The sequence below is a fragment of the Phodopus roborovskii genome, unplaced genomic scaffold (assembly GCF_943737965.1).
Source record: "Phodopus roborovskii unplaced genomic scaffold, PHOROB, whole genome shotgun sequence".
NCBI classification, from domain to species: domain Eukaryota; kingdom Metazoa; phylum Chordata; class Mammalia; order Rodentia; family Cricetidae; genus Phodopus; species Phodopus roborovskii.
This window is the reverse complement of record NW_026126636.1, coordinates 11173108-11724328: the sequence shown is the minus strand read 5'-3', so window position 1 is coordinate 11724328 and position 551221 is coordinate 11173108. Positions and strand designations below refer to the sequence as shown.

Sequence of the window (551221 nt, the reverse complement as noted above, 5' to 3'; positions counted from 1 at the left end):
CAGTGCTACCCAGCTGGGACGTGCGGGGGGGGGGGGGGTGAGTGGAGGCTGCAGTGGCCACAGCTGTGCTGAGTGTAGTGTAGGGTGAAGCACACTGGGAGGTGGAGGGAAGAGGCTCCGAATATCCTGTCTAACCTACTTAAGAAACTTTCCGATTTTGGTTTTTGTTTTGTTTTTGTTTATCTGGTTGTTGTTGCTTGGTGGTGGTGGATTTTCAAAACAGGGTTTCTCTGCGTAGCCCTGGCCATCCTTGAAATCACTCTGTAGAAAAGGCTGGCCTTGAACTCAGGGATCCATCAGTCTCTGACCTGAGTGCTGGATTAAAGGCGTGCATCACCACCACTGGCAAGAACCTCTCTGTCTCTATCTGTCAACATTTATTTATTTATTTATTTATTTATTTATTATGTATTCAGTATTCAGCTTGCATGTATGTTTGATGCCAGAAGAAGGTGCCAGATCTCATTACAGATGGTAGAGCCACCATGTGGTTGCTGGGAATTGAACTCAGGACCTCTGGAAGAGCAGGCAGTGCTCTTAACCACTGAGCAATCTCTCCAGCTCCAAGAATCTCAATCTCTCTCTCTCTCTCTCTCTCTCTCTCTCTCTCTCTCTCTCTCTCATGAAAACATTTGAGCTTTGACTTTGCTGGAAGAAGCTTGATGAGGTCTGAGTCGGGGTAGAAAGCACAGAGACAGAACCAGCTTAATCTGGAATGAGTAGAGCCTGGAAACTGAGTCTAGGTGCACAGGCTGCACTTTAGAAAATCTGGAGAGGGAGGGGAGTAGTTGCAGGTGGCTGGCATTGGACGGCTCAGTCTCCTTAAACCCACCAGCAGCCATTCCACAGAATGGAAACCGAGGCTCAGAGAGAAACAGCAGTTTACCCGAGCTGTCATGGTGAGGGAGGGTGGGAATGAGGCCCGGAATTCAGAGCAACAAGGAACAGCTCCATGGTAGCAGGAATGAATGAGTACAGTGGAAATGTTCCAGAGGGACATGGTGAGTGAGGTTCATCCAGGCTCCTAAAAGGGAGTGGGGACTGGTTTGGGTCCAAAGGAAAGAACTTTGAGGGTACCTCAATGGTGGAGCCCCTGCCTAGCATCCCCCAGTGAGGGGCTGGGGGTGTGGCTCAATGGTGGAGCCCCTGCCTAGACTCCCCCAGTGAGGGGCTGGGGGCGTGGCCAAAAGGCAGAGAACTTGCCTAGTATGCAACAGGTTCCATCCCTAGCACCCTGAATCACAGCTGAATGTCTTTCTGGGAGGCAATGCCATCGCTGTCAAGTTTCTTCTTGCTCTGATGTTGGCTCTTCTCACCGTCCACACAGATGGGTCCCATCAGGGTCCTCTTCTGCAAGGTGCATATTTGGGACTCAGGACCCCACTGGGATCTGAGTCACATGCCAGAGACAGCAGAGGTTGGGAGAGTGAGTTTTAAGTGCTCTCTCTGGAAGCAAACTCCCTTCAGGCATTCTGAGTGTACATGAAAAAGGCAGCTTGACACGGAACAACAAGCAGCTGTGTGCTCTCGTCCCAGATGAGACTCGGGTCCGGAGAGACTCTGTCAAGATCACAAACCTTCCAAAAAAAAGTCTGTTTCCCACGAGCTCTCCAGCTTAAAACAACACAGACTTTCTTCAAAGTCTGTTGCTGGACTAAATCATGATGTTAGCTGGATTGCATTCCCAAGGGACTTGGGTTGGGGGATTTGTTTCAAAGATTCCAGAAGCTTCCATTGCTGCCTCCCCTGACTCCAGCCCCCTCCACTTCATGGCATCTGTCAGAGTACTGGCCAGTCTCTTTGTGACATTCTCTTAATTAAAAGGTCCCTGGTGGTAGCGCTTATGGCCCACCTGGATGGGTACTGTTTTCTCCTTATCCCCCAAATTTTAATTGGACACACCTACAGATTCTGTTGGGGTCAGGTTTGGTGACAGCCTCAGCTTCCACGGACTGTAGAGTGGACATCTGGAAGGAGGGGCGTTATTCAGCCTACCCCTGTCTCCACTGGGACTTAATGCAATGCATCTAAGGGCTCTCTCTCACCACACTCCTGCCGCCGAGCTCAGCCAAGCCAGACACCCGATGCGTGGCTGTTTTCTGGGATAGAAATGTGCACTGGTGGAGGAAGCAGGAGGACTCAGGGGCTGGGCAGAAGGCTCAGCAGCTAAGAGAATGCAGTTATCTAGCAGAGAACCCAAGTTTGGTTTACAGCCACCTGTGATTCCAGCTCTAGGGGACCTACCGCCCTCTTCTGGCCTCCACAGACATCTGCACTCGGATGCACATACGCATACACAGACACACACGTACATAGTTTATAATACAACAATTTTTTAAATTAGGGGCTGGTTAAGAGCACTTGTTGCCCTTGCAGAGGACTTCCCAGAACCCACATGGTGGCTCACAATAATCCATAACTCCTGTTACAGGGGATACATGCCCTCTTCTGACCCTCCCTGAGCACTAAGCTTACACGTGGTACACATACATGTACACTCATACATATAAAATAAACATAAACAAATTTGGTTTCATTTTGGTTTTTAAGACAGGGTCTCACTGTGGTAGCCCTGACTGTCCTAGAACTCACTCTGTAGAACAGGTTGACCTGGAACTCACAGAGATCTGCCTGCCTCTGCCTCCTGAGTGCTGGGATTAAAAGCATGCACACCATAGCCTGGCTAATTCACAAGGCAGGCGCCTCCCCTATTTGGCATCCAAGCAGTGAGCACTTGCTGGGTCGGGCCAGATGGGACTCCAGACGGAGCTGCCTGTGGGTTGCATAGGGCAATCCAGGGGTACAGTCTTTGTGAGTCATTCATTACCCATTGTGGGGTGAGCTGTTTGGTGAGGCGGCTGTTGAAGAGTCATCCACACTCCTGGAAGTCACCCCTAAACGTATTGCTTTTCCAAGCTGCACGTAGATGAACTTTCTTTGGGCTGGCAGTGCCTTCTGTCTGTGGTGAACAGAAATAGTCTGCCGTGGAAAAGTCCTAAAACAAAGCACCCAGCACAGCCGGGAGGGAGTTAGGCTGTGTGTCATGTGTGGCCTGTGAGCCTGGCTGCAGATCAGCCTACCTGTGCCAACCACTGTTCCGGCATTAAAAGGGTTTGCCTCTATACCCAGCTCATGGTGTCCAACATGCTCCTCTTCAGTTCATGGTGTTCAACATGCTCCTCTTCTGGCTGCACTGCACACTTTTCAAGTCCTCTTACTCTGCTTTTTGCTCGAGGTCGCTGTGAATATCCATCTAAAAGCAGCCAGTGATAGCCGCAGCATAGCCTGAATGCCAGGCCGGCTTGGAATTCCCTCTGCTCAATTGCTTAGTCTCCCACCTTTGTCCCCAGTTTGCACTCTACTTCTGTGATAAACACTGACCAGAGTGAACTCACCAGGAGGAAAGGGTTTGCTTGGCTTCCTGATCACACTCCATGGCTGAGGGGAGGCAGGGTGGGAATCTGGAGGCAGGGAATGAAGCTCAGGCCATGAAGGAGCAATGCTCAACTACGTCCTTTCTCTCTCTCTTTCTTTCTTCCTTCTTTCTTTCTTTTTTTGGTTTATTTTTCGAGACAGGGTTTCTCCAGCCTGACCTGGAACTCGCTCTGTAGACCAGGCTGGCCTTGAACTCAGAGATCAGCCTGTCTCTGCCTCCTGAGTTCTGGGATTGAAGGCGTGTGCCACAAATGCCCTGCTTCTTTCTTTCTGTTTTTTGAGACAGGGTTTCTCTGTGTAGCCCTGGCTGTCCTGAAACTAACTCAAAAATGTATTTGTTAAAAAAAAAAAAAAAAAAAAAAAAAAAAAAGATCAAGTCCTCCTCCTAGTCCTGTGCAATTCCACCACTCTTCTCTCCCAAATTCATGTGTTTTTTTAACCACCATTCAGTGCTTCCTGTCTATGGGAGCACAGATGGCCTCTCAGGGGCCCTATTATTGAAGAAAGTTGTCTCTGTCTGTCTCTGTGTCTCTCTCTGTCTCTGTTTGTCTCTCTGTCTTTCTCTGTCTATCTTCGTCTCTGTGTCTGTCTCTCTGACTGTCTTTGCTCTCTGTCTTCTCTGCCTGTCTCTGTTTCTTTGTCTCTGTCTATCTCTGTCTGTCTTTGTCTCTCTCTCTCTGCCTGTCTGTCTTTCTCTGTTTCTTTGTCTATCTCTGTCTGTCTGTTTGTCTCTCTGACTCTGTCTTTTCTCTCTGTCTCTCTTCTCTGCCTGTCTCTGCTTCTTTGTCTCTATCTCTGTCTGTCTACCAGAAGCCATGGGTTGTTGGTGCCTTACAGCTAGGGGAGGGACATCATGCCCACCCCTCTCCATGCTGGGACTTTGTTCGGCCTGACCCTGCTGGAGCCCTCTTGGGGAGTGTGCAGAATGGGGACTGAGATGTCATGTGATGCCACCTCTCTGAGGAGTGGCAGGGGAGATGCTCCATGGCAGTTGCCCTGGGGTTCGTGGGGCTCGTGGGAGGCCTCTGTCATGGCTGCCTTGCAGAGTTGGGAGGACTTCCGGTCCTCCTTCCCGTAGAACTTGGGGTATGGGAAAGGAGAGGCACCATTTTCTGACGGCTAGACATCCTCACAGCAACTCCCAGCCCCCAGTTTCTGGTCCTCCCCAAGGGGTCTCCTCCTGTCCTGAGGACTGAAGTGCTACTCTAGGGAGGATTTCAGAGAAGGCAGGAGAAACAGGATTGGGCCCTCGGCTTCAGGGCAAGTCAGTCAATCCTCGGATCATCCCCAAGGTGCCTCGTGTGTGCGTGCATGTGCGTGTGCGTGTGTGTGTGTGCATGAGTGTGTGTGTGTGTGTTTGTGCATGAGTGCGTGCGCGCGTGCACGTGTGAGTCGTCCTGGCCCCCTCCCCCTCCCCCTCCTCTGTGCCCTCTGTGGGGGTGGGTGGGGTGGAGGACGACAGATGGTAATGGAGTCAGAAGAGGAGGAACCTGGGAGGCAGAGTGATGAGACCCAGAAAGAGCAGGGAGGCTGAGATGGTGTGTGTGTGTGGAGGGGGGGGGCTCGGTGGCCACAGGGGCGAAGAGGGAGGAAGAGGAAGGGAGGGAGGACACTGAGCCATGAGACGGGGGAGGGGGTCGCAGCTGGCAGAGTGAGGACTAAAGGGGCCAGGGGAAACAGAGTTGTGGAGAAGAGGGTGGGTGTGGGCGCCTGGGGCAGACAGCCGCAGCCTCCTGCCCCCCTCCCCGGGGTCAGGGACTGGGAGCCACGGCTGATGGAATTATTGCTTGGTGGGGCGGGAGGGGAGGGCAGCAGGCTGCAGTTGACAAAGGAGCTACCCCAGTCGCTGCCGCTGTGATGGATGGCCGGGCCTGTAACGAGGAGGCTCCTGAGATAATGGTTCCTTCTGCTGCAACCAGGCCAGGCCGGGAGGTCCTGGGGTGTGGAAAGAATCAGAGAGGCAGATGGCAGACCTCAGAGTAACAGGGGGAGAGGCACTCGGGGAGATAGAGACAGAGACAGGGGCGGGGATCCCTTGAGGAGCCTTGGTGGTTGACGTCACAGCCTCCATGGTTTGAGCCCAGGTGGGAGAGTCCTGCCTGGGAGGCTGAGCTGGGAAGATTTGGGAAGCCCCGTGCTGGCAGCGGCTGGCAATGGATGCAATGTGGGACTTTCCCCTGGGTGGAGTGGGGCCACACAGGGTCAGTCCCGAGCAGTCACACAAGCAGAGGCCTGCACAGATTCCAAGCTCCATCCACAGTTATCCAAACACCGCCCTCCCAGAGGAGACACCAGCCAGAAAGAAACACTGGCTGCCAACAGCCCATCCTGTCCCCGAGAAAGGGACTCAAGCCTGTTAGGGAGGCAGAGATCAGGGGAGGACAGGCCAGAGTGTGCATATACATGTGCGTGTGTGTGTGTTTGCGTATCTATGCATGTGTGCCAGACAGACTGGGCAGACAGACAGGAGTGACTGAGCCTTCTCTGTGCACCTGCCCGCCTCTCCCATCAATTTATCTCATTCTTTCTTTTCCCAACACCCAGTCCCTTTCATTAATTAAAAAGATTTATGCCCACGAGCGCTGGCCGCTGCTTTTTGCTCAGAGCTGTTAGATTCTTCTGTGCGCAGAGTAACAGCAGCCGGCTCTGGAGTTTCTGTGGGCACACATCCCCTCACATTTCGGTCACCCACCCCTCCCTGCCAGTCTCTGTCCACCCCTTCCTTCCCTCCACCTTAGACTGAGTGCGGTTTGGATCAGACCCAGTTTTGGAACCGGGCATAGCAATGCATGCTGGTTGTCCTAGCACTTGGGAGGCTGAGGCAGGAGGATTATGGCTTTGAGGACAGCTTGAGCTTCCTAAGACCCTGTTTCAAAAGATGGAGGTGGGCATAGGGAACAGAAGAATCAAGTTGAGTGTGTTGTCACCTGCCTGTGGCCTCAAAGAGTCTGAGGCAGGAGGATCATGAATCACCTGTGTAGAACACCACTGGGTAGAGTTCAACATTAGTCTGGGTCACATGAGACTCATCTCCCACCCCCCACACACACCCAAAAATCAGCTCCCAACAAGGCAAAAATGATTCCACCAAGACCCTGATCAAGGCTGTAGCCCCAGACTACTGGGCCGCCCTCATGAATCTCCACCAAGGCTAGAGGGGAGGGAAATGTGTGGTAGTGGGGGGGGGGGAGGCAGAGCAGACAGGATATATTTACACATTTCATTGAAAGCTATCTAAATTGATTTTCAACCCACAATACCTAGGTCAGGGGTGGGTCTGTGTGACCAGACCCCTTCCCCATCACAGCCTTAAAGGCCACAGTGGGGAGAGCTGAAGGGGGGACCCTACACTCGGGCAAGGTCCCCTGAAACCTGAAGCACCCACCGGCTTGTTGCCGGCAGAGAAAGGCGTGCTGGAGAAAGGTCTGGACTCCAAAGGCATTCATCAGGATCTGTGGGGTGACAGGAGCAGTCGGGAAAGTGAGGAGCAGACTCTGGAGGCTAAGAAGCTGAACCCTGGACGGGGTGTGGGGGGGGCTGTGAGGGGGTATGTGTGAGAAGAACCAGAGTCCTGGCCCTGTTGGCCCTCCCTCCTCAGTCCTTTCTCCATCTCATCTGAGCCATCACAGCACACACACACACTCACACACACACACCCGCACACACACACACCCGCATAGCACACACTAACACACACATGCGCACACTCACCCAAATGCACAGCACACACGTACGAACACACACGCACACACTCACACAAACGCACAGCACACGCGCGCACACACGCACACACACTCACACAAATGCACAGCACACACGCACACGTGCGCACACACACGCACACACGCACGCACACACCATCCCTCATGCTTCAGGCCCACCCCAGCTGTCACTCCTGCCCTGGCTTTTTGTTTCATTTCCAGCAGAGAAGATGAAGGAGTGCCAGGCGGTGTTTATGGGAGTCATAAAATGAACCTCCAGCCAGCCCAGCGGGGCTCACACCACAAACAGCGAGGGAGCAGGCTCTCAGCCACCTCCACTCTCTGGGCAGATCATCTCCCTCTGGGATTGGTTCCCAAGAGTCTGTCTCCTTTTCCGTTTCCCTCTGCTCCTCTCCCTCGCCTCGACCCCTGTCCTCTCTCCCTCTGTTATTTTGGAGACAGAGTCTTACTATATGACCAGCCTTGCATCCAACCCGCGATGCTCCTGCCTCTCCGGCCTCGCACCCCTGGCACGATCACTTTTGCCAGTGGAACCCCACTGCACTCCAAAGCTTGCCCTGCAGCTTGGGTAGCAGCTCATCAGTGGTCAGACCCACGATTCATGCTGCCCCAGGCTTGGGGGTCCTACCCATTACCCAGTTCTTTGCGTCTTCGGGGGCACACAGACACCCTCATCGTCGTCCCCCCCCCAGGAGAGGCAAGGGACAGAACCAGAGCAAGAAGAAAACTAAAATATAAGTTTCGTTCTCTCTTGCACCTCTAATCCTGTCTCACCAGCTAGACGGGGGAGCCGGTCCTGAGGATGACAAGAGAGAGGAGGGGGCAGAACGCTACTGCAGACCCCTGGCGGCCAGGCAGGGGGAGAGCAAGGAGGAGCAGGGAGGAAAGAGGGAGGGTGGGGGCCCGGGGAAGCGCCTGACACAGGACCCCGCGAGTCTGACATACAAAGGCCAGGGCCAAGGTGGGCTGGGGGAGGCCTGGAGCCCGCGAGGGGAGGGGGGAGGGGGCGGGGAGGAGAGGGAGGAGGGAGCTCCAAGGAGACGGAGGGGCGAGTCAGGGGAGGGGACGCTCCGGAGGAGGCCGGCTCCGGCGGACAGCGGGTTAAGCGTCTCCGCGTGAACTTCCGGATGTGACACAGGCCCGGCCCGCGCGAGCGGAGGAGCCGCCGCCGCCCTCGGCCGCGATCGGCGGGTCTCGGCCGCTCGGAGACCCTGGCACCCGGCGGGGACCGCGGGGACCTCCGGCCGCGATGAGCCCCCGGCCGTGACCGCCCGAGTCCGGGACAGGCGGCGCCGGCCCATGGCCCGGAGGGTAGGTGGCCGCGCCCGTCCTGCCCCCAGCTCCTCTCTGCCCCCAAAGGTCCCTTTTTGCCCTCTCTGAGTCCCCTCTGCCCCTCCCTCTATTCCTCCCTGACGCTCGCTCTCTCTCCCCCTCACTGCCCCCATCCTCACTCTGTCTCTTGGGTCTTGCCCACCCCTACCCCCTCCACTCCGTCCTGTCTCCTTCTGCTTCCCCCAGGCTTCCGTTGTCTCAGACCCACCCTGAGGCTAGGGGTGGGCGTCTTACCAGGCTGCTAGACAAGGGGCTGTCCTTAGATCCTGGAGTGGGGAGAGCCCGGAGGGCTTGGGGGGGGGGAGATAGACTTGACAGGAGGTGAGGAATCCCATCTCCTGTGTTCTTGATGAGCACAGGGAGCAGGTGAATTCACTTCAGGGTGCTAGAGAAGTTAGCCAGTAAGCAAAAGAAGAGCGACAGCCACACGCACAGGTGGCCCAGTACACCCAGGTTGGCTGGAGCACACAGGACCCCTGTGCCTCCTGGTGCCAGCCAGCCCTTTGCCTCTTGAAGCCCGGGTCTCTCCACTGCTAAGGGCAATCTCCCACCTGGAGATCAAAGGTCTTGCTGGCCCCCGTGCTGATTCTGTGACAAGGGGACCCGGAATTCTGGCCCCCATACTCATTTCTGGTTGGAGCTGTTTGCATGGTGGAATGGAGTTACCCTCCCCCCCCAGATGTATTTATTGACTGCTGTCAGACTATGCCAAGTGTCTTTCATTCCCTCGATCATTCAATTCCTACTTGGTGTTAGGCTTGATCGCTCTCCACAGTCCCGCCCCCAGGGTCTGTCTGTCTGTCTATGTCTGTGTGTATAGGGTTATCTCCAGCACTTGGGTGTGTGGTGCTCTAATCCTGCATGTTGTGGGGAACATAGCCTATAGCATACATGCCCACGTATGTCCCAAGAGTGTGTATATAGGCTGTGTGCCCAACTGTGTGTGCAATGGGTATGGTGGGTCTACATGTTGGATGTGGTAAGTTGCTAAGACATTCTGAGGTGTGTAGTTAGCTGTGTGATGGCTCACATCTGTTATCTCAGCACTCCAGAGGCTAAGGCAGGAGGATTGCTCTGAGTTCCAGGACAGCATAGGCTACAAAGTAAGACTCTATCTCAAACATAAACAAGGCTGCGAGAACACTGGCCGAGAATCCCCCAGTGAGGGCTTAGGAGTATGGTTCAGTGGTAGAGCCCCTGCCTAGAATCCCCCAGTGAGGGGCTGGGTGTGTGGCTCAGTGGTAGAGCCCCTGCCTAGAATCCCCCAGTGAGGGGCTGGGTGTGTGGCTCAGTGGTGGAGCCCCTGCCTAGAATCCCCCAGTGAGGGGCTGGGTGTGTGGCTCAGTGGTAGAGCCCCTGCCTAGAATCCCCCAGTGAGGGGCTGGGGCGTGGCTCAGTGGTAGAGCCCCTGCCTAGAATCCCCCAGTGAGGGGCTGGGGCGTGGCTCAGTGGTAGAGTCCTGCCTAGAATCCCCCAATGAGGGGCTGGGGCGTGGCTCAGTGGTGGAGCCCCTGCCTAGAATCCCCCAGTGAGGGGCTGGGGCGTGGCTCAGTGGGAGATGCCCTGCTCTCCCTCCCTGGCTGGCTCCCCCTACATCTCTGTCTCTACACCTCTTTGCCGTTTTCTCTCCCTGGGTTGCCAGCTCCTTCCTAGACATCCCCTGACCTGGGCATCTTCTTTTGGGTCCTGAGTGGACTCTCATGCCCACTTGGACAGTTCTGTGAGACACTGGGGACTTAAGAGGACAGAGGCTGGGACCCTTGGAGACTGGAGTGCACATTGTGTGGTTTGGGGTAAAGAGATTGAACCCTGGGGATGCTGACCTCCTGGTTTGTCCCTTCTCGCATAGTATGATGAGCTGCGCCACTACCCCGGCATTGCGGAGCACACCCTGGCCAGTTTCTCAGAGGCAGCACCTTCCGTACCTCGAGCCCCTGGGCCCTATGGCCCACACCGACCTCCCCAGCCCCAAGTCCCAGGCTTGGACAGCGACAGCTTGAAGAGAGAAAAGGATGACATCTATGGGTGAGTGTCTGGGGACGGGGCAGGGCTGCCCAGTGTGCTGTGTGGCTCTCAGGGTCTGTTTTTCTCCTCGTGTCTGCCCCCACGCATTCCGTACTTCCCCTCAGGCGCGCCCACTTTCCTGTCCCCCCCCCAGACACCCCCTCTTCCCACTCTTGGCCCTGGTCTTCGAGAAGTGTGAACTGGCCACATGCTCGCCCCGTGATGGGGCATCGGCTGCGCTGGGCTCATCCCCGGGCGGTGACGTCTGCTCCTCGGATTCCTTCAATGAGGACATTGCCGCCTTTGCTAAACAGGTGGGCAGCCCCAGAACGAGGCACCAGGGGAGGCAGCAGGAAGGGCGGGCGGGAGGCGGACTGCCTTGCCTGGCCTCTCTTCTCCCTCCCAGATCCGCTCTGAGAGGCCGCTCTTCTCTTCCAACCCGGAGCTGGACAACCTGGTGAGGCTCAGGCCTTCCCCGTGTCCCCTCAATAGTCAGCCCCTGTCCTTTCCCACCTGTGTTCCTGGGGTTGGCTGAGGGGTGAGGACAGGAAGCCACCGGCCCAGTTTGAGACCTCCGTGCTGTGAGAGTTTGAATCCTGGCTCTGCAACTCTAGCTCCATAAACCAGGGAACCAGGGCGAGTGGTCCCCCCACCCCACCACACACACATCTGTAAAGTGCAGGGGAGAAAAGGGAGGGAGGAAGAGAAAGACAGAGTGAAATACACTCTCTTTGCACCCCAGTGCTTCCGTGGGCCTCATCCCTTGGCAAAGGTCTCTGGGAAACGTAGTTCACAAGATGGAGGTGGCACCCAGAGCAGAGGGCCGGCTCCTCTTGCGATGGACTCTCTGCCTGACGCTGCTTCTCTTTCTACCTCAGCCATCAGTCAAACTCTTCCCGACTCCGTTTCCCCCTTGTCACAGTTGGCTTCCCTGCGTCTGCCCTGATCCTCCATTCTCTTTGCTGTTCTGTATCAAGGATATTTGTCTCTCTCTTTTTTTTTTTGAGACAGTGTCTCACGCTCCTGTCTAGGAGTCTGGGAACCCACCACCTTGTGGGTGGCCCTCCTGCCTTAGCCCCTCCAGGTGCGGGGATGGGAATCCCAGGTATGCACCTGCACACCTGGCTGCTGCCCTTTCTTCCTCCTCTCTGTTTGCAGATGATCCAGGCCATCCAGGTTCTCCGCTTCCACCTGCTGGAGCTGGAGAAGGTGAGGGTGTCTCACTTGCACCTGCCCTACCCCTCCTCCCTCCAGCCCCCCTCTCCCTGCTCCCCGCCAGAGTGGAAGCAGAGTGTTCCCTCACCCTGTTCGCCCCAGCCCTGGCTCCCCGGGTGGCCCCCCCAGTACCCCGCTACCCTCCCAGGTCCACGACCTGTGCGACAACTTCTGTCACCGATACATCACCTGCCTCAAGGGGAAGATGCCCATAGACCTGGTGATCGAGGACCGGGATGGCGGCTGCAGGGAGGACCTTGAGGACTATGCCGCCTCCTGCCCCAGTCTCCCAGACCAGGTGGGCATCAACAGGCCCACAGGTGGGCATGGACGCCGCAGGAAGGCATGTTTCACACCCGCCGTGGAGTGTGCATTGCACTCACATCCCCGGGCGGCATCAGTGCTCAGACACAGCTGGACCACAGCAGCACAGGCACCTGCATGGGCAATCAGCTTAAGTCAGGTATAGGCAGTCCCGCTGGACAGATAGAATGAGCACCACCCAGGGAAACAGGCCGCACCTGTGAGACAGTAGCACAGACCCTACAGCCTCTCAGAGTCCTGAGACAAGTCACAGTCAAGACCCAGCAACACAGACCACAGAGCTGTTGAGCGCCCTCCAACAAGCCACCACCATGAGATAGTAGCACAGACCATATATCACTCCTGCGTTGGCATCCTAAGGATAACCACCGCACACACACACAGTGCCACACATGTAATTCTGATGAAGCCCAGACAAACACAGACTGACCAAAAAGTCCTTGTGCACACACAGCAACCAGGGCCTGCAGGCATGTGCACGTGTGCCATGTTGCCCGGCATCCAACCACATGGCCTCATATTCGCCTGTGTAGACTTAGAAATACAGATAAACAGGGTGGCATCAGCTCAGAACACCACACCACAGTTAGGTACATAGTAGCCCTGTGGATCCCAAGTCACCTCAACTGGAAAAAGCCATGTGTCAGCCACACCCAGATGTTCTCAACACATCCAGTAATGGTACAACCCAGAGACTGGCACACACATCCAGAGCCTGAGGTACACCCACACACTCCCACACAGGAGAGCCTCACAAACCCTCCGTTGGAGCTGGAGAAGACAGCTCGGTAAGTAAAGCACTCACCGTGTAAGCCAAAGGACTTGCTTTTGGATCCACAGCACCCAGGTAAATGCTGGGTGAGTCTGATATAGCCTGACTGTAATCTCAGCACTTGGAAGGTAGAGACAGGTACACAGAGCAAGCTGGCAAGCTAGGCTAGCTAGATTGGTGAGATCTTGGTTCAGTGAGAGACCCTGCATCATCAGTACATAAGGTGGAGAGAATTTGAGCAAGACACCAGACCTTCAACACTGCAGATGCACATACAAGTGCACACACGCATAGCCCCTTAGGCCCCAGACTCGACACATGAATGTGCTCAGGGGTATTTGCATGAAAGGACTGGATATCATTGCCAGGGAGATCCCTGCTCAGACTTCACAGAGCCTCCATTATGCTCAAAGAATGACTGTCACACACACACACAGATGTCCCCACAGAGTCACATACATGCACACGGAGGCACATATCCACACTAGCCACACCCATAGCCTGGAAGACAATCCAGTGACAGGTGAGGTGACTCAGTGAATAATGGCTCTTGATGCTGAGCCTGAGTTTGAGCCCCCTGTCCCATATCGTGTGGAAGGGCGGGGAGTTGGGGGGAGAACCCCTTCCGGTTGTCCTCTGACCTCCAGTTGTCCTTTGACCTCCACACACATGCTGTGGCACACACATGCCCATATACACTAAATACATAAATGTGTTTTAAAGAATAGACAAACCCTCAGATTGTGTCACAAACTAGAAAAAAAAAACAGACTTGTAATCATCGACATCAGTGACAGCCACATGAGCCTGATGCTGGCCACCACAGCCACCCCCAACACTGCTCTTTGTTTCTGCAGCACCTCAGAACACCCACACACAGTGACACCCTCCCTGGGGGCAATGCTGCCATCTGTGGAGTCTGGAGGAACAGCACTCACATTCAGGGAGATTATGATACATCGAAGTTTCACGACAAAGTCTGGCATAGTGGCTGGGGCCGTGGCTCAGTGGTGGAGCCCCTGCCTAGAATCCCCCAGTGAGGGGCTGGGGTGTGGCTCAGTGGTGGAGCCCCTGCCTAGAATCCCCCAGTGAGGGGCTGAGGGCATGGCTCAGTGGTGGATTCCCTGCCTAGAATCCCCCAGTGAGGGGCTGGGGGCGTGGCTCAGTGGTGGAGCCCCTGCCTAGAATCCCCCAGTGAGGGGCTGGGGGTGTGACTCAGTGTTAGAGTCCCTGCCTAACATAGAGGATACCTTGGGATCTGTTCCCAGCACTGAACAAAACATAACAAATCTGGAAGCAATTTTTTTTTTTTTTTTGTAAGTTCAGTGCAAATTCACTGGAAAAAGAAAATCCAACCTGAACTAATGAGAGGCTATTTATAGCCTGAATTTTTCCCACTTAATTAATATTCACGTGGTTTGCCGGGGCATGTTAATGGGTTTGGTGCTGAGGCAGAGCCCTGGCCCCTGCTGGGAGTAAGTAGGAAACCCACTGCCCCAGAATCCTGGCTCAGGATGAAAAAGGTTTTGTTTGTTCTTTTTTTACTTCATTCATTGCTCTCTTGAGGCAGGGTCCTACCCTGTAACCCAGGCTGCCTTGGGATTCATGGCAGTCCTACCTCAGCCGTCTGAACACTGGGGTTCAGGAGCATCACCATCCATGGCTTCCAGAGCGAGGCCTGAAATCCGAAGCAACTCTGGACCCTAGGGTGTCAGAATTGGGTGTGCTGTAGACTGTGCCAGCCTGCCTGGCGATCACACAAACGAGCCCATTGCACACTTCTCACACCAAGGGGAAAGCTGCTGTTGTCTTCCCTTTTCCAGTTGAAAATGGCACAGAGAGGCAGAGTGACTAGCCCAAGATCACACAGCCAAGAAGGCAGGGGCAGGTTTTGCCTACAGAGCCTGGACTCCCCGAGCCTTCTCACTGACACCCGATTCTTGTTTCCTAGAACAATACATGGATCAGAGACCATGAGGACAGTGGGTCTGTACATTTGGGGACCCCGGGTCCATCCAGTGGAGGCCTGGCCTCCCAGAGCGGGGATAACTCAAGTGACCAAGGTGAGCAACTTAGGAGGGACACAGGAGGCATGGGAGTTGCTCTGAGGATTAAGTTTCCCGTGGGACTTCTGGGGGAAGGGCTGCAGCGTGAGGATACTGCAGTCCTCTGTGGCTTACCACCACCAATTGGGCATGTCCTCCCCCTCCCCAGGAGATGGGCTGGACACAAGCGTGGCCTCTCCCAGTTCTGCAGGCGAGGACGAGGATCTGGACCTGGAGCGCCGTCGGAACAAGAAGAGGGGGATCTTCCCCAAAGTGGCCACCAACATCATGAGGGCCTGGCTGTTCCAGCATCTCTCGGTAAGAGCCTTCAGACTGGGTGGAGGTGGGCACAGGGGGAGGGAGGTCACTGCCCCGGAGGCCAAGCCCCAACCAAGAGCCACCCAGAGATGAGCTCCACCAGGGTCCCCCACACCATCCATCAATCATTCACCCACCCCAGGATACTCTGTAGAGAATGCTCTGTTGCTAAATGCATTGTGACAACAAGGTCCAGAGAGGTTAAGGGACTTACTTGAGTCACCCAGCCAGACACAGGTTCAAATGCAAGCAGTCTAGCCTTAATTCTTGTACCACACTGCCTAGTGAAGCGAGACTGATAAACAGAGAGAGGCTAAAAACAGATATGCGGAGGGCCCAGCAGGAAGAAGAAGGTAGAGATGGGGATGGACTTAGGGCAGAGGAAGAGGGCAGAGAGAAATGGAAACTTAGACCCAGAGATGGTGGCTCAACCTGCAATCCCAGCACTCGGGAGGCTGAGGCAGGAGGATTCCGAGTCTGAAGTCAACAGAGAGGAAGCCTCTCTGTTCAAAAGAGCATGTCTGATGAGATGTCTCTGTGGGTAAAGATATTGCAAAGGCCAAGTTTGATCCCTGGGAGCCATTTGGTAAAAGGAGAGGACCTGACTCTCACAAATTGTCTTCCGACCTCCACATGCAGGTGCACACACGCACACGTACACATACATACACACATACACACAGGCACACATACACACATACACACACGCACACATATACACATACATACACACATATATACACACACATGCACACACATACACACAGGCACACATACACACACATATATACATATACATACATACACATACACAAACACACGCACACATACACACACACACACAGGATGAGAATATAAATGCACTTTTAAAGGGGGGGGGTGGACTTGAGCTGTAGTTAAGTTGGGTGGGTTGCTGGCCTAGCACGAGGAAGCCTTGGATTCCACCTGTTGCTGCACACACTGGCTGTGGGGAGCCACGCCTGTAACCCCAGCACTTGGGAGGCAAGGTCATCCTCAGCCAAGAGGCAAGTGTGAGGCCAGCCAGAGCTACAGAATAAAACCCAAGGGTGGAAGGCACAGCTGAGCAATATATAGTGGAAGGGGGAGAGAGGAGGGACTCTGTGGGACCCCTCGAGCAGAGCACGGTGGGCGGCGCTCTTCGCCACCCCCGCCTGCGAGTCCCCTCCTGCCCAGTTGCCCCTCATTGCTATGAGAGGTGGGGATGGAAAACAAATTGCCCAAGACTTGGTTGGGCTTGGCCTCCTCAGCAGGGGAGGGGACTTGCTCTCCTACCCTCCTCCCACCTGGGGGACCAGGACTAGACTTTAGGGAGGAGACAGCAGTGAGGCAGGCGGAATGACTCTTGTTGGTGGCTGCAGCACCCGTACCCCTCAGAAGAGCAAAAGAAACAGCTGGCCCAGGACACGGGGCTCACCATCCTGCAGGTGAACAACTGGTAAGTGGCTGGGCCGGGCGCTGTCCGTGGTGCTGAAACGCCTCTCCCACCCTTGGCCTGCATAGCCCAGATGTGGACTCTGTCTGCTGGCCCTTCTGGTGGCTCTCTGACCTTTTTCTCCTCGCCCCTGACACTTCCCAGGTTTATTAATGCCCGGAGACGGATTGTGCAGCCCATGATTGACCAGTCCAACCGTACAGGTGGGACCAGACCTTCTGTGCCCGAGTCTCTCTCTACTCCAACGTCTTTGGAGGGTCCCTGAAGCTCATCTTGTACCCTTGGTCACCTCTTGGAGCTTCTATGATTCCATCTGAACCCAAACTCCCTTCTCTAGGCTCCTGGGGCTCTGTCTGCACCTCAAATGCCATCTTCGTTTGTATAATAAGCATTGACAACTTTGTATTTTGTTTCTGAGTCTGAGTTGGCCTAGAACTCACTCTATAGACCAAACTGGTCTTGAATCCACAGAGATTCACCTCCCTCTGCCTCTCAAGTGCTGGGGTCAAAGGCATTTATCACCTCTTCCAGCTCCAACCCTATTCTTGTGACTCCTGGGGGTGGATCTCACTGAAACTCTCTCTCTGAAGGCCTCCTGAGCCTCTACCTGTGTCCCAGCCCACTCTGAGGATCTTCTGAGCCTCAGCCTCAGCCCCCTCCACAGGTCTTGTGAAGCTCTTCACTCCAACACTCACCATACACCCTATCCCCTTTCCTAGGGCAGGGTGCATCTTTCAACCCTGAGGGCCAGCCCGTGACAGGCTACACAGAGACTCAGCCACAAGTGACAGTCAGGACGCCAGGTAAGTTCCCTATCCTATGCCAGGCCACACCTCTAACAACACACCTTCTAGACTTGGCTCGTGAATAATTCATAGACTGCCTGCACTCAGGGAGCAGACGATAATATCACTGGCCCATTCTAGTTCTTCTAGGCTCGGCCAAATTCAAGACTGCTTTTTCTTAGAAGACCAGAATCACTACCCCTCCTCTCCCTCCTCCACCTCCTCCTCCATGTTTTTTGTTCTTTGTTTTTCTTGAGACAGAGTCTCTCTATGCACTTCTGGCTGTTCTGGAACTTGCTCTATAGTCCAGGCTGGCCTTGAACTCACAGCAATTTACCTGCCTCTGCGTCCCAAGTACTGGGATTAAAGCCAGACTCAGAACCGCCTTAAACACTTGACTCACCTAATCCCGGTGAAGGACCCCGGGTAACAGAAGGAGAGGGGAGATCTCAGGGCATCTGAGGGTGGGAAGGCTCACTGGCCCTCTCTTTTGCTTTTCAGGATCAATGGGGATGAATCTGAACTTAGAAGGAGAATGGCATTACCTATAGGGGCCGGGGTCAAAATGAGGGTGAGTTTCCTTAGTCTCAAACTTTGTTAAACTCCAGCAGTGGACCCGGCTAGAACAGTGCCTGTGTAGGTCCCTGCAATGAGAGTTTTCCAAGCTTGATGGAAAAATGCTTCCCCCATCCCTCCATCTACCCATCCATCCCTCTGCCCACCCACCCACCGTCCACCCATTCCCCCACCTGTCTACCCATCCATCCATCCATCCATCCATCCACTCATCCAGCATCCATCTGCCCACCCGCTCACTCATCTATCACGGGAAGCAATGTAGCACTTTCTGATTGGCCTATCTTCCCTTCCACAGGCCTTAGCCTCCGGACTCTGACCACCAGCCTTCTACTTAATTGGTCCCTGCTGGTCCTTGGACTTCAGGACTTTGCCTCCAAAGCTCCCACCCCATTCAACGCCTACCTCCCTGGGGCCCCCAGAGGCTTGGGGACCCACGAGCCCACTTGAGGGCCTCTCAAGGGCAAAGACAAAGCCTCCATGTCCTGCATCCTTCTTCTGTCCTCCCTTCTGCCCAGGACCTGAGCTGAGAACTGGGCCAGGGTCTGCAGAAGATGGTGGCTGGGGCCCCAATCTAGGACAGAGAAGGGACTGGGGTTGGGAAAGGATGGTCAAGGAAGGAGGGTCACCAGGATTCGAAGTTTAGGAGAGTCCCGCCACCCTCCTGCCCTCTGCCTCACCACCTCCCTTCTCTGACTTTCTTCTACTCTTCTTCTTTTTTTTAAGGATAAAGTCTTTAAAACATAAATCAAAACTCTCATTTGTCTCCCAAGAGTTCAAATCTTTGGTAATTTGAAACTGAAGAATCACAAACACTAACAGTCATTGACTGTCTTTCTCCTGATCCCTGCTCTGAAATAGCCATGTGTGTCAGTTAGATGCTGCTGTGTAGCAAGCTGCCCCCAAATTCTTTGGCTCAAAGTGTATACCATTGTTGATTTGAGGTCATCATATTTCTGTTTGGCCTCTTACACTAGGCACAGCTGAACTTTAAAGTGGTCAGAGGGGCGAACAAAACAGCTCAGTAGATAAAGGTGCTTGCTATCAAGGCTGATTACTTGAGTAATCAGGACCCACATGATGGGAGGAAAGAACAGACTCTTCCCAGTTGCTCTCTCTCTCTCTCTCTCTCTCTCTCTCTCTCTCTCTTCCTCTCTCTCTCTCTCTCTCTCTCTCTCTCACACACACACACACACACACACACACACACAGGAAAGACTTCCTATAAAGAGAGCAGCATAAAAACCAGAGCTGTCGGGGCTGGAGAGTTGGCTCAGAGGTTAAGAATGCTGTCTGCTTATCCAGTGCACCTGGGTTCGATTCCCAGCTCTCACATGACAGCTCACAGCTGTCTATAACTCCAAAACCTGACACCCTCCTATATACATGCAGGCAAAACACCGATGCACAATAAATAAATTAAAAGACAAAAAACTCATCCCCCCTTTAAAAAACAAACAGAGCTGTGGAGATGACTACTCAGGGGGTTAAAGCCCCCCCCCAAGCCAGAAGACACAAGTTCAAGGCCCACGTGGTGGAAGGTCAGAGTCAGTTCCCGTAAGCAGTCCCCTAACTTCCACATGCATGCCATGACACGGATGTGAGCTCCCCCTGTGAAATAAATGCCAAGGATGTCCTCAGAAAGGAAGCCTATGAACCTTAAAACACAGCTGGAGTTTCTGCATGGGCAGCAGTTCCAGCAGCCTCTCAGACTGGAGGTAGCTGTAGCAGCACAGTAACACAGCAGCTAGAAGCCCAGCACTGAAACCAACAAACTCCAGGGCCAGCCTGATACTTGCCCCCAGAGACCACGAAGCTGCATTCAGAGTTAGGGTCCTCGGATCCAGGCTCCTGCTTATGGAAAGTGACCAGCTCCATCCAGCCTCGTGGACAGCCTGTTCGGGATGCTCTGTAGGCACCAACCCGTACCAGCTCAGGCCCCTCACAGAAAACGGCATAGTGGGTGCATAGAGCCTGTGACTGCTCTGTATAGCATGAGTCACTGCAGATTACACAGTGACAGCATCCTGTTCACTAGGCTGCAGTTGTAGCTGCTCTGCTTAAGGATGAGGGCGACTCTAAGGTAGGGACATGGATCAGTACTAGAACTGGTGTTCAGAATCCCCTAGTGAAGGCCTGGAAGTGTAGTTCAATGGTAGAGACCCTTCATAGAATCCCCCAGTGAGGGGATAGGGCGTGGCTCAGTGGTAGAGCATCTGCCTAGAATCCCCCAGGGAGGGGCTGTCATTTGACTTCTACAACTTAATGTGGTGCACGGGTAGGTAACACACCCAGAGATTAAAACTAAATAAAGGGCCAGTGAGATGTCTCAGTACATGAAAGAACTCGCCACCAAACCTGACAACCTGAGTTTGCTCCCTGATACCTACATGGTGGAAGGAGAGAGCTGACTCCCACAAATTATCTCTGACTTCCACACTTGCTCTATGCAACTACAGTCTGTGAGAACACACATATACACAGACACTCAGACACACACACAGACACACATACATGCACACAGACACACACACTCACACACACAATTAAACACATTTAAAAAAATAAAATAGAAGTTTGGTGATGGCTCAGCAGCTAAGAGCATTGGCTGCTCTTCCAGAGGACCTGAGTTCTATCCCCAGTCCCTACATGATGGCTCACTGCAATCTGTAACTCCAGTTCTGGTCATCAAGTTCTGATATCCTCTTCTGGCCTCCATTGGGGCTACACATAGGTGGTATACAGACACACGTGCCACAAAAGACCATATGTATATATGGAATTTATTGGAATGACTTACAGGCTACAATCTAGCTAATCCAACAATGGCTAGCTGTGAATGGGAAGTCCAAGAATCTGACAGTTGTTCAGACCCATGAGGCTGGGTGTCTCAGCTGGTCTGTATATGCTGGAATCCTGGAGTAGGGTCCGATCCTAATGAAGGGATGGATGTACTAACAGTGTGAGGGGAAGCTGGTGAGGAATGAGTGGACCACATTCCCTTCTTCCATTGTCCTTCTATAGGCCTCCAGCAGAAGGTGAAGCCCAGATTAAAGATGCATCTTCCAGCCTCAGGATCTGGATCACAACATCCATACATGCAAAATAACCGAATAAAAATAAAATAAAACAAAAACAAGCCTCCAAAATCTTTGCACATTTTAAAAAGATAACAGAGAGGCACATAGGGTGGGACATGCCCGCAACACCATCGCTCTGGAGGCAGAGGAAGGAGGATGGCGAGCCCTGACCCAGCCTGGGCTACAGAGCAAAGCCTAAATGGGCATCTCTACAGTGGTGCTGGACAGTTTGTGTCCCAGTTCCCACGCTAGGTGACCCACAGCTTCCAGTAACTCGATCTCCAGGGGACTCAGCACCCTCTCGAGCACAACACATGGCATTCACCCAGGGATACACACACACACACACGTAAGTAAAATTAACAAAAACAGTTTACAATTAGCTAATGTGAACTGCTTTGCAGGTGAGATATCGGTCTTGTGTCGAGGATAAGCTGAGTTTGTTTCTGCCCAGAGTTCCCAGGACTCTGCAGTGGGACGGATGATGGACAGGCAGTTGGAAGGACCACCTACCTGACCCTCCAGGAGATGGGAGATTACTAAGAGTGAGTTGACAGCGGGGACTCACTACCCCAGCCTAACACAGGCAAGGGTCTGGGCTGGGGCACTGTGGGATCCTGGCTAGACTCTGGCTAGCTGTAGGGCAGAGGTGGATGGAGCTAACTTACCAATCCCCTCTCCCCTCCTCTTCTCAGTGACAGGAAAAGACTACCACTTAATTCTCCCTAATTAGTAGGGTCTGATGGGCCACCCAGGAGGAGAGAAACAGGGTGGAAGGTTAATTGCAACTAAGAATGCCTCTTCCTGGTGAGGGGGAGAAATCAGTGTACCCTTAGGGTATAAGTGACAGTTCCCAGAAGTGGCAGCAAACTGAGGGTGGAGAGGTCAGGCTTGGTTCTCAGTGTGTGTGTGTGTGTGTGTGTGTGTGTGTGTGTGTGTGTGTAGGGGGGCAGTAGCTGTCACTGAAAACAGCATGTGGTGACAAGCCGATCCTTCAGTTATTCGGAGGGATCAATGCAACTTGAGCCACCGTTGAGTGCAGCCCTGGTCAAACACAGCGCAGTGTCCCACCAGGAGGAGATGAGTCCCAGGCTGTCTGTCCTGGAGCCTCCGTGTGAGTTCCCTTCCAGGAATAGGAGAGTCTGTACATCCCAAGGACAACGCCCTTTGCAAGAACCAGCATTGAGGAAGAGAAGGTGCCAGGCACGGAGGATTGCTTGCAAGCCTAGGTGCTAGGAAGGCCAAGAGGCCAGAGGATCTCAAGACCGTGATCATCAGCCTGTGCAATTTAGTGAGACCTTTCTCAGAATAACAGGGGCTGTGAGATAGATTAGCTGGTAAAGGAGTGTATTTGCAACCCTGATGATGAGTTCGATCCCTGGACCTACAAGTTATCCTCTGAACTTCATATGCATGCCATGGTATGCACATGCCCACACACAAACACACACAAAATAAATACATTAAAAAAAAAAAAAGGGCCTAGTGGTGGTGGCTCACACCTTTAATCCCAGCACTGGGAAGGCAGAGGCAGGTGGATCTCTGTGAGTTCGAGGCCAACTTGAGCTACCAAGCAAGTTCTAGGGCAAGCAAGGCCACACAGAGAACACCTGTTTCCAAAAACCAAACCAAACCAACCAACAAACACAGGGCTAGAGAGATGGATCAGAAGTTAAAAGGACTCTTGCAGAGGACCTTGGTATAAGTCCTGGCATCCATGTAGCAGCTCACAACTATCCTTAACTCCAGCCCCAGTGGATCCAACAGGCATGTACATGGTACACACACATGCAGGCAAAGCATTCATATACATAAAGTAAAATAAATCCAAATAAACAATCAAAGTAAAATAAGCCCGGGGGCAGGATGGCTCTGTAATTGAGCACTGGTCTAAAATGCCCAGTGAGGGGCTGGGGCGTGGCTCAGTGGTGGAGCCCCTGCCTAGAATCCCCCAGTGAGGGGCTGGGGCGTGGCTCAGTGGTAGAGCCCCTGCCTAGAATCCCCCAGTGAGGGGCTGGGGCGTGGCTCAGTGGTAGAGCCCCTGCCTAGAATCCCCCAGTGAGGGGCTGGGGCGTGGCTCAGTGGTAGAGCCCCTGCCTAGAATCCCCCAGTGAGGAGATGGGGCGTGGCTCAGTGGTAGAGCCCCTGCCTAGCATTTGGTGAGGCTCTAGACTCAATGCTCATCATTTAAACAACAACGAATACTAGAACAGGTAGGTATCACTTATCTTTCTCCCCCCCCCCCCACACACACACAAAAGGGACTGTGGCTTCATCCCTGGACCATCACACACTGGATAAAAGAAAGCTCTCCAAGTTCTGGAGACTGATAACCCCAATCCAGGGAGACCAGAAATTTCACGTGGGGCCTCCCGTCAAAGCAGGAGCTGATGAGGCAGCCGCCTGTTAGGACTGCAGACCGACCCACCCACCATTATCTCCTGGTCTCTTGTACACATAGCTCCCTGGCAGGGCATAGTTGCTATGGTGAGCTCCGGTGATGCCATCAAGGCCCCTGGAGGGCTTGTGTCTGTGACCCCGGTAGGAGTGGCACCAGGAGCCTTTATCACCGAGACCTGCGACCTGCGACCTGCGACCTGCGGTGCCTCAGACTCCCGGAACTCACCCTTTACAGCCAGAGCAAAGGCTAGGAGTCAGGGTCAGCTTCCCGGAGGAGGTCAATGTGTGGCTGGATCAACACAAGGATCAAGACATAGCAGTGAGTCTTGTTCCCACAAGGGGGCGCTGAGGAGCCATGAAGTTTTTCATCCCTCCCCACCCCCAACTTTCTGATGATGTCACCATATAGCCCCAGCTGGCTTGAACTATGTAGACCAGGCTGGCCTCAGACTCACAGAGATCTACCTGTCTCTGCCTCCCAAGTGCTGAGAATAAATCTATGTGCCACTACACCTGGCTTCCCCCTCCCCCCTTTATTCCTTTGGTGGTTGGGAGGAGGAGTGCGTACGCCACACACCTACGGAGGTCAGAGGGCAAACTCTGCAAGAGAAGGGGTTCTCTCCTTCCACTGAGTCCTGGGAACCAAACTCAGGTCTCGAGCTTGGATGTTGCTGGATGACAGGCTCAATAGCTTTAGCATATCGTTTAAGCTGCCCATCCATCACTAACTTTAATGTTTATTTTTTCAGTGACAATTTTAGGCACATATAAAATGGATCTGGATGTTTTTCTCACACACACGGCCCCCTTGCCCCCAGTCCCCTCTCATCCCGTCACTCCTGCTGGACCGTTTTTTTCCGCAACAAGTCCCTTCTATTTGCTGACTTTTCCGCTTTGATTCAGGTTGCTTGTGTTTGTTTTGTTTTTGTGAGCCCCTGAGCTTAATTAACAGGGGTGTTGTGCACAATCAGGTCTGCTATTATCACGACTTTTTGGTGGTTTTGGATTGCTTTAGTTTTGAATGTGACAGGGTCCCAGTAAATTGCCCAGGCTGGTCTTGAACTCCTGATTCTCCCTTCTCCGCCTCTCAAGTGCTGACTAATTGCAGGCCTTACAACATGCCTACCTTGAGGTAGTGGCTTTTAATCATCCTAAACATCAACAAAAGAAACCTTACCAAAGCCACTCCCCCTAGCTCCCGGGCCCCTGCAGCCACAAACCCAGTTCTTTGGGGACATTGTGTGACAGACTTTTCCTGGGGAGATGCAACAAGGGTTTACTCACCCCAAATGGGATCCCGTGACAGACCAAAGAAGGGGCACCACCAGAGTCCACTTTGGTAAACCAATGAGGATTACTGTGGTTACTCATAGAAGCAGAAGTGACTCAAAGGCAGCTGAGTCACGAGAGCCCACCTCAGCTTGGGTGACAGCTCTGGGAGCCTGGAGCACACTGCACAGCCTGGGGGCAGCTCAGCATGTTGGGGAGTGTCCCATCCATGTGCCTCAGTTGGTCCAAACCTCCTGCAGGAGGCTTGGCAGGTCTGAGCGTGACTCCCAGCTGTCTTGGCTGTTTCCTCATAGGGAGGTTGAGATCTGGTAGATCTGGTCAGTTTTAGGAACTGGGGGTGCGGCTCAGCTGTGAAGGACTTCCTACAATGTGCAAGGCCCTAGAGTTCACCCTCAACACCACAAGAAAAAAGGTCAACTCTTAATGATGGAGTCGGCAATTATGATCCATGGTCATGTGTATGCGGGGTCCTGGACAGGTGAGACAGCCCATAGTTACATGCCTTAAAACAACACAAAGCAGACAACTCAAGATTGCTTTGGGAAAACCTTCCTCCCTTGTTTCTTCACAGATGAGAAAAGCCGCCGATACAGTGAGTTTCGGTAGACTGTCTTTTAAGGAAGTTCTCCGCTGCAGGGCCTGTAATAGTGGCTGCTTCCAAGCTCTCCTGCTATTGCTCCTTCAGACTCAACATTATCTGCTTCTTACCAGCCCAATGCAGTGTGTGTGCGTGTGTGTGTGTGTGCGCGTGTGTGTGTGCGCGTGTGTGTGTGTGCGTGTGTGTGCGCGCGTGTGTGTGCGCGTGTGTGTGTGCGCGTGTGTGTGTGCGCGTGTGTGTGTGCGTTTACCTCAGTGGCTGGTGACAGGGATCTTTCTTGATCACTCTCCACCCGTTTCGAAGACAAGGTTTCTGGCTAGGCTGGCCAATGAGCTCTGGGGATCAATCTGCTCCAGCCTAGCCCCAGTTATGGAGTTACAGATGTGTTGCTATGCTCGGCCTTTATGTGGCTTCTGGGGATCCAAACTCAGATCCCCCTGCCTGAGCAGCAGACACTGAGGCATCTCCCATCCCGACGATGGTGTTACCGTGGGAGGGGTGGGTTCTCTAGTCTCTCACTCCTGTCCACTCTGCAGTCATGAGATAAAATCCCCAGTCTGGAACTGCACAGCTGGGTTCCACCTCCGACTCCCAAAGCTATGTGTGTCCGAAGTGTATAGGGGAGGCTTGTCAGAAGTGGCTGGGCGGGGGGGGGGGGGGGGGGGTCAGAAGTGGCTGGGCGGGGGGGGGGGATCAGAAGTGGCTGGGCAGAGGGGGGGTCAGAAGTGTCTGGGGGGGATCAGAAGTGGCTGGGGGGGGGCTGTGCCTGAGGCAGGGCCTGGATGAGCTCCCCAGGGCAGGGAAGGGCCGCGTGCCCACCTGTGCAGGTGAGAGGGAAGGAGCAGAAGATTCCAAGTAGTGGGGAATGGCTAGGAGTCCGCAGAGGCCCCTGAAAACCATACCCAGCCGCCTGGGGGTGGGGGAGTGTCCCGGTTCAGCCCACTGCCCCACATGAACATTAACATCCGCCCCATCTCCCTTCCAGCTCTCAGAGAGGTGGAAGAGCAACCCTGGGGCAGACAGCGGCTGGCTGGGGAGAGCTGCTAGGCCCTGAGAGTCCCACAGGGACCTGGGCGGCCCCAGCAGCCTCAGTGCAGTCACCTGACCTGCCCAGGGCCCCTCAGGGGTGAGATCCATTGCGGGAGACAGATGCTTGTCCTGGACCACGGCTGTGGTTCTCCCCACTGGGAGGCAGAGATTCAGGCGCAAGGTCTGCTTTATTCACAGGGACACCCCGCTGCCCCCCACCTGGACTGTCCCCCACACTTCCGGCCTGGGGCACCCGGGGTGCTCCCCGGAGCTCCCGGATCACACGTGCTGCCTGCGATGTCTCAGCACCTCAGTGGGAGTGAAGAGGAAGTCCTCCCCGCACACCTGGCAGTGGTAGGGTCTCTGCAGCACTGAGGTTTTCTGTGGTGGTGCAGGAGCAGCCTCCTCAGACCCTGTGGCAGAAAGGGCTGGTTATGGCTCCCACCCCACCCTGGTGTCAGCGTTTGGGGCCCCCAGCCACGGTACGGACAGAGTGGTACTGTGGCAGATGTGACAGCCACATGCTGGGGTAGAGGTGGCCGTGCAATGAAGAAATCACGACGGCCACCCAAGAGAAAAAGAGAAGACAGGTAAAGGTGAGACCCTCTAGGTCCCCTGTGCCCTGACCGGCCTTGGGTGGCCCCGGCTAGGGCCAGGGTCTTGAGCCAGACACAGGCACAGGTGGCAATGTGTGACAGACGGTGGTTAAGGACATCGGTCTTGGCACAGGGTCCTCGTAGCCCTGCACACACACGCCCCAGCCCTCCCCAGACTTGCCTGGATCATGCCTGGGCGCCTCGGGGCAGGTGTTCTGGTGAGCGATGCGCTCCAGGGGTGTGAATGGCATATGCAGACCGCAGTGTGGGCAGGTCCAGAAGGAGCGGAGACAGTCACTGTACAGGTCAGTGTCACTCTGCGGCAGGGCGAAGGCGTCAGGACCCATGCCTCCCTGACCCTTCAGGGCTACCACCCACCAACCATGTGCACACTCACCGTGAGACAGTTGTAGGTGAGAAAGTCAGAGACAGCATATCCCCCCTTGGTGGGGTGGGGGGTCAGGGTAGAGTTTCCAAAGAGGCCGGGCAGACTCGGGGCGGTCGTGATGGTCTGGGGTCCCACATAGAGGTTCTGGGCTTCTAGGCCAGTGAGCCGCCGGAGGCTGTAGGGAACCTACAGAAGGAGAGACCAGAGACAGAGATGGGGTGGGCACCCCCAGGGCTAGCTCTGCTTAAAGCCCTCCTCTGGATTTGTGGGCATGGGACCACCAGCCTTCGTGGCCCCGGTGGCCTCTCCAACTTCCCTCCCCAGGCTCTCCTCTGCTCCTTCTTGCTGATGAGACCAGAGCCAGCCCTGAGCCGCCTCGCCCCTCCGGCAAGGTATCTCAGGCTTCTTCCCCTTTTCCCAACTGCCTAGGCCAGTCCTCACCTCCAGGAAGTCAGCCTAGATTCATCCCTCTGCCTGGGCTCCCGTGGGGCAGGACCAGAAGCAGCTGTCTGTTCCCATCTACCCACATCTCCCTCTCTGTTCTCATAGTGGACACCTGAGCCCTCATGCGCCACATGACCTTAGCTCCCACCATGCATGCAGAAGGCGCCTATCATTTGCTCAATGAGTGGTGTCTAGCAGCACGGCCTCTGGAGTCAAATACGAGTGCCTCCCCTTAGCCATGTGGCCTCGGGCACCACTTAGCCTCTTTGCATTGAAGAGCTGTAAGTGACGCCCCTTCTGCCCACACAGTACCTTGGCCGCCATGAACTGGAGCAGCTCCCTGCTCAGAGCAGCCACCTCCTGGGGGCTGACTGCTGGAGATTCCTCTCCGTCCTGCTCTGGCCTCTGTCGCTGGGCCTGGTGGGCCAGCTGCCGGTCCAGGGCGCTTTCCCAGTGGGCACGGAGCCGCAGCGATGCTGCCAGGAGCCGGACGGCCCTCTCACTATCTGCGAGCTGCAGCTCCAGCCAACCGTCAGCCACCAGGCGGGAGCAGTCACCGTTGGTGTCAATGGACCGGCTGAACAGCAGAAGGGACTGCAAGAGACAAGAGTCGGGCAGGAGCCAGGGGACAGCCGAGCCGCTCAGGGTGACGTCCCAGAGTGCCCACCTGGCTATGCTCCTGCCTACCCATCATTCACAACCCATGCATCTGCTCGTTCATTCAATGCACTCACCTGTCCGTTCCTCGTCTGCCTATCTCCCACTTGTCCATCACTGAACACAATGTCCCTCTCCCACAATCTGCCCACCTGCATCCATGTACCAACTGTCCACCACCTTCCTAATCTCCCGTCCATGCACCCTCCCACCCACCTGCCCATCCTCCACCCAGCAACCCTGCAGGCCTCTCCTGCCGGCTCTGGTGCTGGAGATACAGTGAACAGTACAAACCAGCCCCACTGGCAGCCTGCATTCACAGGAAGAGAGTGGATGTGATCAACAGAAGTAGTAAACTGACGATGACACATGCTTTAATCCCAGTGCTTGGGAGGCTGAAGCAGGAATATGGAAACTAGAAAGACCCCACACACAGGCATGTGGGCCTCTGACACCAGGGCAGGGCCAGAACCACCTGTAATGCATTGTTCAATGGTGATGTTTTGGGGGCAATCCCACAGGAAGGACAGGGCTGGTCATGGGTGGGTGGGCGGGAGGCTGGTGATGGCACCACAGGGCTCAGCAGGTGATGCCCATTTGAGAGTCTGCATCCCAAACAAGCAGTAAAGGGGGATCCAGGCATCACCCCAAATGGCAAATGTCTCATTCCCACAATCCAGCCGGCCACCATACCATCCCTTTCTCCATAGTACACAGGAGCCCTGGCTGCACTGTCTCCCACTACATGAGCCCCACCTGGCTGGCACAGATGACCAGCCCCACTGCAATGGTGGCTGGCACCCATGGCTGTAGGGAAAGGCCTCAGTGGAAATCACAGCCTCCTGAAGCCCCTGCACAGTTTCCTGTCTCCGGGAACAAAACCAGAGGGGTCTGAATCGTGGGGCCATCTAACTGACGGGGGGGGGGGGAGCTGCTGGGGTAACACGTGACCCTACATGTGTGGTGGCTGCTCCCTCTGTGTGTGGCCCGGGCGGTGGCATGGCCTCAGCTGCCTCTGTGTAAAGTGAAGACATTAGGCCATGGATTGGCAGCGGGCAGGACTGACACTCCCCTCCTGGACTAGGCTCCCTTCCCACAGCCACTGTATCTCCAGCCGTGCACAGCTGCACACACCTGCCTTGGGGCCTTGGCACATGCTGGCCCTCTTGCTAAAGATAATCCCCTCAGGGTGTGACACAGTCCCTTCTGGACTACGGCCAGTCAGCACATCTCATCAGCTCCTACATTACCAGCTGGTGTCCGCCACTTCCCAACATTTCTCCCCATCCCTGTTTTTCCTGGAGACTTAAAAAAAAAAAAAAAAAAAACTACAACCTCAAATATCCCAGGCTGGCTTCAAACTCATGAGCCTCCTACTGGGGTTACAGGCATTCACCTGTAGACACAACATAGGCGCCCCTGACTTAGCCCAGGAGGGCAGCAGAGGGCCTGACCCCTCAGTATGCCACCGGGTGCTTGGAACAGCACTTGGCACCAGCAGGCACTCAACCAGTGACCGTGGCAAAGAGCCACAAATAAGGGCCACCCAGAGCCGCAGACCATGCCAGCGGGCATCGTGGGCAGAGGGCAGCTCTTGCAGGCAACCGTCCAATCTGAGCCAAGGCAGAGGCCTACCTGGAGGGCCGGGATGCGGACGCAGTTCACCAGGTATGGCTTGTTGGTCTCCAGCAGGGAGACGAAGGCCAGCAGCTGGTGCTTGCAGCTCATTTGGCCCTGGGCATCTGAAAGGTGAAAGCAGCCAGCTCAGGACCACCTGACTCCCCGGCTGCACACCCATGGGAGCCTACCATCACTCAGGGCCTGAGTGATGGCACACAGCACACACAGAGCACGCCCACACAGGTTAGGACGACGTCGGCTTATTGTACACTCTGCCATAGCCTATGAGCTCTGGAATGCCGGGCACTAAGGAACTGCTGTCCACCCTGACAGGGTCATCAGCACTGTCCTGACACAAACAGTCCTTGTTATTAAATGGCCTGAAGTCTGGCGTGTGCTTTAAAGTGCTCCAGGTGGCTCAGCTGGTAAAGGGGCTTGCTGCCAAGCCTGACGACCTGAGTTCAATTCCCAGGACCCACATGGTAGGAGACAACTGATTCCCAGAAACTGACCTCCACATGCGTGACATGTGCGCCCCGAAACACACACCAAGTAAACAGATGTGGAATTATTATTTGTAAAATAAATACAATGCAGCTGGGCGGTGATGGTGCATGCCTTTAATCCCAGCACTCAGAAGGCAGAGGCAGATGGATCTCTGCAAGTTCGAGGCCAGCCTGGTCTACAGAGTGAGTTCCAGGCCTGGCTCCAAAATAATACAGAGAAACCCTATCTCAAAAAACCAAAGTTAAATAAATAAAATGTTCCAGCAAAGTGAACAGGACACTCCAGTGGGAAGGTGACAAGGGAGGGGATGACGGATGGTGACAGTTGTTGAGGCTGCTCAAGGGCACCCGGGGCTCATCGCTACCTTATGTGATTGGAAATTTTCAAGATGGGAAAAAAGAGAGAGAGAGAAAGGAGAAGCTAAGGACGTAGCTGGGTAGGGCACTTGTCTTACTTACGTGAGCTCAATATCAAGTACTACAAAAACCACAAAGTGGAAGGCAGGAAGAAAATGGACCGGGCAGATGGGGCCGTAACCTGGTCACGGAGGTCAACAAAGCTGATTCTGCCCGGCCCGGCCCCTCCTAAGCCTTGTCTTTGTCAGTGACCGGCTCACTGCCCTCACACCCAAGGAGGGTGACCTGAGCTTGCCGCCAGTCTGCAGGGGACACAGCGGTGGCCATGCATGCCTGCAGAAAAGCTGGGGCCCTCGCAGGCTGCTCAGCACAGGGCCTGCTGCAGGGCCTCCAGCTGCATTTGGGCAGCGTCCCAGAAGCTCAGCACTGCATGCTGCCCACAGCTACCTGGCAAGGCTTCTCCCGAAGCTCCCTTACCACGGCACAGGTCGGGGTGTGAAAAGGAGCCCTGGGGAATGCCCGAGTGAGGGACCTAAGCTTGTGGTGCCGCCAGGGTCACTGTACCTTGGCTCCCTTCACGGCCTGAGGCCTCCTGCGCCTGTGTGTGCAATACCTCAGGGCTGTTGGCGAAGACGCAGGTGGGGTGCAGCACGGTGCCCTGCTTGGCCCGGGTGTGGAAAATCTGCAGGTCAAAGACAAGCACTGGAACAGAGGCCGCCACAGACCTGCTCGACCCAGTGCCCGGCCCCTCCTTCATGACTGCCTTCACACGCCTCCTCGTCCATGATGTCCTCTGGACCCCTGCATAAGCTGGGTCTGACCCACAGCCCTGCCCTCCTCCAGCCTTGGCCCCCGCCCTGGCGAGTGTGCAGAGCAGCCCAAAAAAAGGCCGAGGGTCCTTTTGTCACACAAAGCTCCCAGAACACAGCAGGTACTCAGGAAACATGTTAAGTGACATACTTGGGGACAGAAGGGGGAAGGAACCCCACCTGGTCTGAGTCCTTGCGGCCACTGTTGAATGCGTCGGGCACAGCCAGCTGTGGGTAGAGGCCCCGCCCCAGCACCAGCTTGAGTAGGGCCAGCTGGTCTCGGCTCAGGTCCTGGGCTGAGCTGGCTGCTGCCTGCAGCTGTTCCAGGTTGTGCCGAAGCTTGAACTTTACATCCTGTAGAGACAAGGACTGGTGGTGGCCCTGGCGGTGACTCTAGGGCTGGACACACACGTCCGGAAGGTGCTGCGCTAGGACGCACGGGTTGGGAGGGGCTATGGAAATCACTGGGGTGCGAACAAGGCTGGTGGCTCACAGGTGGCTCCCTTGGAGGAGGCTGTCCCTCCTGTGTTACACCCCTTAATGCCCCCGGCCCAGTACCTGGCTGTCTCACCTGGATGTCGACGCTGTCGGCCCGCTGGGAGGCAGAGCCCTCGCGGTCCTCATCACTGGAGCAGCCATCCTCCTGCAGCCGCAGCACCTTGCGCCTGCGTCCCCCACCCTCCTCATGCTGCCGCTTCAGCTGGTGCAGGGCCCGGCGCTCTCGGCGCTGCTGCAGCCGACTGTAGCTGTCCCCTGGGGCCACTACCTGGGCTCCACTCAGCAACCCGTGATCCTCCAACAGCTCCTGTGGACGGGAAGATCACAGGTGAGTGGGCACAGTTAGTGGGCTCTGGGCTGACACAGGCTCATAGAGTCAGTGTTCTCAGTGCAAAAAAAAAGCGTGCCCCCAGTTCCCCCTTGCAGGGCTGGATGAGTCAGTCCTTTGCCCCAGTCTTGAATTCTGTGCCCTGGAAAGAGCTGTCACTAGTTATCCCAGGAACACCTGGTTGGGCACAGGTGGCTCACAGGAACACCTGGTGGCTCACAGGAACACCTGGTGGCTCACAGGAACACCTGGTTGGGCACAGGTGGCTCAGGAGAGGGTCATGGCAGCTGCTCCCAGAGCTGCCTCCAGGCTCACTTGGAGGCTAGAGCAGGCCACAGATCCTCTGACCCCAGAAGATTCCTCTCATAGCTGGGCTGTGCTTGGGAACCTTTCAGGAACACCACATCTCAAGCCAGACATGGCCATGCATACCTGTAATCCCAGCACTCAAGAGGCTGCGGCGGGAGGATCGGGGTTTAAGGTCAGCCAGGGCTATATAACAAGGCCCTATGAAGAAAAGAGGGACTGGGAGTTCCTGCTCAGTGATAGAGTGCTTACCTAGCATGAGCAAGACCCTGGGTTCAAGACTCAACACCACAAAAATAATACAAAAGAAAGTGATGGTGCATGTCTTTAATCCCAGCACTCGGGAGGCAAGAGGCTGGCGGATGGATCTCTGTGAATTCGAGGCCAGCCTAGTGCACAAAGCATGTTCCAGGACAGCCAAGGCTGTTATAGAGTGAAATCATGTCTCAAAGAAAAAGAAAATTAAAGAAAAAAAAAAAAGAGAGAGAGAGAGAGAAAAGAAAAAGTCAAATACCACAACCTGGACCTTCCAGTGGGAGTCAGTGGTGGGAACCCAGATGGAAAGACCTGAGTCCACCACCACCACCACCCTGGCCACAATAGTCCTCAAAGGATGCGAGCTCACGGGCCCGTTCCCCACTGTGCCTGAGAACACAGATGGTGTATGTGTGCACATACAATGCTTCCATGCCCTGATACACATCACATCGCCTCTCGGGGCCTGGGCGGGGTAACGGGGGTAAAATCACAGCTCCAAAGCTGCAGACATGGGCAGGGAACGATGGGCCCAACATGGCTCATTGTCTCTGAGCTCCCTGTAATCGAGGGAGAGACAGAAGCCACAGGACCGTGGGGTTCAAGTTCACGACGGTGAACACATACTCTGTTCTCACTCATCTCCAGTGACCACAATGACACGCTGTCCACACAGCCACCCACATGCCGTCAGGCAGCCATCTGGTGAGCTATGTGTGTGTCTATTTGCTCACTGGGATCCATGGAGGTTGCAAGATTGTCACTTTCGTCTCCCCGTTTCCAGGGCAAACGAAGGCCCAAAGGACAGCATGGGCCTGCAGTCACAATGAGAACGGGGCAGAGCCAGGATACACTGCGCATGTTGGGCTCCAGGCTGGCTGTCCTGTCACATTGCACAGGCACCCAGCACTTAGTCTAAGCTGAGGGCCAAGAGTGGGCTTCACCATCAGGATGACCCAAACACCTTCCCAAAGAACGCTCTTCCAAGTCCACGGTTTCCCCCTTTGCCCCGAGTGTCCCAGTCCTGCTCGTCTACAAGAAGGGTCTGGTCCTCACCTTGAACTGGCGCCGCAGGTTGGCCATCTCGTACAGCCGGTGCTCCTCCACGCCCCGGCGGCGGCACCATTTTCGAGAGTTGCCGCTCCGCTCAGACTTCACCTGGTTGAGGGACAGACACCTCAGGGTCAGGGCCCCGCCAGCTCAAGGAGGCAGCCCCGGCATGGGAGGCGTGGTCAGGGCAACGGGTGTGGGCAGGGTGGATATTTCACTACAATTCCCCTTTTAGTCTAAAGGAAAGATTTAGGCTTGATTAAAAAAAAAAAAAAAAAAAAACTATATACAAAGACAGCAAACACCAAGTGTGCTCTAGGAGAAGGAAATGTAAGAACATACACACTTAACCCCTATCACCAGTGAGGTGCCAAGAGCAATGGCAAGACCTAGAGAGGGCAGGTTGGGGGCCGCTCTCGGGAACCTGGTAGTCCCCACCAGATAGCCTCAGTGCTGTACCCCTCCCCCACACACAGGAGCACCCACCCAGACAGCACACTGGGTTGGGTGCCCTGAGTCACGACTCTGATCCGCCATGGATGAGGATTCAGGAATGGCGGACAGGGTATGTATATACGATGTCCCCCAAGCTGGCTGGCTTTTCTCCAGACAGCACTGGTTTCTGTCAGGCTCGGCAATCCCAAGCTCCCAGTTGATCCTGGACTGGGCACTGGCTGTCCCTGGGCCCCAAGGCATGAAAGGCAGGGACAAGGGGTGCCTTAGGTAGAGTCAGGGCTCGGACACACGAGACACTACAGCTGTGAGAACCCCCAGTTGGGTAGAATGACCGAGGCGCCCAGCCCACCCAGCCCAACCTCACCTGCACCCAGGCATTGAAGACATTGAAGAGCGTGAAGGGGTCACCCTGGTCACTTTCCAGGGGCCTCCGGGCTGTGGCACTGTCCAGGTTGCTCTGTGCACTGCGGGTGAATGGTGACTGGACGCTGAGGGCGGCGGCAATGGTCAGCACAGGCTCTGCCAGGCTGAACATGGAACCCAGGATCAGCATCTTCCCTGTAGGTGGCGAGGGCAGAGTTAAGCCTCCTAGGCCCTGGAAAAGCAACCTTTCTGTTCTGGGGGGACTGCGGCGGGCCGGGGGGGGGGGGCTGGTCGCACCCCATTTCCCCTAGCTTACAAAGAGCCTCGGGAGCCAGATGGGCAGATTCAAACCCACAAGTCGGGATCTTGGGTAAGAGCCTCCATTTCCCCATCTCTCTGCCGGAGGTGACCGGAGTTCCTACCTCCTTAGGACCTGGTTAGTGCTGGCTGTAACCTTGAGCTGCCTGTGTATCCGCAATGGCTTCAACCAGCCCTGTCACTTGGTTTCCTTACTCTCCATGGTCACAACTCTCCTCCCTGATGGAGACCTGCACTGCCTGCCCCTGGTCTGTTCTGGGGATGACTGTGGCCATAGCAGAATAAAGCTGGACAAGGAGGAAGAGGAAGGCAGGAGTGGAGGAAAAAAGGGGACTTGAAAGGAAGGAGCAGGGGACCAGGGAAGGCCATGGCGGGGAGAAAGGCAATCAGAACTCGATGCAGTAAATGCACTATAGAAACCCATGTCCTCGTGCTGGGCAGGCTCCAAAGCTACACAGAGAAACCCTGTCTCAAAAACAAAACAAAGCAAGAAATGGTGCAGCATGAAGCCAAGCTCCATGGCTCCCCTGATGGTGCCTGATCCACACCCTGGGACACATGCCGGCTCCCCAGCTGAGCCTGCTTCCCCAGCTGAGCCTGCTTCCCCACCTATGCTGAGGAGGTTCAGAGGAAATGGGGGGAGAGCCTGAAGCTCCCCTAGCATGGCAAGGGCCCCAGGAACACCCTTTAGCCCTCAGCTCTGATTCTTTCACAATACCTCTAGACAGACAAGACTAGCCATCGGGTTAGACACTGGAGGCCTCTGAGACCACATCACCCAGCCTCTCAGGGCCACTCTGCTGAGTACGTAAAAGATCGCCTTGACCACAGATTTGGGCAGTGGTGTGTGGGTGGCCCTGCTGAGGTGGCAAAATGTGGGCTGTGGTGGAAACAGAGCCTGGTGAGTCAGGAGAGCTGAGGTACAGGGATGACTCAGAATGAGCAAGAGGAAGGGACAGCCTGCTTGACACATCCGGTGACAAAACAGGGCCACCAGGGCTGTGCAGACAAAAGGGTGGATCTGAGCTATGGAAAGGATCTGTGTCTGAGAGCCATGGGTCCCCCTGCCTGGCCCGCCTCAGGATGACGGTGGAGAAAGGCACAGCACGTCAGCAGCTCTTGTTCAATTAGGCTCTCCCGGCATTAGCACCTGCATTGGGATTGACTGCCCTAAGACAGCATGTCCAAACAGTGTGTCACTGGTCGGACAGAGTTCATGGGTGGAGACAGACTCCATGCATCTGCTCCAAGCCACTGCAGACCTCAACAGTGTGGAGCAGGAGGTGACGAGGGCTGCCATGGCCCCGGACCCAGCCCTTCTTACTCACCGGGCTGATCTCTTCATTTTCTGCTCGCTTAAGCACTCCAGTCTCTCACCCGAAGCCTCTCACTGACCCCAGGCCAGACACACACTGTCCCTGCCTGACATCAGGCGTCTGCTCCAGTGCCAGTGTGGCCCCATCGCCACCTGCTGCCCCCCCCAGGCGGTGCTGCAGCGTCCCCGCACCGCACCTGCCCACCTCCCGTGCATCATGTGTGAGCTCCGTGAGAGTAACATCCTTGTCCCACTGGCTTCTAAAATACTCCTGGCCCGTGGCATTTAGCGCTGTGGCTAACACTGTTGCAGGGACACCCCAGCCGCTGAAAGCCAGGCAGCAATTTACTGTGTCATACCGGTCGGTGGGCCTCTAGTGGAACGGTATTCGACACCACAGTGCTGGGGCTTTATTCATGTTTCTCCGCTACACACATTTCGATTGAGTGTTTTAAACTGCTAGGCAGGGGTGGCTGGAATGAGAATGGAGGGGAGGGAGGGGGCTGCGGAGGAGGTGTGGTCAGTACTGGCCAGTGTATGCGCACTGGACTGGACACTGACCTGCCCAAGTGAATGTTTCCTATTTTCCTTTTCTTAGCCTACTGAGGCCTTCTCCTCCCTGCCAGCCACACAGGCTTTCTTGATCACACTGGAAGGTTCCTACCACAAGGCCTCCCTGCACTGGCTGCTCCCTCGGTCCAGCATGCCTTTCTGCCACATCTGTCCAACATGGCAGTCACTAAGCACTCGAGATGTGGCTGATCCAAACCCATGTGCTGGAATAGGAAACAGGCTGCGATAATCGTATACCGATTACATGTTGTAAGCATGTTCTGGGTGTGTTTGTTTAAGCAAAATGAATTATCAAAATTGGACTCTCCTGTCTCCCTTCGCTGAGTCTGAAGTTACACATGCTACTTCCGGCTTACGCTGGGAATGTACTTCCTATTCCATCCACACCGCTCACACCCTCATCGCCACGCCTGAGCACAGCAGTCGACTCCCCTTGAGTGACAGTGGGGCCTGACCATCCCAATACCTCCTCCCGTCTCCTGCTTTCTCTCTCTGTCACACCTGTGCCATCAGCTCGCTCTCCCGCTGCACCCCAGCCCCAGGCCCTGGACCCTCAGGAATAATCAACTGCTGTTTGAGAGTGAATGTCCTGGGAAGGCCTGGACTTGCCCATGGGTCACTCAGAACGAGCAGGTCAGGGAAGTCTGCAGAGGGGCGGGGGATCCTTACCAATCACCACATCTACCGGCAGCTGGGCCAGCAGAGACCCGATGGGGGTGAGGGCCTCTGAGCTGTCCAGGGCCCCCTGGTCTCGGAGATACAGGATAGCAGTTTCCAGGCTGGCAGGGGGAGGGGGCTCGATGAAGGGGAAGGTCCTGGGGTCTCCTACACTCATACTCTTCATCTGAAATGAGAAGCAGATATCCTTAGGGGACACGGGAGCCCCTGTGGCACACGGACTACAGGGCCTCGATTTTATCAAACTCCAAAATGTCTCACGTTGAGGTCTGTCTCCCTCACAAACCAAACCTACGCCGGAGGATCTGCAGTCCCTCTGCCCACTACAGTAAGTGACCTCTGCTGAGCATGTGACTGCCCTGGATCAATCTGGAAATGTCCCTGGGACTAGGCACACCCACTATAGCTGGTCTGGGTGGGGGGAGCTGGGTAGACAGACGCCTAGAGTGACTAGGTTGATGTACCACCTGGACCTGCCCACCACAGCAGAGAGTTCCTGGGATTGCTCCTCAGCTGGGCCTCTGAGGGGACAGTGACTCACCTGTGACAGTATGGGAGAATGTAACAAAACTCCTCACCACTAGGTTCATCTTGGCATACAAACCAAGTACCTCTCTGTGGAGAGTAGACCAAAGGAGGTTCGATAAGAGAGTTCAGACAGCCTGCCGGGATCATCCAGGATGGAGATTCTGCCCATCCACCAGCCACCCCACCTGCCACCCTGCTTCCCGATGTTGTCGAAAAGGATGTCTGGTGAGCAAAACATGGCAGTGCCACCCCGTTACTAAAGAGACTGAGGCAGGAGAATTCAGAGTTCAAGTACAGCCTGAGCTATCAAGAGAGATCCTGCCTACACACACACACTCTGAAAAGTTGAAAATATTTTTTAAATAAGTAACCAAAAGTGAAGGGTGTGACTTTTTGCTTTAGATTCCCCACACTGCTCAAGCCAGTGCTTTTGACTTCCAGATAGGGTCTCTTTGCATGGCCCAGACGGGCCTCAAAGTCGTGATTTAAATGTCTTAAGGAATCTGGTGTCAGAAGCCACTTTGCACTGAGCTCTGTTTCCAGCCACAGCGCTGTCTGTGCCCTTGGATCTGAGGAGCAGTTCTCCAGCTTGAGTGTGGCCGCCCAGAGTGTGGACTAGGTCAAAACCCCTCCAGACTCCTCCCCGGCAGCCAAGGTCAGGCGGCCTCACCTGCAGCACCAGTGCGTCCAAGGCCACCCTGCGGATTTCCGGGACTGGGTATGGAGCGAAGGCATCGTAGTCAGACTCGGCATAGAGGCGGTAGCAGACGCCGGGGCCCGTGCGGCCCGCCCGGCCCTTGCGCTGTTCGGCGCTGGCCTGGCTGATCCAGAACTCCTGCAACCGCTGCAGTTTGGCCTGCGGGTCATAGCTCATCTCCTTCACCTTCCCTGGGTGAAGAGGGGGTAGGAGTGGGCGCTGAGGAGGGCACTGAATGTGCGGGCGCCATCGAGAAGGGTTAGACACCCGCTAACCCCACACTGTGCCACACTCCTGAGAGAGGGACTGTGGTGGGCACTGGGGGACGCTGAGGTGTGGCCTGGGCTCCACGGCTCAGTACCACCCCTGCCCTGCCGTGGCCTGGGGCCACACCTGTGCGTCTCTCTCCCGCCTGCTTTCTCTCAGGTCTCTAGGCCTGCAGCAGCATTCTCTCACTTTCAACTCCTCATGTGCGCATGGCCAGCGGGTGGGTGGGCTGCGCCTGGCGTACACTGGTCCCCAGCCTTAAGTGGGACTGATGGGGCGCTTCGGGTCACCGCCATGTGAGGTGGAAAGCCTTAAGTGGGACTGATGGGGCGCTTCGGGTCACCGCCATGTGAGGTGGAAGGGAAGTAGGGTCCTCACCCTAACCCTCCACCACTTTTGCCTCCTGGCCCTGAGCGAGCTGTCTCCTTCACAAAAGTACCAGGGTCACCAGACCCTGGACAGGAGCCATGAGTCAGGGTCTGCTGCGCCCACAGGAGGCTGGCTAACACACATGCCCCTTTTTATCTTTTTTCCCTGATCTTTGCTCCTTTGGACGGTCGGTCATGCCATACTAAGTAAGCACCTACTATGTGCAGGCACATGCACAGTCGCAGGCTCTGGGGAGACAGACACACGCAAGCAAGGGCCCTGGTCTCCCAGGACCAGGTGCTCTGCATGCAGCCAGCACCTTCCATTTTGCCACATTCTACTGCCTCAAGATCAAGAGCATACCTGTCTAAACTGATGACATTTAAATAATGTCTTCGTGGTACATGATATTATGGGATGTTTTACCTGCCACGCCACCACTAACTGCTAAGGCTCCTGGGCATTCACACTGTACCAGGTGTCCACACACCCAAGGAAACCAACTCCCTCTTTCTTGCAACCTGAGGATGGTGTTGTTACTATTTCCATCTTACAAAAGTGTCCACGACAAGACTCACCGGCCAGCTCTGCTGTATCTTAGCAACCATGCTAGGCTCACTTTCCAGCGAATGTTCCAGTTGGGAACACATAAAATCAACAGAGGCGCAGCTTTAAAATATACCTCTGCCCCCCACACTGCGTGTGAAGGCTAGCACAAGCCATGAAACAAGAGAAGGACATGGCAGCAGACAGAGCAGTCAAGTGCAAAGGCCCCGGGGCAGACAGCGGTAAGCTTGGAATGTCTGGATGACACTGAGGTGTTTCCTGGGCTCTACAGCTCAGCACCTCCTCTGCCCTGCAGCGGTCTGGGCCCTGTGGACACACCTGTGCCTCTCTCGCCACGCCTACGTTTCTCCTGGGTCCTCATGGTGGTGCGTGGGCACTGAGGGCCATCCTTACCTGAATCAACTACAAAGCGGATCCCATCGATGGTGACAGAGGTCTCGGCAATGTTGGTGGACAGGATGCACTTCCGTACTCCAGCTGGAGCCACATCGAACACCTGGGGCCAGGGAGGAGATCACATGATGGACGAACTCAGCCCTGATGGATCTGCTTGCTCCTCGGCCTCCAGGAATACTTCACACCCACGGCCTAAAACAGCCTCCACATCCTCCCTGGTGTCCACCTCACTGTACATCCCCTGAGTCATCCTAGGCTCCCTCCCTGAGCTCCTCAGCCCTTGGACATCTTAAACGTACCTTGAACTCCTTTGCCATCCCCAAGCCCTGGCCCTTTCCCCTAGGCCAGGCCCGTCCATCTCTACCCTCAGCCCACAGAACTGCTCTCTGGCCTCCAGGTTCCAGCCAAACCCAATCTAACCGACAGACCCACATCCCCCCCCCCCCCCGTCCACACACTGTTCAGCCTGGCTCCCCAGTGTACTTGGGACAAAGTCTGGGCACTACACCTGAGTCTTCAGGGGCCCTGTGGGCCAGCCCCACCCACCTGTCAGCCCCATCTCTCATGACTTCTTCAGGCTGCCACCAAGGCCACTTTTGCAGTCCTTCTCTAGGCTAGGCACAATGGCTAAGAGCAACAGCCATGACCACATCCAGCCCGCCATATGTCTTTGTGAGTATAATTTCCCTGGAACTCAGTGAGGGAGCCTATGGCCTACCCACCTGAAAGCAGAACCCTCTGGCCTTTTGTAGAAAATGGGCCAACTCCTGGTTAAGATCCCCAGAGCCAAATCTCCTGGATTTAAGGGTGCTTGGCCATGTGACGGCTGTAACCCCATACAAGCCCACTGACCTGGGGCCGGGGGATACAGCCCCTGCTGTGCATAGGCACACTTGGTGCCTGGCCTACAGACTCCAGCCAGCCCTGCCTGGGAGGCTACGTGCAGTACCTTGTCTTGGTCAGCCACAGAGAGGGCACTGTGTAGCGGCAGCACCACCCAGCGCTGGGTGAGGCTGGCGTAGGCCTGGGCAGCGTCCAGCACCGTGCTGATCTCCGCCATGCCACTGAGGAAGACCAGGAGGTCCCCACGTTCCTCGGGGGGATACTTATTGTCGATGGCCTCCAGCACTCTCAGGAAAGGCCGCGGGTCCAGCTTCTCTGACTTGGCCGCTGTGGGTTCCGCCTCCTGCGGCTGGTACACTACCTGTGAGAGGGAGTCAGGGCAGGAACATGTTGTCACTCTTCAGCAGCAATGGGGCAGGGACCGTGGGCTCACAGGGGGACTCGGCACAACTGGTTGGCAGGTGGCACGCTCAAGGTAGCTTTTGGAGGAGATGGTGAGGGCAAAGAGCAGTGAGGTAAGAAGGCGTCCAGGCGCTGGCGGTGCTGCGGGTTTTAAAATCTATGTGCAAGTGTGTCTTAACATACGCTCTTACAGAATCGTACCCTGAACAAGCGGAACAGTTGAGCCTGTAAGGAACCCACCCAGGAGGACGTTAGGAAGCATCTTCGCGGGCATGCAAACGACAGGCTCCCAGCAACAATGAAGGCCTGCCCGAGAGCGCTTGGCTATGCAGACCAGGGCAGAGCCTTCCTATAGGACAGCAACATCTGGACTGCGCCAGCAGAAGGAGGGGAACACATCTGGCACATCCATAGGAGGAGGGATGCAATTAGAGGTCCTATGACCTCCCTGCCAGATGGTAGCGCTGTGAGGGAGGAGGAGCCTGAATCCCTTGAAGGACCACACGGGGCGGAGCAGTCTTCTACCCGGAGGGGCGGGATTTCCTACAAGAAGAATATGCTTCACCCATAGCAGACCCTAGCGGGTCATAATGTTCAGGGACCAGGCGCTTTAAAGGGAGGGGCCAGAGATGGGGAAGGGTAGTGGGGAGCAGGGGGGGGGGGGACTCACCGTGATGGGGAAGAGCCGCCCAGGCACCTGCACCACAGGGGCATGGCTGAAGTAGTTGGAGAAGAGAGAGATGTTGATGGTGGCCGACATGAGGATGACCTTGAGGTCAGGCCGCCTGGGCAGCAGGCGGTGCAGGACGCCCAGCAGGAAGTCATTGTGCAGGTGTCGCTCATGGACCTCGTCCACGATCAGGACCTGGTACTGGGGCAGGGTGGGCTCGCGCTGGATCTGGCGCAGGAGGAGCCCCACCGTCAGAAACACGATCTTGGTGGCCGCTGAGCGTGTGCTCTCAAAGCGGATCTGGTAGCCAACCTGGGGTGTGAGGGAGGAGAGCGTGAGTTCAGAGGAGGACACAAGGGAGAGCCTCGGCACCAGAGAGTCTCCCTGTCCGACATAGGGGCCTGAGGCAAAGCCATGTCCAAGGCCACCATAGAGACAGGGTTTCCTCCCCCGGAAGCGCAAGCCTATATGTGGTTATGCTCATACAGTGTCTGGTATGGTTCCTGACCGCCAGGTTAATGGAGAGTTACAGGCTAGGGAGGCAGCCCAGTGACAGAGCAACTGTTTAGCACAAACGAGCTAGTTCAATACCCAGCACTCCCCCGGAATCAGAATTTTTCTACTGGCTGCCAGCAAATAAGATGGATGAGTATCACGGATGCTTACATCTATCTGCCCAGCTGTTAAGGTGCTACACTGGATAACGCTAGCACCGCTGTCGTTTGGACCCTGTACAGGCTGAGAAGCAGGTAAGAGCTCTAGAATCATCTGAGTCAGTGCCTAAGTGATAACTTTAATGTGTATTGCCATGAGGACTATCAGCTCGTTCCCTGGTGTCTCACTGGAAAACCCGGTGTGTCGCTCACCTGGGAGCCATACTGACTGAGGCTCTCGAAGCCAACCCGCTTGGCCAGGGAGATGCAGGCGATCCTCCGGGGCTGAGTGCATGCCACATGACTGAAGCCAGCAGCCAGTAAATACTGGGGGACCTGAGTAGATTTGCCGCAGCCTGTGTCACCGGCCACCACCACCACCTGGTGTTCCTTGAGTGTCTGCAGGATGCGGTTCCCATACTGGGCGATGGGAAGTGCCGCCCGCTCACGCTGCAGTTTGGCCAGCCGCCCAAAAGCCTGCTTCTGCTCAAAGTCCAGGAAGTGAAGCAGCGCCCGACGGAACTCGGACACTCTCTCGCGGGGCAGACCCCTGCCAGGCCCCTGGCCCCGAGTGTCTGGGCCGCGGATGGAGAGGTTGATGCGGTAGCGTGGGTCGTAAGTACGAGGTAGATCAGCCAGAGCAGGGATGCCATGCTTGGCATGGCCAGGGTCCTTCTCCTCCTTCCTAGAGGCCCTGAGGTGCTGGAATCTCTGCAGGCGTTCAAAGAATGCCCAGAACTTCCGGCATTCCTCAGAGCCGCGACGAATGTAATCCTCATCACCAAAAAATACGTCTTCCAAGAGGCGACGAGTCTCGGGACAATTCCAGTCCCATTTCTCCGCGGCCTCTTCTTCCCTGGGAGCTCGGTGGTGGTGGTGTGGGTCTCGATGGTCCCTCCCCTCCCTTGTCCTGGGAGGAGGCATGGTTCCTATCACACTTCTGCTCAGTTAGACCAAGTATTCCCACCTACAGGCCATGCCCCATCTCCAGCAAGCAGGAGCTGCTCTCTCCTCAAGAAGTGAACCCTCCTTTCCTTGCTCTGGGGATGGCAGGGTAGGTAGCCGGGGGCCTGGAGGAGCTGGGGACACCGGAGGTATCTCATGACTCCTGCAGTGATCTCTGAGGAGGACAAAGCTTCATCCTGGACTTCCAGGTCCTGGACGCTTGGAGAAGAAAAGAGAAGACATTCATTCACTTTTAGAACATCAAATCAAAAGCCTGCTATTCTTCTTCAAGCTCTGGACTAGGAAGGAGAGGTTGTGAATGCTACTACAGGTGGGTCTCATGGCCAATCAACAAGAGACTCCTGTAAGAAAGAATTGCAGGAGCTGGATAGAGAGATGGCTCACTGGTTAAGAGCACTGGCTGCTCTTCCAGAGGACCTGGGTTCAGTTCCCAGTACCCGTATTGCAGCTCACAACTGTCTATAGCTGCAAATCCAGGGGATCTGACACCTTCACAGACGTATATGCAGTAAAACACCAATGCACATAAAATAAAAATAAATAAATCTAAAAAAATAAAAGAGGAATAACAGAAATAATGAAAACGGGAAACAGGCTTTTCATCTGGTGTCCATTGAGCTTCACATTGGGTGAAGCCCGTTGAAACTGAATGTCTTGAATTGAAGTTGAATGCTAGGGTCTGGTTTTTCCTGCCTGGCATATGCCATCCTTTGTCTGGTTAAGTTTTCCACCTTCCTTCAGAGAACAGTCCATTACATCCACATGGCTCTGGTGTGTTGGGCAAAGCACAAAGGCCTGGCCAGCCATGGTACTTTCTCCCCCTTTAATCAGTGATGGGTCAGAAGAATGGACACATGAGCCAATCAGGTCCCTGCTCTGGAATTTACAGTTGGTTGCTAGGAGAACTTTGTTGTTGTTGTTGTTGTTGTTCTACCTAGACAAGTTGGGCTAACCCTGAACTCATTCAGAGTAGCTCCGGGCATCAGTGTTTCCTAGACACGTCCTTAGACAATAACGTCATACAGACACAATGGGCACACACAGGGATGGCCCCTGCGAGAGGGACGTAGGAGATGCCTGATAGCATTAGTGTTCAAGGCTTAGCCCCGTCAACCCTCCACTTCTTACCTGCAGCACTGAGATGGAGTCCAAAGCCCCACATTCTAGGCCAGTGCTCTACTACTGAGCTACACCACCACCCCACAAAATGCCATTTTGCTTAAAGTCAGCATCTAGTTTCCTCTCAGTGGATATATATATCACATATGGCTGTCTGGAATTCACTCTGGAGAGCAGGCTGGCATTGAACTCAGAGATCTGCCTGCCTCTGCCTCTCAAGTGCTGGGATTAAAGGCGTGCACCACCATAGCCAGGCTCATTCTTCCTTGATGTGTGTGTGTGTGTGTGTATGTATTTATATAATTTATTCTTATTTTATGTACATTGGTGTTTTGCTTGCATGTATGTCTGTGTGAGGGTGTCAGATCTTGGAGTTACAGACAGTTGCTAGCTTCCATGTGGGTGCTGATAAATGAACCTGCTCCTCTGGAAGAACAATCACTGCTCTCAACATCTAAGCCATCTCTTCAGCCCTCATTCTTTCTTATTAAAAGGGTTTCTCAGACCAGTGAGATGGCTCAGTGGGTAAAGGCAATTGCCCACAAGCCTGGCAACCTGAGTTTGAGTCTTGGTACCCATATAGGAGAAGAGTTCGTTCTCTCTCTCTCTCTCTCTTTCATACACACACACACACACACACACACACACACACACACACACACTGTAGAAAGGAGGTGCTTACGATAGTAAAAGAAATCACACACTTCCTTAGACAAGAACCTAGAGACAAGCAGATCATCCAATCTGAATGTGATCATTTACCATGAGCAAATAAATTTATTTGAAGTGGTTTTCTTCATGTACAAAATGGGGGCAAAAGCCATCAAATATCACAACACTGGCAAAGAAGCCAAAGAGAAACTATTACTCAAATTCAAAGCTTCCTCCCCAGAGTAAGAGATCCCAAAAGTTGGAAAACATCAAAGATACAGTAGCATCCAATCTTCCGGGGAAGGAATTTACACAAAAGGCCACAAATCATCTCCCGGTGGATTAGCAAGTTCACCAACTCAGCCTTCAGTCTCAGAGCCCAGAGGTTTGCTTTATGCAGCCATGGGGGTAGGGGGGTGGGGGACTCAGTTCAATCCTAGGAACTATTGAAGCTACATTTTAGTTTCCGGTGAGGAAGACCTTATGACGTGACAGGGTTGACTCCCCTAGACACAGCAAACTTTTTTTTTTTTTTTTTTTTTTTTTTTTTTTTTCTTGAAACAGGGTTTCTCTGTGTAGTTTTGGAGCCTGTCCTGGAACTGGCTCTGTAGACCAGGCTGGCCTCCAGATATCCGCCTGCCTCTGCCTTCTGATGCTGGGACTAAGGACGTGAGTCACCACCGCTGGGTAAGTATATCAGTTCTGAGTAAACACTGAAGCTGGGCGATGACAGGACTTCTTCAAGAACTCCTATTCTAGAAGGGAACCAGACAAGGCTTTGGAAAGCCACTAGAACATGGAGCTAGTGATCCTCAGAGAAAGATAGGGACAGTGTGAAGGCTCCTTTTAGGCAACAAACTGCCTATGCATACTAGGCCCAGCATCAGCATCCCATGCCTACCAAGGAGGGCTCTATTCTTCCAAATCATTCGATTTGGCTTTTGTTTGACACAGGGATCTCATACAGCGCAGGATGACCTTGAACTCTCTACACAGGTATGACATCATTGAGTTTCCATCATCCAAGTGCTGGCATTGCAGGTAAGCCCCTCCATACTTCAGACAGGGTATGGCTTCTGGACACAGATTTGCCATTGTAGCCCAGACTGGAATAAAACTCAGCCTCCAAAGTGATGGGATCACAGGTGTGCACCACCATACCTGGTTCCTCTTAGGCTTCTAGATTACCTGGATCTTCCATTTTCTTTATAAATATGTCTCTAACCATCTCTTGATCCTTTGGACTACTTCTAGGCTCATGTCCCTTCCTGGGGTTGTTTCTCTCGCTCTCCATCTCCAGACCTCAGCCTTTTTCTCAGTCCATCTAACCACCATTATCATACTTCTTTTTTCTACAAGTACAAGGTTACAGGCATGAGCAATCCATGCCCTCAAATGCAAGTCATTCTTTCCTTTTTTTGTTTGTTTGTTTGTTTTTCCAGACAGGGTTTCTCTGTATTGCTTTGGAGGCTGTCCTGGAACTCACTCTGTAGACCAGGCTGGCTTCGAACGCACAGAGATCCACCTGCCTCTGCCTCCCGAGTGCACCACCACCGGCCTGGCTAACTTTCTTCTTTTCTTAAGCTTCATTTACTTTTGGAGACAACAGCCTTCCTATGTAGTCTGGGTTGGCCTTTAACTCGCAATCCTCCGTTTGTCTACAACACTGCACTCAATGCTTTTATCTCCCAGTGGTCTCTTTCTCTCTCTCTCTGTGTGTGTGTGTGTGTGTGTGTGTGTGTGTGTGTGGTCTCAACCACGCATGTACACATTTATGTTCACTTTCCCACAACATTCAGGAAACGCCACTCCCACTCTGTTTAACTGAGCGAAATAAGCAACGGGGGTTGGAGGGTGAACTTGGGGCGCACGTCTCCCTTCTCGCCACTCTCCGTCCGTCACCCCCACCTTGGAAAAGGCTGTCGCGGCCTCCACGTTGCCCTGAGCTCTCAGCACCATGCACTCTCTCTCCAGTCGGCTCCCGGCGCCCTTGGGGGCCTCACCCGGAGCCCCCCCCCCCGCCGTCACCATCCATCACCCTGGCCCTTCTCCTCCTCTCCGTGCTCCCCAGCGCCGGGGCTCCGGCTTCTCGCTCAGGCTCGCACACCGCACACGCCCGGGGCTCCGCTCCTCTCAACCCCCAAACGCGCCCCGCAGCCGCCACGCACGCACGCACGCACGCACGCCCCGCCCCTTACCTCAGACCCCGCGGAGGACGCCGCAACTTCCGGTCCTAAGCGATCTGCGCCTGCGCAGACCGCGACAGCGCGACCTCGCATCTCAGTGCAAAGGAGCCAATAGGGAGCGAGGGAGGGCCAATGGCCGCGCTGCGCCTGCGTACAAAGAGCTCATGCGGCGCCTCGCTTCAGGCAGCGTCCTGGGCGGGTTGGCGCCCTCTAGAGGCCGGAGGAGAGGCTACAGGCCAGTGCCCGGCTCTGCTTACCCCCCCCCTCCCCACAGCTTGTTTTTGCACAGCTAGCGAAGGAGCGTTATTAAAACGGCCCAGTGGCGCGACGTGGTCGTGAACGCCTCTAATTCCAGCACTTGGTAGGCAAAGGCAGGAGGAGCACTGTGAGTTGAAGGGCCGGCCTGGACTACCATACATAGTGGGTTCCAGGTCATCCAGGGCTGCATACTGAGACTGTCTAAAAAATTAAGTTAATAAAACATTCATGTGATCACTCTATCAATATAACTCACTAATAAGAAGTCAGATCCGACCCCAGCACCCTGAAGTCAGGGGCCAGTCTGTGCTGGTCGGTCTTGTGTCCCTCAAAGCCTACCTGCTACAGAGCCACAAATGTTGAATTAATGACTAAGTGGGTGAGAAAAGACTCCAGAGAAAACTACTCAGTACTCAGAGAGAGAGAGAGAGAGAGAGAGAGAGAGAGAGAGAGAGAGAGAGAGAGAGAGAGAGAGAGAGAGAGAGAAAGTAAAGTTAAAGAAACCCCCCACTTGAAGGACAGTCTGACCTGGAAAGCTAACTCAGACCAATATCAGTTCCTTGGAATTTGCTAACTTCCCCTCACAAGGCCCTGAGATAACAAGATACCAAGAATTCACACTGCCCCTCCTTTCAGTGGTCAGCAGGTGGTGAATAGGGTCCTTAGGAAACAAAGAGATAGCTGCACCTCCGGTTTGCCCAGACAAGATTAATTAGCACACCCTGAGGCCCTAAGGTCTGTTGACCCTAATAGCGAGACCATTTGGCCTCAAAGGGTCAAGTACTCAATGAACAGAGGGTCCCACCCCCTCCCTAAGCTTGTGGGTTTTGCCTTTAAAAACTCCTGTGCCCAGGGGATGGGGCTTCTCTCTAGGCTGTGTGCTGGAGGAGCCCGTTTGCCCAAACGTTTCCTGTTCATTAAAACCTCTTGTGTGTTGCCAGCAACTGGACTAGACATTGCATTCTTGGGGGTACCGACCAAAATTGGGAGACTCCTCATTCTGAGGGTCTTACGATACACACAAACACTACATACATACATACATACATACATACGTGTGTGTGTGTGTGTGTGTGTGTGTTGTGCCAGGTTCACAGAACTCCAGACCAACCCAAGTAGTCAGACGATTCCGATGCACCACTCCACGGTGGGGGAATGAGATGCTAACCAGCCATAAAGGGAAGCTTTTAAAGAGGCAGACCACAAGGTTGAAGGCCACAAACTCCAGTTACCATGGTTACTTAAGGTCATACAAAGTACAGAGTAAAGCACTAAATATATATATATATATATATATATATATATATATATATGAAGATACATTTGAGAAAGATAAGACAGGGCATGGGGTTGCAGGGTTACCGGGTCACAGGGTCTGTCAGGTATTCCCTGGGATCTTTACAACCATCAGGGGACCTTTATGACCAGCAATTAGCAGACATAGGAATGTTTGGCAGAAATGGTGGACAGTCACCTCCCCTTCTCTGAGAGGGGGCTCAGGTGCCAGCCATGGCACTCCTGATTTAAGGGGTTAAATGTTCCTTTACCATTGGAAGTTCCCTTTCTCTGTATAGGTTTAGGGCCCAAGTGTTTAAACTTTTATTAATTTTAATTTTTGGTCCATCATATCAGGCAGGTGGATCTCTAAGTTCAAAGCCAGTCTGGTCTACAGAGTAAGTTCCAAGACAGCCAGGGCAACTCTGTCTGGAAAAACGGCTTAATATAAACCCAGCAGAGGATGTGGTTCAGCTTTTGCAATTTTTTCCCCTCTTCTATCAACACTTCCCCTTCAGGCCTCTCCATGTGTCTCACTTTTTGTTTGTTTGTTTGTTTGTTTTCCACTCAAATATTCTTTTACTGAAGCTATTGTGTCTGACCTTGCTTCTGCAAGCAACATCCCTTCACACCATCTTTTCCTCTTTGTGTTTCTCCAAATAGCAGGCAATACTGCTTAATATTTTATTTATTCATTTATTAGTGTATTTCAGACAAGAACTTTCTATTTTGGCCAGGCTCCAACTCATGATCTTCCTACGTTGGGATAATGGGTGTGCTTCGCCATGTCCCGTTTACTCTTATTTTTTTGACTATCTCTGTGTCCTCTAGTAAGATGTGAGCTCCCTAAGAGCAGAATCCAGAGTCTCCTCCGAGCATAGAAGTAACCCCAGACTCTAAGGCTGTAGGCGTCCAAGGGTAGTACTACCCTAAGGATAAAGGAGGAGAGTTTGGAAGTATATAATCAAAATTAAGATCTACCCATTTACTGACGAAGCAAAAAGTTTATGCATTTTTTTTTGAGACAGGGTCTCATGTAGCCTAGGCTAGCTTTCACTATGTAGCCAAAAATGACCTCCTGCCTCCACCTTCTAAGCTCTGGTCTTACAGGCGTGTATCAACACGTGCAGTTTAGTTTGGTGCCCAGGATCCATTCCAAGTCCTCTTGTAAACTAGGCAAACAAATGAGGAATACCAAAGGAGGCTCCTGTGACCGGATGGAGAAGAGGAAACCACCTGGCAGTAAGACAGAGAAAGGGGTGGGGCGGGGGGACCATAGACACGAAGACAAGGCAATACGACAAGGACTTTGCCTTGTGAACTGAGGTGGAAGGGAGCCATGGAAGGACTTCGAGCAGAGGACTTTAGATAGGAACTGGTGCTCGCAAGAGAAGCAGACAGTATCAGGCAACTGTATTAGGGTTCTCTAAAGTAGCAGAACTTACAGAGCGAATCTCTCTTTCTATAGTATCTATAGGAAGGGGATTTATTGCCCTTCCCTGATAATGAGATTGATGACCGCACATGCCAACCTAGAGCCTTCATCCAGTAGCTGATGCAAGCAGAAGCAGACACCCACAGCTAAACACTGAGCCAAACTCCTGGAATCCAGTTGCAGAGAGGAAGGAGTGATAAGCAAAGGGGTCAAGACCAGGCTGAAGAAACCCACAGAAACTGCTGACCTCAACAAGGGGGAGCTCATGGACTCCAGTCTGAAATCTTGGAAACCAGCATAGGACCGACCCAGACTCCCTGAATGTGGGTGTCAGTTAGGAGGACTGGGCAGGCTATGGGGCCTCTGGTAGTGGATCAGTATTCATCTCTAGTATACGAATGGACTTTGGGATCCCATTCCACATACAGGGATACTCTCTCAGCCTAGACACATGGGGAAGGGCCTAAGCACTGCTCCAAATGATATGACAGACTTTGAAGACTCCTCATGGGAGGCCTCACTCTCCCTGGGGAGCAGAAAGGCGATGGGCTGAAGTTTGGTGAGGGAGACAGGGGAGGGCAGGAGGGTGCGGGAACTGGAATTGACATGTAAACCAACCTTGTTCCAAATTTAAATTTAAAAAAATATCAAAAAAAAAAGAAAGAAAAAAGAGTAATAAAAAAAAAAAAGACAGGGAATTTATTAGAGTAACTTACAGGCTATGGTCCAGCTAATCCAACAATGGCTGGCTATGATTGGAAAGTCTAAGAATCTGGAAGTTGCTCAATCCACAATGCTGGATATATGTCTTCAGTATATGCTGGAATCCCGGAGAAGTAGACTCTAATTCCAGTGAAGGGATGGACTTGCAAGGAGAGAGAAGGCAAAGAGCAAAAACTTCCTTCTTTCGTGTCCGTATATAGGCTTCTAGCAGGAGGTGTGGGGCAAATTAAAGGCGCGCCTTCCTGCCTCAGGATCCAGATTTAAGGTAAGAGTGTACCCTCTTCACAGTCCAGATCAAGGCTGGACTGTGATGGTGTACACCTTTAATACCAGCACTCAGAAGACAAAGACAGGTAGCCAGTCTACAGAGAGAGTTCCAGGACAGCCAGGGCTACACGGAGAAACCCTGTCTCAATTAATTAGTTAATCTAGATTGAAGGTGTTATGATAAAGCACAAGGAGAACCTTGGTGTATTTCATGGCAGGCGAGGGTGCCGAGGCTGAGGGACAAACACGCCAGAGCTTAGTGATAAGTGTTATTAGAAAGGGAAGAGGGGGGAAGGAAAGAGAACAGAGACACAGAGACAGAGACAGGACAGAAGGGAAGACGGAGACAGGAAAAGTCCTGTCTGCCCCAAGGGAACAGTGGGAAAGAGAGTAGAAAAAGAGCGCAAGTGGGCGGGGTCTGTCTTTTAAAGGGTCCTTTGCACCTGCGTGCAGACTATGCAACCATGGAATCCTGGGCTGACCAGGGCACTGCCTGAGTGCATTCTCCCAGGTGACAGGGGCAGGCCAGCGTAATGCCTGAATCCTTACAGAAGCCATGTGTCTTCCCATCTTGAATATAGACGGGAAGTGGATCTACCCACTGCAAACCAATCAAAATAAAGTCCGAGAATAGAAGACGCCAGCCAGGTGTTCTCTGGTAAGATAAGACCATGTGCAGAAATACATTGATTATTGTTATGGGTTAATAATTAAGACAGAGCTAGCCAATAAGAAGCCCTAGTCATCTGCCAACAGCTTTATAAATAATATAGCATTCGTTTGGGGCTGACATGGCTGTGGAACCCAGCTGGGAGGAAGAACCATCCGTAACAGATGGCTTGGTTGAGAATGATCCGTATAAACTCAAGTATTTGCATCAAACTCTTCGGAAAGGGTTAGAAAGTATGGCTTTGTTGGAAAAGGTATGTCACTGGGGGAGGGACTTGAGCTTTTAAAAAGCCCACACCAACCCTAGTGTGTGTGTGTGTGTGTGTGTGTGTGTGTGTGTGTGTGTCTGTGCGCGCGCGTGCACGTGTCTGTCTGTCTGTCTCTCTCCCTCTCTCCGCCAGTGGATCAGTATGTAAAGCTCTTAACTACTGCTCCAACACCATGCTTATCTGCTTTCTGCCTTGAACCCTTCAAAACTGTAAGCAAGCGCACGATTAAACGTTTTCTTTTATATGAGTTGCCTTGGATGTGGTGTCTCTTCTCAGCGATAGAAGTAACTAAGGCACTGGGGTGGCAGTGGCACATGCCTTTGGTCCCAGCACATGGGAGACTGAGACCGGTCTGGTCTACAGAGTGAGTTCCAGAACAGTCCAGCCTACACAGAAAAAAAAAAGGGGGGGGGGCAAAGAGTTGGAAACTCAAAGTTGTTCTCAGTGCCAATAAAGTTTTAGGCCAGTCTGGCCTACATAAGACCTTGTCTCAAAAAAAGGTTTGTTTGTTTGTTTGTTTGTTTTTGGAGCATCTTGGATTTTGTATTTTCACGGGAAGTATTTGTGACTTTCTGTTGCTATGAAAGAAACACCATGGTCAGAAGCAACTTATGGAAGAGGAGTTTATTTTGGCTTGAGATTGAAACCAAGTGTTTGGGATGGTGAGAGAGGCATGTCAGCTGGCAGCCAGAGTAGAAGATGGGAGCTCACATCTTCAATGACAAATAAAGCACAGCTACAGACTCTCCGAGCTGCAGGCGGTGATGGACTTCCTCCAGCAAGGTACCACCTCCTAAAAGTTCCATAGACTCCCCAAACAGCATCACCAACTGAGCATCGGGTGTTCAAGTAACTGTACCTATGGGGGACGTATTTTTCAAACCTCCAGACCAGATAGGGATGAATGTTTGGTGAAAGTTTAGACGTTAGTATCAAACATTTGGAAAACAAGGAGCCAACACCCACATCAGGCAGTTCACAACCACCTGTAACACCAGATCTAGGGTATTGTTACCCTCTTCTAGCCTCCAAAGGCACCACATGAGTGCCCACACACACACACACACACACACACACACACACACGTAAAAAAAAATAAAAAAACAACTCTTATAGGAGCCAAATTGACATAGTCATAAAAAAAACAGAATAAACAATAAACTAAGCAATTTTTTAGTCTTTCAAATAACTACTTTTTTCCCACTTTATATACCTTTGAGATGGGATTTCTCTGTGTAACCCTGGCTACCGTGGAGCTCACTCTGTAGACCAGGCTGGCCTTGAACTCACAGAGATTCACCTGCCTCTGCCTCCTGAGTGCTGGGGTCAAAGGCGTGCACCACCAATGCCCGGTGCAAGCTACATTTTTTAAAAAAAGAAAAATGAAGGAAACAAATGCAAATCTGTAGTTAGAAGGAAGCTGCTGCCCACCGAAAACAGTATTTCATGGCAAGCAGTTCTTGGAAAATCACTGAGATGTGATTCACGGGAAAGGAAATCACTGTTTTTCTGTAAAGAAATTGGCGGAAGCCAGATGTGACAGTGTGAGCATATGACCCCTGTACTTACTCGAGAGGTTGGAGGAGGAGCCCTTCCGGGAGTCTGCAGGCCAGCCTGGGCTACAGAGAGAGCGCAACGCTGTCTCAGAAAACACAGATTTTCAAAACCACACAAATAGGGGCACAAGATGGTTTTGTGTGTACAATATTTGCCACACAAACAGGATGACTTCAGTATGAGTCTCCAGACCCAATGTAAGAAGCCAGGCATCATCTCACACACCATCAATCCCAGCACTGAGAAGGCAGAGGCAGGAGGATCCCCCCTGCTTAAGCATTCTTACTGAAATCATTGAGTCCCAAGTTCATGGAGAGACAGGGTCAAACAGTAAGGCAGAGGGCTGGCAAGATGGCTCATCAAGTAATTGCAGCCAAACCTGACAACCTAAATTCAATCCCTGAGACCCACAGAATGGAAGAACAGAACCAGCTCCTGGAAGCTGCACTTTAGGCACTACTTTGCGTGGGGAGCATCTCTCTCTCTCTCTCTCTCTCTCTCTCTATCTCTCTCTCTCTATCTATCTATCTCTCTCTCTCTCTCTCTCACACACACACACACACATACACACACACACACTGATAAATATAAAAATCTCCAAGGAGGGCTGGAGAGATGGCTCAGTGATTAAGGGCACTGGCTGCTCTTCTAGAGGACCCAGGTTCAATTCCCAGCACCCACATGGCAGCTCACAACTGTCTGTAACTCCAGTTCCAGGGGATCCCACACCTCACACAGATATATATGTAGGCAGAACAATGATGTACGTAAAATTTTCTTAAAGATTTTTTTGTTACTTTTGTTATTTTGTCTTTTTTTTTTTTTCCTGGATCTGAGGATTGAACCCAAGATCTCGTGCTTGCTAGGCAAATGCTCAACCACTGAGCTACATCCTCAAACCCAAGACTTTCTTTTTTTTTTTTTTTGGTAAGGTAAAGAATGATATAGAGGAAAACACACAATGTAACCCTCCACCCTCCTTTATACACACCCATGCTTGCATGAAGACTTAACACCTACACATAAAAAGAAATTGTGCCAGACCATGGTGGTATACGCCTTTAATCCTGGCACTCAGGAGGCAGAGGCAGGCAGCTCTCTGTGAGTTCGAGACCAGAATGGTCTGCAAGACAGGCTCCAAAGCCACAGAGAAACCCTGTCTCAGGAAGCTGCATCGAAGAATGCCTGCCCCAGCATGGCTACAGCTTATGAAGGTGAGACACTTGGAACTCTGTGCATAGCTCACAAACAGCACCACAGCTCAGAGAGGTCTGTTCTCCTCAGCTCCGATAATCCTGGCGTCCTACTTAAGTTTTACTGTGAACTTGACACAATATGGAGTCCTCTGCAAAGAGGGAACCTCAATCGAATAATTGCCTCCTTCAAATTGGCCTGTGTCTATGTCTGTGCGAGATTGCTTTGGTCAATGTCAGAGGGCTGAGCCGGCTGTATATGGCACCATTCTTGAGCAGGTGGTCCTGGGGTATATAAGAAAGGTATCTGGGCATGAGCAAAGAGCTAGCAAGCAGGTAGTGTTTCCTCCATGATCCCTGTATTCCAGTTCCTGATAATGGATTATGATCTGAAAGTGTAATCAAAACACACTCTCTTCCCCTCTAAATTGCTTTTGGTCAGAGCGTTTTATTACAGCAGCAAGAAGAAGACTAGAACACTTGGGTAAGAAGGGACCGGTGTGTGTGCTCAGTCTCAGGAACATCCTGAGCCTTGTGAGTTGTTTACCCCCAACTCTTAAGGATTTACATCTCCTTTCAGTCTGGAGAAGTGATTACATAACAGTCTGGACAAGAGTGGGCTTACAATAAACAACAACCAATACCTTTAATATCAAGAGATTTTTTTAATGTATAATTGCACAGAAATACATTTAGAAGCTGTCATGAAATTTCTCCTTCATTTTTTTTTAAAGGCCAAAGAATTTAAATGGAAACTTTCAAAATATGTCTTATAAGAAAAAAAATGGAGAAAGGCCTTTCTGAAAAGGCTACCTGGTCCCAGTAAATTAACAGAAACTCTCTGAACTTTTCAGACAGGTGTATACATTGTTCAAGGTATACATTGTTCAAAGAGGTTTGGGGGTGGTGCTCAGTACAAGGACATCAGCCTAGAATCCCCCAGTGAGAAGGAAGCATGCTGGAAACATGTCTGAGCACTGGGCATCTGCCTGGAATCCCTGGCTGCCTAGCAGCCATGATCATGTGATCCTCAGGACCACTTGAATCAGGTGTGGTAATGCAGAGCTATAATCCTAACACTCAGGAGATGCTGAAGGTCGTCCTTAGCTTCATATCAAGTTCAAAGCCAGCCTGAGCTTCATGAGACCCTATCTCAAACAAATAAAGAAATATAACCAAGACCAAAACCAAACCCTACAGATTTGTGGAGGAGAATTTGCGGACACGGTATACCACAGGTGTTGAAATCCTGCAAACCTCAGGGAAGGGTGCGAATCGGCTCAAGATACAATGTATTCCTCTATTTTTTTTTAAATAAAATTGCTTAAGATCCTCAGAAACAAACTAACAGAAAATGACTCCCACACTAAGCCAGGGGATGGGAGAAGAGATAAGGCTGCAAATGCTGAGAGGCTGGTGAGAGGCGGGTAAAGGTTCTTGCAGCCAAGCCTGACAACTGGAGTTCAAGGCTTGGGACCAACGTGACACACACACAGATACACACACTAACCCTTCCCCTTCCTGGCACAGACAATAATTACACATAATACAAAATTTTAAAGACGCATTAAGTCCAGCTCTCATCTTTGTGGAATTTGTAGTTTATCTGGGCATTTGTGTTAAAGAGATTGTAAGGAAGGAGGAGATCTTGTCCCTGGGAGGAAGCCAGTCAGGAAGGGCTTCTTGGAGGAGGCACACAGGGGCAAGGCCTTTGCACTTGCTCTGTCTGTTTGGAATAGTTCGTCAGATTTAGGCGTGGATCCTCTCTCCGTTATTCAGATTTTGGCTCAGCCGTTACCTTTTTCTCAGGATGCTAGCTAGCCTGGCTGATCCAGGCTGACCGACCTCGTGTGTGCATGAGTGCATGTGTGTGCATGTGCGCGTGTGTGTAAGCCTAAGGGCAAGGTTGGATATCTTCATCTAGTTCTCCCCACCTGGAACTCGCTCTGTAGATCAGGATGGCCTAAAAGTCACAGAGACCCACCTGCCTCTGCCTCCCAAATGCTGCAGTTAAAGGTATCGTCCCCGTGCCCACTCCACTCTATTTTTTGAGACGGGGCCTCTCACTGTTGCTTGCTGACTGGGCTAGACAGGCTGGCCAGAGGACCCCCCCTCCAGGGACCACCTATCCCCTCAGTGCTGGGGTTATATGGGGTTATAGGTATGCTGGGGCTCCAGCGCCTACACCTCTTGTTCGTACAGCAGCGCCCTCTATAGGTTCTATGGGACATCTCCCCCTTGACGTATTCCATAATCCTTCAACGCGTCCTTCCTATCCGTCTTCGTCAGCAAAGTGCTCATTCCTGGGGGGCAGGAATTGGTTCTAGCCACTGCCACACCCGTCTATCAGGGCTTTGCAAAAGCCAGTGCACGATGAATGTTTATTGAATGAAGGACAAAAGCTGCCACTGAGCTCCTGGACCCAGGCATGCCTGAAGCTACACAGATTGTGAAATGGCCTAGGAAGTTCAAATCCCTCTTGGCTACACCGCCACCTCAGATGCCGCCTCATGGCTGGTGGATACCTTGCTCGTCACAGTTTCTTCATCCTGTGGATCCCTTAGGGCCCAGTGATATGCAGCCTGGAGTGACTGACAGAGCTGTTTCCTTCCGAAATACAAAAACATTATAGGATTGAGGGCGCTGTGAGCAAGGGCCAGGCCTGTAATCAGAGGCTCGGCAAACAAGACCCGCGCAAGAAGTAAGGAGAACGGCGCAGCCACTGCAATTATCACCCTCAGGATGTGGTAAGGGGTCCAGCAGATGAAAAACCCTACCACGACCGCTGTGCCCAGCGGCCAGTGACGTCGGGTCAACTGCCGTTGGAGGATGCTGTGGCAAATGGCCATGAACACCAATGGCCCCAGGAAGCCGAAGAGAAACCGAGCGGCAGTGATGGTGGCCTCTGCAGCTACCGAACCCCCGTAGTCAGTGCCACACACTAGCTGTGAGGGAAAGTGCTCCCGGCGAAGCTTACGGTAGACTGCGGAGGGCACCGTCAGCAGCAGGGCCAGCATCCAGGAAGAGACCTGGGCCAGCCGCACCCCGAGTGCCCGGTGATCAGCAGCCTTCCAGGAGGGCCTGAAAGCCAGTAGGAAGAGGTCAGCGCTGAGAGCAGTCAGGAGGAACACGCTGGCGTACATAGACAGAGCGGTCACTGAGGAAAGCAGCCAGCAGCCTGCTGCCCCGTATGGCCAGTGACCCTTTTGGGCGATGGGCACAGCCAGGAAGGGCAAAGACACACAGCAAAGCAAGTCAGCTACGGCCAGGTGCAGGAACCAAGAGGCCCCCAGCCTGTGGCGGGACTCTCTCCAGGTCACCCAAGCCGCCAAGGCGTTGCCTGGCACACCCACCAGGAATATGGCTGCATACAGCAGAAGCAGGAATATGATGTAGATGTCACTAGAGAAGCAATTGCCGGCTGGGCAGTCTACGGGGACATCCGGCAAGTCGTGGTAAAGTTCGAAATCATAGTCATAATCGTCTTCGTAGCCGATGGTATAATTCATCATCCTGGCCCCAGTCACCTGCAGGGACAGACAAGAGGACAAGTCAGTGGGAAAACTTCAAGAGCCTTGTTGTTCTGGGGCAGGGCTGGCCCAGGCGGCTCTGGACCAGGGCTGGCCTGGTGGCTCCCTACTAGAGAGACGGGTACGCTCCAGGGTGCCAGCATTCTGGGATGGTTATTGTCAACTGGCAACTTGACAGATTCTGGAAGCCTCTGGGAGATGGGGTTTATCGTTGATGTGGGGGGGGGGGGAGGACCTGGCTGGGATCCTGGACTATATGTATAGATGGAGGAAGAGGGCCAGCAAGATGGCTCAGCGAATGGAGGTGCTTGCCACCAAGCCTGATGACCTGAGTTCAATCCCTGAGACCCATATGGAGAAAGAGGAGAAACGGCTACAAAATGTTATCCTCTGACACACACACACTCTCACGCATACCAAAATAAAAACGCATATTTTTAAATGAGATAAAAATAAGTGGGGAAAGTTTCTGGGTAATGACATACATTCATCATGAATGTTTCCCTTTTCTTTTTTTTTTTTTTTTTTTTTTTTTTTTTTTTTTTTTTTTGTTTTGTTTTTTTGTTTTATTTTTCAAGACAGGGTTTCTCTGTGTAGCTTTGGAACCTATCCTGGAACTCACTCTATAGACCAGGCTAGCCTCGAACTCAGAGATCTGCCTGCCTCTGCCTCCCAAACGTTGGGATTTAAAAAAAAAAAAAAAAGTGTGTGCAACCACATCCAGCTGCCGAGTATTTTATCATAGGAAAAGGAACCGGAAAGAGAGAACTATCTCATTAGCATGTGGAATCCCAGAATATAAGAACAGGAAACTGAGCCTCCAGCAAGAGAACTTGAATTCCACAAATGCCGAGTCATGTACATCTTGAAATTCTAGTACATTAACCCTTTACACACCACAAAGTGCTGCGCTTGAAGCCAGGGCCTCATGCGTGCCAAGCAGGCGCTCTACCCACTGAGCCTCGAACTACTGAGCCTCACTGAATGCAGGGACTCAGGCATTATGCTGGCCCGCCCCTGTCACCTGGCAGAATGCACTCAGGCAGTGCCCTGGTCAGCCCAGGTGCAAAGGACCCCTTTAAAAGAAAGACCTCTGTCCACTTACGCTCCCTTTTCCACTCTCTTTCCTGCGCTGTCCCTTTGGGGCAGACAGAACTCTGTCCTGTCTCCCTCTTCCCTTCTGTCCTCTCTCTGTCTCTGTGTCTCTTTACCTCTGTTCTCTTTCCTTCCCCCTCCTCCCCTTTCTAATAAAACTTCTCACTAAGCTCTGTCTGTCTGGCGTGTGTGTCACCCTCATATGCTGGGAATCTGCCAAGGCTTTATTCCTAACACTCACTGGGGGATTCTAGGCAGGGGCTCCACCACTGAGCCACGCCCCAGCCCCTCACTGGGGGATTCTAGGCAGGGGCTCTACCACTGAGCCACACCCCAGCCCCTCACTGGGGGATTCTAGGCAGGGGCTCCACCACTGAGCCACGCCCCAGCCCCTCACTGGGGGATTCTGGGCAGGGGCTCCACCACTGAGCCACGCCCCCAGCCCCTCACTGGGGGATTCTGGGCAGGGGCTCCACCACTGAGCCACACCCCAGCCCCTCACTGGGGGATTCTGGGCAGGGCTCTACCACTGAGCCACGCCACCAGCCCCTCACTGGGGGATTCTAGGCAGGGGCTCTACCACTGAGCCACACCCCAGCCCCTCACTGGGGGATTCTAGGCAGGGCCTCTAAAACTGAACTACATTCCATCCTTGTATCTTGGAATTCTAGGATATCACAATCTTAGAACTCCAGCCTATCAGGATATGGGATTGCTGGAGCCCTAAACAATCCCTTAAGACACCAGAATCCTAGCTCACACCTATCTTGGGAGGCTAAGGTGCACCTGTAGAACCCCATGGCAGATTAGAACATATAGATCCTGAATGTCAATGTGTTGCAACACCAAGTTCTTGGAATTTCAAAAATTAAAACTTCAGCAAGAACAAAGCATGATGAAAAGTCAAAAAAGAAGAGGAGGAAGAGAAGAGGCCGGGCAGTGGTAGTGCATGCCTTTAATCTCAGCACTGGGGAGGCAGAGGCAGGCAGATCTCTGTGAGTTCAAGGCCAGCCTGGTCTACAGAGCGAGTTCCAGGACAGGCTCCAAAATTACACAGAGAAACCCTGTCTCGAAAAAAAAGAAAAAAATCCAAAAGGGGCGGGCAGAGAAAAAAAACACAGCATGGTAGCATGCTTGTGGGCTCAGTGAGTAAATACAGGAAAAATTCTTAAAATTAAAAAAAAAAAAAAAACCCACCCGGAAGAGTTGTTTCAATAGTATTAGCCTTGGGAATCCAGGAATAAAGGAATGTTGCATTCCCCATGGTTCCTGGGTACTTTCTGTCCTTTGGAAAGTTTTCATGTAGCTCAGGCTAGTTTCACATACGCTGGGTAGCCAAGAATGACTGTGAGGTCCTGGTCCTGTCTGTTTCCATTTCCTGAGTGTTAGATTTCAAGGGTGCACCACCACACCCAGCTCTCCAGCAATTTTGTTGTTATTCTGGGTGTCGATCCAAGGACTGAGGCACAGTCCAAAATCTGTTTCCTTGCAGCTGATGCGCCAATGGGGAAAGCCAAGAAGGAAGGTACAAACTAGAGATTTGCCAAATTTTCCAAAGCATAATAGAGGAAGACATCAAGGCCAGCCTTGGCTGCATAGTTAGAGGCCAGTCTAGGCTTCATGAGACCCCCACCTCAAAAAAAAAAAATGCTGTAGGGAAAAAACAATCCCAGAGAAGGAGGCTATTGGTGGAATTGCACACAGATGGTAAAGGGAAGGTAGCATTTGAGCAGAAACTGAAAGAATTAAGGGAGATGATGAGGCTGTAGAATAAGATAAACCGTGATGGCTGTGTCCAAAGAATAGTAAGGTCGTTGAGCTTACAGAGAGATGGGAGAACAAGCCAGGCAGATGGCATGCACCTGCAATCTAGGCACCTGGGACTCGAGGCAGGAAGGTAAGCTGTGAATTCCAAGCCAGCTGGGCTGGCTACATAGTGGCGGCTAGGACAGTCAGCGTTTTCATAGCAAAATGCTATCTCGGGTGGAGCACGGTTAGGCCTGCCTTCTTGTAACTGCAGCTCTTGGGAGGTGTAGGCAGGAGGATCAGGCGTTCAAAGCCACCCTAGGCCACACACTACAGGACACTGAACCAAAGGAGGAGGGGTGCTGGAGAGATGGCCCCATGATTCAGAGCACCGTTGCTCTTGTAGAGGACCCAGATTCTGGGCCAGCCCCTCTATGGCAGCTCACAAATGAGCCATCTATCCAGCTCCTACCCTAACCCCCCCTCCCCCCGTTTTTAAAACTGTTTTGTTGATGTTCTTTGTTTGGGGATTTCTTAGATTTATTTTTTTGATATGTGTCCTTTTCCTGCATGTGTGTACGTGCCCCGCATACATGCGTGCATGGCTGGAGTCCATGGGAGTCCTACCTGGTTCCACCCACATCTTTCTCTGGGACCCACCTCACCAGTTAGGTGGGATCTCAGAGTTAATGCATAAGAAACACAAAGAAGACACAGAGTGTCCTGGTGAGGGCACTCCCTGCGTGGGAGGGGACACTCAACCCTCCACGAGAGTGGCTGGAACCTGCAGCTCTCTCGCTCTCTCTCATCTGACTATTATGGGTTGCCTGGCACTGCCCAGAGCCTCAGTCAACACTGTCATAACAGGAAGGACATAGGGGAAGTTGAGACACTGCCAGCACTACCAGGTAGCCAGCTATGAGGTCAAGTCATTTTTCCCAGTATTTTCCCATCCTTAAAAGTAAACTGTATCTAGTTTTTAGAACTTCACTTGTCACCCCAGAACTCAGAGGCTGAGAGACAGGAGGAATGCCATGATTTTAAGGCCAACCTTCGATATAAGATCAGACCCTGTCTCAAAAAAAAAAAAAAAAAAAAAAAAAAGCAAAAGAAAAACATATCAAAAGAAAAAACCCTCAAAGCTCCGACAGCTGTGTGACCTGCAGCAAGTAGCCTAACCTCTCTGTGCCTCAGTCTATAAAAGGGAATAATCAAATAACCCACCTTGAAGAGCACTGAGGATATTCAATGTGCTCAACAGATCTGCTGTGGAGAACATGTCTGCCACAGTGCTGGTCCGAGGCAAGCATTAGTGTGCCTGAGTGTGTGTGTTATTAGCTGCTGCAATCACGCATCTATACAGCCTCTCTTCCCTTCTCCGACCCCACCCTGTACGGCTATTGCTGACAGCAACCCAGGGCAGTTTCTGTATTCAGACGCTATCAGCCTGTGGTATTTTCGTCTGAAAAGAGAGACGGGTGATTCCCGGCCTTATCTCTCTCTCTCTTTCTCTCTTGCTCTCTCTCTCTCTCTCTCTCTCTCACCCATCCCCACTTAACTCAGTGCTCTACCACTGAGCCGAGCCCTTCCAATTTCTTGAGACAGAGCGTCTCTTTGAACCTCTGGTTTGCCAGCTGGATCGACAGACAGGCCAGGAGGCACGAGAGACCTTCGAGGCACGAGAGACCTTCCTATCTACCCTCTGAAGCCGGGATTACAACGGACGCTGTACTCGGTGGCACTGGCGTCATTTTGGTTTGGTTTTTGTTTTGTTTTTGAGACAGGGTTTCTCTGTGTAGTCCTGGCTGTCCTGGAACTTGCTCTGTAGACTAGCTTGGCCTGGAACACAGAGATCTATCTGCCTGCCTCTGCCTCCCTACTGCGTCTTTTACAATAAATAAGTTATATTTGTTTGGTTCCATACACTATACATAAAATAGTATTGCCTCTGTGTGTGTGAGAGAGAGATAGACAGAGTATGTGCGTGTGAGAGAGTGTGTGTGAGAAAGTGTGTGTGTGTGAGTGTGTTGTGTGAGAGACAGAGTGTGTGTGTGTGCTTTTGTGTGTGAACAGACTTGCACAAGCATGCTTGCCCAGTACGGTTCACAGTGGAGGTCAGAGGACGCTTTGTGGGACTCAGTATTTCTCCTTGCACCAAGTGGGGTCCCAGGGTCAAATACCAGTTGTCAGGCTTGGCACCAAGTGCATTTACCTACTGAGTCATCTTGACCCCAAATTACTACTTTGTTCTGTTGTTGTTGTTGTTTTGTTTGAGATAGGGCCTTACTGTGTACCACTGGCTAGCCTGGAGTTTACTATAGACTCACTGGCCTCAAAGTCACAGAGATGTGCCTACCTCTGCCTCCTGAGTGCTGGGGTTAAAAGCTTGGTCTACAGTGCATGACTCGTTTTTAATGTTTATCCGTGAATACCTGCGTGTGTCTGTTTAAGTGTATGCCACATGTGTGCAGTTACCTGTGAAAACCAGGAGACAGAGTCAGATTCCCTAGAGCTGGAGTAACAGGTGGCCAAGAGTCACCTGATATGATTGATGGGCACTAGGAACGGAACTCGGGTCCTCTGAAAGGACAGTACAGCTCTTAACCACTGAGCAACCTCCTCAACCCCAAGTTGTGACTTGTAATCATAAACCAGGCATAGTGGCTCACACCTTTCATCTCAGTGCTCTGGAGGCAGAGGCAGGCAGATCTCTGTTAGGTCGAGGCCAGCCTGGTTTACAGAGCGAGTTCCAGGACAGCCAGGGCTACACAGAGAAACCCTGTCTTGAAGAAAAAACCCAAATAATATAATAATATACAAGCTGATGAGAAAAGAGAGGTCGGTGGGGGGGGGGGTGGATCTGAGCAAATATGTATATATATGTGTGTGTGTACATATATATGTATATATAATGTAATAATGAAACATGCTATATTTTATATACAAAAATATAACAAAATGGGATAACCTGGGCATGGGATACATTCCTGAAACCCCAGTATTTAGGAGACTGAGGCAGGAGGATTGCCATGAGCGTGAGGTCAATCTGATCTACATACCAAGTTCCAGGCCAGCTTAGGCTATACCATGAGACCTAGTCTCTGAAAACCAGAAAATGGGGCTGAGGACGAGACTCAGCTGGAAGAGTGTTTACCGGTCAGTACCACATAAACTGGACATGGTGACTCATCTCTATGACCTCAGCACTCAAGTTTGAGGCCAACTGGGCTACAGGAGTTCCTGTCTCAAGAAGAGAGAGACCTGATGTTCACTGTGTACATATTACATTTCAGAAGTGGCTGTGCGGACCATCCTGGACTTGGGGTTTATAATTACCCCAATTTCCCAGAACTTGGGCTCCACCCATATGGCCTCCAATGTGTTCCTGGCATCTAGAAAAGTGCTTGGAGTTCATATGGCATTTGGTGAGTCAAAGAAGAAATTAAGAAACCAAAACCTAAAGGAGGCTAAGCTGCTGCTTTGGGTCTGAGAGTGATGGATAAAACACTCGTCCCGCAAGCCTGCCGACCTGAGTTCGATTCCCGGCACATGCGTGACAGAAGGGAAGCTGAGATCTGTAAGTTGTCCTCTGGCTTCTCTGTGAAGGTTGTACAAATGCAGTATAGAAAGAAAGGCGCACACAAACGTTTTCCCCCCGAGACAGGGTTTCTCTGTGCAGCCCTGGCTTTCGCAGAACCCACTCTGTACACCAGGCTGGCCTCGAGGTGACAGATCCTCCTCCCTCCGTCCCTCAAGTGCTGGGGTGAATCACAGTGTGAGGCACCACCACCCATCTACACGCAAATTATTAGCAAAATAAAGAAAATATCTGAGGATCATAAAATACTTTTAAAGGAGAAATATACAAAAAATGTGGGGGAGTGCCTCTGTGTTAGAAACAAGAATCAGACTGGCAGTGCTCTTATTCTGGGAAATAGACTCAGGTAATGCTCCTGTGGAATGTGCCCAGTTTACAAGAAACCCCAGAGTTGCCTAGTGATGATCCCCACACACCTCTGTGCACGTTCGTAAGTTCACCTTTGACCTAAAGTGACCCGCGCTGTCCAGTGAAGCAGGAATGTGAGGGCTGCTCTCCAGACACACTGACTTTTGGAGGACTGGCCCCAATCTGGGGATCCCTAAGGGACAGTGTGTCCTACACTACAGAGTGTGACTGAACACTTACCTGCTTTATCGCACATGCTCTACTGGGCTGACCTAGCTAGTTCCATGTATGGGGGACTCTGACACGTTTTCCCAAGCTGTGATGATAATGTCTATCTGGGGGACTGAGGGTGTGGTAGAGTGCGGTTCGTCATGCGTGAAGTCCTGCGTTCTGTCCCAGGCACTCCATAAACTGTGTATGACAGCTCATGCCTGCCACCCCAGCATTCTGGAGGCAGGGAGGCAGGACAATCTGCCGCACAGAGTGAATCTGAGGTCAGCCTGGGTAACATGAGATCTTGCCTCAGAAAAAAAAATAATAAAATAAAATATCCATCTGGAATTCTCACTCCAAGATTTCAAAGCGAATGCTTCTAGGAAGCCATAGCCATAAAGCTCCTCTCACCCTCCCTCATAACTCCCTCCTTACCTTCTCTTCCAACTGGTCCCAAATTGGCCAAATGCCACTCACGAGCACAGCAGACAGGCCACAGCAGCTGCTGGGAGGCTCAGGGTCTCTTTCCAACAGAGACAGTTGTTGGCGAGTCTCAGCGATCTGACCTGAACCGTTCCCCTGGATCCCATGGGATTCTCGGAGGGTCCCCGTGAAACCTTCTTAACCAGGAAAAGCGGGCGTGGCCTCCTCCCTGCCTCAGGGGAATATTTGTCTCTTCTTTCTCCCGTGAGTCATAAATTAACCCACAGACAGAAAAGGTCGGAGAAGCCTAAAGTGTGGAGAGCTGGCCCACGTCTTCACCCTTAGCCTCACCGTCACCAGCTTCCTGGAAGACAGATCTGTGTGGACACAAGGTCTAGAGGGCTATGTTTGAAGCCACCTCCCACCCACCGTCAGCCTGAAGGGCAGTAAACATTCCCAATTGACCCCCTCCTGACCTCCTGCTCCTGTCTGTTAGCCACAGGCTCTCAAAAGACTTTCCATTCCTCAAATGTTCCTGAAGAAGATAACCCAGACTTAAAATAAAAAAGAAAAAAATAGTAACAACAACAAAAAAAGTTGACTGGTTTGGGTTTGTCTTGTTCTGTTTGCGACAGGCTCTTGTGTAGCCCAGGGTGACCTCAGACTCACAACGATTTGCTTGCCTTGGCTTTTCAAGTGCTGGGATTAAGGGTGTCTGCACGAAGCTCTATAGTGCACCATCTTCAAACATGCATCCACACACATGGCACAGGCTTAGGATGCTAAGTGAGAAGACATGGCCGCACCAGGGGGTAGTGGTAGGAGCCTTTAGTCCCAGCACTCAGGAGGCAGAAGCAGGCAGACCTCTGTGAGTTCAAGGACAGCCTGGTCTACGGTACAAGTGCCAGGACAGACAGGGTTACACAGAGGAAAAAAAAAAACAAAAAAAAAAAAAACCTGTCTTGAAAAAACAAAAGAGAGAAGACCTGGCCTCAACCCTGACATTGGAATCTCCTCACTCAGCGGTTTTTGTTTGTCATCTTTCTCTCCGAGCCGTGCTTAAGGCCTTGAGGGCATGCAGTCATGAATTCTTCTGTTGGTATTTAGAGTGTTAAGTCATGTTGTCAGAGGAAACTGCTTCTGCGTCAAGAACCTGCAGACTTCGTGATCTAATCCAGGCCCCTCTCATCCTGAGAGGCCTCTATGTTCTCTGTGCCTCAAGTAGAGTTTCATGGGAACCTAATGTCAACAAATGTGCCAAGATGATAACAGTCCTGGGGTGTGGCTCAGTGTTAGGGTATTTGCCTGGAATCCCCCAGTGAGGGGCTGGGGTCGTGGCTCAGTGGTAGAGCCCCTGCCTAGAATCCCCCAGTGAGGGGCTGGGGGCGTGGCTCAGTGGTACAGCCCCTGCCTAGAATCCCCCAGTGAGGGGCTGGGGGCATGGCTCAGTGGTAGATCCCCTCCATAATATGTTGAGGTCCTGGATTTTAAGGGTATAACTGGAAACACTTGGTAGTTTCATGTGTATTTCCACCACCAGAACCCCAGCCAGGCCCCCAGCCCCTCACTGGGGGATTCTAGGCAGGGGCTCTAACACTTAGCCACGCCCCCAGCCCCTCACTGGGGGATTCTAGGCAGGGGCTCTAGCAATGAGCCACACCCCCAGCCCCTCACTGGGGGATTCTAGGCAAGGGCTCTACCACTGAGCCACACCCTCAGACTCAAGATATTTTTATGCTGAGGGCTGGAGAGATGGCTCAGTGGTTAAGATCATTCACTGGTTACTCTTCCAGAAAACCTGGGTACAATTATTGGCACCCACATGGCAGCTCACAACTGCCTGTAACTCTAGTTGCAGATCTGACACCCTCACACAGACAAATGCAAGCAACACACTAATGCACATAAGATAATTTTTTTTTGTTTGGTTTTTTGAGATAGGGTTTCTCTGTACTGCTTTGGGGGCCTGTCCTGGAACTCACTCTGTAGACCAGACTGGCCTCGAACTCACAGAGATCAGCCTGCCTCTGCCTCCCGAGTGCTAGGATTAAAGACGTGTGCCACCAGCACCCTGCAAATTAATTATTTTTTTAAAAGAGAATATTTTTTATTAGGATCGCACATCAAAGTGCTATCTTACATAGATTAATAAAATATATGAGCAGAAGCTGGAGCTAGGGCTCAGCTGTTAAGAGTGCTCACCCCCAAGCGTGGTGGCACACACACGCCTTTGAAACATCCTTCCAGGCCCCTCCTATTCTTTGTGTTTGAGACAGGGGCTTTAAATGGGTGCAGCCTAGCCCAGCCGCCAGCCCTAGAGATCCAAGCATGGTGGCACACACACGCCTTTGAAACATCCTTCCAGGCCCCTCCTATTCTTGGTGTTTGAGACAGGGGCTTTAAATGGGTGCAGCCTAGCCCAGCCGCCAGCCCTAGAGATCCACCTTCCCCGTGCTGAGGTTACAAGAGCAAGCTGCGCTGTGCCTACCTTTGTACACAGATTCTGGGGCTGGAACTCATGGCCTCGTGATTGAATGGCGAACACTTTGCTCTCTGAGCCGTCTCCCAGCCCCTCGTATTCCATCCCAGAAGACTCTCACACAGGGTAAACAGCTTCCGGGGTGTGAGAGGTCTGAGGCTCCCAGAGGTCGCCAGGACAAGGGAGGGCTCTGGCCCCAGGCTCTGCAGCCCTGCCTTAGAAGAACAGATGGGTATGCAATACCGAAGAGTGCAGAGGACTGGGGTTGGGGGAGGGGAGAGAACACGCTAGAGTCCACCAAGCTCTCAGTCCACTTCCTTTCCTGGTCACTTCCCCTTCCAAGCCCTGTTGACAGAGCAGATTCCACAGGCCACACATTTGGCAATACTCTGGACTTTCTGCCAACTTCTGTTTGGGGCAGGGCTGGTTAGCCCAGCGGCTGGGGTCACTACCTGGATGTCCTCTACACTCATCACCTGCCGCTCTATGTCCAGATATTTTCGTTTTGTTTTTTTTTTTTTAATTAATGTATTTTTACCCTATGGTACGTGAGTGTTTTGTCTGTGTGTATATCTGTGCACCACACGCGTGCTTGTGAAGGCCAGAAAAGGACCTCAAATCCCTGGAACTGGAGTAACAGACAGTTGTGAGCCATCATGTGGGTGCTGGGAAACAAACTTGTGTCCCCTGGAAGAGCAGCCAGTGCTCTTAAACCACTGACACATGTCTCCAGCCCCTCTTTTAATTTTGTTTTTGAAGCAGGGTCTCTCTAAGTACCCCAAACTCACCCTCTTCCAAGTGCTGGGACTAAAGTTGTGCATCACCATGCCTGGCTGGGCTTTCTGTTTGATTTTCGTTTGAGACAGACAGGGTGTCGTGTAGCACAGGCTAGCCACAAACTCACTGTGTAGCAGAGAAAAGCCTCAAACAACTGAGCCTCCAGCCTCCACCTCCTGAGTAGTGAGATTATTGTTGTGTGCCATCATGCAGGGTTTTTGTCATGTGCTCGCGTGTGTGTGTGTGTGTGTGTGTGTGTGTGCACATGCACTAGTGCACAAGTATGAATGTGTATGTTTGTTCTGCTCTTTTGTATCCTTACCATGTATTACTATGTATCCTTAGTTGACCTGGAACTCACTATGTACACCAGGTTGGCCTCCTCTGCCTCTGTGTCTGGAGTGCTGGAATTGAAAGGCATGAACCACCATTCAGGACTTTACTCACTGTTAGTAACTGAACCCCAGACTTGATGCATGCCAGGCAAACACTCTACCTAGTGAAATACATCCTATCCTGGGCCCAGCTCTCTTTTTAAGTGTGTATTTTTATTTTGTATGTCTGGGTGTTTTGCCTGAGGGTACGATTGTGACCATGCATATGCTGGCTGTGCACGGAGGGCATTGCAGACCATTGGCATTACAAACCATTACGAGACACTATGTGATTCTGGGAACTAAACCAGTTCCTCTAAAATGATGGCCTGCAACCTTCCTAATGCTGTGACCCTTTAATACACTCCCTTGTGGTGGTGACCCCCAGCCATAAAATTATTTGCTTTGCTACTTCATAACCGTAATTTTGCTACTGTTAATAACAGTGATGTAAATATTTTTGGAGGGGGCTGGAGAGATACCTCGTGGTTAAGAGCATTGCTGCTCTTCCAGAGGACCTGAGTTCAATCCCCAGCACCCACCTGGCAGTTCACAACTGTCTATAATTCCAGTTCCAGGGGACCCAACACCCATGGCAAATCACTAATGCACATAAAACAAAAATAAATAAATTAATATTTTTGGAGGTAGAGGCTTTGTCAGAGGGTTGTCAAGGAACAACAAGTACTCTTAGTCATTGACCTATCTTTTTAACCACGCCTCACGCCCCACACCCCACACATACCCAGGCCCCGCTCTTAAAACAGCACCTCCTTCTGCATGGACCTGGGCAGAAGGTGATCCACTCTCTACTACCTACTCTCTGAACCAGGAAGCTCAAAAGTTAGCCAGGGACAAAGACTGGGAATGGGCTACTTGTGGGAAGCAGGGCGGGCGGGGGTGGCCACAGGGGACTTCCTGAAGGAAGGGGACACTTGACAAGAAGCCAGAACGGAAGCAAGGATGGGCATCCAGGAGGCCAGGGGAGAGGTGAGGCATTGGCACAAGAGGAAAAGACGAGGGCCTGGAGCAGCCCCGTGTGTAGGAGGAAGGAGGTTGGGCATCCACTGAGTGGGCTGAAACGACGTGGCTGAGCAGGTGGCCTCTGTGGTTTCTCCTGGAATGGAGAAGCAAGGAGAGGAAGAGGTCTGTGGAGGACATCTAGGGCATGAGTGAGGGGGCAGGGACATCAGAAGTTCAAGACCAGACTCAGCTATATATGCAGCCTGAGGCTAGCCTGGATGAGAGCCTGCCTCAGGAAGTAATTTTCAACCCCATAGACGCCATCCAAAAATTAGGATGATGTTGGGTGTGTGGCTCGCACCTTTAATCGCAGCACTCGGGAGCCAGAGGCAGGAGGGTCTCTGTGAGTTCAAGGCCAGCCTGGTCTACAGAGCGAGTTCCAGGACAGCCAGGACTGTTACACAGAGAAACCCTGTCTCAAAAGAACCATGAAGGAAAAGAAGCTCTGATGAGGGCTGTAGCACCATACAGAAAGTGTCACTACACATGGGCAGAAACCAATGGTGGCATATGCCCCGGGAAGAAGGGAAGGCCTAGCAGAGCCAAACTCCAGTATTTTACTTTATTTATTGTTTGCTTGGACTGTGTGAGTCTCCCTGGGAAACCCAGGCTGGCTTGTAATGCTCAGTTCTGGTCTCTGAGGCTCCCAGGTGCTGGGGTACAGGCTCACTCCCCCCACACACACACACACGGTTTCTCTTATGTCATCTTTTTTTCCCTTTTTTTTTTTTTTTTGTGTGTGTGTGTGTGTGTGTGCTGACCAGAAAATTCAAAACCATTCACTCAATTACCTCATATGTCTGGGGTTGGTCTGTATGCATTTTCTATCCCGCACATACACCCACGTGTACATGTTCTGTAAGGCAAGATTACACATTTCAAAAGAGTGCTTTTACAGCCAACAATACAACTCACAGCATAAGGTGCTTGCTGGCCAGCTTTGCTACCTGGGTTCAATTCCCGGAACCCTCACAGTTGAAATGAGAGAAGCTGTTGTCCTCTGACCTCCACACATAAACCATGCCCAACACCACCACCCCATAAAGTAAATAGATAAATGCCTAAAAAATTAAATAACACATTTTTGCACCTTTTTATTTTTAAATCTTTATTATGTGAGCGACACACAGATGTTTTTACAAAGCTGGGATCACACTGAATACCGTTCACAAAAAGGCAACATTGTAGAAATAAAAGATGAGTTGGGAACAGTGGTACAAACATATGATCACAGCATTAGGGAGGCAGATGCAGGAAGGTCAGGGGTCAGGACAAGGCAGATGAGGCTACTAGAGACCTTGTATCAAAAAAAAAAAAAAAAAAAGGTGTGTGGTGGCGCACGCCTTTAGTCCCAGTACTCAGGAGGCAGAGGCAGGCGGGTCTCTGTGAGTTCAAGGCCAGCCTGGTCTACAGAGCGAGTTCCAGGACCGCCAGGACTGTTACACAGAGAAACCCTGTCTCGGAAGAAAAACAATACAAACAAATAACAATAGTGAATAACATGAAATTCTCTTGTTTTTTGGTTACCCTGCCCCTGGAAGTCATCATTATTACATATTTATCTGGCCAGCCACTGCAGGTGGACAGCATAGCAAAGGTCTCCCTTAGTAATGGAAGCCAATGTGATGTTTTTCTTCCAAAGAATGTATGCCTGTAATCCCAGCATCCAGGAGGATCCTGAGTTCAAGGCTAGCCAGGGCAATTCAGAAAAAGTCTCATAAAATTAAACATGCAAAGGGAAGGGGGGAAGAGGAAAACAAGGGTAGAGAGGAAGAAGAGAAGGAGGGAGAGGCGAGGGAGAGGAGGGCCGGAAGAGCAACCCTCACCAGCCCTGGGTCTCCTCTACACTGCCTGACTCCTGTGGGTCGAGTGGTCCACCGTGGAGCGAGTGAAGGATTTGCTGTCCCTGATCATGGAGTCCTCTGAGAGGGCGTTCCGGATGATGCTGGGGAGAGACCTGCGAAGCCGCCCTTGGAAGCCCTGGCCAGCCACCACATAGATGACAGGGTTGATGCAGCAGTTGATGTAAGCCAGGGACACGCACAAGGAGTTCAGCCTCTGCACTTTCACGAAGGTGGACGAGAACGGATGCAGCCAAGCCATCATCATCCCTGTCACCTGATAGGGCAGCCAGAAGACAAAGAAACAGGTGACCACGGCCACCACCACCTTGAGTGTCTTGGTGGAGCGTGTGGCCCTCCGACTCCAGGTCAGCACCAGGAGGAAGGTATAGCAAATACTAAGAGTGAGCAGAGGCCATACAAAGCCCAGGGTCAGCCGCATCGTGGCCACAGCCCTCTCCTTGTGGATGCCACCCTTCCCGTAGTTAATGCCACATATAAACTTATTTGAGAAGGGGTCTTTGTACACCTGACGGAATATGAAGGATGGGATGGTGAGGAGTAGTGCTAAGACCCAGGCCACTCCACAGGCCATCCACGCCAGGCCGGTCCATCGGACCTTCTGACACCAGATGGGTTTGAACACCAGCAGGAAGCGGTCAGCACTAATGGTGGCCAGCAGCAGGATACTGGCATACATGTTAAGCAGAATGAGCGAGGGCAAGACCGTACAGGTCTGGTGGCTGAAGGGCCAGTTGTCGTGTTTTATAATGGCCGTGAATAGGACAGGCAGTGCCAAGCAGGAGAGGAGATCGGCCACCGCCAGATTCAGAAACCAGATGGCGTTGATGGTACGTCGGGCCTCGAATGCTGTCACCCACACCACCAGGGTGTTCCCGGGAACTCCCACCAGGAACACGACCGAGTAGATGACCAGGGCCACGATATCCTCGGCACGAAACTGCTCGACGATAGGGCCATCCACAGGCATGTCGGGGTTTATGGTCCCATCAGGGTAATCATAGTTGTAGTCACCGGCGCTTTTGTTCGCGAGGTCCTAAGCAGAATCAAAGAGGTAGAGAGTGTGTGAGCTGGCAGACATTGCCCCACGGTTCTGAGTCTCAGCTCTACCACAGGGACACTGAAGGGCTATATAATCAGCCCATTTAGGGTGTTTATCATGAGGCAGAGACTCTGTAGCTCACCTGAGCTGGTCTTGAATGCATTCTGTAGCCTAGGCCTAACTGAAACCATGCCAGGCCTCCTATCTCAGCTGCCCAGCCATACTTGAACGTCCGTGCAACATTGGTAGGGAGAAGACTGGAGGGGAGACAGGGTCACGCTCTGTAGACCAGGCTGGCCTCACACTCGCAGAGATCAGCCTGCCTCTGCCTCCCAGGAGATGGAATGCTTTATAATTTATCATTGTCTAGACATGCAACCACATGCATGCCATAGCATGTGAACTCCAGGCCTCTGGCAACTACTCTTGACTGTTGAGCTGTCTCTCCAGATCCCAGCGATTTTTTTTTTTTAAGACAAAGCCTGCCCTGGCATTGGTGGTGCACCCCTTAGTCCCAGCACTTGGGAGGCAGAGGCAGGCAGATCTCTGTGAGTTTGAGGCCAGCCTGGTCTCCAGAGCGAGTTCCAGTGAAATATTTTAAAGCATCAAAATGTATATGAATGTGTCACACGTTCAACTCAGCTTGAGCCATGTGGCCAGACACTACCTCCCCCCCACACACAAATGATTTTGTTGTTGTTGTTTCTTAGTTGTTTACTCTTTTGACAGAATCTGATAATACCCCAGGCTGGTCTCAAAATTCCCTATGTAGCTGAAGATGAGACCTTAAACTATGGATCCTCCTGCCTCCACCTCCCTTGTGCTGAGATTACAGGTGTGTGCCCTGAATTTGAAACCAATATCCAAAGTTGAAATAGAGATAGGGCGATGTCATCTATTTCAAAACACCTCATTGTTGGAAGCAAAGCTTCATTCTGTGGTTGGCATGCCCAGCGGGGGTGTGTCAGTGCTCACACAGAGTGACAGTGTGGCCATGATGTGTAAGAATATTGGGCAATGTGGGCCTTGTAGAACAGCGGTGGATGTCTTGTGGGTTTGTGGCTTTCCTTTAAAACAGCAGTTCTCAACATGTAGATAGCTTCCTGGGCCGAACGACCCTTTCGCAGAGGTTGCCTAAGACCACCGGAAGACACAGATATTTACATTTATCATCCGTATCAGTAGCAAAATTACAGCAACGAAAATAATTTTATGGTTGGGGGTCACCACCACATGAGGAACTGTATTAAAGTGTTGCAGCATCAGGAAGGTTGAGAGCCAGTGCTCTAAAAGGTCTCTCCTTAAACCAGGCTGGATGGTTCGTGGCATTCAGCGGCTGGACGTCGGGTGGGGAGGCTTTCAGTGCTAGCCCTGTATTACATGAAACCCATTCTCAAAGGGGTGGGGAGTCAGAGAGGAGTGAGTCTGGGAATGTGGGTATAGTGCTTGCCTGGCACTCATGAAGCCCTGGGTTCCAGCACAATATAAAACTACAAGAGGTAGCTCATACCCCCAGAATTTGGCACCCCCAGAATTTGAGAGAAGGAGGCAAGAGGATCAGAAATTCAAAGTCACCTCAGACCCATGCCATCGTGAGCCCCATGCAAGCCTGGGCTACATGAGACTATCTCAAGAAAAAGTTTTATTAAATGTCCTCTTTGGTTAAAATGATGGACAGGCAGATGCCAGGCACGGTGACATGTTTTTGTTTTGTTTTTTGAGGCTGGGTTCCTCTGTATAACAGCCCCGGCTGCCCTGGAACTCACCCTATAGAGCAGGCTGGCCTCAAACTCACAGAGATCCACCTGCCTCTGCCTCCCCAGGGCTGGGTTAAAAGGAGTGAGTGTACCCTCACTATTTGGCACGACACATGCTTTTAACCCCAACACTCAAGGAGGCAGAGCCAGGTGGATCTCTGTGAATTTGGGCCAGCCTGTTTGACATAGTAAGTTCTAGTACGGCCAGAGCCAGACAAGAAAAAAAAAAAGAACAAAGTCGGATGATTTGGTTAGTATGGGAGGGAGCAGGCAATAGCGCTTTCACCGGCAAAGGATGAGCTAACTTTTGGATACCGGAGTCCGGAGCCCACCTGCCCTACATGAAGCACATGTGTCCCTCTGCAAATTTCTCCTGCTCTGAGTCTCTCTGTCCCCTCATTGTCTCCCTGGCAGCCCAGCAGTCCACCCATTTCCCAAACCCTAACGCTTTGGAATTTCAAGGGTTGGAAGCAGGGGCAGTGTTTGGGGCCAGCGGAAGGAAGGCAGAATAAGAAATAAGAATTAGGGGGCTGGAGACGCGTCTTGGCTGCGAAGGACACCGGCTGCTCCTATAAAGGACCAGAGTTGTTCAGTTCCCTGCTCTGAAGCAACGGCTCCCAACTGAGCACAACTCCATCACAGGGATCTGACCTTTGCAGGCTCCTGCGGCCACATGGTATACATGCATACACACATACCCGTAAACTGATAAATACTCTTTTTTACAAAAACAGAAATAAGAATTGAACCCCGGTGGCGGTGGCGGCAGCGGCGGCGGCGGGGCGGCGCACACCTTTAATCTCAGCACTCAGGAGTCAGAGGCAGGCAGATCTCTATGAGCTCAAGGCCATCCTGAACCAAAAAACAACAATGACTCTTGTCAAGCAAAACAACTCAAGCCTGGCATTTGGTGGCACACGCCTTTAATCCCAGCCCTCGGGAAGCAGAGGCAGGCGGATCTGTGTGAGTTCGAGGCCAGCCTGGTCTACAGAGCGAGTTCCAGGACAGGATCCAAAGCAATACAGACAAACCCTGTCTCAAAAAAAAAAAAAGAAAAGAAAAAAGAAAAGAAAAGAAAAAAGAAAAAGAAAAAAGAAAGAAAGAAAAGAAAAGAAAAAATAATAAGAAAAGAAAAAGAAAGGAAGAAAAGCAAAAAACAAAATCGGGAATGAGTTTTGAGCCAGTATGATGATATGTGCCTGTATAACCCCAGTCCTGGAGATAAGAAAACGAAGCCTTCCAGACCAGCCTGGGCTATGTATTAAGTTGAAGGCCAGCTTGAGCTACACAGCTACATAGCTAGACCCCATCTCAGTAATAACTAATAGCAACAAGAAAAGAAGGTGAGTATAAAATTCTTGTATTAGCCCAGCAGTGGTGGCAAACGCCTTAAATCCCAGCACTCATGAGACAGAGGTAGGTGGAACTTTGAGTTCGTGGCCAGCATGGTCTACAGAGTGAGTTCCAACACAGGGGGGCCAGGACTACACATAGAAACCCTCAAGGAAAAAAACAATTCAAAAAAAAAAAAAAAAGCCTGAAAAATAACCCTAGGCCCCAGCTCTATTCTGGCTTGCCCTCAGCTCCATATCTTCCTTCTTGCTACTCTGGACCTCGATACCGAAGGTCCCATAACACAAGTCATTAGAGGGTTAATTCTAGGCCCAACCACGTTCTGCCCCTCCAGGTGCTCTCAAGTCCCCCAGACAGGGATTGAATGCTTCTCCTGCTTTCTGCTTCTCTCTCCATCCTTGCTGTGATGACTCAGACCTCTGTGCAGCCCTCTCTAAACCCCATCTCTGACACTTGTCGGCTGACCATCTCCCTTCCTGGCATGATCTCACCATGACCTCAGAGCAAAAGATGCTGAATCTAACTAAGCTCAGTTGCTTCCTGGAGCTTCCAGTTGCAAACATCTCAGGGAGCATTGGGTTTGACAGAGTCCCCGCAAAGTGGGAGGGCAGCTGAGTGTGGGGCAGACCTGTGATCCTAACACCCGAGAAGCTGAGGCAGAAGGATCTTGAGTTTGAGGTCAACCTGGGCCACCCCAATTCAGCCTCAAAACATAAAACATAAACACACACAAAGAAAGGAAAGAAAACAAGAAGCAGTTTGGAACTACCCAAAATAGTCAACAGAAGGGACTGAGCAAGTTAGTGATGGCATTTAAGCAACAAAGTACTATGCATCTGTTTAAAAAAAAAAAATGAGGAAGATGTTAATAGATGGATACAGAAAGATCTGCCATAGCAAAAAAAAATTCTTTTAAAAATAGGAAATAAGAGTGCGCAATGCACAAAGTATATTGCCTATAAAAGGAAGAATGAACTCCGTGTGTGTGTGTGTGTGTGTGTGTGTGTGTGTGTGTGTGGTGTGTGTGTTCATGTCTGTACACATAGACCAGCTTCACACACTTTATAGTAATGGTTGCCTCTGAGGAAGGGATTGGGACTCAGGGATTAAAAGAGCTGACTTATGTAGCTCTTCTTGGACATGGAACACACTACCTCCTCCAGAAACAGTATTATACAAGATACCGTTGCCTCTCCATATACACATGTCTGCGGAGGCAACTATTGTAAGATCAAAAATACTTGAAAAGAAGGAGAAAAATAATTGGGGGGGAAAAGAAGGGATAGAGAGATGGTGAGCAATGTAGAGCACTGGCTATTTTTGCAGAGGTCTTGATTTTGTTTCCCAGCACCAATGGGAATCTCACAACTGCCTGTAACTCCAGCTCCGGGGGGGAATCTAACACCATCCTTTGCCCTTTGGGAGCACAAAATATTATCAAAACAGATAAATAAATGATATGAAAATAGTTGCCTAAGGAATATGACAAGAAAAAAAAAAAGTCTCCTGGAAGATAGTAGAGAGGACAACAGGAAGTCAAAGTCATCCTTGGCTACATAGTAAATTCTAGGTTCAGCCTGGACTACAGGAGAAACTAGCCTAGTGGTAGTATGCTTGTCTAGCATATACAAGACCCTAGGTTCAATCTCTGAAGTCACAAAGAGAGAGAGAGAGAGATCCTGTGGGAAAAGAAACTGTGTAATTTACGTGTGCAGACTTGTTTCTTGTCCTATTCCTTAAGGGGCTATTTCCACAAATCTAGATCACACGGGTATTAATAAGGGTCTGGAGGAGCTTTATTAAAATGTATTTATTTGTGGGGGGTTGAAGATTTGGTTTCTCTGTGTGTCAGCCCTGGCTGTCCTGGAACTCACTCTGTAGACCAGACAGGCCTTGAACTCACACAGATCCCCCTCTGCCTCCTGAGTGCTGGGATAAAAGGCTTATGCCATCACTGCCCAGTCCTGGAGAACTTTTAATGGGTACAGAGGATTGTGTAGGGCCTATGCAAAGGGACTCAAGCCTCTCTGAATTTGGGGTACCTTGGAGTTTAGTCCCCTGCAGGTACCCAAAGAGACATATATGCTAACCAATCTGCAATTCTTGGGAAGGTAACAAGGCTACTTCTTTTTCAAGCAGATACTAACCAGCCAGTTATGCCTGGCTCTTGCCTCAGAAAACACCCTTCTCCAAGGGGAGAGAAGGTAACTGGGATGTGAAGTGGGGGCGGGGCGGGAAGGGGTCATTTAAAAGGACCCAGGAGTGGTCCAGGAAAATGTCCAGGAGAAAGAAAATGGGCTCCCTCTCTGATAGGTGTTTCTATGGAAATGGAGATGCTCTAGTCTGTGATATCCAAGATGGCAGCTGCCAGCTACTTGTGGGCACTGAGCTTGAGATGGAGTTGGAATATCCAAGGAAATGATCTCTTAAATGTTGTTTTAATTGGCTAGAGAGAGAAAGTGTGTGGCTGATGGCTGCTGCGTGGGCCGGTGCTGGATATCTAGGGAGCCTGAATGTCATCACCAGAAGCTGTTTGGGTGTATGAGCTTAGTTACTGAAAGTACTATGTCACTCAGCAACGTGGGGACATAGTATTATCCTAAGTTTGCCTGCCTTTTTGTTTTCTTTTTTGAGATAAGATCTCATGTAGCCCAGGCTGGCCTTGAACTCCTGATCTTCCTGCCTCTATCTCCCAAGTGCTAGGATTACAAATGTATGTCACTGTTGTGGCCAGCTTTTACTTCTCTTCCTCCCCTTCCTTTCTTCCCCTCCCCCTCTCTCCTCCTCTCTCCTCCTCTCTTTGTTTTGCTTTTTTTTTTTTTTAAGGCAGGGTTTCTCTGTGTAGCTTTGGAGTCTGTCCTGGAACTAGCTCTGTAGGCCAGGCTGGCCTCGAACTCATAGAGATCCACCTGCCTCTGCCTCCTGAGTGCTGGGACTAAAGGCGTGCACCACTAATGCCCTGAGTATTGGCTCATTTAACACAGAGGACAACCTCCATAGAGCTGCCACTGTGGCCATCCAACAGAAGAAAAAACTGAGACTCTAGATAAGCTAGGAAGCTTCCCAAATCTTCTCTATTAGCAAGAGCAGAGATAGAAAGAAACCCCAAGAGCCTTCTCTCTAAAAGGCCTGCACTACCCAAAAAATGGAATGCCAGGTGTGGGGCTGCATGTTGGGGACCATCACCATCCTCTCAACCTCAGGCCTCTGAGATAAAAATCACTGCCTCTTAAGAAGTAAGCATAATGTTCAGCAGAGCATGCCTAGATACAGGCTTGTGGTTTTACAGCCAGTTAAAGAATAAGTTCAGGATAGTCTTCCTGTTGTAGCTTTACAGACAGTTAAAGAATAAGCTCAGGATATTCCTCCTGCTGCAGTTTTACAGCCAGTTAAAGATTAGTTCAAGGCTTTTCTTCTACTGACCCTTTCATCCTGCCTACGGGCAAACCCTGCTCACACCCTGCTTACAGTCCTATATAAGCCTCCCCTGAGAAAATAAAATTTGTCAGCTTGATCAGAATCCTGTCTTGCTGTCCTTCTTTCTATCCTTTGTCCTCCCTTCCCTCGTAGGAGTTTTCCTGGTTTGTCGTTGTCTACCCTGCGGGTTGGGACGGCTGCACACCCGAGCATCTGGAAGTTTGAGTCCAGCCTCATCTACATAGAGAGTACAGAGGACAGCCAGGGCTATGCAGTGAGACTCAGAGAGAGAGAGAGAGAGAGGAGATAAAGAGAAGAACCTAAGTCTCCCTTGAGACTTAGGACAGGCTCCAAACCTACACAGACAAACCCTGTCTGGAAAAAGCAAAAAAAAAAAAAAAAAAAAAAGTAAGAAAAAGTATGTATAGGAACTAGGCATGGCGGCACATGCCTGTGATCCCAGCAATGAGGAGGCTGAGGAAAGATCATCTTGGGATAGTGACATCCTGTCTTAAAAGATCAAGGACTGAAATGTAAGTCAGTGGTAGAGCTCCTGCCTAGAATCCCCCAGTGAGGGGCTGGGGTGTGGCTCAGTGGTAGAGCCCCTGCCTAGAATCCCCCAGTGAGGGGCTGGGGGCGTGGCTCAGTGGTAGAGCTCCTGCCTAGAATCCCCCAGTGAGGGGCTGGGGGCGTGGCTCAGTGGTGGAGCCCCTGCCTAGAATCCCCCAGTGAGGGGCTGGGGGCGTGGCTCAGTGGTGGAGCCCCTGCCTAGAATCCCCCAGTGAGGGGCTGCGGGTGTGGCTCAGTGGTGGAGCCCCTGCCTAGAATCCCCCAGTGAGGGGCTGCGGGTGTGGCTTAGCCATAGAGCTCTGGCCTAAGAATGCAGAGCAACACCCCAGCCCAAATCAGGGACTCTACAGGTCAGGACTCAAAAGAATGACTTGGTATTCCAGAAAGGAAAAGAACAGTCGATCGTAGCCCTCCCTGTTCTGGAAACGTCAATTGGTCAGGGCAGGGCCAGAGGATGACATGGGACCCAGGGATGAAGAAAGCTTCCCTGATTATCAAGTTTTCCATTTCCTCTTTTGTGTGGATGAAGCAAGGTCATATCCTCTGTTACAGAGGTGCCAAATCGCAACTCTTCCTAGCACCATGTCCCAACCTCAGGGCCCAGGCATAAAAAAGGGACCCTCCGAGGCTGCAGAGATGGTTAAGAGCACTGGTTGCTCTTCCAGAGGACCTGGGTTCAATTCCCAGCACCCACCTGGTAAGTCCGGTTCCAGGGGAACAAACACCCATGGCAATTCACCAATGCACATAAAATAAAAGTTAAATAAAGCAAAAAACGACCAACCAACAGATCACAACCCCAGAGAACGTAGGTAACGAAGAAGACCCTAAGAGAGACATACATGGATCCACCTAGGAAGGGAAAAGACAAGATCTCCCGAGTAAATTGGGAGCATGTGGGGCAGGGAGGAGGGGAGGAGGGAAAGGGAGGATGGAAAATGTATATCTCAATTAAATAAATACACTTAAATAAATTTTTAAAAAGGGACCTGCTTAGAGGGACACGGACTCTGGGCTGCAGTTTACCCCGGCTTCTCCGGTACTGATCATTCTTCCAAACTGCTGTCAGGACTTGGCTTTTCTTCTTCTTCTTCTCCTCCTCCTCCTTTTTTCCTCCAGACAGGGTCTCATTCTATAGCACTGGCTGCCTAAGAACTCACTCTGTAGACCAAGCTGACCTTGATCTCAGAAATCCACCTGCCCCCCCCCCCCCCGAGAGAGGGAATAGCAGGGGTACCACCACCACACTGGGTTGTTTGTAAGATTATGTTTTTGTTGTTGCTTTTCTGAGATGGGCTCTCACTTAGCCCAGGCTAACCTCAAAATCACTACGTAAGATTGAACACCCAACTCCTGTGCGCCCTACCTCCCACCCTCACGCACCGCCACCCCGTTTTGCAGGGTGCCGGTAGTTAGACCCGGGGCTTGCATCGCTCCCGCCAAGCACACCTGAGCTGTTTCTCCAACCCATTTGTTTTCTTTAACACAATAGCTCACCGAGGAGCTCAGGCTAGCCTGAAACTCACTATGTAGCCCAGGTTAGCCTCGAACTTCGTGCAGCACCCTGCCCCAGCCTCCTGAGGGCTTAGATTGATTACAGGTGTAAGCTGCCACACCCAACTGCCAGAACTCTTCATTTAGGAGAGCCATCAACAGGGTTTTCTGACCTGAAGAACGTTCTTGAGTCTGCAGCCCTGTGGTTCCCGTAAACTCCCTCTAGCCTTTGACCACATCCCATCCTCAGAGCACGAGCTCGGTGTGCAGGTGGGAGAGGGCAGGCGAAGACAGCTTGAAGGAGCAAAGGGACAGAGTCAGACAGGGAGAGTGGGGGTGGGCGGAACCCACTTACCATGTCCTGGCTCGTCCCGGGTTCTGTGGTGACAAACGGCAGATGCCAGACGGTCCCTCCTGTCGACTGGGCCTCGCTTTTTAAAGAAGAGATGCAGGCAGCTGAGAGGAAGTGACTGTCCTGTCCCTCTGAGGTGCTCATTGGCCATTCTAGCCGGGGCTCCCTCCACTGGTGCTCACCCAGAAAATCCTCAGCACCACCCAGCGCTACCCAAGCTGAGGAGAAAAGTCAGGCTTGGAAAAATAAGGAAGTCTCTGGCCCCGGAAGGGAAAAAGGCGATTTCCAGGGCCTCTTCTCCATTGTGGTGGATGCAGCTGCCAAACTTTACTGGCCTTCGTTCCCTCATCTGAAGGGGACTCTGCTTCAATAGGAGGAAGTCTCGGGGTTCCTGGGGCTTCCAGAACAGGGATGACGACCACAGCCCTGGTCTCTCAACCAGATGGCCAGATGGCCTTTTGTGGTTTTTTGGTTTGTTTTAAAGATTTACTTACTTATGTATAAGTTCTCTATCTGCATATACACCTTTATGCCAGGTGAGGACTTCAGATCTCATTGCAGATGGTTGTGAGCTACCATGTGGGTGCTGGGACTTGAACTCTGGTCCTCTCAAAAGAGCAGCCAGTGCTCTTAACCTCTAAGCCATCTCTCCAACCCTCCAACCAGGTGGCCTTTAGAGCTAAAGCACACACAGAGTTGTAGAGCTAGCCCAGGTCTTGAGGTTATCTCCCGTGGGAGGTGTGTGTGTGTGTGGTAACACACACATGTGATCCTTAGACTAAAGCAGGAGCATCCCAACGTCCAGGCCAGCAGGACTATATATAGCAAGGACCAAGTCTTAAAAAACAAAAACCTAAGATCACATGTGTGCTACACAGAACACTGAGTTCCAGCTGAGATCCAGGCCAGTAAGAGCCACTTAATGAGAGCCTGGGGGGGGGGGGAGCAAAAGAGAAGAGACACCTCACTGCGCTAACGGCACAATTAATCCCGTGTTGTGTTGTTTTGGTCTGTATTTGTTTGAAATCTGAAATCTCTGCCTCCCTCCTACCACACCCTGTCCTGTGTGCCTGGCGCAGCCACCTGAGACTGTTGGGCCCTGGAACCTAACATGAGCATTCGGGGAGAAGGGTTATAGGAGGGACATGCTCCCTGCATTTCAAAGGCAACACATTGGGGGAAGGGGTTCTAGGTGTGGCCAGGCATGTCCATATTCTCAGCTTGTGGGGGGCAGAAGCAAGTTCCATAGCTCAAGTTCATCCTTTGCTATACAGACAGTTTGAGGCAATCGGGAACAACATGAGACAACACCATCTCAAAACAATCAAACCCAATGCAGCAGTTAAGAACGCTCTCAATGAGATCTGGTGCCCTCTTCTGATCTACAGGCATACCTGTATGCAGAACACTATATGTGTGATAAATAAATCTTTAATGGAGGCAGGAGGATCTCTGTGAGTTCCAGGCCAGCCTGCTCTACAGAGCAAGTTCCAGGACAGGCTCCAAAGCCACAGAGAAACCGTGGGGGGGAAAATTAACTAATTGAATAAAAGTAGACTGTGTTAGTTTTCTGTGTTGGCCATAACCACCAATCAGTGGCTTGTGGCTTATGAGACTGAAAAGTTACAATCTCACTCTTCCAGAATCCATGTCTGAACCAGGACAGATTTGCAGAATGTTCTAGAAGGGTCTTTTAGACCTCTTCCAGTTTCTGATGACCACTGGCGATATAACTCCAACTTCTGCCTTTAATCTCACACAGCTCTCTCTTCTGTGGACACTTGACCTTTTATTCACAAAGCCTCCTTTTCCAGGGCTGCAGAGATGGCTCAGGGGTTAAGAGCACCAGCTGCTCCTCCAGAGGTCCTGAGTTCAATTCCCGGCAACCACATGGTGGCTCACAACCATCTGTATCGAGATTTGATGCCCTCCTCTGGCCAGCATCATACATGTGAACAGAACACTGTGTACATAATAAATAAATCTTTAAATTAAAAAAGCCCCCTTTTCCAAATAACGTTACATCCACGCCTAATACATCCACGCCTTAGGCGGGCGTGGGCTGGTTTTGGTTTTTTTTTTGGGGGGGGGTACCACTCAAGCAACTCCATGGGCCAAACTGTTCCCCAAAGTGGAGGGGCCATTTTAAGGCATGTCCTTGTTATTGTCACCAAAAGATCTTGGACTCTGAAGTGCCTAACGTGAGCAGGGTAAATGAATCCTGGGTCAACTTAGGTCGTCTAGTTCTTGCTCGCTATCCCCGCAGCCTCTGCACTGGCGTCTCCTGAGGGGGAAAGAGAGACCTGGTGATGTGGTTCCGCTGGTGTAGTGCTTGCTTAGGATGCAAGAAGTCCTGGGTTCGATGCCACAGCACCACAGAAAGCCAGGCGAGTGACACGTGCCTGTAATCCCAGCCCTAGAGAAGTGCTATCAGGAACTCAGGACCGTCCTCCGTACACATTAAGTCCAAGGCCACCCGGGGCCACGCGATACCCCGTCTCAAAGACAGTAAGAAGAAAGAGTGGGAAGGCAAGAACTCAAAGCGCCTGCCTGCACCACAGCTCTGATTTCAGCCTGGGAAGTTTAGGAATCCCGCCTGGAGACTGGGTTAAGGTTTGTCTTAAGATTCTCAGTGTGCAGCTAGCGCCCTCTTGTGGCTGTGTACTAATCACGCGCCTCTTTAGCGCTCACCCTAGTTTATGACTTGGGGTTCTGCTTTATACATATTATTGTTTTTTTTTTTATAATATGTCTTAGTATTTTGTGTGCACCTATCTCTATGCACCACGTGCATGCCTAGTACCAAACGAGATAAGAAGACATCGTCGACTCTCATAGTACTGGAGTTACAGTTGTGAGAGACTCCATATGGGAACTGGAATTTAGCACCACTCCCCCAGCTTGAGCTTGAGGGCTCCTAACCTATTAAGCCATGTCTCCAGATCCCTGGGGGGGGGGGGGGGGGGCTCTGTGTGTGTGTACGTGCGTGTGTGCGTGTACATGCAAGCATGCGTGTGTGTTTGCTTTGCAGCTCTGAGAATCAAACTCGAACTCATACTTAGTGCATGCTAGACAAGCACGCTACCATTTGCCTACAGCCACACCTCAGTGGTTGAGTTTGAAACCTACTGAAAATCTTCAACGAAGACAGAGAGGTTGTCTTCGGAAGGAAGTAATTTATATTCTCTAATCTGTGCTTTCAGTCTCAAAATCCCAATGTAGTGGAGGATGGCCTCCACCTGGAGTTACAGAAGGCTGCTACAGTATCAGATTTATGTAGTGCCAGAGAGACCTGGAGCCCTGGGCTTCCTGTATGCTGAGTAACTGGTCCACACCACACGCCGCTAGTCTCTCACCCTACCTAGAGTTGCATGGAATCAAATGATAAAAACCAATATATACAAAATCTACAGGAGAGTGGCAGTTTTGCTTGACTTTCCCCCCAAAAGCAGTCTCTTGAGATAATAGTTTTAGGGACTGCAGTTTATTTGGAAAGTACCTAGCCACCCGGGCCCCAGTGAGGGGCTGCGGGTGTGGCTCAGTGGTAGAGCGCATGGCTCAGTGGTAGAGCGCCTGCCTAGAATCCCCCAGTGAGGGCTGGGGTGGAGGTCAATGGCAGAGCCCCTGCCTACAATATGTGAAGCCCTAATTCAATCCCTGGTTTTGCAAAAGAAAAAAGAAATGAGGGACTGGCGAGAACGTTCAGTGTTATGAGTACATACTGCTCTTCCAGAGGCTAGGAATTCTTATGAGGGAACTCGCAAACTGCCTGTAACTCCAGTTCCAACGCCTTGTTCTGGCCTCTGCGGGCATCTGTGCAAGTGAGGCAATCACACAAACACAAATAATAAAAACGAATCCATAAAGCTAAACTTAATAACTTCGGCCTTTTATTTTAATACGCCTACTAAATTGCAATTACGTGGGTGATGTGTACATTAACAGGCAGTGCTGTTCTAGAATCTTCCTCAGTCCAAACAAATCCTCAGTGTCACCCACATTTTCTATTTCTCTGGAACAACTGCATGAGGTTTCTGTCAGGGATCATTTTGTAGCTTCTGGTGGCAGGAAGTTCAGTTTTACCAATCACTGAAGTGGCACAACCCTAACTACTCCAGTCACTCCATCCACTGGAGGGCACACCGCTGTAGCTATGTGTCAGTCAAGTCACTGTGAAATTAAAAGAAAAAAAAAAAAGTCATTCAGAGATGTATGTGTACATAGACGTGAGTGGGGGCCATTTCTTCTCCAAAGAAAATAATTTTGATTAAAAAGAAGATGAATGCTTTAATCCCAGCAGCACCGGGGAGGCAGAAGCAGGCAGATCTCTGTGAGTTCGAGGCCAGCCTGGTCTACAGAGCTAGGTCCAGTACAGGCTCCAAAGCTACACAGAGAAACCCTGTCTCGAAAAAAAAAAAAAAAAACAAAACAAAAAACAAAACTGTACTTATTATGTGTACCAGCGTTTTGCCTGCATGTAAAATGTATGTGTACCACATTAATACAATGCCGGTAAAGGCCAGAAGAGGGCGTCAGGTCCCCTGGAACTAGAGTTACAATTGTGAGGCACTGTGAGGGTACCAGGAATCCAGCCAGTGCTCTTAACTGACTTAAGTCATCCCTCCGGCCCCTTTTGTATTTTTAAACACCAAACTTATTTGATGATTTAAAACAACTTACTGTTCTGTGAATCTCCTCCTTTTTTCCTTTTTCTTTCTTTCAAACTGGAAAGTGTAATTTTTTTTTAATTCATTTTATTTTATTTGGTTTTTTGAGACAGAATTTCTCTGTGTAAAAGAGCCCTGGATGTTCTGGAACTCACTCTGTAGACCAGGCTAGCCTCGAAGTCACAGAGTTCTGCCTGCCTCTGCCTCACAATTGCTGGGATTAAAGGCGTGTGTTACCATCTCTGGCTGATTTTTTTTGGGGGGGGGGTGGACAGGCAGGGTCTGGCTATGTAACCCTGCTGGCCTAGAACTTGCTGTGTACCAGGCTGACCTCAAATTCACAGAGACTGTTGGGATTAATGGTGTCAACTACCTCGCCTGGCTAGCCCACCAGTGTTTAATTCGCTGCGTTCATCAGTTTCCTCATCCTCAGAAAGGTATCCTGTTACTAAGGCAACGGAGAACGGTGACTACACAGTGGGGCCTTTCCTGAGAACACCAAAGCAACGCATGGACGGAAGAGATGGACAGATGCAGGAACTGACTCTCCTCGGAAGGGCACGTTCACGGGCTTCTCAGTCCCCCTCCCCCCAGGCTTCCAGGACATCTCGCTATGGGGATAATTCCAAGATACATTCCTTTCAGCAAAGAACGGAACAAGCTGTTTGTGTTATTAATATTCATGCCGGCTTCCATACGGCACGCAGGAGAGCTTGTATCCTCACAAACTCATTTATATCTGATTTTCTCAGATTGCATGTTTGCACCTGTTGCGGAGGAGGAGGTATACACAGCACAGAACACAAGCAGGGGTCAGAGGGCAATGTGAGGAAGCCAGTTCTCTTGCATCCTCAGGCTTGGCCACGAGTGCCTTTACCTGCTAAGCTGTTTTTCAGTCTCTGCTCAGATCATTTTAACCTGTGTCTGATGTAGTCCCACTATAGAGAGAGGGGTACCAATGTTAGGAACTAGCAGCCAGCTGACCCTCGCCCCAACGATGGGCGGGACGCTCATGGCCTTGTCATCCCTATGTCAGCTTTACCTGGCAGCCAGAGGACTCAGTTATGCAAGTCCCCTTTAAAAGCAAGTGCCCCACACCCCTCTCTCTCTCTGCCTCTCTGCCTCTCTCTGCTCCTTTGCTCTCTCTTTGCTCTCTCTGTTCCCTCTCTCTCTCCTGCTTTCGGTTGGCCACCAGCTACCTCCTCTTTCTCTCCCCTCTCTCAATAAACTCCACGTGGGCGCTGAGTCTCGTGTTTGTGTTTCTTAGGCATAAGTTGCATCAAAAGAACAACAACCACCTTTATCTCACCAGGAAATTATGTGTGTATGTGTGCACAAGCATGCTCACATGTGTGCAGGAGCATATTCACATATATGCATGTTTTTATGTGATGGGGGAGGGCGGTTCCAGGCAGGGTTTCTCTGTAGTTTTGGAGCCTGTGCTGGAACTCACTCTGTAGACCAGGCTGGCCTCGAACTCACAGAGATCTGCCTGCCTCTGCCTCCCCAGTGCTGGGATTAAAGGCGTGCGCCACCTTCTCCCAGCTTCCCTTAAATGTGGATTTAAGCAGCACAGACAGCCTCCCCAGAAAGTCTCTGCTAACTTTAAATAGTATCCTCCCACAGGGAGGATGATTTTCCCTGGTATCATTTTCATATTTACTTATTGAAATTAGGATGGAACAGAATGCCCAGCAATTAAGATGGCATTTCCCCTTCTATAAAGTATTAACACCTCTTGTGAACAACTTTAACAATGCAGAAGTTGAGAGACCGGGATTTTGTTCTGTCTTGGTTTGAGTTTTGAGACTCAGAAGTGTATGCCAGATGGTGGTGACGCATGCCTTTGATCCCAGCATCCAGATCCAGAGGCAGAGGCAGGCAGATCTCTGAGAGTTTCAGGCCAGCCTGGTCTACAGAGTGAGTTCCAGGACAGCCAGAACTACACGGAGAAACCCTGTCTCAAAAAAAAAACAAATACAAAACAAAATTCAGCAGTGCAGCCAAGGATGCCCTTGAACTTCTGGATTCTGCCTCTCTTTCGAGAGCTGGGATTTCAGGTGTGTGCCATGTCTAGTTGTTACCTGACAAAATGTCCGATAGAAGCAAGAAGGAAGGGTTAATTGGGGAACAGTCCATCATGGCGGCACAACCTTAAGGCCGCTGATCACATTGTGTTTGCGTTCAGGTAGCTGGGAGATGAGTAATGGTGGTCAGCTTGATTTCTCCTTTGTAACCAGGACCCTAACTCCACAGTGTGAAGGTCTTCCCATCTCAGGTAACCTAGACGACCCCCCACGTGCATGCCCTAGATGACCCAAGAGCTCATCAAGTTGAGGACTAAGATGAGCACACCAGGGCTGGGTGCAAGGTGAGCACTGAGTTATGCAGCCCTGTGTTGCTGGTGTTTGCTTTCGCTGTGGAAACAGGGTCTCCTCTTTAGGCCAATCTGTCCTGTCCCCTTGGTTTGACCCTCATGGGTTATGGGATAAGGCAAAGACACTCATTTCTCCACCTAGAAGTAGCTTCCATCCTTTATAGCATGAAGTGTTGTTGGAGTTTCTTTCCAGCCTGGTTCCAGAGCCAATTAGCCCCAAATGAACACACAGACGTTTTATTAATTATTATTAAACTGTTAGCTGATGGCTAGGGCTTCTTATTGGCTAGTTCTGTCTTCATTATTAACCCGTTTCTATCAATCTATGTATTTCCACGTGACCTTATCTACCAGAGAACGCCTGGCGCGTCCTATCTTTCTGGTAGCTCCGTGGCTTCTCTCTCTGCCCCTCTCACCAGAATTCTCTATCCCCTAGCCCTGCCTATCTTCCTACCTCTACTCGCCAATCAGTGTTTTATTCGTTAACCAGTAAGCGAAATGTATATACAGAAGGACATCCCCCATCAATGGGGAGAACATGTCTCCTTGCTGAGTGAAAGGCTATAGAACCAAAGTGGGGAATCCCATGGTGGCTGTTTTTTCTTATGTGGCGTGGAGTGGCATCCTGACCGGGTAAGTGGGGCCCACAGGAGTGAACATGCCTGTAGGAGCAGGGAACACACCACCCTGCAGTTCCCAAGACTAGCATACATGGGCAAGGCTGTCCCCAAGCCACTATGGCCGTCGTGTGACCACTTCTGTACGTGTGTAATAAGATGTATGATGGGACCAAGATAGCTGCTCAGTGGGATGGACATGCAGCCAGAGTCCTCCATATTAACCTCTGACCTGGCAGGCAGGCTAGCCTCTGATACCTCAGGGTAAATCTGATGGAAGAGACAGGATGAGAGGGAGGCGCTGGGTTGCCATTTTCTGCGGATGTAGAGCCGGAAGTGAATACGTTAGATGGGTGTTTAGCGGCTGTTGGAACTTGGAACCGGAAAAGAACCCAGAATGGGGAAGAGGACAGAGGGAGTGGCAGGAGCTGGATCTGGGATTCGACACACAAGAATGGACTGCAGGGAGACAATGACAGGCAGGGAACACTCTGCACCCAAACTGCTCAAATTGGCAAGGAAAGAGCCTGTCACAGCCCGGCTTGTGAGACTGAGAGACGTGGGGGCGTATGGACTCAGTCTGGCTGCTGTGGAGGCAGAAAAAAAAAAAAAAAAACCTGAGCAATGGCACTACCCATCCCTCCTCGAGACAAAGGCTGCACAGGCTCAGACGATCTGAGGAAAGCAGTCCCTGATAGGCTGGCTTCTGTGGGACATTAGGGACGCATGCGCCCCAGGGTCTCGGGACAGAGGAATGATTGGCACTCATGAGGGAACTCCGTATGAGAAGAACATCCGATGCCCGGTGCTCCGTTCACGGACAGACAGAACTCTGCTCATGGGAGACTTAGAAAGACGATCCTGCCAGGTCCGAAGGACACTCCATTCCCCCAAATTCTGGTGATTGGGCAAAAGCCAGCGTTCCTCAGGAACTTGTGAAGCAGGTTGCCCTCTACCAAACGAAGCCATTTTCCTCATCACTGGCAGAAGGGACAAATGGCTATCTGTGGTATGTGTTGGCATACCAAAGCGCATGCTGGCCTCCAGGCTCCCTGCGTATCACAGTTGCACACTTCAGAGTCCACGCTGGTTAGCCTCATCTCATCTCCTCCCTTACCCTAAACTCCCTCAGCTCATGAGCCTCCCCCCCACTCCCCCTCCACACACAGCTGTTCTCCTTATACTCCTGTTTTGGTTATGTTCCCTCTCGTCTGAATTTTGCCTTACTCTCTTATCCCCAGTCCCCATCTTTTCTCTGCTGTGGCCTGCTTCCTGCTTCCTCATGGTCAGGTTCCGGTCACCCGGCCATATTCAGTCTACTGCTGTCTCTCTCTGCTCTGGACTCTTCCAGATGCCTCTGGCTGCTTACTCTCTCTCTCTCTCTCCCCTCCCTCTCCCTCTCTCCCTTTACCATACCATGGAGCAGTCACGTCATTTAAACAGATCCACAACTGCCAACATGCAACATGGTTCAGCGAGTAAAGGTGTCTGTGGCAAAACTCTGAGGGCCTGAGTTTGATGCCTGGGTACCACAGTGGAAGGAGAAAGAACTCCTAAAAGCCATCCTCCAACCTCCACATGTTGTGTACACATGTGACTACTAATAAATAGCAAGAGGTTGATGCCACAGGGGTCTTGGAATGGCACAGGTCTCAAGGGCCTTTCCGAGGCCCGTGGTGTGATCTTCAAGGCTTGAGAAGCTCTGGAAAGTCTGAATGACTTTGGCTAGCATGTGAATTGGGACCAAAGAGTAGTAACTTATGATTGGTCTGCTCAGCTGCCTGTGGGTCATTCAGGTAGCTTTCATGGCTGTCAGTCACTTGCCAGAGGGAGGTTTCAATGCTGTGGTTGCTTTGCTTGAGTCATCCATAACCCCCTGTAATTAACACCCCCAAAAAATTTCACTTGGCAGTCCTGTCTGGACTGAGTAGACTTTGACTCTTGTCTTCCCAGGAAAAGTTAATTCATCCCTCTGCTACACAGCAAGTTCAAGACCAACTTGGCTATATGAGACCAAAAAGAAAAAAAAGAAAAAAAAAAGATAATTAGGGTTTTCCTCCCCCCAAAACCATTAAATAAATGTTGGACTAGTAATTAAGATGAATCCTGGTTTGACAGTGTGCCAAATTACAGGTCCACAATCCCTTAGATGAGGTCTTCAGGGACAGATGCATTTCAGAACTCGAGGCTGATCCAATTTTAGAAAGACCATTCTGCACCTATTATGCAAAGCCCCAGGGGTCTGAGGCAGGCATTGTCCACATCCCCCATCAGGCATGGTAATATCTTTTTGCAGCAAAATGTGTGAACACACTGGAAGGGATAAATAAACATATATAAATAGCTTGGTATGAGTTAGTCACCATGTGAGAGTGAGGTAAAAAAAAAATATTTGAAGTTATCAGTGAGAATTCAAAATCCACGAGCTGGCCATAGCGGCACACATCTGTAATGCAGGCACTTAGAAGACAGAGGAAGGGAAGGGCTACTAAGACCACAGACAGCTAGAGCTTGGGTAGTGAGACCTTGCCCCAAATCCGGCGGTTGGGAGGGCCTAGTTCCCTATGTTCACTATGGAGCCACGTAAGTAACTCAGAAGACACGGCGGCACAGTGGCAATATACAAAGATGCTCTAGAGGCAGAGAAAGGGGACAGCGGGGAGAAAGGCAGGCTCAGGACCATGGAGCTGGAAGAAACAGAAAGCAGGAAGCAGAAAGGAAAGCCTGCAGGGATAGAAAAGAGGGCTTCTCCCAATTCACTACTTGCTACTTGCTGGTGGGTGGCACTTTGAGTTAACAGGCCACCCGGGGGGAAATGCAAGCTGTGATTCTGAAAGGGCTGGGGGACTAGACTAGATGGAGGAGACAGACAGCAAGCACACACTTTTCTCAGGTTTGGATCACTAGTTTAATTCTCCGAGCAACAGTGTGCTATCTTCGTTTTACAAGACCAGAGAGGTTAAGTACATCGCTGTGCGTCATCCCGTGGGGAATGCTGGTGGAACAGAAGGGAACCAGCAGGGTAGATGACATACTCCCACCCGACACGAGGCTCCGTTCCTAGGATGCTTGCTGTCCGGCTCAGGGGTGAGGAAGACCACACAGGAGAACCCCATCCCCAGTCACGGGTAAGGGGAAAATGGACTCGATCGTCTGACTTCTTTATCAGAAGCTACCCCGGCTTCTCAGCCGTGGCACCAACAGCAGCGCAGATCAGAGGCTGTACCCACCTTTTTTTTTCTTTTTATATATTCATTATATACTCCACACTTTCCAAAGCAGCAAATGTGTCACCACCCAAACCCTGGGAAAAAAAGCTACAGCATCCCTGGCCAGGGCATGAGCCTCTATCCCTGCTACTGGAAACTATACCAACAACAGTCTCCAGCACACACGATTGTCTCCAAAGCTACACAAGGGCTCGCGACATTCGGAAAACCGGTAAGGCCTTCACAGTCTCTGACCTTCAATGGCCCTGGAACTGGCAAGCCGCTTTCCCCCATTCCAACCCAAAATTTACATAAGAGCAGTGGAAGAGAAAAGCCTCTAAGGCCGCGAGGCCACAGGGTTAGAGGGGACGAGCTGCGGACGACCACAGACCAGGGAAGCGCAGCTGAGGCTGGAGTTTTTTGCGGATGAACGGATGAACGCTGAGTCCCAGGGAGGAGCGGGATGTGATGAAGTCGGACAGGATCAGGACCGAGGCCAGGGGTAGAGGAGGCACAGCACTGGCGAGGCCCAGTGGTGCACAAGGGGCTGGTGCAGGCCACGATGGGGGCGGGCCAGGCTATCCAGGCGCTCGGCTCGCCGTCTCCGTCTCCGGTGTCGCTCCCGGTGCTGGGCGGTGGCTGTGGCGACGGCTCCGTGGCAGTCCCGGCTGTGGTCTCGGCCCGCCGGAGGCTCCGAGCGAGCAGGAGGCGGCAGGAGGTGGGGCGGGTGGCGCTGCACGGGCACAAGGAGCCGCAGGCGCACTGGGCAGGGGGTCGGCGGGCCCCGCGGGCGGCCGCGTGGGTACCCAGATAAGCCCGTAGTACACGGCGAGCAGCACGGCGGCCAAGGACACGCACAGGAAGTAGGCGCAGACTGGGGCCAGCCGCAGCCATCGGCCGCGGGGGCCCTCGCTCAGTCCCGCGCCGCCGGGGCTCTCGCCACCGCCGCCCACACAGCTCGAGCCCCGCATCGCGCTGCCCACACCACCCGCGCCGGCCCCGCCCCCGCCCCCTCACGCAAGCCACGCCCCTTCCAGGGCCACACCCCCTCTATAAGACCTCTCCCTGCCCTAAATCACCGCCCCCCTGTACCAAACCCAGCCACACCCTCACATCCTGGACACGCCCCCACTGACTCCAGCCAACCACCATGAGAAATGTCTTAGCCACGCCCCTCCGCTGCCACACCCGCCTGCTCCCCCTAACTGGGACTCCTGTTCCCCGGCCTGGGTCTCTCCCAGCTCGTCGGAACCGTCCCTTCTCCCACCGACTGCAGCTCTGCACACAAGCCACCCTCTGCCCGCCGAAGGCCGGGTCCCCCGTCTGCTGGAGCAGGCGGCATCCCGAGCCTCGGAGCTAGCCCCGCCCACCGAGCCTCAGCCCCGCCCCTCCCCGCTTCGCATCACCGGCCGCTGCGCCAGTTTGCAGGACCCAGCTCCGCCTCTCGCCCCGGCTGACCCCTTTCCCAGTAACTCCGCACCAGCGTAACTTCTCCCGCTCCCCAGAGGCGCGGGGTCCAAAGCGGGCTGCAGGGAGGAGAGCAGCCAGCCCGGGGGCCGGGCAAACCGCGCCGCCGCCCCTCCCAGCAGCGTCTTCAGGATTGCGGGAGAGCCTGCGGGATGGGAGGGGACAGGTGTCAGGATGGCGAAGAACACCCTCGTCCCGCCTCTTCCGCCACAGCAAAGCCCGCCAAGCACAGCAGCCCAGCCTGTCCCGCCAGCAGCACAGTTCAAAGGTTGGCGGGAGCACGCATTTAATTCAAGTCCTCCAGAGAGCCAGAACTCGGAGTCTCCACAGCTGAGCATCGCAGAGCCCCATTCGGACTACCCAGGCTGGTCGTCCGCGAATTTAGGAGACTCCCCTGGCCTGTGCCTAACCCCGCCGCTCCCCCGTGTTTAACCCTGTCCTGGCCGGAGTGTAGCAGAAGCAGAGGAGCGAGGCGGCTGGAGGTTAGTGCGGAGCGCCAAGGGCCAGGTCGGCTGGCGCTGTCAGCGGGCAGCCCCCGGCGGCGGAGCGGCCGCCACCACCTTGCAGAAACGCACCCTCTGGAAGTCCGTGATCTCCGCTGTCTCCTGGCCCTCATGGCCCACCTCTGAGGAGATAAAAAGTGGTAAATGGAAGACCAGCCTGGCAGACCCATCCTGTCTAGCCCACCTGTGGCTGGCCTCCACTTTACTCTCAGGAAGCCCAGGAAACAGCCCCCTCCAATCTAACCCCGCCGGCTCCTGGGAAGTACGGGTGTGATGGGATAACCGCCATCCTCTCGGACCCCAAACTGTTGTGTCTGGCCTGGCCCCTCAGCCTCCACCCTACCACTCTTTGACCATCGTTCCTGGGCTCTGCTCCACAGCCTATCCCACTGGAGGGGGAGGGAAAGGAAACACAGGCAAGAAACGTGGCTCACCACGTTAGGGCGACCAAGATCACCCTCTTGCTTCTACTCTGGGGCTCCAAAATTCCACCCAGGTCTTCCTCTAAACGCTAACCCCGCCCTCAGATAAGACTAACATCGGCTCCATTCATTTTAGAGGGTCCCTAACCAGAATTAGCCTCAAACTCAAGATTCTACGGATTCTGCCTCATCCCCCTGGGGACATTCAGATTTTGAAACCCACCTTTAGCGCCTTCCCAAAACCTAGCCTCACTCCTTTACCTCAATGAGCTTCCCCTGAGCCCAGCTTCCTGTCCCAGCGCTAGTCACAACTCCTGACTCCAGCTCCACCCAGACATGGCATGGCGCCCCACTCACCTCAAGCCCTGTCCCCTATCATCCCCCACAAGCAGCCCCATTTTCTGTTCCCAAGCCCTTCCCTCCCCCCAGGAATGCAAGCAGGGCCCCCACCTCCACCAGCCTCAAGCGCCCCACCTGGAGATGCCTCAGGCCCCTCTTCTTCAGACTTCGGGGCTGCTGCCAAGGTTGGCCCACTCTCCAAGGAGGCGAGGACTGGCTGGTCACCTCCTGGAGAAGGGGAGGCTCAGTCAAGCCCCTCCTTTTCCAAACGTCTCCCCACTTAAGGGGGCTCGGGGACAGTAGGGGTGTGTGAATGGACAAGGGGGTCTCAAGGACACAGTGGGGTGTCATTTAAGGACGTGAACTTTTTATTGGAGAGAGGCTCTGAACCAGCAAGAGCAGGCTCTAGGAAATGGGCTGAGGGCATGGAGTAGCCACCAAGTGCCCTTCCCCGCCATAGGGGTGGGGGAGGTGTGGGTACAGCCACACCCTGTGAGCTCACAGGACCATGTGCACAAGCGCGTGCGCGTGCACACGTGCGCGCGCACACACACACACACACAGCCAGTTTCATACATTCCCAAAAGGCCAGGCCTCACCCTCAGAGTGGGCACCGGGCGAGTGGGCAGTGTTGGGAGAATTCAGTTCCATCTCCTCACCCCAGTCAGACACAGGCTGGTGGTCCCCAGTGGGCGAGAAGGGGCTGGGAGGTTCAACAGGGTCTGGGGACAGCGACTCCTGGGGCCTGGCAGGTGCAGGGTCGGCCTGCTCACAGGTGGGCTTCCCAGCAGGCTCAGGGTCTCCAGGCTGATCAGGAACAGCTGGGGCTTCCTGCTCCTTAGGACCCTCTTCCTCCTCCTCAGACTCCTCTTCCTCCTCCTCCACCTCCTCCTCAGTGACATCTTCACTCACATCCTCCCATTCTTCATCCTCATCATCATCTTCCCTCTCCTCTTCCCCCTCATCTTCCTCACCATCCTCCTCAGGAGGTCGGTGGGCTGGGGCTGGGGTCTCCACAGGCTGCTGGGAACACAGGCCGATCAGGGAAAGGCTTGCGACCTGAACCCCCCCACACACACACACAAACCAATACCCACACCCTTATACCTGCTCTGCCTTACCTGCGTGGGTGCCTCCTCCAGGGACTTGGATTGAGAGGACTCAGGGGCTGAGGACACAGCTTCCTCTTTCGTCTCCCAGCGATTATCGTGGTCACTGGAGTGGACAGAGCACAGGGGTAAGGCCTGGGTGAGGGATGGACTTCTCAGAACATCTGTCTTGCTGCACTGAAGGCAAAGGCAGATGCAACAGAGCCAAGCACAATAAAAACAGGACACCCCGAGGGAGCGGGGACACCCCGAGGGAGCGGGGACACCCCGAGGGATGAGCATCCCACCTATAGGCACGAGGGGCCAGCTTGGCCTGGGGTCTGCTGTCCTTTCTCCTCCTGTGGCTCTTTATTTCTGCTTTGTGCTGAGAAAGGAACTCTCCAAAAGTGGGGGGCTTAGGGGGTCTCGCCCAAGCTTGGTCATCTACAACAGAAACGCAGATCCAAGTGATGGGAGATGTCAATCTGTACATGTTTCTCTTACTGGTTAATGAATAAAGCACTGCTGGCAAACAGGAAGGCAAGATAAGTGGGACTAGGAGAGGTGGAGGATTCTGGGAGATGTAGTAGAGTCTCCATGTGATCTCAGGAAGAGAGGACGTGAGTCTGACATTCTCCATAAGACCATGTAGAAATACTAGTGAAATATTAGTGATTATGGGTTAATATTTAAGACACAGCTAACCAATAAGTTACACTAGTAACCGGCCAATAGTTTCATAATTAATACAGTGTTTCAGTGTCTCTGTGTGTTATTTTGGGACCAGGCTGGTGGGAAAGTGCTCATAACAAAATGGCAGCCTTTAATCCCAGCACTCAGGAGGCAGAGGCAAGAAAATCACTGATTTCAAAGCAAACCTGGTATACAGAATGAATTCCAGAACAGGCAAAAGTTACACACACACAAAAAAACCCTGTCTCAAAATAAAAAATAGAAGTTAAAAAAAAAAATAGAGTAATAATAAAGCCACGTAAAGATGGAAAGCACAGAGAGACTGGATACTGCATGTGTTATCTTTAAATTGCACAACTGCTAATATACATTTGATTATCAATGCTGCTAAATTAATCCAACTTATATATTTTAAAAATGCTTTGACTTAAAAATTTAAGTCTAAAGACAGGTTACTGGGGAAAAGAATTTCTATTTTTGTTTCCACAGAAAATAAAAACTCTGGATTCCTTCCAAACTAACATGGTTTGATCAAGCAAGACCACCTAAAAAACTGTCAAAACAGCCGGGACAAGGCAGCCTTGCAGACTACAACTAGGACTTCTGCATCTTCTTAGGATCCCCAAGGTATTACAGCATCCCCAACCAGCAGGAAGCAGTTTGGAAATAATGACACCCAAATTCACAAATATTGTCTATAAAGTTTGTTTTTATCTAAATGGGGCTGGTTATAAATAGCTATGATCACAACCAATCTCTTTTTAAAGGTAAAAAGGGGATTATGGTATTAAAATGAATGCTTTGTTTTGGAATGGATTTTCATTTATTAATACAAATTTAAGGTCAATTTTGTGATATGTATATTTCTCCTCTTGTTTAAGTATTGTATTTATATAGCTCATTTTAAAATGTAATGTATAATTAAGTACAAATTATAGGTAGTCACTTGTAATAGTCAAAACTTAAAGTTAGGTTTGTTAGGTTTTTATAGATATATAGAGATATGTTTCAAATGGATAGGCATTCTTCAACCCTTTCAAAGACCTACAGAATATGACATTTAAAATGGTTTAGGGTTTTTCTTAACAGTGAGGCACAGAAAGGAACATGGACATTGAAGAAACTTGTTATAGAGCTTGCTTTCAATATGGCAAGACTAGCCATTTGGGCAAGAAACTGCTCTTGTCTGGAGTGTTTGACTTTATGCTGTATAAACTGGACATGTAGGACCCACAGGAAAGTGACTGCTGATACAAGACAGACATTGCTGTAGGGTTCCTGTTTCATGAAAGAGCCTGCCAGACAGTCTACAGGACACAGAGAAAAGTGACTGACAAACTGCCAATACAAGAAGACAGTTTAAAGTTTCCTGCTTTGCTGAGGAGTCTGTCAGACACACTATGGCCTATGGGCTGAAGATGGAAGATTACAGAACTTCAGGTGACTGACCAGGCACTGAGTTGTCTCTGTCATATCCTTCTGTGGTCTATGATGGAGTTGAAGACAGATAGTCACGGTTACAGTTTTCCTTAGTTAGGATTAAAGATAAGTTACATATAAGACTTTAGACTCACAAAGATAGGAAAGGTGATAGAATACTTTCTTTAATTCCTGATGTTAATGGACTAAATATTATTAACTATAGTTCTTATTTGATAACTGTTTTGTTTATATATTTAACTATGTTAAAGTTAAAACCCTTTTTATTTTAGACAGAAAAGAGGAGATGATGGGAGATGTCTTTCTGTACATATGCTTCTCTTATTGGTTAATGAGTAAAGCACTAGGAGAGACTAGGGACTAGGAGAGGTGGAGGGTTCTGGGAGATGTAGTGGAGTCACGATGTGACCTCAGGAAGAGGACTCGAGTCTGGTGCTCTCAATAAGGCAAGACCATGTAGAAACACATATTTAAGACAGAGTGAGCCAATAAGAAACACTAGTAACTGGCCAACAGTTTCATAATTAATGTCTCTGTGTGCTATTTTGTGACTGATGCAGCTCTGGGACCAGGGTGGCTGAAAAGTGCTCTTAACACCCAGGACTTAGGGGATGGAGACACAGCACGTGCCACACTCAAACTCCGCTACTTAACCCTTTCCAAGATACTACTCATACTTAACCCTTTCCAAGATACTACTCACCATAGCGATGGGATGGTTCGTGCGTAGGAGCTGGCCCGTCCTTGAACCTAGGAAGAGAGCAAAGCAAGCAACAGCTGAGGGGACTGAGGAGAAGCAGAGGAAGCTGGGGGATGGAGACAGGGACAGATCAAACCAAAGCAGCACCAAAGGGGCCGCTGGTTAGAATGGGGTCAGACAGAATAAGGGATGAGAAGCAAACCTAGCTTTCTAGTGACAAAACCAGACAGATATGGATGTGGCCTCTGAAATACAAACGTGAGGGCTGGAGAGGGGTGGTTCACTTCCCTACCAACCTCAGCACCTTGTGCATCTACCAGCCCAGGATAGGCAAGTCCATTGGGGTTGCTGCCCTCAGCCTGCAACATGTTCAAATCAGAGCAAGGACATAACTGTGGGCCAGGCAGGCCACCACATACCCGGTACCCTAGCATTTCAGAGGCAGAGGCAGAAGAATCAGATTCAGGCTGTCCATGACTCCATAGCAAATTCAAGGTCAGCCTCGGTTACATGTCTCAAAGAAAGAAAAAGTAGCTGGCGGTGGTGGCACACATATTTAATTCCAGCACTCAGGAGGCAGAGGCAGGTGGATCTCTGTGAGTTCAAAGCCAGCCTGGTCTACTTCCAGGACAGCCAGGGCAATACAAAGAAACTGCCTCGAAAAACCAAAAAAGAAACAAAAGGTAAACAAGAATAAACATGGAAATTCTGTCACTACTAACAACTCTACAGGCAAGCAGAAGGTTCTGAGTGAATCCAAGCCAGCCACTCTGGATCGGCAGCTGAGTGTTTTCCCTATCCCTTACCCTTTGCTGGCTGTGCAGGAAGATACAGAGCCTGAGTGGCCAAGAGTTCTGTGCTAGCCTAAGTCAACATAGCCCAGGAGGCCTGTGAGCAAGGGACAAAGAAAGCTTTTCATATACAAGCTGGGCATTCAGAGAGGCTAAGGCTGGAGGCTGCTCAATTCCATGCCCATTGGAGCTGCATACCCAGGCCCACACAATAGAACCAACTCCCACAAGTTGTCTTCTGTGTCCTCGCTCAATAAAAAGATATGTGTAAGGAGCTGTAGAGATGGCTCGGAGGACCAGGGTTCAATTCCCAGCACCCACATGGCAGCTCACAACTGTCTGTAACTGCAGGATCCAACAGGAAGACTGAAAGGTGAAAGCCAACCTAGGTAACATGGCGTCTCAAAGAGTAAAAAGGTGAAATGGCAGGAGAGATGGCTCTGTCAGCTCTGGATGCTCTTCCAGAGGACCCGGGTTCATTTCCCACAACCCTCTGTAACTACAGTTTCAGGCAATCTGATACCATCTTCTGGCATCCATGGGCACCAGACAGGCACATTTTATACAAACATACATGCAAACAAAACACTCAGTACACATAAATTTGTTAAAAAATATAAAGGTGGGGAAGTAGAGATGGCTCAGTGGTAGAGTACCTGTCTAGAATCCCCCAGTGAGGGGCTGGGGGCCTAGCTCAGCTTTGCATACTTGTCAGCATGCCAAAGGCCATAGGTTCAATCCCCAGTACCAAAGGGAGAAAAAGAAAGACAGGCTTCCATACACCACCAAGGCACAGCCTGCTGTAACCAACATCACCAATACCCACAATACTGAGAGTGGCTTGAGCCAGGGCCCAGCAGGGAGGCGGACTCACAAGCCATCGGTCTTCTCGGCATCCCATTCCCGCCGCCACTGCCCAGTGGGCTTGCGGTGTCGCTGCAGGCGCTCTTGGTCGATCTTCTCCCTCTCCTGCTTCCAGCGCAGGTACTCTGACCGCTCTCGGCCCGTCATGGACATTGTCATGTCTCCCCCAATGCCTAGGCCGGCCCTGCGGCCCTGCAGGCAGCACAGGCAGTCAGACCCCAGCTCCCCTCCACACACACCCCACACACACCATCCCTCCATCCCCACGCCCCCAACTCCCCCACCCCCACCCCCCACCAACCCCCCCAGACACAAACAGGACCACTGCTTAGGGCACACAGGACTGAGTTAACAAGCAGCAAGCAAGTGGGTGGCTGAAGCTGCCTCCTCAGACAGGCTCTATCTCCTATCTATTTATTTTTGGTTTCAGACAGGGACTCATAGCCCAGAGCGGCTGCCTCAAACTCACTATAGAGCTAAGGAGCTAAGGATGGCCTTAAACCCCTTGTGCTGGCTAGTTTTATGTCAATCTGACACAAACTAGAGTTATTTGGGAAGAGGGACATTCAGGTAAGAAAATGTCCACACCAGACTGGCCTGCCTCTACCTCCCAAGTGCTGGGTCTTAACTTTCTTTCTCAGATGTAAGCATTCCATTTTTATTCCCCGTGTGTGTGTGTGTGTGTGTGTGTGTGTGTGTGTGTGATGTCTGCACGTGTGTGCATGCACATGTGGTGGCCAGAGGGGTGTCTTGTTCTGTCACCGCCCCCTAGCTTATTCCCTTGAAGCAGAGTCTCTAACCGCAGGGAATCCAATGATCTTCCTGCTCCATCCCTAGGAATGCCTGGAGTCTGCTCAGCCTTTTTTTCACAGGAGTGCTAGGGATTCAAACCCAGGACCTAATGCTTATGCAAAAGCAGTCTTACCCACTCACCCATCTACGTCTTCCCTTTTTTGAGACAGGGTTTATCTATGTAACCATGACTGTCCTGGAACTCACTTTATAGACCACTGAACTCAGAGATCTGCCTGGCTCTGCCCCCTAAGTGCTGGGATTAAAAGTGTGCACCACCACCATCCAGCATCACTCAGGCACTCTTAATCACTGAAGCATCTCTCCAGCCCGCTCTTCATCTTTCTTAAGAAGACATCCCTGACCCTTCCTCACTTTTTGGGGGTGATGACATTTTATAATACCCAGCCTTTAATTAGACTTTTACCCATTCATTTTATCCACTGGAATACAGTACAGCTTTGTCTTAGAACTATCTTCCCTGGCCTACAATCCCAGCACTTGGGAGGCTGAAGCAGGAGGGTCAAGAGTTCAGGACTGCCTGGGCAACTTAATAAAAACAAAAGGGCTGGGGATGTAGCTCACTGGCAGACAGTTTACACAGCATGTGTAAGGCCCTGCACCATATCACGGCATGGAAAAAAAGCCCAACATGAACCCTTAACAAAGAAAACACTGGCAGCAGGGCGCAGTGGTGCACAGCTTTAAGCCGAGCACTCAGCGTAGAAGCAGGCGTATCTCTGTGCTCGGCTTAAAGATGGAACTCCACCAGGGCCAGACAGTGAGACCCCATCTCAAAAGAAAACAGAAAACACTGGCCACGCACGGTAACCAAACTACATAGCAAGATCCAAACCAGCCTGAGTCCCTATCTCAATAGCCCCAAAATCAAGCAGCACTAACCCCCACATAGGAAGCAGCTCCCAGCCGGCGCAAAGCACAACTCTTGGGAAGCTGCAGCACCCACCTGTCTCTCGTGTTCCAAGCCAGAGCGCACCCGCTCAAAGTCAGAACCTCCCCAGTTGCGGCCATGCCGGCGGCTGCCCTCCCTGCGATCCCTCTCAGGCTCCTCCAGGGGTCCGCCCCGACGCCGGGGATCATCCAGGAAGTTGCGTACGGGGTTGGGCTCCAGTACCCCTTCCTGCAGCAGAAGAGCTGGCAGGTGGGCAGGCTGGGAGGCACGGGAATGCCTTTCCTCTCAGCCCGCCCACCCACAGGCTGCCCGGTGCTGACCCGCTGGTTGCGCTCGTACTCAGCGATCTTCTCCATCTCCTCATTCATCTTCTCAATGTTCTGCCTGCGCCGCTCCTCCCACTCCTGAGGAGACAAGAGGGCACAGGACTGTCAGAAAGAACCACAGTTAGCTGTGCAGAAAAGACAGGGCAGCCCAAATTCTCCAAGGACAGGCAGGTGACAAATAGTGCCTGGCCCGGAACTTGTTTGCATGCAGGGGACCCTGACATACCTCACGCACTGCAGAAATGGTGCACGAAGATAGTAACTAGGCAAGCAACTAGTGGCCACCACAATCTTTACCCTCCCATCTGCAACACTAACAGAGTTTATAAATAACAGCCTAGTGAGGGCAGGGCAGTGGTGGCCCTTAATCCCAGCGCCCCCCAGAGGCAGAGGCAGGCGGTTTCTCTCTAAGTTCCAGGACAGCCGGGACTGTTACACAGAGAAACCCTGTCTCAAAAAAAGTATGAACAGCCAACTGGACAGGACTCTCATTTCCCAGCAGCCACTGCTTCATGGGATGGCCAAGTGCTTCCCCCAAAAATGTAAGGAAGTGTGTTTTCTCTGTCAGTGTCCCAGCGTCCACCTGTGGACAACAATCCTAGGGTGAGCAGGCCTGACCTCCTGATCACATTATTTAACTCAGCACACGGGAGAAACAAACCTGCATTCTACTGCATCCATCACATCTGGGGCCCAGGTGTGTGCGTGCGTGCGTACGTGCGTGTGTGTGTGCGTGCGTGCATGTGTGTGCGCGCGTGGAGGCCAGAAGGACCACTTCCAGTGCTGGCCTCATCTTCCCCCCTTTGGAGACAGGGTCTCAGGATCTAGCTCCAGTGGAGCCCACTAGCACAGAGAGCGATCTGCTGGTCTCCTCTGCCAGAACTAAGGTGGCAGCAGGACACCAAGCCCATCACCCTTTCTTTTAAATGAGTTTTCCTTTTAGATTTATTTATTTAGTATTATGTACAGTGTTCTGCCCGCATGTCTGCCTACACACCAGAAGAGGGAGCCAGATCTCATTATGGATGGCTGTGAGCCACCATGTGGTTGCTGGGAACTGAACTCAGGACACACACACACACACACACACACACACACACACACACACACACACGGAGTGCGCACAAAGCACAAGTCTGAATGCTAGAAAACAGAGACGGATGCAGAGCACTGGTCAGGAGGGCCAGCTGGAGGTGAGGGCAAGGAACACAGAGGATCGGGGAGGAGCCATCCAAGCAAGAATGCAGAGAAAGCAAAGGGAAAGAAATGAACTAGCCGGACACAGCAATGCAAGCCTGTTTTTCCAGCCACCAAGCAGGTAGAGCTGGAGGATGCCAAGTCCAAGGCCAGCCTGAGCAACCTATTGAGATGAGATCCTGTCTCAGAGGAAAAGCTAAGGGTTAGGGATGCAGTTCAAGGCTAAAGAACTTATCTAATATTCGCAAGGCCCAAGACCAGAAAAATGAATGAATGAATGAATATCAGGGAACAGAAAACACTTGGCTCAAGCTTCTTGGCCTACTTGGTGCCTACCTTGGACTTGCGGTCAGAAGTTGAGTTGTCTCCTGCCCCTAGGAGATGAGGGGATCCCCGACCCCGGCCTCTGCGGCCCCGACCCCCAGTTCCTCCTCGAAGCTGCTCCCCAGCACCATCCTCCCAGCCTCGGGATGTCCGGCCTACAACTGCCCTGCCTCCCTGCTGGGGGTGTGTCCGGCCCCCTCTGCTGGTCCCTGGGGGCCGGGGGGTCCCAGGAGTCCTCCGAGAGGGGCCCAGGCTCTTCTCCTGAAAAGGCAAAGGAAGAGAAGCCAGTCAAAGGAAAGGTCTGGGTCCCAGGCCTGAGCCCTCTCCATCCGCCCCACCCTGAGAATTCAGACATGCTGGGCTCTCCACCTCCACTGCCACATTCTCCTTCTCCGTAGAACGGCTCTTCCGAGGGCCTGTCACCGCCACGCCCTCCAATTCAGCCTTTTTCCGGTCCTCCTCGATCTCCTAGGAGCAAATATCCAGGGGATGGGGTGTTAGGGTTCCTGTGCATCAGCTGGGCTCCCATAGTCCTCTACGCTCTCCCTAAGCTTCCCACTCAGGCTTCTCTCCAGAGCTTTAGACACTGGTCACAGCATCTTCCGTCAAAGCCCACACGCTGCTCTGCTGCAGAGTCCCCACTGTAAGCCCATCTGTGAGAGCCGAACGCTTCCCCCCCAAGTGCAGGCCTTCTCCTGCACCCACTCTGGCCTTCTTGCTATTCCCCAGGCCTCAGGCCTGCCCTGAGCTCCAACCCCAGGGTTCTGGTACCAGCTACTCCTCTGCTAGAGTGAGCTCTTCCACCCTGTAACTCCTCAGGTTCCAAGTGTCTCACCGCCTACCTGCTCTCCCTGTTCTCACGCCCTGCTTGGTAAACACGGGGACACCTGTTCACTGACGCACACCCCTACCCCAGCCCACAGTCTGCCTCACTGCAATCAAACCCAATCTTTTTTTTAAATGAATGAATGCATGAAGAATGAGTCAATGAGGCCACCCTCCTCCTAGGTCCCTTCAAAAAGGACAGCCCCACAACCTCCTCTTGGACCCTGCTCTAGACCCTTCCTCCCCCTCCCCCTCTAGCCCCAACCGTCCTTGGTCATTAAGACTCTTTCAACAGCCTAGTCCTGAGCCAGACCTGCCTTCTCCAACTAGGGTGTTCCTGGCCCAGCTTTCTTCTTAATATCTGGACTCCCTTCCACCCACACCACACAGAAAAAAAAAAAAAAAATGAGTGTCCCTGCTAAGAGCTGTTGTGGCTAGGTCTCACTCCTACTCAAAGCCCTCCATGGCCTCCCTAGGGCTATAAAAGTGCTCTCCAAACTACAAGGCTGGCCCCTGATGACCTCCCTTGATCAGCTCTCCACCAACTGACTTTCCAAGCCTTCTCAGCATCCAAACATTTACACATCTTGTGTGAAACATAATCCACCTCCTTCCCAAATAGCTAATATCTAGGCACCCTTTAGTTCTCAGAATCCCCTCTACCAGAAAGCTCGCCCTAATATCCTCAGGCTAGTGAGAGAACTCTAGACTCCCACAGATCTGTTAATTCCCACCCCAACCTTGTCTAGTCTAGGTCATCACAAAGAGCAACTATGTCCCAAACTGAAGCGTGAGCCCTAAGGGAAGTCTAGGGAATACATCCCTAGCACCACACAACATGGAGCTAGGACTCTGGAGACTCAGCGAGCAGATGTGAATAAATGAATAAATGAATGACGGGATGAGGGAAGGGAGGCCTTGGGCTTTCGTCCTGTGAATGAAGGGGAAGCATGAGAAAGCTTGAAGGGAGAGGTGGGAAAAACTCACTGCGGGGAGAGGGGGTGGGGTCTCCCAGGGCAGGGCTAGGGCACCTGGTAGCGCCGTATGAGGGCCTCATTCTTCCTACGCAGAGCCTCGATCCGCTTGTCCAACTCAGCATCCTTCTCCTCTTTTGATTTCAAATCTAGTGTGGTAGCCTGTGGTGGGGAGGTGGGGGGCTGGTAGCCTGGGGTGGGGAGGTGAGGGCGGGGGAGGGAGAATGACCCTCCCACCAAGGGCGTTTTACCCAGGATCCCACCTTCCCAACCCACTTCTCCACTTTGCAGCTCACCATGTCATCCGCTGTGATCTCCCTCACAGAAAGTAAACGTAGCACTGGGGGTCCCTGGGGACAGAGAGAACAATCAGTTAAGACCAACAGCATCCTGAAATGCTGGCTCCTCTCCTCTACTGAAGGCTCACAGAAAAATACACTTCTGCTTCATCAAGGGAATCCTCAAGTACCAGCCTCACCTCTTTACTAAAGAAATACAAACCCTGCCCTTCAGTTTTAGATCCACCCATGCAATTAGTCAGACCCACCTTGGGAAAATTCCAGCCCCACCCCTGTACCTAATACTAATTCCTCCAAACAAAGATGTCAGCCCAGATTCCACAACCTATAATTTTAGCCAGGACCGGGTTCTCAGAAGGCCAGCTACAACCAGTAAAAGTAACTTTTAGAGGGCCAGAGGGATGGCTCAAGGGATAAAGGTGCTTGCTGCAAAGCCTGGGAACCTGATGGAGGTCAATTCTCAGGATCCACAAAGTGGAAGAGGAGAACTGACTGTTGCCATTTAAAAAGCAGCCACCGGACAGAGCTCACGCTACAGAGCTCACGTGGAGGGGTTTTTTTAGGGGAAAGGGGGAAGGGGAGGGGAGAGACCGGCCTCTGGAGACAGGAGCAGCAGAAGAGAAAAGGTCGGGGGGGGGGGGGACACAGAGAGACAGGCAGAGAAGCAGAGGGCAGAGGGGGGAGAGAGGGATGGGAGGTGGGCAGGGCCCTTTTAAAAGAGAATGCAGTGAATGTGCACAGGTGGTGCTCTTAGTGGCTGCAGCTGAGGGCACATCTTGTCAGAACCTCAACGACAGATGGTACAGATGCCTGAATACCAACACTGACTCCCACCAGTTGTCCTCCGACCTCCGCGTGCTCACACACACATGCACAAAATAAATTAAAACAAAATAATTAAAAAACAGTTCCAGCTCTCCGAGAAGGTTAACCCATGGCTCCAAGACTGAGTCAGCCCAGCCCTGAAAAGGGACTCATCAATCTCCTACCAAGCCGGAAAAGATCGGGCAAGAAGGCCCAGGATCCACTTCGGGGGGCTTCCTGGACCGGACTTGACTGCCATAGTGATATCCAGCCCAGAAGACAGAACATCTACGGAGGCTTATAAGAGAAAACTGCCAGCCACGGCCGCGCCCCTGGCCCCACCCGTGACCGGGATGAAACTTCAGGCCCCGCCTTTCCCACCAGACTTTCCCACATAAAAAAAGAATACAACCTGGCTCCGCCTCCAATTTAATCCTATAGGACCCGCCCCCGCCATGCCCGGAACCATTCTGGCAACGCCTCTGAGTCACGCCTCCTCCTCCAGCTTTGGATGCGTTATGTAGCAGGAAAAACTTCCTGGATCCACTCCCACCATTATCCCCGCAGCATCCTAACCCCACCCGCAAAATCCCTGACATTTTGGCCCCGCTTCTATCCAATGTCAGCTTCTGGGCAATGATCAGGCAGGACCCACTTCTAAAGCCAAGAAACTTTCCAGGCTTGCCCAGGTGCCTCCGCCCCAGACCCCAGCCCCTACATTAGCCACGCCCTAACACAGCCATCAAGTTACCAAACCACGCCCCCTACGGAGAGCAAACACCCTGGACCCGCCCCCAGCATCAAGGACCAACACAGCACAAAGCCCCAGTCGGGTCACCGCCCCTTCCCCAACCAACGCCCAAACCCTGCCCCTTCCCCACACCTCTCCAAACTTTGGCTCCGCCCATCGCAGCTCCGCCTCCAGCTCTCCCAGACACGCCCCCCGACGCTCTCCGCACAGACCGTAGACCCCCGACCCTTAGGGCCCCTCGAAATGAATACCCACCCAGGCTCTGCCCCCAGCCGCTCCACCCATCTCCCTTTGTCCCGCCCCACTCCGGCTTGGCCCCGCCCCGTTTTCCCGCCCACCGCCCAAACCCCACCCACCTGCGCCCCTCCCGCAATGCCCCCAAGCCCCGCCCCCAGCTTCTCCTGCCAACGCCCAGACTCCGCCCTCCATTCCCGCCCCACGACACTCGGTGCCGCCCCCTGCGTCCCCTCCCAACGCCCGGGCCCCGCCCACTAGTCCCCCAGCCAAGGCAGGCCCCGCCCCTCCCCGGCAGCGCCCGCCTGGCCCCGCCCACACGCTCTGGGCCCCGCCCCGCCCCGCCCCCGGCGACCGTGGGGGCGTCCTGGCCCCGCCCCCCGCGGGCTGAGCTCCTGGCCCCGCCCCCGCCGGCGGCTCGCCGCCTCCCCCGTCCGCGCGCGCTCCCGCTGCCCTCACGTGGGCGAACAGGCCCCGCCCTCTCCGCCGCGGGCGCGCTCCCGGCCCCCTCCCCCGGTCACCTGTCCCGGAGACCCCGCGGCGCCTGCGACTCCGACTCCGTCCGCCTCCGCGCCCGCAGCTCCCGGGGCCCCACACGTCACTTCTGGTCCGCTCCACGTGAAAGGAGGAAATAAAGCGGGCCACTTCCGGTCCTGAGAGCCCATTTCCGGTTGCCTTAAAGGGGCCGCGCACCAGCCCCCCCACCCCACCCCACCCTCACCCCATCCCCATCCCCGGGCTCTGCAGTTTGTGTTTCTTCTTCCGCGTCCTCCTTTCTTGCTCGGACTTTTCAGCCGCTAGGTCTCCGTTTTGATCAATAAAGGCCGACATCATACAGTGTGACCCCTGGAAACAACCCTGGTTTTAGAAATTGTAACCGATTCATAGATACATTTGAAATTTTTAGGAGACAGCTGTAAACCAAAGCTGGGCGTGGGGCGCATGCCTCTAATTTGAGCACTTGGGAGGTTGAGGCAGGAGGGTGGCCTCGGACAGCTGGAGATAATGTCTATTTCAATATTCGCATACACAGCTCCAGGCCAGTCAGGACTGTAGATCCTGGCTCCAAGAAGAGAAAAATAAAAATAAAAAGGCATTTGCCGCCAATCCTGATGTGATGACCTCGGTTTGACTCCTGGACTCTGGACTAGCAGGTGTACAATCTGTTAACAGCTTGCTGACGCTTGAATTTTATTGTTGCTTTTTTTTTTTTTTTAAGATCTCAGTTGAGATTGGCCCTAACCACCTGATTCTCCTGCCTCAGCCTCTTCAGTACTGAGATAAGATTACAGACCTTCAGTCGCTATGATCATCAAATTGGCCGTCTTAAACTGACTGCTGTGAGGTAGGTAGGTATTCCATCTGACAGATGGCCACAATTTGTCTGGCCTGGTCTTAATGGACGTTAGGATTATTTCTGTTTCAGTTAGCAGGAACTACCAACAGTACTTAACTGAATTTCTACAGGGACAGCTGTGAGTGTGTGTGTATGTTGGGGGTGTGAATGTGTGTGTGTGGTGTGTGTATATGTGAGTGTGTGTGTGGTATGTGTTTGTAGGGTGTCTGTATGGTGTGTGTGTGTGAGTGTGAGTGTGTGAGTATGTGTGTGGTGTGTGAGTGTGTATGTGGTGTGTGTCTGTGTGGTGTGTGTGTATGTGTGAGAGTGTGTGTGAGTGTGTGTGGTATGTGAGTGTGTATGTGGTGTGTCTGTGTGGTGTGTGTGTATGTGTGAGAGTGTGTGTGAGTGTGTGTGGTGTGTGAGTGTGTATGTGGTGTGTGTCTGTGTGGTGTGTGTGTATGTGTGAGAGTGTGTGTGAGTGTGTGTGGTATGTGAGTGTGTATGTGGTGTGTCTGTGTGGTGTGTGTGTATGTGTGAGAGTGTGTGTGTATGTGTGTGTATGTGGGGGTGAGTGTGTGTGTGTGTGTGTGTGTGTGTGCTGTAGAAGAAGCAGACTTGTGCCCAGATTTGGTCACTTGGCTACATACTCAGCCCAATTCTCTTATTGTTTGCTTTAAACTGAAAAAACAGAAAATGCCGGCCCAGGCAGCGGTGGAGTATCGATTCAATCCCAGCACTCAGAGAGGCTTACACAGGTGGACCTCTGTACTTTCAAGGCCACCCTTGGTTGGTCTACTGGTCTACCTAGTGTGTTCCAGGACAGCCAAAGCTACATAAAGATACCCTGTTTTAAAAAAAAAAAAAAAAGTGTAAATACACACACACAATTTTACGTGTATGGGGTTGTTTGCCTGCATGGATCCCTATGTACCACTAGAGTGCCTGCAGCCCTCAGAGACCAAAGGGCAAATGGTCCCCAAGAACTGGAATTCCACGCTGTTGTGAGTCACTATGTAGGCGCTGGGAGCTGAACCCGGATTCTCTGCAAAAGTATTAAGCACTCTTAACCACTAAGCCAATATTAAGATTTATTTATTTGTTGTGTACACAGTATTCTGTCTACATGTATGATGCTGGCCAGAAGAGGGCACCAGATCTCATTACAGATGGTTGTGAGTCACCATGTGGATGCTGGGAATTAAACTCAGGACTTCTGGACAAGCAGCCAGTGCTCTTAACCTCTGAGCCATCTCTCCAGCCCCAATATGCAACTCCTTTGGTTTGTTTGCTTAGTTTTTTGTGACAGGCTCTCCCTGTGTTTCTAAGCTGTCCTCAGATTCCAGGCGATTCTCCAGCCTCTGTGTCCTGAATGCTGGGATTTACAAACGTGAACTATTCAGCAGCTCATCCCGGTTTTTCTCATTGTTTGAATTTTGGGGAGGGAAGGGATCATGCGTGCCATAACACTTATGTGGAGATCAGAGGACAACCTGCAGAAATTGGTTCTACCCTACCACATCAGGTTGACACTAAACACAGGTATAGAGGCTTGGCAGTAGACTCCTTTAGCTACCAAGTCATTTCACCTGCCTGTTTGGGTTTTTTTGGGGGGAGGGGTATAAAACGTTTTAATTATTTTTGAGAGCTGTTCTCACAATGTAGCACTGGCTGGTCTGGAACTTTCTGTCTTAAGCCATAGAGATCTACTTGCCTCTCTCTGCCTTCTGATTGCTGGGATTATTGGTAGGGGCCCCCATGCCGAGCCTAAGGATTTGTTTAGTTTTGTTTTAGTTGACACATAATTGTACACAGTTATGGCATATAGTAATATTTTTATTCTAATAAACAATGTGCAATGATCAGATCAGGGTACCTGACATATCCTTTCTTTGAAACAGGGTTTTGCTGTGTAGCCCTGGCTGTCCTGGAACTTACTCTGTAGACCAGGCTGGCCTCAAACTCAGAGAGATCCACCTGCCTCTGCCTCCCGAGCGCTGGGATTGAAGGTGTGGGCCATCACCACCACCTCCTCTAGGCTCACTTGCTTTGTGTCAGGAATATTGGCATTTTTCTCTATTAACTACCTGAAATGCACAATGTTTTTATTAGACACACATGTTTTGCAGTAAATAATCTGTAAGCCTGCTTCAAAGAACACATAGGCAGGGCATAGTGGCAAACCACTATAATCCCAACACATAGGAGGCAGAAGCAAGCAGAGCTCTGTGAGTTCCAGGCCATACATCGTGGGATACATTGTGATACCCTAGCTCAATAAATAAATAAATAAGCAAAGCAAACTACAAATTCTCAATGGGTGAACATCATTATTATTACTTCCAAGCACACAAATTTCTGGATCATTTATCTGACATTAAGATGACACAAGGCTGATCCAGGCAGATTACATGAAGTCAGAAATTTACACCAATTTAAAAAGGGAAAGGAAAAAGTTACATATAAAAAGTCACCATTCCTGAGGCAGAAGCAGAGGCAAGCAGATCTCTGTGAGTTCAAGGCTAGCCTGGTGTGTAAAGACAGTTCCAGGACAGCCAGGGCTGTTACACAGAGAAATTTTATCTCAAAAAAGAAAAATAACTCTCTGGGGAACAAATGGGAGGTGAGGGGAAGGTGGGAAGAGTGGAGGGAGAGAAAACTGGAATTGTAATGTAAAAAATAAATTGATAAAAAAATATTTTAAATAAACAAGTCACAAAGTAGTACTGGGACCCCAGACACCGGGGAGGCTGAGGCAGGAAACTTAAAACTTCAAGGCCAGCCTGGCCTACATTCTGCTATAAAATGAAAAGTAGAGAGCTGAGGCCAGGTGGTGGTGGCACAGGCCTTTAAGCCCAGCGCAGAGGCAGGCGGATCTCTGTTTGTTTGAGGCCAGCCTCATCTACAGAGTTCCAGGACAGTCAAGCTACACAGAGAAACCTTGTCTCAAAAAATAAAAAAGAGGGCTGAGATATAACTCCGTGCTGAGAGTGTATGCCCTTCGCTCAGTCTTCAATACTGCAATACACACACACACACACACACACACACACACACACACACACACACACACACACACAAAATGATCAAAAGAAATCATAGAGAATTCTTTGCGGAAGAGTTAGTTCCGTTATAGTTGCAGACTTTGAGAACCTTGCAAGTGCGATGCTCCTCATTCACCACCAGGTGGCGGTGTCTGCAGTTAGAAACAAAACTCCCATCCAACAAATAATTCTGGAAGCCTGGCACATGGTCCCAGCTCAGACACTGGAGCATCTGAGCAGCTCCGGCTACATAAGGAGTTCAAAGTCAGCCTGAGCTACATGAGACCTTGTCTCAAACACTAAAATTAAAAAAAGAGATCTGGCCTCTTCTTTCCTCTCTTGTGTCTCTTCTTCCTCTTGTTCCTTGTCTTTCTGTCTGTCTGTCTGCCTCTCTCATGCTCTCGCTCCTACACGGCTTTTTGCTCTTTCACTCTGTCCCCGAGTCTCCCAATAAACCTCGTGCGTTCCAGGACAGCCAGGGCTACCCAGAGATACCCTGTGTCAAACAAAACAAAAATTAGGGTCCTAGGAGATGGTTCAGTCAGTAAAGTTCAGACCCCCCACGACCCCGGTAAAAGCCAAACACCACATCACACGTCTGTAAACCCCTAACTAGGAAGACAAAGACAGGTAGGTCCCTGGAGCTCACTAGCCAACTTGGTGAGCCCAAACCCCTGGTGTTAGGTGGAGGGCCAGCGAAGCGGCTGCAGGAGCAAAAAGCTCACGTCACCAAGACCGATAACCTGAACTGGAGCCCTGGCAGGAAGTGGAAAACATATTTCTGGAAGTTCTTCTTGCCCCGTGCGCACACACACACACACACACACACACACACACACACACGCCTCAGCATTCCCAAGCTTGACTGTGTGAACACACGTGAATGCTAAGAAAGATAAACAAATAAGGCAGAAAGCAATCGAGACAGAAAGACGGCAAACTCAAGGCCTCCCTGGGTTACAGGGTGGATTCACGGCCAGCTTATGCGTTTTTCCTGTCGCTAAACAAAAAGTTACAAATAAGCTGAAAATGAGGCTGAGGGATGGTTTGTGGGTCAAAAGTGAGCACTGCTCTACTAATGACCCGAGTTTGGTTCCCAGCACCTGCAGTGAGAAGCTCATCATGGCCTACGCCAGGGAATTACAATCCCTTCTCCTTGCCGTAATCTCAGACACACACACACACACACACACACACACACACAGCTTTTTTTAGATTTTAAAAAAGCATTTTATTATTTTATGTCTGTGCTGTTGCCTGTGTACAAGTGCTTGCAGAGGCCAGAAGAGGGCGTCAGATCCCCAGGACTGGAGTTATAAATGAACGCCCCCTGTGGATCCTAGGAAGTTAATCCTGAAAGATCAGCCAGTGCTCTTACCCACTGAAGTGTCTTTCTAGCCCCTACACACAATTTTATTTTATTTTTAAATGTTTAAAGGGCTAGGGATGTAACTCCAAGTATATAAGGGCTTATCCATGATGTGTGAAGCTCTAAACACACACACACACATCTTCCACCACATGCATGCGCAGTCAATTCAGGGCGGGCAGTGCGCTCAGTGGTAGAGATTCTGAGTTCGAGCCCCAGCACCGCAGAACCAAGTCTGCGGTGGTCCCGGGGTTACTGTAAAGACTCAAGTTCCCCTGCGTAGCGAGGAGGCTCCTGCGCTTCCACCTCGCGCCGCTAGGGGGCAGCAGGCGCACGATGGATTCGAGGCGCGGGACCAGCACAGGGGCAACTCAGGCAGAGGAAGCTGATGAAATCCTAGCCAACTTGCAGTGAGCTCATCCCGCCCGGGCGCCTCCGGAAGCCACGGGGCCGCCTGGCCCGAGCGATAACGCTCTGGTTTGAACCAGGGCGGGAGGGAAGTCCTTCCTGAAGTCTGCCTTGTGTGGGACCTGCTGCCAGAAGCCAGGGCCCGCAGGCAGGGAGGGGAGACGAAGATGTGGGGAAAGGTGCCCTGGCTGTTTCTGCAGAATAATAAAAAAGAAAGTGAATTCTGAACCTAGCCGTGGGATGGCGAGAAAGAGGAAGGGAGGAGGAAAAGGAGGAGAGGAGAGACTTGGGAGCGACAAAGATAGGGAAACTGAGGCAGGGTGGGGGAGACGGGCAGGTTCAAGGAAAAAGATAGAAGAGAGGCGAGACGCGGGAGACAGAACCAGGGAGAGACCGCGGCGACTGGGACCGAGCGTGTGGCAGGGATGCTGAGGCAGGGCGTGCTGTAGGCGCGTTGGGGACGGGAGGGACTTGGCCCTGCAGGATGGGACGCGTCGAGGGCCCGCCCAGCCCCCCAGCCCCGCGGCGGCGCGGGCCAGTTACCAAGTTACCAAATTACCGCAGGATTCCGGAGCTTCTGACTGGCGAGGCCCTAGCCAATCAGCGAGCGGGGCCGCTGTTCTCGGGTAAGAGGCCTGGAGACACGCGCACCTTCCCACACCCAGGAAGTCGCTGACACAGGCTCGGTGGCGCGCGCCTCCACTGTCCCGCGGCCACGCGGAGTTCCCCTCCACGGTGGCACACACACAGAGACCGTCCAGACACACACACGTGCATGCACATTCACACACGTACACACACTCATGCACACGTAAACACATACATACACATTCGCACGTGCACACAACATACAACACAGATCTGCACATACACACATATACAAGCGTGCACACGTACAGGCACATGCACACATATACACACACATAAACGCACATGTGCACGCATATACACACGCATGCACTCATACACACATACACATGCAAATACACAATGCACACATGCACATATACACAAACATACACCGTACATACATATATACACATATATCACACACATAGGCACACAATCACACGTGCACAATCGCCAAGACACAGACGCACACAACCTGGGATACTCAGCATCCTGAGGTCAGTGAAGCGATGCACACACACACACACACACACACGCACACCTCCACACTGACACACAATGGGCCTTGTCACAAGTCATGAAGGCCCACCCACACTATCACAATCATTCACAAGAGACACAATAATCTGCACAACCTCACTAATGCGTGCACAGTCCCAGGGACACACAACCCAACCTGCAGTCACAACCACAGTGACATAATCACAATGGCATGTGGCATTATACAGATAACACATATGCTTGGAGGCAGTGTGTAGCATGTGAGCACACCTCATCACTATGACATACACACAGCCGTAGTGCTTTGCACGGCAGACACCATCAGAGTGACACACACACACATCAGTACAGGGATGCAACATATCTACAGACCTTCCCACACACATGGCTGTGACACAATTCCAGTGTCACACAAACACAACCCCACACAGGTACCATCACACTGATGGTTGTCTGTATCTGCACGCTTGTCACAGGGGAGCATCCCATAATAGCTCAAGGACTCAGAAATATTTTGTCACAATAGCCTGACAAATAGGTATCACCACAGACACACTAACCCCCCTGACACAACTCCCTGACACACCGGCCACACACCTAGAGGAAACTGTCATTCACACAGACACACACATCATCCCTGTCTTGGTCCCTGGAAGCTAAGCGCACGTGGGATGCTGGGGGAGAGATGCAGGGAGGACGTGGTGTGTTTGTGTATTTGTGTGCAGTTCCTCCCCCTTCCTGCACTTCCTGGGGGCGGGGCCAAGCGGCTGCCGCTGTTACCGGGTAAACTTCCCGCCTCCCCCCAGTGCGGCCATTAGTCACCCCCCCCACAGGATGATGTCATCGCCTCATTCTGGAGGCTGAGTAATCCTAGTCTCCGCCCCCTCCCCCCCAGGTACCAGGGAAGGGGCGGACTGCACCTGGGCTCCACGGAGGACTGGGAGCTGGGGTCCGGAGCTAAAAGCTCGGCGCCTTGGGTCTCCCTGGGGTGGGGACTGAGGAATCTAGGCCTCTCTAAAGTGTCTTAACGCGCGGATCAGGGTCCCTGGAGACCGGGGGCTTCCAGCCCTACAATGGTGGTGACTGACAGACTTGTGAATCTTTTAGGCCTGGGGTCTTTTTGTCAATGCTCACTCATTTGCTGCTGCTTTGTGTCTGGTGTAGCTTTTGCTTTCTATCTATCTATCTATTTATTTATTTGTCTTTTTATCAGTGCTGGGCACGGAGTCGGGTTTTCACCCATGCTAGGCAAGGTATTCACCATTAAGCTACATCCACATCCACGACACCACCCGCCTTTTTTTTTTTTTTTTTTTTTTTTTTTTTTTTCTGAGACAGAGTTGCTCCCTAAGGACAGAATGGTCACTAAAGTCACCAAGCTGGCCTTGCAGTCATACTGTAGTCCATACACACTATAAACTTTCTATCCTCCTGCCTCAGCTTCCCAAGTAGCTGGAAATAGGGTCTCACTCTGTAGCCCAGTGTGACCTGGAAACTCTTAGCAATCCTCCTGCCTCAGCCTCCTGGGTGTTAGAATTACGGGCGTGAGTCGTCACATCCATTCACTTCTAAGATCTTGAGCACTCCAAGAAGACACCCGTGTCTAAGGGTTGAATTTGCTCTCTCTGACCCGTGTTTGAGGCAGAGCCTGCACAGGGTCTGTAGCGTTCTGAGGCCTGGGACCCTAGCCCAAGACACAAGGTCAGGAACCCTGCTCCTGGGAAATCAGCAAGTTGGGCCCTCAGAACAAGTGCTCACTGAGGAGAAAAGAGGACAGGCACGTGACCAAATGGGTGAACTGGGCTCCTGAGAGTCTGGCGACCTATGTGTGTGTGTAAGGAGGTATGCCAGTAGGTAAATCAGGCTTCCAGCCCCCTAGGGTCCTGCTTCCCAAACAGGCGAGTCTCTGTCCTGTGGGGTGAGGTATGCGTCCTGGTTTCCACAGGATCTTTCACGCATTCCTGATTCCCTTACACAACCCTCCTAACTTACTGTGTAGCCAGAGATAACCTTGAGCTCATAGTCGCCCTGCCTCTACCTCCTTATTTTTGGTATTTCAGGGATGGACCGCCTTCACAGGGTGCCGTGGATGGAAACAAGGAGGCCTGCAAACCCTCTCTGAACTGAGACTCACCCCCGCCCCCCAGCCTGGCTCCCTTTTAGATGGGACTCAAGCCTTGTCTCCTGGGGCCTGTACCTCCCTGCAGATTATGTACTTGTTTTGTAGCCCAGGCTACACTTGAACTTCCTACTTAGCCCATGCTGGCCTTGAATACTCCAGCCCCCTCATTCTGAGTCCTGGGACAAGAGGTGTGCAACACCATTTCAGGCTCACGTCCTTGTTTGCTGTTTTTTGGTTTTTCCTGTGTTGTTTGATTTTTGGCTTTGAGAAGGGAGCTCAGTATGCAGCCCAGGCCCTCCTGGAACTCTCAGTGCAGACCAGGCTGGCCTTGAACTTACAAAGAGATCCTTCTGCCTCATCTGCTGAGGATTGGAATAAAGGCAGGTGCCACCATGCCTGGGAATGTCCTTGTTTTTATGATTCCAGATACAGCTAAGTCCATCGTGTGTGATTGGGGGGGGTATTGCCTTGCTGTTTTTGAGAGTTTTGTTAGGTGGCTCAAGGTGGCCTCAAGCTCCCGGCAATCCTCCTGCCTCAGCATCTGGAGTGCTGGGATGACAGACGAGCATCACCGTATCTTGTGTGCTATTGCTTTTTTGTGAGGCCACAGTTGGGTTCCTTCTCTGGAAAACCTCCCAACTTGTTTTCCACGGCCACAGCACTGAATTCTGTTAAGAGAGTGGGTTGAGTCACTCCCTGCCTGCATGGGGCACCATGCAAAGGTCTCTTTATGGAAGGGGCATACTTGGTGGAGGTTGTGCTAAGGCCAACTCCACGGGACCTTCCAGTAGTGGGTTGGGGGACATTTTGCACAGCCCCTGTGCCCACTCCATCTGAGCTGCTCTTCAAAGGTGCAGGACAGCATGGAGAGCCAGAGGTCTCACCCCAACCAGCCACACAGCTCGCAGGCCCCACACAGCACACAGCTCCCCGGGGTCCAGCTCCCCCGCACCCCACCCCCTCCCTGCACCGAGGGCTCCCCCAGATCCGGGAGGACTTTGGCGGCGGCCAATGAGAGCTCTCGCCGTCTCCGGGAGCCGGGCCGGCTCTGCCCGCCTGGCATTGGGCACGCGATGGGCAGCGGCGGGCGGGGCCTGGGGGCTCCTCGCGCCTGGTTGGGCCAGGCTTGTTGCTGGGTAACGGGGCGGCGAGTTTCCCCTGGCAACGGCGGCGGGTACCGCTCACTGGCTGGCCGAGATGGAGGCAGGGCGCAGGCAGGCAGGCCCCGCAGACCCCAGCAACAGCGCGGCCCCCGCCCCGCGCGGAGCTGTAACCTTCACACGCGCAGCCCGGACCCTGCGGATGCAGGGACGCCCCGCCGCCCCATGAATCCCGGCCCCACTTGGGGATCCAGGGTCGCTCCCCATCTGGACCAGGGCCCTGCGGTGGAAAGTTAAGTCCTTCCCAACTCCTGAGCTGCAGTTTCCTGCTTTTAAAAAAATGTTTTTCATCTTTATATTTTAGACAAGCTCTCACTATGCAGCCCAGGCTGGTCTCCAACTCACAACAATCCCCCAGCCTCAGTCTCTCAAGTGCTGGGGTGACAAGTGTACACCATACTGAGCTAACAACTGCTTGTTATATTCTTGTTTTCATTGTTTTTGCGAGACAGAGGCTCACTCCATAGCCCTGGTAGACCTGATCCTCACTGTGTCAACCAGGTTGCCCTCAAGCTCACAGATTTGCCCACCTCTGTCCCTGAATGTTGCGTTTAAAGAACTTCAGCTTCACATCGGGCTTGTTCAGCTTTATTCTTGAGACGGTCTCGTGTAATCCAAGACTGGCCTCTAACTTACAACCGTCCTCCTGCCTCAGCCGCACAAGTGCTGAGTTGACATGTTTATTTATTTCATTTAAGATGGTTTTTTCCCCTTGAGATGGCATCTCATATAGCCCAGAATGTCCTAGAACTTGCTACATAGTGCAAGATGACCTTGAACTTCTGGCCCTCCTTTCTCCATCTCCTAGGTGCTGGGACTACAGGCAAGCACCACCATGTCCACTCAGAGCCTCTGGAATGCTTAGCAGACACTACAAGAGAGCCACATCTCACGGGGAATGTGACCTCTGGGCCAGCCTTCAACATGTCCCAAGCACTCCGCACGCATCCACACACACCCTGTCCCAAGCACTGTGCATCCACACACACCCTGTCCCACTTTGGGACAGATGAGGGAAGAAACACAAAGGAGAGGCAGAAGTACTTTGTTGAGGGTTTTTTGTTTATTTGGTTTTCGAGACAGGGTTTCTCTGCACAGTCCTGGCTGTCCTAGAACTCCATCTGTAGACCAGGCTGGCCTCGAACTCACAGAGATCCACCTGCCTCTGCCTCCCGAGTGCGCCACAGCCGCCGGGCTGCTTCCTTAAGTTTTTTGGGGAGCTGGCTTTAGAATCTTTGCCTTATCCACTGCACTGTGCAGGAGGCCCTTGAAGGAGCCTTAACATTCAGAATGAGAAGCACTGCACGTGCGGTGGAGGGTGGAGCATGGCTGTAATCATAGCATCCGGCAGAGAGCATCTCCAGTTCCTGGCCAGTCTGAACTACATAAGACTGTTTTTCAAAGAAAACAAAATAAAATTTAAAAATTTAAGCAAGGGGAGCTGGAGAGATGGCTTAGCAGTAAGAGCATTGCCTGCATGCTGGACGGTGGTGCACGCCTTTAATCCCTGCACTCGGGAGGCAGAGGCAGGTGGATCTCTGTGAGTTCGAGGCCAGCCTGGTCTATGGAGCGAGTGCCAGGACAGCCAGGAGTACACAGAGAAAGAGAGAGAGAGAGAGAGAGAGAGGAGCAGGTTCAATTCCCAGCACCCACATGGCAGGAACCTCCAATTCCAAGGGTCCAATGTCCTGGATTAGACATACATGCTGGCAAAACACCAGAGAACATTAAGAAAAAAAAAAAAAAGCATTCTGGACACGGTGACTCACTTTTACCATACTAGATCTTAGGAGGCTGAGCAGGCCAACCGGGTCAAGTTCCAGGCCAGCCTGAAGCCTGGTTAACAAAGTGGGACCCTGTCTATCTCAGAAAATAAAACCAAATGAACAGAAGGTAGTAATAAGGGTTGGGGATATAGCTGAGCAGCAGAATGTTCCTCTAGACAGAGGAACAAAAAGGGAGTGGGGGGGGGATCAGACCAGCCTTGAACTTCTGAGCTTCCTGCCTCAGCCTCCTCAGTACTGGAATTACAGAGGTGCACCAGGGGCTTTTCAGTTTAACTTACTACATACATGACTCTAGGCAGGGGCTCTATCACTGAACCACACCCTCAGCCCCTCACTGGGGGATTCTAGGCAGGGGCTCTACCACTGAGCCACACCCCAGCCCCTCACTGGGGGATTCTAGGCAGGGGCTCTACCACTGAGCCACGCCCCAGCCCCTCACTGGGGGATTCTAGGCAGGGGCTCTACCACTGAGTCACACCTCCTCTCCATCCAGGGAACAAGCATCATGCCTTGTTTGGAGAGGTACTGTGGCATCCTGTGGGCAGCAAGCTGGGTCTAGAATAACCCTCTGGCCAACACTCTACTGCCATCCATCTCTTATTTCTTCCCATTTGGCCGCTTAGGGTCGCTTTGCTCCATGGCCTTGGACTCTCTCAGTCTGTGTAGGCACCTCACCTCTGCCTCTCATCTATCTGTGACTCCTTCCAGCTTCCGAGCCTCCTTGAAGATGCTTTTAGGAGCTCGGGCAGGGAGTCCTGTTAGGATGTGTGAAGAGAGACTCAACATGAAAATGGAGGGGGTTTCTATACTCAATCTCTGTCGCCCCTTAAAGCAATGGTTCTCAATCATGCTAATGATATGAGGCCCTTTAATACAGCTCCCACCAACCATAAAATTATTATTATTATTATTATTTGTTTTTTTTTTGAGACAGAGTTCTTCTGTGTAGCTTTGGAGCCTGTCCTGGAACTCGCTCTTATAGACCAGGCTGGTCTCGAACTCACAGAGATCCTCCTGACTCTGCTTCCTGAGTGCAGGGATTAAAGGTGAGCGCCACCACCACCCTGCTCATGAAATTATTTTTGTTGCTACTTCATAACTAATCTTGCTACTGTTATGAATTGTAATGTATCTGTGTTTTCCGATGGTCTTAGGTACCCTGTGAAAGGACCATTTGACCCCCAAAGGGGTTGCAATCTACAGGTTGAGAACCACTGCGGGAAAGCCCTTTAAAGCTGAAGAGATGGCTCAGTAGGCAAAGTATTTGCCACTAAGTGTGAGGACCTCAGTTCAGCTAGTGTAGCCAATAATATGAGCTTCAGGGCCAGTGAGAGACCTGGTCTTTAAAAAAAACGTGAAGAGCCAGCTGTTATTGGCAGAGGCAGGCAGATGTGTGTGAGTGTGAGGCCAGCCTGATCTACAGAGCAAGTTCCAGAACAACCAGGGCTACACAGAGCAACCCTGTCTCTAGAGGAAAAAAAAAGATCTGCACCATCATGCCCACCGCTGAGCAGCCATCTCGATGGCCCCAGTTGAGTTTTATCCCTAGTTCTCCTTAATTTTTTTTTTTAATTTTAATTTTATTGGTGTTTTGTCTGTGTGAGGGTGTTGGGTCCCTCGGAATTGGAACTAAAGCCAGTTGTAAACTGCCATGTGGGTGCTGGCAATTGAACTAAGATCCTCTGTAAGAGTAGCCAGAGCTCTTAATTACAGAGCCACCTCTCCAGCCCTTCATTTAACTTTTTAAAAAATTTTTATTACAATTTTTTTGGGGGGGAGGGGAGGGTACTGAGAGACGGTTTCTCTGTGGCTTTGGAGCCTGTCCTGGGATCTTGCTCTGTAGACCAGGCTGGCCTCTGACACACAGAGATCCGCCTGCCTCTGCCTCCCGAGTGCTGGGATTCAGACCATGTGCCACCGCCGCCAGGCACTATCTTTATTTAATAATGGGTTTGGTGTGACGGGACGGTTGACTTTGGAGGTACCTATGAGAGGTGCTGAGGCCTGGCTCTACACAGCCGGAGGTCACTGGATGGTGACAGAAGGGCCCAGGGCAAACAGCAGGCCGAAGGCAAGAGCTTGCCTGTCCCCTTCCCAGCTACTTCACCGTGAGGCCCAGAGCAAACCCTGCTCCTAATTAGCCCTACTAATGACAACAGCACATACTGATTAGGCCTCATTTCAGACGCTGCTGCGTTTAATGACTTCCTAGAAACAGCTCATTTGATAAGTTAAAAGCGGGCTGCTCTGGCACCTCTAAACCTGACCCACCTACTGTTAGAAATATGCCATCACAGCTGACACATGGTGGCGCACGCCTTTGATCCCAGCACTCAGGGGGCAGAGGCAGGCGGGTCTCTGTGAGTTCCAGGCCAGCCTGGTCTACAGAGCGAGTTCTAGAACAGGCTTCCAAAGTTACGGAGAAACCCTGTCTTGAGAAACAAACAAGAAAGGAAGGAAGGAAGGAAGGAAGGAAGGAAGGAAGGAGAGACCTTTGCATCCACTATGGTTTGCTGGTTTGTGGTGGTGGTGGTGAGGGTCTCACATATCCTAAGTATGACTCAAATTTTCTATGTAGCTGTTAATGGCCACATCCTCCTGACTGGGTCTTGCAAAGGCTGCGATTAGAGGTGTACACCGCCACGCCTGTCTGGTTTTATGCTGTGCTGAAGATGGCACCCAGGGCTTATTCATGTTATCCAAGCACTCCACCAACTGAGCTGTATCCTCAGCCATCTGCATATGGGGCTTTTCGTTTTACTTAATTTGTTCGGTTATTTATTAATTAATTGGAATTAATTAATCTACTTAATTAATTTAGTTCTCTTGTATATGCGTGGTGCTGGGCATAGACCCCAGGGCCTCGTGTCTGCTAGGCAAGTGTTCTCTTTGTTTTTGAAACATGGCCTTCCCTTGTAGGCCTTGGACTGTCTAGCCTCCCTCCTCTGTAGCCCCAGGGCTGGGGTGACAGGCCCAGGGCACCACACCCAGCAAAATGTATACTCCAACTCATCAAACCTGTTGTCCCCAAAAGAGTGCCTGTAAATGTTTATCAATGAGTTGCACTATTAATTGGTGAGGTGTAGGGAGTTGGGGATGGGGGTTGTTCAGTGATAAAGGATTGGAGTGATGTCCCCTACGCCATGCTCTGCCCCTTGCACTAGTTCATGCTACCAAAACAAAACACCCTGGGAGAAAGAAAGGACCAAGCAGGAAGGAGTGGAGAGGAGGGGTCTAGAAGCCAATAACAGTCTCAGATATTTGAAATAGGAAGGTCTCTCTAAGATTCTGACCCCTGTTTTGCTAGATCTAAGTTCCTGGTCCTGGGGCATGTCATGTTTTAGAATTTGGCCTTTCTGTCTGTCTGTCTGTCTGTCTCTCTCTCCTTTCCTCCTTTTTGGTATTGTTTTGCCTTTTTTCCAAGGCTGTTATTATTTTTGAGAGGATTTCTTTATATAGCTGTCTGGCCTAGAAATTGCTATATAGATAAGGTTGGCTTCAAATTCACGAAGATCCTCCTGCCTCAGCCTCTAGTGTTGGGATTAAAGGTGTGCATCACCATACCTAGCTATTTTTATTTATTTCTTTTTTCATTTGATATGTTTTGACCCTATTCTTTCTCTCTCTGTGTTAGCAAAACCAAACCTAAACCAAAAAAGAAAAGAAAAGAAAACCACAAAACTAAACTAAATAAAAAGGCAGTGTGGTGTTGGCCAACTACTTCTGGGCTAAGACCTGCCCATTGACACTCCCAGGAAGACAATTGATTTTCCCTCTTGCCTCGGGTATCATTTACAAACAGTTTCTTGGCTAGAAGTGGGAGCTGGCGTTCACTTCCCCTTCTTGCTGTGAACCTGTGTGGTGCGTATTCACCGGTGGTGACAGCCCTGCTGTGCCTGGAAGATACTGTCCCGTTGGAGTCCTCTGTCACATCTTAGAATCTTTCCACCCTCTCTTGTTTTTTGTTTTTTGTTTTTGTTTTTTTTTTTGTTTGTTTGTTTGTTTTCAAGACAGGGTTGCTTTGCATTACAGTCCTGGCTGCCCTGGAACTCTATTTGTAGACCAGGCTGGCCTTGAACTCAGAGATCTGTCTGCCTCTGCCTCCCAAGTGCTGGGATGACTGGGATTAAAGTCATCTGCCACCAATGCCTGGCACAGTAACCAATGAGCCCTCTCTCCGGCATCTGCTTCACTTTTGGAGAAAGCCCTGCGCTCAATGCTGGCGGGGAACTCACTACATATCTCAGGCTGGCTCCAACCTTGCAGCCAGCCTCCTGCCTCCTGTCTTTTCTCACGTGTCTGTGTGACATTCCTTCTCGGTCATCCCAGTGCTGGGCACAGGTGAGTCATATACTTGGAGAGGTGACTGACGGGGTTTGGGTGAGACCCACAGAGCCTGTCAGGTGCCAGAGAGATGGATTTACAAGGCTCGGGAGGAGGAAAGGTCACTCTGTTTTATAAGGGGAGGGAAATGACAGCTAGAAATAAAAGGGGAAGGGAACAGAAACAGCAGACAGCATGACTTAGGGTGCAGGGGGCTGCCCGGGCATGTCAGTGCCAGGAGCTCAGGGTTGCCTCCTCCCCGCGGGTCCCGTGCCAGATTGGTGGGACGCCGGGGCCAGGTGAACATGCTCGTGAGTGTATCCCACCATCGGGCCACTGAGCAGGAACCTGTCACAGGAGTGACTTTGTGAGCACAGGTCAGGGTTTCTTCTGTGTCGGATTCGGTCTGTTTTGGAGGGTCACTTTCCAATCCAGCTAGAGCAAACTCGTGGGTGTGCTTCAGGGGTGTCGGTCTCCATCTCGGGGTGCCATGGGGGGGGTGTCCGGCGGGACCTGACAGGAAGCTGTTCTGAGTTGTGGTGCGGCTGTTGTGGGCTCCTGGGGGACAGGGTCTGTGAGTCTGAGCCTGCTTGAACACTGTTTGTGAAACTATGTGTGGGACTGTCACACTCCACGTGTGTCCCTGTGAGCCTGCCAGGAGGTTAATCTGGGCATCTTGGGGCTGGGGGATGAGCTTATGTGTCCAGGCCCTTGTCCACAGTGTGCGTCTGTGGCTGTGGCAAGGCACCTGACTCCGTGTCCCTGTGGCTCAGTTAGCACAGACCACTGCCCGGGTGCGCCAGTGGGTCAGTCTGAGAGCTTACTCCTCGGGTGTGGGTGTGGGTGTGGGTCCCAGTCAGTGTGTCAGTGTGTCAAGTGTATGCCTGGCCACCCCGGGTCTAGGCTGTCCCCACCACGCTCCTCCTGCCCTGGCCAAGCCCCGCCCCGCCCACTGGGTTGCAGGGAAACCCCCGGCGCGGAGGTAGGGGGCGCGGCGCCCGCCTGCAAGCCCCGACTTGTCCCGGGGCCGCGGGCGGGGCCCTGGCGTCACGCGGGGGCGGGGCGTGGGAGCCAGCGAGAGGCGGGGCGGGGCGGGGCTGCGGCGGAGCGAGCAAGGCCCGGGGAATCGCCGGCTACAGGAGCCGCGGCGCCGAGCCACAGCGAAGCCACATGCGAGCGGGGCACCCGGGAGGCGGCGGGGACACGAGCGAGTAAGCAGCAGTGGTGATCCGGCCGCCGAAGGCGGACGCGCCGGTAGCAGCAGCAGCAGCAGCCACTACAGTTAGAGCAGCAGCAGCAGCCAGGAGCCTCAGTAGCAAGCCACTCGGCGGGCTCGCCCTCCGGAAGGCAGCGGCCCGCCACCCCATCGCCGCCCTCCTCTGGCGTGTTCATGCCCCCGGGGTGAGTGCGAACCCGGATTCCCGACGCTGCTCACGAGCGGCCAGGCCGGGAGGGCTCCCTGGAGGAGGTGACGGGATGCACGGGCAGAGCGAGCGGTCTCCCTGCACTCCCGCTGCCTGTGCCCCAGCTTTCATCACTGGGACCAAGACTGGGCGGGCTGAGCCGGAAGGAAGCACCTGGGACTCGGGGCGCCCAGTCTGGGCGCACAGGTGCCACAGCGGTCTGGCGGGTTTGTTTACAAACAATGGGGTTCGGGCTCGCCCGCGCCCCCTGGTGGCCAGTGCGGCCGGGGAGAAGCGTGGCCCCGGGCTCGCTCGGGTCCCCCGAGTCCCACTACGGGAGGGTCGGGGTGGGGGGGGTGGCACCGAGGATCGGCCACACCCAGGGCGCGCGCCCGCCGGGGGCGGCGACAGGGGGCGGCGGAGGCTGCGGCTCCCGCGGGCGGGGGCTGCGCCCCAGCAACAGCCGGTTATTGGCCCCGCGCGCGCTGAGCGGGCGGGGCGGGCGCACGTGGCGGCGTGGGGGGGGCTGTGACAGCGGAGGGGCGGCGGGGACCGCGCGTGCGGGGCTGTGGATCTGCAGGTGTCTCGCCTGGGTGTGTGTGCTCGTGTCTGGCTCCCGAGTTTGTGTCCCTACACGGAGATGTTGGCGTTTGTCACCCGGAGGGGTGTCTGCGTGAGTCCTTGCCCGTGTGTCCGCGGGGTGGGGTGCACCTGTCCGTTTACGGGTGTGGGTGGCCACCCCACACACACACCAGAGTAGTGTGCGTGTGCTCTTGTGGGGTGACTGGGGGGGGAAATCTGTTGCCTGCCTGGTGGTTTTGGTGGTGGTGCGGGCGATGGGGGGGGGTGACACTTGAGCTGTGTTTGTGTGTCGTTTGAGTGAGCTGTGTTGGTGTGCAGGGGTCTCGCCCGTGTGTGTTTTGTGTGTGTGCGCGCGCGCGTGTGCTGTCTCTGGATGTCTTCAAGACATTCATCTGCTGCACCCAGCATTTGGGATGGGGTGCCACCCAGTGCCTGATCGCTCCTTGGGTGACTTCTGAGTGGCAAGGGGACACAAGGCTATCTCCACGCTGAGGATGGAGTGTTAGAGGGGGGAGGATCTAGGCGGTGCAGCGACAGCCTGTCTGCATGCTGCGTGTGTGTGTGTGTGTGTGTGTGTGTGTGTGTGTGTGTGTGTTGGGTCTGAGGGGCTTGTCACTGTGATCCGTGGCTCATATGTGTCATGTGGCTCTATCTCTCCCCCTCTCTGTAGTGTTTATACCAGTCACGTGAGGCCAGTGTTTTCTGTCTCTGCTTTAGGTGTGTGTGCTGTGTGTGTGTGTGTGTGTGTGAGCGCGCGTGCTTGCGTGTTCTGGGGCTGACAGCTGGCTGTGGTGTTTTGGGGTGGGAGAAAAGGCTGGACTGATGACTTCTCCCAGCTGTGTTTGGTGCCTCCCGGTGTTGCTGCCCCGCATGCCAGGGGATAATGCATCCGGTTTTGATGACATGTGTCTGTGTGTGTAGCTGCTATATCGTGGGAGCTCAGAGTTTGTGGGGGGGGTTGCACGTTCAGGTGTGTTTTGGGATGTGTGCTAAGGTGTAGTAGGGGTGTCTTGTATCTTGGGATGTCTATGTGTATGCAGGAAAAACACGTTAAGACAGTCTGCTGTGTTTCTGTGTGATGGCTGCATTGTGGATGGGTGAGTGCGGGCATGTCAGCCTTGGGTCAGTGTGAGACTGATGTAAATGTGTCTAGGGTGGGAAGAGGTCTCTGGATGGCTGTGTGTGCATGTCTAAGTGTGTCCCTTGTGCTTCTGAGTGGACCACCTCACCGGTCTGGTGGGGTGGAGGTCAAGTTGGGCAGTTGTGTGAGTTCTTTGGTGTCTGAGTTGTATCCCCATCACACACACACACACACACACACACACACACACACACACACACACGGGTCCTGAGACAGTCCAGGGTGTCCGGGGAGCCCCGGCTTCACTCTGTGTTGGGAAACTTCTCCCTGGCCCAAGCCCTGAGTCCTAGGCAGTTTGTCTGGAGGGCTTGCTACAAGCCCCAGACGCAGTCTGTGTCCCCCACTCCATGCGCCCATCGCCAGGTGTCCCGGCCGGCCAGGCTGCCTGCCCCCTGTGGTCACCCCCTCGTGGGCGTGAGTGACCTCCAGGCGGGGTGTCTGCAGGGTGGGGTTCTGCAGCCCCCCTGCGGTCGCCCCGCTGACCTCCCCGCCGTGTCCCGCAGGCTCCAGGGAGCGCCATGGCCCGCGCACGCCAGGAGGGCAGCTCTCCGGAGCCCGTAGAGGGCTTGGCCCGCGACAGTCCGCGCCCCTTCCCGCTCGGTCGCCTGGTGCCCTCCGCTGTGTCCTGCGGCCTCTGCGAGCCCGGCCTGCCCGCCGCCCCTGCCGCCCCCGCCCTGCTGCCGGCCGCCTACCTCTGCGCCCCCACCGCCCCGCCCGCCGTCACCGCCGCCCTGGGGGGCCCCCGCTGGCCTGGGGGTCCCCGCAGCCGACCCCGAGGCCCACGCCCGGACGGTGAGTGCACACCCAGCACCCGGGGAAGCTAAAGCGGGAGCGCAGCTGAGTGGGGCCACCGGGAGGGTGTGGCCAGAGTGGTCTTTGTGTAACAAGAAGCAGGAAGACCGAGTGGAAGACAGGGATGGAGGGGCCAGATCGAGTGGGAAGTCCCTCTTGGAATCTGACTGCAGTCCCCCGAGTTGCAGCCCACGTCCCTTCCCGGGCCTCGGGCAACAGCTGTTTCTCAGCTCCCCTCCCCCAGCCCGGGCGTCCCCTCCACCCCCTGCGAGGATCGCTGTGGGAAGGAGTGTGGCCAGTGGGGGATTGTCACCTCAGGACTTTGGGGAGGGGTCGAAGGCCTAGCCCTTTTATTTGGTTCTCTTTGGCACTGGCGGGGCCGGCGCGCTGTCCCCGGGGAGGAAGGAGGGGGGAGGGGCCATTGTGTTGGGAAAGTCCCGGTGGGGAGAGGGTGAGGTTCAGGGAGGGAAGGGTTAAAGGTCCCCTGCCTGATGGGCTGTTAACCCTGTGGTGCCCGGCTAGGGGGAAATAAATGACCATCTGGGTTTCCCTTTCCATCTCCCCCCTCCCCGCCCACCCCCCCAGGGCTAAAGAGAGAAAAACTTTACAACTTTCCTGGGGTCTCGGGACTGAGACTCGGAGATCTTGGAAAGTGAGATCCCCAGGACGTGGTGCGGCGGGATGGAGGGACGGGGCTAAGCGCCAGAGGGGGTGGGGCAGGAAGACTTAATCCTGCACCTCTGCCACCCCCACCCACCCCAGTCCTCTAGGGCGGCCCCAGTCTGGCCTTCTGGTCATCAGGCCAGTGCCACATCCGGAGGTGTGGCCTCCCTGTGGTTGGGCCGGAGTGAGCTGGAGACTTGGGATAGTGGCCGGGTGGGATCTCAGGCTGTATCCCTGTGTGACCTTGGCCTCTTCTCGGGGTGGGACCTCAGTTTCCCTGTCTGTCAATTAAAGCTGGCTAGGTTTGACCGTGTGTTACCAGAGGGGTACTTAGGTCGGACTAGTTGAGGAACTTCCACACTGATACGGCCTTTAGTCGGTCACTGGCTAGCCAGGTGACCCCAGAGCCACTTCCCCAAGACCCCTTAGTGAGTGTTAGGGATGTCTAGAGCGGATTGGTGGAGAAGAGGCGAGAAGCAGGCGTTGGCGACCTAGTGCGGCCGGGACGCCTCCGGGCGGGCGGTGACCACGCCCCTTCCCCTCTCCCAGGTCCTCAGCCCTCGCTGTCACCGGCCCAGCAGCACCTAGAGTCGCCCGTGCCCAGCGCCCCGGAGGCCCTGGCGGGCGGCCCCACCCAGGCAGCCCCGGGAGTGCGCGGGGAGGAGGAGGAGTGGGCCCGGGAGATCGGGGCCCAGCTGAGGCGGATGGCGGACGACCTCAACGCGCAGTACGAGCGGCGGGTGAGTGCAGGGCGGCGGGCAGGTGGGGAGGGGGACGCTCGCCCCCGCCAGATGCGCCGCAGCTGCTGGCCCAGCGCGCGCCGAGGTCGCGGCGGGGACAGGCAGATGGGGGTGTGGGGGGCAGGGATCGGTAGAAGCTGGGCTCCGGGATGAGCCGGATCGGGACCGGAGCCCCAGGCCCCGCACAAGAACGCTGCTCGGAGCTGCCTCGCAGCCCGGAGTCCGCGGCCGCGCGGACTGAGGGCGGCGCTCGGCGCGGCGGCTCCTATATCCCAGGCTATTTATAGCCAGTGAGTCAGCAACGCGCCGCGCCCGCCCCGCCCGGCCCCGCCGAGCTGCGCCCCGCAGCGCCCCCCGCCGGCTGCTCCGCGCCCGCAACTCCCGGGCCAAGCCCGCCACTCGGTCCCCCTCCTGGGTCTCAGTCCCCCCTGAAACCCCCAGCCGCCTGTGCCCCCCCCCCCAGCGCTGTGCACTATGCACATGGCCCTTGCATTGTTTGCTGATTGCAACCGGGAGGCAAAAGCAGAGAGAGGGAGAGAGAGCCTACTGTTGGATGAAGGCAGGCCTCTCTAGCTCTGCTCCCTGGTCTTTTCCCCTACCTCCTTGTAAACGGGCCTCCTCCCAGCTGAGGCTCACTCCCAGTAGGTGTTTTTATTTTTATTTTTGCACCCATCCGCTTACTTGCATGGTCAGGGGCGTTGTTTTTAGCTCCCATCCTGGCTCTGGCATCTTGCAATTGCAGCTTTTCTAAAGTCCTCCATCCCCTTCACTGGTTACCACTGAGGACACACATATCAAGTCAAGTAGCTAGCATGGCCTGGTGGCAGCTTCCTGTACTCCCACCTACCCAGGAAGGGAGAAAGAAAGTTCAAGGCCAGCCTGAGCAACCTTGTGAAACCCTACCTCAAAAACAAAGAGGGAAGCTAACTATTGCTACCAAGCTGATGAACTGAGTTGGACGCTCAGGACCACTTAGTGGAAGGACAGAGTCAACTCCTGCTCAGAGTTATTTGACCTCCAGATGAGCCGCTCACACATGATAAATATCACACACACACATATAAATATATATTATATGTGTGTGTAATATACTTATTACATACTATACATGTATACATATATAGTGTCAGTTAAAAGGGGCTCTGTGGTTAAAAGCACTCTTGCAGAGGGCCATGGCTTATTTCCCAGCTCACAACTGCCTGTAAATCCAGTTTGGGCTTTTGGGGAGCTAGGGAATCAGACTCCATGTGGTCTCCCAGGGAGACCATTAAATAAAGATTTTTTTTCAAAGTTTTGGGCGTTTGTAGCTGTGTTAGCAGACAGTAAGCCATGGGCTTCTTCCACAGCCCAGGGTATGGTGGTAGCTTTGTTGGAGGCCTTAGGAACCGGGTGGCAAGAGCGTCCTCAACTGCATATTTAGTGCTAGGGCAGCCTGGGCTACACGAGATCATGCCTCAAACATAAAGTTTTGGTTTTGATTTTTCAAGACAGGTCTTCCACCCTGTATTCCAGGCTGGCCTGGGACTGGTAGAGTTCCCTCTACCTCTACCTCCCGAGTGCTAGGATTAGAGTCGTGCGTCACCACCACCGCCTGTCTGTTTTCTCCTTTCTAAGTCTGGCTCTGGCTTGGCCCATGTGCTGATGTCTCCAGAGTGAACACTGAGTGCTCTAGGCCCCTCCTAACTTAGATGTGATTAGAAAGGACCCCTATCAAGCTTACAAGGCGGTGCCCACCACTCCTACCCTCTCCTGGCTGCAAGGGTGAAGAGGAGGGAGGGCTCAGGAAGCCCCAGCTAGCTCTGGGCCTGGACTCCACTGGGGTCATTATTCTGACATCTGCATAGTGGATTGTATTCTTTGCAGCCAAGGGGGTGCGCCAGGTGAATTTGCTTGGCCATGTACCCCACAGCGGAACCAAATAAAAGCAGCTTTTCTTTTCGAGACAGGGTCTCACTATGTACCTTTGGCAGTCCTAGAATTTACTATGTAGACCAGCAAGCTGGCCTTGAACTCTCAGAGAGCTGCCTGCCTCTGCCTCCCAAGTTCTGGGGTTAAAAATGTGTGCCACCACTGCCCAGCTTTCCTTCCTTCCTTCCTTCCTTCCTTCCTTCCTTCCTTCCTTCCTTCTCCTTTGCTTTCTTGCTGTCTCTTCCTTTCTCTCTCTCTTTCTCTTCCTCCTTTGGAAACTGGGTCTTACTAAATAGTCCAGATTGGCTTTGAACTCACTCTGTAGCCCAGGCAGGCCTTGGGCTTTCCATCCTCCTGTCTCAGCCTCCTCCTGAGTAGCTGAGATCACAGGTCTGGGCTATCACGGAGGATTCTAGAAGCCGCGTCACATTTTTATTTCAGCACCGGGGAGAGGACAAGGTCTCACTCCCTGAGCACAGTACTCAGTCTTGCCAAGCTGGCGGGCTGCTCTTGGCTTCCATTGCTCCCTTCCATGTCCCGCCAGCGTTTTGTTTGGTTGTTTCAGATTTCCCAGAAAGGGGCCTGAAATCTACCACAAACTTAGTGATCCCCCAGCCTCAGCACATGAAGGGCTAGGATTTAGGAGTGTGAGCCACCAGGCCTTGAACGGGCTGCGATTCAGCCTGCCCCTTAGAGCCCTTGTGATTTGCAGGGTGACTCTGGGCAACAGGAGGTGTATGGGTGTAGATGTCACAGCAAGCCAGAGCCATTGGCTGCTTTGTGGACGCTCTATGCTGTGATGTTTCTGCCACTGTCCTTTCCCTCTTGGCCGGGGAAAGTGTGCCCTGGTGGATGGGGGTCTGGAACAAGCTTGGTAAGCCGGTTGCCATCCGTTTTGGGGACCAGTTCCGAATCCACACCTTTTGCCCCCTCACCGACTGTCTGCAGGTCCAAGCTAATCCCCACTCCTTTCTCTCGGCAGAGACGAGAAGAGCAGCATCGACACCGCCCCTCGCCCTGGAGGGTCATGTACAATCTCTTCATGGGACTCCTCCCCTTACCCAGGGATCCTGGAGCCCCAGAAATGGAGCCTAACTAGGTGCCTACACCCGCCCGGGGGACGTCGGGGACTTGGGGGGCAGGACCCCCTCCGCCTTCTGACACCCTGGCCAGCGCGGGGGACTTTTTCTGCACCATGTAGCATACTGGACTGCCAGCCTTGCTTGTCCCAGGGGCGCGCAAGGAAAGCCACTCGAGCCAGGGCAGCCTGGGTGCACTGATGGAGATGCGGACTTGGAGGACCCTGGCCTCCGCAAAGCCAGGGGAGGGAGGGCTGACGGACTCATGGTGATCGAGGGGGTGGGGACCGAGCCGCCCGCCTCTGCCGCCCACCACCATCTCAGGAAAGGCTGCTGGTGCTGGCTGCCCGTTCCAGCTGCAGGGGGGCGCTGGGGGTGTCCCCAGTGCGCCTTCACTTTGGGCCTGGCCTCAGGCCCCTGGTGCTTCCCCCCCTCCTCTTGGGGAGGGGGTCTGTGAAGAGCATATGAGCCAAACCTGACCACTAGCCTCCTGGAGCCAGAGAATGAGGGGCATGTGAAGGCCTTCTCAACCCAGTTCCCAGCCATCTTCCCTGAACCGCCGGCGGGCGGTGACTGATGCCTGGCCTCACTTTCATCTGGGGGTGTCCAGGAGGGGTCCAGACTGTGAATCCTGTGCTCTGCCGGGACCACCCCCCCCCAGTCCCCATCCATCCCATTGCATAGGTTTAGAGAGAGCACGTGTGACCACTGGCATTCATTTGGGGGGTGGGAGATATTGGCGGAAGCCACCTCAGCCTTAGTCCCCAGGGCAAAGCGCTGGGGGGGAAGATGGGGAGTCAGGGAGGGGGGAAATCTCAGAAGAGGGAGGAGTCTGGGAGCGGGGAGGGACGGCCCAGCCTGTAAAATACTGTACATGCACTGCTGTAGATATACCGGAATGGATTTTCTGTACATGTTTGGTTAATTTTTTTTGTACATGATTTTTGTATGTTTCCTTTTCAATAAAATCAGATTGAACAGTGGACATTCTTTTTGCTAGCCTTACCAGTGGCAGGGTGGTGATCTGTGAAGGTACAAAAATGATCGGATTCTTGGGCTCTTCAGGGGTAGTCCTCCTGAAAGGCAAGCTGGCATCTACTTAGAAGGCTTGAACAACTAAGAAAAACCAAGTCCTAAAAAAATAATAGGAACCGGGCAGTGGTGGCACGTGTTTAATCCCAGTACTTGGGAGGCAGAGGCAGGTGGATCTCTGTAGCCCCCAGCCATGTCTACAGAGCAACAGCCTCCAAACCTACAGAGAAACCCTGTCTAGGAAAAAAAAAAAAAAAAAAGGAGGAGCTGGAGAGACGGCTCAGCAGCTAAGAGCACTGGCTGCTCTTCAAGAGGACCTGGGTTTGGTTCCCAGCTCCACAGGGCAGCTCACACTCTGTAACTCACGTCCCAGGAGATCTGACACCTGGCCTTTGTGGGTACCAGGCACACACATGGTGCACATTACATGTAGACAAAACACCCATACACATAAAATAAGTAATTTAAGTAGTAGGAAGGCTGGGGGGGGGTGGCTCATGGTAGAGCCTCTGCCTAGAATCCTCCAGTGAGGGGCTGGGGTGTGGCTCAGGGGTAGAGCCCCTGCCTAGAATCCCCCAGTGAGGGGCTGGGGGTTGCACAAACCCATGATTTCAACTGTTCATACCAAGAGAAAAAAGGAAGGCAGATTGAGAGAGGCAGGAAAGTTGTAGCTGCAGAGCTGGCACCCACTGCTGTAGCCTCAAAAGGGTAAAGTCCCCTGGATGGATGGTGGTGGTGCACACCTGGAAGGCAGAGGCAGTCAGATCTTTGAGTTTGAGGTCAGCCTGGTTTACAAAGTGATTTCCAAGACAGCTGAGGATACAAAGACAAACTTTGCCCACCCCCAGCCCCCCCAAAAAAAGAGGGCCGAGGGTCTCAAGTTTTATCCTTATTTATTCCACCAGGTGAACCAAGTAGTTGGTCTTGAGAGTTACTGCATGAATGGATGTCTGTCCTAGATGACATGGCATCAAGCCTGGCCCTGTGATAAGCCTCAGGCTTCCTCTGTGGCACCTTGAGCTACGATCAAAGTGTTCTTAGCTGGCACCACTGCCCTAAAGCGAAGCACACTGCCGGCCTGGCCCTGAGAGCCCGCTTTGCATTATTATGAGGCAGGAGAGTTTTCCCCACTGACTTCCTGAGAAGTGACCCAGCACTGTTCTTGAGCCCTTGCCTGTATCAGCTTTGCCGATGGGCAATGCATAAAGTCCCGGAGTCAGGCTGCTGGTTCCGTCCCTCCGACAGGAGTATGTGCTAAAGAGTCCAAGTGTGGTAGACACACACAAGAGATGAACAATTACCTCCATCATTCCAGGTAAGTTCAACCAGTCTGAAAATGTTACATGGTAAGTTCAGGGCCAGCTACATGGCTGGGCAGATAAAGAAACTTGCCACCAGGTTTGAGGAGCTGAGTTCAGCCCCCAAATCCATATAGTGGACTCAAACAACCAATGCCCCTAAGTTGTCCTCTGACGTCACTGGACTATTGTGCCTTTAAAACTTTTTTCTCTTCCTCTTTGAGACAGGGTTTCTCTGTGTAGCCCTGGTTGTTCTGGAGCCTGCTCTATAGACCAGGCTGGTCTCAAACTCACAGAGATCTTCCTGCCTCTGCCTCCCAAGTACTGGGACTAAAGGTGTATGCTATCAACCTCAGGCTTGAAGACAGGGTTTCTCTATATAGCCCTGGATGTCCTGGAATTTGCTCTGTAGATCAGACTGGGATTGAACTCACAGAGATCTGCCTGCCTCTGCCTCCCAAGTTAAAGGCATGTGCCACCACCACTACTGGGAAGTTCTTTTTCGTGTGTGTGTGTGTGTGTGTGTGTGTGTGTGTGTGAGAGAGAGAGAGAGAGAGAGAGAGACAAACAGAGAGAGAGAGACCAACCATGTGGTCCTGGGTACCAAATTCAGGTCTTTAAGTTTGGCTGCAAGCTCCTTTTACTGGCTGAACCATCTTGCTGACCCTTTTCATACTTTTTTGGGCTGCAAAGTTTATTATTGTTTTCAACTCAATGATTCTCACCTCCAATATTCAGCCCTAGAATATTAATTTGTTTCTTTTATACCATGTGTTGCTGATACCAGTTATCTATCTGTCCTTTTTACTTTAGTTTCTAAGAGTTTCAGGCTGGAGAAATGGCTCAGAGGTTCAGAGCACTAGCTGCTCTTCCAGAGGTCATGAGTTCAATTCCAAGCAACTACACGGTGGCACACAACCATCTATAATGAGATCTGGTGCCCTCTTCTGTTATGCAAGCAGACATGGAGGCAGAACATAATAAATAAAAAGGTTCTCGTGCATTCCAGGCTGACCTTCAACATGTTATGTAGTGGTGATCTGTCCACCTCTGCCTTTTTCCTTTATTAAAGATTTATTTTTATTTGATGTGTATGTGAGTGACTGCATATATGTGTGTGGACCATATGTATGCTTGGGGCCTGTAGAGCATATAAGAGGGCATTGGATGCCTTGGAGTTACAGCTGTTTGTGAGCCACTGTATGGATGCTGGGAACTGAACCCAGGTCCTCTACAAGTTCAGCCTGTGCTCTGATCCAGAGTCCAGACACTCACAGCCAGAAGCTCCACTGTGCCAACCCAACGGGCCCCTAGAAAAATGAACCGGAGAAGGAAGCAGCTGCAGCCCACACGGCCTCTACCCCAGTGATGAGGAAGTAATTGGTCCCATACCTTGAAGGCCAACCAGATGACAGGGCAAGACAATCTGAGTGCTTCTGTTTTGCAAGTGTCTGACGCTGTTGTGGCTGCTTCAGGGAAGACGGACTTTTCAGTCTTGACATACTTATTTCCTCCTTAAAAAATATCACTGGGCTGGCACTTGTTGCTGGCTGGGCAGAGGTGGTGGCACACACTTTTAATCCCAGCACTTGGGAGGCAGAGGCCAGCCTGAGCTACAGAGAGTACCTGGAACTAAAGGTATTCTCCACCACCGCAATTTTATTTAAAATGTGTATTTTTTAAACATGTTTTGTCTACATGCCTGTCCGTATATCACATGCATGCCTGGTACCTGAGCATGAGGCAGGGCTCAGATCCTCTGGAACTGGAGTTACAGATGGTTGTGAGCCACCACATGGGTGCTGGAAATCAAACTCAAGTCCTCTGCAAGAGCTGGTGGTTTTAACTTTCGAGCCATCTCTCCAGCCCCAAAACTAACATTATTCTTAAGCCCATCCACACGAATTGAGTGACTTGAGGCACAACAACTCATTCGCCCACGGTCATACAGCTGCATGATAGAGTCTGAGTGGAACTGGGCCGTCTGGAAGGCTCCCTCTAATAGTTATGAGGGTGACCTGGGGGTGGTGGGGGAGTGGGTATAGCCAACACATCCAAAAAGCATCTCATGTTTCTCTTCAAAATCCTGAGTTTAGCCCTGAGGACAGCTGTTGGATTTATGAGTGAGCCCAACAGGCTGACAGGCTGTGTGTCTGATGCAGTAAGGATTTTGTTTTGTTTATTCTTTGAGATGGGTCCTCGCTGTGTAGCCTCAGCTAACTATGAACTCATGACCCTCCTGCCTCAGGAGCAGTTGGAACCAGGCATGTACTGCTAACACACAGAGCTTCTTTGAAAGATTTTGGAAGCAGCAGAGAGAGCTTGTGAAATGACTAGGAAGGTATGCTGCTTGCTGCCAATCTTGATGATCTGAGTTGATTTCTTTAACTCTCAAGGACCCATGATTGACCCAGATAACGGTGGGCCTTCCCATTTCAAATGATGTAAGGAAAATTCCTCACAGGTGTACCCGGTTGCTTGGGTTTTAGCTAATTTCAGATGTAGTCAAGTTGACAACCAAGAATAGCCATGACAAGTCCACCCCTTGTCAACTTGACACATAATCTCCTTATGTCCAAATGAACATAACCAAGCCATAATCACACCTAACATAACTATAACCCCAAACAACCACAAAAGCACACATTTATTTATTGATTGATTTATTGATACAGGGTCTCACTGTGTAACCCTGGCTGATGTGAAATTATGTCGATCAGGCTGACTTCGAACTCACAGAAGTCTACCTCTCTGTCTCCTGAGTGCTGGAATCGACGGTGTGTAATACTCAGCTGCATTATAAATTTTAGTTTGTTGTCTGGCCTTAGAATGAGCACTGTGGAATGTGTGCACCCACACTCAGTAAAATGCATAAAAAGTATATTTTTAAAAGAGCAGATAGCTAAGTCTGTGCATATGGGTGATGGTTTTGGCTGAATTACTTTTGGTTTCTTTAGAGACAAGGTAGGTGTCTCTGTGTAGTTCTGGAACTCATGATCCTCCTGCTTCCACTTCCTGGGTTCGATTCCCCAGAGGTCCTCTTGGGTGACTCAGTCTGTTATCTAGAGGCACAAGCTACAGTTTGTTTCACTAAGTTCACGAGTATCTGCTCCCCCTTGTGACCAAGGCTTTACACTGCAATTGGAAAGGTGTCATGTGTCCTTTTCAGACCCCATGAAAATCAAGGCTGCTGAGCCCAGTCCAGCACCTGGCTTTACTACTGGTGCCCAGCAAGGGCGCCCCCCACAACAGGGCCCCGCTGCACCTGGCACGGGGTGGGGGTGGGGCGGGAACTGTGTGCCTTGCACCGATGAGAGGGAAAGTGTGCCACCTTATGACTGAGCCACAGGACTCCGCCCTCTACTCCCTGATCTCGCTGCACAGCACAGGCTGGCCTTCAACACTCCTGCTCTCTCCGTCTCAGCCCCCAGATGAGCCACCTGCCACCACCAAGCACAGGGTTAGGCACCCAGACTCCAAGAACCACCTGCTTGTCTTCACCCTGCTACCGCTGAGAGCGCCCACCACGCAGGCAGAGTATAACCATGTGCGCGCCCTGTGTGTGCGGTCCACCTGCTGCACTATCTAAAGGACGATGGACAGAGGTGGTGGCAATGGAGACAGCAAGGACTTCAGAAGCATGAGAGTGAGACTCTTTAGGTTCGGGAAAAGGGAAGACCAGCCAACCACAAGTTTCTAAAAGAGAGACAGGCAAGCTTCAGCGCATTATTACTTTATTATCATTCCTCACAACAACCAAGGGAATCTATGAACTAGAGAAGACAAGTTGTCCCACCCCAAAAAGACCAAACCAACTCAGCCCTCCCACCTGAGGACCTGGGTGCCCAAGGCCATGAACCGGGAGAGGTGTTCACAGTGACTCTCCTGACCCTGCATCTCAACTTCTAGGATCACAGGCCCACATCATGGCCACTGGCAATGAAACTGCCCTTTTAGACATAAAATGTGGGGCCGGGCAGTGGTGCATGCCTTTAATCCTAGCACTCTGGAGAAAGGCAGGGGGGTCTCTGTGAGTTCCGGGACAGCCAGAACTGATACTCAGAGAAGCACTGTCTTGGGGAAAAATAGTTTGGGCTGAGACATGGCTCCGCCATTAAAGGTTAAGCTAATAGGACCACAACCAAAATAAAAGATATGAACAGTTCCACTAAGGTTTAAGTTGTAAGACAGCTGGGTGACGGTCTCTCCAATGCAGTCAAGGCTACAGTCTGCTGAGGGCTCCGTAACTGCGGGCTTCCCTCAGTCCTTCAGGGCGGGCACAAGTGCATGACCACGGGGTTCCAATGGGTCACGCACCCTGCTGAAGACCTGCTCCTGTCTGCTGCCCTACCGACACTGTCAGTCCCCAACGACAGCCAGCACAGGGTGCTATTGCATGGTCACACTCCCGAGCTGGCCAGCCGCCTGCCCGCAGCTGCTGGGACAGAAGGAGGATCAAGTCCAGCCTACATGCTCTAGGAACATCTGTCATCCAGACACGCCTTCTTGGGAGGACGGCAGGTGACAGACATGCACGCAGGCACACACCTCTGGGCTGCCAAGCACCAGGCTCACTTGGGACCTAGGCACTCCACAATTCCACTCCCCTTCATGCCATCGAAAAAGAAGAAGTTGTTGTGAGGAGCGTCCCGTTGAGACAGGGCCTGGGAAGAGACAAGAGCGCTCAACCGCAGTGTTAAGAGACACACGGAACAACAGACTGACAGCCTTCTAGAGGAGGAAGGGGGAAATTAAACAAAAATCACAAAATAAAGGCCAAGAGGAGTCTGACACCCTGAGTTCAATTCCTGGCACCTCCATGACAAAGAGAATCAACTCTGCAAGCCGTCCTGTGACATCCCCATGTACACACACACACACACACACACACACACAGAGCACTATCTGAGGATGCCACAGGAAGAGCACGGAACCCAAGGTAGCAGTGGCCCATGTCTGGGGAGCCTCGGTCTCCTGTGCTCAGTGTTCCAGGCTCCTGCAGGTGCTGACGACTCATCCTAACACACGGTTTGCTGTGGCTGCTGCTTTCACTATGGCCTCTGCCACTGTGCACAGAAAGTCGTGGGTGGGTGAAGGGACGGAGGGAATGCTCATCTGTAGGACCTTCCCACTCGCCCCTGACTCCTCCCATGTACTTTTTATAGGTGCTCAGATGCAGGCCCTCCTGCCAGCTGGCCGCAGGGTTGTAAGCAGAGGGAGGGAGGGGATGAAGGGACAGGGCACAGGGTGAACATGGGGCAAAAGGTAAAGTGTGTCCCGAGCAACATGGGGGACAAGATTCCAAACACACCCAGCAACCAAGAATGTGGAGTGTGCTGACTGTCTGTGGTAAACAGAAACAAGATGCTGAGCAACAGCTGCGCCAGCAGGCAGGAAGGAGGGGGCAGCGGGAGACAGCGGTGCACAGAAGCCATCCCCAACAATGGTCCCAGGCCACCTGCCCCAAACTCCCTTCTCCACCCCGCAGGACAAACAGTGAGTGCCATGCTGCTCTCTGCACGGGTGTTGTTAGGGCGCCATCTGCAGGATAGCGTCTGAAGAGATGCTGGGCTCTCCTGCACGTGAGGAGTTTAGTACAGGGTTTAGTCAGTGGCCAGTCAGAGGGATGAGCATCCTCTTTGGTCTGAGCTTGGCTCCAGAGCTGTGGGAACCTCTGTCCACAGCAGACAGGGACAGAGCTGCCACGGGGTTCATGCCTGCAATTCCCGCACTCAGGAGGTGGAGGTACAAGGGCTTGAGTTCAAGGTCAGCCTGGGTTACAGACCGAGACCCTGCCTGGAAAAATCCCACAAAGCTTCTAGGAACTAACCCAAGCAAGGCCTTTGAGCTTGAGCTAAGCACATACTTCACCACGGAGCTACACCCCAGCCCTGCATAAAGCAAATTTAATAAAGTTGGAGACAAACATCCAAGTCTCCGAAGGAAATAAATCCACTTCAGGTGTCGGGAGTCTCCTATGACATCCTCTTAGCCTGGGATCTCCATCTACCCACAGCTGAAAGAGCAGAGAAAGTGGTAACCACAGGAGGCATCGAGGCCACTAGCTGGCTGGCCCTCGATGGGACTGGCAGGAATCCAGGGCATGCATCATGGCTGAGTGCGGGAGATTGGGAAGGTCTGGGCTAGCCCTTGGCTCACTCAGTGTGTAACCAGGGTGCTGGCAGTGGGTTCTATGTCGATTTTACCTTCACAATTTCCTGTGCCAAGATCCCTCCAACCACAGCACACACTGGAGCCATCTCAGAGAAGCAGTACCTACAAGACAGAAAAGTAAAACATAGTACCAGGGCGTGGGGGGAGGGGTGGGGGACATGGGAAAGTTAGCTGGGGCTGTCCTGAATAAAAGCCCTAGCCAGGGAGAGTGCAGTGCTAGAACTGGTGTCCAGGCGTGAAAATTAAATCTGACCCCAGGGGCTCCTAATGGGTGGGAAAGACCTTTAACCTTTGAAAGCAAGAATTCCTTCACATGATTTTTTTTTTTTTTAAAGTTCATGGATACTATATCTGTGCTTCCTAAAAATAAGGCCCTACAAATACCAGATGTTGAGTGCCCCAGCGCATTCTCGCAATTCTCTCAGCACACAGGCAGGGTGTCTACATGCTATTCCAGAACCACAGCAAGCAGGCTGCGCTAACATGCAGCACGATGAGAAACACAGGTGTAGCACAAAGTCTGCATGACCCTGCTACGAAGCAGCTCCTTCCTTCTAGGCCTGGTTTGGGCACTCAGGGCAAATCTCAGCAGAGCCTGTCAGCTGACCCTCCAAATCACCATCTTGGGGCCCAGAACACATTTAGCCATAGGCTCCCAAAGGAAGCTGCCCAGCTAGTTCCCAGCCCACAACACGGGATCAGCTGGAAGAAAAAACTGGGGCAGCAGGCCACCCTGACCCTGGGGCAGCAGGCCACCCTGACCCTTTCCTGCTGGTACTCGTCTTTCTAGACCACACACACATAAAATGTAAACTCAACTACCAACATCCACGTTGTGGTCTGTAAGTCAACGGTAACTGTTTGACTGCCCACAAGGAATCATGCATGGACCGTCCATCTCTGGAACTGAGCTGTGATGTGCATACTGCTACATTTTCTTCCAGAAGGGTCTGCTGCACATTAAAGAGCCCCACCCATATGGCACATAGAAGATTACAAAGTAACCAAGGACCAGGTGTGGTAACAATGTGCTTTCTTTCTTTCTTTCTTTCTTTCTTACTTTCTTTCTTTCTTTCTTTCTTCCTTCCTTCCTTTCTTTCTTTCAATCACAAAAGGAAACAAGAAACAAGGCGGTAGCTCAGCTCAGGCTGGTCCCAACCCTCAGAGTCCTCCCACTTCAGCCTCAGGAGCACTAGAGATTCAAAGCGGGCATGACTACACTCACAGCCTTCTTTGTTTTTAAGGTGCTGGGGACTAAACCAGGTTCTGGTGCATGCCAACAGGTGCTCTCCCACTGAGACACGCCTCTTTTTACTTCTTTGTTTTTATCCCACAAGACAGGAATTTTCTGTGTAGCTCTGGCTGGCCTCAAACTCAGAGAGCTGCCTGTCTCTGCCACCGAGTGCTGGGATCAAAGGTGTGCACCACCACCGCCCGGCTCTTTTTACTTTTTGAGACAAGGGTTTACTAAGTTGTCCAAACTGGCCTTGAACTTGTGATCTTCCTGCCTTTGCCTCCTGAGCAGCTGACATTACGGGATGTGCTACCACCACCAGCTTGTTAAAAACCACTCACACTCCTACATTGTTCGTGTTAGCATTCCACAGGACTTGGCTTTTTAACTCTTTAAAAAGTACTGCTTCAGGCTGACTGTGGTGGTGCCTGTCTTTAGCTCCAGCACTGGGGAGCAGAGGCAGGTGGATGTCTAAGGGTCAGGTCTACATAGACAGCATACAAACATGAAGACATGAGTGTAATCCCAGTACCCATGTGAAAGCTGGGCATGCTGGAGACAAGATGACACAGTTTTCCAGCCAGCTAGTTTAACCCAATCTGCAAGCTCCAGCTTCAGTGAGAGACCCTGTCTTAGAAACATAACGTGGACAGTGACTGAGGGAGACACCCCAATTTAACCTCTGGTTTCCACATCCATATGGAAACATTCGCACGCGCAAACCTGTCAGTTGTGGCTATAGCTGGAGCTCAGTGGTGTTTATAGTATGTGCTTAGTGTATTTGAGCTCTTTAAGTCAGTCTCCAGCACCAAAAAGAAAAACAAACCAAAAACAAACCCACAAATCCCAGGAAATCCACAAAGGATAATATGGGCAGGCAAGAGGCTGAAATGGTCTCTCTAGAGTCGTGGTTAACCTTGAACGCAAGGCAATGTTCTCCATGAGATGACAGCTATGTGCTGCGATGTCCGATGCCAAGGACAAATACTACACACTTGTACTCACAAGAGAGGTTATAGATAGAGTGCACCGGAGGCTCCAGGAGCTAGAAGAACAGAATGGGGAGTCGATGATGACAGCTGTAACAGTAGGAACGGCACACCCCAGAACTGTTAAAATGGGGTTGGAGAGCACTCGCTGCTCTTGTAGAGGACCTGGGTTCCGTTCCCAGCACAATACAATGGCTCATATCCACCTGTTATGCCAAGTCCCAGGGCATCTGGAACCCTGTTCTGGGCCTGCATGCACATGGTGTGGACATCCACACACATGAAGTGTGTGAGAAACTCGTGTGTGAAGGCACACACAAACCTGGAACCCACGTAAAGGTGGAAAGAGAACACACTCCACAGGTATCCTCTGACCCACACATACCATATGCTACACACTATTCCATCATCACATAATAACATAACTGAAAGAAATTAGAAAAAAATTCTAATTTGAGTTACTCATTTGCATCATTAATAATGTGGGCATGCCATGCCATGCCAGAGCAGAGCAGGGAGGACAACCTGCACAAGTCTGGGTTTCTTCTTTTACTGTGTAGCCACAGAGAATGAAGTCAGGTTGATGGGACTGACGGCAAATTCTGGACCCATGAGTTTACTGTCCTAGACCCCTAAGATGGCTAATCTTGTCGTGCATGCTTTATTGTAAATTTGTTTTGAGAAGGATCTCACATAACTCAGGCTAACTTCAAATGTACCACATGGTGGAAGACGACTCTCAACTCCTGATCCTTCTGCTTCTGCCCCTGCAGTGCTAACTTTTAAAAACAATATACATTATTTACACATAAAGTTATGGACGTTTGTTTATGAAGTCCTGACAGTACAAACACATCCTAATAAAGTAAGTGAAGATTAGGTTAATAACTACATATCCAGGTAGTGCAAAACCTTGATGGGCAAGTAACACAGACCGGTTTAGTACCATAAACAGGTTGTATGGTATACTGCCAAGAGACTACCGAAGAATATCCACCATAATGTTTAAACAGTAGAAAAGAACTTATCTGTGAGTGCAGACCAAAGATGTTAGCAGCCGCAGCTGAATCAGGTCCTTTCTCGTCAGGAAAGAAATAAGGCTCTTTGAGGAGACAGCACTCAAAACAGGATGGTGAACGGCACAGGCCAGATGAAGGACAGAGATGCAAGTACAGCTGTCCCTGCCCAGCAGCAGTATTAAGCAGTTTGTAAGAGGCAGCTGGGCTGAGGACGGGGGACTCACTTCCTCGCTCACAGCCCTACCTCTTCTCCAGCTGGTCAGCAGACAGCTTCAGGAAGCCTCCCAACACCTTACTTAGAAGGCAACGGGAGAAGCAGCTGAACACACAGAACCAAACGGACATGTGGCTTCCACGGGGCAGGCAAGGAAGGCAAGAGCCAGCCAGGAGTTCCCTTTTGGGAAGTAGGGCCTTTAATTCTGCTGCCTGGTGAGGACAGGCAGCTAATTCATCACCCTAAAACACTCACATTAGTCAACTGGCTGCATGTTCACGGCCCGGCAAACTTGCCGCCGTCCACCGGGTGGGTGTGCTGGAGAATGGTGACGCTGGCCGGGTGGACATGAGGAGCCCAGGAAGAGAGTAGGCACCAGGGAGAAGGTCTCTGCCTCTGACAAATGGCTGCTGGGGAGAGCGAGCGTGAAAGCAGCACGGGCTACTATGGTGAGATATGGGGTGGTCAAACCGTTACGACAAAACCTTGGGCACAGCCACAGTTGGCATACACCTGTCATCTAAGCACTCACAAAGCCACATCTCAAGCGGTGAGGCATGTGACTGTATCTCTACAGATCTCCACTTACATAGTGGGGAAATAGTGTACAATCAAGAGACCTCAGTGACAGAGCTGAGCAGAAAGCCTCTGCACCGGGGACTAGTCACTGCCATTCTCTGAGCTTCCACCCCTCACCTACAAACTGCATCACTTTGAGGACGAAGGCAGATCACGAGCTCACTGAGCAACTTCCCTGCTGCGAGAGCTGCCTGGAAGGAACGCAGGGCCACCTGTCCGCACCGCAAGCCTGACTGTGTGAGAGCAGGAGACTGCCAAGGCCAGAGTTTCCCAGAGCCTGGAGTGGATCTGAGGTCTCTGCTGATATCTACCACTGCTGGATGACAAATAGTCACCAATCACACCGTTAGACTCAGCAACTCTCGTGGCTCATTCATCCTGTAGCTGAATCTGGACAGCATAGGACCCAAGAAGATACTCTTCTTAGCATTACACTGCTAAGGCCGAGCACAGACCAGCAAGCAGGGGGCTGCAGAAAGCTGTGGGGCTCCACATGCTAGGACCCTCCACCCTGTGACAGGAAACTGCACCAACCAACACCACACACAGCACGGAGGCGAGTCAGAAAGGACAGAACATGTTAACAGGCCACACGGCGCCTTACATGTCAAACCACACGAAAGCCAAACCTACAAGCCTTCGTTTCCCTCACAGTGCTGGTTATGGCACAGGCAGGAGGAGGTTTATACAGCTGGCAAATGTGGCACAGGAGTCCCCTAAGACAAACAGCGAAACCAGCTGTCTGTCTGTTCAGATACCAACCTGACAAAGTCATCGGGAAGCAGGTCAGGACCGACGCCCAGTGAGTCGAGCACATCATTTCTTATCTGCAGCAGCAGCTCTGCGTCCTCACCGTAGCTATCAGAACTGGGATCTCTCCCTTTATCTGTGCGGAATTTCAGCAGCACTGGGAAAGAGGAAGAAGAGGTCAGAGAGCCAATCTCCTTAATGAATGCTCTGATCTCATTTCAAATACAAGGAAAACCTGAAATGTCTGTGGGCAGAAAAGGCCAGCAGAAGGCCCTGTTAGGACCTGGATGAGAGGCCTGGGTGGGAGGCCCGCATTCTAGGCATCGGTTCAAAGGGCTGCTTCAGCCAGCAAGGAGAGCCAAATACTCACTCACAAGAAAGGCAGGCCACTACAAACACACCTCCCTTAACCTCCAGGAACTAAGGGAGTAGGGGAAGCTCCTGCCACATCTTAGCACCAGGCTTATGTAAGGAGACCCCCAACAAGGCGAGAGCGGAGTCCAAATGCAGGAGGGACCACCTGAAGTCTTAGTCTGGTCCACACCACATGGGTATCTCAGAGTGGAGGTACAGACACATGAATTGGCTTCTTAGTCTCAGCCCTGGGTGCTCTCTGAAGCACTTACCCGGGCTCCACTTTACTGATTGCTAAGCCCGCTCATTAAGTTTAGCGTCTGCACACCAAGGGAGGCAGAGGACATATTCGATGAATTAGCCCCGCAGAGCAGAGGCTCTTCCCTAAGATTAAGGGAGAGCTGAGCCAGTTGCCAGTTGCTCCAGGCTCTTAATAAAACAAGCATTTGGAACTTGTCCCAACTGAAGAACTATTCCTGTTTTTTTTTTTTTATTTTAAAGATTTTAATTATGTATAGGTGTACGTATCTGCATGTAGTTATGTACTCACGAGTGAAAGTTCCTGGGAAAGCCAGAGGTGTCAGATTCCCCTGAAGTTACAGATGGCTGAGACACCTGAACTGGGTGCTGGGAACCTAACTGTGATGATCTTCTGGAAGAACAGCAAATACTCTTAACCCCTGAGCCACCTCTGCACAGCCTATTATTTTGAGACTGACAAACAGCTTGGCAAATGAGTACCCAAGAATGACCCCAGTTTCCAAGCTGCACCAACTCTCTACCTGACAGCCTCAGAGGTGCTTACTTGGTGCCAGGCCAAACTGCGTGTCAAAGTACACCAGTGTGGGCTTCCTTTCTGCATGGGCAAAGCTTATGGCTGGGGCAACATTCACGACAGAAAATTCATGAAGCCAATGGGCCTCCACTGCAGTCTGAGCATAGCTTGGAAATGTGCTCCAAGTTTTCTAAGAAAATCACAAGCCACAGAGCCCAGGCAAAAGACTAGGGTTTCTGGGGTGTCTTTGCTTAAGAAAATGTGTCTCCATTTCTCTGGCAATTGGGGCGGGGGGTGGGGGGGGGAGAATGTTTCTTTTGAGACAGGGTTTCTCTGTGTAACAGCCCTGGCTGTCCTAGAACTCGCTCTGTAGACCAGGCTGTCCTTGAACTCACAGAGATCAGCCTGCCTCTGCCCTCTGAGTCCTTGAATTAAAGGCATGCGGTGCACCACCACCACCATCATCGCCGCCACCTGGCTCTCTGGCAACTCTTGTTAGACTCATTACTTGCTCAGGGTACTGTTTGTGGTCTGGAATGTCAGCCTCTCTAAGGGCATCACTGGATCCCTCAGTGCTGTCTGAGCACTTGACAAGCTAGAGGCCAGCCCTACGCACTGCCACACATGAGCTCGGCTTCCATCGGCGCACCAGATGTGCAGTGAAGGCACCTGAGTTGGCATCTGGGGACTGGTTAGTGGCAGCTGTACTCTGTTGTGCAGAAAGCCTCTTCCCCAACATCCCATGAAACCAGACAGCAGTCTAGTCACAGCAACTTCTCTGGGTGGCCCTTGCACAAGGCCAGTGAGCCTTGGGAAGACAAGGCACCTACACCCAGAGTGGGTAGTGGGTGCTGCTGGCACTGAGGATGGATGTGATGCCAGATACCAAGAAGAGATCCAGCGGCTCATGGCAGCAAGAAGCAGCAGCCTGCAGGCTCCCGGAGAGAGGAGGAACAGCCCTACATTGCTGGCCAACTGCAGTTCTGTCCTGCCTCTGTCACTGGGAATGCCAACTTTCCCAAGTGTCCAGGGCTTTCCAGTCTTCACCATGAATGTTACAAACTACAGCTCTGGGGAAAAAAGTCTAAACAGTGACAGACCTTGCTATGTGTAAGGAGCCATGTTGAACATGCTACATGTATGAGTATCTTCACAAGACTGACCTGAGAGGGTGGTGAGAACTATCACTTTCAGAGGAAGAGAAAAAACTCGCTTAACCGCTAAGGGGGAGCGGAAAGGAAGTGTCAGCGCAGGCCCACTTCTGGAATCCAAAAGTGGCAGAACCGTGAAGGAACGTGGCACAAAAGGTGCCACATGGCCTGGCCCTTTGCCGCACTGGGTTACATTTTTCAAGATGCATTTCCCAGATGGTCTTGAATGCTCACAAGGTAACATCCTCTGCAAGCTATTACACCAGAGGGTGAGCAGAGGAAGCAGAACCCCTTGTTCATGTCTTCAGAGGGTAGACGCAGCATCACCTCCCAAAGAAACCAGGTGGTACCCAGAGGAAGGGCAAAGGCAACGGAAGGGCAATGGGAGCCTCCTGGCCGTTCCGGGTGCAGCAGGCGTGGATGAGGCCGGCAGGCTGGCACCGTGCACATACCTCACTGGCCACTCTGAGGTATGTCAGGGCCACTGGGGAGGCGGCCAAAAGCAGGCTCACTTATTTGCAGTAAAGCAAACAGAAGCTGCCTTTCCCCTCGTTTCTGAATGTCAGCACTCATTAGCAGAGGTGAAGAGGGCGGGAAGAAACTCATGTTCCAGAAAGGCAGTGGCCTCGGGACTGACACCAGCCCCTGACAAGTTCTTCTTACTTTCTGCTCTTTGTTCTGCTTTCTGCTGCTTTAAACAGCCAGCCACACGCGAGCATGGCTGTTGATTCTGCATTTCTGAATTTCACCAGTTTGGGCTATAATCGTTCAGATCAAACACTGGGATGGAGAACTGCTTGCCAAAAGATGACTCATAGGATAATATAAAAACACTACAAAATAAAGAGTTCCAAACTTGATTAACTTCATGTGAACTATTTAATTCAGGGTGCCTAAGTCCAGTGGGATGATGACATCTACCATTGGAGATGGACTGATGTCTCTGCTTAAGTTTAGGACTAGTTCATGTAATGGAAATGATAAAGTTTGAAAAACACGTGTCTGCAGGGCGGCAGTGGCGGTGCAGTCCTTTAACCACACCACCGGGGAGGCAGAGATGGGCAATCTGAGTCCGAGCCCAGCCTGGTCTACAGGCACTAGCATGGCCAATCCAGAAGCTCTGACAATCTAGGGGTGCCAGGGAGTGCTTTCCTCAGAAGCCAGTGTCACCCATCTTTTACTACATAATAGTTAATGTCAACCTAGACTATAGGAGACCCTGCTGAAGCTCAAAGGCAGTGGGACAAACCTCGCGGGGAAGGGCAGGGGTCCCTGGAGGCGACCACGAGCCTGCTCTCTCACACTCTGGTGGCTCGTGGCATCTCTACCTGCTCAGATCTGTGCCCAGTGCTTTCCTATTGACCCCAAGCTCAGTCTCAGAGTCCAGGCACATGTATACTTATTTCAGAACATTACCCAGGCCCAGGTCCCTACCCCAGGCCTGAGATGGGGACCCTGCTGGATGATAGCACCACAGTGGTCTCCCTGAAGACTCTCAGATGTCCTGTGTGACCTCCAAGTCCTGCCCACAACTTTTATAAGTGCTCACACAACAAAGGCTTGGTTCTTAGCTTGCATGACTGAGAGGTCTGTTGGTTTTAAAGGTACACCTGGTATGGAATCCAAATCTCCTCTTGTTTTGCTTCCTGGCTATGACATACGTGAATGGTTTTGCTCAGCTATGTACATCCATGGTGGTATCCTCAGTGAGTTCTAAGAGACTGGGCCCCCACACAGACCCCCCACAAACTTTTTCCTTTTGAGATGATCACAGTATACGGCCCTGGTGGTCTCAAACTGGCTATGCAGGCTATACTGGCCCAGAACTTGCAGCTGTTCTCCTGCCTATACTTCCCAAGTGCCACCATATTGGGATCTTTTTTCTCTATAAATAGTTACTGCCTCAAGTTACGTGTTATAGTGACAGAAAGCTAGCGTTTCGCCCTGTCATCTTGCCAGCAACCCTTCACAAATGGCCTGGTGATGAATCAGCTCGGAGAAAGACACTGCTTCTCTGTCAGTCTCTCACTTGCTTTTGAAAAACTCCCAGACAGCCACATGAAAGCTGCTGATGGGCTAAGGAGAAGTCCAATTCTCAGAAATGACTCAGAATAAGATGCGCTTTTTGCCTATCAAATTACACTGAGATTACTCAAGCAGAAGGCACAAGGCCTGCACCTAACCTAGTGCTCAGTAGGGGCAGGAATGCTCAGTGGCTCACACACATGTTAATAAATGCCTACACTTGAAGCTCTAGGATCACCACAAGCCAGAGGCCTTGTCTACAGTGAGGTCCAGGCCAATCGGGTGCACACCGAGACTTTCAAAAAAAGATTCTTCATACAAGGTCATGTCGTAGCCCTTGACTGACTACACACAGATGTCCACCACCATGTTATTTGTATCACAGTAAACCTGGGGCTCAATTCAGTAATAGGATGGCAACTATGAACACAGAGTCCCCTGCAGCTACTAAAATCTTCAAGTTAAAGTTTTAGTCAAATTTCTTCCATCAATTGGATTAAAATCTATGACACTCCCATCAGATTCCAGTCTCTGCCAGAAAGTCTATTTTTCTGTCTATAATATAAATGTCTGAGTGACTCTTACCTTTAATGGGGACATTCTAACTAGCATGAAAAGATCGTAATTAATGAAGGGAAACAGAACAAAGGGAGGCAAATCACAAAGGGAGCAGTGTGAACGCATGCTGTGTCCAGCCTGGCCAGTGCACGACAGTCATGCAAGTACTATGACAGGCCTCTGCACTCAGCCCACTCAGCCTGGCCACAACAAGCAGGGAAACAGAGTCCTTTCTCTAGCCCAGCACTTGAGTGGCACGTGGCCTTGAATCTGGGCATCTGCTGCTCTCTGCCAACCACACTGGAGAGGGAAGGTGGCACAGGACATTCCCGTGACTACTATCTGACAGTCAGAGAAAAGACTCGAGGCTCTAACAACGGCTGCAGCTGGGACTGGGGCTTGTCCACAGCTCCCAGGAAGACGCTCAAAGTGGGGGCAGGGACATGACCTGCAAAGACAGAACAAGGCAAGTGGCTGACAATGTGGCTCCTCATCATTGCATCTGAGTGTGGTGGCTCTCAGTTTTCTCATCTTTGAAAGCATAGTAAGACAAGGTCCCAGAGTTCCTCAAGCTCAGACAAAAGAATGGATCTGTCCACTGGCAACATTCAGGGTCTCACAATCAGGGCCACCAAACAGACTCAGTGCTTTCGAGGTGATGCTTAAAACAGGTACTGGAGACACAAGCTTTGATCAGTTTACTCTCACAGCACCCAGCCATTCAGACTTCTCTGCTGAGAAAGGAATGCAATCTGCCCTTGTGTGGACGTGAAGATAAACGGTCCCTGGAGAAGCACGCCCCCAGGAACTACCAGGACACGCCATCACTGGAGCCCCATGAACCACACAGTCTGTGTGGCTCTGGGCCTGCTTTCCCGCACCAAGCACCCGCCTTCGCCTTCTCACCAGTGAGGCCGCTGGAGGGTCATCCCCTCTTCCCTGGATGGTAGTGCCTTCCTCTTTTCTCAATGGCTGTGGTCTCGCAGGCCTACAGCGCAGGTCTGCCGCTGATGACAAAGCGCTGCACACACACAAACATCACCACTGCCTTTGCCTACAAATTATTTTTAAACATCCGTGGTCACGACGACAGCCAATCAGCAAGCAGCCAGTTGCTACCCCAGTATCACAGGTGTCCCCCATGGCTAGCTGCTCCTTGGGAGTTCTTGTCATTGCTGAGCAGCAAAGCCCCACTGGGGAGACCCACACTCAAATGGTGCTGGCCTGTCTGGAAAGGTTATGACTTTTAAAATGAGAAGTTTTTTCCTCAGAGGATCCATCCTCACATCAGGAGGGAGGTCTAAGAAAAGCGACTTGAAACTGAAGAAAACAAGTAGCAATTTTCTTCCAGGAATTACAACAAAATGTTACTAAAATGTTATTGTTTAGAAACCAGAGAGAATAGAACAATTTCTAACAAGAAAACGGGGAGTGGAAGGAAAAAGCAGGAACCATGAAAGGCAACAAGACTTGCTCAATGGCAGAGAGCCACAAACTAGTACATAGCAAAGTGTAGACCCAAACAGCTCTCAAATCCAAACTCACGTTCTTTTTTTCCCTTTTAAAAAACCTAGCTGTATTTGATTAATACATAAGGGGTTTTTGCCTGCAAGTACGTGTGTGCACTATGCATATATCATGCCTGCTACCCACTGAGGTCAGGTGTCAGACCCCCTGGGACTGAAATTACATGAGTTTATAAGCGACCAAACGGGTGCCAGGAATCAAATCCAGGTTCTCAGAAGAGCAGCCACTGCTCTCAATCACTGAGGTCTTCCCTACACCAACCTCAAGTACTTTCTTTTTACATGAAGAAAGTAGCTGTGCGCTCCAGATTTGGTTGGCTAAATTCAGAAACAAAAACAAGTGGCTCCCTTAGAAAGACATTACCTTTCCTATGGCCAGGGCCCAGCACAGCCACAAACTTCCTAGCTGTGTGATGGTGTCTGAATGTAGGCAGCCCGGCCAACAGCAGCAGCAGTCCTCTGAAAAGGGCACAGGGCTGCACTTCGAGGCTTACGGACATTTCCTGGCTGTAGCACAGTGGGAAAATGTCCAAGAGTCTACTATACAAACTGCCTCTCCTACATGGCCTCACAGGGCCCTAGAATAAAGTAATGGAGCAACAGAGTAAGAACTGGTTAGAATCTCCAAGTTGGGACAGGCACCAAGAGACCTCAAGCAGCCCCGATTTAGCAAGCAACACTGTATTAGACCAGTGCTGGACAAGCAAGAGGGGAGGAAGCCTCACTTAGCCAGCTCTTGTCCAGAAGGTGCTATTGGCTCAGAGGAAGGAAGCCTAACCCAAACACAAGGGACACTGAGCATGGGGACAAGTATGAAAGGCTATGGACAAGAGCACACGCAGAATGGGAACAATTACAGCATGGGCTTGCAGATGCCTCCTGGGGAGGTGCAGAGGTCTAAAAAGGAGAGGTGCAGAGTTCCAAGAGAAAAGGGAGCAGAGAGAGAGAATGGCCAGCAGATCCCAGCTGAGGGATGTCAGTATGTTCCTACAGTCACAACTGTTTTCTGAACAAAAGGTGAATTATAGAGCTAGGGACATGGCTTCGTGGTAGAGTGTCCAGAATTGGGCAGCAGGGATTCTTTACAGGAAAAATGGGGATTGCAGAAATGTCTACATACCTAGATGGGCCAACATGTTAACAAGGAGGTGGCCAACCCAGCGCTCTGGGGAAAAGTATGAGAAAGGGATTCAGGTAGGATAAGCTCCAGCATGGTCCATGCTGCTGCTCACCATCTGTGTGAAGAGGCTCCCAATCACAATTTTTGGAGACAAAAATCTTACTAGGTATTCCTGGCTAGCCTGGTCTACATAAACCAGGCTGGCCTCAAACTCAGAGATCAGTCTGCCTCTGCTCCAAGTGCTGGGATTAAAGACATGTGTCACCCTGCCCAGCTTATAGAAATATATCTTTAAAAATATTTCTGTCACCATTTTCATAATAACTATTTTACATGTACATCTGTATATGTGTGTGAAGGCAGCTAAGAGGATGCAAGATCCCCTGAAGCTGGAATTACATACATGGTTGTGAGACATATTATGTAGGAACTCTGGTCCTGTGTAAGATCTGCAAGCCATTTTAGCCTCTGAGCAATCATATCTACCCCCGTTATGTTTATCTTTAGTTTGCCCATACTCAGGAGAGGAAGGAGGTGACTCACCCTATCCAGCCTTTGCACCCTACTCTACCCTATACCGCCTGACAACTGTTTTTGTACCCTCTAAGGCCCTAGCCAGCAGAAGAGACAATGCATACATTGATGTACAGATGATAAGCCACAAGCACACCTACTGTTACCAACCCCACCGCACACCCTCACAGCCCCTGCTAGACTATCGCCTTCCATACACACTGTTCTACAAAAACAAAGGCAAACCTCACTGCTAATTTTCAGCTTTCCTTAGGCTGCTCCACATGAAACACTAATGCCAGCACTTAGTGGGGAGAGGTGGGAAGATGACAATTTCAAGGCCCGTTTTGGTTACATGGTAAGTTCTGAGGCCACAATGGTTTATCCTGGTTGAGGACCTGTCTCAACGAACCACCAACAATAAACACACTGCATTCAAGAGGTATCCCAGGAGCTTCCTTTTGTTCCTGTTAATTAAAGAATAAGTCCCTTGGATGCGTTTAGATTAAAAATGGGTAACTGGAAAAGCCAACCAACCAGCCAGCCAGCCAGCCAACTGGTAACTGAGGCTTTGGTTCAAGGTATGGCTTCTTTCCCTACTGTGGGGGGAATCTCACTTGAGAACTTTAAAAAAAACTTGAGGAAGCAAGCTACCTTATTACAGCCAGCAACAGGAGACATACTTAGTTGATGTGAGCTTTCAGAAGGGTCTCTGGGTGGCTGACAGCCCATCCCAAAGGGAGCCGTGGCCCCACGCCCTGGGCTCCAGCTGCTGTGCTGTCTTTTCTCTCCACCTCTTAGCAAAACCTGTTCAAGACTGTGTGCGTCTACGGGAAATGCCCATTCCCAGTTCCTGGAATGTTCTTAACAGTCTGCTTTGACAGCTGTGGTATAATGCACTCACGCTACACCAACATGACAAAGCAGTTTCTTCTACAGCCTACATCAGGGCTTTCCTCACAAGGTGTTAGTGTGAACTCACTGCGAAGGACATCGACTCTTCCTCCTGATTTTCAGCTACAGATCTTACAAACTCCAGATGCACCACAAATGTCTGATCTTGGGTTAGTTTGCCTTTAGTTCTGAGTATTTTTCCACAGCTTATTCGAATAGATTGAGAGAGTGAGGGAGCAGGGCCCGAGGAGATGTGGTCCAATCTTTCCTGCTCTTGCTAACCCTGTGTGTTGCTGTCCACGTTGGTAAATGAACAGTTTCCATACAAGAGCTGCTATTTTTAGCACTCCTGTTATGATAAACTCACAGTAACCTCAGAAAGAACAAATCAAAGTCAACTTTTTGCCACAGGAAACCAGCTCACATTTAATGTTTTGCAACACACCATGGGAGAATAATAAAGAGACGAGCTCTTTCTGTTCACAGACAGGAAGGAGAACACAGCTCTTAAGACAGAGGAAAAACGCAGCAGGAAGCAGTCAGTCTGACCACCACTGTGTCAGGCAAACTGGAAAAACACCGTTCCCAAACATGGCTGGACAGCTGGGTGGCATGAGACTCTGTAAGCACCCAGACAAGAAGACACTGCACATCAAGCCTGGTGTGTGCTAGGCTTGATGGGAATTACTATCCAAGCTACGAGAGACCCAGCAGGAGGATCACAACTTCAGGGATATCACAGACAACCTGGCGTCTCAAAATTCAAATTTTTTAATTTTGAATTTTATGTGTATGGGTCTCCTGGCTGCATGTATGTCATGCATGTGTGCCCCTAGTGCCCTCAGAGGCCAGAAGAGTACTAGATCACCTGGAACTAGAGTAACAGCTCTGAGCTGCTGTGTGGGTGCTGGGAATCAAAGGCAGGTCCTGTCCAAGAGCAGCCGCCAGTGCTCTTAACTGCTGAGCCGTCTTTCCAGCTCCTAGAAATATATTTTTCTAGGCTAGAACAGTGTGGGAGAACACTATACACATAAAGCTGGTACAAAGAAAACAAAAGAAGTCTTGAAAGTACCCAGGGAGCAGACAGCAAGAGGATACTGCAGGGACGCAGCATGTGAGCAGTCCTCATTCTCAGGTGGGACAAATGAGCAGACAAGCAATAACCAGTCACTCCCACGGAAACAGCCATCTATCTCGCACCCAGCATCTCACACTAGGCACGGGGAAATAGGGAAAACCCTTAGGAGAGCATCACCTTGCATCACCAAGCACCTTGTCTGTTCTCATTGGGCACTATCAGGTGAGACAGACATCATTACCAGGTCAGTCTCTGGTCTAGAAAAACCGAAAACTACTTACCTGTCCTTCTAGGTCAGCTGGGCACAGATGACGGTTGTCATCCATCCCGTCAGCAGGATGGGAACAAGGTACTCACTGGTTCAAAGGCCCTTTGGTATCATTAAACTATCACATAAAATAGCAAATTAGCTGAGTGTGCTGGAAGCAGGCAACCAGGAGTTCAAATCCAAGTTTGTTACATGGGCGTTTGAGGCTAGACCAAACTACAAGTACAGCTCTTCCAGAGGGATAATTCCAGCACTCACACTGGGAGGCCTCAAAATCCACCTGTTCGCTACAGCTCCTAGGGATCCAACACTTTCTTCTAGCCTCTGAGGGCCCCCACAGTCAAGTGTACAGACTCACACATAATTAAAAACCCAATAAAACAAAAATACCAAATTGCACACACATACCAAGCTTCCTGCTTCTCCCAGGCCCTGGTTCTTCACAACACATGGGCCTACTCATCTTTCTCTAAACATCTCATACAACTTCTTCCTGGGCCTAGCTTTCTAGGCACACATGACAAGTCCTAATAGCCACTGTATGCTTACATCTGTATGTTCCTGATTATCTTTTCTTCTTTTATTTTTCAGTTATTACTAATATATGGGGCATGTGCAGAAGACATCTCTGTTGAACTGGTTGTCTCCTTTAATCATTATGTGCATTCTGGGGATCAAACTTCGGCCACAAGAGCTGTTACCCACCAAGCCATTCTGCCTCTTTTGTGTGTCTGTCTGTGTGAATGCAATGCCCATGGAAGCCAGATAGCATAGGGTGTGTGTGGATCCCCTGGAACTGGAGTTACAGGCCAACTACAAGAGAAGCAAATACTGTTAACCCGAGCCAACTGTCAAGGCCCCCGCTTTTGCAGAGGTGCTACAATTAGAACTGGATGGAGCACCCAGATAGAGAGGGAACAAAGGCCTGGTCTGCTCTCTGCGGGACTATCATAATACTTCCTTTTCTTTTGCAGTTTCTTTGGTCAAGGCTAGAGACCTTTGTGCATGTAAAGAAGTTTTACCTCTGAGCCCTGGCCTTAGCTCAATGCCATATTCTTACATTCACAGAACTGTGTTTTTATATTTCTTGCTTGGTTACTAATAAACATGACTTTTGCATTTCCTTTAATTAATGAAAAAATTTCTTAGACTTTGTGTATGAGCATTTTGTTTGCATATAGCCTGTGATCAACATGTGTTCCTGGGGACCATGGCGATCAGAAGGGTTGGATAGTCTGAAACTGGAGTTATGGATGACTACGTGCCTCTATGTGGATGCTAGGAACCGACCTCCAGCCTTCTCTAAGAGCAGCGGTGCTCCTAATGCTGGTCTATGCCTCCAGACCCCAACCACAAGACTCGCATGCATGTTAACCTCATTCCACTTTACAAAACAGCAAGGCAGCTTCTATGTGTGTACTGGCGATGCTAAGCTTCCTTGCCATTAACTGGGATCTTGTGTACAGAAATCGATTTGCTGTTCAACAGTGGCAGTGCCCACCTTTAACACCAACACTCAGGAGGCAGAGGATCTCCAAGTTCGAGGACAGCCAGGGCTACAGAGAAACCCTCCGTCATAGGGGTAAAAAGGCAATTTGTCTTTTGAGGAGTTTGTTTACTCAGCTATGAGATGAGAGGAAATTAACTGACAGTCTCTTAAGCAAAAATTCTAAGTAATCTAGAGAAATATGAATGCATTTGCGTATTTATCTTTGTACATTTTTTATACTTCAAACAACTCTGTGGGTGTATGATTTATTAGTTCATGTATTTTTTTCACTTTGAGAGAGATGGTCTGTTCAGTTTCTTTTTCTCTGTCTTTTTGTTGAGACAGGGTTTCTCTGTGTAACACCCCTGGCTGTCCTGGCACTCTTTTTGTAGACCAGGCTGGTCTTGAACTCACAGAGATCCACCTGCCTCTGCCTCTGAGGGCTGGGATCAAAGGCGTGTGCCACCAGCTCCTGCATGTTAGTTTCTTATTGAAGCCGCTTAAGGATCCTAAGGCCAGTTAGCACAGGCAAGGCAGACACTCTTATCCGCTGGGATGCACCCTCCAGCCCTTTTCTATCTCTTGTTTTAAGACAGGGTTTCATTAAGTTGTCTAGGCGGGCCCTGAGATCATGCTACAGTACACAGACCCTGAACTTGCTGTCCTCCTGCTTCAGCCTCCTAAGAACCTGGGATTGGGCATCCAGTGCCACTAGGCCTGCTTCTACTAAGAGTACATCTCAAAACAAACAACCAAAAACCAGTAACAAACAAAAATAAGGGGCTGCAGATATACTCAGTGGTAAAGAGTTTGCCTAACATAAAGTCATGGATTGAATATTCAGTACCATAAACCCAAAAAAAAATATGAATACAACACAGATCTTCCAACTAGTCATAGAGTCTCATTATTCAATTTCCTGCCCAATCTGTTGGGTCCTCCCCCCTCCCATAGGCCCAGCTGGCCTGGAAGTCATAGCAATCCTCTTGCCTGTGCTTCCTGAGCGCTGGGATTTTAGGTGAGCTCCACACAGTTACTCACTGTCTAGACTGGCAGTGAAGTAGATGACAGTACTGCATCATGGAGACAGGAATAGGCTTTGGTGACTAACAGCCAGCGCTTATCTCATTCAGTGTGGCCTCTGCAGAAGCAGAGGGTGAGCTGCTTCAGGACAGGTAATGAGGTGGTGGGTTTGAAAATGCAGCCCCACACTGTGTTACTTTTCTTCTTTGCTCTCTACCACCAATCCCTGCGGTGCTAGGGATTGAACACAAGACCTCGTGTATGCTAAGAGCTCTCAGTACTGAGGCACACCCCTATCCCCTTTCAGAATTTATATTAAATAGACTTGTAGACCCTGGGGATGTAAGGATCCCTCCTCTCAGAAAAATGGCAGAAGAGGCCAGCAAAATCAGGTCAGTTTTTATTTCAAACACCTGGTCTCAAGAACTGTAAGTCATCCCAGCACTCGGGAGGCAGAAACAGATGGATCTCTGTAAGTTCAAAGCCAGCCTGGTCAACATAAAGAGTTCCAGGACAGACAGAGTTATTAAGACCCTGTCTCAAACACGGACAAGAACACACGGCCATGGCGTTACAGTCAATGTCAGGTACAGTACAGACACTAGGATGCCAGCACCTGGGCGATGTAGCTACCTAAAAACAAAACAAGAATCTCTTGCCCCTCCAAGCCAAGGCACCTGAATGTTCTTGGTACCCAGGCCTACATGGACTCGACACAAACTTCACAGGGCTGGACCCATACTGGGAATGCTCGCCCAGCCCAGACAGCATAAAGCTCTGGGTTCACCCTACTACCACACAGAGGCATATGTCTTTAATCCCAGCACAAGAGAGCAGGAGGCAAGGCAGGCGGGTTTGAGTCAAAGGCTAACCTGGTGTTCTAAAGAGATCCAGGACAGTCAGAGCTACAAAAAGAAACCTGTCTTCAATGAATGAATGAATACAAATGAAAATCAAACAAAGGACCATCTACACATTTTAGGAGACTACTACAATGTTGAGACAAATGGGAAAAGCACACAAACAAAAACCCAGAAATTGCATTCCCAGACATGACATCCTTTTTTGTTATTATTTTACTTTAATTCTAGCCTTGAACTTGCTACAATTCTCCTGTCTCAGCTTCCCCAGAGCTAGGACTATAGGAGTGAGGCGAGAGCTTGCATTCACATTTCCATCGGCCCAATTTCTGCCACGGGAGCTGCTGTGGGGATGTTTAGTGACATCACTCACCTTTCCCATTAGATGACAGGAATGCTCCCCACCAAGTCCTAACTACCAGGACCAGAACTGAACTACAGAAACACAGTCCAGGTAAGACTAGGGGGCTTCTTCATAAGCAATTGTTAGAGATGGTTTCACCTTACCCACAAATGCTGCAAACTAGTGGCCACTGCTCCCTTCCCGTGCCAGACAGGGCCTGCAGAGAACCTTGGCCCGGAGGAGCAGGTGCCGACACTCACAGTACAGCTGGCACTTACTTCTTCCACACAGAGCCCCAGAGTCCTTAGGGGAGGCATTTCTCACATGCCTAACACTCATTCCTACTTAACCCACTTAAATACTTCTGTATGAATGGACACTCAGGGTTTAAAATAGTTCATCCCTGAAACTCCCTACCCTCTGTCCCTTTCCTGATTTCAAGACATCATTTCACGTAGTTGTGGTTGAGGCTGTCATTAAGCTCACTAGGATGAGTCTTATCATTCTCCTATGTCTGAATCCCAAGTGCTAGGATTATAGGCAAATGTACCATGTCCCAACAATTATTTTTTAAATGGCATTTAAAAACTGAACCTCAGCCAGGCATTGTGGCACACACCTTTAACCCCAGCACTCGGCAGGCAGAGGCAGGTGGATCTCTGTGAGTGTGAAAGCCAGCCTGATCTACAGAGTGAGTCCCAGGATAACCAAGACTACACAGAAAAACCATGTCTAGAAAAACAAAACAAACAAACAAGTGAAATTGTCAGGAACAGGAATAACACTAAGACAAGCAGTATTTTGCAAACAAATCCCTAAATACCAGCAAGGATATACAGAAATATGGCTCATTCAGTGAGGGAGAAGCTAGGTCGGTGGCAACTATGAAAGGCTGAGGCAAGAGGGTCACTCGAAGTGAGGCCTTACTGCAACTAGAGCAGAGCAAACAACTCAAAGAAAAGACAAAACTTTTGTCAAGAGAAAGGGTTTGAGGCCACATTTCTGGAGAACAAGTTATTCAGACTGGTTTAGAGAGACCAGGAGGCAGACCTCAGTGAGGCTGCATTTAACCCTGAGGTGACTCCACCTCTAGGCCTCACCTTGCAGCAGAAAGTAGTCTGGAGCTGTGCGCTTCAAGGCGGCCTTGGCTTTCTCTCCACTCCAATCCACGTCCAGCGCCTCCTTCACAGGGCAGAAAAGCACTTTCTGTGGGAAAAGACAGAGCTTAGCAACACAGGGACAAGCATGCTGGTCTGAATCAAAGTCTTATTCTAGGGAGCCACTGCCCACCGAGACCCAAGAACTACTTCCTGCACTCTGGGGACATAAGGATGGACACATGCTCCCTATGCAGCCAATCTCCTGAGACCTGGTTCATTCTTTGGTCACACTGTGTAGCTCAGGCTGAAACTATATAGACCACCATAGCCTCAAACTTGCAGAGATCCTCCTGTTTCAGCCTCCCAACGAACCAGACTCAACTGGATGAGGTGGTACACAGGACTTTAATTTCAGGACCCAGGGGATTGAGGCAGGAGGATGACAAGCTTGAGGCCAGGCAGCTTGAGCTACTACACAACAAGACTCAACCTCAAAAGCTTAAAGTTATTAAATAGAGCATTATTTATAATTATATACAAGAAAAGCAAAAGTTAGTCAGGTGGTAGGTTAGGATTAGTGTTAGTCGTTTAATCTCAACACTCAGGAGTCAGGTGGATTTCTGAGTTGGAGGCCAGCTTGGTGTACAAAGCAAGTTCTAGGACAGCTAGGGCTGTTACACAGAGAAACCCTACCTAGAAAAACCAAAAAGAGAGAATATGTGAGCTAGAGAGATAGCATAGTAGTTAAGAGCACACATTTTTCTTACAGAGGAACTAAGTTCAATTCCCAGTATTCATGTCCAGTTCCTATAGTTCTATAATTCCCGTTCCAAGAGATCTCAAGCCTTTGACTAGTACTCACAAAGGCATCTAAACATACCAACACACATACACATAATTAAACATAAAACAATCTGCCCCTTCCCACGACAGGGTTTCTCTGTGCAGCCCTGGCTATCCTGGAACTCACTCAGTAGAGGAGGCTGGCCTTGAATCCAGAGATCCACTGGCTTCTGCCTCCCAAATGCTGGAACTAAAGGCTTGCACCACCACCAACCCTGCTAAAATAAACATTTTTTAAAAAACCCAAACATCACTTGTTTTTCTATGAGTAATGGTGTCTAAAGTTGAACCCTTCTACCCTCACACAAAGACATTTTCTGGAAAGGGAATTTCCAAACAAGCATCCAGAAGATGGTTGTCCTGGGTGAAAGGTCTAAGCAGATATTATAAGAAGGCCATCCTCAAAGAAACTGACAGGACCCTGGTTCCATCCAGTGGCTGACACAAGCAAGTACTAGAATCCAGGGAGTCAGGCTTGCTTATTAGAAGAGAATTAACACATGAAACAGTAAGAAACTAGAATGAACATTGTGGCTGAGATATCGGTGTGAACTCACTGGCAATATAGACAGAAATAAATGTAGCTGATCACCGGTTAGGATGTAGTACTTGAGAAGCTGGCTAGCTACACTAACTGAACTGGTGGGCTCTGGGTTCAAGCAAGGCACTCTACCTCATTGTATAAATTAAACACAGCAATCTAGAAAACCTCAGACAATCAAGAGGCAACCTCAGGTTGCCTCTGTGTGCAACTTGTATCTGCACACATGTACAACTCATATTTAAATAAGAATGAATGGCATAAATACAGCGTATCCACTCATCCAGATTTAAAACTGATTACAGGTTGCTAAGAAATGAGAATGAGTTGGCTTAGGAGCAAAAAACATTGGCTGCTCTTGCATCAGGCCTGGGTTTGATTCTCATTATCCACAGGGCAGCTCACAACTACATGTAACTCTAGTCACAAGGAATCCGACCCCTCTTCTGGCTTCCATAAAATGCATGTGGTACATGTACACATACATTCGTACATGTGTAAACACACACACACACACTCATGCTGGCACAACACCCATACACATATACAATAAAGGGGAAAAAGTTGATGCCTGTATGTATATTTGTGTGTAGGTATTGGATCCTAGAGTCAAAGGATCTGTGCGAGCTGCCATGTGGGTGCTGGGAATTGAACCGGGGTCCCCTGGAAGAGCAGTCAGTGCTCTTAACCACTGAGCCGTCTCTCTAGTCCCAAGGGAAAATTTTTTATTTGGCTTTTTGAGACTGTCTAGCCCTGGCCACTTTGGAATTCACGGAGGACCAGGATGTCCTGAAAATTGGAGATCCGCTGGCCTCTGATTCCCAAGTACTGGGATTAAAGTCATGCTACAACCACTTGCTGGTGGCATATATATAGGTGGTGGCATATGCATACTCCCACTATGTGGGAGGCAGAGGCAGGAGAATGACAACTTCAAGGTCAGCATGGAGTGCGTAGTAACAAGGGAAAAAAAAACCTTGAGAGTAATTTAACAGAATCTGAGAAAATTTAAGATGCCTTTATACTAATTTTATCCTACAAAAATGAACACAATTGCCCAAGTAGATTATATGTAGTCTCACATATACAAATACAATGCTCACTGCAGCACAATTTCTAACAAGAAAAGTTTACACACCCGAATGCCATCAACAGTACCGATACATAAACAGTAATGTTTTCGCACAACCAAAGCTCGGCAGTGCTGTCCAAGAGAACCTGTTATGACGGAGTAGGTCATATGTACACGCTGTGTAACTCATGCCAGCAGCCACTGGTGGTTATCAAGCACTAACAGTATCTGTTTTTATATTGTATTTAGTATCATACAGCGATATATGGCTAGTAACTACCATACGGGACGGCAAAGCTCCACAAAGACACACAAATAGATGGCCTCACCAATAATACTGCTCTTACAGAGCAGGTGACATGGCAGCATACATGCAACATGAAACCAGTTCTGAAGTAGTGAAGAGACAGAGAGCAAGTGTGATTGCTTATACCGAGAGAGCAAAAATGCTCAGCCATGCCAGAGACATTTGCTACTTTAACTCGGTAGTATATATGGTGCTAGCTAAGTCTTAGCTTATGCCTAAACTCCTGCATAAAAGTTGTGTTCTCCTATTTTTTTTTTTTTTAAGAGTAACTTTAAAAACAAGCCATTCGTTTACTGCAGGTGTGTGAATGCTGTGTATTGGAACTGGAATCCTCTCCAAGGGCAACATGTACTCGTAAATGCTGAGCCATCTCTCCTGTCCCCAAAGTTGAGTTCTTTATATCTATAAACAACATTAAACTCAAAGGCAAATAAGGGTAAGTGGGAACCTGACCCTTCCGGGTGCCTTTTGTTTTTTTCTGAGACAGGGTTTCTCTGTGTAACAGCTCTGTAGACCAGACTGGCCTCAAACTCACAGAGATCCCCCTGACTCTGCCTCCTAAATCCTGGGATTAAAGGCGTGCGCCACTGCTGCCTTGCTCAGGTGTCTTTTAAATCCATTAACACAGCCTAGCAGCCCCAGAGTCACATGTTTAGTTGTAAAATGAAGCCGAGAATACAGCAAAGGGTTACAGATTATTGTGCTAACACTGAGAACGTGGGTATCTGATGAAGACAGTGTTTGTTCTATTATGACTGATAATCTGCAAGGACGTGGCATGTATTTGTACACGAAATATACATCATACATACACAAACACGTGTCAGTTAACAGTGGCAACAGATGTAACAGTACACCCTATAAACTCAGCATTCTGAAGTGGGAAGGCTGAAAGGAAAGGCCTCTTTGGGCTATAGCTGAGTTCAAATCCAGCTGGGGTATCTAAGAGAGCATGGATGGTAAATCGGACCCCCCCCCATTATTGGAGTGATGAAGGCTAAGCCTGTCTGTGTTCACTTCACAGGAACTGAGCTTTCCCCCTCAAGACAAGACACCACTCCCCATCTTGGTTAACTGCCCTCCCTGGAAAACCCTGGTGCCAGTTCCTACCAAACTCTCTGCAGGCAGACACCAGTGCATGGCAGACCTCTAAACCAGTGGTCCTCAACTTTCCAATGCCACAACCCTTTAATAGTTTCTCATGCAGTGGTGACCCCAACCATAATATCTTCTATTTTTGGTTTTTCAAGAAAGGGTTTCCTATGTAGCCTTGGCTGGCCTTCATCTCAGAGATCGTGTGCTGGGAGCCATAAAGCTATTCTCATTGCTACTACACTGCTGTAATTTGGCCACTGCTATAAATCATAATGTAAGTAACTGTGTTTTCTGGCGGTCTTAGGAAACCCCATGAAAAGGTCACTTGTTCTCCCGAGAAGCCGAGAACCAAATGGATCTTTCCATCTGGATGGGCCACAACTGCACTGGCCTACAGGTCCTTGTCTCGACAATTCAGCAAGTCCCTTCTTGCAAAACCCTTAGCTTCTTGGGGATTCTGTTCTCTCTGACCACGCACAAAAACTAACGTGCTGTAAAACTCACCTTAGTCCATCACAGTCTGTCCCACAGCCTAGTTTAAAATGACACAGGTCTCCTCAGGGTAGGTACCGTTATCCGCTACAGGAAGTGCCACCACACTAAACTCTTTCCTGACCAACTATGCTAAAGACTGGCCTAGGAATAAAATCTACTACTTTAAAGCGTGCTCATTCATGTTTTGTTTAGTTATTTATTGTGTGTGCACACATATAGACACAAAAAAGTCAGAGGCCAATCTGTAGTTAATTTTCTCCTCCCACCATGTCCTGGAGGGCCCACTTAGAGGTTCCTTACCCCCTGCACTGGCAAGTCACCAGCCCAGACATCAAAATCTAAAGGAAAGATTAGGGCTGTAGCTCAGTGGCTCAGTGGTAACACACACACACACACACACACACAGGAGTAAACAAGTGTAATAATTTAAAAACCAAAATATCAAAAAAGTTGCTAACAAACTCCTCAATGCCAGTTGCCTCCAGTCAGACCTTTCCCAATGCCCTATTTATCACAGGCACACGTGTGCTAGAAAGGCCCAAGCTTCCTAGATGTGTGAAAACCACAAGCTCTGTTTTTCCTCTTTGTCTTTTGAAGTTTCTAATTTAGGAGCACACAGTGTACCTTGAACCCAAAGTGGTTTTACAACATTTGATTGAACCTAGGACTAGTGGGAGGACAGGGGCACTGACAGACTTTCACAGGAAACAGGAAGTAGCTGCTTCCCCACCCCATCCTGCCATCGCTGGGTAAAGCCCAACTAGTTGTTCTGTACAATTTAGGAACCTTAAAATCTGTGCGGAAGAACTTCTCAACTGGAAAGAATTTCAAAATCCCAGGGCTGCTTGGCCTAGTGGGATTCACTTTTAAGCCCAGCACTCAGACAGGCAGAAAGATTTGGGGGAGCATGGTCTACATTCTGAGTTCCATGTCAGTCAGGGCTGCACAGTGATAACCTGTCCCAAAACATTAGGAATAAAATAAAATCCTAAGGGTCCCCTGCCCAAATGGAGAAGTTGTCAGTGCCATGTGGCAAAGGCACAGGCCCACACCCTGCCACACCCCGCCCTTGCACTGTGCCCTGGTGAGGCACACAGCCAAGGTCTGGGATCCAGGGGATTGTCTGAAGGAATGTGCTGCACGCTGTGCACCCTCGAGGGCTCAGGCCTGGAATCCTAGCTCAACAGTCCCATTGTAACAGCTGACTAACAATGTCAGCTGGGGAATATTTTGATATCTTCAATTTCTGTCCCCTGTAAAGGAAGACACCGCACAAAAGGCAAAGCGCCGGCAGAGCCCTCAGGAATGGCACACCAAGGCTGCCAAGTACCTGCCTGGGCTCCCCACATTCTCCTCATAGTGAGAGAAAGTGGCTCCTCCAAGAGTGGCCACCCTAGAGGGCACTACCACAAGTGACTCCAGGGATAGATACTTCCAGCTGTGAATGGCTAACAAAGCCAGGGCATTTTCTGTCTGAATGCAAAAAGCAGGCCTCAATCAGAGAAGGCCCTTAAGCCATAAAACCCTTCACAGCAGGGCCAAGTGTCACACGTAAGAGAGTGTGATTTATAAACTGACACAGCAGCCCACAATGTTCCTTTTGTGCCCTCCATTTGTTAGCAAAGTTTCTCCCCCCACCAAACTCAGGCAGCCATGCAGAGAAAGCCTGACTGGGACTCAGAAAGAAAGGACCCCAGGTTTGGTCCAAGCTCTTGTTCACTCTGCGTAATTACAGTCCTGTGAATAGACACTAAAATTAGAGCTTAATAATTCCTCTGCATCAGGCCCACAGATAAAGCTTACCCAACAAACACAAAAGTAAGGGAAAGAATGCTCAGCTCTGCCTTGCTGGGGGCCTTAGTCCCCCTTGTGTGGACCCGGCACTACGTGGACCCTCAATGCCCCAGTGCAGGACATTCTGACCAGCTGTTTCCTTTCTCAACATTTCAATCCACAAGGTAAAGAGTAAATACGGGCCTGGTCACATCACTTCTCAGAGTAACAAAACCAACACCAACCACTTTAAATTTTTTCTCCAGTATAAGATTTCCTTCTCTGCCCCCTTTCCTAACTGCTTTCTCTAAAATGAGACTAAACACCACACCAGACCCAAACAGTGGCTCAATCACTAACATACACTTCACTAAGTACACAGTGGCGTTGAGGCTCAACTCACTCAACCGAGATGGGCAAGCCCCTAGGTTCTATACCCAATACTGGAGGTGGGGTGGGGGACAAGAAAAAGAAACACCATACACACCACCAGTGACTACTACATACAAAGACCTTTCTGCCTAAAGTTTCATGCAGCCGAGGCTAACCTAGAAACTGGGCCACATGAATTTATAACTCCTAGCCTCTACCTCCTCAATGCTGGGATTACAGGCATGAGCTACCATTTATGTGCCACAGGGAACTGACCCCAGGTCCCCAACAAGAGCGAGCTCTAGCCCCTCTTTTTTGAGACAGAATCTATCACTAAACCTGGAAGTCTCTACACTGGCTGCCAGTCTTCTAGTTTCTACCTCCCCGGCGCTGGATTTAAATACAAGCTGCCATGCCTAGCTGCCGCCCCCAGAATCTGTCAATGAACTTGGTCATCATGCTTGTACATCAAAAAATAAAAAATTCAAGCTTAAACTGGCTCCTGCCCAGTTCGGACCTCTATACCAATCTAAAAAGAGAAAATGATTGTGATGGGGTGCCTGGTAAGGGAGGGAAAATGTCTCCAGACACCAGAGGTCAAAAGTGATGCATTCTATGCCAACTAAGTTAAACATGCTTGCCGTGTCTGCCTACCATGGTGCAACACCAGAACAGTACCGGAACAGATGCCACAATTGTAAAGGATTTCTAATTTTCTTGAACATCGCATTTGGAATATAAACCCATGTTCTCTGAGGAAGAGCAGTAGCTGCTATACCCTGTTAGATGGGCAGGGTCCATCCCAAGGTTCCCCTGGCTCTCTGACCTAGGCTTTGGCACCATCACCTTTTTGACCATGGTTGTCTCGGATGAATCCAGCTTTGCTCTCTTGCTGTCGGGTCCATCTTCTACCCCTTTACCAGCTTTGGCGACTTTGGCTTTCTCTCTAGAGGGACAAGGGAAGGAAATCAAGTTTGAGCCCGGAGTCACATGACTGGAATATGAAGATTTTTAAAAAATGCTACCAGCTAACAGGATATGTGTATGCAAAAGCAAAAAAAGCAGAGTTCGAGGACAGCCTAGTCAACACAGTGAGTTCCATGACAGTCAGGGCAACACAGAGGAACCCTGTCTAGGAAAAAACAAACTGCAAGACAGCTTTGGGGTCAATGGGCCTGGGTTCAAATCTCACCTCAGCCACTGAAGACCAGGTGAGCCAGTTAACCTCTCTGGGAATAGCTGTCCCTGATGTGATTAGGGGAAGAGAAGGTGTAAGCAAACTCAGCATAAACAAATGTTTGCAAACATTCTTCAGGAACAGTGACCTAAAGAACCAAACCTGACCAAGTGTGGTGGTGCACACCTTTAACCCTAGCACTTGGGAGGCAGAGGCAGGCGGATTTCTGTGATTTCAAGGCCAACCTGGGAGTTCCAGGACAGCTGTTACAGAGAAACCTTATCTCAAAATAAAACAACAAAAAATAAAGAGTTAAACCTAATTATTCCTTCTGCTGTGGGAATCTCATACTAAAATAGCCTGCTTTCGTTATAACTGCTTAATGTAGAACCTCCTAGAACCAGACTTTCTAAAGTTTCTGTGTGACGGGGGGGGGGGGGGAGAAAATGGAAAGAACATGTTTGTCCCTTCCATTGTTACTTTCTTTCCTTCCTTCCTTCTTTCATAGGGGGTGTGTGTGTGTGTGTGTCTGTGCGTGTGCGCATGTGTGTAGTACTGGAACTCACTCTGTAGACCAGGCTGGTCCTGCCTCTGCCTCCAGAGTGCTAGGATTGAAGGAATGCACCACCACCATCCGGCTCAAAATTTCGTTTTACAGACAAGAACCTTGTGTGCTAGAGAACCACCAATGGCTTGTAGGAGAGGCTGAACAATGAGGGCATTGCTTCATACCAAGATCTGCTCAATCGGGCCTAGGTTCTCTCTGTACCACTCATTTGCAAGGTAGACTTCAGATGCAGAGAAAGAGAGAGAGAGAGAGAAACAGAGATGGGAGGGGCAGATAGGGGAGGGAGGTGAGGAGGGAGAGAGGGAGGGAGAATATGAAAATATAATAAATGCTAGCCAAGCACCCAGCTTATATAGTTTTATAATTTCTATTGTCTGCCATCTTTCACTTAGAGCCTGTAAATAAAATAACTGCAGGTCTTGACATGTGAGAATCATTAAGCTCTGAAGTCTCATGTTCAAAATGAGGGACAAGGTTTGTGCTCTACTATAGTAGGCCCTGGACCTTGGAGCTTTTAAAAAGCAAGCTGAATGTGCCCAAAGGACTCTCTCCACCATCTCTCAACATGAAAGCACAAACTAGGGAACAAGAACTTAAAACCCAAGCTTGCCTCCCAAGGACAGCATGGATGAGTTCCAGCCCTTAAGTTCAGGAGTCTGGGATACCCATAGGATTCACTTTGTCCATGCCTTCCATCCCAGCACTCAGGAGGCACAGTTAGGTAGATCTGAGTTGGAAGTTGGCCTGGTCTACAGAGTGAGTTCTAAGACAACCAGACAGAGAAACCCTGTCTTGAAGAAAACAACAAAAATGTGAACCCACAAAGCTCTCTACTTAGTGATTTGTTACCTGCTTGTCTCATAATGTTTTAAGTATTATAGCAGAGTAAGCAACTTCACTCAGACAGTTCATTTCCTACCACAAACACTATTCTAACTGGAAATGCTCCCCCATTACCCTCCCAGCACTTACTCTACAAACTCATGCTCTCCAAGATTTGCAAAGGTGTACCCATGGTACCCAAAGACATCTCCTGTGAAGAACTTGATGCTGTTTCTGTGACAGATCTGGTCGACTTTAACAATGACATCTCTGGAGCAGCAAGTCAGGCACACCTGCAGAGAGACAGGGGCTGGCTGTAAGAGCTGAAAACCGAGTCACTGCCCTGCTGTCTACGTAACCCTTAAATTAACCGTCCCTCCAGCAGGCTTCAGACAGGTTTCAACAGGTACAACACGTTCTTTGGGTGCTATGATCAAAACACAAGAGAAGTTGCAGGTTTCAGGGAGTTGAAAATGATATAGCACTTTTTGACAACTAAGAGGATTTAGCTGGAAAGTAAAACCACTCAAGAATCTGTTCCCTTAATCCAAGAACATATAAGCTACACTTTACAGTTCTCAGGAAGACAGCAATATCAGGGTAATCTAAACTATTATCTGATCTTTTAAAATCAAGCAAGTTTTCTAACTGACTCAAAGGTCATGTTTGAGGAAAACCTCCCCAACACACACAAAATTTATTTCATTTACTTTTTTTTTTTTTTTTTTTTTCAAACATAGAGTTTGTCTTTGCAATAGCCCTGGCTGTTCTGGAACTCACTGAGATCTGCCTGCCACTGCCTCCCAAGTGCTGGGATCACAGGTGTTCTCTCAGCACAGCCTCACTGGCCTGGAACTCACTCTTGTAGACCAGGCCTGCCTCTATTTCAAGCACTACGACTAAAGCTATGCACCACTACAGCTAGCTACTTATGTGTGTGACCAAGTGTGACAGCACACAGCTGTACTCCCAGCACTTAAGAGGCAGAGGCAGGCGGATCTCTATGAGTTCAAGGCCAGCCTGGTCTACAGAGTGAGTTCCAGGACAGCTAGGAATTTGTAGAGCGATCCTGTCTCAAAAACGAACAGGAAAAAACATATGCACTGACACAGAATGTAGCTTTTCCTTCCCCCTCTCATAGCCTTGGAACTGAGAGTAAATGAGGTTGGGTATGCCTCATCTGGCTTATCTTGTAGTGATTCTGCCAAGTCCACGGACAAAGCGGCTGTGTTTAAATAAAAAAAAAAAAAAAAAAGGCACAAATACATCAAGATCAGATAGATGTTAAGTTCTGGCCATCTTTAGTTTTTTGTTTTTTTTTTAAGACAGTCAGCCATGCTTGGTGGTGCATGCCTTTAATACCATCATCTGGGAGGCAGGTGGATCTCAGAGTTCAGGGCCAACCTGGTCTGCAGAAGAAGCTGTAGGACAGCCAGGGTTGCACAGAGAAACTCTGCTCAAATCCCCCCGCCCAGCCCCACAAAAGACAAGAGTCTCATGTAGCCCAGGCTGGCCTCAAACTGAGTCTTCTTCTCCTATTCCTCCTGTCGCCATCTGTGAAATGTTGAGATTATAGGCATGTGCCACCAAGCTTGGCTAGGTATGATCTTTCTTAACACAAAAACAAGCTACAGCTTGGTATTTCTAACAAATTAAGTGCAGCTGGCAACAAAATTAATCCATGACTTAAGTTTTCAGGAGAACACATGAGCAAAGATTCTGACAGAAGATAAAAATACTAATGCTGAAACTTAGTCTGGGGGAAGAACATACGCCCAGACAGAGAAGCAGCCAGCAGCCAGCAGGCACCTCACAAACAACCACAACAGGTCCAACAGACTGGACCTACAAAGAAACATATTTAATACGTCAAGCCTAAAGAACAGAAGCTTACAAACATACATGAGAGGGAAGCTCACAGTGTGCTATCTGAAAGCTTTAGTATACCTACAGTTAATCTTGCTATGGAGTCCTGGCTGGCATCAAGCTTGAAGCAGTCCTTCTTGCCTCTGCTCCCAAGCACTGGGATTACAGTGTGGTGAACCCACACTTAAGCTTCCACTACTACTTGAACTTGCTGACTCTTGAACCAGAGTTATTGCTAAGAGACTCACCGCATCAAACTGAGTGAAGAATGCCTCAGACTTCTTCTCTATATCCTCAGTGTCCACCTTTACATCCACCATAGGGTTGAGATTCTGGGCTCGTTCCAAAGAGGCCTCAGCCCTATTTCGGCCCACAGACCCAGTCTGAATTAAGAACTGAGCTCCAGAGTCTTCTGGAGATACCTAGGGTGAAAAAAAAAAAAAATCTCCTTAATTCTTCAGTCTTTCTGGAATGTAAATCTCAAAGACATCAAATCTATATGGATACTAAAAAGCCCACAATGATTATTATTCCTATATAAATCTGTCTGTCTAAGCTGTGTGTGTGACCTTCAATTCTAGCACTGGGAAGAAGAGCCTAGAAGTTTGAGGCCAGCCTGCTCTACAAAGTCCAGGACAGCCAGGGCTACACAGAGAAACCATCTCAAAACAAAGCAAAAGGAGAGATTAGCTAGTATCATTGAGGCAAAATCTAGGAAATGTTTGCTCGGGGTCATCACACTAAAGCTGTAACCCAGAGGAAGCCAAGAGCACACCCTGCACTGGCAGCCAAACTCGACAATGCAAGAGTCCCCAGAGGTACTGCTTTTGAAGACACAAGGGGTCACGGAGAGCAGCTAGGGTACAGCAGCGTCAGAGTGCAGTGCCTGAGGAAAACCCCAGAGGAGCTTGTGGTGAAGGTGCAGCCCACTTGCCACAGACCAAGGACTGTGACAGCTGTGGAATTGAGCTCCTCAAGATCTTTGAATCCCAGAAGAACCTGAGTGGAAGAAGTCTAACGCCAAGCTTTACACTACTGGACTTTGGTTTTGTTTCCATTGTACTAGGCTTTTCCCTTTTAGATTAAGGAGGCATTCACCCCTCCCTTTTCTAATTCTGCAGGAGCGAACTCTGGGTATTTTAGAGAAACCCGAACAGGTATTTTGAAGTTTAAAGAAACTGAACTTTTAAAGTGTTTGAATCTTTACTGTGGGACTTTTGAAAATTGGTATGGCCAGGTGGTGCCGCCGTACGCCTTTCATCCCAGCACTCAGGAGGCAGAGGCAGGCAGATTTCTGTGAGTTCAAAGCCAGCCTGGTCTACAGATTGAGTTCTAGAACAGACAAAGAAACCCTTTCTGGGCGGGGCGGGGGGGGGGGGTTTGGTTAGGTTTTATATTAGAGTATTAATATTAACACCATATCGAAGACAAATTTGACAGAAAAAGTTATAGTTGAATAGTTTTTTAAATCAACTTGACACAAGCTAGAATTATTTGGGAAGAATTCAAAATGAGAAAATGCCTTCATCAGATGGCTAAAGCAAGTCTGTGGGGCATTTTCTTAAGCACACAAGGCCTAGCTCACTGTGGGTGGTGGCACTGAGCAAGCTAGTGAGCAGCATTCCCTATGACCTGTTTCACTGACTTCCCTCAGTCATGGAATGTGGCCTGAGAGTTGCGAAGGAAAGGGTGCTTTTGGCCAGTGTTTATCACACCAACAGGAATTCTAAGACGGGCTCCCGCTCTTCTTCTTCCGTCTGAGGCTTCCAACACAGGATGGTTAAACTATTTTAAACTGAGCACTGATGGTTAAATAGCACCCTCTTGTGTTTACAAGGGAAACTCTCTCCAACCAAAGTCTAAGGTCTCTGCTTAAATCTGTTCTGACTATGTTTTGTTTAGCCGCCGCCTCCGCCGCCAGCTGCCGCCGTCTACAATGTAGCAGGGGTGAGAGCCACTGCTTCAGGAGGAGGCGCACACTTTGGCAGCACATGTACTACAGTTGGAAGGATACAGAGATTAGCGTGGCCCCTGTGCAAGGGGACACATAAATTCCTGAAGCGATCCACATGAGAGAGAGAGAGAGAGACAGAGAGAGAGAGAGAGGGACAGAGAGAGAGAGAGAGAGAGACAGAGAGACAGAGAGAGAGAGAGAGAGAGAGCGCTGTGGCCCTCCCCAGTGTGTAAGGAAGAAAATCAGCCTCCCAACACTGGGCAGCCCTTGGCACTATTCTGACGTGGTATCAGACACACATCACACACCCCTTGACATAGGACAGACCCACTGGAGTCCCACAGCCAGACGGTGGCTTAGGAAATCCCACTTCCATTTTAATAAGAGCTACCAGTTACAAAGTGTCTTGAACAAACGTGCTCCTGCCTCTAGAGGGCACTGTAGTCTTAGGCACGCCTTTGTCTTGACAGCTTGCTCACAGAAACCTATTTCCTTAGGTTTTTTTTTTTCATTTTTTCATTTTTAAGTGCTTCTTGGCACTTAAAAATTTAGTATTTTTCAAACCATCTACATCAAGATTATTGTGACTATTGGTTTTTTTTTTTTTTTTGAGAATCTAACTTATGTATCAAAAGCTAGGCTTGAACTTGCAACCCTGCCTCAATCTCCTGAGTGTTGGGATTACAGGCATGTGCCATCGCATTAAAATGAGACATCTTCTCACTGTGCCCATTCCTGAACCACCCCAGAACTTCTGAGTCGGCAGCTCAGGAGCGCTGTACCGGCCCACGGCACTCCCAGCACTCACTCGAGAGGAGCCAGGGTGAGCAGAGAGAGGGCACAAACCTGTTCATGATCTAGCATGGTCAGTCCTTTCACTCCCGCCAGGATAAGATTCTTGGCGATTTCAGCCCCGAGTCCTTTCATGCGGACAATCAGCACCCGGGAAGCTCGAAGCCTGTAAGACACGGGCTATGTTAACTTAATCAATTCTAAATAGTGGGACTTGCTCAATCACAGGACAATGAATTAAACTTCATTTTCACTATACATACTAGAGCACCACTGAACCCTCACACCTAGACAGTGGGTTTCAAACAATCCTGCAAGAACAGTGCTGCTTTATTGAGCACCTACCATGACATGCAAACAGTGGACAAGGTAGCTCTTCAACATAAGACTTACAAGAGTTACGGGGCTGGGGATATAGGTCAGGTGGTAGAATTTTGCCTTCCACATAGGAGGCCCTGCATGGATCCCCAGAGCTACAAAGTAAAAAGAGGACAAAGGAAGACAAAACCTTTCTGGCCAAGCAGCTGAGGCAGGAGGGCTCTCCAGAAGTTCAAACCAGACTTGAGTTACAGAAGCCTTGTCTCAACAACAGAAAGAAACCTGGAGGAGGTACATTTTAAACAAAAGGAAAAAAACAAAAACAACAACAAATCAACGTGTAGATAACTGAAATGAAAGTATCCTAACTGTAGAAAGCTGACCCTGTAAGCACGCACGCTCAGGAAGGGGAAGCTTGGTTCGGCTTGCTTCAGACACAAGCCAGGCTGAAAAGCAGTGCTATGAGAACGGGGCATCGCATGAGAGCTCGGTGGGCACTAGAAGGCCCTGGCCTCACTCAGCCCTAAGTCACATGAAACAAGACACATCACACTGAACAGAAGACTGAGGTGGTTGTGTGTGTCCACTCGAACTAGTATAACCAGAGGCGGTAAACACGGACAAGCATATTTTATGGATCTTGGGACTGGAATCAGGGCTCTTGCATAGTGCTTTACCAGTGAATTATAACCCCAGCTCTGCAAGAACATTATTTAATCTGGAGCACACAAGCAAAACACATGACTGGCATAAAAGTGTGTGTTTAAGAATATGAAGGAGTGTCAGGCGGTGCTGGTACACACCTTTAATCCCAGCACTTGGAGGCAGAGGCAGGTGGGTTTGAGGCCAGCATGGTCTACAGAGCGAGTTCCAGGACAGCTGTCTTGAAAAACCAAAAAGAATAAATAAGAAGGTGTGGGTGCACACCTATTATCCCAGCACTGAAGAGGTGGAAACAGGATGAGGGGTTCAGAGTCATGCCTGGCTACACAGTAAGTTTGAGACCAACCTGAGCATAACAAAAACAGTAGGCAGAGGAATTGTTTTAATCTCTGTCAAGAGAAAGAAAATAAGACCCCCCGCAAAAAAAGCAACCCAGTTATAAGAAGCGGGATTGTTTCTCAGCATCCTGAAAGTCTTGATCCACAAATAATCTAAACTCAGAATTTACAAAGTCTGAAAAGGCAATTCAGACGTTGCTTCTGCACTGTGGACAAGGCCCAAAGGATCAGACAGTGCAGACTCCATCACAGCCACACTGGGGGCTGACGACTCAAGGCTTCTGGTAACCCTGTGCTGCCCTGGGTCTGCCTGCTATACAGCAGCAGGCCAGCTCTGTCAAGAGCAGGGGCTCTTCTCCAAAATCATTCTGATGGCCATGAGTGCTTACACAGAATTTCATGTAGGAGCCTTTAATAATAAGCACAGTGGCCTGATGCTGAGGTGCACCCCTACTGTCCCTAAGGCAGAAGGATTGGGAGTCAAGGACTGGGAGTCGGAGCCTTCCTGGACTATAGCACTATATAATCCTAAAGCTAAAAACAAAAAGAAAGCTGGACGTGGTGCGGTGCACCCTATAATCTCAAGCACCTGGAGAAGAAAACTCAACATCATCCTTTGTTTTATGTCAGCCTGAGCTTTGAGACCCTTTCTAATCCCAACACTGGGTACACAGAGGCAGGCGGGTCTCTGTGAGTTGGATGCTAGCCTGGTCTACAAAGCAAGTTCCAGGACAGCAGGGGCGACACAGAGAAACCCTGTCTTGAAAAACAAAACAAAATGGGGGGTGGGGTTAAGATAAACGCAGGCACAGACTGTGAATGGAAAGCCACCTTGGCCATCACACTGAGCTCCAAGCTTGACAGGGCCACAAAATCATCATCTAGATTCTAGAACAATACTGAGTTAACAATCCCAGCTGATAAAACCTACAGCTCACATTTAGTTGTTCAGAACTTATCTACACTTTACTAGTGTTATCTCCTACTGTCACCAAACTACTCACCCCCAAGCATGCCCTCAGCTTTCCATCTCCAGAGCTCCTCAGAGCCCATGATTAATATTCGCTCAACTTGATTAGATTTAGAATCACCATATACACACAGCTCTGGGTCTGTTCAACAGGCTGGGCAATGATGGTGGTCCATACCTTTACTCCAAGCACGAAGGAGGCAGAGGCAGGTGAATCTCTGAGTTGAAGCCAGCCTGGTCTACAGCGTGAGAAAGGTTCAATAGGTTCAATACAAGAGGGAAGGCCTGTAGCACCACCAATGGGGTGGCCCACATCCAATACAAAGGAGAAAGGGAGGCAGCAACTGACCCAGGTCCCAGGAGCAAAAGTGCAGTTGCTGCCTGAGGACACGAGTTCCATTCTCAGAAGCCAGGAAAAGTTAGTAGAGAACCAAGTCTAAAGTTGTCCTGACTCCATCATACATGCCATGATATGCACCCCCACCCCACAGACATCCAATAACAAATAAAATCCCCCGCATTCAGAAGGCAGCAGCAGGTAGATCTGAGTTCATGACCAGCCTGGTCTACAGAGCTACTTCCTCACCTCTTTCTCAGAACAAACAAACACACGAATAAAAGCTTAAAGAGGTGAGGGGAGCAGGACTGTTCCTCTCCTCTCTTTCCCGACTAGCTGTCTGTCACACATCCCTGCTGCCCCTCTCTTGCCACAATGAACTGTACTCTAAATAAATCCCAGCAACGGCCAAAGTATTAACACACAGGCCTGGCTTTCAAAGTCGTTATTACATCATTTACTTCATGTGAATGTATACATGGTCTATGTGGGTCTCAGAAGACACTCAGGAGTCCACCCTATTCTTCTATTCTGTGGGTCCTTGAGCCTGAAACATGTTGTCAGGCTTTGCAGCAAATGCCTTTACCTGCCGAGCCAGCTTGCTGCCTCAGAGGACTTTCATACCATGGCACACTCAAAAAAGAATAACCCAACCACTCCAGAACTTTCCTTGCAGTAACATTAAAGGTCTTTAACAGACCTAATGGAGAAGCCTTGTCATCCCAGCTGCTCAAGAGGCTGAGGCAGGAGGTTCACAGTACAGAGTGAAGGTAGCTGGAAGAGGTGGCTCACACCTCCAATCCCAGCACACCAAAGCAAGTTTCCAGACCAGCTTGTGTTACAGAGTGAGACCCTGCTCACAACACACACACACAGAGAACTGAGAATACCAAAAAGAGGGCTACTGTGTGTACAAATTTACAAAGAGACCAGTTTCAGGGAACTGCAGGGCTTCTCCACCCCACAATCATTATAACACAGCTCTTCAGAGTGAGTGGTCTGGAACTGTTCACTTTATTCAGCAGCAATCAAAAATGAGTATCATATTTTTAATCTTAACCACACAGACCAGGGCCCCAGAGACTATAGCTTACTTATGGCTCAATTATATGAAAAGGGCTTAAAACACTGCCTGGCACATAGTCAGCACTTAATGAAGTAGCTGTTGTTCATATTCTCTGAAGCAGCAATTCCCCTGCTAGGAATCAATCTACAGAAGCACATGAGCATAAAATTGTACACAAGCTTGCACAGTGGCAACACTGTAGCCAATGAAGTGTTTAAGGCACAATTATTTTGAGTCAAAAAAAAATATGAACAACAAACACAATGGTGTGGTTCACCACCTTCTTCCACTTGTCCAAACAAACTATACCCTAACCCACGCAATCAGTGCTTACTCACAAAACTCAACAGGACCCAGAGTGAGCAAGCACAGGAGTCCAGCTATGTATGAAGCTGAGGCAGAAAGATAATCACCTGAACCCAGGGAGAACAATGCAAGTGCATTTCTTTCTTTAAAAGTAAAGAATTATTTTGTTGCATTTGCTTGCATGCCTTTTTAAAATATTATTATTATTGTTGTTGTTGTACACCACATGTGTATAGGAACCTTGCCAGAAGTTGTAAGCTGCCATATGGGTACCAGGAACCAAATTGCAGTCTCCTGAGAGAGGAGTAAGTGTTTTTTGTTTGATTGTTTCAGAGACAGAGCTGTTAAACAGCCCTGGCTGTCCTGAGACTCACTCTGTAGACCAGACTGAGCTCAAACTCGTAGAGAAAGATCCACCTACCTCTGTCTCCCAAATCACCACCACCCAGCCCTGTTAGAACTACAAAAACAAAGGAGTTATGGCTATAGCTCAGTTGGCAGACTACTTGCCTGGCATGCACATAACACTGGATTCTATCCCCAGGGCAGCATAGATGGGGTGTGGCACGCACTTGTAATCTAAGCACTCCAGTGACAGGTAGAGGCAAGGGGAATCAGAAGTCCAAGGTGATCAGACTGAGTAAAAGGCCATGACGCATTACAGGAGACCCTATCGAAATAAATACATTTGGCCTCCTTGCCTCCATTTGTCCCTTACAACTTACTGTCCCCATTTCAAAGCATATTTTGTTTGCCCTACTGGGGGTAGAACTCAGACCCCTTCTCTAACCATTCATCAGCCCAGGCAGACCTTACAATGTGAGCTACAACTTATCACACTGTTCAAAGCTTTGAATGGTCTATCTCTCTGCACGTTCCCTACTGGACACTCAGTCCTGTGGATCTTCTCATTTCAGTTCTAAGCTGCTAAGCCAAACAGCTTCCCTTTGCAGGAACTAAGGTTGTTTCCAGCAAAGAACCTTAGCATCATCCCCTTCCAAGTTTAAACAAATGACCATTCACTAGGTATCAGACAAACTGCTGCTTTCCTAGAAGCCCAAAATGACCTTCTCATGTTTGTGGGGTTTTTTTGCTTTTTGTAGGAAGGAGAGATGGCATTGAGATTGTGGACATGAGCTACTGAGCTCTTTTTTACACAGAGCTAGAGTGGTCTTTGGACATGCTAACCAAGCGCTCTACCAGCTGAGCTACATGCCCAGCTAACACAGAAGTTGCTTCATCAGCCCCTGAGGAGTCAGAAACGGCATGTTTTAAGTGACCTGCCCAAAGACAAAGCACAGATCAAATTCAAATCAAACTTCAGTGACAGAACATAAAGCTCTGTGCTTTATAATTGTGCTACATTACAAATCCTCAGAGGGAAAAAGCTTAATAAAACAGAAATTGCCTGTTTTATTTCTGAGACAGTCTCATGTAGCCCAGGCTGACCTAGAACTCCTGGCCTTCCTTCCCACACCGACCTTGGAAGCAGTGGGATCTGATTACGCCCCCACTACACCAATGAACCAGCACTCCTAGCACCCGGCAGGAGGACTGACTGTTCCATTTTGCTGCCAGCCTGGGCTAGAATGAAACCCTGTCTCAAAGGAGAAAAATAGACATTTTGATGTGATTGGCTGGGAGGCTGCAGTGTTGGTACCTAGCATGTGGTCCATCCCTAGCACTGAAACTGTAACTGTTCTTAAAACCTCTCAGAGATGTCAGTGGTTCAACACTCACTTTTACTTTCCCTTCGTCTTTTTTAAAATTTTATTTTCCAAGACAGGGTTTCTCTGCGTAACTTGGTAAATCAGGTGGGCCTCAAATTCAGAGATCCGCCTGCCTCTGCCCGGTTTATTTTCTGTCTTTTGTTACTGGTTATTGACACTAGTCTAATAATGTAGAGAATTTACTGCTATCTCCTGAGTGCAGGAGTTGTTCACATGCCATGTCATTTACTTCAATCTCATAGATTCCTTTTCTCCAGAGATTTTATGCATGTGTGTTTACATCTGAGAGTATGTATGTGTAACACATGCGTGCAGTGCCCACAAAGACCAGAGGATGTCAAATTTCCTTGAACTAGCATTGCATGTGGTTGAGCCACCATGCCACGGGAGGGACCAAATCTGAGCCTACTGCCAGCATAGCCAGTGCTCTGAACTGAAGTTCTACCTCTCCAGCCCCCACCCTACCGTCTCTTCAAAGTGAGGGTCTCACTATGTTGCCTGGGTGGCCTGGAACTCACAATATAAAACATCTGGCCTCAAGCTCACTGGGAATAAAGGCGTACGCCATCACACCAAGGCTAGACTTGAACTCCTGATCCTCCTGCATCTACAACCTATTGAGTGCTGAGTGTACAGGCATGAACTAGCACATGGGGTTTATACCTCCCTCCTCAACCTCCCGAGCACTGGAAGCCACCTCATCAGTGTCCGATTTTCTGACACGAGTAAAGGCTTGTACCTGTCAGTATTTTTGATTTTTGAGGTAAGGTATCACTATAACGGCATCAAACTCACAATGTACTGCAGGCCCGCCTTGAGCCCACTCCTCCACCCTCCGCCTCCATAGGTCTGGGATCCCAGCCGTATGCCACTACCCTGGAAACTTATTTTTCTGGAATCTTCTTTATTTATGAATGCTGCCCTCAGTCCCCATCAGAACATAAGTTTCAAGTGGAGAAGGAGCCTAATTCTGTTCAATGGAAAATGCTTCAAGAACACAGCATGATGGTTCAGCAAGTGAAGTGCTGGTCTTGGAGGCCTGGGGGAGGCCTGGCAACCCGAGTTCTAACCTCAGAAATAGAACCAACTGCACCCACACCCACCGCACTGACACGTACACATAAACAAATATGTAAAATTCTAACCCCCCCCCCCAATAAAATGCTTAGGGAGCCAAACTGCGGTGAGCACGCGTGCATCCCAGCACTTGGGCGGCTAAAAGGATCTCTGCAAGTTCAAAGACAGCCCGGGCTATAAAAAAAATAATTTGTCTTGATCTAAGACTGTGTAGCCAAGGCTGTCCTGGAAATACATAGACCAGGCTGGCCTTCAACTCACAGAGAACCATTGGCCTCAGTCTCCAGGGTGCTGGATTTAAAGGTGTGCAAAACCATGCCCAACAACCGTCGACACAGAAATGAACAATGATAACTCGAAAAAGGGAAAAGAAGCCGTCCGTGGCGGTGGCGCACGGAAAACAGGCAGATCTCTGTGAGTTCGAGGCCATCCCGATCTACATGTAGAACGAGTTCCAGGACAGGCAGGGCTACACCGAGAAACCCTGTCGGGGGGTGGGGTGGGGTGGGGAGGAGAAACAGCACTCAGCACCCACAGCAGCGTGCTCAATAAAGCCGGCCTCTCTGAGCCTCTCGGGATGTCCCTTCGTCGGGGTCGGGACGTGGCCGGGAAACCCTCCCCAGAGGAGCCTGTGCGACTTGCCAGGTCCCCGGGGCCCCCAACACAGGTTCGCACCGAATGGAAGTTGATGAACTCAGCCCGGCCCTCTCCTCGCGCCCTACAAACGCCGCCCTAAACCCCGCCACCACCCGTTGGCGACACCGGGCGAGCCTCGAGCTCGAACCCTCCTCTTCCCCGCCTCCTCCGAGGACACTCGCGGACCAGCCGGGGGTGGAGGGGCACGTCTCCAGCATCTCCACACTTTCCAGAAACACGCTCCATTCGTTCCTCCCGCCGCGGCTCTACAAACCGGCCCCACCCGCTCGCTCGGGATGCACACGCCCGGCCCGGCCCCGCCCGCTCGCTCCTCACCGCTTCTGGGCCTCCAGGCCCCACAGGCGGATCTGCCGGTCATACTGTGCCGCCTCCTCCTCGCTGATGCCGCCGGCGCTGGCCTCCTCCTTCTCCACCATGGCGCCGGCTTCCCGCTCCCGCTCTCGCCAACCGCCAGCAGAGCCGCGCGCCGGGGCCGCGTCCGCGCCTGCGCCTGCGCCTGCGCAGTGGCCGCCCCCGTGCTTGCCGGGGACCACGTGGGTTCCCGAGACTCCAGGGCCGGCTCGCTGCCGCGGGTCACGTGAGGGAGACGCCAATCAATCCCGAGAGGAAAAAAGGGGAAAAAAAAGTGGCGGGACTTTCGGCTCCGCCGGGACGTCCACGTGGTCATTTATGAAGCTGATCTTGTGTTCATCGAGCTCTCGCGGGGTGTGAAGAAATTAAGGGAGTGTTTTAAAAATAACGACCTGCCCTCAAAACCTGGAGAAAAACAGATATTCCTCCTGGAGGGGAAGGAAGGGGGTCCTTATCCTATGCTGATTCCAAAGTCTGTAGATGCTCAAACTCTTATAGAAAAGTGCAGTACTAAAATTGGGCATGGTACGGACCATGCCTGTGATCACAGCTTTTGGACAAAAGGACGGAGAAATCAAAAGTGCAGGGCCAGCCTGGGTTACACTAGATGCCTGTAATCCCAGCATTCAGGAGGCTGAGGCAGGAGAACTACTGAGTTACACTCTGTCTCTTAGCAAACAGGGCAAGTTAGCCCGGCGGTGGTGGCACACGCCTTTTTTCCCAGCACTTGGGAGGCAGAGGCAGGTGGGTCTCTGTGAGTTCCAGATCAGCCAGCCTGGTCTACAGAGTGAGTTCCAGGACAGGCTCCAAAGGCACAGAGAAACCCTGTCTCGAAAAACCAACCCGCCCCCCCCACAAAAAAAAAGAAAGAAAGAAAGAAAAAGAAAAACAGAGCAGGTCATACATGCCTTTAATTCTAGCATTTGGGAGTCGGAGGCAGATGGATATCTGAATTTTAAACCACCGTGGTCTACATACTGAGTGCTAGGCCAGCCAGGGCTTCATAGTGTGATGCAAAGCAAACAGGGACAGAAGAGATAACTCAATAAATCAGTGCTGGGGTATGCACCACAGAAGACTGCTGGGACATTGGTGTAAGCCAATAGAAAGTCTTTACCAGCCAGCCAGCGACTACACTGGCTAATTGGGATCCCAGTGCAGCTCCAAAACTTTCTCAGGCTGAGCTTTTAAGCGCAAACACCATGTTCTGGATTGTGTGTTGGTCTTAGTGCATTAATGGGTTGACATACTTCAATTAACTAGAACTGTTAGCCAGGAGAATTACAGAAGCTAAAAACAAGCTTATTACATTTTGAGACTTACCCAGAACTACACGGATTTGATGGATAGGCTTTTGTTTTCATTTTTACAGGTGGTGCTGTCTACGTGCTGAATTTTACAGCCTGAACGGTACTTCCAGCATGGAGTCAGTTGTGCTAAGGTCTGGGACCCTGTTACAGAAGGATTTGAGTTTGCTCTCTAGAGGCCTATTACAAAAAAACAAAAACAAACAAAACAACCCACCAACCCACGAGCTTGGAGTGCAGATTTGTAATTCCAGCATTGAGGAGGTTGAGACCCAAGGATCCCCTAGGCATTGCTCACAAGACTGCCACCAACGGTTGTCCTGTGACCTCCATAGGTGGAATACGAGCTCTCTCACTCATATACATATCACACATCCACAATATTTTAAGTGTTAACACTCACCCTACCAATGCTAATGGAAGTAACCCTAACTAAATACATTGGGCCACACACACACACACACACACACACAGAAAGAGAGAGAGAGAGATACAAAACAAAACGACATGAAAGTTGGACTGAGGGTTTATTGAGCCAAAGAGCTTTGTTGGGAGAGGAACACGATAAAAGAGGATAATAATAGGGGCTGGGGAATATAATCAGATTACACTATGTATATGCATGAAAATGTCAAAAAATAAATAAATTGGAAATACATAATTTCCCAGGCAGTGGTGTCACATGCCTTTAATCCCAGCCAGCACTTGGGAGGCAAAGGCAGACAGATCTGTGTGTTCAAGGCCTGCCTGGGCTACAGAGTGAATTCCAGAACATCCAGAGCTGTTACACAAACAAACCCTGTCTTGAAAAACCAAAATAAATAACTGGGGGGGGGGTCCTACCCCAGTATTGGGATTAATTTGCCGCCTTCTGGTAAATAGAATATCTTTTTATAAAAAGGAATAGAGCTACTGTGATGGTTAATTTTAATTGTCTGCTTGACAAGATGAGACTGACACCTAAGAGACAAACCTCTGGCACATTGGTGAGAATTTCCCGGGTTAGGTTCTGTCTGTGAGCAGCATCACCCCAACACCTAGACTGAGGAATACAAGCTGAGTGCCAGCATCCATTCCTCTGCTTTCTGACTGCAAATGTTACGTACGTGACCAGCAACCACACATTTCTGCTTCCAAAGCTGCTCTACCACAATGGACTGGCCCCTCAAAGCGTGGGCCAGAATAAACCCTCCCATCCAGAAACGCTTTTTGTTAGGTGGCCTCTTACAATGAGGAGAAAAGTAGGAAAAGAGCTACCATGGAAAATGAGAGTACCAATAGGTCTTTGAGATGCTGTGTTGGTTTCCTATGCATATACCCTGGGGTGGGGGTGAGTTGATTGTTGCTATTGTTTTTAGACTGTCAATTTTAAACTGTTCCTGAGAACAGTTGACAAGTTAAGGCTCTGTACCTTAAAGAAGGGGAGGGAGGTTAGTTATTCAGTAGTTTAGGCTCCTGGGTTTAACGAGGATAAATTTACCTCCACCCAGGTGCCTGCTTACCACTCACTGAGATGGAAATTCTTAATCCCACCTGCATAATAGCATAACCTAGGGAGCTTTGCAGCAGATGCCCTGCCAATCCACCTTCAGATTAATTGATCTGGGGTGGAGCTGAGATACTGGGAATCTTACAAAAACTCCCCCTTGTGGTTCTGAAATGCAGCACCTTCAATGAGAGCAGAGAAGTGCTGGGCGATGGTGGTGCACTTAATCCCAGCACTCCAGAGCTGTATCTGTCAGTTCAAGGCCAACCTGGTCTACAGAGTGAGTTCCAGGACAGGAGGGCTCAAAAGCTACACAGAGAAACCCTGTCTCAAAAAACCAAAAATAAAATAAAGAAAGAAATGAAGGAAGAAAGAAAGAAAGAAAACAACTGGCTGGTGGGATGACTCAGTGGGTAAGAACATCTGGAGGACTTGGGTTTGATTCCCAGAACCCACACGGTAGCTCACAACCCATGTGATTCCCATTCCAAGTGATCCAAGGGACCCAACCTCCCTCTGCTGGGCCTCTCTGGGCACCAGGAACTCACGTGGTATGCAGACATATATGCAGGCGTGCAGTGCACCATCACTGCCCAGCAATAAAGTAATCTTTTTTAAAAAATGAGATGATGCTGAACATAGTGGTGAATGCTTATAATCCCAGAACTTGGAGGCAGAGGCAGATGGATCTCTGAGTACAAAGCCAGCCTGGTCTACACAGTGAGTACCAGAACAGCCAGGGCTACACGGAGAAACCCTGTCTCAAAAATATAATAAACAAGTAAAAAGATAGATGAGCACATGCTTTAAAAAGGAAACAGCAGTGGTGGCTTGTAAAAGAATGTCCCTCATAGGCTCAAATATTTAAATGCTTCGTCCCCATTTGCTGGTGCTGTTTGGGAAGGTTCAGGAAGTACTGGCTTGCTGTCACTGGGGGCTGTGGCCTTCCCAGCTTGCTCCTGCTTCCTGTTTGTAATTCAAGATATGGGGTCTCCTGTGTTGATGTCTATTGTCATCAAAGGCCATGGAATTTCCGGAGTCCTGAATCCATCTCAATGTCCACGATCCCTGCTGTGTCCAGAAACCATGTTGCTGTCCATGATCTGTGTCATCTAAGTGATTCTCTTAATAAAAACGCGGATGTCAGATAGTACGGTTTGAACCTGGTAGTTTCCAAAAGCCCAGCTGAACCTTCTCTCTCTTTTCCAAGATCCAAAAAGGCTCTTGAATCTCCTGAGCCCTTCCTCCTTTCCCGTGTCCCTCTCTCTCCATCTAACAAAACAAAAACCACTCGATATGCATCAATCTACATATGTTATCCTCTAATGTCTTTTCTACCACAGTCAATGCTCTATCAACCTCAGCTGATAATTGTCTTAGACTACTTAAGTCCTTATCACCTTGTAAGGTTTGAAGTAAATTACTTAGTTCTTGAGTTGTTAATCCAATTGTGGACCATGACCAATTAATATCTACCAATAATTTTCAAAAATCATTAACAATTCATAATTGATATCTCCTGATTTTTAATAGAATAGAATCTCCTCTTCATATTTTTCGTTCTTTCTTTCTTTCTTTCTTTTTTTTTTTTTTTTGGTTTTTTGAGACAGGGTTTCTCTGTATTGTTTTGGAGGCTGCCCTGGTACTCTGTAGACCAGGCTGGCCTCAAACTCACAGAGTTCTGCCTGCCTCTGCCTCCCTAGTGCTGGGATTATAAGCAGGCACCACCAACCCCCGGCTTCAATCATTTTTTTCTAAGGTATCTGTATCTGAATCAGCTGGTATGATATTATCTATATAATGGTAAATTATAGATTGAGGGATCAGTTTATTAATTATTCCCAATGGTAGTTGTACAAAATATTGACATGAAGTGGGACTGTTTAACATCCCTTGTGAAAGAATTTTCCACAGGCTGGGAATTATTATACGAAGGCACTGTGAAGGCAAATTTTTCTCTATCCTGTTCTTGTAAAGATATAGTAAAAAAGCAGTCTTTTAAATCAATCACTATTAATAAACTATCATTTAGGTAATAGAGAAGGCAGGGTCACTCCAGGATGTAAAGGGCCTATTGACTGAATGAGCTTATTAACAGCTGTTAGAGCTGTTACCATTCTCTATTGTCTAGATTTCTTCTTAATGACAAAAATAAAGGATAATTCTAAGGACTGGTGGATTCTTCAATATGTTGAGCATTTAGCTGCCCCTGTACCAGCTGTTCTAATGCCTGTAATTTTTGTGATGTCGAAGGGCATTGTTCCACATGCATAGGCTTGTTAGTCAATTATTTTAAAGGTAGGTAGGGTTGTTGGTGTCCCTGAAAGACCGCCAGACTGTCAGATAGATGTTTTGCCTTGCCTATATACAAACTGAATGCTCCATGACTGTTCTTGATAATACCTTTGAATATTTCTCTCAGAAGCATTCTTTATTTTATTGTTCGTTTCTGAGATTAGAGGGATGTTATTCTGGGTTTTCCATTGTTGTAACAAATCATATCCTCATGACTTTATGACTATGTTAGCCACATATGGTTTTCCTACCTGTCCTGCTGGCCCTATACCCTCAGAGATCTGTCTGCCTCTGCCTCCCACGTCCTTCAATTAAGGGCATATGTAATGGATGATTGTAATGGAATTCACAAGAGCCTAGAATAAAGGGAACTCGGTTATTTATTGGGGAGTCACTCGAGGATGACTAATAAGGCAGAGAACTACTTTGGTCTTCTGCCTAGAGGTACTGGAAGTTGTGATCCAGCCTGTGACTGCCACCCAAGGGATCTGCAATGTGCTTCTGATCCCCCTTATGAGTTCACATGTAGCACCTGAGATCATGTCTTAATGGGCTGGTAGCCCAAAGGCTATTGGGCCACTACAGCCCAATAGCTAGCGCTGTGGTTTTTAACAATAGGCATTAGGTCCTTTAATTGCTCTGTGGAGGAGTTTCCTCCATGCTGACCGGGAATGACTGAACCAAATTTGACATTGGTGCCTGTGTCAGACTCCCTAAGGCATTTCCTGATAGCAGAGTGTTACCTTGCCTGCCCTTGTTGATCCGTATCCCTTAGTCCAGTGCTAGCCTTTGCCATACCTTCCACATGCTCCAGAAGGCTGGGGCATTCTCTAGATAATCTCTAGAAAAAAAACACTGTTTCTAGGAACAGCTTGCCTAGAGTCCCTTTTCCAATGACCTTGTTTACCACAATTAAGACATCTGACATTTTGATTTTTCTTAAAATTTCTAGAAATTACTTCTCTCAAAGCAGCATCGTAAGAGTGAGATCGTGTAGTGTGAATGCCTATACAGCTGTGGCTGGCTCCTGCATGTCGGCACTAACCTTAATCTGCCCTTTGTCTTCAGCATCTTCTGTTCAACAGACAGGTGGCGCACGCCTCTAATCCCATCAAAAGGGAGGCAGAGGCAGTCAGATCTCTGTCAGTTTGAGGCCAATCTGGGCTACAGAGTGAGTACCAGGACAGCCTTCAAAGCTACACAGGAACCCTGCCTGGACAAAACAAAACACATGTGAATCGTGTCTGAGAGTTTTCCCAAGGCTACAAAGCCTATAAAAACTTGGTTAGGGAAAATTCGTCATACTGAATTTGCATCTGGCTTTGTCCCTTGTCTCTTTGGAAACTTAAGTTAGGATGTTTGGGGGATACGGAGGAGATCATTTTGCTTAAGGTTTAAATGGGGAAAACTATAAAGAAAAGCCCTTAGTTAAGGGACAGCTTCTCAGTCTGAGGTCTCAGTCTGCAGAGACTGAGTCCCCCTGCAGCTGGAAAGGCTAATATCAACTCTAGTGTGCCCTGTGTCCTCTTTCCAAGGACCCATGTGAACCTCCACCCATTTGGTGAGGGATGTCCTTCTGTGTACGTGTTTCTCTTATTGGTTGGTGAATAAAACACTGTTTGACCAATAGAGGCAGGAAGATAGACGGGACTAGGAGATGAGGAGAATTCTGGGAAAGGTAGGTGGAGAGAGATGGCAGAGGGACACCATGTAGCAGCCAAAGAAGTAACAGGTCCTGGCATTCTCCGGTAAGCCAAGACCATGTGGACTTACCTAGATAGGTAGAAATGGGTTAATAATTAAGAGAGAGCTAGCCAGTAAGAAGTCCTAGCCATCAGCCATCAGTTTAATAATTATCATAGCGTTTTTGTGTGTTTATTTGGGGATCAAGGACAGCAGAAGAACTCAAGCTATACCCATTCTACAACAAGATCCCATATTAGCCTTATTTCTAATCCATTCTTCTATCGGTGCTGATCTTGCCTTTAAAGGCCTAATCACCCTTTGCATTCAGAATTAACATTTTTAAAACCCAAAGGTTCAGTTATATTTGTCTAACTTCTGGATCTAATATCATTCTACTTATAGCTGAAGTAAATCTTTGTAAAAAAAAAAAATCAGCAAAGGCTTCTTTTGGGCCTTGTGTAGTTTTAATAAATAACTCAGTATTCTTTCCTGACTCTTTACCCCTGTCCCAAGCATTCACAGCTGTGATGTGACATGGTAATAAGGTTTGATCATCAGTTTTAAACTGTAAATACAGTTTAAATCATCTTTTCACCCTCACTGAGAAGCTGATCCTGGGAAATTTCAATACCTCTAGCCCTATTTCAGTGTCCTACGGCCATTGTTTCCTCTCTCTACCATGTTTCCCATTGTAACTGAGGATCAGCTTCCAATACTGCAGTAACTAAATCTTCCCAGTCATGTAGAACAATTCTGTTTCTAGTGGATCATGAATTTAACATCTGCCTCACAAAGGGTGAACACATACACTATGAAATGGCTGCTTCCCTAAATCTCTTCAAATATAACATTTCTACAAGATTCAAATTACCTTCTGAATGGTCCCTATCATTTGGTGGTCATTCTTCTATGGTAATTGTTTAAATTAAGGTTGTTTTTTCTAATAACCTTGGGCCTCTACTCTTCAGTTTCACAATGCAATGGTGCAGTGGGTCCTTGTCTAAATTCCTCTGTCTGCGTCTGAGTACTTTTCTTAGACTCATTGCTAAATCTTTCTAAGGCTTGTATCAATAGTAAGTGTTTTTGTTGTTGTTGCTGTTTTTCAGAGGCAGGGTTTCTCTGTGAAACAGCCCTGGCTGTCCTGGAACTAGCACTGTAGAACAGGCTGGCCTCTCTCGAACTCACAGAGTTCTGCCTGCTTCTGCCTCCCTAGTCCTGGAATTAAAGGTGTGCGCCACCAGCAGCAGCTAGTAATAAGTCTTTTTAAAGCTTGTATCTTATGTTTAAATTATAAATGCTTGGCCAATAGCTTAGGCTTGTCTCCAGCAAGCTCTTACAACTTCATTTAACTCATTTCTATTAATCGATGTGCTACTCTGAGGCTTGTTTACCTCATCTATGAACTTCCCATGTTGCTGCTTCTACGTCTGGCTCGCTCCTCCTCAGATTCTGCCCTCCTTCTTCCCAGAGTCCTCCGAGTCTGGCCCCCCTTCCTGACCTCTTCCTGCCTAGCTATTGGCCAGTTGGCTCTTTACTAAACCAATGACAGTGATATATATTCACAGTGTACAAAAGGATTATTCCAGAAGACAGAGAAAATAAATGTATGGCATTCCCATCTGGGCTTAAGGTAAATGCTGGACTGAATATCCTTCAACATAAACACAGAATGAAATTCAAGCCCAAAAATGTCAGCTTCTCAATCTATTGTTGAGAAACCTTGTATTTGCTCTCATGGTTTAAGATAGCCCTCTGACTAGTGAGAGATATTCAGTCTAATGTTATTTACATAATGAATCCACATGTATTAAATTCTAATTTTATTCTAATTAACTATTCAGGGTCAATAGAAGGATATGTATATACAGACCAACAAAGAAAATGATGAGGGAATGTACTGCTACAGGTGTTGTGATCACAGCCACATAACAGGGATCTTCAGATGAGTGAGTGTTAACTGTTTCCTGTCCTTAATTTGCCAGATCTTTCTCCAAACAATGACATCAGTGAGTCAAGTATGGGAATAAATTGAAAAGATGCAAAGGGTGTTTGTTGTTGACTTGGCTGACCATAAGAAGTAGGTGAGACTAATTGTTTGGCATTCCAAATATTTTCTTATTGGTAGCTACTTAAATTTTAAAGCTTGTAGTCGGGCGGTAGTGGTGCATACATTTAATCCCAGCACTCGGGAGTCAGAGGCAGGCGGATCCCTGTGAGTTGGATACCAGTCTGATCTACAAGAGCTAATTCCAGCCTCCAAAGCCACAGAGAAACCCTATGTCCAAACACCAAAAAAAAAAAAAAAAAGTTTAAAGCTTGTATCTTATCAATAGTAAGTCTTTTCAAGACTTGAATCTTATCAGTCAAGCGGTTACCAAACCGCTTTTTAAAGTATAAAATGCGAATGAACAAACTGATAATGATGATGACCAACCAACATTGTGTCAATCCCAGCTCAGCTGTTTAATCTCCACGTTCATTTGTTTTCCATGAGCAAGCCATCCTCAGCTGCTGCACTAAACAGGATCCTAACTCCCTGTGTCGTGATATCCTTACCATGGAAAAGACCACCCCCCCACCTCACCCCCCATTTTTAGAAAGCTAATGCTTCCCTTAAGAATTCCCAGGACCTACCGTCAATGGCAGGAAGGACAGTGCTGTGTGAGGGTAACTGGCTGGGTTGGTGGTGCTTGCCTGGCGTGGGAGGGCACAGCTAGCTGTCACTGCTCACCAAGGCAGGGCTAAGGGCACAGGTAGGGCATGGCTGGGACCCTTGGCAGCCTGAGGCAGTGGTAGCTACAGTAAAAGTTCTGAATGGGTCTCAAGGCGGCCAAGCTGCCCTGGATTGGCAGCTGGGGGAGGGGGGGGCTCCAAGGAAGGCCCATGTGGTTGGAAGTGAAAGCTTAGACCAGCGGTGGGGTAGCTAACCCCAGGTGTTTGGGTCTGGCAGGCAGCATGTGATGGCTGCTGTAGAAACACTGTAAGAGAAAAAATATATAAAAAAAAACAAAAATAAAAGCCAAACAACAAAAAGCAGGTTTGGAGGACCTGTGGGGAGGGAGACAGCCTGCTGCGGCAGCAGTAAATGATGGATTTACCACCTTGGCGTGGTCTAGTAACGTCCTACGTTGGATGCCAGATATGATGATTATCTAAATTATTCTATGATTAATAAAAACTCAAGGGTCAGAAAGTAGGGTATGAACCTGGTAGATCCAAAAAGCAATGGAAAGCCCAGCTGACCTTCCTCTCTCTTTGTTTTCCAAGATCCAAAAGGCCCCTGAAACCCTCAGTTTCTTCTCTTTCCCTGAGCCCCTCTCCCCATTTGAGTCCAAAACAAAACAAAAACAAAAACTGTATGGTTTATACTGGTGAGCTGAGCATGGACTCGGTCTTCTGAGTCAAGGTTTAGCTTATCATCAGTTTTGGGGGATGGAGTGGACAAATCTCTTCCACAGTCCCCGTTACCACCAAAGGCCACGGGAACTAACATGGTCCGTGCTCTGCCACCTGAATCCATGTCAATGTCCATGAGACCTACTGTATCCAGAAGCCATGTTGATGCATGTGTTTGGTGCCGCTGCCTGAGGCTGTGTTGATGTTCAAGGTCCATGCTGCGGTCCATGGTTTTGGTGCTGTTGCAGCCCGGGGGCCATGTGGATGTCAGTGACCTGTGTTTACCACTGAAGGCCATGCGGATATTCCTGGTCTGTGCTGCTGCCTGAAGCCTATTGATGTTCATGGTCCCTCCTGCCTCCTCAAGCACTATTGATGTGTGAGAGTGGCCCGGGGCCTGTGCCTGGGGCCATTTTGGGGTCTGTGGTCTGTGCTGCCTCCAGGGGCCATGGTGGTGTCTCTGACCAGGCCTGCTGTGGCTGTGGCCATAATGACCTCTGCAGTCCATGCTGTAGCCGGAAACCAAACTCAAGTCCACAGTCTGTGCTGCCACTGACTGTAAAGGGCAAAGAGGCATCCCTTACATCTGTGCCTGCAGACTCACAGTTAAGAATGGGAGACACAGAAGACTTCTGTGGCAACCTCTCCCCCAAAAAGAAACATTCTAGACAGGAATCCATTGATGAGAACCCTTAAAAACTATTTTAGGGATGCCGAAATGTAGCTCTTTACCACTGATGGCTTCTGGAAGGGGTACTGGTGGAAAAAGGACTCCGTTTTCCTTAAGGGGCTTGAGCATGCTCCAGCAAGGACATGGCCAATACAAATAGGGCAAATTCTAGGTTTTCTTCTTCTTCTGTTGTGCCCAAACTCTGAACGTCCAGATCGCCAAGAGACTCAATCTGATGCAAAAGCAGAGTCTTTAATTTTAGGAGTTAACCCTGAGTTGCCCCATCCATCCGACATAGCAGGTGGAGCATCAGTGGGCAGGGCATACAGTGGGGTAGAGCAAGGGGAGTGTCTGGGAGTCCAATGGTTGCATAGCAGCAGTCTCAGGATGAGTGCACCTCCAGGCTTGGGCAACCTCTCCTGAACTGATTGGTCAGCTGCAGCTGCAGGAAGGTTGCCACGCCTAGAGGCCTTCCCAGGGTGGTTGCTGCTCTGCATTCACTATTATCAGTAAAGCACCTTCAGAGCCTGCCAGCTAGCTTCTGATTGGTTCCTTGCCACATGGAGGGTATCTGGCTTCCCGGTGACTAGACCAAGGAGGGGCAAGGTGGGGAGCTCAGCACATGTTGCTGAGTCAGGGGCCTACGTCTTGCTGGGTCTTTTCTGCAGCCTGTCATGGCTGCCAAAGCAGGGGGCCGTGTGAGGGTCTGGGCCCTTCACTTTTTTGTTTTAGGGGAGGTCACAGGGGTGGGGGTGGTCCTGGGAGGACTGGGAAGTGAATGTGATCAGGGTGCATTATGTGAAATTTCTAGATAATCAAAAAGTATCATGTTAATAATTAAAAAAAAAGATATGAGCCCTCCAGTTGTCATGCTTTCACTGCATGGACTCTAACCCTCTGGAACCATAAACACCAATAAACTCTCATAAAAATCACCTTGGTCACGGTTACCTGTTCCTGCCAAGGATCTGAGTTTGATTCTCCACACCCCCGTGGCAGCTCACAGCTGCCCATAAACCCAGTTCCGGGTCCCCTCTTCTGAACTCCTTGGGCACCAGGCACACATGTGAGATGAACACTCATACTCATGCACATAAAAGTAAAATGAGTAAATCTAAAAAGAAAATCACAGCAGCAGCAACAAGGTCACTGATGCAGTAATGCTGGAGGTTTGGAGAGATGGCTCTAAGGGTTCAGAGAACACACTGGTCTTGCAGAGTTTCATTCCCAGAGCCCATATTGGACAGCTCATAACTTCCCGTGACTCCAGCTCCAAGGGACCATATGCCTTCTTCTGGGATCCATGCACACACCACACACACACACACACACACACACACACACACACACACACACACACGGGAAGGGGGGCACTGCAAACCCCTGCGCTTACTTAGTCAACCAGGGTCTCTGGGTCTCAGGGAGGGATCTTAGCAGACTGAAGCTGAGACAAATTTATTGCAAGCAATCAGACTTTTGAAAATAATTGTTTACTTTTATTTTATGTTCTTTGGTGTTTTGCCTGCATGTGTCTGTGTGAGGGTGCCGGGTCCCCTGGCACTGAAGTTATAGACAGCTGAGCTGCCATGTGGGTGCTGAGAATTTAACCTGGAATTGAACTTGCTGTGCAAGAGCAGTCTGTGCTCTTGACCTCTGAGTCATCTCTCCGGTCTCTGCAATCAGACTTTTTATCCCCGAATCAGAAACAGAATACAATCATAGGATATGATGACATTTGCATGCTAGACCTGTATACAAGATTAATGTCTGAGACTCATTGTCCAGCCAAGCTTCTACATGCTTTGCTGACTTCTAAGGATCACGGAGATAGATATGGAGGCGATCTGAATGCTCCACTGACTGAGGATATACCTCACTCTTCCCAGAACTGAAAGACACATAGTGCCTGAGGGCCATGGACGCTAACCAATGCTGCATGCCTCTCAAAGCAGCTGGGCCAGGCCTACTCCATGATTCGCTGTAATACACAAACAAAATAATAGTAGGAAAACTGAATCTTTTTTCCTTTTTAAAGAGTAGAGAGCTGGCACAGCAGTTGAAAGCACTGGCTGCTGTTCCAGAGGACCTAGCTCAATTCCCAGCAGCCACATGGTGGTTCACAACTGTCTGTAACTCCAGGCCCAGGGGATCTAGCCATCTGGTATGCATGTGGTACACAGACATACATTCGGTACACATAAGATGAAGGGTTTTTTTTAATTATTAAAAATAAACACATAGGCCAGGCATCACACAACTGTCTGTAACTCCATTTCCAGGGAATCTGACACCTCCATACCAATGCACATCAAAGAAAATTAAATAAATTATTTAAAAAAAAAAAAACGATCAGGGATTTAAGTCGGTGGCAGAGTTCCTGGCACCCAGCCCTGCTTTTGTTCCATCACCAGTACCACAGAAAGAAAACAATAATATAAATTTGTGTGTAGCCTAGCATTGTATCTCATGCTTGTAATCCTAGTCCTCCAGGTGCTGAGGCAGGAGGACTGTTTTTAGTTCCAGACCAGGCTGCTAGACTAAGTGAGATAGTATGTCCAAACACAACACAAGATAACATGAAGTACAGAGTGGCACAGATCTTTAATCCCAACATGCAGAAAATAGAGGCAAGGGGAACTCTGGGTTCCGGATTAGTCAGGGAACCACAGAGACCCTGTCTGAGAAACAAAAATAAATACTTTAAAGGCTCTGCTTTCAGGGGACCCATTTGGCCTCACGCTCCTGCTGCCGTGCCTTCCTCCACATGATGGATAGTCGCGTGCCTGCCTGCTGACCTTCTCCAACCCCAGGGTTGGAAGAGTGAGCTCTACCTATGGGAGGCGCCACTGGGTTGAAGAGTTGAAGCAGATCCAATGGTGCTTGCTCAGGTCATTGATGGAAGGGGAGGAGATGGGCGTTTCTAGCCCGCTTCTCATTTCCTGTTTATTGACACACGGTCAGCAAACTGCTGGGACATCCAACAACTCTCAAGAGCCTTGGAGCTACCACCATTGCTGCTGCGGCTCTTCCAGATACGAGACCTAATTGCAGAGCCAGAGGCTAAGTGGAGGAGAGGCCAAAAGGCCAAGGGGCTCACAGAGGCCCTGAGATGGGAGCCTTGCCTGCTGTGTATATAGCAAGTGAAAGAAGAAAGGCAGGATGGTAACAAGTGTAGAGAGATTGCTTAGTAGACAAGAGCCCCTGCTTACCTTTATTTTATGTGAACGGGTGTATGTGTGAATGTAAGTATGTGTGCCACGTGCATATAGGTGTCCTTGGAGGCCAGGGGAGGTTGTGGAGTCATAGGTGGTTGTGAGCAGCAGGTGATTTTAAACTTGTTCCAGCTCGTTGCAAGCCTTTCTCTTTTCTTTTTCTCTTTGAGACAGGGTTTCTATGTGTAGCATGTGTAACCCTGACTGTCCTGGAATTTTCTCTGGAGATGAGTCTGGCCTCGGGCTGGAGCGATGGCTCAGCTGTTAAAGGCTAGGCTCACAACCAAAAATATAAGATGAGTCTACCTTCCAACTCACAGAGATCTGCCTGCCTCTGCATCCTGAGTGCTGGGGCTAAAAGCGTGCACCACTACTGCCTGGCTTGCAAGCCATTTTCCTTTTTCTTTCTTTCTCCCTTCCTTCCTTCCTTTCTTTTAATTGTTTATTTATTTAGCTTATGTGTGTTGTTCTTGTGTGCATGTATACCTGCCTGAGGATGCCAGATCCTTTAGAACTGGAGTTACAGACAGTTGTGAGCTGCCATGTGGGTGCTGGAAATTGAACTCGGGGTCTCTGGAAGAGCAGTCAGTGCTCTTAACCACTGAGCCATATCTCCAGCCCCTTGCAAGCCATTTTCAAGTGGATAATTAATTCATGGTGACATTTAGTGCACTTACTATGCTACCCAATTACAAAACATTCCTTTCTTTCCTTTGTTTGTTGGGGCAGGGTTTCTCTGTGTAGCCCTGGCTGAACTCTAAGTAGCCATATACTGGAGGATGGCCTTGAACTCCAGATCTGCTACCTCAACTTCTATAGTTGCTGAATTTTTTTGCCTTTCACCCCAGGCCTGGGTTTTTTTCATTAACTGTTAATGAGGTAATCATTTATGATGAGTGTCAGATCCCAGGAAACAAACCCCTCATCATTGTAACTAACAGAAAAAAAGATCCTAAGGGAGGTACACCATTCCCCAGAGAGAGTTGATTACTGAAAACTCATTCATTAATTTCCCTCAGTAATTTCCCAGAGATCCTCTAGGGGGCGACATCACCCCCTAGAGAAGACGATGAATCTATCTCTACCTGGCACCTTCTTGCTAACAGCTGGGTTTCATTATAAAAGAGGGAAAGAGTGATTGGATTGCATGCAGCAGGGCCAAGTCAGCGTAACCTCTCTCTCTCCTCCTGTACTATTTTTTTGGTGGAGGGTTTCCAAGATGGCTTCTCTGTAGCCCTGGCTGTCCTGGAACTCACTCTAGAGTTAGAGTGCTTCCTTGGCACACAAGAAGTTCTATGTTTGGTCCCCTAGATAGGATGGTGCCTGCCTGCAATCCCAGCACCCTGGAAGTGAAGACAGCAGGATCAGAATTTCAAGGTCATCCCTCACTATATAGGAAGTTGAAGGCTAGCCTGAGCTATTATAAGACTGTCAAAAAAGAGAGAAGGAAAGGGAGGGAGCAAGAAAGAGAGAGAGAATGTATGTGTGTGTGTGTGAGAGAGAGACAGAGGACAATTTCCCTGAGTCAGTTATTTCTTTCTACCACGCATGGCCCAGCTGATCCTGGCTGACCTGGAACTAAGGTCCTCAGACTTAGCAGCAAGTGCTTTGTCTGCTGAACCAATTCACTGGCTGCTTTCTCTCTAGACAGAGCTATGTAGGCCAGTCTGGCCTTTAACTCATGATCCTGATGCTCTAAACTCCCAAGTACTGGGATTGTAGGACCGTCCACTAAAACCAAGTTGTTCTGTGTCTTGCATTGATGGGGGTGGGAGGAACCTTCCTGGGGTGGCGAAGGAATGAAGACACACAAATACAGAGAAAGGTTGGATTGGGCAGGCGGTGCTCTCTGAAGGAGAAACCTCAGCACCCTGGAAGTTCAGTGTCTGTATTATATACAGACATCAATGCATAGAGCTGAATGAAAAGGCACTGTGTACGGTGTCACATGGTTTATGATTGCTGTAAAGAGACACCATGACTACTTAGTTTTTTTTTTTTTTTTTTTTTTTTTTTTTTTTTTTGAGACAGGGTTTCTCTGTGTAGCTTTGTCTGTCCTGGAACTTGCTCTGTAGACCAGGCTGGCTTTGAACTCACAGAGATCCTCCTGCCTCTGCCTCCCTAGTGCTGGGATTAAAGGCGTGCACCACTATTACCCAGTTTATTGTTTTTTGTTTTAGATTGTTTTCCTTGTTTTATGGGAGTTGTTTTGAGATAGGATCTTACTCTGTAGTTTATGTTGTCTTGGAACTTACTTTGTAGCCCAGTTTGCAACAAATCCAAGTTATCCTCCTGTCTCAGCCTAAGAAGTGCTGGGATTCCAGGTGCAAACTACCATGGCCAGTTTATAAAGAATTTTTTTTATATATATAATTTAGTTATGAGCATGTCAAAAGATCTGCTCTTAGGGACATTGTATATAAGAGAAGAGCTAATAGAAACACTCTGAAGGGGGGTGTTGTCTCTGTGAGTTTAAGGTCACCCAGGTCTACATAGCAAGACCCCGTTGAGAAAGATCCAGGTGGGGGGAGGGAGGGAGAGCAATAGAAAGATAAGAAACAGCTCCTATGCCTGGCTTCTCTAATCACAGCAGGGAGGCAGAGGCTGCCAGAGCTCTGTGAGTTCAAGGCCAGCCTGGTCTACAGAGCCAGCTCCAGGACAGGCTCCAAAGCTACACAGAGAAACCCAGTCTCAAAAAACAAAACAAAACAAAACAAAACAAAACAAAACAAAACAAAAGATAGACATAGCAAGCTGGGTGGTAGTGGCACATGCCTTTAATCCTAGCACTCAGGAGGCAGAGGCAGGAGGATCTCTGTGAGTTCGAGACCAGCCTGGTCTACAAGAGCTAATTGCAGGACAGCCTCCAAAGAATCCTGTCTCAACAAAACAACAAAACATAAAAAAAGAAGAAAAGAAAGACAGACAGAGCATCTATTAGATGAGGAATTAGGCCTGGGTATCTCAGAAATTTGTATAGAAAGTACAAGGTTTGGGATTGTACCCAAAGAAATTAGATTAGGGATCGAATCCCAACATATACTTTGGTTAAAGAACAGAAGGCTTCTTAGCAAGCAGTCTCAAATGGGTGCCTCATTAGTTTTTCAGAACTAAATTTTTTTTTCTTTCCTTTTTTTTCCCCCTGTCCGATTCAAGGTTTCTCTATATTGCTTCAGAGCCTGTCCTGGAACTAGCTCTGTTAATCAGGCTGGCCTCAAACTCACAGAGATCCGCCTGCCCCTTCCTCCCGAGTGCGGGGATTAAAGGCGTGTGCCTCCACTGCAGAGCCAGATCTAAATTTTAAGTCACCACCAACTCTAAGGTGCATCTCAGGTGACTTATTAATTTTGTTTGTTTTCTTTCATCACAAGGCCCCTGCTTCGTACACATTTCTCTGCTTTGAGAACGACCCAATGTGATACCTGCCTCTTCGCGGGGTGAAAAGAGCTACTTCCTCCCTTTGGAGCTTCCTCTTCTTCCTTGTCCCTGCCTGTACCCGATCTTCCTTCCCTTAAGTCTTGTTTCCACTTTCCCTCCCTCAAAGGCAATTTCCATTACTACGTTCCACGGTGATGTTGCACCGTCTTTTGTCACAGAAACTGGCATTGTAGAGAGAGCTCATGAAAACGTAGCAAATCGGATTGAACAACTTAAACTTCTCAATTACTTAGTGTGTGACCCCGCGCCTGAGGTTAGATAGAGCGCGTGGGATCGGAGTCGTTTCTCTCCTCCCACTCTGCGGGTCAGGATGACCTTGAATTTCTCATCAGTCCGGGGCCATGCAATCGGTTCTACCCTGTGCTGGGGATGAAGCCTTGGGTTTCACGTATGCTTGCTTAGAGCCAAGCACCGCCAACTGAGAGAGCCTTTTCCCCAGATCCCGGTCCCAAACCTATGATTTAAGCCAACAGGGCCCGCAGACTTCGGCTTCAATCTCCATCTACAGACCAGGGGTATCAACCAGGGAAGGTAGTGAAGGTCAAAAGATTCCGTCGGTGGCTTAAAGAACCTAGGTTTCCACTACGCCCTCACAACCAGTCCCCGCCCTTCTCGCCCCCAGGGATGACGTCACCGGCAGAGTTATGTAGTGACGTCATCTCCGGGCCGCCTCTGCTCCAGCCCCTCTTCGGAAACGTCCGACTCCTGGGACCGGTCTCCGGCTTTCGGTTAAATTTTTTTCCCTTCCATTCTCCCACCCCAAACTTCTGGCTCTTCCCGCCTTCCTTCAAACTAGCAGTTTTCGGCTCCTCTCGCTTGCTCTGGGGCGAGCCCCTGAAAGTCATTTACTCTTGCGTTAATTAATCGCCCTCCCGGCCCCACCCGTTCGTTCGGCTCATGCGCTTAATCCCTATTCGCTCGGCTCGGTTTTATCTCAGCTACTTCCGCCTCTCGCCGCCATCCCTCCATCGGCTTCGGCTCTTTCCGGATTATCTCAGGGTCCTCGGGTGTCTCCAATTCCCGAAGCGCTTCGGCGACTTCCGGCTGTCCTCTAGGCCCCGCCCCCACGACCACCCTCGGTCGATTCTTTAGGTGGGTCTTCGATCCGCTCGCTTCACGTTCCTTCAGTGACCCTAGCCCTTCCTGCTTCGGCTCTTTCCGGCTGGCCGCAGGCCCTCGGGTTCTTCTCGGCGGCAGTTCGGCTCTTTCCGTCTCCCCACCGCCTCGCCCTTCCGCTTCGGTCCTTTCCGCCTCCTTTCGGCCGGGCGGGCCGCTGCCTGTCTCCCACGTGACGCTCACTCGGCCTCTCAGTTAGCCACCCCCTCCCTCCCCGTCCCTCCCCGCCCTTCCTCCAGCTCCGGCCTCCGCGCTCGTCCCGGCTGGGCCGCCATTTTGTGTGAATCCCTGACCGCGGCGGGGGCCGGGCAGCTGGGGCGGGACAGACAGTCGGCCCATCTGCATCTCCGCGGCCCGCCCGCCCGTTCCCTCTCCTCCCTACGTTCTTCTTTTTTTTTTTTTTAGCCGTCCCCTCGCTCGCTCTCCTCCCCCCTCCCCTTCCCCTTCGCTTGCTCCGTGGCGCGCGGCCCGCGCTAATTACACCCAACCAGCCACCAGTGTCCGTGCCCCCCGGGTCCCCGGCCTCGGGGCCCGCGTGTGTGTGCGTGCGTGCGCCTGTGCGTGTGCGTGTCCGGAGGGGCCCTGGCGCCCCGATGAGGGCCCCGCGCCCGTGAGCGAGTGGCCGCAGGGGCGGCCGGGGCCTAGGCCGCGCGGCCTGCGTGGAAGCCGGCTCAGAGGTGATTCCGAAACCGAAAACTCGGAAAAATCATAAGAGGGGAGGAAAAAAAAAAAGGAAAAGGAAAAGGAAAGCTCCGCGTAGCGAGCAGCAGACAGGCAGACCGATGTGTGCCCCGCTCCCACCAGGAGCCAGGGAGGGCTGAAGTGTGCCCCTCCCGCCACGCCCAAGCAGTCCTCTTCCGTGCATTAACACCCCCTCCCCCTCAAAGGAACGATGGAGGCCGCGCCCGGGACCCCCCCGCCGCCGCCATCAGAGTCGCCGCCGCCGCCGTCGCCGCCGCCGTCGCCGCCGCCGCCAGCAACGCCTTCGCCGCCTCCGTGTGCCCCCGACGGCCGCGCGGCCACCCCGCACCTCCTCCACCACCGCCTCCCGCTCCCTGACGACAGGTCAGGCCCCCCGGCCTGGGCCGGGCAGCGTCCCCCGGGGAGGGGGGAGGAGGAGGAGGCAGGGGACGGCCGCCATGTTGGGCCGGGCGGCGGCGGCGGCGGCGGCGGAGGAGGAGGAGGAAGGGCGGGGTCGGTGGGTGTCGCTCGCCCGCCCGCCCGCTCGCTCTTTCTCGCTTGGCTTTCTCTCCCGGCCTCATGCGTTGCCCCCCCTCGCGGCGTTCGCCCGCTCTCCCTCGCTCTCGCTCTGTCTTTTTTTGGGCGCCATGCTGAGGGGAAGGTGAGGAGGCGCCCCCCGGACCCCCCGCGCCCGCCGATCTGTCCGCCCGCACGCCCGCCCGCCCGCCCGCACGCCCGCGGCTCGGGCCGCCAAGGGGGTGGGCTTGCCGAGGCCCAGCGGGCTCCCCGGCCGCCCCTGCTCCCGGGGCTGGCCGTCAGCGGCCCGGCCGCCGCCCGGCCTCGGGGCAGGCTCCGGGGGAGGGGCCCCGGAGTCTCTCGTTTGAGGGGGGGACCTCCAGCCTACAGTGCCCGCTCCTAGGGGTTCGGCGTCGGGGGCCTACCCAGTCCCTGACAGTATCCTTTCTCCTGGGGGAGGTGCTCCCGGCCCACTTTGGATAGGGACCCGAGTCTGACGGAGGCAGAATGTGGGGTGGCGATTCAGCCTTTGCTCCATCCTTCTGTGAAGGGCCCCTTAGAATGGGGGCCCTTGTGCACTTAGTCTCTTTATTTTTGTTTTTTGGCGGGAGGTATTTTCTAGTTACTCCCTAGAAGGCAGGGAAGGGGCGCGTCTCCAGGTCTTTTGGTGAAAGCTCCTGACCTTTTTTGGGAACCTAGCCTTCTCACGGAACTCTGCTTTTGTAGATAGGTGATAGTGGTGGAGAGTCCTTAGTCCTACTTGTTTTTTTTTTTTTTTTTTTTCTCTCGTGGGGGGGTTGTCGTTGAAGGTTGCTTTCCTAGCAGCGGATGAGAGAGGAAGTTGGCCACCGATTTCCCCTGGGCATCTCCCCTCTTAGGGTAAAATGGGGTGCGATTGCCCGTACGGGAGCAAAGGAGACAGATCTCTTGTACTTTGGCAGGACGTGAACTGTGGCGCCCCTTGTCCTTTATTAAGTGCGAAGTGGGTCCCCCCCACGCCCTTCTCTGGCGGATGATAATGGGGACAGCCTCGCGCCTTTTCAGGATGAGGCTTGGAGCCCTTTTTGGCCCTGCTAGAGCATGAGGGTATGGGATACAGGGATACAGGGTTTACAGACTCCTGAGGACTTGAGTGAGTAGGTTTGAAAATAGATGGGGTTTAGTGGGCAGGAAAGCGAGTCTTGCAGGCAGTGGGGGTGGGGTGGGGTAGGGCGAGAATGCGCTGGACAGATGGCTCGAAGCCGCCTGGGGAAATCGCAGAGCACCCCTCCAGACAAGGGTCTCGGCCCTTTATCTCCTCTCCCACGTCCTGTTTTCTTTCCCTTTCTCCTTCACAGACCCTCCTTTGCCTTTTAAAAGAAATGGCACCCACATTCAAAGACACAGGTGCAGCAGTGTGGTGAGCTTCTTACATTTTTTTTTTTCCTGTTTTGTTCTAATTAAATGTATCGTCCTGGGAATCGCAGCCCTTCGCAGCCAGACTACAGTTCAAGGAAATAAACAGATTAGCGGAGGTCTGTTCGCTAAGCCTACGTTGGGCTTCCAGGCCCTCTCGGGGGCAGGTGCCTTAACTCAAAGGTGCTTACGAGCTTTATCCGACCTCTAAGGAGTTCTCTTATGTCAGAAGTGTATGTCTTACAATGGGTTGGGATGGTAAGTAGCCTCTTTTATTGAGTAATTCAATTATCTCCCTCTTTTAGTCCCTTTCCTGCCTGCTTCCTCCTTCGCCTTTAGACCAGAGTGATGCTTGAGAGTGGATTTATTATGTTCAAATCAGGATTCTAACCCTATTGAGCCCTTTTAGTTTGCACATCCTTTCAGTGTTTAATTTTTAAAAATTGATGTACACAGTTTTCTTTAAAAAAAAAAAAAAGTGTTACTGTAACATGACAAAACCATGGGAAAGGCCCGGTATGTTTTCAGACCCTTGGTCTCCTCTTTCTGGATCCATCCATTGCTTTGTCTCCAGCCTTCATGTGAAAGTGGCTACTTCAAGTGCAGGAGACAAGCTTACTGTTTTGGTTTATACTTGTATTCAAGTTAAAGTCACATCCCATGCCCCCGTCCCACTCCCCCCCCCCCCCCAGAAAAGACTGTTCCAAGCAGGTCCAGTTTCCTTATTTTACCTGAATGTTTCTTACGGTAATAGACATTTAAATTGCAAGTCATTTGCAAAGTACTGTCTAAGCACAAAATGTATCTGTAAAACCGTGTCAAGCCCTGATCTCTCCTGTCGCCACTGCTCTTTGTTTGAAAGCACATGCCTGACCGTGAAAAGTTGGTGTAAAACGTGTTGCACGCACAGTCATGTTGGAGAGAACACCTCCCATCCTCAGTGCCCCCTCATACACGTACAAGTTAAAAAGAAACAACCACAGCAGCAGCAGCAGTGACTTGCAGGACCTGATACTGTCCTTCCAATGTGTTTTACAAGCATCAGTTCTTGTGTTAAAGACATGTTGACGTTCCATTGTTCCCCCGGCCCACTTTTGGTTCCTGTTAGGAAACCCTTTCTCACACATGAGTCTAGTCCCTTCCAAAGGAGCCTGTTTCCCTCTGCGCTCTCAGGAGAAATTCCCACCTGCACTTGAGGACCATGTAAGCTGTAGTTTGTCAGGCCACTAGTCTCACGCCTTTTAATGCTTCACCTGCCACGTACGGTGGCCTGATGTAAAGTCAGTTATTTGAGGAAGAAGTTTCCATAACAAAGTATTCCTGCACAAAATGTCTAAAGCACGAACTCATCACACTGTCCAGTGCGCTGGGTCAGCTGGAAAAACATTTGAAGGTTCCCCATCTTGTGTAAAATTCCTCCTCCAGGAGCTCAGAGCAGAAACTAGACACCAACCGATAACCCATTCCACGTGTTTAGGAGAACTTAAGTTGTAGAAGGACATTTAAACTTTAAAAATAAAATGTTAGAAGGAAATGGGATTCCTTTTGAAAATGAAGATTTTTAGCAGTCATTTTTGTTGAACTTGAAAATGTTTCCTCCAAACATTTTAAAAAGCGCTTAGGCATGTCCACACAAGGGTTTGTTGTTTTCTGTTTTTGTTTTGTTGGCAAAGGAGCCCCTGATATTAAGTCAACTGCCTTTAGCTATTCCTTATTTTTGAAATGTCACAGTAGTACCTTTTTTTTTTAATGCCCCAAACTGATGTACCACTATTAGTTAATAAATTAATGGATGTTGCAAAAGCAAAAAAAAAAAAAAAGAAAAAAAAAAGAAAAAAGGGTGTCACTTGGAATCCCTGATTTTAACAGCAAAGCTTATATACTTTGTAACCTTGGAAGTTTTTGTTTCCTCTGGATGAAAAGTTTAATTGGAAAGCAAGTCAAAAATCTCCCAGTAGGAGCACAATGGGCTTTGACCATGACAATGCAGATGCTCCGAATCAGAGCTGCTCCCCTCCCCCGTTCTCCAGTTTAGTCCTCCCAAGAGAAAATGACTCCCAAGTCAGGGGCTTTCTGACTCCTAGCCTTATCTTCTAGGGCTTTCCTTCATTTGCTATAAGGTTTAGATCTTTGATTCTTGACAAGACAGAATTTTTGGGAAGTAAAGGTAGTTAGCTGTTTCAGAAAATCATCCATGTGTTTTTTCCTTATTCAAGACGACCTATCCTGAGGGGAAATTGTTTGGGAAGGAAGGCTACCCTGACTGTTCTGCCTGGCAAGTGAGAGGTGAATTATGTGGCTCCTGTGTTTTCATATAGCTGAATTTTAGGACAGGTTCCTAGGCTCTGGCACTGCCTCCTCCCCTGCCCATCCATTGCTCTTCAGTCTTGCTTTCGAGCTGTCCTCCTCCCCTGCCCATCCATTGCTCTTCAGTCTTGCTTTCGAGCTGTCTCAGAACCACCTCAGGTCTTCACTGGTCTATAGCTGTGGCTTCCCTAGAAACCTTTTTCTTGGAGGTGAGGATTAGGGATGTATTTCCAGTGAATCCTTCAGCTGAAGTCCCTGATTAAACTGTCTCCAGGTCTCTGTGGATAGCTATCCAAATTCAGGGAACCAGATGTCCCCGTGGACAGAGTCTTTCTTACAGTAGCACCAGAGTGACTGGTTCTGCCCTGCTGTGGGATCGTAAGTGATGTGGCTTGAGTTGAGCCAGGTCCTTGGCCACTGCTGGGATGCACCACCAGGATGAGAGGGGACAGGAAGGCTGCAGCAGATGTTCTGGCTGTTACTTGCTGAGTGCTTTGAGGACTTAAAGGAGCAGCTCGCTCATTGGCAGAGGGAATGGAGGAAATGGTCTGGAGTCGGTTACATAATTAAGGCCTCATAGGCCGTGGCAAGCTGCCTGTTTGGATAAGTTAAGGCAAAAAATGAACTTGCCCAAGCTCTGGTGTTCTTGGTTTTGAAGCCTCATCTGCTACAAAGCTCTGCTGTGTCTGTGAATGCTCTGGACACAGGGTTAGACCCAGTGCAGCATTTGTGTTGTGATAGTGCTGTGTGGTGAGGTGGGGTGGTAGGGTTCAAAGTCAACTTCAGGCACTCTGTCCACTGCGGTGATTCTGGAGCTGGTGTGACAAATGAAGACAGGGCCTCTTGGTTGGTGCTGGTTACAGGTACATCATCATAGAGGGTTTTTCATTGGCAGGGTGGAAGTTGTCTGCTAAGAGCAGCCTGTTTCTCCGAGTCAGATTGCTCCCCCTGACCTGTACTGAGTTCCCTGCTTCGGCTGTTTGTCAGGCGGGGTGTGAAGGGAGAGTGTGGGTTTTGGAAGCCCCCACTGTTGTTCAGGGCTGGTGCCCACTTCTCAGGGTCACCACACACAGTGGCTCTGCTCAGTGCCTCTTTCCTTCCCAGGAGGAAATTCTAAATAGAACACTGGCAGCCCTGTGTGTAAATAGAAGCAGGGTGTGTAGGACTGAGGGAAGTTCACTCAGCCTGAAGCTTAACTGAAAGGAGCCTGGTGGGGAGGGACTAAAGCCAGTGGCAGCCATCTTGTGGTACCTCTTGTCTCACAGTGCTCCTCCTAGATGCTAAAATGGTCCTACTGTCTTGAGCCAATGCCTGCTATCCCGGCATGTATTTGCCTTTGCAATTAGAGTGGAGTGAGTCAGCGTTTCAGCTGAGGTTGGCCCCTGAGAACCAGGAAGCTGGGGATCCCAAGCCAGCCCTCACTCCTACCCCACCTCCTTGTTCTGCTTCAGCCAACCCTTCCTGGCCTGAATCTCCAAGGGCCAGGCTTGCTGGATTCCAGGATCTGTCACCCCTTGTAATTTGGCTGAGTCCCTGAGGGTTATGTTGATTCAGCAGCAAGGCCTGTCCTGCATTTTGCTTGGAACAGAAATGTTTCATTGTTCTGTTTTGTTTTCAGTCCTAGGGGAGGAACTCAAGCCCCTGAACCTGCTAGCTCTGCTAGCCCTTGGTTGTCGTCGTGTTTCGTTTGTGAGATAAGGTCTCTCAGCTTAGTCCATAATGGCCTCCAACTCTGAAGTGATGCTCTTCCTTAGACTTCAGAATGCTGGGGTCACAGACTCAGCCAACATGCCTGACTAGCCCCTAGTATTTGTCACTTTGGCTGTTTATACAAGAGAGGTGGCCCTTGCGGGCATACTATACTCTTACTATACGGAGTCCCACATATGGAGGTCCTGCCTCTGCCTTCTGAGTGCTGGGGTTGCAGGTGTGTCCCACCATGCCCTTTGGCGTTTTGAAGCTGGGTCTCAGTTTGTAGCACAGCTGTACCTTTATAAGTGGAAAGGTCAAAGGGTAACCATTAAGCTCTGCTGCAGACTTCCCACACTAGCTCCTTAACCTTTGCTGGGAAAAAAGTGCTGGAAGCTGTTTGTGACAGATGCTGTCTCCCTACTGTGCTGTCCTGAGTGTACTACAGTAGTCTTCTTTCTCTCTTACAGATTAGTTTTATTTTAAAGTGTGTGTGTGCATGTGCGTGTGCACACAGTAATTCCCTGGAACTAGAGATATACCTGCTTGGGGGCTGAGAACTACTCAGGTCCTCTAGACTAGCATTTTAGTGTTCTTTAGTCTTTGAACCATCTCTTTAGTCTTTCTTTTTTGAGAGGGGTCTGATTCTGTTGTTGAGGTTGGTTCTTAAACTTGAAGCAGTCCTTCTGCCTCAGCCTCCCAAGTGCAGTGGTATAGTATTTGTTTGCTGATTTGAGACAGGTTCTCAACTTGAAATATAGATCAGGCTGGCCTTAAACAGAGAGATCTGCCTGCCTCTTTTCCTCCTGAGGTTGGGATTAAAGGCAAGTGCTACCATACTCACTGTACCTTATCCTGGTACAGTACTTTTCACACTGTAGGGTATGGTCATTAGTGGGCTATGAAGTCCACTTATTGATGTGTCTTCATATTAGACAAACATCAGAAGAGGGTAGGAATGTAGTTAAATAAAACCTCCTTTACGTTTTACACAAAATGTAAAAGGAGATGTAGGTCAAGGGCAGAAAGTTTGAGCCTGGCATGAAGATCAGACCCCACAGTCCCAGCTTCCTGGGAAGCTAAGGCAGGAGGGTCACAAGACCTGCCTGAGCTAAGCTCAAGGGTGCCTAGGTAATTTTTGCAAGATCCTGTTCAAGATAGGAATCGAAAGGGAACCAGTAGGGACATGGTCAGTGGTGTTTTGCTTGCCTGGTGTGTTCAAAGCCCTGTGCTCCATTCTCAGCCTCAGTACTGCAAAAAAGAAATTGAAAAGAAAATAAAAATTAAAAGCTGGTCACTTATATAGGACTTTGCAGATTGTTGCCCTTGTCCCAAGTCAGTTTTTGTGGTTTTTCAAGGTAGGGTTTCTCAGTAGCTTTGGAGCCTGTCCTGGAACTTGCTCTGTAGACCAGGCTGGCCTCACAGAGATCTGCCTGCCTCTGCCTCCCCAGTGCCAGGATAAAAGGTGGCCGGCACCACCACCCAGCCCCAACTCAGTTTTTATAGACTGAGTTTATCAGCATTGCCGTGCCCATCTATCTGTGTTATCTTAGTAGCAAATGGCAGAGTTGAGAAATGAGACCTGCAAAAAGCTGACAGTATATACTCTGGGCCCTTGACCAGGCTTGCTGGCTTTTGCACACAGTGGCCATAGTATGCTTATGTGGGAGCGGATGGGGAGTACAAGTATCTCATGGAAGGCTGGTTCTGCAGAAGTGGGCAACATTGCCAGCCTGCCAGTCTGCAGTGTCTGACATGCTTTTGTTCTATGCCTGGGCATGCACAAACCCAGGCCCAAGCTTTTCAGCTGCAAAGTGAATGGATGGATTATTCCTTTTTGAGGTACTGGGGATTGCATCAAGGATGTTTCTAGACAAATGCTCTACCACTGAGTTATATCCCCAGCCCTCATAGGTGGGATTTTCACTCATGAGAAGTAACCAAAGTCTGGGCCTGGAGAGATGGCTCGGAGGTTAAGAGCACTGGTTGCTTTTCCTGAGGTCCCGAGTTCAATTCCCAGCAACCACATGGTAGCTCACAGCCATCTATAATGAGATCTGGTGCATACATGGAGGAAGAATGTTGTGTTCATAATAGATAAATAAAATCTTAAAAAAAAAAAAAAAAGTAACCAAAGTCTTCCTGAGGCCCAGCTCTGGAAGTGATCACAGCTAATACATCCTTCTGTGGCCTAAGCCTAGACAGCGGGGACCAAACACTAGACTTGCTCGACTAAATGTCCACTGCAGGTGGCTTGGATAATTGCCCTCCTCATTTTCCTAACAGACACTGGGTTTAGTTTTCCTTAGGATGCTACCATACAGGGCACCAGCAGACAGCTATTTGCAGATAATTGTAGCTTTTCAGAAGTTTGTTTTTTAAGATTTATGTCATGTTACATGTTTTGGGTATAGCATGTGTATCCCTTGTGCTCAAAGAAGACATCAGAATTCTTGGGACTGTGAATTCCAGGATAGTCAGGACTACACAGAGAAACCCTATCTGAGCTCCCCAAAACAAACAACAAAAAGCCCTAACTCAGGGTTAAGAGCACTTGGTGCTTTTCCAGAGAACCTGAGTTCTGGTAGTTTAAAACCATCTGTAACTGGGGTAACTGCCACCTGGCCTCTACTGACACACACACAGATGCACAGGTACATATCATACACATAAATAAAAAGATCAAGCTGGGTGGTGGTGGTACAGCCTTTAATCCCAGTGCTTGGGAGTTAATTCCAGCACCTGGGAGGCAGAGGCGGGTGGATCTTTGTTTGAGGCCGGTCTGGTCTACAGAGAGAGTTCTAGGACAGGCAGGGCTACAGGGAGAAACAGGCAGGGAATATAGCAAAGCGCAGTTCAGGAGTGCTTGTCCTGCTTGTCCAGGTATTTGGTGGCAGTGCTGATTCCCCTAAAAAATTATAAGGCACAGTTTTTCTTCATATTAATTAGACATCTTTCTCCTGAGTAATAGAAATGAGGTAGCCTTGGCTTTGAACCATCTGAAGCTCCTAAGCTGGTACCCTGTGGCTAGGCTAGCAAAGGGTGTGATAGTTGGTGAGGGTCATCTTCTGCAAGAGGTGTGTGTGTGTGTGTGTGTGTGTGTGTGTGTGTGTGTGTGTGTGTTGTTTGCCCACCCATGGGAGTCAGACAATAGCTACTCCCACACAGGAAATGACAACTTTGTGTCTGGGAGGTTCCTCTGGGCTGGATTTCTTAGGGAGTTGAAGCTTCTGTATAAGGTTTGTATTTGAATGAACCTCAATGTGGGGGCTGCAGCTTGTGGATACAAGTGTGCATTAACTTTAAAAATATCCTCTTGTGGGTTTGCTTTGCTTGCTTACCCCTCTTTCCCACCCCAATTTTAGCCTCAGTTTGCTTGTCTATAAAATGGAGATACCATGTGCTTCACCACGGTGATGAGAGGAGGCAAGGATGAGTCAGCATGGAGCTGTAGATGTTATTAGTGAGGAGTGTGGACTGTCTTCCGACCCAGGACCCCAGAGTCCAGGAAGTAAGGCACAGGGATGTTAGCCTGCCTTATTTATTTGTTTTCCTTCCTTCCTTCCTTCCTTCCTTCCTTCCTTCCTTCCTTCCTTCCTTCCCTTCCTTCCGTTTTTGAGTCTGGAACTCTGTAGACCAGGCTGGCCTTGAATTCCCAGACATCTACCTGTCCGCCTCTCAAGTGCTGGATTAAAGGAGTGTACCATCATGCCTGGCTAAGGATATGTATATTGAAAATCTCCATTATTCTTAGCAAAATTAGCAGTTAGCCATTTAGTACCTGAAATACCGTCCTGGTTCAGCCTGCTTGGACATCTCTTGTGTGGATTGCTATAGGTGCTTCAGATCCATGCATTGGCATTAGGGCAGTCTCTTACTTCCTGTGCTTGGTTTGTGCCAGTGGCTCATCTGGTTGTCACAAGGCAGGCATGTTGCCATGGAGATGGCATGACATCACAGAGCGGGTGATGATTGTGCCTGCAAATGCAAGGGGAGGGCAGCAGGGCCCACTTGTTGTGGTTTCTGGTTGATGAACTGGGTAGAAAGGGCCCTGACAAACATGTGTGAGGTGCAGAGGCTTGCTCCAGGGCTCTCCTAGCTCTGCAAAGCCCTCAGTGCTGTCCCCTTTGGCTGCTGTACCACTTTCTAGATGAAGGGAAGGTCATGGGTCGTGGTGGGAGGGTTCTTTTGGTATGAGCCCAGGCCAACCTTCTAAAGGAGAGGCTCTGTGCCTTGGTTCCTAGTGACTGACCTGTCCTACAGGGCCAGGCCAGGAACTTTGACTTCTGCACTTAGGTTGTTAAGCATTTGAAGAGGCAGCACCTCCTAAAATTTTTGTGATTTTTTTTGTTTGTTTGTTTGTTTCTTTGTTTTGCCCCCAGTTAATAGATCATTAAGAGTCTACCTAGGGAATTTGTTGAGAGTCCGGTCAGTTAATGATCATAACCCCGACCTTCACATTAACCTAGCAGCTCATGAGCTTCAGGTAATAGTCACTGTCCCATGAGTTCCCACTTCTGTCTTTCGTGTGGTCTCGCGCCTACCCCTGGCTCCCCGTGTAAACCAGAGCCACAAGCTCCGGGCTTCTTTCGACTTGGTTCAACACTATAGAGTTGCTGAGAGAGAGCTGCAAGCTTCCTTGTCCTGCGGGGGTCCCTGTCTTTCCTACCGAGCTCGATTGGTCCCATTGTCCTCTGTCTTATTTTGTCTTGGTCAGACATTCTGAGGCTTTGTGGTCCCATGCAGATTAGGTGAGGAAGTGGAGGCAGTTGATTGGTTGAGAGATGGCCACAGTGCAATGAAATGCTCTCTTGTTGGTGAACAGTCAGCAGTGTCCTCCAAGAAGAACTGGCTCTTGCTCTGTCCATACCTGTCCCCCAGGTCACGTGCCACCTCCGTCAGGCTTCTTTCTCCATGTTGTGTGCTCTGGTATTACTGTTTTATCTTGTTCTTTGGGTTCTGGTTTTTGAGACGATCTCTTGTAGCCTAGGCTGGCCTCAAAGTTGCTCTGTAGCTAAGGATAACTTTGAGTTCCTGATGCTCCTGCCTTGTCTGGTGCACTAACTCCTGCTTGGGCAAGTGTAGCTTCTGCTCTGTTGCTTACTGTATGGCTGCTCCTTGTTCAGGGCGTTGTCTGTTGTCAACTCTCCTATCCTGGAAATCTGTATAAGCTCAGCCCATTGTCCATATAAGAGCCCATTCAAGGGAAGCAACAGAGCTGGCTGTGTGTCACTTGGTCTAGAAAGGAGCGTTTTTTTTTTTGTCCCTGAACCCACTTGGGAACACTAGATCTCCCTACTGGGTATTTTTGTAAAGCATGTGTTTTATGAATCTGCAAACTAAGGACCCTGGGGTGGGGTATGACCCAGCAGGTGTTGCTTAGGCTGAACATGTAGGTGTATGTATTTGAGGAGCTGCAGTGAGCTCCACAAATGCCTTGGAAGCTTTGTTCAGGAGGTTGGAGGCAAAGCTGCAGGAAGGAGGTCCTCTCTGTTCTATTCCCATTTCTAACTGCTGGTCAGGCAGCCTTCTGGGGATGGCTGATTCGTCCCGAGAGTGTCTGCAGCTGCAGGCAGGCTGGTGAACTGCTAGTCAAGGCTGGGGAAATAACTCAGTCCCTGCAGCCCAACTGTAGCATCCCCCCCCCCCCCCAGCGCCTATCTCAAGAGGGTTTTAGCAGGTTCTAGATTGAAACTATTAGTGCAATGGAGCATCCCCCACTTTTCTTGGGTGATTATGTTATAGTCTATTAAGTGTGCTCCCTTGGTGTTTAATCCCACTCTGACATGGGTTTTTCTGGCAGCCTGTTAAAGTGCCATTGCCATTTCCTAAACCTGTTAGTTGTTTCTGTCCATGGCCTTTGGGACACCCACTCTCTCCCAGCGGGCTTCCTTCCTTTCTAGTGAGCAGTCTGCAGAAGTAGTCAGACCTGATACTCACACAGGCCTCGTGTCTGGGATGGCATGTGCAGCAGGGCGCCACTGGGGTCTCTGCAGATGCAGTGACCAATTAGTGTCGCCTTCCCAGTGCCGCTTCTAAGTCACAAGCAGTTTTTTTAAGTTAATTTTTTGTTATTTTGAGATGAGATCTTGCTCTGTAGCCCAGGTTGGCCCAAACTAGAGAGCCGCCTGCATCAAGCCCCCGCCCCCCGAGTGGGTCTACAGGCACAGATTGTCATGCCTGGCTAGATTTCAAAAAAAAAAATTCTATTTTTCTAAGCATCTCTCCATTCTAGGACAACAGTTTTAAGCATGTGTAGGCTCATTTTGTGGAAACCTATGCATGATGCTCATGCTAAGCCCAGATTTGCCTGGACCTGTTAGCCACATTATTGGTGAGAATGTTGGGCTGAAGTCTTTGTAGGTGGGAAGCTATCTGATTTTTGATGATAGGTTCATGAGTTCCTAGGATAATCTTGTCACACGTTCTCAGTGTGTTAGAAGTGGGGCACCTTTATCAGAGCCAGCTGTAGCGTGGGGACAGGGTAGAAGCCTTACCTGCATAGCCCTTTGCTAGTGACCTAGCCAAGACTGCCAGATGGACTGGATTTCATGTGGTTGCTGCCGTTTTCTTGCGAGGAAACTGTAGGAAAGAGGTAGTAGGGTACCCATGCCCAACACTATTAGCTTTCCTCCACAGGGAATCCCAGGCTCCAGCCTGCCCCTAGGCTCTGCCCCCGCCCACGGCATTCCCATCAGAGTCACTGGGTGGGTTTGTTCCCATCATTGCAGGCGGTGGCCTTGTCACCAAGTAGCAGGTTTTTCCTTGAGACAAAACCAGTTTTCCTAGTCAGGTGCCCCTGTTGCTGTGGATTCTGAGCTGAACCTTCAGTGTGCCTCACCGGACAGGAATGCTGCCCACATCTGAGCTGCTTAGGTGGAAAGCCTCTGAGGCACACAGGCCGCCCTCCCCCCCTCCCCACCGTGGTTCCCTTTGACAAAACATTAGGAGCCTTACCCTGTTGTCTGAGTGCAGTCCTTGACCTCCACTTTGTGTGTCTTTGGGGCCAGGCCTCTTGGGTGTAGAGCCAGGCCTGGCTCCTTTGAATCGGGCTCTAGATTAATTAGAGAAGCGCCTCTTGAAGCTGCGAAAGGGCTGTGGAGGGCTGGGGAAAGAGGCTGCTGTTTCCCTTGCAGCCCCTTACGACCCTCAGGGCTTCCAAGTAGTTATTCCCTCCTTCTACAGCGCCTCTTTGCAGGGCTGTTCCCTGTTCCACTTATTTGATTAGCTTTCTCAGGGCCTATAACACACACATACACGCACGCACGCACGCACGCACGCACGCACGCTTGAGACAGGGTCTCTCTGTAGTTTTGGAGCCTGTCCTGAAACTCTCTAGACCAGGCTGGCCTCCCAAGTGTATGTGCCACCATTGCCTAGCTCCTATTGCATTTTTTTTTTTAATACTTTTGGTGTGGTGTGGGATAGACCGTAGAGTATATGCATGCTCTGCGAGTAGCCCAGGCTGGCCTTCACCCTGCAGCCCTCCGAGTTCAGCTTCAGTTCTCTTACCTTCGCCGCTCTTCCTCTCTTTATCCCTTATTGAAGTGTAAAGGACTTCATGCCCAATTGAAGACCTTTCTGCTGCCATTTATAAGCAACACAGGGAGCTATAAAATGATTTCTGTTTTGTTGTTTGCCTTTTGGGGGGAGGGGTGGTCACAGGGTTTCTGTGTGTAGTGCTGGCTGTCTTGGAACTCAACACATAGATAAGACTGGCCTTAAGCTCATAGAGAGCCGCCTGCGTCTGCCTCTCCCTCTCCCCCCAATGCTGGACCTAAAGGATGCATGTGCTACCACTGTTGAGAGAGGGTCTGTAGCTCTGGCTGTCCTAGAACTCACCGTGTAGACAAGGCTGTCCAGGATCTTACAGAGACCCTCCTGTCTCTGCCTCCTGAGTGCTTGGGTTAGAGGCATGTGCCACCAGCCAGGGCTGAGAACTTTAAGTTTTTTTTTTTTTTTTTTTTAACCCCAGGAAGAGTCTCACTGTATACTTTCCTGGCCTGGTACTGTGTAACTTGGCCTCAAACTCAAAAGAGATCAGCCTGCCTTTGTCTTCCACGGCACCAGCTAAATTTAAAAAGATTTTTCCATTCTCCCAACTCCTATACTCAGCAATATCCGTGTCTGTGGGTCTGGCTTGAACATTGGACTTCTTTCCCATCTACTACTTTCTTGACCCTCTCTTGACTCCACCCATAGATACCTGCCCCCTCCCCCAGCCTATCCATAGCTGTTTACACATGTTGGATGACTCACAGCTTGTTGGGTTAGGAAAGTGCTTTTACTTTTCAAAGTGCTAAGCACTGAGTGACATGGGTGTTGAAAAGGTCAGAAAAAGTGCAGCATGAGAGGGTTGGGAACGTGTACCTAGAAGCAGGGTGAGGGTCAGCTGGGAGAGGGGACAGGTCTCAGCTAAGGGAGGGCTCAGCAGGAGTGGGGGTCTGACTCTACCATCTCAGTCCCTAACGGGACGAGTTCAGTTTGGTGTGTATCTCCATAAACCAGAGTGTGCAAGTTGGGTTCCCTGCAAAGGAACTTGTGTGGTCCAGTAGGTCTCAGTAATGCAGTAAAGAACTTTGTGGGAGCTGGGCAGCTAGACCTCTCAGCCTGTGGCAAGACATACTCATCCGCTCTGTGGCCACAACCTATACCTTTCTGCTGAGAGCACTTAGGTTCTGAAGTGGTTGGGAACCCTGAAATAGGTTCGTCCCTATGTGAGCATAGTGCCCTTCTTTTTTTTTTATTAGTGGTTTTTTTGGGGTTTTTTTTTCTGTTCTGTTTTTGAGGCAGGGTCTCACTATGTAGCCTTGGTTGTTCTCAGACTCAGAGATCCTCCTGTCTCTGCCTCCCCAGTGCTTGGAATAAAGGTGTGTGCTACCACGCCTGACTTAGCCTGGCTTTCTATTTGTTTTTTGAGTTCTAGGACTGGGACTTGGGGCTGCTTGTGTTAGGCAAGCACCCTACCACTAAGCTGTACTCCTTGCTGGTGGTAGCCCCTCCCCACCTCTTGTGACCCAGCTAAACTCACAGCCACAGTCCCTTGTGGAGAAGGATGAGAGTCCCAGCCACTAGAGCTGTACTCACCTTATTTGGGCTCTCTGCTGCTATTTGCCTCACCAGCTCAGAGCCTTCAAAAGGCTCCCTGTAGCCCCTGAGTTCACCGTGGTTTGGGGTTGGTTTGCAGGGAGGATGGTGAGTTGGAAGAAGGTGAACTGGAAGATGATGGGGCTGAGGAGACCCCGGATGCCCCTGGGGGACAAGAGAGGAGCCGGAAAGAAAAGGGGGAGAAGCATCACAGCGACTCGGATGAGGAGAAGTCTCACAGGAGACTGAAACGGAAGCGGAAGAAGGAACGGGAGAAGGAAAAGAGGAGGTCGAAGAAAAGGCGGAAATCCAAGCACAAAGTAGGTCCTAGAGGGTTCCCCACACCTCCACTGCTGGCTCCGAGCCCGCCTGCATGCCCAGCGGGCTCTCTTAGTGACAGCCTTTCCTAGCGTGTGGGGCCCAAGGACAGTTCATAAAGTCTGGCGCTTATGCTCTGTTGCCATTGAGTGCCCCCAGGTGAGGAGTTTTCAGTCAGAGCGCAGAGTCCTTCCAGACACCTTCTGGCCTTGTTTGTCCTGGGGCTGGCTGCAGTCAGGTGACCCGCCAGCAGCAGAGTCACTCAGCGCCTCCTCTCCTTGCCTCCTTGCAGCGCCATGCATCCTCCAGTGATGACTTCTCAGACTTCTCGGATGACTCCGATTTCAGCCCCAGTGAGAAGAGTCACCGCAAGTACCGGGACTATAGCCCCCCATATGCACCGGTGAGCAGCACTGTCACATGCGTTCTGGTATGGGAAGGTCGATGGTAGCCCAGAGGCAGTGGGTATTGTTGTCATCCCTATTTCATGGGTAAGGAAGCAATTAGTTAGAGGTAGGGGCTTGTGTCAGCGGTGGCTGCTTTCTCCACCCAAGGCCTGCTGCTGAGCTTGCCCAGAGTCAGGTCCCCCCCATGGCTTGGCAGGACTCAGTACTACTCATTCATCCAGGTCACAGATGACTGCTTTCCACTGTTCATAAGTGACCTTTTGTGGGAAATTGGCAAGAGAATGAAGTGGCAGTAGAGTCAATTATCTCCAGGCCTGCACAGTTAGAAGTTAAATACCCCATTACAACTCTAAACTTAACCATAAGTTTACATTATTTGTCCGGTATATACTTTCTCTTTCAGAAAAACTTGTAAGAAAAAACAAGCAAGGGCTGGGGATATAGCTCAGTGATGCAGTGCTAGACAAGAAAAACAAATGGGACATGGCACAAATTGATAATCCCAGGACTAGGAAAGCTAAGGCAGAAAGATCAGGAGTTGGAACTTAGAGGACTTAGAGGGGGCAGAAATAGCTGAGCGGTTAAGTGCCCGCACTGTCATAGTTAGGGTTTAGGGTTTCTACTTGCTGAGAAGAGACATCATGACCACAGTAACTTTTTTTTTTTTTTTTTTTTTTTTGCATTTGGTTTTTTGAGACAGGGTTTCCCTATGTAGCCTTGGCTGTCTTAGAACTCATTCTGTAGACCAGGCTGGCCTCGAACTTACAGGGATCCATCTGCCTCTGCCTCCCAAGTGCTGGGATTAAAGGCATGTGCCACCAAAGCCTGGCTTTTTTTCTTTCTTGTTTATGTGTACAGTATTCTGCCTACATGTGTCCCTGCATGCCAGAAGAGGGCACCAGATCTCGTTGCAAATGGCTGTGAACACCATGTTGTCCCTGGGGATTGAACTCAGGATCTCTGGAATAATAGCCAGGGCTGTACTTCTAAACTCTGAGCCATCTCTCCAACCCAACCATGGCAACTCTTTTTGTTTGTTTGTTTGTTTGTTTGTTTTTTGGTGTTTTTGAGACAGGGTTTCTCTGTGGCTTTGGAGACTGTCCTGGAACTAGCTCTGTAGACCAGGTTAATGGGTGACTTACTTATCATCATGGAGGGACATGGCAGTGTGCAGGCGGACATGGTGCTGGAGATGAGAGCCTACATTTTGATTGGCAGGCAACAGGAAGTGAACTGAGCCACTGGGTATGGCCTGAGCATATATGAGACCTCAAAACCCACCTCCACATTGATACACTTCCTCCAATAAGGCCATACCTATTCCAACAAAGCCTCCTAATAGTGCCTCTCTATCTGTGAGCTTATGGGGGCAGTTACATTCAAATTACCACAGAGTTGGAGCCCTGAGCTACACAGCATAATCCTATCTAGGTGGGGCAGTGGTGGCGCATGTCTTTAATCCCAGCACTTGTGAGGCGGAGGCAGGTGGATCTCTTGAGTTCAAGGCCAACCTGGTCTACAGAGGGAGTTCCAAGATGACCAGGACTACACAGAAAAACAAAGAAATTAAATAAATAAAACCACAGGCTAGGCAAGGTTTGTTGGCACCTTTTTTTTTTTTTTTAAGTGAAAACAAAAAGGTCATTATTTTTTATGTGTCTGTTTTCCTGTCTGTGTACCATATACGTGTCTGGTACCTGCAGAGGCCAGAAGAGTGTGTCATATCCTTTGGAACTGGAGTTATAGTTGTGGGTCTCTATATAGGATCCATGTCTAAATTGCGTGAGATAGCAGCTAGTCCTCTTAAATTCTGGACCATCTCTCCAGCCCCATGATGGCACTTTTTAAAGCCTTTCCTGTGAGGGCATCATGCACCACAGCAGATGATGGAGGATCAAGTGCAGTAATCCAAATGCAGTAATCCAGACTGATTACTGCAAGAGGGCATCCTCTCCATTTTAGGGGATGTTTTGATCATGACCGGGCCAGCTCTGTCACGGAAGTGTTGCTACAGTGTTACAGCTCAGGAGTGGATGTTGACACATTTGTATCCAATTGTATTCCTCTGTTGTATTCGTTTTCTGAGCTCCTTTGTTAAGAGTGATTTTGCTGCTCCAGTACCTCATGCTCCTCAGCCCTGTCCCCAAAGCCACCAGATCATACCTTTTATAGCATGTGGGGACTGCCTAGCTTTTCCTAAACAATATGCTAAGAGGTTTGTTACATCGTTTTTGTTTTCATTTTTGAGACCAGATCTTTACTTTGTTGCCTAGGGCAATCTTAAACTCCTGGGTGCTCAGGCAGATTTTCTGCCTCAGCGTCCCATGTGGATGGGACTACAGGCATGGACCGTCATACCTGCCTTAGCAATGTGTGTTTAAAGCTGGGTATAATTGCATAGGATTATAATCCCAATGCTTGGGGTGTGGGGACAGACTGGATGTCAGAGTTCCAGCCCAGGATGGCACTCCCAGCGTTTGGGAGGCAGAGGCAGGCAGATTTCTGAGGGGAGTCCTGAGTTCCAGAATAGCTAGGGCTATACAAAGAAACCCTATTTTTTGTTTGTTTGTTTTTTGAGACAGGGTTTCTCTGTAACTTTGGCTGTCCTAGAACTTGCCCTGTAGAGAAACCTTTTCTTTAAACACACCTCCCTCCACACATACCTCCCCCCAGCCCTCCCAAAAAAGTTCCTGGCCAGGCTGGACTACTTAAGACCCTGTCTCAAAACAGTAAAGTGTTTATTACTTAGAGCTCCCATTGCTAAGGTGGGCCTCATTGTCTGAATGTGCTACACTGTTCGCCTCTTGAAAGGCATTTTGGGAAGTGTCGTTGAAAGTAGTAGTTGGCTGTGGCCATTGTGTTCATTCACTGAAATCCAAGGCCCCAGGGAAAGCTTGGGCAGCTTGGGTCCCTCCTCCTGCCTCCAGGCTCCTCCCCAGGGGTTTGCACTGTATCTTTGTCCTTGGCTCACTAGGGACTGTGGGCTCATATTTCTCCTTTCCTTTCTAACCTTGGCCCTTTTCTTAAGGATAAGCTTGGACCCATTGCTGTCCCCAGCCTATCAGGGTAAACAGATCTGCAGAGAGGACAAGTACCAGTGGTAACCCAGGAGCAGTAGAGACGCCCAGACAAACACACAAGTTTTGAGAACTGAGGTGACCTTGATGGTGCTGACCCAGGCCATGGGTCCTGGCTGACCCTCTCCCTTACTCTTTCCCAAACCCAGTCCCACCAGCAGTACCCCTCATCACACAACACGCCCCTGCCCAAGAAGTCCTACTCCAAGATGGATAGCAAGGGCTACAGCATGTATGAGGACTATGAGAATGAGCAGTATGGAGAGTATGAGGGGGATGAAGAGGAGGACATGGGCAAAGAAGACTATGATGACTTCACCAAAGAGCTGAACCAGTACCGGCGTGCCAAGGAGGGCAGCAGCCGCGGCCGAGGTGAGCCCTTCCCTCTCCTACTTTCCCTTCTCCAGGCCAGGGTTGCTGTTGAGAGTGGAGATCTGTAGAGTCAAAGAGCCTATACTGAGTCTCTTAGCTATCTAAGAGAGCTAGGCAGTCTCTCAGGGATGGCCACAGTGCACAGAAGCTGTACACTCAGGGCATAAGGGGTAGGGACGACCTAGGGCCATGGGCGTAGAGCAGGGACAGCTAGTGTGTCTCCTTGGGCCAGAGTGAGGACAGCGGGTGACCCAGCTCTGCCCACCTCCTTTTCTGGACTTTTCTGTCACCACACCATTTTGTTCACCTCTGAACCTTGGACTTCAGGAAGCTGGTGAACTTTTGGCTGGAAGGCTTAAGAGGAGATAGGGGGAGGGAATAACAACCCAGGTGATGTTCTAGAACTGGAAAAGACAGCTAGAGGAGGCTTCTAAAGTCTTCCAGCTTCCAGTGATCCAGGTTATTGTTTTGGATTTTTGTTTGTTTTCTCCCTCCCCCCCCCCCCTTTGGTTCTGTAGCTTTGGAGTCTGTGAGTGTCCTGGAACTCACTCTGTAGACCAGGCTGATTTCAAACTCGCAGAGATCTTCCTGTTTATGCCTCCTGAATGTTGGAATTAAAGGCGTGTGCCGCCACCCAACAGATTCATGTTTGCTTTTGGACACCTTTGGAATAGACTACACTTAAAGGAGACTATAGACTAGCGATGCCTGGGACATGCAGTACAGTAGAGGATGCAGGTCATACTTACTAGTCTACCTTATCGGTCTTACCGGAATCTACAATCGACACCAAGATTCTGGTGTGCTCTCCCTCTCTGCTCTCCCTGAGTTTTTAAAGCGTGGTACTCATCTTCCATTAGCACCAGCAGATGCCCTGGGCTTCGTAGCCACATAGGCTGGTGGCTGCTGTCTTGGACAATGCAGCCATGAGTACAGGAGGCCAGCTAGTGAGGGGAGGAGTTGCTGTGTGTCCAGGGTACCGAGTGAGCCCGTTCAAGGGGACACGGGGCACTGTAGTCTGCCCAGGGCAGCCGGAAGAACTCCTGAGGGAGGGGCCCAAAGTAATAGGTAGGGGATGGGTTCTCTTCCTTGCTGTTATGGTCTGTGATCATGTGAGACTCACTGTCCCGATTACCCCACAGGTAGCCGAGGCCGGGGCAGGGGCTACAGGGGCCGTGGAAGTCGAGGAGGATCTCGAGGCCGAGGAATGGGCAGGGGCACCCGAGGCCGAGGGCGAGGCTCCATGGGAGAGCACCCTGAGGACGAAGAGGACCTGTACGAGGAGGAGATGGAAGTAAGCGTTTGTGTAGCTCTTGGGGATGCAGTGTGGCTGCAAGTACTGGGGGCACTGGGAGACGTAAGGTCGGAGGACTTGTGGTATCCCTAAAGAAGGGCATTGGGACAGGCACACGTTTAAATGTTCCTTTTGAAGACGAAGAAAAAAGAAGCAGAAAATTTCAGTGGCTGAAGCAGAAAAGGCACCACATGGTAACTAGGAAAACCCTGACCCGAGGCAGGAAATGTTTTCTGGAATGTCTTCTAAGTCCATGTCGTGTGGCACATTTCCTGAAGTCCTGCTGCTGCCCCTGTGCCCAGAGACCCGGTTCTGCCCAATTGAGTGAGAGTCTCAATTGAGAAAGACCATCCACTCAGTGTTGCTCCTACATGACACTTCTGCCCTGTTCTCTTGAATCCAGTATGGAGAAAGTGAGGAGCCCATGGGAGATGATGATTACGATGATTACTCCAAGGAGCTGAACCAGTACCGAAGGTCCAAGGACAGCCGAGGCCGAGGTGGGTTAGGGCTCTGTGGGGACAGGCTAGCTGACCTTCAGCAGCTGCTGGACGTAGCGTGGGAAGTAAAACCCACTCTCCTTCCCTTCTCCACAGGGTTAAGTCGAGGCCGAGGCCGGGGAGCCAGAGGAGGTCGAGGGAAAGGGATGGGCCGGGGTCGAGGTCGAGGCAGCAGAGGGGGAATGAGCAAAGGCGGGATGAACGATGATGAAGACTTCTACGATGATGACATGGGCGTGAGTACATTCTGTGATCTGATTGCACTTTGTTTTTAAATTTATTTTTCTGTGTATGGATGATTTGCCTGGATGCCTGTATCTATGCAACAAGTGTGTGCCTGGCACCTCCCGAGGCCAGACAAGGGCATTGTGGTAATTGGAATGGAACCCAGGTCTTCTGGAAGAGTAGCCAAAGGGTTGTTTGGTTTTTTTTTTTTTTTTTTGGTCTGTTTTGGTTAGGTTGTTTTGTCTTTTCAAGTTAGGGTTTTTCTGTGTAGTCTGGATGACCTGGAACTCATTTCGTAGACTAGGCTGGCCTTGAACTCAGATCTTCTTAACAGCCAGTTCTTAACTGCTTTTAATCAGTAAGCTGTCTCTCCAGTCCCAGTGATCTGATGTTTTGACCAAGGCTACTTTGGAGATTTTTTTGTTGTTGTTGTATTCTAATGATCCATTCTGTGAAGGCTGACCCTGACCTGTTTCCCTCAGTCCTTGACCGAGGGACTGATCAGTGTTTACAGCTCTCCAGAGGGATGCCCTGTTGGTACAACCCTCTGTTTAAAACCACATTTCAGCAGTGCTTGCAGCCATCTTGTTGAGTTCTAAGGTGGAAAGGTTCTAAGTGATGCACCCCAAAGTTCCCGGAGAGTAACCAGAATGGCTTGGCTGCCCCCTCCAAGATGGGTATGTCCCTACATAGCACATGGAGCTCGAGTTTTTTTCAGTTTGAGTTCTGCATTGCATGTGGTGTGACTGGAGCTGCCTACACGAGTCCTGTTCTCTCGTACACTTAATGTATCCCCCCCCCCCCCCCATTACTCACAGGATGGTGGTGGTGGAAGCTACCGGCGGAGCGATCATGACAAACCCCACCAGCAGTCTGACAAGAAAGGCAAAGTCATCTGCAAGTACTTCGTAGAGGGACGATGCACGTGGGTAAGCAGACCCCAAGGACATGTGACCCACATGGATAGGCTGCCACAGTGCATACTGTTGGGGAGGGGAAGGGTTGTGGATGGCCTGCCCTACTGGGTGCCAAGAGACACCTCGGCAGCCTGGAAGTCTTAGCTCATTTCTTAGAAGACAACTCAGAGCAAACAAGATGATGTGTTGGTTGAGAGTTTGAGACTTGGGGATGCTTTTTTGGTAGAATTTTTCATCCAGTCTCAAACGAATCTATAAGGGTTAACCTGTTGTAGTTATGTTGTAAATTCAGGGTTGGAGAGGAATTGTTTTTCTTTCTTTCTTTTTTTTTTTTTAAGACAGGGTTTCCCTGTATAGCCCTGGCTATCCTGGAACCCACTCTATAGACCAAGCTGTCGTAGAACTCACAGAGATCCCATGGGAGAGCCAAGGCACTGTCCCAAATGATACATTGATGATCCCCCATGGAAGACCTCACCCCTGGGGAGGGGATGGGGGTTGAGGGAGAGAGGAGGAAGAGGGAACTGGGATAGATATGTAAAAAAGACTTCCTAATAAAAAAAATTTGCTGTGCGCATGTAATAACAACAAAAAAGAACTCACAGAGATCCTCCTGCCTCTGCCTCCTGGGTGCTGGTATAAAAGGAGTGGGCCTGGAAAGGGATTATTAAAGACTCCAGGCAGAACCAGCCGGGACTTCAGAGTTGTGCAAGAGACAAGTGTGGCCACTTAGAACAGATGGCTTGTGACTGTGATACAAAGGCAGAAGCAAGCAGGTGGTATATACACCTGAGGGTCACTGCTCCTACAGGAAGCAGGAAGAAATAGGTATTCAAGCAGATAGGTTGTGTATTAAATAAGCCTTACACTCTCAGTTTTAACTACTGATTTCAACACATACATGTTTGTCAATTAACAAAGAGTCAGTCGGGGAGTTAATGACCACTGCAGTGGTGTGGCCCTCTGGGGTCTCTGACTCCTTCATACTTAAACATGTGGCATTTGGTGGATGGTGGTGGCACAAGCCTTTAATCTCAGTATCCGAGAGGCAGAGGCAGGCTGATCTCTATAGAGTTTGAGGCCAGCTTGGTCTACATTGCCAATTTATAGACATAGTGAGATCTTATCTCAAAAAATAAAAATCTGTTTTAATTCAAGAAGGAAATAACCTGGCTAGAAGCTTTTACTGTGCTTTGTTGGCTAAATAAATAAGCGAAGTTGGGAAATGGAGTATGTCTAGCCAGGCAGTCTTCCTCAAACAAAATCAGGGTTCAATTAGGAAGGACAATACATAGGACTGGCTTAGGTGATGCGTTCTTGTTGCGACAGCAGATGGTATGGAACAGAGTAGACGGGAGAGGAAGGTAAGAATGTTAGGAAAAAACAGTAGTGACCACATTTGGGCCTGAGCAGAAGGGCCTAGGGCAGGCCGGGCCGCAGGTTGGGAAGCAGCATTTGGAAGGCTGCTTTTCCCTAGGGGATGTGTTCTTGTGTGTGGTCCTTCTGTAGACACAAGTGAAACAGAACTCACTTTCCCGACCCTCATTGTCCCTGCCTCTCTTCCAGGGAGACCACTGCAATTTCAGCCATGACATTGAACTTCCGAAGAAGCGAGAGCTGTGCAAGTTTTACATCACGGGGTTCTGTGCTCGGGCTGAGAACTGCCCCTACATGCATGATATCCTTTGCCGTCTGTTTGTCTGTCTGTACTGTGTGCCCTGTACTCCTCCTCCTGGGGGTCTCACTGTGCTGCCTCCCTTCTGCCCCTTGTGCCCACTGCCCGAGCTGTCCACATGCACCCGAGGAAGCCCACACACATCCTTTACCGTCCCCTCTTCTGTCGGAGTTGGAGGGCCCTTTTCTGAGATCACCTCTGGAGGCTAGAACTTGCTCTGGAGGAGGCCTTGGGGCAGCTGCCAGCCAGCCCCTGCACAATCCTGAGCGTCACCTCCCCTCCAAATACAGGAGGTTGCTCGAGCTTTGGGGTGGGTTCTGAGAGGAAGCGTTTGCCTTAATTAGCCATGAACGCGACTTTCCCTGTAAGTTGTATCACACCACTGGGAACTGCATCAATGGTGATGACTGCATGTTCTCCCATGACCCGCTGACCGAGGAGACACGAGAGCTCCTAGATAAGGTACTGTCCGGGGCGGCACAGGGTGCAGGGCTGAGAAGAACCTGACAGCACCGTCAGTTGGCACAGGCTCTACAGGATCAGAGTTCCCAGTTGAATCCCGGGGACAGCCGGGTTCCTTCCTAGAGGAGGGGTGGGACCCATGCTGTATGGTACCCCAGACCTGAGCCACTGCCTTCCCTAGGAGACAGTGAGTGAAAAGGATGTCACCTTCTGGTGTTGTGCAGAGACAGGTGCAGAGAGTGGAAATGTCATTGTCCGTTTGTAGTCACAGGCACTCACACAGAGAAGGGAGGGTGACCAGGATCTCACACCAGGTGCCATTTGGCATTGACCCTGGTGTCTCTGGTTCTTCCACAGATTAGCAATTAGTGAGGATGCTTGCTTTGGCCTCCAGTCACTTCAGGGTGTAATCGGTGGCCCTTGAAAGGCACAGCAGTGTGTGATTGAGGGACGCCCCCTGCTGGAGGTTCAGTGTTCACACACTCCAGCAGGAGCCCAGTCCTGCCCCTTGGGTTGGTTTAGTGTTTTATATATATATAGCTTTGTTTAGTTTTTAAGGTTTGGTTGGTGAGGCGAGGAGTCCATTTATATATTTTTTTTATTTTTTTTTTGAGTCATGGTCTCTTTATGTCGCCCTGTCTGTCCTAGAGCTCACTGTGTAGCTTAGGACGTCCTTGAACTCACGCCCTTGCTAGCATTAAAGGTGTGCACCACTGTATCTGGCTGTGATATTTAGGTTTTTAGTACCTTTTCTTTCTTTTTTGTCTTGTTTTGGCAGTTTTGCTATGTGGCCCAGGCTGACTCTCCATTCCTCCCTCCTACTCTTTTCAGTGCTAAATATGCTGGTGTAGACTCCCAGTTTCACTAGGTAAATTTTGTTTTGGTTCTTGGAAACAAGGTTTCTCTGTGTAACAGCCCTGGCTGTCCTGGAACTCACTCTGGCTCTGTAGATCAGGCTTACCTCATATCCATAGATATCAGCCTTCTTCTATGTCCAGAGTGCTGGAATTAAAGGTGTGTGTCACTACACCTGGTGGTGACTGTCATTTTTGCAGAGGTGACAAACTTTCGGAAATGTTTTGGAATAGTAGCATTAGCTCCACTGGAAGGTTTGGGGGCACAGCTAGGCACTGGAAATCACGTTGGATGAGAGCTTGTTAGCAGTGGTCATTGCCTATAGGAAGGCCATGCATGGCGAGGCTGCAAGGGACTGATATTTGGATGCTCCCCCCCCCACACACACCTGTGCTGAAATGGCAGATGGGTAGGGTAGTTTATGTTCTGTCCTCTAGTCATTTTCTCATGTCCGTTTTGCATGCTCGTGTTGATGGGATCAGATTGGAAGACCAGGTTAGGAATAGACTCAAACTCCCTTCTTAGGCTTCGGGTCTGTGTTGTGAAAGGCAGATGGGTACTATCTGCTTGGCGCGTGTAAGGAAGCAGCTAGCTGTAGGACTGCCTAGGAAAGGTGGTATGTCCGTGTTAGAGGGCGTCTCTAAGGGTGCTGAGGTGGGTGCCAGCAAGACTGCTTGATCCGGTTTGTTACCTGGCAACACTTGTTAGGGTTGAGCCCCAAGCCTGTCCTGCCTGGTAGCTGTCTGTTAAGGAAGGATATTGGTCAGGCGAGGTGCAATGTGTTTTGAAGCCTTGCTGGGTGAATCTGTCTTAGGGCATTGGGGGCCGGCCTGTGGGCGATGAAATGGGGAGCATGGCAGCGAGGGAGGCTGCCTTCAAATTTGAGATCTTCCTGCCTCAGCATCCCCAGTGCTACGATTGCAAATGTGAACCACCATGCCCAGCTGAAGATGCAGTTAGTCTATCCCTGTGCTGGGAAGGCCTTCAGCAGGCTTGTGCTTCACGCCTTCTGTGCCCTCCTTTGCTGCCCACAGATGCTGGCTGATGATGCAGAAGCAGGTGCTGAGGATGAGAAGGAGGTGGAAGAGCTGAAGAAGCAGGGCATCAACCCCTTGCCCAAGCCACCTCCAGGCGTGGGGCTCCTGCCCACCCCTCCACGGCCCCCTGGGCCCCCAGCTCCCACCTCTCCTAACGGCAGACCCATGCAGGGTGGCCCCCCTCCCCCACCTCCACCCCCTCCCCCACCTCCTGGGCCGCCTCAAATGGCCCTTCCCACACATGAGCCACTGTCACCACAGCAGCTTCAGCAGGACATGTACAACAAGAAGATCCCCTCTCTGTTTGAGATTGTGGTGCGGCCCACAGGGCAGCTAGCTGAGAAGCTGGGCGTGAGGTGAGTGTCCTGTGCCCTTCCTTGTCTGAAGCTGTCACGTCCTATCTGGGCTCTTGACCTCAGGCTTCAAGTGAGCACTGCAGGTGTCCTGGGCTGGGTGCCACTACCTTTCCTCAACAGCTTCCTCACAAGGATCGGTTTCTCCTCTAGGTTCCCTGGACCTGGTGGACCCTCAGGGCCAATGGGTCCTGGCCCCAACATGGGACCCCCAGGGCCAATGGGAGGACCCATGCATCCTGACATGCACCCTGACATGCACCCCGACATGCACCCAGATATGCACCCTGACATGCATCCCGACATGCACCCTGACATGCACCCCGACATGCATCCCGACATGCCTATGGGTCCTGGCATGAACCCTGGCCCTCCCATGGGTCCTGGTGGCCCCCCGATGATGCCTTATGGTCCTGGAGACTCTCCACACTCGGGAATGATGCCTCCCATCCCTCCAGCCCAGAACTTCTATGAGAACTTCTACCCACAGCAAGAAGGCCTGGAAATGGAGCCGGGGCACGTTGGGGATGCAGGTATGTAGGCACCAGCTGGGCTGCAGAGCTGGGCTCACTAAGGTGGGATGGTGGGCAGAAGCAGCTTTTCTTCCTTGGTCGATTGAGTCTTACAGCAGCATTCCATCGCAGTCATCTCTGTGGGGACAGAAGGGCTGCTGTGTTTGTGGTTGGCTGTGCTCACAGTGTCTGGCATGAGTCACAAGCAGGGCAGCACTCCTTAGGAAGCTGCGCTCGTGCAGGGCCCTAGCGAGGCCCTCTTTGGGTAGTGCCGGGCGTGGTGCCTGCCTGTCCGACCCCGTCGACCCCGTGAGTGCACAGGTGCCTCCTCCCTTTCCTGTGATGTTGACAACCTCAGTGTCCAGCAGTCAGGGCCACAGGTTGTGGGTGGCGCTAGGGTATTATTCATTGCAGCCTCACAAAGGAGGGGGCCTGCCCCAGTCAGTCCAGAGCTCAGAGCGAGTGTCCTCTGCCCTTGTGATGCAGACAGGAGTCATTTCAGCATTCGCCATTGTTAAAAATACCATGGGACAATGGGATACAGCCAAGGCCCCAGCAGGGACGGGAGCCGGGGCTTCTCTGAGAAGGTGCCCAGGTACCACAGCTGGCCAGCTTGTCCGAGGAGAGCAGACATGACTGTTATAAAGGAAAATGTGTCATCTGGCAATAGTGGCCTTGTCTGCTCTACAGAACAGTGGAGTGGGGGCTGGGGGGGAGGGGCGCGGCCCTGCTTCCCAGCACTCAGGAGGCTGAGGCTGGAGGATCACTTTGAGTTCTGGGACAGTGGAGGAAATTTAGAGGCTTCCATAGAGTTGCCTACAGCAGATGTGCCCAGATGGTGGCAGAGATCACCAACCAAACGTACAGAGACTGGTCACATGTTTTGGGCGTGGCACTTTAAAGCCAGTGTGACCTGTATGTACTGTGTAGGGCTGGATGAAGCAGCATGGAGAATGGGTCCAGGCATGAGCAGACCTTTACTGAAGCTCAGGCTGGTCTGTTGGGGATGAGCTTCCATAGTGTATGCATGACCCATGGTAAGGGGTAGGGCTTCAGGGTGCTGGGAAGGGCAGGCCACTGAGATGGAGGTCCTCGTGCCTGGTGTGCATTAGTTGGCTTGTTGATGGTGGGTGTCTCTGCAGTAAAAGTGAGCTTGTTGTGTCAGTTCCAGGGGCCACCCGGAAGAGCTCAGAGCTGCTGAGGGCTCTGCATACCTAGGAGGCCCTTCTTACAGTTTGTGTTGGGTGGAGGTGGAGCCTCAGCCTGCATCCCCAGCTCCAGTGGCGGTAGCGGAAATTAGGTCTACTTAGGTTGATGTACTGACCGGATTCAGGCCCCGTCAGCAGGCCCGGATCACTACGTGTGCATATTTACCAGTTCTGCAGTTTGTAGTGTATGTGTGTTTGCTTGTGTATGTGGGATGCACATGAGCAGTGTGTACATGTATGTAAGCCAGGTTCACATCAGTTAACGACTACATATATTGAGGCTGAGAGTCATTTGAACTTGAGATTACGATTTCAGCTTAGTCTGCCTAGCTAGATTCAGGGATAGCCTGTCTATTTCCCAAGCACACTAGTATTACAGGCCCTTGCCATGCCTTGCCTGGCTTTATGTCTGTGCTGGGGATCTGGTTGTGCGGTAGTAACCCACTGAACCATGTTTCCAGTCCCCAGTGTTTCAGTTTAAACTATTTAAAATACCAACTGGGCTTTCTTGGCAGCATGGACTTCCTCTCCTCTCTGATGTTCAGTGTATTACCTCATCTGGGTAAGAGTTATTGCCGCATGTGGGCTCTTGGCAGACTCTGTCCTGGGCACGCTGGCTCTCCATTCTACATCCAGGGACTCAAAGGGAGAGGGTGTGTTGTATCTAATGCATATATTAGGCCTGGTTGGTGAGGAACAGAAGCTGCCTTGCCCTGGCGTTCATCTGCCTATGTGCTCAGTAACTCTGGTGCGCAGAATCCCCTAGAGGGTAGAGGGAGTGCCCTGAACTGGACTGAGGTGTTTAGTGAGTTTTGTTCTCTTCAGGCTCGGCTTCTGGGAGATAAAGTGATTTTCTTTCTTACAGGCTTGTCCAACCTGCAGCTTAGGCACTGTGTGCAGCAACATAACACAAAATCTCAACCCTAAGTAAGAGTTAGGACTAGGCTGGCCATGGTGGCGCACACCTTCATTCCCAGTACTTGGGAGGCAGAGGCAAGTGGACCCCAGTGAGTTCAAAGCTGTCCTGGTTTGTTAGAGTTTCAGAACCTTTTTGTGTGAGATTATTTTTACTTTGATTACGTGCTTTCTGAAGCATGAACTTGGTAGATGACAACATCACATCCCAGTGTCAAACAGTTGGACATGCCTGCAAGAAACCACAAGGCTGCTCAGGGCAGATGGTGAACCAAGCCTGCGCCCTGTGACGCAGCTACCTAGCCTGAGAGGGGTGTGGCCTATCCATTATCCATAAGCATCCACCATGCCCTCCCTTCGCCTTATCCTTTGCCTGTCAGCTGGCCCACTGTGGGCTCCTGCTGGACTCTCAAGGCACCCAGGCCTGGGGAGGAGGAAGGGACGGGTGGCCATCCTCATCCTCGCACTTGCCACCAGGCTTGGCTTTTCCAACGGAGGCCTTCCCGACACAACCCCTCTTCCCTGCCACAGAGGACTACGGGCACTACGAAGAGCTGCCGGGGCAGCCTGGGGAGCCCCTCTTCCCAGAGCACCCTCTGGAGCCCGACAGCTTCCCCGAGGGAGGGCCCCCAGGCCGGCTGAAGGCGGGCGCCGGTGTCCCCGACTTCCTGCCCTCGGCCCAGAGGGCCCTGTACCTGAGGATCCAGCAGAAGCAGCAGGAGGAGGAGAGAGCGAGGAGGCTGGCTGAGAGCAGCAAGCAGGACCGGGAGAATGAGGAAGGCATGTGTCCCCCGGCAGGGGCCCAGCCGGCTCTGTGCAGGGACGAGGGGGGGCACCTAGGCTGGGTGCTGTGTCTGAAAGGAGCTTGGCAGGGAGGCCTGTCCTGGTCTGTCCTGAGCTGCTGCCTCGTGCTGAGGAAATGGAGGCCAGGGTTCCTCTGCATCTTGGGTTCAGGAGACTCCTGACTCAATAGAAGAGGGCGGTGGGCTGGTTCCTAGCAGAGAGAGTGCCCTCCCTGAGGAAGCTTGAGTGACACTCTCACGTCCTGACCCCTACAAAGCCAAAGATGGGCCAACCAGCCATAGAGCTACGGGTCACCAGTGGTGTAGTCACAGGCTCGAGTGGTTACCCTGGTGGCATCCACCTCGGGGCTACATGGATTAAGGGTCTCAGGAGCTTGAAGCAAACCAGTGGGGTCAACAAGAGGAGGGACAAGGTCGGCAGCTCCTCCCGGTGACTCAGGGTTCCCTCCTGGGCTCTGTTTGTGGTTGTACCTGCCCTTCCCTGACCCTGACTGTTGTGAGGGGCCCTTGGGATGTGTGTGTGAGTTGTCAGCATGGCTGTTGTCCTGTCCAGACCTCCAGAGGGAGGTGACTAGGGCTGGTCTGGGCCAAACCTTGCCCAGCCCCACCCTGACTTAATGGCACCTTACCTCCATTTCCTCATCTGTCCAGTGGGTATGTTGGTGACAGGACCTCCTGGGGTGGTTGTGTGAATTATTCAGGTCAGACCACCCACCAGGAATGGTACTGGCCTGAGAGAGAAGCCACGGCGGCGATATCAACCCCCAGAGCCAGGTTGTGCACCCCTGGCTCCCAGCTGGGGCCATAGGAGATGCTAACTAAATAAAGCACAGAACCACACACCAGAGGCACCCAGGGATCCACGAGGCCATTCATGCCTCCCATTGCTCTGCTCTCTCTCAGGTGACACCGGAAACTGGTACTCAAGTGACGAGGATGAGGGGGGAAGCAGTGTCACATCCATCCTCAAGACCTTGAGGCAACAGACGTCAAGCCGACCCCAGACTTCAGTTGGGGAGCCAAGCAGCAGTGGGCTGGGGGACCCACGCCTGCAGAAGGGACACCCCACAGGAGGCCGGCTGGCTGACCCCCGCCTCAGCCGTGACCCCAGACTCAGCCGCCATGCAGAGACTTCAGCAGGCACTGGCCCAGGGGAGTCAGGGCCCTCTGACCCTCGGCTGGCCCGTGCCCTGCCCACCTCCAAAGCTGAAGGCAGCCTCCATTGCAGCCCTGCAGGCCCCAGCAGTTCAAAAGGACAGACCCCTGCAGAAGAGGAGGAAGGGGAGCGGGCCTTGCGGGAGAAGGCCGTGAACATTCCCCTGGAGCCCCTGCCTGGGCACCCACTGCGGGACCCTCGCTCGCAGCTGCAACAGTTCAGCCACATCAAGAAGGACGTGACGCTGAGCAAGCCCAGCTTCGCCCGCACTGTGCTCTGGAACCCTGAGGACCTGATCCCCCTGCCCATCCCCAAGCAGGACGTCCCCCCAGTGCCTGCTGCCCTGCAGTCCCTACCTGCCCTGGATCCCAGGCTGCACCGCTCCACACCTCCTGGACCTCCCAACACCCGGCAGCGTCCAGGCTCCTCAGATCCCAGCACCCCTGGCTCTAACCTGCCTGACTTTGAACTCCTCTCTCGAATCCTCAAGACCGTCAACGTCAACACCCCTGGCCAGAGTGACAAACCCAGTGACCCCAGGGTGCGGAAGACCCCTACCGACCCCAGGTTACAGAAGTCAGCAGATCCTGCGGCAACGTCCCGTGCAGCCAAGCCCTCTTCCAGCGAAGCATCACCTCCTGCTGCCAGCCCAAGTGGAGACTCATCCCCACCAGCCACGGCTCCCTACGACCCCCGAGTGCTGGCAGCTGGTGGCCTGGGCCAGGGCAGCAGCAGTGGGCAGAGCAGTGTGCTGAGTGGCATCAGCTTGTATGACCCAAGGACTCCCAATGCGGGTGGCAAAGCTGCAGAGCCAGCCTCCGACACCAGTGCTCAGCCCAAGGGTCCTGAGGGCAATGGCAAGAGCTCAGCCTCCAAGGCAAAAGAGCCCCCATTTGTCCGCAAGTCTGCCCTGGAGCAGCCAGAGACAGGGAAGGTCAGTGCAGACGGCGCCACAGCCACAGACAGATACAATAGCTACAACAGGCCCCGGCCCAAGGCCACTGCAGCCCCCACAGCTGCCTCGTCCACCCCGCCCCCTGAGGGGGCCACACCCCAACCTGGTGTGCACAACCTGCCAGTGCCCACCCTCTTTGGGACTGTGAAGCCAGCCACCAAAACAGGGACAGGAAGCCCATTTGCTGGCAACAGCCCTGCCCGTGAGGGTGAGCAGGATGCGGGGTCCCTAAAGGACGTTTTTAAAGGCTTTGACCCCACAGCCTCCCCCTTTTGCCAGTAGTGTCTATGGGGGCCAGTACTCCCTCCACTCCACCACCCTTCCAGGGTGACATTTAAGGGCAGCAACCAGAGTTAATGGGTGGGGGACAGGCAGGGTGTTCTTTCTTTACATTTTCTTCCCTTTTTTTCATTTTTAAGTAGTACTTTCTTTGAGTCATAAATTGTATCTAACCATCTTGGGTTCTGGTCAGTGCTGCAGGCTCCTGGGCTCCCTCTGCCCAGTGAGCAGCTTGTACCTGCCTTGGACCGTGGCAAGTACCCAGCCTGGGGCTTCCCCAGAACTAAGGGAAGTTGTAAGTGTCTGGGAAGGCACTAAAAGCCACTCGTCGCTCACTCACCCCGCGCTGCTGGGAGGGACAGAGCCACAGCATGTGGCAGGAAGGAAGGAAGGGAGGGAGGGAGGGAGGGAGGGAGCTGGTGCAGGAGCTCCTGAGCCCCAGGGTGAACTGTCCTCTCTTCCGCGTGCAGCCTGTGACAGCCCGCGTCAGGACGAAACAACAGTGAAGTGAGAGAGTGTCCAAAGGAGAAAAAGGTCCTGGCAGCCCTGGCCCCAACCTGCCTGGGCCGTGCACCCCACTTTCCCCATCCAGGGTGTGTCCTGAAAGTGACCCCTCTAGCCAGCCCTCCAGGAGACGGGGAGACACTCGCAGGCCTACGAGGGGTGGGGCAGCCCCTCAGAACATTCTCCCTCAGTATTACCTGTCCAGTGCCACTGGCCTGACCCTCGAGACAGCTCAAGGATCCGTGGTGTGGCCGCCTGCCAGACTCCTGAGGAGGGAGGTCTAGGGTGGCCCTGGCAAAGTGTGTCTGCTCGCTGCTTTCCTGCGCCTTAGCCGTGTTATCTGTAGAGTACCAGATAGTGTTTGCTTGTCCCTCCCAAGCTGACAGAAGCAGGGCCGCACCGGTCTGGTGCCGTGTTGGATTACTGGGTGCTTCCCAAAAGGGGGCCTGAGGAAACAGCAGGAGTCGAGCTGGGGCCAAAGTGGTGTGTTGGTCCTTTCTAGGAAAGGCACCTTGGGGTGGGTGGGGAGGCCTAAGGCATCTGCCAGATCCCAGTCAGTGGAGGCACTTCCACAGCCTCCCCCCTAGCCACTTTAGAGCTGACCTTGTCCAGAGCCCCAAGGGACACTTCTGTGACCACGTCCCCAAGATTGGATCAGGGAACTTGGTAAGACCTACAGACCTTTCTGCCTCTGGGTCACTCGCCGGGCCCCAGAGGTCTGCTTTTCTTGCAACCTGCCTTTCCTGCCTTGGGTCTCTTGGCCCAGCTGCTCTTTGATGATAAGGAGACCTGACACGTAGCCAGTGGATCCCCTCCGCCTCAGGGGAAGACGGGCTCCCACATCCCCTGTCTGCCACCACCCCATACCCTCCACAACCCAAAGAGAAATCCCTTCAAAACAGTTTGGGGCCTGAAGCCAGGGTGGGAGGGGCTTGTGCCCCACGGGGTGTTACCCTGTGGGGTGAGTGCACCAAGATCAGGTTGTTGGTTTGTCTTTGTGTTGTTTTTTTATATATATATATATTTTGTTTTGTTTTCTTAAACAATCATCAATGAGATTTGTCTTTGGACTCCAGCCTTGGCCTCCGAGACTGGAGCCACAGTAAGTGTAGGGTAGGAAGAGTACAGTGTGGCAGTGTTCGGATCCCCGCCCCCCCCCCACCCCTTTGAAAAGTCTCTCGTGAAAGCCAGGCTTGGTAGTGCGTACCTGTCATCCCAGCACTCAGGAGACGGAGGCAGGAGGATCACGAGTTCAAAGCCAGCCTGGTCTACATTAGAAAAAGAAATCTTTTTCTTTTATTAAAGAAAAATAAAATAAATTTTTAAATCTGAAATCTGTGGGTGAGATGGAATCTGGAGCCCTCCTCTTGAAATAGTTAGCTGAAGACCCTCGCGGGACAAGGAACTCCGCTCGAATCCCCACCTGCCATCAGGCCACACTTTTAAAGAAAAATGTTCTCTAACCAGGATTGTAACAAAAGTGTAAATAGTATTTCTGAGTTGAAAGTCGATGGTGCAAATATGTATATAACGTACTGTATTTTTACAATGGTCGTCGCATGGCTCTCCCACCCCCTTTTGTACTCAGTATCTGTCTTCCAGAAACCTCACCTGCCTTCTCTCATGTGGTCTCTTAATCCAGTAATTGTATTACTGCCATTAAAGGATGCAGTTATTTTAAACAGCCTGGCAGTCTAGTGTCATCTCTGCCCCGCCAGGGAACAAACAAGGAAGGCAGGGAGCGAAGCTCTCTCGTTCTTCCTTACAGTGAGATCAAACCCAGGGCTTTGTGCCTGCGGGGAGCCAGGCCTGCCACACCCTCCGTCCCCAGACACTCAGATAACAGCCATAGCCTGAGCAGAGCACACTAGTCACCCTAGCACTTGGGAGGCTGAACCAGGAGGAACTTCCATGCCTTTAATCCCAGCATTTGGGAGGCAGATCTCTGAGTTCGAGGCTAGCCTGGTCTACAGAGCGAGGTCCAGGACAGGCTCCAAACCTACAGAGAACTGTTTTGCCTGCATGGACATCTATGTACCATCTATGTCCCTGATGCTTTTTGGAGGCCAGAAAAGGGCACAGCATCCTGGAACTGGAGTTGTGAGCTGCCATTTGGGTGCTGTGTGAAGGAGCCTGGATCCTCTGGAAAAGCAACCAGGGCTCTTAAAAGTACACGTAGCTAACACCCTTGGACCTCCTTCATGAGCCCCCAGCCATGAAGGCAGAGAGTTGGGGTTTAGCTCAGCGACAGCAAGCAAGCAAGGGCCTCGTGACACTCCCCAGCACTCAAAAGCACAAGTACCATTCTTTCTTCCCAGACAGGACCTTGTGGCCCAGGCTGGCTTTAACTGGTGCTGCTCCAGCCTGTGTCTTCCAAGCACTAGGGTCACAGGCGAGTGACTCCTACTGTCTTTCCCTTCTTATTCACCGTTTTCTGCTGTTTCCCCCCAAGTAGACTGTAGATGGTTTCTGCCAACTTCCCAGTCCCTCCCATCTCTTCCCCCTGTGTTTTGGTTAGTTTTTATTTATTTTGGTGTTTTTGAGACATGATCTCTCTGTGTGACAGCCCTGGCTGTCCTGGAACTCACTCTGTAGACCAGGCTGGCCTCGAACTCACAGAGATTCACCTGCCTCTGCTTCCTAGTGCTGGGATTAAAGATGTGGGACACCTGCTGGACGTTGGTGGCCCACGCCTTTAATCCCAACACTAGGAGACAGAGGCAGGTGAATCTCTGAGTTCAAGGCCAGCCTGGTCTGTAGAGCTAGGTCCAGGACAGGCTGCAAAGCAATACAGAGAAACCGTTGTCTCGAAAAACCAAAATAAATAAATAGAAAGATGTGGGACACCACCATCCAGCTCTAGGACAATAAGGGTTTTTTTGTTTGTTTGTTTGGTTGGTTGGTTTGTTGGTTGGTTTTGGTTTTTCTTGATAGGGTTTCTTTGTGTAACAGCCCTAGCTGTCCTGGAACTCACTCTGTAGACCAGGCTGACCTTGAATTCACAGAGATCCACCTGCCTCTGCCTCTGCCTGAGTGATGGATAGAAAGGTGTGCAGCACTCTGCCCAGCATAGCATGGCTTGGTCTTTGGTTTTTGAGACAGGCCTCCACCTTGCTCTACAGCTGTGAATTTCGGATTGCCCTGCTTTCTTGTTCTCCAGTGCTAAAGTTACTGTTGTAACCACCAGATCTCCCACATACATAATGCTGGGTGTAGAGCCAGGGACCGGTTTGTGCTGGGGTGGGGATCTCCCATCTGGAACCATGCACTGGGGTTACAGGTGGAGTGTCAATGTCTGTCCAGCATTTATGTGGGTGCTAGGGATCCAAACTCATGTCCTTATGCTTGTAGGGCAATTGTTCTGCCCGCCAAGGCATCTCCTGAGACCCTGGAGTTTATTTGTGAGTTTCAGAGAAGTTTCCATGTGGAGTTAAATAGGGAGAGAGGAGAGTGGACTTAGGAGGGCCAGCCTGACCTACGTAGTGAACGAATGAAGGAATGAAACAAGTAAGTGGCTCTCTTGCTTAGGGAGACCGGCAAGCATAGCCAATACTTCAGCAACCTATTCGTGGCATTTAGGAACTCCACCTGGCTCGGGCTGTGCACACAACAGTGCGTGGGGCAAGGCACACACTGTATTCTGCACACAGACCCTTCCTTTAATGACACACCCACCTGGGATCCCCACCAGCATGATAAATATCCAAGTAAACAGTGGGAATAAGTTATTCCCCTTAGCAAACCGTTGGCAGCACCACGTTTCTCTTCTAATACAGTATAGGAACTATGGACAGAGCGTGAGCTAATTAGTCTGTTTTGAACTTCTTTGGTGCATGCAGTAAACTCTGCCCCCTGAGTGATCTTTTAGGAAGACTCCTCCAGTTAAAGTGTCAGGGAGGGCATTCCAGGTCCCAGCACTGTGGAGGCAGGGACAGTCTGCTCTACATAGTGAATTCCAAGACAGCCATAGATAGCTACAAAACAACGTAATTACCAGGGAGCCTGGAAGTGATTGCACAGCCTTTAAGAACACCCACAGTTCTTAGCACACTCTAGATCAGTCTCCAGGACCCATGTTTGATGGTAACTCTACGTCCAGATCAGAGAAATCAGACACCTGGCTGTGGGCACTGCATTAACACACACAAAACCATACTCACCTAAAAATGTTAACGATTTTATTTTTTTAAAAAATTGTTTAGCTTTTTATTTTATATGCATTGGTGTGAAGGTGTCAGATCCCCTGGGACTGGAGTTATAGATAGTGGCGAGCTACCATGTGGGTGCTGGGAATTGAACCCTGGTCCCCTCTGCAAGAGCAGTGATTGAGTGTTCTTAACTGCTGAGCCAGCCTCTATACATTTTTTTTTTTTAATATAACTAATTAGCTGGGTGGTGGTGGAATACACCTTTAGTCCAGGCACTCTGGAGGCAGAGTCAGACAGATGCCTACATTAGAGACCAGCCTGGTCTACATAGTATCAGGACAGCCAGGGCAACACAGACCATGTCTCAAAAAAAAAAAAAAAAAAAAAAAAAATCAAAAGAGCTGGGCAGTAGTGGTGTACACCTTTAATCCCAGCAGTCGGGAAGCCAAGGCAAGAGGATCTTTGTGAATTGGAGACCATCCTGGTGTACAGACTGAGTTCTAGGACTGCCAGGGCTACACAGAAACCCTGTTTTAAAAAACTAAAAATAAAAAACCAAAAGAACCTAATTAAATAAAAAATATTAACAGACTAGACGTTCTACTGACATGCAGAGCTGTACACTTCCCTTTCCTGTTGGCTGTCTTGGCAACTGTAACGCTTCTTGCTGTGGCTGTAACAAATTGACACAGACTAGCAATTTAATTCCCAGCACTCAGGAAGCTGAAGGAAGAGGATAGTGAGTTCTGGGCTAGCCTGGGCAACTCAGTGAGACCCCCAAATTAAAACCTGAAAGATGGATGAATTGTACTCAGAGAGTCCAGCATACTCAAAGCCTTAAGTTTCTTTTTTTCTTTTCCTTTCTTTTTTTTTTTTTTTTTTTTTTTTTTTAATTTTCAAGGCAGGGTTTCTCTGTGTAGCCCTGGCAAACATGGAACTCACTCTGTAGACCAGGCTGGCCTTGAACTCACAGAGATCCACTTGCTTCTGCCTCCTAAGTGCTGGACTAAAGAAATATGTCAATCCTGCTGTCCAGCTTTAAATAAATAAATAAATAAATAAATTTTAAGAAAAGCAAGCAAAAAATTATCTAGAGCCAGGTGTAACTCATAACTTTAATCAGAGCACTTTGGATGCAGAGGCAGGTGGATAGGTGGATTTCTGTGAGTTCCAGTCTAGAATAGTCAGTAAGGAACGAATCTGGTGGTAGTCACAGTTGATGCGCAATCTCTATACCAAAAGGAAAGGGGAATGCTGCAGAGATAGCTCAGAGGTTAAAAGCGCTCACTGGCTGCTCTTCTAGAAGTCCTGAGTTCAATTCCCAGCATTGGCATAATAGCTCACAACCATCTGTAATATGATCTGGTGCCCTCTTCTGGCCTGCAAGCAGACATGCCATAATAAATAAATCTTTGGGAGTAGGGGGAGTTCTTGTATTGCGACATGGCTCCCTTGGGAGAGTACCTACCTAAATGTACCAGCAAGGGGCCAGGGTCCTGGTAAGCCTCGGGTTCCCTCAACTCCCCCTGGGACTTCATGTGGTCACATGCTGGTGCCCATTTGGGGAACAGCTCAAGAGAGTTTAGGTGAACAGAGGCAAGCATGATACTAGGACGACCAGTCTACACATAAGACCACTGTCACCCTGATACCATAGGCAAGGCTGGCTTCTCCAAGAGCCCGCGACTCCTATAGGGCACACAGTATTTTAGTTATTTTTCTGTTGCTGAGATGAAACACCATAACCAAAGCTAGAAGAGTTTATTTGGACTCGCAGTTATAGAGGGATAAGGTTCCATCATGGCAGGACAGAACAGCAGGCAGGTACAGGAAACAGACCCATCCCATCTCAACTACAAGTGGGTGGGGCCACAGACCCTCAAAGCCCCGCCCCCAGTGATGCACTTCATCAGGGCTGCACCACCTAAACCTGCGCAAACAGAATCACCAACTGGGGGCCTATCGTGGTTTAATAAGGACCAGAATAAACAATTAGGCCGAACAGATATTTATTCAGGGAGAAATAACTCACAACATAGACAGGTGAACACCAACAGGTTCCTGCTTCCAAGAATTCCTCTGGAAGTCCTCCTGTCCCTGTGCGGCTTGCAAGAGAGCACTGTACCACGCCTCCTCAGACCTAGTTCCCTAGGTCACTTCCGCCCCTGGATCCACCCCCCAATGGGTGTGGTCAGTGCCACAGAAGGAGACAAAGTGAATATCTCACTACAATTCCCCTTTTAGTCTAAAGAAAAGATTTAGGCTTTATACAAAACTATACAAAACAGTGAATAACAAGGGTGCTCTAAGAAAAGGAAAATCGAGAACAAAAGGACTTACATATCTAGTCCTAGGGTGAAGGCATAACAGAGTTTACAATAGAGTTGTCCTAAGCTGGAAAACGTAAGTCTAGTACCTAATATATCTAACTAGGAAGAGAGAATAATAGTTGTGATAGTTTAATCTCCAACCTCATCAAGACCTGAGAAGGAAAATAACGATACTAGGGTAGACAGGAAGTGCGGATGGGCAACTTCCAAAAGGTGCAGCGAGGACAGAAACAGCAAGCCACCTGGACAGTCACCCTAGGTCTCACAGCAACGTTAGTACAGCCAGTTTTGGCTAAGGCCAAGAGAACTTGACAGACCACAACAACAGCAGGGAGGTAGAATGGCTGTCTTACCCTGACTTGGCAAGGTCCAGCTGTCTTCTACATGTGTCTCCTGCAAGCACATAGGACCGCATGTCCAAATCAGTGGTCAAGGTGGGGGCAGTTATTTGCCCAAGAGGCCATTAGCTGAGGTGAGAATGGACTCCAGAAGGAGCGACAACAATGTCCAACAATGTCCAACATATTTTCAGGAAAGTGCACGGTGCTGTCACGAGCAACAGTGTCTCATGTCAATGGAGTACTAATATTAAAACACTTAAATGCCATGTTCTGCATGTCTATGAAGTGATTGAAGATTGAGCATTGATGTCTGACTAATCTCATAGCTAAAGGAAACATGAGTGAAGATAATCTGTACTACTCAGGAACTTAGCTAAAAAACTGAATGAAACTTCCCTGAGTAAAGCAGGGACAAATACCTAAACAATGTAACTATGTACATATACATACATGATAGGAGATGCCATTATGTATATATGTTTCTCATACTGGTTAATGAATAAAGCACTGTTGGCCAATAGGAAAGGAAGATAGGAGGGACTAGGAGACAAGGAGGAAAGAGGAAGGAGTAAGGAGGGGTCAAGATGGAGAGTCTGGAGAAAGCAGAATGCCGGCCGGCTCCCCAGTAAGAGAAGACCACGTGTAAATACTAGATTAGCAGAAATGGGTTAATACTTAAGACAGAGCTAGCCATTAAGAAACAGTACCGGGCCAACAGCATAATATCAAATACAGAGTCTCTGTGCGTTATTTGGGGCTGGCGCGGCAGCGGGACAAGACTAGGCGGTGGGAGGAAAACCCTACTCCTTACACATACATATAAATCCCTAAAATAGAGGTAGAGTAGAAATGTCTAGACAAGAAGTAGAACTATAAAGGGCAGCATGATAAATATCCCAAATTGTATCAATATACAAAATGTCTTGAATATAAGAAAAGTATACATACATAGAATATGGTAAGAATAATGTGCATAAAACATCATAAGTGGAAACCAATCCAAAGAAGATGAATATTATCCCCAAATTCCAAGAGTAGGGAAAGGGGGCGTCATTATCTTAAGGTTACTTCCTGCTGAAATGGGACGATGATTGCTCCATGGGATCCTCTGGGAAAAAAATTTCTCAACAGAACTGGCTGTGACATATGTAGCTAGTCACTCACTGTGTGGCAGAAAATGCTTGACTGCAGTTCAATTTGAAACTCTTGCCAGGGTGTAATAAGAAGGTGCACCATTACAGCTAGCTAGTCATGAGTTGTCTCGAGCAAAACAGTCTTAAACTGGTTTTAGGGTGATGTTTATAGTCCAGATGCATCAGATTGAGTCAAGTGAAAATGACGACGTGGGGCCCCATCTTCTTTCCGGAGAGTTCAAAGATTGCTGTTAGGAAATGTTAGTATTCCTTATGGAAAACTTAAACATCAATATTACAGTAAAATATTTAAGTTTTTAAGGTATGCATTAGGGAAAGGCAACAATAAGCATTAAAATGTATATGAGAAAATTAGGATTTCAGAGAGAAAATTGCGTATAGCGAATGAGTCCCCAGATTTTGTTTTCTTCTGCCTTACACCATTTGGCTTCTTGATTTAAGGCAGAAACCGTGGATTTAGTCTTAATAACATGCTTGAATTTAGAGAAGGAAAGCCAAGTCCAACTCCAAAGCCAGCACTGGTTTACATGAATTGGGACTACAGGAAACCTAGATAGTAAAGAGACATAGATTTCTGTATAGAAATAGTTTAAATATTTTTACCATAAATCAGATTCCTCTTCATTAAGTGATTGTTTTTGGAGAGCTGTTTTTTTTTTTTTTTTTCTGTAGGTAACTACATGTTAAGTGTCTTTTGGCTGTTTGAAGATAGGTTTTCTCTTTTTCTGTCATTCTGTAAATATGTTTCTCATACTGGTTAATGAATAAAGCACTGTTGGCCAATAGGAAAGGAAGATAGGAGGGACTAGGAGACAAGGAGGAAAGAGGAAGTAGGAAGGAGGAGTCAAGATGGAGAGTCTGGAGAGAGCAGGATGACAGCCGGCTCTCTGGTAAGACCACGTGGAAAAATGTAGATTAACAGAAATGGGTTAATACTCAAGACAGAGCTAGCCGATAAGAAACTAGTACCTGGCCAACAGCATTATATCAAATACAGAGTCTCAGTGTGTTAATTGGGGCTGGCGCGGCGGCGGGACCAGACCAGTGGCAGACAGAAAAACCTTACTTCTTACAGGGGCCAAGTGTTTAAATATTAAGGAAATACGAAGGCCTATGGTGTGAGTGTGTGTGTGTGAGTGTGAGTGACTGAGTGTGAGAAACTTCTGAGAGTGTGTGTGTGTGTGATTGTGAGAGACTACGTGAGTGTGTGTGTGAGAGAGAGAAACTTGTGTGTGACTGAGGGTGTGTGTGTGAGTGTGTCTCATTCAAACCACCAAACATAGGATTTACAAGCACTGGAAGATAGGGCCAGATCCAGAAATATATAAGTTTTTTGACTTCCAGAGAAGACTCAATTTTTTTTCTTTTTCTTTCTTTCTTTTTTTTTTTTTTTTTTTTTTTTTTGTAATGTTGGGAATGAAAACTTAGGGCCTTGGGGCTGGAGAGATGGTTCAGCTGTTAAGAGATGAACTCTTTTAGAGGACCCAGGTTCGGTTCCCAGCACCCACATGGTGGCTCATAGTCTTGTATAACTCTAGTTCCAGGTGATAAGATGCCTCTTCTGACCACCATGGGGGACTAGGCACACATATTGGGAACCTGCAGGCAAAACATCCATACAATAAAAATAAACACCATTAAGAAAGAAGTTGGAAGACTGGGCATGGTGGCGCACGCCTTTAATCTTAGCACCCAGGAGGCAGAGGCACGTGGATCTCTGTGAGTCTGAGGCCAGTCTGGTCTACAGAGGGAGTTCCAGGACAGCAGGACTGTTGCACAGAGAAACCCTGTCAAAAAAAAGAAAAAAGAAAAAAAGGAAATAAAGAAGCTTCGTAGTGGTGTCTCAAGCCTTGGAGGCAGAGAGGCTGGCAGATCTCTGAGTTTGAGTTCCCAGTTAATTGTCCTTCAAACCTCAGGCCTAATCACCAGCTGACCAGGTAAAACCTCTTTAAGGAGGATTTGGCTTTCTCTGCTCTGACCCTTCCTGGCATTCAAATGATTGTTATTCTTTCCTTTCCTGTACACACAAACCTAGAGCCTTTCCCTAGCCACAGAGTGTGAAAAATGTTGTCTCTGGCACTTTCAGTTCTCATTTAAGCCTCTTGTGGAATGTTCCCTGTAAGCAAGCAGGGCGCTGGCTATCCATTTGAGCCTGCATCTCTCTGAGGCCAGCCCCTGCTAGCTTTCACCCTTTCCTCCCTTGAAATTTCAAGCTCTTGAGCTGGGGTTGGAGCTCAGTTGGTAGGATGCTTGCTCAGCAGACCCTCCCCTACCACATCAGACAGGCATGCAGCTGCAGGCCTATACTCCCAGCACTCCGAAGGGTGAATGCAGGAGGATCAGGAATTCAAAGTTGCTCTAAGCTACATAGCCAGTTTGAGGCAAAGCTGGACCATATGCCGCCTTGTCTGAAAGAGAAGAGATTTCAAGTGGTAGATGAAGGAACATATATCACGGGTGTCCTGAGCTAGGCATGATGAGGTACATGCCTATGATCCCGGCACTCCTGAGTCTGAGGCAGGAGGATCAAGTTTAAGGCCAGGTTGTACAACATAGTACCATGGCCTAGACTACATAGTAATTCATTAAACCAAGGGCTGGAGGTGTGGAAGACATTTGTACCATGTGCAAAGCCTTATGTCACAGCCTTGATGCTGAAAAAATAAAATAGAATTCTCCCACCATGACCTCTGAGACCCCCTAGGACCTGATGGTCCCTGACTTCCCCTTCTCGTGGGAGAAGTTCTTCTATATCAAGAAATCTGGCCTGATAAAAACTCTCCAGAACCCATTTTACCCAACCCATTTTCGAGCACATCTTACAGGTTCTCTCTTCCTGCCCGGGCCTAGGTCAACCCACAGAGGGTCCTCCAGATAACACCTGCACCAGCTCCTGGGACTTCACCATTGGTACTGGCTCTGCAGGCTCAATCAGGCACCTATTCAGGAACCCTCCACCCTCCGGTCTCCCAAGATGTCCCAATGAAGGACACATCTGCTCCGTGTCTCATTCATTAGCCCTTGCCTCCTCTGCCCTGCCAGGACACTTATCCATTCCCTTCTTTCTGACAGCTGTCTCGCTTCCATGGCTAGCGCCATTCACAGGGCCAATGATAACAGTCTATTTTTTTCTCCTAGCAACCTGCCTTCTCCGCCTCCTCTAGGAACAGGTGCTTGAGGTCTACAGGCTGGCAGCTAAAGGAATAAATACTTCACTCATACCACCCACTGAGCATAAACCCACCTGTCCTCCCACTGACTCCTCCCTCGCCCACATCGTCCCTCACCAGCAGTAAGGAGCCAGACACGAACCGGAGTCCATATACCGAAAGAGTCTGGGATGTTAAGGTGGAAGCTTCACCCCAGCCCCTGGCATCCGTATACTCCAAGAGTCTGGAATGTAACGGAGGAAGTTCCACCCAAACCCCCTTACTCATCTCCCTCCAAACCCTGCTGCATCTCAGAGAGCCCGCCAAATGATGGCCCCTCCCCCCAGAGATACGCAAGACCATTCCCACAGGGTATTTAAACTATCCCCTAGAGAACAAACTCTAGGTTTGCTTTTTCCGATCTCCCTTTCCCGTCTCCTTCCTGGGGAACTGGATGGCCATCTGGGAGCGCTGTATCCAGTAAACGTGGGCCTTTTCTAATTCGGTTTGATTTGGTCTGATTTGGATTGCTGCATCAGCCGAGAGAATTATTACACCTGGGTTCACCCGAGTCTTACAAAGTTTCTATGTTAAGCTCCTAGTACAAGTTTTGTTTCCTGGCTGTTGAGAGAAATTAATTTTTTACTACAAGTCCCAGCAGACATCGCGACGCGGCCTTCTGCAGGCCGACCTGTCTTGAGCGCATTGATCTCTGGGATTTGTAGTCTAACTATAAAATAAGGTGGGCCACACACTACCGGCACAGAGGACAGAGGTGGAGACACCGCAAGAATGACCAAATAGGGACTGTATACCAGAATAGAGTGGCGGGGACTTTGACCAATCGGCGAGGCTGTCCTCGTGAGTGACCTGGCATGCAGCCTACAATCGGCCTGTGGGGCGGAGCGTATGTCTGGGCCCCATTGCGAGCTATGGGAGGCGGCTGGTGGTGGGCTCGGGTCGCGCGCCTGGCCCGCCTGCGCTTCCGGGGGTCGCTGCTGCCACCCCAGCGGCCTCGCAGCGGGGGCTCGCGCGGATCCTTCGCCCCCGGCCACGGTCCACGCGCAGGGGCCTCGCCGCCCCCGGTGTCTGAGCTCGATCGCGCGGACGCTTGGCTCCTCCGCAAGGCACACGAGACAGGTTTGTAGCAGGGACAGGGGTCGACCGCTGTGCCGGAGTGGTGCTCGCGTGGGAGTGAGCGGCGAGGGTGCAGCGTGCATCTGCTGGGAATTGGGGGCCCGGGCTGGGGGGGGGAGGGCAGGTTCTACATGTAAGCGCAGGATGGGAGATTTCGCAGCCTGGCCGCATAGGGTACCACCTTGCGGGACCTGGCTAATGGGGTACAGCACGGATTAGTGGTGGTGGGGGGCATTACGGTTAGGAGAGGTAGCCCGATGGCACCACACCCGCCTGGGTGAGAGATGGTTGCAGAGGCACCTGAGAGGGGGCGAGATGCCTGCATCTGGGAAGTCGGTTCGGATTGCAGAGGGGAGCACCAGGAATAAGACAAGAGTGTGGCTATCCGCAGAAGATGGGGAAGTTCCGGATTGGACCAGCGCGCAACCAATGGTAGAGAAGATGTGTGCTGATTGGAGGGAGAGGCGAGCTAGGCTGCAGGGGGAGGGACCTCAAATAGGACAGTGGGTTGACAGATTGGAGCCAGTCGGGTCTAAGATGGGACTAGTAGTGGAAGCAGCCTTTTGGCAGCACTCGGGGAGATGTGGGCAAATGCAGGAAGCCATGCTAGGTAGAAGCTGTTTCCACTTAGGAGATGGGGGAGGCTGGAGGCAGGCCCGGGAGGAGAAGTTTGTCCCGGAGGACTGAGGAAGAAAGGGAAGGCCACAGGATGTACAAGTAAGCCAACTTGGAAAGACTTCCCATCTTCAAACTGGATGTCTTCAATTTTTGCTTTAGATTTTCCTCTGGGTTAGACAGAGACTGTCTTCAAACACTGCTCAAAAGGGGCTTAGGATGTCCGGGGTAGCCGGGCAATGGTGGTGCACGTCTTTAATCCCAGCACTCGGGAGGCAGAGGCAGGCGGATCTCTGCGAGGTAGAGGCCAGCCTGGTCTACAAGAGCTACACAGAGACACCCAGTCTCGAAAAAAAAAAAAAAAAAGAATGTCCTGGGTAGGGGAATGGGGCTTGCAGACCGCTTCCCGGAAGGTATGAGCACGTGGCTGGATTGACTGTCTGAGTAAGAGGAAGGTATCAAGGAAGCCGGGCTTGGCTGATTCAGAGCTCCACCTTCACCCATCCCCAACAGCTTTCCTCTCCTGGTTCCGAAATGGACTTCTGGCATCAGGCATTGGTGTCATCTCCTTCATGCAGAGTGACATGGGCCGGGAAGCTGCCTACGGTGAGTACTGACCCTCCCATATGGGGAATGGAGACCTCCTCCTTCTCTCCACTGCCAAGTCCTCTTACCCCACCTAACACCCCCAGACCCTCACTGGTGACTTTTCCAGCTATGTGCTCTACCGTTGAACATCTCCAACATTTTTACGTTTTTATGTTTTTGGTTATTTTTCGAGACAGGGTTTCTCTGTGTAGCCCTGGATATCCTGGAACTTGCTCTGGCTTTGAACTCAGAAATCCGCCCACCTCTGCCTTCCCAGTGGTGGGATTAAAGGTGTAGACACCACTGTTGGCTCTTCCAACCTCATGCTATCTGTCATTAGAGGTCTTGCTCAGCCCTGTGCCCATCCATCATCCTGTCGGCCTCTTGGGATACCCTGGACCCTGCAACTATTGATTTCTGCTCCTTCTTCCACAGGCTTCTTCCTGCTGGGTGGCCTGTGCGTGGTGTGGGGCGGAGCCTCCTATGCAGTGGGCCTAGCGGCGCTACGGGGACCCATGCAACTGTCTCTTGCGGGTGCTGCCGCTGGTGTGGGGTCAGTGTTGGCTGCCAGTCTGCTGTGGGCTTGTGCTGTAGGCCTCTACATGGGCCAGTTGGAACTGGACGTGGAATTGGTGCCTGATGATGACGGGGCAGCCCCTGCGGAAGGCCCAGATGAAGCAGGCCGGCCACCACCTGAGTAAACAGCAGAGCTGTGGGGGACTGGCCGGGCCGGACGACTGGGACATTAAACCTGACCCTTCAGCAGTTCAAGACTACGAGTGATGGCTCCTGTTATCTGGGGAGGCGGGGAAGGGAGAGGAGGGCAACCAATAGGGATGAGGCAGATGGAGGAGTCTAAGAAAGAGGCAAGATGGCTCATTTCGTAGAGGCATTTGCTCCCAAGCCTGCTAACCTGGGCGTGATAATCAGGACCCACGTGGTAGAAGAAAAGAACTAATTGCCACACCGTAACACACCCGCAACCCGCCTCCCCCCCCCCAAACAATTAAACAGATAAGTAAATAAAGAATTTAAAGGGTCAAGGATAAGCAATCATGCAGGGTCCCTGGGAATGGAACCGCTCAGGGAGTGGTGTTTAATTTTTAAGGAAAACTCCAGGCCTTGATATATGCCCCAGGTTTGGCTTCTTAGTCTCCCTTCCGCTGTACCCTAGTACCGGTGGGCCCTGGATAGGGCAGGCCCAGCGTAGGGTAAAAGGCCTCTGGGAGTGTGGGACCGGGGCCCAGCCTGTGCAGATGTGGATACATCAGGCTCAACTCTGCAGGGCCATAGCGGATGGTGCCTGGTGTGCACAGGCCTCGCACCACCGGTGGCAGGAAGCCTGCATGAAGGAGGGCAGGCGAGGGGTCCCCGGGAGTTGTTAGGCCCCACGGCAGTACTGGATCATGCTTCAGGGCCCCTGCCCGGATGACGGAAGTGAATTCTGGCCGAGGTGGGGCTGGAGGGTCTGAGAGTTCCTCCTCTCCACTGTCCTCTGAGCCTCTAGCTTCCTTCGGACCAGGCTCCACTTTGATGCATTTGCCTCTGGCCTGAGGGTCCTTGTCCTTGTCCTGGTCCACTGGGACAGCCTGCTTCGGGTCAACTGGAGGCTCTTCCTCTAAAGAAGATAATTTATTTTTATTCTTTGCAGAGCTCTACTACTGAGCCACACCCCAGCCCCTCACTGGGGGATTCTAGGCAGGAGCTCTGCCACTGAGCCACGCCCCCAGCCCCTCACTGGGGGATTCTAGGTAGGGGCTCTACCACTAAACCAAGTCCCTTAGTCCCCCGATGATGGATTCTCCCCAGACCTCCTACTGTTGAAGCAGATTCTAAGCGTTCTTTGAGTGTGTGTGGAGAAGGGACATCAACATTGGTGGTCTTCTATTACTATTGTTATTATTAATGTATGTGTATGATGGGGATAGCATAGATGCCACCATGCAGGTTTTGTCCAGGTAAGAGGACAACTCTGTAAAGTTAGTTTTGAGACAGGGTTTCTCTGTGTAGTCCTGGCTGTCCTGGAACTTGCTCTGTAGACAGGCTGGCTTTGAACCCACAGAGATCTGCCTACCTTTGCCTCCTAGTGCTGGGATTAGATGTGAGTGAGACCCTCCCTCCCTCCCTGGCCCAAACTCAGTTCTTTATGCATTAACACACTAAGCATTGTACCCATTGGTTCATACCTCTTTACTGTTCACATAGTCTCAATAAGTTGTCCAGGCTAACCTTGAACTCTGCATCTCAGCCTCCCCAGTAGCTGGCATTATAGTCCTTCACCATCACTCCAACCCTGAAGGAGGCTTCTCAAGGAATGTGTGTATCCCCAGCCCTTGATCTTGCAGTGTAAGCACAGTGTAGCAGGCCTGCAGTTCGAAACCCCAGTGTGTTTCCCCCCTTAGGCACATGGCTGGACCAAGAGTTATTTGTTTATCACAAGTGAAGGGAGGAACCTCAGGTGCCCCCTACAGCATAGCTGAGACCCATTCATCCTGCTATGCCACTGGACTGAGAAGTCCTAGCTAGCCCTGTGCAGATTATAGAACTCTCCAGAACCCTCTCCCCATAGCCCTAGAACTTTAAATAGTTCTTGACATGTCTCATCTGTGTTGTCCCTAGAGACAGCCAATGTCCACCTGTTGCTACTATTGGAAATCTCATGGGAAAATTTGAGGATTAAGACATTTAATTTTGAGGCAGGCTGGGGGTTTGGTTCTTTTTTTTTTTCAAGACAGGGTTTCTCTGTGTGTCCCTGGCCATCCCGAAATTCAGAGCCCTACCTGCTCCTGCCTCACGAATGCTGGGATTAAAGGTGTGCGCCATCACACACTACTTCATTGTGTTGTTTTGAGGCAAGGTCTCCTCATTGTGTAGCCCTGGCTAGCCTGGAACTCATTATGTAGACCAGACTGACCTAAAACTTACAGAGATCCACCTGCCTCTGCCTCTGAGTGCTGGGATTAAAAGTGCACCACCTCACATGCCCCCCCTTTAATTTTTAGAGAACTATTATTTAAATTTTCTTAGATTTATTTCATGTGTTTGAGTGCTTTGTCTGCATGTGTGTCTGTTGCCTCTGGAGGCCAGACGCAATGTCCTTATTATCTCATGATAAGATCCCCTGGAACTGGAGTTACAGACGGTTGTGAGCTGCTGACGCATGGGTGCTGGGAATTGAACCCTGGTCCTCTGCAAGAGCAGTCAGTGCTCCTATTTGCTGAGCCATCTTCTCCGCCCTATTTAGACTTATTTTATTTTACTTGTATGGATGTTTTACATACATGTATATATGTGCATCACATGAATGCCTGGTGCCCACAGACTCAAAAGGGGACATCAAGTCCCTTAGAACCGGAATTGTGTGTAGCTTTGAGCTCTGTGGGTGCTGAGGATCAAACCTGACTCCTCTGCAAGAAATGCTCCTTTTTTGTTTGTTAAGACAGGCTTTCCCTGTGTAGCCCTGGCTGTCCTGGAACTCGCTCTGTAGACCAGGCTGGCCCTGAACTCACAGAGATCTGCCTGCCTCTGCCTCCTGAGTTCTGGGACTGAAAGTGTGCACCACCACTGCCCAGCCAGCAAGTGCTCTTAACCTCTGAGCCATGCCTCTAGCCCCTTCACTTTGCATTTTAAAACAGACTTTCTCATTCAACCTTGAGTTTGCCAATCCAGCGACTTTCTGCTGTACCTGGCCAGTACTGGGATGCAGAAGTGTGTTTCTGCACCTGGCTTTTCTTTATGAGGAACTAAACTCACACGGTTAAATCTTTCAGGCAAGCACTTTACCTATTGGGGTCATCTCTCCTGCCCCAAGGACGCTGAACTTTAGTGCTAATGTAAATAGCCACATATGTTGAATGGCTTCCATAATGCAGTCTTAGGTCCCTTAGTCTCTCATGGGTACAGAGGTGGGAAGGGGTTAGCTTACCTGTGGGCTCCGGGCCTGGGCTGGGTTGATCCTTATGAGATGCCATGGCTGGAAGCTGGAAGGCATCCAGGGGTGTTTGGCCCTCTTCAGCTTGGCTGGGGACAAGATGATAGCATTGAAAACCAGAGGTCTTGAGACAGCATTGAGTATAGGCATCCTCAGCATGGAATTTGCCAGTACTACCCTGAGGCACTTACAAGTTTCTAACAGACCTATTAACTCCATGTTGATTGCTCGCGCGTGCACACACACACACACACACACACACACACACACACACAGAGTCAATTAAACCCAGAGTCTCCAATGTGCTAGGCAGGCCTTTTACACTGAGCCATACCCCCAGCCCCTCACTGGGGGATTCTAGGCAGGGGCTCCACCACTGAGCCACACCCCAGCCCCTCACTGGGGGATTCTAGGCAGGGGCTCTACCACTGAGCCACGCCCCAGCCCCTCACTGGGGGATTCTAGGCAGGGGCTCCACCACTGAGCCACGCCCCCAGCCCCTCACTGGGGGATTCTAGGCAGGGGCTATACTGTTGAACACTCTATTGAGACAGAATCTCTCCAAGTTTCCAACGCTGGCCTTGAACTTTCAGTTTCTCTGCATCAGTCCTTCCAGTGGCTGGGATTAGAGGATCAAACCCAGCTCCAAAATATATTCTGAGTCACCTGAGTTTTCCCTCCTACGGGCAAATCTATACCACTGTCAGCCACTTGGTATTACCTGGGGGTCCTTTAAGTATGCCATGTTCATCCTAGTATCTTCCTTCTAAATATCCTGTTCTCTTCTAGGATCCAGAGGGGCAGATGGATCCAACCCTCCTCTTTTAGCTTTTTTTTTTTTTTTTTTGAGACAGGGTTTCTCTGTGTAGCCCTGGCTGTCCCAGAACTCACTCTGTAGACCAGGCTGGCCTTGAACTCACAGAGATCTGCCTGCCTCCCGAGTGCTGGGATTAAAGGCATGCTCCAGCACCACCCGGCTTCCTAGCATTTCTTAAACCATGTCCCAGCCTCCTCTTCTCTTGCTCTCCAATTTCTCTGTTTCCCCACTCAGTTCCCAGCGGGAAGAAGGTTTTTTTCCAGAAATGAAGATCTGCCTGTGATTCCCCCTCCAGACACAAAACCTTCGATATCTTCGCAGTGCCCCCAAGACAAAATGTCCTGCTGCCATTCACACAGCCCGCTTTCTCCCGACCCTGTTCCAGCCCCATACACTCTCTTTCCTTCCCTGGGCAGGTAGGGCTGTAGAGCCCAGGCTTCATCTGCTCCGTGCCCTCCACGGCAATGCACCGCTCTGGCTACCCAATGCCCTAGAGTCAAACCCACACCGTCAGCCTGCGGTAGAGCACTGTGAGCCTCCTCCCCCTGCCTGCATCACAGGGGTCTCCTTCCAACAGTGACTCCTTTCCGCGTCCACCAAGGGAGGCCATTTCATGCCTACAGAGCCCTCCCTTGAGGGCCCTGGCTGGGATGGGGAGCGGCTGCCGCTAAGGGCCACCTCTCACCTTAGCACGTGACTGACCCACAGCACGTGATGCTCCCCGGCACTCTTCCCGTTCCCGGCCACAGTGGCCACAGATTGCAGCCACACGAAGCCCCCCGCACGCTGCAGCCAACGGTAGTAACCAGTCACCACCTGACCTTTGTCCAGCACTGGATCCATCCCAAGGGAGCAGAGAGCCCAGAGGGGTAGGGAGGGTGGGGAGGGCCAAGGCAGACGGGCAGGAGACAGGCAGAGGCAGCAAGAGTGGGAAGAATCGAGAAAGACAGAGAAAGGTACAGAGAAAGTCAGAGACCCGGAGGTACCCCAGCATCGGTCAGAGACCCCCCTCATACCCCACTTACTGCCCCGCCCTCATGAACCATTGCTCAAGCTCTTTGATGTTTTTCTATCCAAACAGAGCCCCCAGGAGCTGCAGTACAACTAGAGACTGTGGTTAGCCCTGAAGAAGGACTTCCAGGGAACAGAGGGGGGAGGCATCCAGGCCTTTGGGGTGGTAGGTGGGCAGGGAGAGGGTATGGAAGTGTGTCTCACGGTCCAGATGGCTTTGACGGATCCTGGTTGCGTCCTGTCCATGGACAAACTGGTAGCAGCTGCGTCCGACCAGCTCCGAGGGTCCCATGTCCATATGGTCGCTAACTCTGGAGGAGACAGAAAAAACAGAGGGGGAAAGGAGTTGGAGACACTGCGTGGTGTGGGAGCCGGCAGAGCTGGCTGGCTCCAGCGTCTTCCAGGGTCTACGCCCTTGCAGTCTCGGTTTCCCTCTGTAAAATGGGCACAGTGACAACAGTGTGGGTGAAGGAAAGGGCAAGTGATGGGAAGCCAGAGGAGCCAGCCCCACTCTCCCTTCTCCCATGATTCCCCACTGCCCCGGCCCGAAGACCCGGGCTTGACGGATTCCAACGCATCCCCGAGTATTTCCAATGAGCCCACCTGCCCTCCCACCCCTACCCCGGTACCTGCTCTCACAAGCTAGGATGGTGAGGCCCAGGCTGAGGCGGAAGACAATCATATGTCCGTGCAGAGGCAGCTCAGCCAGCGGGGCTGGGGGCAGCGTGTGTCCAAGCGCCACCAGACCCAGGGCTCGGGACCTCAGGCGCCCTGTTATGTGAATGACCTGTGGAAGGCGGTGGTCGTTGGAAGGGGTCTTGTAGGGCCCTTGAGACCACGGGCTTAGCTGGAGATGGCAAGGCAGGATCAGCAGTGATGGGGGTAGCTGGGGAAGCCCCGGGTGGGACTGCTGAGGCAGGAGGATCACAGCCAAGCAAGGCACTGCTCAGTTCCACCCGATAACCACAGGTCCCTTGGCACAGGGGAGGCCTTCAGTGCCTCCTTGCATAACCTGGCATACACAAGGGAGAGAGACAGCGCCTACCCACCTTGTAACCTGAGGCTTTGACGTTCAGGCCCCTCTTGGTAAGGGTGGACTTCATGCGGACGAAGAAGGAACGCTCCTGGACCCGGAAGGCAGGGGATGCCTCAGAGGGGCTGGTTTCTGGGGGGCGGGACAGGAGGGGACCACTGTAGAGTTTTGATGGCTCGTGTCAGCTGCAAACCAGCCTCACAGTGTGCTGGTACAGAGGCCACCAGACTCTCAGACACATCTAATGGCTGCACAGGCACACTGATAAAATAATCTCCCTTCCTCCACAGCACAGCCAGGTTTCAGGTCGCATGAGCCCTTTTCTGCTCAGAGTCCACCATAGTTAACTAGGGCCTTGAAAAAAAGGCATCTCTCAGTTCTATCCCCAGGGTATCAGGTCTGACCCCAGGCTGGAGCAGCCACCTGCTCTGGCTGTCTGACCAGTTGTCCCCACCTGGGGACAGGCTAGTGTCCCTCCTCGATTGGATTGTGAACCTAGGGAAGATAGACTAGGGCTGTTGTGGTCATAGCTATGTCCCTTGTCACAGACTAGAGATATATAAGGAACGGGGGAACAAAAGCCAACTCTCTCTCCCTCCCTCTCTCTCTCTCTCTCTCTCTATATATATATATATATATATATATGTGTGTGTGTGTGTGTGTGTGTGTGTGTGTGTGTGTTTTTCAAGACAGGGTTTCTCTCTGTGGCCCTGGCTGTCCTGGAACTGGCTGTGTAGACCAGGCTGGCCTTGAACTCATAGACCTCCTCCTGCCTCTGCCTGCTAAGTGCTGGGATCAAAGGCTAGCACCACCACAGCTTAGCTAAAACACCAACTCTTCAAAGAAAAAAATTAACACTTGCTAGTCCAGAGTAAGTATAAACAACCCCTACATTTTGCTCTTATAAAAATATTCACACTCAGCCAAGTGGTGCTGGCTCAAGCCTTTTATCCCAGCACTCGGGAGGCAGAGGCAGGCAGATCTCTGTGAGTTCGAGACCAGCCTGGTCTACAAGAGTTAGTTCCAGGACAGCCTCCAAAGCCACAAAGAAACCCTGTCTAGAAACCCCCCCCAAATAAAATTTTAAAAAAATATTCACACCCACGTGACACTTTCTTCAAACTCAGAGAACCTACCCAGGTCCTCTAGGTAACCAGGCCTATGGTTCTTCACTTTCCTAGCGCTGTGACCCTTTAATACAGTTCCTCATGGTATGGTGACCCCCAACCATAAAATTATTGTCCTTGCTTCTTGATAACTGTAATTTTGCTACAGTTATGAATTGTCACGTAAACATCTGTGTTTCCTGATGGTTTAAGCCAGCCCTGTGAAACGGTCATTTAACAATCCTCCCAGAAAGGGATTGCAGCCCTCAGGTTGAGAACCTCTGGCCTATGCAGACAGCGTCCTGGGCAAGGCATGAACATATCCAGCCCCCACAAACCCAGGGGTCCAGACAGCCCAGCAGCAGTCAGTCTTTCCAGGCCACAGGCCAGGCAAGCCCCCCCTAGAGCATGAGTGACCCCTGTCACATAGCCTGAGGCTGGTATTTCACTGTCCTACCTCTGTGCCATATTAATTAAGCCTGATCCCTTGGGTGTGGTTTCTCCCTCCCAGAAGAAACTTTAAAGTACTGCTTTGCTCTCCTACCTCATCCTGAAACAGCTTCAGAATCGCTATCCTCCTCACCCCAAATTTGGCCAATGTGAAAAAAAACAAAAACAAACAAACAAACAAAAAAAACCCCCAAAACCGTTTCCTGCCAGGCACATGCCTGTAGTCCCAGCATTCAGGAGGCAGAAGTAGATGGATCTCTGTGAGTTCCAGGCCAGACTGGTCTACAGAGTGAGTTCCAGGACAGCCAGGGCTGTTACACAGAGAAACCCTATCTCGATAAACAAACAAACAAACAAAAACAAAACAAAAAAAAACAAAGAGAAAAAAGAAAACCCTTTTCCTGAAACAATGATGGTATCTTCCTGTCTCTCCTGAGGACCCCACATTTGTCAATAACCTCTATTAGTCCCCAGCCCCAGCATATAACAGACCTCCAAGCTTTAGGTTGTTAACAAAACCCAGTACAGTAACCCTCACAGGTCCCCAACACTTCCAAGCTAAAGTGAGTTTATGGGTGATGTCCATTCAACCTTCTGTCTGTCATGAAAGTGGAAATTTCTACCCAAGGAAGGAACTAGGTACTTTGCTGGCAAGACGGCTCAGTAGGTAAATATTCTTGCTGACTTGTATGATACTTGGGGCCCAGATAGTGGAGGGAGAAAACCAGCTCCTGAAGGCTGTTCGTGTGCACTCACGCAGACGGGGGTGGTGGTGTCAGGAACATAAATCCTGGGCTGGAATAGCTGTGTGACTTGGGGCAGTTAATTTGACCTCTGTGATGTGCCTGGGTTTTAGAGGCCATCCCTCCTGGCTTGTGGAGATGGGGTTAGGACCCAATGCATTTTTTTAAACACACAGGAGAAAAAAAAGTCTTATTCCCACCTCCAACCAGCAAGCTCAAATCTTTGTGCATCTTGGTCATTTTGGGGGGACCAAGAAAGTTTAGGCTGCCTAGTGCCGCAAGTGGGCTTAATCCGTTTTACAAAGTCTTGCTTTGTAGTATATTAAGCAAAAATGCCAGGATCTACCCTCAGGCTTCATGTATTGGCAAGGAGAAGGTTCCTGGAAATTACCAATTTCGGGGGTGTCCACCAGCGAGGAGGAAGATGAGGAGGAGGAAGAGGATGACATGGAAGGCGGCGTTGCGGGCCCCGGGGTCGCAGCCCGCAGTCCCAGTTGCTCCAATACCTCTGAGTGGTCCCCGGGATGGATGTAGTCGAAGACGCTGCTGCCGGTCAGCTCCACCTATCGGAGATGGAGGAGAATGCAGGCGCGCGTGAGCGCAATAGCCTGCTCGCCCTCAGGTTCACTTCACACTCGCCCTGTGTTTTTCTCTAGAAGTTTCCCGCTTTTTTTTTTTTTTTTTTTAAATTAAGGAGGGAGGAAGGGAAGGAGGGCTTTTGTTGTTTTGAGACAGGGTCTCACTCTGTAGCTCTGGCTCTCCTGGAATTCATTATGTAGACTGCCTTGACCTCAAATTTAGAGATCCGCCTGCCTCTACCTCTGGAGGTCTGGGATTAAAGGCGTGTCCTGCTACTCATGGCTCTTTTTGTTTTGTTTTTAGACGAGAGATTTGCTAGGTAGCCCAGGCTGGCCTCAGACTTGTGGCGATCCTCCTGCCTCAGCCTCCTGGGAGGCTGGGAATTACAAATACATGGCATCAAGCTCGGCAGTTTTTAACTCATCATTTAATGAGTTTGAACCTCTGAGATCTCATAGGAATCCCCCCTTCCTCCACTCCCTTTAGTGCCTCCTCTAGCTTTCCCCCGCTGATCGTCTGACCTTCCCGTCCCTTTTAAAGCTTCTGGCCATTGCAGTTCTTACTCAGAAGCCCACCATGCCCATCCCAATGTCCGTCTGCTTGGGGTGTGTGACCTGACCTCCCTCTAGCCTTCATCTCTCTGTAGACCCCCCCCCCCGCCCTGCCGCCGCTTATCTCTTCTACTTTTTCACACACGAAGCCTTGTCCAAAGTCCCCTCCTCTGGAGGAGTGCTTTTTTTTTTTTTTTTTTTTTTTTTTTTTTTCAAGACAGGGTTTCTCTGTGCAGCCCTGGCTGTCCTGGGACTCGCTCTGTAAACCAGGCTGGCCTTGAACTCAAAGATCCATCAGCCTGTGCCTCCTGAGTGCTGGGATCAAAAGTGTGTGCCACCACTGCCCCGCAGGAGTGTTATTATTATTATTATTTTTGAAACAGTGTTTTATGTAGCCTAAAGTGGCCTAGAATTTCTAATTCTCCTGCGTTCACCTCCCGGATGCTATAATTTATTGTAGAGGTTTATGCCTCAATACCATCCCCTGTAAAGAAAGAGTCTAATCTAGGGCTTTGTGAATGCCAGACAGGCATTCTATCAACCAGGCTACAAATCCTGCCCCAGCTACAGTGGACTGAATCTCAGGACCTTTGGAATGCTACACAAGCAATATACCTTTGAGTCACACCGCCAGTGAGCCCAGCCCCTCATTGGAGAAGACTCTAGGCAAGCACTGCGCCACAGAACTACATCTCCAGACCAATTTCTAATTTTGAGACAAGGTCCTAGGAAGCGCTCTGTCTGGCTGTGAACTTGTGGTCCTGCCCAAGTCCCTCCAGCATGTATGTGTCGGGGTTTGTGGGGTTTCAAGGAAGGCTGTCTTTCATGTTGGGGTCAGTGATACCAGCAGAGAGCAAGGGTATGCATAAGCCAGGCCCAGTGTGGGTGGGGGCTCTTACCTGTGAGAGACCCAGGTAGATGGACACTGTCTCTGAGATGTAGAGGAATTTTCCTTCCTGGTTCAGGGCGAACACGAAGCCATCCAGGGACTAGAATAGAGAGAAACGGAGCGGCTGTAGGAAGGGCCTCCGGCTTCTGAAATCTAGGTCTCCGGCTTGAGATGCGGGACTTCCCTGGCCACGGGGGAAGGGACAGGAACAAGGGACCTTCGTCCCAGCTCTCCACAGAGGGCACTCAGGAAAATGGATGCTATTCCCACAGCGACCACCGGGTGGCAGCACGGAGCAGCGGGCTAGGACGGGACCTCACCTGAAGGATGTGTCCACCCAGGTGTTGTTCGAAGACTTCAGAGACCAGAGCCACAGGGCCTCGGCGGCCTGGGGCTGGGGACAGAGGGAAGAGGAAACTCAGGGCCGGCCTGTGAGTCTGGCTCACTGCGTTCTGGGCAGCTGTTAGGAGCCCAGTCCGTCTTAAAACACCCAGCACCATAGAGGACCAGTACACAGGTGTCTGTTCCCTATGGGGCAGAGGTGGCTGGGACAGACAGACCAAGACTGAGTGACAGACCGTGAAGGGAGGGGTGTTTTTCACCCTTCCCCTCGACAGGGTTTCTCTGTGTATAGTCTGTCCTGGAACTCTCTGTATAGACCAGTCTGGCCTCAAACTTTACCTGCCTCTGCCTCCCGAGTGCTGGGATTTAAGGCATGTGCCACCAATGCCTTGTCATTCTTTTATTCACCAAAAAGGCCCTTGAGTACTGCTATTCTCAGGTCCTGTTCTGTACAGGTAGTGCTGGTGACACAGAAGTTACCAGAAAACCGCAGACCTGACTAAGCCAAGGCTACTGGCCTGGTGGTGAAGGCCCACAAAGCTAACTACCTGGTGGGCTGAGGCAGGAGATTTAAGAACTCAAGGCCTGTCTGGGCTACATAATGAGATCTTGAATCTTACCTTAAAAACTAAAAACTAACAGCATAGCTCAGTGATAAAGCACCTGGCTAGAATCCCCCAGTGAAGGGCTGGGGTGTGGCTCAGTGGGGAGCCCCTGCCTAGAATCCCCCAGTGAGGGGCTGGGGGCGTGGCTCAGTGGTAGAGTGCTTGCCTGTCATTCACATGCCCTTGAGTTCAATCCTCTGCACTAAAAAAACAACAACATAAGACAAAGAAAAACAAAAGAATGGTTAGAAAAAAATTGGATTGTCTTACACTTCAGGGTGGAATGTAAACTAGATAAATAAATATAATGTGAGCCTCTGGCAATCCCTCCACAACCCAATGAACTGCAAATAAGTATGGTGAGGAGTGCTGTACCCACACAAAGAGAGCAGCACAACCCCACCCCCCAAATGTCCATCCTCCAAGGGATGGATAAGCAAATGCGGTACATTTTTCAGAGGAATATTATCTAACCAGGAAGAAGGTTGAAGCTTTGGTACCTGATGCAAGGTTTTGAATCCCAAAACTATGTCTGAAAGCAAACAGGCACAAAACATCACACAGTGTTTTTCATCCGTTGTCTACGGAGTGTCCAGAACCCATGACCACAGAAAGCAGGCCTGTGGTTGGCAGCACTGGGGAGAGATGGCTGCTCCATGACTGTGGGAATCCTTTGGGAGTGAGGGAAATGATCGGACACAGGTGTTGACGGCCCTTGCAACACTGTAGCTTCAGTAAATGGTGGTGATTTTGATACTCTAAAACTGCCTTGTCTACACAGCAAGTTTCAGACCAGCCAGAGCACAGATTGTGACCCAGGCTGAAGAAATAGTGTGAGTGTGTATGTAAGAGTGTGTGTGTGTGTATGTGTGTGAGTACAGAGTGTGACCAAGCCTAAAAAATAGTGTGTGTGTATGAATGTATGTGTATATGTGAGTGTGTATGTGCATGTGTGTGTGAATGTGTGTGTGAATGAGTATGTGTGAGTGTGACTGTGTATGTGTGTGAGTGTGAATACAGAGTATGACCAAACCTAAAAAAATAGTGTGTGTATGTGTATGAATGTATGTGTATATGTGAGTGTGTATGTGTATGTGTGTGTGAGGAGAGTGTGACCAAGCCTAAAAAAGCACGTGTGTGTATGTGTGAGTGTGCACAAGAGTGTGTGTGTGTGCAGAGATGGTTCAATGGGTAAGAGCACTCACTTCAGCTCTTGCTGAAGTTACATTCCACAGTGGCTCACAACCCTGTCACTGCAGTCTCGGGGAATCCGATGTCCTCTTCTGGCTGGCCTCTGTGGGCATTGCACACATGTAGTACACACATACATGCAGGTAAAACACCCACACATGTAGAAATCAATCAATAAACTTTTCAAAGATTGTTGAAATGGTTTAGTGGATAAAGGCATGAGCTGTCAAGTTTGTAGATCTGAGTGTGATACCCAGAATCAGTGTGAATAGTGAGACTTGGTTCTCACAAACTGTGACCTCCACATGTATATAGTATGTCTGCCTGCACACTTATGCACATATAATTAGCAACATAAATACAACAAAAGTTATTTTACCCTGAGTAAATTTTGCATAACATTTTTTAGTTTGTTTAAGATCAAGTCTCAATAAATAGCCCAGGTTTGCCCAAAATGTGTCATTCTTCTGTGTTAGCTTCTTGAGAACTAGACTGACAGGGATGCTCCTCCAGGCTGGACTACAGTATTTTTACTTTTTTTTTTTTTTTCAGTGCTGTACCTAAAGCCTTGTACATGTTAGGCAAATACACTTCCACTGAGCCACGCCCCCCCAGCCCCTCACTGGGGGATTCAGGGCAGGGGCTCTACCACTGAGCCACACCCCAGCCCCTCACTGGGGGATTCTAGGCAGGGGCTCCACCACTGAGCCACGCCCCCAGCCCCTCACTGGGGGATTCTAGGCAGGGGCTCTACCACTGAGCCACACCCCAGCCCCTCACGGGGGGGGGGGGATTCTAGGCAGGGGTGCTGCTGCTGAGTTACATCTCCTGCTGATGTTTTTATATACTATACCACGGCAGAAAAGAGGGTAGCTTTAGGAGATGTGTTGAGGAGATGAAGACATATACAAAGAGAAAGAGAAACTTAAAATTTCAGAGGGATATAAATTCCTCTAAGACATAGGCTGGATGGCACAGGCCCTAACCCTTAGTCAGAGAACCGGGATCCCAGACACCATCCAAAAGACTATTGCTGCAGAAGATGACACTCACTCCCCACACGAGGTAGGTCCAAGCACTCTGGGGACACTTCTGCTAAGCAGAGGACCTGGAGTCACTTGTCCCTCAGTTTCCTCAGTGGGTTTGCTGCAAAGGTTTCAGCTCCTGGGCTGCCAAGCATTTGGCTAGCATGATGGAGAAACAGATAGAGTAAATAAATAAAGGTGGCATCACTGCTGTCCCTAGGCAGGGACATGTTGGACATGTCATCCGTGCTCCCTAGGACTCCCCCAAGTCAGTCCTCCCTAGCCCAGGGACCGCCCCCCCATCTGACCCGTTCCTCCTGCTCCCTCCTCATCTGAATCTCCAGGAACAATAAGTGTTGGGGGTGATGGGGACCCCTCCCCTGAGACCCAAGCTCCAGGCAGCCCCGTGACAGGCAGGAACAATGCTGCCTGCTAATTGTGGCAATTTTCCCTTGTCATTTTTGCTAATTCCTTCATTTTCCCTCTCCGCGGATCAGCCCAGGTCAGACCAAGACGCTGCAATTAACAGCATTAATGGGCGCGCTGGGATGGGGCGCATGGGGGGGGAGTGCTTGGGGACCTGCTACCCCCGACCGGTGCACAAGGCCCTTCCCCTGTCACAAGGATCCCCAGGGTGTGCCAAGGATTGCTGACGGATGCCTTCATACCCCCATTTCTGCCTCCCCAAACGGATGGCTCTCCACTGGTCCTGCCCGCAGCCCCTTCCCTGTCCATCCCTCCATTCCACAGGTGTATCCCACTGCCCCTCCTGAAATCACTTATTCACTTAATAATTCTTCATTTAATGGACGTTTGCCAGCCGACACGGGGGTGATGGTAGAAGACGGATCATGGGGCGGGGAGAGGGGAGAAGGTTAGCTCAGAAGAGGAAGGACAGCTAAGACCCCTACCAAGTTTCAGGAGCTCCTCTCCCTTCCCTTCCCTTCCCTTCCCTCCTTCTTTCCTTCCTTTCTTTCTTGGAGACAGTTTCTCTGTGTAGCTTTGGAGTCTGTCCCGGGACTCGAACTCACAGAGATCCACCTATCTCTGCGTCCCCAGTGCTGGGATCAAAGTTGTGACATACCACCAGCTCATCTTTCCTCCCTCTCTCCCTTCCTCTTTTCTTCCTCCCTCCCTTCCTTTCACTTCCTTTCCTTTCCCTTCCCTTCCCATTCCTTTCTTCCCGTGTCATGTAGCCCAGGCTAGCCTGGAGCTCACTATGCATCCAAAAATGACCTTGAACCCCAGACCCTCCTGTACCCACTTCCTGGGCCCTAGGATTACAGACCTGCACTGTGCCTGGTTGGTGCAATGCTGGGGTGCGGAACCCAAAGCCTGCACCACCCCAGCTCCCCCTGCGCCCCCCAGTCCTGCCCTGCGAGCAGCCATTCTGTGTGCGGTTCTGAGAATGTCATCCATCATCCACTCTGCTCGTAAGATGGGTCTCGAGAGAGGGTGAAACGGGTTTTGCACATCAACTGTTTCCAGGGCCACAGCCAGGTATACAGTTGGTGACTAATACATCCCTGTAAAGAGTGCTAGGGTATGCTGGGCTGGAGTGGCGCACGCCTTTACTTCCAGCACTCAGGAGGCAGAGGCACTGGATCTCTGTGGACGCCAGGCCAGCCTGGTCTACAGAGCGAGTTCCAGGACAGCCTCCAAAGCTACAGAGAGAAACCCTGTCTGGGAAAAAAAAAAAAGGTGCTAGGGTATTGTGCCAGTCTAGATCACTCCTGGGAGTTTCTGGAGTCCTGTTCCCACCTACCTTCACCTCCTGGCTGTCCCTGACTCCTAAATTCATTCTCCCCTCGTCCCGTCCAGCCCTCGCTGATTTCTTTTGGATTTTGGCTGCCTCCAGTCCTGCCTGGCCCTTCTCACAGCTGGCCCCCTCCTTCCTTCAGGGCTCAGTTCAGTGGGCACACTCTCCTGAAATAGCATCCTAGCTGTGGAAGATCTCTCTCTCTCCCCGGAGAGATGGTTCAGCAACACAGATGGCTCTGTGGTTAAGAGCACTGGCTGCTCTTCAAGAGAACCCCAGGTTCAAGTCCCAGCACCCACATGGCAGCTTGCAACTGTCTGTAACTCAAGTTGCAGGGGATTGGATACCCTCACACTGACATACATGCAGGCAAAAACATCAATCAATGTACAACAGACAAAAATAAACCATCCAAAAACACATAGACAAACAAAAAGTTGGGCAGAGGAGGCACACGCCTTTAATCCCACACTCAGGAGGCAGAGGCAAACAAACCAACAAAAAAGCACATACTGCTCTTGCAAAGGACTCGGAGTTGGGTCCCCAGCGCCCAGGATGGCTCACAACCACCTGTAACTTCAGCTGTTGGGGATCCGATGCCCTCTGACCTCTTCCAGCAGCTGCACACACACACATACACACACACGCGCACACACACACACACACACACACACACACGGTGCACATAAACGTATGTAGGCACAAACACAGACTTTTTGTTTTGTTTTGTTGAGAGAGGGTTTCTCTGTGTAGCTCTAGCTGTTCACTTGCTGGCCTCTAACTCAGAGATCCACCTGTCTCTGCTTCCTGAGTGCTGGGATTAAAGGTGTGCACAACCATCCTGGAGATCATACACATTTTTAAAAAAACAAAAACTACTTTAAAAAATAATAAAAATAAGCCCAGGGTGGTAGCCCACATCTTTAATCCTTACAATCTACAGACAAGAGTTAGGCAGATCTCTGAGTTCAAGGCCACCTGGACAGTATAGGGAGTTCCAGGCCAGCCAGGGTTACTTAGTGAGACCTTGTCAATAACAACATCTGGTGAGATGTCTCAGCAGGTAAAGGCACTTGCCATTAAGTCTGACAACCTGAGTTTGTTCCCAGGGACCCACATGGTGGAGAGAACCCACACCAGCAAGCTGTCATTGTCTCTCCATATACGTGCAGAAGTGTGCATCCCTTACGTACATGAACACTGGATAAATAATTTAAAGAGACTTGGGAAGAGAAGGAGAAAGGAAAAGGGATGGTGCAGTGATTAGGAGCACTGGCTGCTTTTCCAGAGGACTCAGGTTCAATTCCCAGCATCCACATGGCAGCTCGCAACTGTCTAAAACACCAATTTCAGGGGATGTAGTGCCCTCTTGTGACCTCTGTTGGTGTAAAGAGAGACAAGCAGGCAAAACACCCATATACTGAAGACTAAGTCTTACTGGGCAGAGGCGGTGCACAACTTTATCTTTAGCAGTTGGGCTGCAGAGGCAGGGGCATCTCTGGGAGCTTGAGGCCAGCCTGGTCGACCAAGCAACTTCCAGGACAGGCGCCAAAGCTACAGAGAGACCCTGTCCTGGGGGGGGGGAGGAAGAGAGAGAGAGAGAGAGAGAGAGAGAGAGAGAGAGAGAGAGAGAGAGAGAGAGAGAAAATAAACCAACAGGTTCCCTCTGTGTGACTCTGGGCAAATACCTCCCTGGGCCTCAGTTTCCCAGGGCTATACAATGCAATCACAATGGGCATCCAGCCTAAGATGTCTTTAGAGAGTTAATTCGAGGGCAGATTGGCAGAGGCCTAGGGTTTTGGATTTTGTTGCCTTGAGTCAGGATGTTGAGCCACCCACACACAGCCGGGACCAGTTACTTCTCATGCACAGGTGGGCATTGCGGAAGTAGCCAGGACATGGCCAGGGCACTGTGACCAGAGTGAGCCCCTCTCCCTCGGAGCCTCCCAATGCCCCTGCAAGTATTGGGGGGCTGGACACCGTCAGGACTCTCTCAGCCCCCCCCTTCCCTCCCTGGGGCTCCAGGACAATAGACAAGATGTTTATCCCCCGCCGCGCACGTGTTGTTCGCCGGTAATGACAGTAATCAGCCTCTCTAATGCCGCATTCTCTCAACGCCAGTCAATTCGCCTAATTACCGCCTGGGAAGCCGGATTATTTAAATTTAAATGGTGATTTATTGCGGGGCTTAATCAATGCTATTTTCTCTCCCCCCTCCCTGGGCATTAGGGTAGGAAAGGAATAGGAACCCTCTCCAACCCCACCCTAAGGACACCCTATTATTCATTTGGGCAGGGCTTCTTCACCTGTGACCTCAGGTAACACCTATAAAACAGAATGATGAAAATCTAATACTTCTATGTATTAATAACCAAAGGTGGGAAGTAAGAAAAAAATGAGATATTTGTCTGTGTTGACATCTTACATAGTTCTAGATTTTTACACATTACAGATTATATTTTTTTTCTCTAGTGTATCACATGGGCATCTCCAAGGCAAAGACTTTCAGCTTCATCCCCCCCCCCCCTTTTATTAGTTAATTATCTCTTTTCTTTTTTTGAGACGGGAGCTCTTGTAGCCCAGGCTGACTTTAGGACTCACTATGAAGAACAGGCTGGATGCAAACCCACAGAGATCTGCCCGCCTTTGCTTCCCGAGTGCAGGCTCAAAGTGCCATCATACCTCACCTTATTTGTTTCTGGTCTGAGACAGAATCTCACTTTGTAGCCTAGGCTGGCCTCACAGTCATGGCGATCCTCCTGCTTCAACCTCAGAAGCACTGGGGGAAGAAACTATCAACGCCACACCCTGGCAGGGCAGAGGCTTTGGCAGAGTGTGTTTCCTGTTGGGTCCCGGGCACTCACAATGGCGTCTATCATCACACATGAGTTTGACTCAGTGAGTGACTAGGTGATACAGGCCACATTCTGAAGGCTGGCTTGCCCTTTCTGCAGGGAGTTCCAGGGGCCTGGTGGCTCTTCATTCTGGTCAGTCTGAGGCGGGGCCAATTATCCAGGACTGCAGAGCGAGGGGACTGAGGGCCGGGGATGGCCACACAGCTAACGCTGCCGAGGAGAACCTTTCTGGCCATCCTCTCTCGCGTCCTCCCTAGGCACAGGGTTGCCTCCTCAGCCCAAATGGGGAATTCAGCCCCCAGGGTCCCAGAGCCGCCTGGAACCCCACAGCCCCATGTTGGGAGATTTTTCCTTACTGGTTGAGTGGAGGCCTGGGGACAAGGGACTCTAAAGCTGGAGACTTCTTTTGTGACAGTAACGCTTCATCTCCCCTAACAAAATTAATAGCCTTTCCTGTGTGTGGCGGCAGACACCTGTATTCCCAGCACTGAGTGGATGGAGCAGGAGGATCGTAAATTCAGAGCTAGCCTCTAGTACATATCGAATCTGAGGCCAGGCCAGCATACAGGAGGCATTGTCTGACAGACAACAGCCGGGTCTGAGTCATGGTGTATATCTTTAATCCCAGCACCCTGGACGCAGAGGCAGGTGGATCTCTGTGAGCTGGAGGTCAGCCTGGTCTACATAGCAAGTCCCACGCTAGCCTGGGCTACATAGTAAGACAACAGTAATAATAACCCAGTGATCCGGATTGTTGCCAGGTTCTGACTGAGGCCAAATGTTTATAAAAATGTCAACTTTTGTCCCCTAGAGAGCCTAAGTCACCAGTTAGGAACTCACAAGGGTCTGGTGGACTCGACTCTCCAGGAGCCGGGCCAGGGCATTCTCAATCCTGTCCCCAAGGCTGGGGGGTGGGATGGCAGGGGAGGATTTGGCAGCATGCGCATGCGCACTCACCGAGGCCCGCCGGAGGCGCGACGGCCCTCAACCCCCAGGGCGGTGCCCCCAGCGCAGCGAAGCGACGCAGGCGGAGGTAAGTGACACTGAGACGCACGATGGACGCCTTGTCCAGTTGGCTGGAGATGGCACCGGGCAGAGGGAGCAGTTTGGCCAGCTCGAAGAACTCTAGATTTTCCTTCCCGCGCCGCCAGCGCGCCGCGTTGCGGGACTTCTCTTTGCGCTGCGCCTGCAGGCTGGGCGGGCGGCGTGGAGGAGGCTTCAGTGAGGGCCCCGGGCGCACGGTCCCCGCACTTCAGGAAGTGGGGCAGACCTGAGTGCCAATTCTACAGCCCTGCTGGCTTTAGGGGCAGTCTTTATTTATTTAATAATAACAACTATTATTGTTGTTACTATTATTATTATTATTATTATTATTATTATTATTATTATTATTATTATTATTGGGATTGAGCCCAGGGATTTCAGCCTCAGGCCTGTCTTATTATTTTTTTTTCTTTTCTTGTTGAGACTGGGGTCTCACGATGTAGACTAGGCTGGCCTTGAATTTACAGAGATTTGCTTGCCTCTGCCTCGGGAGTACCAAGACTAAGGGCATGCGCAACCACACCCGGCTCTTGTTTTTGCTTTTTGACACATGGTTATTTTGCCCAGGCTGGCCTTGAACTGGCGAGCCTCCTGCTTCAGTTTACAGAGAGTTGAGGTGTCAGGCCACTGGGCTCGGCTGAGGACAGAGCCTTCTTCGTCTGAGAACGTCCGGGGGTGGGGTGGGGTGTGAATTTGGAGCTGGGGGACTAAAAACCGAACTCCGGAACAGTCTAGGGTGACAAAGTCTAGGAGCAAGGTCAGGGCACTGACCTGAGTAAGAATTCTCACCCGGAAGGCTGTGAAGTCCCCCCCCCCCCCCGGCACACCTTCGGGGGAATGGCCATGGTCGGGGGCATTGGATTTGCTCACCAGGGTCCTGGCGGGGCCTTGACCATTAACCCGGGCAGGAAATCCCAGGGGACGCTGGCTCCACGGCCTCCCCCGCACTTGACTTCACCTCGGCCGCTGCTTCTGGGATAGGGGGTCGCCATCTCTGCGGGGACTGGAGAATTCAGGCGCGGAGTCTCAGGCGGGGCTCAGTCCCCTGGGAGAAGAATGTCTACGGAAAGTGAGTGCGTGCTGGACCCCGGGGGTCCAGCCAAGGAATGGCTTGGATGCGTGCCTCAGTTTCCCCTTCCTGGGAAGCCGCGGCTCCCACCCTGGCGCTCCGGGTGAGGACGTGCCCCGCCGCCGCCTCCCCCGCGCGGCCCGCCAGCGCGCCCGCCTCACGCCCGCGCCGGGCCGGCTCCCGCATACCAATGGGCGCACGCGGCGCGCATACGGATCGGACCGGCCCGCGCGCTGCGTGCCAAGCATGCCCAAGCTGCGCTCGGGGCGGGCGCCTCGCCAGGGCCCCGACGCTCCGGGCTCCATCCCCCCCCCCAAAGCTCCCAACACCCCAGGGACCCGTCCCCCAAAGCCACCCCCGGGGTCCCACTCCCCAGGTCTGCAGCTGCACTCATTTCCTAGCCTGGGCTAAGGAGGCAGGCAGGACAGAGGGACCCCACCCCAAATCCTGCCCAGAAAGCATTCGAGCCCCTGGATGGCGCCACCTGACCCGGTTGCTAAATATCTCCAACCCACAACTTCCTCCCTAAAGACCAGGGCATGAGACCCTGGCCCATGACACCGCTGGCCACTGTGATTCCAGGATGGACGCGACATTCGGGACCCAGGTGTTCTGGAATCCAGATCCCCTAAAAACAGGGACGTGTCCAAACTGGCTCTTCCCTCTTCAAGATTAGATGTCCAGGCCGCTCATGTCCCCGGCATTCAGGTGGCCCCCACGCCTCTCCAAAACGCGCTGACGTCTAGTGGCCTGAGCCTGTGTGGCTAGGACCCCAACAAACGCGCACCACTCTCTGGATCCCGCAGGTACAGTAGTCCAGAAGCAGTGGCCTCCAGGTCACCAGAGTCTCGACCCCGCGTTCCAGTAGGACCCAGGGGTCCTCATTCCCTCCCGCCAAGCCTTCAGGCGTCCCGCACACTCCCGACCGGGTTACCTGGTCGTGGGGTGGGCTCGGGGCGCGGCGTGGGGCCGGCCTGGTAGCGTGGAGGGGCTGCTCCATAGACCCTGGGCGAGCGGGCTAGGACTCCCGGCTCTCAGCGCCCACGGCGGCCTCGCAGACTTGGAGACCACGGACAGCGGCGACGAGGGGTGGTGCCTGTGTTGGCCCCGCCCAAGAGGCCCCGCCCAGCGCCGGTCGGCGCGCCTCTGCCTGCGGATAGTTCCCGTGTCCGGCTGGCCTGGTGTGTCCCAGTGGCCTCACCCCACGACCACATCAGGCAGGTCGAGTGTCCAGCCTCTCTGTCCTGGAGTCCCAGCACGATCCCCTCAGCAGCTCCTGGAGACTCCGAGGACAATCTGCACCATGATTGGGTAAGAGTGGACACTCAGACGTCAGTGTCCCTGCTAGAGATGTAAATCCAGAAGAAAATTCAAGGATGCCAGTCTCCACTCAGGGCACAGCTTGGCGGGCACCTCACCCTTCCCCACCCAGGTCTTAGTGTTAAGGGAACTCAACGGTCCAGGGTTCCCTAGGTCTTGTCTGTGTGGCTCCCCCTTGGGACTAGCACTCCAAACTGTGGGCGCCCAGGTTTATAAATGAGAACAGAGCCAGTGGAGTGTGTTGGCATTCATTTATTAATCCCAGGATTTGGGACAACGAGGCAGGGGGATTGCCCAAGTTGGAGGCAAGTCTGGGCTATGAAATGAGTTCCAGTCCAGTCTGGGATTCAGAGCGAGACCCTGTCTCAAACATTAAAATAAAATAAAATAGAATAAAGAGTAGCTGGGCTGGGTACTGCTCAGTGGGTAAAGCTTGCTTCGAAAGTTGAGGACCTGAGTTCAAATCCCCAGGATTCCCAATAAGTCAAAGGCAGTGGCCTACTTTTGCAATACTGGTGCTCCTGCAGGGCACAACAAGAGATCATCGGGAGTTGGGGGTGGCTAGCCTGGTCACACAGCAGAGGACTGTTTCAAACAAGGTAAGAAGGAAGGAACACAATATGGGATTGCCCTCTGACCTCTGCATGTCCTGGAACGGTGGCACACATGTGAACATGTGCGCGCGCGCGCACACACACACACATATGCACGTGCACACACACACGCGCGCACACACAAATGCACACACACACACACACACACACGCACACACACACACACACAGGGGCCCATGTAACCCAGGTTGGCCTTGAGCTCCTTTTTGTTTTGTTTTTTCAGACGGTTTCTCTGTAGCTTTGGCGCCTGTCCTGAAACTCACTCAGGAGACCAGGCTGACCTCAAACTCAGAGATCCACCTGTCTCTGCCTCCCAAGTATTGGGACTAAAGGTGTGCCACTATCGCCTGGTGAGCTCTTTTACTTATTTGTTTATTCATTCATTCATTCATTCATTCATTCATTCATTCATTCATTATGTATGCAGGATTCTGCCTGCAGGCCAGAAGAAGGCACCAGATCTCATTATGGATGGCTGTGAGCCACCATGTGTGTGCTGGGGAAGAGCAGCTGGTTCTCTTAACCACTGAGTCATCTCTCCAAGCCTAGCTTAATTCTATTTTGTGTGTAAGAGTGTTTTGCCAAGCCAGGAAGGGATGACACAAGACTCTAATCCCAGCACTTGGGAGGCAGAGGCAGGGAGATTTCCTGAGTCCATGGCCAGCCTGGTCTGCAGACAGAGTTCTAGGACAGCCAGGGTTACACAGAAAAAAACCCTTACTCAAAAACAAAATAAAACAACAGGGGGAAGCCGGGCTGTGGTGGCGCACGCCTTTAATCTCAGCACTGGGAGGCAGAGGCAGGTGGATCTCTGTTGACTTTGAGGCCAGCCTGGGCTACAGATCGAGTCCCAAGACAGGCTCCAAAGCTTCAGAGAAATGCTGTCTTGAAAAAACAAAAAAAAACCAAATAAACAGGAAAATACACAAAACATAGAGAAGCCCCTTGCTTGTCTGGGGGCCTGGGTCTTTACTGAACACCTCCTCTATGCTGTTGTGTTAAGCATCTTGCCTAGAGCGTGGTTCTACTCTGTGCTCCTCCCTCCCCGATTCTCCTCCTGTTTCTCACTTCTTAAAGCCTAACTCATATAAAATAAACAAATGCATTAATTAGTGGAAATGGAAGGGCTGTTGTGATCCCCCCACCAAGGGCCTTCTGTGTCCCACAGGCCATCCTACACTCTTAGCTCTGAACATTCCCCAGAACATCAGGTGCCCTATGGAGTTCCTGTCCTTGCTTCTTCCGAAGACGAACAGTGCTGTGGAAACGTAAGCCAAATAAACCCTTTCCTCTCCAAGTTGCTTTTGGTCATGGTGTTTCCACGCAGCAATAGAAACCCTAAGTAATATATCTAAAAGCACTTTGGCTGTGTGGCCCAAGGAAGGTGACATGCCAGCCTTAGGAGGCCACCCAAAGTCTCAGGTTACGCTGTATTGCTTGCTGTCATGAACACCATAACCAAAAGTACTTGAGATGTGTGTGTGTTGAACGGTCTCCCCCCCCACACACACCCCAGACAGGGTTTCTCTGTAGCGTTGGAGACTGTCCTGGAACTCACTCTGTAGACCAGGCTGGCTTTGAACTCAGAGATCTGCTGCCTCTGCCTCCAGAATGCTAGGACAAAAGGCATGTTCGGATAGTTTACCGTAAGTCAACTTGACACAAGCTAGAGTCATCTGAAAGAAGGGAACCTTAATTGAGAGGATTTCTCCATGGCACCCGACCATAGGACGTTTCTCAATTAATGATTGATGGGAAGGACACAGCCTACCGTGGCTGGTGTCATCCTGGATTCTGTAAGAAAGCAGGCTGAGCAAGCCTGTAGGAGCAAGCCAGTGAGCAGCTCCCTTCCGTGGCCTCTGCATCAGCTCCTGCCGGCGCAATCCTGCCTCGTTTGAGTTTCTGTCCTGTCAGTGATGAACAGCAGTGCTGAAGTGTGAAGTGTGAGCCAAAGAAACCCTCCCCCCCCCAGGTTACTTTGGTCATGGTGTTTCCTTCCGGCTATAGAAAGCCTAACTAAGCCAAGTTGGCACTATGGCTCAGGGTATCGCTGGGACAGGCCTGACACAGGTTGTTTTGCGGAGGATTGTGGAAGGGACTTTTGAACTTTGTGCAAGAAAAGCCGTTGAGGGCTGAGAGCAGTAATACAGGATCTTGAGAGATAGGATGGCCAAAGGGGGTGTAGAAGATGGTGGCGTGGCTTGCAAAGTTACAGAGGGAAATTTGACAACTCTACTGGAGTCAGGTGTGGTGGTACCCATTCACTCGGGAGGCAGAGGCAGGCGAATCTCTGAGTTCTTGGCCAGCCTGGTCTACAGAGAGAGTTCCAGACTACACAGTAGAACCCTTGTTGCTAGGGTTTCTTATCCTGCCAGGTCCCACAGCCCTCCTCAGCCACAAATGAACACACAGAGGCATGTATTGATTGTAAAAGTTGGCCGATGGCTAAGGCTTCTCACTGGCTAGCCCCGTCTTAATTATTAACCCATTTCTAGTAATCTATGTATTTCCACGTGGTCTTGGCTTACGGGAGAATGCCTGGATCTGTTACTCCTTTGGTGGCCTACATAGCGCCTCTCTCTGCCTACCTTTCCCAGAATTCTCCTCGTCTCCTTGTCCCGCCTATCTTCCTGCCTCTATTGGCCAGACAGTGTTTTATTCATCAACCAATAAGAGAAATCTATATACAGAAGGACATCCCCCATCAAACCCTGTCTCTAAAACAAAACAAAACCCAACTAACTAACTAGCTAGCTAGCTAACTAACTAAGCAGCTCATCCTAACACAGGGCTTCCCCGTGTCTTTGTAAGCTGCCATTTTCCTCTGCATCATCTCTGTCTCCTCTCTATCCTTAGGCAGTCCTCTGTCCCCTTCTGAGACAAATGCCCCTACCCCTCCCTTATTCCCTTCCCTCTGTTCTCATCCTTTATCTCTTGGTTTTGTCCCTTATTCCTTACCTCTGTTCCTCTGGGGCAAATAAATCTTTGTGCTGAGGGTGGAGGGCCCTGAGCCGATACTTGATACTTTTCCTTTCATGCGGTCCCAAGGACCCCCCATCTAATTTGAAAATAAGTTTTCCCACTGCCGGAGGTGTGTGTAGCTCAGTGGTTGAGAGCTTAACCAGCATGCATGAAGTCCTAGGTTCGATTCCCTATCTGGGAAAAAGTAAAATACATTCTCCCCATTATGTCTATCTGAACTTGTAAGTGGGATCCCCCGCCCCACACCAATAACTATGTGCTGCTGGGGATGGAATTTAAGGCCTCCTACATGATAGCCCACTCACTCTACCATTGAACAATATCTCCAGCCCCTCACTGGGGGATTCTAGGCAGGGGCTCTACCACTGAGCCACACCCCCAGCCCCTCACTGGGGGATTCTAGGCAGGGGCTCTACCACTGAGCCACCCCCCAGCCCCTCACTGGGGGATTCTAGGCAGGGGCTCTACCACTGAGCCATACCCCCCCAGCCCCTCAAGTGGCAGTCTAGGCAAACCTCTACAGTTGAGCTTTGCCACAGCCAACTCTCCTAGGTGGATTCCAGTCACACTAAGCCATACACACATAGCCTTGGCTGGCCTGGAACTCTCTATGCAGACCAGGCTGGCCTGAAGTCACAGAGATCGGCCTGCCTCTGCCTCCCGAGTGCTGGGGTTAAAGGGGTGCCTACCACCTCCCATCTTTCTATTTTGTTTCTGACGGAGGATCTTTGTAGCCCTGCCTGGCCTGGACCTCACAGCTGGGTTATCTAGTTTTTGTTTTTTTGATACAGGGTTTCTATGTGTAGTTTTGGAGACTGTTCTGGAACTTGCTCAGAAGACCAGGCTGGTCTTAAACTCAAAGAGATTCACCTGCTTCTGCCTCCTGAGTGCTGGGATTAAAGACATGTGCCATTACTGCCCGGGTCTTATTTGTCTATTTTAAAATGTATTTCTCAGCTTTTAATGGCCATATTCATTACCTTGCAGAACAAAAACATTTTTTTAGAGTCTCATAAAAGCACAAAGAAACTGGCCAAAAAGTATGTGAGGTGCTGAGTTTGTGGCATACCACACATGTGGGGAATGTATTTGCTCCCAAAGTATCCTCAAACACACGCTCTACTCTCAGCCACACACCTGTAGAAACTGGCTCCATGGGGAGGGGCCTCTGTGTCCCATCTGTGCCTGGAGGTCTTGCTGCAGCTGCTCAGCAGCTCCCGCTGCTAACAGCTAGGTGTATCAGCACTGGCTCCGAAGGAAGGTTTAAGGATTCCCGAAGCAGGGATGAGGGCAGGGCTGGCAAAGCAGAAGGTGGGAATCCTACCCATGGTGCTCCAGTCTCTTCCCATCTTAGGTTGACATGTGTATAAGCAAGGCCCGAGCGGGGAGGGGCTGGGGCATAAATCCAGTTTCCCCGTGTCTGTGTCTGGCCTCCTGCTGGCCCAATTGTAGCAAGGCCTCTTTGTGGATGAGGCCCACCAGGATAAGAGCAGGATGGGAGATGGCGAGAAAAGCCATGGGACCCCTCCCCACTCCTCTGAGTCTGGGTCTCCCTCTATACAGCCCTGGCTAGCCTGAAACTCAGACGGGGCTGGTCTCATACTCACGGAGCTCCTCCTGTGCTGGGATTAAGGGCGTGGGCCACCACGTCTGCTAGATTCATGTGATATTTCAAAGGTATTACTGGCAGGTTTGGCTGGCCACTGGAGCTGGGTGTGGCCGGGAGAGAACAATGGGGGCCAGTGACAACTTGCAAGGTTGCAAGGCCTCCTGCTTGGGAGGAGGCGGTTTGGTAGTGTAGCCCAAGTTCCATTTGGGGTCGCCAGAGGGCACCCGAAGGTCATAGAATGGCTGCCAAGCGTCTCCTTCCACCTTCAAGAAGAGGCTTGTTTTTGGGTATGCCAGGCCAGCCAGCCCGAGCTTCTGGGCTATATCTCCCTTCTCACAGTAGGGTCTCTGGCATCTGGCATTGTACATGGGTTCTGGGGACCAGGGTTTCAGGCTTGCATGCCTGGCACGCGCACACACACACACACACACAGACACACACACACACACACGCGCACACACACACACACGCACACACACACGCGCGCGCACACACACACACACACACACACACAGAGACATTAGAGGTGTGCCCCAGGGTTTCATGCACACCAAGCAAGCGTTCTAGCATCCGAGCCAGCATGTTAGGCTGTTGAGACAGGAGCTCACTATGTAACTGTGGCTGGCCTTGAACTCACAGAAACCCACCTGCCTCTGCCTCCCAGGTGACAGGATCACAGTTGTGTGTCACCACAGTCATCTGTTTTTTTTTTTAAATTTACTTATTTTAATTTTATGAGTATGGATGTTTTGCCTGAATGTAGGTCTGTGAACCATTTATTTGTGTGCCCTTGGAGCCCAGAAGAGGGCCGTTGGGTCACCAGGATCTGGAGTTATGGACGTTTGTGAGCCTCCATGTGGATGCTGGGAATGCAACCTGGGTCAGCCAGTTCTCCAAACCGTTGAACCACGTCTCCAGATGCAAGGTTTCTTTTTCTAGATTGGTATGTGTGCAAGTGCTCTTTACCTCGGGACCATCTCTCCAGCCCCTATTGATTGATTGATTATGTATGTGTAGACGTCAGAGGGAGTCCTTTCTCACTTTCCACCATGTAGGTCCTACGGATCGAACTCAGGTCGTCAGGCTTATTGGCAAGTGCCTTTACCTTTACCTGCTGATCAACTTAGTGAGTCTTTTTGTTGCTATTTTTTGAGACAAGGCTTTGTGTAACCTAAAGGGGCCTCAAACTTATGCTCCTCCTGCCTCGGCCTCCCCAGTGCCAAGATTACAGATGCCTGGCACCCCGCTGCTACGCCTTAATCTATTTTCTTAGTCTATAAGCTTCGTGTGGCCAACTGAGAGAGACTGACGAAGTAGTCACTACCCTTCTTCTCGGATGCCACGTGAGACGCTTTGATTCTAGGCCTCGTTTTTAGAACATGCTTCCTCCCAGGCTCCCAGACCCTGGTTGCTTCTTCAGATCCCGCTTTCTTCACAGAAAATCCCCAACCTTGAGTTCACTGCTTTGCATGGAACAGGGCAGGGCGCTGCTCTGCTGCCCCCTGGTGGCCACAGGGAACAAGGCAACGCATGCTCTGCAGGCTGGGACTGATGCCAATCCTGGCGTCTCAGGCACTGGCTCTCATAGATGTAGGCCAAGTCTGTTGCCTGGGCCTCCAAGATGCACAGAACCCTACTTAATCTTTCCATGCTCACATTCCCACTGTTTGCTAATTTAATCGAATCTCAGCTCAGCACCCCAGGCTGGGATTCACTCAAATCTTGTCTTGGGCTCAGATACTATCTATCCTTGATTATTGACTCCTCCCCCCCCCCCCAAAGACAGGGTTTCTCTATGTAGCTTTGGAGCCTGTCCTGGAACTCGCTCTATAGACCAGGCTAGCCTCGAACTCACAGAGATCCACCTGCCTCTGCCTCCCGAATGCTGGGGTTAAAGATGTGCGATACCACTGCCCAGCTGGTTACGGATGTGTTTAGTGGTTTTATTTTTTGAGATGGGGTTTCAAATTGTCCTTAACCCCAGAGTCCTCCTGCCTCAGATTTTTGATTGTGGGGATTACAGGCATGAGCTTCTATATTTGGTTTAAGATTTTGCTGTTTATTATATTTTGCCACTTATTTGCTGCACTGAGGATTGAATTTAGCCTTCTGCTTTGTGCATGCTAGGCAAACACTCACTGAGCCACGTCCCTAACCCCTCACTTGGGGACTCTGGGTTTATGCTCTGCCACTTCACAACAGCCCCAGGCTCTTCTTTTACCTTTTTTGTTTGTTTTTCCAGACAGGGTTTCTCTGTGTAGCTTTGGAGCCTGTCCTGGAACTCGCTCTGTAGACCAGGCTGGCCTCAAACTCAGAGATCCACTTGCCTCTTCCTTCCAAGTGCTGGAACTAAAAGTGTGCAACACCACCACCCGGTGTGTTACCTTTTTTTTTGGGGGGGGGAGACACTCTTGAGTTCCTCTGCCCACGAATGCTTGGGGAAAAAAAAAAAAAAAAAAAAAGGACAATTCTCCTGCCTTTGCCTGATGACTGGCCTGTAATATCAGGCTTGGTTATTTTTCTTTTTATGGATTTTAAAAGTATGTGTATGTTACACGTGAGTACAGGGGCTGATGGAGGACAGAAGGGCAAGAATCTGTAGTTAGCAGCCTGTTGTAGGACCGTACTCAGGTCCTCTGCAAGAATAGTATATGCTCTTACCACTGAGCACCTCTCCAGCCCTAGAGCTCATGAGTGACCTTCTCTCCTGGTCCCTTTGCTACTTCCTCACGGAGCCCTTTGGGGCGCCCCGCCAGGTCACAGCAGGCGCACACCGGAGCTGCAACTGACATGGAGGCATGTTTGCTTGCTTCTTCCACTGTGAACTGGGCTCTGGGACTCTGAATTAAATGGGTGGAGAGGACCTAAATAATGCTAAGGCTGCCCAGTTTCCCAGCCTGGTGCGGGTGGGTCGTCTATCTGCAGTCCCAGTACTTGAGAAGGTGGAGACAGGAGAATCAATTCAATGTTACTTTTCAGCTGTCTATGGAGATCCAGGCCAACACTGACTCAACCAAAAAAAAAAAAAAGTCAGCTCCTGGGAATCGCTTCTCTCTTTCCACAGTGTGGGTCCCGGGGCTTGGTGGTAAGTGCCTTGACCCAATGAGCCACCTCGCCAGCCTGGAATTAGGTGAGGGCATTCTGGGTGAGCACAAAAAAGCCAGACATGTCCCCTAGAGCCTTGGACTTGGGTGAATGTGGTTTACACCTGTAATCTCAGCACTCAGGAGGCTGAGGCAGGAGGACTGCACGGAGCACAGAAATCTAGGGCTGGAGATGGTTCGGTGTCCAAGAGTGCACACTGCTTGTACAGAGGGCCAGAATCCTGTCCCCAGCACCAACATCGGATAGGACAGCTCAAGGCTCTTGTAGGTCCAGGGGATCCTCTGCCCTCTTCTGGCCTTCAGAGGTACTGCATGTACCCACAAACACTCATAAAAACCAAAAACAGGGGCTGGGGAGATGACTCGGGTTCAGAAAGCTTGCTGTTCTTGCAGAGGACCCAAGTTCAGTTCATTGGTTGGCTCACAACTGCCTATAAGTCACTCACACTTAGGAGGCAGAAAAATAGGTCTATTTGTCACAAGCCCGAGGCTGCCTGGAGAAGCTTCTCCATCAACCAAACACAGGTCTCTAAGCAGCACCTGGGAGCTGGAGTAGAGAGCACACAATTAACAGGTAAGGCAGATCCAGCATGGATGACTGTGTGTGCACATGGAGTCACACGTGCCAAACACACACACCCACACACACACCAGGGTCTCCTTCTGCAGTCTGAGCTCATCTTAAACTCGAAATCCTCCTGCCTCGGTACACTCAGTCCTAGGATTCCAGGTGTGTGACGTTTCAGGGGTGGGTGACGATGTTTTGGTGGTGGCTTCTTTGGAAGGCAGCCACCTGCCCTTCCTGGGAATACGATCGCAGCAGATGGTAACTGGCTGGTGTGTGTGTGCGTGTGTGTCTGTGTGTCCGTGTCTGTGTGCAGCACAGCGCTGCCCCTAGCTGGCTCCCACAGCCCCTTCATTTCTCTCAGGTCTGTGTTTTATTTTTATTGTACAAGGTTGATTTATTAACTATGGTACATCACATAAGGCCTTTTCATTTTTTTACACCATTCCCATTGAGACAAGTACAATACTTTGTAGCAAATACATGATTTTAAAAAACAAAACCAAACAAAAACACCTCAGCAGAGATGTTCCGGCTGCCAGGATGGCTGCCCATGCACTAAACAGGAGGAAGCCTCAGAAACCCAGGACTTGTTGGAAAAAAAAAAAAAAAAAAAAAAAAAAAGAAGAAGAAAGAAAGAAAAGAAAAAGCAGAAGAAACAAGAATCCTGGATACGAAGCAGACATTCCTGACGCCGACTAGAGAAGTCCTGGTTCCAGCCACCATGACACAGGAAATCACTGTTACACTCGCTTTACAGACAGGGTTCCACTTTCGCTGCAAGACAGAAGTTTGGGCACACGACCAGACTACTAACACACTTCAATACCATTAATGTTTCTGTTGGTCCTCAGGAAACTCAAAATATTTGTTAATCTAAGACATATGAAGATCACTTAACGTGAAAGCACAAGTACCAGAGAAAGAAGGGACTGCAGCACTATTCCAAATTTTCAAACAAGTTTTATTCCCATACAATCCCGAGACGTCTCCTTTGCTTAAAATGTACACAGGAACATGATTCTTTAATGCGAACAATAACTTATGACCTGGGTCCACTACTTGGGTGGCTTCATGGCTGGGGTGATAGCTAAGGAACCATCTAGGGCCTCTAGCCGTGGCCTCTGACGTCCCTCGCTGGTGCGGTCCTGGATGACCCCATGCAAGTGTGGGTGACGTGGAATGGAGAATGACCTCTCCTCGACTGCCACCTGCAGGTGACTTTGGGGAATGGCTGCAGCTGGCCCACTGTTGAGTCTGAGGGGTCTGGGGTGGGGGTGGGGGGTGGGCAGAGCACAAAGAGGATGCAGGCCCTCAGGGATTCCCTCCCATGAGACCAGGGGCGGAGGCACAGGTCACAGGAGGGCTCACCCCCCCCCCACCCGGCTGGCCTGCAAGCTGAGCTGCTCCTATAATATCACCCCCTAGTGGTAGAGACAGTGTGAAGGTTCGAGAAGTCTGCTGCTGCTGCCTGCCTCTGCTGGGGAAAATGGAGAGCATGGAGGCAGACAGCACCAGACATTTTCATGTCCCTTAAAAGGCCAAGATGAGAAGGGTAGGGTAGCTAGTGCAGGACCACAGACCGCCCAGTGTGCACCACAAAACCCCGCCTGGGGAGCTGTGGCGGTGGCAACGGGCTGGGGTCACCTCCCGGGCAGCTTTCCAGGTAGGCAGCAGCTAACCTGGCCACCGCTTTGAGGCCTATGACAGCATGCCCACACAAGCCCTGCCCGAATGCTCTCTTCTGAAGGTCCCCAGGTCGCCTTGCCACGAGTGTCTGGAGAGGCAGGCAGGAGTGAGGTGCTCCAGCCTGGTGCCTGCAAGCAGGGCTCTACTGGCCATTTACCCGCCTCCCTCAGCCTGCCTCCCACTGCTGACATCGCAGTGGGTGCAGGCAGCAGCCTCAGACAGGCACTGTGGCAACTCTGCTCTCGGCAGGGTGGCTCCGCCTCCATCTCTTTCAAGACCCAGCGCAGAAGCTACTGACTGAATGGAAGCCATTTCAAACAGTGTGGGGCTAAGGGCACGAGGTCAGGGCAGGAGACTGTCAGTGACCGTAGTGGACAACACACAGATGCTCCTGCTGACCCCAGGCCTACAGCACCCAACCAGACCCTCTGCAGGGAGCCAACGTTTGCGCATTAACATGCCTGTACCTTGGGTTTGGTCTGGTCTTGGAGGTTTGCAAGCACCTTATGTCCCCAAGTACTAGACACAGGGAGACAGCCAGCCAGCTTCTGCAGGGCAGGGCCCTTGTCCTGCCCTACAGACATAAAGGCAGGGATCCCGGGACACACCCACATGCTATTTCTAAAGTGCAACGGTGGGCCCAGGACAGTGCTGTGCGACCCAAGCCCCTCCTATGCCCAGGGTACCTTAGTGTCGCTTTCATGACCCAGTGCTAAGATCAAAGTAGGAGGCAGAGGTAGGAGCTGACTAGGGCTGCTACACCAGGAGCAGAGCATGGGGAGGCTGCTGGGCTGAGTGGCAGAGCTGGGTCAGTACAGGGTGGTGACAAGCCGGGCACGGTGGCTCTGCCTGAAAACAGGATCCTCTGTGTATAACCAGATGCTCATTTCTGCAAGGTGCCATACCATACCTGCCCATGTCCCAGACACCCCTGCTGGTTACAGCTGCAGCATGGGATGAAATGTCCCCACATTAACACCTATGCCAACCCGGGTGCTGGGTGTACACACCTTTAGTGTTTCTAAATATGTAGTGTTATGGTGTGCGGGTCAGCAGTAGGGTAGGGACCTTGCCAACAGTCCCTCCAAAGGCTCTGTCTTCTCAGGGGGTAGACCTACGGGGGCCCAGTGGGTTTGCAGTCATTGCGCAGGTGTCCTTAACTTTGCTGTCACACACAGACAAGGGGCTTTCTACCCAGTGGCCACCTGGCAAGTGGAAGCGGGAACTTGAGGTCTGTTTTCTTCCCGTGCTTTCTGTCTCTCCATCTCTGTGGAGAGTTCCCATCTTCCTTCCAGTGTTCCTTTGCTGCAGGGAGTGGATCAGAAGCCTGGGAAGGGGCTGGAGGGGAGCCACACTGGGTCTAGACACAAAGCTCTCTTCTTGCTGTGCTGATGGGCCACGCCAGTGCCCCAGTGTGTACCGTGGGGCAGCAGAGCCAGAGCCCACATGTCCCCAAGGACCCCACTGCAGGTGTGTGCAGGTATGGAAATGGGAGGACAAACTGGGAAGCGTCCTCTGTAGAGGGGCCAGCCCCGCTGGGGTATAGCCTCTGCCCCTGGCAGAGGCTGGGATGGTGTCCCGATGATGGGGCCCTGACGCTGGTGCAGGCAGACAGCTTGGGCAAAGGGTCCAGGGAGGGTGCTGGGGCCGACGTCCGGTCAGTTCAGTCCTCAGAGCGGCCCAGGCCGAGGGCAGGGCCCCACAGCTTAGTGCAGCCAGTGCCAGGTGAAGAGCAGGCTGCAGGGTGCTCGACTGCCCAGCCAGGGTGGACGCTGGCTAGTGCCACCACTGAAATCTTTGAAAGGCGCTTGCTTGGCTGCAACCCCCACCTCAGGGGACCTGATTTGTTCAAGGCCAAATGGCACCCTGTCAAGAAGACGATTGGTTTTCCTGCCTCTTGGACCGTGGTGGCTCACAGCGTGTGTTCGGCTTGGAGCTGAGAGGAGAGCAATGGCTGCATTGGGGACTGAGGGGTTGGGGGAGGTGACTGTGGAGGCGACGGCTGACTGGTAGCAGGTGTAGATGTGAGGAAGGGGACAGTGGGAGCCACAGCCGACGGGGAGCCAGGTGCGACCCCCGGAGGCTCGCTGATGGGCCGGTTGTAGAAGAAGAAGGGGCACTGCTGGATGAAGAGCTCGATGATGGTTTGGTAGGAGCGTGTGGCTGTGAGCGCATCCATGCTGCTGAAGTCGGGCCGCATCAGGGTGGGCCAGAAGCAGATGGACAGGTTCTCACTGGTCATAAGGTTCACCTTGTTGTTGTGGCTGACTCTGCAGGGGACAGCAAAGCCAGGTCACATCTGCACAGGGCTTCCCTGACTGCTAGCCCTTGTCTGACCCTGCCACTAGCAACAAGGAGCCACAGGGTCCAGAGGCTGAGTAGACATGCAGGCCCTACATGCCCCTGGAAGGTGCAGTGTACCGACCATCAACCAAAGTGGTGATGACACTTGGGATGGGCAGGGAGTGAGTTAGTGCATGGCTTCAAATACTCCCCGTCTGCCAACGGCCCCACCATGAGTGGACACGCCCTGCTTAAGTGCTTTGCTCACACGGCAGGCTGTTCTGTCCCACAGCACCCCTGATATGTGTTCTGCCTCATGCCAGTATGGAGACACGGACAAGGAGCAGCTCTACGAGCTTGGCATTTCTGTTCCTATCAAGTTTCTGAAGGCACCAGTACCTGCCAGAAAAATTACCTCCAGCCGTGGGCTTGTAGCCAGATCCGGAATGGAAACTAAGGATGCCAAGGGCCCTGGCTATGCTACCGGCCGCTGCAGCAGAGGGCGGGCCCTGCGGACCCCTTCTCCCTCAGTTAACCCAAGATGGCTGTTTATGACGGGGAAAACCTCCCGACAGCATGGAACCTACTTGTTCAGGTGGGAGATGACATATTTGAAGACTTCATGGTTTTCCTTTGGGAATTTCTTCAGCACCTCCTTAAGAGCATGCAACTTCTGTTCTCGGTCGTTGATTTCTGAAGGAGAGAACCAAAGGCTTTTCAGGGCTGAGTTTGGTGGGTGTTCTGGAGGTGTAAAGGAGCTATGAAGCAGCTGCTAGGACCTGTGACCCAAGTGAACTCTGGCAATTCTCTGGGAGGACAGGCCAGGGCTTCTGGGCAGCTCCACCTCACCCTCATGCTCAGAGTCTGCACCCATGGCTGCACACCTGGACTGGGGTCCAGGCCACTTCTATGTCCCAGGCCCCTGCTAAAGGACAGTACTGTATGCTTGGGCTTCCTGCCCCCCTCCTGCCCCACAAGATGAACCATCCACAGACTCTGCCATAAAGAACGCCATTCTTTGCTCCTCGGTTGCCCCTGGAGACAGGCACCCCGATGCAGAAAGACTGCTTGCTTCCTGGCCAGACGGGACGGCACTGCCACCCACCCACACTGACAGACCATGGAAGGAGGGGGTCGGCCACAAGACCAGGGCTCTGTCCGTCCCCGCAGACATGAGGGGCTTTGCACATGGTGCTGCTGGAGGGGCTGATGCAGACAGTGGGTGATTCTTGCGCAGCTCATCAAAGGGACCACATGCCTCTGTGCTCACTGCCGCCTACTGAGGGTTCTAATGTGCTGTGACAGGAAGCATGTCACCCATGCCATGCCAGGTCAGTCATCTCTACAATCTGCTGTTCTGAGGATGGGAAACAAGGAAACAGACAGGAAGTCTGTGGAGCTGGGATTTGAACTGACCAGCTGCAGAGCTGAGCTGAGCTTGGCTCATTTTAACAGGAAGGCATAAAAATGGTCCAGATTCTGCCTAGTGGGACACCTGGCCAGCCCAGATCCCTCTGCACGTGGAAAGAAGTGTCACCACAGTGGGGGCTGACAGCGGCTAGGAGAGTGGCTCCTGGGGACGACTGACCTCAGCTTGACTGCTGGGAATCACAGGGTATAGGTCATCTGGTGACTTCCACTTGTGCAAACATACCTGCACACATACACAACCCCCCAAAACCAAACCCAACCAAACCTACAGTGGCCTTCGTGTGTTTGGGGCACAGCATCCTTGGACAGCACTCCAGCTCTGAACAGCTGGTGGTTTAGACACCACGCCACGCCTCCCAGGTGAAGGGCACATGGGCATGGTGGCATGAACCCCAAATCCCGGCCCTTGGGAAGCTGAAGAGGGAGGATTGTCAGTTTGAGGTCAGCCTAGGCTATGGGATGAGGCCTTGTCTCAACAACAACAACAACAACAACAACAATGCAATAAAATGATTACAGATAGGGTAAGAAAGTCGGCATCCATAACCCGGAAGCTATTTCCAATTGATAACTGCTCACAGGTGAAAAAATGGTTCTCTCTACTGGAGTCTCACTGGGCGTACAAAACACTCTTCAGGGCAGATCGCATGCCCAGAAGTAGATGGCCAACACAAAATGAACTCAATAGCATTTGTTTGTTTGCAAGGCAGGGTTTCTCTGTGTAGCTTTAGAGCCTGGAACTTGCTTTGTAGATCAGGCTGGCCTCTGCCTCCTGAGTGCTGGGATTAAAGGTGCCTGCCACCATGCCTTGTCTCAATGGCATTTTTGGAGGTTGTCTCACAACGCTCTGTCAGTCCCAACAAGCCCTTTGCATATGTTATGATTTCTCATTCTGTGCTTTTATGGGATTTCTGCGTTTCCTGAGTTTATTCTTTGGTTCTTCTGCTAGTTTGTTTCATCCTATTCTGATTGGTTTTTATCTTATTATTATTTTTTAGATGCCTGTTTGTTTTCTAATGAAAGAAATGGTGGGGGAGTGGGGAGAAATTACAATTAAACTATTGCATTAAAAATAAAATCTGGCGGGGGGGCAGGGGTGATGGTGGCGGCGCTTGCTTTTAATCCCAGCACTCAGGAGGCAGAGGAAGGGGGAATCTGTTGAGGCCAGCCTGGTCTACATAGTGAGTTAGTGAGTTTCAGGGCAGCCTGAGCTACATAGTGAGATCCTGTCTCAAAACAAATCTGTTATCACATAGAAGTGAGGTGCAAGCTGCTGGCTACAGTTCAGGGCCCAAACCTGACTCAAACCCTGGTCTGGGCAAGTGGCACCCGAGGGTCACTCAGCCTCCTGGAGCTGCTCTGACCTGCAGGGAACCTGAGCCATGGGAGCTGTCTGCCTGTCTGTTGGAAGATGACTGGAGCCACAGGAATAGAAGTCTGGTTAGCAGAAGGGAGCCCCAGGAGGGAGGATGGGTGACTGCTTAGCAAACGCATGACAACCATGAGCACAGCTCACTTTCACTTACTGGAAGTAGTGCCCCCCCAGATGTAAGCATGCCCAGTGACACAAACACAGCTGTGTCCCTTTTCATCACACACCTGTGTAGCAGCATCTCAGACAGCAGTCTCACTCAGGGAAGGGCCCTGGCCTTCCCACCTGAGGATCAGCAGAGCAGCAGTGGTGGGCGTTTCCTTTCTTTCTGACCTGTATTCCCTCCCTTCCCACCTGTGCGAGTCTGCTGGGTCCCTGCACTCACTAATGCTGGGGAGGGTTACAGGGAGCTAGAGTCTTTCTTGCCAAGCTTGGCCCTGAGCCCATGACACTAAAGCAAGGCTGATGCAACCCCTCCCCCACGCCTTTAAGGTGCTGGGGGTGGAACCTAGGACCTAGGCAAGCAGTTCACCAAGCCCAATCCAATCCACCACTGCCCTTTTTATTTTGCCCATGCTCTCCTTAGTCAGTATCTAGCATGAAACTCCTCCTGTGGAGGAGGCTCAAACCAAACCATATCCAATCAGAAAGAAGTTGGTTTGAGCCATAACTGCCATGCTACCGTTGTACTAATGGACACACCTTGCCAGGCAGGGTGGTATTATAATGTGCAGGGTTGAGCACTGGGTAAAAATATTGATGTCTTTCTCCCACAGCAGCCTGCAAAGCACCTTATAGGACTACGTAGGCTAGTCATCAGAGAGTTTTCTGCTCAGTTGAGGTTCAGCAGTAGGATCTTACTGAGTTATGGTGGGCAACCACGCATCATGGTAATACCCTCTGGGGTTCAGGGCTCCTTCCTGATAACTAGTAGGGAGGTATCCCATGCCTGGCAATGACATTTCATTTATTATCCTCTGTCTTTCTGGGAGACAGAAGATGCTTACATCTGCATGGTGTCACAGGGACACCCTAGGGACATTTCCAAGATGCTCTCTATGCATTCCTCAGTAGGAATTCAGGCAAAGAGCGGGGTTGGACCTCGGCACTGCTCTCTGCTCTAGACCCCTGTCATGTCCTGGAGCCAGTGAATGGAGTGGGGTGGGGCCATGAGCAGGCTCTCAGGGCCCAGACAGACCAAGGCGAGATCTACACACACACGATGCAACTGGTAACAGCTGAGTCTTCAGGATCTCTTCCCAAAGGAGGAGGAGAGGGAAGTCAGGACAATCAGGGACCTTACAAACACCCTCAAATCCTAACACGGGGGAAGCTGGGACAGGAGAATGCAGAGTTTGAGGACAGCTTGGACTATAGAATGAGACCTTACCTCAAAACAAAACATAAATCCCAAACCAAACAAGCAAAACCCCAGACTAACTGGGCGTTGGTGGCGCACACCTTTAATCTCAGCACTTGTGAGGCAGAGGCAGGCGGATCTCTGAGTTAAAGGCCAGCCTGGTCTACAGAGTGAGTTCCAGGAGTGCCAGGACTACAAGAGAAACCCTGTCTTGAAAAACCAAACCAAACTAATCCAACAAATAAAAACACAACAACTGCAACTCTAAACTAAGGAAAACAAAAAGGTACAAGAACTGGCTCTGGCCATAAATCCTGGCAAGGACTCTGACCCTACTGTCCCCCAACCTGGCTGCTTACTGCAAGCCGAGTTCCAGGCCCTCAGTGCCTAGACCGGCAGCTGCTTTCCCTCTGCAGAGTTATACTACTACGAAAGGAGAAAGCTGGACAGAGGCTTGGCAATGTAGGCAAGCCCCAGGTGTGTCCCTGTCTTCCTCCCGTGTGGCACATAAGGTTATGGTTAAGGCCAGGCTGGGACCACCGTCTGCTTGGCTTAGTATGGAAAATTCAGATTACTCTGGAGGCATGATCATGCAGCAAGCTGGGCAGTGTCCCTCTCCACCAGACTGCAGCTGGAACCCTATTCTGTCTGTCACTGTCACCTGCCTCTCAGGACACAGCATCTCTGAGCTGCTATGTGCACAGACAAGAGAAAACAACATCCTGAGGTCATATGGCAACAAGAGCCTACAGGGTGGTGAGGGCCACCCACCCCACAACCTTAGCTGCCTCATCTGCCTAATGGGAAAGGTAGATGATAAGCCTGCATTGAGATCAATTTCCCTTGGATGACCACATGCTGGCAGCCACAGGTCCTTGGCCTGGAATCCTGTACCCAGAGTGGACCTAGCTCCGGGACACCTGCCAGTACAGAAGCCACAGGCAGCCTGTGGGGCCCAGGTGGCCTAGAGGGGCTCTGGACAGGGAAGGGATTGGTGGTGCTGGAGAAGGGCAGAGAAGAAGACCCTGTGGTCTGGGAACAAGCTCTGGTTAGGATGAGGGGAAGAAGAGAGGGAATTACAGAGCCCCACTTGCTGCCTTACAACTCCAGCCCTTGAAGCCAGGGCTCCTCACTACTTCCCGCCTCCCCCCACCACGGAGCTTTCTGCATTTGCAGCTCAGCTTGCTTGAGTCTGTCTACGGAGAACATCAGCTTCCACCCAGGGAAAGCAGGGACTCAAGTTCCAGCTTGCCAGTCCCCAGCCGTGTGACCTGGGCTTCGAGCCAAGCTGTGTCACTCTGAGAGCCTCCGGCTCCTCTGTACCATGGAGAGACACTCCTCTACCTCGCTGGTGACTAAGAGCACACCAACACCCAGCAGAGCCTGTGCACACAGCAAGCAACAACCTGAGCTGTCTTGGTTACCTTGACTAAGCTGGGAAGACAGCGGGCAAACGCGCACAGACTCCACTCGGTGGGCACTCGCCAGCAGTGGTCAGCTCGTGACATTCTGATGCTCCCACGACAACCACACAATGACCTTCACCATGTGGTGGGAGGGTGGAAGCGCACACAAGCCTGAACACACGGACACAGCTACTCTGAGGGTAAGTGAAAAGAGCGGCTGAGCTGCTGTTGCCATGGAAACCCGTGCTGCTCTAAGGCTCAGCAGGCTTTCTTCTACCTTTCCTCTTGACACAACTTTTTCCCTGCCTGGCATCTGACTCAGCCAAGCACACCCTGAACACTGGGCTGCACCTGCTGCCGCTGCTGTGCAGTGCCACGTCCGTGAGACCCCCTCCTCCCTACCCTTCTGTCAGGCTGTCAAGTCAAGAAAGCAGGACAAGAGGTGGCCCGGCACACAATGGAGAGGAAGCTACACGACTCCACCCTTCCCAGGCTGCTGTGCAGCCACCTTCTGAGCTGGGAACTCAGTGTGGGTGGCGGAAGCGATGGGAGGAAGGGACGTGGACCCCTATCAGCAGCACCCTCTCCTGGCCCTCCCCACAAAAAGGTGCCATGTCTGCTGTTCCAACAACAATGGCATTCTGTTGGGTGCCAGTACTCAACATGCCTCTAGATGGCGCCAGGTCAAGACAAATGTGAGAGCTGGGTCTTCAGCTGGGTACCAACCAGTGCACACCTCCTGAACCTCCTCCAAGGTTCCTTGGAAACATAGCATGAGCCTGAGATGGTCCCCACTGTAAGTGCTGCCGCCCAGCCCTGGTAGGTGGGCAAAACGGAGAGGCTGAGCCCTGCACCCTGCACAGCTGGACCCAGGAACAGGAGCCATTTGACCTATAACCAACCTCCCCACCGCCTTGAGAGTAACCGCTGGAGTCAGGCAGTGATGAGCTAGCCCAGGACCATACTTCCCCTTTTTGTGCCTCATCTCTTTCTTGGCACTCAGCAAGGCCTGCCTGGCTCCCCCTTCCCTCCCTCTCCCCCTTCTGCAGGGTATCTTATTATGTATTTTGGCTGTCCTGGAACTCACAATATAGACCAGGCTGGCCTTGAGCCTTTCAGCGACTGTGGTGGAATTGCTGCTTCTGGGCCTTCTCCCTCTTCCCCTGCAAGGGCAGAGGCTTCCTTTGGCTAAATAATAAGTGCCCGTCTGTGGGGCAGCTCCAAGAGGCCAGGTCCTTCATGGTACACGCCATACCCAGACAATGAGAAAGCCTCCCACACAGTGATTATCCTAGAGCAGCGGTCCTCAACTCTCCTAGCGCTGTGGCCCTTTAATACAGTTCCTCAGGTGGCGGTGACCCCAACCACAACATTATTTTTGTTGCCACTTCATAACTGTAATTTGGCTACTGTTATGAAACCCTCATGAAAGGGTTGTCTGACCCCAAAAGGGTCATGAACCACAGATGGAGAGCTGCTGCCCTAGAGACTGCCATTAAGACTATAGAGGTTCTAAGTCAGGCATGTAGCACATGCAGCAACGACACACAAGACACTACCTCAAATAAACAACAAAAACATCCTGCAGGTCTTATGGGTTGCAGAGCCCTGGGCCTGCCAACTAAGGCCGCTGAGAGTTTGTTACCCCCACCAATTTTCTTCTTTAAAAAAAAATTACCTTTTTAGATTTATTAATTTTATTTTGTGTTTCACCCACATGCATGTTTGTACACCATATGCTTGCCTGGCATCCTCAGATTCCCTAAAACAGGAGTATGGATGGTTGTGAGCCATCATGTGGGTACTGGAACCTGAACCTGGTCCACTGGAATGGCAGCCTGTGCTCTTAAGCGCTGAGCCATCTCTTCAGCTCCAGAGGTAACTTTCTGGGTTTGTATGGCCTCAGCTGCTGGGTTTGCTGCCTTGTGTGAGGCAGAAGAAAGAAAAGGGTCCAGGATAACCTGCTTCCGAACAGCAGGTCCAGCTTTACCCCAAGAAGCAAACTTAGGGCAGACTTGGGAGATCAGGCATAGCAGAGGGTCAGGGACGACAGCACGTCAGACGCCAGGTTCAGGGACCTGCAGCTGCTGTCGGGGAACACTATTTTAAGGTGTGTTACTTTTGTTTATGTTGCATTTGGTTAACTCTGTGAAGCTGTGATTCTTTGCCTGATGGTCTAATAAAGGGCTGAGTGGTTAATAGTAAGGCAGGAGAGATGAATAGGCAGGGCTGGCAGGCAGAGAGGATAAACATGAGGAGAAATCTGGGGAAGAAAGCATCTGGGAATGAGAAAGGAACAAGAAGAACAAGGAGAACAGGACATCAGGGGCCAGCCACCCAGTTAGATATGGAGTAAGAATGGAAGTAAGATCTACAGAAGTAAGAGGAAGATAAACGCCCAGAGGCAAAAGATAGATAGATGGGTTAACTTAAAAGAGAGCTGGCAGGAAACAAGCCAAGCTATGGCTGCAGCCTCTTCCTAGCTGTCTGTACTCACTGTGGGCCTCCACCAGGTCAATCTGCATGCTGTATGGTACCAGGGGGTCTGGGAGCTCAGAGAAGAAGCTCTTCATGGCGCCTGCCACAGTGTTCACGGTGAAGTCTTTCTCTGCCAGGTCCAGATTGTGGTCTGAAAGCAAGAAGTGAGGCCAGACTCATCTAAGCCACAGGAGGCTTCTAGATGCTGCCCAGGGTAGGGACAACAGAGCAGCTGGCAGCTGGGCTCAGACGTGACTGGAGAGGTTTCCTCCAGTCCGCCAGGTCCCCTGCTCACCCCACTGGGTTCTGATGAGCTTCAGCTTTTCCCTACTTCCCTTCCTGCCAGCCATGCAGTCACTGCCTCAGCGAAATCATGATGGAGGAGGAAGCATCCCCCGTTTTCTTCTCCCCTGGTCCCCCCAGCCCACGGCCCCTCTCCCCAGGTCCCCCCAGCCCACGGCCCCTCTCCCCAGGTCCCCCCAGCCCACGGCCCCTCTCCCCAGGTCCCCCCAGCCCACGGCCCCTCTCCCCAGGTCCCCCCCAGCCCACGGCCCCTCTGACCCCTCTTTCTTATCTCCCCTCTCTCTTCAGCCTCAATGCATGCTTGATTCCGTAGGACTTGTCTACAAATGGACACCAAGTGCCCCTTTCTGGACTACAGCTATTCGGATTCTTACAGGTACAGTCATGTACCACAAAACCACTTTGGTCAGCAAAGGCCCTGAGATAATTCCATGTGGCTTATTGTAAGCGTACTATCTGACACTTGCCCGGTGAAGCTGTGTTTTTTTTAAGGACATATTTCTGATGTTCATATGGTGGCATATGATTACAAGGTATCACTGTCAGCTGGCACATGACAACTGGTGAGTTGGCTGCTTCAGAAATTGGCCCTCCTGTCCCCTCCACTTCACCCACTCTCTGGCTAATGAGAGCCGAGAATATTCACTGTTCTGCTCTGGCCTGGTGGCATGGGTTGGCAATCAGAGTGGGCATTTCTAACATTAAGGGCTGAGTCTCTAGCTGGGAGTCTTTCACACTTGACTTAACTTAGAAGCAGGGCATACACCCAAAGCTGGTGTGACTAACATTTCAGCTTGGGAGCTCAAGTCCAGTGCCTGAATTATTTTGAAATGTTGTTGATATAGACACTTCTGGACTGTCAAAAGATACTGGATCATTAATTCAAATGCTACCACCCCTGGCTCTAGCCCAAGGAGGCAAGGCCCTCCCAGAAGTGAGGCAGGGCCAGGAACAGCCTTGTCAGGGACGCTACATTGGTAGACCTGGTCCCCCATGGGTCAGGAGACCCATGTGACCTCTGTCTCTGAGCCGGTACCTCTTGGCTCAGGCTCAGGTTTATGGGTGGCAGGAGTACCCAGGCCTTCCTGGCATCCAGCCACGGCATCTGCTTTGGACTATGATACACAGCAGGCTGTGACTCACCTTGATCGAACTGTCTTTGCAGACTTTCCATCTCTGACTTGTTCCCGCTGACCCGGTAGATGCCCTCAGTGCTCAGTCCTGTGAAAAACAAGCAGGTCCTATGAACCAGAGCTGGGGAGCAGAGGGACAGGGGCTGGCTGGGGAGACCAGGTTCCCGCCAAGATGGAGGAGCAGGGTAGCTTTCTTGTTTGGAGTTTCTTTTAAAAATACTGCGGGACGTGGCCTCACCCTCCTTTCCTTTAAAGGTAAGGGCTCACCTAGTGCAGGCTGGCCTTGAACACCTCATCCTCTTGCCTCCAGTTTCCAAGTGACAGAACTGCAGATGTTTGCTACTTCATTTGGCTTAGTATCTGCTGGAACTTGATATGCAGACCAGGCTAGCCTCAAATACCAGAGATCCACCTGCTCCTACTTCCTGAGTGCGCATCATCCGCATTCAGTGCAATCTTGAGTATTTTACTAATATATACGTGTGTGTGTGTGTGTGTGTGTGTGTGTGTGTGTGTATTCATTCTGAGATTTCTGCCTGGGTATATGCCTAGTACCAATGAAGGCCATTCAAAGGTGCTAGAAACTTGACTCAGGTCCTCTGGAAGAGCAGCCAGTGCTATTAACTGCTGAGTCATATCTCTCCAGCCCCTTTATCCCCTTTTTAGGAGGGACATTCAAGACAGGGTTTCTCTGTGTAAGAGTCCGGATATCCTAGCTGGGTGGTGGTGGCGCACACCTTTAATCCCAATACCCGGGAGGCAGAGGCAGGAGGATCTTTGTGAATTGGAGACCATCCTGGTGTACAGACTGAGTTCTAGGATAACCAAGGCTACACAGAAACCCTGTCTCGAAAAACCAAAAAAGAGTCAGGCTATCCTGGAACTAGCTCTGGAGATCAGGCTAAACTCAAACTCACACAGACCAGCCTGCCTCTGCTTCCCAGGGGCTGGGATTAAAGGTGGGTGCCGCCACCACCAGGCCCAAACAAAAATAGCCCCTAAAAACCTTAGCTTCATAGTTTGTGTATATGTCACGTGAGAGCAGTGCCCTCAGCATACAGAAGAAGAACACATGCCCTGGAGCTGGAGTTACAGCAGTTATGAGCTGTCTGAACTCAGGTCCTCTGGAGCCACTGAACTGATTCTTCAGCCTGAGTGTGTTTCTGCTAAAGATAAAAAGCCAGGCATGGTGGTACGTACTTGCAGTCCTAAAAGGTAGGGACAGAGCAAGGTTCGAGGCTGGTCAGGGTTACACACTGCGTTCTAAGTCTCCATGGGTGACAGAGTGAGACACTGTCTCAGAGAGCCAAAGAGGGACAATGGCGCTGCCAAGGATGACAGTCTGAGGTTCTTCTTTCGGACAGGGTTTCTCTGTGTAGCCCTGGCTGTCCTGGAACATGGTCTATAGACCAGATTGGCCTTGAACTCAGAACTATGCCTGACTCTGCCTCCTGAATGCTGGTATTAAAGGTGCGCACCGCCACCACCCAGTAACAGCTTGGGTTTAATCCCTGGAGCCCAGTCAGTGGAAGGAGACACTCTTATCTCCAATCCCAACAAATAAAGAAGAAGGCTGGAAGCGCGGCTCTGTGCTGGCCATTTGCCTGCTGGGAGCGGGTTTCTGTCCTAGTTCCAGAGCCACAGGAAGCAGAAAGGAAGGTGCAGTCTGTCCACCTCAGCTGCTGTGATGCAGCCTACTCAACAAGCTTTTCTGGACCCCTAAGAATGAAGAAAACTGTCCCTTCTTTCACACAGAGCACCCTGTGAACTTTTCCTACATAACTTAGTGTGTTCATGTTTTTATAATCTAGCTCTGAGGAGCTAGAGTACAGCTCAGTGGTAGAGCACCTGCCCTGGTTTGATCTCCAGCACCACAAAAACCAAAACACACAACAACAATGTCCCATGCCAGATCCCAGTATCCACGATGACTCCAGAAACAGTTCTACCCTTGTTTAGGTTCTCCCAGGCGTTTAAGGGCAGGGACCTTAAGTGGCCTTTCCTGGTGTTTCCAAAGCACTGGAAGGAGCCACCCGGGGATGCCTTGTGCCTCTCCCACGAGAAGCCCATGCCCCAGTCTAGGTCTATTTCTTACTATTCATGCTGCTGATTTCCCTCTGCAGTGCCTATCACTGAACGTGAAAGAGGTCTTTAAGTATTAAATGTCTGCTTTCTCGCCCCCTTTTCTACTACTTTTTTCAAAAAAGAAAATATTTATTTTTCATCCATCTTCTTTTCTTTTACTCAAGGGTCTGCAGAACAGCTCTGTTCTAACTTATTCAGTGGCCTGAGCAATGGCAGCCCCAGATGAGTCTCAGTGGTGGCAGCACCTGTCCAGGGTCAGATCCGGTGTGGTCCGTCACACCAAAATTCTTCCCTTGGTCACAGCCGTTCAGCTCTGCTCCTCCCCCTCCGACTTCTTCAGGATCTCCGCAGAGGTAGAATCAGGCATAATCTCCCACGGTTGCTCACGGGAGCCAGTTCCACACGTGTATAGAACTTCTGGGGCCACTGACCACCACACCAGGACCACTGAGTGGGCTCTCTTGTTGCCTGGATTCTCCGCACAGCAGAATCTGTGTCACACAGAATGAAGGCAGACAGACTGATGCAAGACCACCTCAGCGAGGGACAGGTAGTCGGCCCTGGGATCTGTCACCACCAGAAGTCGTGGCTTCTTGAAGTTCCTGGAAGCGGCTAGGATCTGGTAAATCAAGGACATGGAGTCAAGTAGCCGGCATTCTTGGAGATGACGCTGACGCCAGAGCTTCTCCTATCACCTTTCCTTTTGTAGACTGTTCCAGCCGGAAGCCAAGGTTGCTGCCACCAGCTGGGTTCCTGCTGTAAGGAATTTAAGGAAAGGCTCCTCCACCCTTTGCAGGGCATCGGATAATCTGGAAATAGTGTGAATTTTTAAAAATTAAGACAGGAATCAAGAACATCATTGATCCAGGCATGGCGGTGCACACCTTTAATCCCGGCACTCCGTAGGCTGAGGCAGGTGGATGTCTCTGAGTTCAAGGCCACCCAGGGCTACACGAGGTTGAGTCAGTCTAAGAGAGTAAAGTAACAGAGCTCACGCCTTTAATCCCCACTAGCGGGTACAAAAGACAGAAGCAGGGTCTTCAGTATTTAGTAGCAGGTGTTCCTTCTCCAGCCAGGCTGAGGAGAGGCAGCAGGGTCAGCCCATTCAGCCTGAGGTAGAGTGAGAGCTGGTGGCCCGCTACTTTTCTTTTCTGTTCTTCAGCTGGAAGTTTGAACCCCATTATCAGTCACTGGATCTTTTAGTTATTGTGTTACAGGCAACAACAAGCAAACAAAAATTCCTATGTCTGTGTTTGGGTTTGTGCATGGGAGTGCAGGTGTCTTCCGAGGTCACAAACGTCTGTCCTTTGAAGCTGTTAGCCACATGGCGTGAGTGTGGCTGACAATCAAACTGGTGTCACCACAGGCCTTCTACTTGGTAGGCAGAATCTCCACCAACTGAGCTACATCTCCAGCTGTTAATAAAAACAACACCGCTGCTAACGACAGCGATGGCGTCTCTCGTAGCCCCGTCTCACGGTTAGTCTGTCTTTTGCCTCCTCCACCTCATTGGGATTTTGGGCACATGTCATTATGGTGCTTTTAGTAATTTGTATGATGACTTGAAAATGTTCTCAGCCACATTGAACCTTTCTACCCGTTTCACCTGTTAGGTGACACATCACAAGTGTACAGATGGAACAGGACATATGCTGACAAGCCCCGGTATGTGCCTCAAGTTTCCAGCTTTCATGACCTAGTCTGAAAACATTTTCTAAGCTCTCTTCCTTGTCCCTAAATATCAGCCCCCTTTACGTGGTGATACGACGGACTCCTATGTCCCAGGATGGAAAGGCACGCTTGGCAACAGCCTCCTCGGGGTCAGGCATCCCTGTCCTCTGCACAACAAACAACACATTGGCTGTCTGAAAACGAACCAGGGTCTGGCTGCTGCTCACTACAGGATCATCACAGGATGGCACATCTGAGAATAAGAGGCTAGCTCCAGAACATCAATTAATCATCAGCTTAGCATTTCCCGTAAGCGGCCTGCCTGTTTGTTTTACCAAACCCCATGTTAGAACAGCAACCCTACTGCTGTTGTACCCGACGCCATGGCATAATTTAGGAAAGGTATCATTAGCCTAGCGGGCACAATTTATTACAACTACCACTTAGAATCAATTAAAAACAAACAGCACAGGAAGCTGACTGTGCCTATCATGATGGCTAAAGTGACTGGTGGGGGGCTGACAGGATGCTGTACAGAGCAGGGCCACTTGACAAGGGGCCTAAACCACACAGGACAGAGGGGACCAGGATCCAGCAGGGCACGCCAGGGTTATCATAAACATGGGCAGACAATTCTAGGGACTAGCTCACACATGCCAGCAGGGCCCCCACCAGGAGAGGCTGGTATGCACTGTGTCAATCTACCAGAGAGCAACGGGACACGGAGGCACCCTGCCTACCATAAGTCTCCAAAGAACCCCTCTACTTTCAGGCAACCTCACCCAGCAGCCTCTACCTGTTTGAAGCATTTTCTCTGGGGGCTGGCTGTGCAACCAATCTAGCTAAAACGGGAAGTTCCAGATTCAGTGAAACCTGGTTTCAAAAAATGAGAGCCAAGTGAGAAAGATACCTGATGTGCTAACCTCTGGCCTCAGCACGAGTAAGTTGTACATTCCTACACACACACACACACACACACACACACACACACACACACACACACACACAATGAGAGAGTGGCCAATGTTACTATTTTCAAATATCAGGACATGCAGGACAATCTTGTTTCAATGGCTCTAGGGAGCAGAGATGTGACTAAGAATGGAAATTACAGGATGGCAAATATTCTCTCAATACATAAAATAACTATTAATAGTCATTGATGCCATTTAAAGAATGGTCCAGAACTTCTCATTTCCCTCCTTAGTGGATAAGTATCTGTCTGGGATGCTGTTTAAGATTAGTATCTGGCCCAGGGAGGCCAGACCCAACATTACCCAACATTAATGAGCCATGTGCTAAGTGCTCACTCAGAATCAGGCCAGGTGTTCAGTGCTGGGTATGTGTCTGCACAGTTCTTACAACAACTCCTTAAGGCAGGCTGCCTCCCGTCCCACTGCCCGGATGGGAGCGCTGACATGAACAGATGAAGTAACACACACAAGGTGGAGAGCTTTCACAGACATGACCTTCATTAACCCTGCTGTGTTCTACCGTTCCGGTAGTGTATTGTAACACACTCTGGCTCTCCAGTTTTTGAAATGCAGCCCAGCATCAAGTGCAGGGGAGGGGGCTTGTATACAACTGGCTCCAGTGACTCGGTTCACTCTGGAGGGGAACAACACATTCCTAAATGTGGCTCTAGAAGACAGCCTAGAATTCAGAATTTCTCCACTACCTAGAGTCCTGAGTATCAATGAAACAAGGGGGCAATACAGGCAAAACAGAAAGATGTTTTAGGAATAAACTTGTCCTGGAAATGCTGTGACTGCTTTAAAAAAAAAAAAAAAATACTTTAAACTGTGTATGTCCGTGCATATGCGTGCAGGTGACCCAAGGCTGGGTGTTGGGTCCCCTGGAGCTAGAGTTACGAACAGTTTTGAGCCACCCAATGTGAGTGCTGGAAACCAAAACCGCCTCTGGAAAAGCAGCCCATACTCTTGACCATCACTTAAGCCATCTTTCCAGCTACTCACAATTGCTTTTTCTATGTAGCTGACCATGTAACCATGGTCACATATGGTGTTGATTAAAAAACAAAAAAAGCAAGCCAAGGGTGGATGTGGTGGTATACCCCTATAATATCAGCACTCCAGAGACGGCCAGATCTCCATGAGTTTGAGGCCAGCCTCCTCTACATAGTGCACTCTGTCTTGACTGCTGTCCACACTCCAGAACAGGCAAAAGCAACATCTATTCCTTCTTTCAGTAGATTACTATTGCTTTTTGTCCTTTTGGTTATGACCAAGTATGACATCATGGGCTTACTAAGTGTGCAGATGACAGGCAAGCTACTGTACAGAGTTTTTAGGCTTACTTAAAACTACTTTGACTATGAATGGCCCATTTCTCACTCTTCAACATTGAGTTCCCGAGAGGCCAGTGGCTCTCAATTTCCCCCTAACCCACACAGGGTTTTCCTCTACAGCCTTAGCGAGCATGGAACCTACAGAGATCCAATCGCCTCTGCCTCCGGAGTGTTCGGACTAGAGGACGGATATACCACCACGTCCAGGTTTATGGCAAAAATTTAATATCCAGACGAGCTTCTCTCTCCCCACTGGCAGCAGTCTGGCAGAAGTAAGGCTGTGCCACTGTTCCTGTATAACCACCACTCGGTTCTTCTCATTTTCTTTTTTAGCAGTGAATCAATACTTCCTCTGAGACAAATTTGGAGTTGCTTATGTTTTTATTTCTATATTTGGATATAAAAAAACCATCAGCACTTTAGCGTTATTTTTCTCCCTCTGAAGTAACTGATGCTGCTAGCGTGTTAAAATCCCATACTCTGGCAGGATGGACAGCAAGCGATACTCAGGCTGGCTCTCTGGAGCAGGAGCAGCAGCGTGCCTTTGGGGCACATGCCCACAGTCTGCCACCGTGCACCTCCTGCAGAGACTCTGCTGCCATCACCGTACCAAACAGGCTATGGGGTGGTGAAGGTCCCCTCCTCTGAGCCTGGACGCATGTCTGTGTGCCATGAATGTGCAGCACCCTTGGTCCAAAAGATGGTGTCAGATTCCTGGGACTGATGGGACAGATGGTTGTGGGCCATCGTATGAGTGTTGGGAAGTGGGACCAGGTCTCCTGCCAAAGCAGAAACATCTCTGAATCATGGAACCATCTCTCTAGCCCTGTAGCCTGCACTCTTAACAAGCCTCAAGAGTCTGTCTGCAGACATGACCTGCACTTTGAAACAGCAGAAAGCACTCAGAAACACTTGGTACCTGGGTGGGTGGCGGCGGCACAAACCTTTAATCCCAGTACTCAGGAGGTAGAAGGCAGGTGGACCTCTGTGAGTTCAATGCCAGCCTGGTCTATATACGGAGTCCCAGGCCAGCCAGGGTTTCATAGTGAGATCTTTTCTCACAAGCATCCATCCAATGGAAAAAAAAAAAAAAAAAAAAAAAAAAAAAAAACAAACAAACCCACACACGCGTTCTCACTTCAGCAGCACGCATATTAAAATGGAACAATACAAAGAAGATAGTATGGCCTCTGTAAAAGTATGACACAAATTTATGACATGCTCCAACATTAACTAACACCCCCCCCCCAAACACACACATTTGGCTCTGCCTTACAGCTGAGCTGGGCGGCTAAGAACAAACTGTGTATCCTCTGAGGCTAGAAATTGTCACAAAAATAAAAATTAATTGTATCATTAGTTCATCTGTTAAGAAGGTGTGGACACACACCTTTTAGTCCCAGTACTTGGGAGGAAGAGGCAGGCAGATCTCTGTGAGTTCAAGGTCAGCCTGATCTACAGAGTGAGATCTAAGACAGCAGGGCTACACAGTGAAACCCTATTGCACGCGTGAGTGTGTGCGTGTGAGTATGTGTGTGCGTGTGTGAATGTGTGAGTGTGTGTGTATGTGTGTGTGAGAGAGAGAACATTAAGATTATGTAAATCAAAGGCATACTGAAATGATACCAAAATGTCAGTAACAATCACAGTGAAGATTACCATGGCCCAGACACTGTACTAAGTCTTTATTAGAAGCAGAGTGCCAAACCCTTCCACCAACTGACACAGATGACTGCTGTTGTCACTGGTTTGTAAGGCAGGAAGGTTTTCCTTTGGTTCATAGTTTTGTGATGGGATCAGTCTGTGGTCTCATGAATGTGGAGGAGTTGAGTTACGTTGTGGACGGTCAGGAAGCACAAAGTGGTAGTAGATTTCTGTTTTATTTTTGTTTTTTAAAGAAAGAGTTTCATGTAGCCTAACCTAGCTTTAAACTTTTTATGTAACAGAAGATGACCTTAAATTCCTGATCCTCCTGCCTCTACCTTCCAAATGCTGGATTCACGGATAAGCTCTAACACACACACACACACACACACACACACACACCTTAGACACTCTTTTATTTCGTTTTACAGAGCAATGGAATAGTCAGAGGCCAGACTGTTTGCCCAAGGTCACAGAGCTGGCTGGGTGATGGAGCTGGGATGTGGCGCATTAATCTGGTTGCACAAACAGAGCGCGGAGGTGTAATGCTATACCCAAAGGGGCCAGGCTCCCCTTCCCCACTTCCACCTCGGGGACCCACCTGCACCCAAGGGAACAGTGTTCCCGGACAGCCCTTCTCCCCAGCCAGGCCTGCTCGGGAGGCTCCCTGCTGTAGTACTCCTCCAAAGGTCAGCAGGAATCCCACTTGGCATGTCCTACTGGGCTCCCACTGCCTTTCTGCCTCCTGTGCAACCTGAGTTGCTTGGCTCCCCCAAGGTCCCTGTCATTTGTTCCCTGACGGAGTGCTACACACACTGTATTATGACAAGCCTTGTTATCAGCTGGACGGTAGGCAGTGTGACTATGCATTTCCTGTGACACAGTCCATCTGCACAGCACGCCATCAATCCCAGGGTTGACTGGGGAGGAAGGGCAGGGTGATATGGAGGAGAAGACACAAAGTCCTCACCAAGTTTGTGTATCGCATGGCTCAGGCATCTGGCTGGGCTTGCTATGAACTATCCAAGAGCAGGGCTTCTGGATGTGACTCTCAGCTCTCCGGATGTCCCAGGCCAGCAGTGTGAAAGGGGTATAACCCACAGTGGAGGCAAGCACACTTCTCTCTGAGGACAGGAATCAAAGTCCCCAGCCAGGACACTCAGAGAGCCCTCCTGTCAAGAATATGAGGTGTGGCCTCACTGAGTGACCCTATCAGTGTACCTACCAACCTGGTGACACAGCGGTGGCACCGGTGTGGCCATGAGCGGAGCTGGCGCACCACTCCAAGGGAATTCATGGCGGGACAAAGCTGTCAAAGCCAGTGTCTAGTGCCTGGCTGCAATGAGTCACGACACCACTGCACTCTGCCTCTACACAGGGTGCCAGAGCTCCCCAGAGCAGCCAGGCGGAACAGCACCTCGAGGCCACAGGCACGCCTCTCCAGTGCTGCAAGGTGGACCATGAAAGGAATCAACAGTCGCCAACCACAGCCCTGGCCTCTAAGGAGCGCCTTTTATAGTCAGAGAAGCCTCTGGGGCAAAAGCAGGTCCCAGGCCCTGGAATCCAAAAAACAAAACAAAAGCAAAAAACAAACAAACAACCCCAACTTGTCTGTATGTGGCTGGGGAGGGTACTGTCACCTGACTTTATTCCATTGCTCACAGACTTTCTATGAACACTCCTTTTTCCCTTCGATACTTCAGTTAATTCTTGGTGGCTAGACTTAAGAAAAAAGTTCTCTGCTATGATAACATCACCTCCAAGGTGTGGCACCCATTAACCCTGGGGCCAAACCAGACACTTCCTTTACAACTGTCCAGAGTTCCAGGATAAGAGAAAGAGCAGAGCATGCACAAACAGGGCAGAGCTGGAGAGGAGTGGCAGCCCAGACCACAGCCACATCTACAAGCTGGGGCCCAGGGTCCCCGCCCTCCTCAAGCCACTAGCACGTTCTGATGGTGGCGTTCAGCACGTCCCAGTACCTAGAAAAGGCTCAGTGGCTTCGAGAGGACAGAGGGGCTCACATGAAGGGTTCTGGGGCAACAAGAAGGAAGTGGTGGGCGGCAGCAGGCCATTCCATCAGCCTCCATGTCTCCTACACATGCACGTGCAGCCTCCACCTTGCCCACAGGCCTTCCTGCCTCCCCGAATCTAATGTTCCCATTAGTTCACTGCAGCTGCCATTTTCTGCCCCCACCCCACCCCCCATTTTTAAACTTATTCAGCACAAGGCCATGGCTTGTTTGTATCTGGGATGTCCCACAACAGGTGGCACTGCTCCGAGAGCACCTAACTGAGTTCTTGTCCTCTTGGCCCCTTTGATACACTCAGTCTTCCTAGTCAACCTATGTGGGTCTTCAACAATTTTACAACTGGCCTTAAAGGGAGGAACAGGGCCTGTTGCAGACGAGGTTCCCTTTGGCTTAGTTATGATGCCAAGTGACCTGACCTCCCAAATACCCACAGCCTCACAGACCTGCATCTGAAAAGCGGGAAACTAAAAGACCGCCATGCTAGGGCTTTGTTGGCCCTGCTGCCTACAGAGCATGAGCGCTCAGACCCAGGGACGGCGCTGCAGCGGGGCAGCACATACAAGTCAAGAGCCAGGGCCAAAGGACTTCCCTGTCCCAGCTAGATGGGACAGCAGGCCAGCTCTACGAAGGGACACTTATACAGGATAGTGCGCTGTGCCCAGGACCCTGCTTGTCTTATATGGCACAAGATCCCTTTCTGTTCACGCAGGGCAGAGCATTCTGGCTTTCAGATCTCCCCTAACACATAAAGGACCAGGACAGTCAGCACAGCCAGGCAGAGTGGGCCTGCTGGAACCGTGCTGGGGACTTGGGCTGACACCCAGACTATTTCTGTCTTGGATGGAAGGCAAGGAAGGCAGGGTTACTTGGTGAGACACGCTTGAGTTCTCTGGCTGCTGGTCGCTCCAGGCATTATGCCAGGGCACGCTGTTCTGATCATGAAGGGCACCTGGTCCCGAGGAAATCCTCTAGCACGGCAGAGTCACAAGCTCAGTGAGCTCCACTTATCTGGATCACGCAAGGGCTGGCGAGCTGACCGCCGATATGTGGCAGTAAAGAATTTCTGGAATGCAAGTGATTGAGTTTGCTTGACTTACAAGGAAGCAGAGAAACAGGAAGACGGTGAGGGACAGGTATGCAACCGAGAACAAGAGGTGACATTAACTCCCATGGAAACTACGCACCTCCATACTCTAGCGTCTCATTAGCAATGAGACGCGCACAATGAACGACACCGCCTGCAGTAGGGGCCTCTTGGTGCGTCTAGCCTTGTTCTCGCCTACTACAGGCCACAGTGCATTTGGAGGCATCCCTAAGGCAAGAAGCCCCACGAGAAACAGCTCTAGAGCATGGCAGCCTCGGGCAGCGCATCTACAGGTTCTCCCAAACAGCTCTGTTGCACCCAGTGAGGTGTGGAGACTGGGGGGGAGGGTCTGTTTAGAAAGAGCTCTGCTAGTCCAAGACTGTAAATCACATTCCCATTAGCTCAAAGCACAGAAGGTCTGTAATGATGTTGTGAGCAGCCAGTGAAAGTTTTGTTTTCTATTGTAAAAAGGGATTAGTGTAGCTTTGAGATTAATACTGTCCAGCTCATAGGAGATTGGCTAATATATGGTGAAGTTGGTCTGTAAGGAAAAAGCTCTATAAGAAAAAAGACCATGCTGATGAGGATTGGGCTCCTCTCAGTGTACTTTTTAGCTTCAGGTCGTGGCCTCTGGTCTCCTCGTGGGCTCCCCTCAAGAGGCTGGAAGAAGCCTACCTCCAAGGATCGGATAAAGGAGTTCTGAGGAGGTGCTGGGTAAGGTGGTATAGCAGGTGCCTGCTAGAGCTTCTCTAAGTGTTCTGGAAATCTGCTAACTCTAGGAGGTAGTCAGAACTACAAATGTGTGGTGGGTGACGTCATACTGTCACGGAGCTGAGGCGGTGCTTGGGCACTTGCAGGAGTTGGGTGTTGGGGAACAGAGTCCAGCGCTATCTGGCCGATTCTACTTCCTGTAAGACTCCAGGGTTCTACCCAATACGTCTTCTCTGGCCTCTGGCAATCTCAATCATGGGAGGTTAGGAGGACAATGCCTCTGGGTTGGAGTCCCAAGTCTGGTTTTCCTTTTTCTGGATCTGGTTTTCCCACAGCTCTCAGGGATGTGAGGAGGATAGAATGAGAATCAGGAAACCCAGAGCCTGGCAGGTGAACTCCAAATCAGCACATGGCTTATGTTGCCCCTTAAATGTCCACAGCTGCTATTTTTTTGTCTCATGCAACAGTGAAGGAGATGGGACCCAGGGAAATGGAGGAACTTGCTCAGAGCCACGCTGGCCATGATGCCCACAGATGCTGTGCTGGCACCTTGTTCACCAAAGGTGCTGTGCTATGTGCTAGGTACAAATAAAGCGCATTTCCTAAATGGATTAGGCAATCTGGGAGTTTACCAACAGCTGGAAGAAGTCAGTTCAGGCAAGAGCTGGCCTTTTGTCCCACTGTCCCCTGGCAGGATGACACTGTAGTTTGCTCTGTTAGAGAGCTGAAAATATTTGCATGTCTAAATTCTTAGCAGCTATTTTCCATTTCATAGCTCGGTGGAATTTTTTGGAGACTAGTTCCAGGAAAAACTGTGTTGGCCTTTTCTGAACCGTGCATCACACTCAAGTGCTCCGTACTGCTGGACACCTATCTCCCAAGATCGTGTGAAACCTGGTAGAGGGATGTGCTACTGAGGGGAGATAAACCAAAGCGGTCTTTAGATTCCAACGGCACCAGATAAACGTCTGCACAGACACTCATTTTCATTGTTACATGGAGGTGAGATGTGGGAGGTAAAGCCAAGGGTGAATTTGGCATTCTATTCAAATACCACCATCCATGTTCGCTGTCAGTATACTTGGTCACTGACTATATTTTAGAAAGGATGCAGCAGCATCAGTACCACCAGAGGTTGACTTTACTAACATGGGGCCCACATCAGATGACTGGGACTCAATTAGCTCTTCTTGGAGAGCTGTGAAGAACAAACTATGATTCAGAGGTTCAGTCACCCTGACCCCTCCCCTATGGGGTTCACTGATCTGTTTACAACACTATGCTCTTACCTTTGAAGGCAAGGATCTTTGTCTACCCTGAACCAAATGGTGGGTATTCCACAAACACTTTGGCAAGATAGTACGATGGTTCACCTTCACTGGCAGCCTCACTGGGTTTACTATCACCCAGGAGACAGGCTTCTGGGCACATCTGTGAAGATGTTTCCAGACAGGCAGAGAAGATCCACTGAGTGTGGATGGCACCATTCCAGGAAAAAAGGAAAAGGCAAGCTGAGCATCAGCACTGGATGTAATATAACCATCCATGTTTTACGTCTCCCATGCCTTCAAACAGTGAGCCAAAATAGCCCTTTCCCTCCTAAAACTGCTTTTGTGGCAGCAATGACAAAAGTAGCTAATACAGGCAGTGCCCCCTGCAGGCGGATACAGGCAGTGCCCTCTGCAGGTGGATACAGGCAGTGCCCCCTGCAGGCGGATACAGGCAGTGCCCTGGCAGGAGGGCACATCCCTTGCTCTTATTACCACAAGAAGGGTATGAGCATTTTGTAAGTGTGATGAGCATGACATCTCCATGGTGACTTGCAGGTTCAGATCTCCAGACACTCAACCACAACACCTAACCAAAACACCAAGGTAAATACATGCGATTTGTCTTTCAAGTGAAAGGTGGCAGGACTCTGAGAATCTGCTGTCCCCTTGCTCTGCACTACCTGGGGACTCCACACAGGAAATGCTTAGGCAAACGCCAAAGATAGTCAGTCCTATAGCAGCAATACCTTGTAGCATTCAAAGACGGAAAAATAACTGTATGGGACAAAACCAGAAACACTCAGGATAAAGGACGGTGAAAGTGTTGATCAACCCAGCCAATCAGATACAACTCTTCTTCTACCTTCTTGGTTTCCTTATTTGCCTTACTCTTCCCACCTTAATCTGTTTCTTCAAAGTGTTTCGTCTCAGCAGTGAAAAAAATAACACAGATCAACACTGTCTTCCTCCTCCTCAGCCTCCAGTGTTCTGAGACGTGAACAACACTGTAAGCACGCCTCTTTAAGGGTCCACCTCAAATGAAAACAACCAACTATAGACTCAGTGAAAAATGACCAATCCTAGAGGAAAGTATCTATTTATCCTCTACTTCCTGTTGCTATCAACCAACAGTTCACATTTATTCAATTCATTCAAAATATACAACCCAACAGCTTCCCCCTGCCCCGGCATATTGAGAAAAGTCAACCACTGATTTTATAACCCTTGTATTGGCCCATAAAGAAACTGTCCTCATGAGCAGTCACTTCCTTGCAGCTGCTACCCTACTTTGTGAATGGGCAGGTTTGCCTATTTTGGACATTTTATGTAAATGGGAGCATAAATCCTGGTTTTTGTAACTGGTCTATTTCACTGACCACACTGTTTAACATTTTTAGGTATTCCCTCTATGGCCAAGTGACAGGCTAGTGTGTGTGTGTATGTATGTGTGTGTGTGTGTGTGTATGTATGTTAGTTATTATATCTTGTTATTCAGGCACGGGTTTGCTAGTTGTCTGTCCATTTACCACTCTGGCTACTATGAATAACAACCCCTCAAACTCTTCTTCCAGCTTGGGGTAGATGTCTTGGAATCTTGGTTGTTAGTTCCCACCTAGAGGACACCATGCTTCCCATCAGCCTTTCCAGGCTGACTCCTCCTCTCATTGTGCTGGCCGGCAGTTAGAAGCATCACACACACACACACACACACACACACACACACACACACACACACACACACACACACACACGCTCCCTGTCTGCAGTCTTCCCTAACCCCCACCCCAAAGACACAGGGCATTTGTTCCCACCGAGACACTAAAACCTTGCTTAGGACCTTGGTATTATATGCATCTCTCCCATTCTCCTTCTCTATGTACATATTCCACATTTCCATAGCTAAATGGAGCTTTTGAGAGACGAGGTCTTTTGAATGTCCTACACTATTCAGTCATTCATAATCATTTACTAGAGTCTTGTGCAGTTGGCTTGAGGAAAACAATGAAACCCAGACTCTGTCTTCCCTTAAGGAACTTAGGGTCTATTGAAGAGATAAACAATAAGGGTATCGTGTATAGAGTACTTGTGGAGAAACGTGCAGGGCACCACAGACCATTCAGCAGGGGCTCTGACGTGGACGGCAGGCCAGAGAAAGGTTCCCAGTAGGACTGGCAGCAGTTCTAGTGTGATCTGAAGTTTGGGGCGAATGGAGAAAACATCAAGGGGCAAGGCTAGACCGGATTTGTCCAGGATGATGGAGAACACAGATGGGGGAAGCTATTATAAACTCCGCTGCAGCATCTGGGGGCTGGACAGATGTGAGACCAGGAGAGACCACTCAGGAAGAAGCTGTGCTAGTAAGTCAAGGACAGAGCGAGGCTAAAGCTGCAGGCAGGGACCACATTCAAGACACCAGGAGCAGGACACCAGGACAGCAAGACTGACTGACAAAGTTGATAGCTGCTGGAGTCATCCCCTAGGTCAACCGAGGCAGGCTAGCAACGCCTCCCACACAGGCCCTCCCAAACCCAACTTTTCAAAACCTCGTCTTCTCGCTTGAGATAATGATGGGAAAAGTAAGAGAAAAAATTGCCGTCCCCCAGAAAAACCTTTCACAGGTCTTTGAGAGTGTAAGCGCGCCAGCACCCTGGTGGTACAGCCTTCCTTTGACTGCAAGGAAGGGTCTGCACACCGACCCTGCGCAAGCGCGGTGCTGCGGGCTGACCTTCAAGGGTAAGCGCACGACATCACCTCTGTGTCAGACAAGCCTCTGCCCGCACAGATGACACATGGTGGGCATGGCCCACAGGAGCTCTAAGTATGGTCTCAGCGGTCACCTCTCCACTGAGCCCGAGAGCATTTTCAGATGGACTGAATTGCTGTTAAACTCTTTCTGTCCCATCACCCTTAGAAAGACAAGTAAGATATCAACTAAAGACCCTATTACGCTTCCAGGGCTCATGAGACACTGTCACATGGTCATAGCCTCCCTGTCCCAATATTACCACACGGCCAATCTTGGCAAAACAGGGTCTAAGCTGCTGAAACCCTACAACTCTCAGGTCTTAGCTCTATGAAAAGTACTGGGTTAGATGCTTACCAGGAGTTTCATGGAAGGTTAAGACATGTCAAGCAGTTTACAGAGGTATATGGTGATGAAATCTCAAGATGACCACACCCACCGGACAACAGAGATGGGCACATATGGGACTTAACCACAAGAACCTGTGCTGCCTCAGCTCTACACAGCTGCTGCTGTGCGGCCTGTAATAACATCACACACACACACACACACACACACACACACACCCCGATACCTCCAAAGAAAGGATATGCAGAGGAAGGGGAGGTGGGGGGAAGGAAGGAGGGGCTTATATATGTAAGAAGGGCTTAGAGGAAGACGCCTGCAATCCTAACGTTCAGAAGATAAATTAGCAAACACTGTCTCAAAAAAGAAAACCAACCAAACAAGACCCATCATATGACTTCATTACATCACTTCAACTTGTCGCTTTTTTAAATAACAACAAAGCAGGAATATGTGCATACGCAGACATTCCTTTAAGGGGTGGCTGAACGGGTGAGTCAGCAGGTGAAGAGCGCACACTGTTCTCAGTGCCCACAGTCAGTGACTCACAGCCCCTGTATCTGTAGCTTTATGGTATCCAACACCCTTCTGTGGATGGACTCTGACCAAGACTCACAGGTTCATAAACCCACACAGATAAACATGTATCACAAAATTAGAAGTAAATCCAAAGGCTGGACAGATGGCTTAGCAGTTAAGAGCACTTGCACAGGACCCAGATTCGATTCCAAGCACATGTGGCACCCCCCCCAATATTCACAAATAATAAAGTAAAAAATTATAGATGGCACTCCAGTTCCAGGGGATCCAATACCCACTTCTGACCTCCACGAGCACCAGGCACACATGTGGTGCGCACACATATATGCATGCAAAACACTCAGACACATAAATCTTCTTTTCTTTTTTTGAGACAGAGTTTCTCTGTGTAGCCCTGGCTGTTCTGAAACTCAAGAGATCCACCTGCCTATATCTCCTGAGTGCTGGGATAAAGGTGTGTGTCATCACCACCCAGCCAAAAATAAATAAGCAAAAAACAAAGGCCAGGCATGGTGGTACAAACTTTTAACCTTAACAGTCAGGAGGCAGAGGCAGGCAGATCTCTGTAAGTTCAAGGCCAACATGGTCTACATAATGAGTTCTAGGTCAGTCAGGGCTATGTAGTGAGACCCTATCTTTTAAAAACAAAACAAAACAAAACAAAAAAAAATCTGTCTACTGCTGTCCTTACAATGTTAAGGCTATGAAAGCTGGGAAGATGGCTCACTTGCTATATTACCTGCCTCTCAGAACCATGAGAACTCAGGTTCAAATCCCCATTACCCACAAGCTGGACGTGTCAGTGTACCCAGACGCTGTGGAGCTTCCTGAGTAGCCGGTCTAGCTAATCAGTGTACTTTGGGTTCAGGGAGAGACCTTTTCTCAAAAAATAGTGGAGGGGATGGAGAGATGGCTCAGCAGTCAAGAGCACTGGCTGCTCTTACAGAGGTCATGGGTTCAATTCCCAGCATCCAAGTGGCAGCTCACAACTGTCTATAACTCCAGTTCCAGGGGGATCTGGCACCCTCACACAGACATATATGTAGGGAAAACAGCATGCACATAAAGTAAAAATAAAATTAAAAAGAAAAATAAAGTGAAGCATGTTTGAAGAAGGCACCTGACATCCAGCTCTGGCCTCCACATGTATGTTTCATGCTCACCCACAAATACACACACACACCGTAGGATGTAGCATAGGTCACCCTCATTCCGTTTGTTAATGGCCTCTGACCTTGCTCCAGGCGTGTCAGGCAGGTGCTGTCACTGAGCTGCACACACATCTCACTGTCGATCCCTGTAAATCCTATGTCCTCATCAGAAGTGAAGTTAGCCTCCCAGGGCTGGTGCAAAGTCGAAGAGATAGACCCAGCAAGGCCCTACGCAAGTCATGGAAGTCCTACTTTTTCAAGTTTTCAGATTATGAGACTAACATGGTCTTAGAAAGACATAAGTTGTGAAGTTTTGTAACTTAGAAAATACCTACCTGCTTTTCTGTTTTTGAGATTACCTTTCTTCCTAGGCAGAGAATATAGGACCTCTATTTTGCATACAAGTTAAGGACAAGAGTCATGAACCAGTAACAGTACCCATCCCTCCTCGGGGGTTTATTTTTATGGTACTGGGGACACAGCTCAGGGCTCTGAGTACATGCATATGCTGAGCGACGCTAGCCCTTTCATAGGCTTCTGAGCACAGGTCATTGCCACCCAGGGTCACCCATTTCTGTCTTCTAACTCCTAGTGTCTGCAAACTGTGCCCTAGCCACTGTCCTCATTGAGAGAGACTTATAAAAATGAAACAATGATAGATCCAGAGCTAAGACGTGAATGTATTCTGACACTGAGACATAATTACCTTGCCACTATCCACAATGGTCACATGGCTCTATGGTCACAGAGAATGCCTATCTGAATGAATACATCATCTATTCTAAACCATAACCTTAATAACTCAAAATCACACCCCTCCCCAAAGATAAAAGAGAACCATTTGAAATAACTTTTCTTTTTTAAAAAAAGATTTATTATGTATACAGTGTTCTGTCTGCATGTATCCCTGCCCAGGCCAGGAGAGGGCACCAGATCTCATTACAGATGGTTGTGAGCCATCATGTGGTTGCTGGGAATTGAACTCAGGACCTCTGGAAGACCAGCTAGTGTTCATAACCACTGAGCCATCTCTCCAGCCCCATGGCTTTTGTTTTTCAATGATGACCAGGCAATCATTCTATAACTAAGCTAAACTCTAAGCCTCTCAGTGGCAGATTATAAGCAGGAGGCTCTATCACTGAGCCACGTCTCCAACCTGCAGTACTATCAGGGTCTAGGCAAGCACTCTGTTATTGAACCATGACTATAGTCCTACTTCCTAATTAAATTCCTGATCCTCCTATCTCCACCTTCCACGTGCTGGGATTACAGACATATGTTATCATGCTTGGCTTTATAAATAATTTGAAATGTGGAATGCTTAGATCTATAAACAAGTGTTTCCCAAACGCTTAGAAAAAAAAAAAATTAAACATAGGACAAGCAGATGCCATGGCATGTGCTTGTAGTTCCAATTACTTAGGAAGATGAGGTAGAAGGATCATTAAGTCCACAAGTTTGAGCCTAGCTTGAGCACCCAATTAGTTCTTGCCTCCAAAACTAAAACAGCAAGACAGCACAATATGAACATGTTTTGAATCAATGAGATGGTCAGCAGATAAAGCTTGATGACCTGAATTCTATCTCTGGTATCCACATGACTGAAGAAGAGAACCAACCCCCTCAAGTTACCCTCTGACCTCAACATGGATGTTGTGGTACATATGCAGCCGCGCCTCCAGCTGGCCGTCCCACATTTCCAGTGACATGACGTTTAGATCTGTGCAAGGTTTCCCTTTTCTTTCTTTATGTATTACAGAAGGGCAAAGATGGACTTGGGGTGTAGACTGAGGCACTGCAGCTTACATAGTAAAGGCTTTGTGCTTTGTGCCCTGTACCACAAAAGAGGGCACAGCGGAGACAGCATGTCAGTAATGCAGCAGTTTCTATTTTCTGAAGGAAAAAAGAAAGAAAAGGTATAGTCCTTTCCTTCAAAGATCACTCTAAAGATAGAGCCTCCCTGCCCCAAACACAGGAGTATGAACTAGTGATGGTCAGATTACGAGATGCATGCCTACTGTCGAGAGGTCTGCTGAGAGGTAGCCAAGGGATGAAAAAGCAGATGCCTCTACAAAAGTAAATATCCCAATCATTATTATTATTAAAACAGCTATTACCACATTCTTCTCAGCTAGCCTACACCCATTTTTATGTTTTCCAAACTGGGCAAACTTAGTGTTAATGTGTACGCCTCTAACACCACCACCCATCTCTGACAACTGTAAGAGCAACGATGGAAGGACAGCTTGGGACCAGATCAGAGCTGTGTTCAGGGGCGGAGGAAACCTCTTAGCAGGTATAACCAATCCCCTAGAGCTCACAGAAAACAGCCAGATGCAGCAACATCCACTACTACTTAGAGATGGGGATGGAGAATGCCTTGGTACCTTCCGGGGCACCCAGCTTGGAGTACACAGCGCATCAGCAGAATCAGAGTCTACACCTCAATAAGGTAGGTGAGAGCAGATTCCTGAAACACACTTGTGTAACAGTGCACATGCATGAGCATACAGCATACATAGAGAAACTACGCTTAGGCTGAACAGAGTAGCACAAGCTGTAATCTCGGCTCTTAGAAGAGAGCCAGGAGGATCGACAAATTTGTCTGTCAGAATCAATAAACTCTACTTCCTACTCTATCACCACACACCGTGTTGTTCTAACGTGATAGGCTAGGGCCATGTTGAAAATCATCTCAGAAGATTGTGGACTTAGGTCCTGTAGCACCTCTAGTTAGGAGAAAGCACAGGCTTCTCCCTTCTCAGAACAGTCAGCCAGAAGTGAACACCTCTTACAGGACAAGCTGTCCGCAAACACTGTCTTGCTGTCATAGACCAAAAGCTGTCACAGAAGAAAGAGCTCTCTGTTGTGGCTTCTGAAACCCACAAAATAGATCACCAAGCACAAACGTCAATTGTAGTTTCTCTTATCAGGAGCTTTGGACCACACACTAGAAAGGCTTCATTTCAACAAAACTGCTGCTGACGTGAAAAGATAAACTGTTTTGTTGTATTTTAAGCTGTCAAGAGGTCGCTGAATTTAAACAGCTACAGGATTCCAGCCAGGAGCGAAAGGACCCAAACCAGGGTGAAATCACAAGGTCTTGTGCCATCTCTGTTTGCAAAAGTGGTGTTCCATTATCCGATTCCCAAGTCATCTTCCATTTCAAACCAGCTCAGCAGCTGAGAGCCGGGGACTATACAAAAGGGTGCCTTTATCTTTTCTGCCTGCCTGGGGTTCTCAACTGCACACCTCAAATCTCCATCACAGTCTTGTCCTTCTGACTGTCGCCTCAATTCCCATTCTTACTGACCTACTTCTCTGCTGTGGTCATATAGGCTCTTGGGAGACAGGGAGCTGGGCTGAAGGTGGCTTCAAGTGACACCTGTAGCAGTCCTTTTGCTTCTGACCCCAAAACAACGCCAGGCAGTGGGAAACGATACTCTAGCACGAATTCCCGTCGGCATTAATAATAGAATCCCAGCGACAGATACTGTGGTTAAAGCTGAAGATCAGAGAAGCAAGAAGTAAACTGGCCATCCGCTGGAGTTCTCATCTCTACCAATACTCAGCCGCACAGGGCAGTCCTGTCCTCAGACTGCATCTCCAGACTGCACTGCTCCTCAAACATCACTTTCTCCCATCAAACCTCAGACTCACTCAGCTCCTGAATCCTCCAGTCTTATATTCCTCTCTAGTGTGGGGATTAGAGGCGTGTCATTTCAAGTGCTAGGATCAAAGGTGTGAGCTGTTTCTCTTTTACACTGATGCGCTCTGATGAAGCCCAGGGTGGCCTTGAACTCACAGACATCTATCTGCCTCTGTCTTCCGGGTGCTGAGATTAAAGGTGTGTACCACCACTGCCTGTCCTCTATGGCTAACTAGTGGCTTCCTCTATGGCTAACTAGTGGCTTAGTGTGTGTGTGTGGGGGGGGGGGTGCTAGCTAGTAGCTTAGCCTTTAACTACGTGTGTGGCTAATTAGTGGCTTAGCTCTCTCTGCATTCTGATCTTCTTTATTTGTTAGATTACAAACAAAATATCACTGCATAACATTTATGTTCTGACACTTGTGGAGCTGGAAAGTTCACGAGCAAACTGACAACTTAGTTTTTGATGATGCCCTCCTTCTGGCCTGCAGAAGGCCTCCTTCTTGCGGTACCTACCCATGGTCAGAAGAGAGCAAGAACGGGAACTCTTTCATGTCTCTTCTTATGAATGGCAACAGACAGACACATAAATAGCCCACCTACATAGAGAGGTGTGCTATACTAGTAGCCCGCCAGAATGGAGGGAAGGGACATGGCCATCAGATGGGAGGAAGTGATGAACAGTGACGGAGAGACATGGCACTGAAGAGTGACTGTGTAAAGACATCCAGCTTGGGCAGACAAGCTCTGCTCCTAGGTTAAGCGGATTCACTCCAGCAGGGACTACACTTCTGGGGGATGTAGGCTGGCAATGAGGAGGACCAGGACCTCTGTGCCTTCTCTCCTTCCAGAGAAGAGGCAGAGTCAGACATGTAGAAAGGCAGCTACGGCCACAGCCCTTGAGCCCTCTAGGGTCAGGTACTCCACACAATGGCAGAGTTGCTTTACGAGAAGGAAGGCGAATCCCATCTCTCCACTCAAAGCTCTCAGCCAACAGTACCCTTCCTCAGAGTGCCCAGGGCTCTGCCAACAACATTCCAGTCTCAGGACATTGCCACTTACAATCTCTGTGTGCGAACAACATAAAATGGCTCCAGCTTTCACGACTTTTACCTCCCCAAAAGCAGCTCAAATGTGGTAGGTAGCACATGCCTGAAATCCCAGCACTTGACAAGGGGTCAGAGACAGAATGATCCTGAGTCTGGAGTCAGCCTGGGTTACACAGTGAATATTAGACTAACTAGAGCTACATAGCAAGACCCTGTCTTGACAAACCAATCAAGCAACAAACTAATCCATCCCAAAGCCTATCTTCCCAACCCCCACTACATGCTCAGTGCTCAATCCACAGAGTTCATATTCCCGGGGATAGGCTTCTTGCCTCTGCTCTGCGGTATTAATCACTGAGACCCTTCATATTTCATTTACGACCACGCACTGCCCTCTTCTTGCTCAACTGTGCCATACGCTACAGAGGGCGAGGCCTTGTGTTTGTTGTCCAGAGGGGTACCTTGCATCCTGAACACAGCACTAGGTCTGAGTTTCTCAATCTCTACTTGTAGCCTTCACCACTCTGGGCCCTCTTTGACTCCATGGAGCAGGCAGAGACGTAAGCACACAAGAACGAGATGAAGTGGAGGCACGAGACCTCTGGGGAAAGTAATTCCCAAGTTACATGGCGGCCTGGACAGCAGGGAGCCCCGTGAACAGGAGGCCAACACTCCAATACAGGAATCAACAGCACAAGTTAAAACTGAAATTCCACCTGAGGTTGCCCGAGCAGGGCAAGCAGCTCACACAGAATTCCTGAGGGCTAGCCCTGGGAGGGAGGCAAGGTGGCTTCGTAGGCAGGAAGCAGCTCAGCTCAAACGCATAGTAGAACTGGGATTTTATAGCAATTGCAAGGGTTCCAGAGTCCGTGCTGACCCACCCTGCCATGGTGTCCAGCAATTCCTAAGGAGTGTCCCTCAGGCAAGCCACTCTCTGTGGGGAGGAACCCATTCTGGACCCTGAAAGCTGGCACCTCTGTACAGGGGGCAGATCAGGTGCAGTGTCCTGGACAATGTCAACAGCAGCAGCAGCGGTGGCAATGAGTCCACCACTCATGGCCACTGTTACAAGGTCTGTAACACAGTGAGTCATCCCGCTGACTCAAAGCACTTTCATTAGCCCCACCTTACAGCAGGGGAGTGAAGGCAAGGCAAGGTGAAACATTTGCTGGCAAGCAGCAAAGGCAAGGCTTGGCTTGAGGTTCATCCTGTACAGACACTATTCACAAAGAAAAACACCACCAAAATGTGCAGAGTGCCTGGCAGGGCAGTGCCGAAGGCCTCCGCTGCAGACCCTCTGTTAATGACAGCAGGGTTGTGTTCCCTGCCCCCATAGGGATCTTCAGTTGGCCCTGAGAGTGTTTGTTCCAAGGCTGTCTCCCAAAGGCCTCTGATCTAATGGCAAGAGCTGTTCCCTGAAGATGTTCCCATCAATTAGTAGTGAAACCTAAATCTGCCACACAAAAAGCACTCAACACATTTACCCAGGCAGATGAGCTCAGGGGAAGGTCACAGCCCTGAGTCTTTCTTTTCATGGAGGGTTTCACTGGTGCTGAGGAGGAGCTGGGGGGTTGCCTCTGAGTAGACAGAAAACCGAACCACATACACAGGGAATGGCAGAAGTGTGCCCGTAGGCCAACTGATTGGCTAGGCTTGCTTCCTAATGTCTTCCCACACCACCCGAGAGCTGGCCCGTCTGTTCTGCAGTCTCACATCACCATGAAGTGCCACAGGGTGCCACTGGTCTGCCCCTCTCACGGGCGACAGTTAAGCTCAGAGCAATGGCTGGGCAAGCAGGACCCTGGGATTATTAAGATCGTGTGACAGTCTGAACTGGAAACCAGACAGCCACGGTAAAGAGTCACTGCGCAGGTAAAAACACTCAGCTACCACAGGAATGTGGGCCACTATGGCACCCCATCTTCATCCCTGATCCTAGAAGACAGCACATCACAAAGCCATTGTGCTCAGTGTGCTCACCTGAATTACTCAACCCTGCGTTCCCTCTAGGCGTGTAAGAGTGCTCACTGCAGGACGCACACAAAGTGAGTGACAGAAGCCAGGCACACAGCGAGTGTCTGCTCCCATCAGGACAGTCTTACCCTCCCTGCGGGGTGGTGGGGGTCGCTCACACTCTGTCCCCTTTGTCCTGGCTGCAGTGACACAGGCACACATGTACACACGTATTCATCAAAGACGCACTTCTCCTACGGTACAGTCAACTTCAGTGACAAATTCAAGAAACCTACTGTGATGCTGGTGGAGCACACCTGTAGTCCCGGCACTCGGGAGGCAGAGGCAGGCGGATCTCTGTGAGTTCAAGTCCAGCCTGGTCTACAGAGTGAGTTCCAGGACACGCAGGGCTACACAGAGAAACCCTGTCTCAGGGGGAAGAAAAACCTACTGGGGACACAGTTGAATGTTTCTTAGCCTACTGTTCTGGGGAGAGCTCTATTTTATGTTTATCCCACAAGTCACTGTTAGGTGCCACTGAAACAACGGCTACCATCAAGCAACTCATCACCAGACCTCCTGCTAGAAACATAGACAAGATTTTGGTTCTCAGAGTCTGCCGACTGACAGCCTGGGCACGGGGTACAGCTGGTGTGACTTCACAGACAGAGAAAGCACACTAGGTCTCAACTCTTCTCCACGACACTCACTTTGTTGAGGTGGGACCAGCTGTCTTGTAAGTACAGCACATCTGTTTGTCCAGTCACCGTCTTCTGATGAACACTCAGAAGAAATATGTGGCAAGGAAGCCCATACGGTTAGGGTGCACTGTTAGTGGGCAGGCAATGTCCAACCATGCTGTCAGCATGGCAAGCTTAGCCTCTCCAGCAGAAGGGACTTCAATCACTAATTAATATGGTTAGTGGGTCCTTTCCTTTTTGGGGAGAAAAGGTCTTACTGTGTAGCTCTGGCTAGCCCAGAACTCACCAGAGTTAGATCGGGCTGCCCTCAAACACATAGATTCAGCTGCCTCTGCCTTTGGAGTACCAGCATTAAAGGAATGTGCCAACACCACCAGTTATTCATATCTACATGCACATTTCTACACAATAATTTGCTATTGAAACAGTATCTCCTGCTTTCGTCTCTCAAGTGATGAAACTAGACGTATGAACTATCACAGCCAGCTTAGGTTGTAAGATCATAATCATCAAGTTCTCTAAACCATTCAGCCAACAACTGAGTATCTTAAGATCAACTCCACTAAGGCAAGACTTAGTGAGGTATTCATTTAAAGTGTCAATTATAAAATGTGTGCATGAACAAAATTGCAGCTCTCAAGACAATGAATGCTCTCCCCAAGTTTCTTTAAGTTCCACTGCAATAAGTCATTCCAGGGCCAGCTTCCAGGTTGCACTGACCTTGCTGCCAGAGTGGCCCTCACGCTATAGAGGCATTCCTGTGGTCTTGTGTCTAGCTTCTGTCATTCTTGGCAGAGTGGCAGTCTATCATCTTAGTGGGTGTGGTGATGCTAGAACCTTTGGGTTCCAAGTTGTATTCCATGGGGTGGATGCACCAGTGTGTTCTTCACCTGCTGAGGGATGTCTGGGTGTTTTCCAACTTGGGGCTCTCCAGAACAAAGCCACTTACAAACTATGACGTCTAAGTCTGGGTCAACATATGCTTTTATTTCTCTTGGGTAAATACCTAGAAGTGTATATTTAACTTTTTCATAGTGTGCCAAGGAGCTGTGCAAAGCCACCCACCTTCCCTACACCCCTGGCTCCTGTGAGGGTGCTCACTGCTCCACCTTCTGCCAACACTTGATCCTGCCAGTCACTTTATTCCCCAATGACTTTCAAACCCAATCATGTTCTGTGCTTATTTATTATGAATATATGATTCTGTCTCTCCCATCCTGGACATGATGAGGGTAGTAACCTAGTTCAATACAGTGCTTAGCATACGTGTGTGTGTGTGTGTGTGTGTGTGTGTGTGTGTGTGTGTGTGTGTGAGAGAGAGAGAGAGAGAGAGAGAGAGAGGCCTCCACTATATAGCCTGGGTGGTCTACTATGTAGACCAGGCTAGTCTTAAACTCACAGAGCTCATCTGCCTCCTTGAGTCCTTAAGTGTCACCACCACACCTGGCCCACAAAGAGCTTTTACAAATGACTGGGTTTCAGTTACAACATTGCACCTAACTAGAAGCAGCCTAATAGGGATGCCAGGCTGCCTTAATGTTTATGCATCATGGCTCCTGAGATCAATGAATGGGAACACACACAAATGGCCATCTTTATACCAGTTATGCTAACCCTGTACTGTGATGACACCAAGGTCGTCCTCCCAGAAGGACTACAAGGTTAAGACGTCCCTGCCCCATCCCAAGAGCCAGCTTTCCACCACACCCACATTTCTGAAGCAATAGAACAAGCTACGAGGAAAGGCGAACAGAAACACGAAGGTCCTGAAACAATGACCGCTCACACCAGCGTCTGCAAACACGCAAAGACTAGAAAGCGGCTGGGAGTGTGACGTCAAAGCCCTTTTTGGCATTATTCTTTGACAGATGCCAAGCTTCCTTGCCTTCATGGAATTTTTTAATCCATGGGAGATAACTAAAATTAAAATGTATCAACCAGGGTGCTGTAGAGATGGCTGAGTGGTTTAAGTACAGTGGCTGCCCTTTCAGAGGACCTGGGTTCAATTCCCAGCACCCACGTGGTGGTTCACAACTGTAAGTCCAGTTTTAGGGTTCTGATATCCTCTTTGGCCTCCAAAAGCACTGTACACACACACAGTGTACAGACATACATGCAAGCAAATCAGCCATACATATCAAATAAATACAATGAAGTTTAAAATAATGTTCCTACCATTATGTGCACAGAATGGTTTGAGTATTGATTCAGGATGTCAAATGGATACCTTCTGTCCATGAAACCACTTCACCATTCCCCACAATGGCTGCCTGCCATGCTTGCTACAGGGCCAGGATGGGTACCTCTCAGAAACAAACCAATTAGGAAGGGACTAGCAGATGGGAACACCGAGTATCACCCTCTCCCTGCCCACTCTCGGAGAACAAGGCTGGAGTCACAGGAAGTTTTGGTCTCACACACGTCTATGCCAAGAGGAGCGTTTAGTTATGTGGCCACGGATGGAGCTGTGTCAGAGTCTGGGGACAACTGTTATGTCAGGTGCCAGGCGCTCAGCACCCGGGTGCACTGGGGAGGGAGAGGTCCCTCACAGGCTCCTGTGATATACTGCATGGTCACTTCCGGAACCACAGGAAACCTTGATTCAAATCTGATGACAGGCCTAGGCTTTGAAATTTATTGAATCCACCAGGGCATTTCCAAATTCAAGCCTTATTCTGAGCAGGTTCTAAGAATGACCCTCATCCCACTTCCAGACACATAAGCTGTGCAGACCTGAATACTCCCACTTCCTGTCATCAAGCAGGACGCTCAGTTAACTTGGCCAGTGCTCTGTCACTTAGGATTCATGCAGGCAGCACAAGGGAGCAGCAACTCTACGGCCTCAACCTATTTCTACATAAGTGAGACCAGGGGCTGGGGAGACCATACGACAAACGGCAGGGCAGGCCCCGCCTCTACCACACAGCGACTCTCACGGAGGCCCCAGAGCAGCTGCGCTAGTGACATGCCCTCTCCCAGCCTCCCCATGTAACAGGAGCTGAGTGGATGAAAATCTAACACCCTATTAGTGAGGCAAGCACAGAGGCTGACCCTGCAGCTGCCTAACAGCATCTGCAAATCAATGTGAGAGCTCTTCTAACCACAGGCCAACCCACGGCCTCAGCACAAAGCAATTTCAGGCAACATGAAACAAAGGTAAAGGAACTGGTCATGAAGAAAACAAGAACAAACCAGAATCAATCTGCACCCACGACGTTCCAAGTTTACCTAAGGAGGAAAGCATACTCAGGAGGAAAGTCTGCAGAAGCCGGGTCATAAATTAAACAGCAGGATTGGCAATTTTTACACACGAAAGCCACAATCCTGGCTGGTATACACTTGAAATCCCAGCCCCTGGGAGATGGAGGCAGACGGAAGAAGAGTTCACAGGGTCACCCTCACTAAATATCGAGTTCAAGGCCAGCCTGGACTCTACGAGACCCTGCCTCCAAAACAAAATCAAACAAACAAGCAAGCTGGGATGGCTTAAGTCATCCTGATTTGCATATTGTTAAGTCTTCCATCTCACCACCAGCTTGTACCCTGCTGATGGCTACACTCTAGTTAGGCTGAGGGGTGGGTGGATGGGAGCATCATGGGCCTTGAGGCTGGAGCCTGAGCTCTCAAGCCCTGCTTCTGAAATGTAAACTACAGCACACTGTTTTATTGGCCAGGGCTATGTGTCATAGACTGCCACCATGAAGGGGACAGATATGGAAACCAGGATACAAGTACTTTTGACACTGATCTGTTCTGACCAGGTTTGGTGAGACACTGTTTCTGCTTGTGTGTGTATGGGAGGATCTGCGTGGACTCTACACTAGAAAGTATAGGGCTATTCATCCTGGGGGGGGGGGTAGCAGGGACAGCGCCCACTTTCCTGAAGTCCAAGCTGGAGAAACAGTTCATTCAATCACTCAACACAAAGCTACAGAGCTCTCTAAGAGCCCACGCCACAGGCGTCACTGCTTGAGTGAGAAGCAGTGGTCCTGTGCCCACTGCATGCTGGGGACTTATCCAGGACCACACTCTGAGCAGGTTGTGTATAGTGGTGAAGTGGTCTGAGGGGGATGAGAGGTCCAGACAGTACTCTACATCAAAGGGTTGGTCTATAAGACAACTGTCTAGACACTTCAGGATAGTTCTAGTAGTCAAATGTAGTATACAACGGATTGCATCCATGAATAAAAAAAAACTATCATAATAGACAGGTAAAAGTCAGCTGAGCAAGCCGGGCGTTAGTGGCACATGCCTTTAATCCCAGCACTCAGGAGGCAGGGGCAGGAGGATCTGTGAGTTCGAGGCCAGCCTAGTGTACAGAGCTAGTTCCAGGACAGCCAGGGCTACACAGAGAAACCCTGTCTCAAAAAACCAAAAAACCAAAAACCAGTCAGCTGAGCAAATTCAAATATGGACTACACATGAAATGATGAAATGACACTATTAGTAGTATCAAGATAATGTTTTCCTTTTATGTGCTGGAGTGGAACCCAGTGCTCATGCTGAGCAGGTGCATGAGCACTGAGATGTGCTCCAGCCCTGGCAGACACTTTCAAATGTTGATTATTTTGTGTGTGTGTGTGTGTGTGTGTGTGTGTGTGTGTGTGTACACTGTGGGGCACGTGTGGAGGTCAGCGACTTTTAGGAGGTGGTTTTTACCTTCCACCATGGACTGTGAATAGTCTTAACGTGACAGTGCCAGTTAGTATGAAGCCTCTTTCAACTGTTCAATAGCTTGGGGGGGGGGGGGCAGAGACAAGAGGCGATGCAGATCTAACGGGCCTGGGATGTGATCAGATGAGCCAGTGTTTGCGGGACAGTGATGCAATCTGGCAGAGTTTACAGAGCAGCAGCCTGGCTTGGCAGTGACTGCAGGTGACAAGGGCCAGGCTGAAAGGACACAGATTCCCATGTTTGTGTATGCTCAGGAGGAATGAGCCTCAGGACCTAGTCCAAGCCTCTACGCCTTCCATCTTAAAGATTTATTTATTTTATGTGCATGGGTGTTTTGTCTGCATGTGTTATCTACATTGATGCAGTGCCTACAGGGGTAGAAGATGGTAGGTACTCCACAAGGCGTTTCAGATGCTTGTGAGCTGCCTTGTGGGGGCTGGGAATCAAATCCCAGTCTTCTGCAAGAAGAAACTGCTCTTAACAGCTGCTGATCACCCTCCACCCCCACCCCCCTATTCCCCCCCCCCCCCCCCCCCCCGCAGGGTTTCTCTGTGTGGCTTTGGAGCCTGTCCTGGAACTTGCTCTGTAGACCAGGCTCACAGAGATCCGCCTGCCTCTGGGATTATGATGGCACTGCTGAGCATTCTTTCAGGCCTCCCAAAAATCTATATTCTTTTTCTTTTCGTGGGGGAGGGTTGAGACAGCACCTAACTATGTATCTCTGGCTGACCCATCTCGAACTTAGAGATCTGCTTGTCTATGCCTCTCTAGTGCTTAAGGTGTGTGTGCGCCAGCTCTCCAGCCTTAGGTGTAACTAATAATGCTTGAGAATCCACACTGACAGGTCCCTTCAAGACCTCCTCCTCCTCAAAGATCCCTGAAAGCAGCTAGGAGAAGGTAGACAGAAACAATGCCATGAAGCTGGAAGGCAGAGAGACATGGAAGAGCCCTAAGTCAGTAAAATGAAGCATCCTCACAAGTAAAATTTTGTTATCTCAAGAACAGAAAACCTCAAGGCAACGTCCGTCCCTTTGTGGTATCTCTCACTGCCCACATGCAAAAACCCAGCTACATGATCACAAGATACTCAAGCACTGTGACCGTTTTCTTACCTCAGAGCAGAGACCATAACTAACATGAGTCTCAGGCGCCTCATCAGAATACCAGGGATGGTTAACAGTCTCAAATACTTGTTCCTATTACTAAGTGTAATATGTGTTCCATATAAAGCCCTTCCCCTGCCCTCATCCAGTTTATAGACCCACAAGGGGACACAAACACACACTTCCAAATAACGAATCCCACGGTAAAGCTGACTTGTCTGAGGGCAGGACTGCTACCACACACTTCTAAGTCTAGTTGGTGCTGCACGCTAGCCTCCTCACTAAAGGCCTCAGGGGTCAGATCACCCAGCTCCTCTCTGTTGACATCTGTCATTTCCAGAGAGTTCACAAATCCCAGGCCTCCTGGAAGCTCCCTGCAAGGAGTGGAAGGCATCACGTGCTGTGGGAGATGCTTACCTGTGGCTTCAATGTACTCAATGCATCTTTCAATAAAAATGGGGATTGGCTTCTCTGGAGTCACCACAGTTGTTAAGGGTACCCCAAAATAGTTACTCTCCCAGGTTGCCTTTGTGATGGACGGTCGGGGTTTGGGCTTTGGTTTCTGTGCAGGAAAGAAAAAAGGAAGTACAAAAACAAAGTTGAGTATCATACGTATCTGCAAGGTTTCCAGAGAGGATCTGACAGTTGGTAGCAAGTGCTGAAAAGACTTCAAGCAAGACAAACAGACCCAAATTTGCTCATACCCTTAATAGCATCTTCTGGCCTCCAAATATCACACAAGATACTGAAAAGCTGTCACATAGTGACACCCTTAGTGTGAGAGTGCATTATTAGAACTAAGATGTTTATAAGAACCAGGCCAAGTTTACTCAACAACACAACAACATAATGGCACCCACATCCTCCATTTGGGGACATACTGGAGTAAACAGGAAGTTTCCCAAACAATCAACATGATAGACGGTATATATTCAGAGATGGCTATTGCACTGGAATGACCAAACATGGGTGCAAAAGCTAGTAATGTCCTCTTTCCAGAAAATAAATACAGCACATATTCTGTTAGAGCTGACATTCTCAAATGAGAATTCCCTTTGGTTATCAGCCCCGGGTTAATTCCTGCTGTTTTACACATTAGGAAATGGTAAAGTCAGCTAACCAAACAAAACAAGTAACATGACCCAGGCCCAGCAGGAGCTCCTGGCTAGCCTGGGCTACACTGTAATTCTATTCCTTCAGTCCTCGTGAAGCAGGTGGGCGGAACAGTTGCAGCCACTGAGATTTTACTAAATTAACAAACCAGTCCCTCATAACCTTTCACTTTCCCAAGGAGAAGAAGTCCCACAGGCCTAAATGACTCAGTTAGTGACAGACCGTGCCTGACCACCTACGCCCATACTGTTTAACGTTATATATAAGTGAGATAGTCCGCCTCAAAATCACTCAAACTGTGCCCACTCCCTGTTAAACTGCATATTTTTATTTTGAAGCTCATATTGGAGGAACAAACAAACAAACAAACATGATTTATACCAATGGAAACTCCCCAAAGCCAAGGAAATGGGCTTAGAAAGTTTACCTTTCTTAAAATATCTAATAAAAGAAGAGGGAACAGAATAGGGTCCAGGTAAATTAGAACAGTGTGCCTCTAGTAATCCGGTTTCATGTCCAAGTGGCTCAGCCCAATGCAGCAGGGACTATAACCCTATTTAGGGATAAAATCCACAGAAGGAGACATCCAACAACCAACGCAGGCCAACTTTTCCCTTTCCTTCTGCCCATTTTCATTCATTTTAGTACTCCTTACAAGGGAACACATTACTTCCCGTGTAGTCTGAGATTCTTTGAGAACTTCCTGTGCAAAGGAGAGGGGTGGGAGCGGAAGCAAGAATTAGGAGAGGGTAGAGGCAAATTAAAAAGTACATTGGGCTAACTGGTAATGCCCCAGAAAACACGAAAGGCAAAAGAAAGCCTAACCATGAGCCTCCCACGTAATTCAATGTGGATGGAGGTTCATGTGTGCCATGTGGCTTGGTCCTGCCACACACTCGCCATAGCTCTTGAGGTACGAAGGCACTGACTGTGGGAAAAGCAAACTGGCGACTTAAGATCTGTCTTTACGACAGAGCCGGACTGCCCAGCAGTGTGAGTGTGTGTGTGTGTGTGCGTGAGTGTATGCGCGTGTGGGTCACATGCCTGTAATCTACACTTGCACGAAGCATCTAAGCTTTGCTGGCAGACACTACGTGCAACGCCATGTACAACAGTTACGTGGCTGCTATGGGGGTAGCCCACTGCTTTTTGATTGGATCTGAGCCCTGCCGCACAAGCGGGAACCCTGGTACTGTAAACCTGGTGAAAATTCCACCTGGGAGGACAGGACAGACAGCACACAGAGGACAAAGGACCGACTGCTAAGCTGACACATTACCACACTGCCTTCTAAACACTTACACCCAACTCTGGTCAGAAGTGTCTGTCAGTACAGAGACCCAAAAAAGTGCCGAGAATAAACGATTGTTGAGTGAGTGCTCAGCTGTGATCAACAAACCCCACAAAGGCTCAGGAGACATCTTCAAGAGGCAGGCAGGGAAAAGGTAAGAGCCAAAGGATGAGGAATGGTACGGACTTCATACAATGTATCACTGCACTCACAGTCACAGCAGCTTCAGACCCACCAGGTCAAGCCAGCAATAATCCCAGCATGTACGGTGGAAGGGCTCATAAGGCTCCATCTAGCTTATGACAGTTGAGGCTGGTCTGCAAGAGGAAGTCATTTTCCTTCTAGGTATGTTGCCCGTGTGCATGCAGGCAACAGCAATTGGACTCAGCATGCTTAAAAAAAAAAAAAAAAGAAAGAAAGAAAAGAAGAAAAAGACATGAAAGCGAAGTGTGTGGTTTAGAGGGTCAGTCGGGTCAGGGTTGGTGATGATCAAGCCACCTTGTATATACATGTAGGAAGTTGTCAAAGAGCCTGGTGTGGTGGCCCACACCTTTGATCCCAGCATTTAGGAGGCAGAAGCAGGTCAATCTCTGAGTGTAATAAGGCCTGCCTGGTCCACAGTTCTATGACCTGTTTCAAAAAACAAAAAAGCCTGGAACGGTGGTACAAGCCTTTAATCTTTGGGGGCAAGATGTAAGGTCAGCAAATCTACGTAGTAAGACTCAACCCTCATCTCCCCTACCCCCAAAAGAATTTAACACACTGGAGATGTGGCTCAATTGGTAGCATACTTGCAGCATGCATAAAACTCTGGGTTTGAAGCCCAGCACCACATAAAACTGGGTGTGGGGTGCATGCCTTTAATAAAAGCACTTGGAGGTGGAGGAAGAGGATCACAAGTTCAAGGTCATTCTTGACTAAAACAGCAAGTTTGAGGTCAGGGTGGGTAATATAAGACGATATCTCACAGGAGAAAAACAGGTGTCAAGGTTCAATCTGACTGATGTGGCTTGGGGTCAAGTACTGATCATCTCTATCCACCTCCCTGGCCACAGTGTTACGGGCAGGCCCTTCCAGCTGATGCACAGTGTTGCAGCCACATAACCTTGGGTCAAGCAATGTTCTCCAATACCTCTGCCACTGAAAAGGTCAGTTCTGGAGTGACTGACCATCTGCATTTAAAACAAACAAACAAACAACTTCCATCAATGCCACCAAATTTCTCTGTCAAAACAGAGATCACATTATTTCTCAGTAAAACTGAAGCCTCCAAATTAGAGTGTTGCTAAGGGAAAATGTGGGACCAAACGGCAGGAGTTGACCCCGATTCCCCCAGTTATTACTGGGATGCTTTCTGGCACTAGTTCTCAAATCTAGTCAAATGGAAACAGCACACTCCTCAGAACGATGTTCAAGAGTCACCGGCTAGAGATACTTGTCTTACCTATGTATTTTCTATGTACAGATCCCAAGTCTCTCTCTCTTTGGTGGTACCAGAGACTGAATTTAGTGCAGAGAACCTGATAGGCTAGCCTTCCACCACTGAGCTCACGTTCACTTCTGGTGGATCCTAGGATAGCATGCTACTGCTAGCCATGCCCCAGGATAACCCACTCCCACAAAAAGCATGCATACTAAGAACCTTGTGGCCATGCCACTGAGTTGGCTCAGCAGATAAAGGTGTCTGCTACTAATGCTAAGGGCCTTTTTCTATTCTCAGGACCCACATGGTGAAGTAGAAAACCTCTTATCTCTATAGGCACAAGACATGCCTGAGCCTACACACACAGAAAATAATGGAGCAGGGGTGGGGTGGGGAGGAAAAGGAAGGGAGGAACTCTGAAGATAAGACCAAGGAAATCCCACTGTGGTGGGTCTCTGTGACGATAGAACTTGTACTATATAGGACTACAGTTTTATGTTAGGTTCATGGGTTAGGTAGAAGGAGTAAATGGATGTGAGTAAGAAATAAAAGCAGGTACACTGACTATCTGGAGAATTTCTAAGGGGTGTGTGTGTGTGTGTATGCGTGTGACAGCTTACTTTTTATTGCTGTGATAAAAACACAAGCAACCTGGGGAGGAAAGTTTTTACTTGGTTTATAACATCCCTATTACAGTTCATCATCCAAAGAAGTTGTGGCAGGAACTCAAGGCAAGAACCCAGAATCGAGAACTAAAGTAGAGACCATGGGGGGAGGCTCTTCCTGCCTTACTTCCTTTTTCTTATTTTAGTTTTTGAGACAGGGTCTCACTATATAGCCCTGGCTTTACCATGTAGACCAGGCTGCTCTCAAACTCAGAGATCCACCTGCCTCTGCTTCCAGAGTGCTGGGATTTAAGGTGTGCGCCACCGCTGCCCTATACTAGTGTTTACTTTCTTATGTACCTCAGGAATACCCAAGGATGGTACTACCCACAGTGGGCTGGGCCTTCTACATCAATTACCAGTCAAGAAAATACCCTGTAGGCCAATATGATGGGAATATTTTTTTTTCAATTGATATTCCCTTTTCTCAAATGACTCAATCTTGTGTCAAGTTGCTAAAAAAAAAATAAATAAAACAAAAAACTAACCAACCATGTGTGTGTGTGTGTGTGTCCGCTGATGCCAGTGGTGTTAGATTCCTTGGAGCTGGAGTTACAGGCAACTGTGAGCCATCTGATGTGGGTGTTGGGACCTGAACCCTGATAGAGTATAGTGCTCTTCACCTCTGAGACGTCCCTCTCTCCAGCCACAGATGATGACAATGATGCTGCTATTATTTTAAAAGGCCAGGGTGGCCGTAAGGTCCTGGGCCCTCTTGCCCCTGTCTCTCCAGTGCTGGGATTACAGGCATGGGCCACTATGCCCGGTTTCTAGCAGGCAATGTCAAGCTGGAAAAAGGAGAGCCCTAAGGCAGTTATGTTCAAACAGCTGTGGAGCCGCCAATGGCGCTGAGGAGCAGACTTACTTTGTGCAGTCATGAGAGCAGGGTGACAGACAGATTAGTCCGCTTACCTCTTTCACCTCAGAGAGCCCAAGGTGTAGTCCAACCCTCCAATTTATGAATGTGGCAATGGAGATAGCATTTAGAGTATCAATCCCCTATGCTGGGTGACATGAATTCCACCCCACCTCCTCACGTGCATTCTCTTAAGCTTTAACTCTGGATTGGGGCGTCAAATATACCCTTTAGATAACTGAAGGTTCTTCAGAGCATCGCAAAATTAGAAAGGAATTCTTGAACAACTACTCTAAACCTTCCTCATCAGAAAGTCAGTCTGTGGAATGTCATACCAAGAGCTGGGCTGGCCTCTGATATTACCAACACTTCTGGCATCTGAAGGGTTACTGAGTACATTTATTTTAGCTGGAAATACCATTCTCCCAAGTGGCTTGCCAGATGTCCTGTGTCCCCAGTCAGGCGCATGCCCCTCTTTAGGGAATCACAGGGAGCTCTCTCACAGCAGGGGCTCTCAACATCCATCTTCTTTTGGGGTACTCACTTAGCAGGCCAAACTGGAAAAAGCAGGAGAGGCTAAGCCCTAGAATGACCCACACATCTGTGCTTCAAGTGGATCAAACACTGCAATAGTACATTAATTCCCCAGTAAGCCAGCTCGGTGCTGAAACCTCACAGCCGTCCTGCAAGGTAAAGGTGTTCTCAGCCTCTTTCACAGCAGAGACAAGCAGAGACCCTGCAAAGGGCTGTGAGCGACTGCAGCCAAAGCTCACACTACTTCCTTCAGGATGAAATGTCAAGGCCCCAGATGAAGGCAGGGCCAACTCAAGTCACCGCACCCTCCCCCCCCTTTCCTTTTAGATAGATGTTGATAGACTAATGTCTCCACCGTTCCAGACCTCTCGGTTTCCTTAAAACAAGCTATGTATACTAGTTCACACCTGCAATCCTCGCACTTGGGAGACAGAGGTAGGATTGGCCAAGTCTGAAGCCAGCTTGGACAATACAGTGAAAGCGTGTCTTGAGAAAGAAAACCAAACAAACAAACAGCACCACTCAAGGCCTCCTCCACCCCTTGTTGCATTCATCATCAAGCCTGTGATTTTCTAATTAACAATTATTCTCTCATGTTTCCAACAGAGCTTCAAGGGGCCCTTTCAATTAAGTTACTTATGCTCCCGACACTCATCAGGTTAGAGCACCTTGATTTAGGGCAAACAGGAAGGAAAGTAAGCCCTGTCTTTCCCACCACCTAACCCTCCTATATGACAGGAAAGGGAAGGTGGGCTGTGACATCACACCACAGAATGAGGAAGTCTGACAAGCTGAAGCTCTTGAGACTGAATTCCTGGCCAGGGCAGCTGCGGGCAGGGTAGAAAAGGCTGCTGGATCTGGGTACAGGTAGGTAATGCCCTGCCTGGAAACCCATACACACTGGCTGGAGCTGACCTGACCTGGGCCCTGCAGAGTATCTGGTATAGCCAGTGGTAGAGGAGAACCAGCTGGCTTAGGGAGCATCACAACAATTCTTTGTCCTTTGAAAAGAAGATCTGGACTCCCTGTTTTATTCAAGGAGCAGGTGTGTGCAAGCTAAAGCAGTTAAAAGATGTTCTATTTTTTTTTTTTTTTTATTGCCAAAAACACACTACAGAAGCTCTTTAGGCTTAAAATAAACTAAAGCATGATTGTATACATAATTCTAGCACTCAGGAATCTCAGGCAGGAGGACTGTGAGTTTTAGACCAGCCTGGGCTACATAGAAACAGCCTCAAAAAACACAATAAACTGAAAATCCACTGGCATGGCTTTACAACAACTTGTTAAAAGTTCCAATGGCTAATTCAGTCTTGACTAGCCACTGAAGGCAGAGACAGCAGCCCATGCTGTTCTTAGGAAGGACAGCGTAAAGAAATGGACTAATAAGCTCGACCCTGTTTGAATGAACACACTGGTCTGAACATGAGCACACGAACAGTGAGAACCAGCGACTTTCTTACACATGGGAGAGGCAGCTGGAACACTGGCCTCGGAGGCTCACCCACTGCATTTCAGCGGAGGTAAGCCAGGCGTGGTATTGTTCCCCTGCCTGTTTCTGAGACAAGGTCTCATGGAGCCAGACTAGTCTACAAGTCATTATGGAGCTAAGGCTGGCCTTGAACTGACTGTTATCATACAAGTGAAAACATAAACCCACCAGTATATTTTCCGTGATCTGGCATTGTTTTCCTATTTCTGTGGCAATTACTTTACAGACTGCACCCACATGAAAAGATTCTGGTCTCCTCTCCTGAATCTAAATTCCACACAGCATCTGAGAAAGCTCTCCCCATGAACTTTCCATATTCAACTATCTGTCTGGTGCTTCATCCATGTTAATTTTGCATTATCAATTCCTTAGGGAACTTTCCTAGATGTCTCTGTTCAATAACCCTCAGTATCTAGTACCTCCAGAACCTATCACCAGGGAACACATCGCGGACACCTAGACACCGGTGCTCACCGATGTCTCAGCACTGAACCACATGTTGCCTTCCTAAAAGGGTGAAGGTGCTTGTATACTGAAGTCAAAGTACTTCTTTAGAAGAGGTACCTGGTGCTACAGCTCACTCAGTAGGACTAAGCTTGGGAGCACACACTGAGTTTCTCTGATCAAGTTACAAAGAGCTCTCTCTTATCATACTCTACTTGTCTGTCAAAACCAATGTCCTTCCCAGGGGGTGTGGGCAGTCCAACTCCCCAGCTGGTTTTCATTCACACTAGCAACTTTAACTCCGTTTTAGGCCTCACAAAACGAGAGCTGTGTCCACACAAAGCCACAACAACCAGCCAATTCACTGAATCCAATGAAATAAGCCAATTCACTGGGGGGACACAAACTGTCAAACTGGTTACTTGGTGCCTTATAGACCAAACAATGCGTGATTCAAACAGTTCAATTTTCAATAGGTTGTCTTGTCATGTGGCAGCTACAGTAAGTAAAAGATTTCCTTTATCACTGTTTTGTCTTTTTATTAAACACAAGAATAAGAACATATCTGACAAAAGGGTAAATAGCCAATAATGTCTAGCCTTTAAATCGTGGTCAAACACACCAAATTTCAGCAGACTGAATGAGCCCCAAGAGCACAATTGTGGGGCAAGGCTCTGGGGCCTGCTTTTTGGCTTTAAAATAAGAGCTGCTCGTCTCGATCTCATCTTTGCAAATGCACAGCCTTGGGAGACAGAGACATGAGCAGCAGCAGCTTTAGACAAAGCTCTATTCACAGTCGCCCAAGTGCAATCTCGGAGTTTCAATTTCATTCAGTTGAGTGCGGAAGGCTCCCACTGAGGGTGGGCTGCTGAATGGTTCCGTTGGGAAAAGGACCCGAAGAGGAGCATTGGCTTTACAGTCTGTACTTTCATTAGGAGAGATGAAAGCGTCCCTCTCTCTGACTCTGCTTCTATAGTAAGGTACTAATCTAGCAAATTAGCAAGGGTACTGAGAATTTTTTCTTTCTTTCTTTCTCCCCATCACATTGGTACCCAGAGCAGAGCTTCTCTTCCTTAAGGTGGTTGCCGGGGCGAGCACAGAGCAAGCATCTGAATCACTGTGTGTAACCTTACACCAGGGAGGAAGTGGTGTAGTCAGGAGGCCCACAGCAAGTCTCCTCCCTGGTCCAGGGCCACTTGCTGCTAGGGCATGTCACCTTATGCCACACACCAGCTCCACCCATCCCTCTTCTAGGTCTAGTTCCATGGTGAAAACAGTCCAAACTTGTGGCCTCTAAGGACCATGCTCCCTTTTACAGAAGGAACCAGAGGAGGGACATTATGTGCTCAAGGTTCAAATAAGAAAGCAGGGAATTGGGATATGAGCCTCAGAAGCTACTACTGAGCTCTCTGAGCTAGCCTGACATGAGCTCTGCCCCCAGGCCTCCCTGGCAGATGGATCATCTCTTCACAGCCACTGTGTAGATCTGGCTGCCCTATGTGGGTGCTATGGCCTGGGCTACAAGGGGAGTAGCACTTCCCCAGCTGTCTGGCCTGAAGGAGGATCTGAGTTGTTCTCTATGACTTGCTGAAATCCACAATGTTTCCCCATGCCCCACTTCAAATAAATGCTGCACTGCTTTGTCATGCCAATAAAAATCAAAGGATAAATCCCCCATGGAGGGTGGCTTGCACTCTCTGCCCTGATGGTATCTTGCTCTTCCAGTAAAACAAGTGTCAGTCTGCATTCCCAACAGCAGTAGTCCTAACAGGAGCCTTGCTCTGTGGCAAAGGCTTTCATCTCTGCAGGGATGACAAAGCAGCCCTGCTCATTCCAAAACACCACTCTCCAAGTCAGGGAAACACAGTGCCAGTGTCTACCCATTCTCCCCTAAGGATACTCCTAAAATGACTGCTGGCACGCCATGGTTTTAGGGCCAGAGGAATCATTTGTCTGATTTGGAGAGGCGTGGCATGCATAACTCAAGACAAGCTGGAAGCTGGTACTTCTTGCCTGCTAATCCAGTAGCTGAGGACATGTCTGGTCCCCAGCAGGGAGACAGCTCAAGATGCAGAAACTAGCTGTTTCTACTGGGTAAAAGCCTTTGCCACAGTGAGATCTAGAAATCACGTCTGGTTTGACAACTTTTAAAAACTTATTCATTTTGATTGTTTTGGGAAAGGTTCCAGGTCGGCCTTAGGTTTGGTAGGATCCTCCTGTCTTTACCTCTTGACTGTTGGGATTATAGACGGGTACCACCACCCTTGGGTTTTTTGTTTGTTTATTTTCCTGGCTGCCCTGAACTCACTCTGTAGACAGGACCACCTCTGGCACACTTGGTTTTATGTGGTTGGTGCTGGGACTGGAACCCAGCACTTCCCGAAGGCTTGGTTCACTCTCTACCAATTAATTGAGCTACATCCCCAGTCTGGGAATGTGTTTTCAAAGCATCATTTGCAGCATTACAAATATTGCCAGAGTCAGAAAGAGACTTTTAATTCAGTGTGCTATTATGCCACCTTCCTAATTCCCAGGTGTGCAAACACCCCCACAAATCATAAGACTTGTCAGCATTCACATAAGCTGTTCCAGCAACAGTTTTTACCAGGACTGGAGGTGGAAGAAAGCCAAATCCTTCAAAATGCTCAGATTCATTATCATCAAACAGGAGAGCTTGGGGAAACACAGGGGGGGGGGGTTGGTTAGCTTCCTAAATAAGAGCTATTTTCACTGGGTCTTCCCTCCAAGTTTTGAAGAACAAAATCCAAGAGGCAGACATGGACCCCGCGCAGACAGACAAGCTGTGGAAAAACCAAATGGGAAGAAGGCAGTGGCCTGAGATGGGGCCAAGCCCACACAGCACAGCTCTGACCTTTCTGACACTGCGCAGACAGGAAGGCGTGGGACCTTGGCCAGCAGTGACTAAGGGGCACCCTACATGTCCAAGGTTACAATGGTGTCATGTTCCTCCAGCTCCCAGGGCCCTGGGCTACCACAATGGCCTCTATGCTACCTCTCAGTACTCCATATTATACTCCAGATACTTCTGATATGGTATGTCTTCTAAGGCATTCATTTCTCCCTCCAAGGACCTTGTGATTGATCTCTGCTGTTTCCCGGCGGGGAGTGGAATGAGTACCATCCTGTGTACAACGCTGGCCATCCCTATCAGAGTCTCAGCAAGATGCCATTCTCTGAACAGTACTTCCCTACTATAAATGGTGGTGGTGGTGGGGGATTGGGTGAACTTTCTCTGTCTCAAAGCCCAGACCTGAGAGGACAGGGCACTACCTCTAGCTCTCTGCCTTGCGAACACCAAGCTGTAGCCTTCAGCAAGAAAAGGCATTTCATCTGCTACTGGCATGTAAAACACTACTAGCAGCTTCTTCCTTCCCTTGTTGATCCCTGTCCCTGTCGTGCCCGTGGTCCCTGAAGTTCAGAGACACACTAATGGAAGAAGTGACTGCAGACAGACGAAGTAAGGGACACGTAAAATCCAATTTTTCAAACATGAGTAAACTCCATGCTGACATTTTTTTTCTTTTTTTTGCCATTTTAGCACTTTCACAGATGCGTGTGCGCAGGGAACCGTCCACTCCTCAGGAATGTAGAATGCAGCGCCCTTTTGTGATCAGCATGGAAAAGCAGCATTGAGAGCCACACAGATGATTTACGTTCAGGCCAAGGGGTGCAAATCTGCAATCTTCAAGGGAAGAAAGAACACCCGTAATGTCACCGGCTTGACCACTTGTCAAGACGTTGAAGAGCTCTACCCTACCTGCTCATCTGGGCAGTTACTGTTCTAGGCAAAGGCAAATCTAGGATACCTATCCAAGGTGCTAATAATTACACGAGACTTGCCAGTGATAGCTATCCAATGCACAGGCGGACCCTTACCCAAGGCCAAAGAATAAATGCACTCTCCCGCTTATGTGCTCTCACATCCAGTGTTTTTTAAAACCATCTTGTCCTTGAATAGTGGTCATCAATCAAATCACACCACGACGCTGTGCAAGCCACTACCGACTCATCCTAAATGAGGTCTTACCTTGGTGTTCCTCCTTAGACTTCGAAGGATGTTCCTCCTCCTGGGGTCCTCGTCTGTTTCATATGGGATGACAGCATTGTCTCCTTTATAACCCTGGGATGCCTGATCCTCCTCTTTCTTCCGGATGGGTCCCAGCTCATCATCACTCCCCACACTGAAGCTAGTGCGGTAGCTAGCAAACCGCCCCAGCCGGGTGCATCTCGTCCTGTACAGCACAGGCTTACTCACGGCGGATACCTTGCGGCCTCGCTCTAGAGAGCTGGTGTCCATTTCACTGTCAGAACCATTGCCACTGCCATTGGACTGGGCTTTGTTGATGTTCCGAATGGTGATGATCTTGCCCTGGGTGCTGTCGTGGGGCACAGAATATATGTTTTCTTCCTCATTCCTTGGCTTGACCACAGCATCCATTGGCTCTGCGTAGTCAGAAGGATCAAACCCGTCCTGAGGCAGCCAGGGGCTAGAAGATACAGACTTCCTCTGTCCCTCCCGATGGCCTTGGTCTAAGTAGGACAGATCTTTTGTGATCTCAAAATGGACAGGAGGCTTTGGTTTGACTGGTGGAGGTACTTTGTTGTTCAATTTACTCTCAAAATTGCTCATTATGAAAGACAGCCCGTCATTTCCCTCCAGCTCCATAGAGAACTTGGAATGGTCTTTGGACAGGGAGGGCACTGTCGCATCTTCCCGAAACAGGTGGTAAGATGGAGGCTCCACATCCTCTTCCGAGTCCTGCAAGTTTGAGTTGCAGAGTGGTGAGCCAGCCCTCGGGGAGTTGAACACTTCTTCCGTGGTGCTGCAGGCCTCGGCAACGTTGTCGTACATGTGTGTGGCCTCAACTATGTTCTTCTTCTCCACCACGTCTTTAAAAAAGGGGTGAAAGACCTCAAGTTTATGCTGGGGTTGGCTACAAGGGATGCTTGTGAATCTCCCATCAATTTCTTGTGCAATTTCCTCCCCCTCCGTCAGCTGCTCGCGACTTAAGTCATTGTCCAGGACATCTATGGCGCCATCAGTGAGTGCAACAAGCTGGATGGGGATGATATCCTGCACTTCACAAAGAAAGGCACGCAACATTGCCAAGGAGGCCTTGCGCTTGGCTGAGTAAAAAACAATGTACCCATGAACCAACCGGCTCTTTCGGATGCTGAACGAGGAATGGTATGAAAGAATTGTCAGCTCAATGCGCTTCTTGTGTAGTCCAATTGGAAGTTCAAGTAAGACAGAGTTGCTGCTCCCACAGTGGGAAGACTTACAGGTTTGGGACTGCAGGACAGGAGAGAGTATGTCATCTGCACTAAAGGGATCACCACACATCAGACACATGACAATTCGAAGGTCCACGTCAGCCAAGTCTTTGATACTAGCAGTGGAGCTGACCAGGTTTAAGTTGCGCTTAGAATCCAGGAGTCCCTTTAGAACTTGACTGATCTGCTTCTCATTAATGTTGCGCCCATAACCAATGCCAGCAGAAGCAGGGTCAAGAAAGACACACTGTAGTTTGCTAGCAATCTGCTGGCCTTGTTGTATTAAACTGTGCAGAGTCTCTCCACTTGTGTCCCCTCTCTTGTTAACTAAAATTAAGGTCAAGGGGAGGTGAACTAAGTGATTATCCCGCCTGCCCAGTGTGGACTCTCTGCTCTTCTCTATGCTCTCCACCACATAAGACAGTGACTCCTTTGAATTGTAAAGGCAGAGGCAGCCATGGGGTTGGAAGGTTGGTGTCTGGAAAGAGTTCACAGGAAGCCTGACATTCCCCTCTATTGGCCTCAGGGACAGCTCATACATTTTACCATCTATCACGTATTTGTCATCATTTGTACAAAGAGCTCTAATTTCATTGGCTAACTCTCGGGCAAGGCCATCTTTGCCTAAGATAACCAAATTGATCCTATCAATATTGGGGTCAGACAAAGAGTTCTTCTGATTCCTATCAGATGGTCGGATAAAGCGAGAACTAATCAAGTGCTCTATCTTAGCATCTACACAAGCGGGGCAGCTTGGGCATGTCTCCTTCGTGGGATGGTACACAAAATGAATGTGCTTCAGAATGAGGGCATCACGCTCTGCTTGGAGCTTCTGCAATGCTTTAAATCGCTGCTCTTCCCCCAGAACATCCTGGATGACACCCATCTTTTCCTTGCTGGGTTTGGCATCCAGCTCCAGCTCATAAAACAATTCTGAGTACTCCAAAAGCAACTCCTGGAACTCTTCCTTTGCTCGGTCTATGATCTGCTTTTGGTGCCTGCCATAGATGTCCATGTACACAGACTCCTCCAGCCACTGGTAAAAGTCTTCATTCATAATGAAACTACGAGCCTCTTCCCAAGGTTTCCCGGGAGTAATGAAAGGAGAGGTCTCAAGGTTTTCTTTGAATGCCTTTCGCATCTCAGCTCTCTTCCTCTCATTCCTCAGCTTCTCCAAGTGGGTCTCATACAGCTGCTCGGCAGGGACAGTATCCATCAAATCAAAGGGAATCCGCTCGTTTTCCATGTTGTCAATGTGGCTGGTGGCATCCCATGGTGTCTCTTCAAGTACAACAAACCACTTTAAGAACTCTGGCTTGGTCTCTAAGAGTTTTTTGGCTTTAATGCAGCTCAGGTGGTCTACTTCATCTAGATTAGGTATGAGGGCCTCAAAAGCCAGCGGCAGGGCTGCCAGGTAAAGCTTTCTCCGGCGCTCAATGTGCTCATGCTTGAGGCGGTGGATGTGCTGCAGGAAGAGCTTCTTGGCCTTTTGTGTCCCCTCCAGGTAGACATAGTCCTGGTACTCAGGGGAGGCCTGCATCTTTCGGCTGACATTCAGCCAATTCTCATTGTGGTTTTTCACAATGCGGCTCACCAACCACTCATACTTGTCCTTTGCTGTAGCTATTTGCTGACTCTGCTGCTTGAGAGCTTCAAAGTAAGGAATGATTTTTGTCTTCCCTCGACTCTTATCAATGAGCTGCACTAAAGTACTGAACGCCAAGTCCACATTCACATTGGATCTTGCTGAGGTCTCTACAACCTGGAGGTTCTTTTTGCTTAAGGCAAAAGTATGTGCATCTCTAATGTACCGCTCAACACCCTCATCACACTTAGTCAGGACTACCACTATGGGCTTTTTTGTTTTTGCAAGCTGATTGTAGAGATTAGAAACAAACTTGAGCTGGTCATCGAAGTTCCTGTTCATGCCCCTGCTAACATCGATGCCCAGAAGGAAACCGTCGACCAGCAGCTTTCCATCTGGCATCTGTTTCTGCTCAAAGTCCTGCTCCAGCCCCAGCTGGTCAGTGCAAAAATACATGAGTTTTTCAGCTGATGCGAGCTTGGTGGCGGCAGCTCTCTTGATGTAGGGCTGCAGCGCCGTGCTCCGATGAGGTTGAAAAGTCTGATCGTCAATGAACTCGGTCTGCTCCACAATGTGCACCTTACACTCCACACAGTCCTCCAGGGAGCGGCTAACTTCTCCCCAGTACAGAAAGTGGTCATTATTGACCACCCGCCCACCAAAGTCACTGGTGCTGAGGACAGAAGTGTGGTCCAGGTGAAAATCATCTGCACTTGGGCGCACAAAGCGGTTACACAGACAAGACTTCCCAATGCCACACTGGCCTTTCTCCTTCTCAGTCCCAGACAATCCCACCACGCTGATGTTGTAGGTGGGGATTCGAACATCTTGCTTTCTTGCCATCATCATCTTCGAAACATCCTGCCACAATCAGCTACTTCCAAGATCAGATTAGTGTTGTGCAGTGGAGTTGAGAGGGCTTCTTAGCAGTGCCAGTGGAGGCCAGCTGCCCAAGCCGCACAAGTGTCAGGTCCCATAGTGTTCTTACAATTTCTCATCGCCTAATAGCCAACATGTCTACCTAGAGGGGGGGGAGGGGGAGAAAAAACATCAGCATCCAAACTCTATTTTAACCACTGAATTACAATAAAAGTATTTTTTTAACCCCCAAAATACTTAGTAAACCTGGTGTACCAAGCCGTGTGCTGGGTGAGCGATTAAGGCTGACATCAGAGTTGCTGAGACTGTTCCAGAGGGTAAAGGTGTTTGCTGTGTAAGCCTGACAACCCGAGTTCAATTCCTGGATCCCAACAAGAAAGGAAAAAACAAATTCCCCAAAGCTGTCCTCTGACTTCCACACACATGCTATGACACATGCATGCCTGTGCAGGACAGGGTGCACACACACACCATACAAAATGACAATGTAATAATGAAAAGGCTACTATCAAGGCAGGAAGATATAAATAAGGAGAGTGTAAAATGGTGACAACTGAGGGCTCTGGAGGAAATGTGGCTAACTCCAAGGCAGGATGGGCACAAGAAATGTCTTCTTTGTTTTGTTTTGAGACAGGTTTTGCATGTAGCTCTGGTTGTCTTGTACTTGAACTCAGATCCACCTGTCTCTGTCTCCCAAGTGCTGGCATTAAAGGCATGTGCCACCCACCATGTCTGGCTGAGTCAGAAATGTCATGTACAAGTAGAAATAATGGAGCATTTCACAAGGGCAATGGGGTCATTCTAAAGGGATTCCCACAAGTAAGGTCTAGGATAATCTGTGAACCAAAGAAATTGTAGAGTAATAGATTACAGCTTACTGAAAAAAGAAAAAAAAAAAAAAAAAAAAAAAAAAAAAAAAAGAAAAGAAAAGAAATGAAGCCCATACAATTGGATCAGATGAGAGTCATGATGGAAGGTTAAATGTAGGGAAAATCTTGAGGGGCAGAATGTTGACAGATAACTCAAGTATCTCCTAAGACTGCCTATTAATTATCAGGAAAAGAAAAGCGCTCAACAGCAATTATAGTGGAAAAGGCAAACAACACCTTCACCAGGTAACCAAAATTCACATCACCAGTGTGGCATGGACACTCGTAAGAGACTGAGGAGGCAGGGAAAGCTCAGTAGTTTAGGAGTAGCTTTGGCTACACAGAAGGAAGGGGAAACACAGACAAGGAGGAGGAAGGAAAGAACAAAGCTTTCTGGAAGACTCACAACACTGCTTTCAAAATTTACTATAAAGCAACAGTAAGTTCACAGCTAAATCATCATATATAGCACCAAATGACTGTGTGTGATGAGAGGCGGGCATGGTTTGACACAAGGTCTCACTTGTGTAGCCCTGGAACTCACTATGAAAACCATGCTGGCTTCAACCTCATAGAGATCCTCCTGCCTCTGCCACCATGTCTGGCTGGCTAAATGACTTAACAAGGCTATTGAGACCATTCCTTGGGGGAAAGGACAGACTTAATTAATTAATTAGTTAATTAATTAATTAATTCATTCTATGTGCATTGGTGAGAAGGTGTCAGATCCCCTGGAACTGGAGTTACAGACAGCTGTGAGCTGCCACGTGGGTGCTGGGAATGGAACCTGGGTCCTCTGGAAGAGCAGCCAGTGCCCGAAAGAATAAACTGTGTAATGCTGGAGCTTGGGAAAGGGCATCTTCACACGGGAAAGGACAGAGGTGGTCTTTATCCACATCACATACAGAGGCTAACCCTAGAGCTGGAATGAGACTCGGGTGTGAGGGTTCTTATCTAGCACATGGGCACTAAGTTCCATTCAACAACAACAAAAACTAACTCTAGCAGGGTGTGGTGGTTCATACTTTTAGTCCCTTAAGAGGCAGGCAAACCTGTGAATCCAAGGGCAGCTCGGTTCACAGAGTGAGTTCCAGGGTATCCAATACTAAACCTGTCTTAAAAAAACAAAACAAAAGAACCAACCAACCAAATAAACAAAAAGCAACTTTAAATGAACCAAAGACCTAAAACTACTAAATGCAAAAAAAAAACCTAGTGCAAAAGAACCCGATGACAGCTGGCCACCATGCCTGTCAAAGAACATGTACATACATGTCCATCACACGCACACCGCAGCCTGCAAGCACATAAGCACATCTACATGTACACATACTCAATTCACACAGTCAATTCTGAAAACCACTTATGGCAGTAGACTATTTCTCTCTTAAGAGCTTCAGAACAAAAGTATAATGCTGGTTGCCACAGCTGAGGGGAGAGTGAACAGAGACCCTGCATTCATTCACACAAAGAATGAAGCCACGGGCATGGGTGGTGGCAATGGTAAAATAGACATTTTAACACTTAGGAAACTGTACTAAAAATGGCTAATTTTGTGTTACATGACGTGTTTTTTTTTACACAATAAAATTAACTGAGGTGAGTGAATAAAGACCAATGACAGAACACTTGACAAGCAAGAGTAAATAAGAAAAAATGCTTACTTATGAAGTGGATGGCTACACTGAGATAAAAATATCTTTACTTTTAGAGAAGTCATACTGAAGTATGAAGGGAAGAGCCAAAATGAAAATAAATGTTCAGAAAAAACTGTGTCTGAGAAAGAATAAGAATGTCAATGGGGGAGTAGGGCTGAGGCTCAGTTAGAAGAGCGCTTGCCTAGCCTGAAGGAAAGCCTGGGCTTGGCCCTCAGCCCACAGAACTGGAAGCAGGTAGTGCCTGTCTGTAATCAACACCTGGGAGGTGCGACGTCACAGCCAAAGCCCGTTCTGGGCCAACATGGGTCTTGTGAGAACCTTTCAAAACAAAACAAACCAACTGCAGATGAAAAAAATGTTAATAGTTACATCTGGATTAAAGTATGTGTGCTGGCTAGTTTTATGTCAACTTGACACAAGCTAGAGTTACCCCAAAGAAGGACACTTCAATTGAGAAAAATGTATCCCTGAGATGTGGCTTTAAGTCCGTTTCTGGCCCAGCATGGGGAACGAATGCGGTTGAACAAGCCAGTAAGCAGCACTCCTCCACAGCCTCCATCAGCCCGTCTCCAGGTCCCTGCCTTCGAAACCTTCGCCCTCACTGCTTTGGACAACGAACTGTTTGTATATGGAATATGGATGGTGGAAGTGAAATAACCCTTTTCTACCCCAAGGTGCTTTTGGTCATGGTGTTTCATCACAGCAATAGTGGCCTCAGACAGTATGTATGATATTCCTTTGTGCTGTTTTTATTGTCATCAAATTCTCAAGTTCCTCTGATGACAGCTGCCCTGTAAAGTTTCCAGGGTCGCGCTGGGTTCCTCCATCTGTAATACCTGTCGAGGAATGAGTACTAGGGTGCTACAAAGGACATGCAAAGCTCTCGAAAGCCAGCCGTCTAGACAGGTGATCTCCGTAGAGCATGTTAGACACAGGAAGTGGACTCTACAAAAAACAGCTTCCTCAGCAGATAAAAAGGTCAGCCTCGTAGCCACTTAAAATAATGCCGTCGGTCGGTTGGTGAGTCAGTCTCTCTCTCTCTCTCTCTCTCTCTCTCCCCCCCCCTTCTGGTTGGTTTTTAGAGACAGGGTTTCTCTGTGCAGCCCTGGCTGTCCTGGAACTCACTCTGCAGACCATGCTGTTCCTGAACCCAGAAATCTGCCTCCCAATGCTGGGGTTGAAGACGTGCACCATCACTGTGTGGCTAATACAGAGTCTTTCACTAGCTAGGACAGGAGGCAAGTGCAGAGCTGAGGAGAGGCACTATAAGGGACTCAAAAGTTTTTAACAATTTCAGTCATTAATAAGCTGTTATCAGTCTGACACAAAGTCTTTGGTAACATTTCAGCTGAAGTAAAATACACTGCCCCGTTTACCTCTGCACACATGGGCCTCTGGCATCTACTGTTCTGTGGCACCGACATTTCTTTGCACACTAAAATGTAACTGTCTTCCTTGCACACTAAAATGCCAAGTCTTCACCCAAGCAAATCGTCTTCAGAGACTATCTAAAATAGCAAGCAGACCATTTCTTTTATGTCTGGCAGGAAGCTGGAATTTCTATAAACTTCATGCTTCGGTGTGCTTCACGGAAGTGTCAAGAATTCAGATATTTAAACTTTTTAAACCTGCGGCTCCTGACCCTTGGGAGGGGGTGTCAAATGACCTTTCACAGGGGTTACTTAAGACATCAGAAAACACAGATATCACTGTTTGTAACACCAGCAAAATGATAGTTATGAAGTAGCAATGAAAATAATTTATAGCATGAGAAACTGTACTAAGGGTCACAGCACTCAGAAGGTTGAAAACCACTGCTTTAAAGCCAAGGCATCATATCATGGTGCTTGGTTTTGTGTGGTGCTAGGGGTGGACCCAAGTATTTGGTACATGCCAAGCAAGGCTCAACTGCAGACCCTCCCTCCTGGGGAAGTCCACTGCGGAGCCACGCCCCAGACCCGCCCTCCCTGGGGAAGTCCACTGCGGAGCCACGCCCCAGACCCGCCCTCCCTGGGGAAGTCCACTGTGGAGCCACGCCCCAGACCCTCCCTCCCTGGGGAAGTCCAAGCCAGCTCTCTTCTAACCCTGGCCCCCAGTTCTCTCCCGTCCCCCTTTCCTTTTATTGTTCCAGCTTGGCATAAACCTCCTGCCTCTGCTTTTTACTCTGACACAGGACCTCACAGGCAAGCCTTGAACTCCACGTTCCTCCTGTCCCTGCCTCTTACAAGTGTGAACCACGGGGCTCAGTAATTCCCCGTTCTGTTCTGTGGGGGGGGGGGGAGAGAGAGAGAGAGAGAACTGCTGTCCACCATGATGACAACCTCAGGAGTCATAGGTCACTTCTAAACATTTTCCATGACAATTCAGAAAACTAAAGCTTCCACAGAAATCCGAGATGTAGTACCTAAAGAACGACGTGACGTGTGACTGCGTGTGACGACGTGTGACCAGCTGCCCGACCATGTCATGCTGCAGAAGCCCGAGAGAAACACCTCCCCATCCACTTCTCTGTGCGGCTGCCTGTAAATATCTCAAGGGTACTTACCTCCCTCTGACACAGAACAGGAAAGAGCTACACAAAAACCAACCAGCTTGGCATGGGGTCTGTAGTGTACACATTTTGCTTTCATCTGTGACAAGAGAGTGACAGAGCTGGGAAATGGTGGCTGATGAAGCTCCAAGAAGTCAAAGGTCCTCACCCCAGGGACTGGGGTCACAAGGTCTCAAACTAATCTATCTTGAAACATGCTTAGCAAGAGCGTCCTCCTTTGCGTGGCCACTGCATAATACTGGCACTCTGTGACTCGGTTATCTGTACAGTTGGGTCTAATGACACATCCTTTCCCAGAAACCTCAGGGAGGACAATGGAACAACAAAACACTGGCTCAAATCTGAAGCAAAAAAATGCATCACCTGTTTGACCCTTAGCTGCAGGGTGACCTTAGCTGCAGGATGACCTTAGCTGCAGGGTGACCTTAGCTGCAGGGTGACCTTAGCTGCAGGATGACCTTAGCTGCAGGGTGACCTTAGCTGCAGAAGGCTGATATGATATGTATGTAGTTTTGCTGCTGTTTTGAGACAGGGACTCATTAGAAACCAAGGCCGGTAATTTAAACTTCAAATTATATTCACAGCCAAAAATATTATCAAAACTTAAAAATCAGGCGGCATGGAAGTAGTTAATGGTCAAACCCCTGATAACTTGTACTTGTTAGACCCTAATAGTTCCTCGGTGTAACTGCGCCCTCAGCTTGATGTCTGGATAATGCAGCTCTACTCGTTCCTCATTGGACCGAATTACACAGTAAACAAAGCTGTTATAAATCTAAGGATGTCTCAAACACTAGTTTAGAGGAAATAACTTTAAGTGCCTGGCCACATACACGTTCAACTTTTCAAAGAGGTGGCTAAAAACAATTAGCAGAGCCACTAAACTTAATGATCAAAAGAACATAAAGAGCAGAGAGAGAGCAAGAAGGTGAGTCCAGGGCCTCACCATGTCCATCCTGGGAACTTCCATTTGGTGAGAAACAAATTCTTCCTTCCTTCTTCCCTTTCTTAAAGAGACAGGGTTTCTCTGTGTAGTGCTGGCTGTCCTGGAACTCCCTCTGTGGACCGCACACAAGCATCCGCCCGCCTCTGCCTCAGGTGTGCTGGGATCAAAAGTGTGCCCCGTCAAGCCTGGCTGAATTACATAGTCTTAATGGGAAACTAAGGAACAAAATCAAATATGCACTCTAGTGATTTTCTAGCACCTTTCAAAAGTGGAGACTGAAAACAGGAAAAACACATCTTTAACACTAACCCAGGGGCTGGGGTGATGAGTCAGTGCTTAAAAGTACTTCCTACTTTTGTAGGGACCAGTTTGATTCTCAGCACCTACACAGTGGCTTACAACCACTGATAACTCCACAGCAGTCATATGGTGAACATTCATGCACATGATAACTCCACAGCATTCATATGGTGAACATTCATGCACATAAACTAAATATAAAAAAATAAATAAAACAGACCCAAGCTGCTGTAGTGGCTCCCTCGTGTCATCCCAGCACTCAGGAGGTTAAGGCAACAATAGACTGTTACAGGGTCCTGGCCACACCCTTGGCTATATAACCTGTCTCAAAAAATTTAAAGACTAAAAGCTTTAAAAAAAAAAAACAGTAACTCCTTATATAATTGAATTCTGTGGAACTACTGATACTAGGAAAACCAAAAAAACACAAGAGCCTAAAGGCTTAACCTTTAGTGCTAGGAGTCACGTTTGAGAGGAGGGTACTTGAGGAGTCACTTTCAACTTTTTAGCACAAGTGTGTGCTGTGGTAAAAAATATGCAAACACCTGTGTGCTCTGCAGACCTTGTTACCTGGTGGGCACCTAGACTTGTCTGTGAGATGTGCAGCACCAACTCTAAACATCTCTACAGCATCTCCTCTAGAAAGGGGAGGACACTTTTTATGCAATACACAGAGCACGAAGCCATTCTCAAGCCAGTACAAGAGGTGCCACTGTGACCCAACAGTATATGGGTCGCTACACCTCAGGGGGCTGTGCCTGGAGGCATATTCTCCAACAAACACCTACACACAGGAAGTAACACATGCTCCTATACTCTGGTCTAGAATGACCCACAAGACACAGAATTCTTACTTCTATCCTTAGCCAAAACTACAGTGTTCAAATATGAGAATATGCAAAACCCCCCAAATGCCACCAATTACAGCTAGGGAGAAGCGGTCATTTTGTGGACCACTGCTCTTGAAAAGCACAGCACTTGCTACTGTCATTTTCCTTCATTCCAGTTGGGAAAATAAAGGAGACACAGGCTAAGCATCACAACGAAAAGGCATCTCCTAACCCTCTTCCACCTTGGTTTGTGAGTGTTTCAGAGGTGCCAGTAAAATGTCTGTTACTGAGCTTGAGGAAAGTGAGCAGAGGGAAGAGGTTTATGTAGGAGGCACATTCCCTGTCCCTTAAAGGAAAGAAAATAAAGCAAGCAGGAAGCACAAATGGGTGTCACAGTGCACATCTATATAACCCAGAACTCAGGAGACTAAGGCTTGCTTGGACAACTTAGACCCTGTCTCTAAACAATGCTGTAGCTCAGTGCTAGAATATCTGCCTAGCACGAGAGGCCATGGGTTCAATCCTCAACACCATCAAAATAACAACAAAGTGGTAGAAATAGAAACCCCAGCCCTCGGGAGGTAGAGGCAGGAGGACTGCTGGTCTTCAAGACCCAGGTTGGTCTACAAAGCAAGTTCAGGCAGCACAGTTACAGTGAGACGCTTTCTCAAGCAAACAGCATCCCCAAAGTCTCCAGGCTGGAGAGGCGGCTGTGATCACGGACATTTGCTATTCTTCTAGAGGACCTATTCTTCCTAGAACCCATTCAGCAATTCAAAATGGTCTGTAACTCCAGTGCAGGGGATCTGATGCTCTCTTCTGCCCTCCAATGAGCCCAGGCACACATGCACATGGTACACAGACACACACACAGGTAAAAAACACCACACACATGCAATAAAAACTAAAAGAAAATCAGAAGGGGCTTATCATACCATCCTTGTCTAAGGAACTATTGGCAACTCTCAGTTGGTGTGATAGAGGGAATCATTTTCTTCAGTAGTGTAGGGCATGCTCCAGTAAATAATCTCCTACCTGTGCTCATGCAAACAACCCAAATTAAATAAGACAGGAAAGGGTGAGGGGACTTACTAATGAAGAAGGGGTTGAAACAGGAGTTGGGAAATGAATGGAACTTGGTAATGGGATAAAAATGACCAAAATATATTATGTATATGTATGGAAATTGACGATGAAAAAAAAAAAAAACCAGTCAATGAAAAGAAACAAAAAGGCGAACACTATTCTCTGGTCTATTGAACTTAATTAAACAAAACCTTTTTTAAAAGCCCAATGCTTTCATTTTCATATAACAGGCAGATTCTAGTTTTCGCCTTTCCTTTGGAATAGAGAGAAACTGGAGATGAAAAGACAGAAGTATGGTCCATATGGCTCAGGTCCTTACCCGTGCAGTCTCCTCACATGTGAAATCTAGACGAGCATGCAGAACCTCAAGTCTACTGACTTTTAAAGACATGGAGGCAAGTATCTGACTACGTAGATGTGATCATCTTTGGGAACTGACAGATACCAAGGGTACCATGTTTCTGGGAATCAGAATTATATGGGAACCTTAAATAATACCTTAAATTCTATTCACCTGCTTATCACGAGTATTTTTTTTTCTTAAAGTCATTTCTTTTTTATTTTATTTTATATGCATTGGTGTGAAGTTATTAAATCCCCTGGAACTGGAGTTAGACAGTTGCCACGTGGGTGCTGGGAATTGAACCCAGGTCCTCTGGAACAGCAGCCAGTGCTCTTAACCACAGTCATCTCTCCAGCCCCATGAGTGCTTAGAAGATAGATCAAAAGCAATATGCTGACAGTCCCCAGGATGGTACAAACGAAAGGCCCCACTGGGTGGCCCCTGTTACACCTGCAGAGCCAGGGCCATTTTTATGTCACTTTTCAGAATCAAGAGACAACCCAGCACTTACCTACAATGCAAAGTCAGTGTACTGTAGTACACAAATGCAGTGGCCGGAGAGAGGGCTCAGCAGTGGAGAGCACTGGCTGATCCTGCAGAGGCCCTGGGTTCAGTTCTCAGCACCCACATGGCTGCTCACTATCACTGTGACCCCAGTTCTAGGGGTTCCAATCCTCTCTCCTGACTTCAGCACACATGCACATGGTACAACATACACTCAGGCTACGTGAAAACAATTCCTGGGGGGACCCTAAAATAAAAAAAAAATCTAAATTATGCCCGTTCCCCTTAATGTTACTTTATTTTTTTTTTTTTGAGACAGGGTCTCAAACTGGCTTGAAGATAACCATAACCCACTCCACAGTTACTGGGATGCTAATCAAGGGCTTCATGTACACTAGGCAAATAACCAACCGAGTCTTATCATCAGTCCTCTATTTCTGTTGGTAATATTGCCACATAAACTCTTTATCATATCAACAAATTACCATATTCTCATGAAATAATCATCTCATCTGCAAGAAAATTCTACTTGAACATGACAACTATAGTTCTCCCCCCTTTCAACCCAGAAAGAGCTGAAATGATAGTATCTGGTTTGTTATGTGGAAAACCATGGGTTTACAGAAAAAGAGAAAAAGAGTTTGGCAGACAGCACAGAGCCCTGCTGGCTGCTGCCTCCCATACAGGCTACAGATCTGACCCCTCCTCCCTTCTGTGAGAGGGAAAGGTTCTTACAGCTAGGGAACCTAACTACATTCATGTATACATACATAAACACACACATGCACTCACACCCCTCTGAAATGTATACTCTGGGTTTTTAAAAAGACTGAGTTTCCTGAGTCCTGGTCAGAGTTGGGGCTGGGGACAGAACTGTGATGATGCTCTTACCACCACAGCCAGCCCACACTCCGCACAGCACCATCTTTTTTCCACCCTCAACACAATTCTCAAGCTTTGAGGGCAGCCAAATTCTACAAACTGGTCTTAAAGCAACAACATTTCTAAGTCAAATTATTCAGAGGACAGAATCAGATTCCCATGATCAATGAACGGGGCTGGTTCAGCAAAAGCACTTCCTTAAACTTTATCCTCAGCAGCTGCAACCAGGCAGCTTCAGAATTCTAGCCAGGCGATCTGATCCAAGTATAAGACTAAAATACACAGACAAATCAGAAGCTGAGGAGCTGCTCTCCCTGATTCACCAGATCTCTCTGGGTTACCTGCCTGTTATATTATAAAACGTGTGCCTAACTTTATTCCTGTCTCTGGCACACTATTAAAATCTTTGGAATCTTCACAGTAAATGAATGTTCTTCTGTATGATAGAGGCAGTTCACAGGGAAAACCAGGGCAGGATTAGACTGAGATCTGTAGTTCCAGCCTCTACAGAGCTGGACACAAACAGCCAATGATCTAATTAATCATGCCTATCTATTGAAGCCCCATAAAAGCAAAGAAGAGGGCTCAGCCAGCTTCATGTAACTAAAAACATCGAAGCTCAAGGGGTTAGCTGCATGGCCATTCTGCATTCTTCCCAACTTACCCAACCCTCTCCATCTCATCTGTATCCTTTATAACATCAACAGTGTCTCCCTGAGCTTTGTGGACCAATATAGTAAATTAACCGAAACCAAGAGAGGGCTGTGGAAACGGATATACAGTCAGAGTACTTACATGGGGAGCAGGGAAGACTCTCAATGGGTGGCGCCCTACCTGGGGATACAGTATCAGGGCTGCATCAAATCTGAGAGACCTGATTAGGTCTGCTGCAGAACAGACTGCTTGCCTGATGGGTGGGTGGGTGGGTGTAGGGGAGGTGTTCTACATTTCTGATGTTAAAACTGAGGTGTCAAGAGTATAGTGAGGGAAAAAACAAGAGTTTATATTTATTCCTGCATTCTCAGTATTGGTATCATAACGGATTTACCAAGCCGGATGTGGAGGCTCATGCCAACTCTTACAGTGGACACAGATGGTCAAAAGTTCAAGGTCATCCTGGGCCACATACTGAGTCCAGCCCAGCTACATCCTGACTCAAAAGCCAGAAAGAGAGTATTCAACCCCCCCCCCCATTTTCCCTAATAAAGCTGCTTGCTCTGCTTTTTTAAAAAAGGGGGTGGGGGTGTTAGAGATCGATTCAGTGATTAAGAGCACTTGTTGCCCTAGCGGAGGACCTGAGTTGGGTTCCTTAGCACCCACGTGGTGGTTCACAACCATCCGTAACTCCAGTTCTAGGGAATCTGATGAAGTCTTCAGTACCAAGCATGCCCATGATATGTGTGTATATAGTCCAAAACACTCATATTCAGAAAATAGATCTTAAAAAAAAAAAAAAAAGACAGACAGACAGAGATAGACTCCAGATAGTGGTGGGGTACACCTTTAATCCTAGCACTTAAGAGACAGAGACAGGCAGATCTTTAAGTTCTGTCTACAGAGTGAATTCCAGGACAGGCTAAACACAGAGAAACCCTCTAAAAACAAACAAAACAAAAAGGAAAAAAAGAAAAGGGGACTTCCTAGGTAAAGCTGGTCACAGGAGGAGGGCTGGGAAGGAAAATCAAGGGTAGGAGGTGAGGAGTGTGACTCCTGGGTGGCCAGCCATGTTATCTCTGAAGATGTGCTCCCTGTGCTCAGTCAGCGAAGGGGCAAAACTATTCGGAGGCACAGTTAAACTCTCGGGAAGCTGGTTTGCTTGCTGGTTGTATAAGAAAACACAGAGGCACAGAACTTTAATCACAGGACCCAGAAGTCAGCAGATCAGTCTGCTCTACACAGTTCTACCTTTCTGTGGAACACTGAAACTATCCCTGTGCTGAAAGGTATAACACTTATGAGAGAGAGAGAGAGAGAGAGAGAGAGAGAGAGAGAGAGAGAGAGAGAGAGATTGAGTTTATGTACCCAGAAATAATTACAGAAGAGGTCATTAATTCAAGGGGTACTCGGGTGATATGGGAGGAGTTGGAATGGGAAAGGGAAGAGTAGAAATGATACTAATACAGTATACGCATGTATAAAAGTCTCAAATAAAGCTGAATAAAGTGGTATGAACCTGTAATCCCAGCAATCCTATGGTGAGACTGGACACTAGATATTAGATACTAGAATCATGCAGAAGCTCAGTGGCCAGGTAGCCTGGAATTTATAGCATGGAAGAAAACAAGAGAGATCTTGCCTTAACAAACAAAAGAGAGAAATGACTACCAAAGTTGTTGTCTTGGGCTGGAGAGATGATTCAGCCATTAAAGTCTAAATTTCAGAACAAAAAGTCCCCTGACCTCCATGTGAGCACGCTGGTGCACGACACGAATAGCTTCTCCCCCCCCCCCCCAGTCCCTTTCTATCTCACACACATCACAACAAGGGAAAACCGTGGCTCCCCACAGATTTGTTCAGCATCAATTTTTAATGCATCTCCAAAAGTGACTCTAATATGCGATGAAGCTTGGAAATCACTGGAGCTGTCATATCTGAGCTTTAACACAAAGGGAATTCTATGGATGAAGTATGTGAACTGAGTTGGAGAAATGCTTTGGATCTGTTTGGTACCACACGATGTACCAAGTTCCCTGGCTCCATGAAGGTGTAGGATGCTAGCATTGTTTTTAAAACAAACAAACAAGATCATGTATAATCTAGTAGAATTTTTTGCTTGTTAATTTCCTCACAGGAAAGTTCTTTTTGAAAAAAGATACTTGCCAGGTGTTGGTGGCGCATATCTTTAACCCCAGCACCCGGGAGGCAGAGGCAGGTGGATCTCTGTGAGCTTGAGGCCAGCCTAGTCTACAGAGTGAGTTCCAGGATGGGGGTGGGTAGGGGGATGGGATTCTTAATTCCAGCATTTGGGAGCTGAGGAGCCAAAAGGACTCCAAGTTCAAGGGTAACTTGGGTTCCAGAGTGAGGCCCTATCTGACAAAAAGAAAGTGAATACATTTGTGTTTCTGAAAAGGCAAGAAGACAGAGCACAGTGCACAAGACACAGACAGTGCTGTTAATTTAAAAACAGGAAAAATACAAGCAGTAAGCCGTATATATTCCCGACAGCATTTCAGCACATTATTTCTAAGTACTCCTCACTATTCGTTTGCATTATTCTATAATTTGCCTATTCTAAAAGGCTCCTGTGGGGGAGGTGGTTTCTACTTTATCTAATATGCCTGAACTGAAGGTAAGGAAGAGATAAGGAAAATGTCCCAGGCTAGAACAGAGTCAACTTCTACACCCAGCAAACATTAACAGAGAACAGTTGGACTCAAATGTTTACAAACTAATTTAAGTTCACACAGCCAAAACCAATACTCATGTTCATCTTGGCCATTTTCTGGTCCCCAAAAGTATGTATATGCCTGTCTTGTTTAAAGTGAAGTTAAAAACAGCATCATGAATTAACTAAACAGAAACAGACACACACAAGTGTGTAAAAAGAGCTGAACAAATGGCTGGAATCGGCACGGACTGTGCGCTAGGCCTAATCTCATCTCAAAATCTGCTAAACTGGAGTTTTGTTCTTTGTTCTTCTGCAGAAAACTGTGTTTAAAATAAGCTGAATTCTCTCTTTTCCTTAGGACAAGTATCATCTTCCACAATGTACAAAGCCCATTTCTGACCTTTTCTGAGTCAGGACACTGAGGTATATTTTCAGGTTGTACAAGCTTTATATACTTTTATACTGTTTTCTAGGAGAGTCTCAAACCAAGTTCACACAGCTAGCAAGCACATCTGGGACACTAATAGGACACTTTATCATAGTCTTGACCCTTTTCCTCCAAGCCCCTGCTGGGGTCACGGTAAACAGGTGACATTAGTCCTTACTGTTGCAAATGCTGAAGCCATGTCCTGAGGAACCAAGTTTGTAAGTGGCAGTTCTTCAAGCTACTAAGTAAGCTCAACATGTGACAAACCAGAACTATCAGCCCCAAGAGAGCAACTCTAGCTTAGTCTGCTTTTATATGCTGGGATCCCATATTTAAAAAAAAAAAAAGGTTGTAATGGTGTACACCTTTAATCCTGGCACTCTGGAGGCAGGGGCAGGCAGATCTCTAATTTCAGATCAGCCTGATCTACATAGCAAATTCCAGGCACTGTGGTGCGTACACTTAGTACTTGGGAGACCTGGGCTGCATAGCCAGAGCAAGAAAGGAAAGAAAGAGGGCAGGATGGAATGCATGGCTAGTATTCACTAGATCCTGGACTCAACGCCCTCATAAACTATCTGGACATAGTGGTATATACCTATAATCCTAGATCCCAGAGGCAGAAGCGGGAGGGTAAGAAGTTCAAAGCCATCCTTTACTACATAACCAGTCTAGGTTACTGGGGACCCTGCCTAAAAACACCTACCCCACCAAGGTTCTAGGCTTTTGTTTTTTTAAAACAAAACACTGAATGCTCGGACATTTGGTGGTTGAAGTCCCAAGATTCTGCCTAAAGGTAGGAGTCAAATAAGCTGCTATTATTCCCTCAAATCCTTTCTCCTCTTCCTCCTCCTGGGAAGTCTATCCGAGACCGAGGAAGGAAGTATCTGTTTAGCCAGTGGCCCTGGCCCACCCTGGCCCACCAGGGTGGCAGCCTTCACTCCCTGAGGAGTGTACAGACAGCAGGACAGACCTGCTGCTCCCTCCCCATCTCCATCCTCCTCCACTCTCCTGCTTCCCAGCGGCGCAAAGGCCAAGTCCCACCTGCTGTCAACAAGTGCTGCACGAGTCCCTGGCACACTGGCAGTGGGGACACTCCTCTGAAAAGCCTGCTCAGGCCTGCGCAGGCTGTGTAATTTAGTGGTGGCTCACAGGAAGTGCTGGGAGCCAGATTCTTTCTGCCTGTGCTCAAGGCCGCAATTTCCTTCCCATACTTAAATCAATGACCCTGTGGCTCTCAGTCAAGGGAGGGGGCCGAGGGTAAAAGGGCAAAAAAGTAAGAAGCGAAATCTGAAGAAAATGGGCAGATCTGAAAAGATTCCTAAGACTCTTCTCAAGATTAACTGAGGAGGTCTGCTGGCTGGAAGAACTCAATCTGCAGCCTCTCTCCAAAAGCCCCTACATGGCAGGCAGGGCTGGTCATTGGCTCCCTCAGAAAGGCCCAGAAGCTGGCCAGTAGAGATAACCCCAGACCAGCCAGCATGGGAGAGGCTAACCAAAATCCTAGAAGCAATATGACTTGGGGGGGGGGCACTGTTCAAGGCAGGCGTGGTGGAGCACACCTGTTGCAGATAGCAAGATCATGAGTACGAGGCCAGACAGTGCTACAATACAGCAACAAGCTCTGCTTCTACCACAGGCAGATTTTATGAGCCTGTCTGTTTCTTTCCTACAGCACCTGTTCACCCTTCAACACTTCGAGAGCAACTTTAAACTGTAAAGTATATCTTCTGTAAAGTCAAACATAAGGAAACAGTTGTGCTCCTATGAGGAAATCTAGTAAACAGACTTCTGAATAATGCTAGCTTCACGATTTCCCTTTAGATAACAGACCAGAATAGTAACTAGTTCCTCCTTATCAGCCACCATTCCTTAGAAAGTGCTTGGCCTGTAATTTTTTGAAGTTCAGTGAGTCATATCTTATCACGGCGGGTCCTCAGACTAAGAAGGAAAACAGGCTCAGCCCACTCTTCCGAAACAGCGACAGCTGACCTACCAGCAAAAGGAAATCTCCTTGCTCATGCATTTATTTGGCTACTCTTCAAAATACCTCTTTCTCCTGGTCCAAATTACTAAGAACATGCACAGCCTTTCTAAGCCACACACAGGACACACTACACATTACCAACACACCCCAGAGCCTCCCTCTGACCTCACCCCTCCCCTCTGACCTCACGCCTGCCTTTGAAAGCAGAACCAGCCCCGGCAGCTGCCATCTTGAAATCAAGTGAAAAGGGGGAGCATGGCTAACGTGATTTTCTGTAGTGTACACCATGCCGATCTCAGCTCTGGCCCTGCCTGAATCCATCTGTTTCTACTGCATCCCAAGAAAGCCTACCACACAAGAGCCTGTGTGGGGCTAAAAATGCTACTTCTAACCTGACAGGTCCTTCCTGGTGTTAACTTTCAGCAGCATGGTGTGGAATACAAATGCATATAACTTGTGCAGGCCAAGATACCACACCAAACATAGTAACCCCTTTTGCAGTCTTTATGAAGGATGCCATAGGTCACACTCAGCTAAACAGATGACACTTTTCTGCCTGGAGAAGAATCGCATACAATAAACAAAAGGAGTTGAGATCCCTCGCTTTGTGAGGGGAAGGAAAGGATCAGTAATAATCTGTCAATCTGTAGGCTCATAAACTCTTCAACTGCATTTAAAACAAAAAGGAAGCCACTTCAGGCTGAGGAGATGGCTCAGATCCCCAGCACCCACATAAAGTTTTGCACACTTGTACCTCCAGTGTGCACTGGTAGGGGTGTGTGTTACTGAAGCACAGAGAATAAAGCAGAGAGCAACTCAGCAGGGAATTTGATCTTTGTCCTCTAAGCACAGACCAATGGACACAGTGGACCATTTCAAAAATGGAGACAAAACTCACCCCGACCAAGACTGAGTTCAAAACACTTTAGCAACACAACTGTATTATATTATTATTATTATTATTATTAAACAGAGAACTTCACTCGTTGAATCATGAGAGTCAAAGCCAAATCAGGCCACACAAAAGTCAACTGGGACCAGAAGTTCACATGTGTACTCACAGCAGTAGGTCTACCGTGTGTAACCAACCCTCCTTTCACCATCCCCTGGAGGCCTTAAGTCTCCTCTCTACAGGAGCACCATCCCCTGGAGGCCTTCAGTCTCTCTACAGGAGCACACCACTGTCGTCGGCAGTCAAAGCTTTACATCCGCTTGCTTCTAATTAAAGGTCATTTAATTTTTAGACCTCATAAAACAGCCATAAACCTGCACTACTCAGTAAGAATGTCAAGAATGCAATGTCCAAGTAATTTTCTTTCAGAATGACCTTCATGAAGGGATGCCTCTACTACTTTGCTAACTACCATGCCAGGAGGCAAAGCATCCCTAACACAGGTTTCTAACCTGGAAAGGCAAATAACACAGAAAAGGTCTCAAAAAACCAAACAAACAAACAAACAAACAAACAACAAAACAAAAACCCAGAGGCCCAAATCCTCCCAGCAAAAAATAGTACAAAAATCTAAAAAGAAAAAAAAAGAAAAATAAAAAAAAGAAATTGCAGAATCACGCTGAATGTAGTGCACAGCTTTAATCCCAGCACTTGGGAGGCAGAGGCAGGAGGATATCTCTGAGTCTGAGGCCAGTCCGTCTGCACAGTAAGACCCTGTCTTCAAACAATGCAACAACTCGACTTTAAAAAGCCATCCCCATGAGAGCAATGGAGAAGATCTCTGAGCAAGGTGTCATCACTGCTGTCTTGGTAGAGTGCGTGACAGGAAGCCAGCGCAGCCTGCACCCCTGTTAGCTGGGCCATCAGGTCCTGCAGTGGGGAGAGGAAGCCCACACAGATAACAACTAGTTAAATGGTATTTCACAGCCAAGCTATCTCAACAACTCTCTTCTGTCAGCAACATCTGTGGACAGTGATGCTCTTCAAGGAGGTAGGTAGAGATCTTGAGCTAACTTAATAAAAACCTAAGTGCATACCATTATAATCAGCCTGATAACAATCAGTCCCTACCCAGGGATGGCCACTTCAGAGACAACAGCTAGGAAAGACAATACATCTGCTGCAAGGTAAGCTGATGTGGGTCCTGCAACCTCCCATGTTCCCTCCCATGCCTACGCTGCACTCTTGCTCTCTGTAAATCAAACTCCCTACAGCAACAGGTCGCTCATCTTGTCAGGCTTAGCTTCCCTCTGCTCTTATGCTAAAACCAAATCCTCTCAGCATTGCCCTGTGTGTCCTCATACCCACCTACTCCTTACTACATTTAAGCTACCGTGGCCTTCCTTTGGCCAAAAAAATTACCAGAAGGTATCCCTAATAGTGTCAGCTCTGTATTAGGCACTGATACAGCACCAGCAATAACCTTAACACAGTAGGATGCATGCCCCTAGGAAGCAATGGGCGTCAGTCAGCAAGTGGGAAAAACTACGCAATATCAGAAAAGCGGTTCAAGTGCCAGCAAAAGGGCTCACTGATCAAAGTCCTTGACGCCAGGCCCGACGACCTGAGTTCTTCCCCAAGGTTCACATCATAGACAGAACAAACTTCTACATGTTCCTTTGACTTCCACATGTATGCTATGACGTGCACCAATGTACAGATGCACGTGAGTACACAAAATGTTATAAACTTTGGAAGAGATGGTGACAGCAGCTCTCAATGCAAAAGGCTGAGAACGAAGTCACCAACTGGACAAGGAGAGAAGGTGATATAACATAGGGCTGCCTGTGAACACGCCAGCAGAAGACATGGCATGGGTTCAACGCCAGCTCAAAAAAACAAAACAAAAGCAGTATCTCCAGTACTTAGGAGATGCAAGCAGGAAGATCAAAAGTTTAAAAGCAGCCTGAGCTACACAAGCCCTTCCTGAGGTTTTTGTTTTTTGTTTTTTTGAGATGGGGTCTCCCCAGGCAGTCCTGGATGACTTGGGACATGATATATAGACTAGGTTAGTCTTGAACTCACCAGTTTTTTGTTTTGTTTGTTTTTTTAAGAAAGAGATTTTCAGCTTGTGTAGCAAAAGGAAATCAGATTTTATTAATTATGCTAGCCACTTGCCTTATCTCGTAAGAAGCTTATCAATTAGCTTGCAGTTGGTAGTTTTCCTCAAGGCTCTCACTTCAAAGGTCATCCTGCTGTGGGGATCCCTGCCCAGGTCAGGGCATGGATGTCCCTAACCCTATTCCAAGTCTCCTGACAGGTGACTAATTTGCATCCTGTGCTATGAAGTCCCCTCTTGCACCCGCACTGACCCCTGCTCCACAACTGCAATGCCCTCCGCATGACAGCATGTCTCCCTGCCTCCCCTCCACACAATATTTACCACTGCAAACGCCCATGGCAGTGGCTCCCAACCTTCCCAATGTTTCCCCCTTCAATGCAGTTCCTCATGCCGTGCTGACCCCCGGCCATAAAATTATTTTAGCTGCTACTTCATAACTGTGATTTTGCTACTGTTATGAGTCATAATATAAATATGTTTGGAGAGAGAGGTTTGCCAAAGGGGTTGCAACCCACAGGTTGAGAACCAATGGCCTACAGCATTCAGTAAGCCACACTTGCTTGCATAGCAGAGAATGGAACTAGTAGCCTACAAATTACATTTCCCATATTTCTCTGCTACTTGGCTCAATTAGGTTCTGCCACTGGCCGGATGCAAACTGGATGGCAGGAAGAAGATGCCGATGTAGCTGGTCTGCCTCCAGCAGCAAAGGCAGGGAGCCACTGTAGAGGAATGTAGGCAAGCGCTCAAGCAGGCTGCAGCGGCAGAGCCTCCTTAACCCTGACAGCAGGCTCCTGTGCCACTGCAGTTTACTGGCTTTAGGTGCAACCCTTCCCTCCCTTTACAGTGTCCTACAGCAGAGTCTTGGTGTCTGGTACTTTTTTTGCCCACGTTACCTTTAATGGCTTCCTGCTTGGACAATAATGAGAATGAGATAACAAACAACAACGGCAGCTGGACAGTGGTGGCGCACGCCTTTAATCCCAGAATTTGGGGGGCAGAAACAGGCAGATTTCTTGAGTTTGTGGCCAGCCTGGCCTACAAAGTGAGTTCCAGAACACCCAGGGTTACACAGAGAAACCCTTAAAAAAAAAAAACAAACCACTATTACTACCAATAGAAATAAAAATAATACTAGGTTGTAAAATTTAACATAAAATAGAAAAATATATTTTTTTGGTATCCCAGAAATCAAAACTGCAGAATATTTCTCTCTAGGGATACCCCACTACAGGCCTGAATTGAAGCAGTGGGAAGGCTCAGTGGGTAAAGGTGCTTCTCAGAAAGGCGGATGACCTGAGTTCCAGCCCCAGGACCAGAACTAACTCCCTAGCGGGACGGTGGTGGCTCGCTCCTTTAGCTCCAGCACTCGGGAGGCAGAGGTAGTGTGACCTCTGTGAGTTTGAGTCCAGCCTGGTCTACAGAGTGAATGCTAGGGGAGATTCCAAAGCTACACAGAGAAACCCGCTGTGTGTGTGTGTGTGTGTGTGTGTGTGTGTGTGTGTGTGTGTGTTTGGGGGGGAGGGGGAGGGGGGAGGGGGAGAGGGAAACCCTCAGTCTACCTGCCTGGGCTTCTCAATGCACAGACGGCTGGCTGCTCCAGCTCTTGCTGTGGTTTAAAGAGGAAGATGACATGACACAAGTGTTTCTCCAGGGCTAAATCAAGCGCAGCAGATAAGGAAGAGTCTGCAGCAGATAAGGAAGAGTGCATTTCCTCACAGGGAAGTTGTTGGTTTCTAACATTTTCTTTCTCCTGTAGCCCAGATTTGCACTCAACTCTGGGTCCTCCTGCCTCCACTCCCTAGCTTAACTGCTGGATCACCAGTATATACTTTCACCCACCCTGGTTCTCAGCAAGTACTTCTCAGATATTTCTGGGGGTACCTACCTAGTGACTGTTTTAAAACAATTCAAAGACAAACCTCATCCACAGCACTCAGCAGAGGACAAGCCAATCTCTTCCACTCCTGAAATGTGACCACATTCCAGCTGTTGATCAAAACTAGAGTCACTCTTTGCCTATCTTTACATATTCACACACACTATCCTCTGTGAATTCACAGCTTGAAAACCTCCAACTTACCCTGCTGAGCCCTGTGGGGGATAGGAGAACATGGTGGAGAAGGGTGTCCAGCAGGAGGGCTGCTGGCCACACAAGGTGTCTGGATTTTCACCCTTTTCTTGCTGAAGCCTCCAAGGAAGGGCATGTCTTCATTCCTAAGAGTCTGTATTCTGCCTTGGAGAGCTAGTCTGAAACAGCTTTCCGGTAAACTGCTACCTTCTCGGGAAGAATGGATAGCTGTGTGCATCTGAAGGAGACCCTGAAAGTCTATGTGTTTATAACCTGCTCAGAGACTGCATAGACGTTCCTAAGCCTTACGCCAAATTCACTTTCAGGAATGACAGTAAATCAAAATACAGGTAATGGCTGGAGGTTTTTAAGGAAAAGAAAAAGCTAAATAGGAACCAGTAATTTGGGCGGCAGAGATGGTTCAGCAGTTAAGAGCATCAGCTGCTCTTTCTTGTAAAGGACCTAAGTTCAGTTCCTGGCACTTACATAGTAGCTCACAAACACACACAAAAATACCCATACACATAAAATTCAAAACAAAAAACCAAAACAAGAGCCCAGTGTTGGTGGTGCACACCTTTGATCCCAGCACTCGGGAGAGAGAGGCAGGTGGATGGGTCTCCGTGAGTTCGAGGCCAGCCTGGTCTTCAGAGCTAGTTCCAAGACAGGCTCCAAAGCAATACAGAGAAACCTTGTCTCAAAAAAACAAAACAAAACAAAACAAAAACAAACAAACAAACAAAAAAACCAACAACAACAACAACAAAACCAGAACAACAACAAACAAAAAAACCCTACTAATTTCACTTATACTAAAGGCCCTTCATCAATTACCTGCTGGCCCCATTTCCCACAAGAAAGAAATGCTTCATGAGATGGACACCTTGGAGCACTGAGCATCGCCCCTTGCTGCTTTCCAGGCTGTCTGAAGTTAAGTGGGTCGTCAGTAATGGGTGTTGGCATAGTTTCTTTTTTCTTATTTTGTCAGAACCTTCCTGTGTAGCCCCAACTGGCCTGGTAGCTGCTGTGTAGCCCAGACTGCCTTCAAACTCTTACCCATCTTTCTGCCTCAGCCTTCCAGTTACTGAGGGTATAAGAGTGCATCACCACGCCTGCTTTAGGCATTCTTTTAAACGTCTCTGCAGCCGTCGGTACAGACTGGAAGCCACAGGTACAGACCACTGTGCCCAGTTTCACATTCACTTTCTTTGAGAAGACGCCCGGTAGATAAACACTACAGCAGCTTCATCATCGCCTCTAACCCTGAACCACAGGAAACACTACCACAGTCAGGTACCAGTTCTTCTCAACAACTGCATATAATAAATTCCTTTCAGAGAGTGCTACTTCTGGTTACAGGGAAGTCGAAGGCGTCATTGTGACAATACTGCTAAGACTGCCTCACAGAAAACATTTCTCAATAAATTAAATGTCAGTTAATTAACCCAGTGCTTCATAGCATGGAGCCCCATGGTCACCACTTATTTGAAATTTGTTGAGGGCCCCTTGGGGACAGAGCAGGGGTCCTGTGCCAATGCGGGGTCTTTTCACTACCCAGAGAAGGGCAAGAGAAAGAACGTAAGACACCTCAGAGCGGACTTCAACCTAACCCCTGTCGGAATGTTCCCTCATAAGACAGTTGCAGAACCAAGTAACAAGGGTCACGATATGATGCAGCCCGGTGCCTGTGACTTTATAGCATTCTCTACAATGACCCTCGTTCTTAAGCAAAGTGTCTTAAGACATCAAGTGACTCATCCCTGATTACTGAGTATACTTAGTAGGGCCACAGCTGCAGGCCTCTAAACCGCACACATGTGGCTTACCCATGTCCTTTCCCCACTGCGTAGATGAGGGTGACTGTGTAGTGTGGCTTTCTAGGAGCACAGAGGTCCCTCTGCCACACAACTTTAATAACCCACTCCCCACAACACACTGCCAACGTATTCTATGCTGCTCAAAGCAGCACTAAATGCTCCGTGAGGGAGGGGGAGAGGGAGGGGGGAGGGAAGGAGGGAAGGAGGGAGGGAGGGGGAAGGGAGAGGAGTTCAGGCATGCTTCACTCTACATGTGAGGACACTGGGCCTGGAAGAGCCCACTCAATCCACGCACGCCTACTGCTTACCTAGCACAATCCCATGGAAAACCTAGGCTGGCCTAGAACTCACTGCATAATCAAAGCTGCCTCGGGTTCTTGGCAACCCTCCCGCCTCAGCTGCTTGCTTCTTCAGTCCTGGGATTATGGGTGTCAACTCAGAATTTCTTCCAGTTAGCCACAGATACCATGTCCAAAGTAAAACTAGGGGAAATGGATTTTCAACTTCATCAATAAGAGCACAGGGCCAGCAAGATGGCTCAGTGGGTAAAAGTGATGCTGCCAGATTGGCAATCCAAGTCGCACCCTCAGAAGCCATATGGTGGAAAGAGAGAACAAACTGCCAAGTCATCCTGACCGCCACACGTGTGCTATGAAGCACAGCTCTACTCCCATACCCTGCATCCAATAAGCACAATAAAATAAACGTAGAAATGTATTTTAGAGCTGGACAGTGATGGCGCTTGTCTTTAGCCGAAGCACTCAGGAGGCAGAGGCAGGTGGATCTCTGTGAGTTTGAGATCTACAAAGCTACACACAGAAACCTTGTCTCAGAAAAAAACATATATATATATATATATATATATTTATTTATTTATTTATTTATTTTAGAGTTAGTATCATTTCAGTTGTCTGAGGGTTAAGGTGAAGAAGCCCTATTGTGCATCTTTCTTCACTTTCCAAACCAGAAAAAGGGTAATACCATAAAGGTACCATAATTGATCCTTAATTTTCCTCTTCCTACTGGAAAAAATATTCAGTTTTACTCACACAAAAATGAATACCTCTTAAAATAATTTTTTTTTAAAAAAAGAGAAAAAAGTAATTATATAATGATACTATTTTAGAGGTAACATTGAAGGCTCCAGAAAAAGTACCTCTTTCCAGTGTTTCCGTAGACACTGAGGAATTTGGTCCTTCGTGAGAAGAATGATACAGTTAAGTACTAAGAGAAGAGAACCAGCCATGAATTTAAAGAACGAAATGCGGGACTGGATAGACAGCTCAGTAGTTAAGATCTGCTCTTCCAGAAGACCTGGGTTCAAATCCCAGCACCCACATGGCAGCTCACAACTGTCTGTAACTCCCAAGATCTGACACCCTCACACAGGCAAAACACTAATGCACATAAAAATTTAAATTAAAAAAAAAAGAAAGAAAAAGAAAGTACTATGGTAAGGTATAAACAAGGAGCTGGTGGTCTCTTTATTACCTTGCTGTTGAAAAAACCAGCTACTCATGAAATAGCAAAATGAGACCCTGCACAGGGGACAGCTGGAGCAAGGGCCTGGACGCCTCTGTTGTCCCTACTAGAGGAAACAAGAACAGGACCAGACAGAGTGCAATCAAAGTCCATTCCATTTATTTTCAAAGGGAAAAGCAAAACCACTCAGTATTAAAAAAAAAAAAAAAAACCCGCTGTTCTACTCATAAGTCAGAGCTACTTAATAATTATCATGCAGTAGTACTCCATGTGCAAAAGCCTTAGGAATCTCTCGCTATAGGAAGCCACAGGGTTAGGGATGTAACGTAACTGGCAAAAAGCTTGCCTAGCACACAAGCAAGAAGCCTTAGGTTCCACCCCCAGCACCACGTAAACAGGACATGGTAGTACATGCCTGCTATTCCAACATGAGAAGTAGGAAGGGGAGGATCAAGGTCAGCCTTAGCTACACAGGAATCTAAAGCTAGGGAAAGAAGGAAGAAAGGGAGGGTGTAATTTCTCCCTTGAGCTCTCACGTTACATGCAGTTTTCCTTAAAATCCACGGGCATCAGATTGCATCACTATTGCATCATTTACTCTTTGTTTTCAAAATGTTAAGGACAATCCTAACAGTAGAGAAAGTTGTGCTTAAAAATTACTCATCCTGGGCTCTGAGTGTCACTCATGGCTCACCTAACCATGCAGCCCAAGGCCCTGGATTCTATCCCCAGCATCAACAAAAATCAATCATTTTTTTCAACTAATTTTAAAAAATCCAGTCTAATTAAAAAAAAAAAATGGAACTGCTCAGAGGACAACCTGGATTTATGCTCAAGAAATCAAAGCTCTAGCATAAGAGTTTGGTTTTCCGTAAAAAGTAGTCTTGGCTGACCCAAACTGTATTAAGTAACAACAACAGAGACAAGCTATCATCTTAAACAGGAGACACTCGTGGAAGGAAGAATAACCGAGTTCAGAAACCCTTCAAAATTTTCATAAGTGAATGCATGCCCCTCAAACAGGGTTTTTTTTTTTTTTTTTTTAAATGGTGAATATGGTATTAGAATTCTACACCAAATCAGTCAAGGAATTTAATTATTAGTAAGGATTTAAGTCCTCGACTCTGCCTAAACCCTGACACCCTCAGTTCACGCTCTACTGGCATTAACAGCTTCTATCCAACTTCATATAATCTTCATCTGTTTAAATTATGGGCAAAGACAAGAGGAAGAGCATTCATAAATACCAGGAAAGTACACTTTTCATCTTCAAGTGCTCCCTCACATGCTACTTAAAATGATCCAAAGCAGAGGCTCAACAAACCCTAACTGCACAATTTCAGGGCTGGAAAGCATGACTTGATCCAAGGCCTCCACTGAACAGAAGCAGTGCGTCCTGGCTTGGTTCTTACAGAGGCTCATGTCTACAGTACAGTGGTATGGGGCAGCCCAGCAGCAGTACCCATGCCCACATTATTGAAGTGGCATGCTGTGTTCAGGGTCTTTCTACTGCCTACAGACTGCACACCAGTTTCCAGGGTTCCCAAGCTCTCTCCAGATTTCAAATGGAACACCAGATACTTTTCAAAGTTTCTAATGCTTCGTTATGTTCTTTTGAATTGGGAAAAGCGCTCTTCAGTAACTCTGTATTAAAAAACACAACTGTAGCCAGGTGGTGGTGGTGCACGTCTAATCCCAGCACTGAGGAGGCAAAGGCAGTCAGAGCTCTGAGTTCTGTGAGTTCGAGGCCAGCCTGAGCTACAGAGAGTTCCAGGGCAGGTTTCAAAGCTACACCAAGAAACCCTGTCTCCAAAAACCAAAACCAAAAAAAAAGGAGAACCTTCATCCTAACCACATTATGTACAAGAAAGGCCCAATAAAAAATACTTAAACCACTGTTTCTAACCACAATATCTACTTCCCCATTCTCTTAAGTACATTATTCTTTCTTCCAAGTGGCTCAAGTAATTTGAGTATGTGTGTTCATGTGTGTATGCCAATGGCCAATAACAAATGTCCATCTCAACTGTTCTCCACCTTATTATAATTTGAGGCAGGGTTTCACACCAATTTACCTAAACTGGCTGGCCAGTGAGCCCCCAGGGTCCTCCAGGCCCTGCTCCCCACCATGGCTGGCTTAGGTGAGTACAAGGGATTGAATTTGGAGCTTATGCATAGCCAAGTATCTACTGACTGAGAGTCTGCAACAAAAACAGGTGACACAGAAGACCCCATAGTCTGCCAAGCCCTGTAGGGCAAGTAATAGTTATACCGTCATTTCACACAAGTGAAAACAGAGGCCTGGCCAAGGCTAATGAGCTCTGGTATTTAATCCCAAAGCCCACAAAACAAAACCTGACACCATACTGTTTACTGAGATAAAAAGATACTGCCCAGTGCCACGACCCAATTATCTCCATCCTCTTCTCAACAAGTACCATCAAACAAATACCTGTTATGTGGCACTTGGAAGACAGAGGCAGAAGGATCTCTGAGTTCTAGGCCAGCCTGGTCTATTTACAAAGAGAAACCCTCTTAAAAAACAAAACAAAACAAAGCATTGTTGTAGACTTGTCCACAGAACAACAAAACAAGAGTCTATTTATTGTCTTTAAAATATAAAAACCAGGGGTAGGGACTCGGGCAAAGAAACGGGGTGGAGACAGGGCAAGGGAAGCCCAGGAGTGGTGGTGCATGCCCCTAATCCCAGCACTTGAGAGGCTTTTAATGAGTCTGAGGCCAGTCTGTCCTACATAGCAAGTTCTAAACCAGCCAGGGACGTTGCCTCAAAAAACAAGGAGCCACGAGTGGTGGTGCACACCTCAAATTCTAGCACTTGGGAGGCAAAATCGGGGCCCCAACGTCAAGGCCCGTCAGGACTACAGTGCACTCCACCTACCCCGATGAAGTTCTTTGTTAATCCCACCTCATAACTAGGGTTTTAAAATCACTGTCCTGATTCTAACTGAAGATCTCCAGTTCACAAATTTCTCTGAGCACTTGACCTGTTACATCCTCACAAGAAGATCTGTAACACAGCAGAGCCTTAAAGAGTGAAAGGCCCATAAAACATCAAGTTAGACTGGTCACCTTTCCCTGATGCCCTCACCTATTCCTTAAGACTTACCCAGGACACCCTATGGCACATGTGCTGTGAGACTAACAGCTACCGTTCTGTGCATGTACAATGCCATTACCAAAGGCTACACACTTCAGCTCATCGATGCCAGCACAGGCCCAGCATATAGACATATGAGTGGAAGAATGAGTGAATGAATGAATACCTAAGCTTTAAAAACAAGATTGTTTCAAACATAAAGACATATTAGTAAACAAAGAAGAGGCAAAGGTTTCAGAATCAAATTAACAAACTTTTAAAAAGAACAACTTACACATTTCTTCTCTTACAAGCTCCCAGCAGCGTTCTCTTGCACCAAGGACCTTTCCAGTGAGTGTCAGGAAAAAACACTCTACCTCAACTCTACAGTATGAGACAAAATGAGGCCACGGGGCTCAGCATTACTTTAAACCAATGGCTCTAAGCTTTTTTGGGTCATGAATTCCTTTGAGAATTTGATGGAAGCTACAGATCTGCTCTCTGCAGAAAAGAAAACCAAATTCGGGATCAGCCCAAGAGCATTCTAAGAGACTGCTACATCAGAGATACAGCCCAAGAGCATCATAGAGTCCCATGCTCATCACCTTTGCTCTGAATCTGTATTTTTGGTCATGTCTAACTAGAAGCCATGCAGAATGAAACTTGAAGGCTGGAGGTAGGAGTCAGGGTTTTACCATGTACCCTAGGTGGCCAGGAACTTACTGTGTAGCTCAGACTAACCTCAAATTCAGTCATCTTCCTTCTTCGACCTTTCCCGTGCTAGAATTAAGGCATGTGCCACCACACTTGATTACATTTTAGATCATTAACAATTATTGACAAGTTTACTAAATAACAGGCTTAAAATAACTCTCACACAAATTATCTTTTATGGTAAAGTGAGCTGTAGATTCAAGTAGTACAAGAAAAGATCATGCTGCAAAACTAAGCAGGGTTTTAAAAACATTTTTTTTCAAACAGGGTCCCAGGGAGCCTGAAATACAAGAAAGCCTACACAAAAACTATTTCTCCTCTTTAGAACCAAGCTTCCCTCTCTGACAGAGCTGTGGCTCTCTCCTGAACACATAGATACAGAGAAACCACTGCCACCCAAGTCTAGGATATAAAGGAAACTGTGAGCAGATACCGAGGTGTGGGCAGGAATCTCATTTCTTGATGTAGAAGGTATTTCTTCCACCAGCATCTCCTGATCACAGACAATGCCTAGACTAACCTGTCGGATACAGTGACAGAAAGCAGGCCCTTACCAAAGATTCCAGCATAGAAAAGACAAGAAACAAGTCACTGGAAGACAGAAGATTAAGTACTGAAGGGCACTCAGCATATAAGACAAGGCACTCCTTTTGCACATCAGGGAAGGCTTGCTGGGGGGGGGGGGGAAATCTTTAGGATATGTATCAAGAAGTAATTATCAAGGTTGTTTTTGTTGGGTTTTCTTCAATTTAACTGGGGAAGCAGGTTATTGAAGACTATCTCACATACAAGGTATATGAAAGGGCGTTGGTGTAGCTCTGTTGGTAAAATAGCATGCATGAGGCCCTAGGTAGGAACAGTTCCCAGAACCCCAAAGCCTAACCCCAGCACACAGGAGGTAGAGCCAAGGAGTAGCTGCATGTGGTGTTTTACACCTTTAATCCTAACACAAAGGATGTAAAAGCAGGCATGTCTTGGTGAATACAAAGACAATCAGGTCTACACAGAGAAAAAAGTGTGTGTGGGGGGGCATGCCTTTAATCACAGCACTTGGAGGCATAGGCAGGCAGATCTCTGTGATTTAGTTCCAGGATAAACAGAACTATATAATGGACTCTGTTTCAGAAAAAGAAAGAAAAACATGGGGTGAGTAGGAAGATTGCACTTGAGTAAAGGTTCTTGCTGCAGAGACAGAGACTGACCTGAGTTCAATCCCTGGGACCCACATGGTACAAGGAGAGAATCAACTCCTTCAAGCTGTTCTCTGACCTCCACACATGTGTCTCAGCACATGCCCTGCCCCCTTAAACATGAAAACATAATAAAAATTAAAAACAAAATGATTGTGTTCAAAGTCAGCCAGCCAATGCTAGTGGCACACACCTTTAATCCCAGTATTCAGTAGGCAGAGGTAGATGAATCTCTGAGTTCGAGGACAGTCTGGTCCACAGAGTGAATTCCAGGACAGTCAAGGTTACACAGAAGAAGAAGAAAAAAAAAAAAAAAAAAAAAAAAAGACTTCAAAGTCGTATTTGGCTACACAGCCTGACAGGGGGAGGAGACATACGAAGAGTACTGGAACAAGGATATATGGGCAGCTATGGTCTTAATATAAGGGGCACTGCGTTTAAAGGGAGATGTAAATAGACAGGCTGGGCTTAGGGGGGTGGGGACAAGTCTCACCTACATACATGTCTCCCTGGGTGCTTCTGCTAGCATGGCTTTTACATATAATTTGAAGTAATTTTAGAGAACATGCAGAAAACCCAGGTCTGGTGGCTTATGCGTGTCAAACACTCAAAAGACAAAGGCAGGATGATTGCTGTGCGTGCGAGGCCAGCCTGAGGTACTCAGAGTTCCAGGACAGTCTGGGTTGCAGTGAGGAAAAGCTGCAGATATTACAGAGTTAGCCTATGTCCCTTGTCCAGCTTTCCCTGTCCACAGCCACCAGATGTCTAAGTCTGACATTAGTGCACTCCCCAGGACCTACATGGTAAAGGGAGAAAGAGCTTCTTGAAAATGTTTTCCGACCTTCACACAAGTGCACCATGTCACATGCACACAGACATAGGCACACACAGGACTCAATCAATACATAATACAATGGCCGAAAAAAATTAAGCCAGCCACAGTGACACACACCTGTAAATCCCAGTACTTGGGAGGCAGAGGCAGGAAACCTTGAGTTCCAGATCAACCTGAACTACAGATGAGACCTTGTCTTAAAAAAAATATATATATATTAATTTTAGTTCAAAATTTAAACTACAGGTTATGGAGGTGAGGCTCAGTGGCAGAGCACTTGTTACTTCTGGTCAAAGCCCTGGGATCTATCCCCAACGCCACAAAAAAGAAAGAGTTCTTTCCTATTTCACCAATCACCTATTAATTCTTTTCCAGAATTCAACAAGATCCTACATCCCATTTCACTCAATTCAAAGACTTCCTAAAACTCCTCCCTTTACTTCTGAACACTGCTGTTTGATTCTTTGCTGTCACTCTCTAAGCTTCCCCAACCCCCAACTTCAACAGCCTACTAGGAAGGTAAATACATTTCAGTGCAGAACACAACTGACAAACACGTAACCTGGAGTAAGAACTAGGCGGTACGGACACACACTCCCTCCCTCTATAAGGAACTAGGCGGTACGGACACACACTCCCTCCCTCTATAAGGAACTAGGCGGTACGGACACACACTCCCTCCCTCTATAAGGAATCTGACCTAACACGCTGCTTCTCCTATGGAAGAAAAAAGGGCTGCTTCTGCAGTTCTGCCCACAAAGGCTGAGTCCTTTTTTCATCTCCCTTAAAGACTCCAACACACGTACCAGAGGACCCCTCAAAGAGCCCTCAGAACAAAATGCTACAAACCCACCTGGGATTCTGGAAGGCTGGGAAGGATGACTCATCTGGTTCCCAGGTCTTCACAGAGGCCTCTGATTGTTGAGACAAGGATCGCAATAATCGCTGCACAGCATTAGTCATACTTCTGATATATATACATACATACACTCACTCAGCCTTCATCTCCCAAGTTCCCGAACCAACAGCTATGGGCAATGTCCACTTCCTGGGACCAAGGATAAACCCTGTGGTGTGGGCTCAGGTTGAGTGCCTAACACGTGTGTGTCCCTGGGCTCCATACCCAGCACCCAGAAAATAGAAGCTCCACTGTGCTGAAATCATTCCAATGCTGGTGCAAATGGTCAAATCCATCCATAATTTTTAAAAGGGCAGGGTATAATAGCACACATCTATAGTCCCAGCACTCAAGAGATTGAGGCAGAATGATTCAGAGTTCAAGGCCAATATAAGCTACCCAAAGAGATTTTATGTCAAAACTAAACACGTAAAAAAGCAGCCCTTCTCCAGAGGCGGATGAGGGAAGAGGAAAGGGAAGCAGAAAAGGCGAGGGCTGTCCATCGTGTGCATTACCATCCAGAATGTACCACATTCTCTAGCTCTCTGGTCATTTTGATACTTACTCAAAATGAAATAAAATTAAAACCCTGGCTTCTTTATCCACTGCATTGCAACACCGGACAGGGGCTGGTGCAGAGCACATGGCAGCTTAAGTCACAACAAGCCCAAGTTGTCAAGCACAGCCCTGTGATACAGATACTTAGGAAGCTGAGGTACAAGGGCTGCAAGTTCAAAGCCTGCTTGAGCTGGACAGTAAATTTAAGGTCATACTGGACAGCTTACAGAGACCCTAGACCAAAAAAAAAAAAAAAAACAAAAACAAAAAATCAAGCAATCAAACAAATCAATGGGACGAGGATATACTCTAGTGGCACAGCAACTGCCTAGCTTATGCAAGGTCCTGGGCTCAATCCCCTGACATATAAAATAAGTCCAGGTGCTAATTCAAACTTGAAAATACAGGCCTGGGTGGGGGTAACGAAACAGGCATAATAATGTGCATTCCAGAGTATGCTGGTAAGACAAGCCACTGGCACTGTAGCAGCATCATGCAATACCAGAGCTCTTTCTCAAACCCAGGAAGCAAACATTTCAAGGAGGCATTAGAAAAATGAATAAACAGATTCTAATTGAACTTTGCTAAGTTAAGCTGAGATTAAAGTGAAAAACAAACCAAAACCAAAAACCTAACAACAAAAACTACAGCCAGGCACAGTTAGCCATGCTTGTAAGCCCAACACTTGACAGGCGAAGGCAAGAAGGTCAGGAAATTCAAGTGTAGCCTTAGCTCCAGAGTAGGTCTGAAGCCAGCCTGGATTACACACACACACACACACACACACACACACACACACGCGCACACACGCACGCAGGCACATGCATGCTGTTTAAACACACATACATACACAAATGAAACTACATTAAAAAGTCCAATTAGGCCCCCATAACAAAAAAGAAGAGGAAAGAGCTGGCATTAACTGACAGTTATTCTGGGAATCTTTAACAAGTAGCTACGCTACAGATCAAAGGAACACACCAAAAACACACGCTCTGTCAAAGTGCCTTCAATGGAGACTCAAGGTTGATGTGGAAATCAAAGCGTCAAGCCTGGACTAAGAAAACAAGTCCTTACCTTCCTCTGAACCCTTCGCACCTTATCTGAGGAATGGGAGCAAACACAGTATCAAGTCCACAAGGCTACATGTTAGGTGCATGGTAGACAGGGCCTGGTGCTGGCTGTTGTTATTATTACAGTTGTCTGTATACAGCTTAGAGGATCTAGTTTCTCTGGCTGAAACCTCAAAGGGTTTCTTTCCCTAGGGGTGAGATCCCAGGGGAGAGGGACTATTGTATTAGGACGTGGTTTCTGGAAGTCTCCTCCATTCTGACAGACACCTTCCAACCATGTCCTATGGACTGCGAGCCAGCAGCCACGAGAGCGGTTGCAGGAGTGCTGCAAGCTGGAGGCTGCACCCTGGTAGTGCTGGTACCCATCCCCAGCAAGGTACTTCACCTTTCCTTCAGGCCTGAGGGGACAGCCTAGCCCAGAGGCACTGAGTTCAATCCCCAAGACTGACCAGGAAATAACAAAAAAAAAAAAAAGGAACTAGTCCCAGTTAAGTACTCATATGCCAGGTACCTTACAAAAGACACCAACAATACGAACAAGCAAACCTACATTCCGGAGGGAGAACCAGACTATATGTGATGCGCACAACTTTAACTACAGTACTCAGAAGGCAGAAGCAGAGGCAGATGGATACTGTCTACACAGTAAGTTCTAAGACAGCCAGGGTTATGTAGAGACTGTCTCAAACAAAGAAAGGAGGAGGGGAGGGAGGGAGGACAGATGGATGGAAGGGTAGCTTGCAGCAGTGAGTAATCTCAGCACTAGGGAACAGAGCAGGATTACCTTCACTTTCAGGGTAAAACTGCACTGTAGAATAAGACTGCCCACAGGACAGAAAAGGGACTGCGGACACAGCTCAGTTGGATCAAGTGCTTGCCTGGCACGCAGGAAGTCCTGGATTTAATCCCCAGCACAGAGTAGAACTAAGCATGATGCCCACCTACACTCTCAGTACTCAAGGTAGAGAGAGGCAAGAGTATCAGAAATTCCAGAGCATTCTTGGCTATACAGCAACAATCCAATAGTTCGATACCAGCTTAGGCCACGTGAGATTCTGTCTCAAAAGAAACAAAGAGTTCATTTGGGTGGCAAAAGACCCATTTAAAGTTTTCTCTATTGCACTAACTGCGAGCACACTAGCAATATACTTGTCTAATGGAAGACCACGAAGCTGTAAGCAAAGCAAGCAAAAACCTCTCTGTGTTAAAATGAAATGATCTCCCAAGACATTAAACAAAAAAGATAGACACAAACCAAGCTATTCATGTGAAAGCAGAGAGCGACACATCCACACCTCCGGTAAAACACGGATGCCTCCAGGGAGGGCAACAGGTCAGCTGGGGACGGGCGCTTTAGGACTACTGACACTCCATGAACTCCATGAACATGTCACCATACCGAAACAAGTGACATGTGCTGGACGGCCACTAGAGTTCATGAACAGAGAGGAAAACTCCAAACGTGCAAGGTCTCAAAGCACAAACCCCTGAGATGCTGGAGGATGATCAGGCAACTCACAGAGCAAGGGGACTGAGGGGAGCCCTTCAGGGTTAAGAGCCAGGTCATCAGAAACTAGCAGAATAAGAACACGTTCTTGAGTCCCGGCGGATCCCCTTGGCTAAGGGCAGGCATATATAGCCGGGAGAGTACAAACTGGGAGAGCAGGACAGGACAGGACAGGCCAAACTGCCTGGGTTCTAGAGATCACACAGAAGTCCTGAAGAGTCTGTGTTGTTGTTGTTGTTGGTTTAAAAACTTATTTTTATTGTATGTGCACCATGTGTGTGCAGTGCCTGCAGAGACCAGAGGGGGCAACACCTTCTGGAACTTGCAAGACCATTTGGGGCCCTGCAAAGGCAGCAAGTGCTCTTCACCACTGCCGGATTTTAACCATGGGAAATCAACTATCAAGGTGTTTCCCTGTGACCCCCAATGGCTTGTAGTGAGACCAAAAGAGGAAAAGACAGGATGCCTTTTGGACTTCTGCAAGCAATACTTTACACATGACACCCACCCAACCAATACTTACTCTTTGGGAATAAAAAGCCCTATTAAGTGAACACTTACTATAAGAAAATGCTGTTTGTTTACTGCCTAGACCTCCCATAAACACCCTGTCAGTTACCGATATCAATGTTCTTTGGTTAAAGTGACAGCAGAGGAACAGTCACGAACCTAAGTTGCTAACTACCTAACCATATATGATTGTTGCTGCTTGTGTGGCAAATTTTCCCATCTATGTTAAGTGAGACTTGAAAACACACACCTTCCTATGCCCATACAAGTCCACCAACTTTCTTGGGAAAGACTATTTCTATTCTGTCCCTGGAGTCTACTTCTTAATAAAACAAAACAGAAATTCATGTTCTTTTCTCCCCAAGTCCCTTCCCTGACAAAATTAAAGAACTTGTGCTTGGTAAACTTTCCCACCACCACCGCCACCCTCTCAGTTGGTTCTTAGGCAACTCCCAGACATCACAGCAGCAGTAAAGGCACTGGCTGAGCATGGACCATGACCCAGGCGCTCATTCTTCCGAGCTTCTGAAACACACAAGGACAACTTGAACTTGCACTCTGAGCCTGTGCGTAGACACAGAGGCAGTCTGCTCTGCTGACACAGGAGATACTTGAGGAATCAGTTTGTCTTGCCTGAGGGGGGTCAGCCTCAGGTGAGAGGAAAGGACTGTGACTCTGCTGACAGAGAAAGTGGCTGGGGCCTGGCCTGGGAGGTCTGACAAACATTAACCACTGATACTTGGCCTGTGACCTGGAGTTAACATCTTCAAATACAAGATACTTGCTGATAAGACCCTGGGTCACTGTGACCTGGGGGCAAGCGGCTAGCAGGTGGGCTGTGGAGACAGCTGTTGCACAGACCAAGAGATAACAAGCCCAGCAGCAGGTCAGCTCCTCTGAGACAGGCAAATCCAGCCTGGCTGCTACACTCACCTGGACACTCCTACACTGTCCAGCCTCTGCACAAGCTCAAGGGGTACTCAACAGAGTTCTCATCATCTACTTTTAGCCCACGGTGATAAAAGACTAATAAGCAAGCAGAGTCAGTACTAAGCCCATTTTACAGACAAATCACAGTAAAAAATAGCCAGCCCTACATCGCAATGTTGGTAAAAAAGCAAACGAAAACAGCAGAGGAAAGGTTCTTCTCCGAATCCCATGCTCTCAGGACCAAGGCACTCAAGACTGCCTCCTTTCCTAAAAGCTTTACCTTTTGGGAGAGGGGATGCAAAAATAATGCCAGGGTAGCTTGTAGCCCAGGCAGGCCTCAAACTCAAATGCCTGATTTTTAGGCAGTGGGATCCAGGGTTTTGTGTATGTTAGGCCAACATTCTACTAAGAGCTAAATCTCCAGACTGCTTTCCCCACCTTTTCTGGAGATAGGATCTCATGCAGATCAGGCTGATCTCACACTGCAACCCTTCTGCCACGTGTTGGATTATAGATGAACACCATCATGCCCAGAATTCACATTTTTTATTCAGCAAACACTAAACTCAGATTACCTGTCAGGTCCCTACTCTAGAAGTAAAAATAGTAAGGCTGAAGGTATGGTCTTGGGACTAAAACAAGAGGAATAACAACCCCCCCAAAAAAAAATAATCCCACGAGTTGCCCAAAGTCTTTTCTTATTTGTTCTGCTTGTTTATTTTTTTTTATTTTTGGTTTTTCAAGACAAGGTTTCTTTGTGTCACAGCTCTGGCTGTCCTGGAACTCTTTGTAGACCAGGCTGGCCTTGAACTCAGAGAGATCTGCCTGCCTCTGCCTCCAGAGTGTTAGGATTAACCACCTTGCTTTATTTTACATCTTGAAATAGAATCTCATTTCCTAGTAGTCTGTCTCTGCCAGTGCTGGGAGAAAAGGTATGTAATACCACACCCACGCTTGATTTTTTTTTTTAATTTAAAACATAAACTAGCTATGTAGCCCAGGCTAGCCTCAACTCAAGACCCTCAGCCTATTTAGTGCTGGAATTACAGATATGTCTCCAAGTCCAGCTTCAAACTTCCAATATCATGGTTATACACTCCCTCTCACTGCAATTGCCGTCAGGTTTTCTGGAAATAGCCCCCATGAGCAAAAATAGTAGCCAGTAAAAATGGGTTCCATTCCATGCACGTGGGTGTGGGTGTTCCGTTAAATAGATACAACAAAAGCCTATGGGTTAAACATAATTTCTGAATTATTTATTCTTTCTTCCCTGTGGTGGTAGGGATGGAGGTTAGATTTGTGTACAGACTAGTGCTCTATCACTCAGCTACACACCTGACCAAAGTATTCCATATTCAAGAGAAACATGAACCCGGATCTGTTTCCTAAATTTTTTTTCATCAGATGAAATCTGACTTAAACCCAGTTAATGCATTCCTGCGTTGAAATGTTTAGTCACACTTAGTTCTTTTAGATAAGATCAGGAAGAAAGAATCAGGCCACTGGCCTTCTAAAATCTGCACTTTCTGGTACAGAAACAGTATGCTCCTTGTGCTACCTGTAAGGGAAGAGCAGCCTTTGTTTCCTAAGTGGCCTACTTATTTGGGCACTCTCACACACACACTCACACTCACTCACACACACTCACACTCACACACATACACACTCACACACTCAGTTTACGTAACTGGCACCCACAACTTCCCATCATCACCCAAACAGTGGCCCAATGGGGAGGGAAAATAAACAACACTTCTGTTCTTCTATAGAGGAGGAGCTACAGAGAACTAGCCTGCTCCCTTTTTCTGTTCAGCAGCTTGTAACCATGTAAATTGTTTGATAGATGGGATTAAATGATTAGATAGTAAGTCAAACTGTAAACCCTTTTTGTTTGTTTGAGGCAGGATCTGTAGCTAAGGCTAGCCTGAACTCCCTATCTTGCTGAGGGTGGCTCTGAACTCAAGATCTCTCTGCTTCCACCATCCTGTGGGCTTCTGTGTTATTTCTTTAAACTACTTAGCTCTTTAAAAACATTTCTGGCCCATAGATGAGAAGACATAGATCAGATGTGTTCAGGTGACAGGTCAGATGACCTACCTGTTCCTGTACTCCCAGCACTTTGGGAGGCTGAGGTAGGATGATCTCCAGTTCAAAGTGAGCCTGGGCCATCTAATGGAACAGGACTCCTGTCTACCCAGTGAAAACATTGCCACCAAAGCCCCAAACGTGAAAAAGATCAACTAACTTCACGGCTATCCCTGACTCTAACCAGACTCTTTCTCCAAACCAAAAACACTTGGGGCTAAGAAACTTGAGCAGAATTACGCTGCAACTGCCAGCCACCAAACTGATGATCCCTCCTCTGGAGGAGACCACTTTTGTGCAGGGCATTCTGGAAAGCCAAGGCAGACCAGAGCTTTCACACAGGATGGCTGGCCAGGTAGCCTTAGACCAGTCCCTCACTCACGTGCCTCAGTTCCCAATCTAGAAGCTTTAAATACTCCCCACTTGGGAGCGCGATTGTGAGGAAAGGAAGGAGTTCTCGGCAGCCTCTGGTACAAAGTAAGCAGCGGCTGCTGTTAATAATTAGTGTGATTATGAGAAAGTGACTGCCCCGGATGTACTAGAGTCCTTAAGATCTTACCATTCTTAATTTCTTGTTTTTCAGCACAATTTTTCCTTCATGTTTATATAGAAAAATACGTAATACAACCAACACTGTTAACTTTTTTCCCCTTAAACCAAGAATGAAAAACAATAGCTGGACATGGTGGTGCAGCCTCTAACTGCAGCACTCAGCAGGCAGAGGCAGGAGGATCTCCGAGTTCAAGTCCAGCCTGGATCTACAGAGTGAGTTCTAGGACAGCCAGGGCTGCACAGAGAAAGCCTGTCTCAGAAAACCATGCATAGTGGCAGGCACAGCACTGCCCTACCCCCATCTGCCAATGTTAAAATATTTTTTAAGAGTATAGTAAAGGGAGCTGGAGAGAGGATAGTTTCAATTCCCAGCACACACACAGTAGCTTACAACCATCTCCAACCACCTCTTCTGGCCTCTGAGGGCCCCAGGCAGACATGGGGTACACAGACATATACAGACGAAACAATTTTATACATTAAATAAGTACACTTAAAACACAGTAAAATCAGCTGGGCAGACAGACCTCCGTGAGACCAGTCTTATCTTCACACCAAGTTCCAGGCTAGACAGGTCATAGTGAGGCCCTGTCTTTAAAAAACACAGGGCAGCTGTACACGATGATACACGCCTTTAATTCTAGTACTCAAGAGGCAGAGACAGGTGGATCTCTGTGAGTTTCAGGCCAGCCTCGTCTACAGAATGAGTTCCAGGACAGCTAGTACTGTTTGTTACACAGAGAAATCCTGTCTCAAAGCAAACAAACCAACCCACAGGACTGGTGAGACAGCCCAGTGGCTAAGCAAATATGGTGCTCTTCTTGATGACCCAGGTTCAGTTCCCAGCATGTCGGGTCACAACCATCTACAACTCCAATTCCAGATCCAGTGCCCTCTTGACCTTCTTAGGGATCATGCATGCATGCATGCGGTGCACAGACATATGTAGGCAAAACACTCCACATAAAATACATATTTAACATACACACACACACCTGTAGTGAGATATACACCCTCCACCCCCACCTGTAGCATTGACCACGCCCATACGGTCAGGTGCGGACCTGGTGGAGGGTAGCACTAGGTCTGGGGTCCCGACCCCAGCTTGGGCTCTGGTCAAGTCACAGAGGGCAACCTGGGTGGATCCCTGGTTTGGGAACTCGTGGTGGTCAGCTGTTTCTTATGTAAGTGACTTCTCCCTAAATAAAACTATATTGACCTATACTGAACCTAGTCCCATGGATTACACACCCACACGTCTATACACACCCACAACAGTGGTTCCTCCCACCAAATTCTACAGCAAAGATATCTCAAATAGCACTTCAGTATGTTTTCCTTCTACTCTTTCCCATATGTTTTAAATAGACTCATCCTGGTATAGTTCTACATCTTGTTCTCCATTCCCCCCAACATTTAATTTTGTGTGTACTTTCCCATGTCAAGTATTCTTCAAAAACATACTTTTAAAATGACTTCAGACTTTTCCTTAAGTAATATTTTCCCTAAAGTTAATTTTCTTGTTTTAAATTTATAAATACTACTATACACAATGTGTTCATACAGGATCTTGGTTTGCTTATCTGTCTCTTAGCCTATACTGATACAGAAAATAGTTCATTGTGGAGGTGCATGCTCGCAACCTCAGAATTTAGGAGGGCAGAAAACAAGCCAGAGCTATACAGTGAAAGCCTTGCCTCAAAAATATTTAATTAAATCAAACAGGTGTGTGTGTGTGTGTGTCAGAGAGAGAGAGAGAGAGAGAGAGAGAGAGAGAGAGAGAAATCCCCTTCCCTGAGTAATTAAAAAAGGAAAGTGAAGTATACTGATTGTATGCTACAAACCACTGTAATCCCAGCACCTGGGAGGTGAAGAGAGAGATTGTTATCAGTTTCAGTCTAATCTGGGACACAACGTGAGATCCTATCTCAAACCCCTACCCCAATAATAAATTAACTTACAAAGATCTGTGCACAAGAGAGTAAGCATTCTTTCTCAACATTCCCGGCACATATGCCAATGGCTGGGGCCCACTCCTGTAGCAGTCACAAACCTGCCTCCTGACCAATCAGAGGGAGACATTTCTTAGAGTCCAGCAACATTAAAAAGACACATCAGGATTTCAAGCCCGTGAAAAGGTGATCACCCACATCAGAGTACCCAGCTGTCTCTGCTGCCTTAACAAGCATTTCTGAGAGTGGAGGAACCAGTTGCTCTCCAGCATCAGGACCCACACCCACCCCAGGTGGTCCTCTTCCTGTGAGTCATCCTGCTGAAGACACAGATTTCAAAACTCCAATAATCTTGTTTTAATGCAGCACTGACTTTCATTTGTACACAATCAATTTGTTACTAAACAAAGAGCCCTTTTTAATTACCTGTGGCAATTAACAGTGATCATTTCTCTTTTGTCTCATCCCTAATACAGGCTGCAAGAGATAAATCCATGATTTTGACCTTTCATTTAAACACAGCTAGGAAAAGGTTCAATGCAATTGCACATGTATTTTTTTTTTCTTATTTTCCATTTTATGTATATAGGAGTTTTGCCTGCATGTATGTTTGTGCACCATGTGTGTCTGATGCCCATGGAGGCCAGAAGAGGGCGTCAGACTCCTGGAACTTGAGTTACAGATGCGTATGTGCCATCGCTAATAATAAAGCCAGGTCCTCCGAAAGAATGTATTCTTAAATCTTCTGCACTTGGGAAGGCTATGCATTAGCTACAGCTGCCTAATATACTCTCAGCCAACATTGTTTTCCAACTGCCAACTCAAAAGTTACTAAATAATTATAGTGAGCTGGGCTAGCAAAATGGCCCAGTTGGTGAAGGTACTAGCCATCAAATGACAACCTGAGTTTGCCTGAGTTCAATCCCCAGTACCCACACGGTGGAGAGACTGACTCTCGTAAGTTCTCCCCTCTCTCTCTCTCTCTCTCTCTCTCTCTCTCTCTCTCTATATATATATATATATATATATATATATATCATGCACATTCACACCCAAACAAATGAGCAAATGTGATCATTATAGTCAGCAATGAAGCAAACAGAAAATAAGGAGCAGAGTTTTCCTATCAACACATCTGCATTTCTATGTCCTTTTAATGTTTTTACATTGGTTGACTGCAGTGCTAGAAATGGCACCCAGGAGCTTGCATGCATGCCAGGCCAATAGACTGCCACTGAGCTATACAACCTCCTCCTAGTTTTTATTTTTAATTGTAAACTGACAAAGTATGGCAGAATTCTATCTACACATTTCTAGTTGCTTAAAAAATGCTTTCAAAAGAAAGTCTTGGCTTTAAGGCAGAGGTGGAGCGCATGCCCAGAACCAAAAGACTCGCTTCCTGTCTCCTTATACAGAGCTCAAAGAAGACACAGAGGGGAGCGCAAGGTGGTGACGCACACCTTTAATCCCAGCACTTGGGAGGCAAGGACAGGTAGAACTCTGAGTTCAAGACCCGCCTGGTCTACACAGTGAGTTCCAGGTCAGCCAGGGTTACACAGAGAAACTCTGTCTCCAGAAATCAAAAAGGAAGGAGAGGGAGAGAGGAAGAGAGGGAGGGAATGGAAAAGGAAGGAAGAAAGGAAGGAGGGAAGGAAATACAGAGTTAACCAGTCAATACTTGACCAAACATTTGTAGCTTCCTTCTGTTAGACTAACTTAATTTTACCTAATTTTGTGATACCTGGATTTGAGTCTGGAACAGAAATAAAATGCTCAAACTTCCCAATGTTTGCTAGCTGGCTAAACAAAAATGCAGAGTAGGAGCCACTGACAGAATCCCTTCTTTCTACAAGGAAACACAATCTGCCCAAATCATATAGCTAGTAAGCCAAGGGTCAGGATGGGAGTTTTCTCAACATTTTTCCTAGTCGGTTTGACTTTTTTGGGTCCCATGCATCCCAGGCTTGCCTTGAACATCTGATCCTCCTCCCTCTACCTCCCAAGCACTGGGATTGGAGTGTACACTACTGTACTTGGCTTTGTCAACATGTTTTACACCATGGGAAGCTTTCTCTCAATGGCTCAATTTCAATCACCAGCCCACTACAATGACCAGAAAGAGGGCATAATCCAAGTCAGGAGAAGGCCTGAGGGGAACAAAGGTTAATAAAAGCACTACAACATACACAAACCACAACTGCTGTGGAGCCCATAACCCAGCAGCACTCTTTCATAAGGGAAGGTGAGGATACAGGCTGGTTGGCTATTTCCAGCAAGAACAAATACTACATCTAATGATGCTCCAGAGCCGAAAGTGCCCGGTTCTCCACTAAGCTCCTCATAGCAGAGATGCCCATAAATGAAAGTCAGACTGACAGCTGCCCATTTATTTCCAAGAATCCTTTATAGATAAATTCTGATAAAATACTGTACCAAAAGTTAAATAGAAATAAACTTTAGGGAAGATGAACACCAATGATTTGTTTGCATTTCTTAATACCAGCAATTCAAGTACTATTCAGACCATTGCTATTTGAGAGTCTAGGTCAACAATGACTCAGCTTGAGAAATTCCCTACCATTTTATAAAAGAGGTGTAAGCTGAGTTATGTAGCTAACACAATCTGGAGAACCCAACCCCCACCTCACGTTATAAACTAATTTCCATGTGAATGGCTGAGAAAGTAGCAGTGTTTATTTTCTACTGAAAAAAAGTATCCACAAGGGTAAGCCTGTTCATTCTCCTCCAAGCCCAAGAAAAGCCCCATCTCGATCCTGTTTTAGGACATGACAAGGGCAAGAGAGGACCCAAGTCCCGGCCCCGCTCTTCTGAAGCACGTTCTGCTGAATGCAGTCTAGTCAGGGCTGGGCTGCAGACCAGACTGTGGTGTCCAGCCCAGTGGAGAAGCAAGCTGTCCCCAGTCCTAACTAATTAGGACGAGGCCTAGGCAGAAGGCAGGCCTCCTGCTCGTGCACCCGATGCTCTTCTAACAGGGCAGAAGCCTGTATCTCCACCCCAGGCAAGCTTTCCATTCCCCCACCTGCAAATGGGGCACTCATTTCACACTAGCTAGGTTCCACCCAACTCCAGGACCCAACATGGCATTTCTGCTGCTCATCTTCCTTCTACAGGCAAACAATCTCGGGGTTCACGAAAGATAGAAAATATAAATAAGTGAAGTAAATGATTGATCAAATGTCACACAGACTGGGTAAGTTACACCAGATGTGGTAGTGCATATCTGCAAATTCAGAATTTCAGACATGCAAAAGGAAAGCTATTGTCACTGTTAACTACATACCCAGATAGAGAGGGAGGGAAAAAAAAAAACATGAACAAAACACACTGTTTAGATTGCCAGGTGGCTAACGACAGCGGTCCAAGATTACAAGGAGGATTGCAAGAGGTCCAACACCTTTCAGGAGACTGCCTCAGGCCAAGGGTGGAAACGCGATCTAGACTACATTGCCCAGCTCCAGCTGCGATGACCTGATAGTTCTGTCACCTCTGGAAGACTGACCACCCGCCCCGCCATGAGGCTAGATTCTATTAAATGCAGCCTGCACCCTTCCCAGACGTCCTTTTCCAAAAGTCACCACTGGAGCCAGACACCTGCATCCATCTGTCTGGCATGAAGAGGAATGGTAGTTTCTGACTTGTTGTATGTCCTGAGGCATCATCAGGCAAATTAAAAAAGGAGATGATGGGCAAGGAAGAGGAGGCATGAACACAAAGAAAGGTTAGTTTTAAAGAGGGAGGAGGGGCAAAGAGAGGCTTGTTCTGAAAATCCAGACAGGGTTAATGTGAGGAATAAAGCTAAGGGCCCTTGAAGACATGCTAGTACAGGGGAAAAAAAGTCGTCCGCTGCCATCTCTTGCTTCACACTCCACCCCGATTGGCACATGAGCTGTTCCAGAAGGCCAAGGCTACCACCTCACGTTTCTGTAGCACCCATTTCCATCACGAAAGCAAATATCAATTCCGGGATTGGAGTCTCCACTAGGATGAGAGACATCTGACAGTCTCTGGGACATCGGTTCCCTCTCCCAGTTTAGGAGGAAAACCAGCTCTTTGTTCTTTCCGCCTCTCCTCTTCCTATAGCGTGAACTCCAGCTTTGAGCATGCACAACTCTTTAGGCTACAGTGTTAGGAAAACTCTGGAAACACTGGAGTGGTGCTTCTCACACGCACTTGTTCCTATTCTTAATTAGGTGCCATCTACAAATTAGGAGAGAAATAGCAAGACAGCTAAGTGTCTGCCCTGACATGGGGACACAGACTCTGAAATAAATTCAGGAGATTAATCATGATACGAGGCCAAAGACGCGCCACTGGGAACAGACCAAAGCGCTACACAGCACCACAGTCTCCACACTCTCCTCGTCAGCGTTTAAAGTCCTGTAGCTCGGCCAGGGCAGAACAAGCACAGCAATGTTCATGACACTGACTTCCAAGCACAGTTCACAGCCGAGGGGGGAAAAAGACCCAAGCCCAGGAAACCTACAGTCCTAAAAAGAAGAGTAACACAGGTCTATTGTGCAGACCCCTCCATGTTCGTGTACACAAATGCCCCAACATTGGATGAGTCAATGGTCTAATTCTGTAGACGACAGTGAAGGTTTTTATTACAAATGTGTTCACACAGAACTATTTCTAAGCAGGTGCTGAAATAAACAGTCTGATCATAGCTCAGTTAAAAAAGAAAGTCCTTCCAGTAAATGTGCCTTCACAGCTGGATAGCTGTTTTAATATGCAACTGCCCTAGGCCACAGAGAGAAAAAAAAAAAACACAAATAAAAACAAAACCCCCAAAAAACAAGCTTTTGATTTAGATTTACTTAAGAAATAAAATGAATAACCCTACATCATCCCCAAAGGTTCTCCCTCCCAAGTTAAAGAAGAATGTGTTCAAATGGTTCTTTTGTAAAAGACACCTACCTCTGAATAAATCTTCTAAAACCCACCACAAAATCATTGAGGAACTTAAGGAACACAGGTTGGAAAGACACAGCTCATAGACATCAATCCCAAATCCACTCATATCAACCAGTTAAGTTAGTTCTTGGCAGCCCTCTCCAATTCTACCCAACCAGGTCCCTCATAACGATTGGGGAATGTCAGAACTCAACCACTGGTTCCCGGCTTCTGGTTCCTCAAGAGCCCAGTAACCCAGAAGCGACCTGCCCAGAAGTATTGGGTCCCTGTTGCCCAGAAGTATTGGGTCCCTGTTGACAGGGAGTGCCAGCAATACCAGAGGGCAGAAAGCTGAGTGACACTTGGCACTTTCTTTCAACAACAACCACAAAGTCCTTTCCATACCCAGGCCCTCACCTTTGAAGACCAGGAAGCTGGAGCCTTCCAGGGGGCAGAGGTGAAGAAGCCCAGTGGGTCTAGCCCCACCCTCAAGGTCACAGCATTAACCAGAGGCCAGGAGGAAAGGCAAGAAGGCTGCTTCTGAAGGCCAGAGAAGTAAACACCAAGTGTGGCCACAACCCCTGGGACCTGCAGAGCTTGAGAACTGGCATTTCCCGGGCCGGGAGTAAAATAAGAGTATGACTTCTCAGCTAGAAAAGGAAGCACACTCCTGAACACTCCCTGGGGTGCTGGTGTGGAGGTGGAAAGGGGTACAACTGCTCAAGAAGCAAGGAGGGAAGAGACAAGAATAAGCCACGAGCAACTGCAGTCCCCTTTTCCAAGGACACAAAGCTGTGAGGCCGAGAGGAAGCAAAGGGCTCAGAAGGAAACACGGGGCAATGGTCTACCCACCATCACTAACCATGGTACAAATCAGAGAAACTGGGAGACGCTCCCAAACTGCAAAGCACTGCAACCCTATCTACGCTACGCCTACCTCTGCAGATCTCAGGAGAACTTTGGGAACAAAAATTCAGAGCACTCAGGGCTCCACAGAGAATCTGTAATTCTCTGGATCAGTGCCTGGAGAACCTGGCCCCAGCCTATCTTGGCAAATGCTGAGACACGCATAACAGGTAAAGACAGACCTAAAGGGGGATATCCTCAATGGGGAACCTGTTGGCAATGGGTAAGGAGCCCCAAGAAGCAGGTGTGATATTAGAAAGGGAGTCTGAAAGGGTATGAGGAAAAAGGCAGAAAGCCACAGGGAGGAAGGCCAGACGCCAAAGAGGAAAAGAACAGAAAGGGCATCAGGAGAAAATGAGCATCTATTCAAGAACTTGGAAGAGGGAAACAGAAAGAGTAAGAAAGGAATGATTAAGAAGATGCCTTCAGGTTATAACTAAGGAAATGAGGGCTCAGGGAGGACGTTTTAAGAGGCAGAGCAAAATAGGGGTGGTGAAAGAAGAGCCAGGAAGGGATGAATGGGGGGAGGCGGGCTTAGAATTGACACGGACCAAAGGAGATCAGTGTTAAAGATGATCACTTTGACAGGGACAGCAATAGTGAGAGTAAAAATGGGTCAAAAACACGCAGGAAAATGGACAGCTCCCAAAAGGGAGCTGCGGGGAGGGGGGAGGGGGCACCTACTAAAGAGAAAGCCAGTGGGAAAGGGTAAGCAGAAATGCAGAATAGCAAAAGTGCGAAGGGTCAGAGTCACCCGCACTGAGGCACGCCATGCACAGGTAGCAAGTCCTGGGTGGAGAGTAACTTACCGAGACAGGCCAAGGGGGAGGGCGACAAATGAATGGAGCAGAGCAGAGGAGCATTGAGATAAAGCCCAGAAGATGGGAAACGCAAGGAAAATAGAGGAGGATGGAGTTAGGGTTAGGGCAGAGGTCTGCTGAAGGGAATGGCAGAAATGAGACACCCCAGGGGCAGAATGGGGGGGGGGGGGAGACGGGATGCCAGGCACTGCAGGGGAGTGCATGCAAGATCAGAGCTCGGGCGAGGGGCAGAGTTGGCAGGCAGGAGGGTCTGGAAAGAAAGGTAGGGTCTGAATGGCAAACCCGGGCAAGCACTGGGAAGGAGGCAAGGAAGCACAGGGTATCTGAATCCGAAAACGGTTGGAATAGAAGCCTAGGGGCATCCCAGGGACGGTGCAGCAGCAGGTTCCGTGCTATGGCCGGGGCAGATATGTGGGGCAGTTGGGCCCAAGTGGGAGGAGAAAGATCCAGAGCAGAGAACGGGAGGGGAACAGTGCCTCCACCAAGAGAGGTCTAGTATGGATCTCCACGGAGCTGGAACCGCAGGTCCTAAAGGGACAGCTCCTGCCTGGGGATGCAAGAGGTTCTAAGTCAGGAATAACAACAGCAGATAGGCCAAAGAAGGAAGACGGTGACCTCACCCCAAAAGTGATGCTAACAGAAAACAGGTCGGGTAGGAGGGCCAAGGATGTCCAAAGTGGGCACCAGAAGGGATGCAGAGGGGTCAGTGAGGAGGCAGGTCGTCCCAGGAGCACAACCGACTCCGGGGGAGGGGAAGGGAGGGGAGGGGGGCTGGCGGGAGGGGAGGGAGGAGGAAGTGGGGAAGGAGGAGGCTCCGAATCGGGAGTCGGATATCTCGAGTGGAGGCTGCGAGACGCCGGGATCCCCGCTCGGGTCGTGATGGGGCGTGTGGAGGCAGACGCCGGGACTGCGGGGCTGCGGGGACAGCGGCGATCGGCAAGGGCAAGGCGGGCCGCGCGGGCCGGGCCCGGGCATGCAGCGGCTGGGACGCGGGGACGGCGGGGGCGCCGGGGGGGGCGCCTCCCCTCCCCCTCCGGCTCCTCCATTGTTCGCGGGCTCCGGGCCCCGCGGTGCCCGCCTCCCCCCACCCTCGGATCCCGCAGCGGGGCGGCGCCCGGCGCCTCGCCCGTCTCCACGCTCCCCTCCGCCAGCTCCGCGGGCGGCACTCACCAGCCTCGGGGGCGCCCTCAGCGCGGCCCCGGCCTCGGCGATCGCGGTCGCAGCGGCGGCGGGCCCGGCGCCATGTTCCCCGGGCGACTCGCTCCTGCGGCGGCGGCGGCGGCTGCGGCGGCGGCGGGGGCCGGGCGGACCCTCCCTCGCGGGCTCCCTCCTCCGCCTCCGCCTCCGCCTCCTCCCGCCGCGCCGCGGCTCTCCCTCGGGGCGGGGGGCGGGGAGGGGACGGGGGAGGGGCGGACCTGGGGGAGGGCGGACCAGCCTGGCTCGCTCGCTCGCTCCCTCCCTCCCGCGCGATGGCGGCGGCGCCTCCTCCTCCTCCTCCTCCCTGCGGCCGCGCGCGCCCCGAAGACCCCCTCCCCTCCCCCCGCACGCGCACGCGCACGCACACGCACGCTCCTCTCGCTCGTGCGCGCGCGCGCGGCCGGGGCGCCACTCTCGGCGTCGGGAGGGAGGGAGGGGACGGCGGGGACACGAGCACGCGCGGGCCTCGAAGGGCGCTGAGTGCGCGTGCGCGCCTGCGCGGGGATGGCGATGGGGACCAGCGCCGCTAGCCCAGCTGCTGCGGGCGCGACATTCGCAGCGCGGCGACACCCGCCAACCGGCTCGGGGCTGGGGGGGCTGGAGGGGGGAGGTGGAGGGGCCCGTGCGCGTGCGCAGAGGCGGCTGCACCGGAGGGAGGGAGGGGCGCGCCCCGCCCCGCCCCGCCCCGCCCCGCCCCGCGCCGGCGGCTGGAGAAAGCCGGCTCCGGCAGGCACGGCCCGGCTCCTCAGGGCGGGGGCCCAGCGCTCCATCCCGCTCGCGCGGGACCTCAGCAGCCAATGGGAGGCGGGAGGAGGTGGGCTCGCCCCGTCCGGCCGCGGCCTCGGGATAACGGAGGCGGTGGTTGGGGGGCGCGGAGGGGAGAGGGGGGCACGTAGCGTGCGGGGGCGGGGCGGGGCTGCGAAGGAGGGAGCAGATTGGGCGGGGGCGAGGGGGCGTGGTCCTCCGCGGCCCAATCCGAGCCTCGCGGTTGGACGGCCCGGAAGAGGGGGCGGGGACAGGGGGCACGTGCTCTTCCCCGGGCGCTTGGAGAAAAAGCTGTGGGCCTGGCGCGTTGTGGGTACACGTTTCCCGGTCCTTGCACCCGGTGCTTGCTCCCGGGCAGAGAGAGGACAGGACAGGCCCCGCGGTGCGGCGTCGGGCAAATGACAGCAAGCCACATGTCACTTTGGGTGCTTTCAGGGGAAATGCTGATGCGAGAGGGCTCCCCTCTAACCTCTACTCCTCTGGGAGCCCTCCGGAAGGATGGATTGTGAAAGACAGGGTTTCCCGGCGCCTGAAGTCTGTGTGTGTGTGTGTGTGTGTGTGTGTGTGTGTGTGTGTGTGTGTGTAATGCATGAAGGAAGCACATGTTTCCGATTCGACAATGCACTTCTTCCCAAGTCTTCATCCGTAGAGTGTTATAATACTATCCTACTCAGAGTCGCTGGGAGAATCAGATGAGGTGTAATAGTCTCTATGGCCGTGGCTCCCGGGGTTGGGGGGAGGGTCCTCAAGCCACTAGAACCCTGTAAAATGTGTGATTTCCCCTTATACAGCTGTAATAGTTGATGAATTACTCTTAGCAAGGGATTAACCACACTAATAAAACGTTATGCTGTAATGAGAGCAATGTGAATGTGATCTCATGGGAGTCAAGACAGGTACGTCCATCTCCCTCTTGGCCATGGATAACCGGAACATGGGAGTTAGGGGAGGACTACCGTGTCTCTAAAGGTGTAGGGGAAAGACTTCCACATACTAAGTACTCAGTAAGCACTGCTAAATAAAATTACTTGTGCTCAAATTTTAGAATCTGGGCAATGAGGCAAATGAAACCTCTCATTTAAGTTTGTTAGGAGGGCGGGTCCCGGTGGTGTGGCTGGAGAGATCAGCAGTTAGGAGCGGTTCCGCGCTTGCAGTTGGACTCAAGTTCAGTTCCCAGTACCCCACATCAGGCAGCTCCAGATGAACCCCCGAGGCTGTAGCCTCCCTGGCCTCACGTAGACACACACATACATATACATACTCACACAAATGCACACACATACACACACGTATGTTTATTTTCTCAAGAGGTATCCCTGGCTGTCCTGGAATTTACTGTGTTGCTGAAACTGGAATTGAATCTGTGGCATCCCTCTGCCTCTGCCTCCTGTGTGTTGGAAAAGAATGATGTTGACATTGCACACACACACACACACACAAACACACACACAAAAAAAAAACAACTCAAGAACAAAGCAAAAATATCTCAGCGAAACAGTTTACTATTATTATCATTATTAGTTTTGCAAAATCAGTGCTTGCAGGGAGGTGTAAACATGGAGCAGAGATTAAGACCATTGGCAGCGCTTCATAACTGCCCGAAACTCCAGTTCCAGGGAAACTGATGCCCTCTTCTGGCCTCCCAAGGAACTACAGAGACATGCAAGCAAACCACCCAGACAATTAAAAATAAATTTCTCCAAGTTGTGTACGTGTGTGCTTGTGGCAAAACCCAAACCAAGTTCTCAAGCACACATGGCTTCGGCCTTTTATTCCTGATGGAGGTGTCTTTGTCTTATCCCATTGATGGGAACTCAACTTCTCAATTAGACATAATTGGCTAGTCCACGAGGGAAAGGGGAAAGTTCAGGAAATGCTGACCCTTGTTGGGCTAACTACATTGGATAGAAAACAAACAAATCCTATTTCTCACATGAGTGCATGCACTACCACTACAAAGTTTTAACACACAAAACTTTTTTTTTTTTTTTTTTTTTTTTTTTTTGGAGACAGGGTTTCTCTGTGTAACAGCAGCTCTGGCTGTCCTCTGTAGACCAGGCTGGCCTCGAACTCACAAAGATCTGCCTGCCTCTGCCTCCCGTGTGCTGGCATTAAGGGTGTGCACCACCACTATCTTTCTAACACCCTTCCAGGGCTGGAGAAATGGCAGGGTAGTTGAAAGCATTGGATGCTCTTCCAGGAAACCTGAGTTATACGGCCAGCAGCAGTGTGGTGACTCACACCATAAGTTCCAGGGACTCAAATGCCCTCTTCTAATCTCCACTGGCACCGAGCACAAGTGTGATGCACAGGTACACATGCAGGCAAATCACACACTCACACACAACAAAATGAAGCACCCTTCCAAACCCTCCCAGTCTTGGAAAATACGGAAGAGACAGTGTCTCACTCTGAAGTTGCGTTTTGTCCTTTTTGGAGTTTGGCGCCTTTTCTTCAAGTCTCAAATTCAAGTCACTTCCTCAGAGTGGTCTAACAGATGTGGCCTGGTCCTGTACTGGGCAAGGGTACACAGTTCAGCTGCTAGAGCACCTGCCTAGCATATCCTGGGTTCAGTCATCAGCATCACATAACTCCCCCCAGTGTGATGACACACACCTGTAATCACAGCCCTGTGGAGGTACAGGCTACAGGCGGAAGGATCAGAAAAGTTCAAGGTCAACTTTGGCTACACTGTGAGTTCCAGACCAGCACAGGTTCCATGAGACCCTGGCTCAACCAAAATTACATATAAAAAATCCAAATAAATGTTAATGAATAATTGATTGAATGCTAAACGAAAGGGATAGTTGGCATTCAATCTCCTGGTAGTCAAAAAAGCCTTATCTGCTCACTCCTACTTTCAGATGTCCCCTCAGGCTGGGTCAGATGGTCCCTTTAGGATCCTAATGCCCCTGGACCACCCTGGGTCATTCCTAGCTCTTAATAATTATTTCCTACCGCATAGGAGCAGGCCTAAAGCTCCCGCAATCATCGTCAATGTCTAATAGGTCTAAGCAAAAGGGAGAGGCTCAGGAAGTGTTTTGTTGTCGTTGGGTCTTGAAGGTACCTTTGGGCAGGGCCTTCCCAGCTCTGTAACCCTTCCCAGTGCTTAAGAAGGAGAACCATAGCTAGCTGAGTAAGCCAACGACAGGAAGCAGGCTTCCCTGGGGGCAGCCTCCCCCCCCCCGCGAACCGGGCTCCCCTCCACTCCAGGATAAACAAACATCCGACTAAACAATTAGCTGACAGAGAGAAGAGCGAGCTGCCGGCTTGGATCTCTATCAAGATTTCCCAAGCAAGGCCCTGTAGGCCCAAAGAACTGGAGGGCACATCAACCGCAGTGCTAGGGACCTTACACACAGGGCTTCAGGTCTGGACGCGTATCGCAGAGTTGGATAGGCAAGGGAGGAAAAAAAAAGAAAAAAAAAAAAAAACCACAAAAGTTTTAAGGCAAATTAGCGATGTTCAGGCATAGTCTCCATTTCCGAGAATTAAAGAGAGGGTAGCGACCAGGGCCGAGCATGATTTCGAAGTCGATGATCCTACAGCGCCGCCTACCAGCAGAGCAGAGAGAGCTGCATCTCGAGGAAGCTGCGGGAGAATTCAGCAAATGATGAAATCTTCCAGAAAGGCAGCCAATCACGAGGAAGGAAGTAGAAAGGGGGTGGGGGAGATGCTGTCTGTGGCCACAGAATCCTAGAGCGCCAGGAACGACTCAAGACATCTAGTGTACAGTCTGCCAGATATTTGATGGAAGGTTGCACCACAACCCTATTTCTATAAATTTGTAAAATTACCTGGGCATGGCATAATACCAGCACTTACGAGGGAGAGGCTGGAGGATTAGGAAAATTGAGAATGGATTGATCTGTGAAGTAAGTTACAGTCTAGCCTGGGCTATTCAAAGGCGGCATAGGAAACAACGAAGCCCTGCCTCAGAAAGCGAGCGAGGAGGAGGGGAGATGGAATAAAGTTTAAGTAATGTAAATTTGAGTGCGCCAACAACGCCCGGCTTGGAGGACTTCTTACTCTTGGCAGAGAACCTGAGTTCAATCCCTGGCACTCACGTGAGAACTCACAACCATTCTTAACTCCAATTCTAGGGGATACAGTGCCCTCTTTAAATCATTGAAAGAAGAGAGAGAAATCCAGGTCAGCTCATTCTATCCAGTAAAATGTTATTACAAAAAAGAAGGAGGAGGAAGAGGAGAAGGAGCCAGGGGGTGCTGTTGCCCACCTTTAATCCCAGCACTTGAAAGGCAGAGCCAGGACCCCTGAGTTCGAGGTCAGCCTGGTCTACATAGCAAGTTCCAGGACAGCCAAGGCTACACAGAGAAATCCCTTCTTAAAGAAAGAAAGAAACTCAACAACAACAACAAAATGAATGAAAGAATGAATGAAACTGTTGCTCAAAGGGTGAGTTCTGTACATCTTCCCAGGAGGTTTTGTAAAGTATGTGCTCCAACTGACTTCTTCCAGATTAAGTAAGTTAACCATGTGTGTTGCTGGAGTTTTTTTGTCCCACCAGGTCCCACCGATACTTCAGCCCCAAATAAGCATCAGCCCCAAATAAGCACACAGACATTATATTAATTATAAAACTGTGGGCCGATGGCTCAGGCTTCTTACTGGCTAGCTCTGTCTTAATTATTAACCCATAATTACTAATCTATGTATTTCTACATGGCCTTATCTTACCAGAGAATGCCTGGCGCGTCCTGTCTCTGGTCTCTCCATGGTGTCTCTTCGAAGTTTCTCCCCACCTACCTTTCCCAGAATTCTCCTTGTCTCCTACTCCAGCCTGTCTTCTGGCCTCTATTGGCCAAACAGTATTTTACTTATCAGCCAATAGGAGAAGCATATGTGCAGAAGGACATCCCCCCATCATGTGTGTGTAGGCGGGTGCCACGCCATGCTGGTGGATAGGACAGGGTAACCTGGGAGTCTGTTCTTGTCTTCTCCCCTGTTGAGGGGCACCTCAGGGATTGAACTCAGGTCCCTGCACCTGTGTGGCTAGCACTTTTACCAGATGAGCCTTCTCACTTGCCTCATTCACTGTTTGAAGGTTTTAAGAAGGGTGATGTTGGGAAGCTCCACCCAGTCCCTCTCCTGCCGTTCCAGACCCCACCCCTGAGATGCTCCCCATGAGGTGCTCAAGACCATGCCTACAGGCTATTTAAGGGGTGGTGCCTTCCCTCCACCCCCATTTACCTCCTGGTTTCTCTTCTAACCCTGGGACCACCTGGGAATGCTTTGCTCCATTAACCTGGACTGTTAATTTGCTGTGTCGGCAGAGAAGCTTAATATCGGGGTATACAGAAACCTTTCAAGTATAAGAAAGGAAGGCTAGGACAGGCTTGCACTGTCTATGGAGCTGAGGATGACCTTGAACTCCTGATTACGGGCCTGTGCTCTAACTAATGCACTGTTGTAGTGAGATATTCACCCTGCCCGTACCTGTTGCACAGACCACACCCATTGGGGCTGGGGATAGGTGAGGTCATGACCTGGGAGAACTAGGTCCAGGGTCGGGAACCTCAGAGCCCTCTCTTGCTTCCTCTTTGGAGACAGAGAGCATCTGGAGGCATCCGTGGGACAGGAACCTGCTGGCGGTCATCTGACTCCCTAAACATCTATCCAGCCTATCTGTTTTCCCTATCATTATTGTTCCACTATACACTGTTACAAAGTCATTTAAGAATTTTAGTGTTAGGGAACCTAATTTATTTGGTAGAATGCTTGCCTAGCATGCCTGAAATCCTGGTGGACCACACCAGTAATCTTGGGACTTGGAAAGTACAGGCAGGAAGAGGGTCAAAAGTTCAAAGTCACGCTTGACTACACATTGAGTTCTGGTCAGTCTGGGTTACATGAGACCCTGTCAAGAAAAGGGGTTGGGGGGAGGAGGGGAGGGAAGAGGGATGGAGAAATAAAGAATTTCAGTTGTTATATTATTTCCCAAACACTTGATATTGGCCATTTATTCACTTTATTTTATGTGTATGGGTGTTTTGCCGGTATGTATGTCTGTGTTCATGTGCGTGCCTGCTGGGTGAGGGTGAGCAGGGGTGAGCAGAAAAGTCCATCAGATCCCCTGGAATTGGAGTTAACACAATTGTGAACAGCCACAGGGGTACTGGGAATTGAACCTGGAGTTCTCTGGAAGAGCAGGCAGTGTTCTCAATGACTGCAGTCAACCCGGAGCGGTGTTGTGGTGGTTTAAATGCCTTTAATCCAGCAGACGCAGGCTGGTCTACAGAGTGAATCCCAGGATAGCCAGAGGCTACTTAGAGAAACACTGTCTCCAAAAGAAAAAGAAAAAAGTCAATCTTAAGTGTTTTAAGTGTTTTGTTACATTGTTTTGTTTTGAGGCAAGGTCTCTTGCTGGTCTGGAACTCAACAAGTAGACAGACTAGATTGGCTGGCCAGCAAGTGAGTCTGTGATGGCTAATCTTGGTTGTTAACCTCAATTGAGCAATCACCCCTATCAGATTGACCCGAGGCAACATCTGTGGGGCATTATCTTGCTTGCTAATTGGTGTAGGAGGGCCCAGACACAACGCTCCCTCAGGGTAAGCACAGTGGAGGTAGGGATAGAGATTGGGATGGGCGAGAGGGGGGAGGGACTAGTCTTGTTTGAGAAAGCTAATGGAGCAGGGAATCTGAAAGCAAGCCAGTGTCTCCAAGGGTCTCTGTTTCAGTTTCTCAGTCTCCAGTCCAGCCTTGATTCCTTCTTGGCCTCTTTTTAACAGTGGATTGTGACCTGTAAGCTAAATTAAGCCTTTCCACCCCAACTTGCTTTTAGCCAGTGGGTTTTTTTGTTGTTGTTGGTGGTGGTGGTGGGTTTTTGTTTTTTAATCATGGCAGCAGAAGCCAACTAGAATAGAAATAGGTATCAGAGGATGGGTATTGAGGTAATAGACCTGTCCATGTGATGTTTATTCCTTAGAATGTTTTGCAGGAGAAAGGGAGAGGATTTTCAAGTCCTGGGCTGGGAAAGCCACCAAGTGCTCAGAGCTTGTTGAACTGTTGTGGGTACTAGGAAGATAATGCTGGGAGAAAAGACCTCCTGACTTATAAGGTTGCAGAGTGTGTGTGTGTGTGTGTGTGTGTGTGTGCACGCGCGCGTGCGTGTGCGCACATTCGTGTACAGCCATTTGTGTGTGATATATTTGAATTAAGAATGTGTGGGACTGGATGAGAGAGATGGCCCAGTGGCAAATAAATAAGTAAATAAATAAAATCTGTGGAATTAGGGGCCAGGTGGTGGCGATACACACTTGAATCCTAGCAGTCAGAAGTCAGAGTTAAGCAATCTCTGAGTTCAAGGCCAGCCTGGTCTACAGAGTCAGTTCCAAGACAGCCAGGGCTACACAGAGAAACCCTGTTTAGAAAAAAACCAAAACAACAACAAAGACCCTTGTCTCAACCCTGCCCTCATCTGTGAAATTGAATTATTCTTTTGATTTACTGGCTCAGTTGATGCTGGGGCTGAAGAATCAGCTGTGACTAACAAGGGACCAGCATCCCTAGAGGGAACTCTCATGGGAAGTGGTTCCTCGGGGTCAGTATACGGAGGTTGTGGTCCAGAGGGGCCAGGGCTGCATCTCAAGCAGGAAGCAGAACTTGGTTATGTGTAAGAGTGTCCCGTGTTGTACTGGTGTTGACAGCATGAGAGCTGCTGGATTGAAGAGGTCATGGACAGACTTATGTGGAGGATATTGGGTCTGCCCCTGAAATGAAGGGATCTGCCCAGGGTGATGGGATCTTTGCCAAAAAACAGTTTTCTTCCTTAAAAAAAAAAAAATTGCACAAACTGACTTAGTGGAATGGAGACATCCCTTGCTCAGCCTAGACACAGGGGTGTGTGAGTGGAGAGGTGCCTTGTCCGGCTCAAGGAGATGATGGGACAGACTTAGTAGACTTCCTAGGGGAGGCCTTAAGCTCTCTGAGACACTGATGGGAGGTGGGGGGAACAGGAGGAGAGGAGGGAGGGAGAATGGAATTGTAATGTAAAAAAAATTAATAAAAAAGCAAACAAATAAATAATTGTGTGTGTGTGTGTGTGTGTGTGTGTGTGTGTGTGTGAATGCATGCATGTGCACTGAATGCAGGTACCCACAGAGGTCAGAACAGGCTATGAAAGCCCCTTGAACCTAGAGTTACAGACAACTGTGGGACACTCCACCAGGTTTCCAGGAACCAAACTCTGGTCCTCTGGAAAACCAACAAGCCCTCTTAACCACCGAACTAACGTACCTCATCATTTTTTTTTTTCTTTCTGCCTGTCTGTTTGTTTGTTTGACTGTTTGTTTTTTGAGACAGGATCTCTGGAGCCCACACTGGTCTTGAAGTCACAGGAATCCTCCTCAGAGTTAGACTCCCGAGTTACATACAGAACTACAGATATGAACCATCACAACTCTGGAAGTAATGGGATTCGTGATAACATTCATACACAAGCTGTGGGAAACAGCCTCCCCTTCCTCTCCCAACCCATCCCATCTTCATGTATGCCATTTGAGTGGCACCTTCGGTGATGTGCTTGTCCGCATCTTTTGTCTGCCCCCTACTATGCTGCCGCAGCCTTGACACAATCTGCTTCGTTGCTATGGTGCTAAGGAGGGAACCCAGGGACACTGCACACGTGACATCAGCACTGTACTAATGAGGGACTTTTGTTGTTGCTTATTTTTTCTGTTTGCTTTACATTTTTACTTTTTATTGAATTTATTTATTTCAGTGTGTGTGTGTGTGTGTGTGTGTGTGTGTGTGTTGCACACCCATGGCAGGGCATGCATGTGGAAGTCTTTGTGTGAGGACAACTTTGTGGCGTCCATCCTCTCCTTCCATTACTCCAGGTCCCCAGGGAGGATCGATCTCAGGTCATCAGGCTCGGCAGCAAGAGCCTGCATGGCAGCAGGCAGGTAGGCAGGATGCTGGGAAGCAGTAGCTGATAGCTCACATCTTGAGACAGAGAGAGCTAACTGGGAATGATGTGGGCTTTGGAAACCTCTAAGTCCACCCCCAGCAACACCAGCGACACAACCCCTCCACAAGGCCACACCCACTCCAATAAGGCCACACCTCCTCACCCTTCCCAAGCAGTTCTACCAACCGGGGGCCCAAGCATGCAAACAGGTGAGGCCCCGGGGCCATTCTGATTAAAACCACCATAGCAGTGATGACCCTGGACTTCTGGTCCCCTTGCGTTTTCCTCCCAGGTGCTGGGATTACAAAGCTGCTCCTCCATACCCCTTCCTACGGTGCTGGGGATGGAAGCCAAGGCTTCATGCCTGCTAGGCAAGCACTGTACCATCGTAAACCTCTTTTCGGTGTTATCTTCTGGTTTTGCCATGTTGACTTTTGAACCTAGGGTGTCATGAATACTATGAAACGTTCCTTCCACCTGCCACCTTTTTAATAAAAAAAAAATTGCTCTTAATTTTCCTTATATATATGATTGTTTTTCCCTGCATAATATGTGTGTGCACCTCACGTATGCCTGGTGCCCATGGAGGTCAGAAGAAGGCACTGGGTCTTCTGGAATGGGAGTTACAGGTGCCTGTGAAGCGCAGTGTAGGTGCTGGGAACTAAACCCAGGTCCTCCTCGAGAACGTTAATTGTGATTAACTGACGAGCCATCTTGCCAGCCCCTTTTTGGTTTCTTGAGACACGGTGTCGTGTACCCCAGGTTGGCCTCACCCTCATTGTGTAACCAAGGATGACCTTGAACCGCTGGTCCTAATGCCTCCACCTCTCAAGTGCTAGAATTCCAGGTCTGCACAACCACACCTAGCCTACTTGTAATTTTTTCGTTGCTTTTCCACACACAAACATGAAACTGTAAGCCAGGTGGGCGTGCAGGACCGTGTGCTCAGCATTTGGGAGGTACAGACAGGAGGTTTATAGGGGCTAGCCTGGTCCACTGAGAGAATACAGGCCAGCGTGACCAACATACTCAGTGAGTCATATTAGTGGCATGTAATGTTTTTTTCCATGGTTTTTGGTTAGAGAGTATCTCCAACTATGAAGGCTGGCCTTGAACTCCCAGATAGATTATGACACGGAGACTTCTTATTAATTATGAAAACTTGGTCTTAGCTTAGGCTTGTCTCCCACTAGCTCCCATAGCCTAAATTAACCTGTTTATATTAATCTATACTCTTGCCACATGGCTCATTACCTTTCCTTAGCACATCGCATGCCCAACTTCCTCCGAACCTCAACGGTGAATCCCCTGCCTCAGATTCTTCCAAGAGTTCCTACTCTGCCCAGAAGTCCCGCCTATCTTCTCCTGCCTTACTATCGGGGCTTCAACTCTTTATTAAACCAACCAAAAGGTGCCTTAGGCAGATAAGGAAGGAAAAAGACACTTCTTCACACAGACCTAATGTCCCATAGCACGGGTGTACACAGCTGTGCCCTGTTTCGAGCAAGTCGTTTATTTTATTATTGACTAACTCAGTTTTGAGACAGAGTCTCTTTACATAGTCCCAGCGGCTCTGGGGCTTGGTATGTACACCAGGATGGCCTCAAACTCAGGACTGTTGGGATTAAAATCCCGTCACCACCTTGGCTATTTCTGTTATTTTTTGACATATAGTCTCCATAGGTAGGTCAGGCTGACTTTGTACTGAACCTGAAAATCATCCTGCTTCCTCTTAACATTTGATCTTTTTTTTTCCCCCTCTCATTTTGGTTTCTCTGTGTATCTCTGGCTGTCCTGGAACTCACTCTATAGATCAGGCTGGCCTTGAACTCAGAGATTCATCTGCTCTGCCTCCCCAGTGCAGGGATTAAAGGTATATGCCACCACCACCCAGGTATATCTTCTACTTTATGTTTCATGTGTCGTTTTTCAAAACACACCAGCCTGAGTTCACTGTAGGCACCTCTGCTTCCTCAGGGGCAGAGCGTAGCTAACTGAAATGTATAACCCTAGTCCAAAACTATTTGTGGAAGCCTCACTCCTCTCCATCACCACAAGAGTGTCCATCAGGAGCAGCAGCAGCCTGTGGTAAGGATCCAACACATTGGTCCCACTCTACACCTGCGAAGACAGAAGTTATATGGCAGGCCTAAGTGTTAGCCTGTGCATAGCCACATTCCCCCATAGATGGCCCTCTTTTTCTTTGTAATGCTGCCTAACAGACCGGGGACTTTGTTGTCATGGGGGAAGAAGGTTTCACCACTGGGCTCCCTGCATTTCCGGCTTCCCAAGGCATGCATGCCTCTTTCTTTGAATGATTTCCACATTGGAGTTTCTGATTTGGTTTACGTTCCCTGAAGTAGGGATCTTCTCTCTCTCTCTCTCTCTCTCTCTCTCTCTCTCTCTCTCTCTCTCTCTCTCTCTGTCTCTGTCTCCCTCTCCTTTGTTTCTCTGTGGAGCTGACCAGGATGGAACTCATCTGCATGCCCGTGAGGCACCACCACCACCCAGCTGCCCGCTGCAGAATCTTGAGTAGGAGGCAGGTGGCTACTTTTTTTTGGGGGGGGGACCGTTTAGTTTTGTTACTTTGTTTTTGGACTTACTTATTTTATGTGTACTGACTGATTTGTCTGTATGCACATATTTGTGCCTGGTGCTATTGGAGGTCAGAAGAAGGAGCCAGATCTCCTGAAACTGGAGTTATGGGACTTTGTGAGCCACCGTGTGAACATTGTATGGCTTACAACCATCTGAACTCTAGCTCCAAGAGAACTAAAACTTCTGGTCTCTGAAGGCACCAGTACTTACAAATCCTTGCCTGCTAGCATTTGCAAAATGGGAGGGGTATATATTCTGATTAACCACTAACTCAAAACTAGCATTCCATCCTCTTGCACACACACACACACACACACACACACAGAGAGAGAGAGAGAGAGAGAGAGAGAGAGAGAGAGAGAGGGAGAAGTGTGTCATGGCTTAAAATGAAGTTAGACTGGAGCTGGTCTCAGAAAAAAGGTGGAACTCACTGATGGTGGCAGTGTATGCCTTTAATCCCAGCACTTCAGGGTGGAGGGTGGGGGCAGGCAGATCCCAGGATAGCCAGGGCTACACAGAGAAACCCTGTCTCTACAAATAAATAAATAATAAATAATAAATGCTTTGAAAAGATGGAAGGCACCTGAGGAGTGACCCCACTCCATGACATAGAACATGAGCACATGCACACACATGAAATAGATAAAAAAGGCAATTTTTTAAAAATCTTTTCGGGACAGGGTTTCTCTGTGCAGTCCTGGCTATCCTAGAACTCACTCTGTAGATCAGCCTGTCCTTGAACTCACAGAGATCCCCCTGCCTCTGCCTCCAGAGCACTGGAATCAAAGGTGTGTACCACCACTGCCCGGCTATGAAAACTTTGAACGTCACTTTTGTGTAGCATTTATTATTTATTGTGGGGGGTGAGATGCCCTCAATACCATTGCATGTCAGGAGATATCTTTTTGAGAGTTTTCTTCTTTCATCCTGTGGGTCCTGCAGATCCAAACAGAGTCTCAGCATTTGGGACAACGCCTTTGCTACTGAGCCCAATAAACTTCACTTTCAGATGTTAAATTGCTCGGTAGTATGGGGTGGGCTGTTTCTGGTTAAGTGTGATTACCAACTATGGCCACCAGGGGGCAGCACAGCACTACCAGTGTTTTCTAAGAACTGCCTAGACTTCATCACAGGCTAATCCATCCCGCCCCCCTGTAAAATGACAAGCTTGAGGTGAGCATGAAACACTTGCATTTAGAATGGGAAGACAATAAAGAGAAGATCTTGTGAAATTGCAGTATGCTTACAGACCACGCAAGGTTTTAGTTTTTTAAGAGTGATTTTTTTTTAAAAATCACGTTTCTGTGCCTCTGTGTGCTTGTGCTTATAGGTGTGGGTGGGTGTGCACAGGAGTACATGAGTCTGCAGATGCCATAGGCATTGGATCTCAGCAGAGATGAAGTTACTGTAAAAGATACGTATGGGCCCAAGACACCCCAAGAGCAAAGATTTATTTGCCTTGGAGGGACAAAGAAGGGGGAACAGAAGGTGTGGTTTGAAAGCAAATGCCCCCCATAGGGAGTGACACGATTATGAGCTGTGGCCTTGTTGGAGGAAGTGTGTCACAGTGGGGGGCGGGCTTTGAGATCTTCTGTGCTCAAGATACTGCCCAGTGTCTCAGTTCAATTCCTGTTGCATTGGATCAAGATGAAGAATTCTCCAGCACCTTGTCTGCCTGCACACTGCCATGGTCCCCGCCGTGATGGAAATGGATTAAACCTCTGACACTATGAGCTGCCACCTCACTTAAACATTTTCCTTTATAAGAGTTGCCATGGGCCAGGCGGCGGTGGAGCGCACCTTTAATCCCAGGACTCGGGAGGCAGAGGCAGACGGATCTCTGTGAGTTCAAGGCCAGCCTGGTCTACAGAGAGAGATTCAGGACAGGTTCCAAAGCAATACAAGGAAACCCTGTCTTGAAAAAAAAAATTGCGATGGTCATGGTGTCTCTTCACAACAATAGAAATCCTAACTAAGACAGAGGATGGGGGGAGGGGGAGAAAGGAACAAGGGAGAGGGGACAGAGATATTTGTCCCAGAGTGGGAACAAAGGACAGCCTCTGGATAGAGAGGCGGCAGATGTGGTCCATAGGAAAAGGGCAGTTTACAAAGGTAACGTGGGAAACCCTGTGTTAGGATGAGTTGTTCAATGTTGATTGAACAGGTTAATTAGGAGAGCCAAAGGGGAATTCATTGCTGGACTTTGATGGCTGGACCTTGGTGATCAGCCTCAGGAGGGAGACGTGGCCAAGGGAGGAGCTAGACTTTGGTGGCCAGCTTTAGGAATGGCATCTTGATGGGAGATGTCCTGTACATGTTTCTCTTACTGGTTGAAGACTAAAACACTGATTGGCCAGTAGAGGCAGGAAGATAGGCGGGGCTAAGGAGGAGAAGGCTGAGAGAGAGGCAGAGAGGCGCCCAGAAGAGACTCCATAGAGACCAGGAAGACAGGACGTGCCAGGCATTTCTGGTCACATAATTGAAGGAGTGAAAGGAGCCTTGTGCAAATTGCTGGGACTGCAGGGTTAACAGCGTGCTCCTCCTCAGACCTAGTTCCCCTGTCTCCACCCCAATGCCTGTGGTGAGTGCCACAGGTGCAGACAAAGTGACATTAAAGCAAAACAAAACAAAACTGTCTAGCATTCTTGAAAATGTAGAAATCACCCAGGTGACTCTGGAGCCGTCCCTGGGGCTAAGGACAGTAGACATAAGGGCACCAGCAGGGCTGACAGCAGGACTGCTCATCCTCATCCGGGAGCAGAGGCCATGGAGTCCCCTTCTCTGCTTCTCTGCAAAGGGCTGCTGCTCACAGGTGAGGCCAGGCCTGCAGTGGTGTGGGCAGGGCGCTCTGACAGGAAGACATCCCAGGAGGAGATGCTTCAGCCTGAGAAGGAGGACACAGGAGGGACAGAGGCTGCTCAGCTGGGAGCTCTCAGGGGACAGGGAGTGTTAGCGGGGAGGACAAGCCAGACCCTTCTTTATTCAAAGTCAGTCCTGCAGGGGTGGCCATGGCGATGGGGTGTGTGAGGGGTAGGGTCCACAGGAGGACTGCAAATGTCCTGGGTCAGGGGTGTGGTGTGTGTGGTGTGGTGTGTGTGGTGTGTGTGTGTGTGGTGTGTGTTCTGTGTGTGCTGTGTGTGGTGTGGTGTGTGTGTGTGTGTGTGGTGTGGTGTGTGTGGTAGGTGTGTGTGTGGTGTGTGTGTGTGGTGTGTGTGCTGTGTGTGCTGTGTGGTGTGGTGTGTGTGGTGTGGTAGGTGTGTGTGTGGTGTGTGTGGTAGGTGTGTGTGTGGTGTGTGTGTGTGGTGTGTGTGCTGTGTGTGCTGTGTGGTGTGGTGTGTGTGGTGTGGTAGGTGTGTGTGTGGTGTGTGTGTGGTGTGGTGTGTGGGGTGTGCTGTGTGTGTGTGTGTGTGTGTGTGTGGTGTGGCAGAGCAGCTAGGCATTGCTGAGAAAGATGGGGAGGATGCTCTGAGGACATTGGGAAGGGGAGAGGGGATTGTAACTGAGTGGGGCGGGGTGAAGGAAGGGTCCTTAGCCGCCTCCAGTGGGTGAGCAGGGGAAGTGCCCTAACCACGTGAAGTTTGGGGTCACCTGTTCCTAGGTGCCTGTCACTGTCAGGAATCTGTACACCTAGGAAGCAGATGGCCCTATAACTGGAGACAGGCTGTCCCCTCTCCACACAGCTTCATGGAAGCCAGAATCTCCTGGAAGGGCAGCTGTGGGAGACAGGGAGGAAGCTACCCCTTGGGAGTTAAAATTTTCCAGAAGTCTGGAAGACCCTGGGTCCAGTTTACAGACACAATCCCAAGTCCTTGCCTGCTAGCATTTGCAAAATGGGAGGGGTATATTCTGATTAACCACTAACTCAAAACTAGCATTACATCCTCTTGCACGCACACACGCACACACACGATGGGGATAGGATGAAGATACAGATTATGGGAGAGACGCAGTCTTGGACACTGACTCACTGTATTCCCCAAGCTGGGCCCGGAAGAAGGAATCAGGTGACAGAAGTCCTCTTTCTCCTTCAGTCCGCGTTTCGTGTCTCTGACCTTTCCTCTTCACTCTGATCCCCTACAGCAGAATTCTGTAGCAAAGGAAGCCACTGTGACTTGTTTTAAGATCTAAGATAAAAACGAAGAAAGACACCCCCCCCCCCCCGCCGCCGCCCTATTTAAAAGCCCCATGCATAAAGACACTTCTCCTTAGGAGGCTAGGCTCACAAGGACCCTGGACAGCAGCCCTGGCCCATGCTTATTCCTACCTGAAAGTGTCCTTATTACCCAGTCCTCCTCTCTCCTGCAGCCAGAAATCCTGATCTGGTCTGAGGCAGGAAAGGGCAGGATCCATTTTGTAAACTGACAGCTTCCTGTGGATTAGACTTTGTGACAATTTCTCTCTTGCGCCAAATACACGAATAAACCTTAGAGCAAAATCAATCTGAGAGGCATTAAAAACTACCATTAGCTAGCTGGGTAGTGGCTTACTCATTTAATCCCAGCACTCCTGAGAGAAAGGCAGGTGGATCTCTGTGAGTTTGAGAGCAGTCTGGTCTACAAGAGCAAGTTCCAGGACAGCCAGGGCTACACGGAGAAACTTTGTTTCTAAAAAACAAACAAACAAACAAAAAGCAAAAACTATCACTAGCTCTAACTGAGAAAGTGGTAAATAAACCCAGAGATACCCAGGTCCTGGACACACTGATTCATTCACAGGTATCTAAGCCTGTCCCCAGCCCCAGGCCTCCCCAGAAGAGACGTCCAACCCTGTCCTCACAAAGCCCTGGTTCTGGCGGACTGATAATAGCCAGGGCATCTCGAAAATTCAGCCAGGGATTGATTGAAAGCACAGGGGGAACAGAGCAAGAAACTGTCTAGGGATGACCTAGGGTCTCTAGGGGAGGAGGTCAGGGACTGCATATATAGTCCTGAGTGTGATCAGAGACCAGAGAGCAGTGAACAGGGGCCCTGCAGACACTGGAGTTGAGAGTTCCATGCAGAGGACGCAGTTCCAGGGACACCGAGGGATGGAGGGAACAGGCTTTGGTTTCGTGTTGCTTTCCTGTACCGAGTCCTGGCAAATCCAAACCTACACACCGATGCTGAGAGATGCTTCCCCTTAGGAGGGCTGCACAGTGGCCCTAATACTGATGGGGTTTTCTCTCTTCTAGCCTCACTTTTAACCTGCTGGACCTCACCTGCCATGGCGCGAAGAAGCACTAAAGAAATTCAGGTCTCTGCTGCCAAAGGAGCGAGGGTTCTTCTCTCTGTTCCGGTAGAGAGCTTCCTCTCCTTTAACTGGTACAAAGGGAGAGAAGAACACAGTGATTTTATGATTGCCCACTATGAAAAGACCCAGGAAGTTAAACTCGGGAATAATTCCAGCGGCAGGGAAGAAATATATTTGGATGGATCCATGATGATCAAGAACGTCACCCAGGAAGACGCCGGGATCTACACCCTAGAAATCTTTGGAACACATGATCGATATGAAATAACACATTTTCACCTCCAAGTATACAGTAAGTGACTCTGTGACCTGTGGGTGCTGGTGGGGTTCATTCCTCTTAACAGAGGCGTGTCGGGGCTGCCCTATGCCTCCCTCCCCTCTGCCCATGTCCCCTCATTGTGGTTTGGCATTACTGCAGGACACACATAGGAGAGTTAAACTGCAATAATTCATCACCCCAATTCACCCTGCAGAGGGGCGGACCTGCAGTGTTAACTCAGCTAAGGACATTAGACTCAGTCAAGAATCTCGATGCTGTCCTTACGAACATGGTGCAGAGGTGGACCCTGAGTATAGCATGGTATATAAGAATCTGGGAAAAGATAGGCTGATGGATGTTTATTCAGGGAGAAATCACTTACACCAGAAACAGATGACCCCCCCCCCCCCCCAGGTTTCTGTCCCAAGGATGCCTCAGGATGCTCTCTGTCTCCGATCAGGAAACAAGAGAGCAAGCTGGGGTTGGGGACCCCAGACCTAGTCCCTCAAAGTCACGCCCACACATGTTCCCAGGCCCCAATGGGCGTGGTCAGTGCAACATGTGCAGGCAGGGTGGACATCTCACTACAATCCCCTTTAAGTCTAAAGAAAAGATGTAGGCTTGAAACAAAATTATACAAAGACAGCAAACTCAGGACACACAGGGCCAACTCAGGGTCACACAGGCCATAGGAGTCAGATCACAAGCCCAGGATGTCTGGCTGTAGCCTCGGCCCTGGATCCCCCATTGGTGCCTGTGGAGCAGAGAGGGGCTGGCTGAGATCTCTGAAGATGTGTCTCTCATTTGGTCTCTTCTGTCTCTGCACAGAGATTGTGACACAGCCCTATATGCTACTCAACAACACTGTAGTGAGAAAACGGAGGCATGTCTCAGTTTTCACCTGTGTGACACCGGACACTGGAATCGAGTTCAATTGGTTCTTCAATTACAAGCCCCTCAATTTAACGGAGAGGACCACACTGTCTCCTGAAAAGCACAAGCTCATCATCAACCCCACCTGGAGGGTCGATGGAGGGATCTATCAGTGTGGGGTCTCCAACGCCTTCAGCTCCAGGAGGAGTAACCCGTTGCTCTTTGCGATGGTTTATGGCTAATGTCTTCTCTCTTCCTGTGCCAGAGCGCTGAGGTTTTTGTGTCCCTAGTGTGCAAAGCGTATAAAAGTGATAAGAGAAAGTTATCAGTGCAGACACAGGCTGCCCTCATGGCGACACGAACCTTCCAACCTTCCAACCTTCCATCTCCACATAAAACAGGAGGAACATGAGTACAAGGCCGGTCCAGTTCAAAATGTTAAAAAAAAAAAAAAAAAAAGGACTTCAGTAGGGGGCTAGAGAGATGGTTCAGCGGTTAAGAGCACCGGCAGCTCATCCAGAGGACCTGGGTTCAAATCCCAGCACCCACATGTCAGCTCACACCTTCTGTAACTTCAGGATGTGATACCCTCAAGTATGCATGCAGACAAGAACATCAATGCACATAAAATAAGTAAATTAAAAATAAAGGGAACCCCCTTCTTAAAAAATGGCCTCAATATAGGAACAGAGCTGTAAAGAAGTTAAGCAGGGCTGAGGTTCTGAGTCCCATATGAACTCAGCCTCACGCTTTCCAAAAGCTGTGTCAGCTCAGAGCCCCTGTTAGAATGCTGCAGGGTTTGCACAGAATACCCGCATCTTCTCTCACGCTCAGACTGTCCATCACGCCCAATAGCAATGCTGCTTAGACCCCAGTCATCCATGTGAAGATGGGATAATGGCGGCGGCTCAGGCTGGACGCGTTTCACCGTGGACTCATGTTTTTGCACAGTTCCCGATCTCTACATTGTTTGCCGCATAGATATAAAATTCGTGAACATAAACGTCCCATGTACTGAGTTTCTTGTCCTGAGTCTGGCTTTTTTCTTTTTCAATGCCATCTTGCATTGTGTTTTGTCTTAGCAGTTTCCGGTGTGGTAAATCACATTCACTTATTTGTTTGTGTTTTTAAGACAGGGTCTCGTTAGTCCTGGTTGTCCTGGAGCTCACTGTAGACCATGCTGATCTCAAAATCACAGAGATCTGCCTGCTTTTGCCTTTCAATCGCTGGGATTAAAGGCAGGCTCCACTATGCCTGGCTAAGATTTCTTTATTCATTTAATGTGGTCAAACTTCTCACTTTACAAAGGATGACTGAAGGCCCACAGGTATCACATGTAAGATTCACTGTCTTGGCCGTTTTGAAATTGCCGTTGAGTGTCATGAGTGCATTCCTATTGTGGGACCATCGCTGACTTTGTGTCACCATGGCCAGGGATACTCTTACAAAGGAAAAGGTATAACGGGTGGCTTACAGTCCAGTGGTTCGGGCCATTATCATCAGGGTGGGAAACAAGGCAGCATGCAGGCAGACACGGTGCTGGAGAAGGAGCTGAGATTCTTACATCTTGATGAAAATGAGATTGTGTGCCACACTGGGCATATATGATCTCAGAGCCCACCTCCCTGTGGGCCAAGTAGTCGTACACATGAGTACATGGGGCCATTCCTATTCACGTCATTACACTCACCATGTAACACCCCAACCCCACTTAAACCTTTCCCATTCACTACAGCCCTGGATAGTGACCACCCTACTTCTGTCCCTGTGCAAAACAAATCCCATTGTTCACGGTTCAAATCATAGCAGGGGATTACACTCATCTGAGTGTTATCTTTTGTTTGCTTGTTTTTGCAGTTTGCTCATTATCCTGACAACTTCTTATAAGATGTTTAGGGTTCTCTACAAGAAGTTCATGCCATCTACAGACATATTTTTTTGGCCTTGCAATTTTAGTATTCTATATATGGCAGGCACGTGTCTTAGGGTTTCTTTTTCTTTTTTTTAATTTTTTTGTCTTTCTTTTGTTGTTGTTGTTGTTTTTCAAGACAGGGTTTCTCTGTAGCTTTGGAGGCTGTCCTGGAACTTGCTCTTTAGACCAGGCTGGCCTTGATCTCATAGAGATCTACATGCCTTTGCCTCCCTGGTACTGGGACTAAAGGCATGCGTCACCACTGCCCAGGTCAAGACAGGGTTTCTATGTGTAACAACCTGGCTCTCCTAGACCTCTCTCTGTAGACTAGGCTGGCCTTGAACTCACAGAGATCCGCCTGTCTCTCCCTCCTGAGGGCTGGGATTAAAGGTGTGGGTCACCACTGCCCAGCTTACGTAGGTTTCTATTGTTATGAAGAGACACCATGGCCAGGGCAACTCTTACAATGGAAAACCTGTAGTTGAGGTGGCGGCCTACAGTTTCAGAGGTTTAGTCTGTTATCATCATGGCAGGGAACATGGTGGCTGGGAGTACGGTAGTGTGTAGACAGACATGGCACTGGAGAAGGAGCTGAAGTTCTTACATCTTGACCCATGGGCAACAGGAAATGGTCTGGGACACTGGGTATGACTAGAGCACATATGAGACCTCAAAGCCACCTCTACAGTGACAGTCTTCCTCCAACAAGGCCAACCTCCTAATAGTACCACTCCCTATGAGATTATGGGGGCCAATTACATTCAAACTACCATGAACTATATATATATGTGTGTGTGTGTGTGTGTGTGTGTGTGTAAACTTACACATATACATACATATATACATGTATACATGATGGGGAAATTAAGAGAGAGCTGGGCAATGAGAAGCCTGAGCCATCAGCCAAAAGTTAATAATTACTATAAGTGTCTGTGTGTTTATTTGGGGGCTTTACAGTAAAAGTGGTGTAATAGTGATGTGCAGAGCATAGCAACCGCCCTGGCAGGACCTATAGGCCATAGCACCCAGTTGACTAGTCAACACAGGGCAGGTCACCCAAGCCTGGAAGCACACCAGTCCTGAGACTCTTGCGGATCCCTAGACACTCCCCTTACACACCCCAATAAATCCCCCCACCTTGCAGTTCCTTGGGGTCCTTCTCATCCCACCCGCCGTGATGAAGACGAAGGGCCCAAATTAAGACAGTTAACTTGTTAAACGATGGAAGACTCATTGCTTTTGCACCAGAATGGATCTCTTGGGTTCAGAATTTGGGCACAAGGAAACCAGTTAGAACTGCACACACAGTGAAGTCCCCATTCCTTCACACAAAGAAATCCACCCCTCAAGCCCCAAAATTACAAACATACAAACAACCCCCCCCAATTCATTCAAAGAAAGAAAGAAACAAACAACAAAAAAACCCCAAATAAAACAAATGCCTGGCAGTGGTGGCACACACCTTTAACCCTATTACTTGGGAGGCAGAGGCGGGCAGATCTGCTTGAGTTCTAAGTCCTTCTTGATTTACATAGTGAGTTCCAGGCCAGCCTGAGCCAAAAAAGGAAACTCTGTATCACACAGAAACAACAGGACCAAACACCAAAATGTTGAGACAAAGATTTGAAAAGATCCCCAGTAGCTACATCAGGCAGAGATGGGGTCAACCCTCAGACAATTTTTCTTTTCTTTTTAATCCTGCAGATGCCTATTTCCAGACTTCTGACTTCCAGAAGTATAATCACGTTTCTGGGCTTTAATCTGCCAATTGAGAAGTGAGTGATTTAAACTCATTAAAAAATACTTTAAACATTAATCAAGAGAGAGACAGACGCAGAGATGGGGTGGGGTCCTCAAATGGACCAGTAGCAGCACTGGGCTGGGACCAGACACAGCATGAGCCACAGCCTTGTGACTCTGGGAGGGGGCTCCCGCCACCCAGGTGGAAGGAACTAGAACAGCACAGGCGTGAGGCAGAGCCTGAGCTGAGGCAAGCAGGTGCAGAGACCATGGTGCCCCCTTCTCTACATTTCTGCAAAGGGCTCCTGCTCACAGGTGAGGTAGGCTGGGAGGAGGGGACCTCGGAGGGGAAGAGGCCCTCAGAGGAGACTCACTCTCTGCTTGAATCCCAAGGGGAGAGGGCACAGGGAGGGATGGGGGCTTTACTCTGGGATGCCAGATTATACTTTCTTCAGTGTGAATCACTATTGCCTGCTCTATTTTCCCTGGATACTGGCTGCTGGGGTCCAGACAGGTGTGTCCCAGCACTTGGGAGGCTAAAGCAGGTGGCTGTCTGTGAGTTCCAAGCCAGCCTGGTCTATATAGTAGCTACAGGACACCCAGAGCTACATAATGAGACCCTGTCTTGACCCTCCCCACAAAAGAAAGGGGAAGTGGGGTGAGGGTATGCATCGAACCAGAGACTGCGGGGGTGTGGATGTGGAGGCAGATACACCAGAGGACTGTAGCTGATCTGATTCAGGCACAGGATCTTGGATGGAAGCTGGTCAGGAGTCTTGAGGAGGATCAGGGCCTCGAGGTTGCGATCTGGTGTGTGCTTCCTGTCTCTGGTTGTGAAATCATGGTGAGGGAAGAGAGGCAGTACAAGATGCTAGATGAATTAAAAAAAAAAAAAAAAAGGCAGGAAAATCTAATACACTCAAGAGTCTCTTCCATGGGGAACACTTACTACCTCTAAACTGGTTTGTTTTGCATACTTGACTTAAAGTTCTGCATACATACACATGTAAAAGTCACACATGGGCAGCCTGCGTTAGTTAGAATTTCAATGGATTCACAAAAGATATTGTAGGGGCTGGAGAGAATACTTTTATTCTTGGTAAGGACCAGGGTTCAGTTCCCAACAAAACACTATCCCTAACTCCAGATCCCAGGGCTGTGGCGCCCTCTCCTGGCCTCTGTAGGAACCAGGCATGCACTCAGGCAGAGAACTCAGAGAATATAAAAACAAGTACATCCACAAATAAAATTTAAAATTGGTAATTCACAGTGACTAATAAGACTCCTAAAGACTACACATGAGTTCAAAGCAGATAATAAAAATAAGAAATCTATTTTGAAAACACTTTGGAGGCTATAACAAAAGCAAAGATAAATTCTGGGAATAACTTTCTACTGAATTCTACATCAGAGGGAAACATCATGTCCTGTCTTAAGATAAAGGCAAAGGCAGGAGAGAGAGAAAGAGAGAGAGAGAGAGACAGGGGGAGAGAGAGAGAGAGAGAGAGAGAGAGAGGGAGGGAGGGAGGGAGAGAGGGAGGGAGGGAGGGGAGGGGGAGAGAGATTCCAGCTGTACTGAAAATTTCTGTTTGTAGCCAGGCATGGTGGTACCAAGGAGGCAGTGGGTATCTGTGGGTTCAAGGCTAGCCTGGTCTACATAGCAAATTCTAGGACAGCCAGAGACAGAGAGAGACCCTGTCCAAAAGAAAACAAAAACAAAAACACAAAAAAAGTATTTTTTTCTCATTTGTAAAGGCCATGTTTCCTCAGGGAGCCACAATCACATCAGCTGTGGTCCTCCCTCTCCCTCTCCCTCTCTCTCTCCCCCCCTCTCTCTCCTTCCTTCCCTCCCTCTCCTTCTCTCTCTATCCCTCTCTCTCCTCTCTCCCCCTCTCTCACACTTTAACCTGTGTGAAACTGTATTTATTTTGCAAGCCAGTCCTAAAATTCCTTTCAGGGTTGAAGACTTGACCTCCCAGTTGCTCCTGAATCAGTTCCCAAAAGCTTAGGGACAGTCTTCCCCTGCTGAAGGTGACAAGGCAGAGTGGTGTCTGGGTCCCCCTCCCCCTCGGGGCTAACATTCCTCAGTGGTCAAGCTGAGATCCATCTGATTGACAGGTGTCCCTGCCTGTCCCTGCTGATGTCCCCCCTGATGTCCCCTGCTTTTGCTTGCACTTTACCTTAGGTTCCTTTGCTTTGGTTTCTCTGATTGTCGCATGCCAGTATCACCAAGACTACGAGTCCCCTACGAGCGGTTCTCAACCTTCCTAACACTGAGACACGTTAACACAGTTGTGGTGACCCCCGAACCATAAAATCATTTTCATTGCTACTTTGTAACTATAATTTATGATTTCTGATGGTCTTGGGGGTCATGACCTGTACGTTGAGAACCACTGCCATAGGCTCATCTATACTTGGATCCTGGGTCATTACCAAAGTACATGGCTTTGGGGCAGACATCATCCTTAGACCTGATGCCCCAATCTCTTGCCTCTAGAGATCAGCCCAGAACTCAGGGGAATGACTTCCCGGATGCAGCCTGTTCAGAATAGCTGCCTCCTGGCAGACTTCCTCCAGACCTGGAGTCTCAAGACCACTATCTGTGTCTGCTTATCTGCCATCTTTTGTCTGTAAAGCTAGCAGCTTCCGGGGTGAGAGAGAGAGAGTGAGAGTGAGAGTGAGAGTGAGAGAGAGAGAGAGAGAGAGAGAGAGAGAGAGAGAGAGAGAGAGAGAGTGTGTGTGTGTGTGTGGAGTTGGATGGAGCCAGGGGAAACAACTCTGGCAACTTCTTCCTCTATGACATCCTCAAGAAGAACTGAGATCTATAACTTACATGGTAAATATGAATTAAACCCCATATACTCCCACTTCATAAGTAGCCACCAGAGTATTACAGAAATATTGAGAAAAACATTCTCACCACTGAAGGCATCTCCCCATAGACAGGGTTGGTTTATCTGTGCAGTCTTGGCTGTCCTGGAACTCACAGAGATCCGCCTGCCTCTGCCTCCTGAGTTCTGGGATTAAAGGTGTGTGCCACCACCTCCCAGCTGCAACGGACCCAGTATTGATGGATGTTCTTGCTTTCCTTCTAGCCTCCCTTTTAACCTACTGGAACTCAGCAGCTATAGCCCATTGAACTACTAAAGAAATAAAATTCTCTGCTGCTGAAGGGGGATTTTGCTCAGATTTTGCTCATAGTCAGTCAGAGACTCTTCGAGCCTTGTACTTGTAAGTGGGCCACGTTCACGTAGGTCATGAGATTGTAAATTAGGAAACAGCCACGAATTCACCCAAGTGGGAGCCCCAAGGGAGTGGCCGAGAGACGATACGTTCCCTACTGTTGTGCAATATCACCAGGGAAACACAGGGTCCTACATGGAAGAAAACTTAAACACAGTATGAGTATCTGAATACCCAGTGATGATCGATCCTCTTGGTGTCTGATCTACTTCATCTGCAGCTCTGTCAGGCCTGGACTCGGTCTCTGTCCTCTCTGAATTGTGTCCCTATACTGGGGTTTGAGCACTTAATGGTGCAGGTGAATCAGAATCCTTCAGCTGAGGGTAATTCAGCCTCTGGGGGCTCTTACCGTGAACATGGCCCTGTGGGAGTCAGGAAGAGCCTGGCTAAGGAAGCCATGGGATCATCACAGACGGGTGAGCACCTGGCCCCAGACCTCTGTCCCAGAGTCCACTCCAGGTGACAACGGGGACGTTCGCTCCAGGGTGGAATTTGACGTCCTATCAGGGCTGACAGGAACAAGGCTTTATTGTCATGTATAAGTAGCCAGACCACTGCCACAACAGCCATGTGAAGCTGGGTCCTGCTGTGGAACTTTAATAAAAAAGCTTGGCTGATAGCTGGGCAGGAAGTGATTGGGTTAGACAGCCTGACACAGAGAGAATTCTGGGAGGAAAAAGGGTGGAGTCAGAGGCCGGCCAGTCAGACAGGCAGGGAGCAGGAGAGTAATGTGACAAGCTAATAGAGTTACTGTCATACCTCATGGTAGAGAGTTAATAAGAAATACGGAATATCTTAAAATATAAGAGCTAGTTATTAACATGCCTGATCCATCAGCCAAGCATTTATAATTGATATTAAGCCTATAAGCCAATTATTTGGGAAGTCGCTGTTGGGTATTTGGGAACAGGTGGTCAGGACAGGAAAACTCTGCCTACATGGTCCTTTGGTCATCTCCTTCTGCTGAGACTCAGCATGGAGTAGCCAGGCCATCAGCCTATTGCTTTGGTGGACTTCTGAAGGAACCAGACCCTCTCCCAGCCCCCTGCTTAGGCAGCCATGACAGGCTGCAGAAAAAACCCAGGAGATGTAGGCCCCTGACTCAGCAGCACTTGCTGAGCCCCAAACCTTGCCCTCCATGCGTTTGTGTCGTTCCGCAATGTCAGAATTAACTGAATACCATCCACAACATGTAGGGGTTTCCATGACAGCAGTTTGTCATCTAATCCACCCACCTTGGCAGCTTGGCTGAGGAGAGTGAGGGTTCTTTCATTCTCATCTTAATTATTAATAGGAGCTCTCACAGCACACAGCGCACTGTAAATGAATCTATGTGACTGCGCGCACATACGCAGGTGACAGTGTTAACACGTTAGAGGCTGCCCAAGTGGGCTAGAGAGAGTCCGCATTGATAAGGAAGCCGACCGGATGCAGATCAAAACTATTGAAGAACACTTTAAGCCCACGTGGACGATCTGACTTCCCGCCACCGTCCCTCACTTCACGCATGACTGTTGTCTAGACAGTTTTGGTATCGGGTATCAGAGATGACTGGAGCAGATGAGCGGGTGTGTTTGGCCCCTTGAGAACACTACACTCTGTTTACACAAGACTCAGAGCTTCCACGGCTTTTGGGGTGTGCTGAGCTCCTGAATTCCATTCCCCAGGAATTCTGAGGGCTGACTCTGTATTTAATACAGACCCTAGACTCTCCTGAACCCTTTTGCATTTCTGTTTTATGCTGGCTTATTTTTTTTTAATAGCCTAATAATTTTGGCCAAGAATGCGTCTCCGTTTTTCACACCATTGACTAAGAGTTTCCCCCGGGGTGGTGTAGGAAGAGAGGAAAGAAAGGCCACTCTCGCTGGTCACATGTCACGGAAACGCAGTTGCTCCCCTTGGACATGGAATGTCTGAGGGCTTTAACACTGACCCCCTCCGCATGGGCCTTCAGACGGAGCTATGCTGAGCCTGTAGTTTTCATGGGACAACTGCTTCCTCATGTTCCTTTCCGGGCTCTGGTTGTTAAAGTCGCAAATGCTGTAGATTCCAGTAACGGATGACAACCGGGTGAGGGAAGCAGCTCTGCTCTCGGACTATGTATGGAGTGAGAGCTGTGCACCACAGGCTTGCTACCTGGCTACCCAACAGCGACTTCCCAAATAATTGGCTTATAGGCTTAATATCAATTATAAATGCTTGGCTGATGGATCAGGCATGTTAATAACTAGCTCTTATATTTTAAGATATTCCGTATTTCTTATTAACTCTCTACCATGAGGTATGACAGTAACTCTATTAGCTTGTCACATTACTCTCCTGCTCCCTGCCTGTCTGACTGGCCGGCCTCTGACTCCACCCTTTTTCCTCCCAGAATTCTCTCTGTGTCAGGCTGTCTAACCCAATCACTTCCTGCCCAGCTATCAGCCAAGCTTTTTTATTAACAATGAGATTGTTCCACAGCAGGACCCAGCTTCACATGGCTGTTGTGGCAGTGGTCTGGCTACTTATACATGACAATAAAGCCTTGTTCCTGTCAGCCCTGATAGGATGTCAAATTCCACCCTGGAGCGAACGTCCCCGTTGTCACCTGGAGTGGACTCTGGGACAGAGGTCTGGGGCCAGGTGCTCACCCGTCTGTGATGATCCCATGGCTTCCTTAGCCAGGCTCTTCCTGACTCCCACAGGGCCATGTTCACGGTAAGAGCCCCCAGAGGCTGAATTACCCTCAGCTGAAGGATTCTGATTCACCTGCACCATTAAGTGCTCAAACCCCAGTATAGGGACACAATTCAGAGAGGACAGAGACCGAGTCCAGGCCTGACAGAGCTGCAGATGAAGTAGATCAGACACCAAGAGGATCGATCATCACTGGGTATTCAGATACTCATACTGTGTTTAAGTTTTCTTCCATGTAGGACCCTGTGTTTCCCTGGTGATATTGCACAACAGTAGGGAACGTATCGTCTCTCGGCCACTCCCTTGGGGCTCCCACTTGGGTGAATTCGTGGCTGTTTCCTAATTTACAATCTCATGACCTACGTGAACGTGGCCCACTTACAAGTACAAGGCTCGAAGAGTCTCTGACTGACTATGAGCAAAATCTGAGCAAAATCCCCCTTCAGCAGCAGAGAATTTTATTTCTTTAGTAGTTCAATGGGCTATAGCTGCTGAGTTCCAGTAGGTTAAAAGGGAGGCTAGAAGGAAAGCAAGAACATCCATCAATACTGGGTCCGTTGCAGCTGGGAGGTGGTGGCACACACCTTTAATCCCAGAACTCAGGAGGCAGAGGCAGGCGGATCTCTGTGAGTTCCAGGACAGCCAAGACTGCACAGATAAACCAACCCTGTCTATGGGGAGATGCCTTCAGTGGTGAGAATGTTTTTCTCAATATTTCTGTAATACTCTGGTGGCTACTTATGAAGTGGGAGTATATGGGGTTTAATTCATATTTACCATGTAAGTTATAGATCTCAGTTCTTCTTGAGGATGTCATAGAGGAAGAAGTTGCCAGAGTTGTTTCCCCTGGCTCCATCCAACTCCACACACACACACACTCTCTCTCTCTCTCACTCTCACTCTCACTCTCTCTCGCTCTCTCTCTCACCCCGGAAGCTGCTAGCTTTACAGACAAAAGATGGCAGATAAGCAGACACAGATAGTGGTCTTGAGACTCCAGGTCTGGAGGAAGTCTGCCAGGAGGCAGCTATTCTGAACAGGCTGCATCCGGGAAGTCATTCCCCTGAGTTCTGGGCTGATCTCTAGAGGCAAGAGATTGGGGCATCAGGTCTAAGGATGATGTCTGCCCCAAAGCCATGTACTTTGGTAATGACCCAGGATCCAAGTATAGATGAGCCTATGGCAGTGGTTCTCAACGTACAGGTCATGACCCCCAAGACCATCAGAAATCATAAATTATAGTTACAAAGTAGCAATGAAAATGATTTTATGGTTCGGGGGTCACCACAACTGTGTTAACGTGTCTCAGTGTTAGGAAGGTTGAGAACCGCTCGTAGGGGACTCGTAGTCTTGGTGATACTGGCATGCGACAATCAGAGAAACCAAAGCAAAGGAACCTAAGGTAAAGTGCAAGCAAAAGCAGGGGACATCAGGGGGACATCAGCAGGGACAGGCAGGGACACCTGTCAATCAGATGGATCTCAGCTTGACCACTGAGGAATGTTAGCCCCGAGGGGGAGGGGACCCAGACACCACTCTGCCTTGTCACCTTCAGCAGGGGAAGACTGTCCCTAAGCTTTTGGGAACTGATTCAGGAGCAACTGGGAGGTCAAGTCTTCAACCCTGAAAGGAATTTTAGGACTGGCTTGCAAAATAAATACAGTTTCACACAGGTTAAAGTGTGAGAGAGGGGGAGAGAGGAGAGAGAGGGATAGAGAGAGAAGGAGAGGGAGGGAAGGAAGGAGAGAGGGGGGGAGAGAGAGAGGGAGAGGGAGAGGGAGGACCACAGCTGATGTGATTGTGGCTCCCTGAGGAAACATGGCCTTTACAAATGAGAAAAAAATACTTTTTTTGTGTTTTTGTTTTTGTTTTCTTTTGGACAGGGTCTCTCTCTGTCTCTGGCTGTCCTAGAATTTGCTATGTAGACCAGGCTAGCCTTGAACCCACAGATACCCACTGCCTCCTTGGTACCACCATGCCTGGCTACAAACAGAAATTTTCAGTACAGCTGGAATCTCTCTCTCCCTCCCCTCCCTCCCTCCCTCTCTCTCTCCCTCCCTCCCTCTCTCTCTCTCTCTCTCTCTCTCTCTCTCTCCCCCTGTCTCTCTCTCTCTTTCTCTCTCTCCTGCCTTTGCCTTTATCTTAAGACAGGACATGATGTTTCCCTCTGATGTAGAATTCAGTAGAAAGTTATTCCCAGAATTTATCTTTGCTTTTGTTATAGCCTCCAAAGTGTTTTCAAAATAGATTTCTTATTTTTATTATCTGCTTTGAACTCATGTGTAGTCTTTAGGAGTCTTATTAGTCACTGTGAATTACCAATTTTAAATTTTATTTGTGGATGTACTTGTTTTTATATTCTCTGAGTTCTCTGCCTGAGTGCATGCCTGGTTCCTACAGAGGCCAGGAGAGGGCGCCACAGCCCTGGGATCTGGAGTTAGGGATAGTGTTTTGTTGGGAACTGAACCCTGGTCCTTACCAAGAATAAAAGTATTCTCTCCAGCCCCTACAATATCTTTTGTGAATCCATTGAAATTCTAACTAACGCAGGCTGCCCATGTGTGACTTTTACATGTGTATGTATGCAGAACTTTAAGTCAAGTATGCAAAACAAACCAGTTTAGAGGTAGTAAGTGTTCCCCATGGAAGAGACTCTTGAGTGTATTAGATTTTCCTGCCTTTTTTTTTTTTTTTTTAATTCATCTAGCATCTTGTACTGCCTCTCTTCCCTCACCATGATTTCACAACCAGAGACAGGAAGCACACACCAGATCGCAACCTCGAGGCCCTGATCCTCCTCAAGACTCCTGACCAGCTTCCATCCAAGATCCTGTGCCTGAATCAGATCAGCTACAGTCCTCTGGTGTATCTGCCTCCACATCCACACCCCGCAGTCTCTGGTTCGATGCATACCCTCACCCCACTTCCCCTTTCTTTTGTGGGGAGGGTCAAGACAGGGTCTCATTATGTAGCTCTGGGTGTCCTGTAGCTACTATATAGACCAGGCTGGCTTGGAACTCACAGACAGCCACCTGCTTTAGCCTCCCAAGTGCTGGGACACACCTGTCTGGACCCCAGCAGCCAGTATCCAGGGAAAATAGAGCAGGCAATAGTGATTCACACTGAAGAAAGTATAATCTGGCATCCCAGAGTAAAGCCCCCATCCCTCCCTGTGCCCTCTCCCCTTGGGATTCAAGCAGAGAGTGAGTCTCCTCTGAGGGCCTCTTCCCCTCCGAGGTCCCCTCCTCCCAGCCTACCTCACCTGTGAGCAGGAGCCCTTTGCAGAAATGTAGAGAAGGGGGCACCATGGTCTCTGCACCTGCTTGCCTCAGCTCAGGCTCTGCCTCACGCCTGTGCTGTTCTAGTTCCTTCCACCTGGGTGGCGGGAGCCCCTCCCAGAGTCACAAGGCTGTGGCTCATGCTGTGTCTGGTCCCAGCCCAGTGCTGCTACTGGTCCATTTGAGGACCCCACCCCATCTCTGCGTCTGTCTCTCTCTTGATTAATGTTTAAAGTATTTTTTAATGAGTTTAAATCACTCACTTCTCAATTGGCAGATTAAAGCCCAGAAACGTGATTATACTTCTGGAAGTCAGAAGTCTGGAAATAGGCATCTGCAGGATTAAAAAGAAAAGAAAAATTGTCTGAGGGTTGACCCCATCTCTGCCTGATGTAGCTACTGGGGATCTTTTCAAATCTTTGTCTCAACATTTTGGTGTTTGGTCCTGTTGTTTCTGTGTGATACAGAGTTTCCTATTTTGGCTCAGGCTGGCCTGGAACTCACTATGTAAATCAAGAAGGACTTAGAACTCAAGCAGATCTGCCCGCCTCTGCCTCCCAAGTAATAGGGTTAAAGGTGTGTGCCACCACTGCCAGGCATTTGTTTTATTTGGGGTTTTTTTGTTGTTTGTTTCTTTCTTTCTTTGAATGAATTGGGGGGGGTTGTTTGTATGTTTGTAATTTTGGGGCTTGAGGGGTGGATTTCTTTGTGTGAGGAATGGGGACTTCACTGTGTGTGCAGTTCTAACTGGTTTCCTTGTGCCCAAATTCTGAACCCAAGAGATCCATTCTGGTGCAAAAGCAATGAGTCTTCCATCGTTTAACAAGTTAACTGTCTTAATTTGGGCCCTTCGTCTTCATCACGGCGGGTGGGATGAGAAGGACCCCAAGGAACTGCAAGGTGGGGGGATTTATTGGGGTGTGTAAGGGGAGTGTCTAGGGATCCGCAAGAGTCTCAGGACTGGTGTGCTTCCAGGCTTGGGTGACCTGCCCTGTGTTGACTAGTCAACTGGGTGCTATGGCCTATAGGTCCTGCCAGGGCGGTTGCTATGCTCTGCACATCACTATTACACCACTTTTACTGTAAAGCCCCCAAATAAACACACAGACACTTATAGTAATTATTAACTTTTGGCTGATGGCTCAGGCTTCTCATTGCCCAGCTCTCTCTTAATTTCCCCATCATGTATACATGTATATATGTATGTATATGTGTAAGTTTACACACACACACACACACACACACACATATATATATAGTTCATGGTAGTTTGAATGTAATTGGCCCCCATAATCTCATAGGGAGTGGTACTATTAGGAGGTTGGCCTTGTTGGAGGAAGACTGTCACTGTAGAGGTGGCTTTGAGGTCTCATATGTGCTCTAGTCATACCCAGTGTCCCAGACCATTTCCTGTTGCCCATGGGTCAAGATGTAAGAACTTCAGCTCCTTCTCCAGTGCCATGTCTGTCTACACACTACCGTACTCCCAGCCACCATGTTCCCTGCCATGATGATAACAGACTAAACCTCTGAAACTGTAGGCCGCCACCTCAACTACAGGTTTTCCATTGTAAGAGTTGCCCTGGCCATGGTGTCTCTTCATAACAATAGAAACCTACGTAAGCTGGGCAGTGGTGACCCACACCTTTAATCCCAGCCCTCAGGAGGGAGAGACAGGCGGATCTCTGTGAGTTCAAGGCCAGCCTAGTCTACAGAGAGAGGTCTAGGAGAGCCAGGTTGTTACACATAGAAACCCTGTCTTGACCTGGGCAGTGGTGACGCATGCCTTTAGTCCCAGTACCAGGGAGGCAAAGGCATGTAGATCTCTATGAGATCAAGGCCAGCCTGGTCTAAAGAGCAAGTTCCAGGACAGCCTCCAAAGCTACAGAGAAACCCTGTCTTGAAAAACAACAACAACAACAAAAGAAAGACAAAAAAATTAAAAAAAGAAAAAGAAACCCTAAGACACATGCCTGCCATATATAGAATAGTAAAATTGCAAGGCCAAAAAAATATGTCTGTAGATGGCATGAACTTCTTGTAGAGAACCCTAAACATCTTATAAGAAGTTGTCAGGATAATGAGCAAACTGCAAAAACAAGCAAACAAAAGATAACACTCAGATGAGTGTAATCCCCTGCTATGATTTGAACCGTGAACAATGGGATTTGTTTTGCACAGGGACAGAAGCAGGGTGGTCACTATCCAGGGCTGTAGTGAATGGGAAAGGTTTAAGTGGGGTTGGGGTGTTACATGGTGAGTGTAATGACGTGAATAGGAATGGCCCCATGTACTCATGTGTACGACTACTTGGCCCACAGGGAGGTGGGCTCTGAGATCATATATGCCCAGTGTGGCACACAATCTCATTTTCATCAAGATGTAAGAATCTCAGCTCCTTCTCCAGCACCGTGTCTGCCTGCATGCTGCCTTGTTTCCCACCCTGATGATAATGGCCCGAACCACTGGACTGTAAGCCACCCGTTATACCTTTTCCTTTGTAAGAGTATCCCTGGCCATGGTGACACAAAGTCAGCGATGGTCCCTCAATAGGAATGCACTCATGACACTCAACGGCAATTTCAAAACGGCCAAGACAGTGAATCTTACATGTGATACCTGTGGGCCTTCCGTCATCCTTTGTAAAGTGAGAAGTTTGACCACATTAAATGAATAAAGAAATCTTAGCCAGGCATAGTGGAGCCTGCCTTTAATCCCAGCGATTGAAAGGCAAAAGCAGGCAGATCTCTGTGACTTTGAGATCAGCATGGTCTACAGTGAGCTCCAGGACAACCAGGACTAACGAGACCCTGTCTTAAAAACACAAACAAATAAGTGAATGTGATTTACCACACCGGAAACTGCTAAGACAAAACACAATGCAAGATGGCATTGAAAAAGAAAAAAGCCAGACTCAGGACAAGAAACTCAGTACATGGGACGTTTATGTTCACGAATTTTATATCTATGCGGCAAACAATGTAGAGATCGGGAACTGTGCAAAAACATGAGTTCACGGTGAAACGCGTCCAGCCTGAGCCGCCGCCATTATCCCATCTTCACATGGATGACTGGGGTCTAAGCAGCATTGCTATTGGGCGTGATGGACAGTCTGAGCGTGAGAGAAGATGCGGGTATTCTGTGCAAACCCTGCAGCATTCTAACAGGGGCTCTGAGCTGACACAGCTTTTGGAAAGCGTGAGGCTGAGTTCATATGGGACTCAGAACCTCAGCCCTGCTTAACTTCTTTACAGCTCTGTTCCTATATTGAGGCCATTTTTTAAGAAGGGGGTTCCCTTTATTTTTAATTTACTTATTTTATGTGCATTGATGTTCTTGTCTGCATGCATACTTGAGGGTATCACATCCTGAAGTTACAGAAGGTGTGAGCTGACATGTGGGTGCTGGGATTTGAACCCAGGTCCTCTGGATGAGCTGCCGGTGCTCTTAACCGCTGAACCATCTCTCTAGCCCCCTACTGAAGTCCTTTTTTTTTTTTTTTTTTTAACATTGAACTGGACCGGCCTTGTACTCATGTTCCTCCTGTTTTATGTGGAGATGGAAGGTTGGAAGGTTGGAAGGTTCGTGTCGCCATGAGGGCAGCCTGTGTCTGCACTGATAACTTTCTCTTATCACTTTTATACGCTTTGCACACTAGGGACACAAAAACCTCAGCGCTCTGGCACAGGAAGAGAGAAGACATTAGCCATAAACCATCGCGAAGAGCAACGGGTTACTCCTCCTGGAGCTGAAGGCGTTGGAGACCCCACACTGATAGATCCCTCCATCGACCCTCCAGGTGGGGTTGATGATGAGCTTGTGCTTTTCAGGAGACAGTGTGGTCCTCTCCGTTAAATTGAGGGGCTTGTAATTGAAGAACCAATTGAACTCGATTCCAGTGTCCGGTGTCACACAGGTGAAAACTGAGACATGCCTCCGCTTTCTCACTACAGTGTTGTTGAGTAGCATATAGGGCTGTGTCACAATCTCTGTGCAGAGACAGAAGAGACCAAATGAGAGACACATCTTCAGAGATCTCAGCCAGCCCCTCTCTGCTCCACAGGCACCAATGGGGGATCCAGGGCCGAGGCTACAGCCAGACATCCTGGGCTTGTGATCTGACTCCTATGGCCTGTGTGACCCTGAGTTGGCCCTGTGTGTCCTGAGTTTGCTGTCTTTGTATAATTTTGTTTCAAGCCTACATCTTTTCTTTAGACTTAAAGGGGATTGTAGTGAGATGTCCACCCTGCCTGCACATGTTGCACTGACCACGCCCATTGGGGCCTGGGAACATGTGTGGGCGTGACTTTGAGGGACTAGGTCTGGGGTCCCCAACCCCAGCTTGCTCTCTTGTTTCCTGATCGGAGACAGAGAGCATCCTGAGGCATCCTTGGGACAGAAACCTGGGGGGGGGAGTCATCTGTTTCTGGTGTAAGTGATTTCTCCCTGAATAAACATCCATCAGCCTATCTTTTCCCAGATTCTTATATACCATGCTATACTCAGGGTCCACCTCTGCACCATGTTCGTAAGGATAGCATCGAGGTCTTGACTGAGTCTAATGTCCTTAGCTGAGTTAACACTGCAGGTCCGCCCCTCTGCAGGGTGAATTGGGGTGATGAATTATTGCAGTTTAACTCTCCTATGTGTGTCCTGCAGTAATGCCAAACCACAATGAGGGGACATGGGCAGAGGGGAGGGAGGCATAGGGCAGCCCCGACACGCCTCTGTTAAGAGGAATGAACCCCACCAGCACCCACAGGTCACAGAGTCACTTACTGTATACTTGGAGGTGAAAATGTGTTATTTCATATCGATCATGTGTTCCAAAGATTTCTAGAGTGTAGATCCCGGCGTCTTCCTGGGTGACGTTCTTGATCATCATGGATCCATCCAAATATATTTCTTCCCTGCCGCTGGAATTATTCCCGAGTTTAACTTCCTGGGTCTTTTCATAGTGGGCAATCATAAAATCACTGTGTTCTTCTCTCCCTTTGTACCAGTTAAAGGAGAGGAAGCTCTCTACCGGAACAGAGAGAAGAACCCTCGCTCCTTTGGCAGCAGAGACCTGAATTTCTTTAGTGCTTCTTCGCGCCATGGCAGGTGAGGTCCAGCAGGTTAAAAGTGAGGCTAGAAGAGAGAAAACCCCATCAGTATTAGGGCCACTGTGCAGCCCTCCTAAGGGGAAGCATCTCTCAGCATCGGTGTGTAGGTTTGGATTTGCCAGGACTCGGTACAGGAAAGCAACACGAAACCAAAGCCTGTTCCCTCCATCCCTCGGTGTCCCTGGAACTGCGTCCTCTGCATGGAACTCTCAACTCCAGTGTCTGCAGGGCCCCTGTTCACTGCTCTCTGGTCTCTGATCACACTCAGGACTATATATGCAGTCCCTGACCTCCTCCCCTAGAGACCCTGGGTCATCCCTAGACAGTTTCTTGCTCTGTTCCCCCTGTGCTTTCAATCAATCCCTGGCTGAATTTTCGAGATGCCCTGGCTATTATCAGTCCGCCAGAACCAGGGCTTTGTGAGGACAGGGTTGGACGTCTCTTCTGGGGAGGCCTGGGGCTGGGGACAGGCTTAGATACCTGTGAATGAATCAGTGTGTCCAGGACCTGGGTATCTCTGGGTTTATTTACCACTTTCTCAGTTAGAGCTAGTGATAGTTTTTGCTTTTTGTTTGTTTGTTTGTTTTTTAGAAACAAAGTTTCTCCGTGTAGCCCTGGCTGTCCTGGAACTTGCTCTTGTAGACCAGACTGCTCTCAAACTCACAGAGATCCACCTGCCTTTCTCTCAGGAGTGCTGGGATTAAATGAGTAAGCCACTACCCAGCTAGCTAATGGTAGTTTTTAATGCCTCTCAGATTGATTTTGCTCTAAGGTTTATTCGTGTATTTGGCGCAAGAGAGAAATTGTCACAAAGTCTAATCCACAGGAAGCTGTCAGTTTACAAAATGGATCCTGCCCTTTCCTGCCTCAGACCAGATCAGGATCTCTGGCTGCAGGAGAGAGGAGGTATAGGTGGACTGGGTAATAAGGACACTTTCAGGTAGGAATAAGCATGGGCCAGGGCTGCTGTCCAGGGTCCTTGTGAGCCAAGCCTCCTAAGGAGAAGTGTCTTTATGCATGGGGCTTTTAAATAGGGCGGCGGCGGCGGGGGGGGGGGGGTGTCTTTCTTCGTTTTTATCTTAGATCTTAAAACAAGTCACAGTGGCTTCCTTTGCTACAGAATTCTGCTGTAGGGGATCAGAGTGAAGAGGAAAGGTCAGAGACACGAAACACGGACTGAAGGAGAAAGAGGACTTCTGTCACCTGATTCCTTCTTCCCTGCCCAGCTTGGGGAATACAGTGAGTCAGTGTCCAAGACTGCGTCTCTCCCATAATCTGTATCTTCATCCTATCCCCATCGTGTGTGTGCGTGTGTGCGTGCAAGAGGATGTAATGCTAGTTTTGAGTTAGTGGTTAATCAGAATATACCCCTCCCATTTTGCAAATGCTAGCAGGCAAGGACTTGGGATTGTGTCTGTAAACTGGACCCAGGGTCTTCCAGACTTCTGGAAAATTTTAACTCCCAAGGGGTAGCTTCCTCCCTGTCTCCCACAGCTGCCCTTCCAGGAGATTCTGGCTTCCATGAAGCTGTGTGGAGAGGGGACAGCCTGTCTCCAGTTATAGGGCCATCTGCTTCCTAGGTGTACAGATTCCTGACAGTGACAGGCACCTAGGAACAGGTGACCCCAAACTTCACATGGTTAGGGCACTTCCCCTGCTCACCCACTGGAGGCGGCTAAGGACCCTTCCTTCACCCCGCCCCACTCAGTTACAATCCCCTCTCCCCTTCCCAATGTCCTCAGAGCATCCTCCCCATCTTTCTCAGCAATGCCTAGCTGCTCTGCCACACCACACACACACACACACAGCACACCCCACACACCACACACACCACACACACCACACACACACACACCACACCACACACACACACACACCACACCACACACACTACACCACACCACACACACACACACCACACCACACACACACACACACCACACACACACCACACACACCACACACACCACACCACACACACCACACACACCACACCACACACACACACAGCACACACAGCACACACATCACACACAGCACACACACCACACCACACACACCACACCACACACACACACCACACACACACACACCACACACACCACACCACACACACCACACCACACACACCACACCACACACACCACACCACACACACCACACCACACACACACACCACACACACACACCACACACACCACACCACACACACCACACCACACACACCACACCACACACACCACACCACACACACACACCACACACACCACACCACACACACACACCACACACACCACACCACACACACCACACCACACACACCACACACACCACACACACCACACCACACACACCTACCACACACACCACACCACACACAGCACACCACACACACCTACCACACACACCACACCACACACACATACCACACACACACACACCACACCACACACACCTACCACACACACCACACCACACCACACACACCACACCACACACACACACACACACACACACACACCACACCCCTGACCCAGAACATTTGCAGTCCTCCTGTAGACCCCACCCCTCACACACCCCCATCGCCATGGCCACCCCTGCAGGACCCCAGGACTGACTTTGAATAAAGAAGGATCTGGCTTGTCCTCCCCGCTAACACTCCCTGTCCCCTGAGAGCTCCCAGCTGAGCAGCCTCTGTCCCTCCTGTGTCCTCCTTCTCAGGCTGAAGCATCTCCTCCTGGGATGTCTTCCTGTCAGAGCGCCCTGCCCACACCACTGCAGGCCTGGCCTCACCTGTGAGCAGCAGCCCTTTGCAGAGAAGCAGAGAAGGGGACTCCATGGCCTCTGCTCCCGGATGAGGATGAGCAGTCCTGCTGTCAGCCCTGCTGGTGCCCTTATGTCTACTGTCCTTAGCCCCAGGGACGGCTCCAGAGTCACCTGGGCTGTGAGCAGGGTCTCTGCCCAAGGCCATGATCTGTGTCAAGCCCTGTGGCCTCAGCTTTCCTGTTTTCTCCTCCCCCCACATATTATTTCCTTTTTTGTTGTTGTTGTTCGTTTGTTTTGAGACAGAGTATCTCTGTGTAGCTGCAACTGTTCTGTAACTCCCTCTGTAGACTAGGCTGGCCTGGAACTCAAAGACATCTGCCTGCTTCTGCCTCCTGAATTCTGGGATAAAAATGACTGAGATAAGTAAGCCTGGCTACATTTTTTTTAAATGTGTTCAAACTTCTTACTTTATAAATGATGGTTAGACGCTCATGGATATTTAAATAAGTCATGACTGCCTGGATTTCATCTTCCCTTACCCTGCTCCCAGACCCCAATTCAAACCCACCATTCTGATTGTACTGTCTCATGTGGTAATGTATTATTTATGATTTAATAAAGATTGCCTGAAGAATCAGAGTGCAAAGCCAGCCACACTCGTTAGCTATAGGAGCAACGCAGTGGTGATACACACCTTTTGTCCTAAGACTCGGGAGACAGAAGCAGATGGGTCTCTGTGAGTTCAAGGCCACCCAGGGAAACATGAGAGTGAATCAGTCTAAAAGAGAACAGAGCTCATGCCTTTAATCCCAGCACTAGAGAGTATACAAGGAGCTCAGTGCAGTCTCAGAGGGCAAGTTAAGATTCTCAGGCTTGTTGGAGAGCACAATGCCCTCTGAAGATGCAATCTGAGGTTCAGTGGCTGGCCCCTTCCGGCTGAGCATTGGTATCGGTGAGAGCTACCGGCTGGCTGCTCGGCTGCTCTGATCATCAACTTGAACCCCAATCTGTCTCTGGGTTTTTATTATTCATGTTACAGTATCCTGACCTTCAGCCAGTTGCCCTCATTCTGATGTTCTGGAGTGCCTGCCTCTCTCTGAAGCTTTTGCATAAGGACGTGATCACTTGGTCACTTGTGAGCCCTGGCCAGCGGGGCCTGTCGAGCAGCTCTCCTTCTCCAAAGCCACTGCTCTCACCGCCTGTGACACGGGAGAGGGAAAACGACCCAGTGCCCCAGCATTCTCAACATAGTGTGCGTGTGAACATGTGTGTGCGCGTGCATGCATGTGTGTGCGTGCATGCGTGTGTGCGTGCGTGCATGCGTGGGTGTGTGCGTGCGTGCATGTGTGCGCATGCATACGCAGGTGTGTGTGTGCATGCGTGCGTGTGTGTGCGTGCATGCGTGGTTGTGTGTGCGTGTGTTTCTTATTGCCTTTGCATCTCTCTGATGTGTTAGGAGAAAATGTACTTTGGCAGGTGGTCAGGGTGTGCCACTAAGAGGTCAAAAGCAAGAGGTTTGGGGGCAATGGGGGGGCGCAAAAGACTGTTTCAGAATGGTGACACATAAGAGAGAGATTTAAGACAGACAGACAGACAGAGAGCAGTGTGTGTGTGTGAGTGACATGAGCTGTTGCCAATGTAAATGGAGGGGGACGAACCCACAACATGATGAGCATCCAGACCTCAAATCCCACCTGGTCCCTAGGGCTCTGGTTGATGTGACTTCGAGCTGTGCAGCCCTCCAGGATCACACTGAAATCTTGGTGGAGGTCCAAGATGGGCTCCTACTTCTTGCTAAGTGACAGTTCGTGCTGGAGTGAGGGTGGGGTGAGGGTGGGAAGATGGCTGCCCCAAAGAAGCCTGCTCCTGGCTCTGGCTCTCTTCTGCCATCAGAGGTGAATAAAAACAAGCATCTAAAGCAGGCAGAGAAAGTAGTAGACTAAACATGGCCAGTGGACTGAACTGGGTTATGAAAGGAGGGAAAGGGGAAGGAAACAGAGAATCACCAACATGGCTGGGTTCAAAGGAATCCGAAACTGGGGGAAGGAATCTAAGTTCAGGAACTGCAGAGGTTTAGGGTAGGAGGCAGGGGTGTGGAGCAAGCGCTGAGGACAGCCAGTACCCTGGTGTCCATGGGCTCTGCTAAGTTAAATAGGCACCACAGTTGGCCATTTATCCTAAACTTCCTTGGGACCTGACATGAAGCTCTGGGAAGAGTTGCAGAGCAGAGAATGCCCTTCCCAAAGGCATTTCCAACCCAATGCACAAAGCAGATGAGCAAACCCCTACCTCCTGGGCCCCTTCCTTGTGACAGGGACACTGGTGGTGACTGTGGGCCATGAGAGGTCCTCTGACTGAGCTGAGGGGCGTCTGAAGGCAGCAGTTAGTGAGTGGATATGACTTTTCTCTTTTGGCTACTCTGAGATTTAGTCCCAAATATCCCTTCATTTTACCTTTGGATTAATTGTTCGTGCACATTTATTATTTTGACACTTACTTTATACTGTTGGTGGAGTCCAGTAAGTTTGGAAGTCGTTATATATCCCCATCACACTAGTCCCTAACAAATGAACCCTCCTGTCTCAGCCTCCTAAGTGTGGAAACTGTACATATGCAAAATTAAATGTACAGGATGGTGGTGGTGCACATCTGTAATCCCAGCACGTGGGAGGCACAGGTAGATGGGTCTCTGTGGATTATGTGGTGCTGTGCCTGACCCAGGACGTGCTAGGCAAGCACTCTGTCTGCGGAACAGCATCGTTAGCCCAGAGTAGACTTATGAAAGACCCAGGCACAGCCCGGGCACAAGGGGAACTCAAGGTCTGTCTGGACCCTTCCACAGGAAGATGGACCCAGTCGTCCTTCCAGGGCACAGGTCACTGCCTCCCCCACACAGGATGTCCCACTCCTGACACACCTGCTCCTGGTCACCTGTCCTGGAAGTGAGCTACGTGACCATGGGTAAGTTCCCTTACACAGCTGTCATCTACTTAGTCCCTTCCTAGCCCTGGGAGACATTTGTCACCTGCAGACTGGATGTGAATTCTACCTTCAGGGAAGTCTGTATGATCGGCCGGGTTTCTTTGTTGCAAAGGTCCTGGGGCTCCTTTTCTGTTTCCGACAGACCTAGGTCAGGACTCAGAGGGCATCCCTGGGGTGAACTGCAGCTTAGCCTTGCTGCTCACTGCGTGGTGTTATAGAATACACACACACACTCACACACATACACACTCACACACTCACACACACTCACATACACACACGAAACAAAGTTAAACCGAACTGAGATTTTAAACTGTCATTAGGTAAAACCGGAGGATTTGTGGCTGCACCTAGGCCACACAGGGCCCTGGGACACTCATCAACTGATTGATCCATGGGTACCTGAGCCTTCTCAGGCTCTGTGACTTCCAAGAAGAGCAGACCAGCACCTGTCCTCATGAAGTCCCAGTTCTAATGGATTGTGACACCATCAGGGCGTTGAGAAGTGAACTCGGGGTTTATTGGGACGACCACAAGAGAACAGAGATTAAAGGAGAGAAAGTCAAGAGCCAGAGTCTGGGGAGGAAGAGGCAGGGAAGGCGTCCACCCCCTGCAGGGGCTGGCAGTGAGCAGGGCTGTGAGGGCAGTGAGTAGTGAGCCCTGCAGAGTCCCAAGGAGAGAGTGCACACAGGGGAATGGACAGGGTCCGGGGCGATAGAATGGAGGCCATGTTGCTTTTTTTCACCCGGTAAGATAAACACCCTCAGCCACACTCCTAGGCTGAGTTCAGAGAACTCAGGAAACAGGGCCCCATTTTCACCACAAGACAAGGGTCAATATTGATGGATTTCTCTCTTTATTTCTAGCCTGGTGCTTGGCCAGCTGGATTCCTCCCACCTCTGCAGAATTCCTTCCTATCCCTGCCTTCCAGGCTGCTGTCTCAAGCTGCTGAAGGGTAAATGTTTCTTCTATGTGTCCCTAATTTTCCAGAGAATCATCAAATCTTGTCTTTGTACAAAGGGGTCATTGCAGGCATCAGCCATGAAACTACATGGTGTGTAATAGGCATTGACTTCTGTAGGCTGGGGCCTAAACACACAGGCAGAGACAATATACTCCAGAGGAGGCCTGCCATTCCGGTACATCACCCAGGAACGCTCCTGGATTCTGCCATCTAAGAACTTTAAACACGTGTGTTATGCACCAGGTTAAAGTAACATCTTGCCTTGCCAGTGAACAGGTAGTGGTGGCCACACCCTTTGGGCATGGTTTCAGGGGCAGACATGACCCATTTATAAGGTAGAGGAGGGCTGGCTCACGCTATCTTTGGTTTCAGAGAGCATGTGAAGGGCAGAGGCTGCATCTTCTAGAGCAGAGAGACCGCAGTGGTTATTTACTCTTATGTGTGTAAGTGCTTCCCTAATAAAATCTTATTTATCATTCATCTTTGGTCTGGTGGACTCATTTAAACCCTACCCTTGGAGGGGCAAGCTTTTAATCCCAGCACTCAGGAGGCAGAGGCAGGCAGATCTCTGAATTGGAAGCCAGCTTAGTCTACCACAGATGGAGCTCCAGGACTATACAGAGAAATTCTGCTTAAAACACATCCCCCAAAAATACATATGTTAAAGATAAACCGATATGGGACTGGAGAGATGACTCAGTGGTTAAGAGCACTGGCTGCTCTTCCAGAAGACCTGAGTTCAATTCCCAGCAACCACATGGTGGCTCATAACCATCTGTATTGAGATCTGGTGCCCTTTACTGGCCTGCAGGCAGAACACTATATATATATATGTAAATAAATAAATCTTTTTAAAAAAATTAACAGATACATATGTTCATCCATGTGCACATTAAGAGATTCTCTGTGGTCTCTGCATTCTGGGTGGATTAATTCTAAATCAGTGGTTCTGATAAAAAAAAAAAAAACCCATTCAGAGTGGTCACCATTGGAAATCACAGATATTAACATCACAAATCATAGCAGTAGCAAAATTACAGGTATGAAGTATCAATGAAAATAATTTTATGTTTGGGGGTCACCACATCATGAGGAACTGTCATAAAGGGTCACAGTGTTAGGAAGGTTGAGAGCCACTGGTCTGCTTTACACACGCAGTCCGGTTAGGCCTGGCCTGTGTCCCTCTCCCTTCTGTACTGTGTCCCATGGGGAAGTTGGGCATTTAGACACACATGGCAGAGACGATCAGCAGCGGACCCATCCTTCTCGTGACTCCTCCTCCCTGCAGAGAGGAGGGGGTGGAGTAGCTAACTAGGACACCAGACTGCACTCATGTTCTCGGGGTTTCACCACAAGCATGGTTCTGAGAAAGACGTGTGGGTGTCAGGCAGGGTCTGTCCGAGAAACCATGGCCTTCTCACAGTCACCGCAGGAGACACTGGAGAATTGTCTTCAGGGATGGAACTTGACTTCCTGTTAGAGCTTAGAGGAAACAAGTCTGTAGCATGAATAAATAAAAGACCCAGAGACTGATACTGGGGTTCAAACTTCAAGCAGAAGATCAGAAAAGCAAAGTAGCTGGGCACTAGCCTCTTACCTCCACCTCAGCTAAAAGGGTTGATCCTGGCTCCACCAAACCCCAGACTGTAACCTCTCCTCGGCATGGCTGGAGAATCCTGAGACTTCAATGTCTTCCTGTCTTCAATGTGGCTGGAGAATGAAGGCCTGCTACTGAGACCTTGCTCCTGTCTTATATACCTCCCTAATGCTGGGATTAAAGGCTTATGGTCCCACGTGCTGAGATCATCTCTGTGTGAGCTGTTTCTCCTTAGGACTAAGATCAATCTTGTGTAGATCTGGGGGGACTTGGAGTCACAGAGATCTGTCTACCTCTTAATCCTGAGACCTAGGAATAAAGGTGTGTACACCACCCCCTTAGCTTCTAGCTGCTGGGATTAAAGGTGTGTATCACCGCTACCTGATCTCTACAGCTTGAGGCTGACTTTGCTTTCTGAATCCCCAGGCAAGCTTTAATAAATCATAAATAATATATCATCACACAAGCCTTTATATGATGCTGTGTCTTACAACATGTGAAACCCGTCATGCACTACAATGACACATTTAGGCTAGGTCACCTGGGCTGCAGGACAGGCAGTGGCATAGTTGGACAAGAACCCTGGCCATCAGCCAACTGACCTGATCGGTTTTGCGACTTCACAGGAAAGTCAGGGTTTCCAAGGGAAGAAACAGAGGACACCGGTTCTCCAGAAAGTGCTTGTCCTCTGGGGTCCAGTCTGAGGTAGGCAAATAGTAATAGACTCTGCCACTGTGGACAGTGTCCCAGATATGGAGTGCAGCTCCCCCCCCCCCCGAATAGCTACTGGTTCCTGTTACAAGCCTGTGCTGACCTCCTGGAGCTTTCTAGGCCTGAGCACTCTGTCAGGGGACCCTGGAGAGTCCCCCTGCCTCCTGCAATCTCCCATGAGAAAAGACATTGCGACTATAGAGGAATTACCTAGGCAAAAAGCATCCCAGAGTAGCCAGGGAGTTTCTCTTATTGGTTGATGAATAAAACACTGTTTGGCCAATAGAGGCAGGAAAACAGGCAGGACTAGGAGATGAGGAGAACTCTGGGAAAGGTAGGCAGAGAAAGAGACTGCCAAAGGGACACCATGATGAGACTGGAGGATAGGACACACTCGGGTAAGATAAGGCCATGGGTTAATAATTAAGACAGAGCTAGCCAGTAAGAAGCCCTAGCCATCGGCTAACAGTTTAATAATTAATATATAGCATCTTTGTGTGTTTATTTGGGGCTGAGAGGGGCAGCGGGACCTGGCGGGCAAGAAAATCCAGGAACACCCAGGCACAGGTCAGCAGCTGCTGCTGGATCAGAATCCTGAATGGCCACACTAGTGCTAACGGATTGGTCCTCCTCCCCAACTTGAACTCAGCTGGTCCCTTTCCCAACCTTACAGACATCTGTCTCTTTGGCATCCTGCTGGTGGTAAAGCCCCCTCCTAGAAGGTTGAGAACACAGGGCAGACTGGGTGCTTGTCCCGGTCTCTCCTCATTTGCAATTTTTCTGTTTTTTTTTTTTTTTTTTTTTTTTTGTTTTGTTTTGTTTTTTTGTTTTTTTACTCTGATCTTTAATTTTTTTTTTTTTTTTTTTTTTTTTTTTTGGCTCTTTGCTCTTTGGGAGGGAGGTGCCAACCAAAATAAATCACAGGATGACTTATTATTACTCGTGAATGGCTGGCCTTAGCTCGGTTTATTTCTAGGCAGCTTCTTAGATTACCCTGTCTATCTTTGGCATCTGGGTCTCTCTTTTTCTCCTATTTACTCTCTCTGCCAGCCAGTCCTGCCTGTCCTTTCTCCTGCCTCGCTATTGGCTGTTCAGCTCTTTATGAGACCAATCAGGTGTTCCAGACAGACAAAGTAACACAGCTTCACAGAGCTAAACAAATGCAATGTACCTTTGCATCACTAAACAAATGTTCCACAGCATAAATGAATGTAATAACACATCTTAAAATAATATTCCACAAGTTTTCCCTCTGTGTGTGGCATTTGCCAAATGTCACTTGATTATTGCATTAGATCTTTAAAATAATGGGATGAAGTAACTGCTTTTAAGATTTATTAATTATTATTATTATTATTATTATTATTATTATTATTATTATTTTCAAGACAGAGTAGCTCTGGCTGTCCTGGAACTTGATTTGTAGACCATGCTGGCCTTGAACTCACAGAGGTCCATCTGTCTCTGCCTCCCAAGTGCTGGGATTAAAGGCATGTGACACCAACACCCAACTGTATTTTATTTTTTTTTAAGTGTGTGTGTGTGTGTGTGTGTGTGTGTATGTGTGTGTGTGTTCTCTGTGGGTATGTACAGTGAGTGCAGATGTCCACAGAGGTGACAGATCCCTTGGGGTTGGAGTCCGACAGGGTTATGAGCTGTCTGTTACAGGCAATGGAAGTTGATTTCATTCCTGTACAAAAATGGATATGCTCTTAACCACTGAACCATCACTCCTTCCCCAAGCAGATGCTCTTATCGCCATGTTGGGTTAGGAATCTGAGTGTCAAAGGAGATAAGAATTGCAACCAGGTACTGAAAACACCTTCCCCTACAAAGATTTGCAATTAAAAGGAAAAATTTCAAGTCGGCAATATAACTTAATACTATAAAAATACAGAACGAAGAAAGGATTAAGAACAAACTAAACCAAAAGTCAGGGGAGGCTCGGGGTACGTGAGTATGGACTAGAATTTCAACATTTGGGAGGCTGAGGCAGGAGGATTTCAAGTTTGAGACTGGTCTAGGCTACATAGTGAGGCCTCTGCATCAGAAAAGCAATAAACAAAACCCCCACCTCCTACCTCACAATAAAAGCTAGTGGGAGGCAGAGATAAAGAATAGAGGAAAGATGTATAAAACAGACCAGAAAATTAATGCACCAAAAGTTGGACATCCAAAAATCATTAGCAATATTGACAACTTTTATTCAGATTAACTTTGTCTTTAAAAAAAATAGTAATAATTATTTGTTCTGTTGGAGCCTCTGGCTTGCCCTTGCATAGTCTGGAAAGTGTCTATGTCTCTATCTCTCTCTGTCTCTGTCTCCATCTCTGTCTCTTCTGTCTCTCTCTGTCTCTGTCTCTTCTGTCTCTCTCTCTCCAAACCCCAGCTGCTCAGAGAGTCTCCGAACAAAGGAAAGTTGCCAAAAAGCTCCGTTCCAAATTCTTAGCAGCCACTGCAGCATCCTCCCCTGAAGTTGCCAGCTGCTCAAGTCCCTGACTCAGTGCTCATCTTTTGACCATATTTGGGCACAAATCCAGCTTTCGGTGGACGTGTCATTCCCCCCTTGCCTACAACCTGTAAAATCTCCCTGCTTTACCTCAGGAGTGAGACTTCTTTGGCCTCCATCTCTGGACCTGCTGGGGAGGTGCTTTGCTCAATATACCCTGTTGTTACACTTTCTCAGTTCAGGTTAATCCAGCTTACTGTGTTGAAGGAGAGATTTAATGGGCAGGGGGTGGCAGAAAACGTATTACTAACAATGGAAGTAAAATTTGAGGCCTTACTACCCACTTAGAATACTAAGGATTTCATGAGTACTCAGTAGTTACATACTAACTGTAGAGTGACTTAGATAAAGTAGGCAAATTCCTAGAAGCCCAGAACCTGCAGAGACAAGCATGAAGACACAAAACTGACTCCATTTGTTGGAGCCCTATATTTGTCTGGGAACCTGCAACTGTGGCCACGCCTTTTGAAGAGAGAGGATCAGAAATGGGGCACCAGGGTAGGAGTGGGGGGTGGGGGGTGTGCTGATGTCCTGGAGAGCATCAGGGAGGCAGGGCCTGCATCCTTGGAGCGGGAATGCTGGCTGCAAGTCACTCACTGTTTTCTATGTAAGTTCTTTCCCCAATAAAACTCCACCTATCATTTATACTGGGTCTGGCGAACCGGTAATCTACACACCTTCCATTTGTAACTCATAAGACTGAATCAGTAAAGACGTGTGACAAAAGTGAGCAGTTTTTAATGATGAAAACAGACAAAGTAGAGGTAGAAGAGGGGGCAGTGCATTGGGGGTGCATGTGAAGAGCCCCAGCCAACTCAGTAATTAATGGGGACGCTGACAGCTTTCCCTCTAGGACAGGACCAACACAAGGGTGCTGCTGTGGCCACTTCTGCTCAGTGCTCCCTTAGAGTCCTAGACATAGCAATTGGGTGACACAGCGTAACAAGTGTGTGACACAACGTAACACGTGTGTGCAAATGCCTGCAGCTTCCTAGGGGAGGCCTTACCCTCTCCCAGGAGCAGATGGGAGGTGGCGGGGAGGAGACTGGGATTGGAGTGTAAAGCGTAAATTAATTTTTAAAAATTTTAAAATAACGCCTGCCGATAACATTTTAAAGATTCTACAGAAAGTTGTTAAGCTATTGATAAAATCTACAAAGTTGGAGGTAACAAGGCGAGCATGTCCACACGTGTTGTAGTTCTCTATAAGCCGGTACTGACCATCAACAATAACATTAATAACATTTCCTGTTTTGTCACGTGCGTAGAGACTGAAGTAGAATGGAGTTTACAGGGGTTGGGGGCAGGGCTGGTTTACAAAGGTTTGGAAATGGACAACAGCAATCGTCACGCAACAATATGAACGTGCTTCACATCCCAACTTCATAATGGCTAATGTGGGGAATATTACATTTCTGTGTTACCGCACTTTAAAAGAAAAACCAAAGCCAAACAAAAAGACAGTTATTAAAAAAAAAAAAAAAAAAAAAAAAAGAACATCTTTGTTCTATTTGTTTTTGCAGGCAGGGTTTCCCTGTGTAGCCTTGTCTGTCCTGGAACTCACTCTGTAGACCAGGCTGGCCTTGAACTCACAAAGATCTGCCTGCCTCTGCCTCCTGAGTGCTGGGATAAAACACTTGTGCACCACCACTGCCCAGCCCAGTGTCAACTTCTTACTGCTAGTCGGGCTCTGATTACTGAAGATCCAGCATATGGAGGTTTCAGTGTCAAATGACATGCACGTGAATGTCACCGAGCCCTGTTTGTGGACTGTCGTTCCCGGTAGATTGGAGAGAGGACTGCACCACGGGTTCTGGAAAGAAACAGAAGAGGGGTCCAAGTGACAGCAGGTCATCTTGGAGGGAGATCTCAGGCATCCCTCTCTGGCCTTGGACACCTAATACACGCTTTTGGTGGAACAATCAGAGCTGACTAGCTTGTGCTGTGAAGCTGCCGCTCATGGCCTGTGCGGTTCACATTTGGCCACTGTATTTCATGACATTGCCATGCCTGTAAGATGACCTTGACCCTACCTTGTAGCAGGAGAACTGCCCATATCAGCAGAGACCATTACTATCTGTATACCAGAGAAGCCCATGGGATGGACCCCTAAGGACATAACAATAAACAGGACGACTTGTCCCATCTTCCCATGGCTTCTCACGAAGCCACCAGAACGGGTGGTTAATGGCCTGGATGCCTGCCCTGCTTTGATCTCCATGCTGGGACTCAGAAGGCCGTGACCAGGTGTCCGAGCCTAACAGCTGTAGTACACAGGCTGGTGTCCAACTCTATGAGACTTGGACTAACAGTGAAGTATTACTCCCTATCAGCTAAAGCAGGAAGTCAATCCCAGCCCTGGAGGGAAGGTTCCAAAGTCATCTGGAGCGGAGACCGGAACAGAGGTCTGCAGCCAGGCCTTCCTGGTACTCACATCTGTGTGTGAGGATCCCATTACTTCCTCAGCCAGGCCCTGCCTGACTCCCCCAGGGTCTTTCTCGGGGCCATGTTCATGAAGACACCCCAAGAGTCTGGCCTGAGTTCCACAACACAGGCCTGCTCTCCCCACGAGGCGTCAGGTAAGGGGTTGTGATCTAATGCAGTTTGTGTCTATGACGCATGTCCTGCACTACGTTCTCAAATCACAACGTACAGACACAATGCATTGGGGGCACAATCTGTGCCTGCTCTCTCTCTCTCTCTCTCTCTCTCTCTCTCTCTCTCTCTGTGTGTGTGTGTGTGTGTGTGTGTGTGTGTGTGTGTGTGTGTACGCTGGTATCAACCCCACCGGTACCCAGAGGTCACAGGGTCACTCATCGTGTAGGTGCAGATTCACACAGTTCTTCACATGTAAGGCACACACGGAAGGGTCATAGGGTGCATGTGTGTCCCACCAGGGCAGGGACCCATTTGGTGTATAGTGTCCCTCTACCACTGCACACACTCCCCATCCTACTTGATATGTGGCTGCGACATATTTGCCTGATTTCAAAGATCGTAGCCGGCAATGGCGGTTTGTGCCAGGAAAAGGTTCCAAGGTCCTCTGGCAGATTATGAACAAGGAGAAGAATGTTTTCCCCTTCCGCAGCACTCGGGGACACTACAGCAATGGTGGCATGCAGTGGCAGGCAAGTTCCAGCAGGTTAAAAGTAAAGCTGGCACAGAAGGGAGAGAAAGTGGCCAATCTGTGGGAGGTGGCAGCCTCTGTCCTGAGCAGGCACAGTCATCCCTCGGCCTGTCTGGACTGGTGAGGGTCCTACACGCGTTGGGAAGCAAGGCGACCTCCATTTCCTCAGTGCCCATCTCCTCTGGTGGAGACCTCTCCTCTGGTGTCTGCACAGTTCACCTCCCCTGCTCAGACCCCTGCTCACGCTCATACATAGCCTTTGGTGGAGACGATACCTTCACGTGTGGCGACATCTTTCTTGCACAAACAAAGCCTGTCTGAGGGTCAGAGAATGGAGCTTGCCACTAGCTAACCATAGAGGTCTGGAGGTCTGTAAAGACAGACAGGAAGTGAGGTAGCTGGGCAGAAACAAGATATAAGCAGGAGAAACAGGAAATCGCTCTCTTCTCTGCTGAGGCGCTTAGGAGATAAGGTGTGCTATGGCTTGCTCCTTCTATCTGATTTCTCAACATTTCCTTCTGTATCTGACTCTGGCCTTTTATTAGGTAGAACAATTAAGAACTCCTTTTACATTCACTGACCACATCCTCTACAGTCCCTGGGTCTTTACTTTCTGACCCTTGAAAAAAACAAAACAACTTCTTCTCAGCGCCTCATGGAACCTTCTCAAAAATAGACCACATACTCAGTCACAAAGCAAACCTCAACAGATATAAAAAAATTGAAAATTGGAATAACCCCCTGTATCTTGTCGGATCACCACAGCTTATAGTTAGAATTCAACAGCAACATTAATTTCAGAAAACCCACAAATGCATAGAAATTGAACAGTGATCAACCAAATCATCACTGGGTCAACGAAGAAAGAAAGGAATTAAAGAACAGGGGAGAGGTGCTTGTTATTCTAGGGAAAGGGAGCAGTTTAGGACGAGGCTCAGCAGTTGGGGTCCTTGAGACTGGAGCCATGGAGCTGCGGTTGGCCCAGCTCCAAGTGGCCTCTGCATGCAGAGTCGTTATGCAGCCACTTAACACATGCACGATGCAGCCCTGCAACCTTTAACAGCCTTTGAGCTGTCAGTGAGGAGTGATAGATCACCTGTCAAAGACAGATCCCTGTGTGAGGGAAGGTCTCCTGGAGAAGAGTAATTGGGGGACAGGGAGAACCTGAAGAGCGATCCAGGCGCAAGGAGAGAACCTGAGGATTAGAGGCCCTGTGACCAGGAAAGTTTCCCTTGGAGAAGGTGCAGGCCCGGGAGAGGGCTGGTACAATGATAAGCAGGTGTTCAGGAGAACTCCCCCTCCCGGGGGGGGGGGGGGAGGAGAGGAGTCAGAAGCAGGACAGGGCCAGGTTGCCCAGGGCCCAGAGAGAGGGAGAAGCCAGGATATCATCAGACTGAGGAAATACAGAGAATCATCAGGTCATACTTCAAAAACTCGTACTCCACAAAATTGGAAAACTCCTTAGAGATGAGTAATTTTCTAGACAAGTACCACATACCAAAATTAAATCAAAAACTCATAAACAACTTAAACCTATGACCCCTAAGGAAGTAAAAACAGTTACCAATAGTCTCCCAACCAAAAAAAAAAAACAGCCCAGGCTTAGAGGGTTTCAGCACAGAATTCTACCAGATAGTCAAAGAAGAGCAAATACCAATACTCCTCAAATTATTCTACACAATAGAAACAGAAAGAACATTGCCCTTTATGAGGCTACAGTTACCCTGATACCCAAACCACACAAAGACACAACTAAGGAAGAGAATTACAGACCAATTGCCTTTGTAAACATAGATGCAAAAGTACTCAATAAAATACTGGTGAACTGAAGCCAAGAACACATCAGAAAAACCATCCACCATGACCAAGTAGGATTTATCCCAGAGGTGCAGGGATGGTTCATCATATGAAATCCATCAATGTGATCCACCATATAAACAAACTGAAAGAAAAAAAAACAATAAACCACATGGCCATCTCACTAGATGCTGAAAAAGCCTTTGACAAAATGCAATACCCCTTCATGATAAAGGTCTTGGAGAGAATAGGGATACAAGGAACATACCTAAACAGAATAAAGGTAACATACAGTAACCCAACAGCCAGCATCAAACTAAATGGAGAAAAACTCAAAGCAATCACACTGAAATCAGGAACAAGACAATGCTGTCTTCCCTCTCCATATCTATTCAACACAGTACTTAAAGTTCTAGCTAGAGCAATAAGAAAACAAAAGGAGTTCGAGCTGATAAAAACTGGAGAAGAAGCAAACTCTCCCTATTTGCAGGAAGGTACAGGAAAGGCCTCCATGACTGCTGATGCCTGTTCTGTCCTCCCCTTGAGAAGGACTTCTGTCCCAGCGCAGCTGTCCTTCCTACCTCTGAGCTGAGTCTCGCCCGAGGCAGGAGCATCTCTCAGAATCACATGGGTGGTGGGTGGGTCTGTGGCCAAGATTCTGCCCTGCACCCCACCTCTAAGTCCCTTGCTGCTTCCTATTCTGCTCGCTTTCTCTCTGTTACTTCTCGACCTTGGAGAGCACACATTGAGTAGCAAGACTGACAGGCATCCCAGTGTCCCAAGAGAACAGCACTTCACCTCAGAGCTGAAGTAAGCTGTGTTCTGACCTTGGTCTGCCAGCACCGAAGAGGGAGCCCCGCCCTCCCTGTGTATCCTTCTGGCACAGAGACCCGTGTGGGCACCCAGTCTGATCTGTGTCCTCAATGCCCTGGGAAGGGGCATTTACTCCCAGCAGGAAGGTGACAGAGGTGAATCATGAGATAGTATGAGGCCACTTGAGAGATGACCGGGAGCCAGGTCTGGTCCCTTATCACTGGAGTCACCCGTTAGGCTTCTGGTCCAGGACAGAGGCTAACGGACAACTGTGTCTGGACTTTGAGGGTGTGAGGAAGGGGACCCCAGCCCATGCCCTCCCTCACCTATTGGGGAAGCCTGCCTCCTTTGTCCCGGTGATCGCCCTGTCTTTACCCATGGAAAATGCCATCAGGGAGGGGACTGCACAGGTTCCTGGAACAGACAGTGCTCTGGTGTAGGAAGAGGCCAGGAGATCACATAGACTCTGGTCATCTGGGACCAGGTGGAAGCCGGGTAAGTTCCTGACTCAGGCAGTGTTGAGTATACATTATGTGTCCTGATGCTGCTCCCTGGTGGTCAAGGTGAGAACTGCCGCACATGTCTGGGAGCTGTCCACATCAGCGGAGTCTGTTTCACTTGGGTCCTGGAGAGAAGTCCTTGGGCTGAATCCCCTTGCCAGGGGGACCTGTGTTTTCTGTCCCTCTGCCTGGGGACCCTGACCTTCCTGTGAAGTATCGTGGACCCATCAGGACAGTTGGCTGATGGTCTGGGCACCTGTCCAGCTATGATCTCCACCCTGTGTCTCAGGAGATGCCCGGGGAACCGAGACTAATAAATGTGACTGACACAGAAGTGAATAGCTGGTTCAATGTGTCACGAAGATGTTGATTCTAAATAAAACCTTGTCACTCCCAGCTCCAAAAGGGAGTTAGATTCCAGGCCTGGACTGACTCTGAGGTGGGTCACCTGGGCTCGAGCCTGGGAAGAGCCGTGCAGCTAGGGCTTCCGTGACAAAGCCATGCTTTCCTCGGCCAGGTCCTGCCTGACGCCCAGACTCTCTCAGGAGCATGTTCAGGAGCTCTCAGGAGCTCTCAGGAGATTTAAGTTCAGTCTACTATCCTTGGGTGGAGTTACCCGCCACAGTTCCTCTTCTCTGCAGAGTAGAGTCAGGTGAAGGTTGAAATCTACAGTAGTTTGTCCCTGCCACGTGCGTCCTGCACTAAATACTCAAATACAACATGGAGACACAATTCAGAAGGGAGAGAGGCACAGGCCAGGCCGAGTGTGTAAATTAGAATCTACCCATCCAGCACCTGGAGGTCAACAGAGAATTGCTTACTGTGTAAAGGGATGAACTGTTGTAGAATGTTTAATTAGGCAAAGATGAGTTACATTTGTTTATGTTGCAGAATAATGCTTTAACTGTGTAAAGGGGCGTTACATTTGTTTATGATGTATTCGTTCAACTGTGTAAGGACGCCTGTTTAATTAATTATGTAAAGATGAGTTACATTTGTTTCACCTTGCCGGCCTAAGGCACCTGATTGGTCTAATAAAGACAGGAATGGCCAATAGCTAGGCAGAGAAAGGATGGGGGGAGAGGGGGAGTCTGGCAGGCAGAGAGAATAAGTGGGAGGAGATAGCTAGGCTCGAGAGAGAAAAGAGAAGACGAAAGAAGAGAACAAGAGCGTGAAGGGACCAGACCCTCACTCAGCCCCCTACTTTAGCTCATAACAGGCTGCAGAAAAGACCCAGATAGCCTCCATGTGGCAAGGAACCAATCAGAAGTTAGCTGGTGGGCTCTGGGTGTGCTTTGCGGTGCTTTATGGTAAAGGTGGCAGAACATAGCAACCGCCCTGGGAGGGCCATAGCAACCAGATGACCAGTCGACCAGGACAGGTCACCCCCAGCCTGGAAGTGCATGCACCAATCCTGAGACTGTTGCATACCCTTAGACACTCCTCTTGCACACCCCCAATAAATCCCCCGCCTCCAGGTTTCTCTGGGTCCTTCCCATGCCTGCAGCTTTGTTAGATGGACAAGGGAACCGAGTTAAGATGGTTAACTCATTATAAACAACAAAACTCTTTGCTTTTGCATCAGAATGGGTCTCTGGTGATTTTGGGGTTCAAAATTTGTGCACAACAGGAAAAAGAGGGGGACATGCGCAGGGCAAGAAGCCAGGGAGTCAACAGACAGACAGACAGACATGAGATCAGTAAAAATAAGATACACAGAAGGAAAGAAAAGTAATAAACCCCAAAGCAAAAGGTAGATAAAAAGAAACGTGTTATTTAAGTTAATGGAGCTAGCCAGAAACGAGCCTAAGCTAGGCTGAGCATATATAACTAATAAGAAATCACTGTGTTGCTGAGCCTTGGTGGTGCACACCTTTAGTCCCAGCACTCAGGAGGCAGAGGCAGACAGATCTCTGTGAGTTCAAGGCCAGCCTGGTCTACAGAGTTAGTTCTAGGACAGGCTCCAAAGCAATACAGAAAAACTCTGTCTCAAAAAACTAAGAAAGGAAGGAAAGAAGGAAGGAAGGAAGGAAGGAAGAAATTACTGTATTACTGTGTCATGAGTATGGAGCTGGTTGATGGCCCCAAAGAAAAAAATCTGAAAAATCTAGTACAAATGAATGCAAGTTTGTTCTTTTTTAAATTTCTTTTCGTTTGTTTTTGTTTTTGATTTTTTGAAACAGGGTTTCTCTGTGTAACAGTCCTGGCTGTCTTGGAACTCACTCTGTAGACCAGACTGGCCACAAACTCACTGAAAGCCTCTGCCTCCCAAGTACCGGGATTAAAGGCGTGCGCCACCATCACCCGGCTGTTGGTTAATTTTTAATATATGTACCTTAACATCATAGGGTGTGGAACCCAGAGTGTTTCCAGGTGATGTACTGGCACAGCAGGAGTATATTGTCTCTGCCTCTGTGTTTAGGCCCCAACCTACAGCAGTCAATGCACACCATGTAGTTTCATGGCTGATGCCTGCAGTGACCCCTTTGTACAAAGACAAGATTTTTTGATGATTCTCTGGAAAATTAGGGACACATAGAAGAAAGATTTCCCCTTCAGCAGCTTGAGACAGCAGCCTGGGGGGGGGCAGGGATAGGCAGGAATTCTGCAGAGGTGGGAGGAATCCTGGCTTGGCAGCTCTGTCTGTGGCATCAGGTTCCAGTGCTCCTTGTAACTTAGGCTGTGCTGAGCAGACTCATGAGATGTGACATTTCCCAGCAGTGCAACAGGACAGAAGCGGCAGGACTTTCCCTTTGTTCTGGGAGTTGGTCCAGAGAGGAAGGCTGCTGTCTGAAGAGGCTTTGTGCCCCCCCCCCCCCGTTTCCATCCCTCCTCCCTTTCCTCCCCCCCCTCATTTTCATTATAATGAAGCAGTTCTCCAGGCTTCGAAGGAAAGGTCCTCCTTCCCTTACGTCCCTGGCGCGCCTGGATTCTCCTCCTTCCCTTATGTCCCTGGCACATCTGGATTCTCCTCCTTCCCTTATGTCCCTGGCACATCTGGATTCTCCTCCTTCCCTTATGTCCCTGGCACATCTGGATTCTCCTCCTTCCCTTATGTCCCTGGCACATCTGGATTCTCCTCCTTCCCTTACGTCCCTGGCACACCTGGGTTCTCCAGCATCCTATTGTTTCTGTATGACTCTTTCCTCCAACCTCCAGGACCCATCATGGCCTTAAAACCCTCCTAGTAGGTTTTCTCACCCCCCCCCCCGTTTCTCCTCCATCAATGCCGTAAACCAGATTAAGCCAAATTGAAAAAGTATAACAACAGGTTTATTTGAGCCAAGCAACCCCCAGATGGGTTCTCCAGTCCCAGAGATTGAGGCTTGAGAAGCTGCTCGCCTGAGCTAAACCTGGGAGATTATATAGTTTGTAGGCTAAAGTTGATGTCATGTCTGACATAAGCTGGGTTTGTGCCCAAGTATGGTCAAAAGCTGACTACTCTAAGTGGGGACTTGGGCTGCTGGCAACTTCCGGGGAGGTGCTGCCAGACCCACTGAGAATGTGGAACTAGGCTTTTGGCACCTTTTCTTTGTTGGAGATTCTCTAAAAGGGCAGGGATTGCGGAGACAGGAATGGGGCTTTCCAAATCGTGCCGGGGTGAGATGGAGGCTCCATAACAAGCCATGCAGAAAAGATTTGTCTCAGCTTCCTGTGGGAACCTCCCAGCCCTGATGCTTTTCTTACAACCCTGAACAGAAGAAGCCCCTGCCAGCAGGGCTGCCATTGGCTGGGAGGTAGGAAGCGCTTCAGCCCTGCACCCAAGCTCCGTGCTCGGCCATCACCTCTGCTGTCTTCCTGCCTCTGAGCTCAGCCTCCTCCCAGGCAGGAGCACCTTCCAGAGTGTCACAGACTGTTAGTGTGTGTCTGTGTCCAAGGCCCTGCTCTGTCTGTCCCCTCCTCGCTCGGTGCGGCCCCCCATCCCTCAGCGGCAAGGCTGGGAAGTGTCTGTGCCCCGGGAGAGCTGCAGCTCACCCCAGGGATGCCCTCTGAGTCCTGACCTAGGTCTGTCTGAACCAGCGAAGGAGCCCCAGGACCTTTGCAACAAAGAAACCCGGCCGATCATACAGACTTCCCTGAAGGTAGAATTCACATCCAGTCTGCAGGTGACAAATGTCTCCCAGGGCTAGGAAGGGACTAAGTAGATGACAGCTGTGTAAGGGAACTTACCCATGGTCACAGAGTTCACTTCCAGGACAGGTGTCCAGGAGCAGGTGTGTCAGGAGTGGGATGACATTCTGTGTGTGGGGGAGGCAGTGACCTGTGCCCTGGAAGGACGACTGGGTCCATCTTCCTGTGGAAGGGTCCAGACAGACCTTGAGTTCCCCTTGTGCCCGGGCTGTGCCTGGGTCTTTCATAAGTCTACTCTGGGCTAACAATGCTGTTCCACAGACAGAGTGCTTGCCTAGCACGTCCTGGGTCAGGCACAGCACCACATAATCCAGGAGTGCTGGCACCTCCCTGTCATCCTAGCCCTGGAGAGCTGGAGGCAGGAGAGCCAGGAGTTCAAGGTCACCCTCAGCCCCAAGTGACGCCAGGCGAGAATGGGCAACACGTAACTCTAACAAATGAAAACAAAGGATAAATGTTGTAGTCCAAAGCATTCTGAAGCACTTAAGAAGTTATTCATCTATTTTTTGTTTGTTTGTTTATTGGTTTTTGGAGACAGCTTTCTCTGAGTAGCCCTGGCCATCCTTGAACTCACTATATAGACCAGGCTGGTCTCCAACTTAGAGACTTGTCTGCCTCTGCCTTCAAAGTGCTGGGATTAAAGGTGTGTGTGACGTAACCACTGCCTTTTTTTTTTTTTTTAAGGCAGAAGAAACAGACTTAGCTAAATAGTTCTAATAGCAACCTTAGAGGTTTTATAACTCAAGGGTACACATGTAGGAAATGCCACCTTAATTTTACATGTGTAATTTTAGCACTTAGGGGACTGAGGCAGGAGGATTCTTTTGTTGGGAATATACAATGAATTTCCAGGCTAACTAGGCTCAACCAAAGGTAGATTAAAACTAATAAATGTGAGTAAATTAATTCAGTGGATAGCCAAAGGGATATTTGGGACTAAATGACATGGTGGCCGAAAGATAAAGTTCTTGTCACTCACTAACTGCTACCTTCAGATGTCCGTCAGCTGAGTCAGAGGACCTCTCTAGGCTCCTACAGACCCCTGGCTACACTGTTTCCGGTCTCCTAGCGGTTTTTCCTCTCTCTTGGAGTAAGGGCAGGGCCAGGACTCACAGTCACCACCACTGTGTCTAACGTAGAACAGGTCACAAAGCAGGGACTCAGGAACTGGGGTTCCTTTGTGGGTGAAGGTAACTGGGCAAGGCCTTCTGTGCCCTGCAAACTCTTTCCGGTCAGTACTTAAGAAGGGGAATGGTACTGAGAAAACCAGAGCCAGGGGCAGGCCTCTTGGCGGGCAGCCACCTCCCCATCCCCACCCCAGCCTCACACCTGGCCGGCCGTCATCAACGAATGTGCAGCTGACAAACTCTCACAATAGCAAGAGGTGGGAGCTGGGTTTGGACCTCCACCAAGATTTCCCAGTGTGATCCTGGAGGGCTGCACAGCTCGGAGTCACATCAACCAGAGCCCTAGGGACCCGGTGGGGCTTGAGGACTGGATGTCAATCAGAGAGACCCACAGGCAGTACAATTAATAATAGACACATAAACAAACATTAATTTTGTCACAGGCGGTGAGAGCAGTGGCTTTGGAGACTACGCCAGGGTCTAGGAGACAAGGAGGAAATAGGAAGTAGAAAGGAGGAAGTCAGGATGGAGAGCCTGGAGAGAACAGAACCGCCATTCCTCTGCTCTCGGTAAGACCACATGGAAATACATAGAAATGGGTTAATAATTAAGACAGAGCTAGCCGATAAGAAACTAGCACCTGGCCAATAGCATAATATCAAATACAGAGTCTCTGTGCATTATTTGGGGCTGGCGCGGCAGGAGGAAAAACCGTACTCATTACAGGAGAGCTGCTCGACAGGCCCGGCCGGCAGGGGCTCACAAGTGATGGTGTCCTTATGCAAAAGCTGCAGAGAGAGGCAGGCACTCCAGGACATCAGTATGAGGGCAACTGGCTGGAGGGCAGGGGCTAGAGACCCTGTGCAATCAGAATGGTGGGTCTGGGAGCAGGGTGAGGAAAGATGAAATCCAGTCAGTCATGACTTATTTAAATATCTGTGGACATTTAACCATCATTCATAAAATAAAAAGTTTTGAACACATTTTAAAAAGAAATCTTGGCCAGGCTTTGGTGGTACCCTCCTTTAATCCCAGTGCTCAGGAGGCAGGTGGATCTCTGTGAGTTCAAGGCCAACCTGGTCTACAGAGTTCCAGGACAGCCACGACTATGTAATGAGACCCCCATCTCAAAAAATAAAAACCAGCAAACGAATCTTAAAGAATGGATCTTTGAGACAGGTGCACGGGGGGAGGAGAAAACAGGAAAGCTGAGGCCATAGGGCTTGACACAGATCATGGCCTTGGGCAGAGACCCTGCTCACAGCCCAGGTGACTCTGGAGCCGTCCCTGGGGCTAAGGACAGTAGACATAAGGGCACCAGCAGGGCTGACAGCAGGACTGCTCATCCTCATCCGGGAGCAGAGGCCATGGAGTCCCCTTCTCTGCTTCTCTGCAAAGGGCTGCTGCTCACAGGTGAGGCCAGGCCTGCAGTGGTGTGGGCAGGGCGCTCTGACAGGAAGACATCCCAGGAGGGAGATGCTTCAGCCTGAGAAGGAGGACACAGGAGGGACAGAGGCTGCTCAGCTGGGAGCTCTCAGGGGACAGGGAGTGTTAGCGGGGAGGACAAGCCAGATCCTTCTTTATTCAAAGTCAGTCCTGGGGTCCTGCAGGGGTGGCCATGGCGATGGGGGTGTGTGAGGGGTGGGGTCCACAGGAGGACTGCAAATGTCCTGGGTCAGGGGTGTGGTGTGTGTGTGTGTGTGTGTGTGTGTGGTGTGGTGTGGTGTGGTGTGTGTGTGTGGTGTGTGTGGTGTGTGTGTGTGTGTGTGTGTGTGGTGTGGTGTGTGTGGTGTGTGTGGTGTGGTGTGTGTGGTGTGTGTGGTGTGTGTGGTGTGTGTGGTGTGGTGTGGTGTGTGTGGTGTGGCAGAGCAGCTAGGCATTGCTGAGAAAGATGGGGAGGATGCTCTGAGGACATTGGGAAGGGGAGAGGGGATTGTCACTGAGTGGGGCGGGGTGAAGGAAGGGTCCTTAGCTGCCTCCAGTGGGTGAGCAGGGGAAGTGCCCTAACCCCGTGAAGTTTGGGGTCACCTGTTCCTAGGTGCCTGTCACTGTCAGGAATCTGTACACCTAGGAAGCAGATGGCCCTATAACTGGAGACAGGCTGCCCCCTCTCCACAGCTTCATGGAAGCCAGAATCTCCTGGAAGGGCAGCTGTGGGAGACAGGGAGGAAGCTACCCCTTGGGAGTTAAAAATTTTTACAAGTCCAGAAGCCCAGGGTCGTTTGACAGACTCAATCCCAAGCCCATGCCTGGTAGCATTTCTAAAACACTGGGGAAGTGCGTTCTGTTTAACCCCTAAGTCAAAGCTAACATTCCAGCCTGTTTGCGCACACACATGCCTGCGGTTATGGGAAGGGGATAAAGATACACATCATGGGGAGCATGGTTCGGAGACACTAACTTCTCATCCGGCTTCTCCAAGCTGCACAGGGAAGAAAGAAGAACAGCCTATTTCCCCTTCACTCCTTACTCCTCTGGGGATTGTAAGTTGTGAGTTGTCAAGTCACGGGCTCCTATAGGCATTTTCAAGGCAGGCGGGTGTTGTACACGTGTCTGAGCAGCCTGTTGGACTGTATTATAGATGCACAGGTTCAGGTCTGCATTAAGGTGGGACCCAAGAATATGAGTATTGGGGTGGTTATTGGAGGAGTCGAGTCTAGTGTCTGCCAGGAACTGCATGGGGTTTTGATGCCATCAGAGCCACAGAAGTCTGAGTCTTTCCCAGGCACATGGCCTTCCCAAAGGCCCATCCCTAGCCCCCGTCCTCACAAAGTCCTCCTTCTTATGGTCTGCAAGGAAGAGAGCAGCCAGGTCTTCTATAAGGTACAGCCAGGGGTTGACTGCAAACACAGGGAACGAACCAGTAACATTCAGGTAGTGATGACCCAGTGTCTCTAGAGGAGGAGGTCAGGGATGGCATCCCCAACCCCAAATAAATTCTTGCATTATGAGCAGGCCCTGAGGACAGTGAACAGGGAGCCACGCAGACTCAAGGAGAGCGTTCCAGAACTTCGGGGAACTGGGGAATGTAGGTGATGAAGGTCTCCTGCACACCCTCACCACACACACAGGCTGAGAGATGAACACTCCTCCATCTTTCCACCAGAACCTGTGTCCCCATGTTAACGGACCTTCCTCTCTTCTCAGCCTTCCTCTTAACATGCTGGAATACACCTACCACCGCCGAGCTCACTATCGAATTAGTGCCGCCCATGGTGGCTGAAGGTGGAAACTCCATCCTATTTGTGCATAAAATGCCACTGAATGTCCAGGCATTTTACTGGTACAAACGGAAAAACCCGACCAAGAGCTACGAAGTCGCTCGGTACTTAACGCCCAACAACACAACGTCGAAGATGCCTCAACTCAGCGGTAGGAAAACAGTATTCTACAGTGGATCCCTGCTGATCAGAAATGTTACCCAGGCTGACAGCGGATTGTACACCTTACTAACGTTAAACACAGAAATGGAAAGTGAGCTAACACACGTGCAGCTGGACGTACACAGTGAGTGATCGTGTGACCTCTGGGTGCTGGGGTGGGGTTCGTTCCATTTTACACATGCAGGGCCATCAGGCACAGGAGAGACCCATCTCCTTCCGCATGTCTCCTTGCTGCGGTTTGAGCATTTAGTGCAGGACACACACCGACCGGGGAGGGAAAAAACCCAAAATAGGTCCGAGTCCTTTACCTGACTCTGCCTCCAGAGATGCACTTATGTATCTCAGTCTGAGGATGTCAGTCACCCTCAGCCCAAACTCTTGGGGCTTCACCGTGAACACGGCCCTGAGTTGGGATGTTGGGAGTCAGGCGGGGCCTGACTGAGGAAACCGTGGAGCCCTCACAATGAGGTGACCATGAGGAAGTCCTGACTCCAGATCTCCTCCATCCTGTTAGAGATGACAGAGGACAAGGATGTTTTGGCTCCCTGCCTCATATCAGGGGGAATCAGCCCATGCACTGGATGGAGGGCCACAGTTAGGCTAGTCCACCTGGACATCTCCTTCTGAATCTCAGTATGGAGACCCCGGCTGTTCTGAGGGGCTCATGGGGACATGGGTCTTTCTGTCAACTGCTTGTCCTCAGGGGTCCAGCCCAGTCAACTCTCTCCTGTAGGCACAGCAACAGACTACGACGTTTTGGGAAGCTCCCACCTTTGAAGGTCAGGTCCTAGTTCATATTTAAGTCACCTTAAATATGTCACCTAGTGGACATGGCAATGATCACTTGTCATATGCATTACTATTACTATTATTATTACTGTTTTTTTTTTTTTTTTTAAGACAGGGCTTCTCTATGTAGCCCTGACTATCCTAGAACTTAGCAGGCTGGCCTGGAACTCACAGAGCTCCTCCTGCCTCTGGCTCCCTAGTGCTGGGATTAAAGGTGTGCACCACTGCTGCCCAGCCATGTGCCCTGTTGTGTGGAAACAGAGACACTGGAAGTAGAGGGGCGAAATCCGGGCCACACAGACTGTGGGTGACAGATGTCACGTCTGTCTACAGCCTCAGACCCAGCTTCTCCACCCCGGAGGCTCCAGCAGGTCTCTGTGGACCAGAGAGGGCTGGCTGGGGGATCTGAGGGTGAGCCACCATCATTCGGTACCCCCCCCCTCCGTTCTTCCACAGAGCCTGTGGCACAGCCTACCCTCCAAGCAGACAATACAGCAGTGACAGAAGACGGCCCAGTGGCCCTCACCTGCCTCACGGAAGACCCCGGGCTCTCCATCCGCTGGTTCTTCCATCACCAGAGCCTGTATTTCAACGACAGGATGACGCTGTCCCAGAAAAACAGCCGGCTCAGCATAAACCCCGTCAGGAGGGAGGATGCGGGGGAGTATCAGTGTGAGGTCTCCAATGGGTACAGTTCTAAGACGAGTCCCCCAATCCAAATATCTGTGGCCAGTGAGTGAGCTCTCCTCTCTCTAGGCGCCACAGCTGGGGCAGTGGCGGAAGGGGGGGACTTCTTTGTCAATGATATGGAAAATGGAGAAACCTTCTAGGGGGAAAGCCAGCAGTGAAGACATCAAGGCAGCCAGCATGGAGACACAGACCCATGATCCCTGGTTAAGCATGGAGACACAGACCCATGATCCCTGGTTAAGCATGAGTCAGGAGGAATGTGAATTTGAACCAGCCAGGGCTACAAAGAGAAACATATAGATAGATAGATAGATAGATAGATAGATAGATAGATAGATAGATAGATAGACAGACAGACAGACAGAGTCAAAGGAATTAATTAAGGCCTTCGGTTCTGAGCCCAGTATGTCCCAGTCCTCCAAAACCATGGGAAACTGATTTCAGAGGCCCCTGGATCTTCTGAAGCCCCTGTTAAAATTGGCGTAGTGTCGCATGATCCCCCCACAGGCTCGAATCATCTGGTGCCTAACGCCACACCCACCGGTCATCCACAGAAAATGAGGAAGAGTGACAGGAGAGAGGCTGCCCATGCTTTACGGAGGACACGGCCTCTTTCTGAGTACTTCGGTTCACAGTTTGCTCCACCCACAGATGCAAAACCCACGTCGTGAAGGCCCAGCTGGACGGTTTCTATCCTGAGACCGACACATGCAGCGTGAACTTCAACACGCTTTTTCTTTTCTGTTAGCAACATTTAGGTGTGTGTGCGCTAAGTATGTGTACACATGTATATATTTAAGTGGTTTCCCATTTTAGCCATTTGAAGTGTACAATTAATTGCATAAGGCATCTTTATATTTTGGTTCAAACACCACCGCTGTCGGTCTCTGAACCATTTCTGAGCATATCCCCATTTCCTGTCCACTTCTGTCCCTATGTATGTGGCATTTGTCTTTTGTTGTTGTTGTTAGCATCATATCAAGTGTGATTCTGTCCTCTCAAGCCATTCGGTTGGTGGCATCCCTCTGGCTGGATACCCATTAAAGGGAGTCCCTGGTACAGTTGATACATCTTTTGTTGGTTGTTTTACATTCTTGCTTACTGTCTGTCTATTTGATTTTCATCCTTAAATTCATTTGCAACTCCCTGGGACTCCTATAGAGTCGGTGTAACATCAAAGATCCTGGGTAGTGTCCTCTCAGTCTTGGGGTTAATTAGTTTTGCTAATAGGGGGAGAACCGAAGGCTGAAGGCCAGGGTGAAGGGCATGGGGGGGGGTTGAACCAATGCAAGGGTCCTACATCAGTTGGGTGGTGGCTTGAGTAAAGCTGTCCTGTCCACAGTACCACCCGGTGTCAGCTCAGGACACAGTGAATGCTGAGTGATTTCTGCATCCATCCCTTCTGGTGCTTGAGATATTTCCGGGGTGGGGTGGGGTGGGGTGGGGTGTGATGAGCACCTACTACTCTGCCATGTGAGGCATGAGCAGTAATTCACCATCCCTAATGATGAAGACGTTCCAATATGCCAGCCTGTGGCCGGTAGAGTTAGGAACAAGTTTTACCTCCCCATGCTTCCTTACCCCGTAACAAGGCTAGCATGCATTTACTCCCGTAGGGACTCTATGTCCCATCCAAGGGAAAAGGGTACTTACTGTTGAGCCTGGGGGTGCCCTGCAATGCTAGTGTATCAATCACATTTATTGAGTTCGTGCACTGTTATGTTAAGCCATTCTACCCAAGCTTTTGTCCTCTATATCCAGTTTCTCTCAGTTAATTAGCCAAAGTTAAAGGAAAGTCAGGGTTGGAGAGATGGCTCAGAGGTCACTGATGGCTCTTCCAGAGGTCCTGAGTTCAATTCCCAGCAACATGGTGGCTCACAACCATCTGTAATGAGATCTGGTGCCCTCCCTGGCATGCAGGCAGACATGCAGGCAGAACACTGCACATATAATAAATAAATAAATCTTAAGAAAACAAAACAAAATAAAAAAACCAAAGGAAAGTCTACCATCAATATATCCCTTAGGTGGTCAAGTACTGTCAGGTTCCTTGCAGAGTTAATCTTATGGGTTCCATAGATGACCACCTGGGAAAACTCAGGACACGTTTGTATATGCAAGAAAGTTCCCTCTGGTTACCCTAGTCTTGTGGCCACTTGGAAAGTTAGCAGAAAGCTGCTTTAGCTTTCAACACTGGAATGAACTCCGCTTACTTGGGAAGTAGAGTGCATTTTTTTTTTTTTTATTGTTTGGTTGGGTTTTGTTGTTTTTTCGTTTTCGAGAGGGGTTTCTCCGTGTAGACCAGGTTGGCCTCAAACTCACTGAGATCCTCCTGCCGCTGCCTCCCAAGTGCTGGGATTAAAGGCATGCACCACCACCACCTGGCACAGTACAGACTCTTTTTTCTTAGCTATATTATATTATCACAGCTCTGATTACAAAATACACACTGCATAAGATACATCTGTAATGCTTGCTCTTTTCTTGCCGGACAAAGAGCTGCTTTTTATGTTATCAGTTGGGCCTTTCCCCAGAAACTAATTTTGAAGAACATGGCTCTTGGCCAAGGAAATACCTGTTGGGAGTGTGAAGTCAGTTTATTCTCTGGTGACTCTGTAAACATCCTCTTCATTTCTAGGGACATCTGGAGAGTGCATTGTCCTGCTCTGACATCAGTCCAGAAAATCTCCTTCAGTTTCCAGCTAACTTCTTTTTGTACTTTTCCCCCCTCAAGGCAGAGTCTTATGTGTCCCAAATTAGCTTCGAACTTCCCATGCAGCGGAGGAATACCTAGGACTTGACTCTTTTGCCAAGTGCTGGGATTACATGCCTGCACTTGCGTCCTGGGGCCAGAGACAGAACCCATGTCTTTGTATGTGCTAGGCCAGCAGACTCAGCACTTCACCTCCTCTTTCTGATGCCTTGTTTCTGTTGTCCAGTGCTGGCCAGGAATTTATACACTAGGCAAGAGCTCTTTGGTTTGTTTGAGACAAGATCTCACTGTCTAACCCTGCCTAGCCTAGCGGTGATGGCGCACACCTTTAATCCCAGCACTCGGGAGGCGGAGGCAGGTGGGTCTCTGTGAGTTCTAGGCCAGCCTGGTCTGCAGAGTGAGTTCCAGGACAGTCAGAGACACACAGAGAAACCCTGTCTCAAAACAAAACAAAGCAAAACCCTGCTTAGCCTGGGACTTGCTATGTAGATCAAGCTGGTCTTGAATTCACAGGGATCCACCTGTCTCTGCCTCCTGAATGCTAGGATTAAATGCATGAACCACTATGCTCAGCTTATTTCCTTATTTTTTTTCTATTTAAATTTGAACAAAGCTTGTTTTACATGTCAACCCCAGTTCCCTGTGCATCCCACACATGCTCAATAAATAAATAAATAAACACATAAATATAAAAAGAAAACTAATCATGGAGCTACTAAAAATCAGGAGGGCTGGCTGAATGCCACAGATAGAAAAGTAATAACCACAGAGGCCACAGCTGCCAATCTAGTCTGGCAAGCTCACACAGCAAGCCCTCTGGGGAGAAACTGCCCTATGAGAAGCAGGTTGTGGCTGCGCCTTTGATCCCAGCCCTTGGGAGGCCAGCCTAATCTACGGAGAGACTTGGAGATCTGGAACAGCCAGGGCTGTCTTGAAAACAAGCAACAACAAAAAGGAACATTGCAAATATATTTGGTAGCCCCGAGGTTGCCAACACTGACCCGATAAACTAGAAAGGACAATCTGCTGTGATCAGCATAATCCCAAACAAGGCTCTAGGGCCCCATGCTATCGCAAAAACTAGGGTCCAACCCATGTATAAACATTTAGAAAGTAGTCTTTACTGACATTGAACCCAATGGAAGGTACCAGTAGTTTCTGGTATGCACGTTCTCAGGCTGGGTAGAATCCTTTCCTACCTGCACAGAGAATTAACTTGGAACTTATGCACATGCTACCACCCCTGATCTTTAGGCATGATTGTGAGAATAAGACTTTGAAAATGGCAGTGACCAAGGGCTGGAGAGATGGCTCAGTGGTTAAGAGCACCGGCTGCTCTTCCAGAGGACCTGGGTTCAATTTCTAGCAACCATATGGGGGTTGGCAACCATCTAAACGGGACCTGGCGCCCTCTTCTGACATATACATGCATATAGAGCCCTCAGATGCAAGTTTTAAAACAAGGAAATGCAAATAAAATAAAATTAAAAATGGCACTGGCCAAACATTGCCCAGAAACAGACTTTCCTTGATCAGAGAGTCTGCCACCTGTACTGTTTGGGGTGCACAGTATGCTCTGTGGATGCACTGTTTGGGGTGTACCATATTCTCTGTAAATGTGGTTACTTTCCTTTTGAAACAATGCTTGGCCACTCACCACTTACATTGCTCCCAAAGGATTCAGGGGATCCCTGAGAGTGTGGACACACCGACCTCCAGTGTTGTTTTTTGTTTTCTTGTTTTGTTTTGTTTTGTTTTTGAGACAGGATTTCTCTGGACATCTTGGAACTCACTCTGTAGACCAGGCTGACCTCAAACTCAGAGATCCTCCTGCCTCTGCCTCCCAAGTGCTGTGATTAAAGGCATGTGCCACCACCACCTGGCTTCCAGTGATTCTTTTTCTTTTTTAACTTTTCAATTTTATTTACTTATTTTTTATGTGCATTGGTGTTTTGCCTGCATGTGTGTCTGTGTGAGGTTAATGGGTCCCTTGGAACTGGAATTATGGGCAGTTGTGAGCTGCCATGTGGTTACTGGGGATTGAACTCTGGTCCTCTGGAAGAGCAGTCAATGCTCTTAACTGCTGAGCCATCTCTCCAGTACTCCAGTGGTTTTTGAAAGACTTAGCTGACATTGCACCAAAAGCTGAAAGTGTCTGTCATGCTTACTGTGGCTACAGGCCAGGTCTGCACCACAAGAGCTGACCCAGACTAGCCTCTGAAACTGACCATCTCAAAATAACTTCAGGATGGACTTCAGAGTGGATCCAGCTTCCACTCTGCCCCCTGATGCCCTTTCTGATCCCGTAGGTGCACATCCGAGCCAGTTCCCCAACCTTGTCCCACGTCAACTCCAATTCCTGCACACTAACCACTCCCCAGAGGGGTTTTGCCTTATCTCCTCGGGAACAGGCCAGCCGTGGATCGTCCCTCAGACCTCATCATGCTGTGACAGAACTAACCACACCAATAAAGCTGACTGAGATTCATTTGGAGATGTCCCAGCCAGTGACAGCTTAAGGATGAGGGGGCATAGGACAAAGCGACGATTGTGGGTGAACCTTTTCGTGCTATCTTAAATACTGGCCATACGTGGACTTTGCTATGAAAGGGGTCTAGAAGGGAGCTCCCACAGAGGGATGAGTGATTAAGGCTGTAATGGGTCATCGTGGGGGAATCCAGGACGGGAACTGATCATAGAGAAGCCCTTCTCGTGGGAAAGCCACGTCTCAAAACGCTGACTTTAGTAAACGCCGGTAACGAGTTTCTTAACCTAACAGATCCATCAGGCCTGCCGGATGTTTCTGTGTGAAAGCCAGGGCACCTATACTGGAGTAGGAATGGCTGACCAAAGCCAGACCAACAACGCAAAGGAGGGCCAACTGCTCAGGTCACAGGGGAAGGCAATGGGTGGGGAGCGCAGGGCGCTGTACCAGATCCTACATACTTCTCTTGCCCCTAAGGTATTTACACCTGCTACCCAGCAGACAGATGTGGACCAGTGCCCCACTTATATGTGATCCCAGAAAGCAAGGTCTAGCATCACTTCAATCCCTGAGAGTCAAGAAAAAAGAACTCCTGTACTTTTAGCAGTCCTTCTAGGAATGACTCCAACAGGGCCCATGGCAGCCAGTCTCTGTGCAACAGGCATCCAACAAGTTCAGCACAGCCAGGTTGATGGGAGATGTCATTCTGTAAATGTTTCTCATATTGGTTAATAAATAAGCACTGTTGGCCAATAGGAAAGCAAGATAGGCGGAGACTAGGAGGAGACTGGGAGGAGGGAGATTCAAGATGGAAGACAGAGAGAGCAGAATGCCAGCCCCTCTCTCCGGTAAGATGAGACCATGTGGAAGTAGTTAGATTAATAGAATGGGTTAACATTTAAGACAGAGCTAGCCAATAAGAAACTAGTAACTGGCCAACAGCATTATAGCTAATACAGCATCTGTGTGTTATTTGGGGCTGGCATGGCTGTGGGACCTGACTGGGAAAAACATACTCGTAGCACCAGGTCCCTACCCAGATCAAAGATTAACTATTGCTCAGGAAGGCCTAGTCACTCCAGAATCAGAGATTCTTTGGCAGCAATGTTCCTCCCAAACCATAGAGGATTAGATTTGATTACCATAGAAGAGGGTTTGAAATGAAGAATGCTGTTTGTGTGAGTGTGTGTGTGTGTGTGTGTTAATTAATCAGAAATGGTATGAGAAAATGCCAACATTTTGTTAGAAAGGATTAAGGCAAGAGGTACAAATGAGAGCCACTGGCATACAATATGGACAAACAACATGGGGACCCTGGCTGACTCCACTATGGGGCCTCTTATGGTGATAATGTTAGGAATTTTTTGTTACTGTTATTTTTTGAGACAGGGTTTCTCTGTAGTTTTGGAACCTGTCCTAGATCTTCCTCTGTAGACTGGGCTGGCCTCGAACTCACAGAGATCCACCTGTCTCTGCCTCTTGAGTGCTGGGATGAAAGGCGTGTGCCACCGCCGCCGCACACTATAATGCTAGGAGTTCCACGTTCATTAGAACTAGAATAAAATCAATAAAACCACAGACAATGCACCAGGAGAAGCAACCCATTTCTTCAGGATAGGTTCCTAGGTCCTATGAAGCTAAAGAGAGGTCAAGTAGAGTGAGGTAGAAAATGCCAATCATTAGATCCTGGTGTATTAGTTCACTTAGTGATCTGCTTAAAGCTCTGCTTGTGCTGCTTTGTTTGCCAAGCGTGACTTCACTTGCTTTCTGGAACAGAATGACCTGGAGATAGCTGAAACAATGGGTTGCTGCCCTCCCAGAGCTTCTGTAAAATCTCTATTGCTTGCCCACCACCCCCCTGTGGTTTTAGAGTATAAAACAAGAATTCAAACTGGACCAGGGGCTGAAGCCTTTCGGGAACTATCCTGGCTTCAGTCTACCAGTGTGCTATCTCTTCTCTTCCCCTATCTTTGGTGTCTGGATGCTATTTCAGAAAGAGTCCCACATAAAAGGATTTTTTTTTCTTTTACCTTTCTCTTCATGTCTTTTAAATTCTCTCTCTCTCTCTCTCTCTCTCTCTCTCTCTCTCTCTCTCTCTGTGTGTGTGTGTGTGTGTGTGTGTGTGTGTGTGTCTGTCTGTCTGTCTGTCTGAGGATAACTGGAGGGAGTTGTTTCTCCCCTTCCTCCATGTGAGTTCTGGAGACTGAGCTGATGAGGTCGTCAGAGTTGGCAGCCGGGTCTTTATCCATTGGCCCCATCTCCCTCGTACTGTCTTTAGGTTTTTGAGACAAAGTCCAACTCTATAGGCCAGGCTAGCCAGAGAGTCACCATATAACTCAAAATAGCCTCAAATCCATAGCAACACACTTCTGTGGAATTAGAGACACACATCACTGTGCCTGGCCCGATTCTTATCTTCCTTTTATTGCATGTATATAAGTATTTATATTTAGGAGAAAGGCTGTGTCAGAGCTACATCCCTAACTGCAACTATTTTTAATAGAATACTCCATGAGCATAGAAAGTTACATTTTTAGGTACACAGTGTGATTTCTTAGTTAAAACTACTATTCTTGCTGGTCGGTGGTGGCGCATGCATTTAATCCCAGCATTCAGGAAGCAGAGGCAGGTGGATCTCCAAGTTCGAGGTTAGCCTGATCTACAGAGTGAGTTCTAGAACAGCCAGAGATACAGAGAAACTTTGTCAGGGCCGGGGTGGGGTTGGGAGTGTTGGGGGTGGGGGGAGAAAAAGTAGGAAGACTTTGGGGTAGAAGGGGTTTGGTGGGAGGAGAAGGTAATAATAGAAGGTAATGGGGGGATAGTATCAAAGTACATTATGTATGTATGAAATTGTACAATTAAAAAAACTCAAAAGTAAAAACTACTATTCCCAGCATGCCGTTGGGAGGGCACTTTGGTGGGTGGGTATCGCTAGAATCACATTTCCCGAAATGCAGCGCTCGTTTCGCCCACTCTTAGCCTATGGAAATTGTCGTTACACAGAGATCTTCCTCCACAAAGTCCAGCAGGCTACTTCTCTTGATAGGAAAAAGGACAACCGCAGAGCATGCCGGGAAGGCGTCCCGCCAGGAGCGACCCTTACTCTCCGACGCATGCGCCTAAACTACAACTCCCAGAGAGCCGTGCATGAGGAGGAAGGCGGGTTCTCCTGCCGGAAGTCAGCTATAACCCTGGGCCCCACAACTGCAGGCAGAGCCGGAGCCGCCCAGTTTCCACGGGACCCGGGCCTCTGGGGTCCGGACAGGGGTCGCCATGGTAACGGGGGGAGCGTCGAACCGGGGACGGCTAGAGGGAGGGTCCACGCACGGACCGCGGGGTTGCAGTTCGGGGCTGACAGGCTTCCTCCTGCCGTGGATGGGCCGGGCCGGGCCGGGCCGGGCGCAGGCTCTCGGAATTGGGGTCGGGAAGAAGGGGGATCAGCGCCTCGATGCTGCCCCGTGGGGTGTGCTTGGGGTTCCAAGCAAGAGGGTGTCCAGGGGAGGGACTGCCCTGGTGGGAGAGAGGCGTCTGGGGGAGATTTTGAAACCATAGAGGCGGGAGAAGACGTCGGAGGTGAGGAATGGATGACAGAGAACGGGAGAGTCCAGAGGGGCTAGGGAGGCTTCCCTGTGGGAAGGAAGGGGCTGGCTTCAGGGAACGCGAGTGTCGGGACAAGTTGGGTATGGCCAGGGGGGAAGACTCTCTCAAAGGAGGAAGAGGACCCTGGAGACCGGAAGTCTGCCCCTGTGGGATTATAGGGTTTAGGTTGCTGCAAAAGGAGACAGGACTCTGGGAGTAGAGAGTGCATTCTAGAAGAGAATGGGGAGCAGCCGAGCAGAACTTTCCATACAGGAGAGGCCTGGGGTGCAGAGTAGTAGGCTTGGAGACGTGGCATCCGAGGCCGGGGTGGGGTGCTTTGCAAGCAAGGACTGAGCACTGGGTTTAGGGGAACCTCCACCTCCAAGATGGGGCTCTTGGATCTAGGAGTTCTTTGGACGGGGGCTTGGGAAAGAAGATGAAATGGTAGGGGGTGTCAGAACAGGAGATGAGTCTTCGCCCAAGGAGTAGGGGACTTGGAGGCGCGGTGTGACCTTTGTAACAAGAGAGGCCAGCCTTGGAAAGAGAGAAGGCATGCTTGTAAGGACAGGTAAAAGAGCTTCACGGAGGGGCCCCAAAGGGGGGAGATGGAGGTTACAGGAGCATCAGGGGGGATGGTTGGGAGGCTCTGTGTGGATACAGGGACAAGGGGCTTCTCAGATGCGTTCCCAGGGGTGGAGTGATTCTCACCGGAGGGAATCAGAAAGTACTGGGGGGGGGGGGGTAAGGACACAGGGCTCAACTCAGCCTTCCAGCTGCTCTTTCCAAAAGCGCCTGCGCCTAGCTCTGCCTTAACCTGCCAGCTGTGCCACCGCTGGGTCGCCCAGAACTGGGTTTCCCTGGCTCAGCAAAAGGAGTTCTCAGAAGGAGCGTGTAACATCCTGTTCCCTTTTCTCTGCTTAGGTTGGGTGAGGCGGATAATCTGAGTGAAGAATAAAGCTTAGGGAAGACAATGAAGGCCCATAAAGAATCCAGGGCTCAGGGTAAAGAGCGGCTAGCTCTGCTTTCCGGTTGTGATAATCTGCTTTCCCCCGGCCTTGGCTTTATCATCTGTAAAATGGGCAGGAGCATGCCTGCCTAGGACAGATAGGGCTCAAAGCCAGGCTTGCTAGCAGGGAAACTTTGAACTGTGGATTTCTCCTTTTTTTTTTTTTTTTTTTTTTTTTTTTTTTTTTTTTTTCTTTAGTGTTGAGGACTGAACCTAGGGTCTTGGACATGTTGCTTAAGTACTTTGCCCTCAGCTAAATCTCCAGCCTTGTGTTTTTCTCTGGCCCTCCTTCCTTGCTGTTCCTCCCTCTCTGCTCCTTCTCTCTCTTCCGTCTTTTTTAATTGAGGATGAAGCCAGGGCCTTGTGCATGGTGATCAGGTACCCTGCCATGCACCACCTCGATGGCTCCCTTCTCTCTTTTTTAAAGATGTATTTACTGAGTATACAAGCCAGGTGTTGGTGGCGCATGCCTTTAATCCCAGCACTGGGGATTGAACCAGGCCTTGAGCATGCTAAGCGAGCCCTCTGTCACTGCAGTCCATCCTCTTTATTCCAGACAGGGCCTGACCAAGTTGCCTAGGCAGGCCTTGAACTTGTGGTTCTGCCACCTCAGCCTCCCCAAAAAGCTGGGGTGATAGGCCTGCGCCACCCAATCCAAGCTGCCTTACTCGGCTTTCAGAATTGCCCTGTGACAGGTGACCCGGTGTTTGGGGAATCTTTGTAACCAGCTTCTGAGCCAGACGGAAAATAGGCTAACACGGAGTGTGTGGTCTGAGCCATGGGTGGATGTCATACACGACTTACCGCTCACAGTAAGCCGAGGCCCCCGGAGCATACCGTACTTACACGTCAAGGCTCACTTGCTCTGCCTGGCAGGTGTGAGGCTCCTGGTTCCATCCCAGAATTCAGCAAAACACAAGCAAACAAATGGCCCGAAATAGCTTGCCACACTGGCTGGAGGACCTGAGTTTAATACCAGGAACCCACGGTGGAGGGGTGAGTGGCCATCCTAAAAACCTTGGACCTCCACGCAAGCAAACAAGTACCAGATGCTTTGGGAAGTAGCATAGCACTTCCTGGAAGGGAGAAACAATTTCCCTACAGCCTAGCCTGCTCCTACGAATGCAGCCACAAAGCAAGGAATACACATACAGAGACTTGTATGACATTTTTCACGCTAGCCCAGAAATGGAAACTATCCGGTTGTCCATGAGCCAAAGAATGCAGAACTGAAGTGCATTCCATGCAGTGGAATAGCGTTTGGCTATGAACAGTGGAAGTGTGGGGGGCGGGCCTGTAATTTATTGCCTTCAGGCCGAGGCAGGAGGAGGGCCTGAATTCCAGGTTCGCCTGGTAACAGTGAGTTCCAGGTCACTCCTGGCAAAACAGGGGAAAGGGAAAGTGCATACTAGAGTTAGAATTTATGTATCTGTGAGTGGACTAAGAGAGTACCCTGAATTATCCCTAGAACATTTGAAAGGGTGAAGGTTCAGGCATCTGAGTTTGTGTTGTCTTTTGAGACCGACCTGGTCTTGACATGTATGTAGCCTTGGCTGGTCTGGAACTCAAGCTTGCCTCATACCTAACAATAATTCTCCTGCCTCTGCCTCCAGGGTGCTGGGATTCCATCAAGCCCCAGCACAGCCAGCAGGTGTGTGAACTGTTTAGTAAGTGGGCTGGAAGGTGGCCTGGCGGTTAAAGCAAGCCCCTTGCCGCCCAAACACACCGAGTGCGCGGCGGTCCTCAGCCCCAGTCCCAGAACCAGGAAGGCAGTGCCAGGAGGACCCTGGGGCCTTTGGCCAGCCAGCCAAGTGGGTGAGCCACAGCTTTAGTGAATGTCTCTAGATATGCAACCAAAAAAGCAAGGAGTCCACACATAGGGACCAGCAGTGTTTCTGGAATGTCAGCCTCTGGCCTGTATACATGCAAATTACTGCATAAGCAGGCATGGTGGCCCACATGTACAATCTCTGAGCCTTGAGAGGCTAAGACTGAGGACTGCTCCAAGATCTGGTTCCACGTGGACTGTCTTAAAAAACAGAAAAGTGAGGGCTGGAAGGATGGCTCAATGGTTAAGAGTGCCTACTGCTCTTACAGAGGATCCGAGTTTGGTTCCCGTCAGATGGCTCACAACCACCTGTAACTCCATCTCCAGGGGATCTGATGCTTCTGGGCTCTGTGGGCACATACGATGTTGCATGACTGTATAGTACATTTGAGACCCTGTCTCAAAAAAATAAAAATAAAAAATAAAAAAGTATATGTATTAGGAACTCAGACACAAGAAGTCTTAATACAAACATTTATTGAGTACCCATTTAGCCACCATCATTGAGCTCTGTTAATAAATTGTTGCTCAGTGATAATGCCTATCATCCCCCGCTGGGGGCGTGGCTCAGCGGTAGAGCCCCTGCCTAGAATGCCCCAGTGAGGGGCTGGGGGTGTGGCTCAGCAATAGGGTTCCTGCCTACCTTGCAGAAAGCCTTGGGCCATCTCTGATAAAACGGGGCTCTTAGGAAACTTGATTTGAGGATGAGGAAGTAGCTTCCGAGACGCATATAAGATGAACTATGAAGCCTGGGCAGTGGAAAAGGGGTCACGGGGACTTGGATAGAGCCCATGTCCAGTGTGACCCATTAGGGCCCAGGGAGGCAGCCATCGAGAGCTGGCTATAGGGGGCCCTGGGCCCCGCCACCTTCCTATATGGTGTCTGGTGGTACCCACCCTGAGCCATGACCCTGCCTCAATTCCCGCCCTTGCTTGTTTTAGATCCGCTTCATCCTCATCCAGAACCGGGCAGGCAAGACACGCCTGGCCAAGTGGTACATGCAGTTCGACGATGACGAGAAACAGAAGTTGATCGAGGAGGTGCACGCCGTGGTCACCGTCAGGGATGCCAAGCACACCAACTTTGTGGAGGTGACACCCTTCTTCCCATTCCATTCCTCATTCAGCCCCGGCTGCCCTGGCACCTCTGCCTGCCACCAGACAACCTCCTCTCCTCCATCAAGCCACTGCGCACGCCCTTAGCCCTTTTGATTATTCAGGGCGTGGGGGTATGGCTCAGTGAGGAGTTGAATCTGGATCCTCAACAGCCACAGGCTTCGTTCCGTGACTTTTCAGCCCAGATGTAAAGGGCTGAGGGAGTTAGGTGTTTTCAGAGCAATGAACATTCCATGCCCCTGGGGCATGGCCAATACAAAGGCCCCGGGGCGGAGGCACAGGTGGAGAGTGTGTGTCGCCCCCCTCAAGCCCCCCCCCCCCGTGATCCTGCAGGGGTCATGGGTTGGCACAAGCTCCCAGGGTCTCCCATAGGTTTGGCTGTTGTTCACTTATGGTTGTGGGAGGGAGCATGTGTGTGGAGGTCAGAGGACAGCTCTGTGGAGTCATTTTCTCCTTCTACCCTAGGATGGACCTTAGGGGCCAGGCTCGGGAAGCGCCTGTACCTGCTGGCCATGTTTTCATTTTAGTTTTGACTTTTTGTTGTTAGTTTATTTCTTTTTCTTTTAAAGATTTTTTTTTTATTATGTATATAATGTTCTGGCATGAAGGCCTAGATCTCACTATAGATGGCTATGAGTCACCATGTAGGTGCTGGGAATTGAACTCAGGACCTCTGGAAGAGCAGCCAGTGCTCTTAACCTCTGAGGCATCTCTCCAGCCCGTTAGTTTGTTTTTTAAATCAGGGTCTCATGTGACTCCAGCCTTCCGCAGACTCACTATCTAGCTGAGAATGGCCTTGGATTTCTAATTCTCCTGCCTCTGCCTCCCTCCCAAATGTTTGCATGGCCTTGGTTTTGCTTTTTGAGGGAGGGTCTCACTCTGTAGCCCAGGCTAGCCTGAAACTCACCACGTGGCCCAGGCTTGCTTTGAACTTGAAGCAAACCTTCGGCCTCAGCCACCTGGGTGCGGGGAACACAGACTGGCTTCAAAGTCATGATCCTTCATCCACAGCCTCCTCGGTGCTGGGAGTACAGGCCTGTACCACCACACATAGCTAGAATCCCCCTCAGGGAGCACGAACAGAAGCAGGAGACCCTCAAGGTGGTGCCAATGGGCTGCAGCGGGGTGGGTGGCTCTATTTGAGGTCCCAGCTGGACAGCCCTATTCTTCCAAGATACAACCCCCTCCCCCAGAAGAACAGGAGGGCGGTGCCTGCTGTCACTGCATAGAGAAGTTGGGAGACAGTGACAGTCACCAGTGAGGGAGAGGATGGGGAAGGGAACAGAAATAACGAGATGGCACGTTGGAGATGCCTGGGAACTCACTGGGACAGTGGAGAAAAGCACAGACCAGGTTCCATTCCATCTCATTCCAAGTCCTTACCGTCCAGGGACAGCCTGTTAGAGAAGCTGAGCGTGCCCCCGGTGCTAACCCTGAGCAGCTGCCACGTGAAGCCAACCCTCTCCTAATCCCTGAGCTGTGAGTGTGTGACACTACAGGTGACGCTACGTAATCTAAGAAACTTGGTGGGTGCTAGGTTCACGCCCCCAACCCCAGCACTGAGGAGACAGAAGCAGGCAGGTCTCTGTGAGTTCAAGGCTATCCTGGTCTACATAGAGTGTTCCTGGCCAGCCAGAGCTACACATTGAAACCGTGTCTCAAAAAAAAGTTTCATGGAAAGCTGAACATATAGCTCAGTTGGTAAAGTGCTTGCCTAGGGTACATGAAGTACTGGGCTCAAGCCAAGCCAAAACCACGTAACAGGGGCCTGGTATCATGCCTGTAACCCTCGCACTTGAGAAGCAGAGGTGAGAGGTTAAGGAGGTTGAAGTCCAAAATAGGCTACATAGACACTCTGTCAAAACAAAGTGCATACCTGTACCCTGGCATTGTTGTGCATGCCTGTAGCCCTAACCCTGTGGCACATGCCTGTAACCCTAGCATTATTGTGCATGCCTGACCCTAACCCTGCGGCGCATGCCTGTAACCCCAACCCTGCGGCGCATGCCTGTAGCCCAGGCACTGAATTCTTGTGTGTGTTCATGTTTGTGGCAGGGTTGGGTGTGGAGGCCAGAGGTGAGCCTTGAGTGTCATTCCTCAGGAGCTGTCTACCCTGTGTCTTGAGATAGGATCTTCAATGTGGTTAGTCTAATCTGATTGCCGGGAGCGCCGGTGAATGAGGCACCTGCCAGCCTCCCCAGCACTGCGGGTGAAGCATGTGCCACCGCTCCTCACTTTCTGTTGGCAGTCAGCACGCTATGGACGAGCCATTCCCAACCCCCACCTTTTCCCTCCTCTAGACATGGCCTCTAGTCCTGGCCGACCTCCAGCCCTGCCTGCCTCTGAGGTGACAGGTCCCCACGCTTGGGAAGCTGAGGCGGAAAGATCAGGAAAATGTTGACGCTAGTCTGGTCTGAGAAACGGTGTCTCAAAAGCAATAAATAATAATTGAAATAGTAGAAAGGATGAGTTGAGCTGAAAAGAGAAAAAATTCCAGGACACAGAAAGTGTGTAGCTCCCAACAGTTACCACCAGATGGTACTGTACTCCACACACACCCAGAGAGCGGGCTCTACACACCAGCTACATCCCAGCGCACACATCCATACCTGTGTCTGTCAGTGGTGCACTCCTCCTTCTGTATTTACACTATGCTGAGACCAGTGCCCAGGGCCTCATGCTTGCTAGGCAGGGGCTCCACCACTGAGCCACGCCCCAGCCCCTCACTGGAGGATTCTAGGCAGGAGCTCTACCACTGAGCCACACCCAGCCCCTCACTGGGGGATTCTAGGCAGAAGATCTACCACTGAGCCACGCCCCAGCCCCTCACTGGGGGATTCTAGGCAGGGGCTCTACCACTGAGCCACGCCCCAGCCCCTCACTGGGGGATTCTAGGCAGGGGCTCCACCACTGAGCCACGCCCCCAGCCCCTCACTGGGGGATTCTAGGCAGGGGCTCCACCACTGAACCACGCCCCAACCCCTCACTGGGGGATTCTAGGCAGGGGCTCCACCACTGAGCCACACCCAGCCCCTCACTGGGGGATTCTAGGCAGGGGCTCCACCACTGAGCCTCGCCCCCAGCTCCTCACTGGAGGATTCTAGTTTCTCAGTGGTAGAGCTACACCTCCAGCGCATGTCCATCTCTGTCACTAGTATACATGCTAATTAATACATAGAATTAAGTCTCCCCTAGCACTGGTGTCTAGCTTGTGAGCCCTGTGAGCATTGTTCTGATATTTACAATGTGTCAATTGAGCTTCCATTACCTGAAACTCTAAAATCCAAAATGGCCCAACCTAAGAAACTGCTGTGTGTGTTTGTGTGTCTGTGTTGCCTGGGCTGACCTGTAGCATCCGGCTGAAGTGATCCTCCTTCCTGTCAGCCTCCTGAGTCCTGGGACTCAAGGTGTGCACCACTACACACAGGTCAGCACCTGCAGCTCACCTCTGTAATTGCAGAACTTGGGAAGTGGAGGCAGGAGGATCAGAAAGGAGTTCAAAGCCAGTTCAAGTCCAGCCTGGGCTACATGGTAGATCCTGTCTTTAAAAAACTCTTCTGAAACTTCATTTTTGTTTTGTATTGCGATAGGGCCCACTACGTAGCACAGTCTTTCTTCAGACTTACGGTCCTTCTGTCCCCCCAGTGCTGGGATCCCAGCGGCCAGGCCCTGCCCTGGCTCCTTTGTAATCTTTTCCCTGTGGCTGGAACTCCCCTGACTGTCTTCCAGCTCTCAAGTCACTGTCCCCTCTGTCGGGAAGCCTCTCCAGCTTCCAGGATGAACGGGGTTAGGGCCCCACCGTGACCCCCGAAACCCACTCCTACCCACCCCGGGAATGTCCGTCCCGCTGCCTGGGTGAGTGACCTCTGCTGGACCCAAAGCTGGCTCTGTCAATACTACCCCTCCCCCGGCCAGGAACAGGGTGCCCGTGGTCCCACACGCAGTACCACAGCCGGCATCTGGCCCCTCTGCCAGCCTCAGTCCTGACTGCTTTCTGCCCACAGTTCCGGAACTTCAAGATCATCTACCGACGCTACGCTGGCCTCTACTTCTGTATCTGCGTGGATGTCAACGACAACAATCTGGCCTATCTCGAGGCCATCCATAACTTCGTGGAAGTGAGTCAGTCACATTCCAGCCTAGGAGGCCCTGGAGGGCTGGGGCGGCCCTGGCCCCTCCTCGGCCCCCCTCTGTGTGCATGGGTCTGTCCTTCCAGTCTACCTCCCCCTCTCTCATACACCCAGGCAACTTGTCCCCTCACTGCCCATCACCACCAGCTTTGCCTATGACATGAGTCACGGTGTGGGTGAGTGTGCCTGTACACACATGCGTGTGGAGGTCAGAAGGTGACATGTGGCAGTCGGTGCTCCAGCGTGTTCCGGGGCTTGAACGTCAGGCTTGGCAGCAGGTGCCTCACTAGCTGAGCCCTCTTGCCGGCTCCTCTTCTGGTGTCACAGTTGAGGTCCTCTGCTGTCACCCAGTGACCCTGCCCTCATTGCTTCTGGTCTGTTTGTGTGAGACAGTGGCTTGCTGTGTAGCTCAGGGAAGCCCAGGACTCAGGATCGGGTTTCCCCGGTGTGTGACAGCAGGTAACACAGCTGTCTTTCCTCCATCCACTGCGGCTTTGTGTGCATGCGTGCGTGTGTGTGGTGTGTGTGCATGTGTGTATGTGTGCGTGTGCATGCATGTGTGTGCATGTGTGTGCATGTGCATACAAGTATGACATGTGTACAGGTGCCCAAGGACCCCGAAGGCATTGGGCCTCCTGGTGTTGGAGCTATAAGTAGCTGTGAGCCACTTGACCTGGGTGCTGGGAACCAAACGAGTCCTCTAACTCTAAAAGACCAGCCTGTGCTCTTAACCATTAGCTGCCTGTCCCGTTCCACACACCCTCTTTTTCTCTTTTTCTTTTTGAGACAGGGTCTCATATAGCCCCACCTGGCCTCAAACTTGCTATGTATCTAGGGGTGACCTTAAATTCTCGATCCTCCTGCCTCTGCCTCCCACATGCTAGGATTACAGATGTGGTCTTTCAGGCAAGTTTTATGAAGTGCTGGAGATGGAACCCAGGGATTTACGAATGCTAATCAAACACTGCGCTACATCCCCAGGCCTCCCTGCCTGTCTTATTTCGTATTTTATTACTGTCTTGTGTGTAATGTCTGTGGCATGTGTATGTGTGCAGCTACATGTGTGCCACGGCTCACACTTGGAAGTCAGAGAACAGCTTTGGGAGTTGGTTCTCTCCTCCTATGATGGGATACAGGGCTTGAACTCAGTTTTGCCCAGCACGCGCTGTTATCCACTATGTTAGCCATCTTGCCAGCCCTGTCTGTGCCAGTGTCTTATCGTTGGTCTTCATCTTCCTCTCTCAGGTGTTGAATGAATATTTCCACAATGTCTGTGAACTGGACCTGGTGTTCAACTTCTACAAGGTAGGCTCTTGGGGAAGTGGGCAGGAGGCAGCCATGGAGGTGGGGTGGGAATATGACTATAGCCGCTAGAGGCCTTGCCTGGCCCCCGACACTGTCCCCTGCTTGGTCTAAACACTTAGTTCCCGTGGGCTGGCTTCTACCACAGCCAGCCCTTCCTTCCCTCACTCCAGCTTTCCTGGCCTCCCTTTTTTGCCCAGGTTTACACAGTGGTGGACGAGATGTTCCTGGCAGGTGAAATCCGAGAGACCAGCCAGACGAAGGTGCTGAAGCAGCTGCTGATGCTACAGTCCCTGGAGTGAGGTGGCCTCCGCCCAGCCTGGCCTGCTGGACCAACCTGCCTGTTCACCCCCTGCCAGGCCTGAGGCCCACCCCAGCAGCCCCCTCCCTTCCTCAGCTGCTCCGGAGGAAGCAGGGTCTAGGCTGCATGGGAGGAAGCTGCAACCCACTGCCTCTGGGCCCTACTTGGATGGCAGAGGCCACCTCGATGTGCTGAGTAACTGTGCCATTGTCGTGTGATGCTGTGAGTGTGTGTGTGCAGCCCCCAATAAATCTGTGGTCCTGCCTGGCCCAGCTGTCTCTGAGCACTTGTCTGTCCTCCCTGGGAACCATAGACCCTTAGGAACCCTTGCCCGTTGCTCTCTCGGTGAGTAACACATCTCATTGGTCTAAGAAAAGCAGAGTGACCTAAGCATACTTTAGACATGCTTCTGCCCACAAAGGGCCCCCAAGACTGAGGGGTAAACTCGTCTGGACACAAAACCCTTGCTCTAAATTCCTATTCAGTCCTTGGACCTAACAGCACTGAGAATCTGCAAGCAGTTCCAAACTACATACCCAGCCCCCGGATTTCATTTTGTTTTCAGAGATGCCCTTACTGTGTAGCTTCACCTGGCATGGCATTCACCAGCCTCTCTATCCAACTGCTGAGATTAAGGTGCAAGCCACAGGTCCAGCTCCGCCCCCGGATTATTGAGGAGTCTTGCCTTCAGCCCCCAAGGTCAAGAATTGCAGCGTCTCTCCACACCCAGCTTCTGGGCAATTTCTGCTTACAAGACTATGAGGAAGGCACCCTAATTGTCCCCTTTCCCAAGGGTCGCGGCTGAACTCAGGAAGGTGACAAGACTTACCAAAGTTCACTGCCGGTGTTAGGTTGATGTGGAGCTAACTGGTGTAGATACCTGGAGAGTGGGTCCAGAATGCTTGTTTCCACCCACTAGACCCTGTGGACCCTGGAAATGTAGGAGCTGTGCAAACTGCTCAGTTTCCCATCAACAGCCCTGTTGCCAAGTGGGCCCGGACAGTTCCTGGTGTGACTGTCCTCAGCCTGGGCACACTCTACCCACTGGGCATCACAATAGGCCCTCTGGCTGGAGAGGCAACACAAGGTGGCCCTGAAACCAGGCCTTGGGGGACATGTGGCTCTCATGCCAGATGCTTAAGAGGTTGCGACAGGAGGCAAAGTCAAGGCTTGTCGGTGCTAGAGAATGAGTTCAAGGCCGATCTAAAGAAATTGGTGACACCAGATCTCAAAAGCAGCTGTGGCATGGCTCAAAGGTAGAGCCTCTGCCTAGAATCCCCCAGTGAGGGGCTGGGGTGTGGCTCAGAGGCTACTTGCCAAGCATGTGTGAGGCTTTGACTTTAGTTCTCAATATGAAGAAAAGGAAGGAAAAATTGGAAAAAGGCAAGTGAGATGGCACTCGGGAGGCAGAGGCAGGTGGATCTCTGTGAGTTCGAGGCCAGCCTGATCTACAGAGTGAGTTCTAGGACAGGCTCCAAAGCAAGACAGAGAAACCCTGCTTCAAAAAAAAAAAAAAAAAAAACATGGAGGAAGCCTGTGTGCTTTTAATCTGAGGAGTATGTCCACCCCATGCCCTCTGAGAGCGTGGTGTGATGGCCACCATCCCCACCTCTGACTGGCACCATAGGCAAGCAAGGGACAGCTCTGGTGTGATACTCCACTCTCTTTCAGGCTGCAAGAGACAGGGTGCCCCAGCGTGGCCCCTTAGCAGCATAACCTTCATAGTCACTCAGCCTGCCTTGCCCCAGACGCTTCCTCTGGAAACGGTTGGTGACAGTTTGTTTTTAGGGTTTTTTGTTTGGTTGTTTTTGAGCCAAGGTCTCACTATGTAACCCAAGCTGACCTTGCCCTCATTACCATCCCCCACCTCAGCTTCCCCCAAGCTGGCATGACATGCTCAGCTGGCAATAACAGCTTTCCTCATCTGTGTTTGTGTGAGTGTCCCATTAACACATTACTGTGTAGACGTTATGTGACTGCAGTGTGCCAGGTGTCCCCAGAGACCCCAGAGGAAAATACAAAGTCAACTGGTGTTGTGACTCAGTTGGTAGAGTGCTTGCCTACCATGCACAAAGCCCTGGGTTCGGTGCCCAGAACCACATAAAGTGGGCGTGGTGGCCCACATCTGGAATCCCAGCACTGGGTCGGGTACTAGAGGACCAGGAGTTCGAGTTTTCCATGGCAGATCCAAGCCCAGCCTGGATGTGTGAAACCCTGCCTAGAAAACAAGGTTTTCATAAGTGCTGTGGAGATTACCATAAACCTATTCCAATGATGAAAGCAAAACCAGGTCAGCCAGATGGCCCGGCCAGTAAAAGTGCTTCCTAAGTGAGCCTGAGTTGGATCCCTGGGGCGTGGGGGAGCCTGAGGCAGTAAGCCTGCATCTATAACCCCCCCCCTCCGGCAGGCAAGGTGGGAGCCAGAGACAGGAGAGTCTCCAGGACTAGCTAGCCCAGAGTACAATGCAGAAACAAGACAAACCCTGCCTCAACAAGGTGGAAGGAGAGATCTGACGCCCAAAAGCTGACTTCTGACCTCCAATGGGCAAGTATGCACGTGTATCCATATCTCTCACAGCAAGCCCAGTGGCCTCGCGTGGGCGGAGCATCTCAGCCCCTCCGCCTCCTTGAAGATGCCAGTGCGAAAATAAGCGGCCAGACTGGAAAGCAGCCAAGCAGCTTCTTACGGAGGTAAACACACATCCTGTGACTCAGCAAGGCTGTTCCTATAGATTTACCCCAAAGAAGCAACAACTTCTGTCCACACGCTCGCGTACCTGTGTCCACGGCAGCCTTGCTCACAGAAGCCAGAAGGCAGAGCCAACCCGGATGTCAGTCCATGGATGAAGGAAAGCATCAATCAATCCACACAGGCAGAAATCCCGCCATAAAAGGAAATGAAGCTTTGGCACACACCGCAGCGCGGACAGGGGAACAACACGAAAGACCACCAGGAGGAGGTGTGGGTAGAGGCAGGAGGGTCAGAAGAGCCATGCCATCCTGAGCTACACGAGGCCTTGTCTCCAAAAAATTCTGAGAAAGTTCTGCGTAGTACCTGCTCCAAGTATATGAAATGCCCAAATATCCAGTCCGCTAACACAGAAAGCTGGTTGGCGGTGCCTGAGGCTCGGGGAGAGAAAGGAAGTACCGGAGTTAATGCACAGGGTTATTTTGTGTTTTCGGTAATAGTGATTGAACACAGCCCTGTGTGGGCTGAGTAAAGGCTCTACCACTGATAACATAAGTGAGCTTCAGAGAGTCCCCCCAGCCCTCACTGGGGGGTTTCAGACAGATGCCCTAAACTAAGCTACATACCCAACCCTCTTACGTGTACCCAGCCCTTTTATTTTCCTTCTTTTTATTTATTTTCACTTTTAAAAAACAAGTCTCACTAAATGACCAGGCTGGCCTTCAACTCACTTTGTAGCCCTGGCTGGCCTTGGCTTTGTGATTCTTACACCTCAACCTCTCAAATACAGACTCTAGGCCTGCCTCACCAGGCTTACAAGTTTACGGGGTTTCACGGTGTAGCCCATGCTGGCCTCAAATTCATCATTCTCCTGCCTCAGCTTTCTGATTACGAGCCTGACCCACCACATCTGTCTCACAGGATTTCTTTGGGGTGGTTGCCACATGGCCCTGTGGATTTTGGACTTGGGAGGCGCTGAGTTCCTGTGGTCAGAGTCATGCGTTTCTGGGGACTGTTACAGCAATCCAAGGAACAGACCTGTGGGAATACTGAGCCTCCAGGAAAGGCACTGTCATTTTAAGGCCAAATACAGGACAGATTGCCCAACCAGAAATTACGATTCAGCCTTCGTAACCAGGAGAAAGTGGTGTTTGCACGGCATGGCAGGAGGCTAGTACCCGAAAACACACATGCATTAAAAATAAAGTCTTGCCGGGTGACGATGGCACATACTTTTAATCCTAGCACTCAAGAGGCAGAAACAGGTGGACTTCTGTATTGAAGGCCAGCCTGGTCTACAGAGTTCCAGGACAGCCAGGGCTCCAGAGAAACCCTATCTTGAAAACAAACAAAATAATAATAACATTTTAATGATTTACTTTTATTTTATGTGCATTGGGGTTTTGCCTGCATGTGTATCTGTGTGAGGGTGTCAAATTCCTTGCAACTGGAGTTGCAGACACTCGTGAGCTTCCATGTAGGTGCTGGGAATTGAACCTGGATCCTCTGGAAGAGCAGCCAATGTACTTAACCACTGAGCCACGGCTACCCCACCACCTATATTCTTGAGGCAGGGGTGCAGATGAATACTTGTCTAGGATCCACTAGTGAAGGGCTGAGAATAAAGCTCATTCCTACAATGTAGAAGCCTGGGCTCCATCCTTTAGAACAAGAACAAAAGAGTAGGCCTGATAGAAAGGCCTGGAAGTTCTTTGACGTGGCTGAAATTCAATTCAAGGTCAAGATGGGAAAACCTACTTTCCTTTGGGCCTTGGGGAGAATCAGGCCCAGCCCAAAGGGGGAATGTGAGGCAGAAGATAACGTTGTCCTGAGGCCTGACACCTTCCAAGAGCCTTGTCAAGGTGAACCAGGGTCAGCCAAGGGCTCCTGCCTGTGATGCAATCCCCAAATTGGCTACAACAGCCACCAGAATTGACAGAGTACACACAGGTAGGGTGCTCCCTCTGCCCGCTGCACAGCCAGGGCGGGGCAGGTCCTACAGAGGAACTACAGAGGAACCACCATCTTTCCCGGCCCCTCATCCTGGAGTCTCTGAGGGGATTCCTGACCTCAAAATTCCACCTCCCATCCTGCAGGAAATCCTGTTGATTCAGCATTGGAAACACAGAGGCTGCCGGTGCCCAACCCCTCCACCCCCAAACACACACACACACACACACACACACACACACACAGCTACTCCATCACCATCTCCTGCCGGAGTAGTATAGTTAGTCACCTTCTTAGCACCCCCAAGCCAACCACCAACAGAAAGGTCCTCACACCACCAGGCCTCATAAACTTGGGAGCAGGAGGCCAGAAAAGGGTGTCAGGCCCCCTGGAACTAGAACTACAGGAATTGTGAGCTATCTGAGGGCTGAGAACCAAACCTGGGTGCTCTGCAAGAACAATACAGTTCTTAACCACTGAGCCATCTTTCCGTTCCCAAAGGAAAAGGTTCAGCTCTGCATGGCTTCCAACTCACGGCCCTTCCGACTTCTCAGCACAGCCTACGCTTGTGCACCGCCCACCACAACTGACTCTGCCTTTCAAAAACACCATTCATTTCTTCACTGCAGATGAGGCCCACTTTGGCCAGATTGAAGGTGCCTGTGTGGAGAGTGGCCTCTCGAGGCTGTGGTGGATGAGGGAGACCAGCTGTTACTGTGATGAAATGACTCTCCTACCCTAAATGACACAAGACAACCTCTACCTCAGCATCTTAATGTCTTCCTTTCACCTTGTCCCCCTTGTTGTGTTAGCTGATTTTACTCCAGGCCATTGTTCTGTCTACCAAAGTTAAATTATATAAAAGGCACTATCAAAATCACTTCCACCTGTTTCTTCTTTGTTTGATTTTCTGTTTTGTTTTTGTTTTTTTGAGACAGGGTTTCTCTGTGTAACAGCCCTGGCTGTGCTGGAACTCGTTCTGTAGACCAGGCTGGCCTTGAACTCACAGAGTTCCGTCTGCCTCTGCCTCCCATGTGCTAGGATTACAGACGTATGCCACCACCACCTGGCTCTTATGTTTTCAATGAGACTATCAGAACTGGAGAAATGGTTCAACAGTGAAGAGATCTCACTACCCTCACAGAGTTTGAGTCCCAGTACCCACATCATGGGATTCACAACGCCCTGTGATTCCAGCTTCAGGGAATCTGACATTCATCTGGCTTCCACAGACACCAGCACTGAAGGGGGATGTCCTTCTGTATTTATGTTTCTTTTATTGGTTGATGCATAGAACACTGAGTAACCAGTAGACAGGCAGGAAGTATAGGTGGGTTATCAGATGAGGAGGATTCAGGGAGAGGATGCAGAGAGGAGCAGCCGGAGAGATGCCACGCAGCTGCTGAAGGGGTACCAGATCTGCACATTCTGTGGTAAGATGAGGCCACGTATGAATACATAGATTAATAATAATTAATAATAAATAATAATAAATAATAAATGATGAATAATAATAAATAATTAAATAATAATTATAATAACTAATATTTAATAATTAATAATTAAGAGAGAGCTAGCCAGTAAGAAGCCTGAGCCATCACCAAACAGTTTGTAATTAATATAAGTCTCTGTGTGTTTATCTGGGGCTGAAGGGCGACAGGACCAGGCTGGACAGAACCTCTGTCTATGTGCACATCACCACACATAGATACTCACATATGCACATAATTAAAAGTAACTGCCAGGTCTGGTGGTGGATGGTGCACAACGCCTTTGATCCCAGTACTCAGGAGGTAGAGGCAGGAGGATCTCTGCAGGTTCAAAGTCAGCCTGGTCTACAAATCAAGTTCCAGGACAGTCTCAAAAACAAAGAAAGGAGAGAAAGGAGAAAAATAAATAATGAATATTTTTTAAAAAAATTACCTATGTGAGCAAGGGTGCAGCTCAGTGTGTGCTCAGAATGCACACACCTTGTATTCCACCCCTAGTGCCAAAATAAAATATAAAAATTACCTTTATGCTTATATTTTGGTATTGCTATAGTAAAGTGAGATCCTTCTGCATACTAAGCAAAGTGCTCTACCACTGAGCCCCTCACTGGGGGATTCTAGGCAGGGGCTCTACCACTGAGCCACACCCCAGCCCCTCACTGGGGGATTCTAGGCAGGGAATCTATCACTGAGCCACACCCCAGCCCCTCACTGGGGGATTCTAGGCAGAGGCTCTACCACTGAGCCACACCCCAGCCCCTCACTGGGGGATTCTAGGCAGGGGCTCTACCACTGAGCCACACCCCAGCCCCTCACTGGGGGATTCTAGGCAGGGACTCTACCACTGAGCCACACCTCAAGTTCTCTTTCATTCTGTTTCTGTGGCAGCATTATGCATCTCTATGAGTTTTGTCTTAGGGTTTCTATTGCTGTGAAGAAACACTATGACAATGGCAACTCTTTTTATTTGTTTGTTTTGTTTTTTGAGACAGGGTTTCTCTGTGTAACAGCTCTGGCTGATCTGGAACTCACTCTGTAGACCAGGCTGGCCTCAAACTCACAGAGCTCCTCCTGTCTCTGCCTCCCGAGTGCTGGGATTAAAGGTGTGCGCCACCACCGTTTGGTTTCATAATTTGTGTGTGGAGGTTTTGATAAGTAATAATTTTTGATTGATAAATAAGGTGGAGAGTGATTGAGGAAAACACCCAATGTTAACCTCTGGCCTCCACAAGCGTGTGCACACTGGTGAGTGTACACCCACACACGCACACATGCCCCACAAACATACACACATGAGAGGAAGAAAGGAAAGGAGGGAGGGAGGGAAAGATAATCCTTATCCACGCAGACCTCTCCCTCCATCATGTGGATCTGCCCGTTTCTATGGAGACGGATGATGTCAGCCCAAAGTGATAAACATGTGGTTGCCATGACAACCCCACATCCTCATGGTGGTGCAGTCTGTACCAGCCAGATGCCCACTGGGCAGCATTAAATTGATGTGAGATAAAAATAGAAGTGCAGAGAGGAACTGCGCCCCTAGCCTGGAGGCCCTGAAGCCTCACTCAAGCACCTGCTGTGTGGGTTTGCCTGTCGCTGTCAGAGAGCCCCCCCCACCTCTGTCCCTCACACTTCCAAACCCACTAGACCACCTTTGCACCCTGCTCTCCTCTCTCTGCTCTCTCTGCTCTCTCTCTCTCTCTCTCTCTCTCTCTCTCTCTCTCTCTCTCTCTGCTCTCTGTCCTCTCTCTTCTCTCTCTCCTCTCTCTTCTCTTTGTTTGTTTGTTGAGACAGGGTCTCCTGTAGCCAGCCCAAGTTGATCTCAAGCATCTATGCAGCTCAGGCCGGCCTTGAACTCGTGGTCCTGTGCTTCTGCCTCTTCTTCCTTCCCAGCCCTGGGACTTCTCTTGGGGTGTGTGGGGGGCACCTACTGTGACCTCTCGCAGCAGCAACCCTCAACCATCCCTTTGTTTCCGGTATTCCCGGTAGGATGTGGGCTCTGCTTTTCCTCTGCCTGAGGAGAGCAGATGTCAGGCCACAGAGTCAAACTGTGCAGGAGAAATCACAGTGGGTCAGCAAGTGGAGGAGGGGGCCGGGCGGGGGTGTGGGGGCTTCAGGGGGAGGACAGAGTGTGCTCAAGGAGGCTTAGGACAGGAGCGGGCAGGGAGGACCCTGCCCAGGTCGGAAGGAGGTCTGCCTGCTGCAGGAAGGAGGGACAGAGTGGAAAGGGGAAGTCATCTGGGCTTGGTGGCACATGTTTGTCACCCCAGCACGTGGGAAGCTGGAATGGGAGTATGGCTTCAGATCTGAGGCCCAGCCTGGATGCCACGAGACCTTTCCTCAGGAAAAAGGCTGGAGGTGTAGTTCAGTGGGTGGAACACTTGCTTGATGTGCCTGAGGTTGGCTCCCCAGCACCTCAGAAAACCAGACATGGTGGCTCGTGCCTATGTCCCAAACACTGGGGAGACGGAGACAGGAAGATGAGAAGCTGGAGGTCATCCATGACTGCATAATAAGTTCCAGACTGCCTTGGGCTATGTAGGGAGACCGCATTTTATGTAGGTTATGTTTATTTATAACAAACACATAATAATATTGTAATAACTGAGTCTCATTATGTAGCTCTGGCTGGCCTGGAACTCAATTCAGAGATCTGTCTGGCTCAAACTCCGAGAGCTCCATCTGCTTCTGCATCCCCCCCCCAAAAAAAAAAAAAAAAGATTTGAGAGAGAAAAAGGGAGAAGAAGGATTGAGGGCAAAAGGAGAAGGCAAGGGGGGGGAGGGAAGCAGAGGACAGGGAGCTGAGGGTAGGAGTGGGGTTGGGAAAGCTGAGGGAGCTGTGGGCCAGGGCCTCCCTCCCGCACACAGCCTGAAGCAGGCACAGCTTTCATCTACCCGGGACACTTGGAGGCAGCTGGAATGTTAGGGGATCTTTTACTCTGGGACGGAGGGGGTCCCTGTGAGACTGCAGTGGTTTTCCCCGAGGCCCAGCCTGAGGGGCAGCCCTGGCCTCCCAGAGCCTTCTATGGGCTGCTGGGAGAACATTCCGCTGCTGGACCTTCTGGAACAAGTTGGGGAAGCTTGGCAGCCTCCCCTGTCCTGGCTGCTGGGTCACAGCTCCAGCTGCCTCCTCCTTCTTCAGGCCTCTCTCTCTCTCTCTCTCTCTCTGTTTCTCTGTCCCTTTCCTGCTCTGTGACGCAACCCCTTGGGCTGGTACTTTTTATAGAACACTTTAAAAGATGTGTGGGAATTGATAATCGAAGGCGCATGGCATGCACTGGACAGGAAGAGAGAGATGATAAAAACCCAGCTATCTCTCCTTCACCTCTCACATTCCCTACATCCCTTCCCAGGAGGTACCCCAGCTCTGAAGTGGCCACATCAGAGGCTCCCAGCTGCCTCAGGCTGGGCCTCCCTGCAGGATGCTCAGAGACCACAAGAGGAGAAGGGTAGAGCCTGCAGATGTGGACCGGGCTGGCCCCCAGTCCAGGGTCCCAGCCCAATGTTTTCTCTCAGACAAAGCAGATGTTATGTAAGTGCAGCTGGAGAAAGTTTTACTCAGAACACTCACAGGGCCTGTGCCTTACTGGCTTTGTACTTCTGGGTGGATCCGTGGGCTAGAGAGGTGTCTTAGCAGTTAAGAGCACTTGCTGCTGGGGCTGGGGAGGCGGCTAGGGGTTAAGAGTACCAGCTGCTCTTCCAGAAGACCTGGGTTTGATTCCCAGCACCCACACAGCAGCTCACAAACATCTCTCTGTAATTCCAGTTCCAGGGGATCCAACACCTTCTTCTGGCCTCTGTGGGCACCAAGGACGAATGTGGCAAGCAAACGTACATTCAGGCACAACCACACACATACACTGCAACATAATAATAACTTTAATTAAATCTTAAAAAGTAAAAATAAAGAGTATGCTTGGCGCTGGAGAGATGGCTCAGCTGTTAAGAGCACTGGCTGCTCTTCCAGAGGTCCTGAGTTCAAGTCCCAGCAACCACATGGTGGCTTACAACCATCAGTAATGAGATCCGGGGCCCTCTTCTGCACTGCAGGCAAACATTCAGGCAGAACACTGCATACGCGATACGTAAATCTTTAGGGCTGGAGAGATAGCTCAGCCGTTAAAGGCTAGGCTCACAACCAAAAAATAAATCTTTAAAAATAAAAATAAAATAAAATGGGTGTGCTCAAGCCAGGCACCGTGGCACATAGTTGTTATGCCAGTAACTGGGAGGCTGATGCAGAAGGATGAGGAAGAGCTCAAAGCCAGTCTTGGCTATCCGAGTTCCTGCCTTAAACACGATGTGGGCTGGCAAGATGAAAAAGTGACATAGCTCCCAGGTCTGACGGCCTTTGAGTCTGAGCCACATGGTGGAAGGAAAGAAATTCTTATGATAAGTTGACCTCAGACCTCAACCCCCATAGGACGTTTATCTAGCCTTCACATTGCCTTGGTTCAGTACGAAGGTATGGTGGTTCAAACCCTCATCCCGACACTTGGAGATGAAGGCAAGGTCACCAGGGATCAAAGCCAACCCAGCCACAGAGGGAGTTTGAGGCCGCCCTGGGCCACATGAGAAACTGTCTCAAAAGAACAGCAGCAACAGCGATGGCCTATGTTTATCTACTGGTTCATAAAACTGGGCATGGTAGTACGCACCTAATCCCAGCACTCAGCAGGGGCAGGAGGATCGCCGTAAGTTCCTGCTTAGTCTGATCTACAGCAAGTTTCAGGCCAGTCAGGGTTACATAACAAGAGGAAGGGGGGGAAATTCTACTGGCCTGTAACATCCCTAAAAGTTGAGCAATCCACTCTAGAGGGCTGCGGATAGATCCCAGCACATGCCAGGATGAGAGGGCAAATGCCAATCATTTTTTACTTGGTTTTGTTTGTGGTGCTGGGGGTTAGCTCAGGGTCTTATGCATTCCAGGCAAACATTTTTGTTCTACCACCAGCTCCTTTCCCAGCCCCCACACCAAATGCCGGAGTGGCCTGGGGACTGTGTCATCCTTCTCCACCCACAGTGCACTGCTCCTGACCCTTCCCGCCCTGGGGGTGTGCCCACCCTTACCCCTATAACAACATAGCTCACTTTCTCTTTTCCTTGGGTCCTTTGTTCTTAGTCACCTTTGGTTAAACTTCCTCTGACTATTATTTTAAAAAATGGGGTTCACACCTTAACTTCTAACTTTTTTTTTTTTCCTTTTTTTTTTTTTTTTTTTTTTTTTTCGGTTTTCCAAGACAGAGTTTTTCTTTGTGAAACCATCCTGGCTGTCCTGGAACTCACAGAGATCCACCTGTTTCTGCCTCCTGAGTGCTGGGATTAAAGACATGCACCACCACTGCCAGGCCCAACTTCTATCTTATGAACAGCACGGTTTCTGAGCCAGCTATGGTGGTAACACCTGTAATCCCAAGCATTCTGGAGGCAAAGGCAGGAAGCTCAACCTAGACTACATGAGACCCTGTCTCAAAATAATAAAGAAAAGAAAACCCATTCTTCTGGCCACCTGATCCATGATCCAACTCTGTGTGTGTGTGTGTTGTGTTGTGTGTGCATGTGCGTGTATGCATGTGTGTGCGTGTACACATGTGTATGTGTGTTATATGTGTAGTGTGTTGTGTGTGCATGTGCGTGTATGCATGTGTGTACGCATGTGTATGTGTATTGCCTATTGTGTATATGTGTGTGTTATTAGGGGCTGAAGCTAGGGCTTCTCAGGAATGCCAGTGAGACAGACTCCTGCTACATACCACAGGCCAGCCTTAAATTCAAAGCAGAGTCTTCCTGTGTCAGCCTCCTCCGCCATGCTGACATTTCAGTTTACGGTGCCCTGCGGATGGAACCCGCGGTTTCCTGCATGTAAGACAAGAGCTCTAACAACTAAGCCACTAAGACCTGCATATGTGAGCATGTACTGTGTGTATGCATGCACGTGTGTGTGTGTTTGCTTCATTTTTAATTAGTGACTTAAATTTGTATTATATTTGCTAATTTATGTATGTGTATGCATGGCCCAACACATACGTGGAGATCAAAAGACTATTTACAGAAGTCTCTTTTCTCTTCCCACCATCTGGGGCCTGGGGAATCAAACTCACGACTTCAGGCTTGGAGGCAAGTACCTTGGGGAGGGAGAATCGTTCTTTTTTCAGACTATGACAGTACGAGATTCCGGTGATCCAGTGAATGGGCCACACCCATTCACATATGGACAGCACTGAGTTAGTCATTAAAAAAAAAAAGAAAGATATAAAGTTGGGAGAGAGACATGTTAAAGGGACACAGGCAAAGTTGGAGGGGGAAATAGGAAGGCAGATTTGATCATATTTCAGTGTATACACGTATGAAATTGTCAAAATAAAGAAACTGTCTTTAATCTTTTCTTTTAATTCTGTGGGGGGCGGGTATGTGACTTTGAGCAGAGGTGCCCAGGGCTACCTCTGACCCTCTGGAGCTTGAGTTACGGACTTGAGCCACCTGACCTGGGTTCCGGGAATCAAATGCAGGTTCTCTGCAAGAGTGCCCTTAACTGCTGATTCATCTCTCCATTCCCAAGGCAGCGGCAGGGATCGGCTACAATTAAGTGGCTTCAACACATTTTGAAACTGTGTTATTTATTTTATTATGTCTACTTGTTTCACATCGTGCATGCGATGATCAGAGACCACTGGGGAAGTTGGTTCTTGCCACACTGTGTTGAAGTTGGGTCTCTCTTGATTCTGCTAATGAACCGTGTGTACTCCAGCCTACTGCTCCCCACCCACACCCCACCTTCTAGGTAATTCACCTATGTCTGCCTCCCACCTTGGGATAAGAGTCCTGGGAATTTGGACGCACACCACTGCAGCCAGATTATTTTTCTTCCATATTCGTATGTGTGTGTGTGTGTGCGTGCACATATCTTCGCATGTGTATGAACACATGTGTGGGCATGCATGCACTTGAGTGTGTGCGTGTGAGAGAGAGACAGACAGACAGACAGAAGGACCTGAGGCTGACATTAAGAATCACCCTTGGAGGCTTTTCCACCTTATACACTGCGGGCAGGGAGTCCCCTTGAGCCCAGAGTTTGCTCCTATGGCTAGTCTAATAAGCTGCCTTGCCATGGGGATCCCTGTCTCTGCTTTCTGAAGCTAGAATTAGAGGACAGCCACTAAACTCCAGTCCTCGGGCTTGTGGGACAACAGCCTTCATCACTGAGGCCCCCTCCCCTCAGCCCCCATAGCCAGCTTTTTACAGGGTTCTAGGAATTGAACTCAGGTCCTCAAGCTTCAGATCCTAGTGCCTTTACCCCCTGAACTCTCTCTCTCTCTCTCTCTCTTTTTCTCTCTGTTTTTCCAGACAGGGGGTTTCTCTGTGTATCCCAGGCTGTTTAGGAACTCCCTCTGTAGACCAGGGTGGCCTGGCGGCCTCTAACTCACAGAGATCTCCCTACCTCTGCTTCCCAAGTGCTGGAACTAAAGGCTTGTACTAACATGCCTGGCTCATCAACGTCTTCTCTTCCTCTTCCTCTTCCTCTTGGATTTGTTTGAGATGGGGTCTCACTGTGTAGCCCTGGTTGGCCTGAACTCACTACTCACTACTGGCCTCAAACACACAGATTCACCTGCCTTCACCTCCGGAGCGCTGGGATTAAAGGCGTGAGCCACCATGACTGGCTTTGCTTGAGCTCACCACCCTCCTGCTTTGGCTGAGGTGTGTGCTACCACACCCAGTATTTGGTCTCTTCCTGACCTCCCTTGTTTCCAGCCTTCCGTTCATGCAAGCAGGGCCTCAGGAATGGCTCACACAACACACTACAGCTGCAACATCCATCCTTCAAAGAACTGCTGTGTCAAAGGGTGTGGGAGGCCCTGACGTGAACGCGTGCCAGGCAGCCTTCGGCGTCCAAGGAGGCTGTACCCATTTCCACGCCCACCAGCAAGTGTGCCAGAGGACACAGGCATCTAGTGAGGCCAACTTCACCGCCCAGACCCTTTGATGCTTCCTAGGCAGAAGCCCTTGGACTGGCTTTTACAGTCTCGCCTTGTCCCTATCTCCTGCAAGGTTACATTAAGACCTCATGACTCCTTATAAATTCCACATGACAGCTCCAGAAGACCAGCTGTCTGTTCTCAGAAAAGGGTGTTATGGCCATCAGTGTGGCTGCTGGTGTCTTTCTCCAGGTACAGAACCTTGCTGGCTGTGACCTTTCAGCAGGCTAAATCCATTTAACCCTGTCACATTTGGACCTGTTTGTGAGGCTGAAAACACTGTTGTAACTATGGCCAAGAGACTCTGGAACTGAGGAGTTCACCTCAGTCAAAAATCGTGGTGCATGGCTGGGGACTCTCAGCACGCAGAACACTAGGCATGGCGGTGTGCTCCTGTAATCCCAGCCCCGGGAAGATGGAGCCAAGAGGACCAGAAGTTCACAGAGACCTTGGCTACATAGCAACTCCAAATCCAAACAGAAAGGCAGGCAGGTTCACACACACATAAGAAAATATCTTTTGAAAAATAATTTATTTACTTTTATGTGCATTTGGTGTTTTACCTGCATGTGTGCGTGCATGCGTGTGTGTGTGTGTGTGTGTGTGTGTGAGAGAGAGAGAGAGAGAGAGAGAGAGAGAGAGAGAGAGAGAGATAGATCCCCTGAAACTGTAGTTACAGACAGTTGTGAGCTGCCATGTGGATGCTGGGAAATGAACCCAGGTCCTCTGGAAGAGCAGCCAGTGCTCTTCACCTCTGAGCCATCTTTCCAGCCCCATAATAAAATAACCTTTAAAATAATGTAAAATAGAGCTGGGGAGATGACAAAGTCAGAAAGTGTCTGCTGCCTAAGCATGAGGACCTGCGTTTGGATCACAGCACCCACAGGAAAGCCAAGCATGGTGGCATGCGCCTATAATCCAAGTGTTGATTGGACAGAGACAGGCAGGTCCCTGAAGCGCTCTGCCCAGCCAGCCAATCAGTAAGTTCCAGGTTCAGTGAGAGACCCCGCCTCAAAAAATAATGGTGGAGAGTGACTGAGGAAGATAAGGCTGACCTCCAGCCCTCACATGCAACTGTACCGGTGTGTGCACAAGAAGAACACATGCATATACCACACACATGCACATACCACATGCATATCACACACACACACCCCACATGCATATCACACACACACACACACCCCCCACATGCATATCATACACACACACACCCCACATGCATATCACACACACACCCCACATGCATATCACACACACCCACATGCATATGACACACATGTACAAACCACATGCAAATATCACATACACACACATGCATATACCACACACACACACCCGACATGCATATCACACACACCCCATATGCATATCACACACATGTACAAACCACATGCATATATCACAGACACACACACACATGCATATACCACACACACACCACATGCATATCACACACATGTACAAACCACATGCATATACCACATACACACACACCACATGCATATACCACACACCCCATATGCATATCACACACATGTACAAACCACATGCATATATCACAGACACACACACATGCATATACCACACACACACACACACACACATACACACAGAACACAATAGGATGCAGTAGTCAGAGAGGCCTGTGTCTCCAGCCAATTGGTAGGCTGAGGTGAGAGAATCACTTCAGTGTCCAGGAGTTCAAGGCCAGCCTGGGTAACTTGGCAAGACGTTATTTCAAAATAATGATGATGATGACGATGATGATGGCTGGAGAGATAGCTCAGCACTGCTGTTCTTCCCAGAACCCAATATCAGCTCACGATCTTCTGTAAGTCCAGTGCCAGGTGATCTGACACCTCCCCTGACCTCTCCAGGCACAAAGCATGAGGCCCTGCATGGACACCCCCTCCCTTCCCTTCCTCCCTCCCGGCTCCTTGAGCAAGCCTCAGGCTGTTGGCTGGAACATCATGCCCCAGAGTTATTAGTACTCTTCCTGTTTTGCTAACACACATCTGCTGGGGAGGAGCTAAGCCTGAAAACCCTGTGCTGTGAGTCAGTGTGTAAGCCCACCCCATCCCCTCAATAAACGGCATTTGGCATTCGACATGACATTCCGACATTGCCGTTGAACGAATGACCCGCTGTCTTGCCTCTTATTTCAATCTCCAGGCCTCGCCCAATTCGTGGAGCAGATTGTAGCGTGGGCGCTACAAGGCAGGCCTGTAGTGCAACTATACATTCAAATAAAACCTTCGCACCACACACAAAATAAAACCAATCTACGGTAGTAACGAGAGTGTGGCACGTAAACTGATGTGTGACTTCTCCCTCGTTCTGACTTCCCTCTCTGTTGTTCCTTCTGCCTGTCCCTCTGTTACCAAGGCTTGAGCAGGTAAAAGCAGAAAGACTTCATGACTCGGGACGTCTCCTGGGCCTCTTTCTGAACTTACTGTGGGATTTTTGGGACTCGGGTTCCTCATTTGGTTCATTGGTTTGTAAGTGTCTCCAGGCCACAAGCCTGAATCCAAAGCTCCTCCTTACCATCTCTTCCCTATGTCAAAATGCTGACACTCTCCCCCGAGGACAGAGAGGACCTTGCTCAGTCTGCACAGGGTTGCACCCTCAACGAGTCCTAGCTGAGGTTCAAATTATGGCTCCTCAAATCTACCCTCACTTTCTACTAGCTTTCCTCCCCCATAGAGAGCAAGACGAGAGCCTGGCTTCCTGTCCCAGGCCAGCACTTGGGGGACTAAGACAGGAAGATTGTCGAAACTTCAAGTTTAGTGTGGTCTACATAGTGAGTTCCCTGTCAGCCAGGACTACTACACAATAAGACCCTAATACAAAAAAAAAAAAAAAAAAAAAAAAAAAAAAAAAAAGTGGAGGCCTGATGGGAGACGTCATTCTGTAAATATGTTTCTCTTATTGGTTAATAAATAAAGCTGTTGGCCAATAGGAAGGCAAGATAGGCCGGAGTAGGAGACAAGGAGGATTCGAAGGGAGAGGGAGGAGGAGTTTCAAGATGTAGGACCAACAGGGTAGAACTCCAGATCCTCTCTCCAGTAAGATGAGACCACGTGGAAATACTTAGATTAATAGAAATAGGTTAATATTTAAGACAGAGCTAGCCAATAAGTAACTAGTAACAGGCCAACAGCATTTTATCTAATACAACGTCTCTGTGTGTTATTTGGGGCTGCTGTGGCTCTGGGATCAGGCTGGCGGGAAAAACTGCTCGTAACAGAGGCCAGTCAGGGGTGTATGACATCCTGTCTCAGACAGAGACAGGTATATGCTGAGATTGTAGCTCAGTTGGTAGAGCTTGCCTAGCATGGCGAAAGCTCTGAATTCCAGTCCCAGCACTGCACAAACCAAGTGTATTCGTCAGGGTTCTCTCGAGTAACAGAACTTACAGAATGAATTTCTATTTATACAGAAGGGCGGTTTCTTAGAATGACTTACAGGCTGTGGTCCAGCTAATCCAACAATACCTGCCTACGAATGGAAGGTCCAAGAGTCCAGTAGCTGCTCAGTCTATGAGGCTGGATGTCTCAGCCGGTCTTCAGTAGACTCCGGAACCCTGAAGAAGTGGGCTCTAATGTCAGTGAAGGGATGGGCTCACTAGCAAGCTGAGGGCAAGCAGCCAAAGAGCAAAATCGATCCAGATTAGAAGTGGATATTCCAGCCGGGCAGTGGCGGCACACACCTTTAACCCCAGCCCTGGGGAGGCGGAGGCAGGTGGATCTGTGTGAGTTCGAGGCCAGCCTGGTCTACAGAGGGAGTTCCAAGACAGCCAGAGCCACACAGAGAAACCCTGTTGGGGGGTGGGGGAAGAAGTGGATCTTCCTCCTTCAAATTAAACAAGAATCCCTCACATTTTGGGGTTTTGGTCAATTCTACATGTAGTCAAGTTGACAACCAAGAGTAGCCACCACACCAGGCGCAGTGATCCACACCTGTCCAGCATTTGACGCCTTAATGAGTGATGCAGAAAGATCAGGAATTCACGGTCATCTTGGGCTACACAGAGAGTCTCAAAAAGACAGGAGGAGGGAGAGATGGCTCCCGTGGTCTAGAGCACTGGCTGGCCTTGCAGAGGACCAGGGCTCAGTGTCCAGCATCCACGGGGCGGCTTACAACCCCCTGTGACTCCAGTTCCAGGGGATTTGGCTTCCCACGTGGAGCACGTACATACAGGCAGGCACTCACCACGGCAACTCTTACAAAGGAAAACGTTTAATTGGGACTCGCTTACAGTTTCTGAGATATAGCCCATTGTTGCCATGGCAAGAAGCGCAGTGGCTCAAAGGCAGGCGTGGTGCTGGAGAAGGAGCTGAGGGTTCTACACCCCGATCCCCGGGCAGCAGGAAGAGAGTGACACTGGGCCTGGCTTGGGCTTCTGAAGGCACAAAGCCCCACCCCCAGTGACGCACTTCCTCCAGGGAAGCCACGCCCTACTCCAACAAGGCGCACCTCTAATCCCTCCCAAGTATTGCCACTCTCTAATGCCTTCGCATTCATCTTTGAGGAGGCCATTCTTATTCGAACCACTGCAACATAAAAAATACAGTTTTAAAAAATCTCAAAGGAGAGAGGAGGGAGAGAGCTGGGCATAGGTAGCTCATGCCTTTAATCCCAGCATTTAGGAGGCAGAGAAAAGCCACTCTCTGAGAGTTCTGGGCCAGCCTGGTCTATCTAGCAAGGTCCAGGCCAGTCAGGATGATATAATGAGACTCTATCTCAAATAAATAAAAGCGAGAAGGAGGAGGAAAGAAAGAAAAGAAGCAGTAAGAGAGGGCGGCTGGGCCCTGGGAGGTCAGTGAGATGGCTCAGGAGGTAATGGTGCTCACCACCAAGTCTGACAACCCAAGCTCCGTTCCTGGGACCCACACAGTGAGAAGAAAAAGGCTCTCACAAGTCGTCCATGGGCATGCTGTGTGTGCCCTGTTGGCCCTCTCCCAAAAATAAATTTAACAAAAGAAAGAGAGAGAGAAAGGAAGACAGACTGACAGAAATGGCTTGGTGGTTAAAAGCACTTGCCGAGCAGCCATGATGACTGGAGTTTTTCCTTCCCGGTACCCACATAGCGAGGTGGGCGTGGTGGTCTCACTCACCTCTATCATCACCCAGCACGGTGTGGGGTGGCAGAGAAAGCTGAATCATCCGGGCTTGCTGGCTGCCAACCTAGCCAGCCAAATGTGAACTCCGGGTTCAGGGAGAGACCCTGCCTCAGAGAAAAGCGTTGAGTAACAGGGGACAAGGATGCCTTCCTCCCGACTCCTCTTGTGCACATGTGGGCATACCCGCCCACACACAGCCACATACACCACGCTTTCACTACATCTCCACAGGAAAGGGGGGAAGGGAGGGAGGAGAAGGAGACCGAGGCAGTTACATCTTTCCCTGGGGTCCTGCGGCAGTCTGAGGCAAGTGTCTCCCAGACAGAAAATGTCCTGGTTCTTCAGGCTTGCCACCCTGGGGGGAAACACCCACAGAGTTGCTTTGAATGGGTTTGGTGTCTATTCTCGGGATCAGCTGCTAACAAGGTCATGGTCCCTGAGTTCCCTCAGAGTCCCCATGTCCCCCTCAGCTCCCACCCAGCACCTGACACAGTCCTCCAACGTGGCCTCACTTGCTTGTGAACAAGACTTTTTGTTTGTTTGTTTGTTTTTTGGTTTGCTTTGCTTTCTTGTTTGTTTCAAGACTGGGTTTCTCCATAGCCTTGAAGGCTGTTCCCAGAACTCACCCCGTATCCCAGGCTGGCCTCGAACTCACAGAGATCCACCTGCCTCTGCCTCCCGGGTGCTGGGATTAAAGGACTGCACCACCACCTCCTGGCCCAGGCCTTGTTTTCTAAAGGGAAAGATAAGCAGCGATTTCCGCCCCTTCTCGGGAAGTTTCCAGTTTCTTCCCTGAACAGTGTCCAGTGGGCAGGGCTTTAGCTGTGAGGCTGAAATAAATTCAGATGCCTATTTTCCCTTGCCAACAGCCACCTAACTGAGAGACTATTGAACTATGTTAAAAAAAAAAAAAAGAAGTTATTTTTACTACACCTATTTATTTGTATTTATTTGTGTGTGTGTGTGTTAATCCCCAGGACCCACATAAAGGAAAGAGAAAACCAACCCCTTCAAGTTGTCTTCTGATCTCCACACAGACACTGTGGTGAACCCCCTCTCCCTGAGTAAATAAATGAATAAATAAATAAATAAGCACAAATTAAAGCAAGCAAACACACAAATGGGCTGGGGATGCAGCTCAGTTGGGAGAGTGCTTGACTAGCATTCACAAAGCCCTGTCCAGTCTTTGCCTACAAAGCAAGTTCCAGACCAACCGGCACTATAGGAGACCTTTTCTTAAGTAAAAAAGCAAGCAGCAATACAAAATGATGACAAAACAAAGTAGAATCAAGAGAAGATTAATGTTCCCACTAATAACATAAAAGCACAGGTGACTTCTTTGTCTGCCATTGCCCAGGCCTAACCTCTCTCTTTTTTTTTTTATTTATTTTCCTCCCTCCCTCCCTCCCTCCTTCCCTCCTTCCCTGCTTCCTCTCTCTCTCTGAGACAGGGTTTCTGTACATAGCCCTGGCTGTCCTGGAACTCACTATGTAGACTAGGCTGGATTTTTTGTTTTGTTTTGTTTTGTTTTTTAATTTCTTCATTTAATAACCCATGTCCATATATATGCAGTATCTGTGTTTTTCAAAATGTTTTTTTGTCCATAGTTAAAAACCTTATTGAAAACTTGACACCAAAATAGGAGCGCATTGGCGTGCACATTTGTGTGTGTGTGTGTGTGTGTTAAAATGAAACATAATTGTCACGTTGGCACAGTAGGTAAACTTGAAGATGAGCTTTCTGTGAGAAAACACAAATACAGGAGGTTGCATAGATCATCAGTGTTGCTTTACAATGGTTTCTGTTGTAAATGTTTTCATTTTTGGTTATGCACGTGTGAGGGGCATACCCTCAGGAGTGCAGGTTGCCATAGAGGCCAGAGGCCTGGGATTCCTTGGAGCTAGAGTTACAGGTGTTTGTGAGCTGTCTACATAGCCTCCTGTGAGCCTGGCTTTTCTTGTTCTGGACTGACACAAGCTCCTCAAAGAAAGCGCTGTCTGAGCGTGGCTGAAGACCCTGGCTGTTTCACACACATAAAGTAAGCGTTTGGACTTTGAGCTAGCGGTTTCTTCCCACGTTTTTCTTTTCCTCTTCCAGTAACTGGAGGAGTGCATCCCTAGCCAAAGGCAAGGCGACAGCTTCACCGGCACAGCCGATGGAGTTAGGCGCTAGTCTCCAACTTCTGATTATTCAGCTTATGTGTGTCTGTCCATCAGCACGTGCATGCCCAGGCATGAGATGCCACATCACATGACAACTTGCTGGACTTGGTCCTCTCCTTTTGCCATGTGGGTCCTGAGGCTCGAACTCTGGTCCTCAGGCTTGGCAGCAAATCCCTTCCTTTACCTACTGAACCCTGTCATTGGGCCTAAAGTCTGGGAGATTTGTAATTGCATTTGTTGTTGTTGTTTTAAAGGTTTTCATTTTAAGTTATACGTGTGTATGTGTGTGGGGGGGTTTACATACACATACATGGGTGTAGGGTATGTACCCTTAGAGGGTAGAGTTATTGCATCCCCTGGAGCTGGAGTTGCAGGCCTTTGTGAGCTGCCTGATGTGGGTGCTGGGAACAGAACTCAGGTCCTCTGCAAGAGCAGGGCAGGCTTTAAACCACATAGCCAACTCTCTGGTTTCCTGTTGTTGATCTGTCTTTAACTTTGCATGCCTGGGATCCCCCAAGGTCGTAAGAGAGTGACAGATCCCATGGAACTGGAGTTAACAGGCAATTGTGAGCCACCAGGTGGGGGCTGGGAATCGGACCTCTGGAAGAGCAGCCAGCGCTCTTAACCACTGAGCCATCTCTCCAGCTCCCTGTTTTGTTGTTTTCTTTTGAAGATAAAAGCATCTCTCTGAAGCCTGGGCTGCTCCAACACTCCCAGCCATCCTCCTGCCTTAGCCTCCTGAGTGCTGGGATTGCTGCATGGTTTGGTTTTTTCCTTACCCTACCTAGGACAGTTACTGCCATCCTCCTGACGGCAAATAAGAACCTGCAGCTCAGGTGAATGCCTCTCCACCGAGGTCCCCCATGAGCCCATTCCATCCCTGGGCCTGACCCTCACTTCTCTACTATTGTCCTGTCCTGTCTCTCGGAAGCATCAGATATCTCTCTATCCAGGTCTTCTGAGCCCAGAGACACCTATGGGGTCCGACCTTGGCCTTGGGGTGGCTGCAAGGGCACGGGCCCTAGGAAAGTCTCCGCCCCCAGCCTATGCCGAGAAGGGAGGGCAACATCTGACACCCCAGCCGCTGGGCCTCCAGGCCTAGAAAGGAGTGACAGACAAGACATACCACAAACCACCGGGCCTGACAGGCTGCAGCTGGAGAGGCCTGTAGGGTGCTTTACAAGCCAGCTTGTAAATAAATAAGTAGGAAGATAGGAAGGGCAGGGTGGGACCTTCTCCAGTTCCCAGGCTCCGAGGCCAGCCAGGCCAGGGCCAGGAAGCTCCCAGCCTGCAACTCAGGCAAACAAGGGTCCTACCGGCTGTGTTGGTGGCCAGGTACATACTAACACTGGGGAATCAGCTCTGCAGGGACTCTTGGTACAATGGCTGCCACATTTACTCCCTCACCCTCATTTCTCATGACCTCCAACTTGCTAAGAAGCCAAGGATGACCTTGAACCCCTGGTCCTCCTGCACCTACCTCCTAAGTGCTGGTTAAAAGGGGTGCACCACCATGCTAGTTTTACTCAGTACTGTGGGTGCTGTCTACAAAACCCAGGGCTTGGTCCCCGCTAGGCAAGCACTCTCCCAACTGAGCTACCGTCCCGTTCCTGGTTGTGTTGCTTTGGTTTTTGAGACGGGATCTCATGTAACACAGACTGGATTCAAACTCACTGTCTAGCTGAGGCTGGCCTTGAACTTCTGACCTCCCAGATGCAGAGATTATAGAATGTCACCACCATAACCAGCAGCTTAAAAGAAAAGGAAAGAAAAAGATGGTCTCACTGTGTAGCCTTGCCTGGCCTTGAATTTATAGTTATTCCTGCTTTTGCCTCCAGAGTCCTGGGATAACAATTTTGAGCCACCACACCTGGCCTTCCTTACTGCTGAGTTATGTATCCCCGGGAGGCCCTGCTATGTAACTCTTCTAAGGCAGACCCATGCTGGGGACACGGAAGAGATGGGAAAAGCCCCCATCCTCCCCCCCCCAGCCCCCGTCCTGCAGAAGAGTCAGGTGCAGCCTCTGAGAGGGGCAGCCCCAGAGTGAGCAATGTAGAAGAGTCCAGGTTACTGAGGGGCCTGTAGGCTGGGGGTCCGGGAGACTCGGGATCCCTGAGTGAAATCTGAAGATGGTGGAATGGCAGAAAGGGGTGTGCTAAGGTGAGGGGGCAGGCCAGGTGGGGGCGGGCTATGTAGGATCGGCGTGCCAGACGTGTCGCAGTGTGTGTGTGTGTGTGTGTGTGTGTGTGTGTGAACATGGAGAACAGAGGTCTAACTTGTGTGTTGTTCCTTCAGGAAGCATCCATCTTGGCTTTGGGGACAGGGTGTCTGTTTGGGTTTAGCAGAATAATAATTCCTCGGTGGGTCAAGGCCAAGGTATGCCACAAAGATCACACCGTGCAACAGATCTCACCACGAAGAGACAGATTTGAGCTGGGATAAGAGAGACAGACAGAGAGATACCAAGAGAGCAGTCTGTGATGGCAGGGACCTTTTAAACGGCACATACATTGCATTTGGCAGCTGGTGGTTGGTGATAACTTGGCTGGAGGCCCTGAGTCACTGAAGGTGGGCTGGGAGAGCACCTCGTTGGCCTGAAACCCGAGGATTTGGCCAGGATGGATTCTCTGCCTTCCCAGCACTGGGATTTCAAGTGTGCACCACCAGTCCCATAATTTTCCATTAGGGCACTGGGGCTAGAACCCAGGTCCTCACGCAAGCACACAGCAGACATTTTACCCACTGAGCCGCCTTTTCAGGCTTACAGTTCTGTTTTCATTCTAGGTCTTTGGGTCCCAGGGCAGCAGCCTAGTCCAAAACAATAGCCTCCTTCTCTCTTTATTTCGGTCCTTTGTTAGTTGTTTATTTAGCTGGCTCTGAGGATGCTATGGATACCAGGGCCTTGTGCATGTTAAGCTTAACACTGGGCTGTATTTCTGAGCCCTATTTTATTTCTTTATTGGAATCAGAGGCTCACTGTGTAGCCCAGGCTAGACTCTGCTGAGCCTCCCAAGTGCTTGGTTATAGTCATGCCTACTTTGTAAGTTTTCTAAAATGAAAACACACCTGTAGAGAGGGATTAATATCAAGGGGAAAGATGAGACACGTAGTGCTGGCTGGGGCACAGAGGTAGGGATCAGGAGGCGTTGTTAGCACACACACGTCCACAGTTTAACCTTACAGTGGGCTGCAGACTGAGCCTGGTGGTACACTTCGGTTATATCAGCAACCAGGACGAAGAAGCAGGAGGATTGCAAGTTCAAAGCCAGCCTACCTATTGAATTCCAGGACAGCTGGGGCTGTATAGAAAGAACCTGACTCCCTTGTTTTGTTACTCTGTGTAGGCTTAGCTGTCTTGGAACTCACTCTGTAGACCAGGCTGGCCTTGAATTTACAGAGACCCACCTCCTGAGTACTGGGATTAAAGGCATGCACCACTGCCCAGCTTTTTTTTTTTTTTTTTTTTTTTTTTTTTTAAGAAAGAGTGGGAAAGAGAAAGGGGCTGGGGAGATGGTTCTGTGGGCAAAGGCACTTGTCACCACGCCTGAAGATACTAGTTCAATCCCTAGGACTCACAGAGCACAGAAATTGAAAAGTTTCTGCACCCCAATAAGACTCTCCCATGCAGATGTCCAAATCAGACGAAATCAAACTGAATTAGAAAAAGCCCCCCCACATTTAATGGACACAACACTCCTGGATGGCTTTCCAGTCCCCCAGGGAGGAGACAGGAAAGAAAGACTGGAAAGCCACAAGTCTATTTTCTGGGGGGCAGTTCAAATACCCTGTGGGAGTGGCCTTGAGCATCTCTGGGGGAGGGGCTGTCATTTGGCGGGTTTTCTGAAATGCAGCAGGGTTTGGAGGGAGATGGGGGAGGGGGCTGAGGGTGGAACCTCCACAGTAACATCCCAGACTCTTTGGGTATGTGGATGCCAGGGGCTGGGGTGAAGCTTCCACCAGAACAGAAATGGCTTCTTAAAGTTGTCCTCCAGCCTCTATATATTGTGAGTGCGCGCGCGTGCATGCGTGTGCGTGCGCACACATATACACACACAAATTAATTTAAAAAGAATAATCTCACAAAACATTCAAAGTAATTTCCCCTTCCCCTCATCAGGCTGTTTCAGTGGGGATAGGTTCCGTTCCACAGCAATCACAAACAGCCCCAACTTCCCACTGGGTTACAAAGGAAGAGGAGCTGGAGATGGGAGAGAAGGCCGCTTTTTCAAAGGACCTGGATTCAGTTCTCACCACCCACACGGCACCTCTCAAGCAGCTGTAACTACAGTTTCAGGGGATCCGACACTCGCTTCTGGCCTCTAAGGACATCAGACACACACTGCTGGCAAAACATCCCTACACATAAAAAAAAAAATTAAATAAAATGCAAAAAAAATGAAGGTTTGTTGCTCCCTGCTGGTACCTATGCAAATTCTAATAGGTTTGTCCACCACACTCGTCCCTCGCTCCTTCCTCCCCCCCCTCCTTGTCTTTTTCTTTTACAGCATGTGCAGCTAAATTCCTAAAAAGTTTAATATTGGTAAGAATGGGTCCCTTTTGGTTCCTTCCACACTTCAGCCTCATTTTTCACTCCTGAGCTTCTTGTCTGTTGCAGAACTCAAAAGCCCCTGTCCATATGCAAAGCCATCTACAAGTTCTGTAGGAACCGGGTGGCTACAGGGGTTTCCTGTCTCCCAGCAGGGGTTATTGACCTTGCTGAAATCTACTTCTGGTGCTGATACAGTTTTGAAAGGCCCGCAGGAAATGGATAGTTTATGTAATTAACTCCGAGCCCCTGTGTATAGTTCCTGGCTCGGTTTAATCTAATGAATTATGGGAACTGAAACAGAAGCTCAACAGGACTTTGCGTGGTGAGGGCTTGTCTTTCTTACTAAGCCAGGAAAACATGGCTGCCAGGGAGACAATACTGAAGCAGGTGGTGAGAAAAGGGACTTGCTTGCTGCCGAGTCTGAAGACTTGAGTTCGATCCCCAGGACCTACACGTCAGGACAAGAGAAACTACTAATGATGCAAGCTGTCCTTAGGCCTGAACACATGCACACAGTAAATAAAGAAGTGTAAGCAACCATTTAATGATGAGAAGATGCTCTAATACGTTCATAAAACCTATATATACATCCTCCATATCCTTTTTTTTGTTTGAGACAGGGTGTTACAGTGTGGCCCAGATTGGCCTGGCACTCACTACTGGTAGCCCAGAATAAGCTTCTTCAGAGTCACAGTAATCTTCCTGCCTCAGCCTCCTGAGCGCTGGGATATCGATTGCGTGGGACCGTCCTTCAAAAGGCTGATAGGGATGCCTCCTCCTCCTCCAACAAGCCCTCCCTTGCCCTCTCCCTGTCTCTCAGGCTAGTCTTCTCTTGCCCCTCAAGCCCCTCTTTACTCCTGGTGAGACTGTCTGTGCCCCAGGCTGGTCATGAACTTAGAATCCTTCCATAGTTAAGACTGCAGGCCTGAGCAAGAGCTGTGGGTGAGGCCCTGCCCAGAAGGCTGGGAGAACCCACTGAGCCCAGAACTATCCTCTGTTCCTCCCCCCCACTCCCCGCAGACCCCAGGTGGTCAACAGAGCCTCTTGGCTCACCATGGCTCAGTGCAGGCTCTCAATGCCTTCTTCCCCCTTTGGGAAGCTTTCTCCCACTGATGAAATCTGAAGGAATCTGGGTTGGAGGTTCCTTCGGCCAGCGGGAAGAGAGCTGGCTGGAACCGGTTTGTGTGTTTCTACCCTTACAAAGGGCAGGCACTGGGGCATAACACTCCTAGCCAATCCTGAGTCCCACCCTTCAACCTCATTTTTCTGAGACTCAACCCTACATGTCGCCAGGATTCTGGGTTCAGGAAGCCTCTTTCCTCCTCTTTGAGTCTGTCCTTCTTACCCTTGGAAGGGTGACAGTGTCTAGACTAAGAATGGACTTTGCTGAAGTGGTCTAAGGTCAATTTTTTAAAAAAGTATTGTTTATTACATTTATTTGCATGCTTGCGCGCGCGCGCGCGTGTGTGTGTGTGTGTGTGTGTGTGTGTGTGTGTGCACGTTATGTGTATGTGTGTGTGTGTGTGTGTGTGTGTGTGTGCATTGTATCTGCTGTTGGCAGTACCTGATCTGTGACTGTCTGATCATTTCTCCTGACTAGGGAGATGATTTGCTGTCCAAGCATGATGCCTGGAGTTTCAACCCCCCCTCCCCCGGGGCGTTCATGTAGAAGACAGACCCTGCCATGAAAGCCTGTAACTCCATCACAGCACAGACAGAGTCCCACCAGCCTCAAGCCTAGCCAAAACCGACGAGCTCAGATTCTGTGAAAGGGAGAAAAATCGAGGATGACCCCCGATGTCCCCCCTGGCCTCCCCACATCCACTTGAGGGCAGGTAGAGCTGTTGGCACACAAATGGATTAGTCTCAGGGTGGTCTCAAGCTTGCTATCTGGGGTTGACCTTGAATTACTGATTCTTCCCACATCAACCTCCTGCTGTCTTCTGAATGCTGGGAATGAAAAATGTCCAGCCTGGACTCCCCAGAATTTAAAAAAGATTTATGTTTTACATGAATGTTTGCCTACATGTATGTATGCATGCCACGTTCATGCAGTGCCTGCAGTAGCCAGAAGAGTGTGGAGCTGTTGGAACACAATTCTGGTCTTCTGCAAGAGCAGCAAGTGCTCCTAAGGGCTGAGCCATCTCTCAGGATAGCCCCTCCCTTCTTTCCTTTGTTTTTCTAAACTGGGTTTCTCTGTGTAGCCTTGGCTGTTCTGGAACTCACTCTGTAGACCAGGCTGGAACTCAAACTCAGGGATTCGCCTGCCTCTGCCTCCCGAGTGCTGGAACTAAAGACATGTGCCACCACCATCTGGTTTATCCATGTATTTTTTTAATACAGAGGAGCTTGATGGTCCAGGCCTGTAATCCCAGAATTTGGGAGGTTCAAGGTCAGTAAAAGCAAAACCTAAGACAACAAAAAACTAACTTTTCAATGTCTACCTGCCCTTTGTAGAGGTCCTGATACATTTTATTCACAACAACCCACAGCTAGAGTCCTTTAGCAGGGATGAAATGGATGTGGGTGGGTGTGGGTTGGTAGGGCTCCCCAACGCCCCGCCCCACCCCTTTCGGACGCCTTTGGATCCTCTCTGGCCCCACCCTCTCCCCGGCCCCACCCCTGTCTAGGCATTGTTATTCAGCCTCGGTTGGGGGACCAGCCCCTCCTTGTTCTTGGTCCCGCCCCTCGCTCAATGGCGCCGAACTCTCCCTAACCAATCAGCGCTCGCAGGATGGCCCCCGCCTTCTCAAGCCCCGCCCTCCGCATTTAATTCTAATCGCTTCCGTCTAGCCGCCTCAGAGCCACGCGGCGCGGCCGGGGAGGTGTTCCCTCCGCTCGTTGGCGCCACTTTCCACATCCTCTTGCCGCTACCCATCTGCATCTGAGAATCTGATTTCCTCTCCGGGACCGCAGCTCCTCAGTCTACTTCTCCTAGGACTCCAGTACCCAGGGACCGAGAGCCAGGAGCCCTAACCCTGGGATCCCGGATCCCGGGCTCCCGGAGCCAGGAGGCATCCCGGATCTGCGCCACCTGGATTGAGCTTTCTTGAAGACCTCGGCCGCTTGGACGACTTCAAGCCTTCCCGGAGTCAAAGATCCCCACGTCCGACCCAGGCGCTCTCAGTTACCAGTTTTCGGGGATCCGATACCACCAGTAACGGGGTCTCGGCGCACAGCCCAGGGAGCTTAGGACGCTCCAGCCCTCGAGCGCCGGGGGACACACAACTTCAAGGACCCCGCCTCGTCTCAAGAACATTGCACCCAGTCTCCAGGCGCTCAGGGAACCCCCGATTGCGGCTCAGCATGGTAGTGGACCCCCCTAAGGCCGACCCCAAAGGGGTGACGGCGGTGGATCCCGCCGCCAACGGTGACCTGGCGCTGGGCTCCGGAGAGGACCAAGGCGCGAAAGGAGGCTGTTGCTGCGGTTCCTGGGACCAAGTGCGCCGCTGCCTTCGCGCCAACCTGCTGGTGCTGCTCACGGTGGCGGGGGTGGTGGCCGGCGTGGTGATAGGGCTGGGGGTCTCGGCAGCGGGCGGTGCTGAGGCGCTGGGCCCCGCGCGCCTGACCGCCTTCGCCTTCCCGGGAGAGCTGCTGCTGCGTATGCTGAAGATGATCATCCTGCCGCTCGTGGTGTGCAGCTTGATCGGAGGTGCGGCCAGCCTGGACCCCAGCGCCCTGGGCCGCGTGGGCGCCTGGGCGATGCTCTTTTTCCTGGTTACCACACTGCTCGCGTCTGCGCTCGGCGTGGGTCTGGCTTTGGCGCTGAAGCCCGGCGCCGCCTTTATCGCTGTCAATGGATCGGTCGGAGACACCAGCGACCACACTGCACCCGCCAAGGAGGTACTGGATTCCTTCCTGGATATCGCGAGGTGTGTTCCCGCCGGGGATTGGGGTGGGAAGGGCCCGGTGCTAGCGGCAACGATGGTTCGGGGGAAGGAGTCTCTTTTTTAAATCTATGTAACTCTGGATGGCCCTGAACTCGACAGCCTTTCTTGCTTCGCCCTCTGGAGCTCAGGAATTACACGTGTGTGCCATCACTAGCGGTGGGACTTTATTTAGACAGTTATTCACCCCCACCCCCAGAGTGAGACACGCCTTCTACAGTCTAGGAAAACCCAAGGTAATCTTAACAGGACCTCTAACGCTTTGGAAGTGTGAATTTTTACGGAAGTCCCTTAAATTTGGGGGCGGGTCCCGACGTGGAGGGCTAGTGGAGGAGACTAACCCTACCTAGTCTTGTTATGTTCTTGGAGACAGGTTACAGGGTCTCCTACAGCCCAGCACGGCCTTGAATGCCTGATCTTCCTGCCTCCATCTCCCAGGTGGCTGGGATAACAGCGTCATTTTGCCTGCTGAAAACAAGTCTGCTACGAAGCTCAGACTGCCCCCTAGCAATCCTGCCCCAGCCTCCTTCCTCGCCTTGCAAGGGGTAGGGGCGGTGTCTAAAGAGATACAAGGTCTAAGGAAAAGAACCAGAGCCAAGCCCCCCTCCAAGAAATAGTATGCAGCTCCGCAAAAGAAAAACAGCTGTGCAAACTCTATTTTGGGGTGGCAAAGAGATAGGGCTCCCGGATAAAGAATTGTTCCCAAGGTCCAAGGCCTTTGAGCTCTGTCAGGGGTCGCTGGAGGTTAATGGGGATGTAAGGGGCTCCCTGATTCCCAGTGATAAGTGTCCTGCGTATTACTCAGACCCGGCCCCTTACTCACTCTCTCTAACCCCAGGCAGCCAGCCAGCCTTTCTGTGCCTTCTCTCTGCTTTACCATCTCACTTCCCCCTGACACTTCCCTTTAGTGCCCCCCCCACGTGGGGAGTGATACTTATCCTTCCCTCCCACCCCAGAGGACTCTAGACTCCGGGTCCACGTGGCCTTGCCATGAGGCCTTCTGATTGAGTGTCTTCAGATTGGGGACTTTTCTGGAAGGAAAAGAGAAGGGGGCGGAGGAAGAAGTGAGTCAGAAAACAGGGCATCCTCTGTTTCTGGGCCACAGTAGGGACTGAGATGGAGGACTGACTGGGCTCTTCTTGGCCTGACGGAGTATGCCTCCTGGCTGGTGGAGATTAGCTGGGTCCTGGCCCTGCCCTGGACTGCAAACAGGCACACCCACGGTCAGGCTGTTTATGAACAGAGCCTTTTCCTCCACCCAAGCTCAAAACAGCTGGAATGCACTTGGCTGGCTGGCTACCCTCAGTCTTAGCCGAGAACACTTCTCGAACAGCTGGCACTCAGGTAAACTCGGCATGCAGAGGCACACGTGGCCTTAAGCTAGCTGTGTGGCACACATACCGGGGACGGGGCATTCATCATTCTATGTGTGTGAGTGTCCTGACTGCATGTGTGCCCAGAGCTCGCAGATACCAGAAGAGGTTCCTGGATTCCCCGGGACAGTGGTTACAGGTGGTTCTAAGCTGCCACGTGTATCATCTGAAGCCCCCACCATTAGGACTATTTTGGAGCCAGGGTTTCTCTGTAGCTTTGGAGCCTCTCCTGGAACTCACTCTGTAGAGCAGGCTGGCCTCGAACTCACAGAGATCCGTCTGCCACCAGCTTGGAGCCACTTTCTTCGATAATGCCACTAGCCACGTGAAAGCTTTGCCTGTGTTCTAGAGGGCAGCACAAGTCAGACACGGTGGCCCACACCTCTAAGAAAGACCCAGCACTGGTGAGGTGGAGGCGAGGGGGTCAGGAGTTCTAGGCAGTCCTAGGCTACAAAGAGACTCTTGCCTGCCCCGCCCACCAAGAACAAGGACAAACAAAAATCCCACCTGTCACTACTTCCTTGAGCAAGTTTCTTGCCTTTCTGTGCCTCAGCCAGCCCCCCCCCCCCCCGTGAGAAAGTGTGTGTGTGTTTATGGACTTTTTAAGACACCTCGCCTTTGTAGCAGCCCCCACGCCTGCACCAACACACCTGCAGCCCCCTTCAGTTAAAAAGGAGTTGGCTATATAAAACAGTAGCTGTGCCACCTGGCATATGGCAGACACCCGCCACACTCAAGTGGCCATGCAAGGACAGATGCATATTCATGACCAGAACAGCTGTCCCTTGTCACCAGATCTTAGCCTCCGACTGCCACGATTCATTGTGCCCAGATCCCCGTGGGCCCCCCCCCCCCCCCCCCCGCTCTCCGACCCACCAGCCTGCCCCTCGGGGATTGCCTTGTCCCTCAGACCTCCAGAAGTAGCTGATGCAAGACATCCAGGGTATTAAGTGGTTTCAGGGGGTGGAGCTAAGGCCTGGTGTGACCCTGCCTTTGCTTTCCGCTCATGAGCCCGGGTTTTTCTTTTTTGGGGTTTTCCCCCCCTTAACCCACAGTCCCTTGGTTCTGAAACACCAGCTTCCTGGAGCCAGAAGAGGCCAGTTAAGATCCCACATCCTGGAAAGGTGTGCTGGCCTGTTGGTGTTGAACTGTCTTGTCCTCCACCAGCTACTCAGGGGGCTGGATGATCACAAGTCGGAGGCAAGCCTGGGCCTACCACAGTTTAAGTCCTCGCAAGCCTGTGTAACTTAGCAAGACCTGTCGCAAAAATAAGTAAAAAGAGGGCTGAGAATGTAAGTTCAGTGGTAGAGAGAGGGCAAGGTCCTTGGGTTCGGTCTCTATTATGGCAAAAGTGAATAAATTAATTAGAGGATTTGGGGGAGTGTGTGGTGTGGCTCAGGGGCTTAAGGTACTGGCTTTGATCTCTTGAGACACACAGTCTGGAGGAAACGGTCACCTGCACACAGAGAGCAATCGGGGCACGCAGGCACACATCCCTCCCCCATAAATAAATGTTTATGGCCTGGTGTTATGGTGTGCTCCTTTAATCCCAGCACAGTGGCAGAGGGAGGTGGATCTCTGAGTTCAATAAAGGCCAGCCAGGGTTACAGGGTGAGACACTACCTTAAAAAAAATTACACATATAGGGTGGGGTGTGTGTGTTGTAAAGAGTGTGACTGCAACCCTAACACTCGGTAGATGCAGGAGAATCAGAAGTTTAAAGCCACCTTCAGCTGCATATAAAGTTTGAGGCCAGCCTGGGCTACATGGGACACTTTCTTAAACAATCAAGATTAAGGAAGAGATTCCCATCACCACCCTCCAAGAGGCTAGCCCTGTCCCTCTCATGTCTGCCCTCCCCATCCTCCCACGACAGCGCCTAACAACAATGTCTGTTTCTGCAGGAATATTTTCCCCTCCAACCTGGTGTCTGCTGCCTTCCGCTCTGTGAGTCCTCCTCTGGGGTGCGCTAAGGGGGCCGGCGGCGGTGGGATGGGGACGGGCAGAGGAAAGGAAGACACGTGGAGCAACTTGCCAAGCGGGGTTGCCACGGAGACTCATCCATGTGTCCCCCCATGAAGAGATGAGACTCTGGGGGCCTGGCAAGATAGCAGTGGGCACCTGAACATCCGATTTTGATTCCTGCCACACACACTTGTCCCCTGACGTCCAAACACCGGGGGTTGGAGGGGATGCACCTGTGGGCACTCGTGAGCACACAACACTAAAGTTTTAAAGAGAGAAATGAGAGTGTGGGAGAGGCTCGGTGGGGTGTGTAACACCAGCTCAGGAAGGCCGAGGGCAGAGCACAGTGACTTAGGCTACACAGCAGACGGTGTCTTACAAATGAAACTGATCACGAAGGCTCTGACCTATGATCCCAGCACTTGGGAAGTGGATGGGGAGGGAATGGGGGCTCAAGGTTATCCTTGGCTACCTAGGGAGTTAGGAGTTAGCCTGAGCTACAGAAGACCCTGTCTTTGAAAAGAGAATGGGAGGGAGGAAGAAGGGGGGGATGCTTGGGCTCAGTTTGTGGCTTTGTTCCCAGTATGGTGTGTGGCAGCTTTGGTGACATTTGACACTGACTTTTCCCCCCCACCCCATCTGCAGTATGCCACCTCGTATGTTCCCAAACAAAGCATCACGTGTGATCAGCAGGTGAGCTGAAGGGTTGGGTGGGGGTCCTTGCCGCTGGGGGGGGGGGAGCCTTGCCGCTGGCCCAGCATAGCTGTTGAGTTTTGCCGCCCTCCATCCCCTCTGTCTTCTGGATCTCCCAGAAGTCTAGAGTGAATTTAGGTTTACACCTAAATTCTGCAGTCCTTGAGACTGGAGTTTTAGTTTCATTTGCCAGTACTGCATAAGCCAGGCATGGTGGCACACATCCGTGGTCCCAGTAATAAGTAGGGCTACAGAAATCTCAGTAAGTTAGGGTCATCCTTGGCCGGCAAGGGTTACACAAGAGACTATCTCAAGAGAGGGGTCGGTGGAGCAGGTTTTGGGCATTTGCTGCTTCCAGCGTGGTAGCGGGGAGCCATGCTGACACTTGGCTTGACACTCACTGATCCTTCCAACCCTGTCGTCTACAGCCGCCTCCCCCCTGTATACAGAGAGAGATCAACGGCACCATGGTCAAGGTGAGCAGGGCGGGGCTGAGGAAACTCCACCTCAGGCCCGCTGTGCCTTTTCGGTTTGCCCCCCACCGCTGGTGCTTGAGTCTCCCCATCCCACCCCCCAAAAAAAGTACAGTGTGGAATTTGGTTGAGAGTCTGGGGTCCTTGGAACTGGAGATGCAGCTCAGTGGGTGGAGCGTTTGTTTAGCATGAAAGTGACCCACCCTGGTTCGGTCCCTAGCGCCATGGAAACCAGGAGGGTGGTCCGTGACTGGGATCCCACATTAGGGATATAGAGGCAGGAGGGTCAAATGTTCAGGGTTATCTCTGGATACATATGGAATTCAGAGGCCAGCCTGGGTTCTCAGAGACCAGTGGAATTCCATAGTCCTTCCGTGTCTTCCGAGGTTCTGAAGATCAGTTGTTCCCTCAAGTTAGCTAGGCAAGCCCTCGGAATGGAGCCACACCTCCGGGTGGATTCAGCCCTTCTTCACCCTTCCCCCGCCTGGTCCCACGTTCTCTCCCACCTGCCCACTTCCCAGAGTTCCCAGTGCCCAGTTCCCTCTAGGATGTTTTATTTTCTCCATCCCCTCAGCCGCATCCTCGAACTTCGTCTGCCTTGTGCATGTCCTGTTAGCCAGGGTGGGTAGGTTTCTTCCCGTTCTCTGGATGCTCCACTTAGACTCATTTCTAGGTCCTCTCTAGAACCTTCTGTTGCTTTTAAAAAGTGTGTATGTGTGAGGGGACGCATAGCAGGGTGGCCGTGTGGAGGTCACAGAGCTTGTGGGAGTCAGCTTTCTCCTTCCTCCGTGTAGCTAGCGCCTCGCCGGGGGATCAGGCTTGGTGGCGGCACGTACCTTTACCCACTGAGTTCTATCATTGCTCCCCTCTATTTTAAAGACTGGTTGATCCATGTGTGTTGTTTTTGAGCACAGAGGCCAACAAGGAGTTGATCCCTTGGGGCTGGACTTCAGAGGGGTTTGCAGGACACCCGGCTTGTGACATAAATGCCGCCGAGATCCAAACTCCGTTCCAGCCCCCTCTGCTCGAGGCCTCCTCTCCTCTCAGGTCCTTCCTTGCGTGCATTCCCTCTTAATTTGCTTTCTATCGCCATGAGAACCATCATGACCAAAAAACAACTTGGGGGAAGGAGAGGGGTTGTTCTCTCTTAGCCGCTGGCAGTCCGTCATGGAGGGACTCCGGCAGAGGTCGTGGAGGGGCGCTGCTTCCTGGCTTGCTCCCCGTGACTTGCTCAGTGTGCTGTCTTTACAGAATCCAGAACCACCCTGCCAGGGTTGGCAGCACCCACCACAGTGGGCTGGTCCCGCCCACATCAGTTATTAATTCAGAAAACGCTGCACAGATTTGCCTACAGGCCAGTCTGATTGATAGAGGCTTCTTCTCATTTGAGGTTGTCCCATCTTCCCAGATGAGCCTAGCTTGTGTAAAGCTGATAAGACAAACAAACAATAAATCTCCAGGACTCGCTCGTTAGCTCCAGGCCCACTCCCTCTGGCTGACCCCTGATCTGATTTCCTTGCCCCCTGAAGGGCGTAGGACCAGTGGTTGTGTAGATGGGTAAATGCTCTCTCTTCCCTACCCTGCTCTGTTCTTCTCCCAAAGCTGGGCTGTGAGGTGGAGGGCATGAACATCCTGGGCCTGGTGGTGTTCGCTATCGTCTTCGGTGTGGCCCTGAGGAAGCTGGGGCCTGAGGGCGAACTGCTCATTCGTTTCTTCAACTCCTTCAATGACGCCACCATGGTCCTGGTTTCCTGGATTATGTGGTAGGTGGTGGGGACAGGGGGTGGGCATGTCTGTTGTATAATATGGAATATGGGGGAGCCTCCCAGGGCTCTCACCAGAGCCTGAGGGGGGTCTTCATTAGAACCCAGTGCCTACCATTCCCTGAACGAGCGGCTTGCCTTCTCCATGCCTCGGTTTCCCCGTCTATGAAATAGTGACCGTTCTGTATTGATTCCATGGCTACTAGAATTGATGTATTTGCCTTCTTGATCATTCTAGAAGGCGATGGAAGATAGCCAGACTGATGTACCACAGCTTCCAATGTAACAGCTCTGGGTCCTTCTGAGTAAAGGATCTGAAATGGTGCCTTCCTTACCCTGTTGCCAGAGTGTAGGCAGATCTTGAGGAGGCGCAGGAAAAGAGGTTCATCTGGGGCGGTGGTGGCTTGCCCCTCAGCTGCCAAGGACGCCTCACCTGTGTCCCATCCCCTGTGCCTGGCGCCTAACTAAGTGAGCAGCCGCTGGTGTGAGTGCTGTCCTTTGCTTTTGTTAAATGACTTCAGGAAATGAAAGCAAAAACCACACACAGATGCCTCTGGTTTCCTCCTTGCCCATCTGGTCCCATATTGTCTCCGCCTACCTGGCCTGGATCTAAAGGACAGAAATTGAGAGAAAGACAAGATGGTGACAAGAAAGAAAGAAAGAAAGAAAGGAAGGAAGGAAGGAAGGAAGGAAGGAAGGAAGGACACACTCCAGGGGCAGGTGAATCCCTGTGAGTTTGAGGCCAGCCTGGTCTATTCCAGGATAGTCAGGACTATTGTTAGCTTTCCTGGGGCTGGAGAGAGTCCTGGCTTAGTGGTCCAGAGCCCTGGCAACTCTTCCAGAAGACTGGGACGGGTACCCAGATCCATAGGGTGGCTTGCAAGCACCTCTAAGTTCAATTCCAGGGGATCCATTGTCCCCTTCTGGCCTTTGTGGGCACTGCACCCATGTGGGACAGAGACATATGAACAAGCAAGACCCCCTTATACATAAAATACAAAATCTTTAAGGAAAGTTAGCTTTCCAGTGGCTGGAGAAATGGCTAGGGCATTCTGTGCTCTTCAGACGATCCAGGTTTGATTCCCAGCATCCACATGGTGGCTCACAACCATTTGTAACTCTAGCTTCAGGGGCTCAGACCCCTTCTACCGGCATTTCAGGGCACTAAGCATGTACATGGTGAATAGACCTACATTCAGGAAAAGCACTCATACAAGATAAGATGGAAAAATTTTAGCCAGGCACGATGAAACATGCCTTTAATCTCAGTATTCGGAAGGCGGAGGCAAGTGGATGGATCTCTGCAGGTTCAAGGCCAGTCTGTTCTATTTATAATGAGTTCCAGGACAGCCAAGGCTACATAGGGAAACCCTGTCTCCACAAGAGAAAAACGAATGGACCAGAAAAGGCCACGCTCACTGGGTGTGTCTTTTTGTTGTAGATTTTTGGAAACAGGGTTTCACCACGTAGCCAGACTTGCCTCAAACTCAGTTGTTCCTCTGCACCCAAGTGAAGGGGTCACTGACATTCACTGCCACATTCAGTACTGTTTGTGTGTGGTGCTGGGGATCTGACCCGGAGCGAAGGAACTGCTAAGCAAGTCCTGTTTGGCTGAGCCATGGCCCCCGCCCTTCACTGGGTGGGTGGGGTGCCGGCTCTCGGCTCCACCACTGGGCCACATCCATACCCCTAGCTTGTCCTGATCAGGAAGATCACTGCCGAAGTAACCAGGTTGGAATGTAGGTGACAATGGCTCCCAAGCCCGCTTGGTTTCCTGCTGTGGCGCTGCCTGTTCCCAGCTGTGTGCTCTCCATAACTTCCCTGTGCCTTGCTTGGTTTTTCCCTGTCGGCCTTGGGGCCTGTAGACAGCTGCTTTCCGAGGTCACACACGGGTTAATCTGTGTACTGTTCTCAGGACAGGACCTGGTCTGTCCCATTCCCAGAGTAAACAGTGGCAGATATTTATTTAAGCGTTTGCACTTAGAAAATTTCTGGGCAAGTCTGAGTGGCTAGGATCTGGCTAACCTGCTGGCTCTCCCTAGTTGCACAGGTGGCTGGGAAACTGGTGCCGTGGCAGCTAGACAGGAGGGTAATGGAAGCCTAGCTGACAGCAAGTGCACCTTGGGGCCTTTGTTCTAGGAGACAGGGGTGGTTGTTGGACCAGAAGTGGGGCTGTCTACAAATGCCTCCCGGCTAGTGTCTCACGTCATCCTGTAGCAATTCCTGAGTTAGTAGTATTACCTTGCCTGGTTGGTGTTTTGTTTTATGGCAAAGGCTAAAAGCAGGGTTTTGAAGTACCACTGAGCCACGCCCCCAGCCCCTCACTGGGGGATTCTAGGCAGGGGCTCCACCAATGAGCCATGCCCCCCACCTTCTTGAGATGGGTACCATGTGCATTCAGAGCCTGTGGAGTTAGAACACCAGATCCCTTGGAGCTGGAGTTCCAGGCTGTTGTGAGCTACCACGTAGGTTCTGGAAACTGAACCTGGATTCTATGGAAAAGCAGCCAGTGATCTTAACTGCTGAGCCCTCCAGCACCCGGCCTTGGACTTTTGATCCCCATAACTTTACTAATAGCACAGTGTCTGGGATGGCAGCTTTGTAGTCCATTTTATACGCACATTCAGGGGTGGTTCTACTAGCTATGACTGGCATGCTTGTAATAGGAACTGCCTAGTGGGCTGTCATTCAGCCGTGATCAAAGGCTTGGGGCAAAGGCCACAGACCTGGGAGTTAGCGTGACCCAGTTACACCTCTTTCTTTCTTTGCTTTTTTCTGCGAGCGTGTTTCTGACAGCAGCCGCTTTTAGCAAGCAAACCCAGAAAGCAAATGACTCAGAGTGGAGGGGACTTTTCATCCTGGCAGGGATGGGAACCATCGGGCTTTTATTTCACAGCTGCGACCCCTTCAGAGGGAGGGAGCGAGTCTACAGGTAGCTGAGTCTCCCACAGGCCAGTCGTGGAGTGGCGCCCTGGGCAGCTCCAAGACTTCAGGGAGAGGCTGGGAGGTGTGGTCAGCAGCAGTAACCTGTCTCTGCGATCATCAGGTACGCCCCTGTCGGCATCTTGTTCCTGGTGGCCGACAAGATTGTAGAGATGAAAGATGTCCGCCAACTCTTCATCAGCCTAGGCAAATACATCATGTGCTGCCTCCTGGGCCATGCCATCCACGGGCTTGTGGTTCTGCCCCTCATCTACTTCCTCTTCACCCGAAAAAACCCCTATCGATTCCTGTGGGGTATCATGACGCCGCTGGCCACAGCGTTTGGGACCTCTTCTAGGTGAGAGTTGGCAGAGGAGCTGGCAGTGGGCGTTGGTGTTGAAAGACCTGAGAAGCATGGTTGTGTTTACAGATGCTCTTTTTATTTCTAATCAGTTTTCCTTTTCTTTGCTGCCTTTGTCTTTTATGTGTATCAGGGCTTTACCTGCATGTGTGTCCCCTGGGACTGTAGTTACAGCCCTAAACTGCCTTGTGGGTGCTGGGAATTGAACCCAGGTCCTCTGGAAGAGCAATCACTGCTCTTCTTAACCACCGTTACCGTCTCTCCAGCCCCCTTCATCAGTTGCTCAGGGCACCCGAAAGAAATGAGAGAGAGCATTTCTTTCTGTGTGTGAATGTGTGTGAGTCAGAGAACACCCTCTGTTTTTCCTCTGTGTGCTCCGGCTAGTGGGCCTTCGAGTTTCTGAGATCCCTACCTCCCGCAGGGGTGCTAGACAGATATTTGTACTGCATGACTGATTTTCACATGGGAATGGGGAATTGAACTCTCTTCATGTGTATACAACCACAGCTATCTCTTCAACCCCGCCCCCTTTGGTTTTAAACCAAAACACCGAAACAACAAAAAAACACATTTATTCGCATGTGTGTTTATACATGTGTGGAGATCCAGAGGACAACGTGAGGGCGTGGATCCTTTTTCCTGCACTTGGGGTTGAACTCAGGTTGTCAGGCTTGGCGGCAAACACCTACACCTTAGTCAGCCCCCTTTTCTCTTTTTGTGGTGTTTTGGATTGAAGCCACTACCTTGTGCATGCTAGGGAAGAGCCAGCCCTTCCACAGAGAGCCACACCCATCAGCCCTAACTGGTGGGGTCTAGCCACATGCTTAACCGCTGACCTATTTTCAGCCCTCTTTATTTTGAGACAAGGCCTCAGTATGTGAGCCCAGGATGCTCTCTGACTTGGAATCCTCGCTGGGTGTGGTTGTGTTTCAATTCCAGCACCTGGGAGTCAGTGGCAGGTGGGTCTCTCTGAAGCCAGCCTGGTCTACATAGCAAGTTCTAGGCCAGCCTCGGCTGCATAGTGAGAAACCCTGTGTCGTAGGGAAAAACACACAGACACACACAAAGGAACTTGGTCCTCAGCCTCCCAGGTGTCGAGGTTACAAGCTGTGTCACCACGTCCAGCTTTTTGTGGGTGTTTGCAGACCTCCAGACACGGAAAGGGACAAGACAGGTCTAGGGCAGCATGCCTTAATCCTCCCTTACACAGGGTGCTACACTCCAAGAACGGTGCCTGATCCCCGTTCCACTGGGCCCTGGGGGCCTGCTTTGGGTAGGGAAGGGCATTGGAGAGCTAGAAGATCCGGCCCTCCGCACTGTGGGAGGAAAGGGAGCTTGGGCAGGTGGGCGGGTCTCCTGATGGTGTGGGTAGGGCTGAGTGGTAGGTGGCAACTTCAGCTCGGAAGTGAGCCCGGTTGGACTAGCCTTTGCGGTCCAGGAGTTCTCACGCGGGCTCGCTCTGTGATGCCCTCCGTCAGCTCTGCCACGTTGCCCCAGATGATGAAGTTTGTGGAGGAGAAGAATGGCGTGGCCAAACACATCAGCCGCTTCATCCTGCCCATCGGCGCCACCGTCAACATGGACGGGGCGGCGCTGTTCCAGTGTGTGGCAGCGGTGTTCATTGCTCAGCTCAATGGGGTGTCCCTGGACTTCGTGAAGATCATTACCATCCTGTGAGTGCCTCGGAGCTGTGGCAGGAACCCCGCCCGCCCCACCCCCTACCCCCTTTCCCATCATGGATGGATACGGCCATCTCACTTCTCTCCCCAGGATCACAGCTACTGCATCCAGTGTGGGGGCTGCGGGCATCCCTGCAGGGGGCGTCCTCACGCTTGCCATCATCCTTGAAGCCATCAGCCTCCCGGTCAAGGACATCTCCTGGATCCTGGCCGTGGACTGGCTCGTGTGAGTGGGGCCTTGGGGGTCTGGGGGTGCTGAGTAGTCCCCCTGGGAAAGCACATAAAGACTTCTGAGCACAGGAAGAAAGACAAGACAGGTCTAGAGGTAGAGGAAGCATGTGGGACCCTAACCTCATGTTCCCGAGGCGGTAGTGCACACCTTTAATCCCAGCACTTGGTAGGCAGAGGCAGGTAGGTATATTTCTGAGTCTGAGACCAGCCTAGTCTACAGAGAGGGTTTCAGGACAGTCAAGGCTGCACAGAGAAACCTTGTTACAAAAGTAATGGTATTGATAATAATTTATGCATTATTATTTGTTTGTGTGTGATAGGGGGTGGGGTTTGTTGCACGATGTTTCTTTTTCTCTGTCTGCTTTTGTGTGGATTCTGAAGATCAGTCCCAAGTCTTGTACAACAAGCACCTTTGCCTTCTGGACCCTCTTGACATTTATTTTTTTCGTTTGCTTTGGGGTGGTTTTGTTAGTTTAGACTAGATCTCATCATGTAACTGTGGCTGCTCTGGAATTTGCTGTGTAGTAGTCCAGGCAAGCTTGAAACTCATCATCCTGCCTCAAACTTCATGGTACTAGAAATACATGTGTGAGCCGCTATCCTTGGCCAATCTTTGGGTTCTCTAAGGAACCCCAGAGAGGCAGTGAGCTGTCATACTCCTAGGACAGGCAGCTTAGTTCTGTCGTAACGATGTGACTTTAATTCTCCTGTGTCTGTTTCCCCATCTGTACAAGGGGAAGAGAGTAAAGTATGTGCTATACAACTATGAGGTCCTGGATTTGCATCCCTGACACAGATGGATGGGTCTGTGAGCGTATTGGCCAGCCAGTCTAACTGATGTGGTCGTGTTCAATTCAGTGAGAGATGCCATCTCAAAACATAGAGATGTCAGAAGTGGTGATGGCACACACCTTTAACCCCCAGCACTCGGGAGGCAGAGGCAGGAAAATGTCTGTGCATTTGAAGCCAGCCTGGTCTACAGAGTGAGCTCCAGGACAGAGACCCTGTCTCACAGAGCAGCTTCTCTAGTGGGAGAAGGCAGGCCCATGTGTCCTTGCCTCCTCCTTCCCTCTCACTTTGTCGACGTTTGTGCCCTTTTAGGGACAGGTCCTGTACCATCCTCAATGTGGAAAGTGATGCATTTGGGGCAGGACTGCTTCAAAGTTATGTGGATCGCACCAAGACGCCAAGCTCAGAGCCTGAATTGATCCAGGTGAAGAATGATGTGCCTCTGAATCCACTGCCCCTCGCCCCAGAGGAGGAGAACCCTCTTCTCAAACAGTACCGGGGACCCGCCGGGGACGCTGCCACCTGTGAAAAGGAATCTGTCATGTGAATGTCAGCAGGGACTCTACGCTCAGTCCCTGGTGGTATCGCTTTGGAAGTGGGTGTCATGCGGGCTGGAGAAATGGACTGCTGTGGATTCTGGGGGTGGGGTCTACAGGGTCGGGAAACTAAGGGTCCCTGACTCCTTCCTGGAACGGATATCGGGAGCCTCATTACTGGGGTACATATGCTTATGTGCGAATGTGTCCACAAATCTTCCCCCATCCTGGCTCCCGTTCACGGAGACGGCATTCTCTGTCACCCAGAGCCAGCCATCCAGCCTACCTGTCTACCCAGGAGAGTTCTCTGTCGTCTAAAGGCAAAGTATTGCAATGTGCTGCTATCTAATGGCCATAGCTGGAGGGAGGGAGAGAGAGAGAGAGAGCTTCTCAGGAGTCCCTCCATGACAGCAAACTCTCTCCCACAAGTCCCAGGGGAACGCCAAGGATAAATATTGTCACTCCAGAGCACATTTTTTTTAAAAGCAATAAAATGGTGTCAAATGAGGAGTTCTAAGAATCTAATACCAGTGTGCTGGCACTCACCTCTTTTTTTGGGGGGGGTTAATTTTTGACTAAACAGGGTCTGGAGAGTTGGCTCAGTGGTTAAGAGCACTGGCTGCTCTTCTTAGAGGACCTGGGTTCAATTCCCAGCACTCACATGGCAGCTCACAACTGCCTGTAACTCCAATTCCAAGGAATCTGATGCCCTTACAGACATATTTATGTAGGGAAAACTCCAATGCATGTAACGATAAATTTATAAAAGGATGCTTTGACTAAGCACACTAAGCGCATCAATGCCAAAGACTAGTTTAGGCTTCACTGAACTCGGCAGGGATCACTGGGCTGGTAAGATGGCTTAGGGGTTCAGAGACCAGTTGCAAAGGCACACGACTTGAGTTACATCCCTTGGACCCACCTGGTGGAGGGACAGGTGATTCCTACACACCACCCCGATGTGTACACATGTACATATTAAAGGGGGCTGGAGGGGGGTTCACTAGCTGCTTTTCAGAGGACAGACAGGTCCACCCCCAGCACCCACATAGCTGTAACTCCAGTTCCAGGGGACACCCTCTGACCTCTGTGGTCACGTACACATATGTGAACACACTCAGACATATGTAGAAAGAAAGGGTTGGAAAGATGGCTCAACAATTAAGAACTCTTGCTGTGTTGGCAGATAGTCATGTGTGGCGCAACCATAGCTCCTGAGGGGATCGGATGTGCCCTTCTGAGGCCTGTGGGTTCCAGCACATACCCCTTTAATCCCAGCACTAAGGAGGCAGAGGCAGGTAGATCTCTTGAGTTCCAGGCCAGCCTGGTCTACAGGCTCCAAAACTACAGACTGTCTTGGTAAAACAAAAAAGCAAACGAGCTGCTGCTCTTCTAGAGGGCCTGAGTGCCATGGTTCCATGATGGGAGATGCCATTCTGTAAATATGTTTCTTTTATTGGTTACTGAATAAAGCTGTTGGCCTGTTACTAGCGTTTCTTATTGGCTAGCTCTGTCTTAAATATTAACTCATTTCTAAGTATTTCCACGTGGTCTTATCTTACCAGACCTCTTCTCTCAAGTCTCTATGTTTTGAATCCTCCTACATCTCCCAGAATCCTCGTCTCCTAGTCCCACCCATCTTGCCTTCCTATTGGCCAGCAGTGCTTTATTCAGTAACCAATAAGAGAAACATGTATAGAGTGACATCTCCCATCAGTTCTGTCCCTAGCACCACAAGGTGGTTCACAACTGTCTGTCACTTCAGGCCCAGACAACATAAGCTTGGCCCCAGGGCCCTGGTGACGGTGGAGAGAACTGATTTCACCAAGTCTTCTGATCTCCACACAGTCACACTAATTATTTTCAAAATATTTTTGAGATAAGGTCTCACTAGGTACCCCTAACTGACTTTGAGCTCACAGAGATCCACCTGCCTATCTTCTGAATGATGGGATTAAAAACAAGAACCACTACACTCAGCTATACTTAAAAATTTTATCCTTAAAAATCATCATTGATCCTGGCTTGGTGACATCTGTATTACAGCCTTTTGGGAAAATCAATGAACCTATAGTTGTAAGAATTAATTCATTTTGTTCTTGTTTGTGTTCTACTTACAAGTCCTGTACTGGGGCTGGGGGTGTGGCTCAGTGGTAGAGCCCCTGCCCTAGAATCCCCCAGTGAGGGGCTGGGGTGTGGCTCAGTGGTAGAGCCCCTGCCTAGAATCCCCCAGTGAGGGGCTGGGGTGTGGCTCAGTGGTAGAGCCCCTGCCTAGAATCCCCCAGTGAGGGGCTGGGGGCGTGGCTCAGTGGTAGAGCCCCTGCCTAGAATCCCCCAGTGAGGGGCTGGGGTGTGGCTCAGTGGTAGAGCCCTTCTAATACACAAGGTTGTTGGCTTCATCCCCAGCATTGGAGGTGTACAACTTCTAGTTCATTTAGCACTGTGACTTCCTGCCTACTCTCACTCTCCAAACATTTTCCATATAATAACTTGCTCTTTTAGGATTCTTCTTTATTTATTTATTTAATTCTGAGAGGGGAGAAAAGGAGATAGGTTCTGGCTATGTAGCCCAGGTTGGTTTTGAACTTTTCATCCATCTGCCTCAGTCTCCTGAGTGCTAAAGTTACAGATGTCCACTCTCATGCTTGGCTCAATGGGCTTCCTCCCTCCCTCCCTCCCTCCCTCCCTTCCTATTTTTTTCCTGGATAACCTGCCAGGCGTTGGTGGTCCATGCCTTTGGTCCCAGCACTCGGGGAAGCAGAGGCAGCAGATCTTCTCTGAGATGGACCTTGAATTTCTGGTCCTCCTGTTCCCACCTTTTGAGTGCGAGGATTACAGCCATGTGACACTGCCCCGTTTTATGTGGCGCTGGGGACAAACCACAGGCACTGTGTATTCTACGCAACCCTCCACCAACTGAGTTGAGACTCCCTACCTCACGGCTCTCCTGGTTGAACTATCCCCCATATGTCCACAAGAGGGCAGAAGCTCCCACTTCTGGGAGTTCCCATACCCTTTTCTGTGGGACCTGCAGTCGGGAGGCCTCTGCAGCATCTCCCTTCAGTCATTTCTGTAGCCTCGTCCACCCACCCACCCCCACACGTCTGTCTCTCTTCTTCGTTTGGTTTTGACTCTTTGAGACAAGGTCTCACTCCGCAGTCCCAGTTGGCTTGAAACTCCAGGCCTCCATGTCCTCCAGCTTTCCTTTCCTTCTTTAAGTTTACTTCAGACTGTGTCTTATTCTTTGACGGTTTCTTATGTGTGTACAATATATATTGGTCATATCCATCTTTAACTCCCATCAACTCCTCTCCTTTGTTTTGGTTTTGCAAGACAGGGGTTCTCTGTCCAGTCCCGGCTGTCCTGGAATTTGCTCTGTAGACCAAGCCGGCCCACAGATGACCTGAGTTCAATTCCCCAGGACTCACAGAATGTGGGTGTGGTGAATCTATGAATCTGAGACCAGCCTGGTCTACAAAGTGAGTTGCAGGAACAGCCCTGTCCCGGAAAAAAAAAAAAAAAAAGGCGTGTGTATGTATGTATGTATGTGTGGGCATGCATGCTTGTGGGCATTCATGTGCAGATATACATCAATGTAGGTATGTGAATGCGTCAGTTTTCTCCCTCCACTATGTGGGATATGGGGATCGAACTCAGGTCTCAGGTGCTTGGTGGCAAGCCCCCTGACTCCATCTTGCCTCTAGTTATTTTTTGCTCATACCAGGCTGGCTCCTGTCCCAGAGCCCTTTCTCTGGTTGTTCCTTCCCCTAGACACCTTTGACCCAAATCTCTACTTGGATCTTTCTTCATCTCTCTCAAATGCCACCTCAGCAAGGTCTTCTCTGGAGATATTTAATCCAAAGCTCACCCCCGACCCCGAGCCTCACCCACCCACCCACCGCCTACTCTGGTTACCTAGTTTTTGTTTTGTTTCGCACTTACTGATTTTTGTGCACGCGGAGGTCATAAGACAAACCTTAGTTCTCTCCTTTGAGTCATGTTAGGTTTTGGTTTTTTGAGACAGGGTCTTGCTTTGTACCCAACATGTAGCTCAGGCTGGTCTGGCATTTTCTATGTAGCTGAGGTTGCCCTTGAGCTCCTGCTTCTTGCGGCTGCCTCCTTCAGTGCTGGGGGTTGAACCTAAGGCCTTCTGCATTGGAAAGCAAGCATTCTACCACCCTGCCCATCCAAAAGGCTCGTCATTTGTAATATATAAATTACATATGTGATATGTCAATGACAACCCCAGGGGCCTGCCTACCCTAGTAACTGCTAAACTGGGGGCTCTAAATGTGCTGGAAGATGTTCTGGCAGCCAATTGCCAAGCGCCTTGGGCCACAAGATTTTCTGATGTGATGGGCAGGCCCTGGCCATGTTTCTAATGCAAACGGACACAAGCTTCCCTAGTTTTACATGGGTGTTCCACACTTCCTGGAAAATCCAGAGGCGGCTAGAGCCTCACAGAGGACCTTGTGTTTACACCGGAGACTTCAATGTGGGCTGTAGATCAATAACACTACACAGTGTGTTTGACCTCTGCCTCAACCACACACACACACACACACACACACACCAACTCCATGACCAAATGTAGTTTGGGGGAGAAAGGGTTTATTTCATCTTAAAACTCTCAGGTCATCCTCTATCACTGAAGGGAGTCGGGGCAGGATCAAAGAGGCAGCAACTGAGGCAGAGGTCATGCTTAGTGGCTTGCTTTCCGTGGTTTGCTCAACCTGGCTTCTTTCTCTCTCTCTCTTTTTTCCCCTTTCTTTTTTTCCCTGTGTAGCTCAGGCTGTCCTGGAACTCATCCTGTACACCAGGCTGGCCTTGAACTCAGAGACCTGCCTGCCTCTGCCTCTGCCTCCTGAGTGCTGGGATTGAAGGCGTGTGCCACCGCCAGGCTTCGGCCTGCTTTCTTACAGAGCCCAGGGTTGTGGTTTCTCAGTGGCCGGGTCCTCTCACATCTATCATTAATCAGGAAGACGCCCATAGACTTGCCTACAGGCCAATCTGAGAGGCTTTTTCTCAGCGGAAGGTACTCTTCTCAGATGACTCGAGCACCCAACCAAGCAGCACACTGCCCACCAAGACTCCCCTCCCCTTTGCTAGAGATGGGACTGGGTCTCTGTGTAGCCCTGGCTGTCCTGGAGCTTGCTATGTGGACCAGGCTGACATAGAACTCACAGAGATCTGCCTGCGTCTGCCTCCTGAGTGCTGGGACTAAAGGAGGGCACCACTGTGCCCGGCCCAGTACTTTGGGTTTTTTGAGACAGGGACACTTGTAGCCCAGGCTGGCCTGGAACTCTCCATGTAGTTGATGATGGCCTTGAAGTCCTGCTCCTCCTCTCAAGTGCTGAGGTTGTAGGCATAAATCACCATTCATGGTGGTTTCCTTTAGTTTGGTTGAAATGGGGCCTGCTGTGTTGAAGGCTGGCCTTGAACTCCAGCCTCAGCCTCCTAAATAGTCAAGATCACACATGCATACAGCTGTGCTGGTTTCCTGTGCTTTAATAGTCATTATTATTTTGTGGTACAGGTGACCAAGCTTAGGGCCTGTGCAGGCTAGATAAACCTGTGAGCTACATCCCTTCCCCATGCTTTAAAACACAAAATTCAGGACCAGAGTGTGAGGACACAGATCTATAATCCCAGCACCTGGGAGACTCAGGCAGGAGAATTACACATTGCAGGCCAGCCTGGGGTTCTTAGCAAGGGTCAAGGGTCAATGAAAATTCTCCATTGGACCGGATGTTTTGGTACACATCTACAATCCCAGTACTCTATAGTCCAAGCCAGTCTAGGCTACAAAGTTAGACCCTGTCTTAAACCCCTGCTCCTCCCAATAAAATAAACCGGGTTGGGGGTGGGTGGGGCACACATCCAGGTAGTGTGTGGAGCAAATCGTTGAAGCAAGAAAACAAAAGGCTCTGTTCATCTTGAATTTTTCTAATTTTAAAGTAACATAATTTAAGCCTTATTTAACATTATACAGTCTGGTAGTAGTGGTTTGAACATAATTTATATGCATGATCACATAAGGAAAGTTATTGTTCTTAACCTGTTAACTGGCACATCCGCTGCAAGGCCCCATTTGGGTGCTATTCCTAGAGCGGGACATAAAGTGGGCCTTGAAACGATGGCCTGAATTCCAGTCCCCTACTGGCCACGTCCTAGACTATTTGGTCAAGATAAATAACTGCCATTTTGGCCTCAGTTACCATCCCTGGAAAATGGATGTAATAGCAGCTATCCATTCCGGGGGTAAGAGTCAGGATAAATCCATTGGTGTGCATGGACCCCAGTAAGCGCTCAGTAACTGTGAGCTGTGGCGGAGGTTTACCCCTCCTGGCAGGCGGGGCAACAGTGCAGAACACTGAAGGAGAATTAATAAATATTGTCAGTTAGGATCCCAAACCAGCGCCCTGTTAGTCTTCTAGGTGCACAAAGGGGTTAGAAGCAGCAGATACCTCACGCAGCTTTCTCAAAGAGAAGGGAGGAGGCCAGGGTGGGCCCACCATCCAGAGCCACTCCAAGAAAACCAGAGATGCGGGCTATGGAGAGGTCGTCAAAGATGAAAGGCCCGGGACAGATGCGCCCTCTAGTGGAGAAAGCAAACACTACGGGCCAAGGATCCTGGGTGTTCTAGACACCAAAGGAAGCATTCAGTTATCTCAAAGGAGACGGGCAGAACGCAAGACTGCACAACTGGTCTAGGGTCTCCTAAGTTGTATGTGGTAGACTGAGGCTGGCAGGTCTGTCCTTCGGACCTCACTTCCCAAGGGCCTAGGGCTCTTGGGATATAGGGCAGAGATCATGCAAAGTCCTGAGGATGAGCTCTACACCCTGGGCCTGCCCATCAAAGGCCACAACTCCCCTCTGTTACTAGGATGGGCTAGGAGGTCTCCACACATAGCCCCAACTCACGGCTTAAGATCTGGGTTTGCTTCCTACCAAAGCCGGACTTTTCCTGTGGGCCACCTCAAGTCGGTCTTGGCCAATTCACCTCTTTTATTCTCCCATGCACAGCCTCGCCTGGCCCAATCAAGCACGCTTGTTCAGACCCACACGACCTCCAGAGGCAAAGAACAGCTTCCTGTATGTACCCTGCAGTTCCCCCAGTCCCCAGATGCGAGCGCCAGGGTTTCAGCCGCCTGTCAAGCTTAGGAGTGCAGGGTTGGGGTACTCCGGGTTCTCGATGACGCCAGGCCCGAACTTGAGCTCCAGAAAGCGGCGGTAGTTGTTGGGGGCCTGTGCCATGAAGCCGGCAAAGGGCAGGGGGACTAGCGGCTGCAGGAAGTGCTCCGGGAACTCCACGTCCTGCCGGTGGTCCAGCCACGTGTCCTTGGTCATGACCCCATTGCGGGGGTAGAAAGGCCACAGGTCCACGTGCAGGTGATTGCTCTCGCTGTACTGCACTCGGAAGAAGTCGCCCTCCACCGCCTTCTCCCACACGAAGCCGCGTTCGTCCACGACCGAGCCAGCCTCGGCGCCCCGCAGCTGCTCGCAGTTGCCCACGTCCTCCAGGTAGATGCCCAGGTCCACGTCGTAGTCCCAAGGGATAATGTCGCCGTGGCGGGCCGCACCCAGCAGCGAGCCGCCCTCCAGCCAGTAGCGCACGCCTGCCGCCTCCAAGACTCCCACCACGTAGCGCGCAGTCTCGCGTAGCGCGCGCAGGCAGCAGGGCGGTGTCCAGCGGCCCTCGTACAGGTAGGAGGGTGTGTCTCCCGCCACCGTCCCGAAGCAGCGCGCGCTCTCCTTGTGGCAGCCGAACCACTCGAGCCGCCCGCCCTCCCAGCTCACCAGGCGGATGCCCAGCGCCCGCAGCAGCGCCGCCCGCCGAGAGCGCCCCTCGCGATCCGCCTTCCAGCGCGCGTGGGCCGTGGCCAGCGGGGGTTGGTGTGCCGCGGCGAAGGTCAAGTCCAGCAGCTGCACTGTCCAGCCCCGGAGGGCGGTCTGCAGGAAAAGGCTGGTGGCCAGGGGCCGCGCCAGAGGCACCGAGAGGTTGAAGAGATCGCGGGAGCGCAGCAGCAGCACGGCGTCACCGTCTAGGGCGTCACAGCGGGGCGCGCCAGGCGCGGGACCATAGCGTGCAGTCCATTCCCGAAGGCTGACGTTCAGTGCCAGGCACCGGGCTGGGTTGGCGGTGGCGACCGGGGCGGCTACGAGGCGCGCGCTGCTCCCCCGGAGCGCCTCCACCATACGCTCCAGGTGGCCTGGTGACTCGGCCCGTGCTCCGTCAGGCACCAGGGCCACGAACTCCGTGGCCACGTATGTCTCTGGGCGCGAGGCCGCGGCTGGCCGGTCCAGGGCCGGCTGGAGCAGCGCTAGGCGAACGTTGGGGATGCGAGGCAGGGCCAGGGGTGGGTAAGGGAGAGTGTCAGCCGCCACCAGCACGGGCTGGGCTGGATCCTGCTGCAGGAAGGAATCCACCAGCTCGGGGACAGCGTTGTCAAAGGCCTCAAACTCCCGAATTAGGACGGTGACACGGGGACCAGTGGCAGGAGTCCGGCGTGGGCCCCGTGCCCGGGGGTTCCTGGGCTGGTGTTGTAGCCAGGACACATAAAAGAAGACTAGGAGATTGAGGATGATGGCGGCTGCCAGGGCAGCCCAGCAGCGGGTGAGCCGCATGGGGCCCCGATGTCAGACCCTAGCTGGGGTTTCCAGGGCATCCTGGGGAGACAGGACGAAAAGGGAGACACTTTTTAAAAGCCATAGTACATTGCACAATCCAGGCCTGGGAAAGCAGAAGCCGGAGGATGGAGTGTTCAAGGCAAGCATGGGCTACAGAGTGAGGCTTTTTGTCTCGACAAAACAAAAACCCAAAAGCAGGAGGAGGAAAGAAGCAACAGCTGCTGCCCTTTAACCCCAGCACCCAGGAGTCGGAGGCGGAGTCGGAGGCGGAGGCAGAGGATCTCCACGAGTTCATAGCCAGTCTGGTCTACATATTGAGTTCCAGGACACACAGAGCTATAGGTCCTGCTTTTTATTTTTTTAAAGATGGCTGGGGCAGGGCTCAGCAATAGAAGCCTAGAACTCACCATCAAGGAGTGCCCTGGGGGTGTGGCTTTTAGTGGCGAAACTGCACAACATGAAAAATATTTCATTCCCAGTACAATCAAAAAAACACAAATCAGGGCCGGAGAGATGGTTCAGCAGTGAAGAGTATGGGAATTCAGTTCCCAGCATTCACAATGCTGTTCACAAGTGTCTGCAACTCCAGTTCCTGGGGCTCTGATGTCCTTTTCTGGCCTCTAGGGGCACCAGGCATGCATGTGGTTAGTTAGTACACAGACATGCACACAGGCAACACACTCATACACTTAAATAAAAGTAAGGTGAGGAACCTGGAGCACAGAGAGGTGAAGTCACTTGCTCAAAGTAACACAGCGGAGAAGAGGGACATGGGTTTTGCTGCAAGAAGCTAGTTCCAGAATCCTGCTTCAAACCAGTAACCCAACGGGCACAGTGACACTCGCCTTTAATCTCAGTGTGGGGCAGGTTGACCTTGAACTAGGTAGCTGAGGATGACTCTACCTACCAAGGGCCGGGCTGGGATTATAGGCATGCACCCACCATCTCCCACAAGCACTCTCCCAGCTAAGCTAAGCCCTCAGCCTCAGTCCTAGCCCTGGCCCCTGTGTTCAGAGATCTGTGTTCGGCGGTCCTGAAAAGACAGGCAGACAAAAACAACTTAGGTAGGAGACAAGCAGGGGGCATGAGTGAGTAACACAGGACTCTGTCTAGGAAAAGGGTGGGGGTAGGGAGGGAATGAAGCTGCTGTCTCATTGGCTTTCCATTCCTTCCCCAGAACATCGTACATGCTACAAGTGCTGTTAAATGTGTAGTCACAGCTCTTGGGAGGTGGAGGCAGGAGGATTAAAAGTTCAAGGTTTTCCTTGGGCACTGCCTGAGTTTGAGGCCAACCTGGTCTAATGGGAGACAGTCAGAAAAATTCCAGACCAACGGAAAACAGTGCATAAAGTCTGGTGAGATGGGCCAGCAGGTAAAAGTGCTTGACACAAAGTCTGACCTGAATTCTATCTCCAGGACCCACACAATAGAAGGAACGAACCAACCCCAGCGAGGTGTCCTCTGACCTCTACACACACACACACACACACACACACACACGCACGCACGCACGCACGCACGCACGCACGCACACACACACTAAATAAGTGGAAATCTTAAAGTGTATGTAAGCGTATCACTTGGATTTGGCCTTAGCCTCATCACCCAGGCAGGGACAAAAAAGGAGGTCTATTAGGAAAGGGTAGCATCTTTGTGATTCTTGTGACATCAAGGGGATTTCTTACCTCCCTAGCTTTCAGGCTGAGGGTGATCAAGGAGGGTCGCTCCACCTTGAGTCATCTGCTCTGCTGAGGGAGGAACCAGAAAACATCTAATGAGCCAACTCCGTGCCAAAAAAAAAGTGCAATTTCATCCTACCCACAAAGGAAGTCAAGGACTCTATTATTCCATTTGAAGCTGGGCCAACACTTCAGCTGTCTCAGGGGTAGGGTGGCTGAGTAGAAGGTGCATCCGTTAGCCGCTGTAAGCTATAGCTATCCCTCTTCTGTGGTGGTGTGTGAAGGGCAGAAGTGACAGCAGCTGTTACCATGACAACATCTTCCCTAGACACATACATCTTTCAGAGATAATCCTAAAACATCCCGTCTTTCTGGATCATTAGAAGGTGGGAGATTGCCCTGTTATAGTAACCAGGGTATGGCTTTGACTGTCATCTCCCTGGAAATGGTTCAAGCCCCGTAACCATAGCAACTGTCCTACAGCAGCAGCGGTTCTCTAAATAAAAACACCTGGTTGGTTTGTCCATGGACCTCCCATATGGGAAGGGGAGATAGTTACTATGGTAACACGAACTGGGTTGGCTAGGGGAGGGGTGGGGCAGAGACATTCTTAGAGGAATGTCTTTGGGGCTGGGTTCTTTTCTACCTGAGCACTAGGTGAGGAGAGGTTGTCATAGTAACTGATGAGGGTAGGGCCAGAAGAACCACCAGGGACTTGGGTTACCTTAGCAACCTCCTCCCGGTGGGTGCAATGATAGTTGAGGTTAGGGGCTGCACATAAGGAAAATGGGAGGGGGCTGGAAGAGACCTCCAGGTTGGAAAGGGTTGCTATGACAACAGACTTGGTCAGGGCTAAGGACGGATCCCACTCCCGAAATTACCCCAGGTGGTCTATTTTTTTTTTCTCTTCCTCTTATTGAGAGAAAGTGATGGGGGGTGGTATTTGCATCTGGAGGGTGACAGGGCTCTGACATTGGAGAGGAGGAAGACAGAAGTCCCGTTGTGTGTCACTCCTGCAAGGGGGACAATTTGCAAGGGGGCCGTAGGTCCTCTACCCAAGCCGAAGCAGCAACCCCCCCTCCCGTGTCAGCATCTCGGAGCGTGCACACCATCGGGGGAGGGCGGGAGGGGAGGTCGACCCCGGGGTGGGCGAGGCTCGCGCCCAGCCCCGCGCTCGCCGCCGCTCCCCTCGCCCGCCGAGGCCGCGCGTCCGCGCTCGCGCCGGCGCCGGCGCGCGCACGAAGGGGTGGGGGCGTGTGAGTGCGAGGCCGCGCGTCCGCGCAGGCGCGCGAGGCACAGCGGGCGCGCGGGCCGGCCCGGGGGCCTCCATGATGGAGGAGCGAGCGGCCGCCGCGGTCGCCTCGGCCGCCTCCTCCTGCCGCCCTCTGGGCTCGGGCACGGCTCCCAACCCGCCGGCGGCGGCCCCGGCCTCCAGCCCCGCTCCTGGGCCCGGCCCGGTAGGTAAAGGAGGGGGCGGTGGAGGCAGCCCGGGCCCCGCGGCGGGCCCGGAGCCGCTCAGCCTGCCCGGGATCCTGCACTTTATCCAGCACGAGTGGGCACGCTTCGAAGCCGAGAAGGCCCGCTGGGAGGCCGAGCGCGCCGAGCTGCAGGTGAGCGCCGCCGCCGCCCTCCCGCCCCGCCCCGCCCGGCCCCGGCCCCGGCCCGGCCTCACCCGCCGCCGCCGCCGCCGCCGCCGCCATCTTGCAGCAATGGCCGCCGGGACGGCCGGGAGGGGGCGGGCGGGGACGGCGGCGGGGTCCCCGGGGCTTCGGGGCGGGACGCGGGCCGGGACCGGCCGCGGGAGCCCAGCCGAGCCGTCCCGGAGCCGCGAGTGGGAGTGGCGGGCCCGAGCCGTGCCTGGGGACAGGGTGCCGAGAAGGTGGATGGGGTGGAAAAAATGAAAGCCGCCTCGGATGCGGACTAGCCCGGGCGGGATGGGCTCGGTGCCTTTTGTGTGTGATGACAGGCTCGCGCTCGACATCCACCGGGTGCCAGGGGTCGAGACAAGGAAAGTCTGAGAAGCTGGCCTGGGGCAATTCACTGAAAAGTGGCCGCGCCGGGACTTCTCGGGGTGGGAGGGAAGGCTTATGGTGTCGGGTGTCCAGGATGGAGTTCGGGGGCCTCCCGTCCGCGTAGGTAGGACACGTCGGGGATGCGTGGGTAACCGCGTCCGGGAAGGGATTGTTTGGGTGCGATCAGGGAAAGGGCAGTGGGCATGCTCTTGAGGGTGCAGAGCGACAGGACAGCTGGGGGGTCTTGGAGGGAGTAGGGTGATGGTCCTGGTGTGAACGACGCGAGGATGTTAGGTGGGGAACCCTGAACTGTAGGGACATTTGTTGGATACATCCGGTACGAAGGCCAGAGCACCTGTGATGGACTTAGTGAACAGAGATAGATGGCTTCGGGTGGTGAGTTAGGGGGAGACTCCATGGGAGGAGAGGTTTTTGTGCAAGGGTTCCGAAGAGGACTCGATGGTTGGTGGAGAAGGAGTGTGCCAGGTGATTCTTCATGGAATAGGAGTTGGGCAGGCTCTGTGACCTTGAACGAGGGAGGTACTGCTCGTGGGTAGTGGTCCTTCAGATAGAGGAATCAGAAAGTGTGAGAGCACTTCAAGGCCTTGTGGGGGGGGGGGGACCGGCCACCTGGGGTCGGATGGTTCCTAGGCAGGGGTGTTATTAACAGAAATAGTCAGCACTTGGCTTCTGGCAACCCACCTCTGTGTTTCCCTGTCTAACTGAAGTAGGGCCCCAAGTAAGTGACTGACTGGAATTTTGTCCGTGGGGTGAAAGAAGGGAACATCCCATTTTTCTCCCATCCTTAGCTGCTGGTAGCTGAGGCTGTGCTGGGAGAGAAATCCTTATGTAAGTGTTCCTCGCATTGTGCCCAACTCTAACTAAGGCTCTTTCCCAGCTTACATCTCATCAGATCTCAGTACCCCATTATGCTGGCAGTGCCAATGTCATTACCTCACTCAGCAATAATGATAGCAACTGCTATTTCTTCAGGGTGTATTATGCGCTGGATACTGCGTTGAGTACCATGATACACGCTATCTCTTAATTCTGGTAGAATTCTGAGAGGGGAAATGGTAACCCATCCTCTCCTTTTTAACAAGTGGAGGAGGAGGTGGAGGATGAGGAGGAATGGGGTTTTGCACCACAAGGCGAAACCTTTGGATCACAGCAGCAAGTGCTGATCTTTCTTTCCCCTCTCCGTTACTCAGCACAGGTGAGAAAAAGGTCTCCAGGGAAGCTTAGAGGTCTCAGCAGGTCACCCAAGCCATCAGAGCAGAGTGAGGGCTGAGTCCTGGCCCGGAACGTGACAGCACAGCTGACAGCATCCACTGTAACACCCCCCCCCCAGCTCAACCTTGCCACGCTCCTGCCTCAGCATTCTGAGTGTTGGGATTACAGGCGTGTGCTACCTCTTAATGAGAGGCACTTGTCTGTAGCCTTTTGTGGAACTCATGGAGGGCAGTCTGTAAGAGGGGCCAGCATCAGCACTTGTACTTTTGTTACATTGTAAGTGAAAGGTTAGGGGAGAGAGAGAGTACATGCACAGGATGAATGGGAATGTATTAGAATATACCACTTTGTGACTTCATAAGTCATACATTTAAGTCTCCTTTTCCTTTTAGCACAGAGAGCCTTTTTTTTTTTTTTTTTAAAGTGTAGTATTACCTTGGGTATTTATACCATAGCTTATTTATTTTGACCCTTGTCAATGGGTTTTTAGGATTGTTTCTACCTTTCCAGCCCTGTCAGAAATATCTTTGAGATCTCAAGAGACAGCTCAGTTCGTAAAGTACTTGCTAAGCAAGTGTGAGGGCTTGAGTTTGCCCCCAAGGACCCAGGTAAAAAAAGGTGGGCATGGTGGCACACACTTGTTCTTCAGTCCTGGAGAAGTGGAGATGGGTAGGTCCCTGGGGCTCACTGGTAGTCAGCCTACCCACCAAGAGCTCCGAGCTAATGAAAGGTCTTGTCTCAATAAACAAGGTAAGGGTGCCTGAGGAATAGTGTTTCTGTATGCATGCATACACGCGCGCACACACACACACACACACACACACACACACACACACACACACACACCATGATATAGCTTTGGTGACTGAGTTTATCCTGTGTGATATAGAGTAGTGAAGTAGATCTCTTTATAAAATGATGATTGATCTGTCTTTTGTACTCCTTTTTACATTTTTGTTTTAATTTTTTTGTTTTCTTTCAAGACAGAGTCTCATTATGTAGCTCTGGCTATCCTGGAACTCACAATGTAAACCGGGCTAACCTTGAACTTTGCAGAGATCCGCCTACCTTTGCTTTCGAGTTCTGGGATTAAAGGAGTGCACTACCACAGCTGCCTAATTTTATTATTTGTTTACATGTTTGTTGTGAAGGTCGGATGACAGATTGCAGGAGCTGATCTCCTCCTTCCTTCATGTGGGTCCTGAGAGCTCAGGCAGCAGGCTTGTCAGCTGCCATCTTTACTCAGCGACTCCCCATGGCCCATGTGCCTCTTTCCCTTCCTTTCTCTTCCTTCCTTTCTTTCCTCTTTCCTTTTTTTTTTTTTTTTTTTTTTTTTTTTTGAGGCAGGGTCTCCCTCTGTGGCTATGGCTGTATTGAAGCTTCATATGTAGCTCAGACTGGCCTTAAACCCACAGAGACACCTACCCACCTCACCCCCAAGTACACACACCTCTAACTCCCTATTGCTGGAATTAAAGGCACTTGCTACTACATTTTTAGTTTTGAGTCAGGTCTTACTCTGTAGCCCAAGATGTCCTCGAACTCACAATGCTTGAGTGCTGGAATTATAGGTCTGCACCATTATAGAAATAATCACATCCCTTTGTAATGGGCATGTACCAACACGTCTGGCAAGCAGCATTCCTTCTCAGTTACCTTTCTTCCATTCAGCACTCACGCTTTCTGAAAGGCAACTTCCTTGAGACCCTTCATGACTGGGCAGTGTCAGTACATGGAGCCAGCCCCTGCTGTTAATGATACAGTGCCCAGGACATGGGCAGGAAGGTGGCTGGCCAGGAGATTCCAGAGTTCAGAGCAGAGAAGTAGTGGAGTTGCACCTGATAACAAGTGGAAATGTGTTGGGATGGATGGCTTCTCAGGAGCAGATGATGTGGCTCCTGCCCCTCAGAGCCTTCTAGACCAGGAGAAGAGGCTGCTTTATTCAGGAGACTGCAAAGAACTGTCCGCGCTTATGCATAAAGTCAATTGGGTGGGGTGTCTACTATGTGCTTCTGAGGAAGGAGCCCTCGGGAAGAGGTCTGAACCTGATGTTCTCGGGATGGAAAGAGTCGATGAGGCTCCGGGGAGAAAGTGTACATTTCCTCTTCCCCTCGGCCTCCTGGGCGCATGGGATCCAGTGGAAGTTCCCTGCCAGGAGCTGTGTGAGCTATAGGCTCCAGGCCACACAGAGTGTGAGCTCAAAGGTGGGTGGGAAGGTCTGCAGCAGGAGGGTGCTGCCTTAAGAAGCAGCCTGGAAGAGATGCAGCCCCAAGTCGGAATTCAGTGTTGAGCCCTGTGGCTGGAGGGTGTGGCACATCTAGCTCCCAGCTTCCCTGCTGCCCTCATGTAGGACACTGACAGTCCAGGGCCAGCACTTCCTATTTTTGGTGGGATTCCACCAATGCCAGACACTTCAGCCACATCTTCCTGGTTCTCCTTCCTCTCCTCTGCCAGAAGGACTGGGAAGAGGGCAGCAGACTGGGAGGGTGCGGACGAGACCCCGCTCAGCTAGTCTCAGTTCTCTTGGGTTTTAAAAAAGTTTTCGTTGGATTTATTTACTCATGTGTTTGCAGAGATAACACACATTAATGCCACCCTGCTCAGTTTTATGTGATACTGGAGGTCAGGGTTAGGGCTTTCTGTATGCCAGGCAAGCACTCTGACATCCTTAGCCCAGTCCTAGGGTTTCTGTGGCTACTGCTTTTATTGGGGTGCATCCTCTTAGAGCTTTGCTAAATTCACACTTAGTTCTCCGCATTGTAATTGTAATGACTTAGGTACACATCTGGTTTCTTCTGTGGCTTCCCTGTGCTCTTCCAGCAGACATCGTGTCCATCTCAGTGGCCCATGGCCCTTTCTCCCTTTGTTCACTAACTCTAGCTTCCCATTCTGATGCATGTAGCCTCGCTGTACTTTTAAGAGTACCTTAAGTCTGCCCTGCCCTGTTGTCCCTGTCTTCTGCCTGCAGCTCCCTTCCCTCCCTTACCTAACTTGTGGTCAGCCTCAGTTTTCTCTTAACCATGGTAAAAATGGAGATGAGAGGTAGCAAGCCTGGGGTGCAGAGACAGGGTAGGTAGGTCAGCGTCCTGCCAGCCCCGAGGATGAACAGCTTGAGTGGGCACCTGAGCTCTGCCTGGAAGAACCAGGCAGGTCAGCCTGTGAGCTTTGGGGGAGCCCTGGAAGCACTTCAGACCTGTGATGTGCAGGGAGCGGGGCCCCATCTGCAAGGGCTTGGTCTCCCAAGGTTCTCTTCCTGATGGGTCTGGGTTCAAGGGTTAGGGCCCATTGACTAGCTGGGATTTTGAATTAGTGGACAGGGAAAGGAAATGGAGAGAGGCAGAGGTGGGGAGCAGTGTGGCGGCCCTCATTGTAGGATGGAGCTGCATATGAGGGACAGTGCCCACAGCGCTCTGTTCTCTTAAAAGAGGAAGGCCTGGTGAGCTGCTTAGTGTCTGCAACAAATTAGCAGCAGAGCCCCCAGGCTGCCTTGGGCTGGACCGGTGGAGCCACTCTGGGAAAGCCGGCAAGAGCGCCGTGCTCTGGGCTTTGATAGAAGGGCTGATTGGGGCAGCCCAAGCAGACAGGGAGGAGAGCTTAGCAGGAGCTGTATACCGTGTCTGTGGCACACCTCCTCACGCCCTGGGCAGCATCAAGCTTGGAACGGCTGCTGCATTGCAGCGGGAGCTGAGCCTAGACTCCTACTCTTGTCCCTGAGTGCCAGAAGTAGCTTCCTACGCCTCCCAGCAACAGATGCTCTGAAGAAATAGTGGGATACCACCTCCACCAGAAACCATAGGACAGCAGCTGATTGGGGGCAGGGAGGAGTTCTGGGCTGTTAATGCTTAACACCCCCAAATCATCCCTGACCTAACCCTCGGAAGGCACAGCCAAGTCAGGCCATGCTGTCCCTGTTTGAACCTCATGAGTTAAAAATGGCTCCTTGGCTTTTTTCTTCCTTTTCTTTCTCCTCCTCCTCCTCTTCTTTTTTTTTAAGCTCACACTGGACTTGAACTCGTAGCAGTCCCTTTGCCTCAGCCTCCCTAGTGCTGAGATTACAGACAGCTTTTTTATGGGTGATACTCCTAGAGACCTTGGAGGTGAGCCCAGCCTGTCCTCTCTTCCTGTTGAGCACTGGCATCGCTATGATGGATGGTGCTGATGCTGGGCCTGCATTGAGGAGGGAGGGAGGCACAGCATCAGTGTGACCCTCAGCCCCTCACCCATGCTGTCCTCCTATCTCTTCTGTCCCAGGCTCAGGTGGCTTTCCTCCAAGGCGAGAGGAAAGGCCAAGAGAATCTAAAGACGGACCTGGTGCGGCGGATCAAGATGCTAGAGTATGCGCTGAAGCAGGAGAGGTGAGCCCCGCCCCGCCAGAGAGGTCACTGTTCCAGGTGGGGTCAGGCTGCTAGCTATACTCCTGCCAGCCAGCAAAGGAAGTTTCCCCACCTTCGTCTCCCATCATCCCTAGGAGTAGTGGGTGGAGTTCGGCTCCCAGCAGCAGCTTCAGGGGCTTTGGCAAACCTGTGTGCACCAATTCTGGACAGCTTATTCTTGCCATAGTCTGATGGTGTTGCTGGCCATGGTTCTGGAAGGGACTGAGGCTTCAGGAGGAGGGTAACCGAGACTCTTAGAGCTGGTGCCTGTAGGGCAGGGAGTGAATGAAGGAGACCCTGTGACTTGGGATCTCTGAGGTGGTCTTTCTTTTCCTGTCTGCTCTTTTAGTTTAGTTTTTTTTTTTTTTTTTTTTTTTTTTGAGATAGGGTCTTTCTTTCTGTATAGCTCTTGTGTCCTGAAACCTGCTCTGTAGACCAGATTGGCTTTGAACTCATGGAGATCTGCCTACTTCTGCCTCCCAAGTGCTGGGGTTAAAGGCGTGTGCCACCACCACCCAGCATTGCCCTTCTACTCTTTACTACTCATTTATTGTTATTTGCTGTTTTAGGGCCAAATATCATAAACTGAAGTTCGGGACAGACCTGAATCAGGGGGAGAAGAAGACAGATCTGTCAGAACAAGGTACCCACATTTGCACCCTCCCTTGGCCACCCCCGGTGCAGCAGCTGCTTGGCATAGAGAAGTTGCAGATGGCCTGCGCTTTCTTACTTTGCTCCATGAAAAGCAGCACCAGCTGAGGGTGGAGCTGCATGCTTAGTGTCTCTTCCCATCAGTCCTGTGTTAGGCACTGCCCAGCCCTACCTGTCTGCCACCCTGTTCTCCTTGGGGCACGTTCGATGCCCCAGCAGCTCCTGCTTCCTCCTGTTAGGGGAGTGAGTGGAACTATTAATAGCATGCTGTGGAAAGCGTAGGAAGGACATTGAGGAGGTGGTGTTTGCACTGGGTTGTCATTCAGTCATTTACCCTCAAAAATTGATACGTCATGTGCTGGCTTCCTGTCACAGAACAGGGACACAGCAGAGAGCAGAATAGATGTGGTCCTGTTCTGTGGGCACTGGTGGCTTAAGCTTCTGGATGGAGGGCTCAGATGCCCATGGGAGTGAGGGGATGTTTCAGGTGGGTACTAGTGTTTGGTCAGTACAGGTAGACCCAGTGGCAAGGGCACCAGTGTGCTTGGTGTGCTGCTGATGCTGGGGGTGTAGTGTAGGGCTCTGTAAAGGCCTTGCCTGCAGGGCTAATGGAGGTCATCTTCTCATGGCATGCTTCTACCAAGATGTAAGCTCCTGATTGGTGAGGCCTAGGCATCTAGCCCAGCCTTATAGATGCCCAGTGGATACCTGATGAGCAATTCACAGAGTATGTTTCCAGCCAATGTCACCTCATCCTGGGAGGTGAAAGCTGTTGCATGAGAGGCAGGCTTTCATAGGTGCTCAGAGCTGCTCCAGGAGTGCAGAGGTGACTCGATCCCAGCCAGACTGCCCACTCCTTGTATAAGAAAGCAGCACCCAGCTCTGCTGTTATGGGGGGGGGGGGTTGTTGGCGGTGGCCAGTCAGGAGCCTGGCACTGAGGAGAGCTTCCAAGAGAGGAGTCACTCTCTTGGATGGGAGAGAGTGGGTGGGTGGAGCGCACTCAGGAAGTGGGGACAAGGGCTGTGATGGTGGCACATTCAGACTTGTGAGAGGATGGAGGGATGACAGGGAAGTATCCAGACATGACTGAGACGGCCTCTTTTCTCTCTCTAGTCTCCAATGGCCCTGTGGAGTCCGTCACACTGGAGAACAGCCCATTGGTGTGGAAGGAGGGGCGGCAGCTTCTGCGACAGTGAGTGACGGGGAGGGGTGGAGCAGGGTGGGGCATGTGGGCTCAGAAGATAAGCCCAAGGAATCCTCAGTCCTTCCTGTCCTCACTGGGTCCCACCCAGCCATCACTGACAGGAACTAGGGGGAAGGCTTGCAGCGGGGGCACCCTCTTACACCCCAGACTTGACCCTGGATGCTTCTCTGACATTTCCTTTTAAAAGAATAATGTTGGAAAAAAAAAATAGTTTTTAAAGGGTAAAGTTAAATTATAGCAATTGTGGTACCTAGGTGCTCTGGGGTCAACCCATGTCCTCAGAGAAGGTGAGTCCTATTGGCTTGCCCTTTGAGAGGTGAGCTGTCTACCTCATGAGAGGAGAGAGGCCCCAAACAGAATTGGTGGACCACCAGCCTCCAGCCAAATCAGGATTTTTGTTTCTTTAAAAATCTTAGCATTTAGGATACCTGAGAAGTAAATAATTCCATTTCTGAGGAACTATGACCCTGTACACATTGGCATCTCCTCCATCAGCCTCAACATTTGGAGAGTTGCCCTGAGTAGAGAATGGTGTTCTCTGTACTGTGTTAAGAGCCAGGACTCTGTTTTTACTCTTCTTAGGCTTTGTAATGCTTTGACTAAGTGTTATCAAATCTTCTGTATAGATTAGCTAGGTCATATAATGTTCAGGATCTCATGGATGGAATGTGGCTTAAGGGTTGAGCCCTTACTTACTGCGGGTCAAGCCCTGGAGACCATCCCCAGTGCCACAAAAATCACCGCTGTGTAATAGGGCACCCTTCTGGAAAGCCAAAGATCTCAAGAGCCAATCCATTGTGAGGTGTTTTAGTCTTAGGACTCATGGCAGAGCTCAGGAAGCTGACCTCAACTGCCTTCAGCTCAGTCTCTGCAAACTACTGCCTGCTTAAGTGGGCACAAATAACCCCAGAGGGCCACGAGACAAATGTAACGAGAGCCAGTCACAGTGCCTGTCCTGTGTCACTGCTGGCTTGCCCCTGATTCTCACTGGTGCAGAGACCATTTGATAAAGGCGTGGAAGACCTACAGTGGGCTCTCAGGCAGTCACCTCTAAAGCCCACCTTCCAGACTGCCAGGCTTCTCTACCCCTCTGTCCCCTGGGAGATAAGAGCCTGGGCCATACACAGGCATTGCAGAGATGACACAAGCAAAGGAGGGAACAGGCACCCTAGGGGGCCTCCTAACCGGGCAGCGAGGCAGTACTGTCCCTGACCTTTGGGAGCTGCAGATACCCATGATTGACTTTTTGATCTTTTTCTCTTCTTTTTCTTTTTCCTTTAGGCCAGTCTCAGCTGGCTTCAGTTTTTTAAGTTGCAGAAGTAATAAATGCTCAGGTGTAGAAGTAAGTAGAACAATACGCAGCATTCCCTTGCGGGCTGCGGATGTAGCGCAGTGGTAGAGCGCTTGCCTCGCATGTTCAAGGCCCTGGGGTCCCTCCCCAGTACTGCAGAAAAAACAGTGTACTCTTGTGTCCTGGATCCTCCCCTGCAGAGGTCACTGTTGCTCAGTTTATGTCTGTCTTCTAGACGTCCGAGAAGCAAACACAAGTGTGTGTCTGTGTGTGATGAAAACACACACACGTGCCTTCACACTCTATAAAATCTGGAATCTCGTGGAACATGGAACATATACCATGTTCGCTGTGCTGCTGATCACAGCCATCTTTCTGTGGCGCTCTGCCTTCGTCACCTTCTGCCTAGTGTCCATCAATGGACATCTGGCCTTTCCTGCACGTGGGCTCTCCTCTACATGTCGGGGACACCGTGCGCCATAGCAGCATGCATGGGGACCAGGGCTTCCATTGAGAAGTATCAGAAGTGAAACTGCTGCTCAGGGGTTGCTTCTGAAAAATTGCCGTCTGCTCTTTGGTGGCCTCTCAGAAGGCTGCTGGGTTCTGCATGGCCCCAGCAGCCAGAGTAGCTCAATTCATGTGTTACCTGACCTGCCTCTGTTCCCACAGGTACCTGGAAGAGGTGGGCTACACAGATACCATCCTGGACATGCGGTCCAAGCGTGTGCGTTCCCTTCTGGGTCGTTCAGTAGAGCTCAATGGGGCCACTGAGCCTAACGAGGGGCCACCCAGGGCTTCACCAGGCCCAGGGGGACTTAGCGGTGGCGAGTCTCTGCTGGTAAAACAGATTGAGGAACAGATCAAGAGGTGAGACCCTGAGCAGGGATGTTATTCTTCCTCTCCCTGAGGAAGGCTGGGCAGTAAGTCAGCCATTCCCAGCTCTTCTGCCAGCCCTGTTAGATTGTGGTGTGAGCGCCACCATTGCTAGGCTTCTCCTTTAGGTTGTCACACGGCCTTTTTTCCTAGCTGAGGGTAGACCTCGGGTGGTTTGATTGCAGAAGGAAACGTGTGAGGAGGCGTCTGCTCTTGCCTCGGGCCTCATTTGTTCATCTTCCCATCGGTAGTTGGTATCCATCAGAAGCAGTAGTGTCGTCATTAGGTGATGTTAAGTGCTATGAGGAATGTGAAGACAGTAACAGGAGATCGCCAGGTATTATGGCACACCCCTATGGTCCCCGCTACTCAGGAGGCAGGCACAGGAGCCTGCTTGAGCCCAGGGTTGGAGATCAGCCTGGCCAGAGAAGGAAATAATAATAACAATAACAGAAGTAGTACCCCTCTTGGTGACTGGGAGGTAGGACTACTTTGTGGGGGTAGCTTTTGGCCAGAGAATAGCAGGAAAAAGTGCTCTAGGCAAGGGCAGTCCTGAGGGCCAGATTCAGAGACAGAAAGGCTTGATCTGTGTGGGATGTAGGAGGCCTGTGTGGCATGGCTGCTACAGTAAACACACGAGCCTTGTGGCCTGTGGTCTGTGGTGAGGCCGGATCTCAGGAGGCAGATCACGAAGTGCCTCCCGGGCCACGATACATAGTGGATGCTCACCCACAGGGCTGTCCAGCAGATGTGTATCATCTGACAGCTTAGTCTGCTTTGAGGAGAGTTTGCGGAAGCAGGGAGGCCAGGTGGGGGCTTACGGTGGGGTCCAGGCCAGGGCTTATGGATCTTAGCGATGGGCGGGTAAGAAATGGGCTCTTGTGAATTACTTAGAGGGACGGGGAGGGAAGGAAGTCTGATGAGTGGATTGGTACCTTCTGAAGTCAGGAACCTGGTGGGGGACGGCAGGAGTTGCAGTCGTGCAGCAGTGTTGAGGGTAAGGTGTCTGTCTGTGTGCCCCGTATCAAGAGGCCACATGTAGCTTGGAACCCTAAGCATCTCTCTCTAGTTTATAGCACACTGGTGTTTGGGGAGGAATCCCACTGTGGACCCCAAGGGCTCGTAGGTCTAGAAATGGACAAGGAGAGCTGGAGGAGGAAGCAGCAGCCAGAGAGGAAGCAGAGGTGGGTGTGGAAGGAGCAAGTCCTCAAAGAGGAGTGGCCAGAGAGGACGCTCCATATTGATCTCCGTAGAAAGTAGTATCTATGTTCTGGCAGTCGACAGTTGTGCTGTGACAGTAGACAGCAGGAGGTGACTGGATGTTGCAGAGTGGCTACTGCTCTTGGGCTGATTAGGACAGAGGCGCTGGGCTTACCCGGCTCATATTTGACCTGGCCAGGTGTGGGTCAGGCATGTTGAGGGGTGCTGTGGCACTGGTTGGAATTGAGTGGATGGGAGGCAAACCTTGGGTGTGTATGAAGGTCCCAGGATTGATGGTGCATGGCAGAGACCGAATAAGCGGCTGTGCGTGCTCAAAGCCAAGGCTCCATGGGGCTTAGGAGTTCAGCTGTGTCTGGGGTGCCTCCCTCTCTGACATCTTGTCACCTGGCAGGACTGACATCCCTCTGCCTGTTTTGCTATCTTGGCAGAAATGCAGCAGGCAAAGATGGCCAGGAGCGCCTGGGTGGCTCTGTCCTTGGGCAGATCCCCTTCCTGCAGGGCTGCGAGGACGAGGACAGTGACGAGGACGATGAGCTAGACAGTGTTCACCACAAGAAGCAGCGTGTGAGGGTGAGCCTCCCGTGCTGCCCTAGCATCTGCCCCGGGCCTCCCGCGCTGCCCTAGCATCTGCCCCGGGCCTCCCTGGTGCAGCCCTAGCATCTGCCCCGGGTCTCCCTGGCCTCAGATAGGTAAGGCCCGTCCTACTGTCCATCTGTGGTCCTACAGGCCAGCTGGTGCCCCAACCCACGTAGGGCTGCTTCCTTTCAGCTAGCCTGCCCCCACCCTGGGACTTTTGCTTTCTGTCCCAATGTCCTGAAAAGGGTGTGAAGCACAGGCTCTCAGTAAAGATGTGTGAATGGAGTAAATGTGCCAGGACCCAGGCCTGGCTGAGGTCTGGGGAGTTCCGGTCGCTGTTGTGGTCGGGACCCTTCCTTTGGACACTGATGATGAGGTAGCATCCTGACCTTGTAGGCATGTCCTCACACCTGGCTCCCGGCACCCGTAAGGTCCTACCTCCGTGGTCGTGCGCTGTTTTCAGGGTTCTGTTCTTGGCTGTGGTGTGGCCTTAGTTGCCCATAAAGCATCTGCTGAGCCCTTCACAGTCCAGCTCTGAGCAGGCCATTCGACAAGACCACAAGTGGACCAGTAGGGGTTTGTAGATGGCCACCTACAGGATGTGCTGGGGCTGGGGGCGGGGCGGGGGCGGAGCAGGGGAAAGGCCTCAGCTTTTCCTGAATTCCACTTGCCCAGATGTGGCTTCTGTGACTCTTTCCCACTTGGTCCCAGCACCCCTTGTCTGCCTTGCCCTGGGGCCACGTGGGATGTTTTGTCCTTCCAGAGCTCTTGGGTTCCCTTCTCTGGACCCTGACAGCCCCTTGAGGTGGCGGCGAGAGGGGCGTGGCCTCCACTCTGTCCTTAGGGCCCCTAGCATGACTTAGCACAGGGTCCTGCCCAGATGGAGCAAAATGGCAGGCCTGGACCTTGCAGGAGGCAAAAGGCTAAAGGGCGTCTTGATGCGGGCGTTCCAATTTGGCAGCCTGGTTCAGATGCTGGAGGCTTGTGTTCCTCCCTACCCCACTTGGGATTGTCTTTCCTTTGTATGTGTATGAGAGAGAATATATGTATGCAGCTGCTACTTCATGTGGACGTCAAGGTCTTCTTCCTCAAGAGCTATCTACCTTGGGTTGCTTGGGTTTGTTTTCATTTTTGGTGTTTTATTTATTAGTCAGAGTTCTCTAGAAGTACAGAACTAGTAAAATAAACCTATAGCCAACTAGATATATATAAATGGGTGGATGGGTGGGTGGATGGATGGATAAGTAGAAAGAGGGTTTATTAGGATGGTTTACAGGCTGTGGTCCAGCTTGTCTAACAGTGACTTTCTACTAAGGGAATATTCCAGAATCTAGGAGTACTGGGCAGTGGGAGCGCACACCTTTAGTCCCAGAATTCAAGAGGCAGAGGCAGGTGGATCTGTGAGTTCGAGGCCAGCCTGGCCTACAGAGTGAGTTCCAGGACAGCCAAGGCTACACAGAGAAACTTTGTTTCTAAAAAATAGACAGACAGACAGACAAAAAGCGTGCAGTAGTTTCCGGGTCCTCTAGTCTGGATGTCTCAGCTGGTCTTCAGTTTTTTGCCAGAACCCTGAAGGAGTGGGCCCCACTGCCAGTGGAGGAGTGGGCTTGCTAGTGAGGGTGGGCAGGCAGAGAGCACGCTCATTCCCGTCCTTATTTGTTATAGGTGCCAGCAGGCGTGGCCTAGATTTAAAGGTGGCTCTTCCCTTTAATTTAATTTAGAAAACCCCTCACAGGTGTGCCCAGGTGCTTGGGTTTTAGTTAATCCCAGATGTGTCCAGTTGACAACCAAGAATGGTCATCACAGTTTTGTTTTTGTTTATTTGTTTTGTTTGACAACAGTTTTTCTATATACTCCTGGGTATCTTGGAGCTTGATATGTAAACCAGGATGGCCTAGAACTTACAGATCTCCTTCTACCTCTGCCTCCTGTATACTGTGATTAAAGACTTGCACACCATGTCTGGCTTACCTTGTGTTATTGAGACAGGTCTCCCACTGGGCCTGGACTTGCTAATAAGCCTTCAGGCTGGCTGACTAGCAAACCTCAGAAACCTCTTCCCGGCACTGCACTGCAAGTCTGCACTGCCATACCTGCCTTTTTACCTGGGTGCTGGGGCTTGAACTCAGGGCCTGAGGCTTGTTTGGCAAGCCTTCACCTGAGTTGGCTCCCCAGCCTCTCGGGACTTTTCTTCTGAGTCTGGATGATGCTTTCTCTTGGGAGCAGCCCTCACAGCAGAAATGGTTCTTCACTGTATTTTGATTTTGTGCTCTGTGGTTCTGACGCTCAGACTCAGCCTCACACATGCCAGGCAAGCACTCTGCTCACGCTCATCCCAGCCCATTTGTTCATGTTTGAGGCAGTTTCACACTGATTGAGGCTAGCCCAGAACTCTTGGCCATCCTTCTGCCGCAGCCTCCCGAGTACTAGTTCAGGCATGAGAGCCATCATAGCCATCCTCCCCGACTGTTGTATCCCAGAAGGCCGGAGTGTTTGACGTGTTCTTGTCCCTCACCTACAAGTTGTTGTTTCTAGATTGAGACCCTGCGCACGACCACCTTGGGAGTCAGCTGTGTCTTGGGGCACCACAGTCTGTTGGTGCTGCCCAATTTGGGGCCCAGTTTGAGGCAGTTGGCTTCATTCTGTCTAGCTTGTTCTCACACTATAGCGTATAGGATGGGTAGTAGTTTGGGTCACTGCACAGGGCAGTGGGGTAGAATGAAGTCTGTAAGCTCCCTCGTCAAGCACACAGCTGGGTGACAAGTGTGTGTTATCACTGTTAGTTTAATCCCAGAGTGAAAATACAAGGTTCTGTGCCGCCGCGGCCCCCCCCCACCATCCCCCCTTCCCGTTGTGTGTCTCTGTACAGATGACTTCCTGAGAGCCATGTATGTGCTGGGGAGGGGCTCGGCAAAGCTGTGAGGAAAGATGAGAGGGCCCGTGCTGGTGGAGGAGGAGACCCCACTGCAGTCTCCAGACCTGGGCTTTGGGGAATGAGTGGGTGGCGTGCCTCCCCGGGAACCTGCTGGGTTTGGTCTCTGGACCCTAGCCCTTTTCCCCCCTTCTTCCCCACCCTAGCTCCCATCCAAGGCCCTGGTCCCGGAAATGGAGGATGAGGATGAGGAAGATGACTCGGAAGATGCCATCAATGAGTTTGATTTCCTGGGCTCAGGAGAAGATGGGGAGGGGTCTCCAGATCCTCTGCGTTGTACTACAGAGGGGAATCCCCATGAGCTGGGTGAGTTGGGGACTGACTGACAGGCCTGGCTAAGACAGGATCTGACCCTGTATGCTTCAGCTGCTTCCTGTCTGGGACTCTGCCCAGGCGGATATACTTCCTGAGATGGGTCAAGGATAGCTTAAGCTGCAAGCCAGGTCCAGGCCCTTACCCTTCCCTGGAAAGTCCCTGCAAACTATGTTCAGGTGGCCCTGCCAGAAGTCAGCTCCAGCCTTCACAGCAAGTGTCCAGTGCCTGTCCACCTCAAGCAGGGGGCCGGATGGAAACTGATGGTGGAGAAGGGGGATGGGCTGTGTCTTCCTGTTTTGTGATTCCTGGCCAGAAGGGCCTTGGGGTCCCCTGGGCCTAGGGTAGAATCAGGATTTGCCTGCCACCTCTAGCTGGGTCCCCAGTCTGTCTGTCCCTGGGACCAGTGCTTCACAGCCTCCACTATTGTGGGAAGGCAGGCCAGCGGCGCTGGGGTGGCCCCTCACAGACTGGGTAGAACTGGGGGGAGAAACGTGCTCATGTCTCTTCCATACAGAAAGCCGTCGGGTCAAACTCCAGGGAATTCTTGCTGACCTCCGGGATGTGGATGGGCTGCCCCCCAAAGTGACTGTCCCACCTCCTGGCACACCCCAGCCCCGGCCTCATGAAGGTAATCTCCTGTCCCATACCCTAGTAACTTGGGGTCTATGACAGGGTAGGGGGGGGCTGCAGAGCTAAGCCCGGGGTTTCTGTGTCCTCAGAAGTAAGGCCCAGTCTCCAGTCTGCAGCCTCCCTGTCCCAAAAGGTCGTCTGTCTGTCTGTTTCCCTCTCTTTTTGTCTGTCCTGCCCTGTCTGTCTGTTCGTCTGTCCCTGTCTTCCTTTCCAGCTGCGATTCTTGATCCTGTCTTCCTGCCTCTCTTCCTTGCTCCTTATCCTTTCTGCCTCTCTTTGCCTCTCTCTCTCTCCCTGGCCCTGCCTGCCCCACCCACCCCTCCCCCCTACCAGGTTCCTTTGGCTTCTCCTCAGACGTCTTCATCATGGACACTATCGGGGGCGGGGAGGTGAGCCTGGGGGACTTGGCAGATCTCACCGTCACCAATGACAACGACCTCAGCTGTGATGTAAGTTCTTGGGGTGCTCATGAGTTCTTGGCTCAGCTCTGACCATGTTGCAGGTCTGGGTTCTGTCCTGTGTGAGAACTGTGAGAGGTCATTCTATAGCCCAGCAGGAGGCTTAACACACCCCGCCTTAGAGACGGGTGGGTGTCTGGCAAACACCTCATTGGGGGGCAAGCTCTGAAAGGCACAGGGGTTTCTTCATCCACACTTTCTTTGGGGGTGTGGGGAGATGATTGCCAACCATGCTGCCCCAACTCAGGTCCTCTGTTGTGAGCGGAACGGGGGGGGAGGGGGGCTTTCTGGGTCAGGTTTGGATGCAGTTTTCCAGGGCAGAAGATCGGGTTGCAGACCCCAGTGAGGTTGGAAGGTAGTGCAGAATGCAGAAGTGAGGCTAGCAGGAATGTACGGCAGGGTTTCTCAAGCTGCCCCGCGGTGGGTGCTTCAGGGAGTGGGGAACCCACCTGAGCACAGATCCTCCAGTTCCTAAGAATCGTGGCAGAAATGCCAGCTGAGCCCTGGTAAAGGTCTGAAGGTGCTGAGCTTCCCTGACAGTCCTGGGTGTCTTCCAAACCTGGCTGTCCCCTCGCAGAGAGCAGCTTCACCTTGTAGACTCTCAGAGCATCTCCCCTGGGGCCTGATGGCTGTATTTCCCAGCCTCCCCTGCCAGGGAACCGTCAAACTCCACAGTCGAGGCTTGTTCCTCAGTTACTCTGACCTTCCCCAATCCCAGCCTCCTTAGAGAGGCTAAGAGCAGCTGTCATCCATGCCACTGCTCTGCTCTGCAGCCCCGTGTGGCTTCCCATTTCTCTGGGCCCTTTGCTTAGCACGAGACCAACTGCAGGTTTCTGCGTGGGACCCGCTGTTCTGCTTGCCGTTGACCCTTGTAGCTTCCTCTCGTGAGGCATGCTCCTAAATGCTGTGTGTCCCCGTTTTCCGTCCCTTTCCCCTTTCCTGGTGCTGGCTACACCCTGCTTGTTTGTCACTACCTCACAAGAGCCTCTTGGTCCCTGCAGAGGAGGCTGGGCTGCCTTGCTGTTCCCTCCTCGTGCTCAGAGTTCCTGGTCCTGTGTATTTAGGACCTGTCTGTCTCCCTGAGGAGCCTCTGAACTGTGAGACCCCCCAAGAGTTAGGCTCCCCCCAGCCCCTTCAGAGTCTCGCACAGTGCTGAAACCTGGGTATGTGAAGGGCTCTTCTGGGCCTGCAGAAGGGAAGTCAGGCTGGGGGCCTGTCAGTTCCAGTCTGCATGGGGTGGCTGGTGTCAGTGTCTGTATGAGTGCTGGGTTATATAAAAGGACACTGAGGCAGCTGCCCATCCCCAGCTGTCTGACAGCAAGGACGCCTTCAAGAAGACATGGAACCCTAAGTTTACCCTCCGCTCACACTACGATGGCATCCGCTCGCTGGCCTTCCACCACAGCCAGTCAGCACTGCTCACTGCCTCTGAGGATGGCACGCTTAAACTGTGGAACCTACAGAAGGCAGTTACAGCCAAGAAGTAAGGATGCCACCCTGGAAGGGGCGGGGCCCCAGCACCTGGGGTCTCAGGGACGAGATTCTTCCTTTTCCCACAGAAACGCTGCTCTGGATGTGGAGCCAATACACGCTTTCCGTGCTCACAGGTAAGGAGATGCCTGAGCCTGTTCTAAGCCCTGCATCCCAGCATTATGGGCTAGGCTGCTGCGTGCTGCCCTGGAGACCTGGAGCAGCAGTCTCCACCCTACGCCCTCTGCACTGGGGCCTCAGCACACCCCTTACTCCCATTGTGGGTTCACTGAGCACTGAGCAGTAAAGGAAGAGAGGGGAAGACTGGACAGGCAGCTTTCCCACCAGGGACAGCCACAGGATAGATGACAAATTGCCTTTGGCGGCGGCCCTGAACATACCTAGGAAAGGGGATTGGTAACATGGCTCAGTGAAGAGAGAACCAACTCCAGGAAATTGTCCCCTGACCTCCGTGTGCATATTGTGGTGTGTGACAATAAATAAACTATTGTAAAATATCTAGGAGAGCCGAGCATGGTGGCTCACGCCTTTAATCCTAACATTGGAGAAGCAGAGGCAGGCAGAGCTCTCTTAGTTCAAGGCCAGCCTGGTCTACAGAGTGAGCCAGGACATCTAGGGCTACACAGAGAAACCCTGTCTCAAAAAACAAATAGCCAGGAGAAACCCTCAAGTTCCCATGAGCAAGGAAGGCCTGAGCCTTAACTGCCTTCCATCACCAACCATTGCACCCTGCAGGGGCCCTGTGCTGGCAGTCACCATGGGTAGCAACAGCGAATACTGTTACAGTGGTGGGGCTGATGCCCGCATCCACAGCTGGAAGATTCCTGACCTCAACATGGACCCATACGATGGCTACGGTGAGGACAGACCCTTCTCACCACCACCTCAGGTCACAGCCCTGGGAAGTAGCTGTGTCAGGCCCCAGGCTGAGTTAGTGTTAGTGGGTGGGGCCGAGGGAGATGAGGCAGGAGGGGTAGTGGGGGGGGGGAGCTGGGCTGCATCTGAGAGTCAACATGAGCTGGCCTTTTGGGTAAGTAGAGGCAAGAGAGCTAAGTCAGGGCCACATGGCTTTGAGCAGCTTGGTGGACTCTGTTCTTGGGGATCAGCCAAGGTCTTCCTGTGGCTCAGTGGATGGGTGTATTAGGGACAGAGGGAATGAGTGGAGAGCCATTAGTGGGACCATGCCACACGGAGTTTGCGCCTTGTTTTTTAGCTCTTTAAGAGTTAAAGTGGAGGGCCTGGCCTTGGTGGTGCACACCTTTAATCCCAACACTCAGGAGCAGAAGCAGGTGGATCTCTGTGAGTTCCAGGTCAGCCAGGGCTACACAGAGAAACCCTGTCTCAAAAACAAACAAACAAAATGTCTTTTACTCAGAGAAGTGGGCACCAAACCCCACCCTTAACTAAGAAGCTATTTGTGATTGGTTCCTGCTGAGAAAGGGAAAGTCGGTCTCTGATCTGTGTCACTGGGTCTGTCAGTCATACTTGTAGGGCAGTCCCCGTGCCCAGGAATAGTTGGACAGCACAAAATAGACTCCATGTTGTTGGGGTTGATTTTTTTTTTTTTTTTTTTTTTTTTTATCCTCTGTCTTTAGTTTGTCTATTTGATTTTTGTTTTTTTTTTTTTTTTTTTTTTTTTTTTTTTGTGTGTGAGAGAGAAAGGACATGAAGTTGGGTGGGTAAGGAGGTGGGAAAAGCTAAGAAAAGCTGGGGAGGGAAAGACTCTGATCACAATGTATTTTTCCCATTTTTATTTTTTATTTCATTTTACATTCCAACCACCGTTCTTTCTCCCGCCCCTCCTTCCACCCTCATTACAATATATTTTATTTAAAAAATTCTTTTAGTTCATTTTTTTTTACAAATGTCCTATAGGTTGAGTATAATGGTGCACACCTTTAATTCCAGCACTCAGGAGGCAGAGGCAGGCAGAGCTCAGTGAGTTTGAGGCCAGCCTGATCTACACAATATGTATTCTATATTCTAGGCCAATTGGGGCTACACAGTAAGATCCTTTCTCAAAAAAAAAAAAAAAAAAAAAAAAAGGTCTTTTAATAAACTCCAGCTCTTGGGGGCTGGAGAGATGAGTAAGTGGTTAAGAGCACTGGCTACTTTTCCAGAGGATGTGGATATAACTCCCAGTGCTCACATGTCAGCTCTCTGTTGTGTGTAACTCCAGTTCCAGGGGATCTGACACCCTCATATAGACACACATACATGCATGCATGCACGCATACATACATACATACATACATATACAACACACACACAAAACAACAATGCACATAAAATAAGGATAAATAAATCATTTTTAAAAAACAGAAAGAAAGAGGCTGGGTGTTGGTAGTGCACGCTTTTTGATCCCAGCACTCAGGAGGCAGAGGCAGGCGGATCTCTGTGAGTTTGAGGCCTGCCTGGTCTATAAAGTGAGTTCCCGGAAAGGCTCTAAAGCCACAGAGAAACCCTGTCTCAGAAAAAAAAAGAAAAATAGAGATTCCAGGTCTGCTTAATTTGAAATGTTTAGTTTGGTTTTTTTTAAGTGAAGAGACACTCAAAGTAATGTTTAGTTTGGTTTTTTTTTAAGTGAAGAGACACTCAAAGTCCCTTACTTAGTGCCCTTGCCCTACTCATTGATGCCGTTTTACTCTCTTTACGTGTGTGTGTGTGTGTGTGTGTGTGTGTGTGTGTGAGTGTGACAGATGTTTGTGAGCCATCACTCCAGCCCCACCTCCACCCCATCTGGGTTTTTTTTTTTTTTTTTTTTTTTTTTTTTTTTTTTTGAGACAGGGTTTCTCTATGTAACAGCTGGCTGTCCTGGAACTCGCTTTGTAGACCACATTGGCCTCGAACTCACAGAGATCCTCCTGCCTCTGCTTCCCCAGTGCTGTCTCACTGTTGACTATGGCCTTGTGCTAAGTTTGTTGTGGCAGGGTACAGAGTTGTATTTACTGTCAAGGGAACAGTGAATGGCCATACTTCAGCTGTCAGCTGGACTCGACCCAGAACAGTGTGGCACCCAACAGCTAAAGAGGCCAGGAAGTGCTTTGGGCAGCAGAGGCTGTTGGGAACCTAGCAAGAAAAGACATTCCAGGGGCTAAAGGGAGGTGATCTTGGTTAGCAGAGATAGCTCCAGTGGCGCCCTGAGCTGCTGACCTTGGCCTTGGGAAGACGGTGTACTCAGAAGCCTCATTTTCTAAGCGATTGAACTGTTTCCTGAGCCCTAGAATCTGCCCGGAGGAGCTCATGGTCAGTGGGCAGCCACCAGGTCCCAGCAGAGCTGCAGCCCCTGGGCCATCCAGTGGGGCTGGCATCCCTAACAACCCATTTCCTCCTGGCCTGCCCAGACCCAAGTGTGCTGAGTCACGTCCTGGAAGGCCATGGAGACGCTGTGTGGGGTCTGGCTTTCAACCCCACCTCCCAGCGCCTAGCATCCTGCTCTGCTGATGGCACTGTCCGCATCTGGGACCCCAGCAGCAGTGGTCCAAGCTGCCTCCATACCTTCCCCATGTCTGGAGGTGAGTGTTAACCCCGATGTCTCAAGCAAGACGCAGAGCCCAGGGCCCCCACCACAGGGCAGGGCAGGCCCCCTGAGTAGCCTTTTCTCCCCTGTGCTCTCAGAACACGGGATCCCCACCTCAGTGGCCTTCACCAGCACCCAGCCCGCCCACGTCGTGGCCTCCTTTCGTTCTGGTGACACCGTTCTGTATGACTTGGAAGCTGGCAGCATCCTCCTCACGTTGGAGTCCCGAGGGAGTAGTGGTGAGGGCCCTGGCCAGGCAGGCCAATGGGACTGGGGTTTGAACGCCCACAGGGCCCCAGTTCCTCCTGTAGCTCTGTGGACCTAGCCATCAGTGAGATGAGAATGTTGCCCATGTGCCCTCAGGGGGCCACAAGCAGGAAGGAAGCAAGGCTCAGTGGTGGCCAGCCAGCTTGACCCAGTGGGCGGGCTGGGTAGCATGTCCCCAATTGCAGAAGTGGCCTGCCCCCTCCCTCTGTCCCAGTCCTGTATTCCTCCTCAGCCCCCTTCCTCTCCCCGCCTGCCTTCCAGGCCCCACACAGATCAACCAGGTGGTGAGTCACCCAAATCAGCCCCTCACCATCACTGCGCATGACGATAGAGGCATCCGGTTCCTGGACAATCGGACAGGTGAGGCCCAGCCTTCATTGTCCCCTCACTGTGTTTTTGGGAGCAGGAGGCGGGGCATACAGGGGTACAGCACATTGAGGCTGCCAGATGCTAGTGTCTACCTTACAGGCTCTCAGCCAGGACACAGCTCTCAGGTAAGGCTTGAGGAGGGAGGCCACTGCCAGCCACTCCTCTGTCCCCTTCCAGGTAAAAGTGTGCACTCTATGGTTGCCCACCTGGACGCGGTTACCTGCCTCGCTGTGGATCCCAATGGCGTGTTCTTGATGTCAGGAAGTAAGTTGGGACCCTGTTGCATGCTGCCCCTTCTCAGGGGAGTTAGAAGCAAAGAGAAGGGCTGCAGCCACGGCAGGCAACTCTACTCTTTAATGTGAGCTAGGAACTCCCGCCTCAGCTTCATCGACTGAACCTGGCAGCCCTCCTAGGGCTGTGTGCATGTGTTGTAGGTGTGTGTTGTAGGTGTGTGTTGTAGGTGTGTGATGTAGGTGTGTGATGGGCCCAGATCTCCCCAGAGTTTAAGCACCTGGTCCCTCTCAGCAGCTGTGTACTCTAGAATGGGTAGACAGGTCTCTTAGGCCAGGCTCGGCTGCAGTGAGTGTGTGCACACGTGCTTGCAGATGTGAGCAGTGGTGGTGAGGCTGTGAGCAGATCACAGTCACTTGGCCTGATGTCACCACGTGCTGGCTGCACAGCTGCACCCCAGACCTCCCGTTCCCTGCCAGGGCATCAGACCCAGTCCCAGCACAGACAAGCCTGCGATCTGAGGCACTGCTTCCAGCCTGCGTCCCTCGAGCTGCACTGACGTGAGGAGCAGAGCCTCGGGCTAGTCTTGTCCTCTCGTGCCCAGCAAAGGCCCTAGCCAGGCCAGTCTGCGGCTTCCTTTCCACTCTCAAGTCCTTGCTGTCTTCAGCCCTCACTGGTGCTTGCCCCAGGCCCTTGCCGGCCCTCTCTGCACCTGGAAGGCTTCCCTCCCTCAAGTCAGGGGCTTTTCACCTTCACCAGGAGCGTGTCTGCTGTTTCCTTTCTTCCACACCATGCTGGGGATAGAACCCAGGGCCTTGGGCGGGCCAGGCCAGTGTGCAGCCTCTGAGGCACACCCTACCGCTTTAAGCTGTCGGTGCTCAGTCTCCCTGTAGGCTGAGAGCTGTCTGTCTGTGGGCATCATTCCTGCCTTCCAGGGTTGTTATGTAAGACAGCAGGATGCTTGACAGGATGGAGACCGAAGGGCCACCCTTCCCGCAGAGCCATGGGAAGAGGGCTGAGCTGCCTCTGCCCCAGGACTCTGAGCTCAGGCTTGGTAACAGCCTGTTGTGCTCCCCACCTGTGCAGGCCATGACTGTTCTCTGCGCTTATGGAGCCTAGACAACAAGACGTGTGTGCAGGAGATCACGGCCCACCGCAAGAAGCATGAGGAGGCCATCCACGCAGTGGCCTGCCATCCCCGCAAGGCCCTTATCGCCAGTGCTGGTGCTGATGCCCTAGCCAAGGTCTTCGTATGATCCCGCCTGGCCTCGCCCTGGCTACACAGTGGCAGAGAGCGGGGCCAGGCCGGTGGGTCTGAGGTGAGGGCCAGAGGCCATTTATAGAAGTTCTAGGTAGGAATGCAGTCCTTGCCCCCAAAGGCATCCCCCTCCGTGACCCAATCCCCTGTCGGATTGACTCGTACCAAAGCCCACAGTCCTGTGAGAACGAGGCATCCCTGGGAAGATGGGAGGAACGGAGGCTACGGTGGGGCTCTGTCCTAACCAGTGGCTTTCCCTTTGTCTCTGCAGGCAGCCCCCAGCCTCCCTTGAGAGGCTGAGTCTCGGCCTCTTTCATCTTCCTGGAGCCTGGTGGTGCTAACGGCCCTTTCCCCAGGAATCGCCCCTCAAGGATGGCCTCTGGAGTATCTGCTCACGCCCCAGCCCTAACTCCCCATACAGCTGTCCCCCAGAGCTGGGCACAGTCAGGGCTGGGTGTCCCTGGGGATCTGTTTGTTTTTTTAAGATGATAGAAGGTGCCGGGCTCCACTCTAGAGTCCTCGCCTGTCAGCTGAAGGGCTGCGCTGAGGCTTCTCCTGTGGCTCTTGTGTGGGCTCCAGGGTGTCCTCTTGGACCTCAGTCCCTCCTGCTTTCCAACACTAACCAAGCCTCTGGGGCCAGGCCTTCCTGGGGAGGGCCTCCACCCCCGGGCTCTCCCAGCCACAGGCCCTCCTTGAGATGGAGAGGGTGGAGTGGGCCCGGGCCCCTAGCTCCTTGTCTGTCTGTATAAATGAGTGGGGTTTGAATGTCGCCCACCCCACGTTATCACTGTGTGATAGTCTGAGTCTCCTCCAGCTCCACACTTTGATCTCTATTTATTTCACTCTTTATTTGGGTCCCACCGGGTGCCCTTGGTTCCCCCCTTCAGGTTCCTGTTTATAAGCCCCGTCCCTTCTGGCCCCAACTTGTACGTGAAAAACACTGTCTCAATAAACCCTTTGGAGTAAGACAAGTTCCCCAGGCCATCTGTCAAGGGGACAGGGAACTTTGGGGAGTGTCGTCTGGGAGAGGGATATACGATGGATCGGCGTCCTCTGGTAGAAGGTGTGGGGTAGAGCTGGTGGCATGTCTGTGGGACCAAATGTGTGTGAGCCCTCCTTCCTGTCACTAAGCGTGTCCCCCCAGGGCAGTACCCTACGGAACAGGCACTACTGTGGCCATGAACGAGTTAGTTGAAGACCCTTTCCTGCCCCGTACCCACTCCTGGACTCAGAACAGGAAGGGAGCTGATAGACCAGTGGTCTAGGCATGGTCTGTGGAGGACATGCAGAGGCCCCCCTCCTTCCCTGTTTAATGTCACCTG

At 50.2% G+C, this 551221-nt stretch overlaps 19 protein-coding genes and 2 non-coding genes across 26 annotated transcripts; 11 read left to right on the top strand and 10 right to left on the bottom strand.

Annotated features, from left to right (window-relative positions):
• The first annotated feature begins 8066 nt into the window (after nt 1-8066).
• Meis3 (Meis homeobox 3) lies at nt 8067-18706 on the top strand. The gene is given in 15 exon segments (XM_051207227.1): nt 8067-8118; nt 8296-8468; nt 10339-10514; nt 10648-10807; nt 10900-10950; nt 11652-11735; nt 11738-11816; nt 11819-12006; nt 14756-14867; nt 15019-15167; nt 16547-16623; nt 16765-16823; nt 17340-17423; nt 17907-17976; nt 18280-18706. Coding segments are annotated over 13 exon segments (1281 nt in total). The 5' UTR covers nt 8067-8118; nt 8296-8456; the 3' UTR covers nt 17957-17976; nt 18280-18706.
• Nucleotides 18707-26600: 7894 nt separating this feature from the next.
• Nucleotides 26601-44258, bottom strand: Dhx34 (DExH-box helicase 34). The gene is made up of 16 exons (XM_051206989.1): nt 43501-44258; nt 42635-42946; nt 41669-41923; nt 40717-40819; nt 39094-39311; nt 37887-38061; nt 35013-35206; nt 34199-34300; nt 32327-32560; nt 31936-32109; nt 31511-31628; nt 30099-30205; nt 28119-28400; nt 27372-27548; nt 27156-27291; nt 26601-26791 (listed from the first exon to the last, which is right to left on the bottom strand). Exons 1-16 carry the CDS (start codon nt 44209-44211, stop codon nt 26658-26660), a joined length of 3432 nt encoding a protein of 1143 aa, XP_051062946.1. The 5' UTR covers nt 44212-44258; the 3' UTR covers nt 26601-26657.
• A 12244-nt stretch (nt 44259-56502) lies between these two features.
• On the bottom strand, nt 56503-66967 carry C5ar2 (complement C5a receptor 2). The gene is made up of 2 exons (XM_051207474.1): nt 66821-66967; nt 56503-59382 (listed from the first exon to the last, which is right to left on the bottom strand). The coding sequence occupies exon 2, from the start codon at nt 59365-59367 to the stop codon at nt 58339-58341; it is 1029 nt and encodes a 342-aa protein (XP_051063431.1). The 5' UTR covers nt 59368-59382; nt 66821-66967; the 3' UTR covers nt 56503-58338.
• Nucleotides 66968-72552: 5585 nt separating this feature from the next.
• On the bottom strand, nt 72553-83453 carry C5ar1 (complement C5a receptor 1). Its single transcript, XM_051207532.1, has 2 exons — nt 83312-83453; nt 72553-74359 (listed from the first exon to the last, which is right to left on the bottom strand). Exons 1-2 carry the CDS (start codon nt 83450-83452, stop codon nt 73304-73306), a joined length of 1197 nt encoding a protein of 398 aa, XP_051063489.1. The 5' UTR covers nt 83453; the 3' UTR covers nt 72553-73303.
• A 10415-nt stretch (nt 83454-93868) lies between these two features.
• Nucleotides 93869-95185, bottom strand: Inafm1 (InaF motif containing 1). The gene has a single exon (XM_051207045.1). The coding sequence runs from the start codon at nt 95147-95149 to the stop codon at nt 94757-94759; it is 393 nt and encodes a 130-aa protein (XP_051063002.1). The 5' UTR covers nt 95150-95185; the 3' UTR covers nt 93869-94756.
• Nucleotides 95186-95757: 572 nt separating this feature from the next.
• Ccdc9 (coiled-coil domain containing 9) lies at nt 95758-110547 on the bottom strand. Of its 3 annotated transcripts, XM_051207198.1 has the most exons (15): nt 110446-110547; nt 108133-108186; nt 107894-107998; nt 106407-106505; nt 106050-106298; nt 104511-104594; nt 104245-104418; nt 102496-102677; nt 100834-100880; nt 98306-98441; nt 98031-98124; nt 97569-97932; nt 97045-97137; nt 96221-96270; nt 95758-95790 (listed from the first exon to the last, which is right to left on the bottom strand). In XM_051207198.1, exons 2-15 carry the CDS (start codon nt 108133-108135, stop codon nt 95773-95775), a joined length of 1698 nt encoding a protein of 565 aa, XP_051063155.1. In that variant the 5' UTR covers nt 108136-108186; nt 110446-110547; the 3' UTR covers nt 95758-95772. The 3 variants fall into 3 exon arrangements, with proteins under 3 accessions (XP_051063155.1, XP_051063153.1, XP_051063154.1); XM_051207196.1 differs by lacking the exon at nt 95758-95790 and having other exon boundaries at nt 96167-96270; XM_051207197.1 differs by lacking the exon at nt 95758-95790 and having other exon boundaries at nt 96167-96270; nt 97569-97929.
• Nucleotides 110548-127819: 17272 nt separating this feature from the next.
• On the top strand, nt 127820-384705 carry Bbc3 (BCL2 binding component 3). Of its 3 annotated transcripts, XR_007835929.1 has the most exons (5): nt 128519-128680; nt 130234-130522; nt 131735-131925; nt 134816-135481; nt 384694-384705. XR_007835929.1 is itself a non-coding variant. In XM_051206929.1 (4 exons), exons 2-4 carry the CDS (start codon nt 130249-130251, stop codon nt 134930-134932), a joined length of 582 nt encoding a protein of 193 aa, XP_051062886.1. In that variant the 5' UTR covers nt 127820-128005; nt 130234-130248; the 3' UTR covers nt 134933-135895. The 3 variants fall into 3 exon arrangements, 2 of the variants coding, with proteins under 2 accessions (XP_051062886.1, XP_051062885.1); XM_051206929.1 differs by lacking the exons at nt 128519-128680; nt 384694-384705 and adding an exon at nt 127820-128005 and having other exon boundaries at nt 134816-135895; XM_051206928.1 differs by lacking the exon at nt 384694-384705 and having other exon boundaries at nt 134816-135895.
• Nucleotides 140960-184845, bottom strand: Sae1 (SUMO1 activating enzyme subunit 1). Its single transcript, XM_051206924.1, has 9 exons — nt 184733-184845; nt 177010-177121; nt 174458-174631; nt 172494-172636; nt 170623-170722; nt 163279-163384; nt 148214-148358; nt 143449-143518; nt 140960-141906 (listed from the first exon to the last, which is right to left on the bottom strand). The coding sequence occupies exons 1-9, from the start codon at nt 184831-184833 to the stop codon at nt 141814-141816; spliced, it is 1044 nt and encodes a 347-aa protein (XP_051062881.1). The 5' UTR covers nt 184834-184845; the 3' UTR covers nt 140960-141813.
• On the top strand, nt 176182-176284 carry LOC127239055 (U6 spliceosomal RNA). Its single transcript, XR_007835955.1, has one exon. It is a non-coding gene; the product is annotated as a U6 spliceosomal RNA (small nuclear RNA).
• Zc3h4 (zinc finger CCCH-type containing 4) lies at nt 204262-236716 on the top strand. The gene is made up of 14 exons (XM_051206933.1): nt 204262-204439; nt 219150-219369; nt 219660-219770; nt 223001-223223; nt 224366-224517; nt 224921-225017; nt 225114-225253; nt 226061-226171; nt 227726-227837; nt 228187-228296; nt 230186-230544; nt 230695-231074; nt 233708-233956; nt 234883-236716. Exons 1-14 carry the CDS (start codon nt 204267-204269, stop codon nt 236370-236372), a joined length of 3927 nt encoding a protein of 1308 aa, XP_051062890.1. The 5' UTR covers nt 204262-204266; the 3' UTR covers nt 236373-236716.
• On the top strand, nt 248887-251106 carry Tmem160 (transmembrane protein 160). Its single transcript, XM_051206930.1, has 3 exons — nt 248887-249135; nt 250261-250353; nt 250771-251106. Exons 1-3 carry the CDS (start codon nt 248928-248930, stop codon nt 251034-251036), a joined length of 567 nt encoding a protein of 188 aa, XP_051062887.1. The 5' UTR covers nt 248887-248927; the 3' UTR covers nt 251037-251106.
• Nucleotides 251461-271334, bottom strand: Npas1 (neuronal PAS domain protein 1). Its single transcript, XM_051206934.1, has 11 exons — nt 271137-271334; nt 270180-270415; nt 261766-261839; nt 261456-261545; nt 259818-259989; nt 257144-257259; nt 256724-256881; nt 256299-256405; nt 255769-255916; nt 254261-254355; nt 251461-251953 (listed from the first exon to the last, which is right to left on the bottom strand). The coding sequence occupies exons 1-11, from the start codon at nt 271256-271258 to the stop codon at nt 251484-251486; spliced, it is 1788 nt and encodes a 595-aa protein (XP_051062891.1). The 5' UTR covers nt 271259-271334; the 3' UTR covers nt 251461-251483.
• Arhgap35 (Rho GTPase activating protein 35) lies at nt 285116-341366 on the bottom strand. Its single transcript, XM_051206922.1, has 6 exons — nt 337565-341366; nt 326116-326260; nt 294995-295072; nt 293568-293699; nt 286089-286194; nt 285116-285488 (listed from the first exon to the last, which is right to left on the bottom strand). The coding sequence occupies exons 1-6, from the start codon at nt 341243-341245 to the stop codon at nt 285131-285133; spliced, it is 4500 nt and encodes a 1499-aa protein (XP_051062879.1). The 5' UTR covers nt 341246-341366; the 3' UTR covers nt 285116-285130.
• LOC127239054 (U6 spliceosomal RNA) lies at nt 302179-302281 on the top strand. The gene has a single exon (XR_007835954.1). It is a non-coding gene; the product is annotated as a U6 spliceosomal RNA (small nuclear RNA).
• A 19448-nt stretch (nt 384706-404153) lies between the features above and the next one.
• On the top strand, nt 404154-408007 carry LOC127238350 (carcinoembryonic antigen-related cell adhesion molecule 15). Its single transcript, XM_051206926.1, has 3 exons — nt 404154-404216; nt 406575-406925; nt 407721-408007. Exons 1-3 carry the CDS (start codon nt 404171-404173, stop codon nt 408005-408007), a joined length of 684 nt encoding a protein of 227 aa, XP_051062883.1. The 5' UTR covers nt 404154-404170.
• Nucleotides 408008-424282: 16275 nt separating this feature from the next.
• On the bottom strand, nt 424283-428581 carry LOC127238351 (carcinoembryonic antigen-related cell adhesion molecule 15-like). The gene is made up of 3 exons (XM_051206927.1): nt 428519-428581; nt 425400-425750; nt 424283-424609 (listed from the first exon to the last, which is right to left on the bottom strand). The coding sequence occupies exons 1-3, from the start codon at nt 428562-428564 to the stop codon at nt 424323-424325; spliced, it is 684 nt and encodes a 227-aa protein (XP_051062884.1). The 5' UTR covers nt 428565-428581; the 3' UTR covers nt 424283-424322.
• Nucleotides 428582-450102: 21521 nt separating this feature from the next.
• LOC127238349 (carcinoembryonic antigen-related cell adhesion molecule 3) lies at nt 450103-453686 on the top strand. Its single transcript, XM_051206925.1, has 3 exons — nt 450103-450162; nt 451897-452256; nt 453378-453686. The coding sequence occupies exons 1-3, from the start codon at nt 450117-450119 to the stop codon at nt 453659-453661; spliced, it is 690 nt and encodes a 229-aa protein (XP_051062882.1). The 5' UTR covers nt 450103-450116; the 3' UTR covers nt 453662-453686.
• An 8231-nt stretch (nt 453687-461917) lies between these two features.
• Nucleotides 461918-472353, top strand: Ap2s1 (adaptor related protein complex 2 subunit sigma 1). The gene is made up of 5 exons (XM_051206932.1): nt 461918-462085; nt 466164-466313; nt 470342-470455; nt 471713-471772; nt 471970-472353. The coding sequence occupies exons 1-5, from the start codon at nt 462083-462085 to the stop codon at nt 472069-472071; spliced, it is 429 nt and encodes a 142-aa protein (XP_051062889.1). The 5' UTR covers nt 461918-462082; the 3' UTR covers nt 472072-472353.
• A 28472-nt stretch (nt 472354-500825) lies between these two features.
• Nucleotides 500826-515208, top strand: Slc1a5 (solute carrier family 1 member 5). The gene is made up of 9 exons (XM_051207041.1): nt 500826-501883; nt 505176-505218; nt 505882-505929; nt 506358-506405; nt 508005-508165; nt 511212-511445; nt 512927-513121; nt 513219-513353; nt 514460-515208. The coding sequence occupies exons 1-9, from the start codon at nt 501318-501320 to the stop codon at nt 514692-514694; spliced, it is 1665 nt and encodes a 554-aa protein (XP_051062998.1). The 5' UTR covers nt 500826-501317; the 3' UTR covers nt 514695-515208.
• Nucleotides 515209-520613: 5405 nt separating this feature from the next.
• Nucleotides 520614-523343, bottom strand: Fkrp (fukutin related protein). Its single transcript, XM_051207207.1, has one exon. It carries the CDS (start codon nt 523309-523311, stop codon nt 521827-521829), a length of 1485 nt encoding a protein of 494 aa, XP_051063164.1. The 5' UTR covers nt 523312-523343; the 3' UTR covers nt 520614-521826.
• Nucleotides 523344-526281: 2938 nt separating this feature from the next.
• Nucleotides 526282-549960, top strand: Strn4 (striatin 4). 2 transcript variants are annotated; one of them, XM_051207831.1, is made up of 17 exons: nt 526282-526603; nt 532490-532593; nt 533181-533254; nt 534377-534455; nt 536428-536625; nt 538281-538422; nt 541507-541666; nt 542190-542303; nt 542660-542754; nt 544071-544246; nt 544323-544370; nt 544990-545111; nt 547599-547769; nt 547873-548013; nt 548303-548401; nt 548588-548674; nt 549728-549960. In XM_051207831.1, the coding sequence occupies exons 1-17, from the start codon at nt 526322-526324 to the stop codon at nt 549895-549897; spliced, it is 2262 nt and encodes a 753-aa protein (XP_051063788.1). In that variant the 5' UTR covers nt 526282-526321; the 3' UTR covers nt 549898-549960. The 2 variants fall into 2 exon arrangements, with proteins under 2 accessions (XP_051063788.1, XP_051063787.1); XM_051207830.1 differs by having other exon boundaries at nt 542639-542754.
• The last annotated feature ends 1261 nt before the right edge of the window (nt 549961-551221 follow it).

Coding starts and splice junctions, on each gene's coding strand:
- Dhx34 (XM_051206989.1), bottom strand. CDS start 44,211: ATGCCTCCTCCCAGGACAAGGGAGGGGAGGGACCATCGAGACCCACAC. Junction 27,549..28,118: donor TCCAGTTCATGGCGGCCAAG/GTACTGTGTGGG, acceptor CTCCTTCTGTAG/GTTCCCTACAGCCTCCGGCG. Junction 27,292..27,371: donor TCACCTACAACTGTCTCACG/GTGAGTGTGCAC, acceptor GCCCTGCCGCAG/AGTGACACTGACCTGTACAG.
- C5ar2 (XM_051207474.1), bottom strand. CDS start 59,367: ATGATGAATTATACCATCGGCTACGAAGACGATTATGACTATGATTTC.
- C5ar1 (XM_051207532.1), bottom strand. CDS start 83,452: ATGAGCACCTCAGAGGGACAGGACAGTCACTTCCTCTCAGCTGCCTGC. Junction 74,360..83,311: donor CCGGGACGAGCCAGGACATG/GTAAGTGGGTTC, acceptor GATTCTGCTTAG/GACCTCGCGAACAAAAGCGC.
- Inafm1 (XM_051207045.1), bottom strand. CDS start 95,149: ATGCGGGGCTCGAGCTGTGTGGGCGGCGGTGGCGAGAGCCCCGGCGGC.
- Ccdc9 (XM_051207196.1), bottom strand. Junction 98,442..100,833: donor CGAACCATCCCATCGCTATG/GTGAGTAGTATC, acceptor TTTCTGTTGTAG/ATGACCAAGCTTGGGCGAGA. Junction 97,138..97,568: donor CCAGCCTGTGTCTGACTGGG/GTGAGGAGATGG, acceptor CCCCTTCTCCAG/GAGGTGACCAGCCAGTCCTC.
- Bbc3 (XM_051206928.1), top strand. CDS start 128,648: ATGTTGGCGTTTGTCACCCGGAGGGGTGTCTGC. Junction 128,681..130,233: donor TCACCCGGAGGGGTGTCTGC/GTGAGTCCTTGC, acceptor CGTGTCCCGCAG/GCTCCAGGGAGCGCCATGGC. Junction 131,926..134,815: donor ACGCGCAGTACGAGCGGCGG/GTGAGTGCAGGG, acceptor TTCTCTCGGCAG/AGACGAGAAGAGCAGCATCG.
- Sae1 (XM_051206924.1), bottom strand. CDS start 184,833: ATGGTGGAGAAGGAGGAGGCCAGCGCCGGCGGCATCAGCGAGGAGGAG. Junction 177,122..184,732: donor GGCCTGGAGGCCCAGAAGCG/GTGAGGAGCGAG, acceptor CGTGTCTTACAG/GCTTCGAGCTTCCCGGGTGC. Junction 174,632..177,009: donor CCATGCTAGATCATGAACAG/GTTTGTGCCCTC, acceptor TTTTCACCCTAG/GTATCTCCAGAAGACTCTGG.
- Zc3h4 (XM_051206933.1), top strand. CDS start 204,267: ATGGAGGCCGCGCCCGGGACCCCCCCGCCGCCGCCATCAGAGTCGCCG. Junction 219,771..223,000: donor ATAGCCCCCCATATGCACCG/GTGAGCAGCACT, acceptor TCCCAAACCCAG/TCCCACCAGCAGTACCCCTC. Junction 225,254..226,060: donor TCTACGATGATGACATGGGC/GTGAGTACATTC, acceptor CATTACTCACAG/GATGGTGGTGGTGGAAGCTA.
- Tmem160 (XM_051206930.1), top strand. CDS start 248,928: ATGGGAGGCGGCTGGTGGTGGGCTCGGGTCGCGCGCCTGGCCCGCCTG. Junction 249,136..250,260: donor CCGCAAGGCACACGAGACAG/GTTTGTAGCAGG, acceptor CATCCCCAACAG/CTTTCCTCTCCTGGTTCCGA. Junction 250,354..250,770: donor GGGCCGGGAAGCTGCCTACG/GTGAGTACTGAC, acceptor CTTCTTCCACAG/GCTTCTTCCTGCTGGGTGGC.
- Npas1 (XM_051206934.1), bottom strand. CDS start 271,258: ATGGCGACCCCCTATCCCAGAAGCAGCGGCCGAGGTGAAGTCAAGTGC. Junction 255,917..256,298: donor CCGTCAAAGCCATCTGGACC/GTGAGACACACT, acceptor GGATGGATCCAG/TGCTGGACAAAGGTCAGGTG. Junction 251,954..254,260: donor CCCAGGCCCGGAGCCCACAG/GTAAGCTAACCC, acceptor TATCTTCTTTAG/AGGAAGAGCCTCCAGTTGAC.
- Arhgap35 (XM_051206922.1), bottom strand. CDS start 341,245: ATGATGATGGCAAGAAAGCAAGATGTTCGAATCCCCACCTACAACATC. Junction 326,261..337,564: donor GTCTAAGGAGGAACACCAAG/GTAAGACCTCAT, acceptor TTTCCTGCACAG/AAACCAAAGCCCAAACCCCG. Junction 295,073..326,115: donor TGAGTACATTGAAGCCACAG/GTAAGCATCTCC, acceptor TGTTTTTCACAG/GACTGAGCACTGAGGGCATC.
- LOC127238350 (XM_051206926.1), top strand. CDS start 404,171: ATGGAGTCCCCTTCTCTGCTTCTCTGCAAAGGGCTGCTGCTCACAG. Junction 404,217..406,574: donor CAAAGGGCTGCTGCTCACAG/GTGAGGCCAGGC, acceptor TCTCTCTTCTAG/CCTCACTTTTAACCTGCTGG. Junction 406,926..407,720: donor TTTTCACCTCCAAGTATACA/GTAAGTGACTCT, acceptor GTCTCTGCACAG/AGATTGTGACACAGCCCTAT.
- LOC127238351 (XM_051206927.1), bottom strand. CDS start 428,564: ATGGAGTCCCCTTCTCTGCTTCTCTGCAAAGGGCTGCTGCTCACAG. Junction 425,751..428,518: donor CAAAGGGCTGCTGCTCACAG/GTGAGGCCAGGC, acceptor TCTCTCTTCTAG/CCTCACTTTTAACCTGCTGG. Junction 424,610..425,399: donor TTTTCACCTCCAAGTATACA/GTAAGTGACTCT, acceptor GTCTCTGCACAG/AGATTGTGACACAGCCCTAT.
- LOC127238349 (XM_051206925.1), top strand. CDS start 450,117: ATGGAGTCCCCTTCTCTGCTTCTCTGCAAAGGGCTGCTGCTCACAG. Junction 450,163..451,896: donor CAAAGGGCTGCTGCTCACAG/GTGAGGCCAGGC, acceptor CTCTCTTCTCAG/CCTTCCTCTTAACATGCTGG. Junction 452,257..453,377: donor CGTGCAGCTGGACGTACACA/GTGAGTGATCGT, acceptor GTTCTTCCACAG/AGCCTGTGGCACAGCCTACC.
- Ap2s1 (XM_051206932.1), top strand. Junction 470,456..471,712: donor CCATCCATAACTTCGTGGAA/GTGAGTCAGTCA, acceptor TTCCTCTCTCAG/GTGTTGAATGAATATTTCCA. Junction 471,773..471,969: donor TGGTGTTCAACTTCTACAAG/GTAGGCTCTTGG, acceptor TTTTTTGCCCAG/GTTTACACAGTGGTGGACGA.
- Slc1a5 (XM_051207041.1), top strand. CDS start 501,318: ATGGTAGTGGACCCCCCTAAGGCCGACCCCAAAGGGGTGACGGCGGTG. Junction 508,166..511,211: donor CTGGTTTCCTGGATTATGTG/GTAGGTGGTGGG, acceptor TGCGATCATCAG/GTACGCCCCTGTCGGCATCT. Junction 513,354..514,459: donor CTGGCCGTGGACTGGCTCGT/GTGAGTGGGGCC, acceptor GTGCCCTTTTAG/GGACAGGTCCTGTACCATCC.
- Fkrp (XM_051207207.1), bottom strand. CDS start 523,311: ATGCGGCTCACCCGCTGCTGGGCTGCCCTGGCAGCCGCCATCATCCTC.
- Strn4 (XM_051207830.1), top strand. CDS start 526,322: ATGATGGAGGAGCGAGCGGCCGCCGCGGTCGCCTCGGCCGCCTCCTCC. Junction 533,255..534,376: donor GACAGATCTGTCAGAACAAG/GTACCCACATTT, acceptor TTCTCTCTCTAG/TCTCCAATGGCCCTGTGGAG. Junction 544,247..544,322: donor AAGGCAGTTACAGCCAAGAA/GTAAGGATGCCA, acceptor CTTTTCCCACAG/AAACGCTGCTCTGGATGTGG.